Source organism: Choloepus didactylus, chromosome 14, assembly GCF_015220235.1.
Source record: "Choloepus didactylus isolate mChoDid1 chromosome 14, mChoDid1.pri, whole genome shotgun sequence".
Taxonomy (NCBI): domain Eukaryota; kingdom Metazoa; phylum Chordata; class Mammalia; order Pilosa; family Megalonychidae; genus Choloepus; species Choloepus didactylus.
Genome location: NC_051320.1, coordinates 42,447,986 through 43,024,701, shown reverse-complemented (window position 1 = coordinate 43,024,701; position 576,716 = coordinate 42,447,986). Strand labels below are relative to the sequence as shown.

The following is a 576,716-nucleotide window of genomic DNA, read 5'->3' as shown; positions in this document are numbered from 1 at the left end:
ACCATGTAGTACTTTGTCAATGCTTTACAATGTATTATTTTACACAATTGTAAATTCAACACTACAATGTAAGTACTATTATCATCCCTATTTTAGAGATGAGGAAACTGAGGTATACTTAGGGTATGGAACTTGCTAAGGCCATAGGTAAATCAAGCCATCTATTCTACTAAATGAACTCCAGTATTCTACTAAATGAAATTGTTTGCAGAAGGTCATTATCTGATATGAATTTAGGGGACGTTGCTTACCATTTCCAGATAACACATACTTAACTGTAAATAAAGATGTTGAATGAGAGGATACTAAAGTTTTTTTCATCCCCTATATTCCATGTTAAAATGTCTGATTCTTCAATTTGACCAGCAATTTTAGGGTTGTAAAGAAATCTCAAAGTGTTTTCCTTACAGCTATCTCCTACTCGAGATCCCAGTTTGCAACAAACTCTCATCCTGTTTAGTTGCAGGTGGTTATAAATGAGCAATGCAAGACAATAACCACCACACAACTCATTTTGGATTATTGAATACAAATCATTAAAAAAAAATTGGAGCAGGGAACAAACCCCTTCCAAGCAGGGTGTCTTAGATTCCTTGGGCTGCCATAACAAAGTACCACACATTAGGAAGCTTAAAATAACAGAAATTTATTGTCTCACGGTTCTGGAGGTGAGAAGTCTGAAATCAAGATATCAGCAGGGCCATGCTCCCTCTGACACCTTTAGAGGAGAATCTTCCCTCTTTCTAACATCTGGCAATTACCAGCAGTCCTTGGCATTGCTTGTGACAGCAAAACCCCCATCTCCGCCTCCATGTTCACCTGGCCTTCTCCCTGGTATCTGCCCAAGTGTCCACATTTCTGCTTCTTATAAGGACACCAGTTGTCTTGCACTATGGCCCACTCTAATCCAGTTTGGCGCCATATTATCTAATCCCACCTTCAAAGACACTATTTCCAAACAAGGTCCCATTCTGAGGTACTGGGGATTAAGACTTCTTGGGGACACAATTCCACCCTTAAACACAGGGCTGTGTAAAGAACTAACTCAGATGTGACAGAAGCACATCAAAATATATCTTTTTGTATGGAACATTTTTCTGGACAATAGTAATAATACATCAGTGTACATATCTAATAACAGAAATATTTCTAATAACAAGAGGGAGCAAATTGATGAATTAAGGAAAAAGGCAACATTTAAGTAAAATATGTTCCAAGAAGGGTGCAAGGTACCACAAGTATTTTTTTAAAACCATCTCCTTAGTTCTTAGTTCTCATGAACAGAAGGAAGTCCTTGTAATGATGATATCTGAGGCTGCTTAGGAAATGCCAAAAGCAACCAAAGAGTTGTTTTTTTTTTTTTTTTTTTAATTAGTTGAGTGACTATTCAAGGTAGGAAAAACAAATGAACTATTTCCAAGATCTTTCTGTTGCTATTTTTCAGCCTCAACAGTCATGAGGAATTTTAATATATTATTCAGTTTTATTTCATTTACTCAAATAGATAAAGAAGGTTATATAGGTCAGAGCTTGTAACTGAATATAATTCCACAAATCTTAAGAAGTCATAGAACAAACAGTTGTCAGCCAATTACTTTGTATCAGGATGTATCTGCAGCCAAGTTTTTAAATAGGTAAATTTTATGTTTGGAGCTCCAAACTTTGTCCTTTCTCTCCCTTTTCTTCTCTTTCCATTACTTCCCATTTTCTTCTCTTCCCATCTCCTTAACTCCTCTGGTGGCCAATTTTTGCTTGTTTGCTCTTTACTTGTTTTGTTATAATTATCTTGTAGCCATAAACAGAATGATAGTTGATTGATAGAACTAAAATATGTTCTCACCATCACAGAAATATGTATTTCAGCAAATGATTAAAATGGTAATGGTAGGAGTTTAAGTATCATTAATATCTAAAGGAACTGTCTTTACGGAAGGTGAATTCTAAATGTTTCTGGAATCATTCGGGCAGAAGATAGCTTCTTCCACATCTACCTCATGGAAAATCTGCATTCACTGATACAGCAAGAATCCTTATGTGGAAAACAAAAATGCCGGTACTAATAGAATGTTAACCCCCAAAAACGTTCTGAAGTCATAAAAAAATAATTTTAATGTGCATTATCTCCTTTGGCAAATATTTTTTAAGTATCTAATTTGTGCCAGGCAATAGTTCAGATATTGAGAATGAAAAAATTATGATATAGGCCTGCTTTCAAAGGCATTATACTTTAGTTGAAGGGAGAGAATATACCAATATTCCTTAAAATTGATGTGTGATCTAGATTCTAAATCCCTGAATCTTCTATCAATTGTCTGTCAACATTATAGGTCCCTAAATGTTTAGACCACAGTTCTTGTTAACATACACAGGCCCAGCTCACCATGCTTTCTCTTACTGTGAGTGCTCTGTGAGCTCTGGGGACTCCTGCTCCTATAGATGAAGGACCCATTGAAGACAGGCAAGGTCAGTCTTAACTCCTTGACTAGGCTTTGTCAACCTAATGGCAAGAGGAGACAGGCAAGGCATTGAAAACAAAACAAAGCAAAATGGGCACACTGCTATGGTGACAAGGAAACTCAGGAAACAAAGGAGAGAAAAACAGAATGGTTGAAAGAGAGGATGAAAAGATCCAATAAAGGCATCCAGATGGAAAACTTTTAACTTCTCTCTTCTTCCCACTAATTCTGCCCCTTTAGTTTGCTCCATGATTTAATTCTAGGTCTCAGTATTTCATCTTGTCCTTAACCCATGTTAGAATTCCTGTTCTGAAAAAGTGAGGTGGGCAGGGGCAGAAAGCAGTTAAAAGCTTGAGAGCTCAGCATCAAGTTAAAAAGGATGGTAAAAAATCAGCCACAATATAAGCAACAATGCAAATCATTATATATTAGGGAGAGAGAGAGAGAGAGAGAGAGAGAGAGAGAGAGAGACCTTACTCTAAAATTTGCAACTGTCAGAATTCAAGGGCCTGGAATTTGAATGCAGTATTATGACTGACTAATACAGTCACTAAGAAATACTAACTCAGTGACTGATAAAAAATTCAACTTTAAATTAATGCCAAATGTTTATATTTATGGCTTTAGCGTTTATTCTCTCCAGACCTAATTAGATTAAATTAATGGAACCATTACTAGGAAACATATAATATTTGGGATATAAGTTATAAGTCATTTTTATTTAAAAGTCAGGACCTCAGACATTGCATTTATATGTCTAAACCTTAATTCATGTTATTCAGTTGATGAATCTTAGTAAGAATTCACATTATTAAAAACTGTCCCTTATATTTAGCTAAACTGTATAAGAGTGAAATATTTATGGTAGTATAAAACATGGTCTTTATTTTATGTCTGCCGTGGGAGGCTGGGATTTTCTTTTCATTGACAAAGAGCTCAGATTTCCCTTTTTAAATATGCGTGCTAGATAGCAGTATTGAGGTATCAGGTGATAGAGCTATTGCTGAATTTTTGAGGAATAATATCTCAGTTTACTCTTCCAGCTGAGAGAAGGGTGAGGTAGGGAAGTATTCTTCTACAAAGGTAGCTGAAATGGTGGCGAGGCCAGAAGCCTCCATCCTGAAACTACTGGATACCTTCTGGCAATGTAGTCTTTGCTGTCCTAGATCCAAAAAGGGCAAATCATTTAGATCCCTGGGTGCTCGCTATAGTATGGGGATTGTCAGATATTTATGTGCTTGAGCACCCCGTAGGAAACTTGTTAAAATTCAGTTCCTGGTTATATTCTGAATAAGAAGCCTAGGGTTGGCCCAGTTATTTATTTTTTTTAAACAGTACTGATGATTCTAAACAGAAAGACTTCTCCAAAGTCTGGTAAACTAGTCTAATTCCTGTCTTAAATTCCTTCAAATAATGTCAGTTTTTCTTTCAATTGCATATTTATCTTAAATGTCATAACATGACAGTTTAATTTTATTACCTAGGTTACCTTCAGGCAGAGATACTATTCATCAGACCAAAGCAAGCATCAAAATAAGTGGTTGGAAAAAAGAGCATTCAGAAAATAATATGTGTTGTTGACAATTTGCTTAGAATACAAATTTGTAAAGCATCCTTAATGATTAAGTGTTGACTGGGAGGCCATTATATTAGAGCTGGCTCCAAATTGGAAAATTTTGGATTAGTAGTATACAAATAATCACATGAAGGGGGGAATGTCCAATTTCTACTATAGCTTTGAGTTTAAAATGAAACAGGTTTCATTAACTAAATTATATTACAAATTTGGTAATCTGCATGTTAACATTAAACAAAATATGACTAAATAGGATCTACTGTAATAGATAACACTTTTAATCTATGAAGATTTTTGCTGTTATAGATGTTTTAATCGGACTTGGTTGCCAAAAATCAAAGCACATGCTAATTTTCATACAGTAGCTGTTTCTACTCACAGTAATAAGATAATTTTGCAGCTCTAAAAAGTCATCAAAGGATATACAGAAGGAGTTTTAAAGAAACAAAGAGAGATGTTATCAAGTATCAAGGTGGCCTTGTTCATGAGAGCCTTAAAAAGCCAGAGTGCAGAAAAAGTAAGGGTCATATATTAGTAAATATTAGGACTGGAAAAAATCATAAAAAGGTAATTTAATTATATCATTTCTTTTACAAAAGAGGAAGAATTCCACTCCCACACCCTCCCCCAAGAAAATCTGAGACTAGCTTCAATCATAATTTATGATGTTTCCTTCAGCATCTTTTTCTCATTTTTTGATCTTTCCCTGGCCCTTATGTAATTCAACATTTGAACTAAACTAGCACTCTCTTCATTTGTGTCTTATAACTGAGAAGGGAAAGACCAAAGGAACATTTCTGCACGCAGAAGTTACAGTCAAAATCAAACTGGTCCAAAAGAAAACTTTGCTTTAGGAAATAAATTGCTTAAGTATTTCAATAAGACATTTTTTCCATAACGTTTAATGGTTAAAAAAATGCCCATGATGGAATGAATCAGTCCAAAGCATTTTTTTGTTATACAGACAGACCCAAAGGATAGAAAACCTCTTATTTGTCTGAGATCGACAGTGATGAGTTAAATTCACCTTGAGCAAAAAGTACTCAGTAAATATTTATGAGAAGGGGGCTGGGGAGAGGAGAGAGAGAGATTGATTCAGAGACCTGACCTCAGACAAAGGCACAGAGACAGAGAATGAGAGAAAGAATGGAAGTATATTTAAATCTAAACTTGTGCTTAAACCCAGCGGTGAAAAAAACATATTTGGTAAGTAGCCAGATACCCTACCTTGAACCACAAACATTTACAATGCACTAGAGATGAAAAAGTTCCTATAGATATTATGTCAGCCTTTCTCTCTCATTCTCTGTTATTGGGAATGGACCTACCACTGTGTTAAGACATCCGCAGTACTCCTAGCATATGCTATCATAACCATTATGGCATTTAACAGCTGTCAAAGGAGGAGACACTTTTCAAACATCCTGCCTGGAAACTTGGAAGTAGACTTGGCCTCTACAGTGAAGGAATTAGAAGTCCATTGTGGGCTGATTGCCATGCAGGCAGTTTTGTGAGGGTTTCTGGACCTCTTTAGTGCAACACTGCAGCAATCTTCCGATTTTGTGGGGGAAAAAAATCTGTTTTCAATGAACATCTGCAATGGAAAATTTCAGGAGATGAGAATATTCAGAACTTCAAACCTTCCCTCATGGTGCTTTTGTCCTGTGGTGATACAGTATAAACTCATGGTTTATGTTTGTTGATCCTCCAAGTAGGGGTGGGCAGTCATGAATTTCTGAGCCAAAGTTAATATTTAGGATTACTGTAACCTGGTTAAAATGTGGATGGATGGCTCACTTTAAGCACAAACAAAAGTAGGCTTTTCTTGAAAAATGTAATTTTGAAGGAGAGCAAGCAAGCAAGCAAATAAACAAAATTCAGGCGATTCTGGTATTTCATGATATATCTGAAAATAAATCTATATCAATAATAAATCCTAAAGTAACTAAAAAACACATAGCTGATGGACCTGAAGACATGGGGTTGAGAAACTTATCATATGAACCTAGCTTATCATTCTGTTTCCCTGCTTTGCTAAGCTAAACCCAGGCTGAGGCTGTTTGTGCTGTGTATGATTTCAGGCTGTTTTCATTATATTGCACATCCTGATAAATATTAAATGGTTTTATGGCATCCCACAGTGCATGCTGATCCCTGGGGTCACACAACCTCAGTCTCTTCAGGAGCAAAACGTCTCTTATTGTCACCAGATATCACCCAAATTCCCAGTACTGAATGAAATGGCACAATCTGCTTTTTCCCTCAGGAATGACTAACCCTCTGAGTAAAGTGCTATAAATCTTATTAATTTGTTCTGATTTGGATAAATGTTATAGATATTCAAACTCTGAGCTTTGGAAAATATTTTCATGGGTCTCATAATTGTTTCCTGGTTCATTAAAACAGATAGATACTTTAAAAATTGTAGATTTAATTGCTAGGTTTATGAACATGTACTATAAAACTAAAATTTCAAAATCTATTACCTTCAAATTTTCCAATTTTCAATCCTTTCCTCTCACCCAAAATTCCTAAAATTACAAATATTCATACACTCACAGCACACAATATGTGTATACTCTGTTCTAATGTACTTAGACTAATGAAAGAGAGAAGCCAAATGAAGTCTTTTCTATTGTTATATATATAATATATAAGAAGTTTAATTTGTCTTTTAGACACATGAAAATGAAGCAAAGAAAAAGGATTTAAGAAGTTGATAGATCAGTACTTTTAAGCTGTTTCATTGAAACAATACTCTTATAATTTTAAAGGACCTGAAAAACTCCTTGGAGAAGAGAAAACTGAAAGTGACTGAAATCAACCTATTTTTATTCAACCTGTTCCTCACTCGAGAGTACGCGGTTACTTAAAGGCCTATGAGAATTATATAACTATCTCTAAAACAAATAAAAAGTAACCATGGACACCAAAATATTTCCAATGAGCACATGTGAAAATACTTATTAGAAAGAAAGGAGAAGCAAGTGGAAATATATCATTTGATGCAGCATACTAAACTTTTTCCAGGGAAGGGTCCTTGCTTAACAATTAGATGTCAAAAAATGCACACTCCTAAACTGAGTATGGTCATGGCAGAACTGTATTGACCTGGCAGATGTTTCCACATCTGTGGTACATCTGTTTAAACAGAACTATTGGAGGGGATGCAAAAAATAAGACTCCAGTGAAATGTTAATTCTTTTTTAAAAGATGTTTGCTCTGTCACAAAGGAATGAAAATACCTCACTGAATGTTTCTCTGAAAAGACTAATTTATTTCGAAGACATACCAATTCTCCATATTTTTTGAGAAAAAACCAAGTCATAATTTACAAACTTAAAACAAATAGATTATTTTACAAAAATATATACATTAATGAATTGAGTGAGGCAAAGGCTGCTAGAACTCTGGATTTTAATCTTGCTCCTGGTTTGCTAGTGACATGTCATAGGAATCACATACAATAACCTCGAGGGTGGGGTGAATATTATAATAAGGAGTATGGCAAAGAAGGTTGCACTGGAAATCTCTGTGAATGTCCACTTCTGCGAAACTCCTTCTTTTCCCCTTTGCAAATTTTATTTCTAGTGAATTAAAGAAAATGGATTTACATAAACTTAGCATCATTTATTGACAGTCATAAACTTTTTTATTCCACAAAGATAACATACTCAGTGAACAAACTCCAACTAAATACCTTGTCAGTCTTCAGTTCATGAATCTGGGTTTTATGTTTAGCCAACATTTATCCAGCTATTAATGATCACGTATTAATTTACAGATATTGTGTTAAGGTCTAGGGTCTAGAAAACACAAAATTTAGTAAGACATAATTCTATTTGAATCTTTTTTTTCCTGGCTGCTTCTGGTGTCACATCAACCTTTCAATCAATTATTATTTTCTTTTCCAGATGTCTAATAAAGATCATCATTTAAATGAACACATTGAACAACTGGTTCATGCTCTGAATGGTTCTTTGTATCCTTGTCATCATACCTTGTTTATCATTCAAAAAATGTTTTCTTTTCTTACTACTGGTGATTGTGACTGAACACATTTGGGATACTGTCCTAGATAATCTGACTGAAATTATTTGGATTCCATATTTCATAAATCCTAGAAATAAAATGTTTTATTTTCCTTACCTTAATTATTTAACATTGTACTTATTTAGTAAATATACTGTGGATGAAATTATTCTTAATGAAACCATATTCTTTTGATTTGTATTAGCTTACTTAAATTGCTGACTTAAATTGCTTGTAACTAATATCAATATGTAGTCAACCACCGTAAGGCACTCACTTCTTTCTCTTTTTAAGATAACGTTACTTTTGGATTTTCTCCAACTTGCAATGCATACAGTAGCAATCCTGTAAACTTGATAGTGAATTTCTGTTATCACCTAGAAACTCTTGCTTCCAGTCTCATGGCTATGTGCCAAATTTCAAATTACTGTTTTCATAAATGCTCCCAGGGAATAACTTCTTTTAAGGCTCTAGTAATTGTTATTTAGATGGTTTCGATTTTTCTTTCTTGTTATTACTTTAGCTCTTTCGTTTCTTAACAGTTCAAGGAATTCCATTTTTTTAATCCTTCTGTTTCTGTGAATTTAAATGTTTATTTCATTTATTTTTCCCCAATTTATTTTCAAAGGTCATTGATGTATATTTTTTTTAATCTTTCTTTATGCCACTTCAACTGTCTGTCTTCTACAATTCTTAATTATACTATTTTGGTTTAGTTCCTTTCCCTTTCATCTTTTCTAACCATTATTTCTCTGAACAAAGATACAGAAGCATGAACTAAATACAAAGTTAAAGAAAAAGTACAAGTGACTAGAGTATAGGATACATGTAGAAAAGTTAAGGGAGATATGTCTCAATTCTAGAAAATTGGGGTTTAATATAAAAGATCTTGAATTCCATGCTTGGCAGCTAAACCATTGGGTTATAGTCAAAAGGGAGTCAAAGTCTTTTAAATGGACAAGTGATATTATGGTTTTGAGAAAAACATAATTCTAGTTACCATGTGGTAAATGGATTGAGATAGAGATCTCTTGGAAATTCTACAAGTGAGTTGAGAAGTCATGAGTTAAGAAAAAAGAAAGATAATCAACTTAGTCTTGGAAAATTAACTGGTTGTCAAGGGGCTTATTTTTGTGTGCTTGATAATTTGTTTTGCCCTCTGATTCAGCCTCAGAGAAATCTGTTATAAGCCCCTCAAGACTTTCTTTCAAGAAAAAGGGGAAAAGAAGCCAAATAAATGAGATGCAACATTAAGTATGCTGTGAGAAATTGAGGAAACAGTGTCACTTTACTTGAAGAACTAAATAATTAAGAAAGTAAAAAATAGTGAGAGAAAGTTCTATTTATGATGAGCCATAGCCAAGGAGAATGACAGTTGTGACAATAAGTGCATAGAAGTATTATCAATGGGCAATACAGACAATGCTCTCATGGAGCTTACAGTCCAGTGGAGAAGAGATACAAAGAGTAAATAAAAATAAATAATCTTGCAAAATATTGCAAAACTGAAAAATGCCTTATTTTCTTATTGTGTATTCTCCCCACAGCCTACCTCATTGCCTGGAACTGAGTAAATATTCAAAATATATTTAAAATAATTTTTGCATGCTACACCATCTGGTTACACTGAATTAAGAGAAGGTATCACTGTATACTAATTTATTTATATGCAACCATGTTGATGAAAAGGAAAAGGAAACTAAATGTTAAGGATAAAGTGAAATTCTAGGTAAATCTTAAAAAGCCTTTCAAAAAAGGCACAAATATTTCTATAAGTGGGCCACAAAATTGTTTTTAAACTTTTTATTGGTTAATAATGTAGGTAAATTCAGTCTGCTCCTTGATTTAAAATATGCATAAGATGAAAAAACAAAAGAAAACAAAACAATGTTTTAAAAGTAAAACTATACTTTCTAAAATAAGAAAAAGTATCTTAGGCACAGAGAGGATACAAACAAATATGACATTCAGTAATGTGATGAGCTTACATCCAGGATAATATTTTTTTGTGAAAACAAGAAAAAATTAATTTAATTCAATCACAAAAACAGAAAAGGAAAAGAACAAAAAATTACCAATGAAAAACTACCACATGTAGATGGTAGATCATATACCAGAGAAAAATTTAAAATACATTTGAAAAAAAAAAAGAAACAACTGCCAGGAGACAATTCTCCATAAGGCTCAGAAGCCCATCTTCTGAGTTGCTTCTGAGCTGCTTCTGAGTTGCAGAACTGACAGCTTTCCAATGATGTTTTTCTAGGGAATAACCATGGAAGACAGAGATAGTGTCTTCCTTCGGGACAGAAGGCATATTTGTTTGCTGTCTAGGATAATAAAGATGATGACCCCTCTGAGGTAAGGTTTGGACAGGTTTGCTAGCAACCTTTAATAGACTGGGATTTCAAAAACTCAGGGTTCCTCAGCTGTGATACAAGCCCACTGTGTCGACACATCCACCTGAGCGTCTCCACAATCCTTTATGGGGTTTCACTGGCATTGGGAACAAATGCAAGCATGAATCTCATGTTGCCTGCTATGCCATGAGAAATAAAGTCCTTTGTCTCTGACCCAGGAGACTATGTCTTCTTCAAGCATCCATGAAAATGTAGTAGTCTAACTTATTAGCTTGCAAATAGGCAAAATCTCAGACCTTTCAGAGTTCTTGACAACAACCTATTTTTCTTAAAAAACAAATATAAAAATGAGAAAACATAAAAAATATGATTAGCCATAATTTCCTCAAGGGTTACTAAGTAGTTGATTTCAGTTTTTCTCAACTGTTGCCAAAAAAAAAAAAGAAAAAAAAAAGGATATCTTCTTCAATCTATATATAGCAAATATGTTATCTTGAAAATCACTTCTCTAATAAATTCCTAAGAATTCCTAAAATTCTTGGATAAAATACAATAATTATTTTTTTTTTCAAATAAAGTCATGAACTCATAAGAAAGTAAGGGAAATCCCCAAGACTAATAACTGAAGATGATGAAAACTATTATGGAAGGCTACTATGTAAGGTAAAATCAGTAACTAAGTTTACGTGATATCATGGGGTCAGGATGCAAAGTCCTCTCAAAGGATACAAAGTCTACCCTCAACTCAAATTCCAGAGTATTACCATAGACAAAGACCCCTAAACTTAAGCACCTAATCCAAAATTTCAACATGCATTTGGAAAGAAGCCCTGTGAACAAAAGAGAGCAAAAAACACAAGTAGCATAATTGTACCCACAAGAACTTTAGAAAATGGAATACATTACATATATTATAAAAATAAGTCCATGTAAAATGTGTAAAGAACTAAAAGCTAGAATAAATATACAAAAAGAAATAAGATATTAACAAAAAAAGATCAGATAAATGTGAAAACAATAATGAAATAGAACCCCTGGAAATGAAAATAAAATTTAAACTTAAAATAGCCAACAAATGTGAGATAGCTAATGAGAGAATTAGTAAGCCAAATATTGAACTGGAAAAATTCCTAAAACTGGCAGTGAAAGACAAAAATAAGGAAAGTGAAAATGACAGGTTAAGAGACATGTCAGAGAGAATGAGAAGATCTAACAAAGTACAAGAGTTACGGAGGGCAAGAATACAGAGAATGGAGAAGAATCAGTATTTGAAGAAAAGGTTGATGACTTTCTAGATTTGGAAAAGACAAATGCTCAGATTCAAGAAGGCACAAAGCCAAAGCCAAATAAATGAAAATAAATCCATACCTAAACAAATTTTACTGAAATTTCTAAAAAACAAGACAAAAATAAGATTTTAAAAGCTGACAAAGAGGAAGACTAAATACACAAAAAGAAACTACAATTAGACTGACACAAGACTTCTCAACAATGGCAACAGAAGCCAAACTATAGTATTAAGAAAATACCTGTAATGGGAGAATAAACTGAAGAGGTTAATAATATAATAAAGTAGGCTCCATAAGGATTCAATATACAGCTATTTTTCCTAAAAATTCTCAGAAAACAAGTATTTTCTATTTTCAGAGTTTTTCCAGAACACATGTAAAATGCGTTTATCTTCATATGAATTGTCTAATACTGACAGTATCTTGATATGAAAATGTGAAAAACAGTCCCCAATTAAAAGATCTAAAACAATCTTGCCTATGAATATATAAATTAAACAGAATATTAAGATAATCATCTATCATGACCAAATAGACTTTGTTCCAGAGTCAACCAAATAAAGATTTGAATTAAGCAATCTATAAACAAAACATATCACAGCAGGGGTTCAAATAAGGCAAGCTGTGTAATAACAAAACCCTAACAAAACCTTTAGAAAACTGAGAATGAGAATATAGCCCTACTGTGAAAAAGAATGTTAATTTCAAACAAATAATAGTGAACTTTTATATTTGGGTATTCTGATATGTGTTTAAGTAAAATTCTATTGGGACAAAAGATTTCTACATTAAAAGAATATTGAGAAATACAGTTATTATATATTCTCTTCTTGGGGATATGATAAAGTGGGATGGAAACTGCAATCAAAATTATATTTGAGTACAGTAAAAGTATGCTTTCAGTTTGCTGTCTTTTGATAAAGCAGAAAAGAAATGGACCAAAATATCTATCTCTTTGCCTCCTTTTTTTATGCAATTTTATTGAGATATATTCACATACCATAAATCATCCAAAGTGTACAATCAGTTGTTCACAGTAGCATCATATAGTTGTGCATTCATCACCACAACCAATTTTTTGAACATTTTCATTACTCCAAGAAATAAAAATAAAAAAATAAAAATAAAAGTGAAAAAAAGAACACCCAAAACGTCTCATACTCCCCCCTCCCCACATTATTCATTTACTTTTTGCCCCCTTTTTTTCTACTCATCTGTCCATACACCAGATAAAGGGAGTGTGGACCAGAAGGTTTTCACAATCACACAGTCATGCCATATAAGATATATAGTTATATGATCATTTTCAAGAATCAGAGATACTGGATTGCAGTTCAACAGTTTCAGACATTTCCTTCTAGCTATTCCAATACACTAAAAACTAAAAAGGGATACCTATATAATGCATAAGAATAACCTCCAGAATGACCTCTCGACTCCATTTGAAATCTCTTAGCCACTGAAACTTTGTTTCATTTCTCTTCCCCCGTTTGGTCAAGAAGGCATTCTCAATCCCATAATGCCAGGTACAGGCTTGCGGGTGACTGAGCTTGTACCTCGGCTTACCAGGCCTGGGCCAGGGGACCTGATATCACCCCCTGGGGAGGGTAGTGGGTACGGGCGTTAGTGCCCTCTGCAGCCCCCCCGAGCCTGGGGAGCGAGGTCAAGGCAGCTCCCTTTTCCTCACCCAAAATGCCACTGGCAGGGGAGGCTTGCCGGAGGAAACCGCCTTTCTCCCAACCGCCCTTTCCCCACTTCCTTATCTTGCCCGCACACTCCCCTGTGCCAAGGCAACTCCTGCCACCGCCAGCGCGCATGCACCGTGGCCAGAACAACTCCTGCCCGCTGCAACGGTTCCTGCGTCCTCTCAGAACCAATCCTAGCCCCTCTCCCTTCAGTATTGCCATTTAAGGCTACTTCACCTCATTTCCAGCCCTGCCCTTCTTACCAGCCTATATAACCTGTAATCACCCCTAAATAAACTCTCTCTCTTTGCCGCATACTCCTACTGGATGAAGAGTGTTTTGTCCTTATCGCCGCCCTCCACACCTTGTACGCCTCCCGCCGAGGACCCGGCCAAGTCCTCCGCCTCGCCCTCGCCTCCGGGAAAGAGCCCCCGCCGCCGGTACCCTTTAAGCAGCCCCGAGAGCTGAGGGCTCCGCTACCGGCCGCCACTCCCCCCAAAAGCAGTAACCGCGACCGCACAGGCTCATCCCCTGGAGTCATGTCCCACATTGCCAGGGAGATTTATATGCCTGGGAATCATGTCCCACATAGCGGGGAGGGCTGTGAGTTTATCTGCAGTGTTGGCTTAAAGACAGATCTTTGCCTCCTTACCTGAACTATCTTTGCTAGAATATAAACATTGATATGATTTCCCTCTGGTTGCTTGTATGAATGCTTATTTCCCTTTATATACTTTTATTTAATCTTTCGTATTTGACAAAAAATATGATTTGATAAGAAAACCTGTGGGACAAAACACTAGGAGTGAGTAATGACAAATTGTTCTGAAAAATCGCTTCTCTTTGTTTCCCCTGAGATCTCAACTTATCTGTGTTAGGTTACAGAAATTACAAAATGATCATGGATGAGGTTTTTTAATGATGCTGCCTGAAATTAATTTTACTTATAAGATACGGCTTTTTGGTACATGAAGTCCAAGCTTTCTGCACAATCTTCTTAAATATCACAGATTTCCTGGCATCACGTGCATATTGCCATAATACACAAAAGGGGGGTGAAAACCATCTAACTGATGTCTTTTAAAACATTCCAAAAATGTGTCATCAATTGCATGTAAGTAATTTAAAGAAAATTTAAATCGCTGGCCTTTAATATGTTCTTAAACTTTGATTTAAATTCTAAGTTATCTGTCAGTCAACTTCAAAAATGAAATTTATTGCTTTGAATACCAGCCTTTGGGAACTGTTTTAATTTGCAGGGATACATTTCTGTTATTAAAAAAAAGTACATCTGGAGAGGGGGCAAGATGGTGGCATAGAGAGGGGTGGACTTTAGTTAGTCCCCTGGAACAACTAATGAACAACCAGGAACAACTAGTAAATAATTTGGAATAACTGCTGGGGGATAACCGTGACTGTCCACACATTGTACACCAACCTGGATTGGGAGGAATGCCTGAGACTGAAGCATAAAATCTGTAAGTAAAAACTGCATACCTGCTCTGGGAGCCCCCTTCCCCCATGGCAAGCTGAGCTCCAGGACCTCACTGTGGTAGAGAGCAGCACTCTCTCAGCAAGCGAATATAGCTCAACCAATCTCCAACTGGGGTTTTAATTAACAAATGTGGACTGCTGAATACAAGCTACAAACCCCCAACAAGCAGAGGCTTTTAGTGACGACTGACCTTAAAGAACCAGAAGACTCATCTTTCCCGGAAGGTTGAACCCAGAAGACCAGGTTTTACCTCTGGCTGACAAGTGAAACTGGGGGGCCATGTACTGGCTCTAAAAGGGGGCTTTCTGTCCCTTTTTCTCTCTCTCAACCTGAGGGGCTCAGAGGAGACAGCCACAGCCATTTTCAATTTGCAGCTTTCTGACCCAAACAGGGGTGGAGATAACAGAGTCAGAGAGACAATTCAAGTGCAGATGATAACTCCCCAGGGGGTGTATCTTCTCTAAGAGTAAGGAGGTGGGGCCCAGCTTTCCCTTCAGAATCAGACCCCAGAGCCTGGGGGAAAATAGCCAAAACAGAAACTGAAGGAGCCACATCTCCTTACACCCATCGGGAATGACAGGCTAAGAGGCACCACCTGCTGAGCAGGTTAGGAAAAACACAGTGACTAGAGACCTCAGAGGAAAGTCTGTCATTCCTCTAAGACACACGCTGAATATAACCCCATTCTGAGACCTGAACCCATACTAGTCTGGGAAAATCTGATTGGGGTAACCAAGGAAACCAGATGTCTAGAGGACAGAAAACTACAATCTATACCAGGAAAAACAAACATATGGCCCAGTCAAAGACAGACTTACACCTCAATCAAGATACAGTTGTGATGTTGTTTTACTTTAATGAAACAATTGATTAAAGATTTTCAAAGAAATATGCTAAATCAAATCAAAAACCAAATCAATGAGTTCAGGGAAGATATAACAAAAGAGATGAAGGCTATAATGAAAACACTGGGTATACATAAGGTAGAAATCGAAATTTCAAGAAGACAACTGGCAGAATCTGTGGAAATGAAAGGCACAACGGAAGAGATGAAAAACACAAGGAGACATACAACAGCAGATCTCAAGAGGCAGAAGAAAACACTCAGGAACTGGAGAACAAGGCAACTGAAATCCCACACACAAAAGAACAGATACGGAAAAGAATGGAAAAATATGAGCAACATCTCAGGGAACTGAATAACAACATGAAATGCATGAATATACATGTCATGGGTGTCCCAGAAGAAGAGAAGGGAAAGGGTCAGAAGCAATAATAGAGGAAATAATTAATGAAAATTTCCCATCTCTTATGAAAGACACAAAATTGCAGATCCAAGAGGCACAGCATACCCTAAACAGAATAGATATGAATAGACCTACACCAAGATGCTTAATAATCAGATTATCAAACGTCAAAGACAAACAGAGAATCCTGAAAGCAGCAAGAGAAAAGTGATCCATCACATACAAAGGAAGCTTAATAAGACTATGTGTGGATTTCTCAGTAGAAACCATGGAGGCAAGAAGGAAGTGGTGTGATATATTTAAGATACTGAAAGAGAAAAACCACCAAGAAGCCTATATCTGGCAAAAGTGTCCTTCAAATATGAGGGAGAGTTTAAAATATTCTCTGACAAACAGACAATGAGAAAGTCTTTGAACAAGATACCTGTGCTACAGGAAATACTAAAGGGAACACTACAGACAGATTGGAAAAGACAGGAGTGAGAAGTTTGGAACACAATTTTAGGTGACGGTAGCACAGCAATGTTAGTACACTGAACAAACATGACTGTGAGTATGGTTGAAAGAGGAAGGCTAAAAGCATGTGGGACACCAGAAGGAAACAGGAAAGATAAAGACTGGGACTGTATAACTCAGTGAAGCCTAGAATGCTCAACAATTGTGATAAAATGTACAAATATGTTTTTACATGAGGGAGAAGGTATGAATGTCAACCTTGCAAGGTGTTAAAAATAGGGTGGTATTGCAGAAAAAATACAATCAATGGAGACTAGAGACTATAGTTAACAGAAACATTGTATTATGCTTCCTTTAATATAGCAAAGGCAATATACCAAAGTGAAATGCCTTTAAGAGGGGGACATAAGGGAGAGGTATGGGATTCTTGGCATTGGTGATATTGTCTGACTCTTTTATTCTACTTCAGGTTAACTCTATCTTTACTTTTGTTGCCTTTTAGTTGTTATATTTTTGTTCCTTTCTTTTTCTTTTTCTTTTTGTCTCTCTACCTTCTTTGGTTCTTCCTCCTTCTTTGTGGAAGAAATGGAGATGTCCTTATATAGATAGTGGTGATGGTGGTGAATACATAAATACATGACTATACAGGGAACCACTGATTGTTTACTTAGGATGGAAAGTATGGTGGGTGAACAAAACCATCTTAAAAAAAAATGAATTGATGAAGACACCTTGAGGGCACTACATTGAGTGAAATAAGTCAAACCCATAAGGACAAATATTGCATGGTCTCCCTGATATGAACTAATTACAATATGTAAACTCACAGACATGAGATATAAGATACCAGGATATAGAACAAGGTTAAAGAATGGGGAGTGGTTGCTTATTATGATCAGAATGTTCAACTAGGTTAAATTTAAGTGTTTGGAAATGGACAGAGGTGAAGGTAGCACATTGTGAGAATAACTAACAGTGCTGAATGGTGTGTGAATGTGGTAGAAAGGGAAAGCTTAGAGTCATGTATGTCACCAGAAGGAAAGTTGGAGGTTAAAAGATGGGAATGAATCTTGTGGTGAACATTCTCTGTGATCAACTGTACAAATATTAGAAATCTCTTTCATGAAGTAGAACAAATGTATGGCACTATAACTAGAAGTTAATAATAGAGCGGTACATAGGGAAAAATATACCTATTGCAAACTATGTACTACAGTTAGTAGTATTTTAACATTCTTTCATCAATAGTAACAAATGTACTATACCAATACTAGGAGTCAATAATGAAATGGGGGTAGTTTTGGGTATGGGAGGATTTGAGTTTTCTTTTTGTGTCTTTATTCATTTTCTGGAGTAATGAAAATGTCCTAAAGATTGAAAAAAAATAATTGTGGTGATGGATGCATAGCTGTATGATGGTACCATGGGCAATTGTGCACTTTGGATCTTTGGATAATTGTATGGTATGTGAACAATCTCAATAAAGTTAAATTTTAAAAAAAAGTACATCCAGGGTTATACCGTGCAATTGTTTGGCAACCTTAAAATAACTACGGATGACAAATCCTTAATCAAGTACTACTACATATTGAATGTTTTGCCAAAATTACAGTGCTTATAACTGGGACAAATATTTAAAATAATAATGATTAATATTTATTGTGTGACAGGTAACTTTTAATTGCTTCATTTATATCAGCTCAATTAATCCTCAAAGGTATTTATAAGGTAAATGTACCCTCATTTTGTAAAAGAAGAAAATGAGAACCAGAGAGTTGTGGTAATTTGTACAAGGTCATGGAGTAAAAAGTGGAAGATGTGGAATTTAAGCATTCTGGCTTCAGGTTGTGCATACAGCCACCATGCTATACTGCCTTTAGTATAACAATAAAACACAGGCCTTCCCCACAAGAATATTAGCATCTTGTATGAGAGACATGCATGCAAATAATTATGTTACAGTTTCATAAATAGTATAAAAGAGCTAGGTATAAAATACATAAGGCATGGATTTTCTCCATTGTAAAACCAGTTATGAAATCAGAAATCCCACTGATTACTGTCTTCTATTACAAAGCACAAGCTTCCTTAATGCCTAAGCAGAGCATTAGCCTAATTGTTGTAAAAATTACCCCAGCTCTTTCCGAAAAACATAAACTACATAAATTAAAACGTAACAGAGGGATTTCCATTTCTTGTATAGATGGGCTAAATCAGTCAACAATCATGCCAAAAACAAGTGTGGATGATATGATTTTCAAACCTTAAGGCCTTGAAATGCTGACAAGACAGTTTAAGAAGTCACCAAACCAACCCTGAGATAGAAATGGGAATCAAGAGATAAAAACGAGGGGAAACTCACTTTCCCTGTAGCATATTTGCTGATCTGAGGGGTCAAGAAATAAAAGTCAAATGTTCAGAGAAGGTAAGGAGTAAAAGAGGACAACCTCCCACAATAAACTGTGTCTCCAAAATCCTGTACCTTGAGGGTGACAGCAAATGAAAAATGAACCAATTCCCAAAAGGATTAGCTATCTGCTTTGAAACACCTGGGTCTTTCATGGATTCCTGCTTTAAAGTTATTCTAAATTTTTGGTGCCCCCAGATGTCTGGAAGAAAGCAACACAAATCCTTTCTTGAGGAAGGTAATTTTATCCTAGGTGTCATGTTAATTCTTAAACTAACTTTGCAAGTCAATGTCTGGAGAAAATAACCAGAAACACAAAGAAACATAAAATATGCAATAACTAGTAGAAACCACAGACAACATTAACAGGCCAGCAAAGACTTCGTATGTTGGAATCAGCAAGCATGGGCTTATTTACTATGTTTAAATAAATAGCGGCAATTTGAAAATATCAACAGGAAATAGGAACTGTAAAAAAGTGGCACAGCAAACTTGAAAAAGAACGAAACATGATTTCCAAAATTAAAAAGCTAATAAAATAAACAATAGTATATGCTCAATTTCCAGGTTTAAAGGTAGATTTAAAAAAAAAAAAACAGCTAAATTAATCAATTACCAGACTGGAAAATAAAGTATAATAAATAAATCCAGACTGCAGCATTGGGAAAACCGGAAAATATAGGAAAGGTTTATGACAAAATGGATGGAGTAAAAAGGTGTAGCATATGCTTAATTGAAGTTCCAGAGGGAGAAAGTAAATTAATGGAATGGAAGAAATATATTTTAAGAGATAAGGCTAACAATTTTCCAGAATTGAAGGACCCGATTTCTCAAATTCAAGAATCCCAACAAATCCATATATATCTCCAAATCTAAACATTTCATAGTGGAACTCTGCGGTCGCGGTTACTGCTTCTGGGGGGAGGGGCGGCCGGTAGCTGAGCCCTCAGCTCTCGGGGCTGCTTAGAGGGTACCGGCGGCGGGGGCTCTTTCCCGGAGGCGAGGGCGAGGCGGAGGACTTGGCCGGGTCCTCGGCGGGAGGCGTGCAAGGTGTGGAGGGCGGCGATAAGGACAAGACACTCTTCATCCAGTGGGAGTATGCGCCAAAGAGATTTATTCAGGGGTGATTACAGGTTATATAGGCTGGTAAGAAGGGCAGGGCTGGAAAGGAGGTGAAGCAGCCTTAAATGGCAATACTGAAGGGAGAGGGGCTAGGATTGGTTCTGAGAGGACGCAGGAGCTGTTGCAGTGGGGCGGGGGTTGTTCTGGCCACGGTGCATGCGCGCTGGCGGTGGCAGGAGTTGCCTTGGCACAGGGGAGTGTGCGGGTAAGATAAGGAAGTGGGGAAAGGGCGGTTGGGAGAAAGGCGGTTTCCTCCGGCAAGCCTCCCCTGCCAGTGACATTTTGGGTGAGGAAAAGGGAGCTGCCTTGACCTCGCTCCCCAGGCTCGGGGGGGCTGCAGAGGGCACTCACGCCCGTACCTACTACCCTCCCCAGGGGGTGATCAGGTCCCCTGGCCCAGGCCTGGCAAGCCGAGGTACAAGCTCAGTCACCCGCAATTCCCCTTTCTTTTCTAATTAGAGGAAGAGGCTTTACCGGAGAGGCCCACTACGGGTGAGGGAAGGGGGAGGTTAGGGAAGGGAAAAAGGGGTTGACGGTGGCCCAGCGAGGCTGGAGCTCAGTGTTGGTGTGGTGCCCGGGCGCTTGACAATGGCTTCGCTGCAGCGGGCTGGGCGAAGGTGAGGGGTTTAAAGTTCAGGGGTTCAGAGAAGCTGGAACTCGAGGTGAGAGCGATGTTCAGGTGATTGAGAAGGGCCTCGCGGTTGGCGAGTCGACCGGTGGCGTTGAGGTCGCGGAGGGTTGGCTGTCATCTTGGAGTGGGGGGCGTCAGAGGTGGCGAGTCGCTGATACTGGATTTGCACGAACGAGGAAAAAATGGCATCCGTTTGTTTTCTTACAAGCTGGACAATTTTGCGGATGAGGCAGGGTCCTAAGATGAGAGCTAGAATAATTATTAATAAGGGGCCAAGAAAAGGAAGGATGTATGGGAGGATGGGAGTGAAAAAACTGGACCAATAACTGGTGGCTTCACGATCTCTTTTACGCTTTTCCAGTCCCTCTCGGACCCTTTTCAGGCTGTCCTCGACGAGACCTGTGGAATTGGCATATACACAGCACTCTTCTCCCAGGGCGGCGCAGAGGCCTCCCTCTTTGAGGAGGAGAAGGTCAAGACCTCGGCGGTTTTGGAGCACTACCTCAGAGAGGGAATTGACAGAATTTTTTAGATGGTAAATAGCGTTTTGTAAGTGATGAATGTCTTCGTCAACAGCCGCCCTGAGGTGAGTTAGGGCGGAGTCTTGACTGGCTAGTGCAGCGATTCCGGTGCCAGTGCCGGCAAGACCTAGGAGGGAGGCAATTGTGAGGGCGGTGATGGGCTCTCGCTTTTGCAGAAGGGCAGGAGCTGCAGTTCTTTTCAGACGGAGGAAGAAGTCTTCTTCGCTGTGGTATAAGACCCTAGGGATAAGGACAATTAGGAGGCAAGTTTCTTTATATTCACTGATGATATTCGTGCTGAGACAGGGGGTAAGTCCTGTAGAGGAACAGAGCCATTGGGAGGAGTTATGAGGAATGAGAAATTTTGCAGAGCTGCTGGGAGATGAGTAGCTGGCACAGGCAGTGAGGTCGGGAGAGTTACTGGAGCGAGGGCGGACGCACTTTCCCGTATAGGAGACTGAATGAAAGGTTAGGGGGACAGCAGAGGTATTCCAAATGCATTCCAAGGGGCTGTTTTCTGTGCTTTCTGAAAAGGAGAGGTTGGAGGCAACGGGCTTGTATAGTGAGGAAGAGGTGGAGAGGCAGAGCCAGCAGGATGAGGTAAAATTGGGGTTGGAGGAGTTTACTGAGGTAAAGGCGGCTTGGATGAGGCTGAGGAGGGGAGAGGAATAACGAGAAGGGGGCAGAGGAAGCTGGGGTGGTGGGATTTGCGATGCGTTGTTTGCAGCTGAGGTGCGGCCTCCGGATGCGCTGCTTGTACTTGAAGTGCGGCTGGAGGGCTGTGGAAAAAGGGGGTTAATGACTTGGTTGGGACCTATGCCAGAGGGTGTTTTTAAAGCAGTATTTTGGTATGGTTGGCTTACAGCCTCCTTTTTTATTAGAATAAGTGATTCTCGGTCGGCTCCTTTCTTATAGATTTTGAAGTCCCAAGTTTGACCGAGTAACCAGGAGGGATTAGTGGGGAACTGCACTGTAAGATTAAGATGTGTGCAGGATCCCTCACTTTCTTGGCCGAGCCAGTTAACAGTAGGGAGTTTGCACCCTGTAGGGGCCCACTTTAGGGTAAGGTAATGATCAGGAACAGGAGGCTTCCAATTAGTGATTAGTGTTTCACACCCCCAGTATGCACAGTAGTACTCGTTGGGGGAATTACAGTACGATTTTTCAGGATTTGAGGATGGGCACATGTAATATTGGGCCTGGGGATTACTTACCTTTCGAGCGCAGGTTTCTTCGACTCTGGAGACAAAGGTGGCGAAAGGCTCACTCGGCTCCTGGAAGAGCTTGGTAAATTTGTCAGGTTGACGGGCAGAGCAGTTGGCAAACGCGCGTAAGGCGATGCCTCTGAGGATAGTCCAGAAGGTGGCAGGGACATTAATATAAGCAGACGCATTTAGAAACGCTCCAGTGCCCATATAGGCTTCGGGGGGATGATAGACTCCAAGGGCTGCGTCTTGTTCACTTTGCTTAGTTGCTTCCGCCTGGAAGTGAGCACGCCAGTCAACAAACTGACTGGGGTTAAGAATGGAACGGGCAAGCGAGGCCCAGTCTTGGGGGATGCAATAGTCCATGCCGAGATCCTGCAGTATTTGGGAAGCGTATGGGCTACCTAACCCGTCCTCCCTGACGGCCCTGCGAAGCTGCTTAATAGTATCTGAGTCAATGGGATACCAGTCATACGGTTTCTGTGGGGTGGGGGCAAGGTTAAGAGGAAAGCAGCGAAAAGCACGAGAGAAAGGAGGACGCGCTTGCAGAGGACTTGGCGCGGGAGTGGGGGTAGGGGGAGCGTTGCCCCAAGGGTTGCCTTGAGGTGTAGAAGGCAGCCAGGGGTTGTTAGTCGGCAGGGTGGAAGGAGCGGCGGCAGCTGCCGGTAGCGGCTCCGAGGGGGAGCTCGCCGAAGGGAGAGGCGGGAGTGGGAGGCCCCAAGCGTCGCAAGATGGCGGCGCGGTGGGCGTGGCTAAGACACAAGATGATGGCCTAGCTCCGCCCTGTGGAAGGGCGGGGTAAAGCGTACGCGGTTTCCGGCCCAGCTTAGGGCTGATGTCATCGCCGGAGCATTTCCTCCCCTCGATGGAAGAAGAAGGAGGAAGTTCGCCATCTTGGCGTGGCGCAGTGTTATTTTGCTTTTTGGGAGTCACCTCGAGCGCGTTGTTAATCTGCTCGACTAAGGACTCCGTGTCCGAGTCATGATTTGAATTAGTATCGCTATCTGAATCTGTTGGCTGGGTTGATAGGGCCTCCTTGGATTTAATGGGGCCTCGATCAGGGGGGAGGGAGCCTTGAAGGCAGGAGCGGATGGTTATTAAGGTGGGGAGCAAGCCGGGAGGGAAGCGCTTGCTCTCATGTTCCATGGCGTTAGTGACTTGATCAATAAGACGATCATAAGTAACAGGGTCCCAAAGATGGCAAGTGGTGAGCCATGGGTTAAAGGGCAGCAGGAGGTCCCAGTATATCTGCAGTTGCCGAACAGACACTTTACAGCGATGCGTGTCTAGGAGACCCGCTAGAGCACGAACTTGAGGTGCCTGGCACGTAGATATACGATTACCCATAGCTGAGGGGGGAGGAGGGGGGGTTGTTTACCGAGCAGAGAGAATGAGATAAACTGTGGCCGCAAGGCCGAAGGAGACGGCGAGAGCGGAAAGCAGTGCCCTTTGGCAACGGGAGTAGTCGGGGGGGGGGGGGGGCGGTTGCAAAGAGGCACACGGCACCAAATGAGGAAATAAAGATACAAAGAACTACAGCAAAGTAATGGAGGGGAAGAGGGAGAGCGTTAGGAGGAACGGGGGTCATAGAAGTGCGCATACAAGAGGACGAAGAGAGTGTGGGGGAAGGGAGGAGCGGCTTCGGAGCAGTGAACCTCCCACGGCTCCGGAAGCGGCGAAGGAGAGGCGGCCCTTACCTTGCAGGCGAGGAAACGGGAAGCTGGAGAGGCGTCCGGGCGAGCGGGCGACCTGCCGAACTGTTGTGTGGAGACGTTCCTCACACGGGGCACCAGTTGCGGTCGCGGTTACTGCTTCTGGGGGTAGGGGCGGCCGGTAGCTGAGCCCTCAGCTCTCGGGGCTGCTTAGAGGGTACCGGCGGCGGGGGCTCTTTCCCGGAGGCGAGGGCGAGGCGGAGGACTTGGCCGGGTCCTCGGCGGGAGGCGTGCAAGGTGTGGAGGGCGGCGATAAGGACAAGACACTCTTCATCCAGTGGGAGTATGCGCCAAAGAGATTTATTCAGGGGTGATTACAGGTTATATAGGCTGGTAAGAAGGGCAGGGCTGGAAAGGAGGTGAAGCAGCCTTAAATGGCAATACTGAAGGGAGAGGGGCTAGGATTGGTTCTGAGAGGACGCAGGAGCCGTTGCAGTGGGGCGGGGGTTGTTCTGGCCACGGTGCATGCGCGCTGGCGGTGGCAGGAGTTGCCTTGGCACAGGGGAGTGTGCGGGTAAGATAAGGAAGTGGGGAAAGGGCGGTTGGGAGAAAGGCAGTTTCCTCCGGCAAGCCTCCCCTGCCAGTGACATTTTGGGTGAGGAAAAGGGAGCTGCCTTGACCTCGCTCCCCAGGCTCGGGGGGGCTGCAGAGGGCACTCACGCCCGTACCTACTACCCTCCCCAGGGGGTGATCAGGTCCCCTGGCCCAGGCCTGGCAAGCCGAGGTACAAGCTCAGTCACCCGCAGAACTCCAGAAAGCAAAAGACAAAAAGCAAGCCTATAAAGCACCATGAGGAAAAAGATAAATTCCACTCAAATGAGTGGCAGTTAGACAGACAGTTGAGTTTTCCATGCAGGGTGGGGGATGGGGAGAATAAAAATCCACAAAATAATATTTGGAATAGGATGAACGAAAAGAACTGCCTATCTAGAATTTTATACTCTGCAAAATTATCTGTCAAGAAGAAAGGAAAAATAAAGACATTTTTAGATAAGCAAAAGCTGATATTTTGTCACCATGAGAACCTCATTAAAAGAAATTCTAAAGAATGTTCTTAGGTGTGATTAAAGAAAAACTTTTCCTGCTATTTAGAATCTCGTGGCTTTAGTGAGTGATTCATGCATGAATCAGCAGCATCCCATTCAGAAAGGGAGCTCCACTGAAAGAGTAGAAAGAGGAAGCTCATCTAGGCAAACATGGAAACAACTGAGGAAATGTTCTTATTGGCTGACATTAACTTTCCATTTTACATAGAAGGGGAGAGGTCTTACAAACTGGGGAGCAGAGTTACACTAATTAGTATGATATACCTGTCCATTCTGATAAGCTGTCTCTACTGGACCCAAACTAGTTTTATCACTAGGTTTTGCTTAGGTGTGTTCCATTTTCCTGCAACACACCTCTAGGTCAATTGTTTTTATCTCCTGGAAAACCCTTCTCAGAAAGGGGACTTCTGGCAAAACCCAATGCAGACGGCCATTTTATTTTACTTAGGCCCAAGGAAAGTAATTCAATATGTAATGACTGAGATGAACGAAGGTATTAATAGCTAAAAAATGTGTAAATATGTAAGTAACTTTAGAACATCGACCATGTAAAAGCAATAACAATATTCCAGAGGTGGAAAAAAGAATTAAAATAGTATAGTTCAATAACATTTAAGTCAGGATGCAAGTGAATGGAGTTGAATTGTCCAATATTTCTTGTTTTAACATGGCGAGTAAAGAATTTGAATAATTTCAGACTTTATCATTTAAGTATGTGTTATAATTTCCAAAAGAATGGAAACTGAGTTTTTAACTTCTTAAGTAGTAGAGGGAGAAAAAGGGAAAGAAAAAATATTGAATCAATTCTAAAGGAGGCAGGAAAGGAAAGAAAAACAAATGAAATTGATAAGATAATTGAAAGCATAAAAGTAGGTGCTAGGACTAAAACCAAATATGTTAGCAACTACATTAAAATATAAATGGACTAAATGCTTCATGGTAAAGGCAACAAATAGTATTCCAGTTTGCTAATTCTGCCATTATTCCAAATACCAGAAATGGACTGGCTTTATAAAGGGGGTTTATTTGGTTACAAAGTTAGAGTTCCATAGCCATAAAGGTGTCCAAACCAAGGCATAAACCTGAGAACCTTCACTGGAGAAAGGCCATTGGCGTCCTTTCTCTGTTAGCTGGGAAGGCACGTGGCTGGCGTCTGCTTGCGTCCAGGTTGCGTTTCTAAATGGCGTTCTCCAAAATGTCCCTGTGTCAGCCTCTCGGGGCAAACTGTGGGCTAGTATCTCCAAAACATCAGCAAAAGTCTGCTTTCAATGGCCATCTCCAAAATGTCTCTCTAAGCTGCAGCAAGTGTTTGGGCCTGTGTGGCTCTTTTTAAAGTACTCCAGTAAACCAATTCAGACCCACACTGAATGGGCGGGGCCACAACTACATGGAAATAATCTAATCAAAGGTATTACCCACAGCTGGGTGGGTCACATCTCCATGGAAAGAACTTAATCCAAAGACCCCAGCCTAATCAATACTGATACATCTGCCTCCACAAGACTGCATCAAAGAACATGGCGTTTGGGGGGACATAACACATCCAAACTGGCACATTAATAGTAAACAAGATAAATAACAAACTCTATCTATACATTGTGTGCAAAAGAGAAATCCAAAACATAGGATATAACAAGCTTGGTATTTAAATATATGTTTAATAATTTCTCAGTGATATACCAATAAAAGAGTAGCTACCTTTTATTAGAATAAAAAGCCTTTACAGCAAAAGCATTACTAGAAGTAAATTTCAATTGGTGGGACAATTGTGATGGATATCACAAAATGGTAAAAATATCAATTTGCTAAGAAATTATAGCCATTTTATATTTGTGTGCATCTAATAACAAAGGTTCAAAAGACATAAAGAAAAAAATTGATGGACTATAAGAGAAATAGTCCATTTCACCATGTAGTGAATATCTTTCTCAACAAGTCATATAAATAGCAATAAATAAATGGTAAAAAAAATTCTGTAAGATTTTAACAGTTTGATTACAAATTCCACTTAATGGGTATAATATAGAATACTGGACAAATAACTATATTACATTTTCTTTTAGCAAACATAAATCATCTAAAAATACAAATAAAATCTTAAAAATTTTCATTTCACAAAATGGAAATCATACATAACCTTTCTTGATCACAATAACAATAATATGGAAATTGCCTAAGGTGGAGTTCCTCACAACACAGACTGCCATGGAGAAATGCAGTAGGTTTCTAGGGAACTGAACAACACACAAGTAAGGGAGCGATGGAGTGGAAAAAGAAATGAGCAGAAGAAGAACTAGCACTGTGATGCTAGGAAGGCCTGAGCCTCTCTTAAGTAGAACTGGATTGCTAGGTGATGACTGATAACTGGCCTCACTTCCTATATTTCTTTTGAAATCACTTTATCATCCATGGTTCATTTCCAAATGCACTGCCTTTTTATACTTTGTAAGATGTTTCAGCTGTTTGTGTATTAAACATATGTTTGTAATATTTTACAGCCTTTCCATCTTTCGTAATCCTTGGGGACATTTTGATAAAGCATCACTTATTTGTAAATGTACAAAACATTATAGCATTAAACTATTGCTGCAACTAGTAGTCATTTTATAAATATCATTTTAAAACTGATTCTAAATTTAAAGTTCCTTCTACTCTGCAAGATCTGCTTCCTCACTGTTTATGAGCTATAACTTATCTCTTTCGAGGGGATGCCATTTACATTTTTCCTACTGTAAATATATTAGCATAATTAGATGTTAGTTTTTATATGTAATTATCCTTCTGACATGGGGTGAGTTATCCAGTAGCTGTATTTGTATCCTGTAAAGTGTTGCCTTCTAGCACAGGAGTGTTTTTATTAATGAGTTCCAATTTTATTCTATTCTTCATTTAATATTCTTTAATTTTTGTACATGTTTGATATCCATCCCAGGTAGAGCTATTCTATTGCTATTAATGTTAGGAATAACTTATTCTGGCATAGGAAGTCAGTTTTACAGTCATCAAATGCCAAAGAATACAGAGGTGTTAGATCCAAATATTGTATTTGCTAATACTGAATATAATTGTTTTATTTCAGTCACCATTAAAAAAAACCCATAAAATTACAAAAACATAAAATGCTTTAACAATAAAATATATATATAGCTCTGCTTTATTTTAAATATTAAAAAACAACTTGTGATAAGTACCCAAAACTGAGACCCTGTTACATATTATAGTATTGGTGTCTTTTGTGTATGGTGCAAAAATTGCAAAGAAATGGCATAAAAGGCAGATAATATATTTTGTCACAATTATTAAAATAGTTGTTTTCTGTGATCTAGAAAGTATCTGTGTTTTTTCAACATTCAGCTGGTCTTTTATTTGTAAATGAGTGTCATTATCACAGAGTCTTAGTTTTTAAGAGCTATTACAACAAATACCACACAATGGGTTGCCTTAAACAAAAGGAATTTATTGTCTTATGGTTTTGGAAGCTAGAAGTACAACTTTAAGGTATCTGCATGGCTCCCTTTCTCCTGGAGTCTGTAGTGTCCTGGCAATACTCTGTCACAAGGTGTTCTCTTTCCTGTGTCTGCTCTTCCAATTTTTGCTGACTTCTGACTTCTACTTCTGTGTCCAATTTCTTTACTTCTTTCTATTGCCTTCAGCAATATTGGATGAAAGCCTGCCCTCACTCAGTTTGCCCTCCACTTAACTAATAATAGCATCTTCAAAGGTGCTATTTACAAATGGTTGCACACTCACAGGAAAATGGGATTAGATTTGAGTACTTCTTTTGTGGGGGAGATAATTCACTCCCCAACATCCAGGTCATGGAATTTGTTACACAGTACCACAATGTCCTTTCTCTACACTTCAATGTCCTCTGTCATAATTGTACATGACATAATAGCCCTCATGTATCAGTAAGTTTCAATATATAACATGGAAAGTACATGTTATGAAGGAAGGGATATAATGCAGGTATTAGATGTTTACAAAATAATTGGAAAGCTTGGAGAAATCAAAGTTGTAAAGTCAGCTTCAGGTTTACGCTAAGAGTCAGAGATTTCATATTTCAGTCCTTTTCCACAGTCCTAAGTCAGGCAAATGGCCATGGGAATGTAGAGACCAGTGCAAAACTCAAGCCTACTGACTTAGAAAAAGAAAGCAGATTCTGCTTTCCAGCCTTCCAAATCTCCCATGAGTTTACCTCTTTGGAGCAAACTAAACTGCATATGCATCTCTATAGGCAAAGATTCTGGGAAAATGAGCTACAGACATTCAGTCCCTACTACTGAAGAAATACTAGAAAATACGCAGGATACCATATGCAAGATCTGAAGTGATTAAACATAAAAAGCAGGCATGAGTCACCTACTCTGTATGCTAGGACTTGGCTAACTACAGTGAAACTTTTATGAAATCAAATTTATTGATTAAAATCAAGACCAAGTTTGCAGAATCTGCCTCTTCTTGTCTCTCTTTCTGCTTATACCCCGCCAGAAGACTACTTATCACCAGTGTCCTCTACCACGTTCATGCTTTGTAGGAAATAACTCATATCACTTATATTTTAAGACACTTTGTAGCATGAATGCAATCACACTGTTAGTGAAAAAACAAATATATGCTCCATGATCATAATGGAAAATGCATATAGACAGAAAACCAATTTGTTTCTTTCTGTGTCTGATTGTTAGTGATTAAAAATAATGGGTGGTTTACTCTTTTTTTTTTTTAAATCACAATCTGCCTTTAATAAAAATTATTCCCTAAATGTGTAAGCAAGCTATGTTAAAGGCATTCCCTTTTGTTCCACGATTTATTTTAAATGATGTCATACTTTTATAATGTATGATGTAAAAAAGCTTTATCTTTTGGCACAAATACAATGATTGTTGGCTATAAAATTGAATATTTTTTGGCTCTTCCATTATATTCTGTTTTCATATTATTAGCTAACCATGCAAATGAGAAGTCTCAGGCAAAGCCACCACACAAGAGGCACTTCAGGCTTGATAAATATAACCAGCTGCCCCCAAAACACTAGATCCTTTCTACTCTTGGCACTGAGCCTTTTTTTGAAATACATCATTTTTGAGAAATTATTCCTTCAAACTTGAATATATACAAAGGGAGTGCTTCCTTCTTTTTCCTAGATACATTATAATTTGGGCTCACAAAGTCACACAGAACACTGAAAATACAAGCTCTGTTTTCAAGAGGGTTGTACGTTAAGAATATGAAATGCAACAGAAATGTGGGGCCATCATGTTTCTAGTCTATTGAGTTCATAATACCATAATTTATTTTGTTCCTTTTCTCCTCTTCCCATAATCAAGCTTCATGATTCCTAGTGATCCTTCCATCAAAGAGTCCTTTTCATTGTTTCCTTGTTTGTATTTCCATAAATACTGATTGCAGACTAGCACCTCCCATGTATATTTTTTTACAATGATTATTTTATTGTGATTCTGATATATGCCTAGTGCTGTAGGTCCTACAACCTCTTTTAGTCTCCTCTATTTAATTCTGAGAATTCTTAGGTGATTTCCTACATGTGCTCATAAATATCTTTTAAAATGCCTTAGGCCTATGCAATTATAAAACTCCAGGAAAATTTAAGTAATACCAGGGGTATCTTTATTACTACTGCTTAGCAAAATGGCTAACACACAGCAACTACTCAATAAAGGCATGCTAATTGAATGAACAAATCAAATCCAAGCCTGATCTCTGCAGTAGACCATTTTATCAGTGGCTCTACTTAAAGAGCAGTTTTAAAACCATGCCTGTGCAGCTCAGGTCCATAGCATAGAGGTAGAGTTTGAAGAACTTTTATTTCAACAAACACACAGTAACATCAGGAAACTTTCTTGAGAATTTTAAAAATAAATTGAATTTAGTTTATTTTCCATAATAATTACTTTGTTATTAAACATAATATATGGAAAATTACCTTTATTCTTGATATGAACTAATTTCAAAACAAAATTCTCACACAATAGAACTTCTTCAAATTTACCATATTTATAAAATTAAAATGTGAAAAGTGTTTCTAGCAACATGCTTCCCATTGACGATGCCAAAAAATTTAAAATTGTTTATTTTCTCATGCAATGTCTACAACCCCTCTTAGATGGGGCCCACTAGGCCAAGTACCATAAATGTTTGTTCACTGATACATACTCAGTTCCTAACACATAGTAACTACACAGTAAATATTTAGTTAGTGAATCAATGAAGAAAAAAGGTAGGAAACCAAATGCAGCATCAGCCTAGAAAGTCTTTTAGAATGTCTCAAAAGTCTAATAGCACTGGGAATTTCCTAAACCCTTTTCTTTTGAAGTCAAAAATTATTTCCACATTAAAATTGGACATTATGATAACTGGAAATTTTGATTATATTGGTTTGATTCATGATGTGAATTTACATGGTTTGTTCAAATGCCATAAAAAATGTCATCTACTATCATGTGTTTTGATTGGGAGTGCAATATCCATAATGAAGAAAAATGTCAGCAGGGAAATGTGACCATTTTAAGGAAAACCAGATTCTCAAAGCCATTTGATGAGTCTAATTTCACAGGTGTTATGCAAAAGTTTTGATATAAACATTCTAGATGGATCTAGAGACACAAATGGAAGGAGTTTAAAATAATATTCATTGAAAATTTTCTTAGTAAAAATAAAGGTAGACAATCATTTAAAGTGCTATGTTCTACAGTAAAAAAAAGTGTGAATATAGAAGCAAGAAGTGTACTTATTATTGCAGGAATATGTATAGCAGGAATATACAAAAAAAAATGTTATCCTGCATATCTAAGCATGAGAGACATGATTTCATCAAGAAGAAAAGTCAAATCAAACTCATTGTTACAGTTACTGACTTCACAATTTTTCGCAGGATAAATGAATTTACTAAGAAATAAGAGCCACATCTTGATCTAGTAGAGATGTTAGGGTACATATTGTTTGTCATCTCATAGCAATACAGTGATCCTAGCACCAGAAGTCAATATTCTGTAAGTTTTGAATAGAGAAAAATTCTATTATTCAGTTGAATAAGAAGAAAACAAAGACAAAAAATAACAAAGGACTTGTAATCTTAACTCATACATTGCTAAACAGATTACTACTGCATAAAAGATGCGCCACAATTCATTGTTTTAGGTTTTCTGTTAGCCATGCACTGGGCATGAAAAGATTAAATAAATCTGGTCCCAGTCCTTGAAAGCTCATATTCTAAAATAGCAAAAAGGGAGAAGAAAGGAATATAATAAACATCTAGTAGGAGCAAGTTGCAATAGGAACAGAGAGAGAAAGGATTCCTAGTTACCTGGATTAATCTGAGAGGTAAAATTTGAGTTGGGTCTTTATAAAGTATCAAAAATTGAACAGCACTGGGAATTTTCTAAACCTTTCCTAAACATGACAGAAAGAAGGAAAAGGGATATCAGGGAGAAATAGAGAGTATTCTTAAATATAGAGAGGTATGAATGTGCATATTCAAGGAACCTTAAGCCATTCTCCATTGCAGTACAGATAAAGCATAGTGGGGAAAGGTGAGAGGAGTGATGGGAAAGATAAAATGTTATTGGGATTAAGTTGTGAAGATCATGTAAGCACATAAAAGGAATTTGACTTTATCTTAGAGTATATGGTGAATAATTGTAAACTTTATTCAGATAAGTAAAATGGTCAAATTTATGTCCAAAAAAGAAACAAACCAGCAAAAAAACCTGCAGGCTGGATTGGAGGAGGCAAAAAGTGAAGGTAAAAACCACATGGTCAATTACTAGAGAAATCCTGGTGAGACTGAAGCTAAGGCAAAGGCTTTGTGTCAGCAAAGGTTATTAAATAGAAGCAATGGAGTCTGTTATGCTAATAGTAATAAGTGTTAAGATTGCCTTTCTTTAATGTTTTCATATTTAGAGCACTGCTTTTTATTTGTCCGATTTTGTTAAAAAAATTTAGCATTGCCAAAAAAAAAAAAAAAGCAACCTCTCCCCCCATTTCAAGTTGTCTGTTAATTGTCAGAGCTTGTATATTTTAGTTGTTTGTAAATCTCTTCATACTGTAGTGATTTTTCCTTTTTTATTGACTGATACAGTATTCTGATTATAAGGTTATTTTGTACTTGTCTCAATACCTTGGGTGTAACAAAAAAAAAATGCAGTGGGCATAAAAAGAGGAAGACAATTTCTAAGCATATTTCAGACAGCACTTAAATTTTTAAATTGATAGAATTTGATTTCTTAAGTGTGGTAGATCTAAGAAAAGTGCTAAAATCTAGTGGAAAATATTAAATAACATATATTTTCTAAGTATTGAAAGCATAGAAGAATTTTTAAATGGTTAGAAAGCTTTGGTGAAATTGGGTTTTGTGAAACAATAATATTTAATGCTAATATTTTATACAATACTGGTGCTTATTTAAGACATTCGTGCTTAGAAAACAAACTTTTTCTTCTATTAGCTACTCTGGGGCTAAAACAGTTGAGGTTCTCCAAGCCAGAGTTATACTCACAAGTCAGAATTAAAGATTTTTCCCTGAACTACCCTTAGTCTTTTTTTGAGTAAATAAACATCTTGTTGTATAAAACATACAGAAAAGTACAAAATAATAAATATATAATAATTTTATTTTTATGTTAAAATAAAAGAGTTGCATATATGATTTTGGCTTACTGAAGTTACAAAGACCTCCATTAAAAATGCCATGCCTACACAGGACACATGGGGAACTAGGGGGTGGTTTATTCCACACAAGTAAGAAAGCCCCCACTGGATTTTTGCAGGTTGTAAGCCTGATGTATTGGAAACATTCCTCAATTTACCAATTTCTCTTCGTGTGTAGATATGGCCAGAGTATTTCGTAAAGACTTATCAAAGGCTTAATTTATTAAAGAGGTAAAGTGTTGCATTATGTTTTATTCACACTTCTGAATGCTAAGTGACAAATAAGAATGGTGTTATATGGAGAGCTTCAAGTAAAAACAATCATTAAAAACAGCACACATGGAGCTAAAAATGTCTTTCGAAAACTGGAATTCAGTTACCAAAATTAGATTGAACCAAGAGTAGGCTTTTAAATTGCTGAAAAATTGCTAAAGAGGAAAGTAGATATAAAACTTGTTGTGTGAGTGATAAAATGAATTACCTACAGATCAGAGAAGTTACAATTAATATGATTTTAGCAAAAAGAAAATATCTATTAATAGCAGTTAATTACTTGAAATTATTTTTCATGGATAGTAAACAAATTGGTAATTAAATGGGAGAAATGCTCATAATTTGAAGCAAATTAAAAATATTTGATATTATATATCATAGTGTCATAAACAAAATGACAGATGAATGATTTTGAATCAGTTTAGAAATAAGCATTCACCATGGCTTTGAAAACTGGGTCAAGGACTGCAAAAAAACAGAAAAATAACAAATGTATATTTTATCCACTTATATATAACAATATCTGGTCATTACCTGATACCCTGTAGGCCTGGAAGAAATGTTAAATAATTTTATTTACATGGGAGTCATGTAAATAAAATTCTCTAATATGGTTAGAACTGACTTTTATCTAGCCATTCAAAAATCAATGTATCTGACCAGGCACCTTATTTTTCAGTTCCCTTTCAAAGTGTTTCCTTAACAGTTGAGCTACTGGGTGGGTGTTTTTCTAATTATACATATACAAACACAACTTCTGATGCTGCTCCATGCATGCAGACACACACAGACGCATGCACACACACAATATTTTGATCTGGGAGATAAATCTCTCCCTGCATGTGTGTTCCCAGTTCCACCTGGCCAGCTAGATAGTTCAGCTGTCTCCTGAGCTTCCCCTCCCAGGCTTCTGGGTGCTAGAACTTTCAAGAAGACCAATTGGCCAGAGCCCAGCTCCTCAGCCCAGGCCTCTTGCCTCATGTGTTAGCCTGGAGATGAACTCACTCCCCCATCCTCACCACACCTCCAGAGTTATCCACTCCCTGTGCTGGCTGACCCGTTCTCTCTGCCCTTTACCTTCACTGCCCTTTACCAGGACTACTCCCCATGAACTATGAGGCCTTCAAGGAAGAGCTAAAGTCCTTCTGCCTCAAGACTCGCAACTGGAAAAAGGAACAGAGCCGGAGGAACTCGGTAGCTGGCTGCGGGACACTGGTGGAGGTCCCCCCTGCCTGCCTTGCCTCTCCTGGCCTGGTTGTCACTGCCCAGTGGGCCTGCAGGGCTAGGGGTCTGCTGGGGACTCAGGTGTTGTCCAAGGGAAAGGCAGTGAGGGTGTCTTGACCATCTGCTCCTATCCCTGATTGGGGCCTCCCCTTCCCTCTCCTTTCCTCTCAGTCCAATCATATTCCATATCTTGGCACCTTCAAACCCACCCCAGCCCAGCCCTTGCAAAACAGCCCAGCCTGCTGAGTAACTTGGGTTAAGACCAGCTTCAAGGAACTGTTTTGTGTCCAACAGTAGCCTTTATGCTGTTTTTCTTCCTAGTTTAGGATAACTCTTTGTCTTCCTGTGTCCAGAAAAGCCCTTTTTCTAAGGGCTTTCCCTGTATGTCAGCTGAGGCTGGGGGAAAGCCACAGCTCTCAGGGATGGGCCAGAGCTGAGCTCTCTTTCCCTCTCTGGAGTCAGCCCTCCAGCCCTTGTGCACTCTCCCAGCCAGAGTTGTCCCCACCTGTCCTCTTCAGTAATCGTGGGTTTTCTGACATATTTCTCCCTTTCTCTGTTATCCTTTGCTATTCTCCATCTACACACTGACAGCATAACTTTAAGCTCTTACTAGTTCCACTTTCAGTGTTACCAGCATGCTTGGTTTGTTTATCTGAGATTTTGTCTGTCTCAGGGCACAAGTTCCCAGTCTGAGGTTTAGGCAACCCTGCTCAGTCAGGATTAGAGACTCAAACATGAATGACCCTCTTAGCCCTGGCTTCTGTTTCCTCAGAAAGGGATGTTATTTTATCCTCATGGCCCCTCAGGGTGAGGGCTAAGGTTTGAATGATGAGCCCACTGAAAGCCCAACACTCCCTGCCGTGAACCTCAGGAGTGCTGAGAGGTTGACTGATCAGAACTTGCTGCTGTCTTATCACGGGTGGATATATATATATATATACGCGTGTGTGTGTGTGTATGTATGTGAGGATGGATGGATGATGGGTGGGTGGGTGGATGGACAGATGGACGGGTGGCTGAAGGTGCACAATGCCTTGCACACACATGTGCTCACAAACCCATTGGGTGGAAGCACTTAGGAGAGCAAGACGCAAGACAGCTTGAGGTAGGAGGTTGGTTATGTATTTGGACAAAAATCTTTACACTTAAGGCTAGGAAGTATTCAGGAGGAAATCATAAATATCCATTGGGATTCCACTTCTGATAATAATAGATGAGGAAAGTCAGAGCAATCTCCTATTGAGAACTAGATTGTCTGTACAAAATAAAAAGAAGTCTGCTTGAAGAAATCAGAGCACTAACAATTTTGGCTATTATTTGCAGGGTCAAGATCTCAGAGAAGAAAGGCCAAGATTGATGAGTCTGGTATTCAGAGCTACATTTTCTTTACTGATTCTGGAAGGGGTGGCTAAGGACTGAGAAGCTGACCAGAGGTATTGACAGCATCTTAGCACTGGAGAGGCAAAAAGTGGAGTCCAGGGCCTGCAGACAAAGGGAACCCTTACAAACTACCCATGTTTTGTGTTGGTACCATGAAGCTACACTTTAGGAGTAAGGGTATATCAGAAAAATAAATAGCTCTTTCAGAGACTAAGGTGCAGTTTAAATATTCTCAATCAATCCTTGACACTGGATTAATGTGATCCCAAATTTGCCAGTGGCCATGGCATCCAGCAAGAGGCAAAGGCAAATTTAAATATTTTATTAAACTTATTTTATTTAAATTTAAATATTTTCTCAATTATAAAATAACCAGACACAGGAATACAACAAGCAACATGAGAGAGGAGTGGGGGAGAGGGAAGAGAGGGAGGGAGAAGAAAGAGACAGACAGCGAGACAGAGAGAACCAAAAATGAAAGACAATAGATGATAGAAATAGATCCAGAAAACCCAGATCATGCAAATATCAGATAAAGACCTTAAAATAATGCAGTGTATGTTAAGGAAGTACAGGATTGAGAATTACAACAGAGAACTAGAAAAGACTGAGAATTGCAACAAATGGTTATTCCAGAACTAAAAATTAAAATACCCAACATTAAACTCGGTGTATGGATCTAACAACAGACTAGAATGGGATTTAAAACAAAAGACAAACAAAAACACTCATACACTTCAGACATAATAAAGCTGCTTAAAACTAAAAACAAAGAGGTATCTTAAAAGCTTCCAACAAAAAGAAGACAGATTACATAAGATTACATAAATGATCAACAATTAAACTGACAATATAAAATGGAACAATATTTTCAAAATTTATTGGGAAAATAAAAAAAACACCTGCTGGCCTAGAATTCTATATCCTTCAAAATACCCTTCAAATATAAAACATAAATGAAGATATTTTCAGGCAAATCAAAACAGAATTTGCTTCTAGCAGGCCCTTTTAGGGTGTTCTCCAAGTAGAAGGAAAATAACATGAAATGGAAAGAATAGAGAATAAAGAAATTGCAATATGTAGACAAATTTAAAGAAGTAGTGTACCTATTTATCCACCTATGTGAAAAGGTTGGGTAGGAAGGCATACCATGCAAACACCACCCAAAAGAAATCCAGTAAAGCTTTATTCATAACATTAAAATAGTCTTAAGGAAAAAGGCATTAGCACAATGTTATTCAGCATGTTGGTAGAGTGTTTAGAAGTACAATTTCAGTTCCACAGAAATGCATATTGTAGGTAAATTAATCCCATAGAAATTAGAAGAAAAGAAGCAACAGAAATCAGTGCAGAGTTAATGAAAAGGAAAAATACAGGGAAAGGATCAACAAAGGCAAAGTTTTATGTTTCAAAAGATAATCAACACTCATAAAGCCCTAGAGAAACTAATTTTAAAAAGGCAGAAGGTACAAAAATCTATATCAGCAATTTAAAGTGAACATCACCAAAATTCTTTATACATTACAGAAACAATAAGAGGAAATTTTAAATAACTTCATAAAAATAAAAGTGAAAATTTAGAATGGAAAAATTCCTTGAAAAATACTATTAAATTGACTAAAAAGAATTAGAAAATCAGATTTGTCTTATAAACTAAATAAATTAAAACCATAATGAAAAACCTGCCCAGAAAGTGAACCTTAGGATCAGATGACATTGACAGCAAATTCTGCCTTATATTCAAGAAAGAAATGATGAAAAACTATAAAAGAATATGAAGTAAGCATAGCTTTAATTTTAAAACTTGACAAGGCTTTACAAGAAAGAAAAATTGCAGGCCAACGTCTATAAACCTAGATACAAAATCCAGCAATATATAAAAATGACTAATAAAGCAAGTTGAGTTTGTAAGAGGAAGGCAATGTGAAATTGATTCTGGCATGCCACTTGATCTTCACAGAAACAGGATGCCTATCCTGATTATAGGACATCAAGTGCCAATCACGTGTTAGGTTCTGTCAGAACCACAAATTTATAAGGTTGGGGTGGCCCAGCAGCAATACATTTAAGATGAAACTGGTACCTATAGACTGGTCATGAGCAAGGTCAGAGGGCTTGAGTAAATTGCATGAACATTGGCCTGGACTCCCATGTCGTATCAACTAATGCACCAGCACCTCACCCTTAGCTCATACCGCTGGCTGCATGAGTTGTTTCTTATGAAGAGGAACAGAAAACAAAACTCTAGATCTTGGTTCGTAAAAATTCAGCTTACATACGTATGCAAGTCAAAATAGACTGCTGCTGCACAAGAGTCCTACAGCAGGGGCTTGGTGAAGGGAAATCCTTTCAAAGGGCAGAGCTCAGGAAATGCATCTTGTCATTTACTTTCTGTGGATAGAGATTTGGCTTGAAGTAAGAATATATACGTATTCATAAGCAGTGACAAATGTCATGGCTGGCTATTCAGAGGCCTGGATGGAAAAATACTGGAAGACTAGAGACAAGCAGTTCCGGGGAAGAACTATCTAGATGAACATATTGGTTCAGTCATGAAGTATGTATATCTTTGCATCACATGTTAGCACCCATCAAAGAAAATCCTACATGGAAGAAGCCATAGAAGAGGCATTAAACAGCCAAGTAGACAGAGAGACTTTTCCAGTTGACATGAGCCAACCCAAGTGTGGCAAATGGTCAAATTAATGGAGTAGCTATGGTGGCAAGGATGGAGGCTGTTCATGGGCCCAACATTATGAATTCCCACTCTCCATGGCTTCCACACCTGAAAACCCAACTACCAGTAGAAGACATCTATGTCAAGTCCCTGAAATGGCACCATCCCTGGAAGAATCTAATCACTTGGTTCATGGACCCTTTTCTCCCTAGAATAGACAGTTACTCATCTTGACTATAATGACATACATTTTTACTTCTGATTTTTCCTTTCCTACCTGCAGCTAGCTCCACTAGCAGGGGCTGTAAAATGTTTGACCTACTTTCTAAAGCATCTGACCTGCTGACACAGTATCATGTTCTATGCCACGTCAGATCAAGGGCCCTACTTTAAACAGAGGTGCTGAAGAGGTTACATGATCAAGAGATCCTCTGGCTCCACTACAAACCCCACCATTCAGAAACTGCCAGTCAGACAGATAAATGGAACAGACTTTTGAAGTCACAGCTGGGACTCCAGATTGGAGATTACACCTTGTATGGGTGGGATATCATCCTTTTGGAAACCATATACACTCTAAATCATTGAATATTATTTGGTGTGATGTCTCTCTAGGTAGAATACAGAGGTCTGTTCACCAACGGTTGGAAGTAAGAATGGTCCTACTGAATCACTCACAGCAACCCAATGACTAAGTTTCTGTCCCTGCTACTCTGGATTCTTTGGGTTTAGAAATCCTGGTCTTCAGAGGAAGAACTCTCCCGACAGGAAGACAGAAAGAGTCCTACTAACTTTAAGCTACGGCCACTACCTGTTCACTTCAAGCATCTTTGTGTCAAGAGACTAGAATGCAAGAAAATGAAGCTCCATCTTGGTAGGGGTAATAGACTGTGGTCATTAGGATGAATTACATAATCCTGTTAACACAGTTGGGGCATGGAATACTGTTTGACTCCCTCTGTCCTATCCTAGTTTCTTCACTCCCAAATAAATACTGTTCTTGAGTGCACTCCCCAACAAACTTTTTGCACACAAATTTTTATCTAAGAGTTGTTTTCTGCGAAACTTTACCTAAAACACACAATACTTGGTACATTGGTAAAAATATGCCATTGATATGTGTTGAATACATGAGTAAATAAAAAATAATAATAGCTATTATTTACTAGTATGTGCCAGGCACTGTTCTAAATTCTTTACATTATTAACCCACTTGAGCCCACAAAATCCTATAAGCTGGGTTGTATTATTAACTCTATTTTGCAAAAGAGAAAGTTGCAGATATTGGAAAAATTAACTAACATGCCCAGTTTTGCATATAAATTGCAGTTATTTCCCCATGTTTAGCACTGCTTTACTACCAGTTCTTAACAGCTAGAAGGAATTTAAAGTTTACTTTAAACTGCTTCCATTCTTTTCCTTCATAAAATCAAAACAGAGAAAATTAAACTATTCAATAACTTGCTACTAATCAAGAAATGCTTTCTAATGGTAAGAAAGGATTATTTCAAAGCTTACTTCTGCTCTTCCTACCATTTTCCTCACCTGTGTCTCCTCCTATTCTCCTCCCCCATCACCACGTCTCCCTTGGACTTTCTCCTTGTGATCTTACCATTGCAATGAACTCTTCACCTTACCTAATATGTAGGCCATTTAAAATAAGGAAATCTTTTGATGTCTCACACCTCAGATTGGTGATATGCTATTAATCCAAGTTAAAAGCATGGTTCCAATATAAGCAACCAAATTCAGACAATCCCTCTTCTCAGTGGATATTCTCAGGACTACTGTGTTGCAGATTAACACCAGAGAGCAAGCAATCTTAGATGTTCTCTGATGCCTACAGTCAAACCACTAGATTTTCTCACTTTCCTCTCCTTGCTTGTTAGTGATTAGAAAGTGTACATATCACATGCTCAAATCACCTCGTGCTGAGTGGCAGGCCCAGCTCTGCTCAAACTAGTCCTGCTGAAAAACAGATTTAATAAGAATACTTTCTGGATTAACCATGAAGAGGACTGAGATCCAGTTCTATGGCAAGCAGAGACTCTCATTCGAAATTGAGTCCCAACACTGGAAGAACGAACAAATACAGACCTTAAGAAAATCTTCAGTAGTAGCTGAAAAAAAAATACACTATCAGGGATAACTAGAAAACCTTGATTACAACTAATACATCATATTCCTAATGTAACAATATCCTAATTTGATCACTCACATTAGCCTCTTATTTTAAGGTTGTTTCTTTGTAGTTGTTTTATTTATTTTAAGAAATCCAGAAAGGGGAAATACATCACCCGAAGACTTCAGGAACAGAGGAGAAAGAGTTAAAAAATAGAAAACTCATCAACTGTTGAGAGCTGGGAAAGCCTTTCATCCTCAAATAATAAACACTTGTGTTGTCTTTTGACTGTTCCCTTTTTCCATTGAGACATAACATCAACAGAACTTTACCTCTTGTTTGTCATGCAGATATTCAGCAAATACTTTAAATCGTCAGCTAATATAAATTAATATTGATTAATCATCTACTAGTTTTGCACATCTACATTCCTTTACCATTTTTTATTTCTATTTCCAATATTTATTTTTGTGTTATCCCCTCCAAACTCCCCTGGCCTCCTCTAATTCTCCATATTCTGCACTATTAAACATTTCCCTTTCCAGACACTTTGTTTATTTCTTGATATGTATTTCCCTTGTTTATCAGATTGTCTATCCTATTATTGCATACATTTACACACTCCTACTCATCATTATTTTGCTATTGTCACAATTATGGGATCAGCTCATGCTACTCTTTAATACTTTTACAACATAAGCCACATAAATTGAGCACCAGGCTTTCAATCTTCACTATACCCCTTGCAGTATGGACTATGTTCATTTTAGAGTAAAGAAGATTTAGAGAATTTAAGAATATACATATTGAAATTGTAGCTCCTTTTACCCAATAAAACATGAAATATTTAATTCAAGGCTGATTTCCTATTTGGTGCAAGAAAATGCATTAAACTAAATTACCTTACTCACTGACTCACTAAGAACTACTGGTTATAATATATGGTCATAAAAATGTGCCACTCTTTTATTTTTTTAACATGCATATTTACATAAATCATTTCTTATATCTGTCCCTAAAGAATTAAATGAGATAGCTAGAAATAAGTTCAGTTCAACATGGCAGTTCATTTCTTTATAATATTAAAGGTCCATTTAAAATTATCTTGACATGTTAAAAATGTATTTCCTTTTCAACAGCTCATTTCCTCAAAAAGTACACAAGTGACTTAAAAGCTATAGAGTCAGAGCTTAATATTGATCATGTTGTATATATATAGTCATATACATAGAAGGGAAGGCACAAGCTTTTAAAAAATGATGTGTAGGGAATTTAGCTGCCATGTTCATTGTTGATATGAAATATATTTTTGGACCAAATCATTTTATCATTAATTAATTACACTGAGAAAATTTATCAAGATGCCTGAAACTGGTAGTGTATTTTTTAACCTCTCTATAGGACTGGGGAAAATTGATGCACAGTATGCATGCAATCAGCCTTATGCAAACCTAAAAAACCACAAGTTAATAATTCATCACCATAGTTGTCTCATTTAAAATACAATGGACCCAAAATCCCAAACTTCTACTTCAGAAAATCATTTAAAGAGTTACAGGACATCAGAAATAATAGATACTCCTATCTTCTAGAGAGTTTCAGTGGAAGTGACAGAATACTTTCTATAATAAAGCCACCTACCAATTTAGTTCTGTGACATTATAACCTCTTAGTGGATCTTTTCTAGTCAGATTTACAATAAATATTTAGAAAACAAGAATTTCTTTTAAGAGTTCTATTACAATACTGGTTCTCAATCTTGAGTTATATCATAATCACCCAAACGGCTATGTAAAACACATATTTCTGGGTCGACTCCCAAAATTTTGAATCAGTATGTCTGTTGTGGGGCCCCCAAAATTTGCATTTTAGCATGTTCCAGATGATATTGCTGTTATTGATATGATAGGTACAACACTTTGAGAACCACTGTCTTATATAAACAACATTTACACCTAACAAAAATCAGGAATCAGTCTTTTTATTTTTTTTTCTGTATTTCCCATACTTGGATGAGCCAAAGGTCCAAACTGGTTGTTTTTTTGTTTGTGTGTTTGTTTGTTTGTTTTGAAATTAAAAACTCTTTCCAGTAACATTCTGGAAGCAGAATCAATGGTTGCTGTCCATGGGTTCAATAACATCAGAAGTTTTGATTAACTAAGCTGTGTTTTTCACATAGCGTTCAAAAGAAATGTTACTTGATTAAGTGCTCAAGAATTTAGTATCAGTAAAATGGGTGTGTGAAACATTTGAAGAGAAGTAATGGAAATCTTTAACATATCAATAAATTTATCTCTACCACTTCTGGCTATAAAGCATTGATTTTGCTTTTAGTTTCAAGAGTAGATAAAATATAAAGAAGGATTATTAAATATCCAGGAATAAACATATTTCATACAGTCCTTATCTTTTATCAGATGAAATCATGTGAAACAAATCACTGCTATATGATTATTAAGATAACTGTTGGAGATACATATAATCTGTAACATCATTAAAAATTGACAAGGTTAAGGGAGAAAAAGCGCTAAAGTGTTTTGCAATGAAAGAGCTTGGCAGATTTTTCAGGGGTAACAAAAATAGCACATTTTGGGAAATAAAGTTTAGTTTTATACAGTGTTATACAATTTTATACAGCTCTAGTAAATTGAAATTTACTAGAAATAGTAAATAAATCACGGATAAAAACGTATTTAAATTATACTAAGGCAGTATAAATTAGAATGTTGATAAGTGTGTAGTAAATTTGGATTATGTGTACATCCACCCCAAATATTCAAAATCCTTACACATTTTGAAGACTCTGAATTATCAAGATTGTTTATGGAACTTATCAAATTTTCTCAATAATTTCATATATTCCTATAAATTTGGAGTTTATGTCTTCCCAAACAATTCCACAACTATGTGACTTCTTAATGGCTTTCCCCTCTATAAAAATAATAAAAAAATTCTTGACTTCACAACTCAAATACATACTCTAATGGACACAAAATTAAATTAAGAACACTGTGTTGTGCTAATGAGTAAACTAACTAGTTGCTTTCTAAAAATAATCTATATTTTGCTCAAACACTATATCTAATTATTTGGAAGACGTTTAGCACGTTTCAAAGTGACAAGAAAGAATTCTATTAAATTTGAAATGGAACCCAATCTGAGCTGATCATAGAAGGTCTGAAGCAAAGAAATTGTAAATTGCATAATTCTTTGTAAAAATTGGAAAGTGGTGGACACAACCTTACTGAATGCTGCTGGCTGCCAGAAGAATAAATATGAACTGAACGTGACTTTGAGATAAAAGCCAATGAACTGACTAATAATGTTACTGAAGCAGACTTATTTTATGTTACTTCATCTATCTTCTTCTGTTCTAAATATAAGGAAAGACTGAGGGATGGGGGCTATATTGGAGACCACACACACACACACACACACACACACACACAAACTTACTTCTGGGCCATTTCAGGAGTAGCACTGACAGAAGAGTTTGTCGACCTGTTTTGTTTTGTGCATAATTAAAGACAGGAGGTTTAGAGCAAAAAAGCAGGACGTCAAAACTTTTCTGCAAAGCAACACTAAGCCCAGCCTTTAAAAGTCAAAACAGCCTAAATCCACCTACATTCAAAGCTCTTAGAGGTTTCAGAGGTTGTTTCAAGTCTGTTTCCCTGAGTATGAACTCGGAATCTTAACTCTGAAAGAAGGAAGACAGTTGTGTTTAAAGGCTATAAGTATAACAGAAGATAAGTTTGAAATACTTCATAAGGCTTCTCACCAAGAAAAAGCATTTCATTCTGTTGGCTTATATATCCAAGAGAAAGCCGATTTGTTTAGAAAGAGAACTAGAAAGAAAATCATGGCTGTTTTGAGCATATGTTTTAAGTTTAATATAAAAGATTGTTCCAAATCGTAATTTCTTTGTCTGGTAACTATTATAAACTAGTCATGTAAGTTTAAAAACCTATAATTTTCCAATAAGTTAGTTTGCCTATAAAGGTTCTTTATATTTCTGATATTATAGAAGACCACTAATCAAAACTTTGGATACAAAATTGACATGAAAACGAACAACTCCTCTCACTACAGACATGGTCTAAGAAATTAAAAACAAATGAGCAAACAAAAAGAGTTTGGGTGAATGGATCTTAGTAATGAGCCAAAACAACTCTTCCCAAGGGTGTTCCTGGGAATATTAGTTCTATGATATGAAGTAATAGGAAATTTTTTGCATTTAGTGAGGTTAAATACTAGACTTCTTACAATCTGCAGTTTCTATAAGAAATTAAAAATTAAAAAATAAATATCTAAAAATGGGGTATCCCATGAAATATTTCCTAATCTTACTTGAGTATGGAATGGTTTCCTGTGTGCATACAAGTATGTGTGTTGTGGGTTTTGCTGGCCAGATGGTGAAAATTGAGTCAAATTAATAAATTCTGTAACATCACAGAAAACTAAGTAAGAGGGATTCAGATATATTTAATTTGAACCCATACTAATATGAGAGGAGGGTGTGAACATTACATGTGTGTGCATTATGTAATAACTTGGAAACACATTAAATGACTATAGTTTTATGATTCCTTTGTTTTAAAATAAAGGGACTGGATGAAGTGGTCAGTAATACTTCTCTGCCTTCACTAGTCTATGAGCACATTTACTAAGTGATGGACAAGAACTGAATGTACATTAAGGCTAGTTGCTTTCACTTACTCATAGCTCTATGATCTAGTCTAGTGTCTTCCATGAGTGACTTTTGGCAGAGCAAGAAGTCTATGAATTGCTTCTTTCTTAGATGTTACAATTTTATTTTTATGAGGAAAGTAATACATAATCATTGAAAAACATTCAAATTTGTATCAAGCAAAAAAATCAAATTTCTCATCTTTCTATGGCCCAGTCCTTAAAACTAGCCTGTTAGCAATTTTGTCTATATTTTTCCAGACACCTTCTATGCACAAACATCTAAGTTGTATATAAATACTCTTTTTAGATGCATAAATGGAATCATACCATAAATATGACTTGGCAAATTGATTTTCACTCTTGTCTTCCTGTGGTGAGTACATAATATTTACTTCATTTTAATAGCTACATGGTAGTCTATCTGTGCCGGTTTGAATGTATTGTGTCCCCCAAATGCCATTGTCTTTGTAGTTTTGTGGGACAGATGTTTTGGTGCTGGTTAGATTTGCTTGGAGTGTACCCCACCCAGCTGTGAGTGATGATTTTGATGAGATGTTCCCATGGAGGCATGGCCCCGCCCATTCAGGGTGGGCCTTGATCAGTGGAGCCATATAAATGAGCTGACTCAAAGAGAAGGAACTCAGTGCAGCTGTGAGTGACGTTTTGCAGAGGAGCAAGCTTGCTAGAGAGGAACATCCTGGGAGAAAGCCATTTTGAGGCCGGAGCTTTGGAGCAGCAGCCAGCTGCCTTCCTAGCTAACAGAGGTTTTCCGGATGCCGTTGGCCATCCTCTGGTGAAGGTACCCGATTGCTGAGGTGTTACCTTGGACGCTTTGTGGCCTTAAGACTGTAACTGTGTAGCGAAATAAACCCCCATTTTATAAAAGCCTATCCATCTCTGGTGTTTTGCATTCTGCAGCATTAGCAAACTAGAACACTATCCAATGATTGGCTATAATTTAATCAGCCACAAACAATACTGAAAAGATCTTTGTACAAAAAGGATTTTCACTTGTGAGAGTATATCGGCAGAGACCTTGACTTTGAAAGAAGTTATGGAATTGTGCTGTAACAGGGCTGGATATAAAACAGAGATTCAGTTTGGAAATTAATTTGGAATTTTAAGACAAAGATTTGATAGACATTTTACCTAGTTTCTTCCCCAAAAGTTTACTATTTTATAGTCTCAACTGTGTCGTAACTGCACAGCCATGGCAAACCGTGTACTAACAATCTTTAATTATTTTAATCTTGTCCACTCTAAAATACTTACATTTAATTTTTAAATTATAAGTGAAATTGAGCAGCTTTTCATAGCTTAACAACTTGAAATTTGTTTGTATGGATTGCATATTCAATGTCTTGAAATTTTCCTATTTTCTATTCATATTTTTCTTCATTATTTATGAAAACTCTTTATATTAAGGATATTAACTCTTTTTCAAAAGAGTTATAATCCTATGCAATTTTTCTTCTGCTTACTTTAAAATCATCGATCTCCATGGACAATCAGTTAATGATGCACTTGAAATTTTTTTACTGTGAAATATAACACACACACAGAAAAAGGTGAAAGCTCTCAAACCACAATCCAACAAGTAGCCACAAAACAAACCCCAAAGTATGTCAGGTATCGCAGTTCCACCATTTCAGTTACTTCCCTCCAGCCACTCCAATACCCCAGCAACTAAGAACAAGAAAACCATATAAAGACTCAGCATTCACAATCCTCTGTCAAATTCCATCCTCTCTGCTGCCACCCCTTCCTCCAGGTTCAGCCACTCTCCAATACTCAGGATGTCTAGGCAGCAACCACCCCAACCTGTTCATGTTGACAAGGGGTGTCAACCTCATAAGAAAAGGGAAAGCATCTAGTTGATGTTCTTGAAGAGGCTATTGCCTCCGGGCCCTGGGACCCAACTGGCACAGGAGTTCCCTGAAGGATCCAAGCCTCCAAAGAACTAACTCAGTGCGTGAAATCTTCAGAGTCCCAGATAGGGACCTGGGCACTCCCCGAGGTTTCTGGGACAACTGCTAACCTGGGTCCACCACCCGGCTGTCCCCTGGCACATCCTGGTGAAGCCTGCACAGGCATAACCTCCAGGACAGCCCCTGACTCCACCTAAATTCCCTCAACAACCAAAATCCCACCTTGTTGACCCTCTCTTCTCCTCCTGGTCAAAAAGTCAATACTTGCATTTGAAATTAATAGTTATTTTTCCAAAGTAATGCACGCACATTCTATAGAAGGTCAAATAGTGTCAAAAGCTTGTATCAAAATCTAGCAGTTTCTGTCCCACTCCTCATGACTCCTCACAATTGGTCTCTGCAAAGGCACATCAAGTTCACTTTTGATTTATTTATGCATCTCTATATTTCTAGTAAACATGGTTCTTCAGTTCTCTTTTTAATCACCAATTTCAGATATTTTATGTTAGTTTCTTATAATTTATGACTACAAAAAAATTATGGTTCATATTGAAGATAGTAAGTAAACATGATTATATTTCCTTTCTTGCCTTGTTTTCCTTAAAGTCAATAAAATTTTTGTTTTCCGTTGTTCTTTGCCTCTATAACTTCTTCCCACAACTTTCAGTTGTTTCTCAGTAAATTTTTTCCTCAAGCTAAATAACATTCGGTAATTTAACACTTTCATTTTCTTTTCTTGGATCATCCTCCTGGAAAACTCCATTTTCCTTCTGTCCACTCCTGTTGCCCACTAGGCCTGCTGCACAGTTTTCGTCACATGATTTCCCTTTGCTGTCAGTCTAGAATAATTTCCTTTATCATTTCTTAAGTTGGAGCCTATGGTTTCTGGGTCTTATTCTCTTCTCTGTCTTTTTTTCACTCCCTGTCATTGTGAACACAACCTCCAGCAGCTTCATTACATTACAAATAGGACATAGACAAGGTCAAGATAGCCCTCAGCATGGCTGCCTTTGTGAAAAATGTCTCCAATGTGGACAAGTTGCCTCTGTTCTAGTTGCAAAACTATCATGCTAGAGTCTACTTTAAATATTCGTCATCCTTGAGAGTCCCCTTTTCTTTTCTCTCCTGTGTTGGACCACCACTATCTTGAAATTCCTGGACATTTATGTCCTTTAATTGTGAAGTATATTCTTTAATTATCTGGTATGATATAAAGGCCCTCAATGTGTCTGGTGTCCCTCAGTCCAGCGGCCTTCTATTTTATCTTCTTCTGATAATAAATTTCCAGACTTTTATTGAGGTAGTTGAGAGACAACTAACTAGCAAAGCGTGGAAGGAAAGTTAAGGTTTCTTAAATAGCTTTCAAACAATCATCCTTATTTTAGGGCTTTTCACACACCCTACATCCCCAGTCTGAGAATCATGTAGAGTTGTGAGCTCTTGAGCCTTTTGAGATTTCTCCTTTGAAGACAAAATTAACAGTTGGCTTTCCTCACTGCTAGTTTAGAATTTATATTTCCTAGGTTTTCTAAGTCAGAAAACTCTCCACCAGCTGCTGTCCATCTTCTGAAATGTTATTGCTATTTTCTCCTCTCGAGTTCTCTCTATTCTTCTGGGTAAGTATCTTTTAAAAATCCCTTTAATATACTTTCAGTGGGTTTCAAACTGGTGTAAAATTAGGTGTGTACCTTCAATCAGCCAACATTCAAAGATTCTTTTTCCTAGATGATGGTGAGAGTGAGTTATTTGCCTTTTTATGACTTTTTCATATAGTACAACTGCTTTTTTTTTTTTTTTTTGCCTTTTTCATATACTCTGTCTTCATTTCTTCAAAGCAGCATACTCCATTGACTGAAAATTTCTAGGGAATTCCTAGATGATTCTTGCATCTGGTTCTGTACAAAATACTGTATTCCCGGTCCTCCTTGCTTCTCCTCAACCAGGTAGGTGCCTTATTTTTGGGTTCAGCTACTACCAGCGGTTAACCGTGATGCCTGACCACCCAACATCCATACCATCTTTTCTTCATCTTTGCTAACAGAATGCCAAATTTCCCTAAACACATTTTTCCACAAGGATTTAAACTTCATGGGAAGCTGATCATATCCCTACATTGTGTCTGATTGGTCAGACACAAGGGTAAATCTGCTAAAGGAACTTTGGCTGTGAGGACCAAACTGATATGCTGAGAATGGCAGGAAGGATAAATAGAGTATTTCTGGGTCATTGAACTTATGAACCTTGGTTTCTACCTAAAAATTTATTGCTCTGTGAGAAAAGAATTATCATTACTGCTAGATACTTTGGAAGGAGTTTCCTGTTACTTGGAATTTGAAGACCAAGTGTCCTAACAAATAAATGGCATTTACCTTTCAAAGTTATTATATTCCATTCATAGGCCATAATTTCAATGGAGAATATATTCAGTCCGCCCAACGATTTTTTAAAAACGTGAGTGAAATATGAATTTGATTTTAAATTAGATTTTATTCCTGGAAATGAACTTTATAAATCACTGAGATTTTTGGCCTCCAGATGAAATACTGAGATAGCACATGTGAATTTAGACAGAGGCTCGTACTCTACAGTGAACATATCAAACCCAGAATAATTCTTTAGTGAGTCAATATAATTTTATCTTAACCAGTTATTGTTTATTTGTCAATTTGTAAAACTGCACCCCTTGTGGAAAATATTTGAAGTTTATTGATTAAAGAGAGTCCAAAAGCAGCATTCCAAAATATCATTCTATAATATCACTTTGCTACTCTTTTAAAATCTTGCAGACTCAATCAGTTTTATTCAATAAGTACTTATTGATTATTTCACTCTTCTAGGAGCTAGGAGTAAACATATAAATAGCATATGAAAATATTCAGTCTTTGATCCATAGGGCCTAATTTCTGAAACCTTAAACTTGAAAATTCCACTATCTTTTCAGTCTCCTCTCTTTCTAGCTCTTTTGATATTTCTTAGTCTCACTATATGTACTCTTTGATTGAATTGAGATTTCAAGCCTCATCATTCTTTATTTTCTCTCAGTTTATTAGTCTTTTGCCCAGTCTTGCTTTCTTCTTTATTTTACTTGTACCCCATAGGTGAGTTCTTAATGTCTCTTTCAAATCTCTTTAATTTCCTTATAACTCTGCTGAATGTGCTCCATAAATCCTGTAAACCGAATCAATGAAATATCCCTTTCTCTGTGCCTAACTTTGATCTGCTGAACTTTAAAAGAAAATTCACAACTGGCTTCCAAACAGAAATGGCAAGTCTCAAAAATAGCCCTTCTTTCCTTCTTCTACTTTCATATAACACTTTCTTTCTTTCACCTCAGAAACATGGTCAAGTCTCCCATACACTTAAAAGCAAACAAACAAGCAAAGACCAAATAAATAAATAAACAAATAAATAAATAAAGTACCTTTGAATAAAAACTGGTCACTACAAGCTGATGCAAAATCTATGTTTTGTTTTGTTTTGTTTTGTTTTGTCTAAGCCAAGCCTCCTGAAAGTGTAATCTAAATTGGTTTACTTTCTCTAGAACTTTTCATCAAAATCATAGCAATTCATCTTCCTCCTGCTGCAGGAATTAAAAAATATACATATTAAATGTTTCTTGTAGCTGCTTCTACAGCTATAAGCAGCAACATTTAATTTCAAGTGATGACTGATCTTTATTCAGAAATACATTAATGAACTCTGTTTATGCAATGGTAAGGCCCTGAATCCTAGCACAAAACGGAGATGGTGAGGCCTTAAGTAACCAAATAATGATAAAGCGGTATCTCCCTTAGATGTTTCATTATTATGTTGATAACTGATTTCTAGCTGCTATGGTTACCTTCTGGGGCAGATGGACTCTGTAATGATTAAGTTCATGTGTCAACTTCGTAGGTTATGGTGTCCAGTTGTTTGGTCAAGCAAGCACTGGCTTAATTGCTACTATGAGGATATTTTATGGATTTAAATCATCAGTAAATTGGCTGCATCTATGGCAGATTCCATATACAGTCAACTAAAGAGAAGGCCTTCAATATTGAGAGAATTCTCATCAAACCAGTTAAAGGCCTTAAAAGGAGAACTGATGATTCAAGCAATCAGAAGGAAGAATTTCCAACTGTACTTCAGCCAGCCAGCTTCCCCTGGGGAATTCATTGAAGATCTCCATCAGTTTCCAGTCTGTGGCCTGCCTTGTGGAATGGAACTTGCCCACCCCCACAGCCATGTGAGCCAAATTCTATACTAAATATATATATTTAAGTTGTTTCCTTGGAGAATCCTAATAAAGATTTGGTATCAGGAGTGGTTCTTTAGAAATAGAATCTTAAGGATGAGGTTTCTAAGTTGGTGCTGGGGTTTGTGGAATTGGTTTTCTAATCTGATTAGATTCAAGGGCACTAATGACTTTATTTAAAATTATCAAGATGGTACTGTCAGTCCATGGCATGAAATGGCAATAGATATATGCAAAATATCACCATTAGCTACTGCAACTCAAATGCATATAAGAGGCAAGACTCTGAGTGACAGAGTATTTGACCCTTAATAGAGTTTTATAGAGTTAAAAAGTACAATGATTTTGGCTGATTGTTCCTAAATATACTGGATACAGTTGTTAAAAGGGATGAGCTCAATGCATCAAGTTATCAACTTAATTAAAACATGAAGGACATGAAAATTACTATCTGTACCCTGAAAGAAAATCTTGTGTATCCATACTTGGGACTTCTGAAAAACAGATGCAGAGTGCCATTGTGCAAGTAGCTGAATTACAATGTAAACTGAATACCCAACCTTGCAGGACATCTGCTGTTAAAGTGATGGCATTGATTGGAAAAGGATCGTGAAAATTGGAATGGGGACATATGGGTTGATGATGACAATGGGGAAACAGAAATCCTAGATTCTGCTGGGAATGTTGAAATACACTTTTTAAGGTCAAGGAAAAGCTGTTGTCTCTGGCTCTTCCTACAACCAAAAAAGAGGCACACTGCCCAGTTGGCCTATTTGGATTTTGGAGACAGCATATTCCTCATTTGGGCGTTCTATTCTGGCTCATTTACCAAGTGACCCAAAAAGCTGCTAGTTTTGAGCAGGGACTGTAACAAAGGAAGGCTTTGCAACAGGTCCAGGCTGCTGTAAAAGCTACTCTGCCACTTGGGCCACAAGATCCAGCAGATTCAATGGTGCTGGAAGTTTCAGTGGCAAATACACATGCTGTCTGGAGCCTCTGGCAAGCCCCTATAGGAGCATCATAGCACAGACCCTTAGGACTTTGGAGCAAAGCCCTGCCATCCTCTGCAGATAGTGACTCTCCTTTTGAGAAACATCTTTTGGCCTGGTACTGGGCCTTGGTAGAAGCCAAATGCTTAACCTAGGCCACTAAGTTACCGTGAGACCTGAGTTGCCCATCAGGAATTGGGTGTTGTCTGACCCACCCTAAAGCCATAAAGTTGAGCATGAACAGCAGTATACCATCATTAAATGGAAGTAGTATACACTGAATAGAGCTCAAGCAGGTTCTGAAGGCACAAGTAACTTACATGAGGAAGTGTCCCAAAGGTCCCCACTCCTGCCATATTACCTTCTCGTTCCCTTTCCACAGCTATGGCCTCTCCAGAAGTTCCCTGTGATCAGTTGACTGAAGAATAGAAACTCATACCTGGTTTACAGGCAGTTCTACAGTTTATAGGTACTACCAAAAAGTAGAGAGCTGCAGCACTACAGCCCCTTTCTGGGACATCCCTAGAGTACAATGGTGAAGGGCAATGTTCCTAGTGGGCAAAATTGGAGCCATGCACCAGGTTGTTTATTTTGCTGGGAAGGAGAAATGGCCAGAGGTGCATTTGTATACTGATTCATGGGCTGTTGCCAATGATTTGGCCGGATGGTCAGGCACTTGGAAGGTACGTGATCAGGAAATTGGTGACAAAGGGCTCTGGGGGAGAGGTATATGGATGGACTTTTCTGAGTGGGTAAAACATGAAGATACGTGTGTCCCATGAGAATGCCCACCAGAGGATGACTTCAGCAGAAGAGGATTTTAATAATCAAATGGATGGAATGACCTACTCCACGGATAGCAGTCAGGCTCTTTCTCCAGCCATTCCTGTCACTGCCCAATAGGCTCATGAACAAAGTGGCAGTGGTGGTGGGATGGAGTTTGTGCATGGGCTCAACAACATGGACTTCCACTCACCAAGGCTGACATGGCTACAGCCACTGCTGAGTGATGGAAGAGTGTCAACTTTACATTTTAAGACCATGTGGGATGGGATCTACACTAATATGGTCATCTCTGAAAAACATAGCCTGCCACAGAAAACTTTCACAGAATTATTTTCTTACAAAAAGAACAAGAGATGGAATATGGAGAGATATGAAGAGTCTTTATGGCATTTGTGTTCTGGATTCCAGTTGTTCCTGAGGCATATCTGCATAACTGCCATTCTCCCAATGGGCTTATACAGGTTCCTGCCTAATTAGTTCATGCAACTAAAAGGGCTTTACTAATTCAGCTCCCCAAACTCCATTTCGTATGTGGAAATTCTAAATATCTAATGTCCTATTGGACATACCCATTGTGTATTTGCATGAAAACCCAAATTTCCCCTTTTCTAAGAATAAATTTACCACCTTTCTCTTAAACTTGCTTCTCCTTCCTCATCTTAGTGGACAGTACCTTTATCTATCAGGGCAACACAGCAGTAGAAGATATTGATTTATAATCCTGGTACTACTCCCAAATGCTTCAGGAAACAGCATTCACTTATCCTCCAACAAATCCAAACTTGAGGGAACTGCCATAGTTTTATGGTCCATTTTCTGGTCATATTTGATTAATCCCAGTTATAGCTGATGTAAAATAAGAGATGGTGTTTTTTCAGGATTTTAAACCTGGGAGAAAAAACAGTGAGTCTGTCATTCTACTGTAACACATTGAATGACTGATATTGCCATTAACTGAATTACAAAAGATGAAGAGAAAAAATTCAGAAGAAAACAGTGAATTTATTTTGAATACATTGAGTTTGAGGTGTCTGCGCATTACTGATGTGGAAATATTCATCAGTCACTTGTTAAAGTCAATTCTGGGGGAAAGGTACAACAAAAATAACTCACAAAATGTAAAACAGAAATAAGAATGCTATTGAATTAATTTGGCAGATGTGATTGTTAATTTCATATGCCAACTTGGCTAGACTATGATGTCCAGTTGTTTGGTCAAGGGCTGGTCTGTTCTTTAAGGTGAGAGTATTTCTAGATGGGATTTCATTTGATTTCAGTTGATGGCATCTATGAGCAACAAAGGAGAATGCCTTTAGTAATGTAGCGAGTCTCATCCATTCAGTTGGAGGTCTTAAAAACCAGAACTCAGAAATTCAGAGTTCAGAAGAAGTTTTGGACTCAGCTTCAGCATAAGCTCTTGCCGGCATTTCCAGCCAGCAGCTTCCATGATGAATTAAGATTAAGGACTTCGGTGCTATTTTATCAGCATTTCCAGCTTGGGGTCTGCCCTACAGAGTTTGGACTTGACAGCCCCCATGGTCACATGAGCCAATTTCTTATAACAAAGCTCTACAATAAACAAAACAACATATCCTGTCAGTTCTGTTTATCTGGAGAATTTCAGAAGAAATCAGAATGCTGTCTAATTGAGAGTTAAATAATTAATAGACCACTAGCTTTCTGTCTTGATAAAAATAACTATTTATCCTGATTTAGGCCTAGTTTTCCTGAGAGAGCATTTCAGTTCTTTCTAATTGGAGATACATATTTGTTCAACATGGTGCTGTTTCTACTATTTTTTAGAACAGGTTGTATATGATGCTTTCTATGTAATCTATCTTCAGCGTAATTTTATGTGCAACTCTCTACAGGACAGATCTTTTAGAGACCCCCAACCATGTCATTTTATTCCTGAGCACATTGCCCTTTAGGGTCTGTCTGCAGACAGAAACTCTTTCTTTCACTCTGCCAAGCCAGAAATATTGAGCCAAGAAGACTATTTTGGGGGTAAAAACAGAGTTGGAAAGTAAGAAAATGTGAAAGAAACATAAAATGAAAAACACAGGGAAGATTTCAGAAACTGAAAGAGAACTTAAGAGACAGATAATCAGAGTAGCACTTCTGAATCCAGTCTATTTGCATGCTGCTTTAAGAAGGACACAGATATTCTGATCTTCTATTTGCTTCCAGTAATCTACTTAAACTTCAAAGTACAACTTTAAGGCCCCCGAATTTTGATTACCTGCTTCAATACATTGCTGAAAATTGAGTATCAATTTACTTCCTTCCTAGGTTAAAGATTTGATAATGTACTTGAAAGGTTTTCTAGAAAGTCATTCCACTTTCTTTTAAGTTCAAAAGAACACTATTGTATTTTATCTGGTAAATATTTCATAATCAGAAAATCCACCTACCACAGTTTCAAAAAACTCACCAATCAGGGTCTTTATTTCCTTAATCAATGTTTAGAGTCTCCCCATTACTTCTTTAGATGAAGATGAAAAATTTTACCTACCTTATCTCCAAATATATTATTTTCTTACCTCAATCAATGAGTATTCTGTCACTTAGAATATGTAAAAACATTCCCTAGGTGAAGATTTTCTCTAACAGATACAATGAATACAGGAAACGTGCAGTAAGAGGACTTTGTGGGATTTAGAGTCAGAGAGAAAAAGTATTGAATCGCAGAAAACTGGGGAAAAAAAAAAAGCAATGTTAAAAAACCAAAGTGGAAGAAGAGCAATTATATAGGTTCCTCAAGATATGATGTTTGATATTATAAGACAGAAGTTTTAATATGACTGAAATGAAAATAATGGAAAGGACTGGAACAGCAAGATTTGAGAGAGGCATCAGGGTTAGATATAAAATTCCTTGAAGAACATAAGTTTGCATATAATATGTTGAGCATTCCTGTATAAAGACACATTTTTCCAAGCAGAAAAGAAATCAAGAAAAGAACACTGAAACCAATGGACTGCCTCGCTTCTGTAGTTAACATTGCCCTGTACCAAATTACTCCAAAATTTAGTGGCTTAAACAACAAACATATACTATCTCAGTTTCAGGTCAGGAATTGGGGAGAGGCTTCAATGGGTGGTTCTGCCTCAAGGTCTCTCATGTGGTTGCAGTCAAGGTGTCGACCAGGGATGCTGTCATCCCAAGTCTCAACTCAGGAGAGAAAATCTGCTTCCCAGACCCCTGACTTGGTTGTTGGAGGCTTCTGTTCCTTGCTGACTGGTAGTCAGAAGCCTCAATTCCTCATCACAGGGACACTCATAAGGCTGCTCCCTCTTGGCTTCTCCAGCATGAATAATCCGAGAAAGAGAAAGTGAGCGCAAGGATTTGCCTTCCACAAACCTCTTTTTTTAATTCACTCCACCAAGGATCGAGGCTCTCAAATACTTGGATTTTGAAACAAGGGACCCTCCTTAGGGAAAGGCCACATAAGTCTTTATTACTTATTATTCTGTGTTACCATGAAGAGAAACTAAATTGTACTTTTCTGGAAAAAAAAAAGACAAAATGTTTTTGTTGTTGTTGTTATTGACCACTGAAGGACTAAATCTTCATCTAATTGATCTCATTGGCTTTTGAAATTAAAAAAAAAGTAATAAAGCCCACATCAAAGGAAAGGACACTCTCCTGATTTCTAAACAAGAGATTCTAAAATTACAAGGAATATCATGGGAGCAGTAAGAAGAAAATAACAGGAAATTTATGAAAGTAGCAAGATTCAATTCGATTTTGTTGAAAATCACTATAATTCACAACGATTGAGCAACAACATTATTGTGTGACAGTATTCTAAAGGAATGATCAGTAAAATGCTCATTTTAGATTATTCCATTTTCAAAATTATCTAAAAAGAGAGACAGAGACAATTAAAAAAATGATCAAAAGATAATAATGGGGCCCTAAGAGGAAACATGAAAGTGCTGTGCTTCTGCAGTCTAGCAGGAGGGAAAAAAAAGGAATAATCATTTAAATGAAATTTGGAGGAATTTTGGCCCATAAATAAAGTTTTTGGTTTTGTTTGTTTTTTTTTTTCTCCTTTTAAACAAAAAATCATTCAAATAAGGGACTGAGGAAGGATCTGGAGTCTTTCTGATTGGAGATTTTCAGAATGAGACTAAAAAAATATTTTCTCAAAAATCTCAGCTATATATTTACCTAAAGGCAGGTGGCTAGAACAGAAGATTTTTCAAGGCCCTTAGGATTTATTATCTTATAATTGCATAATTTCATGGTAATTCAAACTACTTTATACTGTCAATATTCTTTATTTATGTGAACAGGCATCAACTTCTGTTATCTTGTTTCATTTATAATGTAAGAGGTTGAAAAGCACCTTCAGACAGCAATTTGTAGATGATCTGATATGTCTTTATAGTTATGTAAACATGAAAGATTTAAAATAACTTTACCCAGCTTCAGTACTTATAAAGTGAAGGTATGAAGCAGCTTTCCATAAGAGAAATTAAAATAAACAAACAAAAAAACAGTAGAACGCTAGTGAAATCCTTTATTGTCTACCAAATACAAATCCATACTTCGTGGTTGGTGGTGAAAGGTCACGGACCTCTTCCAGCAACCACAAATAAAATTTTTGTCAATCATAATCAACGTGACTGTATGATAAAGTCTGAAACTTTTATTTTTTTTCACTTAGGGGCATACTGAGGTTTCAGCAAAAATGACATCTATTGGTTGGTTTATTGTGGCTTGAGCTTTTCTATATGCTTCTCCTCAAAAACAGACCAAAAACAAACAAAAAAGAACATTTATTAACATTTGTTAAAACATTAATCTCCATGTGTCATCATCTCTTTATCTGTAAAATAGGGACTAATAAAAGAACCTACTTCATATGATTGTGGAGAAAATTAATTGAAGACTCCATTTGAAGACTCACAATAAACTTATTTTAATTATGATTATTACAGTAAAGGTAACTGATCACTACCTGGTAAATTCACCAAATTAAACAATGCTCTCCACTGTCTACATAAAACATAATACTTAAAGCAAACTCAAATGCTATGTGGCTAGAAGGCTCCCCTTACATTCATTTGCATACTTCAAAAGCCTGTTGGTGTAGAGACCTTGTTATGTATATTGTTGTGCCGGTTTGAATGTATTGTGTCCCCCAAATGCCATTATCTTTGTAGTCTTGTGGGACAGAATAGTGGGGATTAAGTTGGAATGTTTGAATTAGGTTGTCTGCATGGAGATGTGCCCCACCCAGCTGTGGGTGGTGACTTTGGTGGGATACTCCCATGGAGGTGTGACTCCACCCATTCAGGGTGGGCCTTGATCAGTGGAGCCATATAAAACATGCTGACTCAAAGAGACTGAACGGAGTGTAGCTATGAGTGACGTTTTTAAGAGGAGCAAGCTTGCTAGAGAGGAACATCCCGGGAGAAAGCCATTTTGAAACCAGAACTTTGGAGCAGACGCCAGCCATGTGCCTTCCCAGCTAAGAGAGGTTTTCCGGACGCCATTGGCCATCTCCAGTGAAGGTACCCGATTACTGATGTGTTACCTTGGACGTTTTTTGGCCTTAAGACTGTAACTGTGTAGTGAAATAAACCCCCATTTTATAAAAGCCTATCCATCTCTGGTGTTTCGCATTCTGCAGCATTAGCAAACTAAGACAATTGTGTATGTTGCAAATACATAATTACTTAATAAACTAATGTAATGTGCAAAAAGAATGTTTTTGTTCATATGGAAGTTTAGTTGAATAACCTCGAAATCTATAAAAAGAAAAAGATGAGCTCCTAAAATATTAATAATGGGTTAAATCAGAGAAAATATTTAGATGAAAAAAATAATAATATAGATCCATTCTGCTTTTATATTACATTGAAAATTTCTTTCACTTCTTTTTCTACTTAAAAAAAGTGTATTATTTATATAGGTTGTTTCTGGTTGTAGTTTATGCAAGAAGGAAGACACCGAAATCCAATCATCCTATCATGGGACTCATGATATATCATTTTCAATTTAACTAAGTTTTCCCATTAGTTAAATAACTACTGTTTTGAATTCTGTTGGAAAGAGGGTTATATCGTTTTACTATTTGTTAAATCAAGTAGAGAATATATAAATGACCATTGTATCATTCTTTTTACCTGTATTCTTATATTTTGATATCTCAGAATATAAAATAGTGAGTGGGCAGTAGGAAAAGGAAAATAGTGTTAATTTAAAAAGGGTCTATGGGCAGTGAAGTTAATTGAAGTTTAGTGATTGACAAAAGGAAGTTTGAGGCCTGTTGTTATGGTTGTAGTTGGGAATATTCAGAATATTACAAGTTTCTATGTTGATGTAGATTTCTAGTACGGAGGAAGATGGTGATGATGAAGAAGAGAGAAAATAACCAAGGGAAGGAAGAGTTTGACTAAGTTAGATGCGTTGAGTTGTGGAACAAAAGAGAAGATAGAACAGAGACACTCTTCCATTTTAAGAAGAAGGAAGAAGGATAAGATGTGTTCAAGAGCAGATAAAATTGACATTTGCAGAAAAGATGAAGGAGTTTGTGTCTGGTGGCATATGCTTCTGTGTTTTTCAGTGTAGTATGATGTAAGTTTATGAGTTGAGAATGTAAGAGAATGGACATAAGGGAGAGTTGAGGAGAGAGGAGATGTGAAACTTGGAAAAGCAAGCTTGCTGGGAAAGTTTGCCAAGGCTATTATGGCCAGAGTTGAATATCCATTTGAAGTTTGTCATAATGGATTCAAATTAAGTTGGTCAGTTCAGTTGTATGATTATCTTCAATAAATATGAGCTGCTTTGGTTCAGGCAAGGAAGTTGGATAATTGGATTAATCAAAGTTTGTGCCTCCCGCCTCCTCTCCCCAGAAAAAGAAAAGCAAAGTAATTAAAGGTATTGGTAACTGATTATAAAGAAGGACTTTAAAATCTAAGATAGGTAGGGAGAGAAATTAATACAGAGGGGCTGATGAATAGAAGAAAAGCCATTGTGTCAATGATTTAAGGAAACTGGGGGTCAAGATATCTTAGCAAAACAAGTACAAGTAATCAAAAAAATAAGATCTGGTAGCCTTGGGGAAACTTTCATAAACTTCAGCAATCTGCATACCACTAAGATTTTTGAGATTTTTATACCACTTGTACTATTACTGACAAGATTTTTAACTCACCCACCATTTTAAATTAAATTTACTTAATAAGAAAAATTCAAATAATCTTAGATTTTCAAAAACATAAAATAACCATAAAAACTAATTAACTATATATTTAAATAAATAATTATTAAAGCAAAAACCTTCTTACTGTATTCTGCCAACAAATCATCTCTTTAATTAGTGATATATTTTAGGAGTCTCTGAGAAGATAATGTGTTTCCTGGCAGATGGCTATATACATCAAACAAATAAAATCCTCTGCATCAGCATACAGAATCTTATTTGGAATGAAATAAATTGCTATCATAAAGGTGAGAGAACCCAGAGGCAATACTTCTGGAATTCACGTGGATCAGATTGGGCAGTAGGAATGTGACTGATCAGTAGCCAGCACTTTACATGCAGAAACTAATTCAATTCCAAATTTGCATGCAGAAATTTACTTAATCCCCAAACCACCACATCTAGTAGATTGCACTGTTTCCATTTTATGGATGATGAAATGGGTACAGTATTTAGAAAGTTTAATGACCTCAAAAAGTCACTGAAAGCATAAAAGGTTACTCTGGAGTGTAAACCAGTCTGACTCCAGAAATTTGTGCTAATTCTGAACTACATGTCTTCTGACACAGAATATTAAAGCACATAATACAAGCCAACAATACACATTCAAATACTTACTTTTGGGACACCAAGGCGACTCAGAAGCATACTCTGGGAAATTATAGTATATAACAGACTGCAACTAAAATGTTTCAAAATGTTGAAAAATAGTAAAAACAAAAAACTTGAAGAACATTGAAACAGATAGATGGTAGAAAGAGAAACAACAAAAGCAGAAAACTTGGAGGTTAAAATTTAATTTTAAGATAAGATGAAAGTACGGAGAAAAATTAACTGAAAATGTACAAACAAAATTCTCAGAAACCAATATTATATAAACATATATACATATATATGTAATTTATAAATAATATATTTTTTCTATCTCTAGCTCTATCTCCAGCTTTATAACCAATAATATATATACACATATATACATATATGTGATTTATAAATAATGTATTTTTTTCTATCTCTAGCTCTACCTCCATCTCTATCTTATTCTTTGAAAACATTTAAAATCTGCAGTTGGAACAAGTTTGAGTCTCTACGAGATTCAGAGTAGATCAGGCTTTCTGCAGTTCCACAGTGTGGAATCCCCATTATCAGAATTAGGTATGGTGGACAGTTAGAGGGTAGAGATAAGATTTGATGCTTGCAGCATTAGAAGAGATAAGAATGTGAGAATGCATCAAAGTTTCCTATAGCAGGTTGTTAAATGGTCAAAATAATGTGGAAGCAACCTGGTAGAAGTAATAGATTCCTCTTGCTTCCTATCTACCTATAACCAAAGGAAGCCCTTTCATTTTGTTTTCCTCCTAAATATCTCTGAATCTGAATCCACTTATCTGACTATATGAGCATTGCTTAGTTTAAGTCCTCATCATATTTCACTTGGACTATTGCTATGGTTCCCTTCCTGTGTTCTTGTTTCTAATTTCTCTGCAAGGGTGTTCTTTATAAAATATGACTCTGATCACATTATCTTCCCATGTAAGACCATTCCCTGTCTTGTAGGTCTCACAGGAAAAATCCAAGCCATCATTATGGCACATATAGATAACCATGATGTGAGTCTCACTCAAGATCAGCTACATAATTTGTGAGTCCAATGCAAAATGAAAATGTGGAGCCTCTTGTTCATAAATTATCAATAATTTTTAAATTATGATAGCAAAGCATTGAACCAAGTACAGGTCTTTCTAGGAGGCACAGGTAACACACCCGTCAAGCTGATCCTGGTCTAATTCACCACTTAACCACATCATCTGACATTTCTGGACAAGTGCCCTCTGGGTTAGGAATGTTTAAATAATTATAGATATTGAAACACCATTACTTTTTGCCCTTCCAGACTTCTGCAATGCCATCCATTCGCTCTGTCTGGAAAGTCTTTCTTCCTCTGATTCACTGGGAAAAATGTTGATTTTCCTTTAAAAATTCACCTCATATTTTTAAATATGTGAAACTTTCTCTGAAAAATCAAATATTTGATCACTGCCTCCTGGATGACACCACCATTCCTAGTGTATATTTATAGTTTCATTTATCAAACAATTACAGCATTTTATTTACATATATTTCTCTAAGTCTAGTACAGTCCCAAGAAGGGGGTCCATATTTCAATTACATTTTATTCTCCCATGCTTGATCAGTGCCTGGCATTTATTAAACAGTGTTTAATAAATAAATTAATGATTTGTATATTACAGCAATTCTAAATATTTTGAAGTCATGAGCTACTGTTATTTGTACTGCTTCTGAAAGTTTTAAGTGTAATAACTTACTGTAATTTTAGATAAAATTGAAAGTTTAAGTTGTTAGTGTTGGAAGCATTTGAAACTACTCTGTATTTGAAGACATTTGGAATGGTCAAAATTGTGTTTTGAAAGTTTTATCAGATAAGTCATGTGCAGTGTGAAACACAGAACCCACTTTCAAAACCCACTCCAAATCTGTCAGTTCTTTGAGATTTTCATATTTTTACTGAAATTTTGAACAGACGGTTTCATCTTTGTTAACATTTCTTATATTAAAAGTTTTACAAATACTGTACAGCCAGAGCGCTACTGTGAAACATAATTCAAGTATTATAAAAAAATAATAAATTTGAATATTCAATGGTAAAGCAATGAGAGATGGTACATGACTGCTTCGTGGGCTTATCTATATGAGGAGATGTTGTAGGAATAGGAAGAACTGTGAGCATAAAAGACAATGTATACAATGGCAGTGATGATTGAAGAGCTGTATATAGCTATACATTTTTAAAATGCTATTTTAGAATTATCTGCCAGTTTGATTTTTTGAGATAATACTTTTTGAAAGGATACTGGGAAGAAATTCTGTTTGCTTACATATATTACAGAATTCATAGGAAATAGGCTGTGCTTTCAAATAAGTCTAAGATGGTAATAAAAGTGCATTGTTTCATAGGTTTTGAAAAGCAGAAATAAGCTATCTATTTTTGTTTCAATTTTATATTTATTCTAATGGAATAAAATATGGTATTTTATTTAAATACAGTATCCATAATGAGAAATGTTTTTTTTTTTATTTTTGGACCTCTAAAAATTATTGTTATAGAAGGTAATATATTTTTATCTCCTTCACAATGCAAGAACCTAATAAATAGAAATCCAGAAAATAGTAAATAGAAAGAAGATTCAATTGTCTAATATAAGGATATTAGTAGGAATTTACTTAGAATAACGTAATTTTGTAGACCATTACATTAATTTAAATTCAAAAAAAAACTAACAATAAATCTTATGCTCTGTGGTGATATCCCCAGGTTCTTATAAACTAGTAACTTTAATAAGTAATTAGAGTATCCTTGAGGTTCCTGGGAATGCTTGTCCAGTAATGGTTCCATTTTCCAAAGCCTGGTACAATTCCATTATAATACAGGGAGTTTTTGATTGTCTTATCCTAGAAAGAAAGGGTTGTTTTAAGTGAAATCCTGTCATTCCCAAACTTTAGAACTTCTAATAGAATGAATTCCATATAAAAATGAAAATTAGAATCTATCTCAAAACTTCTGAGACTAGGATTTTTATAAATAAATTTTCATAAGGAAATTCTATATAAAATATAATATCTTTACAATTTTCCATTATATAAAACTATTTTCAAAATGCATATCTGTAAATTATTTAGCAGTGGAGCCCATTTTTTAAAATCTTTGTAAAACAAAGATCTTGGGAGAAATTGTAATTTACCTTCGACTATATAAGGCACACTTCTTTCTGAGATCCTTAAAACTACATATATGGTAATTAATTTGCTCTTCTGTGATTGATATGAGCCATAAGAAGAAATCATTTGCCCTATTTTTATCATATGCCAAGGTCATAAACTTTTACAATAACCAGGGTTGCTTGCATTATTATGTTAATGTTTGATGCCCCTCTCTGTTACCTGCTTCTATGCATACATTCCTGTGATGCCCCCACAAGCAGAGGCTTATCATCTGCCCCACTGATGACAGGGGTGAAAAGTAACTTATTTTGGTCAATGCAATGAGAGGAGATGTGAGGTGTGCTGTACCTAAGAAGTTTTAGGAGTAATTGAGTGTTCCCTGCATCGCCTCTCTTTTTCCTGTGTGAAAACAATACTCTAGCACTGGCATGAGAGTACATGACACAGACATGTAGGTCAAACTATGCTGGACAAGTGAGAGAGACATGAACCTGTGTTGAAAGTCACGAAGGCTTTGGGGATTATTTGTACCATGGCAAAGTTTAGCCTAATCTGGCCAACTACTTCATATTTTAAAACCTCATATTTTATACTTGATTAAATTTATATTGACTTTACTTATGAAAACAGGGGATGACATAAAAGCTATGGGGAGTACCTGTTACTTATAAATATGAAAAGGGAATGCGTCTTTATTGATTGTCTAGTTTGCCTTTTAGTCCTCACAACATCCCTGAAATGTGGGAAGTATTGGATTGATAGTTAGATTCAGACACTGAGGCAAGTTTTAATAAAAAGAAATCCAGCTGACTCTCAGGGTTAACTTAATTATATTATAAAACTACATATATAATAAACTTAGATATTAAAATTTTGGAATACAAATCTTTTGTAATTATTAAAAATGTCCACAAAACATCTATGAAATCAATTGTATTCAAGTTAACATTAATTCAGTTTGAAGGCTGATGTTGGTAAGATGACACTGTATCTATCATACCTCAAAAAATAAATATGGCACCTATTGTTACAATATTTCTTGCTTGTTGGTTTTTGTTTTTAGTTCAGTATGCTTGCACTACTGTTTACAGTGTATTAATTTAATTTTCTTATCACATTTCTTCATGTGAAACACTGACAAATGTGTTCCCCCTTAATATTCTACCATTAGGTTATTTTCCCTTCATTTGGTACAAAGAAAAAATTTACATATTAAATTCCCTAACTTTTTTTCACAAAACCTGAATGATTAAAACAATACTAATTTAAAACAGAGGAAATGGAACTCCTAGAAGAAAATATAGGGAAGCATCTGCAGGAACTTGTGTTGGGCAATGGTTTCTTAGACTGTACACCCAAAGCACAAGCAACAAAAGAAAAAATAGACAGATAGGACCTCATCAAAATTAAAAACTTTTCTGCTTCAAAGGACTTAATCATCAAAGTAAAACGACAACCTACACAACAGGAGAAAATATTTGGAAACTGCATATCTGATAAAGGTTTGATATCCTGAATATATAAGGAAATCCTTCAATATAACAACAAAAAGACAAACATTACAATTAAACAATGGACAAAAAACTTGAATAGACATTCCCTACAAAGAATATAAACAAATGGCCAAAAAGCATACAAAAATATGTTCAAAATCACTAGCCATCAGAAACGCAGATCAAAACCACGAGATACCATTTCACGACCATTAGAATGGCTGCTGCTAAAATAACACGTTGTTGGAGAGAATGTGGAGAAATAGAAATACTCATTTATTGCTGTTGGGAATGTAAAGTGGGGCAGCCATTGTGGAAGACAGTTTGGTGGTTCCTCAGAAAACTAAGTATATAGTACTACCACATGACTCTGCAATCCTACTACTAGGCATATACCCAAAAGAAGTGAAAGCAGGGACTTGAACAGATATTTGCACACCAATGTTCATAGCAGTGTTATTCACAATTGCCAAAAGATGGAAGCGACCCATGGGTCCATCAATTGAGAAATGGATAAACAAAATGTGGTATAGACATAAAATGAAAAAGTATTCAGCAGTAAAAAGGAATGAAGTCCTGACACATGCAACAACATGGATGAACCTTAAAGACATTATGTTGAGTAAAATAAGTCAGACACAAAGGACAAAAATTATATGATCTCACTGATCTGAAACAATTAGATTAAGCAAACTCATAGAGTCAGAATCTAGAATGTAAGTTACCAGAGGATGGGGTGGGGATAGGGAATGGGAAGATAAGGCTTAAAATGTACAGCGGTCCTATTTGGAATGACAGAAAGGTTTTGGTAATGGATGGTGGTGAAGGAAGCACAACATTGTGAAAGTGATTAACAGCACTGACATATATATCTGATTCTGATTAAAGGGGGAAGTGTTAGATTGTATGTATGGTAACAGAAAAACCATTTAAAAAAATCCGTGGAACTACACTACACTAACAGTGAACCCTAAGGTAGGCCATGGACTATAGTTAATAGTACAATTACAAAAATGTGCTATCATCAACCATAACAAATGTTCCACATCAATGCCAGGTGTTAATAATAGGATGGTATATGGGAATCCTGAATTTTATGCAGGATTCATGATTGTTCTCTAAATTCATAACTTCTTTAATAAAGAAAAAATAAACAGAGGTAATGAATTTCAGGGCAGTACAAAGCTCCTTAGTAGTGATAAGCCAAATAGTTCAGAAAACTTTTATATTAATTTTCTATTAACAAATAACAAATACCAAGCTTGTTAACATGTAAGAAGCAGTGTTAATATACAGAATTACAATAAAAATAAGAGATACATGACATTATACAGATATAAAGTTTCACTGAGATCAGCTCTTATGGAACATATGGATTCAGTGCTCCATAGGTTGAGAAATCCCAAATTAAGCCTTTGAGATGTTAAGTAACCTGTTGAGTCATACAAATCAAAAGTGATAAAGCCCAGATTTGAATCCAAATTTCTTTTTACGTTACCATAAAATGAATGCTCAAAATATAGCATAATTCTATATAAGTAGTTTGACAAAATCCACAAACGTTATTACATGATAATAATGACTGAAAACTAAGGAAGAAAAGTATTGACCAAAAGGACAGCATAATGTCAGAGATACGTATCAAAATGAAGAACAAGAAACATGGATTGTCTCATGCCAGAAGCAGATAACAACAGAAATAATATTTTATTGGAATTAATGTCAGGCTGCTTTATATTTCTTCATTTATCATTTATTTATACCCCTGTCTTTGCAAAAACACTTTGAGATAACTTACAATAAAAATGTAATAAAAATAAGGAAGACCAATAAAGTGAAGTAAAAGGACAATTCAGAGAACAGAAGGAAAATAATAACCAAATAAAAGCACTAGTTTAATAGAAGTTACTGCAGTTTAAGACAAAATATAAAACATTAATGCTGATGTTAAAGTCAGCTAAGTAAAAGGGCTTTTTTCTTGTTTTGTTTTTTTTACAAATTTTATGGTTCCCATTACTAATAAAATAAATCTCTATTTTTCAAAGTATTATTACAAACCACTGATGGTAAGATATAAATTTTATAACAGCTTCTCAGGAAAAAGTAAACTCATTTAATGGTCCTAAATTTTACTCTACCACACCGTATAAAAAAGTAACATTAGTTTTAGTTTTCTAAATAAATTTAATCAACTCCAAAAATGTATTCTCTGGACTTATGGGGAATTTCATTTAGTCACTCGGATGTCACTTCCATTCTACTCAGAATAGTGAGAATGTCTTGGGTCTAACGCAATTTAAACTTTGAGGAGGAGCATCTGGTCTCTGCACAGTCAGTGATGACATGCTGTCCTCCAGCCCACACACCCCCTTCACTCTGGTGGCTCCATCTCTTCTGAGATGCCAGTGCCTGGGGCCAAAGTCTGTAAGTGCATCATACAGCTATCGTCTCCGAAGTGCGCCACCCTCAGTGGGGAAGCATAAGGGAGCTGGCACAGGTTTCCTTCCATGGACCATATAAAACCCCAGTTCCTCTGGAAATGCTTGGAGAAGCTCTTCAGGGACCCCTCTTTTCCTTCAGCTTCCATCAATCACACGGAATCCATTCTCCATATTGTCTTTCCCTCTGGGCTAATCAAAATATTCTCCTCTTAAAGCCCATTTTAAACATAATTGAGCTAGGAGTCAGGGAATGGGATGCCAGCAGCACTCAGCTTATTCTTTTTATTTTTACTAATTTACTTTGCATTAGATATACATTTTAAAGGCCAAGTATGAAGGCTAGTCAAAGTTAGATTTTGTTAATTTGTTGTTATGTTAGACTTGGTATTGTAGGGTGTTACTACTTATTCAATTAAGACTATTCAATTTTAATTGTCAAAGACTGACAAAATGGAAAAATAGAAAACAATCCTTTTCCAAAATTAGGAATTTAAAGTGTAGTATAAAATGTATTCATTTAATTACGCCCTCACTCTCTCTCACAATATTTGTCTTTAGCTGGAAAATGTGACTGTGTTTGGCTATAAAGCTGAGAAAGGAATTGTACTTAAGGAACTTAGTGAACAGTAAGTTGATGCATATATATATTTTTGTTCTAGGGGAAAGAAAGAAAAGAAAAAAGAGAGAGAGAGAGAAAAGGAGCAAGCCTGACACTATGATTACCACACACTGAGGAGCTAAAAAGAAAATGCAGAAGTTGATATTACAGCACTTGCTTTTCTTCCATTGCCCTAGAAATTAATATGAACACTTTTGAGCACTTCTTCATTTGTGGTTCATATAGGACATACAGCTTTTTGTATTTATTGCTTACTTTGAAAATGCACAAAAACCTTGTAAAAGACTTGCAATCTCCCTATCCATCCCTTGCCCTTCAAATCTTACAAAAACCAGCAGGTTTTTCCATTAAAATCCTAGTCATGTGGATCATGTAAGAATATGTTATTGTTATAAAACAATACAGCGAACAGTGAGGACAAAAGCTGCCAAGTTAAACCCAAGGGGCAGAATCTGTCTACATATTCCCACACCCTTAGACACTTATTCCAGCCTGAACTGCCTGTGAGTTTCTGATGACAGTATTTGGCCCACCAGGCAATTCATTCTCGGACGGGTTCAGCTTTCTCCAGAAACTGCACTCACATTTTCCCAGATGACTATGTCTTTTATCAAAAACAGCAGTTGGGGAATTGGCAAGCCCAGCATCAGAGAAGTAGTCTAGCCATGAGAACTGGTTTCACCTGCAGGCAAATGTGGGAAAGGGCACAAGAGCAAGGCAACTTGGGGTTTGGGTTCTCAAGAATAACATTAAGTTCTGCAGATCAAGGCAGGAAAAATCAGTGATCCTCAGATGGCAAATGATACTTTTCTCCCAGAAATTAAACCAAGTATTTACAAACCTGGTTTATGTGTTTGTCTTTGAAATATATGAAGCAAATATTTTGTACTAAAGACAAAAATAAAATGGACAGAATGCATACGATGTTATAGCTGTACATGTCTATATATATCTATACACATAAACAAATAGGTATTCTTTAATAGCTGTTTGTGAGTCCTTCATTCACCTTTCTTACATATATAGATCAACCTATTATTATAAAACGTATTGGAATTACAGCAGGAAGCAGATTTAGCCGGTGTAGGCATGACCCTGACATTAAAAAGCAGCACGTGCTATATAACCTTGCAACTTTTTTTGGCCACGTAGGTATCTCTTTATACCCTGAGGGTGGGGTTAGAAAGTCTTTCTGTTTTAGAGGGAACACATACCCTGTCGGTGCTACTTTGGGAACCCATTTGTCTCTTCTGGTGCCTGAGAAATTACTGTAAATCTCAAAGACCAAACTTTCCCACACTTTGCTTGGGGTATACAGCTTGAATGCCAAACTGCAAGCTGTATCTATCAAGAGATTCCATTTGTGGCCTGGCTTAGTCTTCTCCATGCTGAATTCTGTTACATAGAATCATTTTGTCAGTCATTCCCTTAGACTCTGTCGGGTTTGGATTCCTAAATTCAAAACAGACAAACCACAAAACCCAAAGCACTGGCCCTCTACATGAACTTCAAACCTTTTCTTCCACTGGGACTTCATGTACTGGCTTCTCCCTTCAAGATTTGTGATAACAACATACTCTCCCTCTATAGGAAGTGACCCTCCAGCTATAACTGCTTTAGCTGTTCTGACCCACTGCCCTCACTCTCTCAGCCACTGGGGTTTCATCCTCCCTTTCTATACTGACACTAGCCCTTTGCCTACAATATATGCAAATTGGCCTATGTACAATATAGATAGGTGCTATATCATTAAGCACTGGTTTAAACAACCTTTGAATTACATTTGGTCTGAAGAAATGTTTATATCTTTGTATTAGGAATCATAGAAGCTGTGTGCAATTTTACACTGAAGGAAAAAAATCACAGAACTTATATATCCAAGATACGGAATTGTTATATACAATGCATGCAAGTCACATTGAAAATTTTCTCACTTTTTGCATAGAAAAGAGAAAAATGAGGGAGTTATAACTGCTTCCCTTAGAATACAAAAAAATTATATTGTTACCACTCTACAAGTTCCACATCATATATTGAGTGCTAAAAAACTCTGTTAAGTTCTGAAGGAAGAAACTGCACAATACCTGGGGTTTATAAGGGGGACTAAAGGAACTAGGGAAATACAGCCTAGAGGAAAAAAAGTGAAGAAGGTATTTAATTTCATTTTTATAATACATGAAAGGGTATAGTAGAGGCATGATGTTAGCTCCAAAGAACTGATATGATTTAAAAGTGTCAATAATCAAAAATACATACGCAGCTAGGGTATTTGAACTTTTTGTATTTACTTAAAATGTCTTTTCCCCCATAGAATTATACATGCTAGTTTTGGACTTATGGGCAAGAAATCACTTAGGCTATAACATACATAAGTGACAAATTTACATTGTGTTTTCTTTGTGGGTATTTTTGTGGTATTCTTTGTTAAGGTGTGCTTTTGAAGCACAATTTCATGGTATGTGATGAATTGTTCATTCTGTCTCTTCTCAAAAATAGCAAGTGGTTAAATATTCGTAGACTAATTCCAGATACTAATTAAATATAAAGCCTGATTAAAATGATCATAAACTGCAACAAATACCATTAATCATGTAATATTATGCCCTCTAAAAATTAGACTAATCCTTGCCCACTGTGCCAGTTTGAATGTATTATGTCCCCCAAATGCCATTATCTTTGATGTAATCTTGTGTGGGCAGACCTATTAGTGTTAATTAGATTGTAATTCTTTGAGTGTTTCCATGGAGATGCGCCCCACCCAACTGTGGGTGATGACTTTGATGGGATAATTTCCATGGAGGTGTTGGACAGCCCATTGGGTGGGTCTAAATTAAATCACTGGAGCTATATAAATGAGCTGACAAACAGAAGGAACTCAGTGCAGCTGTGAGTGACATTTTGAAGAGGAGCTACAGCCAAGAGGGACACCTTGAGGAATGCACTGAACTGAGAGAGGAGCTTCAGCTTACAGAGACATTTTGGAGATGGCCTTTGAAAGCAGACTTTTGCTCCAGAGAAGCTAAGAGAGGACAAAGCCCCAAGAGCAACTAAGAGTGACACTTTTGAGGAGCTGAAGCCTAGAGAGGAACGCAACCTGGGAGCAAGCAGATGCCAGCCACGTGCCTTCCCAGCTAACAGAGGTTTTACGGACACCATTGGCCATCCTCCAGTGAAGGTACCAGATTGTTGATGCTTAACCTTTGACACTTTATGGCCTTAAGACTGTAACTGTGTAACCAAATAAACCCCCTTTTATAAAAGCCAATCCATTTCTGGTGTTTTGCATTCTGGCAGCTTTAGCAAACTAGAACACCCACTGAACACTTTTTCCAAAATTCATAAAACCATTTAACCCAAGAGAAAATTATAGCTATGGCATAGAGCTGAGTCCATGATTTGGGCTTTTATTTCTGCACTATACTGAATATTTTCATTGAACATTTCTAAATACAGTTTGAAAATTAATATGCAGTGATTGCCTAAAGTATTTTTAAAAGTAATTTCTATTATGAAATTTTTCTAATGTTTTTATTTGCTTTAGTCTTTTTTCTGGTCAAATGGACTTCTATTGCAACTCACAGTTCTACTCTAATTCATGATCTTTTAATATTTCATTAAAAGTTTATAAGACTAGCTAGAAAGCAAATACTCTGTATTCTGAGAATAAATTTACATAGTTTGCAACTATTATCATCATGTCAATTTTTAGTTCAAAGCATTAGAAAGATTCATATATTTTAGGTTTATATAACCAAAACCTGGTAAAAGCATCAGAAAAGCATTTATTTTTCAAATTATTCTTTTTCCAGTTTTCAAGCTAACATTATTTATTAAACTTCCCTCTGTGTAGAGCATTACTACATTTTGTATTGTCTCTATTTGCAAGTGCCATAAAATATACTTAGTAAGAGAGAGACTCATGTACAAAACAATTAACACATAGCAGTGCTGCACATAACCAGGTGCCTAAAGAAAATTACAGGCTGTAAGTCATCATTAAAGAGGGACTATGGGTGAGATCTAGGAGTAACCAGGATTTAACAGTGTGGTGGGCATTGTGACTTGAAGGAAGACTGGGATCTGAAATTCATTAAGAGGAGAAAGGGAAAATTCAAAGAATAAAGCCAAAACTAGAATTTGTGCTGGAAAACAAAGGAAACTGAACAGAGCAATTCTAAAGGCAAAACCTCGAGAGGGAAAATGAAGCACAAAAGCTGAATGTTTGAGGTCAGATTTGCTCAGAATAGCAGTGGGCTTTGACTCAAGATGGGGATGGCAGGGAAAATCAAGTGGCAGGTCTGTCTAGCACATAGTGTCTAAGTGAATAAAATAAAACAAGAAGCACAGATACAAAACATAGTTCACTAGAAAAGTTAATTTATGAGAACCAGTAGGAATAGATACAAAGATTACAAGGCAAAGCTAGGAAATTATTGTTTTAATCTTGTTAGTGATACTGAGAAATTATATTTTCCTCCAAATTTCTACCTTTTACTTAACCTTCCATAATAATGCTAAGTAGCTACCCCACCTCTCCTGACGCCACCACCCTAAACAGTACTTAATGAAATGACTCTCCATCTCCCATCACTTCCTTTATTCTCTGGCACCTTTTAAAGTAAAAGTCACAGTTTCCTATACCCAGTTTTCAGATCAGATTTGCACAAATGCATAATCTCATAGAAGCATCAGGAACCAGTGGTATGCTGGAGCTCGCTTGCACCCACTCATAGGAAATGATTAAGAAAGTTTCAGGAATTTTACCAGCCATTATTAAACAGAGCTATTATCAAAAATTAAAGTATATCAATTTGCAACTAAAATGGCACATATTAAAAACAAAGGTAATAAATAATCAAAACTCTTCATGTCCTAATTATTTTACTACAATATACTATTCACGCTCTTGATCACATTGTTTCTGTTTGGTGGAAACACTGTACTGATGTGCTAGGGCCAGTTATGCTGTAACTGGCTCACAGTCCCATGACAGATGATCGTGTGCATCTCATCCCAACTGCACGTTCAGAGACATCACACGGGCACCTTGAAATTAGCTATGATGGGATTATTTATACCATGAAATTTGGCAAAATTTGGATTACTTATACCATGAAATTTGGCAAATTCTACAAATTAAAGCTGTTGTTTTTTTGGGGAGGAGAGTAGGGAGTAGTTTGTTTAACATTTATCAGTATACCATTGTTTACAATTACATATTTTCCCCTATTCTTTCCAAATAATTAGTTTTTAGTTCAGAGTTTTTTATAATCTGGAAATTGTCTATAGAGTATCTCTACTGCTTAAGGTTCCTAGGCTAGAAGCACATACATGATAGTTCACAATGTAAGATGCCTATAAACTATGAAATCTGATGTATTCACTTCTACAGGAATTTTTAAAATGCCTAGGTGTTCCAACATTCCCTGGTAGATAAGCTACAGGAAAAAAGGAAATCACGTTTGAGTTCTATGACAGCTCCTTGGTGTTAGAACACATTTCCTGCCAGGACCAATTATCAAATGGCAGGTAACAGGACCTCCTTAACAAGAAATCAAGTGGAAGATTAACTTGCATTGTTGGGAAATAATCCAGATCTCAGGATTTAGGATAAGAGCAACAAACTTCAGGAACAACTCTGTGAATCTCTCTTCAATAAAGTATTGCCACAATAACTTTAATAAATCTGAGCATCCTGATATACCAAACTAGACGCTCCCCAAATCATTTTCTAAGTATGTGATGACAGTGTGTCTGACAATGGGGGATCATTAAAGAAACAACAGCTTGAATGAAGGAAGGGCCTTGAGCTCCCAAATTTTCCAGGAAATCCACTGCAGATTTGGGGAGACAACAGCAAATTTATGCACCTTTATTCTGGGCCACTTCAGCAGTGAATGCATGTCATTCATTCATTTCTTTCTTTCTTTCAATATAATTATTGAGTTCCCATTATGTGACAGGCACTGTGCTGGTCATTATCCCTCCCTGGATTGAAATTACAGTCTAGTAGTGAAACAGACAATAAGCAATTACAAATAAGTACAGGTAAAGATATTTCAGACAAGAAAGAGTATATCCTTTCAGGGAACTAAAAGCAGATCAGGAGAGGCTGGTAGGGGTGAAACATTACATAATTTTGTGTACTGATTAAAAAAAAAAAGAAACGTTTGAACTTAAATTTTAAGGGAAGTGTTTTTATTATCTTTTAGGGGATGAGAGTAATCAAATGATCAAAATTTTATTTTAGAAATAACTGGAATTTAAAAACAAAACACTTAGTACTTCAATGACAGACTTAACCTTAATTTTTAGTAAGTTAAAGTAATAAACAATCCAAATCCCTGATATTAACTCAACTTGCACTGACAGAGAAGATTATGAACAAACTCATAAGAACTAGAGTACCAAGAACACTGAATTAGGAATTTATCAAGGCAAGAGTAAACCACCACTATGCCAAAGATTGCATCATTGCAGATGGTCATGGGAGGTAGCATTTTAATGTGAGAATTCAACACACTCTTTGTTTCACTGTTATTCTTTTAACAGAAATAAATATTTGGAAAGTTTTTCTGACATACTCCTTCTTACTAAATGGGTCAGTGTCCCCACTGTTCCCTACAGACCTACAACCCAAAGGGAAGAACTACATGTCAGGCTTAATTTCACACTGTACTTGAGCACTTCCTGTGACGTTCCAGCCACAGAGTCCAAAATTAAGCTGCTTAAACACCATTAAGCATTCTTCTATTTATCTAAGGAGTCCTTTGGGAATTTTTGATTTTTAAAAATAAAATGCCCTATTTAAAATTTCTGCCTGCCATTTTTACAATTATTGATGGCAGGGTGTCTCATACTACATTAATCTCCAGTGTGAGCAAGAAAAATAAAAGGATGTTTCTACTTTAAAATATGGCACATTGTCTTAGATCTTTATGATGTGTTCCTTTTGCATTTTCTACATGTATTGGAAACTGCGTTTCTCAGATGTGCCACAATAGCCACAATATTTCTTTTTGTTTCTAAATATTTTTGTGATGTTCCTCTAAAGGGCTTCATCCACTCTGTGAATCTTATAGAAATGTTTGTGGAGATGGTGAGGATGATAATTATAATAGTGATAATGATTCTGGCAGCCAATTTTTCAAAGCGTCAAAAATTTGGATTAATCCCACTGCAGTGTGGAAATCACCACAGTCGCTATTTTCCCTTTGACATATACTGACAAAATAAAATAGCTTTACCTTCACTTACCAACCAAATTCTATAGCCCAGAGAGAAAGCATCGTAAAACTGTAAACTGCTTATTGTATGAAATAGGACAAAACTGAGTTGGATTACTGGCAATTATATTAATTATCTGTGTTACATGAACGAATTTCTTACTCTCAGCAACCTTCAGTTGCTGTACCATAAAATAAGAAAAGCAGTAATTGTAGCTAAAGTGGTTAAATAAGACAACATTTATTAACTGCTTGGCACACAATATGTACCTAATGCGTATTTTACTTCTGAATTTTGAGAGAAAATGCAGTTACTACAAATTTATTTATGTTTCTCTTACAAACAATACTGAGCTATAAAGAACTCAAGAATATAATCATATTTCATAAAATATTTTATTTAACTTGCATTTATTTTAATAAATTTTTCTTAGTATTTTTAGATTAAATTTTAGAAAAAAATTTTATACATTTTTCTTAGTATTCATTCTCCGTGAAGAAGTATCACTAATTTAATACAGTCTAGCATAAGGAAAGAATGCTTAGTTATTCTTATATAATTTATTGCTATATGTAATATTATACCTTGAAATCTTTCCATTCCTTTTGTTGTTCCTTTCGCAAATATTCAGTTTTAACATCCTCCTACATGAAAACATAATATTAGATTGATTTAATAAGACAATATTTTTTCAATTATTTAGTATTATACCATAATTTCAACCACTAAATTCACAATTAAAGCAAAATGTTTAACTGTGGACAGCTGGAAAATAATAGCAGATGGGTTGACTAGGAACATGGCAAGAAGAAATGGGATAACTTATTTAATGCATCAGATTTGAAGAACAGAGTCAGACCTTGAAAGCAAAACAGGGCCAGGAAATATAGTTCTATTGGTACTTATAACAAATAAGTATCAAATATATAAATAATTGAATTATATTTGTATAAAGCAAGACAGACACAGAGTTGTTCCAGGCATTCTTGAATCTTAATAATGCTATGATTTTTCAAAATAGAAAACAACTATGTAATGAGTGAAATTTTACCTACTCCCCATTTTTAAATAAATATTTAGCCATGATGATCTCCATGGTGCTAAGGAATACTAAAATTCTATTATTCCATTTCTTCTATGTATATCATCTTTTTTCATTGATTTTAAATTCAAATAGTGACTATGGTGAGTGAATACAAGTCTAAATATATATCGAATAAATGTGTATATAATATGTATGAGAAAATGCTCAGAACCAATAACCGTCTTACTAGCTATCTCCCACAGGGCTTTTAGTTATTAAATCTAAAAGGATATTTTAGAAGGATGTGATTAAACACATGAATATAAAAACAGATTTCTTAAGGAGAAAATATATATTCACATCAAAATCTGGGATTGTAACTTATGGCCTATGAATGACAAAAATAAATTAAATATTAATGAATTTGGTTTCATACTGTCATCAAACATAGTAAGGATTTAAAAGACATATAATGTATAACAGCTTATTTTCCTTCTGGAATCTCTTCATTGACATAATATAGTAAGGTTTCAGTTGTTCAACATGATTGGAGAATAACTTGTCAAAATAATCAAATTAATTAATGGAGAGTAAATTATATGAATTACTCATTTTGGGCAAATATCAATGAATTGAAACTACACTAAACATAATTTAAGCATTAGTAGTTCAGCAGGCATATAAATACCTTCTCTTTTACATTACTTATATTTTTACTTAATGTTTAGAAACACTGGTTTACAGAGAAAGTCCCAAGTTATAAATGCCATATAAAACTGCATTGTTTTAATTTGGAGATTTGTGATAATTTGGCAATCTCTTTTGAAATTGTGCCTATCATGAATCTCAGTCTGAAGCAAACTTGAGGATTAATGTAATAATTATGGCATTTCTGACATTATTAATCCTCATATGAGGATGATCTTCTGGATAACTTCACATTATAGAATAGTTAATGACCCCATACTCTTTTTGGCAGTCTAAATGAGACATCTTTTAATGAAAACAAAAACAGATGTTCGATATTCACAGATGTCCAGGGCAACACACTAAATACATGCAGGGAATGGAAATCCTAGAAACCTCATGCACATGCGAGAAACGCTGACCAGGGGTCACAGGATTTCTGAGTAACTTCATATGGCTTTCTAAGAGTAGAATTTAGTTCATGTATTAGATAATGATAACTTCCCCCTTCCCACCCTCTATACTGCTGCCAAAACTAATTTTCTTTCCAAATCATAGTAATGATCCGCTAGAATTTTTAAACCACATTTGGATTTATTATTTTCACACTGTTCCTACATAAAAGAATAAAATAATCAAAGGACTGTAATATGCAAAAATAATTCATCTGCATTATCAAAATACTCAAATTCACCTCTCTTGTCCCAGAATTTCAAATGGCTTCCTCCATTATTCATTTTGCACCAATTCAAATGTCTTCTTAGTGAGTTCTCCTGTTCAGCTCAAGCAGAATGTCTGACATTATACTATACACTTATAACTGCTTGTTTTTCTCTCCCAATAGAGGCTTTGGGAGAGCAATGAGACTCCTGACTTTCTACAGTCCTATTTTCAGAGCCTAGAAAAAGGATATGGTAGTTGCTCAATGAATATGTCAACTAAATGAAAGTGGACAGAAACCAAGTTATTTTTCTTTTCTTTAATTTTTTTTTGTCATCCTCATCCAGTAGGAGCTACAGTATCCTGCATTTAATAGGCAAACTACAAATGTCATTCAACTGAATTAATGTTCTACACTAATGTACCCCTTTAAAAGTGATTATTCAGCTAACTTAATTTTTTGAATTGAGGTATCAATAACATACAATGAAATGCATTTTCTTATATTTTCTGTTAGATGAGCTTTGACAACTGTATACACCTGTGTTGCAATTACCTAAAACGTGGTAAATAACATATTTATCATCTCAAAAGTTCCCTCAAACCCTCTGCAAAGAGGAAACCACATTCTAACTTCAATCATTGTAGATTAATTTAGCATATTTTACTAAATTAAATCATCCTCTTTTGTTTAGTTTCCCTCACTTCACATAATATCGATAAGATTCTTCCAAATTGTTACATGTACCAGTATTTTGACATATTGGTGATTAATCTTCACTTGTAATAATTAACCATAATATGCTTACCAATTATCCTGTTGATGGACATTTGTAGTTTTTTCATTTTTTTAAAATTAGGAATTCGACTGCTATCAACCTTCTTGTCAACACCTTTTTTGTGTGTTTATAGCTATATGACCATTGAATTAAATACCTAGAAGTGGAATTATTAGGTCATTGAGTAGATGTATGTCTAACTTTGTAAGAAATGGCCAAATATTTCTTCAAGCTGGGTGTATAATTTTACACTAACACCAGCAATGTATGATACTTCTAGTTGTTCCTCATCCTTGTCATCATTTGGTGAAGTTAGATGTTTACATTTTAGCCATTCTAGTGAATATGAAGTAGTATCAAATTGTGGCTTTAATTGTATTTTCCTAATGATTAACAATGTTGACCACATTTTCATATGTATATTGGTCAATTCTATATCTGCTTTTGTGAAGTGTCTGTTCAAGTCACTTTGCCAATTTTTTTAAATTGGTAGTTTATCTTGTTACCATTGATATGTAGGAGTTCTTTATATATTCTTCATGTGCGTCCTTTGACAGATTTATAAACTACGAATATTTTTCCTCAGTCTGTGATTGTACTGTATTGCCTCTTGATTGTATTAATGTTGTCTGTTGATGGGGAGAAACTGGTAATATTGACATAGCCTGGTATATCATTTAAAAATTTTTTTTATGCTCAGTAATTTCTGTGTCTTAAGAAATACTTGCCTACACCAAGATAAAAATATTTCCAGTGTTTTGTTTAGAAGATTTATGGTTTTAGTTTTAATATTTAAATTTTTGACCTATCTTGAATTATGTTTTTCTTGTTGTTTTAGTTTCCTAGGCAAATACCATAAATGGCTTGGCCTGATCGATGGGAAATTATTAGCTTACAGTTAATGTCCATATCAAGGCATCATCAAGGTGATGCTTTCTTCCCAAAGACTGGCTGCTACATTCCTTGGCTCCTCTGTCACACAGCAAGGCACATGGTGGCATCTACCAGTCTCTCCCTTCTCTTCCAGGTTTTGTTGATTTCAGCTTCTTGCTTCCATTGTTTTCTCTATGTCTGAATTTCATTCTCCTATAAAGGACTTCCATAAGAGGATTAAGACCCATTCTGACTAAGGGGGGGGCACACCTTAATGAAGTAATTTCATCAAAGATTCCTACTTACAATGGGTTCACACCCACAGGAATGGATTAACTTTAAGAACATGTTTTTATGGGGTACATTCAGCTCCAAACCATCACACTTACAGCATGAGGATACGGGTTGAGGGTTATTCTTTTCCATAGAAATTTTCAGTTATAATGATTTTTCCTTTTCTCATTGGATTGACTGGAATGTTGGTAAAAAAAAATATATATATATATATACTGACCACATATTTGGGCCTATTGTTGAACTCTATTATATTGTTCTAGTTTGCTAATGCTGCCAGAATACAAAACACCAGAAATGGGTTGGCTTTTATAAAAGGGGGTTTACTTGGTTACACAGTTACAGTCTTAAGGCCATAAGTGCCCAACATTTAACAAATCAGCAATCAGGTGCCTTCACTGGAGAATGGCCAATGGTGTCCGGAAAACCTCTGTTAGCTGGGAAGGCACGTGGCTGGCGTCTGCTCCAAAGTTCTGGTTTCAAAATGGCTTTCTCCCAGGATGTTCCTCTCTAGGCTGCAGTTCCTCAGAAATGTCACTCTTAGTTGCACTTGGGCTATTTGTCCTCTCTTAGCTTCTCCGGAGCAACAGTCTGCTTCCAAAGGCCATCTTCAAACTGTCTCTCATCTGCAGTTCCTGTGCTTTCTTCAAAGTGTCCCTCTTGGCTATGGCTCCTCTTCAAAACATCACTCATAGCTGTACTGAGTTCCCTCTGCCCGTCAGCTCATTTATATGGCTCCACTGATCAAGGCCCACCCAATGGGTAGGCCAACACTCCATGGAAATTATCCAATTAGAGTCATCACCCACAGCTGGGTGGGGAATATCTCCACAGAAACACTCAAAGAATTACAATCTAATCAACACTGATAACATTTGCCCACACAAGATTACATCAAAGATAATGGCGTTTGGGGGACACAATATATTCAAACTGGCACATATATCTTTTAACTTCTTTGTTTTTTTATGCCTATATAACTGCTTTAGTTTGCTTGAGCTGCTATCACAATTACCACATGATGGGTTAGAGCAAACATTTGTTGGATCATGGTTTCAGTGACCAGAAATCTAACATCAGGGTATCAGCAAAGTTTGTTTTGTCCCTGCATACTGTAGCATTCTGGTTTTGGCTGCTAGCAATCCTTGGGGTTCCATGGATTTCCTGTCCATTGGCAATGTCCTCTTCTTTCTTCAGCTCTTCTGGTTTTCTGCTGACTTCTGGCTTCTCACTCTTTACAAAACCTCCAATAATCTGGATTAAGACCTACCCTGATTCAGTGGGCCAAACCTTAATTAAAAATAGACTCATCAGGAGATCCTATTTATAATGGTTCATACCCATAGGAAGGTGGGTTAAGATTAACATGTGTAAATTGTGGTTTGTAATTCAATCTATCACAATGACATTTTGTCGATCATTGTAGTCTGATAGTAAGTCTTGAAATCAGGTATGAAAAATCCCCCAACTTTGTTCTTTCTCAGGGTTGTTTTGGCTATTATAGATTCTCTGCATTTCCACTGGAATTTTAGAATCAGCTCAATAATTTCTTCAAAAAAGCCTTAGGTATTGCTTCGAATTTATAAATAAATTTGGTAAGGTTGGACATCTTAGTAATACTGACTTTGCAACCCACAAGGAGGTATATCTCTCAATTATTTCAATCTTCTTTAATTTCATTTAGTAATGTTTTCCAGTTTTTAGAATAGAAGTCCTACACCTCTTGTTTTAGATCTATTCCAAGTTCCTGTAAATCTTGTTTTACATTTTTTCCTAAGTGTTTGATTTTTTCTGCCTCTACTCTAAATGGTATTTTTTCCCAATTATTCCCTGCTATTCTATCAAAATAACTTCACTTTTGTATATTGATCTTGTAGTATTATTCTACTAGTATTTCATATACACCATTGGGTTTTCTACATACACATTTATGTTGTCTGGAAAAAAGACAGCATTACTTTTCCATTTCCAATCTTTATTCTGTTCATTTATTATTTTTCTTGTCTTTCTGCAGTCTTGGACATCTAGTACAATGTTGAATAGAAGTGCACATCCTTGCCTAATCAACATTAAGAGTAATTTTGTATATGCTTTTTGTAGAAATAATTTATCAGATTGAAAAACTTCCTTCATTTCTTAGTTTTCTGAGAGTTTTTATCAAAAAGTCCTTCCCCCCCTGCAATTATTGAGATGTTCATGCGGCTTTTCTATTTTATCCTGTTAGTGCAATGAATTATATAATTGATTTTGAATGCTGTACAAACCTTGCACTTCTGGGATAAACCCTGCATGGTCATTAAATATCATCCTTCTTATATATTGATAGATTTGAACTAATATTTTGTTAAGGATTTTTATGGATATTCAAGGGAGATACACGTTTGGAATGTTCTTTTTTTGTAATGTTATTTTTAGATATGAAATCAGGGTAATACTGACATCCTAAATTATATGATGTGTTCCTACCCACTCTATTTTCTGAAAGAGTTTGTGCATTATTGGAATTCTACCTTACTTAACACACTAATGAAGACAGCTGGGCCAGGAGTTTATATTTTTATTTTATTTATTTTTTGGAGTTTACTTTTTGAGAAAGTATTTGATTACAACTTTAATTCTGTAATAAGTAAGGTATTATTTTGGTTTTCTCTTTCTTCTTGATTTGGGCTTCATATGTTCTGTTTTTAAAGGATTAGTCCATTGAATTTAGGCTGTTGAATTTATTAAAGTTCATTGTTCAAATATCCCCTTGTAATTCCCTCTCCACTGCAGCTTTCCTATCCTGAGGCATGCCTGAACTGAGGAGAGGAAGAAAGTTAAAGTTGGATGAAAGTTTGACGTTTTATTGGCAGACTTGAAGGATTTGCAATTACTAAAATGAGATGAACTGGGAAAATTATGGATCTACCTGAGATTTCATTCAGTGTCAAGTAAGATCACTTCAAAAACCTGGCTTTGAAGAGGCAGTGGAATAAAAATGAAAATGCTTTCTATCTGCACCCTGCTGAGGCAAGCTCATTGAATAAACTTGTTACATTCACTAAAATTTAATCTATAGGGCATAAAAATGAATAAAGCCAAAATTAATAGGCACTAAGAATTTGGAATTTTAAAAATCTTTCTCTTTGGGAAGATATCAGATCATGAAATATGGAAAATACACTTCAAAAAGACTGAATCTCACTGAAAACAAGATATGAGAACATATTCTGATATTCTTTAGGCTTTTCAAAGTTTTTAAAGACTTTTTTATTGTTGAATATAACATGCATGTAGGGAAAAAAGCATAATACAAAAAATATAGGAAAATACTTCCAGGATCCCAGAAGTTCTAGGTTCTTTTCTTCACAATCACTGCTTCTTCACTCCTTAAAAAAACCATGATTTGACTTTAATGGTAATCATTTCCTTTCTTTTCTTTGTAACTTTACCGCCTAAGAATATTTATACCTAGGAAACATAGTTTAGCCTGTTTTTGAACTTTACATACATGGAGTCATACAGTTTTACCTGTATGTCTAGCTTCTTTCTCTCAATATCATGCCTGTAATATTCTGCTATTGTGTGAAGCTGTTCTTTTTCATTTTATGACTATATGATATCCCATTGTATGATGATATACCACAATAACTTCCTCCATACTATTGATGGATATTTGTTTCTAATATTTTGCCAAATATTCAATAGGTTACAATCATTAGGTTTGGCAGTCAGCATATTAATCACTTAAAGTGAATGCTGAAAATCCAGGTACAAATGGAAAGTTAAGTATTTTAAAGGCATCAAAAAGCAATTTTACTTCTTTATCACTATCAGAAAACTGGTTTAAAATTATCATTTCTACCTACTGCATAGAGATACAAATTCACATAGTACTTTTGCTTTCTACTAGTATTTGATTGCATTAGTTTTCTACTGCCGCTGTAACATATTACCACAAACCTAGTGGCTTAAAACAACATTTTTTTTTTTTTAATCTTACAGTTCAGTAGGTTAAAAGTCCCATACAGTTCTCACTGGACTGAAATCAGTGTCAGCATGCTGCATTTCCTTCTGGAGACTCAAGGGGAGAATCCATTTTCTTGCCTTTTCCAGCTTTTAGAAGCCACCTGCATTCCTTGGCTCACGACCCCCTCCTCCATCTTCAAGGCCAGACTCTCCTTCTATAATCACATCTGACCACACAGTCACATTTGTGGTCACAGTCAGGAAAGGGTCTCTACTTTTAGTGGTTCATAAGATTAGATTGGGCCCGTTCAGCTTATCCAAAATAATCTCCCATCTGAAAGCCTATAACCTTAATCACACCTGCCAAGTTCCTTTTGCTACATAAGGTTACATATTCACAAGCCTGGGGGATCATGGCATGGACCTCTTTGGGGTCCAATGGTCTGCCTACCATACTTATCTTTTTGATTTTTCCTTAATGGCTTTTTAATCCAATTTTTAAATTTATTTTTTTCATAGATGATTTATCAACATGCTTTAAAAAATAAAATTTATTGAGATAATCAATGAAAAATCTCTGGCTTTCAACCCCCTCTTTCTCATAGACCCTAGATGATGTCTATTCTTGTCTCACTGAATTTCTATAATTTATTTCTGGAATTTCTTTATTCATTTATAGACAAATACAAATATTGATTCCTATATTCATCCTTTACATTAAAGATTTCATTTTATATCTACTGTTTTCCTTATTACCTTTTTAATTTAATAATACTAACTAGGAGGTTGTTCCATATCAATATATAGGGGAATTCCTAATTTTTGTTTATAGTCCCTTAGTTTTCCTTGAATGAAGATGCTACAGTTTACTTAACCACCTTTGCTGATGGACATTTGGGCAGTTACAATCTTCTCTTACAGTGTGGCTCCATTCACATACATCATTTCATGCGTATTCTGGGGTGTGGGATAAATTCCCCAAAGAGGAAATTCTGTCAATGGATACGCAACTTTTAAATTTTAACAGATATTCCACATTACCTTCCATAAGGTATAAGAGCCAATGTTTCTTGATATACCAAATTTACTGTTTTTCTCCTGGTTCAAGCTACAAGAAACTTAGCACATTTATATTACCTTGCACCTCCCCTTTACTACCACTTTACCATTATTTGTCATATCATTATTATTAGTTTTTCTAATGGCTAATTCCTTAAATTATTCCTTCTGAAATTGCACAGTTTCAATTTCAGAAGAGGACATGGGTTCTGTCCTTTGATCCTGATCAGGCTGCAACACCAGCTCCCAGCACCTCGCAAACCCTGCGTGGAATGTCCCCCACCTTCTGTCCTCATTCTCTCGTTCTTCCACTCCCTGCTCCCAGCAACCCTCCTAAGCAGTAAACCTTCTCACCCCACTCGGGCTCTGTCTCTCAGGGCTATGATGCCCCTACAACATACCCATATCCTCTTTAGTCGCACACTCTGACACCCGTGTCTAGTTGCTCCTCTTTGGGGACACCCTCCTCACTTGGTGCCGGGCAACCCTTCCAGGTCGATGAGACCTTGCCATGCTTGGACTTCTGCACCCTACACCACTAGGGCAGCTCTCCGTGTCCCAACTCCACAACCCCCATCAATGGCTTTAGGTTAGGCCCAAATTGCTCAGGAAGAGAAAGGAAGGAAACCAAGCAGGAAGACAAAGAGGGAGTGTTATTATTATTATTATTATTTTAGTTGTTAAAAAGAAAGCTAAAAAGTGGAAAAAAAAAATCAACTAACACTATTTACAACTAAACTATTTATGCACCAGATCTTACATTATGACATAGAATTAATGATTTCATTGGGAGTACACACGCAGACATGTTCAGGATAGAGAAATCAAATGTTATGTTTATTTGTGATGGTACTAAGTTAATTAAATGACTTGGTTATTTGGCTATTTCTTGCCATGAAAAAGTATTTCTTCTATAAATATAAAATAAGACAAATTCCATAGAAAGATATATCCTGAATCAATAGAAAACCTTGGGACCAACTATGTAAATTAGTTGTTTACCAACTCAAAGATAAAGTAAGCACACTTCACCTCTCAACACTTGAAAAAGTTTATTTTGCATTCACTGCACCCTTTCACAATATAGAGAGAATTATCTGATTATCTGGCCAGCATGTCAATCTATTCTACTAGTACCCTAACTGGGTTAAACTTTATTATTTTTATTTTTGTCCTACATTTGGAATTAAACACTGTATATATTGCAAAAATATATTATAGTCTTTTTGTCATAATGTTACCACACTATCATCAGGAATTTCCAATGCTAGAATCCCTATTTTTGTGAATTTATTCCTCTCTCCTGTTTTCCTTCCCTACTGTGGTCTCTCTCCTCTCTTCCCCTATTCACTTTCCCACTCTTCCCATAATTCCTTTCTCTCTCACTTTATTCTAGTTAACATATCAAGAAAATATATAAAGCCTGATGTCACATAATTTGACACAACTAAAATTACAATTCAAAATTAAAAAACTAAATTTTTCTGAAGGTTTAGAATATTCATGGAATTATTAAATATTATCCATCTAGGTTTGTTTATAGTATCCACTAGAAAAACATCAGTGTGCTGGTTACTGCCATCTCTGCAAACCATGCTTTCTTTGGTAACCACAGAGCATGTTGCATTTTATATCAGATGAAATGATCTTTAGTAATTATTTTATTATTGTTATAGTTTGTTGACTATGTCAAATTAAATTTAACCTGGGAAGTATCTGAGGTTGATAATCTTCTACCCTTTAGTATTTATCTTCTACTTTTAATTGTCATTTGACTGATACCTGAGCTTCAGTGATTGCATTTAATTAATTAAATTATCATTTATTTCACAATATTTTTAAGGTGTTAAAAATTTAAAGATGAATGAGATATACTTTTGCACTTGAGGAAGTCTCAAGTTAGCTGAAGACAAATGTCTTTTGTGTATAAACATAGGTCGAAATTACACTAAAATGGACTTCCAGAAGATGGAGGCTAGGAGAGACGGGGCAAATAAACACCTCCGTGAAAAATACTAGATAAAAGCCAGAAAAGTGACCCAGAACAACAGATCCAGTGATGCACCAGCTGGACAAGGTCTGCTAAATCCAGAGGGACCACGCACTTGGTGAAACCGGGAGTCTGCGTTCTGAAATAAGTGAGTAAGCCTGCTGAATATCTGGCAGCCACGCTGCAGTATGGGGAAACTGTGGATTGGTGTTTGGAGTTGGACTGTTCTTTTTTTTAAACCCAAAAGCGGCTGTGGACACAGCAGCAAGAACCGCACAGTGAAGCGTGGCAGGAACGGCGTCCCCATGACCTGTGGGGATGCCTCAATATCTGGCGTGGACAATAGCCTTTTGTACACCCGCTGCTAATTGTCTCAGACCGAGGAAGGCAGAGGTTAGCCAAAAGGGGAAAAAAACCATGTCCCTTACAGCCATCTTCCCAGCGGCCTGGGAACGCTCCTGCCCAGAGCCAGCACCACAGCCCAGTGCCGTGCCAAAAAAAACAGTGCGACGGGAAGTGTTTCCAGCAATGCATGCACACACTATATATATCGGGTGTGGACAATAGCCTTTCGCGCACCCACAGCTAATTGCCCCGGAGCTAGGAAGGCGGAGCTGTGCGAAAAGGGGGAAATTAACATGTCCCATACAGCCATCCTTTCTGCAGGCTGGGAATGCCCCTACATAGCCCAGTGGCCCAGAACTTCCCATGAGGGACGGCACACACTTGTGACGTAGCACAGCCTTCCTTCAGCAGAGGCACTAGGAGGGCACAGCTTGAAAGAGGGACCCACTTGGAAGTCCCAGGGACCATATACCAATACCAAGGACTTGTGAGTCAGTGGCAGAGACAAACCATGGCAAGACTAAACTGAAGGTTTAGACTCTTGCAACAGCCTTAAATCTCCAGGAACACCTGAGAGGTTTTATTATTAAAGCCACCCTCCCTCCCTAACTGCTCAGACACACACCCTACATTCAGGGTGGACAGCAACAACTACACACACAAACTTGGTATATCAATTGGACCCCCACAAGAATCAGACCCCTACACACCACAAAGACAAAGTTGGGGAGAACTGGCTTGAGGGGAATAGGTGGCTTGCAGATGCCACATGCTGGTCAGTTAGAGAAAGTGCACACCACCAAGCTGTAGATCTGAGAAATTAAAGATAAGTCTTTGAATTAGCCTAGATAACCTAAAAGAACCCTATCAAGTAAAGCAAATGCCAAGAGGCCAAAAACAACAGAAAATTTTAAAGCATACAAAAAAACTAGATGATATGGATAACCCAAACCCAAACCCCCAAATCAAAAGACCAAAGAGACACAGTACTTGGAGCAATTAATCAAAGAACTAAAGACAAACAATCAGAGCATGGCACAGAACATAAAGGACATGAAGAAGATCCTAGAAGAGCATAAAGAAGAAATTGCAAGAGGAAATAAAAAAATAGATGATCTTATGGAAATGAAAGAAACTGTTGACCAAACTAAAAAGATTCTGGATACTCATAGTACAGACTAGAGGAAGCTGAACAACGCATCAGTGACCTCAAGGACTACAGAATGGAAAATGAAAGAACAAAAGAAAGAATGGGGAAGAAAATAAAAAAAATCATAATGGACCTCAGGAATATGACAGATAATATAAAATGTCCAAATATAAGATTCATTGGTGTCCCAGAAGGGGAAGAGAAGGGTAAAGGTCTAGAAAGAGTATTCAAAGAAACTGATGGGGAAAACGTCCCAAACCTTCTACACAACATAAATACACAAAGCATAAATGCCCAGCGAACTCCAAATAAAATAAATCCAAATAAACCCACTCTGAGACATATTCTGATCAGACTGTCAAACACGGAAGAGAAGGAGCAAGTTTTGAAAGCAGCAAGAGAAAAGCAATTCATCACATACAAAGGAAACAACATAAGACTAAGTAGTGACTACTCAGCAGCCACCATGGAGGTGAGAAGGCAGTGGCATGACATATTTAAAATTCTGAGAGAGAAAAATTGCTAACCAAGAATATCCAGCAAAGCTCTCCTTCAAATTTGAGGGAGAGCTTAAATTTTTCACAAATGCTGAGAGATTTCACTAACAAGAGACCTGCCCTACTTGAGATACTAAAGGGAACCCTACTGACAGAGAAACAAAGACAGGAGAGAGAGAGATGGAGAAAGGTTCAGTACTAAAGAGATTCAGTATTGGTTCATTAAAGGCCAATAAGAGAGAGGGTGGAAAATATATATCTGACAAACATAAACCAAAGGATAGGATGGCTGATTCAAGAAATGCCTCCACACTAATAACATTGAATGTAAATGGATTAAACTTCCCAATTAAAAGATATAGATTGGCAGAATGGATAAAAAAATATGAACCATCAATATGTTACATACAAGAGACTCATTTTAGACACAGGGACACAAAGAAATTGAAAATGAAAGGATGGAAAAAAATATTTCATGCAAGCTACAGCCAAAAGAAAGCAGGAGTAGCAATATTACTCTCAGATAAAATAGACTTTAAATGCAAGGATGTTATAAGAGACAAAGAAGGCCACTACATACTAATAAAAGGGGCGATTCAACAAGAAGAAATAACAATCATGAATATTTATGCTCCCAATCAAAGTGCCCCAAAATACATGAGACAAACACTGGAAAAACTAAAGAAAGCAATTGATGTTTCCACAATAATTGTGGGAGATTTCAACACATCACTCTCTCCTATGGATAGATCAACCAGACAGAAGACCAATAAGGAAATTGAAAACACAATCTGATAAATGAATTTGATTTAACAAATTAACATACATATATAGAACATTACATCCCAAATCACCAGGATACACATTCTTCTCTACTGCTCACAGAACTTTCTCCAGAATAGACCATATACTGGGACATAAAACAAGCCTCAATAAATTTTAAAAAATTGAAATTATTTAAAGCACATTCTCTGACCACAATGGAATACAATTAGAAGTCAATAACCATCAGAGACCTAGAAAATTCACAAATACCTGGAGGTTAAACAACACACTCCTAAACAATCCGTGGGTTAAAGAAGAAATAGCAAGAGAAATTGCTAAATATATAGAAACAAATAAAAATGAGAATACAACATATCAAAACCTATGGGATGCAGCAAAAGTGGTATGGAGGGGGAAATTTATAGCACTAAATGCATACATCATAAAGGAAGAAAGAGCTAAAATCAAAGAACTAATGGAGCATCTGAAGAAGCTAGAAAATGAACAGCAAACTAATCCTAAACCAAGTAGAAGAAAAGAAATAACAAGAATTAAAGCAGAAATAAATGACATAAAGAAATGACACTAAAATAAGTATTTTATGTTTTTAATGATAATACTGATGATGCTTTCCCAGAGAGTTCATGATTGAAGAAATGCCAAGTACATATTTCCACTCAGAACCATGTCCAAAAGAAAGCATTTCTTAGGTGTATAAATGCTCCTGTTTACTTTGCTCCTACTGTCTATTGCTTATAAGCATCAAGTTGAAGAGAGTGTGGCATTTTCCACATGACTTTAAAAGGAACAGGAGGTTAAACTGAAGGTACAACAAGAGAGTAGCACATTTTATTTGGGTTATATCTGTTTGCATTTCCAAACCTATTTTGAATTGGAAAATAGAAATATGCATCTTTAATATTATCAGTAATATCTTTATCATGATTTTTGTTATATGGATATTTCTAGTAGACGTTATGTTTTACTTTGTGCTGGGAAGAAGAAATATTAGGGCACAAGGAGGGCCTTGGTTTTTTTTTCAGTCATCTTTTATATATATTTCATTCTTGAAACACAGGGTCATGATTTTGGAAAAATTAACTGGTATCCCTAGGTAATTACTATTAAAGAAACACCATGTTTCAAACCCACTTTTTAAAAATAATACAATAGTTTCTTAGGGACTTAATTGCTGAACCATAATCAGTCAGATATGCTATCAGATATATTTTCTTTACAAAAGTAACATATATAAATTCATCTTATTAGAAGGTTTTCAAAAGTAAAGAAGCATATGAAATAAAAAAAAAAAAAAAGTCTATTTTCTAACTCCCTCCAGTTACAGTTCCACTTTACAGGTTACCATTGACAGACACTGACAATGACAAGCTATAAAACATGTAACTTGGAAGTATGGTAACTAAAACAAGTTCTCTAAAGATATGGGGTCAAATAAACTACTCATAAGGGCACTAGAAGGATTTTGAGAGAAAGAATAACATGATTGTCTTGTGCAAGACAGAAAATCAAACCAATTCAATGCTAATTCTTATGAAGACACAGATTATCAGATCATATACTCTTTTTTGGCAATATATAAATGACAATAAATGTATTACTTGAACTAGACACTAGCTTCATTTGAAGAATATCCTGGTGTATACTTTTGATAATTCTAATTAAAACATCAAATAACTGTTTAATATAAAAACAGCTTTCCAACATTCGTGAAGCAGTCTCCATTTATAAAACCTGATGATTGGACTGGTGGACGCTTACATCCAACTCAATTTTAATTCAACAAATGTTACTTTATAAAAAGTAGTGATATAAAGAGGAAGAACTGCTCCTGCACTTCAGCAGCCTATATTTTGGTAGAAGGGAGAGGTAATACAAGCAAGTGATCTATGAAATTAAATGCTGTAAAAAGTATAAAAGCAGTGTCGAAGAGGGAAGGGAGAGAAGAACCTTCAAGCAGGTGTGTGACATGGAGCTAGAGGGTGCTGAGGGAATTGGGAAAGGCTCCAGAGAGGGAGTTACGCATGTACAGGATTTCAACGATGAACTTATTTACCAGGCTAAGGGGGGTGGGAGGTACAACAAAGGCAAAGGCAAAGACGTGGGAAATAAGATGGAAAATTTAGGAGATTTCAAGAAATTTGGCTTTGGTAGAGCATGAGGTGGAGAAAATGACAGGAGAGGATAGTGGAAAACTAGGCAGAGGTGGAGTCATGTATTTGCTAAGTCACATGCACTCTAACCTATAAGCCATGGTTCTAAATGAATGGCTTTAGAATTGGAGGGAATGTGAAGGCTATATTATCCAAATTTGTACAAGACTGATTCTAAATCATTTATAATCATTTATCAATGTGATCTGTAAGCAACACTGCACAGTTCTTTAGCTCTTATGCCCACCAGTTGTTGCTAGAGAAGTCTGAGAGCAAAGTTCACAAAAAGCCTAGATTATGTAGAGTCAAAGGAGGGATACTGTGGAGGAGCCATTAATTTGAGAAATTATCAGGTTTGTCGAATCACCTAGGAAATCACTAGCAAATTGTTATTTGACCTGGGTTCCCCAATACATTTCAGTTTCAATCCTTATGCTAAACTATTGAAATATTCACTGCATAGTTTCGTTTTCAATTAGTTAAAGATATTTCTTTGTTATCTATCTTATACAAAGTATGAAGTCTGGTGCTGTTGGATTGTTTCCAGAAAAAAAAAACCTTTAACTTTGCTCTCCCTCTATATATATATCTATAATATGTATGGGAATTCAGGGCTTAAGCATTTTAAATATTAAATAATGGAAGTGATAAATAAAAGAAGATATCACAAAGTATTAGCTTTATTGCTAACTGAAATATATGGAAGTAAAAACTATTCACGTGTGACTTCCTTAGTAATTCTTCTGTCAATTTCAGTTCTAAGATTTATCATCAGTTTTGTCAAATGGCTCTAGGCTTGACAATTAGAGTAGTTAGTTAATTGCCCAAAAAATGTTTGTAATTGTGATGGTCAGGTTCATGTGTCAACTTGGCCAGGTTATGGTGTCCACCTGTTTTGTCAAACAAACGCTGGACTGAATGTTACTGTAAGTATTTAAATCATTAGTCATTTGACTGTATCTATGGCTGATTACATCTGCAATCAACAATGAGAGAGATCTTATCCATTCGGTTCAAGGCCTTAAAGGGAGAACTGATGATTTCAATGGTGAGAAAGAAGAATTTCTATCACTTCTCCAGCTCCTGGAGAATTCACCGAAACCTTCACAAAGTTCCAAATTGCGAAGTGCCCTATGGAATTCAGGCTTGAGTGAGTGAATCCCTGTTAAAATCTCATGATATTTATGTGTGTGTGTGTGTATCTTAAATGAGTATTTCTATATTATTTATTCCTAACCTTAAATATGAGTCATATGTAACATGTATTATTTATCTCTTTGGAAAAATAAAAGTGGTACACGTAATATGAGTATCTGGTTTCATTATCATTCTTGGACCTGAGGGAGAAATTATTCGTACTAATTCAGTTTGTACTTCATTGCTTTTTCTAATATCTCATTATGACAAAAAAAGGGGCGGTTGAAAATATTTTTATCTCACAACAGATTAAAAAAACAATAGAATTTGCACAGTCCATAGCTATATGAACCCTTATGCAAAGGATGGATATTCTGTGCTTTCTTTCCTATCTTCAAGTTTTATCTTCTCCAAGAAACCTTCCCAAGAACCCCAACAAACCATCACTGTTTCAACTTCTCATTCTTAGACTCTGTAATTCTAGCTATCTCTAAGCATTTGGGGATTCTAAACTGAAAAATATTTATGCCTAACAGTCAACACCCAAAACATCTATCATAGAATACACATATGCAATGTCTAATAGTGAGTGGGCAAAGCCAAGATGACAGAGGACGAGACAAGACTGGAGTTTATTTAGGCAGATGGAGGAATGACAGACTGTTTTGAACTAAATATACCCCTTCTTTCAACATAGGTATTTTATTCCTTTTGCACCTTGCCCTTTGATTCTCTTTTCCTACTACTTGGTCTTTGTTCTCTGCCTCTGGAAAGTACTTCACTCACTATTAAAGCAAGCAATGAATTGCTTTTTAAAATTTTTTTTACAGAATAATAATTGTGTTTGTTAGGAAGGAAATTGTTTAGTCACTTTTCAAACATCTAATGTTTTAAAAAACTAAAGTTTCTGCAAAAATCTATTTAATTTGAAAGTCTTCATTTTTAATATTCAGCTTACCTGGCAAAGGAACTTAGGGTAGATGATATTCAATGCTTGGTTTGAATGCTGCACTGTAGATGGTATGTTTTAATTGGACAGAGTTAGAATAGTCTCATTAAAGACAATACATTATCTCTTTCTCATTAGTTATGTTTGGAAATTAATAGTAGTGCAAGAGCTTCTCCTGCTTTTAAGTGTATAACCATATATCTAACATCCATTTCAAAAGCATCCTTTAGTCTCTTAACATCACAAATACCTAACAAGTACATTCAATTACATGAAGAAATTATTATAAGCCTGGTTACTTATTATAGTAAAAACTGGATGTCCACATGTGAAAAGCCACTATCCCTGTTCACAAGAAGTAATTTTCCTCCCATTTACTTTCCAACTTCCTTCTGTCCTGTATTTTGTTCTGTTAAGTAATTTTTTAACTATTATTTACCAGGTTCTGTGTGAGACACTGGATATACAAGGGTAGCCCAGACAAAACCTATGCCTTTATGGAATTAACATGCCTTGAGAATAAACTTGAATTCTACTGACTGGAACATTTATCCAAATTTTTGAAATAAAAACTTCTCAGAATTATTTTTCTCCCAGTTACTTCTCAGTATGCCAGTAAAAAGAAGAGTAGCATTTATAGAAATAGGAAAGGGGACTTTAAAGAACACACACACATACACACACACACAATTTATTTATTTGCTTTTTGTAAATAATAAACAACTTTCACTATTACAATGAGAATTAAACAAATCAGCAAATTCAGATGCTTTATTTTGATACCTAGAAATATAACAGAATTGAATGTTAAGCACATCCTTTGGGCTCTACTGATAATGTTAAATTTCATTTTCTTCAGCTTGATTTACATTACTATCCATGAATATATATCATATATCAAATGTGCCCTAGTATATATTTGTCCAACAGGAAATATTAAGCATTTTGTATAATCTTCTTTTAGGAGGAAACCATCAAAATCTATATCTATGTCAGCATATATGTCTATTTCTGTATTTATGTCTATGTGTATATCTATTTAATCTAAATCTATCTATATCTTTGCATGTCTTTAAAAGATAACTAACACTCATTTTTCAAAACCTTGTCTGTTATGTAGCTATTAAAGCTGAGTTCATTTCACCAAACCTCAGCATTTCCGTAACTGGATAATCTTTCTGCCAGAGGCTGACAAGTAAAAGAAAATGGAGGAAAAACTACCAACTGTTTAGGTACACACTCAGAAAGGAAGTTTCACTGTAGTTTTGTTGTTGTAACGCAGTTATATTCCATTATAATTGAAAGCTTTACTGTCTTTTCTCACAAGTGGTATATCATCTTTTTTTAAAAGCCGTGATTCCAAAGGAAGGACGGGGGCTCTCTCTTTTTTCTCCTGCACTCCACAGAGATGCTGAAAATGCTTTCTAGCTTGGCATTCATTTGTGCTGATTATTATGTGGTTGGTGTTGGTGTGAGTAATAAAAATAATGAGTCAGAATCCTGCATTAGAAAGTAGAGAATTGGATAATGCGCTGAACCTCTTGGCTGCCGAACGTAGGCAGGCTGCCACACTTTTTGAAATCTGCAACCTTCGCACGGCCTCTGTGCACACTGGCTAGGCTACACTGAGATAGTCCAGATGTGACAGATGCATGAATCCCACTGAGTTGATCTTTACCCTGGAGGAAATCCCAGTATATTCTGGCCAGAAAAAGGTGAAGGAAAGCACTTGGAGTTACATCATGTACAACTTCAAGTCCGGAAGCAATAATGAATAGCTTGGTTTGTTTATTTATACTTGAGATTTATAAGACAACACCCTTTGTGAAATGCCATGGGGCATTTGTATCATGAAAAATAAACAAAATGTTAAAATATGAAAGTCATTTTAAATTAACATATCAATTACAAAAAGCTCAACTGAACAGATGTCCCTTGCTTTGTGCCCAGAAGTTCTATGAACTAGAGCTGTGTCAGGTCAAGAGGAAAAATATAAAATAAAATAGTGCAATAGACTAAAGGTCTTGGGCCTCTTAACAGGGGCACTCTCGTTGATTTTACCATTAGTGTCTGTACAGATATTTCTCTAACAGTGTCAAAGGCTCAGGCCATATGGGGGCTTATGGTTATATTTGAATTGCATTACCAAGGAATTACATTTTTAGTACATCATTTCAATATTCATGTTTGGAAGCCACTAAACTAAGTATGCCTGAAATAGCTAACCAATATCAAACTTTTTTTACACTCATACTCCTAATCTATTTCCCACTTGAGTAACCTTTTTGAATCACATTATATACCTTCCTATTTAAAAATCTCAATGGCTTCCTAGTGATAGTAGGAGACATTCCAGGTGTATATAAATAAAGGACCTGCAAAAAACGACACCACATTACTTTTCAGCCTCCTCTCTCCATTTCAACTTTACTGTGTTTTCCTTAATAAGTTAATGCTTCATGTGATGCTGCAGGTATAGACCAATCTTACTATTTCCTATCATCTCTACTTGGAAAAGCATACTTATCTTTAAAGACTTGGACAAGATGCTATTGTCCTCATGTAGAATTACTCCATCTACCCTTTACTATAATTTTTACCTTCCAAATGTTTTGTTTCTTCCCTTTGTCCCCTTGAATTGGGTAAGAATGCATTCAATTTCTAGCTCAATTACAATGTCTTAAAGAAGTTAGAATTTGATTTGATTTATGATATAAGAAATCTGTGGAATTAAACCACTGTGTTATTGTAATTAAGTATTTTGCAATACAGTTCACCATCTTTTCCTTTGTTTAGTGTTTTGTTTGTGCCCTGTTAAAGAAATATTTCTTTTAAACCACAAGCTGATAATATTCTACTTTCTGGACTTCTATAGGCAGGCATATACAAAAAACGTCTATAAAGCAATAGGAAAAATACAATCCATTTTTTTTTTAATGGAGAAAAGGATTTGAATTGAAAATTCACAAAAGGGAACATCCAAACAACCAATAAGCATATGAAAAGTTGCTCATAATTATTAGATATCAAGGAAATGCAAATAACACAGACACACCACTATATCCCCACCAGAATGGCTAAAAATATTAATAACAGTAACTTTAACAATAGCAACTATCCAGAAGAATGGAGAATAATTAGTAGTCTAATAGTTCTCCTTCCACACTGACGGGAATGTAAATTGTTCGACCATTTCAAAAGCATCTACTAAACCTAAATATGCATATGACCCAGTGATTGAGTCTACTCTTAGTAATTCAACTATGCAGAATGCTTATCAGAAGACATGTATGAAAATATTTATGGCAGCATTGAGCCGATATGCTACCACAACTTTTCTGAGTTTTTTCATCTGAGAATATCTTTAGTTCACTTTCATTCTGGAAGCAAATTTTCTCTGAACGTAAATTCTGTGTTGACAGTTCTTTTTGTCCAGCACTTAAAAATATTGTACCATGTCTGTTTGGTCACCATGATTTCTGATGAGAAATACACAATCAATTTGTTATTCCCCTGAATGTTGTTAGGCTGTTTTGCTCTGGCTGCTTTTGAGGGTGTGATTGTTTTTTTGTTTGTTTGTTTGTTTGTTTGTTTGTTTTGTTTTAAGTTTTCAGAAATTTAATTATGCCACTTCATGGGCACAGATTTTTGTTTATCCTGTTTGAGGGTCACCCCGCTTATTGAAACTGTAGATTCATGTCTTCGTCAAAATGGGAAGTTTTTAGTAATTATTTTATTAAATAGTTTTGCAAATGCATGATCCTTCTCCTCTTTCCCTGGGATTCCACTGGCATGAACATTAGAACTTTTGTTATTATTCCACAGGTCCCTGAGGCCCTGATCATTTTTCTTTTTCATTCTTTTATCTCTGTTCACAATGAATAATTTTTATTGTTGTACCTTCAAGTTCACTGACTCTTTCCTCCCTCATTTCCAGTCTTCTATTAAGCCAATCCAGTGAAATTTAAAAATTTTTATTTTGGTTACTATACATTCCTGTTCTAAATTTTTTCATTTGGTTCTTTATATCTTCCATTACTTTGCTGAGGTTTCCTATGTTTCCATTTGTTTTAATAATGTCCGTGTTTGCCTGATTAAGCATTTTTCTAATAGCTTCTATCTGCTATTGTTGTCTATCTACTGACTTAGTTCTCAAAGACTATTTATGATGATTAGGAGCAGATTTATCTCTGCATGTGCAGTTTGGGTGTGAGATCTTAAACAACTTTATAAGGTCACTTTCATGAGCTATTTCTCATTTCTCTCTCTGATACTTTTTAGTTCCCTGGGGATCCCTTTTTCATTCCTCTGACCAGAAACCTGGGATTTTAGTTACTCTATTCTACCTTGCACTTCCAAAGCTGTACCTACTGATGGAACTGAATGTAAGAAACAAAAGGAAAAAATGGTAAACTCACTGCCAGTTTGGTGTAACTTTGAATTCTTTTTCCCCAACCTACCTGCAATTATTTACTTTTTAGAATCCTCAAATAGCTGCCTTATGCATTATGTTGAGGTTATAGCTGTATTCAGTGACAGACACAAGAGGTAGTGTGTTTACCCTATGTTATCTGGAACCAGAACTTACAATATTATCTTAATAATCAAAAACTTGGAAAACCAAAATGTCCATAAATAGTATGAAAAACTGCACATATTTATACCCTGTAATTGTGCATATTTATATAAAGGAATATCATTTATCAATGAAAAAGAATCATCAACTTCTACACATAATAGCATTGATAAATTTCATAGACATAACACTGAGGGGAAAAGCCAGTGGCAAAAGAATGCATACTGTGTAATTTCCCTTTTAGAAAGTTCAAGAACAGGTAAAAACTAATCTATGATAAGAGAGTTAGACTAACTGTTACCTTTGGGAGGGGGGTCATGGCTAAGAGTGGGATTAAGGGAGGATAATAAAGTGCTGCTAACATTCTATATACCATGAAGTATGTTTACAAAAATTCATTGACCTGTAAACTTAAGTACTATGCACTTTTACTAAATGCATATTATAGCTCAATATAAATGCTACAAGAAAATACAAAATAAAATGAAGTGGAGCAAACAGTGGTCATATCATACTGATGCATCAATTTTTATTTGTACAAATTTCCAGAACTACTGCAACTGCTGCTTAATGTGTGGCATTGCTCTATCTTCCTCATGAGCTCAATGTATTTTCCTTCTACCATCTAATCTATCTTTCTCATATACATATCTCATCTCATATACATCTCATATTTCATATCTCTCATCTCTTATGCATATATATTTAAACACATAAACTTATAATCATTATGAAATTTAATCCTGAATCACTTGAATGTAAAGGCAGATCTAAAAACAGCAAAATATTTATCATTAATGTGTAAGTTTGTGAAACCAAACTTGAATAAATGAGACTTGGGATTTTTGTTAAATGCTTTAAATAACACTAATCTTCTAAGGTATCAAGAAAAAAAAAAACATAGGGAATATGGAATTTGAAAATAATAAGATATAATTTTTCAAAGAATTAAAAGCTTTAGTCCTGAATATAAATTCATGGACATTAGAAGGTTACCACATATGCAGAAATGATAAGCATTGAATTAATTCAGTGTGGCTGGCAATACAGCCTGCCATACAGTAGGTTTTCAATTTATGTTTATGAATGAGAAAATAAATAGATTGTACATGATCCTAATTTCCTACTAGAGTTTAGACAATTTTGGTGGAAATTTTGGGGTAATTATCTCCCTGGGGATCACCAACACACTTAAGTAGTAGAGACTTTGGTAAACTACTCTGCCACTCTTTTAAATATAGATTGAATCACTTGCACATGATTTATTTAAGGGTAAAATAGGAAAAGCTTAATGATATTAATTACATATCAAATAACTTACATAAATTGAACTATTTGCATTTCACTCTGTATTTTGTGTATTTCATGAGCGATTATATATTGCAACTCACAGACTTGTAAATGATAACAGTGAAAGTTTTGTTGAAAATGCAATAACATGACTCTTAATTTGTCTCAAAGATAAAATTCCTTTTAAATAATAGAGAACTTAAAATGCCCTTTACTTCTTTTAAATTATTTATGCAAAAACAGTCAGTCCAATAAAGGAAAAGTCTTTAGTAAACCTCGACAATGTGTTTTCAAAAGCATAAATCATTGCCAAGTTCTAGAAATTTGCTTTATATTATTTTTCTACAGGAAAGGTATTTGTTATTATAAACAGAAGGATCTCTCACAATAATTATGCATGAAAAGAAAAAACAAATTAAATCAAAAGTAACTTTTCAAGAGACCATAACACTTGTTCAAATTAGAAGCAAATCAGCTTCCATACTGCAATCTAACACTTGCTTTTTATTTCTCAAACTTTTTTGTAATTTATTCAATAGAAATATGAAATAATATTTATACTACTACAGATTTTTTAAATTTCTCTGTGTTTTTAATCTATTATCTATTATTTATATTTGTCACAGAGAAACATATCAGTTCAAGTAAAGTTTCTGGTAACAAAATCCATGTATCATATGGTATAGATGATCCAATGCAACCATAATGTTTAGGACTGGTAACTCAACAGAAGAAATGTACTATATTAAACACTTAACTAAATTAAATGCCATCCTTTGACTCTCTTCAGGAGGTACCTAAAGTTAAAGATCTGATTTTAGCCATTTAATTAATAATACTATCTGGGTTATATTCCTATTGTAATTATTCCCTCTGTCCATTCTCCTTTACCTTAAATTATTAACTCATCAAGCAGATGAATAAACCAAGAACTATATCTAAAATTCTCTGATAATCTTGGTTAAGATATTCTTATTTGAACCATGAATAAAATAATATATTAGTAATGAAAAGAATACCTTCATAAAATAATATAATTCAGACAATATGGATTAAAATCAAAATAGTTTAAGTTAGATGGTTGGTGCTACGTGACAATAATTAATCTGGACTCAGTTTATTTTATTTTCTTTTTAAAAGAAGTATCTTAGAAAGATTTTCCTTTAAAAATACATAAAACAGTACAAAATAAAATAAATCAAGACTGAGTAAGAAAATTGTGACAGAGGGAAAATGAGGATAGGGAAAGGAGATGATGCCAGAAATTAGATGAGTACACCAAATACATGCCAAATGTTTCTCTACATCTGCCACAGATGGGCCACAAACTTAGCTCAAAGCTAAGGATCATAGTATCCTTGAAATGAAAACAAAGTAGTCATCCAAAAGACCTTCCTAGCATTATAATCAGAAAAACATTTCTCATGTCTTGATAAAAAGGACATTAGAAATTACATCCACACCTATAGCCTTACAGTACAGTCAGAAGAGCTGTGATATTTCTAGGAATAACATCCTCAAATTAGGCTGTGTTATCAAACAGGACACAATTCAGCAACAGCCAAGGCAATCTAATTTGGATGGACATGTCAGATGATAAGGCTTAACCTAACAATAGATCGTAGGGTATCTAAAGCAGTATTTTTCATATTCGCATTTTGCTTAGCAGCTGTCCTGTGTGCACACAGGACACGTAGCTAAAAGGAGATCAATATACCTTTCAACCAAAACCTTTCATCATTTATTTTTTTGACTTCATTTTAACATATTCTGCATTGTATGTAAAAGGCTTTTGAAGTTAAACAAAACATAACAACAACAGTTAGAAAAGTTTCACTATCTGGGCAAAGGACTACATAGAATATTCTTTAGGAAATTCCCAATCACTGATTATCAAATGAGTGAGAATATATAGCAATTATTTCCAGGTTATCCTTTCTGGCAGCTTTTTGAAATATTACTATTTTTGTGCATGTGTGTCTGGTACAAAACCAGTTGCTTTAAAAATTAGTGAAGCTAAAATAGGATTGCTGCCATCACTTTTTTATTAGGACATAATTTTTTTAAACTTTTTGTTTTAAAATACTTTCAAACTTATAGGACATTTACAAAAAAAAAAAAAAAAAAAAAAAAAAATACAAACTCCATGCAGGAAATTCCAACATACCTCATCCCACCAAGCTTCACCAATTTTAATATTTTGCTACATTTGCCTATCATTCTAGCTATCTATCCATCACTCTATCAACCCATCTATCTAACCATTTATCTATTTTCTGAACATGGTCCTTGAAACCTTAATACTTCCATGTACAATTCTAAAGAACAAAGATTTTCACTTGTGTGTCCACTATAAGTACAGTTATTACAAATTCAAGAAATTTGACAATGACATAAAGATCACAGGATATACTCCTTTTTTTTTCATATGGCCCAAGAATGTCCTTTTGAACCTTCTCTCTTCCCTTGTTAGATCCCATCCAGGATTTAATGGTTATTTTTTCTTTAGTTACTCTTTCTTTTTTTCTTTTAATTTTAATTGTGAGAACACATACACAACATAAACTTTCCCATCTCAACCACCCCCAAGCAGAACATTCAATGGGATTACTCATATTCACTATGTCGTGGTGCCCTCACTATCTTCCATTGCTAAAACTTTCCCATCTCCCCAAACAAACCCTACGCCCATTTTGCATTAACTCCCTGTTCCCATTGCCCCCCACCCCTGGCATCCTGTACTCTAATTTCTGTCTCTCTGAGTTTGCAAATTCTCTGATATGTTCTTTGTAGTTATCACAGGGCTTAACTTTAACATCCTAAATCTGTAACAACCTCGTTTGCTTTGGTAGCAACTTACCTTCAATAGTATATACAAACTCTGCTCCTAAACTCCTCTCCCCCCCATCCACCTTTCTGTAGTTCTTGCCACAACTTATATGTGTATACATTATAAGTCCAAAACCAATGATTTCTCTTTACATTTTATGCATTTTCCTTTTAGATTCTGTAGAAGTAAAAAAGTGGAGTTACAAGCCAAAATACAATAGTACTGGCATTTATATACATCCTTGTAATTATCTTTACAAGGATCTTTATGTCTTCATATGACTTCACTGAATTATCTAGTTCCTTTCCCTTCAATCTGCAGAGCTCCATTTAGCATTTCTTGTAGGGCCAATGTAGTGGTGATGAGTTCCCTTAGACTTCGATTATTTTTGAATGTCTTAATTCTGCCCTCATTTTTGAAAGACAATTATGCCAGATATAGAATTCTTGGCTAAAAATCTTTTGCTTTCAGCACTTTAAATATGTCTTCCCACTGACTTCTTGTCTGCATAGTTTCTGGTTAGAAATTGGCACTTAATCTTATCGAGGATCCCTTGTATGTGTAACGTTGCCTCTCTTTTGTGGTTTTCAGAATTCTCTCTTCCTCTTTGGCATTCAACAGTTTAATTATAACATTGTGTGGTGTGGGTCTATTTAGTTTTCTGCTGTTGGGAGTTTTTTCAGCACCTTGGATGTAGATATTTATATCTTTCATTAAATTTAGAAAGTGGTCGACCTTAGTTCTTTGAATAGTCTCTCCATCCATTTCTCTTTTTCTTCTCCTTCCGGGACTTCCACAACCTGTATACTGTTAAGCTTGATGGTATCCTGCAGGCTCCTCAGGTTCTTTTCACTTTTTTTTTCCTTCATTTTTTCCTCTTTCTGCTCCTCAGACTGGATAATTTCAATTGTCTTATCTTCTAGTTAACTGATTCTTTCTTTTGCCTGGGAAGGTTCTGCCGTTGAATCTGTCTAGGGAATTTTTAATTTCTGTTACTGTGGTCTTCAGCTCTGCTTGGTTCCTTTTCATAATTTCCGTCTCTCTGTCGATAATCTCTTTGTGTTCATCTATTGTTTTCCTGATTTCCTTTAGTTCTTTGTCCATGTTTTCCTTTAACTCTTTGAGCATAATTGGGACCATATTTTTAAAAGTCTTTGTCTTGTTTATCCCAGGTCTGGTCCTCCTCTCTGATGGATTCTAATGTTTTAACATTTTCCTTCCCTTAGCCAGGAAGTTTTGTAATCTTTTGTTGAAACCTGGACATTTTAAATATGTTAATGTGTTATCACTCAAATTTAGACTCTGAGGTGTCTGTCCTTAAGATTGTATCTAGCTGATATTATGACAGAGCTTTTTTGAATTCCAGGAGCTAATAAAAAGAAGGGAAAAAAGGAAAATCCTTTCCCAATCTTTGTAGACTGACTTTGGGAGTGCTCTCCTTCAGAGTTTACCCATACAAAGAGTGTAGGGGCCTCTGTGATCCTTGCTGCACATGGGTCTTGTCTTAGGCATGTATATGTGGCCCTAAGAATTCCTCCATTTATAAGGATACGGATGTTCCCTCTTCCCTATGAAACAGTTTACTCATGGTCCTGGGCACTGCATTGCATGTCCTACAGCCAGTAATAACTTGCTCAGGCAGCAAGACTTGACTCTATTGTACAGTGTTCTGTAGGAGAGTTTGATGAGCCAATTTCTACATGCAGGGCAAGTTCTCAAACAGCAAGTCCCTCAGGCTACCACCAGACAGATTGGGCTAGGCATACACACTCCCACTATGTGCATGAGAGTTACTTTGTTCCCACTGGAAATGGGACAAGAGACCAGCACTGAGAATGTGGGCCAGCTATCAGGTGAGGTGGGGGGAAGAGGCCAGTCATGCTGCCAGGAGATTCTGCCACTTGTAAGTAGACTTTTTTTTTGATATGGTATTCCTGTTACTGCAGTCCTTTCACTGTTTTCTGGAACTTTGAGAAAGATCTTTCTGCCAGTTCTTGCTGGTTGTTAAAGCTTCTGTGGGAGGATGGAGCCCTGAAGCATCTCACTCTGCCATCTTGACTGGGACAGGCCATCATCTTTTGAAAGGGAAGGGTGCCATTAGGAAAGGAAATATACTTGAACAGACAACCTGGATTCAGCCAAGGGTTTTGAAAGGTGGTTTTGGGTTGACTCCAGGAAAATGCCCCCAAGTTTGAACAGAGTTTTAGGAGAATCATTTATTATACTTATAAAAATGCAGGTGCATGATTTTCAGGTTGAACACTCTAATTAGAAACTGCAACGGGTAAGGAGAGAGCAAATATGAATGTTCAAAAAGTTCCACAGGTAGTGACTCTATGTATTCTATTTTGAGACAGATATATTTATTTTAAATAGGTAAAAAAGAAAAAGCATTATAAAAAGAAAATAATTCCTTTTTTCACTTTTATAGTTCAGTCCACATTTTAGCTGGTGACCCAGTCAAATGCCAAATAGAAGAAGCTGGAATGGTACATGTACCACACTGTGGAGTAAAGAAGTATTGCCTGTACAGGCCTCCCCCACTATGCAATCTCTTTTCTTTCTTTGAATATCAACATCTCAGATAAGTGAAGAGTGCCAAGAGCACAGACTTGGGACTGTATGTGTTCTTTCTAGCTATGTGTATTCTTCCGATAGACATCACATCCCAAACAGCAGAGCATTAAGCATATGTTTTAGTTTTCCTGACTGCTGAAGAAAACACCATGTAATGGGGTTGACTTACCCAGTGGGAATTTATTAGCTTATGGTTTTGAGGCTAGGAGTAGTCAAAATCAAGTAACAGCAAGGCAATACTTTCTTCCCAAAGACTGGCATTGTGGGGCTGGGTGCTGGTGATCCTTGGTCCTTGGCTTTTCTGTCACACGGCAGTGTACATGGCAACCTCTACTGGCTTCTCCCTTCTTTTCTGAGTTCTGTAGACTTTCAGCTTCTTGCTTCCTATTTACTCTCTCTCTGTCAGAATTTCATTCTGCTTATGAAGGACTCCAGTAATAGGATTAAGACCTATCCTGACTGAATTGGGCCACAACTTAACTGAAGGAACCTCATCAAATGGTCTTATTTAATAATGGGTTCACTTCCACAGGTATAGATTAAGTTTAAGAACATGTTCTTCTGGGGTACATAGCTCCAAACAACCACAGTGTGCAGTTCAAAATTTTCCTCACGTGAAAACAGTAGATATCAGAACAAGCACCATAAACTGACTTTTCTAATGAGTATTTTATCATTCCTTTTTTTGTGCAACACATAAGTGTTTTTACAGGGATTTTCAGAAAAATGTCAGAGAGTAACATATCCACTGATGGACAAGCCAAAGGTGTAGGATAGTTCTGAATGAAGGAAACTTCTCTTTTAATTTTATTGCTGTCTTCACATTTACCACACCTCCATAGTGAAAAGTCTGGCTTTTTATCTTTAAAAATTAAATCTAATTTCTCTGCTCTTTCACAAACCTGACTGGGGGTGGGGGGAGGAAGGAGGAGGAAGAAGGAAGTGGCCCTAAAGGAGGGATGAGCAAAGCTGTCACAGGAGCACTGGGTGAGGAAGCAGAGCTGCTGCAGCCTCCAGAAACTGGCTCCAAAGGTTAAAGGGAGCTGAAAAAATACATACATGCAACATTGCAGCATCTCCAGAAGTTTGGGGATAATATTCCCCAGAGAAATTGATCCCCCTGGATTATATAATCTGTCATAATGAAGAAAATTAGTCTTAAAACTAATCTGTAATCCAGATTAAAACCCAATCTGATTCAGTTGGTCCACACATTAACCGAAGAAACATCTTTAAGATATATTATTTACATGTCCAAACTGAGGTACACAGTTCAAGCAATCACATTCCCAAACCCTCCTCATTACATGAGCTTAATTTCTTTGGGACCAGAATATGGTCTCTACCATTAAAACCACCAAAATAAATGGCTGTATGATTCTACTTCCTAAAGTCTTGGAAAGTTTTTTATTTCCAAAATTTGCTCCCTCACTTCTCAGGTGGTCATTTCAGTTCTATGTAGGATATCCACAAGACCAGAATTAAATTAGTGAGCAGTGTCGTGTCCACAGTAAGTTCTAGATGTTTTTTTTCTGGGCTCCAGAAAAGCTGACCTCAGATGGTTGAGCCATATGTCCATATTCTGCAGCTTGCCTAGTTAGAACTGACAGTTGTAGTTTCAACTCATCTATTACTGTTTTATCTACCAAGGACAGTCATTATTACCTCTAATCATCTTCCTCCTCAATTAGCTGTACTAAGACACAGATTTGAGGGGAAGCTTGGGCACTAAATGAATTCAATTCTTTCCAGGAAGGCTTATAAATCACTCTTGAAGTGACTATCACTGGCTAATTTTGATTTTCCAAAGTTTTCTCCACACCATTTTATTATAGGGATCATTACAAGTCTCTTGAATTTTAAAACAAATCTAGAGGTCTTTTATTATCCTTCTTTTTGGCTTAAGAGCAGAATCTTGTCTTCTTACACCTGGCTAATCTCCACATTATAATAAACTGCCACCAAAACTGAGACATGTCCACCTTTAGGGCAATATGTGATTTTTTTTTTGTTATTGATTACTAATTTTATTGCATATTGGTCAAAGAATTCCATCTAGATGGCATTAATCATGGGTACTTTTGCTATCCCTTTATACTCTGCATATTTCAGTTTCTATAAATGTTCCATTAGTGCTCGGAAAGAATATGCATTATTTTACCCATCTGGCTAATTTTCTTGGCCATTTGTGTTGTTTACAGTTTGTTGCTATTAATATTCATATACTTGTTCCAGAATTATTTCTAATATTCATTTTTCAACTTAATAGGACAACATATATGTGCCAGTTTGGATGTGTTATGTCCCCCAAAACACCATTATCTTTGATGCAATTTTGTGGGGACAGACATATTAGTGCTGGAATCTTTGAGTGTTTCCATGGAGCTGTGACTCAATAAACTGGGCGAGACCTTTGATTGGATAATTTCTATGGAGATGTTAACCCACCCATTCAGGGTGGGTCTTTACTAAATCACTGGAGTCCTATAAAAAGAGTTCACAGACAGAAATTGCTCAGAGCAACTGAGAGTGACATTTTAAAGAAGAGCTGAAGCTAAAAGAGGACAAAATACCCCAAGAGCAACATTTTGGAGAATGCCATTTTGAGACACAACCTGGGAGAAAGCAGATGCCGGCTACGTGCCTTCCGAGCTAACAGAGGTTTTCTGGACACCTATGGCCATCCTTCAGTGAAGGTACCCTGTTGTTGAGGTCTTACCTTGGACACTTTATGGCCTTAAGACTGTAACTTTGTAACCAAATAACCCCCCTTTAAAAAAGCCAATCCATTTCCTGGTATTTTGCAAATGACAGCATTAGCAAACCAGAACAATACATTATAAATTTGCATCCCATGTTTAGGTGAGGTGAAGGTTCAGAGTTTCAACTTTACTCTAGTGATTCTTCTCTACTTTTTCCCTGAGTGAACACAATTTTCCTTGTCAGCTTTTGTGGCAATTTTGGTGGGCAAAGCTATACACATCTCATTTTCATACACAGAGCAGCGTTTTGAGGCTCCTACTTTAGTTGGGTCTTGGTGCCTGCTCCCTTCCCAACATTAGCTATCTCTGATTACTAAAGCACCAGCTTCTAGCATAGGAGCTTATATACAATTTGAAACCCACCTTGGGTTATTACAACTGTTTCAGTATTTTTCTGCCAAGCATTTCCTTTATATTTTTGGCCCTGTAGGATCTACCTTTCCTTCTTTTGAGCTCAGCTATTTATTTTTTAATACTCAAATTAAAAAAAAAATAGTATTGTACAGGAACCAGAGATCCTCACTGCTTGTTCAGCTTAGCATATCCAGAAGTTCCCTTGTGGAATTACTAGTACTGGTTTTACAAATGTTTTTGTAATTCCTTTTCTCTACTTCATACTTACCACTCTAGAGCATTTCAGTGGTATGTTCTAATAACAAATCAAAATATTTTTCCAATGTGACTGACACCTGCACTCCACTTACTTTTTTCTATTTCCTGGTAGATTTTGGCCTCAACAAATCATTCTAATACTTGACTGATAATTAAACCACATAATAGAATACATTTTCCATGGAATTCTATCTCTACCAGTGACATCAGTCATGAACTTCTTACTACAATCCTGGTTAACTGTTATTACTTAATTACATTTCCATTTACAGCTTAAAATTTAAGGATATGTCTTCATTTTTCGCACTCAGGTACATGAACATTGCATATATTTAACACTTTATTTGAATCTTCAAGAGCTGAACTGTGAACTTAGCAAATGCTCATCTCATAATGTCCTCCTTCTAAGAGGTAAGATGCCAACTACCAACATGGTTTGTGTCATCTGGCAATTATGGTGAGGAAACTCTCTTGTTTCACTTCATCATGATGATTTAATCCAAAATGCCTCTAAGAGCTGCACATTAATTCACAAATTTCAGCTGAGTTCTCAAAAGATAATCCAGACAGCACTCTCTTTGGGGAACTCCTGTTCACACCACTCTTCAGTTTTAAAGGAGAACTCAACATATGTTCAAATTCAACCATACGGAAATAATGAAAGCATCGGAATGACTCATGGATTTCACTGAGGATTTCAAGGGAAGACAAAGGGGAGTGTTGGCATTGCATATGACACCATTCAATTTTTTAAAATTGCCTCTAGGTATTCTGGTCCTCAAAGACCCTATTTGGTTAAACAGCCAATCCTTTGTCTTCTCTCTTTGACTTTTCTACCATTTCCTCATATTGCACATCATAGTCTGCCAAGTATTTTGCAAATATCCACTCTAGACATGTGGCCTTTGGGATATTTAGATCATTCAGGTTCTACCTTCTTTTCACAAGGAGCAATACCACCAGGCAATCTGGCCTTCTCTGGACCCCTTTGGAATTCTATTGACTTAGATACCCTCTATATGCTACATTACAGGTTTTAATCACATTTCTTATAAAAGTTAAAAATATTATAGCATGAACTAACTAAATATTCTAGCATGGACTAATACATAGCAGTCCTCATGCATTCTACAGAAATACCATAAATATGAATTTTATAAAGAATGCATAAAGTATATGTGTTATAACTACAAATACTTTATTCACATAAACTAGACATGCTAAAACAAAAGATAATGAGACAGCTTTTGAAAAATCCATTTAAATATTTGTACTGCTTTTTTTAAATATGTAAAATTTTAAGACATTCTATGGTGTACATTTATTGAAAGAGGCTATGAACATTTTGTAGTCTGTTATAAATTTCCATGTTACCAAAAATACTACCATTAGTAACATTAAAATGCAGAAGTAGGTGGATGAATTGACAGAAGAACTTTACAAATATCCTATTCCTAGAGAATAGATAATATTGTAGTGATTTTAGTAGCAAGGCTACTAGACTTTAAAGATATTAAATACTTGCATTTCATTACTATAAATAGTAATATTTACTATAACTTTCACATTTTACTTACATCTGTCAGATGACTAAAAGTTGGTTTAGCTGTTTGGAGCATAAGTTGCTTGGTCACTGGGTCTAATTCTAGAGAAAACAAAAGAATATTTAGAATATAAGGAAAAGTAATAAACATAAGCAAAAAGTAGAGAAGTTGTTAATTTTATCAATATTTTGAAATAGAACACAAAATTGGATTTTCCCTAATAACAAAACTGACTCCTGGATACTTCTTCCTAAATACATTCTCCTAAACAACTAGATAATCATAGAGAAATTTAGTATACAATATTTCATCTAGTTATCTGCACAATGTATAACTTTATAATCAAAACTTGAAAATTTTTTAGTACTTAACGTGTGGCAGACCCTATTGGTTGCCTATTTGAAAGCTATTCCCCCTTTTTTAAATGCTTTTTTATTGAGATATGTTAACAAATCACACAATCCTTCCAAAGTGTGCAATAATTAGCTTTCAGTATCATCACGGAGTTGTGCACTCATCACCTCAATCAATTTTAGAACCTGTTCATTACTCCAGAAAGGAACACCCCATACCCCTTAGCAGTCACCTCTCAATCTCTCTATCCTTCCCTAGTCCTATGTAACCACAAATCTATTTCTGTCTCTCTAGATTTATTTATATTTACACTTCATATAAATGGCCTTTATGCCTGGTTTCTTTCAATTAGCATAATGTTTATTAAAAATTATTTTTTTAATTAGAGAAGTTGTAGGTTTACAGAAACGTCATGTAAAAAAATACATTCCCGTATACCACCTATTGTTGACACTTTCCATTAGTGTGCTACCTTTGTTACAACTGATGAAAGAATACTGAAATTGTACTATTAACTATAGCACATAGTTTATATTAGGTGTATATTTTTCCCATATATTACCCTATTATAAGCATCTTGTAATAGTGATGTCTATTTGCTATAATTCATGAAAGAACATCCTTATAATTGCACTATTAATGCCAGTTCATCATCTGCAATACTCCCATCTTTATGTTCTAACTTTCATTCTAGTAACATACACAATGCAAAACTTCTTCTTTCAACCAAATTCACATACATAGTTCAGTGCTGTTAATTATACTCACCATCATCCATTCCCAAACTTTCCAATCAACCTAAATAGAAATTCTGTACTAATTAGGCAACAGCTCCCCATTCTCTACCCAATCTATCCCCTGGTAACCTATCTTCAAGATTCTATCTCTATGAGTTTACTTATTATAATTCAGTTCATATAGTTGAGTTCAAACAATACACTTCCTTTTGTGCCTGGTTTATCGCACTCATATAATGTCCCCAGTATTCATCTATGTTGTCACATGCATCAGGACTTCATTCCTTTGCACAGTTGAAAACTATTCCATTGTATGTATATACCACATTTAGTTTATCCATTCATCATTTGACGGACACTTGGGTTGCTTCCATCTTTTGGCAACTGTAAATAATGCCACTGTGAACATCAGTGTGCAACTATCTTTTTGAGCCCTTGATTTCAATTCTTCTTGGTATATACCTAGTAGCGAGATTGGAAAAAATTGAGCAAAATCTCAGGGAATTTCATGATAGAACAAAGTGCACAAGCATACACGTCATGGTTGTCCCAGAAGGAGAAGAGAAGGGAAAAGGGCAGAAAGAATATTTGAGGAAATAGTAACCCCAAATTTCCCAACTCTATGGAAGACATAAATATACATGTCCAAGAAGTGCAAGGTACTCAAAAGAGAATAAATCAAATAGACCTACTCTGAGACACATATTAATCAGAATGTTAAATGTAACAGATAAAGAGAGAAAAAAGCAATTCATTACACAGGAGGGAACAGCAATAACATTAACTGCTGATTTCTCATCAGAATCCATGGAAGTGAGAAGGAAGTGGTATGATTTATTTAAAGTACTGAAAGAGAAAAACTGCCAGGCTAGAATTCCTTATTCTAGGAAAAACTGCCCTTCAAAAATGAGGGAGAGTTTAAAATATTCACAGATAAACAGAAACTGAGTGAGTTCATCAACAAAAGATCTATCCTATAAGAAACACTAAAGGGAGCTCTGCAGGCTGAAATCAAAAGACAGGAGAGAGAGATCTGGAACAAGATAAGGATGCCACTGTCACCACTGTTATTCAATATTGTGCTAGATGTTCTACCTAGGGCAGTTAGGCAAGGAAAAGAAATAAAAGTCATTCAAATTGGAAAGAAAGAATTAAAACTTCCACTAGTTGGAGATGCCATAATCCTATATATAGTTAAGTCCTGAAAAATCTGTAACAAAGCTACTAAAGCTAATAAACAAGTTCATCAAAATAGCAGAACACAAGATCAGTATGCATAAATCAGTAGTGTTTCTAAACACTAGTAATAAGCAAACTAAGGAGAAAACCAAGAAAAAAATCCATTTACAGTAGCAACTAAAAGAATTAAATATCTAGGAATAAATTAAACCAAGAATGTAAAGGGCCTGTACACAGAAACTACAAAACATTGCTAAGAAATTAAAGACCTAAATAAATGGAAGGACATTATGTGTACTCAGATTGAAAGAATAAGTATCATTAAATCTACCCATATTGACTTACAGATTCAACACAATCCCAATCAAAATGCCAACAACCTACTTTGCAGAAATGGAAAAGTGAATTATCAAATTTATTTGGAAAACCAAATAGCCCTGAAGAGCCAAAAACATCTTTAAAAAGAAGAATGAAGTTGGAGGACTCATACTTCCTGTGTTTAGAGCATCTTACAAAGCTACAGTGGTCAAAACAGCATGGTACTGGCATAAAGATAGATATAATCAAACAATGGAATTGAATTGAGAGTTCAGAAATAGATCCTCACATCTATGGTCAATTGATTTTGAATAAGGCTCCCAAGTCCACCCAGTTGGGAGAGAACACTCTCTTCAACAAACGGTACTGGAAAAACTGGATAGTCATTCAAAAAAGAATGAAAGAGGATTCGTACCTTACACCTTTTATAAAAATTAACTCAAAATGGAACAAAGACCTAAATGTAAGAGCCAGGACCATAAAACTTATAGACAAAAATGTAGGAAAGCATCCTCAAGATCCTATTAAAGGCAATGGTTTCTTAAACTACACTCAAAGCACAAGCAATGAAAGAAAAAATAGATAAATGGGATCTCCTCAAATTGAAAATTTTTGTGCTTCAAAGAACTTAGTTAAGAAAGTTTAAAAGACAGCCTACTCAATGGGAGAAAATATTTGAAAACCACATATCCGATAAGTGTTTAATATCCAGAATATATAAAGAAATCCTACAACTAAGCAATAAAAAGACAAAAAAACTCAATTAAAAAATGGGCAAAATAATTGAATAGACATTTTTCTAAAGAGGAAACATATATGGCTGAAAAACACATGAAAACATGCTCAGCATCACTAGCTATTAGGGAAATGCAAATCAAAACCACAATAAGATATCATTTCACACAAACTAGAATGGCTATTATTAAGAAAATCCCAGAAAACTATAACTGTCAGAGAGGATGTGGAGCAGTAGGAACGCTCATTCATCACTGGTGGCAATGTAAAATGGTGCAGCCACTGTGGAAGACAGTTTGGTGATTCCTCAGGAAGCTAAGTATAGAACTGCCACATGACCTGGCAATTCCACTACTAGGTATGAACCCAGAAGAAATGAAAGCAGGGACATGAACAGTGCACATTGATATTCACAGCAGCATTATTCACAATTTCCAGATGATGGAAGCAACCCAGGCATCCATCAACCGATGAATAGATAAGCAAAATGCGGTATAGACATAAAACGGAAAAGTATTCAGCTGTAAAAAGGAATGAAGTCCTAATACATGCAACAATATAGATAATCGTGAAGCCATCATATTGAGTGAAATAAGCCAGAAGCAAAAGGACAAATATATGATCTCACTGATATTAAATAATTAGAATAAACAAATTCTTGAAGTCAGAAACTAGAATATAGGTTACTGAGGCCATGGGTGGGAATTAGGGAATTGGGAGCTAATGCTTAAATTGCACAGAGTTTCTATTTTGGGTGATGGAAAAGTTTTGGTAATGGATGGTGGTGATGGTAGCACAACATTGTGAAAAGAAGGAACAGCACTGAAATATATAACCAAATGTGATTAAAAGGGGGAAATTTTAGATTTCAGAATAAAAGTTTAAAAAATTTTTAAAAACCATATGGAACATTTACCAAAAATTAACCAGACACTTTGCCCTAGAGCAAATCCGAATATTTTCAGAGTATTGCAATCATGCAGTTGTGGATTTTCTGATCTTAAGTTTGTTAAACTGGATATAAACAACAAAACAATAATTACAAGATAGCATATATTTAGAAGTTAACTAACACATGACTAAATAAGCCACTTAGAAAAGAAAAAAATAAGGGAAATAAGAAAATATTGTAGCGGTATTAAGAATAGATCAAAACTTGTGGGATAAACTCATAGAGGGAAATATAAACCTTAACTGAATACAAAGGAAAGTAAAAAAGCTGAAAATCAATTTTCTAAGTACCTATATAAAAAAATGGAAGAGGACTAACATTGTAATAAAAAGGGAAGGAAATAATAAGTATTACGACAGGGATTAAGGACAGAAACAAAAGTGCAATACAGGAAATCAACAAACTGAAAATATGCTTCTTTGAAAAGACTAAAAATGGGATAGACCCTGGCAGGATTGATTAAAGAACAAAAGAGAGAAGGAACAACTTCCCATTGTCAGAAAGGTAGAATGGCACATCACTAAAGATCATAAGGACATAAAAATATTCCCTCAAGACAACCCCAAACCCAGCTGCTTGTACTAATTGATTATTTCAAACACTTGAGGAAGAAAAAACACAAATCTTACACAAATACTTCTGAATGATAGAGAAAGAAGGAATTATTCCCAGCTTGTTTGCTGAGACCAGAATCATCCTGATACTAAAATATAAAAAAGAATATTGAAAGAAAAGAAAACCTCTCACAGATGAAAAATCCAAATATATATATTTATTTTCAAACCAAATGTAGCAATATATTCAAACGACAATAAATCACAACAAAAGAAGATTTATTTTGGGAATGAAAGTTTGGTTTACCATTACTAAGTGATAAATGCTTAGTATTAACAGATATGAGAAAAATCATAACCGTTTGAGAAAAATCAAATCCATAGATTCAGAAAAATATTCTGATAAAAATTCCTAGTAACCTAAGAATAGAAGTATGTTTCTTAAATACTAAAGGATATCTTAAAAAGATCTTGAGCAAATATAATGAACAATGTAAATAATTAAGTTTGGTCTCTTATATTGGTTTTGAGACTCAGAGAAGTGTGCTCACCATGTTAATTCAACAATTTCAGTAAGACCCAGACTGTGCAAAAAGGCAAGAAAATAGAAACCAAGATACAAATATTACAATTGAAGGAATAACGTTTTCATCATTCACAGAAAGGACCACATGCACAGAAAATTCAAAAGATACATTTTCAAAAAGTAAATTTTAAAAAGTAAATTTAGCAAGTTTCTGGACAAAAGTTCAAGAAAAAAATCAACTTTATTTTTATATACTTGCAGAAACAGAGAAAATTTTAAAATACCATGTACAATAACATTAGAAAATATCAGTAACTAGGAATAAATCTAGCAGAATATTAAATACTGCCATTTAAGAGAGATTTTTAAAAATCTAAAGAAATGGAAAACATTGTTTTCATGGATTAGGAGAATCTATATTGAAAAGATAACAATTATCTCCAAATTGATCTGAAGATTCAATGCAGTTTTAAACCTTAGCAGATTTGGGCAGAGATTAATATGCTGATTCTAAAATGTATAAGGTTCACAGGGCCATCGATAAGCAATATAGTTTTTAAAAAGAACAACAATGTGAAGGACTTTTATTAACAAATATTAAGATTTGTTATAAAGCTAAGACAGCCTGGTATTGACGTAAGGGTAGAACTATTTGACCAGTAGAGGAAAGGAGAGTCTGAAAACAGACCACTTATATACACAAAAACACTGCTTCAAAATAGTGAGTAAACAAAGGTTGCTTTCAATAAATATTCCTCAAGAAAACAGATATCTGTGTTGGAAATAAGGATTTGACCCCTAACTCATATGATATATCCAAGGTAAATTACAAAAGAAAACTGGAAACATAACACAATAAAGGAAAAATATCTTGAAGACAATATAGAAAACCATCTTAAAAAATATGGAGTGGGCATAAATTTCTTTCAAAGCACACAAAAGACACTATCTATAAAGGAAAAAAATGACAAATTGAATGGTGTTAAAATTAAAAATTTATCTACTCACAGCATTAAGAGAGTAAAAAATCAAGCCATGAAGTGGGAGAAAATATTTGCAATACATACATCTGGTTCATATATAAGTTATTTAAAAATCTACATATTAATAAAAATACAGACAAGCCAATATTCAAATAAGCAAGTGACTTGAATAGGTGCTTCTCCAAATAAGATATCCAAATAATCAATAAATATACTTTAAAAATTGTTTAACTTCTTTATTCTTCAAGGAAATGCAAATTGAAACCACAGTGAGAGAGCATCATTTTACTCAAAAACTTAAAAGTAAAAAAAAAAAAAATAGAAACTACCAAGAGTTGACAAGGATTGGAAGCAATGGAAAATCTTATAAACGGATGTTTGGAATGAAAATCTGAACCTATCACTTTGAAAAATTGACTCTCAGTATTTGCTAAAGCTGAACATATGTATAATAACCTAGCAATTCCACTCTGCCACACATGCTCATTTGCAATTGGTGCAATAAAAGGCATTTACAGGAATGCAAGAATGTTCATGTCAGCATTTTTTTCACACACAAAATGGACAAAAACTAGAAACACCACCAATATCCAACAAAAACAGAATGGATAAATAGTCTTTAGTATATTCAGATAAGAGGATATTATATGGCAATAAAAATAAAATATTGATATAAGTAACAATATGGATAAATCTCATAAACACAATATTAAGCAAAGAAAGAGAAAAATATACATCCAAAACACAAGCAAAACTCCTTTGTGGAGTTAACAGTGAGGCTAGTGATTCACTTTGGGGAAGAGAAGTGTGTAGTAACTGGGAGAGGTCAAGAAAGGGCTTCTGGGGTGTTGCGAATTATTTCTTAAGCATCATCATGTGATGAACACATAACAAATGTGTTCATTTTGTGAACACTGACCTATCTGGTCACTTACGGTTTGTGTACTTTTATGTATATATGTTAGCCTTCAATTCAAAAAGGTTTATTATAAAAATGTTATTCATTGACTTTATATTGAGAATTATAAAGGAGCATTTCCTCCAGAGTATATTAGAAAATATTTAGTAATAACAATCTTTTTCGAACTCCATCCACACACTTGTGGTTTACACCTGGGTGCTCAATCTAGGGCTATGCATAATGGGTAACCTGGGAGACATTACCAGTGTCTTGTGACTCCGTATATAAAGTACACTGTCTGTAGAAAACGAATGTTCTATACAGTTGTATTATTTTTCAAATTCTTTGAGAAGTTTTTTTCATTAATACAAAACTACTTAAAATATAATTGAATTCACAGTACCTTTTTATGCTTAGGTATTTTTCAACCAATAGTTATTAATATTATAATATAGATTAGTTATTAATATTATAATATAGATATCAAAACGTTTTTACAAAAAAAAAAGGGTTTTCCTACATGAACAAAGATTGTAATTAATGGCCGAGATGATGTCCTTGTATACAGGTAATTAAATGAATAGTCTTGTACTGTTCCTCCTGATTGTATGATTAGCGAATTAAGAGCAAATATGTTTGGAATGATACAAGCAATCAAAATAACATTTGTAGATTGATGAATCCTCAAGAGAAGGGCTCTACTACAAGGTCCACAGAGAAATATATTGACAGCAAGACTCAAATATGCAGGGATTTCAACTTGTCATTGGATGATCAGTCTCCCTAAAAGCTCTTCAAGTGTTACCAGAGAACAGATGTTTGGTGTTCACCAGAGGTAAAGTTTTAACTGGTGAAAAATATATGAATTATTCTAATATTTCTAACATGGATCACAAGAGAATCTAATACAGTAACAAATCTGAAAAAGTAACCTGGGCAAGTTGGCTGCAGAATATTGAATATAGGTTTTCCTTCTGCTATTGAAGTTGTTGGCCATCTTCCATGGCAAAGAAATTTTCATATCTCAGGGGTGGGGTTTTCAAGAGATGTATAGCATGAGTAATGCTTATGACCTCTCCCCTGCTTTATTCCTTCCATGTGTTAATGTTTCATACCATATCCTTCTAGCATTTACTCATTTGGGTACTTCACAAAATCAAAGATTAAGAAAAGATGTAGCCTTGTTTTAGGCAATAATAAATCATTAGTGCATTATTAACTAATATATTCCATACATATTTGTGATATTGTGGCAGAATAAAGGGAAATGGTTGCCTCTCATAAAACTACAGTGTTTCTCTAAGGAGCCTTGTATTCCTCCTAATCATTTCTCTGTAAATAATACTCACCATAATAACACTTACTTGCCATGCACTTTCCATACACTATTTCTAACCTACACAATGACATTTTTTTAAAAAAATTAAATTCAGTTTTATTGAGGTATATTCACATTCCATACAATCATCCATGGTGTACAATCAACTGTTCACAGTATCATCATAGATTTGTGTATTCATCACCCCAATCTATTTTTGAACATTTTTCTTACACCAGAAAGAATCAGGATAAGAACAAAAAATAAAAATAGAAAAGAACACCCAAATCATCCCCCCCATTCCACCCTATTTTTCATTTAGTTTTTTTGTCCCCATTTTTCTACTCATCCATCCATATACTGGATAAAGGGAGAGCGATCCACAAGGTTTTCACAATCACACTGTCACCCACAAGATGACATTTTATAGTAAATATTTTGCTAAAAAAGACCAAGGTTTATATAGATTAAGTAACTTGCCTAAAATCACATAACCTGTACACATTTGAGATTTGATTTGCACCCAAGTCTTGCTCAACCCAAAGTCTGCACTGATATTATTATACCTATTCCCTCTCCTCTTTGCAACAATGATTAGTCTATTTAGTTCTGCAGGTAGAATTTTAGACAGGATCATCTGTACACTTTTTATATGAATGAAATAATTTATGTTTCCCTCAACCAAGCACTTATATGTGTGATAGCAGTTTTATGACTCAGAAATTCTTCCCTGCTTTTTCCTAGATATAACTCAGTCAGGTTATGATCAAAGCACTTGACAAAAGTGAGCAGGTGGAGCCCTATAAACAAATGCATGCACAGAAATGAAGTAAAAGTATTGCTTTTAAAATGGAGCTCTACCATGTTTGGGGGAAGTTTTTGGAAAAACATTATGGCCTTCTGAAGATTAAATAGGAAGGATGATCTGTTAGCAATAAACAGATGGTAGTAAATCATACGACAGGCAGTTGCTGAGTATTCTTACACCCTGGAAAGAGAGCATCAGCATTTCCACTTCTCAACCAAATATACAGACAGGTAAACAAAACCAACATAAATGCAGACAGACATACTGTGGGACCTACAGACTCAGTGTTCCAAACAGGGCATAAATTAAATCAACAAAAAGAACCACATTTACAAGGAAGAAATTTGGGGGTATTTTAAGCCCAGCATAATTGCATTAACTGATTTCAAGGAATTTGCAGCAAGAAGAATTTTGTCAAACAATTTCAACACCACAAATGTCACCCAGAAAAAGACTGGAGTAAGAATTGGAGGCAATGGGAGTCAGTACTTAGTCTTGTCAAGAACCAGGAAAAAGGCCAGAATGTTGGCAATCACAGATAGGTAACAACTTCTTTTTTAAGTACCAAAGTACAAACTGAGGAAACACGTAAGTGACAAAAGATGATCAATTCATTTCAGAACTGTTGAAGTTTCTTGGATGACACAAAATCACTAATTCAGTATTTTATGTGCCACAATCAGTCCCAAATTCAAATCATAAAAATGTCCAGCCAAGTACTTTCCTGCTGTGTTGTTCTCTCCTGATCTATTGCCCTCCCTGACACTGGCCTTAGTCAAACATCTCTCCTGGATCCCTCACCAGAATGCTGGCAGCAGTCCACTCTCTAACAGGGTCCATGGTTGATCTGGACATATGAAGTATATTCTAAAAGAAACACCTTGTTAATAAATCATGGTCATTTGCTGTTGACATAGTACTGTTTGTACTGTAAGTAAACCACATCATGAGGGTTGGGGAGTTGGCTTTCAGAGACTGTGTCTGGTACCCTTATCACTAAGAACAACAAAATTTTTATTAGATGCAATGCATCCAGGGATCCAAAAGAACTGTTAAAACACAACACATTTGTGTTACAGCATTAAGAGACACACCTTAAAACTGTAGTTATTTGCTGGATTTACTTAGAAAACACCTGGTGTCCAGCTCTCAGTACAACTACTATTGCTAATCACTAGTACGACTACTACTACTAGTCATAGCTGTTGTAGTAAAGATAATAACAAAAATAGTGATAATAAAACACACTTCTCTTAAGTGAGTGCTTACACCGTGTGTTCTGGCCCACAGAGGCTGGTCCGGCAGGGAGACGAAGGAAACTCCAGAAAAAAAGTGAGACAAACTTTATTATGGCTTACTTATAGGAGTGAAGTCAGTGAAGCTACTCTGACTGTGGACAGTTCAGAGCTCAGTGTAAAAGTTCTCTGCAATTAGGCAGGAATTAGTAAGGCCAGTTATAGAGGCCCAAAACAAAGACATTCCAACAAGTATGAGGATATAGAGACATGACTGGGAAGGGGTTTGTGACATACAGGAAAGATTAACTATCCTCAGGGTGTTGATAACACCTCAAGGGCTCCGGGAGACAGCCGGGCACAGGCTGACGTCCTACACGGAGGAGAGCCCGGTGCCTACCTCACGTTGGCCATCTGCACACCCCTCTGTCCTTAGGAGGTTAGCTTAAACATTAGCTGACCCACATCACACAGGCTGCTGTGGGCTTTCGGATTTCACAGAATGTCAGAGAGAGGCCTGGGCCTTGGACTCCTACACTGTGCAAGGTAATTTACATGCAATATTTCATTTAATTGTCACAATCAAAAGAATACTGAATCTATGGTACACATTATAGTCACATATACGGGAAATCCAGTCTGACATAAGTAAAACAACATTCAAAAAATCTCAAAGAGGACCCAAATATATCTGATTGAAAAGCTGTTTTCGGTTTTATTTTCTCTATTATTTCATTTCTGTGTTTAATGTAGAGGAAAATGGACAAATAGTTCAAGAGTTTGGGGTAGTGGCAGAAACCTCTCCTGGGATAACAGACTCAGCAAGCTTCAGCAATGGATGGAAGTAACTCCTCTCCACCAACCATATTCTCCCCACCCCCCTTCTGTCTACAGCAAGTAACACAAATTTTAGAAGAATGCTAATAGTATAATCCCTGGTGGTCATGACATATGCCATGAAACACAAATGGAAAGAAAAAGATACAATCCAACCTTATGGACACCAGAAGAAATGTTTCATGATGGATCTTATACTATATTTTTTAAAGAAATTTTGACAAAAACATCAGCAATAGGGCTGCTTTTAAAAAAATAAATCCACATGCTTTTACATTTTCATATTTTTAAAGATTTTCTTTTTAGTTTCTATAATAGAGCTTCTGATTCCACCATTACTTTAAAGTATTTTCTATGAGGAAACCTGAAAAATAATTTGCTAACAACAAATTCAATTCAGCTTGTTTATTTGAATATCTAGTGTATTGAATTTGATACATAAATAAATGAACATTTACTTTAAGAGTCAATGTAATTTCATAATATAAATATTACATTATGTGTTGTACAGCAATATCTCCATTCTTCGATATTTTTTCTCTTAACTACTTTGACTGCAACAGGCTACGAAATGGCCTTCTTGCCATCCTGTCTTCTTCTCTCCTATCTGTCCTTTATTTTATTCCACAGGTAACTGAATTCCAATCTTTCCATTTCACTTCCCTAAAACACTTTATTTCCAACTGGATAAACAACAAACTCCTTAACATAGCTCCAGAAAACCCTCTGTGATTTGACTGTTGCCAACTATTCCAGTTCCATGCAAAATGATACAATTTGGATCAAAGACTACAATCCAGGGAAAATGAACAAACTTTATTCTCCCAGATACCCTGTGATGATATTTTGCTTCTGTGCCCTTGCTCATGCTTGGTCTTTATGTCAACTCTGTCAATTTCAGCTGCAGTTAAAAGAAAACCTAACCCAAACTGCCTTAAATAATAGGAAATCAATGAGTGTACACTCATCTAGAGACAGGGCAAGTTTTAGGGTTGATTGAATGAATGCTTCCAAAAGGCTTGAGCAAACCTTCCTTGTAATTAATTAGTCAGGATTAACCACCTGCCCTTTCCTGAACCAGTTATTCACAAGGAATACAGGACCCTTAGACAAATAAGACATATCCATAAATCTGAGGTCAATTATCAAATGTTGTTGGTGTTCATTAATGAGGAAAAGCATAATTGATGTTAGCAACTCAATGTTTATACATAGCTTACTTCCCATATGTAAACCTCAAAAATGTTCTTTGCTAAATTAAGGTCACTAACTCCCTACCAAATAAGAGGCAACTTGCATTACTGCTTCTAGCTCAAAGATCACGGGAAATGATGTTTTTACATTTTAGTTATGTTTGGATGCAGCTCCTCATGGCCCAGAAACCTCTGGCTGAAATACTAATCATTGACAAAAGAACAGGTTAAATAAATTTCAAAAAATAACATTTGAAAAAGGCAAGAATGGGAAACAATGCCCAACATTCAGTACACAGCACATATCATAGATCAGATTGGGCAACAGAGAAGTTGGTTCCTTGGTCAGCCAATAAAGAGGCCTGAAGTTCTGGCATCTGTGATGAACCCCCTGGTCTATTTCCACTGTGGCCACATCTGGGATGGGTATTATGGAGCTTTGCCTTTCAGAAGGAATCCAGGTTTAAGCAGTGTACTTCATTTTGTTGTAAATTTTGGAATCTGTGTATTGCTTTAGTAATTAAATATCAAAACCTTTTATCTGCAATATTTAGATTAAGTTATTTAAATACAGTTATCTTAAAAACCTCAGTAGGTTTCCAGTATATTTGCTTCAGGTTTATTTGATTGGCTAATACACACATTCAAAGATCATATTTATATACAGATTTCAAGTGGGGGCGTTTCTGCCACCTAGCAGCAAGGCTTTGTGTGCCAACCACTCTCCCATTCATAAATAATGGCTTCAAACTGAGATAAGCCAAAATCTAGATTATGATTCTGTCCTCCAGGCTATATTACTGAGACTTCACTGAGAAATAATCATTTTTCAAGAAACACCTAAGGAACTTATCTAAAAACAGGACTCAAACTGCTCTCTAAGAGAATTAATTAAATAAGAATTTCAGGGACTGGGAGGAAAGCATCACTGTTGTTTAAAATGCCATGTGTGGTTAAGTAGAAATCACTGGGTTAACCAGAGATATTTGCAAAAAGCTTAAAAGTTTAAATTTATTTTGCATCATAATTTTATATTCGAATACCATTCTTTCTGTCTCAGAATAACAGACTTTAAACTTACGTATGAGTATATTTTTCAACAAATCAAATAAGTAAATTAACAGACTTTCAGTCCATTTGGATAGCAATGGAAGGAAAAAAGAATGTCTACTATAAAAACTGTCTTAGCTTTATTCCCTGTATTCAGACTGGCCTAAGCTTATCTGTTCCTTGACAAATCTTAATGATAGTCATAAGAATTAATCAACACACCACATGATCCTTATATTTTCTTAACAATTCTTATCATTGGTCTTATTCCAAACATACAACAAACCATAATTTTACCAAATATATCATAACCATGTTTTCAATTTTCTACGTAGGAATGGTAAAATCCTCTGGCAAATCAATCATATATGTTAGGGTATATCACTTCCAGCAATCCAGTCCTGGTCTTAGTTCCTTTAATAGTTAGTGTTCTTGGTGCTAACAATAGAAATTAAATCTGGTTAACTTAAACAGAAAAGGATTGTAAGGGAAGGTTAAATGTTAGGTCACAGAATCAACCTATGGAAATACTGGAGACTCAGTCTCAGGCAGAACAATGGGACATAAGGCACAAACAGGATCTCCCCACAAGAATGACCTATGTAAGGTGATACTGCTGGTGGCAGAACACTGATTATTAATTTGTGAAGTAGGCAATGTGATTTGGGGGGGCTCCATTTCTTCTTTGTCCTTTCCAATGCATCTGATTACATCTTGCTTTTTATCCTTTTTAGACGTCATTGCTCTTTCCCTTAGAAAACCGGATCTAGAAGAGATCTGATTAATTTAATTTCCAATGTGAAATTAAATTCATTTTGGGTTACTCCACTTCAGTTAAACCAAATGTTAAAATACTGAAATGCTTCCTCACCAGCTGAAAAATAATAGCAGCCAAAGCTCCCTAAGCTTCCTACTTACCTTGACATCCTACCTACTTCGACTTCTTCAGATCCCAGGACTCCCCACAAATCCTATAACTAAATGCATGATGGCTGGCTTCTCTGGGGTCCTTCAGGAATTTGCTCTGATGAGCATTCTTTTGAATGGATCACGGCTTGCGCTCTTCCACAAGTGTTAAACACTGTGAATGTTGCCCCTGCTCCCATTTGACTTAACCCTTGGCACAGGGGCTTTAGAGTAGTTTCATAAGTTATCCAGGATGGCAAAGAATGTAAATTCCAGGATTTGGAACCTCACAGTTCACTCCAGAGCCAAAGCTCTTAAATGCAAAATCATACAGCTTTCTTCCAGATACGTTTATACCAGATTAAATGAATTTTCTTCATAAAATTCTGAGAGAAGAGGTGGGAGGTTTTGGGCAAGAGCAGGAAAGGAAAACAGGAACAGTGTCCAAGTGACCTTAAAATCATATATGTACACGCAAAGCACCCAAGACTGGCCTAGACTATGAGCATCCTCAGGACAAGCAACATTTGGCAGTTGTTTTAAAGTCTTCACTTGCTAAAGCCTCTGCTTCATATTTATATATAAAAGCATATTTATAGATAAAAGAATTTCCTTGATTAATATATATGAAAAAAACAACTCAATAATTAATAATTTCTTATTAAACTAAAGGCACACCTAATATCAAGACACAAAACGAAAACAGAAATATGCTTGTCCTATTATAATGGCATAAATAAAAGGAATTAATGTATTTTTTTTCATTTTTAACAGCTGGGGGAAAGAACCCCCTCAATTAAATTAAAGAATTAAGCATTGAAGAATAATAATCTCTATTAAAAGAAGAAAAAAAAAATCTCTTTTCTCCTCACAGGAGGATAGGTGGGTCTGAAAGTCACAGCAATAAAATCTGTAAGTTTGTTTTAGATTTATGGTCCCTCTTGGTCTGAAAAGGACATTAATAATGGAGTTAAATCCCAACAAATCATCAGAGAAAATGAAAGAAAGGCATATAGAAACCTTAAGTCAGTCTATGTTTACCACCTGATGGACTGAGCATTAGTAACAGGGTGAATTTAAAGTTCTAAGGCAGAGGCATCATATCCAGCCATACAGGCCTCCCTGAGACCTGGACCAATGAAACGCATGCCTGGGATAGAGTAAAAGGGGGATGTAACAGGTTAAAAGAGAAAATGGATTATGTAAATAGATATATAGTTTTATGGAAAGATATGAAACTGAGAGTAATATGCTGAAGAGTGTTTTAGAAAATAGAGAGGCAACACCAAAGTATATTTTAATGCAGGTTAACTATACACCACTAAAACAGACATAGGATAGTGTTGATTACATTTTCAGATAATGGTCAAAAAACTATCCCACAAGTAGGTTCACACAGAACTAGGGACATTTCTATTTTATCTGATAAACACTGTCCAAAAGTATCTGTCAAAACACAGGGATAAAGTAAGATGATTCCAGAAATGGAAAAAAATTGTAATTTATAAAGGTTTAACCAGCAAAATTAATTATAAATGTTTCAATGGCTTCAGAAAATAAGTATATAAGAAGATTGAAAACACCTCTTACCCATCAATACAAGGAAACATTTGCACGAAGGTAAATGTTGGCCTATAATATAACCCATAATCCAGGTGTAATCCATAACACAATATAAAGATGCTATCTAAAAACTTAGACAAAATCGATGATAGGAACTTAATCATCAGTATATAATTACAGTGGAAATGAAGCCATGATCATAATTTCTAATGGTTAATTAATCTGGCAATAAAAGAAAGGCAATCTACATGGAATTGTAAAGACTGACCCAAAAAATGTATTTCATATGTATCCAGCACTTTCCAAGAAAGAGAAATAAACTGTCTGTTGTCATGAACTGTTGACAAGTATAGAGGTAAATTGTTTTGTGGCAAAGTTACATTTCATCCATATTTCCCAGCACTTCGGCAAAATAGCACTTCAATTTCATATCTTTTGCTCTGATTTCACCCTTACAAAACAAACAAAAAGTTTGGCTTTAGAAGTATGGCAACATTAGGGGATTGGATCAAGATGACAGACGAAGCAACACATACAACTAGGAAAGTGGTTTTGCTGAGCAAGTTAAGCAAACATCTCTACACTGGATGTGGTTTACTCCTCCCACGTTTGTAAACACATTATTCCTCAACTCTAGGACAAATAAACTTGGAACTATGCAAACAATAAACTTAATGGATATAATAGCTGTTAAAATGATAATTTTGCATTCTTTTATTCCTAAACCAATATTTATCAAATACTTATCATGTATCAGACACCATGCTAGCACACCTATGAAGTACTACTATTTTTTTACTTTATAAATGAGCAAACTGAAACTCATAAAGCCAGTAAGTTACCCAAGTAATTTTTGTTTCAAAGCCCAAGCTCCTAATAACTTTGCTCTACCACCAGGAAAACAAAATAAAATAATTACTAGGGCTACACAGGAACACAAAGCATGATTGGAGCAGGGGTGAAATGATAGGATGAGGCTGGTGGTTGATTGTAGAAGCCAAAGTTCACGGGTCTAGAGAGTAAATAGATTAGATATCATGACCTGGAATGTAAAAGAAAAGCTGCTCCATAAGTATTATTGCATGGTTCGTAAAAACAAACTTTGCAAAGTACAAATGCAAAAGATCAGGATAGAGGGAAAAAAAAAACCACAAACAGTTCTCATTGGTTCATTCTTTTTTTTTTTTTTTTTTCCCATTTTGTTGGTATCTATTGGCTTTGTATTATGTATTACTATGGCTAATTGACCACCGTGGAATTGGGTCAAGTTAAAGAAGAAACACTATAAAGTGCCTACCTATAAATATTAATACATATGAAATATGTACAACCCCATAAAACTGGTAAAAAAGAGAAGACGTCCAGAAAGGAAGGGAAGGAAAGGGCGGGGATGGGAAATAAGGGAAAAGAAGTTGGCGCATTCACAGAAACTCAAATGCAGGTAGGCACTGAAAAATGGAGAAACCAGAATGAAGAAAATCAGAGTTGGAGACATGTTCAGGATAAAACTGTTGGAGAGAGAAACATAATTCCAGTGATACTTGAAGCTCAGAGTCAACAAATGGAAGAAGCAAGGGTGAGGCTTAGCAGCTAGGATGTTAATTTATTCAAAGATTGAAGACTGATTATGCAAAATCCTTAACAGGCCGAAGTCGCTGACGTTGTCTCATTCATCCTGATCTTCCCAGCTTCTGCTTGCACCACTCTTCTTGCTCTTGCTCTTTTAGTCCCACTGATCTCTTAGTTTCTCCAATCTACCACATCACAAAGCTCTCACATATGAGGTTTTTCTATCTCTGTAAATTTCTTCCTCCACTCTCACCCATCCTTCACATCACAGTAAATGTCTCTTTCCTGATCCCTCATTATTGATCAAGTTCCATTATTACGGGCCCATTTTAATTTATTTATTTGTGGACTATGTGTATTATTATTACTATTTTATCACCAGAACTGCTGTCTTTTGAGTCCTAGACAAAGTCACATTTAATTGGCAAACAGTTCTCTGACTGTGCCAATACATGGGTATCTTTCTCTCTCTCTGTGGCATGACTCTTATGATTTCTACCAGTCATCTTGGCAATTACCTTCCATTGGTCTATTATATCTCATATATAATCTCTTATTAATTTTAAATGGTCCCTCATTAATTTTTAAAGTGCCTGTTATTTTGTTGTCATGATTTCTTTCCTTGCAAGCCAGACATTATTTCCCTGTGTGGCTCACATTCTTTTTGGGAGAAGAAACAATGGTTTATGTTTCTTGGAAATCCTCAAATTCTAGTCCTGATTACAAAATAGATACTTTCTAAAAACTTTAATTCATTTTGGATAAAACACAATGACTAATAATGATTTACTGCGTATGTCTTCTTGCATACGCCCATCTTTGTTACTCTAGGAAAAAATTAAGACAACTTGGTCATATCCAATTGAAAACACAGATGGACTGTTTTCAGAGATTCAGTGTTACTAAAAGTCAAAATGTGACTTGAGTCCTGTCAGTATGAATTGCTCCCATTTTCTCCTAAACAACAGTCTGGTGTCTACCTATTGATTCTTGCCCCAAGCCTGCTCTACCCCTAATCTTCTAATCTTCTTAGAGTTAACATGCATAAAAATAAACTTGGTTCTTGCCCCAAGCCTGCTCTACTCCTAATCTTCTCCATTCCAGTAAATGTCATCCCCATCCTTCTAATACTTCTGCCCAAACCTCAGAGACATATCATAGCCCTGGCACCAGAAAAACCTATAGGCATGGCCTTCAATTTATTAATCTGAAACATTTGAAAATGTCACTTTTAAACATCAAAATGTTCCAAGTCAGACCACTTCTAATCACCTTCAATGTTACCATACTAGTCCAAGCCATCATCTTCATTAAAAAAAATTGACAGCTTTATTAGGATATAATTTACACACTGTACAATTTACCTACTTAAAAGTGTATGATTCAATGGCTTTTATTATATTCACAGAGTTGTGCGACCATAGCCACAATCTAATTTCAGAATATTTTTGTCATTTCCAAAAGAAATCCTTTCTGTTTAGTGGTCATTCCTCCTTCCTTCCTCCCTTTCCCCATCCCTAGAAGACCACTAATCTACCTTCTGTTTCTATGTGTTTTCCTATGCTAGACAAATCATATAAATGGACTCCACCATATGTGATCTTTTGCGACTGGCTTCTTTCACTTATCATAATGTGTTAAAGATTCATACATGTTTTAGCATGCCTCAGTACTTCATTCCTTTTTACTGCTGAAATTGTATGGATATCCATATTTCATTTATCCATTCATCATTTCATGAACATTTGGATTGTTTCTACTTTGGATATTATGAATGATGTTGCTATGAAAATCAATGCAGAAATTTTAGTTTGGACATATGTTTTCAATTCTCGAGTACATACCTAGGAATCTAATTGCTGGGTCATACGATAACTGTATATTTGACTTTTTGAAGAACTGCCAGTGTTTTTAATAGACTGCACTATTTTACTTTCCCCACAGCAATGTATGAGAATTTAAATTTCTCTACATCATAGCCAACAGTTTTTATTGTCTGTCTTTTTTATTTTTGTCATTCTAACAGGTGTGAAGTGGTATCAAACTGAGCTTTTGATTTGCATTTCCCTAATTACTAATGATGTTGGACATCTTTTTCATGTGCTTGTTGGCCATCTGTATATCTTCTTTGAAGAAACGTCTATTCAGACTCATCATTCATTTTTTTACTTGCATTGTAAATGATCTTTATAGATTTCGGCTAAAAGTCCCACATCATAGATATGATTCAAATTAGTTACTCCCATTCTGTGGGTTGGTTTATCACATTCTTGATGGTATCATTTGCAGAACAAAATATTTTAATTTTGATGAAGACTAATTTATCCATTTTTCCTTTTGTCATCTTTACTTTAGTTGTCACAACTTAACCCATAGTCCCTAAGATTTATTCTATGTTTGCTTCTAAGAATCTTACAATTTGAGCTCTTACATTTATCTTTGATCAATTTTTTAGTTAATATTTACATATGGTATAAAGTAGGTCCAAATTCATTCTTTTGCATGTGGACATCCAGTTGGCCCAGCACCATTTGTTCAAAAATGTTTTCTTTCTCTATTAAATTGTCTTGGTACCTTGCCAAAAATAAATTGATCAGAAATATAAGACTGATTAGTTTTCCTGGGCTATATTAACAATTTACCACAAACTTAGTGGCTTAAAACAATATAAATTTATTTTTTCACAATTCTGCAGGCTAGAAGTTCAAAATCAAGGTTTTGACAAGGCCATGCTCCTACTGAAACCTGTAGAGGAGAGGAAAATCCTCTACATTCCCTCTGAAGTCTCCAGAGATTTTCTTCTAGCCTCTTCCTACCTTCTGGCAACTCCTGGCAATCCTCGGTGTTCCTTGACTGTATCACTCCAATCTGTGCCTCCATCCTCACATTGCCATATTCACTGTGTGTCTATGTGTCCTCTCCTGTTCTTATAAGGGCATCAGTCATTGATTTTAGGGCCCACCTTCAACAATTTGACCTCATTTTAACCTAAGTAATCATATTTACAAAGCCCCATTTCCAAATAGGATCATATCATATTCTGATGTTGTGGGGGTATATGAATTTTGGGGGAACACTATTCAACTCACTACATTAGGGTATATTTCTGGACTCTCACTTCTACTCCATAGACATATATTTCTATCTTTCTATGACTACTACAGTGCTTTCTAGTTAAGTGCTGTAATCAGGAAACATGAGTCTTCCTACTCTATACTTGTTTTTCAAGCATGTTTTGACTATTCTGGATTCCTTGTATTTCCATATGAATTTTAGAATCAGGTCATTATTTTCTGCAAAATAGCAGGTTGGGATTTATATAAGAGTTGCACTGAATCTGTTTGGTCAATTAGGGAAGTATGCCACCATCTCTTTTATTAGAGAAGTTGTAAGAACAATCATGCATACAATACAGGAGTCCCACACATCCCCCTCCCCCCCACACACACCTTGCATTGATGGGGAAAATTTGTTACAATTGATGATAGCACATTTTTATAATTATACTATTAATTAAAGGCCTTGGTTTAACTTAGAGCTCTCTGTTTCTTTAGTGTACTTCCATGATTTTTTTAAAAAAATTTTATTCTGTTACTATATATACAATTTAACACTTCCCCTTTTAATCATATTCAGGTAACAGTCCTGTTCATTGTGTTCACAATGTTGTGCCACCATCACCACCATCCATTAAAAAACATTTCCATCAGTCCAAATAGGAAACCTGTATATCCTAAGCCTTAACTTCAAATTCCCTACCCCCTTCCCCCACCCATCCCCTGGCAACCTAAATTCTAGATTCTGACTCTATTGTTTAAAAACAGTGAGCTCATACAATATTTGTCCTTTTGAGTCTGGCTTATTTCATTCAACACAATGTCTTCAAGGTTCATGCATATCGTTATAAGGACATCACTCCTTTTTATGGCTGAATAATATTCCATTTTATGTATATGCCACATTTTCTTTAACCACTCATTGTTTATCCACTCAACTCACTGGGCTGCTTCCATCTTTTGGCAATTATGAATAAAGCCACTACAAACACTGGTGTGCAAATATCTGTTTGAGTCCCTGCATTCAATACTTTTGGTATATACCTAGTAGTAGGATTGTGGGGTCACATGGTAGTTCTATATTTAGCTTTCTGAGGAACAGCCAAACTGTCTTCCATCACAGCTGCAACAGTTTACATCACGAACAGCTATGAATGAGTGTACCTATTTCTCCACATTCTCTGCAACAGTTTTATTTTCTGTTTTTTTTTTTTTAATAGCTACCATTATAATGGTTGCGAAATGGTATCTCATTGTGGTTTTAATTTGCATTTCCCTGAGGGCTAATGATATTGAGCATCGTTTCATGTGCTCCTGGCCATTTGTATGTCTTCTTTGGAGAGATGTCTGTTCAAGTCTTTACCCATTTTTTAATTGGGTTGTTTGGGTTTTTGTTGTTAAATTGAACTTATTTACATATTCTGGATGTTAAATCTTTATTGGATATGTGGTTTCCAAATATTCTCTCTCATTGTGTAAGTTGTCACTTTACTTTCATGACAAAGTCTTTTGAAGAGCAAAACTTCTAAATTTTGACGAGGTCCAATTTATCTATTTTTTTATTTTTTAATTTTTTAAACTATTTTTTAATTTTTTTGCTTTGGGTGTAAAGTCTCAGAAACCATTGCACAACACAAGGTCCTGAAGCTGCTTCCCAACATTTTCCTCTAGGAGACTGATAGTTCTAGCTTATATTAAGGTTTTTGATCCATTTTGAGTCGATTTTTATAATAGCATGTGTTCTTCATTTTTTTGCAAATGGATACACAGTTCTTCAAGCACCAATTGTTGAAGAGAATAGTCTCCCAACTCAGTGGTCTTTGCCCCCCTTGTCAAAAATCAGTTGGCCATAAATGTGAGGTTTGATTTCTGTGCTCTCAAGTCTATTCCATTGGACTATACGTCTGTCCTTGTGCAAGTACCATGCTGTTTTGATTACTGTGGCTTTGTAGTAAGTTTTAATATCAGGAACTGTGAGTCCTCTAATATCACTTTTTTTTTTTTCAAAGTGACTTTAGCTATTCTGGGGCCATTACACTTCCATATAAATTTGATGACTGGTTTTTCCATTTATTCAAATAAGGTTATTAGAATTTTGATTGGTCTTGTATTGAATCTATAAATAATTGCTTTGGGTAGCAGTGACATTTTAAGGATATTTAGTCTTCCAATCCACGAACATGGGAATGTCCTTCCATATATTTAGGTCTTCTTTCTTTCAGCAATGTTTTGTAGTTTTCTGTGCACAATCCTTTATATCATTGGTTAGACTTATTGCTAGATACATGATTCTTTTAGTTGCTGTTGTGGATGAAATGTTTTTCTTGATTTCTTCTTGCTATTGTTCACTGCTTGTAAATACAAACACTAGTGATTTTTTGGGGTGTTGATCTTTAACCCTGCCAGTTTGCTGAATTCATTTATTAGCTCTAGGAGATTTTTTGAGGACTTTTCAGGCTTTTCTGTATGTAGGATCATATCATCTGCAAATAGGGAAATTTTACTTCTTCCTTTCCAATCTGGATGCCTTTAATTTATTTTTCTTGCCTAACTGCTCTGGCAAGAACTTCCAGTACAATGTTGAAAAACAGTGATGACAGTGGGTATCCTTGTTTTGTTCCTGATCTCAGGGGGTAAGCTTTCAGTCTTTCACCATTAAGTAGGATGCAGGCTTATCATGTTTGAGAAGTGTCCTTCTATTCCTAGTGTTCTAAGGTTTTTTTATCAGGAAAGGGTGCTCTATTTTATCAAAAAACTTTTCTGCATCATTTGAGATGTTCATGTGGATATTTCCTTCATTCTCTTAATGTGGTGTATTATATTAATTGAGTGTCTTATGTTGAACCAAAGCTGCATAACTCGGATAAGTCCCACTTGATCATGTTGTATAATTCTTTTAATATGCTGTTGGATTCAGTTTGCTAGTATTTTGTTGAAGATTTTTGCAACTGTATTCATAAGATATATTGGTCTTCAATTTTCTTGTGTTATCGTTATGCAACTTTGGTATGAGGGCAATGTTGGCCTCATGGAATGAATTAGGGAGTGTTCCTCTTCAATTTTTTGGAAGAATTTAAGCACAATTGGAGTTACGTCTTCTTGGAATGTTTCATAGAATTCCCCCATGAAGCTAACTGGTCCTGGGCTTTGCTTTGTTGGGAAGTTTTTGATTTCTGATTCAATTTCTTTACTAGTAATTGGTTTACTGAGATATTCTATTTCTTTTTGAGTCAATGTAGGTAGTTTATGTGCTTCTAAGAATTTGTCCATTTCATCTAGGTTATCTAATTTACTGGCATACAGTTGTTCATAGTATCCTTTTATACTCCTTTTTATTTCAGCAGGGTCAGCAGTAATGTCCCCCTTTGCATTTCAAATTTTTGTTATTTGTATCCACTCTCTTTTTTCTTTGTCAGTCTAGTCATAGGTTTGTCAATTTTATTGATATTTTCAAAGAAAAAACTCTTGGTTTTATTGATTTTCTTTTTTTTTTTCTATTTCATTTAACCTACTCTAATCTTTTTTTATTTTCTTTCTTCTGATCTCTTTGGGTTTAGTTTGCTCTTCTTTTCTTTTTTTTTTTTTTTTTAGTTCTTCCAGTTTTGAGGTTCAGTCTCTGAAGTCTTTCTTTTCTTAATGTAAGCATTTAGAGCTATAAATTTCCCTCTCAGCACTGCCTTTGCTTCATCCCATAAGTTTTGGTATGTTGTATTTTCACAGCTATCTCCTAATTTTGTTTCTGATTTTCTCTTTGACCCATTGGTAGTTTAAAAGTATACTGTTTAATTTCCACATATTTGAGAATTTTCTATCTCTTCCATTATTGATTTCTAGCTTCATTCTGTTGTGGTAGGAGAATATACATTGTATGATTTCAATTTTTTTTTAATTTCTTGAGACTCATTTTGTGACACAATATATGATCTATCCTAGAGAATGATCTATGTGCACTCAAGAAGAATGTGTATTCTGTTTTTAATGGGTACAGTGTTCTATATATTTCTGCTAGGTTTCATTGGTTTAGTGTTTCATTCAAGTACTGTACTTCTTTATTGGTCTTCTGACTAGATGTTCTATTCATTATTGAGAATGAAGTGTTAAAGTCTCCTACTATTAATGTAGATCTGTCAATTTCTTCCTTCAAATCTGTCAGTATTTGCTTAATATATCTGGGGCTCTGCTGTTAGATAGTATATTATGTTTACTGTTACATCTTCCTGTTGAATTGTCCCCTTCCTCAGTATATAATGACCATCTTTGTCCTTCATAACTGTTTTGGACTTGAAGTCTATTTTATTGGATATTAGAATAGCTACCCCAGCTCTCTTTTGGTTACTTCTTGCATGGTGTATTTTTTTCCATTCGTCTCCCTACTGCAGTCATCATATAGTTGGGTCATGCTTTTTTTTTTAATCCATTCTGCCAATCTCTGCCTTTTGAATGGAGAGTTTAAACCATTTACTTTTAAAGTTACTACAGAGAATTCAGGGCTTTCTTCTGCCATTTTGCTATTTAGTCTTTGTAAGCCTTATACAATTTTGTCCCTCAATTCTGTTAATGCCTACTTTTACTTTTATTTTATTTTTTGTGGGTTGTACTATATTGATTGCCTTTTCACTTCTACCTGAATATATTTTTCATCTATTTTCCTTGTGGTTACAATGGGTTTAAAATTTAGCATCCTAAATATACAGCAATCATATTTGGTTTGATACCAACTTAACTTCCACAACATGCACTGATATTTTCCTATACCCCTCTGTCACCCCACCATTTTTTGTGCTTGCTACCAGTTATATCTTTGTACACTGTATGTCCAAAAACATAAATTTATCATTACATTTTATGCATTTACATTTTATCACTTGTAGGAAATAAGAAATAGAGTTACACACCAAACAATATAATACAATAATATTGGCATTTATAATTACCCATTTGATTATCTCTACTGCAGGTCTTTATTTCTTTCTTCTTCTTTGAACTGTTGTCTGGTGTCCTTTCCTTTCAGTCTGAAGAACTCCCTTTAGCATTGCTTGTAGGGCCTGTCTAGTGTGACGAACTCCCTCAGTTTTTAACTGAGAAAGTCTAAATCTCCCCCTCATTTTTGAAAGAATCTCACTGGATACTAAATTCTTGGCTGACAGTTATTTTCCTTCAGCTTGTTAAGTATTTCAACCCACTGCCTTCCTGCCTCCATGGTTTCTGATGAGAAATAAGCACTCAATTTAATTGGGACTCATTTATAAGTAACATGCTGGTGGTTTTCTCTCGCAGCTTTCAGAACTCTCTCCTTGACCTTTGCAATTGATAATATAATCAATATATGACAAGATATATTTTTTTTCATGTTTACCCTGTTTGGCATTGTCTGGGTGTCGTGGATGTGCAAATGCATGTCTTTTGCCAAGTTTGGGAAGTACTCTGTCATTATTTTTTTAACTATTCTTTCTGCGCCTTTCTCTCTCTCTTCTTCTAGGACTCCCATAATATGTATATTGGTGTGCTTGATAATGTCCTATAGCTGTTTTAAGCTATTCTCAATTTTAATATTTCTATTTTCTTTATGCTTCTCAGCCTGACTCATTTCAAGTGCCTTGTCTTCAAATTCACTGATTTTTTCTTATTCCAGCTGATATCTGCTTTTGAAACCATCCTGGGAATTTTTCATTTCAGTTATTGTGGTCTTTAACTCTAGTAGTTCTATTTGGTTCCTTTTAAAAATTTTCTCTTTACTTAGATTCTTATATTTTGCATTCATTGTTTCCCTGATATCCTTTAGTTCTTTCTCTGTGCTTTCTTTCATCTCCTTGAGCATTTTTAAGATCATTTTTTAAAAAGCTTTTTTTGGTATGTCCACATTCTTGTCTTCTTTGTTGATGTTTTCTGTATTTTTATCCTCTGCCATCATTTTCTGTTTCTTTGTCTTGCACTCTTGTTGCACACTGTACATTTTAATATTTAAAAATGTTAACTCTGGGGCTTACTCCTTTGGATGTTTGTGATTTTTTTTTCTTAGTTTTGTAACCAGCTCATGATAAGACATAGATTTTCTTGAGCTTAAGCCCTACAATCAGGAAAGTCTATCCAAGACAATTGCAGCATGCAGGAGCCTCTGTCTTGTCCTGGGCTTTTGCTGTTAGTTCTTTAGGAGTTACTCATTTATACAAGTTTGGTTGTCCTCTATTTTCCAGGAAACAGACCTCCCTCTCCTGGATGTTTGACATTGGTAGTCCTTTATCCCAGACTGCCTGCCTCTATAGATTTTCACACTCCTTTCATTGTCTTATGCCACTTTTGCCTGGAGGACAAATTCAGGGAGAAGGGCCACCCCCAGCGAGGACTTTCCCAAGTCTTTCCTATCCAAAACAGGGTCAAGGACCCACAAATGGGTCACAGACCTACTCCAAACAAGGTTTCAGGAAGGGCACCAAAAGCTTCTCCTATGGCTCCTCAAAGCTGAGTTTTCCAGGCCTCCCCAGAAAATGCAGCTCCTCAGTTAAATGTTCCCTTGAGTCCTGAGGAAGCACTGCATCTTTAAATCTCCACTTGGGGCCCTGTCTGGGGTGTGGTTAAAACAATGGCTACCACTGCCTTTATACAGAACAGACTGAAGCAATAGCTGCCCTCAGAGCTGGGATCCAGCTATCTGAATTCGCTAAATCAAAAGTCATGATCAGTGATCAGCCATACCCATCCCTGTTTCTGGGGAAGAGGATTTTTATGTCTCTTCCTGTCACCAGTAACTAGGCATGGACTTGACCCTGTGATGGCCTGCTATGAGAGTGGGAGATGGGCACAAGAAGCCACTGTGCAGAGAGAGCAACTTATAGTTCTTTACTATAATTTATCTGCCTATTCCTCCTGGTCTTCCCTGGATATTATGCAGTGTTCTTCTGGCCTCTGGAGTTTCAAAATAGTTGTTTCAGACAGTTCCTGCCTGTTTAATAGTTGTTTTGGTGGGAGGACTGAGTCCTGGAGCTCTCTATCTGCCATCTTCCCTACAAGTCTCTGCTATAGTCATCTTTTGCATGAACTTCTTAAAGCCCTCCTAACTGGTCTCATTCCAAACCTTATGCCCAAATCCTGTTCTGCATGCAACAAGTTTTCCTTTGAAAACTTAAATTGGATCAAATCATTCCTCTGCTTGCAAATCTCCCGTGGCATTCCTCCATTTCACCTAGAATAAAAACTAAGGTCTAATGTTTCCACATATATTTTTTTCCTACTGCTACTTTGATATCTCATACAATTTTCATCACCACTCATTCATTTCAACTACATTGAACTTATTACTTAAGTATGCCATGCACATTGTACCTCAGATCCTTTATACTCTCTGTAAACTCTGCAGATATGTGTCTTCCTCTACACATCCCTTACTCCCTTCAGTCCTCAGGTGTAAGGTCATATTATTAGGGATTGATCTCCATATCTAAAATTTCATCCCTCCATTTGTCTCTATTTTCTGATCTATTTTATTTTTCTTTATCACACTTACTGCATCTAACATTATATGTATAATTCCCTGCACTAGAAGGTAAATTTCATAAAAACAAGGATATTGTTTTGTTCAATGTTTTGATCCTCAGTGCTTAGAAGAATTTAGAAGAGTGCCTATCACCTAGCAGGACTCAAATACCTGTTGCCAGGAAAACAAAATATTTTACAAACATCTAATGGCTACAGTTCATACAGCTATATTTAGCAGAGTTCCATTAGACAATGTTATACACAAATAACACATGGTGAAAACTTCTCTTTCCTTTTACATTCAATATTATGTTATTTAAGTATTGTATCCACTTTAAAGGAGAGGGCAAATGATTTTGATGACCGATTAACAGTCTTAAATAAATAGGTCTTTTAAAATCTGATTTTCAGCAAGTGAAAATACTAAGGTCTTATAAACAGTTCCAGTGCTGGCAAGCAATAAAATTTATATCACCATGTTCTAAAATCAGAGAATCACTGGCATCTCATAAATAGTACTTTAGACTAGGAAGCCAAAGAGCATTTAACTTTTTCACAATTCTATTTTTAACTCTGCATGATTTGGAATGTGCTGCTGGACAAGTCATTTATCTTTTCTAACTTAGGTTGTCTCTCCTTAAACAAAGCTAGTACAATCTGCTGCCATTTACAGTTTCCCATGCATTTGAGAAAAGTGACATAATTCTAAACATAGGTTAACTTTGTACTTGGGAATTTCCACTCAAGAAGAAACAATTCCTTTAGTGTAAGCTTTCAGAGTGAATAGAGAAATATATTTTAATGTTTTAGGAGTGAAAAATAACAGGATTGTAAATACATGGGAAGTGGTATGGTAAAGAAGAAAAGGATTGGGAATCAAGCAGACCTTAGTTTCAATGTTGACTCTATACTTCCTAACTTAATGAAGGAATGTAAAAATAATGGAAAGTTTAACTTTGCGGAATTTTATCTGTAAAAGGAGAATAAAAATACACTCTTAAAACACCTACCATAGTTCCAGATACATAGTAGGTGAACACTTATTATGTGATCTTCGCCCTTACTAAGGAATATCAGATGGACATGGCACGGGAATAAAAGCATGGGTCCAGTGAAAAGATAAGTTAAAGCAACTCTCTGTATGAGACATGGGTAATAACTTTTAAAATGAGCTGTTAGATTTCCATTTTTCTTAAATTAGCTGGTATTCTCTGTAATTTACTCATATCAGGAAAATGCATAGTTTTTTGCAGAAATGAATATTAAAATAAAATGAAAATATATGAGGCTTTTGAAGGTCTCAATTAAAGTTGACACCAAGTGAGTTATTCAACATTTATTTTTTGCTTATTTAATATTCTTTAGAGAGTAAAATAAACCCAAGAGGTATATTCACTCCCCAGTCATACCCCAATAACAAAAATTGGCAACTGGATGGATATTTTTACGCCCTTTTGTGTATGCTCATATAAACAATTACATATGACTTTTTATGATTTTTGTTTGTATTTTGTTTTTATGTATCTTGAAATATATTTTGGAAATCCCTTTACATCAGCAGATATAAATCTAGCTTGGATAATCATATAATTTCTCATCTAAAAAAAAAGAAAAAAGGCTATGCCATTAATAATTATGTCTGAACAGCAATCTTTATCTGGGAGTGCCCTGGGAAAGCTAGGATACATGGTCCCACCAGATTGAACTCAGTGTTGGTAGTTTCATAGTACTCCACAATACAGTTATTCTATAATATAGTGAGTGCTTTCTTAACACTGAGGTTGGTTCTAGTTTTAGGCCACTCCAAAAAAGAAGGGCTGTAATACATATTCATTTTCTGATCATTTTCTACAGTACAGAATCCTAAAATTGCATTACAGGGTCAGGAGGTTAATGCTTTAAGTGAAAAATTTATTTTGTCAGATCATATTCTAAACAGAATGTAGTAATTTACACCCCATCCAATAATATATATGTGTCCATTTCCCCACAAGGAAAATCTCTTAGTTACATGAATTGTTTTCTTAATCATCTCCTGAAGTATCTGTATTTTCTTGCAGTGACATCACATTCTTTTGCTTACAATATCTTTAAAAATTGTTCTTTTTGAATGATGTGAGTTATGGGTTTTTCATATACGCCCTTTATCATGTTAGAGATGATTCCTTCCTACTCTAGCTTTCTGAGTGCTTTTACCAGGAAGAGGCACTGGATTTTGTCAAATGCCTTTTCTGTGTCAACTGAGATGATCAGGTGGTGTTTTTCCTTCATTCTATTAATGTGGTTTATTACACAAATTGATTTTCATGTTTAACCACCTTTGCATACCTCAGATAAGTCCACTTGATCATGGTGTATATTATTTTTATTGTGCTGTTGAATTTGGTTTACTAGCATTTTTGTTGATGATGTTTTCTCCTATATTCATAAGGGATATTGGTTTGTAGTTTTCTTTTCTTGCAATATCTTTACTTTACTTTGGTATTATTAGGGTGACGCTGACTTCACAGAATGAGTTGGGAAGTGTTCCTTCTTTACAAATTTTTGGAAGATTTTGAATAATAATGGTGTAATTATTCTTTGAATGTTTACTAGAATTCACCAGTGATGCTGTCTGGTCCTTGGCTTTTCTTTGTTGGGACGTTTTTGATTACTTCTTCAATTTTTACTTGTTATTGGTCTGTTGAGTTCTTCTATTTCTTCTTGAGTCAATGTAGGTAGTTTGTCTGCTTCTGAGAATTTTTTCATTTCATCTAGGTTACCTAATTTTTTGGCATACAATTGTTCATAATATCATCTTATAATCCTTTTTGTTTCCATGGGGACAGCAGTAATATCCCCCCTTTCATTCCTGATTTTATTTATTTGTACCTTGTCTTTTTCCTTTTTCAGTCCAGCTGAAGATTTGTCAATTTCATTGATCTTCTGAAAGTTAAAAGTTTTGTTTTCATTGATTATATTGTTTTTATTCTCTATTTTCACTTATTTCCACACTAATCTTTGTTATTTCATTCCTTCTGTTAACTTTGGAATTAGTTTGCTCTTCTTTTCTAGTTCCTCCAGTTATGATGTTTGGTCTGTGACTTGAGTTCTTTCTTCCTTTTTAATGTAAGCATTTAGAGCTATAAATTTCCCTCAGAGCACTGCCTTCTTTTTTCCCACAAGTTTTGATGTATTTTGTTTTCATCTTCATTCATGTCAAATATATTTCTTGATTTCCCTTGTGATTCCCTTGTGATTTCTTCTTTGACCCACTGATTGCTTAAGAGTGTGTTCTTTGACTTCTATATATTTGTGGATTTTCTAACTTCATTCCATTGTGGTCAGAGGAGATGCTTTGTATAATTTCAATCTTTTTAAATTTATTGAGACTTGTTCTGTGAGCCAAAATGGGAGCATGTCCCATGTGCACTTAAGCCATTTATCCTTTGTTTCTTACACTTCTTGTATCTTCTTTGTCTCTCCTTTCCTTTATTGCAGTCTTCTTTTGTGTATAATTGATCTTTTGTGAAATAATTGATTGATCCCTTTCTCATTTTTAATTATTTTTGTAGTTACCCTGGGGTTTGCATTAAACAATTTAAATCTAAAACCAAGTAATTGGAAAAGATACCAACTTAACTTCAGTAGCAGTTTTTGTCCTATACCTACTACTCCTAATTAATTGATGTCAAGCATTAACTGTTTACATTTTGAATGTCTGTAAGATGAAATATAGTTACTTATTATTCAATTATATCCTAAATCCTAGGGGAAATAAAGTTACATACTGAGGATAGCCTACTATTGGGTTTTACATTAATGCATTTGATTGAATATCTTCATACTCCTCCAAGCTCCTATCTCCTCTCTTCCTTTCAACTCAAAGAATTCCCTTTAGCTTTTCCTATAGGACTCTTGGTGAAAAACTCTTGTAGTTTTTGTTTATTTGCAATATCTTAAACTCACCCTCATTTTTAAAAACATTTTTTATTGTGAAATATATATATAGGATAGTGCTAAATTTCAAAATACAGCTTAACAGGTGGTTACAGAGCAAATTTCAAAGTATAATATGGGTTACAATTCCACATTTTCAGGTATTTCCTTCTAGCTGTTCTAATACATTAGAAACTAAAAAGAAATATCTATATAATGATTCAGTAGTCATAATCATTTGTTAAATCCTAACTGCTCTGTTACAACTCCCCCTCTCAGAAGAGTAACCTCCAGAATGACATCTCCACTCTATTTGAAATTTCTTAGCCACTGCAATCTTACATGGTTACACTTCTTTTATCCCTTTTGGTCAAAAAGACATTGTCAATTCCATGATATCAGGGCCAGGGTCATATCTGGGAGTCATGTCCCATGTTGCTAGCATGACTTGCATCTCTGAAAGTCATCTCCCATGTAGGGGGGAGGGTAATAAGTTTATTTGCAAAGTTTGGCTTAGAGAGAAAGAGGCCACTATTACTTGTAATCTCAGTAATAAACTACCATCACTTCTATCCATTCTCTAACAATTAACATCAACCTCATTAAGAATTTTTGCATCTGTATTCATTTAGGGAGATTGGCATGTAATTTTCTTTTCCTGTTAGTATCTTTATCCAGTTTTGGTATGTTAGCTTCATAAAATGAGTTAGGTAGTGTTCCTTTTTCTTCCATTTTTTGGAAGAGTCTGAGCAGGAATGATGTTAGTTCTTTTTGAAATGTTTGGTAAAATTCCCCCGTGAAGCCATCTGGTCCTGGCTTTTCTTTGTATGAATGTTTTTGATGTCTGATTGAATCTCTTTACTTGTGATTCATTTGTTGAGGTCTTCTATTTCTTCTCGAGTCAGTTGTTTGTGTGTTTTCAGGAAACTCTCCATTTCATCTAATTTGTCTAGTTTGTTGGTGTGCATTTGTTCATACTATCCTCTTATTTTTTTTTTTTAATCTCTTCAGGGTCCATGGTACAGTCCATGTTAATGACCCCCCTCTTATTTATGAATTTTTTTTGCCTCCTCTCCCTTTTTTTGTCAGCCTAGCTAAGGGTCCATTGATTTTATTGATTTTCTCAAAGAACCAACTTTTGGTTTTCTTGATTCTCTCTATTGTTTTTTGTTGTTGTTGTTGTTCTCCAATTCACTTATTTCTTCTTCAATCTTTCTTATTTCTTTTCTACTTTCTTTAGGGTTAGTTTGCTGTTCTTTTGCTAGTTCCTCCAGGTGAGTAGTTAAGTCCTCGATTTGTGGTCTTTCTTCTTTTTTAATATGGGCATTTATAGCAATAAATTTCCCTCTCAGGACTGCCTTTGCTGCATCCCATATGTTTTGATATATTGTATTCTCATTTTCATTCTTCTGCAGGTATTTACTGATTTCGCTAAAAAATCTCTTCTTTGACCCACTGACTGTTTAAGAGTATGTTACTTAACCTCCATATATTTGTGAAAGTTCTGGTTCTTTTGCGGTTACAAATTTCCCCTGATCCCCAGGTCCCCAAACAGTTGGTTTGGGTAGTCTGCCTGGATGCTTGCTGCTTTTAGGGAAGATTTTGTGGTCCCCTCCCTATTCCTCCATTTAGAAAATCCTCCTCCCTGCCCTTTTATATTCTGCCCTCCCCAGTGGCTTAAATCCTGCTGTGAGTCCTTGAGGAATTGGTTCTCTATATATGGATTTTGGTCGGGATGTCTTACCACTGTGAGATTTTATAGTTTACTTCCCCAGTAGGAGGTGGGAAGGATCCCAGCTGCCGCCTCTGTGCATGTCCCAAGGTGTGTGGAATTGACTGAGGGGGAGGAGAGAGGACGAGCCAGTTTAGGACAGAAGTTTCCTGGTATTTTTCTCTTTCTTTGAGTCAGTGTTTGTAGAATCCTTCTCCAGTCTATACCTTTCTCCAAAGTTCTGAACAAATAAGAATAGTTTTTTTTTTTTTTCTGTGGAATCTCTGGGGAGGAATTTTTAGTATCTGTTTATATAGCCATGTTCCTGACATCACCCTCACCCTCATTTTCAAAGGACAGTTTTGCCAGATAAGAAATTGGGGGCAGGCAGTTTTTCTCTTTCAGTACCTTAAATATGTTATAACAGTGACTTCTTACCTCCATGATTTCTGATGAGAAATCAGCACTCAGTCTTATTGAGGCCCCCTTGTATATAACAAATCACTTTTCTCTTGCTACTTTCAGAATTCTCTCCTTAACTTGCATTTGACTATTCGATTAGTATGGGTCTTGGAGCAAGTCTGTAAAGGTTTATCCTGTTTGGAGTTCACTGTACTCCTTGGGCATGTTTATTTTTGCCTTTTATCATTTTTGGGAAATCTGGGGTCATTATTTACTCAAATATTCTTCCTGCCCCTTTTTCTTTCTAGTTTCCTTCTGGGATTTCTATAACGCATATGTTCATATGTTTCATGGTAAGCCGCAGGTCCTTTAGGTTCTGCTTATTTTTTAAAATTCTTTTCTCTATCTGCTCTTCCAACTGTATGATTTTGATTTTCCTATCTTCTCATTTGCTGATTCTTTATTCTGCCTATTCAAATCTGCTGCTGAATGCCTCTATTTTATTTTTAATCTCAATTATTGTGTTTTCTTCCCCATAATTCTGTTATGTTCCTCTTTAAACTGCATAATTATTTCTCTTTTTCACTCATAATCTCCCTTATATCCTTTAGTTATACATGCAAATTTATTTTATTTCTATCCATATTTTTCTTTACCTCCTTAAACTGACTTAGAATATTTGACTGAACATTTTTGATTAGTTGTTCCACGGTCTGTATTTCCTCACTGGGCCATTCTTCTAGGCAGTCCTACCCAAGAAAAGGCTTCAGGGTCCAGGCTTCCACTATTCTATTTCAGCACTTCACTTCCAATTGAGGTAAGAAAATGTGATCATGGAAGATCCTATCTTTCATGGCCAGGCCATCATGATTTCCCTCTTGCTGTTAGCCAGAGACAGCTACATGGTGCCAACCTAATTACAAGAGAAGTTTGGGAAGGTAACTATCCCCATTAAGAGAAAAGGGAGTTGGTGGAGCCCCTAGCCACAGACTCTGCCATACAAGGTATAGCAGTCTAGAACTTGTAGGGGATATAAATATTGGCAATGAAAATGAACTCTTCAGTGACCGTTTGTTTTTCTAAAATTTCCTTTATGAGTATCTTGGTTCGAGTAATTATATTTTAAAATGTTAGATTTTTATTATTTGTGCAAAACTACAAAAAGAAGTGATTTTATCAAGTTTCTTAGGAAACACAATTTATTTTTAGGACATACTTCCCTAAAATTGAATGATGGTCAATATTTAGAAATCAACCAAGATGCAGTATCATATACACTAGAAAAATACTACAGCACAGTACAAAAGAGCAAAAGCATACAGTAAATATCTGCTATAACAGATTATATTTCAGTGATTATATTGCATATTGTATATAACTGTTCATGTATGTATTTATGGAGCAAATTATTACCTATGTTTGATTTTTTTTACTAATTATATTGTAGGGGATCAATATTTTCTAAAGGATTAGTTTTGCCAAAAATTATACATAGCTCAATGTTAAATTCACCAAATGTAACTGTTGTAGTTTCTAACTATTAAGCAAGCTTTTGCAATCTAAATATAAAACTCTGTAGGAAATGCAATTGAATTGTAAGTTTATTAAATTAATTACTATATGCATAGATTTGAGATCTCTAAAAATATCTGAGCATGGGGTTTACAGAGAAACCAGGCCTGACATTTTAAATGAAAATTTTTCTAAAAATAAGTTTAATATACACTTCTTAAAATCAATCTTTGGATTGGTTTAAATTTGCTATCTGATAAATACTGTATTGTTAGCTAAACCTACAAGGAATTCAGGCATGGCTTATTAATTTCCTATTAGCAAAAATGTTACAATTTCCTTTGTTTATAGGCTATTACAATTTTGTGCATAAAAAGTATTTTAAATAAAGATTAATAAATGACCTATAATTTTATATAACTTGCCATCCAAACTTCTTGCTGAAAAGAAATTGATAATTAAGGCATCATAATTACAAGATTGAAGAATCAAAACCTGTGAATAAATATTAAGACTGAACTAATTATTTTTATCAAAATATTTCATGTCCAGGTAAGCAGGAGATGCATCATGAACTGTGTTTGTGAAAATGCTTTACAACTAAATTTTTTCCTGGCTGCATTTCAAAGGATGTCATTCCTAATCAGATCAACTATCTATTTCAATATGAATTATTTAATCGGTGGTTTCACCTAAATCCATTGGGCTGATACTTCTGCAATTCTGGACCAAAAGAACTATTATTGGTTATTAATCATCCTCTTCAGAAAGGTCTAGAATCCAAAAGCACTTTTTTTCTTGTCAGAAAAATACCAACCAATATTTAAACACAGAGATTCTGGTAAAGAAATAAACAAACACAGAAACAAAAAACTATATAAACTCTGCCTTTCTTTAGTATTGGAAGAATCCACCCATCCTCTACTAAATCAGGTACTTGATAGTTATGACTTTTTAAAAATGTATACCATACCTACTATTAAAAAAAGAATCTTAAATAAGATAAGTATGTAATTATAATTAAGATTGATTAAAGTAATAACAAAGTAATGTAGGGAGAATAAGGAAGAACTAATCATATAAGTTTACCTAGGAAAAGAAAACTACAACAATTAAAGGCAAGGTTCTCATTATTGTTCATGGGAGCCTAGGAAAAGTGTAAAACATCATAGGCTGCACTGTCTATGAAAAAGAAGCATATCATTTAAAAAGGGATAAACTTGTTCTGGAACTCTAGTGAACACCTGAACTGACTGAACTTAAACCATTAAGAACTTTGATATATAAAAGCTTGGGACTGTTTAATAACAGTATAGCTCATTGATAGATAAGAACATCAGAGTAAAAGGAGGCTATTATTTGTGGACAAATAAAGTCTCACGTAACAAAGGACTATTGCTAGATAGACTGATTTCAATGTCGTCAATACTTATAAAATCATAGACTTTTTTCTACCCATCATAATCTTCTAAGAACTCCATCTTGGAGATCCTGCACATGGTGATCCCAATACAGAAAACCAATCCAGACTTTCTGAAGGTGTATGGTAATCAGTGGATTTGTGAACAAATATTGTCAGACATCTACTCTTTATCTAGTAGGGAACTAAGTGCTATGGGATATAAAAAGAAAAGCAATGGTATATTCCTTGCCCTAAAGAAGTTTTTAATCCAAATAGTATGATAAGTCATAGACAATTGGAACTGGACATTGTATAATAATATTAAATGGTTCTAGAAAAACAATCGGAAAAAAAATTAAAGGAAGATATTCAGTAAAGCATTCTCCCTGTATTTTAAATGAGTCAAAGGTTCAACATGATCTAAAGTCATCACTACAGCCTTATAGAAGAGGAGGACCAAATAAAGTTCTCTCATTTACTAAGCACCTACTATGAAGAAACTTGAGAACATTGTCTTTTGAGTTCAAAATCCATCAGGGAAAGAAGATATCTAAACAAAAAAAAAAACATGAAATAAAACACTGCTATATGTTTATTAAGAAATACATGTTTTAAATTTAGAATTTAGAAGGATAAACCATCATTTTCCAACTGGTAAAGGAAAGAAAACCACTCCAAAGGGAGGGACTAGACTGTACCAAGGGCTCAACAGTATAAAATAGCAAGCAATTTTCAGGAATTTATACTTACTTCCCTTTTGCTGGACAGTTAAATGATGACAAAAAAGAGATAAGTATGTGGTGGAGATCATATTGCAGTGGACCTTATAAACCATTCTAACATTTCCTAAGAAGATTTTTTTAAAGCACTGCTATAGATGATGGGAGTCAATAAAAGGTTTCAAGTAGGGAATATATAATGACACCTTTAGAAAGTTTAGTTACATGGTTATATGAATAATAGATTAGAAATGTAAAGCCAGAAACAGGGAGACTAATTAAGTGGCTATTGGAAGTTTTAAGCAAGAGACGATTAAATCATGAGCTAAAATAGTGGCAATAGATATAAAGATAAGGAAAGAGATTTAAGGGATGATTAGGTTGGAGAATTGATAGGATTGACAGCTTTGCACAACTCCAGGAATGCACATGGAGTATGATAGAATACAATGTAATTGCGTTCCCTCGTTTTGTTCAACACAGTCGCCCAATGGATGTGCGGACTGATGCAGAATGATAGAAAAAATACTGCCAACTTTTCCAGGAGGCAGATTAGAAGTATAACATTTGTGGCCTCTTTTTGCCTCATCAACCATGCCTAACCTGGGGCAAAAAATAGAGTGATCTGAGTCATTTGCGATGTAAATTTCTAACATTTCCTCTCTACTTTCCCTTAGGAGGCAAGCTGTCTATATAGAGAGTGTGTCTTAGTGCTTCTCCAAAAGTTTTACAGGGAATTATAACCCCCAACCTCTATTCCAATCTTATGGGTTAATATCATAAAAAATAGTACATCAATTTATTTTTTCTTATCCAGAGTATCACTTCTTTTATTTCTGTATTTCACTATTATTATACATACTTTTAATAACTGCCCTATATTTTTAAGAATAATATTTCTTAATTATTTTAATCTAGTGACTCTGCTTTGCAATCTATTACTTTCATCATGACTTTCCTTCCAACTGTATTCTCCCCTATCTTTTTACCAACCAAAAATATACATTTAATTAATAAATGGCTTTCCTATTCTATTTTAATATAAAACCACTGACATCCGGTATTATACTTTATTGTTTTCTTTAACTTTCAATTCATAATTATAATTGACTTCTTGAAATGTATCTTTTTTGAATAATTATTTTACACTATAATTTATTATAGCAATTAGAGCTCACAAAATGTTTTCAGATATTACTATTGTCATGATGACCATGAGGGAAATGATGAACTGGTATGCTTGCATTCAATTTACCACAGGACAGAATTTCTGGAATGGCAGAGGGATAAGAGTGTATCTGTTCACTCTGTTTTTGTGAAACCACAAAAATACTGGCAAAACTAGCTAAAGCAACAATTTTAGAATTCTTATATTAAACTAAAATGCAGAAAAATCGAAAAAGACATTATTCAAGAAAAATTACTGAATGTTGGTAAAAACAGTAGACTCTATAGTGTTTTAACTTGGAGAATACTCCCATATCCCACAGCTCTGTGGTGCAGTAACAGTGAAAAGCTGGCAGCCTTGCAGTCATCAGATCAGACTGACCTCTTCTGGAGTTACATTTAAGCCCCATTCTCAGAGCACAGCTAATACTTTGAATGGACTCACAGCTCCCTGGGAAACCTCCTTTCCCACAGCATTGCTATTATTTGATCTGACTTGGAGCCCAGCTCTTCTGAAAAGCCCTGTTTTCAGGGTGTTAGCAAAAATAATAGCAATTGCCTGGAATCGTTAACATTGTAGCTGCCTAACAAGCTGATTTCAGTTAGAAAAAGAAAGATTATGTCAAAAAATTAAAAGGAAGAACAGAGACCTAAATGACCATAGAGGACCATGAAAAGCTCTGACATATTTTGGAGGATAGAAGGTTCCATGCATGTGCAGGGTGACACACACCCCAGAAAAGACCTGGAGGCATTCACCTCTGGCTGACCTTCAGGCTCTGCACAAGCAGTAACAGAAAGCTAAGGCTGACTTGTAAGATGCCTAAAATGTTAAGAAAGGTGTGCATTCACACACAGATCCACTTAGCCTCTGCCTCAGGAATTTAAAGAAATTTTCTTAACAATCATTGGCTGACCACTCAACTATGCTGAATAAGGACTGGCCATTAGAAAGCCAGGCTTAAAACCGAGAACAATATATTTTTTTAAAGAAGTGACAGAGAACTCAGTGGCTATACACTTTAGGGAATATAAAATCTACAGAATTAGTCCAGCAAAGTAACTAAACAAATAAGCAGCACCAACAAAAAACAACCAAGCAAGGAGCTAAGATGGCGGCATAGAGAGGAGTGGAAGACTGTTAGTCCCACCCTGGAACAATTCATAAATGACTAAAAAACTAGTAAATAACCTGGAACAACTGCAGGGAGACAAACGTGACTGTCCACTCATCATCCACCAACCTGAATTGGGAGGAATGCCTGAGATCACAGCAAAAAATCTGTTAAGTAAAAACTGCAGACCCGCGCTGAGAGCCGAGAGCCAAGAGCCCCTCCCTCACGGAAGCCTCGCGGTGCTAGAGAGCAGCACTCTCCAAACAAGTGAGTGGACCTCAGCCCAGATCCAACTGGGGTTTTAATATTAACTGCTCAATACAGACAGCGAATCCCTAACAAGCACACAGAGGCTTTTGGTGACAACTGACCTTAGGATAGTCAGGGACATACCTGTCTCAGGGCAGGGAGCCCAGAAGATCGGGTGCTATTTCTGGCTGACAGGTGAACCTGGGAGCTTTTCTGTCTCTTTCTCTCTCTGTGGAGAAAACCTCAGCAGTTTTCAGCCCTCACTGCTTTGCAATAAAGAAAGCCTCAGCCATTTTAAAATCAAAACACTTTGATCGGCAGAGTCAGAGAAACAAAGAACTTATTGATATGCAGACCTCTCTGGAGGGGACATAGCTTCCAAAGAGGAAAGGGAGGGGCCCAGCTCTACTGCCTGCCTTTAGGAACCAGACCCCAAAGCCTGGGTGAGGACAGCCACAGGCCACACCCTCTTACACCAGCCAGTGACAGGCTGACAGGTGCACCTGCCGGGCAGAAAAGCACAGGTGTGTCAATCCTCTAAGAAAAACCATCAGGAAAACTGGATACTGAGTATTTCCTCCTTCTGTGACCTGAGCCTGTTCTTGTCTGGGAAAACCTGATTGGGGTGGCCTAGGAGGTCAGATGCCTAAACAACAGAAAACTACAAACTACACTAAGATAAACGAAGTTATGTCCCAAAGGAACAAACATACACTTCAACAGGAATTTAAACAACTAATGCTAAATCAATTCAAAAGTTTAGAGAAGATTTTGCAAAATAGAGGCTGTAAAGAAAACACTGGGCATACATAAGGCAGAAATAGAAAGTTCAAAAAAACAACTAGCAGAATCTATGGAAATGAAAGTCACAACACAAGAGACAAAAGACACGATGGAAACATACAACAGCAGATCTCAAGAGGCAGAAGAAAACACTCAGGAACTGGAGAACAAAACAACTGAAAGCCTACATGCAAAGGAGCAGATGGTGAAAAAGAATGAAAAAATATGAGCAATGTCTCCAGGAACTTAAGGATGAAACAAGTACAAGCATGTACATATCATTGGTGCCCCAGAAGGAGAAGAGAAGGGAAAAGGGGCAGAAGCAATAATAGGGGAAATATTCAATGAAAATTTCCCAACTCTTACGAAAGACATAAAATTACAGATCCAAGAAGCACAGCGTACTCCAAACAGAACAGATCTGAATAGGCCTATGCCAAGACACTTAATAATCAGATTATCAAATGTCAAAGACAAAGAGAAAATCCTGAAAGCAGCAAGAGAAAAGCAATCCATCACATACGAAGGAAGCTTAATAAAACTATATGCGGATCTCTCAGCAGAAACCATGGAGGCAAGAAGGAAGTGGTGTGATATATTTAAGATACTGAAAGAGAAAAACCGCCAACCAAGAATCCTATATCGAGCAAAGCTGTCCTTCAAATATGAGGGAGAGCTCAAAATATTTTCCGACAAACAGACAATGAGAGCCTTTGTGAACAAGACACCCACCGTACAGGAAATACTAAAGGGAGCAGTACAGAGTGATAGGAGACGACAGGAGTGCATGGTTTGAAACACAATTTTGGGAGATGGTAGCACAGCAATGTAAGTACACTGAACAAAGATAACTATGAATACGGTTGCAAGAGGAAGGTTGGGAGCATGTGAGACACCAGAAGAAAGGAGGAAAGATAAAGACTGGGACTGTGTAACTGGGCATACATAAGGCTGTGTAACAATGATTGTGATAAAATGTACAAATATGTTCTTTTACAAGGGAGAACAAGTAAATGTCAACCTTGCAAGGTGTTAAAAATGGGGAGGCACTGGGGGAGGGATGCAATCAACATAAACTAGAGACTGTAACTAACAGAATCATTGTATTATGCTTCCTTTAATGTAACAAAGGCAATGTACCAAGGTAAATGCAGATAAGAGGGGGGGATAGGGGAGGGATGTTAGACACTTGACATTGGTGGTGTTGTCTCTTTACTTTGATTTAAGGTTATTTTTCCTTTTGCTGCTTCCTAGCTGTCATTTTTTTTCCTCTTTCTTTTTTCTTTTTCTTTTGCCTCTCTACCTTCTTTGACTCTCCCTCCCGCCTTGTGGAAGAAATGTAGGAGCCCTTATATAGATAGTGGTGAATGTGGTGAACACATAAATATGTGACCATACAGAGAACCATCAATTGTTTACTTAGGATGGAATGTATGGTGTGTGAACAAAACCATCTTAAAAAAAAAAAAAAATAATGGGTTGATGACAAAATCTCAAGGACAATATACTGAGTGAAATAAGCCAGACACATAACGACAAATACTGCAGGGTCTCACTGATAGGAACTAATTATAATATGTAAACTCACAGACATGAAAAATGAGGTACCAAGATATAGGACGAGGCTTCAGAATGGGGAGTGGTTGCTTAGTATGAGCAGAATGTTCAACTAGGATGAACTTAAATGTTTGGAAATGAACAGAGGTGTCGGTAGCAAGATGTGAGAATAACTAAAGTGCCAAATGGTGCATGAATGAGATGGAAAGGGGAAGCTCAGAGTCATATATGTCACCAGAAGGAAAGGTGGAGGTCAAAAGATGGGAATGTATAAAACTGAATCCTATGGTGGGCAATGTCCATGATTAACTGTACAAATATTAGAAATCTCTTCCATGAACCAGAACAAATGTGTGACAATACAATTAGAAGTTAATAATAGAGGGGCATATAGGGAAGAAATATATGCCTATTGCAAACTATATACTACAGTTAGTAGTATTTCAACGTTCTTTCATAAACAGTAACAAATGTACTATACCAACACTATAAGTCAATAATTGAGGGGGGTTGGTTAGGGATATGGGAGGATTTGAGTTTCCTTTTCTTTTTTCATCTTTTACCTCAGTTCTTGTCTGGAGTAATGAAAAGGCTCTAGAAATTGAACAAAAATTAAGTATGGTGATGGATGCACAGCTGTGTGAGGGTGCCAGGGGCAAATGATTGTGCACTTTGGATCTTTGGATGATTGTACGGTATCTGAACAATTCCAATAAAAATTATAAAAAAATAAACAAACAAAAAAAAAAAAACAAGCAAACCAGCAACAACAAATCTGGTGTGGGAGTTGGGGGTTTATGATTCTGTAGTAGCTACAATATATTTTCAAAAAAATTGTATGATACAAAAAAAAAGAACAGGAAAGTATTTGCCAGACAAAAGTAAGAAGCATCAATAGAAAATGTCCCAGATGTTGGTCTTAGTAGACAAAACTTTAAATCAGTGATTAGAAATGTGTTAAAATTACTAAAGGAAACTATGCTTAAATAATTAAAGGGAAGTTTGACAACCATGTCTCAGTATATCAGTAAAGAATATATCAGTAAAGAGATAATAATAATAATAATATAAAATAACCAAACTAATCCTGGAGTTGAAAAGTATATTAACTGAAATGAAATTTCACTAGAGGGGCTCAATGACATATTTGAACCAGCACAGGAAAGAATGGTGAACTTGAAGACAGGTCAACAGGGATTATGCAGTATGAGGAACAGAATAAAAACAATGCAGTAATGCAGAAAAATGAACTGAGACTCACAGAAGTCTGGGATAGCAATGCACACCAACATATACACAAAGGGAGTCACAGAGGAGAAAGAATGGTCCTGAAAAAATATTTTAAGAAATAATGGCCAGAAATTTCAAAATTTTGATAAATCATCGATTTACACATCCAAGAAACTCAATGAACTCCAAGTAGGATAAACTCAAAGATATCCTCACCTGAAAACAACATAGTTTAACTTTCAAAAGACAAAGACAAAGAGAAAATCTTAAAACATCAACAAACTACTAACTCATCATGTGCCAGGGATCCTCAATAAGCATGACAGTTGACTGCCAGAAAGCAGTGAGATGACACTGAAAATGCTGAAAGAAAATAACTGTAAATCAAGAATTCTGTATCCTGTAAAACTAGTATACAGAAATGAAAAAAAAAATAAGGACACCCTCAGATAAATAAATATTGAGAGACTTGATCACTGGCAGAGCTGCTCTACAAGAAATACCAAAGGAAGTCCTTCAAATTGACAAGAAAGGATACAATATGATTGATAACAGGATCCACATGAAGAAGTAAAGAGCATCAGCGGAGGTAATTACATAGATAACTATAAAAGAGTTTAAACATGTATTAACTCTTTTCAACTCATAATTTAAAAAAAGCAGCAAAACAGGCCTCTCAAATGATATGTGGAGATGTGAAGGGTGGTAGTGTTGACCCAGTAAATCTTTTCCCTTTAAGTTCAGGGATTTCTAATCATATCAATGCAAGGTTGCCTCAGAGGAAAATCATTGTAATTTAAGAATTATACATGGACATTGAAAGCCATTATTAGATATTTCTTAGGGCCTTGCCATCAAAATTTAGCCACAAGTATATGAGCAAATTAAATGACTAGATAGGGCCAATGGATTTAGAAGATTACTAAGGGTTATCTATGAAATTGTTATTAAAGCATATTCATTCGAGTGTGGATCCTGGAGCCATACTGTCTGGGTTTGATTCCCTGCTCCACCCCTTAACTCTAATATCAAGTCACTGAGAAAGGGAAAAAAAGGAACAGCACATGACACCTGGAAGCTAGTCTGACACTTATAGCTAGGCCATGAAATTCTTCTATTAGAGAATTCTCACAAAATACCAACCTAAGATAAGATTTGTCTAAGGCTATGATAAGTTGAGATAAGCAAGGTCATGTCACAATGTCTAAGCACAGACAAAAACAAGGTCACTGGGCCACCCATCAAATATCAAACACTCATCTGTTGGCTAATATGATCCGCTAATTTTTTTTCAATCAATTACAGTTTTATCTTTTCTTCCAGCATGCCCTCCCTAGATATAAGATTTATTGAGATATACAATCAAAAAATTGCCCCCTGCTTTCTGACAGTATGCAATCTAGAGCAAACCCCTGCTTCTTTAAGCTTCCCTTCAAATCACCCAGCCAAAGCCCAAATCCTATAATGAGTTCTAACACCCTCGTACTAAGACAACCTATGTTCCCCACAGTATGTGTTCTTCTTCACTATAACAAGTAATAAACCCAATTGTCCAACTACAGGTTTATCCCTGCAGTCTTTGGCTAGAGCACATTGACATCACTTTCCTGTACCTCAGTTTCTTGATCTATAAAGTAGGGATATTAAATGGACACATCTCACTGGGTTGTTATGAATGTCTGGTGACATAAAACATACAAAGCATGTGAATTAAGGCCCATAGCAAATATAACAACACAATAAAGTGGGGGAATCAGCTTAGACTTTTACGTAGTACATTTCATAAGAAGGTGCTGATTTTTCAAAATGGATGTGGAGAAACAGAAATCTCCAAAGTCCCTCACTCACAATGAGGGCACAAAAAGTTGAGAATTGAGATTGGTAGAAGATTGTGAACAGGATTTCTCCGGAGAGCTCTGCTCTAAGCCTCATCAACCTATCCCCAAGGGGTTACAGTGAATATCTTTCTGTCATCTCAGTGAATGAGAGGACCTTCAATGGGATGCCCTCGAGAGCCTGACATGCATTCTCAATAGTTAAAGGCCACAGTGCACTATTTCCAACTACCTTTTGAGAAATCTAATTGGTAAGAGAGAGATTAAGCTGACTGCTGTCAAACACGCTAAAGAGGTAACTGCCTTGGGAATGACCTGGCCTTTCAAATTTTGCCAGGGCAGAGAATGTGAGATTATTTTCCCATGAACCATATATGGACTCATGCATAAAAGAGAGCCAGAATAGAATCCCAGTAGGGTTATATTGGGGATGGGGGATGGTGGCAGTGAAGTGACCTCAGAGAGGAAATATACAGTTATTCCTGGATTCAGAGGGAGAAAAATGTATTCCCCCTAATAAGGAATTAAAGGCGAAAGATCCATTCCAAATTTTAAGGGATTTCTGAAACCTCTTGAAGGACTTTGAACCCTCACCAGGAAAGGGTCAGTTTAAAACATGTGCCAAACCTGGGAGGTGAGATGCCAATTTATAACACTAATAATCACATAAGACCATTTCTACTCCCCTCATTTCATTTTGTCAAACTCTTCTACCCAAAGCCCTTTCTGCCCCAACACAGAGAGATCAGAAATCACAAGAGGCAAGCTGGGAGATGGGGAGTGAGGAAGGAAAGACACCTGCCATGCTCACCTTCCCAGCATTATGGTAGGCAGCCTACCTGACCATCAGCCTCTGGTGTACTCCTGTGATTATATTACAATACATGGCAAAAGGAATTTTGCAGACATAATCAAAGTTACTAACCAATGGATCTTAAGGGAGAGAGATTATCTGGGTGGTCCTAAACCAAACACAGGAGCCCTTGAAAAGCAGTAAGTTTTCTTTGGCTACTAACAGAAGAGGAAGTCAGAGAGATTTAAAGTATAAGAAGGATTCAACCCAAATTTCTTCATTGCTAGGATGGAGGGGGCCACATGGATCTAACAGCTTCTAGAGCTAAGAGTGATGCCTGGCTGGCAACCACCAAGAAGATGGGGACCTCAGTTCTACAGCAGCACAGAACTTATTTCTGCCAACAAACTGAATAAGCTTGGAAGTAGACTCTTCTTCAGACACTGAAGATAAAATCCCAATCCAGCCTATGCTTTGAATTCAGCCTTGTGAGACCTGAAGAAGAGAACCCAGTCAAGTCCACCCAGACATGTGACTTATAAAACTGTGATATAATAAATGGGTCTTGTTCTATGTTGCTAAGTTTGTGGGCATTTGTTATATACCAATAGAAAAATGATACAAGCATGTAGCAGACACTTTAATCTTAAATAGTATACTTGCTTATTTTCAGGCTGGATTTATTAATATCTCAATTTGCTAACAGAAAAATGATTATAGAATATTTTATGATTTATGAGTGATCAAAAAAGTAATTAGATTGAGTCTCAAAGGGAAGGGGAAGAGCTTCTCTCATTGAGCAAATATTAAAGGATGTATGAGATATTATAAACTCACTTTGTGATTGCTTCCTGTGAGCTGTGCTTTTTCAACAAGCCAGTTGTGTATTGCTTATTCAATAATTGTTTGTAATTATTATAATGGAGGCATCCAGGAAACCCAGAGTGATGTTAGTTTCAAAATCTTTCTACAGTAGGAAAACAAAATTATTGCATTTGTTTTTCAACTTAAAGTTCTCAAAGTTGTATGAGTTATGGTCATCAATAGCAAATAATTCTGCTAACAAAGAGGAACTTCTTGTCAAGGGACATAGTATAGCCATGCAAACACAGAACTTTTAAACCGGTGAATATATAATTTATCAAGGGTTCCATTTTATAATAGAATAAGTGATTCCAATTGTAGCATAAGGGAGGGCATCAACAAATCCCAAAATGGGAACACTGCTTTTCATCTGAATGCTGTTTTTCCTATAATGGGCCAAAATCAACTCTGCCATCCCCAAACCTTGAAGACCTGCTGGGCTTAAAAGTTTTAGAATCATGTTATCCTAAATAAATATTTAATCATTTACAAATTGAAATGGCTTAATTTTTTTTGTTTGTGAAACAATTTATCTAAAAACCAAACTCAAACAAAAACACTGACCTGTTTCTATAAAACAAAGAAAATTGATGAAATTTAAGAATGGCTACCTAAATTTAGTCAAAATATAACACCAAGGTCAACATTATTTTCTAATTGTTATTCTCTTTTCTTCCAATATGTATACGTATACATATACATAAATATATCTGATATATGATATTTCATAAGAGAAACAATTTATCCCAGTAAGAACTCCTTTAAAATGTCAGCAAGAAGTTCAAATGTTTGTGTGGTTTTTATCATTAACAAAATAGTCCCGCAATATATTTATAAAATATTTAATGTAATAAAAATATATTTTATACTAAGAAACAGTTACATGACATATGCATTTTGTCACATGGTCAAAGCTTTGTTTGCCCCAAAAGATAAAGCAAAATAAAACAAAAATTATACTCAAATTAATTTGCAGTTTTATATTAACATAGCTGTGGTATCAGTAATGAATAAAAAGAATAAGATAAGAATAAAATAATTATTGTTTCATACCTTATTTTTAATTTAGAAATGTATTTTTGTATCAAGATTTCTCACAGAGAAAAGGGGGAAAAAAATAGCCTAAAACAAAACAAAAGTAAGGGGAGAGGGGAAGCATATTTGCAGTGGCAAATTATTCAAAAATTAAAGCTCTGCTGATTAGCATTGTTACCAAGGAGACATGGGGTTATAACCTGCTTCAGCACCAAGGACAAACAGTGATGTGCTGGGAAGTAGATATTCTTGATAAGAATATGTTCACTGCTCCTGAAACTCCTCACAGACGTATCTATAGTGAAATATCTGTTATCTTAGGTTTTTGATTAAGAGATTCATTAAAAGAGATAAGCATCTTTGGACATTCTTCTTGTTGAAAAACAAAAACCAAACAATTTTTGCATAGTTTATAACAATGTCACCTTGGAATTCTCCTTTTGGGAAAATCAATTTAAATCCATACTTATTTATTTTAGTAAAACTTTATTCTACAATCATGCATGGTTGAATGGGATATAATGCATAAGAGTGATAATTCAGTTTTTATATACACAGCAAGTCCTTCCTATTAAAAAAGTATTATACCTCTTTTAATTGTGAGATAAGAATTTCAAATATGAGTAAACATAAAATAGGTATGTTGGTTTGCTTTAAATTTAATCTAAGTGATTTGAGGTATAAATTCTGCATTTGGAGAAAAATATATTAACTTCATGAAAATGATTATTGGATAAACTATATCCCCAGTGGCATTAAATGAAAAACAGTTAAGTTTATATTTGCTTAAACAATAATAACTCTGTTCTCATTTTTATTTAGCTGCTCCAGGTAATGTTGGAGAACCATGCACATAGATTAAAAAAAAAAAAAGATATTTCCTACCTTCCCAAGTTAGCATAAATGGACAAAAAAAATCATTCCTCAAGCCCTTTTAAATACCGCAAAACTAATTCTTGCACATCTTCCTCTATGATTTTAACAATTCCTCAGATAAAATATTTAACATACAGGTATTCTTTTTTATTTCTTGAATTTTTTTACACCATCTCCAGGTATAGTGAGTGAATAACTCCCTTTGGGAATCTACTAAAAGATGTTCATTAAATGGATCATTTAAGGGTATTTTAATGTGACTTACATGGGAGCAAACAGGGAGTGCAAGCTGCTTATTTTGAGAAGGATATAATTTTTAATTTAGTTTTTCAATAACGTACTTACAATTTTTTTTTTTTTTTTTTTTTTTTTTTTACTTTATTTAACATCTTTGATAGACTAGAAAGTATAGGAATTGTAATCTACATGGGACTAAGGGGTTCTGTGGGAACATAACGGTTTTATTTTTCTGGCTTATTTTTTTTAATGGATTACCTCAAATTTAAACAATTCTTCCTAACATCAGTGTGGTAATATGACAACCAACAACACTCTTGATAGCAAGATGATATATCATCTTGCTTTTTCTCATTTAACAATTTCCTTTGTCTTCAATTTGATATTTTTAAGGATCATTTTACTTTCTGTTAGGTTCTTTCTTAAGCTCTTTTAGAGATGGGTCCAGTTTTCAGATGATGAAAGGAGTACAATAAATGGAGACAGAATGAAATAACATGGAAATGCAGAATAAGGATTATTTTAGCTTGCCAGAGCTGTATTCTCAGGTACCACGTAATGGGCTACCTTAAACAACGGGAATTTTTTGGCTTACTGTTTCGAGGCTAGAAGTAGTCCAAAATCTACATATCCACCAGGCACTGTTTTCTCCCCCACCACTGTAGTATTCTCGTGCTGCTGGCTGCAAGCAATTCTTTGGGGTTCTGTGGCTTTTCCATCACAGGGTCACGTCCGCTCCTTTCTCCCCGCCCTTCCGCTTTCCGATGAGTTCCGCTTCTGGCTCCGCCCGTGGCTTTCCCTTTGTAAAGCTTCCAGGAATCTGGATTAAGCCCCACCTGCTTCAATTGGCCTCACTTTAACTAAAAATAACATCTTCAAAAGGTCTTATTTGCAATGGGTTCGTGCTCACAGGTGCACTGATAAAAATTAAGCACGTTCGCTGGGCACACTCTTCAGCCTTCCCCAACAATCGTCATTCTTCACGTGAGGAGGATCCTTTCAGCAAAATGAAACATTACTTTCTCATTATAATTATTTAGCTTTTAAACACAAATTTTGAATCTATTGGAATAAAATTTTTAGACTATAGAAATTGAAGTTTAATCCAGTATTCCGTTTCATAGAAAGTTGTGGCAAAACAAGCAGATTATAGTCCTGTAGTACATTTCTGTTGAGGGAATGTTTAACTAACTAGGAACACAACATGTCAAAAGCTTCCTAACATCAGGCTCAAATGAGCCAAATGTAGAATGAAATCTACATTGAACAGTGTATACACATAAACTCAACTAAATGTAAACAAAACCATCTATTTAAATTTTAGGCAGCAAATGGCAAAGAACTTTCTAATAGATTCATGAAAGAAGTACTTTAATGTGTGAAACTGATTTACATAAAAGAATCTGCAGTGTATTTGCCTTGTACCCCTTAACATAATTAGTACAGGAAAAGAAAAAACTGGACCATAGCAAGTAAAAATATTATAATTTTAATTGGTGGTTAATAATTATTCATTAAGGGATATTTACCTTGAAAGGAGTATGTACTTGAATGTCCCAGAATGAAAGAAAATTAGCAAGTATTATTTTAAATTTGTAATTTAAAAAAACATATAAATGAATATGGATTTATTCTTTTCAATTTGAATAGAGTTACTCAGGTATGGGGTACAGATTCTCTAATAGACAAAAAATTACCACTGAATGTGGTAATTCATTCAAATCATGTATTGAACATCATGAACATCTTTTAAATTTAGCTTATTTAAAGCAAATCCCTCATCCATGTTAACTTTTACTAATTTCTCCTCTTTAGTCCTTTACGCTATATTTGACGTTCTCACTTTTATTATACATAAAGCTACAATTTTCTTTAATATCTTATGTTATGACTTACTAACCTCTATTCATTTCTCCTTACTACTCAATTGAATGTGCTATTTGATTATTTATGTTTGCAGAGCCAAATACTGTTTGCTGCATGATTATTCTTTTACTATTGCCAGGGCACTAAAGTTACAGTTAAAGGCTCAACAAATATTACAAGGCATAGATTTTCATATAAGCTTGATCCAGATTGTATATCAGGGATTAATACACATCTGAATTGAACCAAAAAATGGAAGCAATAACCTTAGAGATGAAAAACAGTGCCCCAAGAAAGGAAGAAGTGATACAATTAATGGTGATTTAGAAATTTTAACAGAGTGTTTATAGTAACCTCAAATCAAAGTCTCTTCAATTATTGCCACTATATTTTAATAGTATCACAATTAAATCAGACAGAATATATAGCTATAAAGGGTGCTATCTAAAGATTATAGATATGTTGTCTTCATAAATAACAACAATTATTATATGGAAACATTTAACCCATAAACTAAGTATAAACACACATGTATCTATATCTATCTATCTATAAATACACATAGGTCAATTGAGTACCCCAATTTGTCTGTGAGATATGCTCACTCTTAAGAAATTCATAAAATAAAATGGTATAAATGTTAAATTAGAAAGCATGCATATTTACCAAATAAGTCCTTATCTTCAATGATTGCCACCTCAGTCTCCTTTCCTGTAATGATTGTGCATGTGAAAGGAACTTGAAGAAGAACGCTAATCTCACCAAAGGACTCCTTTTCTTGAAGTTTACCCATATAAACAAGTTTTTGAATTTTTTTCTGTAAGAGATATAGATAAAAGATGGTTTTGCAACCACTTTAATATAATGAATATATATCATGGATATTAGCGACTCAGTCATAAAACATTCTAGTACAAGATATTTAAAATAAATTAGCAATTGTATTCAAATCAGAAAATATTTACTTAGCTATGTGTTTATATTAGAATAGTAATTTGATAGAAAACTTCAGCATATCTAATGCAACTGAAAGTATAGACATTTGGTGGCAGGAAAATTAAGTTTTTTAATTTACCAAGAGGTTTAGAAAATATTGAACTCATCCCATTTTTCAATGTCCCAGGGTACTGTTTGGTAAACATCATTTAGCTTAGTATGTTGTGGGAACTACCATTTGTTATCTAGGCTGCAAGACATACTTTTTGGACTAGCAGGGAAAAGAAAATATGCAGAGAAGTGCCAGGGCCACAACTGATGGGATTAGCTGAAAAAAGAGGAATTCTCTCCTGCTTTTCCTGTTAAATAAAAAAGCATGGAATGTGAGTCTGACTGAAGGAACCGGCAATTTAGTTCCAAATTAAGGACCTTGTGGAGCAAGTTTTAAGGACTTCCAGTATGGGTGGTCCTGGAGGAAAAGTTGAGACCCCAAGTTTTGTTTTACCAGAGAGCCATCAGTGTTGAAACAGGGATTTCTTGGTGAGTAGTAAGATGAAAAGCAGAGTGTGGTCCTCAGGATAGGAGGGTGGCAGGAACTAGGAAGAAGTGAAAGCTTTTAATAAGCATCTTATGGTCAAAGGCCAATATCTAACTTGAAGCAAAACTGAACTAAGTTTAATATAAAAATGAATTTCATTGAAGACTGACCAACTCAGAAGGATGATTAGTTCCAACTTTGTGTAAAGGAGACCTGATATAATAAGTGCCCACTTAGGTTTGAGTTTCTATATTATCTTCCTACCGGGGAAGTGGAATATATGAGGAACAGCGGTTCTCTCTACAACTCTGGATGGTGGGAGGATACCCTGTAGTCAGGCAGAGGAAACGAAGAAGGATGAGATCTTCCTCCACAACCACTCAGATGCTACTTTCTTAAATCCTAAATTCAGTAGGGCTACAGATCATACCAGTACCAATCAGACTCTAATGTTCTCAGAAAACTGGAAATGTCTCTAAATGCTCTTGGAAAAGTGTAGTAGAGAAATGACAATGTGGCTAAGCAGTTTCCTCAAACACAAGAGCTGCTTCTATTTTAAACAGCATGGCCACCAAGCAAGGGGTAGGAGGACAATGAAATGAAAGGGGAAAAATGACACTCATATGCATAAAGTAGTTACTTTCTCACAGAAAATGGTAGGCTCTTTTTGCATTTGAACAAAATTTTAAATAAAATTGAACTAGTGATCCATACTGAAAAACAATGAAAAGCAGCCAAGGATTTCTCATGAACTTGAGCATACTGATGTGTTAATGGAATTATCAAAGTAGTTATTTACTTATTTTTTCCAATTTAAACAAAAATGGTCCAGATAATAAAAGTAATAGAAAAATAAACATGCTAATATAATGGCAATATAAGGAAAGAAAAAATATAATACAACAACAAGAGTCTGGAAATTCAATAGGCTTCTCTAAAAAAAAAAATTGTTGGTATTCTATGTGACTTTGCAGCATTGCTAATATGTACATATTTTTCTATAATTTGGGTTTTTAGAAACACTTCGTCAAATTAGTTTTTGCAGGTAACATGAAACAGGGATTGCTTCCTTAGAAATGAATTTATTGCTCATCTTTTACATCAAATCTATTAAAGTATAATTTACATAAATAAAATTCACCATTTTACACTTCGAGTTTTCATAACTGTATACACCCATGAAACTGACAACATAATCAAGATAACAAAAATATCTGTCATCTCCAAAGTTCCCCATGTAACTCCTTATAGTCAATCTCCTATATACGCAATGCCTCAAACAAAAATTATCTGATTTCTATCACTATCACTGTACATAACTTTTTTAGGCCTGCTCTAGAACTTCATAAATATAAAATGAAATATTTTGAGTTTGGCTTTTTTGCCCAAACTAATGCTCTTGAGATTCAGCCATATTCTTGCATGTATCATTATTTCTTTTTAATACTGCATGACCTTCATTGTATGAATACACCACAATGTTTCCATCCAGTCAATTGTTATTGAATATTTGTCTTACTTCCAGTTTTGTGCTAAGAAGTTTTATATAATTTTTATAGACATATATATATATATTCATTTCTCTTGAGTAAATACCTAGGAATGGATTGCTGTGTCATATGTTGTGTATTTTTAACTTTATAGGAAATGGCATTTGTTTTCCAAAGATTGTAACACTTTATATTCCCACTAGCAATGTATGAGCCCTCCAGTTGTGCTACTTTGCTACCACTTGATGTTACCAGTCCTTTTAATTTTAGCCAATTTGATGTGCTTGTAGTGGTACCTTGTTGTAGTTTTAATTCGTGTTTCTCTGATGACTAAGCATGTTAAGCATCTTTTAAGGTGCTTTTTGCTCATCCCTATATTGTATAGCTCAATAAAAAGAAGAAAAGAAGACCAATAAGCAAAATGGGCAAAAGGCCTGAACAGAACTTTCCCAAAAGAAGATAAAGGAAAGTCCAAAAAGCACCTGAAAAGATGTTTACCATTTTATTCACTTAAGTGAGTTAACTGACTAAAGAAAATACACAAATTTAAAACTTACCACTTTATTAGATTGTTTCACCAGTCCTACAATACTTCTATAAATGTCACAATATCCAGAATTAATGTAAACCACAAAAGAAATTATATTTCCACTTTCCACTATCACTGAAAATAAAAGAGAATTCATTAGTTCACACATTCTTCACTATAATAAATAATTTTTAGATATTATGACATAAGTTCACATTTAATTCAATAACTATTAAAGGTAAATTTCTTAATGCATGCCAATTTATAGTCAATACTTGCTATATGGTAACATATTTATGTCTGGCATTAATCTAAGGCAGATATAAACATTGATAAGACTTTGGTGGTAAAGGCAGTTATATGTTGGTAAACTGTCTTCGAGGAGCAGGTGGGCGGTTATGGGGGAAGCCCCAATTTGTAGCATTTGCTGATTTCAAACCACCAATTGTTTAACAACTGGCTAGAAAAATCCCTAATTAGTTAACAATTGGTTATCCAGGGCCGGTAGGAGCCAGTCTCAGGGCTCTCTTGTATCGAGTATTGGCTAAAAGTGATGGCTTTGAGGACATACTGACCTGGATAGAGCCCTAGTCTGCCACTCACTATGTGAACTTAGATAAATTACAAAACCCATTCTCAGATCCAAGTATTTTTGTCTTTAAATGGCAACAATAGGAATCCCTATTCCATTACCTACATGTGGTAATTAAGGGCATATGAAATACTTAGTGTGATGCCCAGCACATAGTATTATGTAATAAATCATGTTATCAATATCATTATTTGCTCAAATTTGTGAAGCCACCTTAAGGCCAAGAAAACTCGTGATAGTAAAGATTAACTTTATAACTTTCATTGTATTGAAAAAACAATTAAAATGAAAAACAAGTGTTCTACCTAGAATTTTAAATAAATTTTCAGAATTTTAATTTAAATGAAATCAAAAGGAAATATATCAACTAATTACAATTTCAAATTGATTTTCTTTGTTCCTTTTAAAACATCAATATTTGTTTCTGAAAACCCCAAACACAACAGTGATAATGTGAAAATAAAGATACAATATATTTTTTTTCCCATGACTTCAAAAAGCAGAGTGATGTTAATATGCTTACAGGCAATTCAAACTTAGGTTTCCTAATTATATAAAAACATTTCCATTTCACAGTGTAAAAAAGTATATATGAACTCTCAATAAAACTGAACATGATACAATCATTGATGCTCCGAAAATAATTAAGACTCCAGAGAATAGCATAACTCTAAAAATTATGGTTAAAATACAAAATGTCATTTAGTAAACATAATAATTTAGTACCAGAAAAAATTAAAATAAACATCAATATACAATGGAGAATACTTTAAAATAAATCTAGTATTTCCATTATTTTGTGGACATGTTTATGAGAATATTCTCCCTTTCATCATAGACTATTCAGAGCTCAAACTTTGTATTGTATTCAATCCAGTTATTCTTCTGTGGCACATCATTTATTTTGTTAAAAATTTATGGTAACACCTCCATTGCCTTATACTGTGTTTCTTACAGTAAAAAAATAGTGTTATAAAGTTATCTTAAGATGTCAAAGTATAATAAGTTGTATAATTATGAATAGATTGTAGAGAAGGGGAAATTTTCTCATAAATCTTATCCTTAGAGGCAAAGGGTACTCTTCTACCAAAAGGTAATATAATAAGTGGAGACTGCTTGACTTCTTGTAATCAATCAATGAGGATATAAAGGAAGGCATAGAGCTTCCTGGCAATTGTTATAGGTAAGAAAAGGATGTGTTTAAGCAGATACTAAAGAAATCCATTACTCTTAACTTTCACTGAAAATCTCTTCCTGAAAGCCAAGCCCTATGTCATAGAAGAGCAAACACAGTATCAAAGATGATGGAAGCCACTGGATTCTATCTTTTACTTGAAGGCAGGACAACAATGGAAAAGCCAAACCCACTGCAGCAATACCTGTGAGGTGACATTTGCTAACTGAAAAACTGTTTACAGTATTAATGATAAAATGTTCATCTCAATGAAGACAATACAGCAAAACCATTCTCATCTAGGTAAATACTGAATTTAATATCATAAAACAAAAATAGGTATCTTCACACAAAATAAATCACGAATTATAAAAATATTATTTTTGACTAGAAGAGAAATAAAACAACTACCCCTAAAGACTTAAAACTGCCCCTACCCATTATGTGTTTCCTAAATTTTCCTCATTCCTCCTCTGATCCTGCCTCCCACTCCCAAGAACTTATGCCAGAGATTTCATGATAATGTCTTAAACTCCATACCCTTTCCTACTAGGTTACCTAGAAAAATGATAAACAACAAAGAAATGTCCACAGTATTATGACACTATCTTAAATCTAAGTTATATGTCATGGAAGATATAGATGAAATTTTATTCATTATTATTTAAAAGTCACATTTGTTAATATTCAGAAATAAAATTGAGTTTGTATTTAAAAATTTGATTAGTTACATCAAAACTCAGACTCATTAGATGACCATGAAAAGAATACTGATTTAATTTTAAGGCAAATGAGAAGGGGAAGAAAATCAGAAGGATTAACATAAAATGAACGTCATTGTTCTCGCTCTCCCTCCCTTTTTTTCCCGTTGTTTATCATATGTCAGTAAATACTCATCAGCTTAATAAAACCATTTTATGCCAATTTTCAGGTCAGTTAGAGGAGTCACGATAAGAAGGATAATTCCCTCATGTTTATTACCATCAGCACTGGGAAAGTTAACGTTTCATCATAAATGGAAGTTGGTGAATTCGAAGATTGTGAGAGGATATCCTCTTAATTAAGATAAACCCCAATTCATTAGCCTAACAGACCAAAACCCAGTTTAGGAACAAAGGTGAATCTAAGGATTAGAAAGGATGAAGCAGCTTCAAGCCGGGCATGAATTAGCTGAACAGATACGAGTTCTGCTTGTAAAACTAGAATACTGCAGAAGCAATAGCATAATACTAATCAATGCTATTTTTCAGGTAAAATTTTCATTGGGTGAATTTTTCTGAATAAGTTTTCCTTATAATATATTTTAAATTTATTTTTTTTAATGTTAAGGAAAAAAACTTGGTTTCAAAGGGCTTTGCACTTGGTGAATATTCTTGTAAGGGTCTACACTAAATAAATCTTAACCAATATTAAGTGCTACCACTAAATTATTAAAAATATATATTCATATGAAGACATCAATATAGATAGCATTTATGGTTGAGTGAGACAAATTATGAAACAAGTGTATTTCGGAAGGATGGACCACTGATTACCTAATTTCCATTTTTACTACGCCTTCTAAATTCCATGGCATATGGAATCATTTTTGTCAATCATTCTACTAAGTCAATCATTCTTCTAGAACATTCTTCTAAAGAGTGAATGCTATATGTAAAACATTATAATGTATATTAAACATCTGACACGTGCAAAAACAATAAAAAGTAAATTGGCATCATCTCTAATCCCACAAATTTGTGATTCAGAAAAAAAAGTTATTTTTAAATCTATTACTCATTGATAGAGAAAATTGAGAATTATGGATGAATGAAATTTAAAATTTTAAACATGCTACAGAGAATATTCCAAATAAAGAATCTGCCAAAATTCTCTGTCTTTATTACTCTTTCATTTCATTTCTTGGGATTTGTTTTGTTGTGTTCTCAAACCTCTGATTTTGAATACCTAGCTCAGTAATTTTTCATCTTTCTAGTTTCTGATAAACGTACTTAATACTATACATTTCAACTACTGCTCTAGATATATCTCACATTCAGAAATGTAGTGATTTATTTTTATTTGATTGTGAGTTTTTCTTAATTTCATTTTTAATCTAAGACCTTTGCCATCCCTTTTAAATAAATTTTTAGGTTTTTTTGGTTTGTTTTGTTTTGTATTTGAGGCTTGGATGACCATTAGTCACAGTATATCTTGTAAATATTACTTACACCTTTGCTGGGGAAAAATGTCTGTCAGATACGGAGTTCTACATATACCCAATTCTTGAATTTGTTAACTGTAATGTTCAGTTCTTGGTTGGCTGTGCTTATTTTTGTAAATCTACTTTACCTATCAGTTTCTGAGAGGGTTGTGTTTAAATCTCTAGCTATGATGATTATATTTAATTCTCCCTACAAGATTATTAGCTGTTTATTTACATACTTCAAAGCTGTTTGGTGTGTCACCTAAGATCACACTTCTTGTTCTATCATTCCTTTCACCAATATTATGAGGCTCCTCATTCTTTCACAATATTTTTGCAATGAATTCTATTTTGTTCTCTATTAAGATTTTCTCACTAGCTTAACACAACATAGTTTAAAATAAATGCACCATGCCAGAATATTGTTCTGCAACATGACTTCCTTTTTGAATTGTTTCCTTTTTTATACTTGTCAGTATTAGTCAGCTTTCTACTTTGGTATGTATAGATATACATCATTATTTTAAAAGAACTCCTTAGTAGAGAGGTACCATAATTTAAAGAATGTAACCATTTTTTAAAGTTTAGCTTTGAAAACATTCCAAGATTTACTATTTAAAAGTAAGCTACAATAAATTTCCTTCATTGACATCTGCAAATAGCTGCATAATTTTCTGTAAATGAAATTGCTCATATGACTTGTTGATAATAAATTCTGAAAGATTTTGCTAAATAAACCTTCAGAAAATGGAATCTAATTACAATTTTCATTGGCATGACTTGATATTTACAGAAGGGCAGAGTTAGAATCCATTCAAACTTTTCTAAGAATGATTTTACTTGTTTATAATTTTTACCATTGTGTATGTGGTCAAATCTGTTAAAAATTCCTTTTATGGATTCAAGATTGAGAAGATTTTTTAATGCACTAACATAAGAATCATCTTTTGTTTCTATAAATTTATAGGTTTTTTGGTATTTAAATTTTTCCTTTAATTTATAAATTGAATAGTGTGAGGTAAGATATTTTCTCTCAAATAGCTAAAAGCCCAAAACAATTGTTAAGAAATCTATCCTGTCCCCATTGATTTGAAATTTCCATGCCATCATGTAATAAATTCATATAAAGCTATGAATGATTTTCTGGTCTAAGTCATAATGGTCATAATGTCTTATTCCAATCCTGTGATCTCATGCTCTTTTAATTATTTCAACATTAGAATATGTTTTCACATTCTGTGATAAATTTTACATTGAAATTTTACCAAAATTTTCTTGGATTATGTTGTATGTGTGCTCTTCCTGATAAAATTTATAATGATGAATATTTTCTGTTTACCACTTTTAATTCACTCTCTCTATCCTGCTCTTTTCCCTAGGGTAAAAATCTTTATTATTTCATCAACCAGGCTCTCTTATGAGTTCTTTGGCCTTTACTTGGATTTGGCCAATGAGAGGCAAAGAAGAAGAATGTTAAAGAGAGAAGTAGTGGTATTTATTCTGCCATTTGCTTCCTTGGTGGACTACTTCAGGGCAGTTTGTATACCTTTATCAAATGCTGCAGCTGCTACAGGAAAGAGCCTATATTTCCAGGTCTAGTCTGATAATTCCTCTCTCTCCTTTGCCCTTCAGACCAAACTCTGGTAGTGCTTTCCTGGTATTTTTAGTCCTTGTGTGCTTCTCCATTATTTGTCACTTTTCCTTGGCCTTCTGCAAGTAGTCCCTTCTATAAACTCTCTTCCATCATCCAAATTGAACAAGCCATTTATTTACTGCCAGAATCCTGACTAAAACCTAGAATTTGATCTTCAGTTCCCCTAAGGTCTCCCATCAAGATTTCTGATTGACATTCAATATAATTCATATATTAGTTTGGTTGGGAATAATTGTAAGTTTATATTATTCCAACCCAATCTCCATTGTTTCAAGTCTTTATTATACCATCCCCCAATTTTAAATAGTTGACCTCACAAAGGGCTTGCACTTTTCTTGATTGGTTCATTTCTGGATATTTACATTTTTGATACTATTTTAAGTGTTTTTTCCCCAATATTTTCTATAATTATTGTTTCTAGAAGATTTATGATTTTCTTGATTATAAGAAATGGAAACTGAATATTACAAATGTAGCAAATGAGAAAATTTGGAGAAAAGAACTGAAATTTGAACCAGTCATTTACATTTATGGTGCCACAATCAGAATTAATCAAATCTAATAATTTGTATATACAAGATGTTTTTTCCATTGGGAAAAGTAGAATTAAGCCAATACAAGTAAGGTGCCAGATTTGTGAAGGACTCTGCCATACAGGAGTGGTAGACCACCAAAGAAGAACATAGGTGACATTACCAAATGATTGATAGATGCTAAGCAACTAGAAAAATTTAAAAGAAAACATCTTACATAACATATGAATTATATGATTACCATCTTCCAGAAATATTTCTGATTCACTGATGTTGCCCTTTCTTTTTTCTAGCCCCCTAATTAATCTAGATATAGACAGAAGGATGCATAGTTAAATAGATAGGTGCATATAGATAATTTCAATGGGATATTGTGTTAAAAAAGTAAGCATTTATGTTAATCTGAATTCTGAATCAAAATTCTATTTTTAGTTGAAATGGCAACAAGACCTTATCTCACAGGATTCTTTAGAGGACTAAATGAGATAATCTAACTTAATGTGCAACAGACCATGATTTATAAACTAAACCAAATTACTTTCATATTTTTGTGGAAAAAGAAAAAACTTCCAGTTTTCAATTCTAATATTTAATTATTGGGTAGTGCTAATCATAAATTCTAGTTAATCATGGTAATTGTCCATTTAATAATGGTACACTGATTAGTTACTTCATCTTGACACTACCTAACCATTTTCATTCATTCCACTTCAATTACTTAAGCAACATTATTTCAGAGATGAATCAACACATACTAAATGGAGGGTCCAAGGAAGCACTTGGACAATGCAATGTATTCCTTCATTTGTACCTAATACACATGATTAGATGTATTCATTATTTGAGATAATGACTTACCTGATTAATTTCACAATAATTAATTTTGATTCAAGGATATTTCACTTGGTATACTTTAAAGTAATTTGGACAAATGTAGGTATACCTTTTGAGGTAAAAGGACTTTATTTTATTACATGCCTGCCTTCAGAAAATTTATTTAAACTCAAATTAGTTCAATTATCTTATATGGTATTTCTTAACAATGACATTTAAGTACACTTACTGGTGATCCACCCTTCATTTTTGCACACAAATTCCTTCTGATGAGAAAAAAAATATGAAAATTTTACCTTTAATATTTTTGACTTATCCCCTTATGTGTACAGATTATGTCTTAAACTGTTTTTCTTTTTATTGAAGTAATGTATATACAACTCAAAATTTCCATTTAAACCACTTTCAAGTGGATGATTCAGTGATACATATATTTTAAATACTAGTCCTTCACCAATGATGTGTAATATTTCCTCTGTTATATACTATACAACATTTTTCTGCACACCAGAGTCCTATATAAGTTAACACCCTGATAGAAACCTAAGTAAAGAATATGAAAAAAAATTGGTAGAATTTTATAAAAAGTAAATTTAAAGCATGTACCCAGAATTACATAATATATTTATATACAATGACAAAATAACTCTAATTCTAATAATTTTTAAGGAATTAATCAGCACAATAGCTAAGTACTTATCTGTTTAGGTATTCATAACTCTGCATTTCAGATATTGTATGCAACCTAACTGATAATCAATAGGTAAATGGCTACATAAACTATAATAATACATAAAATATACTACCACTGAAATTCATAATTTTCAAAACAGTTAATGACATGGAATATGCTCACAATATAATGTCTGGTGGTTATGAGTTCCATTAGCTCTATGTTATTCAACTTTGGTTAAAAATATATGAAAGCATTTGCTCTTTAAACCAAGAAAAACATAGGAAAAGGCTAACAGTAGATATCTGTGGGAGTATAATGATAGGTTACATATGCTTGATAATATTAGTTTTCCCAAAAGGTACACAATAAGTATATGTTATTTTCATAATTAGATCAAATTCATAATTTCTAAAATAATTTTAAAACAATGTATTCTTATGTGGTCTCTGGTAGAGGTATACTATAGATTACAGAATAAAAATAAGGTTTAACTTTAGCATTATATAAATTTTTTCACTACTTCTCTGAAATATATCCAGAGTAACACAACAAACACAGATGTGTGCATGTGCAAAACTTCCTATGAACAAAAATAACTCCTTAAATAGTTTGAAATATTGTTAGTCAATCAGAAAACTAAAAGAGATTGCAAGTAATTTTAACACTGACAAATAATTTGCCTCTGTCAGAAACTCCAGAATTATGACCACACAAGATGCATTTATAGGAACCACTGAAAAGAGTCTCAAAAATATTTTCAGTCACATTTTGTAGAGGTGTTAAAAATATGTCATTTTCCAACTTTGAAGACAAGGCAAAAAATCAAAAGCAAAGAGAGTTAAATGGTATTGGGTAACAAATCAACTCAGTTTTTTCTCTTTTCTAGTAAAAAGAACATCTATATCAGGATCATGTGATGCAAGCAGCAGATACTCAATAGTTTTTCATTCATATGGTGTGAAATCTAGATTTGATTTTGAAAATCATTATTCTAAGAGGCTTTAAGAGGGACATACCAATTTTTAACAATTGTTATTTAGGTTATATATTAAAACAGTTCATTTACTTGAAAAGAGAAGGGAAAAGATATTTATTGTTAAGATACTAGGAACTTCAGACAAAATTCACAGAAGGGGCATCAAAACAAATTAGGCAGTTTCATCCATGTTACTTTTATCACCTAGTAGAGCAAAACACAAATGTTAATGAGCTACATAGGCTCTCTCTTCCCTAACTGGCTAATTCAAAACCTGCCACTTTGACTCCTGGTTAATTTCATTCTCAAGGAGCTTTGTTATTTTGTAATAAATCAATATCTGATACTTAAAATGGAAAAAATTACATTGAGGTAAAATCATGTTAACTTTCTATGTAATAGCTCAATGCATTTACCATGTAATGGAAAAAAGCATATTCCTTATGGTAACAAAATTTGGTAACAGTTTTATTATTATACCTTTTCAATGTTTGGTTGGGTTGTTTTTTTGCCAAATGAAACATTTTCCAATGAGGTGATATTTTATGCTTATTCATTTATTAATCCTCAAATGGAGCTCATATAGGTTATATTATTCATGAGTGCTCTTCTTAGCTCCATTTTCAGTTGGGAAGAGAAGTGCTTTCATTACCCGTTGGTTTTATTACTACCATACAAAAGGCATTTAGCACAATGTGAAAATACCTCACAAGAATATGCACCTCCTCAATTTCCATTGTTGTCTTCCTTGGCCATCTCCACTTCCACACCAGGAACCCACTTACTATGTTTGCTTTGCTTCCTTCTCTACTACCGCACTCCTGAAACTACTCTCTTGAAGATAACTAGTGGCATTCGAAATGTGAAATAAAATACTACTTTCCTCAGTCAATATCGCTTTGTTCTCTGCATTGAGGGGCCACCTTCCTCCTGGTGAGCATACCTTGCTGGATTTATATGAACACTACATTATACATATCCTGGTCTTATTTTTATGACTTCACGATTTGGTTTATTCTTCCCTTACTTGCTTAAAAATGTCTTGCTGCAAAAGGTCCCTCCCCCCTCCATTATCCTTGTTCATTTCTCTCTATAGTATGAGTCTCAGCCATCAGAACTCTCATGTATTCGTGTGTCAGTCTTCCACAAAATGCAGGATCAGAGTGCTACTTCTAAAAGAGCAGGATATGCTAAGGTGTGAATGAGGCTACCTACTATGCCTAACAGTACTCTTTGCCCTGAAATTTGACTGAGGCAGTAGGTATTTCTGGGTTTGTGTCAACTTCTAGTCTGATTTCGGATTTACCAAACTCCCCTAAACCTCTTTCTCTTTTTCCCTCTCTTTCTTCCTCCTTCCCCCATCTCTGTCTCCCCTATCCCTTCCTCCCTCCCTCCCTCCCTCTCTCTCTCCTTAAGGGTTTTCCAAGTATGTCAACATCTTTCTCTTTTTGATTGTCCCAGCAAGCATGTGAAGTCCACTGTTCTGTGGAGTTCTACGCTCTTTGCTAATCCCTCAGGGAACTTCTTGAGCTACAAGCATTAGCTCATTCTATAACCTGACCACTCTTGGGTTTTAGCCCTAAATTTCCAAGTTCCTTTCAAACATGTCTACCTGTCCTTTCAAACAGACCACTGGTGAGAGAGGCAGCCAAGATAGAGTAGCGGTTAAGGCTGGAGTCAGGCTACCTGAATGATCATCCCAGCTTTGCCATGTATTAGATAAATGACCTTGGACAACTGGCATGAGTTCTGTATGCCTCGGTTGTCTTCTACAGAAAACAAAGATAATAATACTAGTTACCTGATAGATTTGTTATTTAGGATTTATTGCTTATGAAGAATTTAGAACTTGGTAGCAAATAAGTGCTAGAGAATTGTTTGTTAAATAACTGTGGTTCAGTTAAGGGTGCTCAGAGCTCAAACTCTGGAGTACAAATGTTTGGATTTCTGACCTGGCCATGCCACTTGCTCACTGTGTGACCTTGAGCAAGCTGCAACCAATCTGAGACTTAGTTTTCTCCTCTGAAAAATGGCAATGAAATTGTTTCTCTTATTTTAGAGCTGCTGTCATGATGAGAACAAGAAAATTCATATTAACTCAGTTTCTGGTGCATACTGATCACTTAATACCATTTTGCTCCAATTTCTATTATAATTATTAGCTCAAAACTTTCATCTTGAATGATGGATAAGTCCTATTTTCTATAGGTTTCCAGGGAATTCTTTCTGATTATACTTGATTATATTTAGAGATCTGAAGAGGGTGAGGGGACAAGCTGTGTATCTGGGAAAAAAAGCTTTCGACTCCAACCTCTCCGAAATTAATGATAACAAGGAAGGGATTTTCTATCCTCTGATATCAACAATATGGCATCAAAAACTAGGAATGGTCTCACAGATAGTTGATATTATTATCTATTTTAAACAAAATGAAATTGTCAAATACTCAAAAGAAAAATTATAATTTTGGTATATGCATTTATATTTTTTCAATAATTTCACAGATAATGGACATATTAATCACATATGCATATATTCTGAAAACAACTTATCCCCATTATGTTCACCACTCTCATAGATACTATGGGGATATTATTGAGATTTTTTTCTAATGGGCATTCCAGGTAACTATTCACTCTTGCTTTTTCATAATTGCCATTCTCCTTGATAATAGCTCTTGGACAGACTGCATGATCTATCCATTACTCTGCATTATTATTTCAATAGCACTTTTCAAAACCTGACATACTTAATATCTACTTGTTCAAAATATTTTTTTCTCTTTATTCACTCCTATAACCCCGGTTGCTAAAACAGAGACAAATAGGCACTCAATAAGAAAATCTCATATGAATATAAAATTCTGCTACCTATAAACTATATGATCTTGTACCATTTCCTTAACCTTAAGTCTCAATTTCCTCATATTTAAATTGTGGATATTTATGCCTACATCATTAGGAGTGTTATATTGAATAAATAAGATAATAATACTATATTTTAAAAAAAACTATACAAAAGATTAAATGGCACTGAAAATAGCAAATATATAGATAGACATATATTTTTAACTTATTAAAAATATCTCTTTAATAAGTAAATGCATAAGCATGAATAATAATCTAGTGTACGGTTTAGAGAATACCTGAAAATAAAATGTATGGCCATAATAGGCGGGAAGAGGAGATAGATGTGCACTATTTGAAGGTTCTTTTACTATCTGTAAAGTAGTATAACATTACTTACAGGTAAAACATGAAAAATTAAAGATATAAAATTTAAGCCTTAAAGTAATCACTGAAAAAAAATCAAATCAATGTTACAGATAAATAGCCAACATAGGATATAATTGAACTAATTAAAAATATACAATTAATCCAAAAGAAGGCAGAAAAAGAATTAAAAAAAGAGAACAAGGAACAGATAGGACAAATAACAAGATAGCAAGTTGGCAGATTTAAGTCTTACCAGGTCAACAATCACATTAAATATCAATGCTCTAAACACCCTAAATTAAACGGCAGGGAATGAAACACTGAATAAAAATTTAAGATTCAATAATATGCTTTCAAGAAAAAACTTACTTTAAATATAAAGGCACAAATAAATGATGGAAATTATATTCCATACATTAATCAAAAGAAAGCCCTTGTGGTCATGTTAATTTCAGAAATAGTAGGTTGTGGAACCAAAATTTTTAATACAGATAATAATGGTCATTTAATAACAACAAAGAAGTCAATTCATCAAGAGGACACAATACTTTAAAATGTTTATGCAACTAATAATAGAGTTCCAATATATATGAAGCAAACCTAATAGAACTGCAAGGAGAAACAAACAAATCAAAAATTGTGGTTGGAAATTTCAATTCCCCTCTTTCAATATTTGATAAAGCAAGTAGGCAGACAGCTTGGTAAGGATATAGACCCAATAACAGTAGCATACATGTTGTTTATAAGTGCAAATGAAGCATTTACCAAGATAGACCATATTCTGGCCATAAAACAGGTCTCAATAACTGTAAATGGATTCAAGCCATCCAAATAGTTCTTTGACCAAAATGTAATTAAAATAGAAATCGATTAAAAGATACATTGATAAACCATGGGTCAAAGAGAAATCAAAAAGAAAATTAGAAAGCATTTTGAATGAGAATAAAATTAAAAGACCACTATATCAAAACTTGTGTTTGCATCTAAATCAGTATCTAGCAATAAATGGCTAGATTAGAAAAGAAGAAAGTTCTCAAGTCAATAACCTCAGTTTCTGCCCTAAAGTACTATAAGAATGGATTAAACCTAAAATAAGCAAAAGAAAGGAAACAATAAAGAAAAAGAGTAGAAATTAATAAAAGAGAAAAGAGAAAAACAATAGAGAAAATCAATGAATACCAAAGCTGGTTCTTTAAAAGATAAATAACTTGATAAACCTCTAGCTGACATATTGGAGGAAAAACTTCATAACAACCCTCTGAGATAAAGTACTAATATTATCCTCTTATTACAAAAGAGAAAAGTGAGGCACAGAGAGGTTAAGTGAATTTTCCCAAGGCTTCACAAATGGGAAGTAGTGCAGTGAGAATTCAAACCCAAGCAGTCTGACTCTTTCAGTCATTATCTTAAGCATATATTATATAATAAATGATGCAGATTTACATTATTATATATTCATATTGATTAATATCTATATAGATATATAGTAGTATATAGATATGATATAGTAAACAACTAAAATTAATATTTAGACACATTATGGCATTCTTCAGTATATCTTGGATATCTGTATACATCAGCACATACTCATTCTTTTTATTGGCTGAAGAATCTCTTATTCTGTGAAGGTACTATAATTTATTTAACCAGCTCCTTCTAATGGTGGGCATTTAAGTTGTTTCCTATTGCAAAAACAGAACAATAAAGATTTTTGTACATATATATTTATATAAACAAGTGTGAGTATATTGGCTGTATATGTATACATATATGAAATAAATTTTGCTAGTATAAAGTTTTACTTTGTATAGAGTGCATCCACTTTGCCTGAAAACATTTTGCACCAACTTACATGCCTACCTAAAATGCATAAGATTCTTCTTTTATAACATCCTAGACAATCTTGTGTATTAATGGAATTTTGAATATTTGCCAATGTAGGTATAAAATGGATATTAAATAACATTGAATTTTCATAATTATGAGTGAGGTTGAGTTATACAGTTTCTTTTCCCTCACTGTGAATTGTTTTTCATTCTCTTTTTTTGAATCTCCCCATCTCCCTTCTTCCTTCCCTTTAATCCTTCCTTGCTCTCCTTCTCTCTCTTTCTCACTCTCCCTCCCTTTCCTGCTCTTTCTCACTTTAAGATTATTATCCATCGGCATCAACCATTTATATGAAGAAATAAATCCTTTCTCATGTATGTAACACATTTTCATGGAACATTCTATAATTTTTTTTAGTCTGAGATTAATATTTCAGTTTTTGTCTTTTACCCCATTTTTGTGTCATGCTTTAAAGGGCTTCCTCCATATGAGGATTAGAAAATGGATTGACCAGGGTTTTCTTATAAAAATGTTATGATATCATAGTTTATATAGAGGTCTTTGATCCACATGGAACATATTTGTCTGAGGAATGAAGTGGGAATTCATATTTCTCTCCCCACAAAATGTTGACTACTTGCCAACAATCAAATATTTAATAGACTACATTTAACCCAATCTTTTGAAATAACATCTCTATACTATACTATTTTCATTTATATTTCTGACTTTCCTAGTCTTTTCAATTAATCTCCCTGCCAAATAAAATATTTGACTTATGTTACTTCTCTTAGTATTTTAAACATACTTTCTAGGTAGTTTTGCTTGTTTATTTTTGCATTCTATACACTCATATCAACATAGAAAAAAATCCTACCATTATTTTTATTAAGTTCACATTAGGCTCATAAATGTAGTGAAATTTAGCAATGTGTTTTGGTAGCCAAGAACAAGTTATGTCTCAATTGTTTGTCTTATTTTATGAATCTCAGTTAAATTTTATTTTTTTTATATATAATACTTACATTTTTCTTATTACATATATTTCTAGATACTTAACATTTTTGGTTGCTATTATACATGTGATATTTTCTTCCTTTAAATTTTATAAATATCATAAAATACTTTTTAAAATATTAATCTTGCCAACAGTCATCTCACTTATTTCTATATTTTCTAAAATTTTTCTCATTAATTCTCACAAAAGTTCAATTACAAAATTATATAAAAGCTTTGTTTCCTCTTTTCCAATTTCACACATGATTTACTTTACTTAGAAACTGTTAGCAGGTCCATCACTTTCATGAAATGCTTCTAGTATTTACTGTTGAGTGTCAGTGCTTCCTTGTTTGAGATACAGATAATTTTGTCACATTATGTAAATTTTTGTTCTTATTTTATTAGCAATATATTTCAGAAATAGATGATGACTTTCCTCAAATACGTTTCAGATGCCATGAAGATGAGCAAATGATTTTTCTCCTTTAGTGTAAAATATACTAATGGATTTAAAAAAAAAACACAAAACACTAGAGGAAACTACAAAAGCTGGAGAGGATGTGGAGAAATTGGCTCTCTTATTCATTGCTGGTGGGACTGTATAATGGTACAACCACTCTGGAAGACAGTTTGGCAGTTCCTCAGAAAACTAGATATCGAGTTACTCTATGATCCAGCAATTTTACTTCTTGGTATATACCCAGATGATCTGAAAGCAGTGACATGAACAGTTATTTGCACACCAATGTTCACAGCGACATTGTTCACAATTGCCAAGAGATGGAAACAATCCAAATGTCCTTCAACAGACTAGTGGATAAACAAAATGTGATATATACACATGATGGAATACCATGCAGCAGTAAGAAGGAACAAGGTCGTGAAACATACGACAAGGACGAACCTTGAAGACGTAATGTTGAGTGAAATAAGCCAGACACAAAAGGAGAGATATTGCATGTTATCACTAATATGAACTCTGGGAAAAATGTAAAACAAGCATCTTATAATATAGAGTATAGGGGACCTAGAGATGGTCATAAGCTAGTGAAGGGGGAACGATAATCTAAAATGTACAGATATGATAATGAGGGTAATCTTAATGGTATGGGAATGGCTGGGTGTGACTATAGTTTGTTAATGGGATTATAAGTATCAGTGATACATTGAAGACAAACATGTTTCATGTCTGGAAATGGTTGCTTAAAGGCATGTAACCCATAGAGTGGCACCACAAACCTAAATAAGTGTTAGATGACATACTTATAAGGTATGACACTGGTGCAGAGGGTTAACAACAGAGTGGTATGGAAAAACTACCCATTGCGTATTAAAGACTATATTAATAGGAATATCTTACCAACTCTACACTAATACTAGGGATGAGTAATTAGCATTAGATAAAGACTCTGGGATGTATTATGTTATGATAATTGTTTCAAGTTGAGAGTGATGATGATTGTACAACTAAGTGAAAATAATCTAAGAAACTGTTTGTCTTGGGATAGAATATGTATTAAGTGAAGTTAGGAACCCACTACTTAATAAATCAAGCCCTTGACTTGAGGATTGCTCTTGTGAAATTTGGGGTTGCAAATAGGAGGCTGAGCCCCTCCATAATTATGCCTAAAAGGCACCTCCAGGGAACCTCTTTTGTTGCTCAGATGTGACCTTTCTATGTCAAAGCCCAACTCAGCAAATAAATTTATTAACCTCCCCACCCACCCACGCCACAAAGGTTATGACTCCCAGAGGAATGAATGTCTCTGGCAATGTGGGACATGATTCCCAGGAATTAGCCTGGCCCTGGCAGTGAGGGATTGAAAATGCATACTTGACCAAAATGGGAGGGAAAAAAGGTTACAAGCTGAGGTCACAGTGGCTGAAAGATCCCAAATAGAGTCGAGAGGCTATCCTGGAGGTTTATCTTATGTGCACTCCACCTAGGCATCCCAAATGGTAACAGTATGCCATGCCCTTACCAAAAGTATTCCCCAAATACCTAGGTCCCTACCTGAGATCCTATAAAAGATTCACTCACTAAGTTTTATCTCTCAGCAACTTAAATTCTCCAGAGTGTTCCTATGCCAGACAAGTCCTAAAACCCAGAGGCAAAAGCCTCTTTAAGATCAACAATCAGATGCAGCCCCCTTCCCCATATTGTCGACTCCCCCATTCAATATGAAAAAGTTAGGGTGCTCACTGCCTAGACACCCCTGACGATGGAGAAAGGGATTAAGTGAGAGGAAGTGGTAGCAACAAACAAGATAAGATTTAACAAAGGTCTATGAATACTGAAACTTTACATATATATGTATATATATATATATATGCTAGGGTGTTGGAATGGCTGGAAGGAGGTAAATGACATGGAACCGTAGCCTATAGCATCCTTTGGGATTTGGTCTAGAGCTGCTTGTTGAATTCTGCCTTGAAGGTCTTCACCTCTCTGTATATACCTTGTACTGCATAATAGGGAAGGGACTGAGACTGTGGAACTGTAACCCGTAACAATTTTTGAAATTACATATGCAACTGCTTATTGAGCTGTACATCAAGAGTTGATACCTTTCTGTATGTATGTTACATTTTACAATAATGGAAATGGCTGAAGTTGTGGAACTGTGACCCATGACATTCTTTGAAATTGCTTTCTAACTACTTGTGAAACTGTACTTTGAAAGTTATCATTATGTATATATGTTAAAGTTCACAATAAAAAATTAAAAATTAAAAAAAAACACAAGCTAGCTATCATTGAATTCCTAGAATGTACCAACTTTGTCTTAGTGTATTACTCTTTAAAGTGCTGCTAAATTATTTTTCCAACTATAATTAAGTATTTAAAAAAATTAATATGCACATTTAAGATCAGTAAATTGCCTTTTTGTATTATCTTTGTTAGGTTTTAGCTCCCATGTAACACTGAATTTGAAATCTGTTCCTTGAAAGTTCAATCAAATTATCTAATTTGGGCATATTAAAATATTATACTATTATTACAATGTATTTCTGGTACTTGGCAATGATCTCTCCTATATTCAGGAAAAGGCTATTATGATCAGTCTTCTAGGACACAGACAAAGAAAAAACATCAGTTTAGACTAAAAAATGCAAAATACAAAATGGGAGCAATGGCAGCTTTTTTGTCTTTGTGTACTCTTACTGAAATTCTATCACATTTTCAATACTGTTAATATGTAAGAAAAATGCTAAATTTGGAACCATAACTTTATATTACTATTTAATCTATTTTTTCTTTCTATTTTTTTAAGAACTAGGATTTTTTTAAAAGGTTGATGCAACTTTTCTTTAATCTAGTAAGAATACACAAAAGCAAAGTATAATGTGTCAGATGTCCTTGAAATGAATAAAGACATGCCTTCTTCTCAAAGACAGCCCAGGTTATGCAGAACACTGAATGAGTGGATGAGATTGTTTGCTAAGTGATATTCTTATGGTTCACATAAATTGAAAACTATTTTTAGTTTCTTGGTGAAAGAAGGATTTGGTCAAGTAATGTATATTATATTTCTTCCCTTTAAATTGAATCTTAAATACTTGAAGAATAGCATGAATAAATAAGGAACCAAAAATACTTCTTGAGAATAACTACTTAAGCATATAAACAAAACTGTTCTGTGCAAAATTCTTTATTAATTATCATCACATTTTCAGACACATGCAATTTATTCTTGGAGAGCAACCCAAATTTGATTTATATTTTACATTCTAAGGCAAATATTGTTTCCAGATAAGTTCCAGCAATATTTTCTAAAATAACATTTGTTAAACAAATGTAAGTGGATTAATATTAATATAGTATATACAAGAAAGAAGTTAACCTTCTAAGTTTTATATTACTTTGCCCTTTCTAAAATAGAATTTGGGTATGTGGTATTTATATATAAAGCCTTGCCAAGCATTCTGAGTGAAGAATGACAATGTTAAAATAAACATAAGAGAATGGCTATGCTCAGGAACATAGTAAAAAGCTAAATAATGAAAGTAACTCAAAAAAAATAAAATAAAATGTGTGCCATTTGGGAAGTTTAAGCAGAATAACTATAGCATTTAAGCCTAAATTTATGTGAATGCCCACATTTTTATCTGAGCAAATACTAATCATGTTGGTGTAATTATCTTCCAAAAGACTCCTATTAACATTTAGGAATCAGAGACAGGGAAAAAAATACAGACATGGCTGCCCTCTACTGACCCAAGATTTGTTTTGTTTCAATGAAGGGTTTTTATGGAGCATTATTATCTGAAATTTCTAAGTCTTCTAAAATGCTGAATTTAATAAAAACACCCAACAACACTATTTCTATTAAACTTGAAATCAATATATCAAATTACGGACAACTAATAACTCATGTGGCTTTCATATGCATGTAGAAATGCAAGAAAATAAAAGGATGCTACATCCAGAAAAAGATAGTCCTTAGTAGAGATTTATTCTTCACTCTTTATAAGCAACATAAATATCCACTATATCTCATGGGCTCTGAAGATCTGACCATTTTGTCATTAACTAATATCTTGGGAAACCTTGAATAAACATTTGCTTGGACCCAAAATATATAGCAATGCCACTGATATAAATGCAGGGGTGCTAATATTCAAAGAGATAAAATAATTATATGGCTACTCATGTGGTAACTGTCCCAAGAGAATACAGAAGGCGATGCATATATAACTTGCACACAGGGAGAAATGACTAAAAGAAAAGCCCTGTGACATTGGAGCAAGGCAGCCTTTTGTTAAAAATAGACATAAAGCACTGATATGGTTAAAGTCTTAGGAAGAGACAGAAAACAACAAGAGAGAAACCTGCTTTTGAAAAATGGGGAAAGTCTTCCAGGTATCTCTCAGTCCAGGAGATGGATATAGATGTTGTAGATAGAGGTGTAGGTGTAGGTACAGGTATAGGTATATAGAGATAGAGATACAGATAAATAGATTTGCCTTTTAAAACTATGGAAGTCTAAAAATCTTATAACAATAATCTTGAGCAGAAGTCATTCTGGACATTCTGGAAAATTCATGCAAGGATTAATATTTCCCAAAATCATCTGAAGGTAGCTGCAAATGGAAACACAAAAAGCAATATCAAACACAAAAAGCTGCCTCTGAGAAATCTGGAGGGAAATCTGTAATTTTAGGGCCAAACCTGATAGCAGATTGCTCTTTTTAGATACTAGGAAATGACTAGTCTGATGGGGACTATAGTGGGATGAAGAAGCAGAGGTGATCTGGGATCAAGAAGAAATAGAATCAAAAAGAAAACAAAGCATTTCAGGGCCCAGAGGGAGACAATCCTCTTACTAATTATGCTACATGAATATTAAAGGAAAGTTATGTAATGCCAGACTCCCACTTGGAAGAAGCATGCATTTTGTTGTCCCAGCATCTCTTTGGAAACACACTTATCCCCCTTCAGCAGTCTGGTGGTTAAAGGAGGACTTTACTGTTTTCCAGGGGCAGAGCTGTGATCTAGCTCTAGATGAACAACATATTCCATTCCCAGCCAGTAAGTGGGTCAGTGTGTGCATGTGACTCAAGCCCAGCCAGTGAGTCATACCAGATTTTTCCTGGAACAATCAGGAAAGGAGACTGTTTCACAGGGATTGATAGTTGTGAAGATAATGTATCCTGTAGCTATGTGTGCCACATCATGGGGAAACTTACTGGAAAATGACGATAACACAAAGCAAAACAGAACAAAGTGTTGGAACAATTAACTCTCATGAAATTAGTTCAAACCTTGGATCCACATGTCCCTGAAAGATCAATTCCCAAACTTTCCAATTATGTAAGCCAATACATTATTTTTCTGCTTATTGTTATTTTATCTCTTGCTTACTGTATTTGATTTCTCTCACTTAAAATGCAGCAATTCCTAATAAAACACTTTAAAGTTAGAATCCATGAAGCTTTCTTGGAGTACCTTTGCTAGGCAATGACAATGTAACTGAAAAGTTAGGATTTAACAAATGATTATGATCACTTAATCACTACATAGATTTCTTTTTTACTTTCTAGCACATCAGAATAGCCGGAAGAAAATAACTGAAATCATTGAACTGTAATCCAGCTGCCTTGATCCTTGATAATCTTGTCTAACTATATAGCCTTTATCTTGTGATTGTAAAAACCTTGTGACTGACCCCCACTTGTACCCTTTATCCATTTTTCAACATTAGAGTCTTCTGACTACTGAAGACAGCTCCTAATGTTTGTTAATGAAGGGCCTTGAGTCAGCCCAGAACTAACCCACACCAATCCCAAAACTATCTTGTTAGATGAAGCTGGATCTAACCAAAACTGGCCATCTGACATGCACAGTAGCCTAAACTTTAGCCCATAAATGACCTATATACCTCATTATAATATTAAAAATCACACCACGATTTTCTTACATATGTTCTGTGACTAAGCATGTAATCAATGTACACATGCTCAAAAATTAGATCATCTCTCACCTTGTCTTCTTGACCCATTGTGTTCATTTTCCTAAAATGTGCCCATCTTTTGAAACTTTAAAACTGTCAGAGTTACTGCAGTTCATGGAGACAGATTGTGGGGCCCATAAGCCATCTAATCTCCTATTTCAAGTGTAGCAGTAAACTCTCTTTCTCTCTCTGATTCCCCAGTGTAATGGATTGACTGTTACGTGCATTGGGTAGAGAACCCTGCACATGTTCAGTATCAATTACGTAACTTTTCAGTAAATGTTCACTTAAAAAATCTTCATTTAAAGATCTGCCAAGCTGTCTCTATAAAATGAGATCCATGACCATATCCCATTGAATAGCTGCAGCTAGTAAGTGATACTTTAATATGCTAATATGTGTCAATTACTGCCAGGTTGAGTTGTATGCTTAAAAACTGTCAATTGTGTCTGTTACAAAAAAAGCTCATACTATTTGCACTAGTTATTGGGATTACAAATTTTAATCAAATACTGAACCTATGAATGTTTTACGTGAAAAGAAATTCACCTTTATAGGAAATCTAAGATGAATGCACTAGAAAGACCTAAGAGTTGTCATTTGCAAAAGAAAGTACCTTCAGATCAGATGTAAGTAAGACCCTGGTGAAAATAAAACATAAAATTTTAGTCTTCACAAAAGATTTGATTTCTTGTTCCTCTTCAAATGAATTGATACTAGAAATCATGGGCATACAAGAAAATATGGATCTTCAATCAATGCACCCACATTCAAAGAAAAGGCATTTGCCATCCATCAAAACAAGGGAAACAGGATGTAATTACCAGGACATCTGTACATTTTCAGGCTTTTAGCAACCAAATGCCCAGCTTTCGATTGAATAATTTATACTTTAAGACATACATTTTTTTGGTTCTTCGATATGGATTTTAAACTCACTGAGGACAGGAACAATTTCTGGTGTCTCTACAGAAGTCTGGGTTTTATATATTATAAATGCTTGTTGATTAAAATACAATTCATTTTTATTAAAATATACTTTGTCTGTGTCTATCCTCTGTGAATACATAAATGCCCGCAAGAATATATATTGTGTAAAATATTTCCATTCCTGAGAATATTAAAAATATCAATTTGAAAATATTTTAAATATTTGTATTTTTTAAACTGCAAGTAGTGCTGACTAGTTGGCCCTATTCTCCATGAAGTAACATTCAGCTAGTTACATAAGGTGTCCAAGGGGAAGGACACTATTCTTGTTTCACTGACACTATTTTTCCCCAGTGTTCCCACTGCCTGTCTGCATTATTTGTGTTATAATGCCAACCCACGATCAGATGTGTGGGGTGGGAGATGTATGGTGGTGGGTGATGCATGGTGGTGGGAGACGCATGATGGTGAGACGTAACATGTTCTTCACCAACAAACCAGGAACCCAATTCTCTTTACCAAATTTACAATCCACACTTCCTTTAATATTTGGATTCCTAGGAAATGTATCTAAATCTAATTCAGAGTCTGAAAAGACTTATTTCATTTACATTGGTCCCTGCAAGGCTTTAGTGGGGGGGGGGGGATGAAATGTTGTGAGGGGCTTTTTAACCATATGTCTACTTCTTACTATGTATTATAACAGTAAAAGTTCCTGAAACCCTCAGTTTGGTGTTTCCTTCTGAAAGAGAGGGGGAAAATTCTATAAACGGCATCTTGATTTAACAAGAGCCTAGAGAATGGAGAAGCCTGGCCAGGAGCAGGCGCAGGCGCAGGCGCAGGGCTAGTAAAGGCGGAAGGAGACGAAAAAAGGTTATCCCTGGAGCTCCCAAAGACACTGGTGGAGTGACAGGGAACTAACTTGAGTTAACGAACAACTGGGGTTTTCTACACTGCCTGGAGCCTGATCATTCTACCTCTGCTAACACATATGCACTTTTTTTGACTTTTCAAACACCAGAGGACCTGTTAAAGAAATCACAGTATCTAACAGAAAGAGAATTCATTTTCACATCAGTCTGTTCTGGACTGAGTTTAATCACAAATTTGCCATGTACTGAAAGTCTTATCCTTGGAAAAATATATACTTGAACCTTAGCGTCTTCTAATTTTTTTGAGAAGTAAATGAGACAATATATGTGGAAGTGTAATTAACAAGTAGGTGACATAGAGTAGGTGTTCAATAAATGCTAACTTTATCCTTACCAATCAGTTAGATTCCCTATATCACCAGAGTACAGTCACTGCTACTGATTTGAAACTAAATGAGTATGCACTTATGTTATTCAAAGGGTCAGGATGTTTGTGGAGATGCGATGAGGGGCAGCCCATCATTTTCAGAAGATGAGAAAGATATATTTCTAGTCCTCGAGAATATGGATCTATCATGCTGAGGGGTAACAGGATTTGACAAGATCTTGTGCATTGTCCTAGGAACCTAAGTAGCTAATACTGCTGCCTTGGGGGTGTGAGGTATGGGGAATGTATTTCAGGTTCCGAAAATATGATATAAAAATAAATTTTGGAATATAACCTATTTGTAATGTGAGGTCTAGCTTTGTGGAATATAAAATTTCCTTTATTATTATGAAAAAGTATAACAAGGCAGTTATAATTTCAAAACTAAAAATACAGATCTCTAAAACCACCTGAAGTTACTTTTATCAAATAACATCATGCCAATACTAAATTTCCTGATGCATACAGAATACAGTTTAGTTTGTATAAACTGTATAAATTCTACAAGGATAATTTTAGAAATATAAATATCACTTTAACAGTCCCATTATGAAGATTAAAATTCATGATATTTAATATGTACTGGTATAGCAATAGATCATTTTATTATTTTAATATAGTATATTTAAAATTTTTTTAAATATTACTTGTAAATACATTTTTTCCTAAGATAATCCTACCACATGCATACTTACACATATACACACACAAAGCTCTATCTGTAAATATGTGATTCCAGAAAAATTGGGAAAATTCAAAAGTCACAGTAAGAAGAACAAACCTATAATGACATGACACTTTCTTAGCTGAGTCACTTTTTAGGAAGTATTCATTAAAATGATTTATGATGGGGGGATGAGATGTTTTGGGTATACTTTACTTGTATTTTTATTCTTTTTTTTTGTTTTTGGAGTAATGAAAATGTTCAAAGGTTGCTTTTGGTGATGAATGCACAACTATATGATGGTACTATGAACAATTGATTACACTGTGGATGGTTGTAGGGTATGTGAATATATCTCAATAAAACTGAATTTAAAAAATAATTTATGAGATCTTTAAAAAAGCAGCCATATAGTTCATCCTTACTGACAGTAGTTTTAAAAGTCGAGTTCTGTAAATCTGTTTTACTAATATTTTTGCCTCTTTTTCTGTTTTGCAGTATCAAAAAGCAGATTGCATATTCTGAGATTATTCTATCCAATATGGGAATCACCAGTCACATGTAGGTAGCAAATATTTAAAATGTGGCTAGGCCAAACTGAGATGTGTGTAAGTGTAAAATACTCACTGGTTTTTTGTTGTTGTTGTTGTTGTACTAGCCATTTTGGTCTATCAGCTTGTTTGCTTTTTTCTTTTTTTTTAAATTAAATTCAGTTTTATTGAAATACATTCACACACCATACAATCATCCATGGTATACAATCCACTGTCCACAGTATGATAACATAGTTATGCGTTCATCACCACAATCTATCTCTGAACATTTTCCTTACATCAGAAAGAACCAGAGCAAGAATAAAAAAAGTGGAAAAAGGACACCCAAATCATCCCCCCGTCCCACCCCATTTGTCCTTTAGTTTTTATCCTCATTTTTCTACTCACCCATATACTAGATAAAGGGGGTATAATCCACAAGGTCTTCACAATCACATGGTCACCCCTTGTAATCTACATTATTATATAATTGTCTTCAGGAGTCCAGACTGCTGGGTTGGAGTTTGGTAGTTTCAGGTATTTACTTCTAGCTATTCCAATACATTAAAACCTAAGAGGTGTTATCTATATAATGCATAAGAATGTCCACCAGAGTGACCTCTCGACTCCATTTGAAATCTCTCGGCCACTGAAACTATTTCGTCTCATTTTGCATCCCCCTTTTGGTCAAGAAGATACTCTTAGTCCCACAATGCCGGGTCCACATTCATCCCCGGGAGTCATATTCTGCATTGCCAGGGAGATTTACAACCCTGGGAGTAGGGTCCCACGTAGTGGGGAGGGCAGCGAGTTCACCTGTCGAGATGGCTCAGTTAGGGAGAGAGAGGGCCACATCTGAACAACAAAGAGGTACTCAGGGGGAGACCCTTAGGCACAATTATATGCAAGTTTAGCCTCTCCTTTGCAGTAACAAGCTTCCTAAGGGCAAGTCCCATGATCGAGGGCTCAGCACATCAAACCGACTCACTGGCTTTTGAAGAATTAATATAAAAACTTACGGTGACAAAAAAATGTAAAGTTATCTCATTAATAATTTTTATATCGATTGGATGTTGAAATTAGTTGTAGTGAGTTAAATAAAATATATTACTTAATTTAATTTCATCTGTGTCTTTTCAATTTTATAAATATAGTCAGTGGAATTTAAAATTATATATGCCTCATACATTATATTTCTATTGGACAGCACTGTTCTAAGATTTATATTTTTTTTTTGATTTTTTTTTCATTTTTATTTAGATTGTTCAGATACCATACAACTATCGAAAGATCCAAAGCGTACAATCACTTGCCCCTGGGTACCCTCATACAGCTGTGCATCCATCACACTTAATTTTTGTTCAATTTTTAGAAACTTTTCATTACTCCAGACAAGAAATAAAGTGAAAGATGAAAAAAGAAAAAAAGAAAAGGAAACTCAAATCCTCCCCTATCCCTAACCAACCCCCCTCAATTGTTGACTCGTAGTATTGATACAGTAACTTGTTACTGTTTATGAAAAAATGTTGAAATACTACTAACTGTAGTATATAGTTTGTAAAAGGTATATAGTTCTTCCCTATATGCCCCTCTATTATTAATTGTATTGTCATACATTTGTTCTGGTTCATGGAAGTAATTTCTAGTATTTGTACAGTTGATCATGGACATTGCCCACCATAGGATTCAGTTTTATACATTCCCATCTTTTGATCTCCAACTTTCCTTCTGGTGACATATATGACTCTGAGCTTCCCCTTTCCACCTCATTCACACACCATTCGGCACTGTTAGTTATTCTTACATCTTGCTACCAACACCCCTGTTCATTTCCAAACTTTTAAGTTCATCCTAATTGAACATTCTGCTCATCCTAAGCAACCACTCCCCATTCTTAAGCCTTGTACTATATCTTGGTACCATATATTTCATGTCTATGAGTTTACATATTATAATTAGTTCCCATCAGTGAGACCTTGCAATAATAGTCCTAATGTGTCTGGCTTATTTCACTCAGTATATTGCCCTCGAGGTTTTGTCATCAACCCATTTTTTTTAATATGGTTTTGTTCACTCACCATACATTCCATCCCAAGTAAATAATCGATGGTTTTCTGCATGGTCATACATTTATGTGTTCACCACCTTCACCACTATCTATAGAAGAGCATCTACATTTCTTCCACAAGGCAGGAGGGAGAGTCAAAGAAGGTAGACAGGCAAAAGAAAGAGGAAACAAAAAAAAAATGACAGCTAGGAAGCAGCAAAAGGAAAAATAACCTTAAATCAAAGTAGAATAAAGAATCAGACAATACCACCAATGTCAAGTGTCTAACATGCCTCCCCTATCCCCCCCTCTTATCTGCATTCACCTTGGTATATCACCTTTGTTACATTAAAGGAAGCATAATACAATGATTCTATTAGTTACAGTCTCTAGTTTATGCTGATTGCATCCCTCCCCCAATGCCTCCCCATTTTTAACACCTTGCAAGGTAGACATTTGCTTGTTCTCCCTCGTAAAAGAACTTATTTGTACATTTTATCACAATTGTTGAATACTCTAGATTTGACCAAGTTACACAGTCCCAGTCTTTATCTTTCCTCCTTTCTTGTGGTGTCTCACATGCTCCCTACCTTCCTCTCTCAACCGTATTCATAGTTACCTTTGTTCAGTTTACTTATATTGTTGTACTACCATCTCCCAAAACTGTGTTCCAAACCACGCACTCCTGTCTTCTATCACCCTGTAGTGCTCCCTTTAGTATTTCCTGTAGGACAGGTGTCTTGTTCACAAAGTCTCTCATTGTCTGTTTGTCAGAAAATATTTTGAGCTCTCCCTCATATTTGAAGGACAGCTTTGCTGGATACAGGATTCTTGGTTGGCGGTTTTTCTCTTTCAGTATCGTAAATATATCACACCACTTCCTTCTTGCCTCCATGGTTTCTGCTGAGAGATCCGCACATAGTCTTATTAAGCTTCCTTTGTATGTAATGGATCGCTTTTCTCTTGCTGCTTTCAGGATTCTCTCTTTGTCTTTGGCATTTGATAAACTGATTATTAACTGTCTTGGCGTAGGCCTATTCATATCTCTTCTGTTTGGAGTACGCTGCGCTTCTTGGATCTGTAATTTTATGTCTTTCATAAGAGATGGGAAATTTTCATTAATTATTTCCTCTATTATTGCTTCTGCCCCCTTTCCCTTCTCTTCTCCTTCTGGGACACCATTGATATGTACATTATTGTACTTTGTTTCATCCTTGAGTTCCTGGAGATGTTGCTCATATTTTTTCATTCTTTTCTCCATCTGCTCCTTTGCATGTAGGCTTTCAGGTGTTTTGTTCTCCAGTTCCTGAGTGTTTTCTTCTGCCTCTTGAGATCTGCTGTTGTATGTTTCCATTGTGTCTTTCATCTCTTGTGTTGTGCCTTTCATTTCCATAGATTCTACTATTTGTTTTTTTGAACTTTTGATTTCTGCCGTATACATGACCAGTGCTTCCTTTACAGCCTCTATCTCTTTTGCAATATCTTCTCTAAACTTTTTGAATTGATTTAGCATTAGTTGTTTAAATTCCTGTATCTCAGTTGCAGTGTATGTTTGTTCCTTTGACTGGGCCATAACTTTGTTTTTCTTAGTGTAGGTTGTAATTTTCTGCTGTCTAGGCATGGTTTCCTTGGTTATCCAAATCACGTTTTCCCAGACCAGAACAGGCTCAGTTCCCAGAGGGAAGAAATATTCAGTATCTGGTTTCCCTGCGGGTGTGTCTTAGAAAATTGCTCCACCCTTTGATGCCTCAGGTCACTATGCTTTTCTGCCCAGCAGGTGACGCCTGTTAGCCTATAATTCTTGACTGGTATGAGGAGGTGTGGCCGTGTTCCCTCAGGCTCTGGGGTCTGGTTCTGAATGGAAAGGGCCCCACCCCTTTCCTCCTAGAGAAGACAGACCCCTCAGGTGGAGGTCATTAGCATTTCAATGGTCTCGCTCTCTGCTTGTGGTGTCTCCACCCTTCCCAGAGTCACAGCCCTGGAAACTGAAAACGACTGGGGCTTTCTCCACTGAGCCAAAAAAGAAACAGATAGTCCCCTTCAGACCCAGTCTAAGGTGACCCTCTGGCTCTCCCAGGTCAGTTGTCACCCAAAGCCTCTGTCTGTTTTTTGGGGATGCGTACCTGTAGTGAGCAGTTCACACTCGCTACTTAAAACCCCAGTTGGAGCTCAGCTGAGCTGTATTCGCTTGCTGGGAGAGAGCTTCTCTCCGGCACCACAAGGCTTTGCAGCTCGGGCTATGGGGGAGGGGGTTTCATGACTTGGATCCGCAGGTTTTACTTACAGATTTTATGCTGTGTTCTTGGGCATTCCTCCCAATTCAGGTTGGTGTATGATGAGTGGATGGTCTCGTTTGTGCCCCCACAGTTATTCTGGATTATTTACTAGTTGTTTCTGGTTTTTTGTAGTTGTTCCAGGGGGACTACTTAGCTTCCACTCGTCTCTATGCCGCCATCTTGCCCGAGACTCTAAGATTTATATTTACTCAAAACTTTAAATTATTACATGATGATACTTCATGAATTTTAGCTAAGTTTTACATTTTTAAATCTTATTTCTCTTTTTTTGTGGCCATCAGGAGTGCAATGGAAAAGGACTGAGTCATTGTTGGTCATGTTTTACTAAACTATCCAGATTTGGTCTCTGTGCTATTTCAAAAAAGGGAGTCATCCATGCTCCTTTATTCATCTTGTTAGCCATACTTAAGATCTTACCATACTGAAAAAGTACACTTTGGTCTAATGCATGCTCTTTTTCTGGACAGAATTCCACTAGAATCCCTATTTTGCTTTTGCACACTAATGAGTTGGGCATTAAAATTTGGAAAGGAATAAAACAACCTCTTTTCTATTTTCACTTTCTCTATTGTGAAAATCTACAATAGAGCAAACTCTATATACCTAAGTATCTAGGTTCTGTCTTTGTTCATCTTATCTCTCAAAAATTACCAAAAATACGTATTGCCAAAGACCATGAAAATTGTCAAACCCAAGAAGACAAGGACTTTCAATCAGTGTTCACACCCCTGGGACCTAGAATATGTCTACCCCATTAGTTTTCTATTGCTGTGTAAAAAATTAGCACAGATGACACCCATTTATTATCTCAGAGTTTCTGTAGGTCAGAAGTCTGGACATAGTATAATTGGGTTCTCTTTTCAGAGTCTCACAAGGCTGAAATCAAGATGGCAGCCAGGATTGGAATCTTATCTAAGGCTTAGTGTCCTCTTCTAAATTCTCATGGTTCTTGCCAGAATTCAGAAACTCCTGGCTGTGTAATTGAAGTTTACACGTTCTTGCTAGTTGTCAGCTCTTACAAAATGTCCAGAGGTGCTGGCCCAGTGGTACCCTCTGCAGGTCCTCACATTACATGGCAGTTTGTGTCATCTTTGAGGCCAGGAGGACAGCAACTCTCTGACACTGATCTTTTAAAGAAGATCAGGTCTTCTCTGGATAATCTCCATTTTGTTTAACTTAAAGTCAACTAATTAGTAATCTAATCATGGCAGTGTTATCCTATCATACTTGAAGATCCTGCCCACATTCAGAGGGAGAGCATGTACACCAAGGGGCAGGAAACTTAGAGCCATCTTAGAATTTTACCTACCATAGCTACATGGACAGTGAATGAATGTTTGCTATTTGTCCATTAACACCCCTGATCTCCAAGACTGATAAATCTTTATCATTCCTTCTTGAGGTGACAGAGATAAGGAAGACAAAAGGAATTGCTTGATATCATTTTTAAAATGTTTTCTTTCTAATAGTAAATTTTTATAAATTTCTAAATTCTATGTCCTTGATTATATTAGGATCCTTACCTGCAAATGGAGTTATGTGGTAGGAAGGCTAATGTTGATCAACAACTACATCCTCTTTAAAAAGGGCAGTCAAGGGCAACAAAACAAATTACAAAGACCTAATCAATAAACCTAATGCCTTATCTCAGATGGGGGAGAATTCTAGGCATTTATTAGATGCTAAGAATATGTAAGAAATGCAACTCTTCAAGAAAAGAAAAGTATGAGATTTCAACTTGACACAGATGGAAAAAGAAAATTAAATGAGGAGTCACATTGCAAAATTGCAAAACTGGTTCTTTTGGTGACCTTGGTCTAGTCATTGAATTTTTCTGAGTCTCAGTATTCTCTCATATGAAATACATTCACTCAGGCAACAAAAATGAATTGAATATTTTTCCAACAGGCATTGTTTTAAGTTCTGTGGTTATGGCAACAAAAATAAAATTCCTGTCTTCATGCAGCTTAAATTCCACTTAAGGAGTAAGAAAACAAACAAGCACCTATATAACATAATGTCAGTTACTGCTATAAAAGAAAACAAAGCAAGGCAAGGGAAGGAGAATGGCTAGCAGGTGTCATTTTAGAAAATGCAAGCTTTTGAAGGATATAATATTTAAGTAGGGAAATAAAATGAGAATTAAGTTATATGCATAGTTGTTTTAAGTGTATACAGCCAGAGAGAACAGCAAATACAAAAATTATGAAGCAGGAATGAGCTTGGTGTGTCCCAGGTGTGAAGGAAGGAGGGCAGTGAGGCTGGAGTGGAGTAAATGCTTTGTGGTAGGAGATGGAGCTAGGGAGATAACAGAGCTACATGGTAGGCCTTTAATGTAAATATAAGGGAAAACCATTGGCTGGCACTGTGTAGGGTAAGGATTTCATCTAATACATATTATAAAGGAATCATTCTGGTTGATGAACATGGAAATGACTGTAGAGGATCAAGAGCTACTACTTGACATTAAAGATCCCTCCAAAATTTAGGATTCTGTATTACTCTGTTTTACCTGGAGTCCATGTCTCACTATCCAAGAACAAGAGACTATAAAGCAACATCGTTTTAATTTTAATTTTATTGTTAATAGGCATACTATGTTAACCCCAGCCTCTGCTTTATTGATTCTGGAAATTAGATGTCCTTTAAGTTATTTGATGGAATTACATGAACTCTTTTGGGTCTCAAATTTGCCTTCTTTACACAAGAAGAAGGAGAACGAGAAGGAGGAAGAGAAGGAAAAGGAGGAGGAGGAGGAGGAGGAGGAGGAGCCCAGCAGCAAGCAAGCAAATCTCAAGAATTTATAGCATTCTTCCTCTAACTCCCGTGTGCCAGTGTCTAAAACCTGATAAGTTGTTGGATGAAAGCTTCCAGAGTGCCATCCCTGCTCATTATAAGAACTCAAAATAATAACAGTGTTATTGATATGGATTGGGATTGTTTGAGTTTTATTATTTTCTACTTGTCTCCAGATATTCTACAATGACTACATATTAACTCATAATTGGGGGGTTCAGATTCAGGACACTCTCAAAGCCCTCAGTTGCCTCAATCCTATTGCTGGGTTCCAAGCAAAGCTGGAGTAGATGCTCTCATCCCCTTCTCTGGCCAAACTTAATATACGTGCATTTCTGCTTAAGAATAGACTATTACCTAGAATCAAACAAACAACAAGTAAGCAACTGAAAATTAAAACAGATTCTACTCCTCTCTCATTTAAGCACAGCATACCCCCAGTTCATGTGCCAAAGAACAGACTCCATTCTCCTGATCAATTTGCCTCCATGATTTCCTCACCCAATGCAAATCCCTATTCTTTCCCTCACTGCAAAATATCAGTTACCATTCATCATCAGTGGAAGTAAATTATACTAATAGAAGAGAAAACAGAATAACTGGGAGAAGTTAGATAAGGTTGTCATCTTCTCAACACCCTGATGTAGATTAGTTAGCCAACAATGCACTATTTTATAAAAGTATAATATATACTATAAATTTCAGTTTTAATAAAAAAGTAGCACAGCATAATGTAAAGACAGCAAGTTCTGGAGCCATACAACATATATTCAAATCTGAACTCTACTACTGACCAACATGGTGACTTTAAGCAAACTATTTGATATCCCTTAGTATCAGTTTCTTTTCTGTAGCATGTAGACGATAAAGTGTAGGTTATCTCCTTTAATCCTCATAATTCCCTTTAGGAGGTATTCACAGATGGGATTTCTCTGAGGGCTAAAGAATGACTGGTGCTCAGTACACATTAAGTATTCAGTAAAGGTTAATGTCAGATGTTGCCTTTCCCAGAACGCAGACTCTGAGATGGAAATTAGCATGTAAGAAGTTTATTAGGGATCAACACATGTAGAAGGGAATGGAAGGAATTAGGATGGGGCAGAGGAAGAAGGAGGATTATGAAGCAAACTTAATGGAGCCTCAGCAAACCCCACAGAGAAGTCTGTAACTGGGATGGCTCTTCAGAGATTTCTGAGCTGTGGAGAGAATATCAGGCCTCTATTCCTCAGCGTACACAAGTCAGTAGACATGGACTGCTCTGGGAAATAGTTGTGACCTTGCTTGAAAGTAATTTCCTTCAGTGGGGGTACCACTGCAAGAGGGCTGACAGCTGGGAGCCGATGTTGGCAGCTTCTTCACAGGTGGGGGATCTTGGTGCTGTAACACTGCACCCACTACAGAGTGCTCCTTTATTCAATGGATTGTTTTAGGTGGTATTTTTAGAGACCAAATTATACTGTCATTGTGTTCATTTATTTATGTGATTATAAAAATAGAAATGGTTATTGTATAATATGTAGGCTATGCAGATAAACAGAAAAATAGCAAACAATACCATCGAGGAGTAATAATCATTGTTAACCATTTGCTTTACATAGTATTTATAATGTGGTATAGGAGTTTGCATTCAAAGTTCTACTCTGAAAGTTTTAGTAGATTAAAATGAATGATGACTTTAGAATTCAGCATTTCTATAGATCCATATTGGTGTAGTTAGAAAGAAAAAAATCAAATCTGTTTTTCATATATTTGGTTTGTTTAAAATGTGGTCAAATGAAGTTGTGCCATTTTAATTTTTAGGTGGAGAGAAATGCAACTTTAATTCTAAATGTCAGGAGATAGAATGTCAAAAGTTAATTGCATTAATAGGAAAGATTATGATATTTGTCTTATCACCAAACAAAAGAGGCAATGGTCATATGTGGGAAGTAGAAAGAGACTGATGGGAGCACCCTATAAAAAGATTTAGCAGTTGCCTAGGTTGCCCATGAAAAGTTCTATTATTTGTGGGAATTTGAGTGGATGAGTGTTCTATTATTAAAAGGTGTTTAATTGTATGCTATCGCCTTCTCAAGGGGATTTGAAGTAATTAAATAAGAGCTTATTGTATTTTAATTTAATTACTATCTAGTGCTGGATAATTATTTAAATCGGTAATTTTTTTTTACTTTACAAAATTGTTTAATACAGATATAATTTGTTTGCCTTTATCATGCTATTAATAAAATTAGATAACTAAATTCTGAGCAAGAAAGTAAACTGCATTCTATAAATCATCTATGAATATATCCTATAGATAAATATATCTTTTTCAAATCACAAAATCAACTGAGAACAAAATCAACGGTTTAGTGGTGAATAGCTGTATTATTTTCCTGTGGCTGCTGTAACAAATTGCCACAAACTTGCTCGCTTAAGACAATGGAAATCTGCTCTCTCACAGCTCTGTAAACCAGAAGTCTGAAATCAAGGGGTCCTGAGGGCTGAGCTTTCCCTGGCGGCTCCAGGGAGAGCTCATCCCTTGTCTCTTCTGGCGTCCAGTCATTACTGGGATGCCTTGACATTCTGTGGCTTGTGACTTCATCAGTCCAACTTCTGCCTCATTTTCACCTTGCCTTTCCCTCTACGTGTGTTTCTATCAAATCCTCCTCCCCTTTTTTATAAGGATACCTGTGATGGCATTTAGGGCCCACTATATAATCCAAGATTAACTCATCCCCTCAAAAGCTTTAACTTTATCAGATCTTTACCACATAAGGTAACAGTCATCTTTTTGCCCTATAAAATATTCACAGGTTATGGAGATTTGGAAGTGAATGTATCTTTACAGTCCATTTTTCTGCCTATCATAATATGGAAATGAATAATCTAACTTCAATATCTAAATTTTTATCTTTCAAAAGCTGTTCAAATGTTTGCAATTTTTCAAATGTCACTTTTTATTTCTACTAAATAACTTCCCCAAGCTGACGGTCCCAGATAACAAATATGTTTAGGTTTTTAAAGCAATAGATTTCATGTGTTACTGGCAAAATTTTCAGAATTTTGGGTGCAGACTCTAACAGATTTTTAAGATTTTATTTTAAAGATCTCATCACATGCATCCAAATCCACAAATTTTATATATGAGCAAATAATTAATAAAATAAGAAGTATCACAATGCAAATATTAATGAGAGCATGTCTTAATGATTTTTTTCATCTGTAATATTTCTGAGGTAAATTACTAAAATTCTAGTAATAGTAGTAGAAACTCTTTTCATAGAATTTAAATGAAATTTAAAAATTTTACATAATCATCATACACTCCAGCAGTGAATATTACTGTAGCAAAAAGATGTACTATCAAATTCTGAGTAAACAGTTAACAAGAGGAGGAAGAGGAGGAAGAGGAGGGGGAGGAAGAAGAAGAAGAACAACAACAACAAGAAAAAGAAGGAGGAGAAAAGATGGAGAAGCAGCAGCAGCAACACAAGCAGCAACAGTTTCAGGGGGAATAATTTAAGGCTCTTAAATTGTGAAAAAAAAAATTAACATAGAAAAAACAAAACCCATGTAAAAATACAGGATTGTATTTAAATTATCTTGACAAATAAATTTAGAAATTAAAGTAGATATATCTACATAGTCAGAAGAAATATATTCAGAATATATGTATGCAAAGTAAATATATGTATTTTGACTTTATATCTTTAGATGGTCAATATCATCATAAATCCTTTAATATTTAGAAATACAAATTAAAAATGAAGTTGACAACTGAAGTGCTAAATAGGCCCTCTGGCAGTCTTAGGAGTATTTGCAGAAGAAAACCAAAGGGCTTGCATTTTAATGCTCACAGTGAGAGTAGAGGAAAAAATTGTCTTGTTACAAATTAAAGAGAATGAACAAACAGCCTATATGATCCCAGGATGCTCAATGAAAATATGAATTACAAGTATTTGCCCATATTTGGATTAAATTATTGAGGAAGCAATTTTAACTTGGGCTCTGGGCAGTAAAATAAAAAATAGCTCTCTGAAAATTTGTAAGTATTGGCCTGTACTCACAAGTGACTTGGTGTGGGGTGTGGATAGTCTGTGGTTAAATACATCTGGGAAATACTCTAAAAAGTTTCTCCTACCTCAATAAGTGTTGAGTGAGAACACATATTCACTTAAATTCCAGCTTGAGAATCCAAGCCGGGTGTCTGGTGTAAGTGATTAGGGTGATATCCACAGATACACATGCATCTGTGCAGAAAAAAAAATACATATATTCTGGTTGAGATCTAAAAAAAGAAAATATCCTCAAATAGGTGAAGATGTTAAAGGTGCTAAGGAGTACTGGGAACTATATATGAAAACATGTCCTCCATATATTAACTGGATTATTAAAATGCCTTTCACATTATTTTATTCTATTATTAATGTCACCATTGCCTTTCATTCTTTTGCCTCTATGCTACTACAATAAATTCCAAACTGTTCTCCTGGTTTATTAGTAACTCTCTTCTTTCAACCATCATTCTTATTTCCCTGCCCGATTCTTTCCCCTAAAACTTTCACTTCCACACTTCAGCTACTCAGAAACACTTAATCATACAACATTATCTACAAAATAAAGCCCAACAGCATGAATATGGCATTTAAAATGCTTCAGACTCTCTACTGCTTTGACAAAGCTTCCAAAGCTCAAGAATAAGCACCCAACTTGAACTGAACTGTTTGATCAGCTCTCTTGAAATAAGATTTACACACTTTCCCCTCCATATATTTCCTACCCAGAATTTTCATTCCCACTCATGGTCCAACCTTATATGAAAAATACTCTCTCCAATTCAGCTTCTACTGTATCTGTTGAAAAACAGTCATTAAATATTTATCCACAGCATGTGATATGTATGTCCATGATATATTGAAAATCATTTTAGTGTTTAACAAGTTTGACAGTAATTACTTTAAAATCATACTTTTTTTTTCTAATTAGTAAAGTGCTGAGATAAAAAAATCAAAACACAAACTATCCTATATAGTGCGATACACATTGTAGCTACTTAAATATTCATGGATTTTAAGCAATTTTTAAAATGTTTCTTTTCATCTCCACAAAAGAAACTAGCACAGGTTTTGCACAGACTAGATGGTTAGTAAAAATATTAATTGACTAAATATCAAGTGAAGAAATTTTGAAAGAACATTTATTTACAAAGGTGACAATCTTTGACAGAATGGACAGCCGGCGCAGGAGAGAACACTTTTGAACTCTTTCTATGAAATCAGTCTTACCCTGAATACAAAACAAAAGACATTATAAAAAAAAGAAAACTACAAACAAATATCCATAGATGCAAAAATTCCCAGCAAAATGTTGGTGATCTGAATCCAGCAACATATGTAAAAAAGGATTATCTACCATAAAAAAGGATTATGATCAAGTGAGATTTATCCCAGAAATGCAAGGTTTGTTCAATATTTTAAGTCAATTAATATAATACACTATATCAAAAGAATAAAAGATATTTTACCTAGTCATCTGTCTCAATAGGTAAAATTAGTATTCCTTAATGATAAAAACACTGAACAAAGTAGGAATAGAAGGGAAACCATTCAAATTGATTAAAGGCATCATGCAAAATGCACAGCTAAAACAACACTTAATGGGGAAAGCCTGATGCTTTAACAACATTAACGGACTGAAGGAAAAAAAAAAACACCATCATCTCAATTGATGCAAAAAGGCATTTGACAAAATAGAGCACCCCTTCATGAGAAAAACACCTAGAACACTAGGAATAGAAGGAAACTTCTTCAACATATTTAAAGGCATATATGAAAATCTGAAAGCTAACATCCCATTAATGGTGAAAGACTGAACACTTTCCCTCTAAAATCAGGAAGAAGACAAGGATCTTAAAATTTATTACAAAGCCACAGTAATCAAAAGAGCATGGTACTGACACAAGAACAGGCAGATCAGCCAATGGAATAGAATTGATAGCTCAGAAATCAACATGGTGAAAGACTGAACACTTTCCCTCTAAAATCAGGAAGAAGACAAGGATCTTAAAATTTATTACAAAGCCACAGTAATCAAAAGAGCATGGTACTGACACAAGAACAGGCAGATCAGCCAATGGAATAGAATTGATAGCTCAGAAATCAACCCTCTCATTTATGGCCAACTGGTATTTGAAAAGGTGGCAAAGACCAGTCTATTGGGAAAGAACAGTCTCTTCAACAAATGGTGCTGGGAAAATTGGATTTCCATTTGCAAAAAAAAGAATGAGGACCCTTGCCTCATACCATATACAAATATCAACTTAAAATGGATCAAAGATCTAAATGTAAGAGCCAGGACTATAAAACCCTGAGAAGAAAATGGAGGGAAGCATCTTCAGGACCTTGTTTTAAGCAATGGTTCTTAGACTTTATACCCAAATCACAAGCAACAAAAGAAAAGATAGAAAAATGGGACCTCCTCAAAATTAAAAAAGTTGTCTGCTTCAAAGGACTTTATCATGAAAGTAAAATGACAAACTACACAAAGGGAGAAAAATCTGGAAACCACATATCTAATAAAGATTTAATATCTGGAATATATAAAGAAATCCTTCAACTTAACAACAAAAATTTTGCCCAATTAAAAGATGGGCAAAATACTTGAACAGACATCTCTTCAAAGAAGATTACAAATGGCTAGAGGTGACCCTGCCCATTCAGATTGGTTTCTTGATTAGTTTACTGGAGTCCTCAAGAGAGCTAAGAGCTAACACAGACCCAGGACACTTGGAGATGCAGATAGAAAGATATTTGGAGATGCTAAGCTAAGAGATGAAAAGCCCAAAGTTTGCCCTGGAGAAGCTAAGTGAGAACCTACAGTCACTTCAAGAGAAAGCACTGGAATCAGAAGCTGAAAGCAATGCAGCCTGGAAGCAAAGGACCAGCAGACACCAGCATCATGCCTTCCAGCCTGACAGAGGTGTTCCAGAAGCCATTGGCCTTTCTTCAGTGAAAGTAATTGTCCTGGGAACACCAACAGAAGAAGACGGTGGTGGCAAAATTGATTTAATTGAAGCAGGGGCTTTTAAAAATCTTGATGTTGTTTTTATGCTCCATCCATCCCAAGAGAACTCTGCTTATCTACCTGATGTGGCTGAACAGGATGTGACTGTGAAATACTATGGAAAAGCATCGCATGCTGCTGCTTCTCCCTGGGAAGGAGTAAATGCATTAGATGCTGCCGTTCTCGCCTACAACAATCTGTCTGTGTTAAGGCAACAAATGAAACCAAGTTGGAAAGTTCATGGTATTATAAAAAAATGGGGGTGTAAAACCCAGTATCATTCCCTCTTATTCTGAATTAATCTATTACTTCTGTGCACCCTCAATGAAAGAACTTCCAGTCTTGACCAAAAAGGCAGAAGACTGCTTCAGAGCTTCAGCTTTGGCTACTGGGTGCCCAGCAGAAATTAAAGGTGGAAAACATGATTATTACACTGTTCTTCCCATTAAAAACCTCTGGAAAGCTTATATGGAAAATGGAAAAAAGCTGGGAATAGACTTCATTTCAGAAGATGCAATATTGAATAGCCCATCAGGATCTACTGATTTTGGAAATGTTTCTTTTGTGGTTCCCAGAAATCATCCATATTTTTACATTGGCTCTGATGCCCTGAATCATACTGAACAATATACTGAAGCTGCAGAATCACAAAAAGCTCAGTTCTACACTTTGCATGCAGCCAACGCTCTGGCAATGACACCATTGGATGTTATTTTTAAGCCAGAGTTGCTAGAAAGAATCAAAGAGAACTTCAAATCAAAACTTCAAGAAGAGTTTCTAAATACAGTAAATAAAAGGAAGATTTAGGAGCCACTTATGAATCATTAAGAAAAATTGCTTATTTTTTTTCTTTACTCTTTTTTTAATGGAGGACATGCTTGTTTTTTTTAATCTTAGAGGAATCAAGTTCCTCCTATGTGAAAAGTGAGGACATGATGTGGAGAAAACCCATTACTTCATATCTAAAAGGAAAATTCTCACAAATCTATGCTTGATGGAATTGTGATCTTCCAGAAACTCATACGTGATGGCATTTCTTAAACACCCTGTGTGATACATGGTTTATTAATGACAGTATTTTATAAATTCATATTTTATATTAGTGTATTTTAAAAGGTCTTAAGACATTTAAAAACTTATATCCAGAACTGACACACGTGAAAGAGGCATTTGGCATAGGGTGGTAAAATGTTCTATAAAGTAGTTTTAAAATTCAAGTTCTAAATTTAAGGAAAGTTCATTTTGAATGTCTGACTATATCTGTTTGGTTTCATTTATAATAAAAGTAGGCTTTGTAACTAAAAAATGGCTAGAAAGTATATGAAAAGATGCTCAGCATCATTAGCCATCAAGGAAGGCAAATCAAAACCACAGTAGATACCCATTTCACATCCATTAGAACGGCTGCTATTAAAAAAAAAAAAAGGAAAATAAGTGTTGGAGAAATGGAGAAATAGGAACACTCATTCATTGCTGGTAGCAATGCAAAATGGTGCAGCCACCATGGAATTCAGTTTTGTGGTTCCTCAGAAAATTAAGTATAGAGCTACAATATGACATGTCAATCCCACTACCAACTATATACCCAAAAGAATCTAAAGCAGGTACTCAAACATATTTTCACACTGATGTTCACCACAGCATTATTCACAATTGTCAAAAGATGGAAACAACCCAAGTTTCCATCAGCCAATGAATGGATAAACAAAATGTGGTATATACATACAATGGAATATCATTCATCTGCATGAAGGAATGAAGTCTTGATGCATGAACAACATGGATGACTCTTGAAATGATTTTGAGTGAAATAAGCCAGACACAAAGTAACAAATATTATATGATCTCACTGATTTGAAATAATTAGAATAAGTAAACTCAAAGAGTCAGAATCTAGAATATTGGTTACCAGGATACAGGGAAAGTATAGGGAATGGGAAGTTAAGGCTTAAAATATACAGGGTTCCTATTTGGACTGATGGAGATTTTTAGGTAATGGATAGTGGTGATGGTGTCACAAAATTGTGAACACAATTAACAGCACTGAAATTTATATCAGAATATGATTAGTAGGGGGAATGTTAGATTGCATATCTGGTAACAGAATAAATTTTTTAAAAAAAAAACCATAGGACTACACAACAAAAACAGGGAAACTTAAGTTAAACCATGAATTTTAATTAATAGTATAATTACAAAAATGTGCTATCATCAATTTTAACAAATGTTCCACACCAATGCAAGGTTTTGGTGGTGGGGCTGTATATTGGAATCCTGTATTTTATTCATGAGAGAGTTCTGTAAACCCACAACTTGTCTAAGAAAAAATATAAAAAATAATGTTCATTTTGGCATTATTCATAATAGAGTATAAACATCCTAAAATCAGTCAACTGATGAACTGATGAATAGAATGTGGCATAGCCATATAATACACTAACATTTGGCTACAAAGGGGGACTGAAATTCTGATACATAATACAACAGGGATGATCTTTAAAACATTTTGCTACGTGAAAGAAGACAATCACAGAAGACAACTTAGTATAGTATTTCATTTGTATGAAATTTCCAGAATAGACAAATCTATAGAAACAGAAACTAGAGTAGTAGTTGGCTAGGGCTGGAGTTGGGATGGAGTGGGGTCTCAATGCTAAAGAGCACAGAGTTTCTTTTGGGGATAATGAAAATATTCTAAAATTGACTGTAAACATGTAAATAATTAAAATAAAGACAAATGATCTAAACACACCAATGAAGAGAGACAGATTTTCAAAATGGATGAAAAATAAATGATCCAAACATTATGTTGCTGTAAGTATCTTATTTCAAGATAAATACAAGATGGAAAATAATATACCATGCATACACTAATCAAAAGAGAGCTAGAGTGGGTAGTAATATCAGACAAAATAGTTTTCATTGCAAATAAAATAACCAGAGATTAAATGATACATTACATAGCGAAAAAAGATCAGTTTGCCAAGAATAAAAATCTTTTATGTGTATGTACATAATATAAGAACTACAAAGTTCTGAAGGAAAACCTGACAGAAATCAAAGGACAGATAAATCCACAAGTATAGTTGGTAACTACAACACTCCTCAGTAGTAAACAGGTAGACATAAAATCAACATGAATATATAAAAGAGCTAAACAATGCTATCAACCAATGGAATCAAAATGTGACCTACAGAATACTACACTATACAAAATACACATATTTTTTGAAGTGCCCATGGAACACATACCAAGATAGTCCTGGGTTTCAAAAACAACTTCAGAATTTAAAAATAATTAAAATTATACAAAGTATGTTTACTAACTATATTGGAAATAAATTAGGAATTGTAACAGAAAGATAACAGGAAAAAATCTAAACACTTGGAAAATAAACAACACACTTTGAAATATATTATGCATCAAAGTAGATGCTTCAAGGAAAACAGAAAATATTTTGAAAAAAAAGTATAAACACAAAACATAAAACTGTGGGATGTAACCAAATCAGTGGGCTTGACCAAACAACTGGACACCATAACCTATCCAGGCTGACACATGAACCTAAACATCACAATGTTTATAGAGAAATTTATAACCTTAAACGCCTCCATTAGCAAGGAACACATGCAAATCAATAATCTAAACTTCAATTTTTAGGAACCAAAAAAAAAGCAACCAAAGCAAGTTCCATGAACTTATGGATCACAAGCATCTCTAGACACAAACCAGGTTCTAGGATGTGCATGGGTGTCTCTTGCACAGCCAACAGTGTGGATCCCCTGCAGATTTAGTTGATCTAGAAGAGAGGGACATTGAAAAGTTTTGAGAATTTAAGAGCCTGGAATTTAGTACTTTGATTTGGTATACCTTCAACATTCATATAATATTCTGTATTTGACACATTCCTCTTTTGTTTTGGGATGACTGGATTATTTTTCCTCCTCCTCCTCCTCCTCCTCTTCCTCCTCTTCCTCCCCCTCCCCCTCCTCCTTCTCCTCTCCTATGGGCATAACTTATCTTTCAGAACTAAATTAATTACTACAAAGTTTTTAGTTTTTCTAAGTGTTATGTTAACTATATCAAATCCTAACTGGAAGATATGGTGCATACCAACATAATCAAGGGAACAACAAAGCATACATAAATAGATAATTCATGCCAAGTTAATTCACCATGTTTTAGTACACACATGATACACGTGGATCAGGATGATTAGTGAGAGCAGCTGGTTGCCAATTTCTAGCCAGCCACAACTTGAAAGAATCACCCATGGAAGACTTTACATGGTGTGATAAAAACTGAACAGGCCCAAATTACACGTAACATTTTATGCATCCATTATAGTCAGGCTCTCTTGGCATATGAAACAAATGAAGGAAGAATTAGGAAGATCAAGGTTGTGAGGCATGCAACTAGATGAATGAAACTTGAGGACAGTATATTGAGTGAAAAAGCCAGAAACGAAAAGACAAATATTATAACGTTTCACTAATATGGACTAACTATAATGTACAAACCCTGAGAACTGAATTGGAGAGCATACTTATCAGGGGAAGGCTTTTTTTTCTTTATTTAAAATTACTTTATTCATCAAATAAAAAAAAAAGCTTTTCCAAACAAAATGAAATAAAGCAATGGGAAAAACAAATATCTTGAAATAACTTCATTCCTTCCAAAACAAAGGGGAAGTTTCCTAGATTGTACGTTTTTATAGCAGTCACATCTATTCCTGAGTTGTTACAATTATTTCTAAATTCTGAGGTGCTGAGCTCTTTGTGCATAACCTGGTCATTCCTTGGAACTTCAGGTATCTGTGTGACACCTGAGAATCAGAGATAGAGAGTTCTGCAGCTATGAAAGGCAGCATTATGCCATAGAGCAACCATTAAAAAAGCTGAAAAAGAGATCAGACTTCAATTAGGGATATGAATGAAGCTGATCTGGTTTAGGACTAAGGTAAATCAGAGTAAAGGTAAAGGATGATAGTGACTGTGTTTTAAAACTTCAACTTCTGTGTGAGACCAAAGAAAAAGATGTTTGTTTGGTGTAAAATTTATATTTTCTTTAGCACACTATCTAATTTAACTTGTATGGTCAGTCTATTCAAACACCATAATTACATGGAAACTTGAATAGAGAGTGAGATCTTGTTAGTTTGTACAGGTTAGTGTGATACCCCAATACGTCACAGAGTAATTTGGGCAGAGAATAAAAAAGTATTTGCAAAGTCCCCTTGAGGGACTGGGGAAAATGTGGAAATACTGAACTTCCCCACCTGGGGAATTCCTGATAGTCTCACAAGCATTGGGGACTACCAATTTAAGAGACCAGGGCCTTGATCTTGGGGCTTGTCCTTTTGAAACTTATTCCTGCAAAGGAGAAGCTAAGACTACTTATAATTATGCCTAAAAATAACCCCCAGAGAACCTCCTTTGTTGTGCAGATGTGGCCTCTATTTAAGCCTACTCTACAGGTAAACTCACTGCCCTCCCCGCTACATGGGATATTATTCCCAGGGGTGTAAATCTCTCTGGCAAAGTGGGGCATGACTCCAGGGATAAGGCTGGCTCTGGCATCATGGGATTGAGAAAGCCTTCTTGGACCCAAAGGGGGAAGAGAAATGAAACAAAATAAAGTTTCAGTGGCTGAGAGATTTCAAATAGAGTTGAGTGGTGCTTCCAGAGGTTATTCTTACGCATAATATAGATATCCCTCTTTAGTTTTCAGTGTATTAGAATAGCTAGAAGGAAATACCTGAAACTGTTGAACTGTAATCCAGTAGCCTTGATTCTTGAAGATAGTTGAATAACTATATAGCTTTTATGATGTGACTGTGTAATTGTGAAAACCTTCTGACTGACACTCCCTTTAGCAAGTGTATGGACAGATAGGAAAATATGGACAATAAATAAATAGTAGGGGGGATAAGAGGTATGGGATATTTTGAGTGTTCTTTTTCATTTTTATTCTTATTTTTATTTTTGGAGTAATTAATATATTCAAAAATTGTGTTGAATGCACAACTATATGATGATACTATGAACCTTTGGTTGTACACTTTGGATGATTATCTGGTATGTCAACATATCTCAGTAAAATTACATTAAAAAAAGAGGATAACAAAAGAAATAGAACCAGGAAAAGCTTTACTTATTTCATAGATTGCCAAGGATTAATCCTAAATTCTATTAAGCATTTAAATAATTAACTAAAACCCTCTGAAATTTTATCCAATATATATTCATCAAATAAGATCAAAATATGCATAATTATGCTTTGGAAATCATGCTACAGCTACTTGTAAACCCAGATAATGAAAATATTGTTTGAGATACATTTTCTAAATTTTCTGATAAAAACTCAAAATAAATCTTGAATAAAGTCAAAGAATTATATCCAAACCTTCTCTTTGATATATCAAGTTTGTCACTACTATAAAAGAAAATTAGATTAGTTTGGCAGGACTTATTCTTCACCTAGGCATCTTTACTTATAAGAACCATAGTCTTTCAGAGCTGAAAGAGACTTCAAGGCTCATCAAGTTAAATTGTCATTCTTCTCTAAGAAGGATAAATGTTTTTAAAAACTGTATAAGTATAAGCACCACACATTTATACATTTGTAAAGCGGAGGAAAAATAATGTTATTTTAACTTATTCAATATAATCACAGATTGTCTTATGCAATTGATACTTTAACAAACACCACCATTATTTTTCATGTCATTTACTAAAAAAACTTGAACCCAACATTTTTCTAGAGAATATTGAGTCTCTCAGTACTTCCTAAGTTCTGTGATGCTAAACTTAAGCATTTTTACATTGATATTTTTTAGTTTGAGACATATTCCTCATTATTAATCAAATATATTAAACACTTTATCATTCCCCTGTTCCAAATTCTCTATGATTTTGGACCATATAATTTAAAATATCTTAGATTATGGGTTCTTTCTTCCTTTTAAATCATCTCAAAAATATTAATGCCTATAGATTGGCTAGGCCAAGATATATTATATTGTATACAAAATAGCTCTAGAAATGAGGCATGGACCATGATTTGCTATTCATGATACAAAAGAGGGAATCCTTGATCAATTTACGTCATCCCCACTTAAAAATTTATTGTATACAATAAATATGCTGAATTTAGGTAAGCTTGATTCCTAAATATTTGAAATTCAATTTAATATTTGCCTTTCATATTTACTATTGACCCAAAATTGCATTTATACCACATTACAAAAAATGCTTCATGAACACAATATGATTGAGTAGGATTTGATTTTATAAGCAACAGATTTGCTAATTGTAGATTTGACTAAACAGAAGTTAAATACTATTTTTCAAAAATTAATGAAATATTAAAACAAACACTGGAGAGAAACTGGAACACATGTGGAAAAGGATTATAGTCCCACCAAGTTTAACAGGTTTACTAGGGAATCTCAGTTCTTTGGAGTATGAACCTGCTTCCAGTGGTGTTTATTTCTGTGCCGGTTTGGCTATATTATGTCCCTCCAAAAGACATGTTTTAATCCAATCTGGTGGGATATTTGGATTAGATTATTTCCATGAAGATGTGACTCACCCAACTATATGTGATAATTTTGATTAGATTATTTCCATGGAGGTGTGTCCCCGCCCATTCAGCAAGGTTCTTGATTAGTTTAATAGAGTTCTTTAGAAAGAGCAACACAGGCCCAGATGCTTGCTGACAGTAATGCTTAGAGATAAATTGGAGATGCAGACAGAAAGATGTTTAGCTAAGAGAAGCCCAGAGTTTGCCACAGGATATGCTAAGACAGGAACCCAGGTGCTTAGAAACATCCTGGGAGAAAGAACCAAGAATGTGCTGCAGCTGAGAGAGACATTTTGGAGACAGCCGTTGAAAGCAAACTTTTGCTAGCCCAGAGGTGCCTTGGAGAAACTAAGAGAACACCCCCAGATGCTTAGAGAAAAACATCCTGGGAGAAAGCCATTTTGAAACCAGAACCCTGAAGCAGACACCAGCCACGTGCCTTCCCAGCTGACAGAGATGTTTCAGACACCATCAGCCTTTCTTCAGTGAAGGTATCCTCTAATTAATGCCTTAGTTTGGACACTTTTGTGGTCTTGGAACTGCAAATTTGGAACCTAATAAATCCCCTTTAAAAAAGCCAATCCATCTCTGGTATTTTGCATAAGGGTAGCATTAGCAAACTGGAACAATTTCTAATAAGAAACCCTCTGTACTGTGCTCTGCTGTTGGATATAAACACCTTCAATGATGTCTTAGCCAGATTCCATAACTTCTCAGTCATTTTTTAAATTATTAATAGAGTCTCATTCTGGAATATTAAACTCAGACCTATTTTTTTTAATCATATATTTTTATTGTAGAATATAACTTATATACATAGAAGTGATAACTTTCCAAGTGCAATTTAACAAGTAGTTAGAAAGCAAATTTCAATGAATATTATAGGTTACACTTCCACAGTTTCAATTCTTTCCTTATTATGAAATAAAAATATGTACAAAAAGGTAATATCTTTCAAACTATGATTTAATAAGTAGATAAATAGGAAATTTCCAAAGTTGTTATGAGTTATAGTATCTGTTCTAGTTTGCTAATGCTGCTGTAATGCAAAACACCAGAGATGGATTGGCTTCTATTAAGGGGGTTTATTTGGTCACACAGTTACAGTCTTAAGGCCATAAAGTGTCCAAGGTAACACATCAGCAATCGGGTACCTTCACTGGCAGATGGCCAATAGTGTCCAGAAAACCTCTGGTAGCTGGGAAGGCACATGGCTGGTGTCTGCTCCAAAGTTCTGGTTTCAAAATGGCTTTCTCCCAGCATGTTCCTCTCTAGGCTGCAGTTCCTCAAAAATGTCACTCTTAGTTGCACGTGGGGTATCTGTCCTCTCTTAGCTTCTCCAGAGCAAGAGTCTGCTTTCAATGGCTGTCTTCAAAATGTCTCTCATCTGCAGTTCCTGTGCTTTCTTCAAAGTGTCCCTCTTGGCTGTAGCTCCTTTTCAAAAAGTCACTCACAGCTGCAATCAGTTCTTTCTGCCTGTCAGCTCATTTATATGGCTCCACTGATCAAGGTCCACCCTAAATGGGTGGGGCCACACCTCCATGGAAATATCCAATCAGAGTCATCACCCACAGCTGGGTGGGGCACATCTCCAAAGAAACACTCAAAGAAATCTAATCAAAACTGATAACATCTGCCCACACAAGATTACAACAAATATAATGGCGTTTGGGGGACACAATATGTTCAAACTGGCACATTCCACCCCCTGGACCCCAAAATGACATTATCTTTCCATATACAAAGTACATTCATCCCACAACGATATCACAGAAACTTAAATCATTTCAGTAACAATTGTTAAGTACAAAATTCTATCAAAATCAATTACAGGTGTGGTTGATCCTAAGGCATAATTTTCCTTTAGCTGTGGATCTATGAACTTAGAACAAGTTATGTGCTTCCAATATACAAAGGAGGGACATTCATAGGATAAACATTCCCATTGCCATAAGGAGAAAGAGTAAGGAAAACAGGGTTAACAGGACCAAAACAGTTCCTAAAACCTGCAGGACAAACTCCATTAGATTTCAAAGTCTGAGAGTCATTTACAGAATGACGTTGCATCCTTGGGGCTTGAGAGAGTGGGAGTCTAACCCTTCCTAAGGGCCTTTGTGGCAGCCCTTTCCTCTCCAAACGCTTAGGTGAGTTCTCCAACATATCGACACATTGGGGAGACCACCTTTTCTGTCCCACCCTCCTCAAACATCGGGGCAGCTCCCAGATTCCCTTCCATCTCCAGGGCACACACTCAACCCCTTCAGAACAGTGTGGTGGCAGCCAGGCTCTCCCCAATTCCCTAGGAATGTGCTCCACCCTCTTTGGGACCTGGGGTGCCAAAACTCTTCCAGAGCATCGAGGCGGAATGCCCACCCTTGACCTCCAGGGCAAACTCACCCTTTCCATGCATGTGGGCTGCTCCACTCTCCCAGCCCAAGGCCTCTTGACTCCAGACCTCAACCTCCATGGCTCTGTTTCTGAAGAAATTTTTCCTTCAATTTGTTCCTTGACTGTCTCCTCCAGTCCAGACCAGCAACGGCTCTGTCTATAAAGATCTCACAAAAATTCTGTTGGCTTCGCATGAAGCACATAGGGGTCAAAGCCATCAGACAATAGGACTTTCCACAAATCCCTTCTGCTTAACTCCTTTTCCAATCTTGGCTTGTACCGAAATGGTGGCTGGGTTCCATGTTTGGTTACATCCTCATGTTGGGCTGTACCTTCTGGGGTTTTACCCCCTGGAAGCCCAGAGTTTTTCAGGCCATCAATTTCTGGTTTCTTTGAAACCGAGAGTTCATTTCTCAGCTTATCTCTGTTCTGTCACATTTTACTATAAGCTGCAAGTAGAAGCCAGGCTACTACTTCTATATTTTGCTTGGAGATCTCATCAGCTAAATATTCCAGGTTGTCGCTTTCAAATTCTGTCTTCCATCCAAAACCGGGACTCAATTTTGCCAAATTCTCTGCCACTTTAAAACAAGGATCACCTTCCTTCCAGTTTGCAACAACACATTCATCATTTCTGTTCAAGGCCTTATCAGAAGTATCTTTAAAGTCTGTATTTCCACAAACAGTCTCTTCAAAGCAGTTTAGGCTTTTTCTATCAAGCTCCTCACAATTCCTCCAGAATCTTCCCCTTACCCATTTAAAAAGCCATTCCAACATGTTTGGTATTTGCAAACTCAGCAGCACCAGCACCCCACTTCTCTGGTACCAAGTTGTATTAGTTAGGGTTCTCTAGGGAAACAGAATCAATGAGGGTGTCTATGACTATCTGATTTGTAAAAGTGACTCACGCAACTGCGGGTATGCACGAGTCCAAATTCTGTAGAGCAGTCAGCAAACTGTCAACTCCAAGGAAGATGTCCGATGAACTCCTCAGGAAACGAACCGGCAACTTCGACGAACTCCTCAGGAAATGAACTGGGATCTTTGACGAACGTGTTCAATGAACTCCTCAGGAAACGAACCAGCAACTTCGACGAACTCCTCAGGAAACGCTTCACTGGGCAGCCGAAGAAGACGTGAAGGTCCTCTAACTGTCTCGCTTATAAGTCTTCAACTGATTAATTGGATTAAATCCAGCCAATTGCATTCTCTCATTGTGGAGGACACTCCCTTTGGTGAGTCATCAGTCACAGCTGGAGTCAATTGACTGATGATTTAATAAACCAGCCTGTTGGTTTATTAACCAGCCACAAACGTCCTCACAGCAATTGTTAGGCCAGTGTTTGCTTGACCAGACAGCTGCATACTATCACCTGGTCAAGTTGACACATGAACCTAACCATCACAGTATCATAGTTTCAGTTATTTCCTTATTGTGAAATATAACATATTTCAAAAAGGTATAGCTTTCAAATTACAACTTAACAAGTAGCTATAGAACAAATTTCAAAGGATGCTATGTGGTACAGTTCCACCATTTCTATTCTTTCCTTCTGGCTATTCTAATACCCTAGCAACTAAGAAAAAGAAAATTATACAAAGATTCAGTATTCTTGATCCTTTGTTAAATTCCATCTTGTCTGCTGCTACCCCTTCCTCTAGTTTAATAACTTTCCCAATTTTCAGGGATGTCTAGGCAGAGACCACCCTAACTTGTTCATGTTGAAAAGGGGTGTCAACTTTATAAGCAAAGGGGACACATCTAGTTGATGTTCTTAAAGAGGGTATTGCCTCTAGGTTTGGGGACTTTGCTGGCATAGGAGCTCTCTGAAGGATTTAAGTATCTGAAGAATAAACTTAGTGAGTGAAACTTTTATAAAGTCTTGAATAGGGATCAGGGTATTCTTTAAGGTTTTCAGGACTACTGTTGACTTGGGCTTATATAATGTAGTCATTTGGCAAATCTAGGTGAAGCTTGCATAGGAGTAACCTCCAGAACAGCCTCCTGACTCTATTTAAATTCTCTTAGACACTAAAACTTTATTTTGTTGCCTTTCTTTTCCCCCTTTTGGTCAAAAAGGCACTCTTAATTCCTCGATGCCAGGGTCAGGCTCATTCCCAGAATCCATGTCCCACATCGCCAGGAAGGCTCATTCATCTTGGGGGACCTGTCCCACATCGGGGAGAGGGTGATGAATTTATTTGCAGAGTTAGGCTTACAGAGAGAAAGTCCACATTTCAGCAACAAAAGAGGTTCTCTGGAGGTGACTCCTAGACATAATTATAGGTGGGCTTAGCCTCCCCTTTATAACCATAAGTTTCACCCATGCAAGCCTCAATGTTGAAGGCTTGACTTATAAAGTATGGGGTTCCTAAGTTCACATAGCATATGTTATGTCACGATATCCATCCATATCTCACGTTATCATCACTTAGTTGGACAATCCTCATCACTATGCATTTTAAACAATTCTCATAACATAAAACATCTCATAATTCTTGTCAGCCCTTAATTATTTGTCCCTAGTATTTCTGTAATATTTGTATGGTATTCATATTAATTATAGTCCCTAGTATGCAATATATAGATTTTTCCCATATACCCTTCTGTTGTCAACTCTCTGTGCTAGTGTCATAACTTAGAAGTATATTGTGCAAGCATCTATCTATATTTGTAGTGCTGATCTGTGGGAAGCATGCCTTTAAACACCCCCTTTCAATCCTATTCACCTTCAATCCTATTCACCTTCAATCAATCCTATTCACCTTCTGATACTTATTGTAATGGTTAGGTTCATGTGTCAACTTGGCCAGGTGGTGGTACCCAGGTGTCTGGTCAAGCAAGCACTGGCCTAACTGTTACTGCAAAGACTTCTGTGGCTGGTTAATAAACCAGAAGGCTGGTTTATTAAATAATCAGTCAACTGGTTGCAGCTGTGACTGATTACATTAATGAAGGGTGTGTCTTCCACAATTAAAGAATGCAATAAGCTGGATTTAACCCAATAAGTTGAAGACTTGTAAGCAAGAAAGATAGAGGACCTTCACTTCTTCTTTGGCTAGCTAGTGAAGTGTTCCCTGAGGAGTTCATCGAACACTCTCAACAGAGTTGCCAGTTCGCTGCCTGAGTAGTTCATCAAACACCTTCATTGGAGTTGCCAGTTTGTTGCCTGCCTATGGAATTTGGACTCTGCATCTCCACAGTTGTGTGAGACACTTTTATAAGATCTTTTATTTAGATATCTCTTGTTGATTGTTTCCCTAGAGAACCCTAACTAATACACTTACAATCCCATTAACAAACATTCATCACCCCAACCATTACCATACTTTTGAATTCAGCATCATTTACTTATCTGCACATATTAGATTATAATTCCCCCTCACTAGCTACTATCACTAGGTCCCCAATATTCTGTATCATAAGACATTGATTTTACATTATTCAGATAGTTCATAGAAGTGGTAACATACAATATCTCTCCTTTTGCATCTGACATTGCACTCAGCATTATATCTTCAAGGTTCATCCATGTTGCCATACTTTTCAAGACCTTGTTGCTTCTTACTGCAGCATAGTATTCCATCATATATATATATATATATATATATATACACACACACATATGTGTGTATATATATATGTGTATATATACATATACACACACACCACATTTTGTTTATCCACTCATCTGTTGAAGGACACTTGGATTGTCTCCATCTCTTGGCAATTGTGAACAACGCTGCTATGAACATCAGTGTACAAATGTCTGTTTGTGTGACTGTTTTAAAATCTTCTGGGTATATACTGAGAAGTGGAATTCCCTGATAGTTCCATATTTTTTAACCTCTTTTTTCTCCTTTATTAGAGAAGTTCTGAGTTTATGGTACAATCATGTATAAAATACAGGATTCTCCTATACCACCCATGACCAACACCTTGTACTGGTATGGAACATTTGTTACAACTGATAGCACAATTTTATAATTAGACCCATACTTTTTAAAAGTTTAATCTCTAACCTGACTCACAAGTGTTCTCCTCCTGCCCCAGCATACCCTTCAGTGGGATTATGGTTCTGTAGGCTTAGGGTAAAGGTATTTCATAAAACACCTCTATTTCCATCATAATCTAAGTGCCAGTGCCTCCACTCTTGGACTGGGAGGAGAGAGAGGCAAGGTTTCAGTTCTCCCTTTGTTGTATGTGGCTGGCAGTCATGGAGCAGTAGTGGATCTTTTCAGAAGGTGATCTGAGGCTCTGAGACACCTTCCCACTCAACTGTAGGTCCCCTTGTATTAGCAACCCTTAGTGGGCTTTCTTGGATAGACAAATTGTAAAAAATCTCTCAATGCTAACAACTCAACTGTCCGTGATCAAATGAATGGATAATCAAACTTTGGTACATAAACACAATGGAATATTATTCAGACAGAAGAGAGAATGAAGTTCTGAGACATGCAGAAAAATAGAAGAACCTTGAAAATATTACGCTCACTGAAATAAGGAAGACACAGAAGGACAAATATTACAAGTTGCCACTTATAAGTGATGTCTAGAAATAACAAATCTTTAGGACCAGAAAGTAGATTAGACGTTACCATGGAGTATGGGAAAAGGGGAAGTGAGAGAGTATGTTTGGTGGATGTTCTAGTTTGCTGATGCTGCTGGAATGCAAAACACCAGAAATGGATTGGCTTTTATAAAAGGCGGTTTATCTGGTTACACAGTTACAGTCATAAGGCCATAAAGTGTCCAAGGTAACACATCAACAATCGTGTACCTTCACTGGAAGATGGCCAATGGTGTCCGCAAAACCTCTTAGCTGGCAAGGCACATGGCCAGCGTCTGCTCCAAGTTGTGGTTTTAAAATGGCTTTCTCCCAGGATGTTCCCCTCTAGGCTGCAGTTCCTCAAAAACGTCACTCTCAGTTGCTCTTGGGCATTTGTCCTCGCTTAGCGTCTCCAGAGCAAGAGTCTGCTTTCAACAGCCATCTTCAAACTGTCTCTCATCTTCAGCTACTCTCTCACCTTCTGTAGATTCTTCAAAGTGTCCCTCTTGGCTGTAGCAAGCTTGCTCCTTCTGTCTGAACTTATATAGTGCTCCAGCAATTTAATTCAGACCCACCCTGAAGGGATGGGACAACACCTCCATGGAAACTATCCAATCAGAGTCATCACCCATAGTTGGGTAGGGCACATCTCCACAGAAACACTCAAAGAATTACAATCTAATCAACACTGATATGTCTGCCCACACAAGATTACATCAAAAATAATGGTGTTTTGGAGGACATAATACATTCAAACCAGCACAGTGGATATGGAATGTGCATTAAAAAAAGTTTTAAAAATTAAAATTATTCAATGCCACCAACTTTTTTGTGTACCCATAACCCAGAAAATCCACACATGCACACCATGCTAAATATTGGAAATGTAAGTGGCTTTGTTGCTGCCTGCCACCCCTTGTCTCGGCCTCACCGCTTCTCTATAATTACTGTTTCCACCGCTAATGTAACACAGGTGAGGATTAGCAAACTTGCTGCTTAAATATTTGTTCAACCACAGACCAGGATAAAAATGGCTATAACTGCTCTTGTATTTCTCCTTTTAAGTTTGGCCTTATGTTGACTGTCAGGGTGGAGCAAGAGAGATAGAGGGTAGGGGGACAGACAGCTGACAGAAGGACGCAGAGGTAAGACTACAAATATAAAATATTATGAATGCTCACCAGGACATAAGTTGAGATATTACAGAACAAAAAGATAAAGAAATACTAACAACTATAAGCCAAGAATTACAACACTTAGAAAAAAGGGATGAAAATCATAAAGAAAATGTAACAGAAATGACTCAAAAAAAAATAAAAAATTGTTTTATAACTATTAAAGAAATTGAAACTTTGGTTAAAAATTTTCTCACAAAGGCAGTACCAGGCCCAGATTATTTTTAAACAATGCTTTTATCAGAATCACTTAAGATTATTGTGGGGTATTTTTTTCTCTTTTTTGTCTGTTAATATGGTTTTCTAGTGCAAAACAATTTTACGAACCTGGGATAAAGCCTAATTCGTCATGTATATACTGTCTATTTTATAAACTGTGATTTGATTTGCTAATATTTTATTAATAATCTTGAAAGTATAAACATGTATGAAGTGGAACTATATTCTTCAAATATCTTTGTCTATTTTGGTATCAAGAATATGTTGGCTTAACTGCGCAGTGGACTTGCTGCCCTCCCCTCTATATGGGACATGACTCCCAGGAGAGTAAATCTCCCTGGCAACGTGAGACATGACTCCCAGCAATGAGCCTGGACCTGGCATTGTGGGACTGAGAAAGCCTTCCTGACCAAAAGTGGGGAGAGAAATTAAACAAAATAAAGTTTCAGTGGCTGAGAGATTTCAAATGGAGTTGAGTGGTCATTCCAGAGGTTATTCTTATGCAATATATATATGTGTGTGTATGTGTTTGGTTTTTAGTGTGTTAGAATAGCTAGAAGGAAATACCTGAAATTGTTAAACTGCAATCCTGTAGCCTAGATTCTTGAAGACGACTGTATAACTATATAGCTTATATGGTGTGACTGTGTGATTGTGGAAACATTGTGGCTCACACTCCCTTTATCTAGTGTATGGACAGATGAGTAGAAAAATAGGGAGAAAAAGTAAATGAATTATAGGGGGCAATAGGGAGATGGGATATTTTGTATTCTTTTTTTATTTTTTATTTTTTATTTTTACTCTTTTTTTTGAGTAATGAAATTGTTCAAAAATTGATTGTGGTGATGAATGTACAACTATATGATGATACTGTGAACAAATGATTGTACCCTTTGGGTGACTGAATGGTATGTGAATACATCTCAATAAAATTGCAGAAAAAAGAATATGTTGGCTTAATAGATTTTGATATGTAATGTTTTAATTATTATTCAATTCTAAATTTTATTTGTAATTTTCCATAATGATTTCTTACTTAATCCATGATTTATTTAGTGGTATATTTTAATTTAAAAATATTGAGATATTAAATATTTTTGTTTTTAATTTTTAACTTAATTGTACTGTAGTTAAAGATCATGATGTATTAAATACATATTCTTTGAAATTTTTTAATCTCTGTATGGACTACTGCATGATCATTTTTAAAAGTGTTCCTCATGTGTTTGAAATAAAAGATTATTCAAAATAAAACAAAAACTTTTGGGTAAATTTTGAGTAGAAGGGAACTTAGATAAAGAATAACTTTAAGAAAACCATGTAAATAGAACACGTTAGAAGCAGCCTTTCTAAAATCAATAAGACAAGAAGTTTCCCATCACCATTTCCTTTCAATATTGTATTGGTAGTACTAGTCAGTAAAACAGGGTTTTAAAAAATAGATGAAGGAAATTAGAGACAAAAAGATTGTTCTTAGACAACAAGTCTGTATAAATGTAAAACTTAAAAAAAATCTACAGATACATTATTAGAATATTAGAAGAGTTTAACATGTAGTCAGATATACAAGTAGAAAAATTCATTTCAATTATATATACCTGAAACAAACTAGAATATGTAATTAAATAGTAAATACTGCTTACAATAGTATTTAGAAAATAGCAAGTATATAGGAATAAATTGAATCAAATATGAGAGAATTTTTCAAAGAAAATGTTTTTAAAATTTTATTAGAGGATACAATAAATATAAGCAACTGGAATATGTCATATGTCCCCAGATTGATCTATAAAATCAAGACAATTCCAATCAAAATCCCAACCTGGTTTTTCATACTAATTGAAAATTCTAAAATAAATATGAAAGAAAAAAAGAACAAGAACAGCTATGACATCTACTACGTATCAGGGCTAATTATGAAACTATAGTAATTAAGACAGTAGAGTATTGGTTTAGGTAAAGTTAAATTGGCTAATGAAATAGAACAGGGAGTCCAGAAATAGACCCATATGGTTATGGAGAGCTGGTATACGACATAGGTGGCATGTCCAATCAGTGAGATTGGAGGAATTGTTTAATAAATGAAACTTAAAAAAAGAGTTATCCACATAGGAAAAGAAGACATTGGGTCCATAGATCACAGTATACACAAGAAAACCAAGTCCAGATAGAGTAAGGATTTAAATGTCAAGAATAAAAATTTAAAAGTCTTGTTAGAATAAGAAATATTGTACTTCACTTCCAGTGGCAAATTTAAAAAGCCTGATATTACCAGGGATTAGAGAGGCTATAGAACCCCAAAATCTCATACTGAACTAGCAAGGGTATAAACTAATAAAGTACTGTGGAAAATAGTTTTAGATTATCAACTAAAGATGAACATTCATATTTCCTATTATTTAGCAATTTCACTCCAACAGGGCATGTAAGTAAATGTTTTCAGCAGTGTTGCTCATAATAGTAGACCTGGAAGCAATCATGTCCATTAACAACAACAACAACAAACAGATGAGTAAATTATAGAATATTCAAATAATGGAGTATTAAAAAGTAGTGAAAAGGGATAAACCATAGTTGCAGACATTATCAATATCAGCATTATCAATATAATATAAAGTGATAAAATATGGCCCAAAGATTACACATAGCACAGCATCTTATATGCTATTTTTAAAATATTAAAAATAACTTTAAAACTCACCTTCATATATTTTAGAATTCATATAGATATAATAAAACTGTATTAAAAGGAAATAAAATACATTACAAAGAAGAGATTGAAGATGATGATTTTCTTTGGTGGAGGAGAACACCTGATAAGAAACCATCATCCCTATCTAAAACAAACAATTGTATGGAAAGTAAAATAGGTAATTATGCATTAAGCACACCAGAGTGTAAATCTGTGGTTATGAGGAGAATGGGAAGGAGGTTGAAGAAGGTAAAGTAGAAAAAACAAAACAAAATAAGGTATTGGACAAACTGATGAGGATAACAATTCTTGAACTAAAGGGTTATAATCTACTCTATTTGTGAACTAAAGTCCTAATAATACAAGAAAAACTTTAAAAAATAACCAAGAAAGCACAAATTTATACAAAAAGATAAAAATAGGATTAGTATCATTTTAAATGAAAAAAACCGGAAATAATAGATGTTCAGTTCCAATATATTCATTTAATAAATTAGAGACTATCCTTATGAAGAAATATCATATAAATAATAGAAATATGAAGAATTAAAAATTACAACAATATAATGTTATGTAAAGAAAGTGATACAAAATGGTATTACACTCACCATGACCTGGAGGAAATTTTTTCCATTTAATGTGTGCAGTTAGCTCATATATGGATAGAGTAGGCCACGCCACATAATATGGACACTTACGGATTAATTGCTCCTTTTCTATATTTTCCAGTTTGATTTTTTCCTGAAAAAGAATGTCACCATCAAGTTTTCAATACTAGGCAACTAAAAAAGAAAGAAAGAAGAGATTTAAAAAAAAATAAGTAAATGGCACTAAAAGAAAAATAAATATTGAGAGATTGACTAACAATGGCCAGGGAATATATTAAAAAGGAACTCTGACCCACAACCTTCAGCAATCAGTTCAGGATTCCATACCACTGTCGGCAGCAACCATCATAGGAAGTGAAACTACAATCCTTGTAACAATCAGTCCAAATGACCTGGACTTGATGAATATCTGGAAGTTTCCCTTATTTTTGCCCTCATTTCCAAATTAGGTGCGATCAGAGCAAGTCAGATATGCTCCCTAAATAATCATATATGGTGTCTTTCTTCTTGTTAGTCCATCTTCAGCTTGCCCATGCTAACAGCCTCCCATCAGAGCATACCTGAAATCATTCCTTTTTTCCACTGTAAAGCTTTCCTATTCCTCTGTTCATATCTGAGTCTCTGACAAACATAAGTGATGGTGGCTGACTCTCTTGCTATAGCAAACTCTGAATAAATAGCCTTTGCTTGTTCTCATTGGTTGGTCTTCATTTATTTCCACAAAATGTAAATAAGTATAAAATACATCTGAATTCATTTTATTGTAGTATCACTCTATGACCACAATCTATTGAAGTTTTAATCTTCAGATCTGTTTACTACTTTTCATGATATTTTAAACTTCTTTTTTTCCTGCTTTTCATGATATTTTAAACTTCTTTTTTTCCTACTTTTCATGATATTTTAAACTTCTACAAATGTTTTATCATTTAAAAAATGCTTTCATTGTCAAGACTAAACTCAAAAGTCATAAGTGACAATATCAAGTAAGTGTTACCAATATCTTGAAATTAGCAACAATACATGCAAAATGAAATATTTAAAAACTCAGCCACTTGGGGAATCAAAGGAAATTGACACAAAGGACTTGGAGTGTAGTTGAATTCTCAGAAAACTTTCTGCACCACCAACACTGAGACCACCATATCAAAAGAAATCCCACCTATCAGATACCTAAATCAATAAGATGGGTGTCTCCCCGTCTCTCTCCAACATGAACTCCCAACCATGGCTGACACCCCCTGCACCAGGGTTTAGACCCCATCAAAAGAACCCAAGGACCCTGGAGCCTTCCCAATCCCATTGGAATTACACAAACTTCCTCCACCCTCCAAGGAAAGAGAGATAGAAGAGAGGGAACACTTTAGAATTAAATAAGTGAAAATAAAATATTAAATTTGAAGTAAATGAATTATCTTCAAGCAGCATAATTAGGGGATTAAAATTAAGTTGTGATCTTATTCATGTAGCTCTGGGTTTTGAGGTCTGTGGTAACTATGTAACTATCTCCTCCAATACACTGGAGAGATTTGGAGAGTAGCAGTACTACTGTTTGATTGTTGAGGCATTCCTAGCACATGACATGCTGTAGACACTCAAAATATATATTTTTTGAATCAATGAATTAATAAAAAGATGAATTAGTAAATGAATTTGAAATTAATTAAAAACCAAAAAGCACTAAAAAAATATACACATAACAATTATACACAGAGATACCTTTGCTTTCACCTCAACTAACAGCTGCCAGCAGAGGCTTACATAATTCTCAGCAGACACATCTATAGGTCAAGTCAAATTAAAAAAAATGAAACAGAGATGGGCATCTTCTGTCTAAAGAGACAAAATTTAGCTTAATCTTATGCCCATATATGTTAATATATAAATTAGACATGGCCATACCGATTTTATCTTTGCATATTCTTTTGCAGGAATTTTAAGAATTTCACAATCATCTTCTGTCACCATTGAGTTCGCCAATGTTTCTGAACCAGTCTGAGGTGTAACTTCCAGGGACCCAAAGGTACTCCATTGTCTAGGCTATAAAAAATACCAAAGGCAACTTAAAACTTCATTACCATTCCTCAACATAAAAATGCTAGTGAAGGTGATAGGAGCAGTCTAGGAGATTCTGCAAAAGGGATAAGTGTAGGTAAAACTCCAATTCTACAAAGAAAGTGGTCCAAACAGCCTTTGCACGGACGGCTTCACACTCCTTCTGCCCAATGTCACATCCTCAAGGCAAGAAAAAATTTCCACTTTTTTGCACCAGCATGAAGAAAATAACTTATAAGATTAGATCTTCTTTTACTCACTGATTCATTTCAAGTGCCTACAATAGTGCTTGGCACATAGTAGTTGTTCAATAAATTTTGTTAAAAAAATTAAGAAAATAGTACACTTATATACATAGCCTTCCATTTTAGTTTATTATCCTCATGTTGATGGTGATAAGTGCTAATGAAAATGAATGTAGGATTATTCAGTGTATAAACCATTGGCACATATGTATTCATGTAGGGCCCCAGAATTTAATATGTGAAACATATCAATATTAAGCATGGCAAAAATATTACCACTAGAATACATATATACTTATTGAAAGTTATTAGAATATAATTAGACTCTAAACAACTATATATTAGGATATATATGTGTGTTTGAGAAAAACTGTAGGGCACATGGGAATGCAATTGACATGTTTATATCAGAGATGGAGAAGCTTCCTAGGGAAAATGCCTGGTCAATGAGACATCTAAGATGATATAGGTGGACTTCCAATCTTCCACTTCAAATCCATAGAAAGCCTGAATATTTTTCTTTTTAATTAAATGTATAGCTGAGCTTGGACCTATGGGTCCAGAAATGAAGAGGGATCGTGAAAAGTCAGTCACAGCTGAAGCCAGTGTGGTCCATAGTGATCTTGAACTAGGCTGAGGGCCTGAGGGACTGTGTTCTGGGGTTTGACACATGTGACTCAGGACCATGAGAAGTGAGCCCTGGAATGGAGGCCCCTTGCCAGAAACCTAGGCCTGCCTCATATGTGAAATGGACACAAGAAAAATTCACCCACTAACCTGAGGAAGCCACATGGAGGTTTGTCTTCTAGCTATGGGAACTGGGTAGAACCATCATAAAATCAGGAACCTACATCTGTGTCAGTGCAGAATATATGTTTACACATAGTACAGAACCCAAAATGGGAAAGTTAATGTAAAGCTTGGTCCACAACTGGCAAAACGTTAGGGTCCAGGAAGGTACAAACGAAACCTCATATATGAATTCAAGGGAAAAAGATTTCCACAGAAAACAATCCCTGCTGATGACAAATCACAATAAAAAAATTATAGTCCCCACAAATGAACACATGTTTAATTAGATCATAAAACCAGAGCAGGACATTGTAGAAGCAAAAAGTGGCACTTTTTAAAAGAACAAAATTAAATGTCTATAAATTAAAAAGAGTTAGTGGAAGGAAAACACAATGGACACAAAATTAGAAGATTAAAACTAATTAAAGAGAGAATTCAGGACATGGAAAAACATGAGAAAATAATCTAGAATGAAGTTCATAAAACATAGAAAAAATGGAAATAAGAAAGGAATTTTAAGATATATGGCAAAGAAAGAACATTAAGCATATATCTAATAAGAATTCCAGAGAGAACAAAGTCTAGATATGTATTTCTATAGTTCTTGCTCAGGATTAGCATATTCCCTTAACCTATTTCCTCTCCTATGTCCCACCTTAGTCCTTCTTCATTATCTTATTAGCTATCAATAATCTCAACAATTTCAAGCTGGTGTGGTCTATATATTTTTCTAGGTCTCCTAACTGATTTTAGTGCAAGAGTTGATCTGAATTACATATTAAACCATGATGAAAGTAGACGTCCTCTAGGACTTTGCATAATAGCTTGACTTTGATGTGTGTAAGTATAATTGTCTAGTTTGTAATTCATACAACATCTTGAATCAGTGGTTTGATGTCATTCCATAGTTAGGAAAAAATTTCAGCCAGTTTCTCTTCAAATATTGCTTCCACCATATTCTCGTTCCTCTCCTTCTAAGGCAGTTATTAGATCCTAACCAGAATTTTTCAGCACATCCCGTATTTGTCTCAATATCTTTTCTGTATCTCCCTTCCTTTTTTTTCATCTTCATGTTTAGTCTAGATGTTTTCTACTTGACTGTTTTCCAGTTCAGTACCTCTTCTGCTGTGTCTAATCTGCTGATAAACACATTATTTAGTTAATTTCAGTTAATACATTTTTAAGTTATAAAACTTCAGTGCGATGCCTTTTTGATAAAATTCTGGTTTTATGACAAAAATTTCTCCTTATCTATTTTGTCAAAAATATAATCACAGTTATTTTAAAGTGCGCATCTAATAATTTCAATAGATGTATCACCTATGTGTTAGTTTCCATTGCTTTATTCTCCTGATTTCTCCTATCATTTTGTCCTGTATACTGACATTATTGGTAACTTTTTAAAAAAACGTAATTTTATTGAGATATATTCACACACCATACAATCCATCCAAAGTATACAATCAATGGTTCACAGTATGATCACGTAGTTGTGTATTCCTCACCATGATCAATTTTAGAACATTTTCATTATTCCGAAAAAAGAAATGAAAAGAAAAAAGAAAATTTAAAACATCCCATACCCCTTATCCACCTCCCCCATTGTTGACCTCTAGTGTTGATGTACATTTGTTACTGTCAATGAAAAATATTAAAATATTACCATTAACATAGTTTGCAATAGGTACATTTTATCCCATATACCCCTCTGTATTCAGTGAACTCCTTGTAATAGTACATCTGCTCTAGTTCATGACAGAACTTTTTTATATGCATATGGTTAATGACAGTCATCATCCACCACAAGACCTGGTAACTTTTATTCCATGTTGTGCCTTGTGTATGAAACTGTCATGGCTCTGGATGGTATCATCTTCTCTCAAGATGCTTTACTTTTATACTGATAGCCAATTAACATGGGAGAATATCAACTCAATCCAATCAGGAATTGAGGGTGACTTTAGGCTGTATTTCAGTCTTTTGCAGGGTTCAGTTGGGTTTCAAATGACAGAATGAAGTGTTTATCAGAACCGCTTATCCTTGGGAGACCTGGAACTGATTTCTATCTCTTGAATACTACGAGATTGATGAGTATTCTACATACTTCTTAGATTTGTAGCCACATATTTCTAATTGGGTTCTTAGACTTTGTTTTGTGAAGCTTAGAAATAGGCAAATGCCTGGAAGGGAAAAAAAAAAAAAAAAAAAAAAAAAGAGGCAGACAAAGCTGCCTTTATCTGGTTCTTTTTTTCCAGCATATTGGCCTCCCAAGCCTGATTTATTTGGTAGACTGAACTCAAATGTTCGTCTCTCTAGTATGTTCCAGTACCCGTTTCCTGGAAGTACTGATCCACCACTCTCTGCTCAACTGCTCATCCCTATCATGCATGCAAAGTGGTGGGTGGCTCAAAGAGAAAACCAGCAGGGAATATCAGTCTCAAAACAACGTATTTCCCTTCTTTCTCTTGAATCTTGGTCCTTCAATTGCCTTAGTTGTCCAGTGGCTTCAGCTTGCTTGTTTGTGTGACTCATTTTTAAGTTGTTCTCAGCAGGATTGATCTGATTGAAGCTACTCCATCATGGCCAGAAGCAGACTGAGATTCAGCAGACTGAAGTGACTGAGTTTCTTTAAAATAAGATCTACTTCCATTTCAACTTTCTGGACTTGGCTTATTTGTCCTTATCAGCCCTTTCTGAATTGGCAAAATCACACAGAATACACAATCAAGCAATAGCAGACACACCTTTTCTCATAGAGGACAGGAAAATTGTGGAGATTCTGGCAAACTAATCCGGAAATTCCTACATAAATTAGTGTCTGTAAAAGGATAAATTATTGTGAAGGATCTGATCCTTTGACTTTCATTTCTCTAAAAACGTGAGAGAGATGGCTCATGATGGCAGCTCCTTATAGCAATATCCAAGTAAAAAGAGAGGAGATGCACACACACACACACACACACACACATATTCAGTGTTATTGATAAGTAAGTTCATAAACATCAGTATGCTAGCAACAGAATCTCCAGTGCTGATGCCATTCATACACACCAGATACTAATAAAATAATGTGAATACTCAGCATTGGTTGCTATTTTATATGTAATGCATAGCAAATGTGTGTATGTCCTGTGGATTTTTCTCTGTCAACTAAATTTCTTTCAAAGGTCTTTTAAAGAACAATGACAAGGGATATGAGCCATGAATTTGTTAGTTCATTGTGGAGGCTTGGAGTTATCTACCGCCCCCCCCCCCCAAAAAAACATGTTCTTAATCTTAATCCATTCCTGTAGGTAGGAACCCATTGTAATTAGGACCTTTATGAGTTCATTTCAGTTAAGGTGTGGTTCAACTGGATCAGAATGGGTCTTAACCCTACTACTGGAGGCTTTATAGAGAAGGCCACAGTTAAGAGAAGCCACAGGGAGCAGCCAGAAGCTGAAAGTCAACAAAACACAGAAGAGAAGAGAGAAGATGCTGCCATGCTCATTGCCATGTGGCAGAAAAGCTAAATACTGAGGATCACCAGCAGCCAGCCTCAGAATGCCACAGTCTTCTGGAGAAAGCATCACTTGGCTGATGCCTCAATTTTGGACTTCTCTTAGCCTCAAAACCATGAGCCAATATATCCCCATTGTTTAAGCTATCCTGTTGTATGGTATTTGTTTCAGTAGCTAGGCAACTAAAACATTCATGTAAAAGATATTTCCAGGAAAGCAAGAAGGGAGCTAGATAAGCCAAAAATGAATGATATTTCTAAAAAAAAAAATACCTGGAGAACTGAGGAAAATACTTCTAACATGAGACTCACTACTAATAATCGAAAGTCCTGACCAGTCCAGCCTACATTGCATCAGCACATGAGCTCAGTTCTGCTGAAAAGTATAAACCAAATCTCAGATGGATCTCAAGTACTCTCTCGTATGCATTATTTTCTTGTTTCAGAGAGACCAGCTGATGCATAACCTTCAGCACTAATAGAACAACAGTCCTCCTTTCATGTTCTGTTGAATTTGGGCTTCTGACTTTATCCTAAGGATATATAACATTTTCTTCTATGTCCCCAGCTGGTCCAAATTTACTAAACTGAATTCCAAGGGAGTCACCCAGCATGATTCAGCACTTTCATGAATCTAATTTCGAAACACAGAATATTTAATTCAACCAAAAGTATATTTCAAGATTAATTCAATTAATTAGAAAATAACATTTGGGTCATGAAAATATATTACATAATTTTCTAAACATTGTTGGTGCTCAATGATTATTGTTAACTAGTTATGATGACAAAGATCTTTCTGATAACACTATTGTTTGAGATTTTTTCCTATTATAAGGGAGAAATTAATCTTTAGTAATCATGTCTGATATGTCGGTGTACACTGTTCAGAAATAATCATCCCAGTATGCCATTTAGTAAAATTTCTCTCCCATATCTAAATGTTATGCTGCAAAAATGTAAGTAGCCTAGTCACTATAACTTAAGGAAGAGTAAGCACTAAGAACTAAAAGTATTTGTTTATTATTGTATGAAATTTAGTGTCACTTAAGGAAGGATTTACTGTCTACTTTAAATAATCATAAAATTTTAAAACTTAGCATGTATTAAAGTTCAGAAAAAATTAATGGAGCATTTAAAGCCATATTTTACAAGTATTTACACATATGCACTCATCACGTTCATTAATTATTCCAGTTAGAAAATACAAAGTGCCTTAAAGGATTAACACCATTCATTTGTTATATGGCTTATCCATTTATAAATTAATTGCCCTGTTATGATTTGAATTTTGTAAAAAAGAGGAGACATTTTGGTAGCAGACTTTTTCTAATAAATCAGAAGCACTACTCCTGAGTTCATATTCAAAATAGACCATTTCCCCACAGAACACTGAATTCAATGGCTCATATATCCAGTTATTCTGAGTTTAATGTGTTCCTTTTATAAAGAAGATTCAGTTGAATAGGCTTAGATATAAAGTGAAATAACTGTGTCACTCTATTCTCAATGTGAAATGATTTAATATTTATAATTTTGCCTATAATTAAGATAAGTACTTTGAATTTCATTTTTGGCTTTTCCAGAGTCACCATTGAAGAGTTATAAGTTTCTTAATGATATGCTCTACTTTTATAATTGTATAGCCTATTTTTAAACTTTTCAATGTGTAGAAAGCATATAAAAATAATAATGAAATTAACCCTTGTGTGCCCACCATCTAGCTAAAGAAACCTAATTTTTTCCATTATAGGTAACCACTATCCTGATTATTAGGATATTACTATGTTGTTAAAATTTTATCTTAATGCATATGTAGATAGTTCTAAAACTGTAAGATGGTTTTGCCAATTTCTGTATATTATATAAAGTAATATTTGAATAAACATTAATCTGTTTTTTGCTAAATATTGTTTTTGAAATGCAAGTATGTTAATGTAGTCCATTCATTTTTCATTGCTGCACGACTATATTCAAATTATTTATTCATTCTTTTGTTGATGAACATTTATGCTTTTATCAGTGTTTGGCTATTACAAACAACATTGATACAAGCATTATTATAAATGTTTCATTTTACGTGTAACAGTTTTTCTAAGATACATATCTAGGAATGCAATTTCTCCACTATATGATGTATTAGCCTTTTAACATTAATATTTAACATGTAACACCAAATTATTTTCCAAAGCACAGTACAAATGCATTCTAATTTATACTTTTACCGACAGAAGTGTCCATGTCCGTTTCTTTACATCTTCTTCAACATTATGTATTGTCTAACTTTTAATATTTGCCAATTTAGTGGGTAAGTCTAAATTATTGGTATTACATTCTTTTATTTTGAATTTCCCTGATTGCTGAAGTGGTTGAGCATCTGTGCATGTATTAATTCTTTATTCATAGTTTCTCTTCTGTGAAAGACTGATTTATATATTTTGCATTACTTTCAGTTTCTTTTTTTTTCTCTTTGATTTGTAGATCATTTATGTATTCCAGATACTCATTCTTTCCCATTTAGGTATGTGCAAATGTCTTCACCCAATGTGTACCTTGTCTTTTCATATACTTAAAATGTCTTTGAATGAACAAAATCTTCTTGATTTTAAATAAACATAGTTTGCTTCTATAGGAAGCTTGTTTAAAAAGCTTTTGCCATTATGATAGCATGAAAAGATTCTGCCACATGTTCTAAAACATTTGATGTCTTTCCTTTTACATTTAAGCTAGTGATCCAAAATTGATGTTTATGTATGGTGTAAGGTTGACAGATAGTTTTATCTTTATTATTCACATAGATAACCAATTGCCTTAGCTCAAATAAAAATGATCATCCCACTACTTTCCCCACTTGTATTCAATGCCTAGTGCTAAACATAAAGAGTGCTTAAATCTGTAGATTGGTTTTGTGGACTCACTAGGCTGTTAGTATTCCCATTCATGAGCCACTAATTGCACTGTTATTACTCATGTTAGCTTTATTTTTAAAGTTTTTAAGTATTTATTTTAAGTTCTCCTGCCACCTCGCTCCTCCCCCACCCCCACCCCAAAGTATTTGCTTCAGGAAGGCTATCCTGAGCTTTTTGCTCTTTGGAATAAGTTTTAGAGTCAGCTTTCCAAGTTCCACAAGAACTTGTTTGGATTTCTAAATTGGAATTGCATCAAACCTATAGATCATTTCGGGAGAACTGTCATCTTTACACTATTGTAATGTTCTTGTCCATGGATATGATATATCTATATTTAAGTCTTCTCTATTATCTTTTAATAAAAATGTATAATGTTCTCCAAAAAGTATTAGCACATTTTTATTGTATTTATTAAGCATTAAATATTATGCATGGCTATTTAAATAGAACCTTTTAATTAATTATATTTTCTAACCCACTATTGCCTATGACTGAATTTATTTTATTGCCTAATCTACAAAGTATTTACAATTAAGTTTTCTTATTTTTTACCCAGTTCTTTAGTTATCTTCCTTTAGAGAGAAGCTTTCAAAATTTTTCTGTAAAGGATCAGATAATAAATATTTTCAGTTTTGCAGTCTGTATGGTCTTTGCCAGAACTGTACAACTCTGCCATTATAGCTGAAAGCAGCCATTGACAATACATAACAAATAAGTGTGGCTCTGCCCCAGTAAACCAGATTTTCCTCAAAGGTTAGAGTTTGCCAATCCTGGTCCTAGAGCATTGTGCCAGTTTGAACGTATTATGTCCCCCAAAACACCATTATCTTTGATGCAGTCTTGTGTTGGCAGAGGTATTAGTGTTGATTAGATTGTTAACTTTTTGATCGAGCATTTCCATGGAGATGTGACCCACCCAACTGAGTGTGATAATTCCGATTGGATAATTTCCATGGAGGTGTGGCACTGTCCATTCAGTGTGGGCCTTGATTAGTTCACTGGAGCACTATTAAGCTCAGACAGAAGGAGCAAGCTTGCTACAGTCAAGAGGGACACTTTGAAGAACACTCGGGAGCTGAGAGACGAGCTGCAGCTTACAGAGACATTTTGGAGATGGCCGTTGAAAGCAGACTCTTGCTCCGAAGAAGCTAAAAGAGGACAAATGCCCCAAGAGCAAATGAGAGTGACATTTTAAAGAGGAACTGTGGCCTCAAGAGGAACATCCTGGGAGAAAGCCATTTTGAAACCAGAACTTGGAGCAGACATCAGCCACATGCCTTCCCAGCTAACAGAGGTTTTCTGGACGCCATTGGCCATCCTCCAGTGAAGGTACCCGATTGTTGATGCATTACCTTGGACACTTTATGGCCTAAAGGCTGTAACTGTGTAACCAAATAAAAACCAATTCATTTTTGGTGTTTTGTATTCCAGCAGCGTTTGCAAACCGGAACAAGCATCATTCACCTTATTAAGTACCTATAGTCTTTCTTCTTCTTCTTTTTTTCTATTTTCAAAATACATAAAACAATCATGCTGTAATTCTTCATGAAAAAAATGCCTTTTAATAGTGATTTTTATATTATATGTTATATGGTATATGAGTATTATTAAGTGATATTTGTGTAATTTAAAATATTTTTAAAATTACATTATTGGATTTTAAAATCTATATATGTCCTCATTTAGCAGACCTTCTGTTCCCTGTTAATGTTCTACATCTGATTCTTTTGGCCTTATAAATCTTTTTTCTAGGCTTGTTATATTTCTATGCTAAATATAAGTAAAATATTATGTGAATATCCATTAAGTCTGTTAAGTGGTAAAGTGACAAGGTTTGGGAATTTTCTTGCTTTGGTTAAATTTAACAAAGCCTGCTAGAAAGGCTTTTTGATTCATATAACTGCTAATAATAAAAGAAATGGACAAATCCACTCTGGTTAGGTGGGATATTATTGTATATGAATATAATGGAAACCTTTTGAGAAAACAATTATATATCTAAATATATATATGTTTGTTTATATGTTGGTTGAATAGAAGTCTTAAGTTACCTCCATAAGGAGCCATCACCATCTAGCATTTATAAAATGTTCGTCACAGAGAAAACTTACAATAAACATTTTCTTATTGATTTTAAATGATCCAGTAATCTGTTCTATATTTTGTCCATTTCAAGTTATGCATATTAATTTCTGAATTCGGGCAAAAGTGGCTTCTTGAGAAATAGTATGGAGAACAAAAATAAGCTACAAAAATTGACAAGATATACTAATTGCCAGAAATACTACAAACACAAATACACATGGTTTTTATACAAATTACTAATTCACAAAGAGAAGTGTGAACTTGTGATCATTGGTAAGCACACTAAAGTAAATACAAACATTGTTTTAATTGGAAGAAAGCTAGTCAGGATTGAGACCACTATACATCACCATGATTCCAATCATTCATTTCAGATAATATCATAGGAAACATTTATAAAAAGGATTGGGCTTTAACCCTAGGAAGTCTTTTCTCTACTGTCAAATCTGGGCCTGTTGCTCTGACTTTTTGCTCTCCCAACTCTCTATTAGTGGCTTTAAACTGAAGCTATAATCTGGATTTCCAGCCATATTCTCCACATCATCATCTTCTCCAAGGTGGAGACAACTTATTATTCAACATATAGTAGGTGTTCAAAACATGGCTGTGGAATTGAGTTGACCATAAGAAAATGCCAGAATATAGTCACTTATCAGAACAGATAAGAACATTTCAAAGTATTTAAAGATATTGGATGCTAAAGTGGTAAACATCATGATGATCTAAATCAAGCGGCAGAACCCAGCTGAGAGTTTATACCTCTGTTTTTGTCTTAGGCATATTTTTAATAGGATTTTTTTAAGCAGGGAAAGAAGAAAAAAGAACTAAATCTGAAATGCAATGCTATTAAAGAAAAGAAGCCTAACCTGAGCCTCAATCATATGTTTTTGACATTCTATGTACCAGTTTGCTAATGCTGCCATTTATGCAAAATACCAGAAATGGATTGGCTTTTATAAAGGTGGCTTATCTGTTACAAAGTTACAGTTTTAAGGCCATCAAGTATCCAAGGTAAGGCATCAACAATAGGGTATCTTCACTGGAGAAAGGCCATTGGTGTCCGGAAAACCTCTGTTAGCTGGGAAGGCATGGGGCTGGTGTCTGTTTCCAGGTTGCATTTCAAAATGGCGTTCTCCAAAGCATCAGCAAAAGTCCACTTTCAAAGGCCATCTTCAAAATGTTTCTCTAAGCTGCAGCTCTCCAAAATGTCACTCACAGTTGCTCTGAGGTCCTTCTGTTTGTGAGCTCTTTTTATAGGGCTCCAGTGATTAAATCAAAGACCCTTGATAAATGGGTGGGGCCACATTTCCATGGAAATAATCAAGAGGTCACACCCTAAGCAAAGGTGTCACTCAGTTGGGTAGGCCACATCTCCATGGAAACAATCAAAGGTTCCAACCTAATCAGCACTAATACATCTGCCTCCACAAGACTGCATTAAAGAACATGGTGTTTGGGGGGACATCTAAACCTGCATATTCTACTTCTAATTTTTTTTAATTTTTAATAATATAGTATAAAGAGATAAAGTTCAGCCATTATTTATACTGTGTTTTCATAAGGAAGTTATTGGGAACAAAACACAGCTCTTGAAATATGGCTAAATGTACTTAGACTTTCTGCCATCAACAAGTTGGAAAGAACAAATTTCAGGCCTGTGGTACTCTGACCAGCATCCCCGAACTCATGGAAGTAACTAATCTATGAAGATTACACTACTCACCAAAGGAATGCTTTCCGTGGTCAAACCTAGTCCCAGAGAAAACAAATGGTGCTTGGTCTTCATTGTATATATATAAATAGATACATCTCAAATAGTTGGTGGTCTATTTTTTTTTCTCACTTATATATTTTTTTTTAATTGCAATTTCCCTTTTTATTTCAAATTCCATTGTTAGGTCACACAGATGATTATTAAAAGAGGAAAAAATAAAGTATATTTGTCAGAATTTAAACATTTTTTTCAGAATTATATATAGTTTTTCTCACTGAATTAAGAAATAAATGTCAAAGGTGAACCCTTGCCATACTTAATTGTTTTAATGTAGATTGAATTTAATATCTTATTATAGTTTACAGAGTTTTAAAATAAAATAAGAGCACTCTAAGTCACTGACAAGTGGGAAACGACTCCATACATTGGTTAGGAAAACAAATTTGACTTCTCACCCTTCTGACATAAAAATGCCTTGTCAGTGAATTTATCTGTAACTTGGAATAGTGTATCATCACACCGTATATTTCTCACGTGTGATGTTCTTAGCCTCTAAAGGAACATTTAGCCTCTTAGCAAAATAAAGCTATGGGAACACAGATTGACCAAACTCTATTTCCAAATAAGGAGAATAATGCCACCATTCCAACAAACAATATATTTCTGATGAGCTAGGGCCTTAATGCATGACTTTATATAATTTTTTTTGGCTTTTACAAAGGGGTTTATTTGTTTTCAAAGTTATAGTCTTAAGGCCATAAAGTGTCCATCAACAACAGGGTACCTTCACTGAAGGACGGCCATTGGCATCTGGAAAACTTTTGTAGGTTGGGAAGGCACGTGGCTGGTGTCTGCTCTGGAGTTCTGATTTCAAAATGGCTTTCTCCCAGGACGTTCCTCTCTAGGCTGTCCCAGCATCTGGGCCTGAATGGCTCTTTTCTTTTTTTTTTTTTTTTTAATTTTGAAATAAATTCAAACTTACAGCAACAGTTGCTGAAATAATACAAACCCCATACACAGAACTCCAGCCTACCCCAACCCCCCTCCACTGATACCCCGATCTACCAACTTTAATATTTTGTCACTTTACCATTTCTTTCTTTCCCTCCCTCCCTCCCTCTCTTATCTATCATCCATCATCTATTGCTCTGTCTTCTGAACATATGAGAGCAAGTTGCACACATCCTTGAACAAATAATATAATTCACATATACATTTCCTATGAACAAGAATATTTATTTATGTAATCACATTAAGTGTAGTTAAGAAGTTCAAGAAATTTAACATTGATATAAAACTTACATTCTGTAGTTTATTTTTTCCCTTATATCCCAATTGTGTCCTTTTGAGCATTTTCTCCTCTATTCTTAGATCTTGTCCAGGATCATCTATGGCATTTAATTGTCATTATCTATTCAGATTGTCTTTTTTTTTTAATTGTGGTAACATATCTATAGCATAAATCTTCCCATTCCAACCCCTCCCAAGCATTCCATTTAGTGGGATTAATCACATTCACAATGTTGCAATGCCATCACCTTCCCACCCTCCATTACCAGGAATTTCCCTTCACCCCAAGCAGAAACCCTACACTCATTTCTTATTAACTTCCCATTGCCCCTTCCCCCACTTCTCGTAACCCATACTTTACTTTTCACCTCTGTGATCATATTCTCTGATACTTTCTTTGTGTTTACCATGGGACTTAAATTTAACATCTTAAGTCTATAACAATCTTGTTTTCTTTGATACCAACTTAACTTAAATAGGACACATAAACTATGTCCTTATACTCATCCATTCCCCCAACTTTATGTAGTTCTTGTCAAAAATTACATATTTTACATTGAGTCCAAAACCACTGATTTATCATTACACTTTATGTCTTTTAGATCCTGTAGGATATAAATAGTGGAGTTATAAATCAAAAATACAGTAGTATTGGTGTTTATATTTACAATGTGATCTTTGTTGGAAATCTTTATTTCTTCATGTGGTTTCAGTTAATTGTTTAGTGTCCCTTCCTTTCAGCCTGCACAATTCCCCATGGCATTTCTTATAGGACTGATCTACTGGTGATGAAGTCACTCAGCTTTTGATTATCTGGGAATGTTTTCATTTCCCCCTCATTTTTAACTTCCAAGTGTTTGTGAATTTTCTAAGTCTCTGATGGTTATTGACTTCTATTTGTATTCCACTGTGGTCAGAGAATGTGCTTAGAATAAATTCAGTTTTTTTAAATTTATTGAGGCTTGTTTTATGTCCCAGCCTATGGTCTATTCTGGAGAAAGATCCATGATCACTAGAGAAGAATGTGTGTCCTGGTGATTTGGGATGTAATGTTCTATATATGTCTGTTAAATTTCTCTGTATCTCTCTCTCCTTTCTTTGTTTCTCTGTCAGTAGGGCTCCCTTTAGTATCTGAAGTAGGGCAGGTCTTTTATTAGCAAAATCTCTCAGCATTGGTTTGTCTGTGAAAAATGTAAGCTCTCCCTCAAATTTGAAGGAGAGTTTTGCTGAATAAAGTATTCTTGGTTAGAAATTTTTGTCTCTCAGAATTTTAAGTATGTCATGCCACTGCCTTCTTGCCTCTATGGTGGCTGCTGAGTAGTCACTACTTAGTCTTACATTGTTTCCTTTGTATGTGGTGAATTGCTTTTCTCTTGCTGCTTTCAGAACTTGCTCCTTCTCTTCAGTATTTGACAGTCTGATCAGAATATGTTTTAGAGTGGGTTTATTTTGGATTTATTCTATTTGGAGTTCGCTGGGCATTTATGCTTTGTGTATTTATATTGTGTAGAAGGTTTGGGAAGTTTTCCCCAACAATTTCTTTGAATACTCTTTCTAGACCTTTACCCTTCTCTTCCCCTTCTGGGACACCAATGAGTCTTATATTTGGATGTTTTATTTTATCTATCATATCCCTGAGATCCATTTTGATTTTTTCAATTTTTTTCTCCATTCTTTCTTTTGTTCTTTCATTTTCTGTTCTGTGGTTCTCGAGGTCACTGAGTCATTGTTCAGCTTCCTCTAGTCTTGTAGTATGAGTATCCAGAATCTTTTTAATTTGGTCAACAGTTTCTTCTATTTCCATAAGATGATCTATTTTTTTGTTTACTCTTGCAAGTTCTTCTTTATGCTCTTCTAGGGTCTTCTTCATGTCCTTTATATCCTGTGCCATGCTCTTCTTCATGTCCTATATATCCTGTGCCATGCTCTTATTGTTTGTCTTCAGTTCTTTGATTAATTGCTCCAAGTACTGTGTCTCCTCTGATCTTTGCCACGCATTGGATGACTTCTTTTCCTCTTTTCCAAATGTGGAATTTACTCAAGACTTGCTCCTTGAATTCAGATCTTTCTTTTTAATGCTGTTTTGTCATTGACTTCACTTATTTTTCTGGATTGAATATCACACTTCTATGGAGACTATTTCCAATCCACATTTCTAGTTATTTCAAGATTATGTTGTATACTCACCATAGAGTGTAACACAAAAATTTTCATATGGTAGATACTTAACAAAAGTAGTGAGTTTAAATGACTCTGTAGATCATTTAAAAAAACCTTCCTATATTAAAATTATTGTTTTGTTTTTGCAAAGCCCACAAAGTCATGAGGTACCTTTTCGATCAACCATGTTTTGCAAATTGGGGCTGGGTATCAAGAAAAAAAATAAAATTATATATAAAATAACAAGTAGAAATAACAAATAAATATGGAAATTAATATATATGTAAAAGAATGTTGTATGTCTGTCCATGCACACATAGGATATGAAATCAATTTTTCCAGCTACCTCAGGATGTTAAATTCATATTTATGTTATATATATATATATATATGAAATTAATGTAATAGTGTTTTACTTTTCCTATTGTGAAAGTAGTGTTTCCTGTTGTTTCAGAGATTAAATTTTGCAATGCCTATATAGAGATTTACATATTGTAAAATCAGCTTTGTGAATTTTAACTCATTTTCCACCTAAAGAGATTGTAAATTGAGATCACAGAATTGATTAATCGTGGCAGAGATTAAGAGAAAACTTTTCACTGAGAATTATCCTAGTACCGCAGTCTCCCTCCTGCTTTCCCATGGGCCTCAGAATAGGAGAAGCAATTTAGTGGGATGAATGTGTGTGCTCTTCCCCCTCAGCTGAAAGTGATTAACCCTGGAGGACCCCCTGAAGCGGTGAGCTGACCCAAAAGAGACTCCGTGGGCTCCATCTAATCTAACCTAAATAGATTAGATTGAAATTCCTGCTTGGGAATTGCAGGAAGAAGAGCATGCAAAAGACAGGGAGAAAAAGACCCACTGTTTGACATCCAATCAAACCATAAGGATTTTATCTCTATTCCAACCCTCCCTCCCTTCCTGATCCTGGCTGAGAGGGACCAGAAAAAGCAGCTGGTGACAAGAGGCCGCAAACTGAGGAAAAGGGAGTAAACAGACTTGAATTCCTATCTCCGCTGCTGGATTCTAAGGCACAATCAGACACAAACTGAGATGCCAAGCTTGAGAGTTTGAATCTTGATATAAAGACAGGAATGGGCTTTTTAAAACCTAGAAATTGAAGCTATTTAATACCTGAGATTAGATTGAAATTTCATCCAAAGAGCAAGGAAGAATAATACAAAAGAGTTTGTTTGAAATCTGGTGTGAAAAAAAGAAAAAGGCTATTTTATCATTTCATCCCTGCTAGTTCAGTCTGTTCAATACACATTTTTATCAAATGAATTTTTTCACATATCTTCAAATGTTGCTTAATTTTATAGTATCAATAAGACATTTTAATAAATTATAGCATATAACATATAGATAGTAGCTACATATATACATAGGTAATATAAATATTCATATGTATTATAAATATGTATGAACATAAATATGTAATATAGGAGTATATAAAGTATAAGATAGAGCAGTGTTTGTATGTGTATGTGTATTTCACCATATTATAACTTGATGACTCTCCTTATGGAAATTTGAATTTCTTCATTATTGTCATTTGAAAAATTGTGAACCTAATCAGAAGAGATGAATTGAATTAAAGATTTTTAAAATATTCAGAAGCATTAAGTTTGTACTGGAATTTATAAACTTTTCTTTCTTTCCTTATAAAAACACTCTAGTAAGAAAGCTTTTAGCCTTAACATATAGACCTGCATCAAGAAAACTAAAACAAAAAAAATTGCTATATATTTATTTGCACTACACTATTTTTAAATTCAAGTTCACATCTGTAACAGGGACTATGTACAGCAGATATTTGCAATGCAACAATTTTAACTTAGAAATTCCAATATCTTCTGAACAAAGAATTTGATCCTTAGACTATATGTTTTTTCACCCTATGTTCATTAAACTCAGATGGTGCCCATTTGTTTACAAACTTTTAGAGGGTTAAATTGAAAAGTAAAGATGCTACTTTTTTTTTCTTTCCTTTAATGGTTTGGTTGTGTCCTAGTTTGCTAATGCTGCGGAATGCAAAACACCAGAGATGGATTGGCTTTTATAAAAAGGGGGTTTATTTAGCTACACAGTTACAGTCTTAAGGCCATAAAGTGTCCAAGGTAACATATCAGTAACCGGGTACCTTCACTGGAGGATGGCCAACGACATCTGGAAAACCTCTGTTAGCTGGGAAGGCACGTGGCTGGCGTCTGCTCCAAAGTTCTGGTTTCAAAATGACTTTTTCCCAGGACGTTTCTCTCTAGCAAGCTTGCTCCTCTTCAAAACGTCACTCACAGCTGCACTCCGTTCAGTCTCTTTGAGTCAGCATGTTTTAAATGGCTCCACTGATCAAGGCCCACCCTGAATGGGTGGGGTCACACCTCCATAGGAGTATCCCACCGAAGTCACCACCCACAGCTGGGTGGGGCACATTCCAAGCAAATCTAACCAGCACCAAAACGTCTGTCCCACAAGACCACAAAGATAATGGCATTTGGGGGACACAATACATTCAAACCGGCACAGGTTGTATGAGGCGGCACAATAAAAAGCAAGTAATGGCAAGGAAGCCAAATCAAAGGAAGAAGAAAAATGTAACCCTTTGTTTGTGCAAAAATAGGAAACTCTCCCAGGCAAAAATCTTGGAGTGTACTAATAGTTTTATTTGCAAAGACCCATTAAATAAATACACAGAAAGGCCAGGTTCTTAAATTAGGGAAAGAACTTGGTTTTGTGTTTTTTTTGTTGTTTTTTTTTTCTTTTTTAAATAAACTAAGTCATAATTCCTATAGCGGACAGAGTTGGCAGGGATAATTTAAATTTTTAGCAATCTAAAATTAATTTTAGTCAATAATCAGTTGTCCTTCAGAGACATAAACAACAACAAATACCCTAGAGTTCTGACAGGTAACAAAATAATCTGCCTTGATTTCTTTTTTTTTCCCTCCAAACAATTTTACCAGAAGTAGAAAAATTGGGGGGAAAAATGGGTAAAAACAACAACAACGAAAAAGATCTTGCTCAACAGTCTGCCAGCCGAGCAAGGTTGTGATGGAGCACTGAGTTCTCTGGCAGGTGGCAGTAGTGCACTTGATAAAGCTTATAATGGTGCTGAGCTGGAATGGGGTACCACTAAAAGGAAAGGCCTTGTCAGGTACAGTACCTTGGACCTTTGAGATGGAGGAGGAAGGGCAATTATCAGAAGAATGGAATAGGATGCTGTTTCTAGGAGGTATCAATGCACTGGAAGACGACAATAAAAAGCTGAGGAAAATCAATCACTAACCCAAGGTACGATGTTTAATCCAAAAGTTACTTGGCAACATTTAAAGAAAATCTTATCTCCTGCAGTTGGAAAGCATAAAATGCTGAGGATTAGGCCCATGTTTTAATTATAAGCACAGCAAAGCTCCAGAGAAGGTTGAATTCTCAACCCCAGAAAGTATTCTATGCTGAAATCAAGCATGCTGTATATCTGAGTCACTTCCCAGGACTGCCATCTGCTGAAGGGAGCTGCCTCTCTCTAAGAGCAGCCTATATCTAATGACTTGTCAGTATGGTAGTATAAAGACCTCAACCCCTTACTTCAATCTCTGAAGCCTATTTCAGCTCCCTATGGGATCAGCTGAGTCTTCTCTTGCAACTGCATCATAGATCAACTTCTCTTTCTCAACCCTGCTTTCCCCACTCCCTTACAAGGTGTTGCTGAAGGCATTCCTCAATAAATCACCTGCACACAAATCTCAGAATCTACTGCCTCTGGAACTCCACCTATGGCATATCACTGTCTGAAGGGCTGATAATATTCTTGAGACTACTTTTAAATATTGGGAATGATACTTAAAATATACCTTTTAATATATGTACTGTTTAAGAACATGTTATTTGCATCAGTTAAGTTGTGATATTCGCAATCAGTGAGTCCATGAATTTGGATGGGAAAAAAATTACATCTTTATTTTCATAAACCTTTAATTAATATTTACCATTTGCTTTAACTCTGAATTAAGCAAGAAAAACCCAAGTCTGATAATACCAAATGATTCTACAGAATTTCACATTAAAGAAAAACCTTAATTCTGGCTGTTGTAAGGAATCTAGAGTAAAGAAGAATACAAATTGTCTGTGGAAACGCCTATGTATTTTAGGGGCAAAGGCAGACAGTCTATTTAATCAAGCTTGGAAAATATGATGAGAGGAGTAAAATTTTCTACTCTTTATTAGTATGAAAGAAAACACCAACTATTTTTTTGTTAACCTAAGTCCTCAGGTTAGAGTTGACTGTGGACAAGGAAGGAAGTTGCCCATCCTCTCAAAAATGCAATCTGTACTTTGTAAGATACAGTTCTCTGTGTTGATGTCCTTAAAGTACTACAGGTTAAGGAGAGTATTTCCAAAGAGATTTACTAAAAAGGATCCTCAGAAAGATCAGAAGTTCAGTGGGTAAGATTAAAATGTTATATAAAGTTCTAGTAAAATTCTGGTAATGAATGCTTATATTGTCAGAACACATATTGAACAAGGAGGAAGAGTTTAAATTAAAATATATGTGAATGCTCTATATACATTATACACTACTGCAAGCATTATATACAAAATTAATTTAATCTTTTCCCCAAAGAAAAAATGGCTTATGTTAGTCTCATTCCCACTTCTGTAAAACTTACAGATCTATAAAGTTCACATGAACTGAATATAAAAGAGGTACCAATTAACAGCGAAAGAAATATTTTGACCACTACCAGGCACATAACCATGTTCTTACTTAGTCTGTATAATCTGGGAATGATACAGACTACTTGGAAAATTGGGTGTTCTATGGGGGCCCTCTCCTGAGAGAAAGGCACAAATGCATTATAGCAGGTATTTGCATTCTATTATAGGTTGTTCACATTTCTTCTAAAGCATGATTCCTTAGGAAGACCATGGCTTTCAGGTTTTGAAGCCCCACTCTTAAACAGAGCAGAGGTATTCTCAGCTACCATCTTTCTGCCAAAACTAGTACCACTGTGTAAGGTAACAATAATAACAGTTACTGAATTCACTTATTCACTCAAGCAGTGATCTTCTTCTGCTGTCTCTTTCTCTTTCACTCACCACCACCCGCCAACAGTCTCTCTGACATACTCTCACCCAACCAAACTGCCTTTAATCTTTCCTCTTCTTCCACAAGCTGCCTCCCCTTATTTCCTGCCTCTTCAACCTCTTTCCTTCTGTAAATCTTCCTCCCAAGACTTCTCTTCCCATTCTGGACATCTGTCTCACCCTCTTTCTCCCCAGCAACTGGATTTGCAAATCCAGTGTTGAAATGGCCTTAATTTCTTAGTCTAAACAAAGACCAGATGCTTAAGGTACACTTATTTTTTAATCAAGCTTGCCTTTTCTATTCTTCTTTAAGGCTTTCAAAATGCAAAATACTGTTAAATTATTTTGTTGTAGTCCACTGAAGTAAATTTCTGCCAATCTTTCTTTCTTAATCTCATCTTGAACATGATATTGTTTCTAAGTTTCCTGACTTCAACCCACAGAGCTAAATAACTTGAATTGGCTCCTTTGACTTTTTTCTACTCTGGATATCTTGCAATCCTAAATCTAGGACTGGCCTGTTTTAGCCTCAATTCTAGTCAAACCAGACCTGACTTCCATGTGGGAAGTCGAGAGACCCAGAAAGTTATTGAACTTTTATTTTTTGACCAGCTAATAGTCCTGAAATATTATGTACAGGCAGAAGATTTTCTTCAAGTAAGACTTTCTGGTTGGAAAAATGTGATCAATCCCTTCACTACCTTAGCATTGGTCCTGAGATAAACACACATTTGTTACTTGACTTAAAAGGTCTCTCATGCTCTGTTCTCTGCCCCCTTGCCTCAAATCAGCTGCTTCCTCTACCTCATTTTAAAGTAGACCCCATTTTAAGTAGTCCAGCCTTATTGGCCTTATTTCAGTTAACAAAACAAAACTCAACACCTACCAGTGGGCCTTATGCTGTTCAAGACCTCCCTCATCAAAATTTTTGAAACAAATTTCAAGTTCAATAACAACAGCAGAATTCATACTTTAAAAATATATAATCTTTAGTTATCTGTGTGACATCTGAAACACAGAGCTAGAGCTCAGATATGAATGTCAGTATCACCTCATATAGCAACTGCTCAAAAGCTGAAAAAGAGTTCAGAATTCAATTAGAGATATGAAAGAAGGGGATCTGGTTAGGACTAAGGCAAATCAGGCCAAAGGGTAAAGGATGATATTGACTGTGTTTTAAAACTTCAACTTCTGTGTGAGACCAAGGGAAGAGATGTTTATTTGGGGCAGGATCTATATTTTCTGCAGCACACTAAATAATTTAACTTGTGTGGTCAGTTTATTCAAACACCATAATTACATGGAACTTTGAACAGGAAGTGAGGTCTGGTAGGTTTGTACAGGTTAGTGTGAAATCCTGATACATCCCAAAGTAATTTGGGCAGAAATAAAAATATATTTGCACCCCCCCCCCCCAAGGACCTGGGAAAAAAGCGGAAATGTTGGACTTCCCCACCTGGGTTTCTTCTCACAAACATTGAGGACTAACAATTAAGTAGGATGAGTCCTCAATCTTGGGGCTTGCCCTTATAAAGCTTGTTCTGCAAAGGAGAGACTAAGCCTACTTATAATTGTGCCTAAGCGTCTCCCACAGAGAACCTCTGGGTTGCTCAGATGTGGCCCTCTCTCTCTCTCTAAGCCTATGCAACAGGTGAACTCACTGCCCTCCCCCGCTACATGGGACATGACTCCCAGGGGTGTAAATCTCATTGGCAACGCAGGACGTGACTCCCGGGGATGAGTCTGGACCCAGCATCACGGGATTGAGAAAATCTTCTTCACCAAAACAGGGAAGTAAAATGAGACAAAATAAAGTTTCAATGGCTGAAAGATTGCAAATGGAGTCAAGAGGTCACTCTGGAGGGTATTCTTATGCACTATATAGATATCCCTTTTTAGTTTTTAAGTGTATTGGAATAGCTAGAAGGAAATACCTGAAACTGTCTCATTGCAACCCAGTAGCCTTGATTCTTGAAGATGACTGCATAAATACATAGCTTACATGGTGTGACTGTGTGATTGTGAAAACCTTGTGGTTCACACTCCCTTTATCCAGTGTATGGATAGATGAGTAGAAAAATGGGGACAAAAACTAAAAGAAAAACAGGGTGGGATGGAGGGGGGAGAGGAATGTTTTAGTGTTCTTTTTACTTCTACATTTTTTTTGGAGTAAGGAAAATGTTCAAAAATTGATTCTGGTGATGAATGCACAACCATATGATGGTACTATGAATAACTGGTTGTACACTATGGATGACTGTATGGTATGTGAATATACCTCAATAAAACTGTATTAAAAATATATAAAATCATTGCATCTATACTTTAAAATCATAACATTTAGCTCTACTCTACTCAATAAACTATAAAAATTCAATATACATATATATATAAAATCTTGACTATTTAATGACTCAATGGAGATATTTGATTTAAATATTTGGAAGAGATAAAATTTTACAATAACATTACCTTGTTTCTTAGGGAAAAAGCAAATATTCATCTCTTACCATTGAGTCACGTGAACCCAGGTACATCTCCTGAAGTGAAGAGCTTTTCATATCTTCATTGTAAAAAATGCTGCTGGAATATTGTTGTTTTGAAGAGCCCATTGACGCACTTCTTTCAATCAGATTTTTATACACCCTTCTTCGAGGTCGAGCTATGCCTTTAAGTATTATATAAAATCCTTCATTTCCCACCACTGAAACAAAACCAAACCAGGAAAGGTATACTATAGACTTTATTTCCCAGGTTGTTTGATATAGATATAACTAACACATGTATTATACTTGCTTTACTCTTAGATGATTCCTTTTAGTTTATATAATGACAATGACCTCAATGTAGCACTTAGGCATTTACAAATAATTTATTGAAATAACAAAAATAACAAAGGCATTTGGGATATTACTTTCAGACAATTATATATAGTAACCCATCCTCTCATGCAACTGATAGGTTCTAAGAAATACTCATGGTAAGCTAACTAGATCAACAGATTTAAGATCTTATGAGAAAAATTGGGCCAGAAAAGTACTTGAATTTTTAAAACGTTTACCTCTCCCCCATGCCATTTTGCCTATTTTATTTAAGTAGCATATATGCCTGCTAATAATTTTCATTTCTCTTTGCCCTGGAGATGACAATCACTCATAGAACTTAATAAAGAGATTGTCTGGGGAAGGGAAAGGGAAAAGAAGTCTGACGGTTACTAGGAAGAAGTGGTTTTTCCAGTACTTCTCCTGCTCTTCCTTGCAGGTGTCTATAATCTGTTATCCAACCCCAATTCCTAAGGTGCAATTGTGTATTTGTCGGTCTGGCTGGTTTATCCCTGGTGAGTATACTGAATGCAATTTAAATAATCTTGGCTTTTTGAAGCCTATGCTTTTGAAAAAGCATGGCATGGGCACAAGGTGCTGTCTTTCTCCATTTCTCAGTTGCTTACATTATTTCATAGGGTGGAGCAAATCATTCAAGTGCTGTGAGGGGCCTTTTCTTATACTTTGCTTATTCACTTGCTGTAAACAGCAACTTTATAAATTGATTTTCAGGAATGATTGTGTTTCCTTTTATACACTAAAAGATGCCAATGGCTTGCCTTCTCTGTTTTTTGCTAAAATGAGTGCTTATGAGTGGGTCTGTCTTGATCACCATCTGTACACTGGGACCCTGGGAGAATTATTTTTGAAGTTTCTTTAAAACAAGGGTTGTTTTTGCTTGGGTGCCCAAGCTTAAAATGTATGCCTTTTTGGAAAGCACATTATCACTTCTTATTAAACACCTATTGTATGTGGTAAGGACCCTATGGAAACATCCCTTTTTTGAATAGATATCAAGTGAGCTGTATGAGCACTACATTGTAGTAATGACTCTGTAAAGATGAAAAGTCATAAACTCATGGAAGACTAGTAATGATTCTGACCAATTACATAGGGGAAAAAAGTAAAGTAAAAGTGTATTCCAATATATACAATTATAATCTGTTTTTGGATAGAGGTAACTGTCACATCTTAGCATGAAATAAAAGTTGTGAAAAGAGAATCATTGTGTGAAATAATTTTATTGCAGGGGCTTATTAGCTGCCTGCCCCATCTTAACTGTCTTTTTCTTTTACTAACAAAACCAAAATTTCATGGTGTTTTATGTGCCAGTTTAAAAATTACATTTCCCAGAAACACTTACCTGTGGCTGTGTGACACAATTCTGATTAATAAAACTTTGGGAGAATTTTTGCTTCCCTAATATGCACACCACCCCTTACTCTGCCTTTCTTGCTGTCTAGAACAGGGATAGGATATTGGAGTAGAGACAAGCATCTTGCAAATGAGGGAAAAAGACAGGGAGGATCTCAGAAGCCTCACCCTGAATCTTTAAGTAACCTATCTTGTGACATTGCATAACATTGTACCATTATAGTAACAAAAATAAAACCCAAAATTTGTTTAAGGTACTTCCTTTAGTTCTTTATCACTCATAGCTAAACATAAGTTCTGTTTGCATATTGTTGGTATTTCACTAAACTCTAAACACAACTGGTCCATTTATTATCAATATGTGTCACACATCATCACAAAAAAAGATTATCCCTCTTTGGAACATCAATTTCAATAACTATATTTAAAGAATGTCCTAAATAAAGTTGTTATAGACAAAATAACTTTCAGAAATTTAATCTACAAATTCAATGCTGTTTCATTTGGTAATCTTTTTTTTTTTAATTTTATTTTGAAATAAATTCAAACTTACAGGAACAGTTGCAAAAACAATACAAACCCCATACACAGAACTCCAGAATACCCCAACCCCCCTCCCCCGATACCCCAATCCACCAACTTTAACATGCTGTCACACCACCATTTCTTTCTTTCCCTCCCTCCCTCCCTCCTTATCTATCATCCATCATCTATTGCTCTGTCTTCTGAAATATGAGAGCACACATCCTTGAACAAACAATATAATTCACATATACATTTCCCTTGAACAAGAACATTCTTTTATGCAATCACATTAAGCTCAGCTAAGAAGTTCAAGAAATTCAACATTGATAAAAAACTTACATTCTATATTTCCTATTTTTCCTTACATCTCAATTGTGTTCCTTTGGGCCTCCTCTCCTCCATCCACAGATCCCATCCAAGATCATCCTTGGCACTTAATTTTCATAATCTATTTAGACTGTCTTTTTTTTTTTTTTTCACTTGTGGAAACATACATATACAGCCTAAATCTTCCCATTCTAAACCTTCCCTAGCATTCCATTAGTGGGATTAATCACCTTCAGAATGTTGCAATGCCATCACCTTCCCACCCTCCATTACCAGGAATTTCCCTTCACCCCAAACAGAAACCCTACACTCATTTCTTAACTCCCCATTGCCCCTTCCCCCACTTCTCATAACCCATACTCTACTTTTCATCTCTATGGTCATATTCTCTGATACTTTCTTTGTGTTTACCGTGGGGATTAAATTAACATCTTAAATCTACAACAATCTTGTTTTTCTTTGATACCAACTTAACTTCAATAGGACACATAAACTATGTTCCTATACTCCTTCATTCCCCCACCTTTATGTAGCTCTTGTCAAAAATTACATATTTTACATTGAGTCCAAAACAACTGATTTATCATTACAGTTTATGTATTTTAGATCCTGTAGGAAGTAAACAGTGGAGTTTACAAAAATACGGTAGTATTGGTATTTATATTTACCATATGATCTTTACTGGAAATCTTTATTTCTTCATGTGGTTTCAGTCAATTGTTTAGTGTCCCTTCCTTTCAGCCTGCACAATTCCCTATGGCATTTCTTATAGGACAATCTACTGGTGATGAAGTCCCTCAGCTTTTGATTATCCGGGAATGTTTTCATCTTCCCCTCATTTTTAACCTCCAGGTGTTTGTAAATTTTCTAAGTCTCTGATGGTTATTGACTTGTATTTGTATTCCATTGTGGTCAGAGAATGTACTTTGAATAAATTCAGTTTTTTAAATTTATTGAGGCTTGTTTTATGTCCCAGCATATAGTCTATTCTGGAGAAAGATCCATGATCACTAGAGAAGAATGTGTGTCCTGGTGACTTGGGATGTAATGTGCAGTATATATCTGTTAAATTTCTCTGTATCTCTCTCTCCTTTCTTTGTTTCTCTGTCGGTAGGGCTCTCGTTAATATATGAAGTAGGGCAGGTCTTTTATTAGCAAAATCTCTCAGCATTGGTTTGTTTGTGAAAAATTTAAGCTCTCCCTCAAATTTGAAGGAGATTTTTGCTGGATAAAGTATTCTTGGTTGGAAATTTTTGTCTCTCAGAATTTTAAATATGTCATGCCACTGCCTTCTCACCTCCATGGTGGTCGCTGAGTAGTCACCACTTAGTCTTATGTTGTTTCCTTTGTATGTGGTGAATTGCTTTTCTCTTGCTGCTTTCAGAACTTGCTCCTTCTCTTCAGTATTTGATAGTCTGATCAGAATATGTCTTACAGTGGGTTTATTTGGATTTATTCTATTTGGAGTTTGCTGGGCATTTATGCTTTGTGTATTTATATTGTGTAGAAGGTTTGGGAAGTTTTCACCAACAATTTCTTTGAACACTCTTTCTAGACCTTTACCCTTCTCTTCCCCTTCTGGGACACCAATGAGTCTTAAATTTGGACATTTTATTTTATCTATCATATCCCTGAGATCCATTTTGATTTTTTCAATTTTTTCCTCATTCTTTCTTTTGTTCTTTCATTTTCTGTTCTGTGGTCCTCGAGGATGCTGAGTTGTTGTTCTACTTCCTCTAGTCTTGTACTATGAGTATACAGAGTCTTTTTAATTTGGTCAACAGTTTCTTTTATTTCCATAAGATCATCTACTTTTTTATTTACTCTTGCAAGTTCTTCTTTATGCCCTTCTAGGGTCTTCTTTATGTCCTTTATATCCTGTGCCATGCTCTTCTTCATGTCTTTTATATCCTGTGCCATGCTCTTGTTGTTTGTCTGTACTTCTTTGATTAATTGCTCCAAGTACTGTGTCGCCTCTGATCTTTTGATTTGGGTGTTTGGGTTTGGGTTCTCCATATTGTCTGGTTTTATCATATGCTTTAAAGTTTTTTGTTGTGTTTGGCCTCTTAGCATTTGCTTTACTTGATAGGGTTCTTTCAGGATATGAAAAACTCCTATCTCTAATTTGTCAAATCTACAGCTTGCTGGCGTACACTTTCTCTAACTAACCAGCAGATGGCGTCTATTCCCCTCAAGTCAGTTCTCCCTAACTTTGTCTTTGTGATGTGTGGGGATCTGATTCTTGTGGGGTTCAATTGGTGCACCAAGTTTGGGTGTGTTGTTGGTGCTGTCCACCCTGAATGTGGGATGTGTGTCTAAGTGGTTAGGGAGGCAGGGCAGCTTTAATAATCAAACCTCCCAGGTGTTCCCGGAGATCCAAGGCTGCTATAAGAGCCTAAACCTTCATTTCAGTCTCGCCACAGATTGTCTCCACCGCTGACCCATAAGTCCCTGGCGTTAGCATAGGGTCCCTGGGATTTCCGAGCAGGTCCCCCTTCCCAGCCATGCTCTTCCAGGACCTCTGCTGAGGGAAGGCTGTGCCACGTCACAAGTGTGCGCCGGCCCTCTAGGGAAGCTCTGAGCCACCAGGCCATGCAGGGGCATTCCCAGCCTACCACAAAGACGGCTGAATGGGGCATGTTAATTTCCCCTTCTTCACACAGCTCCACCTTCCCAGCTCCAGGACAACCAGCTGTGGGTGCACTAAAGGCCACCATCCTCAGCCGATATTGGGCATGAGCACAGTGCTGCAGGAAACACTCCCCATCACACTGGGACCCTTGGCGCGGCTCTGGGCTGTGGCTCAGGTCCTGGGCAGGAGCATCCCCAGCCCGCCAGGAAGATGGCTGCAAGGGGCACAGTTTCTTTCTCCTTTTGGCTCCCCTCTGCCTCCCTGGCTCTGAGACAATCAGCGGGTGCAGGAAGGGCTGTCCCCCACACCAGATATCAAGGCATTCACAAGGCCCGCTCCCGCCGCACTTCACTGCGCAGTTCTCACTGCCGTATCTGCAGGCGCTCCTGGGTTTCTTTTTGTTTTTCTTTTTTAAAAAGAACTAGTCCGTCTCCAAATGCCAACCCAGGGTTTCCCCACACCACAGTGCGGATGCCAAACTTTTAGCCAGCTCATTCACTTGTTTCAGAATGCAGACTCCCGGTTTCACCAAATGCACGGTCCCTGTGGATTTAGCAGACCTTGTCCAGCTGGTGCATCGCTGGAACTGATGTTCTGAGTCACTTTCTGGCCTTTATCTACTAGTTTTCACGGAGGTGTTTTTTTGCCCTGTCTCACCTAGCCACCATCTTAGGTTCTGCTCTGGTAATCCATTTGTAAATAAGCTAGATATTATAAAAGAAATAGCCATGATATGCACAGATATATACTTCAGGGTTGTCAATTATTATCATATATTAAAAAAACTGCACAATATAATATCACTTCCCTTATCATTCATTTTCAGCAACTAGTGTACATGTAATAATGAGAACACAAGTTTACATTGGCAGCCACTAACAATAATATCATGCTCCAAGAAAATATGATTACCTTAGTGACAAATATAACTCCTCTCTTCCTTCAGGCCTTTGCCTAGTGACAGTGAATTTTACTAAATGATATCTGCTTGCAATGCATTAATTTTCACATTTACAAAATAGAAATATCTATAGCATTAAGGAGGCACTTCAGGGAAAATATTTTCATCAGAAAATATCTCATCAACTCACAAATTAACTAAGAAAAGAATACCATTCAGATTAAATTATTGTGGGAGCTGCCAACTTCATTATACATTAAGGTAACACTGTACATGAAATGGCAAAATTGGGACTTATTTTAAAGGAAAATATTTTCATTAATATTATATAAATAAAATTTTAAATGGTTGAGTATATATCACTTATTCTTTCTTTTCAAAATAAGTACTAACTAGTGGGGATCAAGTACTCTCTACAAGGAAGGAGGTTTTGGATTTAGTCCCAGTGTTGTCATTCTTTGTGTAATCTTAGGAGAGTCACATATTTTGAGACTCAACTTTGAACGCAAAAATTATCATGCTAATTCAAATTTTCTTTACACATTAAAATGATTTTTATATTTTCAGTTATTCAGCAAATATAATAAATTTTATGTTGGAGTTGATATTAAAGGGCTTGAATAATTATAAATTTCAAAACTAATATACACAACCAAATTTACCAAGGAAAAGATTATTTTAAAAAATTCTAGCCAACTTGAATTAACAAACATTTAGAGATTCAGATGAAAAAGAGTAAACCTAATTATAATATTTAATTTAATAACATGAATGCTTAAAATTCCATATTATGTAAAATGTTATGTATTTGGAAATGCTGATTTCATTCTAATATCAAAATGAAATACACAAAAGGTATAAGCTGAGAAATTGAACAATCAGCTATATGTCTACAAACCAGAATCTTTAGTAAGTACATTTTAAAAAACACACACACATGCACTCACACACACAGACACATCCCAGAATGTCTAAAATGATAAAGACTTAAAATATCAAATATTGGTGAGGATGTGAAGCAACTAGAGTTCTCACACATTATCGAAGGGAGTGTAAAATTATACAATTACTTTGTACTTTCCAATAAAGCTAACCTATGACACAATTCAACTCCTAGGTATTTACTCAAGAGAAATGAAAGCAAATGTCTAAAAAAAGTTATACAATATTGTTCACTGCACCTTATCAAAGCTGGCAACAGCTCAGCTGTCCATCTAAAGGAGAATATACAAACGACCTCTAGTATATATTGTAATCAAATATTTCTCAGCCATAAAAAGGAATATACTATTGATCAAGCAATGCTAATGAGTCTCAAAAACATTATGCAGATTGAAAGAAGGCTTTCACAAAAGAGTGCATATGTTTGATTTTATTTTAAAGTTCTAAGCACTTCACACAAACTAATTTATAGTGAAAAAAATAAGAGTGATTATTCTGGAGGATTGGACAAAGATTGACTGGGAAGAAGTACGGGGGAAATTTCCAGGGTGATAGCAAAGTACTACATCTTTACAGGGGTTTGAGTTTCACTATTTGTCAATTCATCAAATTACACACTTACAGTATAGCTGTATACACCACAGTGTACATCAAATTTACCTAAAACACAGAAACAAATATTGCATTCTAGATAAATACTGAGGGAATTATGAAGGGTTTAGGGGTAAATTGTCCTGATGTTATGATATATAGCAATAGATTGGAATATGATGCAAATGTAATGGGGGAAAAAAAACTGAAGAAAACATAAGTGTGAATTCATAAGATGATAGCAGACTTTTTTTATTTTGAGCTTATTATTTCATGCCAGACAGTGCTGTAAATACATTACATATATCAGCCCTTTTCATCCACTTAACCATTTGAAAGAAGTATTATGGTTGCTTCAATTTTGTAGCTGAGGAAACTGAAGGCACTGAAAATTAAGCAACCTCTAAAAATAAGATCACCAGTAGTGATAGAGCCAGTATTTGAACACAGCCAACTGAAGCTCAAGATTACTATGATATTCTATGTGGCATGGTTTCTCCCTTATATCTATATCTATATCTATATCTATACATCTATATCTAATCTGTTCCTCCTCTCTTTTACACACACACATGCACATTTTTCTCTCTCTCTAGATATTCTATAGGGATATGGTTTCAATTATGGTAAAGACTATATGTATGACCTAGAAAGAGAATTATGTAACAACCATATGTATGACCTAGAACTTTGCTATCATCCTAGAAAGAGATTATGATCCATTTTTAAGTTAAAAAAGGCAAATTTCAAAGTAATATCTTCATTAAAATATGTTTCTATGAATACATGTTTATTATATAAACATCCTATAAAGAAAACAAGTTTAGAAAGAGATTTGGCAGTACAGTTACTAATAAGAAAATGAAGAACGGTGTGAAATGAATCACTTTATATTGTTAATTGCTTTACCAGACTACATGTAGACTGACAGAAGGGCCTATCATTACAATTTTATGCTTTATATTACGTCTATATTGTTGGACTTGGTATTAAATGTATGTAACACTTTTTAAATTAACAAAGCCACCAATGTAAAAAATGCAATAATTAACACTCATACACTCTCACAGAACAAAACAAGGGAAAGTTTATTTGGAGTATAATTTAAATGGTGCTTATTAAAAAGGACACATAATTATTGAACAAAATAGATTAGAAATGATTAGAAATGTAACTGCAATCTTCCCCGGACTAATTGTAAAAACTGTTTTCAAAATTAAGACATACAGAAAGGTACAAGAAAAAAATTCACCCAAACATTTACAAACCAGAATTTTAAATAAGCTCATTTATTTGGAAATACACACTATAATCTTACTAGGCTTTCTCCATAAAATACAGGTTAATATTCTTAGATCTTGATGATAACTGGGTTTAACTGCTATTCCTCAAAAAAGTGTTCATTAAGAAACAACACTGTTATCCAGATTCCCAAAAACTAGCCACATCTCTGATCCTTTCATTTGAGTACTCTACACTTCCCATGAAGAGTAAGAATCACATACTAAACATCAAGTATTTGCCATGCACTATGCCAGGTGTTCTAACACTAATGCTTCTAATAAACCCAAATGTCAGGTATCATTAGTCCATTTTACAGATGAAGAAACCAAGGCTCAGAATAAGAAACTTGCCAAAAGTCCAAAGTATTCTAAATTCTGATGGCTTTCCAATAGATCTGACATCTGAAGGGTACACACACATACAAATCCAAAAACATACACATAGCTGTGCTGTCTACCTATCTAGCTAGCTAGCTAGCTATCTAGTCAGTGAGCAGAAAAGAGTTAAGTGCAAGATGAAATTTGGGGTGTCTTCTGCATGCAAACATTAGGGGAGGATATTAAAGATAAAGAACCCTCAGTCAAACAAAAATGTAATATAATAAATGGAGTTTAAAAATGAATAACCCGGAGGCGGGGCAAGATGGCAGACTGGTGAGCTGTAAGTTTTAGTTACTCCTCCAGGAAAGTAGGTAAAAAGCCAGGAACTGCGTGGACTGGACACCACAGAGCAATCTGTCTTTGAGCATACTTCATACAACACTCATGAAAACGTGGAACTGCTGAGATCAGCGAAATCTGTAAGTTTTTGCGGCCAGGGGACCCGCGCCCCTCCCTGCCAGGCTCAGTCCCGTGGGAGGAGGGGCTGTCAGCTCCGGGAAGGAGAAGGGAGAACTGCAGTGGCTGCTCTTATCGGAAACTCATTCTACTGATTCAAACTCCAACCATAGATAGACTGAGACCAGACACCAGAGACTCTGAGAGCAGCCAGCCCAGCAGAGAGGAGACAGGCATAGAAAAAAAACAACTCGAAAAACTCCAAAATAAAAGCAGAGGATTTTTGGAGTTCTGGTGAACACAGAAAGGGGAAGGGCGGAGCTCAGGCCTTGAGGCGCATATGCAAATCCCGAAGCAAGGCTGATCTCTCTGCCCTGTGGACCTTTCCTTAATGGCCCTGGTTGCTTTGTCTATTAGCATTTCAATAACCCATTAGATCTCTGAGGAGGGCAGTTTTTTTTGTTTTTTTTTTTTTTGTTTTTTTTTTTTAAATCCTTTTTTCTTTTTCTAAAACAATTACTCTAAGAAGCCCAATACAGAAAGCTTCAAAGAATTGCAATTTGGGCACGTCAAGTCAAGAGCAGAACTAAGAGAGGTCTGAGACAAAAGGCAATAATCCAGTGGCTGAGAAAATTCACTAAACAACACAACTTCCCAAGAAAAGGGGGGTGTCCGCTCACAGCCACCATCCTGGTGGACAGGAAACACTTCTGCCCATCGCCAGCCCCATAGCCCAGAGCTGCCCCAGACAACCCAGTGTGACGTAAGTGCTTCAAATAACAGGCACACACCACAAAACTGGGCGTGGACATTAGCCTTCCCTGCAACCTCAGCTGAATGTCCCAGAGCTGGGAAGGTGGAGCAGTGTGAATTAACAAAGCCCCATTCAGCCATCATTTGAGCAGACTGGGAGCCTCCCTACACAGCCCAGCAGCCCAGAACTGCCCTGGGGGGACGGCACTCACCTGTGACATAGCACAGTCATCCCTCAACAGAGGACCCGGGGTGCACAGCCTGGAAGAGGGGCCCACTTGCAAGTCTCAGGAGCATACGCCAATACCAAAGACTTGTGGGTCAGTGGCAGAGACAAACTGTGGCAGGACTGAACTGAAGGATTAGACTATTGCAGCAGCTTTAAAACTCTAGGATCATCAGGGAGATTTGATTGTTAGGGCCACCCCCCCTCCCCGACTGCCCAGAAACACGCCCCACATACAGGGCAGGCAACACCAACTACACACGCAAGCTTGGTACACCAATTGGGCCCCACAAGACTCACTCCCCCACCCACCAAAAAGGCTAAGCAGGGGAGAACTGGCTTGTGGAGAACAGGTGGCTCGTGGACGCCACCTGCTGGTTAGTTAGAGAAAGTGTACTCCACGAAGCTGTAAATCTGATAAATTAGAGATAAGGACTTCAATAGGTCTACAAACCCTAAAAGAACCCTATCAAGTTCAGCAAATGCCACGAGGCCAAAAACAACAGAAAATTATAAAGCATATGAAAAAACCAGACGATATGGATAACCCAAGCCCAAGCACCCAAATCAAAAGACCAGAAGAGTCACAGCACCTAGAGCAGCTACTCAAAGAACTAAAGACGAACAATGAGACCCTAGTACGGGATATGAAGGAAATCAAGAAGACCCTAGAAGAGCATAAAGAAGACATTGCAAGACTAAATAAAAAAATGGATGATCTTATGGAAATTAAAGAAACTGTTGACCAAATTAAAAAGATTCTGGACACTCATAGTACAAGACTAGAGGAAGTTGAACAACGAATCAGTGACCTGGAAGATGACAGAATGGAAAATGAAAGCATAAAAGAAAGAATGGGGAAAAAAATTGAAAAACTCAAAATGGACCTCAGGGATATGATAGATAATATGAAACGTCCGAATATAAGACTCATTGGTGTCCCAGAAGGGGAAGAAAAGGGTAAAGGTCTAGGAAGAGTATTCAAAGAAATTGTTGGGGAAAACTTCCCAAATCTTCTAAACAACATAAATACACAAATCATAAATGCTCAGCGAACTCCAAATAGAATAAATCCAAAAAAACCCACTCCGAGACATATACTGATCACACTGTCAAACATAGAAGAGAAGGAGCAAGTTCTGAAAGCAGCAAGAGAAAAGCAATTCACCACATACAAAGGAAACAGCATAAGACTAAGTAGTGACTACTCAGCAGCCACCATGGAGGCAAGAAGGCAGTGGCACGATATATTTAAAATTCTGAGTGAGAGGAATTTCCAGCCAAGAATACTTTATCCAGCAAAGCTCTCCTTCAAATTTGAGGGAGAGCTTAAATTTTTCACAGACAAAGAAATGCTGAGAGAATTTGCTAACAAGAGACCTGCCCTACTGGAGATACTAAAGGGAGCCCTACAGACAGAGAACAAAGACAGGACAGAGAGACTTGGAGAAAGGTTCAGTACTAAAGAGATTCGGTTTGGGTACAATAAAGGATATTAATAGAGAGAGGGAAAAATATGGCAAACATAAACCAAAGGATAAGATGGCCGATTCAAGAAATGCCTTCACGGTTTTAACGTTGAATGTAAATGGATTAAACTCCCCAATTAAAAGATATAGATTCGCAGAATGGATCAAAAAAAATGAACCATCAATATGTTGCATACAAGAGACTCATCTTAGACACAGGGACACAAAGAAACTGAAAGTGAAAGGATGGAAAAAAATATTTCATGCAAGCTACAGCCAAAAGAAAGCAGGTGTAGCAATATTAATCTCAGATAAAACAGACTTCAAATGCAGGGATGTTTTGAGAGACAAAGAAGGCCACTACATACTAATAAAAGGGGCAATTCAGCAAGAAGAAATAACAATCGTAAATGTCTATGCACCCAATCAAGGTGCCACAAAATACATGAGAGAAACACTGGGAAAACTAAAGGAAGCAATTGATGTTTCCACAATAATTGTGGGAGACTTCAACACATCACTCTCTCCTATAGATAGATCAACCAGACAGAAGACCAATAAGGAAACTGAAAACCTAAACAATCTCATAAATGAATTAGATTTAACAGACATATACAGGACATTACATCCCAAATCACCAGGATATACATACTTTTCTAGTGCTCACGGAACTTTCTCCAGAATAGATCATATGCTGGGACATAAAACAAGCCTCAGTAAATTTAAAAAGATTGAAATTATTCAAAGCACATTCTCTGACCACAATGGAATACAATTAGAAGTCAATAACCATCAGAGACTTAGAAAATTCACAAATACCTGGAGGTTAAACAACACACTCCTAAACAATCAGTGGGTTAAAGAAGAAATAGCAAGAGAAATTGCTAAATATATAGAGACGAATGAAAATGAGAACACAACATACCAAAACCTATGGGATGCAGCAAAAGCAGTGCTAAGGGGGAAATTTATAGCACTAAACGCATATATTAAAAAGGAAGAAAGAGCCAAAATCAAAGAACTAATGGATCAACTGAAGAAGCTAGAAAATGAACAGCAAACCAATCCTAAACCAAGTACAAGAAAAGAAATAACAAGGATTAAAGCAGAAATAAATGACATAGAGAACAAAAAAACAATAGAGAGGATAAATATCACCAAAAGTTGGTTCTTTGAGAAGATCAACAAGATTGACAAGCCCCTAGCTAGACTGACAAAATCAAAAAGAGAGAAGACCCATATAAACAAAATAATGAATGAAAAAGGTGACATAACTGCACATCCTGAAGCCATTTTTCCATCTTAGCCTAAGATTGTAAGTAAAGGTTTCTCTTTGATCTAGTGTAGGACATTTTTCCTTTAATTATCAGCTAAGGCACAATTGCTAATCTTAGTTACATGGAAAAAATCCTATCATTAACCTTAAAGAGGAAGTTATTTTGAAGCTGTTGAGTTCATTGCAAGTGATGGGTGAGTAGAGCAGGATCCTTTATTGTTGACACCGTTTCTCCACTAGAAATTAACAACACAGCATTATGTATTACTTTAACCTCACATTAAAGTGATAAATGCCTTCTGCTGTTAAAATTTCTCTGTAGTTTATCTCCCAAGTATTAATGGATAGCCACCTAAATAAAGTATTGTAAATTCCAAAGACATAAATGTCTTTCTGTGCATTGCTTCATAGGTACCCCAAATTGACACTTCTACCCTTTATATTTTCTCAGTCTTTAGTTTTGGTTTTGTTTTGTTTTGTTTTAAACTATTATAAGACTGCCTAAAATAAATTCATTTTTTGGCTTGGCTTTTCCACAATCCCATGAATGTTTAAAGTGATGTTTTGAAATTCTGACTGCCAGCTAGCTGCCTGCCCTTCTGGGCCTGCACCCTCACTTCAGGGCTGCTCGGTTCCTTCACCCTTGCTTCTTTCATCATTCCTTTTCCATTGCTTTTTCAACTTGCCCCCACTTGGAACTTTCAAAGAAATGCCCTGTTACTTCAACATGTACTGCTTTATAAAATGTTCTCTCCTATTCTGATGTAAAAATAAAATCAACGGGCCAATTTAAAAAAAAAAAAAAAAAAAAAATGAATAACCCAGAGGAAAATATGAATTATAGCAGAAACTGAATTAACAGAAATTTCTCACATAGAATTCAAGAAACATTTGAAATCAGGCCTCACATATGTAACAAAAATATAAACATCACGAATAAATGTCTAGACTGAAAAAATATTGTAGCTAATTAAAATACTACTGAAAAATCACAAAGTGGTATTAAATATATGACTAGTGACACAAAAGACATTTGTTAATAATGCAAGATAAATAAAATCCTTTCAAAATTTCTAAGCAATAAGAAGGGGCAAATAGCATAGAACCCTTATTGAAATTTTAAAAATAAAACTATTTTATCTAAATTTTAGGGAAAAAAAGAATAAGCATCTTAGAAGAATCAGGTAAGAATTAAAAGACTCTTGACATAGCATTAAATATTGATTTCCAGACTTTGCAAAAATAAAGTCAACAAAATAAAGATGGGTAAGAAGAAGTTTCATAAAATTATCCAGCCAACCTCCATTACATGAAAAAGCAGAAGAAATATTTTCATAAGGCTTGAAGAAATCTCCTAGTGTAAGACCTCATATTTAAAAATATCTCTTGACCACAATTTTATTAGAGGAGCAAAAGACATTCAAAAGGAATTAAGAATACTAACAAGGGAAAATTTAATCATTTGGTAGTGACTTTTCAAAAACTTAAAGGCCAATCACAAAGGTTGATTAACGCAAACATGATGAATCCCTTGCTAAAAATCTCCCGCTTACTGGTGCACAAAGCCTTCTGCTAAAATCAACCGTACTAGAAGGACTCAAAAGTTTTAAAGTGCTGTAATTGGATGAATGAGGTCATACTGTCACCTGGCTAATCCCTACTTGGCCTGTAGGGTTGAGTTTAAAAGTTACCTGTCTGCCAGGGAAGGCTTTCCTGACCTCCACCTTGCTCCCATCCAATCTAATTAACATCCCTCTTCTGGGATCTTTCTCACAGAACTTCTGTCCAGGCACTCTTCATTTTCAGTCTCTGCCAATAGACTGCAAACTCTTGAGAGAAGGAACTCTTACTTTGTTCTCAGTATTTACACCCCATAGCACATTGCCTGAATTATTTTAGATTTGTAACAAATACTTGTTGAACGAAGGAATTTTAATTAATGATTCCCTACTGTAGTTCCCTCCAAAAACTCATAAAACATTTGGGGAACAAGTTTTTTTTTTTTTCCCTGTAGAATTCTATCTGCTGTATTACAAGATAAAGACTCTTTGATACCGTACTTCTCATTCTATTCAACAGGCACCTAGGCAAATAACATAAAGTTATACAAATTTTAAGTCAGATAGAATAATTAATGAAATCCCTATTGTAGGGGTCTGATGGTCCCAGGAATAATATAACAAAAACAATGAATGGCTCTTCATTGCTTTTGTTACTTTGTCTCTAGAAATGGGTTATTTTTCTTAGGGCAAATTTTTACTCCTTAAGGTGCCAGGAAGTGTCATTTAAGGCACAAATCTAAAAACATTCCTTAAAATATTGCCATAAGTTGCTACCAATAAAACTGGATATTTAATTTTTAATAATAAAAAAATATCATTACAGAGATAACTGGAGGAATGAAAAAGAAATTTGTCATTTTTATTTTAGGCACCAACTTTCCATAGGAGTAGCTTCTCAATATTGGCACTTCCTGTTCCCAAAATAAAGTAAAAATAACTACTCTTCTGGAAGAAAGCACTAGGCATACAATTATGATTAAAGACATGACAAGGAAAATATCTTTAAGTGCAAAAATGGTGTGGAGGTTCAATAAAGAAATAAATTATGACTGCTGGGGAGGATACGGAATGAACTCACAGAAGTGATGGAATTTTTGATCTTATGTGAGTAAGATTTTGACTCACAGATATATGAAAAAAAAAATTTACAGTATAGAAACAACATGTTCAAGACAGAAGCAGGGAAAAGTGTTTTTCAATCAGCCTGGAAGGTTGATGATGAATAGTGAGTAACCAAGTTTGTTAGAAGCACATAATAGGAAAAACATATTTTAAGAAATCCAGTTAAGGGTAAATTAGGACCTACTTAGGAGGGCCAGTGAAAATGGAACTATATTTAGAATAATCAAGTACCAGATGTTCAATCTTAAAAGGAATCAAAGAAATGACTATTTTAAACCTGTGATGCCATTTTCAATTCTTAAATTAGCAAAGATATTAAAAATAACACAAGACATTGCTTCAAGGAGGGGGCAATACGGGAATTCTGTATAATGCTGTAGTAAAATATTTCTGATAATTTGTCAGCATGCATCAAGAGACTTAAATATTCACACCCATTATTCATTACTTATAATTTTAGTAATCTGTCATCAATAAATAATCCAAGGTACAGGTAAAAATTTAGACAGGTTTATATTCAGCAACATAGTATATACATGAGAGGGAAAAATCTAAAACACTTTTTATAAAGAGATTGATCAGTAAATTATAACAAATCCATTTGATAAAAAATTGCAGTTATTAAAAAGTGATGTTTACAGAGTATTAGTGACTCCCTTGCCCCCCCCAAAAAAAAACCCTTTTGATAAAATGCTAAATGTAAAGCAGCAGCAAAAATTCCATAAGATTTCAACTTAGACAGCATTGCATATAATGAAAACTGGAGAAAAATAAGACAAGCTGATCAAAATGGCTATCTGAAGATAGGGGGATTGGGGAAATTTATTTTTCCTTATTCATATTTTTTAAATATAATTCACAGCCTTCTATAATGGACATATTTCATTTATAGTTAGAAAAAAAGTAAAACAACACTATGATGAATTGGATTTTTTTTTTTTTTTTCTGGAGAGAATTAGGAAATAATGACTCCAGTTAGGAGTCTATTAAACTAACCCACGTGAGAAGTAATGAACAGAGTCTTCAACTAGACTCTGGCACTAAGAAGGAAAAAACGAAAATGGGTTTGAAAAATAAAAGTTGAATACACATGCTCAAATGCAATGACTTTAGATTAAACATAGGAGTGGCTAAAGAAAACTCTGTAGTTTTAAGTATTTTGACAAGGAAAATGGTGGTACCATTGATATATTTGACGGTAAAAGACCAACTTTAAAAGCAAGATAAGAATTTTGCTTTTTCATGGGTTTCTTCCAACATGACAGCAGAACTTCCACAAGAAGGTATCAAGCAGGCAATTTAATTATGTGACTCTAGAGCTGAGGTAAGGGATAAAGACCTATGGATTTGGGATTCAGGAGTATATAAATTAAAGTTGAATCTTAGGAGGGAAGGAAAGCTTTCATGGAGAGCATGAAAAAAAAAAAAAATGGAGAGAGACCCTTGCAGAAGTACTGGGAAAACTGTTACGGGAACGGGAAGAGAGTGAAGTTGCAGAGGCAACAATGAATCAAATTATTCATGGTACTTTGCCAGATTATAAGTTTATATTGGAGATAAATTTCCATTAAGGTACGTCACTAGTTAAATTCTATTTGTTTGGGATGTCTGTTCAGAGAACTATTGGATTAAGCCTAAGACAAGTTCAAAATCTTTTAAAAGGATCTTCTCATTCAAGCCAGTTGGGGGAGGGGAGCGGTAGTGGGGAGCAAATTAAGAATCAAGAACCATCACAGTTCAAGCAATATTAAATTTTAAAGGTCAATTAAATATTTGCATAGATTGTATAAAGGAAGAAAGGCAGAATTTATAACTTTACAAATTATTGGTGATTTCTTTTAAAAACCTTAAAAGCTATGAACTCGATTTTTTAAAGGCCTTCTTCCTAAAATAAGTAAGAAAATTTCTTCTTTAAAAAAATGTATGTTCATATTGATAACATACACAATATGTTCAAGGCCTTTGGTTTTTTAGTAAAAGATTTTATTTATTCATTCAGACTCTGCCTTGTTATCCAAAAGGTATAATATTACAAGGTAGCTTATGAAAATACATACAACATTGATCAAAGAGTTAATGAAGAAATAGGATAAAGGAAGATATAGCTAAGAAAAATAAAATGAAGGATGGAATAAAATTCAATTATGAACCATGTAATTTTCCTTATTTTAAAAAAATTTAAATGTATAAAATTTCTGTCAAATTAATTTCACACATATTCTAAGTAAAATACTTTTAAAAGGCTTTTAGATATCACCTTTTAGTCTTTAGTGTGCTGGAATGGCTAGAGGGAAATACCCGAAGCTGTCAAACTGCAACCCAGTGATTTTGATTCTTGAAGACAATTGTATAACTAATGTAGATTCCATAGTGTGCCTGTGTGACTGTGAAAACTTGTGGCTCGCACTCCTTTTATCCAGTATATGGACAGATGAGTTGAATAAGGGGGACAAAAATTAGAGGAAGAATAGAGTGGGATGGAAGGGATGGAAAGATTTAGGTGTTCTTTTTTGAATTTATTTTTATTTTGGAGTAAGGAAAAGGTTCAAAAATTGATTCTGGTGATGAATGCACAACTGTATGATGGTACTGTGAATAACTGCACACTGTGGATGAATTAGGGTGTGTGACTATATCTCAATTAAAATGTATTTTAAAAAGTAAATGAACAATGGGGGGACGTGGAGAATGGGATATTTTGGATATTCTTTTTTAATTTTCATTTTATATTTTGGTGTTATGAAAACGTTCAAAGTTTGACTGTGGTGATGAAAGCACAACTATATGACGATACTGTGAACAACTGATAGTACACTTAATGACTGTATGTTATGTGATTATATCTCAATAAAATTGCATTTTAAAAAAGGCTTTTAAAATTTCCCTTAAGCTTTCTAGCAGTCAATAGAAAAGGGGACATATGATCAGTTTTCTGATTTAGCAATCATAAGAGATATAAAAAAATTAAAATTAAATGTTTTCATTGCACATTTTCTCAAAAAAAAAAAAACTGTAGTGAAAATACAGCTAGGCGTTTCATAAAGTCCTCTATTAAAATACTCTATACCACTGTATAAGAGACAATTTCAAATGACTTAGAAAGCACATCTATATGGGAACATAAAAATAATGGCATTTAAGTATATGACTGTGGGATTCACTGGTAAAATTCAAGGATGAATGTTAGTTTACCTAGAAGAATGAATGAGCTATATCTATTTCACACTGACATCTCAAAATCAATATTTTGTTCTTAAATGAATTTGGGGTGAGTACCATGTAATTCAAGGTTATAGTGCTTGGAAATTATCTGGAGTGAAGATTAATACATATGTTCACTCACTGAATCTTTACTGAGTGGCCATTAACCCCAAGAACTGCAGATTAGACTATATTTCAGATTAACAGTATAACCATTTTCAAGAGACAGCCCTGTTGGGGGAAAACAGGTGGCTCCTGAAATTTGAGGAGCTTGAGGCCAAACATGCTGAAAGAAAAGGTTATGTCACCTGTGGCTAGAGGTATACAGGTGGCAGGGTTAAGAATTTTTTACCTCTAAAAATGGAGAGAACTACAAATAAAAGAATGTGCTTTTCCTGATGTCAAATTATATACTATTAAACAATTTAAAGTATTTATCAACAGTCATCCTGGACTATTAAAACAAAGAAAAAAATCTCAGGAAAGGTTTCAGAAAAAATATGCTTTTAAGCAATATAACTTCCTGGTAGATTCTCCTCTATTTACTGGATTTAAAATATGCTCCTGGATAACCAGATGAATTGCACCTTCATGGTTGTTAACATAAACTAGTTAATCCTGAGATGTATCTGTATAAATAATCCCTTCAGATTTAAAATAAAAAAAATTATCCATGGCCATTCTTTCTTGTAATAATTAAATATCATGAAGATTTTACAATCTTTTTATTCTCTTCAGTGAATAACATATTTTAACTTACTTCATATCTTAACATTTAACAGTTCTTGTGGCAATTCTTTAAACAAAATTAATTGGAAACATCTACTTTAAAATATACCAACATATTTTATGCAATATGATTTATACCAACTTTATATTTTAGCTTAAATCTGATACAAGTACACAATAACTCAACATATTTTTCCTAAATTTTTGCTGTGATTACTAATATTGTTATGTCATATTTTGATCTTAAATGTAATAATTACAGTAAATCTATAAATTTCAGGGAGATAAACTTATGGATACAAAACAATGATGATTTGAATCTTTCCCCCTATAAAATACTAAAATTTTGGTCAATACATCCTTTAAATAACTTGTTTATTATTTCACATGATCTTTCTTTACAACTTCTGGCTTGTTAAAACTGAATACCACTCTCCACGCTACCATCACTTTTTTCATGCTTTATTTTAATTTTTAAAGTAAAAGAATCTTTATTATTGTCCTTTCTATTAAGAAAATCATCTTAACCCTCTTATTTGTATCACTTGTAGAAAATGGCAGAGTAAATTCTTGTAGTCATTTAAATGATTTAATTTTGCATTAAACGTTAAATTCAGGCAAGTGCCATGAAGAGGATATGTTACATCAAGAACCATTGTTCTGATTATAGAAGACTGGGAGAGACTTAGCATCACCAATTTTACAGCAGGATTGTTCCTATATGAGGAAAGATCATAAAAGCAGTGGTGTTGCTTTCTCTGATTCATCAGCTGAGCAAAGACTGGTTATCCATCAAAAGAAGTGTGTCAGTTAATGTTATACATCATTCTAGCAAAGTTTCTCTGATAATGTGCATTAAAAAGCACTATACCTTGATGTTGTAGAATTGTGAGTTTAGTGTAAATGTTAAAAAAAATGTTTGCTTAAAAAGGCAGCAACGGGCAAGGGAAAGAGCAAAGACTGGCTTTAGAAAACACAAGTTCAAAAGCGCTGGCTCTACCTTTCACTAGGGATTAACTAGCAAGACTGAACCTCAGGGTCCTCAAACATAAGAAAGGGATAATCATACCACCCTGCCTGGCTAAGAAAAAGATAATGGCTATCAAATTATTAATGTCGATAAAAGGAATTTATACATCATGAAACACTGTCACTCTAATAAAAGGTATTAGAGAAAAACTAATGAGAAAAGAATTTTTCTCTTACGACAGTTTCCCCAAACTATATTACACAAAGCTGCTTCCTGAGAACAGAACACTAAGGTCTATTAAATTTAAAAATTCCTTTAGAGCATATATTTCCCACAGGAAATTTTCAATGCAGGCTAGCTTCATATAGATTTTGAAAATACTAATATTAAAAAGAAAATTACTTTGCTTAACTCACCATATTACAAGTTTATTTGCTCAAGAAACACATTTCTTTTGATTCATTATTTTTTTTTTAATTTAAAAAGATTGACTAAGGGAAATACATTAAAGTCTCCAGAAGCTAGCATGCATTAGTGGTCTCCAGTGGTTTCCAATTGGTTAAAAAAGCACTTTAAAAATGGTTCTGAGATATAATCCACATGCCATGAAATTCCCTCTTAAAAATGAAAAATTCAGTGGTTTTTAATATATTCAGAGGTATGCAAATATCACCACAATCTAATGCTTGAATACTTGTATTATCCCAAAAAGAAACCCATATTAGCAGTCATGTCCATTTCCCTCTCCACAAACTCCTGGCAACCACTAATCTACTTACTGTCTCTATGGATTTGCTTATTATGGACATTTCATATTAATGGATCATAAATGTATGGTCTTTTGTGACTGATTTCTTTCATTTAGCATAAATTTTTCAATTTTCAACCAGATTTAACAGTATCAGTACTTCATTCCTTTTTATTGCTGAATCATATTTCATTATACAGATAAACCATAAATTTTAAGCCATTCATTAGTTGATGAATATTTGGGTTGTTGCCACTCTGGGGCTATTAACAAATAACTACTATGAACATTTGCATACTTTTTTTTTTTGCATGGATGTATGTTTGCCTTTCTCTTGGATATGTACCTAGGAGTGGAATTGCTGAGTTAAATGGTAACTCTCTGTTGAACTTTTTGAGAAACTGCTAGGTTATATTCCAAAGTGGCGGCACTATTACAATCCCACAAGCAATATATGAGAGTTCAGTTACTCCACATCCTTGTTAGCACTTGTTATTGGCTATGTTTTTCATTTTAGCCTTCCTAGATGTGATTTCTCATTGTGATTTTTATGTGCATTTCCCTAATGACTAATGATGTTGAACATTTATATATGCATATTGGCCATCTGTATATCTTCTTTGGAAATGTGTCTATTCAGACCCTTTGCCCATTTTTAAGCTGGAATATTTGTTTTTTTATTATTGAATTGTGTGATGGTTCTGTTCATGTGTCAACTTGGCCAGGTGATGGTGCCCAGGTGTCTGGTCAAGCAAGCACTGGCCTAACCATTACTGCAAGGACATTTGTGGCTGGTTAATAAACCAGAAGGCTGGTTTACCAAATCATCAGTCAATTGGCTGCAGCTGTGACTGATTACATCAATGAAGGCCGTGTCTTCTGCAATGAGAGAATTCAATCAGCTGGATTTAAGCTAATCAGTTGAAGACTTTTAAGCGAGAAAGATAGACGACCTTCACTTCTTCAGCTAGCTAGCAAAGCATTTCCTGAGGAGTTCATCAAACACCTTCATCGGAGTTTCCAGTTCACTGCCTGAGGAGTTCATTGAACACCTTCACTGGAGTTGACAGTTTGCTGTCTGCCCTACGGAATTTGGACTCCTGTGTACCCATAGTTGCATGAGACATTTTTATAAAATCTTATATTCGTAGATATCTCGTTGATTCTGTTTCCCTAGAGAAGTTGCAAGTGTCAAACTTTGTCAAAAAACAGTTGACAATAACTGAAAGGGTTTATTTCTGGACCCTCAATTATATTCTAAATACGTATGTCTATATCTATATAATTATGATAGATAGGTCTATTCTTATTCCAGTACACATTTTCTTGATTACTACAGCATAGTAAGTTAAGTTTTGAAATCAAGAAGTATGAGTCTGCAGACTGTTCTTTTTTTCAAGAAGGTTTTGGCCATGTTAGGTTCCTAATTTCCATATGAATTTTAGGATCAGCTTATCAATTTCTTCAAAAAATGGCAACTAGTCTTTTTTAATAGGGAAAGTGTTGAATCTTTAGTTCAATTAGGGTACTATCTCCATATTCACATTAAGTCTTTCAATCTATAAACACAGGATATCTATTTATTTAAATCTACTTTAATTTCTTTCACAATATTTTTATTGCTTCCATTTTTCAAGTCTTACACCTGTTTTGTTAAACCTATCCCTAAGTATGTTAAGTTTTTGATACGCCTGTAGATGGAATGGTTTCCTTAATTCCATTTTCAGGTTGTCCATTACTACTGTAAAGAAATGTAACTCATTTTTGTATATTGATCTTATATCCTGTGACTTTCCTGAACTTCTTGGCTCTAATTTTTTTTGTGAATTCATCCATATTTTATGTAAAATATCATATCATCTTTGAATAGAGATAGTTTTTACTTCTTCCTTTCTGATCTAGATGACTTTTGGGGTTTTTTTGTTGTTGTTGCTGTTGTTTTTTATGCCTAAATGCCCTAGTACAATGTTGAAAAGAAATGACAAGAACACAAATCCTTCTGATAGTGATGATCTTCAGGACAAAGTATTAAGTTTTTCACAATTAAATTTGATGTTATTTGTGAGTTTTTCATAAATGCCCTTTACCAAGTTGAGGAATTTCCCTTCTATTGATAGTTTGGGTGTTTCTTTTAATCATGAAAATGTGCTGAATTTTGTGAAATGGGTTTTCTTTGTCTATTGAGTGATCAAGTGGTTTTGTCCTTTATTCTGTTAATATGGTATATTACACTGATGTTTGAATGTTAAACCAAACTTGAATTCTTGGGATAACTCACTTGGTTATGGGGTCTGATCCTTTTCTATTTTAATGGATTTGGTTTGCTAATATTATCTCAAGAATTTATGTGTTTGTTATCATAAGGGACATTGGTTTGTTTTCCTTTTTCTTTTTTTTTTTTCTTTTGATATCTTTCTCTAATATTAGTATCAGGGTAATTCTTGTCCCCAAAAATGAATTGGGGGTAGTTCCCCTCTCCTTTTACCTTTTTAAAAGAATTTGAGGAAAAAGTGGTATTAATTTTTCCTAAACATTTGGTAGACTTCACCATATAGCTACAGGGGCTTGAGATTTTCTTTGGGGTTTTTAGAATCTTGGAAAATTTTTATTTAGTAATCCAATATCTTTATTTGTTATAGGTGTATTAAAATATTTATTTCTTCTTTAGTCTCTTTTGGTAGAGCGCATCTCTCTAGGAGTATGTCCATTTATCTGTTATACAATTTTGTTGTTAAACAGTTTTTTATAGTAGTCCATTATAATCCTTTTATTTTTGTAAGGTCAGTAAAGGTATACTCTCTTTCCTTCCTGATTTTAGTACTTTTACTTTTCTCTACTTTTTTCTTGATCAGTCTAGCTAAATGTCTAATTTGTTGTTCTTGGCAAAGAACAGAGTTTTGGTTTTGTTCATTTTCTCTCTTGTTTTATATTACCCACTGCACTTATTTCCACTCTAATCTTTATTATCTTCTTCCTCTGCTTGCTTTGGGATTAGTTGGCTCTCCTGTTACTAGTTTCTTAAGGTGGAAGTTTAGGTTATTGAGCTAGGATATTTATCTTACATGTGTTTACATGTGTTTACATCTATAAATATATTTCTACGGACAGCTTTAGCTACATCCCATAAGTTATGGTTTGTTGTACTTTCATTTTCATTCATTTCAGTTATTTTCCAATTTCCTTTGAGATTTCTTCTTTGACCCCTTGGTTATTCAGGAGCATCTTCTATAATTTCCATATACTTATAAATTCCAAGCTTCCTTCTGTTGTTGACTTCTAATTTAATGTCATTGTGGCCAGAGAACATACTTGCATGATTTCAATACTTATAAATTTATTGAGGCCTGTTTTATGGCCTAACATTTGGTTCATCCTGGAGAATGTTCTACGTATTCTTAAGAAGAACAAAGTATGCTGTTGTTGGGTGGAGCATTCTGTAGGTTCCTACTAGATCTATTTTTTTTTTTTTTAAGTATTATGCAAGTCTTCTTTTTTCTAACTGACCTTCTGACTAATCTTTTTTTTTTTTTTTTTTTTTTTTTGGTTTAAACAACAAAAATTTATTGGCTCACAGTTTTGTGGCTAGGAGAAGACCAAAGCCAAGGCATCAGCAGGACAATACTTTCTCCCCAAAGACCGGCATTTCGAGTCTGGTTGCCAAGGATCCATGGTCCTTGGCATTTTTGGTGGTGTCTCTTTTATCTTTTGGGTTCTGTTGATTTTTAACTTCTAGATTTTCTTCTCTGACTTTCTCTATAATGCTTCCAGTAATAGGATTACATCCCATTCTGATTTAGTTGCCCATATCTTAACTAAAAATAACATCGTCTTAGTTAAAAGGTCCTATTACATTAAGTTTGCACTCACAGGAATGGGTTAAGATTATGAACATGTCTTTTTCTGAGGTGCACAATTCAATCCACCACCATCTGCATTCTGGACCCTAAAAAGACCTAATCTTCTCACATCCAAAATACATTAATTCCATCACAACACCTTAAAAGCCTTAAGCCATAACAATGCTAAGTACAAAGTCTCACCAAAATCAGTTATGGGTGTGGTCTATCCTAAAGCAAAATTCCTTTGTTTGTGGATCTGCTAAACCTAGAAAACAAGTTACCTGATTCTAGTATACAATGGTGAAACAGGCAGAGGGTAAATATCCCATTCCAGAAGGGAGAAATTGGAAGGAAAACAAGACACATGCATTCAAAACAAGTCCAAAACCCAGCAGGGCAAATTCCATTAGATTTCAAGGTCTGAGAGTTATCTCTGGATCAGTTTTTTGTTCTCTGGTTCTGTTGAAGCGGCAGCCTTACCCCTTCCAAGTGCCTGTGCAGTGGCCATGCTCTCCGTGAACACTGGAGTGAAGGCTCCACCCTCTCTGAGCATCAGGATGACACCCAGACTCGCCACAAATGCTGGAACACAGGCCCCACCATCTCTGAGCATTGGATGGCCACTCTCCTCTTGAACAACATGGTACAAGGTCTTCCCCCTCCAAGCACCAGGGCAGATGACCAGTTCCCTCTAAGCTCAAGGGTGGACCTACCCTTTTCACATGTGGGCCCACTCTCTTGGCCAAAAGAGATCTCTTTAGTCCAGACCTCCTCTTCCATAGCTCTGTCCTTTAAGTAATCCTTCCTTCAATTCACCCCTTCTCTGTTCCTTTCACCCAAGGCTGGCAGTGGTTCTGCTCACACATATTTCACCAAAATCTTGTCGGCTTTGTGTTTGTTCAACCATCAGACAATAGAACTTTCTATAGATCCTTCCTGCATAACTGCATTTCCAATCCTGAATTGCAATGAAATGACTGAATGGATCCATGTCCAGCCACACCTTCTTTAGAGTGTTCCATTAAACCCTCAAGTGGAGCCCTGTCCTCTGGTGACTTGCTTCCCAAAAGTCAAGGGAGGTCCTTTGTAGAACCACTTCCGGCCCTCGTCTCAGAGCACACTGGATATGCTTAAGAGTTCAGTTCTCAGCTTATTCCTTTCTTCTCACATTTTACTATAAGGAGAAACCAGGCTGCACCTTCGACACTTAAGCTGGAAATTCCCTCAGCTAAATATCTAAGTTCATTGCTTTCAAGTTCTGCCTTCCATCCACCTTTTTAACAGTTTCTAATAACACATTCATTATTTCCTTCTAAGGCCTCATTGGAAATACTTTTACCATCCATATTTCTATCAACACTCTCTTCAAAGCAATCTGGGCCTTTTCTATCAAAAACTTCACAATTCTTCCAGCCTCTACCCATTACCAAATTCCAAAGCTGTTTCCGTATTTTTAGCTCTTTGTAATAGCAACACTCCACTTTCTAGTACCAAAAACTGTCTTAGTTTTCCAGCTGTGTATTAGTCAGTGTTCTCCAAGGAAACAGATTTATTACAGGAATTGGCTCACATGACCATGGGGATTGGCAAGCCCAAATTCTATAGGGCAGGTGCAAGGTGGGAACTCCAATGAAGGCTTCAATGAATTCCCCAGGAATTCAGCTGGCTGGCTGAAATAGAGATGGAAATTCTTTCTGACTGCTGAAATCCTCAGTTCTCTCTTCAATGTCTTCAAATGATTGAAAAGACTACTCTTATTGCTGAAGGTAATCGCCTTTGTTGATTGTAGATGTCATCAGCCATAGAGGCAATTAACTAACTTATTTAAATCCATGAAATATCCTCATAGTCATAATCAGGCCATTGCTTGTTTGACCAAACTGGATACCATAACCTAGCCAAGTTGACACTTGAACTTAACCATCACAACTTCTAAAACAAATACCATACAATGGGTTTGGCTTAAATGATGGTTTTGAAGCTAGGAGAAATCCAAAGTTGAGGTATCAGCAAGGCAATGCTTACTTTCTAAAGACTGTGGTATTCTGGGGTTGACTGCCAGAGATACTTGGTCCTTGGCTTTTCTATCACAAGGCAGCATCTTCTCCTTTCTCCTCCAGGTTCTGTTGCCTTCTGGCTTCTTCCTGTGGCTTTCTCTCTATAGCCTTTATTAAAAGTGAGATACTGAAGTCTATACCTATTGTTGTTGGATTCATTATATGTTTCTCCCTTCAATTATGTCAGTTTTTGCTTAATGTATTGTGTGGCTCTGTTGATAGGAGAATATATGTTTATAATTGTATCTTCCTGGTAGATTGATCTTTTAATCATTACACAATGCTTATCTCTTTATCTAATTACAATTTTTTTTATTAAGTTTTATTTTGTCTGATATTAGTATATACACTCCAGCTCGCCTTTGGTAAATTCTTGCCTGGTGTATATTTTCCTATCCTTTTACATTCACATATCTGTGTCTCTGATATTAAGTGTCTCTTGTAGATAGCACATAGTTGAATCATATTTTTATTCATTTTTCCAGTCTCTGCCTTTTGATTGGTGTATTAATCAATTTATATTTTATGTAATTACCAATAAGATTTACATCTCACATTATATTTTTCTATATGTCTTAATTCTTGTTTTTTCCTCTTTTCCTCCATTTTTGCCATCTTTGTGTTAAATTGATGTGTTTTATTGAATCATTTTAATATCCCTGTTGTTTCTTTTACTTCAGTTATTTTTAAATGTTATTTTATTAGTGAATGCCCCGTGGATTGCCATCAACATCTTAAAAACAATCTAATTTGTATTAATACCAACATGATTTCAATAGCATACAAAAGCTTAACTCCATATAGATCTGATCCTTCACTCCTCCTTTGTCCTGTCATTGTCATGAAATTTTGTCTTTATAGATTATAAATACAACAAACCAGTTTTATAATTATTGCATTAGGCAACTGTCTTTAAGTCATATAGGAGAAGAGTTATTAAAAAATACATTTGTATCTTCTTTGGTATTTACTTACGTATTTACCTTTACAAATGCTCTTTATTTCTTGTTGTGGATTTAAGTTACTGTCTAGTACCCCTTCATTTTATCTTGAAAGACTCCTCACTTTAGTATTTCTTGTAGGCCAGGAGTGCTAGCAATGAATTCTCCATTTTTACTTGGGAATATCTTAACTTCTCTTTAATTTTTGAAGGATAGTTTTGATAGATATAGAATTCTTGGTTATATTCTTTTTCTTTCAGCCCTTTAAATGTGTCATCCCACTGACTTCAGACCAGCATGTTGTCTCATGAGAACTCAAGCTATTAATCTCAATGACAATTTATTTAGTGAGGTATTTTTTTTATCTTGCTCTCCTCACAAATCTTTATGTTTTTCCATTCAACAGTATAACTTTTATGTGTTTAAGTTTGGATCCCTTGGATTTATCCTACTTGGAGTTTGTTGAGCTTCTTGGATGTGTAGATTAATGTTTTTCAACAAATTTTCAATGTGTTCTGATGTTTTTACTTCAAATATTTTTTTTCTTCCCCTTTCTCTCTATCCTCTCTTCCTGGAACTCCCATTATTCATACATTGGTATGCATCATGTTTTTCCCACAATTTTCTGAAGCTCTTTCCTTTTTGCCTTTTTTTTTCCTTTCTGTACTTCAAACATTTAGGCATCTATAAAAGATGATTTAAAGTCTTTTTCTGTTAAGTACAACGTCTGCATTTCCTCAGTACAATGTCTATTTACTGTTTTTTTATTCCTCTGATTGTGTGTCTTGTAATTTTGGGATGAAAACTAAACATTTAAAATAAATACTATGTGGCAACTGTGAAAATCAGTTTCTCACCTCCCCAGAGTATGTTGTTCTTGTTTGGTTAGGGGACTTTCTTGGACGAAACCAATGCCTGTATTCTTTGTGTTGTGTGGTCAATGAGACTTCTCCTAGGTTAGCTTAGTGAGCAGCTAATGTTGGACAGAAATTTTCTTAAATGCTATAAACCAACAAGTCTCTTAATCATGGCTGGGTAGATCTGTATGTATGTGTGAGTGTTGCCAAGTGTATAGAGGGACATACTTTTAAGACTCAGGCACCTAACAACCCTATCTTTCACTTTCTGCTTGCCCAGAGACTCACTATAAGCTGTAAGGAAGAGATTATATAATTTTCAGCTCTGTCCTGGGCATATGCACAACCCTGTACTTGTGTGTGGCATTCTAGATCCCCAAGAATCTGTTGGAGCTTCTCAAAGTCCTCTAGCAATATAAATTTACCAGATTTTCCTATTAAGATTTTAGTTCAGTGCCCTGTGTGCTCTAGTTGGTATCACCACCTCAGACAGCCTAAATGTACAGCAATTGCTGCTGCTGATTTTTTACCAGTGCCCTGGGGAAAGGGCATGTCATTTATCAGCTCTGACTCATGTCAAATAAAACAGGCTCTGTCAATGTGGCTTTTCCTAGAAGCTGCAAGACAGGTCAAATAGTGTCAAATCTCTGGGGATGGGGCTTTTAAGGGAGGTCCAAGCCCATCCTGCCCACTCAAGTGACTTTTTTTTCTTATTAGAGAAGTTGTCAGTTTACAGAAAAATCATGCATGAAACACCGAGTTCCCATATACCACTCAATTATTAAAACATTTCATTGCTGCAATTAATGAAGGCTTTTTATAATTTTACTAATAACTATAATCCATGGTTTACATTAGGGTTGACTACTTGTGTTGTACAATCCTATGGGTTTTTAAAATTTATTCCAGTGACATACACAATCTAATATTTCTCCCTTTAAACCACATTCAAATATATAATTCAGCACCATTGACTATGTTCACTGTGTTGTGTTACTATCACCACCATACATTACTAAAACTTTTCCATCATGCTAAACAGAAAATCTGTTCAATTTATGCATTAACTACACATTATCTACCTACATCCCAACCCCTGGTTACTTATATTCTAGTTTATGACTCTATGAATCTGCTTATTCTTATTATTTCATATCAGATCAAACAACTATTGTCCTTTTGTGTCTGGCTTATTTCACTCAACATGATGTTTTCAAGGTTCATTCATGTTGTCAGATGTATCAGAAATTCATTCTTTTTATAGCTGAATCATATTCCATTGTATCTATAAAGCACATTATGTTTATCCATTCACCAGTTGATGGACATTTCAGTGAATTCCATCCTTTGGCAATTGTGGATAATGCTGTTATGAATATTGGTGAGTAAATATCTGTTCAAGACCAGCTTTCAATTCTTTGGAGCATATCTCCCAAAGTTGGTTTGCCAGGTCATACAGTAATTATATAGTTAACTTTCTGGGGAATTACCAAACTGTCTTCCACAGTGGCTGTGCCATTTTACATTCCCACTGACAATGTCTGAGGGTTCCTTTTCTCCATTTCTTCTCCAACAGTTGTAATTTTCCATTTTTAAAATAGTAGCCATTCTACTGGGTGTGAAATGGTGTCTCATTGTGGTTTCGTTTTGCAGTTTCCTAAGAAATACTAATGTTGAGCATCTTTTTTTTTTTGCCATTTGTATATCCTATTTTTGGAATGCCTACTCAAGTCTTTTGCTCATTGTTAATTGGGTTGTTTGTCTTTTTGTTGTTGAGTTGTTGGATTCCTTTACATATTCTGGGAGTGAAACCCTTAATGGATATGTACTTTCCAAATATTTTCTTCCCATTTGTAGGTTGTTCTTTTACTTTCATGATAAAGTTCTTTGATGTGTAAAAGCTTTTAATTTTGATGAAGTCCCATTTATCTATTTTTTTCTTTTATTGCTTGTTCTTTGGGTACAAAGTATAAGAAATAAGTGCTTAGTACAATGTCCTGAAGATGTTTCTATATGTTTTCTTCTACGAGTTTTATAGTTTTGGATCTTATGTTTAGACCTTGGATCCATTTTCCTTTGAGTTTTGAATATGCTTTGAGGTAGAAGTCTACCTTCATTCTTTTGCATATGGACAGCCTGTTTTCCCAGAACCATTTGTTTTAATATACCGCTTTCAACAATCAATAGAACATCTAGACAGAAGATCAATAAGGAAATAAAAGACTGGTATGATACTATAAACCAGCAGACCTAACAGATATATATAAAGAACATTTCATCCAACAGCAGAAGAATACATTAGGTCACAAAACAAGGCTCAATAAATTCTAAAATATTAAAATCATACAATGTATCTTCTCCCACCACAATATAGTGAGGCTAGAAATCAATAACAGAGGGAGAGAAGAAAAATTCACAAATATTTGGAAATTAAACACTGTACCCTTAAACAACCAATCAGTCAAAGAAGTAGCACAAGGGAAATTAGGAAATATCTTGAGGTGAATGAAAATGAAAACACAACATACCCAAACCTGTGGGATACAGCAAAGGCAAGTTTGACAGGAAAATCTGTAGCTCTAGATGCTTATATTAAAAAAGAAGAAAGATCTTAAATCATAGAGTTAATCTCAAAGCTGGAAGGTCTAGCAAAAGAAGAGTTAACTAAACTCAAAGCAAGTAGAATGAAGGAAATATAGAGCGGAGATAAACAAAAGAGAATAAAAAGAACAGTGGAGAAAATCAACAAAACTTAATGGTGGTTATTTTAAAAGAACAATAAAATCAACAAACTTTTATCTAGACTGATGAAAAAGAAAGAGAGGACACTATAACTAAAATCATAAATGTAAAGGGAGACATTACAACTGGCCACACCGAAATAAAAATGACTATAAGAGGATACAAAGAATAACTGTGCACCAACATAGTAGGTAATCTAGAGAAATGGACAAAGTTATAGAAACACACATTACCTACCCTGACTCAAGAAGAAATATAAAATATCAACCAAACAATAACTAGTGAAGAGATTGAATCAGTAATAAAAATCCTACCAATATAGAAAAGCCCAGAACCGGACGGCTTCACAAACATTCCAAGAAGAATTAACACCAATCTTGCTCATACTCTTCTAAAAAATAGAAGAGGAAGGAACACTCCATAATTCATTCTACAATGCCAACATCACCCTTATACCAAAGCTAGATAGAGATACCACAGGAAAAGAAAACTACAGACCAATATCTCTTATGAATATAGATGTAAAAATCATCAACAAAATACTATCAAACTAAATCCAACAACACATTAAAAGAATTATACACCATAATCATGTGGGGTTTATTCAACATATGCAAGGGTGTTCAACATAGCAAAATAAATTAATGTAATACACCACATTTACAGAAAGAAGGATAAAAAACACATGATCACCTCAATTGACACAGAAAAGGCATTTGACAAACTCCACCACCACTTCTTGATAAAAACACTTAGAAAACTAGGGACAGAAAGAAACTTCCTTAGCATGATAAAGGGCACATATAAAATACCTACAGCTAACATCTTACATAGTGGTGACAGACTGAACTCTTACCCTCTAAGATCAGGAAAAAGACAAGGAAGCCCACTGTCGCCACTATTATTGAACATTGTACTGGAAGTTCTAGCCTGAGCAATTAGACAAGAGACAGAAATAAAAGGCACCCAAGTTGGAAAGAAAGAAGTAAAACTTTCCCTACTTGTAGATAATGTAATCCTACATAGAGAAAATCCTGAAAAACCTACAACAAAGCTCCTAGAGCTAATAAATGAATTCAGGAAAGTAGCAAGTACAAGATCAATACCCGAAAATCAGTAGTGTTTCTAAACACAGCAATGAACAGTCAGAAGAAATCAAGAAAAGAATTCCATTCACAATAGGAACTAAAAAAGCAAACATCGAGGAATACATATAACCAAGGATATAAAGGACTTGTACACAGAAAACTATAAAATATTGCTAAAAGAAATTAAAGAAGACCCAAATAAATGGAAAGATATTCCATGTCCATGGTTTAGAAGACTAAATATCAGTAAGATGTCAATACTACCCAAAGCAACTTAAAGATTCAGTTCAATCCCAATCAAAATTGTAACAACCTTCTTTGCAGAAATGGATAAGTCAATCATAAAATTTATATGGAAGAGTAATGGGCCTTGAATAGCTAAAGTCATCTTGTAAAAGAACAAAATTAGAGGATTCACATTTCCCAGTCTTAAAATTTATTACCAAGCCATAGTGATCAAAACAGTATATTACTGGCATAAGGACAGACATATGGACCAATGAACTGAATTGAGAGTCCAGAAATCAACCCTAACCTTTATAGTCAAATGATTTTCGACAAGGATGCCAAGTCCACTCAATTGTGAAAGGCCAGTCTCTCCAGTGACTATTAAACTGCTGTTTTTCACAGGTACCATAGTTTTCCACTTTGCTAATGCTTCCATTATGCAAAATACCAGAAGTGGAGTGGCTTTTATAAAGGGGGTTTATTTGGGTACAAATTTAAAGTTCTAAGGCCATAAATTGTCCAAACTAAGGCATCAACAAGAGGGTACCTTCATTGAAGAATGGCCAATGGGTCTCAAACACCTCTGTCAGCTGGGAAGGCACATCACTGGCGTACTCTGGTCCTTTGTTCCCAGGTTGTGTTTCAAAATGGCTTTCTCCAAAATGTCTCTGGGCTTCTGTCTTAGCTTAGCATCTCCAAACATCCTTCTGTCCACATCTCCAAGCATCTCTAAGCATCAGCAAGAATCTGGGTCTGTGTCCGCTCTTAGCTTCTCTCTTAAATACTCCAGTGAACTAATCAAGACCCACCCCAATTGGGCAGGGCCCACACCTCCATAGAGGTTCCACCCTAATCAACAGACTAATCAGTCTGATCCCACAAGACTGCATTAAAGAATATGGCTTTTGGGGGGACATATATCCAAACCAGCACACATGGTTATGAGGTTCTTGGTTTTCAAGGCTACTTCAGAATGAGGGATACAGGAATGGGAATATGGCAAATTGAAATACTACAAATCTCACTCTTATTATTGAAATTGAGATATTTTTCTTGAATAAAGATCCTTGGATTATTGCAGTACTTTCAAGATTTCTGAAAAAGTAGATTTTGACAATTTTTGCCAGTGTTCTCATTCCTTTTATGGATTTTTCAGAGGTCCTTACTCCATTATTTTAGAAATGCATCTATGGTTTGTTTTGAGTATCTTTATAGCACATTATTAACTCCAGCTGAACTTCATGAATGGGAATACTGTCTAAAAATACTGAAGATAGTGTTACTAACTAAGGGTATTAATTGCCTCTTCAAATTTTAACTTATTATTATTATTTTTCAATTTTTATCTATCACGTGTACATAGCAAGGCATCTTGTAGAGATATTATTTGACCACCCTCTCTCGACTTGCCCAGTCTACTTAACATTGCAATGCTTCAGTTTGTTCCTCTGTGAAATGGGAATAATAATTATATACTTCATAAAGTTATGAAAGAATTAAGCAAGAATTGTAAAAGAATTTGATAGCACTGGAGCAATACACATCATATGAAATATATAATTAATATTATTATTGTAATCAACACCATTTAATGAACTTCTCTTCTAGTTCCCAGCCCCCTATTCCTTTCCTCTGCTTCATTTTTTTTCATAAAACTTATTTCCTGATATTATATATTCATTTGTTATTTATTTCCTAGATCATACCCTAGCCCATAGCAAATATTCAATGAACAGTTGTTTAATAAATGAATTTGTATTTATGTTATTGTAGGAATATCTATGTGATAGTCTGTCCTTAGCACTTACATGTTAGCAAATTACATTTTTAGCACAAATAAAAGTGCATAGAAACCTTTATTTAAAAATAATTTGTCATGACTGGGTAAAGTCACCAACTCCTCTGAAACATGACAATCCAAGAATTAAAGCCTAGCTGTTGAACAATATTAGTTTCTAGTCTGATTATTTTTCTAACATTTTCCTAAAAAACAGGTAGGTATTTTAAAAACCATTAAATCCTAGATAGTGAATAGTACTATTGTATCAAGCATCATGAAAAGTGGTTATTTTTTAAAAATATTTAAGTAACAGAAAGGAAAAAAATATGTGTGCAGGACTTCTATTACTGGCAATTAGTACACTCATTTCAGTTGTTTAGAGCAAGCATCTGTTCTGATTGGGCAGTGCCTATTCTGATCAGTTGTTAAAACTTCAAATATAACCACTTTTAGAAGTTTCATTGTTTAGAAAATACGATTAAATGACAGTATTACAGAGATCAATGTTAGCAAGGGTCTCTGATATTCTCCTGAGATTGAAAAGTTGTTTTTGTTGTTTTAATTTTCCCAAGACCTCACAATCTTCTTTTGGATAGAGAAATGGAATTGGAACCTCGTGATTCAGATAGAGATTGGAAAACATTTGTGGCCAGCTTCTAAGGATGAATCTTCACCAATCATAGGGAACACCTGGTTGCAGTGAAAACATATTCATATTTTAGGATCAATGCACATTCTTCAAAGTCACATTGCCTGAAAGGAAGCCATGGTCCTTTTTAGTAGGACTAAATATTTATTTCCATTATAATAGCTATTATAGGAATTGTGGAAAATTTATACACATAAAAGATGCCCACTACATTTTTCATGAGATTTACTAACCATATTTTCAAAATGTGTAAAATGAAATTTAAACCATAACAGAAAATAGTCTATGCAAATTAAGAAAATGTTAAAATTTTGTAATATAAAAATACTTCTCATTATTAAAGAGAAACATAAAATTTTATTAAAATGAGGAACTATACAGTTTTAAAGTTAGGGATAGAATAAAAAAAATGAAAAAGTACAAGATAAATAACACCATATGATTTAATGGACTTCAAGTTAATAGAAAACATACTCAAGATGCTGTCATAGTATGCCAGGCTGCTATGACAAATATCACCCAATAGATTGACTTAAACAACAATAATTTATTGGTTCATGGTTTTGAGGCTAGAAGAAGTGCAAAGTAAAGATATCATCAAGGCTTCCTTTCTTCCCCAAATCTGTAGCATTCTGGGTGGTGGCTGTCAGCAACTTGGGGTTCCTTGGCTTGCATCTCTGCCTCCCATCACATAGCAATTTCCTCTCCGTTCTAGCTTCTTTGACTTCTGGTTTCTCTTTATAAGGCCTTCAGTAATCCAGGTGAAAGTCGAACCCAGTTCAGTTCCCCTAATGTTAACTAAAATTAGCAACTTCAAAAGGTCCTATTTACAATGGGTTCACACCCACAGGTATGCAGTTTAAAATTAAGAACATATGTTTATCTCAGTATACAATTCAATCTACCAGAGTGGATACAGATATAAAAGAAGAAATACTCTTAATGTCAATCATTTTATGGAAATGTGTTTTCAAGGTAGATAGCAATGAAATTTTGAGCTGGTATCCCTGTTCCAGCTTAGCCACTAAAATTGGGTCTCAAGCAAGTTCAACCCACACAATCTTCAGGCTGTTGATCTTAAAAATGCCCCCTACCAAGACCACAGGATAAGAGGTCTAATGAGTTCATCTGAATCAAGCAATTCAAATTTACATATCTCTATACACATAGAAAGAGATTACCATATATAATCTGCATTATATATACTACTTTTAAGAGTAATATAAATAGTATATATGTAAGTAATATAAGTAGCATATATTTCTTTACATATAGTCATCTTAATATAGTAATATAAATATTTCTGTATAATAATATTGATACAGTGTGTTCTAGTTTGCTAATGCTTCCAGAATGCAAAACACCAGAAATGGATTGGCTTTTATAAAGGGGGTTTATTTGGTTACACGGTTACAGTCTTAAGGCCTTCAGTGTCCAAGGTAACACATCAACCACCAGGTACCTTCACTGGAGGATGGCCAATGGCATCTGGAAAACTTCTGTTAGCTGGGAAGGCATGTGGCTGGCGTCTGCTCCAAGTTCTGGTTTCAAAATGGCTTTCTCCCAGGATGTTCCTCTCTAGGCTGCAGTTCCTCAAATATGTCACTCTTAGTTGCTCTTGGGATGTTTGTCCTCTCTTAGCTTCTCTGGAGCAAGAGTCTGCTTTTAATGGCTGTCTTCAAACTGTCTCTCATCTGCAGCTACTCTCTCAGCTTCTGTGCATTCTTCAAAATGTCCCTCTTGGCTGTAGCAAGTTTGCTCCTTCTGTCTGAGCTTATATAGTGCTCTAGTAAACTAATCAAGGCCCATACTGAATGGGCGGAGCCACACCTCCACAGAAGCTATCCAATCAGAGTTATCACCTACAGTTGGGTGGGGCGCATTTCCATGGAAACAACCTAATCCAAACCTTCCATCTTCATCCCCACTAATACCTCTGCCCCCACAAGATTGCATCAAAGAACATGGTTTTTTCTGGGGACATAATACATACAAACTGGTACACAGTGAAATCAGTAATATAGTACTATAAATAATCTTAATGTAGTAATCATGTTTTAGTACCATTACCATTTAAACTAGAAATATGTATGTTATTCAGTATTTAAAATCATGATATTGTTATCTCTATTAATATTTTATTGTTTGAGAAAGAATGAGTAAGAGGCTGTGAGTAAGGATGTTACCTTAAATAACAAAACTCTAAAGAACCTGTGGCCAACAGAGACCAGAAGGCACAACATCTGTGTGGAATTGCATCTCAGAAACCCCCAGCCTCAGCAGCAGATTGAATGTCAGCAGCCTGGTGATGAGGGGACTGCTAGGGGGAATACTTTAAATAACAAGGGCCTCAGCAGGAGAAGGAAAATGCATACATGAATAAAGAAAAAGGAGAGGGAAGACAGCTAGTTGGGCTTATTTAATAAGTTGGATGAACAAAGAGGTTTACAATATTTAATGAGTTCACAACATTGATAGTGAAACTGATCTGAGCTGTCAGATTCTAGACATCTTAAAAACTCAAGAGAAGGATTTTGACTCAGGTAGGTGTAAACACAAAGACTTTAAAATTTTAAAAAAAGTGTTTGAAAGTATGCCCTATTGAGATTATATTTGGAATGCTTTATTTAATATAATTTATCAAATTTAAGTTAATATTTGCCTGGGAATCAAAGTTCATATCTTAATAGTCAATCACCTAAGTTATTAAGATGCCTTCAGAATAAAAGTTTGATTCTAATTATAAGTTTAAAACCTTTTTATTTAAAAATAGATATGTAATTACAAACATTAACACATGAATATGTATTAATTGTGGAAAATTCAACCAACACAAAAATATGTAGAAAGAGTTTTCCCTTCCACTGCCCTTCATGTCATTCCCCTATGCTAAGGTAACAATTTTAAAAATACATATTTTTGGAGTGTTCTTCTGGACCCACTCCTATGTATTTTTGTATGAATATATGGATATAATTTTAGGCTTTATCATAAGTATAACCATAGTATTTACATAATTCTGTAATTGTTTATTTTTATTTACTGTTTTTAAGAAATTTCCACATCAATACTAGAGATACCACATTCTTTTTAACTATTGCTTAGTATTCCCAGGCATAGATGTAGCACAGTGTTTAGTCAATATTCTGATGAAGGACATTTAGGTTGTTTCAATATTTATTATCCATTATGAATATAACTTCATGGATGTACGATAAAGCAAATTTATTCTTTTAATTACTATCATGAAGCTAATGGCAAGGAAATATTGAATGTTTGTTCTTTTTCCCTTTAAAATTAACTTCATCCTCCACAAAACTACTTTGATTATTTTCACACTTGATCTCTGATTAAGTGGGACAAATAAATAAGAGAGGAGCATTTGAAGAAAACGCTCAAAATAGGTACATCTTTTCAATAGACCCATGTTCACCAAAATTCCACTTAGCTTTTAAAATTTCATAATCCTGATGAATCACTTAATACAAACAGTGCCATAATGGGCAGAGACCAAGTTCAGTATTAAGGCTGAAGTATGATTAATGCCCAATTCTATCTATCAAAAATACTCTGCATGATATTTTTGTGTCTTTTGGTCTTCATCTGTAAAGAATTATAATATCTATGTTGATTTGTTATGAATAAATGAAGATGTCTCTGACACAAAATATTCACTAAAGCTAATTCTTTTCTAATATCTGCTTGATAAATGCAGAGAACACTGGTGAACTCTGTTGGTTTGAGTGTTTGTGTGACTGTGTTTGTTTTTTTGTATGTGCCCTCCCCCCCAAATTTAAATACAATAGACTTCTATCAATTTATCCACACTATCCATGGTAAGGAGACTGGAGAGTAAAATCAATCTTGGAGAGTTTTTGTTTTGTTTTTACCATATCTGGATCAGTCAAATAATCACTTTGACCATTTGCTGTCTTAATTATGAACACCAATGCTACACTGTTACCAAATGTATATATTAATGAGTGTTTCTCAAAATATGGTCCCCACACCAGCAGCCACACCTGGGATATTATTGAAAACATAAATTAGGCTACTTCCCAGACCTACTGAATCAGAAACTAGGGGTTGAGCCCAGCAAGAGGTTTTTCATTGAGCCCTCAGAGTGAATCTGATGCATGCTGAAAGTGAAAAACCACTGGTGTGTAACTTTAAAGGTAAGTACTAAAAAGTGAGATGTTATTCACTTCACTGTTTATAACCTTACAAATGAAATGCATCCAAACAATACATCTTTAAAATGTCAAGTGAAATTATGAGCACTATAATGATAGAGAACTCAACATAGCAGCATGCATTTTATGTTATCACATTTCCCTCTATTTTAGTCTATTACCTGTGCTGCCTTTTACCCAGGTTTCAGAAATGACACTCTTACTAAGTGCTTTCAGATGCTCATCACTTAGCTGGGAAGTTAAATCTGGAACTGTTTTCAACATCTTCCACACAATGTTGTGTTCATGCATAGTCCTATGAACAGGCCTTAAAAAAAAAAAAAAAAAAAAAATTGCAGATTCAGAGACCATGGCATAAAAACCAAACCAAAAATTCCTTGATTTTTGTGCTTCCAAATTCATATTTCCTTTTTATGTAAGGGTTCTTTAAGGAGAACTTTGCTGATATTCTACTTCGTCTTACTAATTAATGTTAGAACTTGTACCTTTCCAGCATTAAGATGCAACTACATGATACTTTAAACTTTAGGAATTTACATATAAAACTTTATTTTATAGAAACCTCAGTGCCTTAATTAAAAGATGGTATCTTTTATTATTAAATATTACATTTATTAAGACCTCTTTCAGATATTAAACAGAAAACACTGTTTTAGCCATTGTTTATTCCTGATTCTTTGAAGTAGTATTCAAGTTACATAAAATGAATCTGATATATAACATTTAAGGGATAATATAAATTTTAAGAGAAAAGGTGCATAGGGGATTCTAAATAAAATAGTTATCATAAATTGGATGATGTTATTTACTTTTTATCATTAAACTCAGTGCTTAAAAGATATAATACATAGTCATGATACAAAATTTATGTTGATTTTAAGTTTTCAAGGGATAACTTACCTGTCATACCATTTCTAAACATTCATTATTTTTGAACTAAATCTTTAAAATCTGTGAAAAAATACGCTTAACAGGAGAAAGGGCATTTAAATAGGGGGCCCATACATGCAGGTTTGCCAGAGATACTTCTAGTTTATACCTGTTATTCTGGTGGCTCATCTGGGACATGTGTGTGTATGTGTATGTGTGTGTATGTATTTGTATGTATATGTATTTACTGAAGGTGATAACAGTTTTTTGTTGTAGATTGTAACAAAAAAAAAATAAAACAAAACAAAACAAAACACAGTTGGAAAAGCCCTAGTTTAATAGACAGTCTTGAAAATAGTCTTGAGAAAACTGGCATCCTACTTAGCATCATTTATAAATCTGGACTTCAGATGGAATAAAGAATTAGTATTAGACATGGCATGGGGTCATAACCAAAACTTAAAATATGTGATGTTGACTTAACAGCCAGGCAGAATATGCCAAGGAAATAATATCACAGACTAAAAATATAGATATGTACTTACTAGTGGCAAGACGTGAAACATTGGTTGCCTGCAATAATTTGGAAGGCACACCAAGTGCCTAGGGACATTGATACTTCATGGGAAGTATTTGGAAAGAGCCCGAATGTGTTTGTTTGCTCAATGTTGCTTGTTTATAGCAATGTATTAATAATTACCTGTAATTGACCAGTTTGCAAGCATTGATGAAAAGGAATAATGAGGATCCAGAAACGTGGGACATGGTTATAAAAGCCAATCGCTTCCCATCCAAGCATCCTTAAGGTTTCAGAAGACCTTAAGGTAGACTCCATTAGGAGAAAGGCAGACACAGGGAAAGTAAGCACAGAAATAAGCAAAGATATCAAAACAAAGTCTGTCAAAGAACCTAGATTTTGATTGCTGGCAAGTAAAAATATTAGAAACAAATAGAAAAGAGCCTACAATGTTTTTGAGAATTTGTATCACCAGTGAATCCAAGAGTATGGCCTGATACAATTTTTTCAAACAACACTTTGACAAAAATTAGCCAAGGCAAAAAGAAATTGTGCAACATTCCTCACCCTTCAAGGGAGCATATTCTCCAATGCTCTTGTTATATTTGTCCTTGGGGTTCAGAGACAAAAGAAAACCTCTCAGATAATGGAGCCAAGACTCATTAACTCAGGAAAACAGACTCAGGAACTAATTTTGGAAAACTGTTAACATTGCTAGGCCAAAGCTCTACAATGTCAACCCAGAAAAATGACATTTGCTAAGAATTTCCATTTCTTCACTTTTTGAACTGTGAATTTAATCGGAGATTGCCTATCGTTGCTCCTCCATTGTATATTGTGTAGAAGGACAGCAACTGATAACTTTCTTTTTGGTTTTTACATTAGCAGACCAGAAGTAACCGTAATCATTTTTGATGGAGAGGAGAGAAAATCCTCCAAGATCATGGAGGTTGAGATGCAGTAATAGATGAAACTTTTGTCTTTTGGTGAGAGAGTGAGTACATTTTATGTGAGTATATTTTATGTGAGAAAGGATATGCACAGGTAGTTGGTAACCAGAATGGCAAACAACAGGTTGACTCCTCCTATTTCTAGGCACACAGCTACAATGTATTTCCCAATCACCCATGTTATGGCCATGCAGATGAGTTCTAGCAAATGAAGAGTGAACAAAAAGCATAAGCAGCCCACTGCATGGTCAAATTTTGTAAATACTCTGTTTGAATATGAAAAGAATATGTATGTTCATTTGTTAGGTACAATGATACATATATGTGTATTCAAACATACACATAAATAAATGCATATATATATTTCAAAATACATGTAAACAATCTGTGTCCGTTACTGTGTGTATGTGAGTGTGCCTATACACACATATACATATAAACAAGTGCCAACACATTTATAGCACATACTGTGTGCCAAATTACTATACATAATAGATAAAATATACTAATATAATTTCTTATAACAAGGCTATTCCCATTTAACAAATAGGGAAACTAATGCACAGAATTGTCAGACAATTTGCCCAACATCTCATGGCTAGTCAGTAGCAGAGCAGAGTTCAGTGGTAAGAACCAGGTAGTTTGGCCTGGATTTCATATTCTTCACCACTATATTATGCTTTATAGCTTATAACTTGTATTATTCTGATACACAGTAACTCTACTCATATTTTATCTATTTGACCTATAAATATCTGAGTTGTCTGGGTTAAAAGCTCCAACTATATATGGATTTATCTATTGCTCTCCAGAGTTCAGTCAGTTGATGCATTATACATTGAAATCTACGTTGTTAGATGAATATAATAGTCAGTTTTATCATTGCATGTCTGTCTTTGTTCCTTCAGATATTTTTTGCCTTGAATTCTATTTTGTCAGTTATTAGATTTGCCTATTCCAGTTTTTCTTAGTCCATATTTTTTACCATTTTTTATTTTCAAAATAGCATATACTTTGTATTTTAAACACTAAAATTTTATCTGGGTTAGATAGTAACAATATTGTTTTTCAATACATGAATATAAATTGTCTTTCCAATTATTTGACTTTCATTTCTTTGAACAATTTTTTTTTAGTTTTTAGAGTACAAATCTTGCAATTTTCTTAAACTTATTTCTAAGTAGTTTACAGTTTTGAGGTGATTCTCAATGGTATTATCTTAATTTCATTTTTGGATTATTAATTGCTAGTATACAGAATACAATTATATTTGTATATTGCCCTTGTATCCTGCAACTTTTTTGAACTCATTTATTATTCAAATTGTTTTCTTTTGGATTCCTTATGATTTTCTATATACAAAATCATGTCATCTGCAAATAGAGATAGTTTTATTTCTTCCTTTCTTATTTGGATAATTTTTATTTCATTTTCATGTCTTTTGCCATGTTGAATATAGATTTTCATTGATGACCTTGCTGGAGCTGCTCCATTTTAGCACTGATCTTAGGGTGTCCCAAGCTACACCCTGACAAATGATCAGCATACTCCACAGTTCTGAAATTCCCCCCAAATGCCTCAACTGATTCTAACAAAGACCCCTGAGTTCAACATCCTTAGGATGGTAAATCAAGACATTCAAGTCTGAAAACTTCACCTTCACTCATCTCTCTACTTCTATCTTTCTTAGTTAGTAGGAACTTCTTTTACATACATCATACCCATTCATTTCTTTACCATATCTTCCTGGCATAGTTAATGGAAAACTTGCAGTGAGAGAAACTAGATTAACAAAAAGAAAACATTCAGACAATGGAAAATGTTCCAAAAATATAATCCCCAACTATTAGTAGTTGTAGGAGTTGTTTTTTATAATAATAGTATTATTATCATCAATATGAACTATCAGACCACATACAATGGTGTGTAAAAAATTGTTATCCTCTTTGTATTTTCATTGACTCGTTTTTAATCTCTATTTCTAGCCCCAAGTCCAGCTGTTGCCAGAAAGCAAAATCTTAGTAGATTCCAAGTAATTCAGGCATTTCAGTCGTAAACAAAATAATTTCATGATTTTCCCTCTGTCTCTTTTTCTCCAGGTGATCATCTAAACCTAGGGGCTTATCCATTGACATCTGTTGACTTGTAACTATCAGGTGTAGCCATTGGCATTCATGCTGGCATCAACTGAATTCCTTCATGTTCCCCGTTGTTGTTCCACATGATATGAGTCTCTTGAGCACTGGCAAATCTGTTGGCTTTCTCACTCCCAACTAACTCTTCACGCTTCTTGCTGGTAAGAAGGGAGTCTGTTTCAGTGAACATCTCTGAGGCCACGGAAAATTGGTTAAGGCTCTCTTAGGCCCTCTATATCCCTAATACTAATTTACTTTCAATTACTCAGATGTGCAAAGAATACAGAGCTTCTGCCTTTTTCTGCAATTTATCTAATCTTTCTAACAACTTCCTTTTCTACTAGATTGAAAACAAAACAATACAAAATCCTGAACTTGTCTCTTAACAAAGCACATTTTCTGATATAGTCTCTGTTCACTTTAAATGTTGAGGACATCTGAAGTTCAGCTTCCTGTGGTGCCTGATGTGCACAGACTCTTTAAAGGACCTACACTCTAGTGAAAGTGCTTACTTAGTCTTTCAGAGTTCTGCACTCAATATTCTTCTCCCCAAGTGGGAGTGTAAGTATTTAAGGCAATTGGCTATATCCTTGAGGTAGGGGGTGGAGGAAGAGTTGGTTTGCACATGCCCCCAAATTATGTTACAGAACACATAAACACCACCTGCCTGTGAAACAGCAGTATAGCCAAATACTCAGATACAAGTGAGGGGGGAGAAAGCAGCGATGGAGTATACTATAAGAAGCAATGTTTACTGTTCACTACATATAACAGACACCCTTTTGCCAAAACATTTTATTAATAATAAAGAGGATCAAAGAAGTTGATTTCCTCAAGGACACGTAACTAATAATGATAAAAAGATGAAAAATACTGAGTGACGAGCAAATCATATTGCTAAGAACACAGCCATACATACACATTACACATATGCATGCAAACACACACATACAACCAAAATTTAAGTAGAATGATTCCAGACCCTCAGAATAAAACAATAAATTTTATAGACAAGAAGAGCAAGCATAAAATTTTTCATTTAAAATGTAGTCAAAATATTATATGTAGAAAGACATGATAGTATTAGCCAAAATATTAAAAATTGAAAAGAATTTGATAATAGGGAAATGGTTAAAGTGCTCGAATACCCTATCTTAAGGGGATATTATTTATCTTATTACAGAATTAGGTATGTAATGCAGAATTCTATGTGGAAAGAAAAACCTACAATACTGGTGGCATCCTATTAGGCATACAATTGCATAATTACAAATATATTTAAAAGACTTCTGCTAAAGGCACGATTATAAGTGATTTTAATGATCTGTGTTTACAACTGGAAAATGCCATAATTAAAATAGTCATTTCAGACATTCAGTCTTATAAGCCTGGGCTTAATGATTCAGAAATCACTGCCTTCTTAAAGATAATAAAGATAATTTCCTTTCACTAACTGCTTTAACATGTCAATTTATCCCATCTGTTATTTCCATTGCCTGGTTTCCTCACCCTTTGGAACAAGAGAACTGTACATTTGGCCAAGCATGAAATAATTATCAAATTTGTTTTATTTCATCACTAAACCCTCATTCTGAATTGTTGAGCATAGCTAGGCAAAAGACTTGAGTATTCTTTACATGAATTAGTTATTTATTTATATTTAAGACACCTTAGCTGTTTAATTCAGAGGATCTGACTTTCTAGGTATTAGACATTCTGTTAAATGAACACAGCTTCCTGTTCTTTTGTATTCAAACAGAAAAGAAAATCATCATTCTGATTGGAAGAAAGACTTCATTCAGGAAGAGCTGCCAGAAGGCACAGAGAAGGTCTTAAAAATCAAAGTAAACCTTTGAGATGCTGATTAGTTTTTATTTGTCAGTGACCTGTAAATACCAAAGGAGTATCTCTGGGTTCTGTCATAAAACAATCAATTTTTAATTGGAAGTGAAGATACTTGGCATAAAGCTGATTCATATGTTTGAAGAACCGTCAAATTAAAGAAGAATTAAGATTACTCTGGCAATTATGTGTAGGAGTTATAAAGAGGTCAATTTTTCTAATTTATGAAGTACAATTAAAGATAGTAAAAATAATAAAACAGGTCTTTGGGAAGAGATATATGAACAAATATTAGCTCCCTGTCCAAGTCCCCCGACCATCTGAGATCACACTTTCTTTTAATATTGCTTAAAAAGAAAGAACCAAACAAAAAGTCAATATAAGGCTAAGTCACACATACTGTGGAAAGCTTGACAATCCTCTCATATCCCTAAGAATTTGGGGGAAGGTTCTGTTTCTGCCAGTCATTTCTTGCTGGTTTCCTATTTTCTCTAATTACTTATTGCTGATCCAGAAGACAGAATTTGCTATGGTCAGTTTTATTTTGTTTCATTTAAAATAATATCTTATCCTTCCTACACATAAGGTGCAGGTCATATAGAGAATAGATTACCACTTATTTTTAAATTTTAATATTTTGGCATTGTCTTTACACAAAATCCATTTATTTTGTAGAAAGAGCAGTGGTGCTCAAACACATGCATAAACACATAGTCACAGAGTACTTTGTTCAAATGAAATCTTGCATAGAGTGTACACAAATAAGATCAGTACAATCAAGTCTGTGATAGTTAAAGGAGTAGGAGGATAGGTCAGTTTCCCAAACCCTAAACATACACCTGGAAGAAAAATGAGAAATCCATGGGATTGATGGGAAAGGCACATGAGATCCAACTCTCCTTTAATGTGGATATTCTATTATTTTAATTAGTTGATTGCCCATTACAGTTCCTGATTTTACTCATATTATCACACAAATACAAGGAATTAAACATCTTCTAATCCAATGTCCTCATTTTAAAGATGGGGAGTTGGGGCTTAGATACATTAACCAACTTGTCCAAGGTCACATGGATAATAAATTTTGGAGCCAGGATTTTATCCCAGGTAATCTCATTCCTGAGCCTAGGTTCCCAACCACTTAGCTACTACACTAAGCCAAAGCTTCATTATACTAATTTTCATTTATTTTGAGTTACTGGGGCTAACTGAGTTAGGGCAGAGGCTGTTCTGAGTTGTATAAGGTCTGATACTTATACAATAAAAAGGAACACATTTACAAATACAAAATTTGGTAAAAATATAAATTTTTATTTAGAAAGAAAAAAGATACAACAAATTAAAAAATTTTCAAAAGCTGGAAAATATAAAAAGTATCACAAAATCCAGAAAAAAAAATCATAATACTTTTATTAATTGTGTATATACCTTTATTAGACTTACTTTTCATACATTCCTGATATTTTTTCACCTCTTTGAATGACAAATTCTTATCATTTTAATCAAAAGAATAGTCTTCCCTCTAGCATGGTTGACAGATTTTAAAAAAATTATTCTTAATAATTTAGAAATATTTCTTTCAGCTTCACAACCAATTATTGGTAATATATAATTTTTTAGGATTTCTGTCAAATTTGCGGAAGTCTTTATCCCCATTTCTTTCATATATGGGTTTTACAGATTTAAATGCGTACCCTCAAAATACATGTTTAGGTCCTCACCCAGGGGCCCATGAATGTGATTCTATTTGAAAATAAGACCTTTGAAGATGTTATTGGTTAAAACGAGGCCAAACTGGATGAGGGTGAGTCCTAATCCAATAAGACTGGTGTCCTTATCATAAAGACAGGGAGTTGGAGACAGAGGGAAGATGGTCATCTGACAGAGGTAAGTGTGAATTATGCCACAGCTTAAGGAAAGCCACCACCAGAGCCCTACAGACGTTTTAGGAAGCATGGTCCTGCTGACACTTTGATTTTTGGATTCCTAGCCTCCAAAACTGTGAGTTGAAAAAATGTAGTTGTTTTAAGCCACCCACTTTGTGCTACTTTGTTATAGCAGCCCCCATAAACTAAGACAATAGGCTATAAGATTCAGAAAACTTTTCTACAAATTAAATTGTATCCACACATTTCAAACTATGTGTCCACTCCACTATCCACATACTTCCATTGTCAGGTTGCCATAGGACAGCTGTATATGGTGATGCAAACTTTGGCCTGTTCCTTTTGTCAAGATGCTATTGGGTCCACCCAGCGTATGGTAGGCTTATTCCTGACAGTTAATCCCATGCTAGCACAATTGGTAATAACTTACATACATGGAGGTCACTAAGAACCAAAAATTATACCTCACTAGATCTGAGTAAAATGTATTCCTAACTCAACTTTCCCTTAGCTAAATCCCCAAAATAACCAGAAGTGACTCCAATGCCAGGTGCCATGAAAGTGAAGTACAAGAAAAAAGGAAGTTGGCATGCAAAGGGAAAAGAAGTGATTACTGTAAAAACATCTTGCTTTTGAAAATTTTACAGAAATTTATGAGCATGAGAATACATTTCTAATGCCTCTTCCAAGGCCTTGGAAGGGGTCCATGCAAGTTAAATGACAGGCCTGAAGCTTAAGCTTCATTAGCTTCTGGGTAAAGCTACGTCTAGGTTGAGGTCTCGCTATTAAACAAAACAAACTCTTAAGAAGAAAATAGGTTTAGTAACTGGGCTGGATTAGAAATAGAAGGCTTTGACTCTGGAATGAAAACAGGAAGGAAAAAAAAGGCTCATGAATCAAAGAACACAGAGTAAAATAAAACTATGAGCCTGAATCAAAGTGCATGGAGGAATTCATTCAGATTTACAAATTGAAAAAAAAAAAAAAAAAAAAAAAACAGCAGTACAAATGAAAGTGTGGATCACCACCTAGAAGCAGAATACTTGAGGGCCATTAAATATGCTTAGATCTGTTTCCAAACCATACTACAAATGCTAATCTCTGCCTGCCCAGTCACATGAGTTCCTTAGGGATCTGCAAAACTTGCTGTAATTTGATGGCCTTGTGTTTGGGGGTACATGAATATTTTCAAAAATGGCACAAATAAAATCCCTGTGCCTTAGCAAGGCACACGTTCTGTGAGCCACACATTAGCAGAATAGAAAAATCCAGCTAAAAGAGCATTTAATTCAAGGATGTATACATGCACAACCCCTTGGGTCTTCTTAATAGTTGTAAATGCAGCACTTATGACAGTCACACAATGTTTATCCTGTTAAAAATGTGATTTTTCCCCTAAATATAATTTGTTTACTATACATCCATTTTTTTCCATATGCTTTCAAGCAACCCATTATAAAATTACTTTCCTGGGATCTACTGTGTACTTGAAACTTTTCTTGAATTATCAATCATTAATATGGACATCACCTGTCTACTTCTCATTTGTATTGCCTAATCAGCCAAGGATGAATGAACAGAATAACAATTGATTTTATTTGATCATCCAAATTCATATGACAAGTCTTGATCATTATCAGTTTTCCAGAAACAGGGTTTGGTCATTTATGGAGTGCAAACATCAGAGGCACAGCATGATTCGGTTTTCTTTGCTATTCCTATAACCAGCTGAAAACTGAAAGATCAGTAATAGCAACTTAAAATCTTCTTTTATTGCTAAAAGAAAAATGACTCTTAAGATTAGGAAATAGATGATTTTTAGATACACTTCCCTCTGATTGTTTTGGGGGGATGGCTAGACTTTTTCTTGTGGAAGGAGAGACATCAAAAGACATGTAGTACCATCAGACCAGTGTAGCCCATTTCCTTGCATTTCTTAAGGAGAAGACTGAAGAAAATAATGAACTAGTCTGTTTAATTGGAACTCAGATAAAAAGACACACATAACAAGTTGTAAATGGCATTTCCTTGGCTTATCTATGTGTTTGTGATTCTGACACCAAACTTGAGATCATTTGAGAATCCTCAGCCAAGACATCTCATACCATAGCACTTCCTTAGCATCTTTCATAAACTCAGTCCACAAAATCTGAGGGATTAACAAACCTACATAACAAAAAGCCTCAGTGAGGTCTCAAAATACTTCAAGAGTCACCTGTAATCCCAACTTCCTAAATACTCTCAACTATAGTAAAAGGGATAATCATGGATTGGTGAAATACAAAGATGTTTAGAATTAACTTTTATTTAAGGTTTTCTACATCATTTGTACTTAGACATTTGAAAGAGCTGCTTTCAAGATGCAAAACTGATGAGATGGATTTCTCTGAAAGAGAAATTGATAGGCAATTTTAGTTGGTAATCTTAATTCTTCTTAACTCAGTCACTATTTCTCTTTTGTGTGGTCAAAAATAATACATTTACGTGTTAAATTCAGAAGGTAAGCATTTGGATTTTTGAGGTCAACCAAAAAAGAACCTCTATTGTCCTACCAGTCATTCACTTGTTTATTCAGCAAGTATTTTTGTGCATTGGTTAATGGTCAGGTACTATTTTAAATGTTGAGTATAGCAAAGAAAAAGACAACGATGGTCCTTGCCCCACACAATGTAAAATCTAGAAGGGAAGATAAACATTAAACACAATTTATGTGTGTGAAAGTGTAATGAAAGGCAAAACACTGTAATGAAAGGCAAAACAATGGAAAGTGATAAAGGCACATAATCTAGTCTAGGGGGTCAGAAATACTGAGATATATAATGAACAATTCCACCTAGCAGGTCAAATTTTCTTTAGTTTATACTCTAGCAAACTTAATGGATCAAGCAAAAGGCGTTAACATTCAAAGCCAGGCACTCGGTTAGTCCTTCTACAGGAGTAATACTGGTATCACTAGTATTACCGGTAACCATGGCTGAAGGGGCTTCATTTGTCAGGTTGGTAATACCACTTCGAAATGTTCCAGTACAAAATAATGCAATGTTTGCTGTCTTGAATTACTAACCATATTCCACTTACTGTCAAATATTTTTCTAGCCAGGAAAAAATGAAATATAAAAATTACCCTATTAATCCCCTCTTTAGAGAGTCTATGTTTTAATCCTCATATCAAGTTAGAGCCACAAAAATCTACAAACTTAGACCTTATTAAGTTAGTCCAAACCATTCCATCATTCATGAAGAAATATATATGTAGCAAAGTCACAAATAGTCACATGTATCAGATGGATAGGCAGGTATGTATAGTAAGAGAAACAGATATAGATAAATACATAAATTTTGATGTACTGATACATAAATATTTTATTATAAAATATTGCCTTTTTTGAATAATGATCAAAAAAATGATAAAATAGAGAAAATCCCTTATACATTAAATAAAAAGAAAAACTAAAATGTTTCATGATATTGTCAATTATGTATTTCAGCATTTGCTTTTCCAGTTTCTCCTGGAATGACAGAAAATCTTCTAGCTAAATTTAATGCTGGACACACCTCAGCTAGGCTTGCTAAAATGTTTAGCATATCTTCTTCCTCCTTCTGTGTAAGCTTTGGTTATTCATTTCCATTTTAACAAACTTGTCATATGTCTTTAGTGGAGTAAGAATTTTTGGAAGAAGGAAAACATACTATATTTAATTCAATAATAAATTTCAAATAGGAGTGTATTTATCTCATCTTTTCTCCAAACATTTTAAAGTGGTTCATTGATTAAAAGAGGAATTTAGTTTTTTCTGAAATTCAGTCATCTTTTTTACTTTTTTAGACAAATCATTTTTTTTTTTTTTTTTTTTTACTTTGGAAAGGTTGAAGTGAGGTGGAGAGTCTTGGCTACACTAAGCAATGATATTAGCACTGGAAAGATGGTAGTAGATTTAGAAGATGGCCAGGAAGTATTTTGGGTACCTGATTAGATTGGGTGCTTAAAGAGAGAAGAAATTCTTGAAACACCATAGGTATCTGAGCTATTAAATTGTAAGTATGGTGGTAGAATTGACTTAGAAGGGGAAGGTGGAGATGGAACAATTTAGGAAAATGAACAAGGGTTCAGTTTCAGTTATGAAAAGTGAGATATATGAAGTGAGCACATCAAGTAGGTAATTAATTATAAATAAATCCAAAATCACCTCAGAAAAAAAGGAATTAGGATAGATGCTTCTGGGCATCTGCTTTGGGCAAAGATGGGTTAATGGGTCTAGATTTGCCCTCCTGCCTGAAACAACTAATAAATGAGATAACATTTATAAAATGATAGTTTTGAAGACAGTGCACATCAGAGAAAAAGGAGTGATTGTTGGAAACAAGAAACAATTAGGTAAGCCCTATGATTCCCCTAGAGTACAAAGGAGAGAAGATTTCTATCCTGCAGCAAGGGAAGGAAAACCCAGGCATAGCTTATAGGCATGGGAGGCAAAGGTGGCAGAGTTCAGAGAGAAAATTATTGGAGAGATAAAAAATGTTGCAGAGAGTGGAAGAGTGCTCTGGGGATTGCAAATAATACTCATTGAGTCTGTAGCAGGTATTGATCAGTCTTGGACGTAAAGAAACTATCATAGACTGGAAAATGAAATACTTGAAAAGACTAGAGGGAACGATCTCCAGAATTCCACTGGTAGAAACTTCAAGAAGAAACAGACAAATCTACAATTATGGTCAGAGACTTCAGTTCTCCTCTTTCAATAACTGTTAGGAAAAAATACACAGATAATCTTTAAGATTGTACAAGTCTTAAATAACTTGACCTACTTGATATTTATAGAACACCCCACCCATCAAGAGCAGCCTATACATTCTTTTACAGTGTACATGAAACATTTACCAAGATAGACAATATTCTGGACTATAAAACATATCTCAATGTATGTATAAGGATTCATGCTATACACAGTATGTTCTCAGACTACAATAGAATTAGATTATAAATCACTATCAAAAAGATTGCTGGAAATGTCCAAATATATTTGGAAACTAAATACATTTCTAAATAACAGTTCCATAAAGATATCAAAAGCAAAATTCTAAAGTATTTTAACTAAATGAAAATGAAAACACAACATATTAAAATTTGTGGAATGTAGCTAAATTAGTACTTAAAGAGAAATATACCAGTAAATGCCTATCTATATCAGAAAAAAGAAAGTTCTCATATCAGCGACCTCTGCTTCCACCGTCAACACATAGAAAAACAGGAGAAATTAAATGCAAAGTTAACATAAGAAAGGGAATATTAAAGATCAGAGCAGAAATCAAGAACAAGGAGACAGGAAATCAATAGAGAAAATAATGAAATAAAAAGCTGGTTCTTTGTGATCAATAATATTAATAAGCCTCTAGCCAGACTGTACAGAAAAAAAATTACCAACACTGGAAATGACAGAGGTGACATCACTACAGATTCTTTGAATATTAAAAGAACCATAAGGGAATATTATGAGCAATCTTATGCCAATAAATTTGACATATTAGATTAAATGGACACATTTCTTGAAAGACACAAACTACTGAAGCTCAAAAATAAACAGATAACTTACATAGCTCTCTATCAAATAAACAATTTGAAATTGCAAAGGTACACAAGGAAATTTTGGAAACGTGAAGTGTATGTTCATTATCTTGATTATGATGATGGTTTCAAAAACATAAACATATGTCAAAATATCAAATTGTACACTATATATGTGCAGTTTACTGTATGCAATTATAACTCAATAAAACAGCTTTAAAGCATAGATGTTTCTGATTTGAAATTCAGATGAAGCTGTTTTTATATCCTTCCCCAAATATAACCCTTTATAATGATAGTGGCAATATAAAACAATAATAAAACATTAAAGAGATAAGGGAGGATGCCACCAGTGGATAAGAGAGTGTATCAAGTTTCTTAGGGAAGAAAGTAGAATGAAGAGTTTGGACAGATAAAGCAGAGTGGAGAACTCCAAAGCCCAGAGTAGTCTTGGGAGATGCAGCTGCAGAGAGGAAGTGGTGGCTCATCTGCTTTGCAGAGCCCAAAAGAGATTCCAGACCTGACTGTATCAAATTTACAAAGAGAAAATTAGAAGTGGGACTGCAAACAGTAGTGTTAATTGAAGATCTGCATACTGCAAAATGGCTCCCTAACCCCCTCTCCCTTTCCCATGCACATGAGACTGTCTGGAAGTCAAATATATACCCCACCCCCTGCTCCATTCCTTCCCAAGTTATATTAAATATGGAGTTAGGACCGAGTGGTGAACTTCTTTGTTAAAGAAATTTTAAGTTTTAAATGGCATCGGTGCATCTTTTCGATATGAAATTTGTGCTTTAATTATGTGTCATTTTAAATTATAAATTTTCTGTCATATGTAATAAAATATATATAAATTTAAAGGTCATATCATCTCTATAGATACTTTATGACATTTCTAAATATTTATTTTAGTCATTGTAAAGGTAAACATATAAAATATATATTGTTTTCTGCCTAGAGAAAACATTAAAGTATGCCTAGAAAAGGTAAGGAACTCATAATTTAAAAAGACAACCTACAACATAATAATCTACTATATGTACTTTTTGAGAAATATTTTCAGAATTGAAGTAAAGTGGTAATTGAGTGAAAGTAAATTGATGATCAAAATGTACAACATGTATTTTCCAAAATACATGTAAAAACGTACCTGCAGAATCAGTTATTTTCAAAAAAAAAAAAATTCTTGTTTAAAATATAAAGCATAGTTTCAGTTTTTTTCCACCCTACCTTTTCTAACACTTTCAGGTAATAGGGTAACTCATGCATTTCCTGAAAAGTCTCCTGTGTGCCTTAACTTTTATATACATATGCATATAAAAGTGATAACTTTCCAAGTGCAATTTAACAAGTAGTTAGAGGACAAATTTCCAAGAATATTATAGGTTACAATTCCACAGTTTCAATTATTGTTTCAATTATTTCCTTATTATTAAATATAGCATATATACAAAAAGGTAAAATCTTTCAAAGTATGATTTAAGAAGTAGATATATAGGAAATTTCCAAAGTTATTATGAGTTATAGTACCATAGTTTCAGTTATTTCCTTACTGTGAAATCTAACATATATACAAAAAGGTATGACTTTCAAATTACCATTTAACAAGTAACTATAGAACAAATTTCAAAGGATGCTGTGGGTTACAGTTCCACCATTTCAAATCTTTCCTTCTGGCTATTCTAATACCCTAGGAATTAAGAAAAGAAAATTATACAGAGATTCAGTATTCATAATCTTTTGTTAAAATTTCATCTTGTCTGTTGCCACCCCTTCCTCTAGTTCAATCACTTTCCCGATCTTCAGGGATGTCTAGGCAGTGACCACCCTAACCTTAACTTCTACTTGTAGGCAAGTGCCTCTGAGTTTTAAGTTTCCACATTCTATTTCATTCTTTGAGCCCTTTTATAAAATTCTCTTCTTAGATGTCTTACTAACACACCACAGCAACAGTAACAAATCCCTTTATATCAACTCTGAATTGCTTCTTTGAGTGGTATTTAACTGTCTTCTTTTCTCCATATTCACAGTAAAACAACATTTAATCTCTTTTTTAAAAGAACGAAAATTAAATATAGCCACTACTTTTTAAATAATATCTTCAAAATAATTATCTTCAAAACCACGATCACTATATTTTAGTAGTCCTCATATTAATATCTAATGTTCTAAAACTGCAGTTTCCAAAACAAATTATATACATTATCACATGAATGTGCAATCTCTTCAACTAACCCCAGATTTGATAAAATTATTTCTTGTTTCCCACATTATTTATTCTATTAATCTATTTCTTGAAGTAGTTCAATCCTTCTGCTTTATGTAAGTTAATTATTCAGAGATTCAATTACTTCTCAAAGAAATGTTCAGGATTTGGGTTTTTGACTGCCTTCGTTAGGTCCCATGAAACACCTGTGTATTCTGGATACATTTTGAAAGAAGATTCAGAAGGATCTGGTCATTTCTCACCCTTCTACTGCTACCACCTGATCCAATCTCATCTCTTATGGATCAATGTTTGTGCCCTTGTTCAATGTTGCAGCCAGAAGGATCCTTTAAAAAATATGTCAGATTTGTCCCAGATTCATTAGACTCCATGTAGAAAACAAATTTTTACAATGGACCCAGATATCTCCCTGGACTCATCTTTTAAAGCTCTCCCACTTTCTTCCCATTTAGTCATACTGGTCTCCTGGCAGTCCCTCAAACATACCAAAGCAAACTCTCATCTAGGGTTTTTTTAATTTCCTATTTCCTCTGCTTGAAATATTCTTTCCACAGAAATTTGTACCATGTGCACCCCCTCACTTCCTTCATGTTTCTGCTCAAAAGTCTGTTTCTCAGAGCAGCTTTCTTTGAGCTTCTAAATAAAACATAATTATCCATCCCCACCCCTATCTGGATCCATAACTCCCTTATTTTTCTCCATATTCTTATCACTTTCAGACACATGTATTTTCTTCTTTGTCATTGCCAGTTGTCCCCCATTAGACTATGAAGGCACAAGAATATGAAACTAAATAAAGGCAGGAACTGTATTAGGTTCTGTGCTGTGAACAGTGCCTGGCATTTAGAAGGCACCTAATAAATATTTTTTGAATAAATGAATACATTATTTCACCTCTTTAAGCTAATTCCATTTACTAATATTTTCCCTAATTTGTTTTCAAGCTCTGTGTCGGTTTGGATATATTATGTCCCCCAGAAAAGCTATATTCTTTAAAGCAATCTTGTGGGGGCAGATTAATTAGTCTGTTGATTAGGGTGGAACCTCTGACTGAATTATTTCCATGGAGGTGTGGACCCCACACATTCAGGGTGGGTCTTGATTAGTTCACTGGACTACTTAAGACAGCTCTGGAGCCACAGCAGTGGAGAGAGATGCTTGCTGACTTGCTAACTTGCTGCTTACTTAGAGACACTTGGAGATGCAGGCAGAAGGATGTGTGGAGATACTAAGCTAAGAGAAACCCAGAACATTTTGGAGAAAGCCATTTTTAAATGCAACCTGGGAGCAAAGGAACAGAAGATGCCAGCCACATGCCTTCCCAGCTGACAGAGGTGTTCCAGATGCCATCAGCCATTCTTCAGTGAAGGTATCCTCTTGTTGATGCCTTAGTTTGGAACTTTTACAGATGTAGAACTGTTAATTTGTATCCTAATAAATCCCCTTTATAAAAGCCAATCCATTTCTGGTATTCTGCATAAGGGCAGCTCTAGCAAACCAGAACAAACTCCATGACTTTCAGTTCGCTTAAGGCATGTGAGTTTTACTTTAACGTCTGTCATTACTATATCACATAACATATTCTACATATACCCTGCCACAACTACCCAGGCTCTTGCCATCTATTGGAAAATCTAAACTTTCAATTTGTTTTATTCTCCTCATAGCTCTCTTCTTCCTAGTGTATTAGAAAACTGACCATGATTATTTTTATAATACATGCAATTCCCCTACAGCACAAGATTTTGTAATGTGATTTGGATATTACATGATCAATTAAGTGATGACTATAAGTCACATTAATCTCATAACTACTGGTTACAATGTGATCAAAATAGAAAGCTAGCACTTCTGAGTAGGAATAAAGCTTTGTTTGAATGCTTTGTGTTTTATTTTTCATAAAAATGCATGATAAAGATGATAAGAGTTTTTGAAAAGCCCTGTGTTAATCTCTGTGTCAGTGGTTTTAGGAAAAGAAAAGTCTTTATTCTTGAGCAGACACTGATATACATTATCAAGGCTGACTTTTTTCATTGATGTATAGGATTTAGAACTATGCAATTGTGCTACTAAAACATCTTCAATACTGAAATTCCTGCAGGAAAATAACTTCATTATGCATTATGTTGAGGATAAAACTCTCCATCTCCCAATCTCTTCCCCTCTTTTAAACAATTATTTCATTAAATAATTTTCGATATTTTAAGGGTTCTTAGAAAACCACTGTGTTATAGCAAGAGTCTATTCTTAGGAAGTGACAGAACCAGCCACACAATTACCTAAATGTTGCCTTTTACATTTTACTTCCATTTTATACCCCTTCAATTTTCTCTACTCCCTCTAAGGAAAATATGAAAAGATATAACAATAAAATAATTAACATTTGAATAGCACATTGAAATTTTCAAAGCACTTTTACTTATATTGCTTCAAGGGGCAAGTTGTCAATTTACATAGTTTGTATTTTCCCATTATTTGACTAAAGAAATTGAGCATTGGGATTCAAGATAATACTGATAAAGTCAAACACAGCTCAGTCTGGTTCTAGATGTCATTTTCTTCCCCGTCTTGCTATTCTGACTAAAGAAGAACAGAGAAAGAATATTATTATGATGATGATGATGATGATGATGATGATGATTGTTTGTAATTTGGTTCACTTGGATGGAACCTGGTCTGATTTCTGAGAGAGAAAATGGAAAAGAAACAGCTTTCAACTCATTCTGAGTGATACAGGTGGATGGTGAAAACCCAGAGTTCTATTTTGGATATGAGAAGTAGGAGATTCCACAAGACTTTCAAGAAGACAACTGACTATAAATCTGGAGCTCGGAAGAGAAGTTTATTCATTTTTGGAACATCACAATGGCTATAAAACTGTATTTTGTTTCACAAGTTAATATCCTTTGACTTAGAAATTTCACTTTTAGGGATTTATATTTAGGAAATTATGTGTGGACAAAGGTTTATTTGCAATAATTGCATCATCTATAATAGCAATGAAACAATAGAGGAACATGCATATGTAGGAAAAAAGAAATAAAGAAAAGAAAGGTCTGATAGGATTTGATGACTTACTACTTGTGAGTGCCAAGGAGGAAAAGGAGTTAATGATGAGTCTTAGATAATGGAAATTGAGTGAAGTGGGAAAATAATGCATTACAGGGGAAAGTTATTGAGATATTTGAATGGAAATAAGAGTTTTGAATATTATGTGTTGATATTGACTTCATAGCTAGAATTTTCCAAAGAGATTTGAAATTGTGATTTGAAATTTCACTGCTAAGAAAAAGGTGCCCAGGATTAAAATTTTACATTTGGGAAAAATGTTGAAATTATGAAAAGTCAAATCATTTAATTTCCAGGTCTGTAACTTACGTGTATAAATTTGTTTACTTGAGCCCTAAATTTCCTTCTAACTTTAACATGCTCAGAAATACTAGGCATTAAAAAATTGATTAAGAATATTAGCTGAGTTCCTGCAATTCGTGTCAGTATTTAAAGATTTTGCTTAATATTTATCATTCAAGTATTTAATGCTTTTGTTTATTTATTTTGTTTCCTTTTATGCAGTCTCCATTTTCAGCTTTGACTTGGAACAGAAAATTCTTCCTCCTGCTGAAATTAGTCAATAGACAGAAGCTCTTTTAAGGACATGTCACACATCATCAAAAGAAAATCAAAGCACTCACCCAAACCATTAAGGAGTCCTCAAAATAAGGAGATAAGCTGAGAACCATTATTTTCTCTAAATGTGACTGTATTGTAGCATAATATAGCTATTAATTCATAAAATGAAGACCTGAATAGAGATATAAGTAATTATTGGATAACTATCTCATTTTTTTTTAATTCTAAATCACAGTGAAGAAATACTTGTTCCTTGATTCCCTCTGACATGAGATGCATAGCCTTTGGATGATTTAGGAAAGTTAAATTTCATTTTTTATACCTTAACTTCCTCCTAACAGTGTCATCTTAAGTTTAAAAGGAGAGGTTATTAATAATAAAGTAGTTTCATACTTACTAGCCAAATCTACTTTCGAATATTTCTAATCAAGAAAAACTGCTGCCTCTTATTAAGTAAAAAATCTCTTAGTATTTATCAGTTTATGATCAACTGAAGAAATTTAGAGCCAAATTTTTTTAAAAACACAATTCAATTTCGTTTTCTTCGGTGTTAAGCAGATACACAAAACACAAACTTTCCAATATGAAAAATAACAGGAGTAGCAAGTAAACAAACCTCACCTGGAATACATTTTTACCATCACAAAACTTTCTCATAAATATTTTCTTCTGAGATATCATTACCAGCAATGTATAATCTTCTTAACCTTTCCTATTTTGTAAAAAAAAGAAGACAATATCTGAAAATTAACTATTGCTCAATTTAGGTAAGCTTCTCCACCTTCTACTGAATTGATTTCTTCACTATTTCAAATTTCTAATTCATGCAGAAGGAGAGGGTAGGCAAGAAATAAGAGTCTAAGACTTTGTTGTACAAGGGCCTTTCAATGTGTTGGAACATTCCCAGCATTTCTGGACCAATCCCATGAAGGGATACTGTACAGGCAAACTCTCCAACACCAAGACTTAACTAGATCTGAAATTTTTTATAATCTAATCAAATGCTACTATCATCACATTTTTGCCATTGAATCTTGTGGTCTAGAGTTTTACAATGTCCTAAATAAACAAATAAAATTTGTACTGTGCTTTAAGAACATGATATATTTCATTTTCTTCTATGTTTAGAAGTGGATATATACTTTTATTTAACTGAGTTATTTGATAAGGTATATCTGATAAAATCCACTTTCTAAATCAGTTATTTTTATTGCTGTAGAAATTGGTTTAGAATCTTGAAAGAACTTTTTAGTCAAATTAAAGATAGCTCATCAAATGTAATGTTCCTGCAATTTAAAATTCTCTTATCATCACTATTTTGAAGATCCAGGTTGTTTTATTGTATGCACTCAGTTACTGTTTTGCTTAATAATTTTGTTGTTGGTATTGTTTTCTTAAATAAGCAGGTCGTGCATGTTTTATAATTTTGTTAGTTCTTTTGATTCTCTTCAACTTTACATTGTCTTTAGGAAGTGTAGGAAAGACTGTAGATTGTTTGCCCCTATTAGTTGCCTCTTTAGTGGTAGAACCCCTGCAAGTTGTAACTAAGCAGCAGCTTTCTCTTTTGCAAATGATTGTGTGTTTAAGTTCTTGCCAATGCATTGTGATGAAGGTGATGTGGTAACTTCTATATTACATGCATAAAGGATAAGTTACTTTCCCACCACTTCCATTCTTTCTTTTTCCCTTGCAGGCTAGAATACATACATGGATGTGACCTATCTTTGACTACTAAGAGAAGGACAATATCCCAGGAGATGGCAGAACAACACAGCAGAAGCAAATTTAATCCTTGGATATACTAGTGGAGCAGAGGCCTCCTGCCAGCTTGAACCTCTCTCCATTGGTTACACAAGAGTGAAACAAAACTTTAGATTATTGAAGTCTCTGTATTTAGGATCTCTTTGTTACAGCAGTTAAACAGTCCCTATCACAAGATTTTTTGAGTCATAGGATATACACCCTATCATAGTGCTATGGGGTTGTATATCCTCTTTCACATTGCCTTGCTAGTCATCAAATATGGCTCTCCACTACTATACTTCCTAAAGTTTGTAATTTCACATGACTGTGTACCTAGCGATAAGCCCCTCCTTAAAAACAAAATGTATGTATGGTGTGCTAGTTTGCCTGAGCTGCTATCACATATACCACAAACTGGCTTTGGCTAAAACAACAGGAATACCTTGTGCCACAGTTTCAGAGGCTGGAAGGCTTATTTCCTCCCAGGGTTGGTAGTATTCTCTTGCTATCTTGCAATTCCTGGGATTCCTTAGCTTGCCTCTCTGCCTCACATCATATGGCAGTATCCCCTCCTGTGTCTGCTCTTCGGCTTTCTACTGCCCTCCTTCTTCTTCCTGTGACTTTCTCTTTACAAGGGCTCCAGTAATCAGATTAAGGCCCACCCTGCTTCAGTTGGCCACTCTGTAACTAAAAATAACATCTGCAAAATGGCTATTTACAGTGGGTTCACACCCACAGGGATAAGGATGAAGATTAAGAGCATGTCTAAATTGGGATACATAATTTAATCTTCCACACAAGGAGCTTTCATCTAGTTCAGGAAACCTCCCCACTTATTTGATCAAGACACAGTCTCTTATTCAATCATGCACAGATTCCTTTACATACTTACATTCTGACTCTTAAATGGATTTCGTTAATGACAGCTATTGGGAAGACAGTAAACATCTTAATAATTTTTAAGATCCTACCTGTATTGCTTTAAGTTGTGGACAATATTGTTTTAGAAGAATATATTGATAATTCAAGGGCTTAGTCAATTTTGACCTTCTTTTCAAATGTTACGCTGTTACAAATGAAGTCATAAAGGATGTCTGTATACGTTTATTTTCAGTATTTGTTTTTTAGGTGCTATTGATGGGCACTGTTTTATAAAAGTTGATATATGCTAGAAGAAAAAAATATATTTTAAAAAGCAGATACAAACTCTTTGTGCTTTTAATCTGCTTCATTAAAAAGCAGATAAAGACTTTTTGTGCTGTCATTCATATCTATAATAGACTAAACATATTGTATAATTTTGAAAATATATTTCAAAAAATGTAAATTTAATTTGAATAAAATTAAAACACATAAGGGTTTGTTCTTATAAGCATTTGGAAATTGACTTTTTTTACAATACTATTTCCATAAAAATAATTTGGAAAGTAAAAATACTTCAAAATGATAGAAGTTAATCCTCTGGCAGACCTTAAGAAAACTTGTAGTTTCCTACATTATTTACATGCACAAAAACATGCCTACCTACATATTTAGGAATGTCATATTTTCTGGGCGACAATACCAGATGTGCGGTCTCACCCTAATGAAGAGCCACACCGCCCTCTTAATCCAAAGGCAGGGACAAGCATTCTTGTGTTGTTGTTGTTTATGTTGATGTGTGTGTATGTGATTGTTTTCTGAAAAGGAGCTGGGTATTTGTTAAAATATTAAAAATATAAGCACTCACTTTTAATAATGATAAGCGCTATTATAATATTGGTTGGATTGAGGATGTCTAGTTCAGTACTTGGATCAGGGGAAGGCCTCAACAGCCAGGTGTATAAGTGGATAAGTAATTTTGGAAGCAGAAATCCAGGCCTAAGAGCTGTGACCTGGTGCAGCTGTGAACTTTTTAGGGGTGGACCAACTGCCTCAGGTAGGCTGCAGAAGGGACCATTCAGATGACATCAGAAACCTCATCAGAGGAGCAGCTTCACACTAGGAGGCTCACTATGGCAAAGAAGGGCTGGTCACCAGCATCATGACCTCAAAAAGCGAATGTCCAAGACAATGGACAGAAATTTGACATGGTCCCAAGAAGAAGGCCTACCTGGAAGTAGAAGCTTCCTCACTCCCCAGCCCAAGGGTAAAACCCAGCCCAAGGGTAAAACCTACGGTAGAGGGCTCAACAAAGCTAGTCAAGACAGATGAGCCATAGCCAAGAGCTCCCCCTTGTGCAAAATGATGTATTTCATCAATTATGACTTTACTGCTTTAATTCTACTTCCTATAGATCTGAAAGAATAATTTCTGAATCAGCCTCATTTCCTCTGTATGCCATGAAAATTACTAGAATTTATGTTTGTTTGTTTGTCTGTTTGTTTGTTTGTGTTTTTTTAACAAATACAGGACTAAACTAAAAGAATGGTTCTCTGCCTTATTTAAATAAACAGACCTCTGGTGTTTATAAAATATACTGAGGATTATACACTAGTAAGGATTAAGACAGTATTAATAGAACCTGATTCCATACTCATTTGAAAGTCAATGCTAGCATTTTATAATATAATGCAGAAAAACATCCATTGAAATGCAGCAAGTAAAATGATACACTCATATTATACTACAGAAGAAAAAAGATTAGTAGAAACTACAAAATAAGACAAGAAATAAGAAATGGATGCCATAAGCCTTCCAATTGTGTAAAAACAGATTTATAGCTTGATCCTGCCAAATGATAACTGGCAGGCTATTAAATTGCTTGGAAAATGAGATATACTGTTTTCTTCATAAATGTAACTTGCATAACAATGAAAAGTGCTTGCTAAAGAATGATTCTGTTTTAGTTCTTGCTCAGTCTCTTTTTCTCCAGAAATATGCACTTGATGTAAATCCTTGGATTGCTATCATGCTCTCAAATCTTTATATAACTCTGTGAACTGATTAGACTAACTGTCGGACTCAGGGTAGAAAGTTCCTGAGTACAGTAGCAGAGCATCACCTACTTTGCTATATGACCACACGCAGGCCCATCTCTGGACTCCAATCCTTCCCCCTCTATAAAAGGGATCTATTACATAAAGTTGATGACATCATCAGGTTTATTTTAATCATCATATTTCAAAGGCTATACAAATATAGAAACAAAGTCAAAAATACTAATAAGGAAACAGGAGGAGGAGACCTTAATAATGAGCACAATTTACTTGTTCTAACCTGTTTACTGTTGTGTTTTACTGTTCAGCATAAACGTATTTGGATGAAAATCAAGCATCTATTATAGTTTTCCATTATATTTTGAAGGAACCATACCCTGATGGGAATTTCAATACAATGCATTTTACCAAAAACTTTTCTTGAGGACTCACTATGTTTCTAGTTCTGTTCTAAGAATTTTACATATTAACTCACTTAATCTCTCATAAGCTTGCAGAGTAGATCTTATTATGAATCCCTCTTGGCAAATGAGGAAACAGAGGCACAGAGACATTATGTAATTTATCCAAGGTCTCCAATACTAAATTGTGGAGTCTTGATGTTTATCCTAGGCAGTTTCACTTCATAGTGCTTAACTCTGGGGCCAAATTAATAATATTCTAGGCAAACTTTGTTTATCAACTACCTTCTGAAAATTAGATACTGGGCTAAGTCCTTTGTATGCAATAACTCATTTCATTTTTGATAAAAATCTATTAAATAAGCATAATTAACCCAACATTAGAGGTTAAAAACAAAACAAAACAAGAATCAGAGGTTCAGGAAGTTTTCCATGGTCATATAAATAATAAGTAGTAAATCCAGGATTAGCATTCAACTCTGACTCCAAAGCCCACGCTTCTGACGGTGAGGATATCTGACTCCAACTTTGGGAGATGTATCAAATAGAGAAATCACAACTATTTACCCACACCAAACTTTTTTTTTGCATTTCAAAAATCAAATAGACTGTTTTGCATAATAAAAGGAAACACTAGGCAAATGTTCTTGAAATGAAAACATAAATTCTTCAGACTCCAAATTCACAAAAAAGCCCTCAGGATTTTGAGATCCCACTGCTCTGCCGGAGCTTGTTTACCAGGAAGAGTATCCTGGGGGTCCATTCAAGCCCCTAGGCAAAGCCTCTGGGTATCATGTAAATCGAATTGTCCTAACAAACAGAGAGCAGAGTGGAAAGTAAATCCAGCACGTAAAAGCATATTCTACAGGACAATAGTTTGAATCCTCAGTACAATTTACTTGATTTTTTAATTGCAAGCTGCCAACACTACCAATACACAATAACCAGTCAAGGGCACACAACACATTTAAATGTAGAGGACACCAGAGCCTCTAAAGTCCATTGGCCCTAGGGTGGACAGAAGGCACGCAGCTCCCTTTAGCGAGACATCTGGGGAGCTGGTTCGATGGCATCAGTGGAGGGTCTGCAGCCCATGTCGGGGCACTGGTCATGGTACTGCAGCAACAGTGAGCATGAGCCTGGCAGCAAGGCCAAGCGTTGGAGCCGGGAGTCAGAGAGACCAGGTGTAAGCCTGCCTCTACCTGACACTCACCAAAGTGGTCTCTGCACTGGGTTCTTATGCCTCAGAGTTCTGGTCATCAAGATTTTTATTGAGAGAATGCCCCTCTTGGCTGGCATCAATCCAGTCCATAATATATCCTCATGAAAATGTCTGGTTATCAGTCACTAAAAAATATGTTTTCTTCAATTTGTTTACATTCTATTTGTGATCAACATGTTTACAGTATTTGTCAAATTCAAGACAATTAATATCATTTCAACATAACACATGGACACTTCAGGAAAGGGATGGGGAAGGGCAGAGGGAAGATCATTAATAATTGTGTGTGTGTGTGCATGTGTGCGTGTGAGTGTGTGAGCCAATGTGTCTCTGACTCCAAGCACCAGGACAGTCATAATGCAGAGTACCATTACACCTCTTTTTATCTCATAACTTGAACCAAGCTGGTTGCCTTATCACTGTCACATTTGACCTACATTCTGCAATTCCAGCTGACATCATATGCATTGATGTTAAGATTTTTCTTCCTTATTGTTTTCCACTATGTAAGATCCATACTTATTGACACAGTATAATTATTTTTCTATTTCAGAGTTATAGAAATAAATATACATTTACAAACATAAAATCTTATACTGTAAATTACTGAACGTCAACCAGATCAATGAAAAAAACTGATTAAAAAAGAAATAATATTGTGAATCAACTTTAAATCTCAGCAATCAAATGGTGCGATGAAAAAATTGCTGATAAATCTGCAGTATTAACTTGCTTTCTGGAGAAGTTTTGTTTTGTTTTTAAGATAATGTTCATCTGCTGGCATATCTGCTTACAGCCTGTGCATGCAGAAGCTTGCCTTAAGCTTTAGCATCCTAATAACTCACCCTATGCAAGGGGTCACAGGCTCATTTAGCTGTGCCTTAAAGTTTTGGTTGGTGCAAATTTCTGTCACAATCAATTGGACTTGACAGTAGGTGACTTGCATCAAACTCTAGGTCTAAAACAGCATTCTCTTCTTTTTTGTCAACTTAATTTCTGACTAGAATTCTAATAGGGACTGACGTTTCTGATTCATAATTGCTATAATATATATGCTCCTGAATTTGATCTTTGATAAGAGGAACAAAAAGAGAATGAATGCACCACCATTTTCCATTCTTTATTCCCAAAGGAGGCTTAACCTCCATTCTCATAAAATTAAATTTTTTGAAGAGCATTACATAGCAAAGTTCTTTCAATATATACACCCTGCAAAAACACAATTTAAGTAACAAACCATAAAGGAAATCTATGTATGTGTCTGATTGCAGGTATATTTCATCAGATATATTTCAAATATCATGTGAATAATAACAAACAAAACAAATTAAACCCTAGTTGCAAATTAAGTGAAAACTTATCAGTTCCTATCTTACTTGACTGTTCCTTCTTTCATTTCAGTACATGCTACCTCTTTAATAGTCTTCCTTTCTCTTCAATCACTTCATTTTTTCTCCATTGCTGATTTCCCTCTAACTATCCCTTAAATGTTAATTTTTCCAGGATGCCATTCCCATACCTCCTATTTTCTCAAATTTTAGTTTTTAAGTGATGATAACAGTGTTCACCTTAGACAGTTGTCATGAGGATTAAATGGGTCAATGTGTTTAAAGTGTTTGACATAATGCCAGTACATACTGGGCACTGAATAAGTATTCAGTATTGATGCCGACTAGGATTATTGTTCCATGCACACTCCTTAGGAGTCTGATTGACACCATGACTCCAAATGCCACTAATACATGAATCACTGCCATGCCTATATTTCCAAACTATGTATGCCTCTGAACTTTAGATGAAAATATTCAGCCAATTACTAGACAACTCTACTGGACATTTCTGAAGTCTTCCCAGTTTGGTATGCTAGAAATAGAATCCATTTCCACCAAACTGAAAGTAGTACACTCCATTCAGAAACCTGGAAGTTTTCCTTGACTTTCTCTCCCTAACATCACATATATAATCAGGCTCCTAGTTTCGATGATTCAAACTCCTAGATATACTCCATCACCATCTCCTTTTCCATATTGCCACTGCCATCAGTATGGCTCAATATCTGATCTTTTTGTTGTTGCTAGATTAATGCTGTCCTTTGGACTGTTTTCTTGGCCCCTGTCAGTGCTCTCTTCAATATATCTTCTATGCTGTCACTCAAGCTGTCAAATGCATGTACAACCATGTCCCTCCCCTGTTAAAATACTTTAGTGGCTCCACATTACCTAGAGGGTAAAAACCAAACTCCTTAATGTCCAGGACTCACACAGGACCAAAAGTAATCGCCTCCTTACCTGTGCAAATTCTGAAGATATTGAAATATAAAATAAAGGAATGAGAAGCGGATAATTAAGACTTCTTACTTATTACTGATGAAGTTAGGCTGGAGATGTGACTTACCCTTGCAATCAATTGTGCCTCCTCATATTGAATCCCCAAATCAGGCAAATTTGCCCTCCCAGTCCCAGAATAAATCTAGGGCGTTGAACTAGGGTAAATCTCCCAACATGGAAAAGGGGCTCCCAAAGGGCTGTACACTTCAAGAGGAGGAAGGGCCAAGCTGTGTTGATACTCCCTTTGACTCTTTCCAGATTTACCTTGCTCCACACACCCCCTGAGAGTGGCGTGAGACCAGTAAGTCATGCTAATGAAGCTCCTTTCATCTGGAAAGAAACAGGTTGTGCTCTCCCTCAATGCCAGCCTGGCAGACAAAGGCCTTTAAGATCTGCCCTTAGTAGCGTCTCTTGTAGCCCCATCCTTTACTACCCACTCTAGGTCCCGCAATTTCAAGGATTGTTAATAGGTCTTAAGGGGAGAGAGAGAGACAGAGAGACAGAGAGAGAGAAAGTGGGGAGAATTCTGTGGTCAAATAATTTTGGAAAATGCTATACCATACCAAGAAAGTTAAACAGCTCTCTTCTCTGTAGGCATCTTCAGAGGTTATTATGACTTTTCAAGAAGGCAGTAAAGTGTGAAAGTATTCCTAGATCATCTTACAGGATGTTTCCTGAGGCACACTTTGGAAAATGCTGCTGTAGCATTTTCACTACTGAACAGATCGTGCTCTCTCATGCTTCTAAACCACTACATATGCTGTTCCCACTGCCTCAAAAGTCCTTTCCTTCACTACTTCACCAACTCCCCTTGGCCCTTTAAGACTCAGTTCAAGAATCACCTCTCATGTCTTTCCCTGCGACTAGACTTTTTCCCTGTATCCATACTTCTGGGTCTTTGGCATCTTCAGGCTGTTAATGACCAAATCACTTCTCATGTTGCATTACTGTTGTTGTTTTTTATTTGACTTTCCATCTTTCCAAATGTGGAGATACTAAAGGTTATAAAATATTTCTTTTACCTTCTATCTTAAGCAGCTTGAAAAATCATAGGCATTTGATAAATAATTGTTGAAAAAATATTGTACTTAGACTTGTTTGGGTGTCAGTTCTAATATAATGTGACTTACAACACCTGCCCCCTGTTTGGCTCACCACCCTTATCTCAATACTCCCTTGCCCCATGCCATATCCAGGCATCCTGAACTTCATTCATTTCAGCCCTGCTTCTTGCCTCTGTGGCTTTCCTATACATTGTTTCCTCTTTCTGGAGCTCACTTTCTTCTTGCTTAACCCCATGTTTATTTCACATACACCTCAGTTCTTCATGAGTGTATTAGTTAGGGTTCTCTAGGGAAACAGAATCAATGAGACATAGCTATGAATATAAGATTTATAAAAGTGACTCAAACAACTGTGGGTATGCATGAGTCCAAATTCTGTAGGGCAGGCAGCAAACTGGCAACTCCAATGAAGATGTTCAAAGAAACTCCTCAGAAAACGAACTGGCAACTTCAATGAACTCCTCAGGAAATGAACTGGCATCTTTGATGAACGTGTTTGATGAACTCCTCAGGAAACGAACTGGCAACTTCAATGAACTTCTCAGGAAACGCTTCACCGATCAGCTGTAGAAGAAGTGAAGGTCTTCCATCTGTCTCCCTTAAAAGTCTTCAACTGATTGATTGGATTAAATCCAGCCAACTGCATTCTCTCATTGTGGAAGATATGCCCTTTCCTGAGTTACCAGTCATAGCTGCAGCCAATTGACTGATGATTTAATAAACCATCCTGTTGGTTTATTAACCAGCCACAAATGTCCTCACAGCAATGGTTAGGTCAGTGCTTCCTTGACCAGACAGATGGGTACCATCACCTGGCCAAACTGACACACGAACCTATCACAGTCCACCCCTTGTCAACTTGGAAGTTATACACATCACCTAAAACCATACTTTATCTCTAAGTAGAGAATAATAACAGACATATATTTCACCTAACAATACTCTGCTGTGCAGCATACAACTGGAAACTCATTAAATCTCTCCAGAATAGGATGCAAGTCCTTGGGTAACATTAACTCTTAAAATTGATTTCCTTTAACTTAAATACAGCAAAATGAACAGTACAGCTTATGCCATATGATAAGGGGGATAAGACAGAGAAGAAAGCAAAGATATTTGCTGTATAGACAAATACAAACATACTCAAAACAAGGAGGAAATATTCATGCCATCATAGTTCTCATTTCTGTAACTGGTCACATGGCCGTAGTTCATATTTATCACTACCTTCTTCCACTACCCAATCCATGTTCCCTTTACCCTCAGCAAGCACTTCAGCTGGCTGTGGTTCTTTGCCCAGTGGGGTGACCCAAACCCTCATTCCTGAAGTTTCTTGGCCATTGGTAGTCCTGCCTGGATTAGGTTGTTGCAGTTTTCCATTGACTTTAATCACAGGGCATGGTAGTACTAAGAGACGCCCTAGGGGATCTCCTGTATTCCAGGAAAACTCTTCTTCACTTCCATTGTGTAGTTGCAGTGCTATCTCCCCTTGATAGTCAGAATCAATCACCCCAGCCAGTACAGTAATCCCCTTCCTTGCCTGTTGATTCAGAGGCATAAGAAGCCCAAAGTGGCCAGGTGGCAGTCTTAACTTCCAGTTCAATGGGATTATTGTTGTGTTTCCTGGTGGAAGAATTCCTCCTTTTGGAACAAAGACTTGTAGACCAATAGAGCTTAAGCTTTCAGGGACAGGAAGCAAAAATTTACCTAGTGGATCACTAGGAGTGACAGTGAGTGGTGCCACTCCTGTTTCCACCCCTTGATTCCTGGACCCATGAATCCTGGCTATGGGAGAAACAGCACCATAGAGTGGACGCTGATTCAAAGCATACACAGCCTCCTGAAGAACAATGCCCCAGCCCTGCAAGGTATTGCCACCTAGTTGGCACTGTAATTGAGTTTTCAACAGGCCATTCCACTGTTCTATCAACCCAGCTGCCTCTGGATGATGGGGAACATGGTAAGACCAGAGAATTCCATGAGCATGTGCCCATTCCCTCACTTTATTTGCTGTGAAGTGGGTTCCTTGGTCAGAAACAATGCTGTGTGGAACACCATGAGGGTGGATAAGGCATTCTGTAAGTCCACGGATGGTAGTTTTGGCAGAAGCATTTCGTGCAGGGAAGGCAAACCCATATTCGGAGTATGTGTCTATTCCAGTAAGAACAAATCACTGCCCTTTCCATGATAGAAGTGGTCCAATGTAATCAACCTACCACCAGGTAGCAGGCTGATCACCTTGGGGAATGGTGCCATATCGGGGACTGAGTGTGGGTCTCTGCTGCTGGCAGATTGGGCACTCAGCAGTTGGTTGTGGTCAGGTCAGCCTTGGTGAGTGGAAGCCCATGCATAACCTCCATCCCCACCACAATGACCACTTTGTTCATGAACCTATTGGGCAATGACAGGAGTTGCTGGAGAAGGAGGCTGATTGGTATCCACCAAACGGGTCATTTTATCCACTTGGTTATTAAAATCTTCTTCTAAATTCACCCTCTGGTGAGTATTCACATGGGACACAAATATCTTCAAGTTTTTTGTCCACCCAGAAAGGTCTATCCACATACCCCTTCCCCAGACTTCTTTGTCACCAATCTTCCAATCATGTTCCTTCCAAGTCCCTGACCATCCAGCCAAACCATTAGCAACAGCCCATGAATCAGCATACAAACACACCTCTGGCCAGTTCTCCATCCAATTAAAGTGAACAACCAGGTGCACTACTTGAAGTTCTGCCCACTGGGAGGATTTCCCCTCACACTGCTCTTCAGGGACATCCCAGAAAGGGGCTGCAGTGCTGCAGCTGTCCACTTTTGGGTGGTGCCTACATATAGTGTAGAACCGTCTGTAAACAAGGTCCAAGTTTTCTCTTTCTCAGTCAACTGATTGTAAGGAACTCCCCAAGATGCCATAGCTATGGGCTGGGAAAGAGAAGGTAAGGTGGAAGGAGTGGGGGCCATGGCCATTTGGGACACTTCCTCATGTAACTTACTTGTACCTTCAGGATCTGCTCGAGCTCTATCTCATATATACCATCATTTCCATTTTATGATGGAGTGCTGCTGTGCACGCTCAACTTTATGGCTTGGTGGGTCAGACAACACCCAGCTCATGATGGGTAACTCAGGTCTCATGGTAACTTGGTGACCCATGGTTAAGCATTCTGTCTCTACTAAGGCCCAGTAGCAGGCCAACAGCTGTTCCTCAAGTGGAGAGTAGTTATCTGCAGAGAATGGTAAAGCTTTACTCCAAAATCCTAAGGGCTTGCACTGTGACTCTCTTATAGGAGCCTGCCAAGGGCTCCAAATAGCATCTCTATTTGCTATTGACACTTCCAGCACCATTGGGTCAGCTGGATCATATGGTCCAAGCGGCAGAACAGCTTGCACAGCAGCCCGGACCTGTCGCAGAGCCTCATCTTGTTCTGGTCCCCACTCAAAACTAGAAGCTTTTCTGGTCATTCGGTAAATGGGCCAGAGTACCACACCCAAATGAAGAATATGCTGTCCCCAAAATCCAGAGAGGCCAACTAAGCGTTGTGCCTCTTTTTTGGTCATAAGAGGGGCCAGATGCAACAGCTTATCCTTCACCTTAGAAGGAATATCTTGACAGGCTCCACATCACTGGACACCTAGAAATTTTACTAAGGTGGAAGTCCCCTGTATTTTTGTTGGATTTATCTCCCATCCTCTGCCATGCAAATACCTTACCAACAAATCTAGAGTAGTTGCTACTTCTTGCTCACTAGGTCCAATCAACATGAAATCATCAATATAGTGGATCAATGTGATGTCTTGTGGGAGAGAGAAATGATCAAGATCCCTGTAGACAATACTATGACATAGGGCTGTAGAGTTGATATAACCCTGAGGTAGCACAGTGAATGTAAACTGCTGGCCTTGCCAGCTGAATGCAAACTGTTTCTGGTGGTCCTTACTAACAGTAATTAAGAAAAAAAGCATTTGCCAGATCAATAGCTGCATACCAGGTACCAGGGGATGTGCTGATTTGCTCAAGCAATGATACCACGTCTGAAACAGCAGCTACAACTGGAGTCACCACCTGGTTAAGCTTATGATAACCCACTGTCATCCTCCAAGACCCATCTGTTTTCTGCACAGGCCAAACAGGAGAATTGAATGGGGATGTGGTAGGAATCACCACCCCTGCATCCTTCAAGTCCTTAAGAGTGGCATTAATCTCTGCAATCCCTTCAGGAATCCAGTATTGCTTCTGGTTCACTATTTTGCTAGGCAGGGGTAGTTCTAGTGGCTTCCGCTTGGCCTTTCCCACCATAATAGACCTCACTCCATGAGTCAGGGAACCAATGTGAGGATTCTGCCAGTTGCTGAGTATGTCTATTCCAATTAGCATTCCAGCCCTGGGAAAATAACCACAGAATGGGTCCAGGGACCCACTGGACCCACTGTGAGATGGACCTGAGTTAAAACTTCATCGATCACCTGACCTACATAAGCCCCAACTCTGACTGGTAGACCAGAGTGACGTTTTGGGTCTCCTGGAATTAATGTCACTTCTGAAACAGTGTCTAAGAATACACAAAATATCTGATCATTTCCTTTTCCCAAAAGCACAGTTACCCTGGTAAAAGGCCGTAGGTCCCCCTGGGGAAGGCTGGGAGGAAGATTAACAGTATACATTTTTGGCAGTGTAACAGGATCCTTCCCCAAGGGTACCCAGCCTTCCCTTCATTCAAGGGTCTCTGGATCTGTAAACTCTCTCAAGTTTGGGAATTGATTAAGGGGCCATGAGTCTCTGTTTTTGTAATTTAAGGGAGACTTTTGTTCACTTGATCTAGAATTCTTCTGCCTATATAGTTCAAACAAGAATTTAGTCGATTGCCCATCTATTTTACTACTTGGTACTCCATGATCTACTAGCCAATGCCATAAGTCTCTGTGAGTCATGTTATTTTTATTGCTGCTTTGAGCCTGTTTTCCATTATGGTAGCCACACTCACCTTGTCTGTGGTGATTAACTGCAGCCACTTGGCTTCTGCCAATTCGAGACTTGATTATCTCCACTGTGTTTAAGGATTCCTCCTCAGTGACAGCAGTTCCTACAGTAATACCTGACCTACAGAGAAGGGTGACTACAGAGCTCTTCAGGGATGATGGACCTAGTCTCACAAATTTATTCCTCACAGTCCTGGTAAAAGGTGTGTCCTCTGGACATTCCAGGGGTGTGTGAGCAGGTCTTCCATGATAAATCTACTCTAACATTCCAATCTCTCTAAGCCTTTGAATCCCCTCCTCCACATTATACCAGGGCAGTTCTGGCATTTCAACCTCCAGTAATGCCAGCCACCTTTTGATCCATGTTTCAGCCAACCACCCAAACATACTGTTAATGCCCTTTCTAACCCCTCGAGCTACAACACTGAATGCAGAATCTCTGCTTAGTGGGCCCATATCAATAAATTTAGCCTGATCCAACCTTATATTCTCCCACCATTATCCTACACTCTTAACATCCACTCCCACACATATTCCCCTGGTTTCTGCCTGTATAAGTTGGAAAACTCATACAGTTCTTTGGGAGTATAGCATACTTCCTCATGGGTCACACTTTGTACCTCACCCTTTGGGGCCTGTTGGGACTTTAGTCTAGTTATAGGTCTTGAAGCAAAGACTGGTGGTGGGGGTGGATCATGAAAAGAGTTAGAATTGTCCCTCAAGCCATTTACCTCAGGACATTCTGTTGCATTTTCATCTCTTAAAACAGGATTAATCTCTCCAGACAGAGGAGTGAGGGTTGCTTCCTCAGGGGAGGTAATTACAGGATTAGCAGGCACTGAAGGATTAAACTCTTTAGGTGGGTGTTGGATGGTAGGCTCCTTAGGGCAGACTGCAGGTAGGGAAGCTGTTTCCCCAGGACAGCCCTCTACAGATAAATCTAACAATGACTCAGCAGAATCCAGGGTTCCAATGTCCTCACTGCCATTATTGCCAATCCATATGTCCCCATCCCAAGTTTTGGGATCCCATTCTTTTCCAATCAATGCCTTCACTTTAACAGCAGACACCCTGAGAGGTTGAGATTTTAGTTTACATTGTAAATCTGCTACTCGCACAATGAGAGTCTGTGTCTGGTTTTTAGAAATCTCAAGTCTGCAAGCGCAGGAAATAAGATTTTCTTTCAGGGCACACATAGAAACCTTTACATCTGTCATACAGCATTTAAGTTTTAAATTTGAAGCCTTTAGCTCATCCCTTTCTCTTACAACTTTATCCAGTATATCTAAGAGCAGCCAGCCAACATCATTATACCTCTTAATTCTGCAAAACTCTGTGAAGGTGTTGAAAACCCTGTCACCCAGACCCTTGCTTCATACAAGAGTATGATTAGGAGAATCAAATGGTGCTATTTTGCGTATCTCCTTTGCCAACTCATGCCATGAACTGTCAGTGCCTACTTGATTATTGGAAATGGAGTCATTAGTGCCTTTGAATCTAATCAGAGTAGAAAACTGCGGTCGCGTCTACTGCGTCGGGGGGCGGCCGGTTGCTGAACCCTCGGCTCTCGGCGTTGCTGGGAGGGTACCGGCGGGGGGGTGCTCTTTCCCGGAGGTGAGGGCGAGGCGGGGGAGTTGGCCGAGTCCCCGGCGGAGGCGTGCAAGGTGTGGAGGGCAGCGAGAAAGAAACGCAAGACACGTTTCCTTCAAGGTGATAAAGCCAAGAGCCTTTATTAGGGGAGAGTACAAGTTTATATAGGGCGGCTAAGGGGGCGGGCTAGTTGTAGGGGTATAAGGCCCAAATGCTGAGGGGATAAAGGCTTGGATTGGTTCTGAGAGGGCGCGGAGGTCGATTGAAAAGGGCGGGAGTTGCTCCGGCAACGGGGAGGGCGGGAGTTGCTCTGGTAACGGGGAGTGGGCGGGCAAGGTAAAGGGGGCGGTTTTCTCCGGCAAGCTTCCTCTAACGGTTGTATTTTGGGTGAGGAAATGGGGCCTGCATCCGGCTCCACTTTCTCAGGCCCGGGGGGCTGTGGAGGGCGCTATCGCCCGTGCCCACCACCCTCCGCAGGGGCTGATCAGTTCCCCCGGCCCAGGCCCGCCAAGTTGAAGCACGTAATCAGTATCCCACAGAAAACAAAATTGTAAAAGCCCATTTTAGATTCTGTTTCTCAAGAACCACTCCCGGTACCAAGTTGTATTAGTTAGGGTTCTCTAGGGAAATGGAATCAATGAGAGATATCTATGAATATATGATTTATAAAAGTGACTCAAGCAACTGTGGGTATGCATGAGTCCAAATTCCGTAGGGCAGGCAGTAAACTTCCAACTCCAATGAAGACGTCTGATGAACTCCTCAGGAAATGAACTGGCAACTTCAATGAACTCCTCAGGAAACACTTAGCTGGTCAGCTGAAGAAGTGAAGGTCCTCTATCTGTCTCGCTTAAAAGTCTTCAACTGATTGATTGCATTAAATCCAGCCAACTGCATCTTCTCATTGTGGAAGACACGCCCTTCGTTGACTCATTAGTCACAGCTGCAGCCAACTGACTGATGATTTAATAAACCAGCCACAAACATCCTCGCAGCAACGGTTCGGCCAGTGCTTGCTTGACCAGACAGCTGGGTACCATCACCTGGCCAAGTTGACACATGAACCTAACCATCACAATGAGTCTCTTTAACCACAGTGAGATATCCTTCCCACAGCTCTGCAAGTATAGCTTGCCTCTTCAGCATATATGATTGCAATTGCTTATTTAGTTCTATAATATGAATGTAGGGGCCACTTCTATCCTGCTCACCAAATGTATCTTCATTGCCTAGCACAGTGCCTGACACCTAGTAGATGAGCAATAAATAATCACTGAATGAATGAACAATTAATATTTATGCTTCTCACCCAGGTTCCAGGGTAGTGGTCTATTTGGATTTTGATGACATCCATTAACCAAAGTCCCAGGTACAATTTTTTGCTTTTACATAGAGTGACAGGTACAGATTTTACACTTTTTTACCTTTTACTATCCTCAGTGTTCCGGTCCACAATATGTCACTCTGTATGCTGGGACACAACTTACAAATCAATCCTTATCTCCTCCATGTCATGTTCCCATCCTTCTCCACAAATTATAGCTTAAAGATCCCTCAGGTTAACTAGAGCATACAAAAAACTGGAAAACTCTACAAGGGCTTGTTTCCATTGACATTAAAATAGTGGGTCACACTATATCCAGAAAACTCATGTAGAAATGACAGTCTGATACATTTCTTTAGAGGGCAAAAGAATTCCGGGTAAGCAATTTGCTTTCCCAAGAGACCAGTAAAGTGCTTTTTTCCCTCTGTCACCTTTCAATATTTTATAATGTAGTGAGTAACTACACATTTTCTATACAATTAGGGAAGCCCCTAACAAGCCGAAGAGTAAATAGCTAACCAGACAAGTAAACGACATAAGCATACAACTCCATACCACTGTTTTTAAAAATAAACTGCCTACAGGAATGCTATGGAATATCCTTCTCACAACAAATGTGAAGGATATTATATTAATATAATTATTTTTCTTGAATCTAGTGTTTATTTACAGGAAATCGTCTTGCCATTATTGTAAGTGTTAGGTTAAAAGCCCTAAAGGAGATGAACCTAATAGAACATGACTTCCAGAAAACAAAATGGTTTCCCTAAAACAAAAGTATATTTTCTCATTTAATTTTGAGACTTTTATTATTTTGGTATTTTTTTTCCTGTTTTTAAAACTAATATATGCTTACTATAGAAAAAAATTTAAAATAAACAAAAATTAAAAATCAATATATAAATTTTTTAAAACTATTGAGACCACTGAAGAATGCTAGAAGTATGTGAGGATGGGAACATATAAAGCCATTTAAAATTTATAGTGAAGAGGCTGCTTATATGGAGGGGTGGTTGGGGATTATCAACCTGGGGTGGTTGGGGATTATTAACCTGGAGTCCTCTGGCTATACAAAAAACTGTGAATTAACTGGAATTTTGATTATCATTCTTTCCAAAATGTCTCTTTAGCCTTCCTTGTTAGCTATGCCTTAAAATTTCCTTCCATCTCTAATTACGCTAGTCTACCCCAAACATGCCATGACCAAATCCAGATTCTCCCCTATTTCCTTCAATCCTACATATAATTTATGGGTCTTCTTTTTTCAAAATAATTATGACAGTATCAGTCTTAAGCTTAAATATATTAAATCTTCTCTCTATTGTCAACCCTTTTGATTTGCACACAAGACCTTTTATACTCTTGCTCTGACATTTCTAACCTCATGTTTAAGGGTTAAATAAGAAAATGAAACGAAAGCACTTAGTACTAAAAAGCATTATTATAATGTTGAAGATGTTATATAAAAGTTAAAATTTTTAAGTTTTAAAATTTTCCAGCTATGAAAGTGAAAATAATGCACCTAATAATAAAAATTTACAAAATAAAGAAAAGCGTAAAGACCAAATATGGCCCATAATACTTCCAACAAAAGTTAATCCCTGTTAATATGTTGTAATACATCTTTTCAAAATTTTTTTTTCATATGTGCTTACATCTCCTCAATTAATTAAGGCATTTTATTTGTAAGGGACAGAAATACAATCATGATAACTCAAATAATTAAAGTACGAGGTACAGAAATATGTATATATTATATAGACTATAATAAACTCTAATTTGGGTATTTCCCCCTTCACTACGATTTCTTCATATCTGTTAATTACCCAGGAATGCAGGGGTCTGGCCCAGAACAGCTGGGAGACCATACTCTAGGCATGTATGAATGTGTAGGTATAGATATCTATTCCCCTTCTGTGCTCTAATTTTCTTCATGGAACTTAACATAATCTACATACTGCATGTTTCATTTATATATTTTGGTCATTGTCTGTTGTCCCCCACCCCCAACAAAAGATGAGTTTCACGACTATAGAAAATTTTGAAGGTTTTGTTCATTGATTCAGGGGAGTCAGGCACATTAAATGAAACCTGTTTATCCCTGGTCACCACTCAGAACAGCAGGTGGCACATGAAGCTGGCAGACACTGGGATAGGCACATGTAGTATATTCCACCCCTTAATTTCCAGGGACGTTTCTTCTTACACATACAGTGCCAAAGACACCCCCTACCTAACATGATCTACTAGCACAAGTCAAGTGTAAAAGCATTATTACTACCACTCCCAACCAAGAGATAACACGAAACCATGCAAGCCTTATTCATCTAGAGGTGATGCCATAATGCCACTTTAAAAGATTCTTGCCAGAATTCTCATGATCCTCAAAACAGGGCAACTCACTTCCTCTATAGTACAGCCATACAACCATCCAAGTGTTATTTTTCTCCTTTCTGAAACCAGTGGACTCAATGTTAAATGGAATCACTACCAACACATACCATATACCTCAGCAGCAAGAACAAATAAACAGCATTTCCCACCTAAGTATAGGGAAGAAAAAGAAGAAACTTCTAGCCCGAGATTTCTGAGTTGAGGTTGTGGATAGAGCATACAATGAAATTACCATTGGTTCAAAACATGTAAGATATTCTGTAGACCAGCACCCCAGTCTTGTGATAAGGGTTCACAAAAGGTGAACACAGTGGCTAGGATTGTAGGCTCATTCTTTTTGCAGTGAAATGAATCATTTGTTCAGAAAATTAGGTCACCTGAAGTTTTGCCCAAGGACATTAATCCCCTATGAGTAGCAGCTGTAATATACAGCAGTCCACTTCAGGGTACTATCACCTCACTTGCAGAGCCTTCTGAAAATAGAGTCTCAAATTTGTTTGTTTTTATCCTTTCTACTTGGGTCTGACAATCATCTAAGTGATGGGGGCTCCCTACCACATGGTTTGGAGTCAGATCCAGGCACCCCTGCTAAAGGGCTGGGCAATTGCAGCAGCAGGAACGATTCACAAAAGCTTGGTGGACTACCTATCAACACTCTCCAGGGGCTCTGTGATCTATAGATAAATTAAAGATTGCAGCATGTTCAACTATTCCTGCTACGAGATTAGTTCTCCCCTTTGGCTGCCATAGAACATTGTGAGTTCATATTTAATTCTCTCTTCCTAGTTGTGAGTCGCTTAAAAAGTCACCGACTTATCTGAATCTCTGTTTCATAAAATAAAGACAATATTGAGAAATCTATTTTACCAGACTTGCCATGAAGAATGATCAAATTTAAGTGCATTAACATGCATAACTGTTTATCACAAAATCCAACAGGTGATAGCTACAAATGATTTTAATGACAAATCGATGCACCCCTAAGGCAAGAAAACTTTCGAAAATAGAAATGTCTTTATAGAAGTGTATTATTTAGCATGAAATCAGAGTGGAAAGAACAACAACAAAAAAGTACTAAATCCTGACAAGGATGAAGGTCAGAAATCTGACTCATTTATATGAGTTTATTTTATAAAAGCACTCTTCAGATTAAAAAATAAAAATAGTTGTCATCAGTACTTACACTAATGTTAATCCAATTGCTATTTACATATATATGGAAGCTTCCTACTTGATGCTTTTCCTTTGATAATTAATCTTGCCAAAAACAAAAAATAGCCAAGAAATAGCAAAGCGTCCCTTTACAGGAAAGTATTTTGCATGAACAAGAGAAAGAGAATTCACACTTAAAATATGAAAACCAAGAAGAACTACTCCACAGAATTAGAAAGCAACAAAGTAAAAAACTTGCATAGTGTAACACAGCTCTAAAAAACACAACTCAATTAATCCTCCAATGCAGAGGAACTCACTATTAATCCTCCAATGCAGAGGAACTCACTAACAAATGGATCTGCATTGACATTTTCATTTTTTGTGTAGGGTGTTCAAAATTTAAATTTATCATTCTGGAGGTTGTTCACAGTTCCATGTACTAAAAAATAGGCTAGATTTTGTCATATTTAAATTCTCTTGTACTAGATAGAAATAAATTACTATTCATGCATAGGTTTTAGAAGTTCTCAAAGTTCAACCAATTTAGTAGAAATTATGCTGGGCAGTATTTCAAGATTTAACTTAATTCAAAAATTTAATAAGACATTTACAAATGTAGTCAGAAATGCACATTTTAACACTTAGATAAGACTACTAGCTGTAATTAATGAAAAAATCATATTATGTAAATTTTCCAAAAAAATTAAAGAGTATTAATTCAAAATGACATAATAGTATTTATTGCCTTCATGTACACAACAGATATTTAATGAGCAACTTCCAAGGTCCGCAAAGTATTCTATTATGTTGGTGATACACCTACGAAAAACAAAAAAACAGAGATGAGGTTACTGCTCTCATGATTTCATATTATGGAAACGGGGTGGAGAACATCAGATAGATGATAGATTGATAGACAGACATATAGATGAGAAGGAGACAGAAGAAAATATCTGATAATTCAGTATGTTACATAGAGGAAAAAATAGGTTGTGTTAATAGAGAATGACTGGGTGGCTTTGATAGTTGGAAATGCCTCTAAGATATAATAATAATCTGAGATCTGAATCTCAAGAAGGTTAGTCTTATAAAGATGCTAAAAAAGAATTTCAGGAAGAAGGAATAGCTAGGAGGGAGGACTTTGTAGACAGGCAAGAGTTTGGATTTTATTTTAAATGTCACGGTAAGCCACTGCAACATTTAAAGTAAAGGATAAATATGATTTGATTTTTATTTCTTAAATGTATTTCTAAAAAAACCACTGTGGAAACAAAAATGAATTGAAGGAAAGCAAGAGTAGAAGAAGGAAAAGAGTATAAGGTTATTATTATTATGATCCAAGTGAAAACAGTATGAAGTTATTATCATGATCCAGGTGAGAGATGGACAGTGACTTGGCTTATGTAGTCATAATGGAGATGCAAAGAAATGGAAAGATTCAGGACACAGTTTGAATATATACTTAATAGAACTTGCTAACGTGGGCAGGAGTGATGGAGAAAAAGGAATTGTGGATAACTTATACTTTGGCTGGAGTAAGTAGGATGCTTACAGTGCTGCTTACCAAAAATGGACAAGACAGAAATACAGGACTGATAGGGGAGGAGAATTTTGGTTTCAGCCCTCTTATGCTTAATGTATTATATTGGTCTACTAAGAAGAAAGTGTAACATTCATATCTGAGAAATCACAGAGCGATAAGGTTTGAGGGTCATCACCACAAAGATGTTATTTAAAGCCATGGTACTGAATAAAGTCACTAAACAACATAAGTGAAGTTGAAAGCACAATTCAAAACTATAGGTCAAAAGATATTAGAGAAATGACTTGGAAGTATCTATTTCAGGCTTTCATGCTACTCTTAAGGCAGGTTCTATAATCACTTATTAGGAAGCTGAATAGAAAAAAGTAAAGGTATAGAATTAATTATATAACAGGACACCCAATTCTAGTGCAGAGAATTTATTTAGTATTTTAAAAATAATTTAGAATGGTATATCATAACTTTGTTTATATGCAAATACACTAGTATTTTTAGGAGAGTGAGGATCATCAAAAGCATTTTCCTCTCACTAATATTTTAGGGACTCGATCAAATTAATCACAATCTAAGATACCCAAAAGTCAAATTCATTTCTATTACAATAATGTCCACATTGGTTATTATAGTTAAATGCTGTTACTTGGTCTTTACAGCTGGTATCAAATCCCATCCCCACTAGGATTAGGCAACTCATCTCAATTACAGCATGTTGCACCTGCTTTTGTAGTTATGATGTGGTCAACCCTAATTCCTAACTTCAAGTCTTCAAATTCTTTTCTCTATAATTTGAAAGGGGATATCCAATAGCTCAATTCTCCTTAGTGGGCACCACAGTGGTTCTAGATTTATGCTAACCTTTGAATTTCCCTTCATGAATGTGGTGAGTCGTTCAGAGCCTGCAGATTGTCTGCCAAAGTTAGCAATATCAACACATTGTACTCAGTCAAGCACTCTCAAAATAAATATTAATAAATATGCTTTAAAGTTTGCTATGAAACATTCAGATATTTTTATTTGTTTTAAAATCTGATAAAAATAACTTACTTCTACTTGTGGTTATTTAAAACATTATTGTAAGCAAAAATCTAGTACTATTTTTTGCAGGTTCTCAGAATAGACGTGCTAAGGGACCCTTCTGATAAAATAATACCACATGCTGGGCAAATTTTTACAAATATAAAATGTCACTGCACATTGAAGCCAAAGCAACTGGGAAAGAGCAGCCTGTTCAATAAATGGTGTTTGGAGAACTGGATATCCATTTCCAAAAGAATGAAAGAGGATGCCCATCTCACACCTTATACCAAAATTAACTCAAACTGGATCAAAGACCTAAACATTAGCACCAAGACCATAAAATTCTTAGAAGAAAATGTAGGGCAATATCTTAAAGATCTTGTGAAAGGAGGTGGTTTCTTAGACCTCACACCCAAGGCGCGAGCAACCAAAGAACAAATAGACAAATGGGATCTCCTCAAAATTAAACACTTTTGTACATCAAAGGACTTTGTCAGAAAAGTAAAAAGGCAACCTACACAATGGGAGATGATATTTGGAAACCACATATCAGATAAGGGTTTAATATCCCAAATATATAAAGGAATCCTGCATCTCAATAACAGAAAGACAAACAATCCAATTAAAAAATGGGCAAAAGACATGAACAGACATTTTTCTGAAGAGGAAATACAAATGGCTCAAAAACATATGAAAAAATGCTCAACTTCACTTACTATTAAGGAAATGCAAATCAAAACCACAATGAGATATCATCTCACACCTACCAGAATGGCCATTATCCAAAAAACAGAAAATGACAAGTGCTGGAGAGATGTGGAGAAAGAAGTACACTTATTCATTGTTGGTGGGAATGTAGAATGGTGCAACCACTCTGGAAGACAGTGTGGAGGTTCCTCAGGAAGCTAAATATAGATTTGCCATATGACTCAGCTATTCCATTGCTAGGTGTATACTCAGAGGAACTGAAACTTAAGACACAAACAGACATTTGTAAACCGATATTTATTGCAGCATTATTCACAATTGCCAGGAGATGGAAACAGCCCAAACGTCCATCAAAGGATGAGTGGATAAACAAACTGTGGTATATACACATGATGGAATATTATGCAGCTGTAAGACAGAACAAAGACATGGATCATGTAATAATGTGGATGAACCTTGAGGACATTATGTTGAGTGAAGTTAGCCAGAAACAGAAGAACAGATTCTGTATGGTCTCACTAATATGAACAGACATTAATGAACAAACTTTGGGAGTTAAAAGCTGACAACACAGGCAACCAGGAGATAGAAAGAGGGCAGAGACCAGCCATTTGATGCTGAAGGACTACAGAATGTTTAGGATTGATTGCATAGATCCAGAAATAGCTAGCATAATACTGTGTGATGGTAGCACAGTATTGTAAGTACACTGAACAAAGATGTCTGTGAGTAAAGCTGAAAGAGGTGGGATAGGAGAATGTATGACACCAGAAGTAAAGATAGATGATAAAGACTGGGACTGTATAACTTGGCAAAAACTGGAGTGGCCAATGACTGTTACTAAATATACAAATATAAAAATGTTTTTGCATGTGGGAAAGCAAATGAATGTCAACCATGTAGAGAGTTGAAAAAGGCATGGTATTCAGGAAAAAATATAATCAAAGCAAACTGGAGTCTATGGTCAACAGTAACACTTTAATATACCTCCATTAAATGTAACAAAGGGAATATGCCAATGCTAAATGTATATGAAAGGGGGATATAGGGGAGGAATATGGGATTCTTGGTAGTGGTGTTATTTGCTGTCCTTACTAGTATATTGTATTGTATGACATGTTATTTTTCTTTTTATCAGTTTTTTCATATTGCTAAAAAAAAAAACAATTTTTCTTGTAGTAATCAATATGTTCAAGTGCTGATTGTGGTGATAAATGTACAACTTTATGGTGATACCATGAACAACTGATTGTACACTGTGGATAAATGTATGGTATGTGAATATAACTCTATAAAATTGTAGGAAAATATATAATAGGAGTAAAAGTGTTGGAGAAAACATGGTGAGAGGGATGATGCCTCACCAATATGGACTAACTACAATGTGTAAACTCAGAATTGAATCTTAGAACATAGCCTAACGTAGACATAATAATTGTAATATTCCCTAGATTGTAAGCTCTTACAGCAGTTAACTCTATCCCTGAATTGTAATGCCTGTCTCTAAACTTTGAGATGCTGATCCCCTAGCGTATAACCTGATTGGTCTCTGGAACAATGCATATCTCTGAGACACCTGAAACTCAGAGCTAGAGCTCGGCAGATATGAATGTCAGCATTAGTGCATACAGCCACTGTCAAAAAAAAAAAAAAAAAATCTGAAAAAGAGCCCAGACTTCAATTAGTGATATGAATGAAGCAGGTCTGGTTAAGACCAGGGCAAGCCAGGCCAAAGGGTAAAGGTTGAAACTGATTGTGTTTTAAAACTTCAACTTCCATATGAGACCAAGGGAACAGATATCTATTTAGTACAGGATCTAAATTTTCTAAACGGTACAACTGTACAGTCGATTTGTTCAAACACCACAATTTCATGGAACTTTGAATAGGAATTGAGATAACAGTAGGTTAGTATAGGCTGGAGTGAAATAGTGACATATCCCAGAGTAATTTGGGCAGATAATAAAAAATATATTTACAGCCTCCCCCTCCCCAGCCCTGAGGATCTGGGGGAAGGTGAGGATGTGTTGGACATCCTCACCTGGACTGGTGTTGATGTCACATACATTGGGACTGGCGGTTTGATGTGCTGAGCCCTCAATCATGGGACTTGCCCTTATGAAGCTCTTTACTGCAAAGGAGAGTCTAAACTTGCTTGTAATTGTGCCTAAGAGTCTCCCCCTGAGTACCTCTTTGTTGCTCAGATGTGGCCCTCTCTCTCTAACTGAGCCATCTTGACAGGTGAACTCGCTGCCCTCCCCCCTACATGGGACCCGACTCCCAGGGGTGTAAATCTCCCTGGCAATGCAGAATATGACTCCCAGGGATGAATGTGGACCCGGCATCATGGGACTGAGAGTATCTTCTTGACCAAAAGGAGGATGCAAAATGAGACGAAATAGTTTCAGTGGCTGAGAGATTTCAAATGGAGTCGAGAGGTCACTCTGGTGGACATTCTTATGCACTATATAGATAATACCTCTTAGGTTTTAATGTATTGGAATAGCTAGAAGTAAATACCTGAAACTACCAAACTCCAACCCAGCAGTCTGGACTCCTGAAGACGATTATATAATAATGTAGATTACAAGGAGTGACAGTGTGATTGTGAAGACCTTGTGGATCACACCCCCATTATCTAGTGTATGGATGGATGAGTAGAAAATGGGGATAAAAACTAAAGGACAAATGGGGTGGGATGGGGGATGATTTGGGTGTTCTTTTTTCACTTTTATTTTTTATTCTTGTTCTGGTTCTTTCTGATGTAAGGAAAATGTTCAGAGATAGATTGTGATGATGAACGCATAACTATGTTATCATACTGTGGACAGTGGACTGTATACCATGGATGATTGTATGGTATGTGAATGTATTTCAATAAAACTGAATTTAATAAAAAAAAAAAAGTCACTGCACCTCAAGTACTGCTAAAATAAGTTAAATATCAAATAACCCTACAATAATATAAAACAAAATCATAAAATAAAATAAAGTGATGGGTTTTCCCTGAGGGAAAATGAGTATTTCAGTTATGTGGTAGAAAAATAAAGTCATGGGATTCCAGCAAGGTAGGGAAGCTGAACTTTATATTCCTACATTAAGCTTGGAAGCAAAGTGTGCCAAGGAGGGTAGCATTCCATAACTCAGAAAAAACCATTGCAAACCCACCTTGAAGGAAAAACAATATCAATTTAGGTCCAAATCAATCTCATGTATTAAGTTGAAAAATTCAAATTTACATTTAAAAAAAAGTCACCAAGCATGTAAGGAAACAAGCTGCCATGATTAAGACATAGTTACAGCAACACAGAGATTATTTCCCCTGGTGACTTCAGATATTGGAATAATCTCATTCAAGATATAAATAACTTTGAATGAAACATTTAAAAGATTAAAAATGGAATGAAATTATCTAAACACAGGACACAGCCAAGACTATCCTAACAGATTGAAAAATATCCCTACAGAAATTTTAGAAATTAAAAAAATGCAATTGTTGAAATAAAAAAAAAAAAAATCAGTTGATGGAGTAAAGAGCCACTAAAACAGAATCAGAATTTAAGACTGAGAATAGGTCCTTGGTCTATTTTGATCCCTATTGTTACCTCAGTGCCTAGAACTATGTCTATTATCTAGCAAGTACTCAATAACTGTTGAATGAATTAATACATGAACACCCCAAAATCTTGTAACAACAAATACAGCAAAAAATTCCAGTTCTGTTTAAAAATGCCCTATTAGAACATCCAGGATAATGAAAATGCCTCAGATTCCCAAATTTCAGTTTGCTTTAATCTAAATTATTTCAAAATTATTGATGGATTAAAAGCAAAAACAAAAGTATCACTACCTGTGCACAAACTGTAATTCTGTGTAAGTATGGATGTGAGAGAGAAAATGCACATGTTTGCATATATGGATAAATATCACATTGTATATTATTGAGTACTAATTTAATTTGACTTTGTACATTTGTTTTACATTTTATTTTGAAAAATTTTCATAAAACCATAGAGAGTTATATTCATTTAAGATAATTCAACTACAGGTAGGTTATATATTCTGAACGTTAAAAGAATTTTGGCTCCATATGTATCCATATCATCCTGAACCTTGTCATTAAACATTTCAACTTGTTACCAAATGTTACCCTTTATGGGTTATCTCAGCCCTTTTTGACAATCTCCAACCCTGTCAAAAGCCCACAACTCATTTTATCAGCTCTTGCTTAAGCCTCTGGGAAAATATTATGTAACTGTACTGAATTACTCCATTACTGATGATTCCCAACATCATCTCTAAACAGCACTCTTTCTTATTTGCTATATCAGCCCTTCCAAATTGTGACACCCCTCCCAATCACAACCATTATACCTCTCATTCTCAAAAGATAACTGATGGCCTTCCTTTACTCATTTGTTACATTGTCTCTCCTCTTTGTTCCCCACCACTAATAGTTGGATTTTTAATAAATGTTTGACAAATAAATTAATAAACACATTCAAGTATAAGACTAGTTATGTGATAGCAGAATGTCACTGTTCCAACTTGTTTTATGCAGTGAAATCTGTTTCATAGTTAAAGGAGTCTTTTTAAAGCCTTTGTCACTGGATAAGTCTATTCACTTTTAAAGAGATAATTACATTTTAATTATGCACATGACTCATATTAAAACCATATGAAAACTTTAGTGTGGGCCCTAAGTACTGTAAACTTTCAAACAAGGTTGTTTTCATTCTTTTGGAATATGAAATATAATCAAACATAAGGTCAGATTAAAACTTTTATGAATGTTCATATAGGACCTTTAATAATTGGTCTTGTCCTCCATTATCTTAACAGTACATCTGCTGCTCTTCATTTACCTAATATTGTTATGAATATTTTATATTTTTGCCTTTTCGAGTTATTATTATTTTAAAATGTTATACACAGAGATCAATAAAGGATAAAACACTGAAATAATCTTTACTTATGGGTACTAAGGAAATCTCTAAACCTAGAGGACACTAAAATGGTTGGACAACCATCTGTCATGAATTGAATAGACATTAGCTTGATTATAGGAGAACCGGCTGTGTGCTTTGGTTTTCTGATAATTTAGAATATAGGTCCAGGCAATTTTTTAACTCACCTTTGATAATATGATTACCAGAAAGAAAAGAATAGGAAAATAAATATTTACACAGTTCCTTCTCAAGGAACAGAGAAACCAACACCAAACATGACTCATATGCTGCCATTAAGTTAATTACTACAGCATTGATTTCTATATCATTTATATCTCTGGAAATACACAGGGTACACTGAAATAAGCCACAGTGAGATTTTGTAATAGGTCAGTCAATTTTTATGTGGTAGTTATACAGTTAAATGGAAATTGGATGACTCATTTAAAAACTAAGGCCATTTCCACACAATAAGTTGACTCTGAAAAACTCAATGGTAAATAACATGCCTGAACTGTAAAACTAGTAGATGTTTAAAAAATGAAAATAATTAACAATGTTGAAAGAATATTTTAATGTTTAGAAAGTAAAGACTTTACAAGATGTGCTTCTCTTAATATCTTTTAAAAAGATTTTAATATTTTCTAAAAATAGCAAAAGATTTAGCAGAGCCCCCAAAACAACTTTGTATTATTTAAATGACAGGAAGTACCAAGAATGAGACATAGCCTGGAAAGGAACTCTGAGATAATTTTTGGATACAACATTGACCACCATGCACAGTTTCACAAGTTATTTCTACTCTCCAGGTTCTTGCCATTTCATCTTATGATTTTTTTTCTTATGAAACTCTGATTCTACATGCTATGATATCTTGACAACAGAAATGGCTGCATCTCTGAATTTTTTAACACTTCTAACATGAATCTTGATATATTACTGTAATTTTAAAAATTGAATATAAAAAATTTACCAAAGAAATGTCTTTTTTCCCTAGATAAAAAATTCAATATCCCTTTTATAATCTCTCATGCCATATCATGATTTCAATAAATATCATTATTTCAGTAAATCATTGTTTAATATTAACAGATTAGCTAAACCATCAAGGCTTTTTATATTTAATGTTTTATAGGATAGTCATATGCAAGCTCAAAGCATCATAATACTTTTCCAGCGGTTTGTGAGGAAAAATAAATAAATTACATTTTGGAGAGTATCAATTCTTTCAAGTCACAGTAATAAATGAAAAGAGCAAAATCTCTGAAGGGAGATGGACCAGAATTTACATCCTAGCTCTGCCATTTATCTGATTGAGATAAATGAACATCTTCGATTTCTTAAGCAGTTAAATAGGATGACAGGGTGAGTGAGTGTGTGTTTATGTGTGTGTGTGTGTGTGTGTGAGAGAGAGAGAGAGACAGAGAGAGAGACAGAGAGAGAAATTTAATATAATGTGTGTGAAGTGCTGACATAAGGAATAGTCACCATGTTCCCAAAAATAAATGGGGAGATTACATTTGCCAGTATTAGTGCACTGCTCTGTGTGACTGATGGATACTATCTTGGAGTAACTACCAATTTTTCCTTTTCTAGAAAGCTTGATCTTGGTAAAACTAATGTAGTGAATAAGATAGATACTTCTATCCCAAGAATTCAGGAGTGCAAATGTAACTTTTAATCTCTCTGAAAATCATTCTCTAATTCCAGCTCCCATTGTACCTGAGTAGAAAACAAAGTCAATTTTGACTAAACACAGTCACTTCAGATGTGAACTAATGCTGGATAGTTCCTGTGATGGTTAAGTTCATGTGTCAACTTGGCCAGGTGACCCAGCTGTCTGGTCAAGCAAACACTGGCCTAACAATTGCTGCGAGGATGTTTGAGGCTGGTTTATTAAATCATCAGTCAATTGACTGCAGCTGTGACTGATGACTCACCAAAGGACATGCCCTCCACAATGAGAGAATGCAATTGGCTGGATTTAATCCAATTAATCAGTTGAAGACTTATAAGCAAGACAGATAGAGGACCTTCACTTCTTCTTCGGCTGCCCAGTGAAGCATTTCCTGCGGAGTTAGTCCAAGTTGCTGGTTCGTTTCCTGAGGAGTTCATCGAACACGTTAGTTGAAGATCCCAGTTCGTTCATTTCCTGAGGAGTTCATCGGTCATTTTCCTTGGAGTTGACAGTTTGTTGACAGCTCTATAGAATTTGGACTCGTGCATACCCACAGTTGTGTGAGTCACTTTTACAATTTGATAATCAGAGACACCTCTCATTGATTCTGTTTCCCTAGAGAATACTAACTAATACAGTTCCCTTCACCTCCTTTTCTCTTGGGAGATGCTTGATGTCTGCAGTCTGAAGAGGAGGACTGAGATTGTTGTAGTACCTCAAAATTGTGGAGAAGCCCCTCGGCCTCCCATCTTTGCTGGCATCAGCCTTGCTCTGTATCACTTCTAGTCCTCAGGCATGGCCGTGCTACTAACTTTAGCTGCCTCTTCCACCCTTCCATGAGACACCCTCAGTAAACTTCTCAGGGCACTGGCAAATTCAGCTGCTCCCCCTCACCACCCTCTTGGCTGCAGGAACCTTGGTGGTTGTTCCTAGGCTCTCGGTGCCTATAAATGCCCTATGGTCCATGTGCTGCCAAACATTGTTGACATGGTTCAAGGACACTTGAAACTCAAGGAATGTGCTGGCTTCTTGGGCTCCCCTTCTGCTCTCAAATCCCTAAAAAAATCTGGGGACTCTTTCATCTGGCTTTATATAACTAAGCTCTGTTCTGCTCTCTCCTTTTCAAGAAATCCCGAAAGAGAATTTATCATCTATCTCTGTGATGCAAAATAATTTTTAAAAAATAATTAATAACATTAAAATCTGGATTGGCATATATTTGTCTAAGTCTGTAATTTTATATTGCTGCCATGCCCTCCCTTCCCTATGGCAGAGAAAGCCAAGGTCTAGATTGAACTGAAGAGACTAAGAAATGAACAAAGGAATTGCAGGGAAGAAAAAGAAGCTGTTATACCTTCAGAATATCATCCCTTTACACTAAGAACAGGCATTTATAATGAAAAATCATCATAAAAGAGACCCCAACCCACTGATACTATATTCTCTCCTTTCTTTTAACCTTCTAACAAAAATTATTTATCCAAATGATTATTTCATGGAAAAGTTTACCCTCTTTATTCAATAAGGCCTTCTAAGATTTATCATGATAAATTTGAGGTATAAATATCTAAGTAAATCATTTATTCATTCATCAATCAATTTTTACTGTTCCCCAAACAGAAACAGTACAATATGTTATGAAGTGTTTCTCTGGGAACACTAGAGAGGAACACCTAACCAAAACTAGGAAATCAAGGAAGACTTCCTGGAGGGAGTGCTATATAGCTAAATGTTAAAGGGATTGAGGAAGCTCTATTGCCACTAAATAGCAGGAGCAGATAAAGAGATTTATAAGTGATTCCACATGACTGGAATCTCAATGCAAAAAACAAGGAGTGATAAGAAATGATGCTCACAAGCAAGACAGTCACCAATAAAGGAATTTGACTTGTTTCTTCTAGGCTGAAAATGAGGACTCTTTGAAAGGAATCCAACAGGAAAGTTAAATAGTCAAATGTGCCCATCTTATGTAAGCCATTTGGATTGTCACATTTGCCTTCTTGTGCCCAAAAGTTCTTCTCTGGTTGTTTCATGTAACTAAGCTTTATTGCACTCAGTTTGCAACCTCCTTTACTAAATGTCAGAATGAGTTGGAACTCAGACTTTCAATAAAAGTTGTTGAATTATAATTGAACTGATATGAAGGGAAAAAAATGTTCTCTTTTCTGTCTTCTCAAACTGGTGAGGTCAAGGAAAAACATAACAGGGCATTTTGCGCCTCCCCTCACTCTCTCTGTTAAGTAAGCTGTCTGATGACAGTACAGGAAGAAACAGCAGGTTTTCCAAAAAATAGTCCTAATTAGATATTTCTGTTGTTTGTTTTAATAGAGTGAATTTGAAATATAGTAATAGGGTATGTTTATTCTCTTTTTCCAAGGACATCAAGAACACAGAGAAGAATCAGCTCATTATCATACAACCTTAATTATAAAAGAAACCCTGAAAAGTTGTTCTTTCCACTACTCCCTAAAAGAAATACACATTCAGCATTCAAAATACTTAGCTTTCTCTCTCATTATTTAATAGCTTCCACCTAGAAGCAGAGGGACTTCTATATCCCATTATTTTGATCGTTCTTTATCAAATTTTTCCCATTTATATGCTTTCAATATTCCAATTCACTGTTGTGCTTCTTAAATTTAGCATTTTCTATAAACTAAAAAATTGAAATATCAATAATAACAATACACCCTGTTCAAATATTCTATAATGGATTAGAACGTTCTAAGCATACAAATTTCATGTAAGAGGTCACTAGTATCTTCCACATTTATTGTGATGCTAACAGAAATTGCATGCGTAATTCAATTTGAATAACATTTGTATCCAGCTTTATTAAATTAGTTCTAATACCAAATACTTGCTATAGCATACACAATTTCATATTAATATTTTACCTTTGGGATTCAATTATCACTATTTCTAAAGTCTCAATACACTGCAATCAAACATAGCCATGAAAATAAGTAGCAGCCCAGACAGATACACAAAATAAAGAACAAATAACTCAGTGAGAATCGAGCATAGTTCTATAAAAGCTTCCATTGCTTTTGAGTTGATTCTTCAGATTTAATGTTTGGGCAACAATTTACATCATTTTATAATCTCCAAGCAAACAATTATATTAGAAGTGAGATATAAGACTTGGTTCATTAAGGTGTTAGATGCTAACAGCACTTGGTTTTTCATAGATTTTTAACAACTATCTGGACACTTCCAAACCTTAGTCATACATACCACTGACTTTTGTATTAGTAATCTTCCCCAAATAAATTCCCTGGTCTTAAAAGTTTTAAGGAACTGAAAAATATATCAACTGAACTGGTGTATGGTTGGGTTTTTCTTTTTGCTTGTTTTGTCTTGTTTTTGCCTTCCCTATCTTAGCTCACTAATATGTAGCTATAAAATGTATTAAAACTAATTAGGTTGTGTGTTCTATTGCTAGGCTGCTGAAAGCAGATACCATAAAATAAGTTGGCTTTTAACAGTGGGAATTTATTAACTTACAAGCTTACAGTTTCAAGGTTGAGAAAAATGTCCAAATCAAGGGATCATCATGCTATACTTTCTCCCCGAAGACCAGCTGCCAGCAATACTGGACTTCTCTGTCACACGGCAAGGTACACGGCAGCTTCTGCTGGTCTCTCCCTTCTTTTCTGGGTTTTGTTGCTTTCAGCTTCTTACTTCCATGGCTTTCTCTCTCCATATTTACCCGGTTTATAAAGCATTCCAGTAAGAGGATTAAGACCCACACTGAACCAAGCTTTAACGAAAGTAATCTAATCACAAGGCCCTACTTAAAATAAGTTTTCACCCACGGAAATTGGTTAGCTTTAAGATTATACTTTTCTGGGGTCCATACAACTTCAAACAATCACTTAGTGGCATATTAGTTTCCTAGGATTGCCACAACAAAATATCGCAACTGGGTGGCTTTAAACAACAGAAACTTATTCTCTCACAGTTCTGGAGGCCAGAAGTTTGAAATCTAGTTGTTGGTATGGCCATGCTTCCTCTAGAGGCTCTAGGAAAGAAGACTTCCTCCCCTCTTTCTACTTCTGGTGTTTGCCAACAACCCTTGGCATTCCGTGGCTTATAGCTGCATAATTTCAGTTTCTGCCACCATCTTCACATGACCTTCTTTCCTCTGTGTGCATCTCTGTGTCTGTCCTCAGTCCAGGCTGCAGTGTTTCTGCTGATATAAAATTCTCAAAAAACCCTGCCAGTCTTCCATGTATGTCAAGGGAATCATGCCATTAGGCAAAAGAATATTTCACAGGTTCTTCCTGATCCTAATTCTATTCCTGGCTTCTACTGACATGGTTGATTGGATCCATGACTTGCCAACCCAATTTATTCACTGAAAGGTTTTCCATCCAATCTGCTGGCTCTGTCTCTAGAGCATGCTACCTGGATGGCTGAGAACTTTCCAAATCATCTAGGGCTGGTTCTTTTCCTCAATTTATCTCTTTCCTCTCAGCAAGGAGAAATCAAGCTGTACCTTCCATACTTTGCCTGGAAATCTCAATTTCATCACTTAGAAGTTCTACCTTCCATTCAATACTAAAACATAATTCAGCCAAGTCTTCTGTCACCTTATAACAAAGATATCCTTCCTTCAGTGCTCAAAAACATGATTCTCATTTCCTTCTGAGACTGCACCAGAAGCACTTCTAACATTCATACCCCTACCAACATTCTGCCCATGAAGAGATATATTCTCTAAGACAAAAGAAGCCTTAACTATAGACCTCTTCACTTCCATCTGAATCCTCATCAGAATCACCTTTCACATCTACATTTCTACCAAACATCTCTCCAAGGCAATCTAGGCTTCTTCTATCAGGTGCCTAAAAAAATCTTCCAGCCTCTACCAATTACACAATTCCAAAGCCACTTCCACATTTTCAGGTATTTTTTACAGCAGAGCCCCACATCCCAAAACCAAAATCTGTATCAGTCAGGATTCTCCAGAGAACAGAACCAATACCTATATTTATATACACACACACACACACACACAAACACACAGAAGTGTGTGGGGTGGGGGGGGGGGAAGAGAAGAGGAGGAGGAGGAGGAGGAATGAAACAAAGATTTCAAGGAACTGACCCATGCAATTGTGGGATCTGGCAAGTCCAAAACCTATAGGGCAGGCTAACAGATCTTGGCCAGGAGTTGATGCTACAGTCTTCAATCAGAATTTCTTCTTCTCCAGGAAATCTGTTTTACTTTTAAGGCCTTTCAACTGAGTGGATGAGGCCCACCCACATTATCAAATTGTAATCTCCTTTATTTAAAGCCAGATTGTAGATGCTAACCACATCTACAAAATACCTTCACAGCAACACATTTTTTTTTTAAATATGTTAGGCAAAGATGAGTATTATCACAAATGTAAAATCAGCAATATATATTTTTTTATTTTTTTAGTAATATATTTTAAAGTTATTTAGTGTTAAAGGAAGTAAGAAAAAATCTTTGTTTTGATTTTTTTCCAAAATATTTTCCCTAAGTAATCATTCTACACAGAGGAGTGATGCACTTTGAATTGTAAAGTGTATTTTCTCCTCCACACATAGCATAGTTCTCCAAATATAAAATTGGTACATCATATACATTTATGATCATCTTTATCAAATGTTCTAATAGTTACAAAAATATTTAATTATGACTGCTTTATTAAATATGTATCTTTGCTGCAATTTTCATTTTCATATACTATACACAGCACTGTTAATATTGGGTCCTGTTAATACCAAGAATGTTCTAGATATCAGATGCAATTTAATGCTTCTTTTTATCTGTAAGATTAGGTATACTGGAATAAACATCAAAATAAATTATTTAGGCAGATGTGAAGCAAGACTTTTTAATGACCTAATACTAAGTGTGAACATTAAAAAAGACTACAAGCTTCAAATTCCTGTTAACAACCACCCAGAGTTTTAGAAGTCTATTTTAAAGCTTAAAACAGGAATCTGATTAACAAAACTGAATCTTATTTTAAAAGATAATAATAGCAATTACAACAAGTTCTGAATAAAGAAAGGAGTTTTGTGAAAATTCCCTCTTCAATGTTTATGTTAAAGAATATTACATGGTGAAATTACAAATAAAACAGGTAACAATAAAACTTATATTAAGAACTAAGAAACTGGAAGGCCATATATGTTTTGCATATTATTTACTTGTTTTTTTTTTTACTAAAAACATTTCTATGAAACTGGAAGTTTTATTTTTAAAACATTAATCTATACTGATCTCATTCCCTCTCCTAAGTCACAGGTCCCTGAATTTTGTTATTAACTTGATATGCATATTAACTACTGTGGCACTTTTGAGGAATATTAATCAGTAATCAGTAATAAAATCTACTACTGCAATTTTGATGTAGTTAATACTTACATTCAAAATAGTTTACATTTGGGACAAGTAAGCCATACAGGTCACTGACTTGCACTATTAATAGCCTTTTCCCAATATATTTTATGAACACATTTAAAAATATACTTTTCCAATAATAGAAATGTATATGTAAAACATACTTTCAATGTTTGGTATCGAACATACCTTATAGCACTAATGTTTGGTAATTCCTACATCTATTTTAACACCAACTAATTGAGGTATAAGGCTGAAAGTGAAGTGTGTTTATTAGGTAGCAATTTTCATACTGGAACTAAACCAATACTTCTAGGTGGTCTACCATTAGAACAATCTGGGAAAACCTGGACCAAGGTTAAATCATATACTTACAAAGTGCTACACATTTCATCCAGTATGTGATACTAGACATTATCTGGGTAACAAAGTTGGTGTTCAATAAACACTGATTGCCCAAATCAAGAACCATAGGCCATTCATAAAAAGTTGTCAAAATATAACTCTTTTCTATAATACTAATTTTTTTCAATTTGTTTTTTTCTTTAAAATGGGTTCTATAATAATCAGTAGAAAGACTAATACGTAAGGTTATTTATCAGAGTAAGCACTATGCCTCATACAAAATAAGCAAGAGCAGACAGCAGGAACTGGAGGAAAGAGGAAACTTGGACGAAGGGAACAGCAGTGAGTGAGTTTGGCATTCTTGCAGTTTGGGTTTTGGTTGGTTTTTGTTTTTGTTTTCTAATTGGGGGTAAGCCCTGTTTAGAACTATGCATGGCTAATAAAACTCAGGTGCCCAATGCTTGCATTCTTACTGGCATGAAGAACAAGAGGACAAATCTGAGTGAATACGCAGTTGAAAAAATAAGGGGAAAATCCAAGAAACAAGAGTCACCAGTAGGGAGCCCCAAATTCTGCATATAAACTCTAATCAAATATCTAGCTGAACCCTGAACTCTCAGGTACATCGCAGACTCCAAATAGCCTAGCTAAGGCTAAAAAAACTGAACTGAGTTTTCACTTTCCACCCACTGCAGGAAACACTGACTTTAGATTTGAGTTCAACCTGCCAAAACAAAAATCAATATTTTTGAGGGGACATACCTGAATCCACAACATCTACAATGCATCAATCACAATGTTTAGAACACAATCCAAAACTACTACATGTATGAAGAATAAAAATCATGACTCATATATAAGAGAAAAGACAATATAGACAGACACTGAGCTATTACAGATATTGGAATTAGTAGAAAAGGATTTTAAAGCAGCTATTATAGCCATTATCAACAATGAATATGAAAATATACTTGTAATGAATGAATAAATAAGAAGTCAGCAGAAAAATGGAAACTATAAAGATGAATTAAATGAAAATTATAGGATTAAAAAGCAAAATAGTTAAATCTTTAAAAATATATATATACTTATTGGGCTTATAGCTGATTGGATTTGAAGAAAAAAGAGCAAGTGGATTTGAAGATAGATCAATAAGTATTGTACAATTTAAAGAAAATAGAGAAAAAAAGATTGATAACGATTGACAAGAACTTCAGTGATCTGTAGTACATTATCAAAATAACAATATTCATGCAATTGGAGTCCCAGGAGAGGAGAGAGGAAATGAACCATAGAAACTATTTTAAAGAAACAGTGATCAAAAGCTTCCCCAATTTTTTGAAAGACATAAATTTACAAATTCCAGAAGCTCAACAAACCTCAAACATGATAAATACAAAAGAATATTAAAGCAAAGCATATCAGCGACAAACAGTTGAAACTCCACGTTAACAAAAAGCAGCCTGCGAAAAGAACACATTACCTAAAGGTAAAACTATACAAATGACCACTTCTCATCAGAAAAAAAGAGGCCAGAGGAAATTGGAACAAATATTAAAGTGCTAAAAGAAACATAAATAATGTAGAATTATAAAATCCAGTGAAGATACCCTGTGAGAATAAAGGGTAACAAAGACATTTTTCAAATGAATGTAAACTAAGAGAACTCATCCTCAGCAGACCAACACTACAAGGAATGATGAAGGAAGTTTCTCCAGATGAAAGGAAATGATACCAAATAGAAACCCAGATTCTAGAGTGAAAATGAAGAGCATCAGAAATGGAGATTAAGTGAATAAACAAAAACAACTGTCTTCCTTTTAATTTAATAATCCCTATGACTGTTTAAAGCAAAAAAATATAACATTGTATTGTGGGGTTTATAATACATACATACATGTATATATGTGTTAGAATGTTTTAAAACAAAAATATTCTATGGTTCAAAAAATCTCAAGAGAAATTTTAAATATTTTAAATTGAATGATAATATAAATTATGAGATGTGGCTAAAATAGTGCTTTCAGGGAAACAGATATTTTTAAAAGTTTATATCATGAAAGCAAAACAGTAATAAGTCCAATACATATAATTTTTATAGATGTCATATATACGACTTCTATAGCCAAAGTGGAGTGGGAGAAAATGAACCTATACGATTGTAAGGTTATTACACTTTGCATGAAGTAGGATAATATTTAAGGAGATTGAGAAAAGTTAAAAATGAATACCATATGCTTTAGAGAAACCATTAGAAAAAATTGCTATGAAGTATAATTATAAAGTCGATAAGTTAAATGAAAATTCTAAAAATAAATTCACTCAATCCACAATCAATTAAAAAAAAAAAAAGTCAGAAAACAAAGACAACCAGGGAAATAGCAACAAAAAAGGGACAAGTAGAAAACATAGTTAAAGGTGGGCATAAACACAAACATAGTAACAATTCTATTAAACATAAATGAATTAACAATTCCATTTAAAAATGTAGACATTTTCAGAATGTATAAAAAACCAAGACATAACTGCATGCTTTCTATAATAGGCACTTTAAATGTAAAATACAGATAGGTTGGAAATTAACAGAGCAGACAGATATATACTTTGTAAACCATGTAAGAGGGCTGGAGTTGCTATACTAATCTTAGATAAGTATAATACAAGGAATATTGTCAGAGAAAAAGAGACATTTCATCAGTAACTCCAACAGTAAATTCAGAAGAAAGATATAGCAATCATAAATATGTATCTGTGGAGCAAGTTGCTGTACAGTATGGCATGGAGAGACAGGCTCAGGCTCAAAAACTTTCAGCAAATGACCATTTTATTACTTACACAGCACAAAGGTTCTAAAAGGGCAGAGGAAGGGATCCCATCATGGCCAGTCCCAGGGAGGCCAACTGCCCAGGTCAGGGTCAGGGGATAGGGGCTCCGCACAGGCCACTTCGCTTCAGAAAAGAGGGATGCTGTGCTGCCTGAGTCTGGGAGGGGGATCCAGGTGAAGTGATCATGCCACTGAGCAAAAAGCATGTTATCAAGCAACCTCTGCACAGAGTTTCCACCCTGCCTGACAAGCAGCTGAGGGTGGTTTGTTCCAATTCTGGGTTTAAGGTATGGTCAGGCTGTTCCATTAGACACAACATCATCCCTGGGCTGTGAAATGAAACATACGGAAACATCTGCACACAAAGGAAAGGAGGAGAGTAGGTGACGGCTGGGAGATGGCACTGAGTATGTCCATGACTTCCCCAGCAGCATCTGAAAACAGAGGCTTAAAATACATGAAGCAAAAAATGCCAAAGTTAAAAGAAGAAAGACAAATTCACAATTATAACTGGATATTTGAACAGCCCATTCTCAGGAATTCATGAATTTAATTTTAAAAAAAAGAATGAGAAAAAAATGAGAAGACATAGAAGAGCTGAACAATACTTTGACTTAATTGACAATTATAAAACAGCATACCCAAAGACTGCAGAATACATATGGAACATCCACCAAGATAAATCATATATATACTGAGCCATAAAACAAGTCTCAATAAATTTCAAAATATTGAAAATAGTGAAAAACGGCAGAGTACATCCTCTAATTGTGTAGTATTATTTAGAAATAAATAATAATAATGGATCTACAATAAAGACTAAATATTGAGCAGTAAAGAAATCACACTTATAAAAATAATCTATAAGTTAAAGAAAAACACAAGAGAGAAATTTAAAAATATTTTCAACTGAATGATAAAATAACATCTCATAAATTAGGGAATGCAGCTAAAGCAATGCTTAGAGGGAAGTGGATATTCTTACATTAGGTACACTTCATAAAATAAAGGCTTATATTAGAAAAGCTAAGTCTAAATCCAATCACCTAGGGTCTACCTTAAAAAGCATAAAAGGTAAGAAAATAATTAAGATCAGAGTAAAAATCAGTAAAATTAAAAATAGATAATAGAATTCACAGAGACAAAAGTTGAGTCTTACAAAAGATCAGCAAAATTAATAAACTTCCAGCTAGACTGATCAAGGAAAAAAAAAAAAAGAAACAACTTAGATGAAGATAAACACCTTGAAAGATACAAAGTAAGAAAACTGACTCAAGAGGAAATAGATAACCTGAAAAACCATATATATATATATATATATACATATATGAAATTTAGTTTGTTGTTAAAAAAATTTCCCACAAAGACAACTTCAGGCCTAGACAGCTTCTCTGGTGAATCTTACCAAACATTTTAGGAAGAAATAATATGAATTCTACAACCAAAAATTGAAGAGAACATTTTTCAACTAATTCTTTAAAATCAGCATTATTCTTGATACCCTCCACAAAGATTGAAACTACAGACCCATATCCTTCTGAATAGATGAAAACTTCTTGACATTTTAGCAAAGCAAATCCAGCAATATATTAAAAAGATAATACATTGTGACCAAGTGAGGTTTATGCCAGGGACACATTCATACACATAATTCATTTGATGTTTGAAAATCAATCAGTGTAATTCAACATGTTAACAAACTGAAAACTAAAAACCATATGATGATTTAAATAGAAACAGAAAAGGTGTGTTTCAAAATCCAATATACATTCTTGTTAAAAAAAACTCAGAAAACTAGGAAAAGAAGGGAAGCTTTCCTCAACTTGAAAAAGAGTATCTATGAAAAACCTGCATCTACCATTATACTTACTGGTGCTTTACCAGACTGAAAGCTTTCCCCTTAATATAAAAAAAAAAAACAAAAACAAAAACAAAAAACAAAACACAACAGCAAGGATGTCTGGCCTCACACTTTTATTCAACATTGTAGTGGAGGTTCTAGCTGGAACAATAAACCAAGAAAAGACCAAAAAAAAAAAAAAAAAAGAAAGAAAAAGAAAAAGAAAGAAAAGTCATCTGGATTGGAAAGTAAGAAATAAAACTATCTTTACCTGCAAACATAATTTTCTATGTAGAAAATCCAAAGTAATCTACAAATAGGCTACTGAAATCAATGTGATTTTAGCTAGAGTACAGAATAAGATTGATATACATAAATCAATTGTATTTCTATGCACTAGCAACAATTAGATGTCAAAATTTTAAATATACAATTTAAACTAGCATTAAAAAATATGAAATACTTAGGGATAAATCTGACAAAAGATGTGTAAGACCTAAACACTGACAACTAAAATGTATTGCTGGAATTAAAGAGAACATAAAATAAAATGGAGTGATATACCATGTTCATGTTTCAAAGCCTCAGTATTGTTAAAACGTCAATTCTGAATAGCCTTGTTTGCTAAGCAAACTGAATTTACTACCAAAACCTTCCCAAGATGAAAATGCATACAGTTAGGGCACTATAAAATGTTATCAAACATTTAAGGAAAAAAAAAAATAACACCAATCTTACACAAACTCAGAAAATTTTGGTAAACATTTCTCGACTTTTTGGAACCACCTTAAAAAAAAAAAGAAGGAGCTAATATCCCTCATGAACACAGACACAAAAATCCTCAACAAAATACCAAATTTCACTCAACTCAAAATAAGATTTAAGACAGAAAACAAGTCATTTGGGAAATCTATAAATTTAGGATCAGAAATCAAGTTAACAGCTTGAAGTGAGAAAGTAAATGAAATTACCTCAGCTCTTCAAGCTGCCGGTTCCTAATTCCAATATCTAATATTATTTTTGGTACTTGGTTTATGTTTGGTGAATAGAAATGTATATAAGAGCTTACATTTTTATCCTGAGTACCAGGCACTGTTTAAGGACTTTTAATAGTATATTAACCCTTACAACAAAACTATGAGGTTGACACTAATAAACATTTTTAGCAGATGATGGAAACAGAGGGACACAGATGTTAAGCAACTTGCCCAAAGTCACAAGTTTGGAGGCAGGCTGGAATTTGAGCTCAGCAGTCTGGCTCCAGGTTCATGCTCTAAATCACAATGTGATACCCTTGTGTATATGCACTAATTCTTTCTAAATACATTTATACACATAAATATCTGTTATCTTTAAGGCAAAAGGCTAAATGTAACTTTTTGTGTGTTTGATGTCAGTGTTTTCTTTCTCCTTTCTTTTACGTTGCTTTGTTTTTAATTTTCATTAAATTACAAAGATAAAAATCTTTAATGCTCAGAATAGTGATACCAAAAGTAAGAGTGAAATTGTGTTAACGTCAAATCAGCACTCCTTTCACATTCACAATTATCATAGTTGTGCTCCATTATAAAATATTTCTTGCAATAAACAGACACATATATACTCAGTCTTCTTTCGGTAAAAAGCAGAAGTGAACTGGAGAAATCAGATTAGTGCCAATGATTTGAATAACGGTTTAAACCTCTAACATAATCCATATTAACACAAGAAACTATTATACAGCCATCAAAAGTCATGGCAGTATCTCCATTATCATGTCTGTGTGATATGGCAAATATTTTGACAACATTAGAAAATCTCATAATTCATAAGTAGAGGAACAAATTAGAGCCATATGTGGGTTAAATACGGACACTCAAAGCAAGAAGAGTTTTGTATTTCCTGTTACCTCTAGAAAACTTTGAATGAATATAAGTATTGTTAAAACAAAATGGCTCTAATGCTTGTTTTTTTTCACGCTTTAATAAATTGCTTCTGTCTCTCATTACTTTATATTGTTATTATGGAAATTTTGTAAAAAATGTAATTTATTTCTGTGATATGAGAATCCCTTAAAACCCAGGATATATATTTTAGGATTTCTCTTATTAAGTAAATGCCATTGCTAGGACATTGGACTCAAGTTCACCCAAGGAGCATGAAGAGTTCTGCTTTGAAGTTGTTCTGTGTTCCCACCCACGCACTTAATACTTGGCATGCAGGAGGTGCTCAGTACATGTTTGATAAATGAAAAGTGCACAAATGATACAACTTATATTGAAGTACAACTGTGTGCATATATATGAGAAAGATAAAAACGGAACTGTACAGAAATATGTATCTGGGGCTTTACTTGTTTTTCTGAATAAAATTTCAGAGATATTTCTGTAGAAAAGGTAAATATGGAGAAAGAAAATGCAGGGTATTCTGCCAAAACAGAAGGTGCAATTGGGAAATTAGTTAAGAATACAATTCTTGCCAGGTGTGTCACATCCAACATTTGTAAAAGTGAAGTTGAAATCAACAGTAGATCTTTGTAAAGTGAAGAAGCCTAATAGGCAGTAGAACCACTAAGAATAGAATATACAATGGATGCTAATCAAATACAAAATCATACAATAGCTCCCCATTTTACTCAGAAGAAAAATCAAAGTACTTGCACCTTACATCTACGACCTCACAGCCTGCTCACTCCCTTGCAGCCACAATAGGCCTCTTTGCTCATTCTAGAACATTTGAAGCCTATTCCTGCCTTAGGACTTCTGTACTGGCTATTCCTTCTGCCTGTTGAATGAATGCTCTAGATATTAGCAGAGGTCACTCCTTTACCTCCTTCAAGTCTTGTTTACCCCGGCCATCCTATTTAATGGGCGTCATTCCCCCCAACACCAATGGCATTCTCAAATACCTCTGTATTGGTCTCATTTGTGTTTTTTCCATAGAACTTAGTACCTTCTAACGTATTTTATGAATTTTATTTATATATTATGCTTATTGTTTACCGTTTGTCTTCACCCAATGAATACCACTAAGAGAGAAACCTTGTCTGATTTACTGATATATCCTAAGTTCCTACTACATACTCTCAACAAATACTATAAATACATGAAATATACTTTATAAATTGAATTAAACAATAATAATCCAAATGTACTTCAAATTTTTTTAGCCAAACATCTGGAATACCCTTTGCCTATAATTCACCAGGCTGCTGCTTCCAGCTAGCAACATAAGCACTAAGCATTATAATAGTTGGGGGCTTTGCAATTTATCTTAGCTTCCATTCCCTATCTTGATTTCTTTCTATCCCAATAAGACATCATTTCACTCTGTAATTAGTGAGGCATGTGATGGAAGACTAACAATTCCTACTCACCCCCATGTATAAAATAAAACAATCAAAATAAACTGATCAGTCATGCTTGACTGTTGGAAATAAGATGCTCCTATGCTGACACTACTCCCAGTTTCCACTGCTACCCCTTTTTCAGTCAACAACTTTGAAAAGTGTCAGCAGGTCCAACTATCCTAGGTCCATGATCTACATGTAATCTGACATTTACACATGACGGCTACTGTTGTCTCTTAATTTTTCAGTTGGTTCTCATAAATTATGTCCAAACAGATGTAGTAGCTCATTATCTCATTCATGCAAAGCTATTTATTTAGAGCCTGCCATGTGCCCCACACTGTGCTAGGTGAGGGAGATATAATAGCCAACAAGGCAAATTCCTGGTCCTCAAGCAGTGTGGTAAAACAGGCAAATAAAATAAGTAAGTAAGAAATATATAACAATAACCTGTGACAAGTATTGTTAAGGAAATAGGAGCCTAAAAGAAGCGAGGGGTGTGGGAGTGGGTATGTGTGTGTGCAAACCTGTAGTGAGGGACAGAAGAGTTGAAAGGGCCTTATTTTAAGGAAGATTCATGGAAACCTCTGGAGCATGTGCATTTGAGCTCAAACCTGAAGGATGAAAAGGAAGAAAGGGAGAAGGGGAAAGTTCTAAACAGGTCAGTGTGAATAAAGTACCTGAGGCAGAGTTTTGAATATTTGAAGAACTGAAAGGGGCCAATATGTGTGGAGATAGCAAGTGAAGAAGGAATGCATCAGGTAAGGTTGAAGATGCAGGCAAGAAGAGGATTTGCAGAGCCTTACAAGGCCTATTGGGAAGTTTCCATTTGTTCTAGGTGCATTGGGAAGTTATTGAAGAGATATTATCAGGAACGTGAACATTCATGATACCAGGTACAGAGTGAATAGGAGGTGAACAAGGTTGGGTATAGAATAAAGAGAAGAGCTGTTGCCATGGCCCAAGTGAGATAAAGCCTGCACAGTCAAGGTGGTAATGAAGTTCCAAATGAGCAAATGTGAGAAATATTTTGATACAGAAAGGACATGACTTGCTGGAAAACTGACATCAGCATGCAGAAAAGTAAATATAAAATATGACCATTTGCTATTTCAAGAACTCAGATGAGTTTCAATTACTGGAATGGGAGGACTAGAGAGATGGTGTGGATGGCAGGAGGCAAGGAACGCAGATTTGGGTGGCAGGAGATAAAATTGAACCTGTTAATTTTAAGATTTCTGATCTAAGTTAACATGCCAAGTAGGTAATTAAATATATCATTCTGGTACCTAAAAAGAAAAGGTATATAAGACAGAGGAATGGAATAGCAACAGAATAGAGAGACAGAAGACAAGGGGACCCAAGACAAGATTTATTGTTTAGTAGAAAAAGAAAAGCCAGCAAGAGAAACTAAAAAGTGGTGGTCAATGAATTAAGAAAAAGTCACTGAAGCAAGTGGGACAGTGTTTCAAGAAGCAAGGTGGTGGATTCATCCAGAATTGAGGTTTTTGCAGGCAAGGATGATCTAAGGATAGCGATACTGGGCACGAGGATGTTTGTAATGATTGGCTGGATATGGAGGGAAATAACGATAAGAGAGATTGATAGATAATGACAAAGTGAAGGGATCAATTAATTAAAGGTCATATGAGTATGGCACTTGCAGAGGGTCAGCCTCCCTAAGACTTATACAATGTATTTGGCCTTTGAGAGATATGAAGGAAAATATTAATTAGTGCGTAAAACCTACTCGCATCATTCCATCTTTAGTGGACCCTAAATTCTGGGTCCCTACATTGTAAGCTCTCCAGTGAAACTTCAACTTTAAGAACTACTTCCCATGCCCAAATACCTATGCCTACTACACAAACTTGTTCAGCTATTTTTTACATCCATATCATTATGGACTCCTCTATGCTTTGGAAGGAAAGACTCAGAAACCTGTGAGCAATTTTGAAATCTGCCCATTTCCATTCATATTTATATAATTGTCATCAAATATGATGGAAATAATAACAAAGTTATTGAAATTAATAGCAAGTACTGTGGGTACCCTAATCTGCAAAGCAGAGACAAACTTGAACATAAATTTTAAAAATGCACAGTTACATATGGTTTTAAAAACTTATAAGAGTACATTAATTTCTCTCTGATATGTACTGCATATATTCGATAGTTTCTGTTGTTACTATTATCAAAATCATTTTAAAAATTAAAACAAAACATACAAACAAAAAACTTTATATGCCTGAAAGGAATATAATTTTGCAAAGCAAATGTTTACAGGGTATATTGTATACCTAATATATTACCCTTACATGTCACCTCCAGTACATCTAAGTAGATTAAATAATAACTGAAACCCCCCAAAATGATTTCACATTGCAGCTTACAGCTTAATTTTATGATTGCTTCCTTTTTATAATATGATATAATCCATATTATTCCATAACATTATATTAATATATTAAGAGTTGGTTGCATATTTATTTCATGTTCCTGACAAATATGACACAAATATACTTACCTCGAGAGCAACCTCCCAAAACTAAATGGTTAACAATAAAAATTATATCAATAGTGTATGTGAACATGAGTGTTCTTCTGTTGGAGGGACATGTGTGGCAGACACAAAGTGTATCCACAAGTTCTTGAGTAAATTTATGTCATACACAAACACTCTTAGATGATCAAATTCAAGTATAGGGAGTAAGCTGTCCTTCCACCAAAGGCAACTAAGTACATAGTGATCAACAGATGCAAAGCAATCTTCAGGAGATGAAAATAAATTGAAATAAGAAAAGAGGTAAGACAAAAAGAATCAAGAAGCAATCATTGATACATCTACTGCTAGCAAATTAATGAGTCATTTATAGCAAATACTGGGCCAATAACAACAGAAGACAAAGCTTAGTGCTCTGTGAAGAATATCACATCTCGTAACTGCAAACTTGATCCTAAACTAAGAGATTTATTTGTGCATGGGATTGTCTCCTTATGAAAACCTTTACATCATTAACCTTTTCAAAAAATTACTGGGTAGTATGTTGAAAGGAAATTCTACCAGCAGCTCACTTTCTCTGAAAATTAATCAAACTAATCAATGCATATGTAATATCTGCCTTTAGCTTAGTTATATATGTCAATCTTTTACTCTTATATAAGATGTTAATATTGTATTTTTCTCATTAATTAATTTCTTTTCCAATGAACTAAGATGAATAGTGCCACATTTCTCTATGTTGCTTAGGTAATTAAGCAATATATATTAGCTTTCTATGTTAAATAGAATTAGGTGAATATGTAAATTTTTTCCTAAAATTTTGGCCAAATTCTACTTGCATAGTCAACATATTAACATTAAGTTGGCACCTATCATAACCTAAGTACTCTACTGGCCATCCTCAATCCTCTCAAGTCATTAATGTAAGTTATTATCCCTATTTTACAGTGGAGAAAAACAGAATCAAAAAAGGTTCATTATCTTGCCCAGAAGCACCAGTAAATAAGTGGTAGATTCAGAATGTGAATGCTGGTCTGTATGACTCCAAAGTTATAGCTATTTATCTAATTCTCGAAATTATAATGGTTTGCTAAAGCTGCCATTATGCAAAATACCAGAAATGGATTAGCTTTTATAAAGGGGGTTTATTTGGTTACAAATTTACAGTTCTACAGCCAGAAAAGTGTCAAACCAAGACCTAAACATGAGTATACCTGCACTGGAGAAAGTCTGTTGGCATCCGGAAAACCTCTGTTAGCTGGGAAGGCATGTGGGTGGCATCTGCTTGCTCCCAGGTTGCATTTCAAAATGGCATTCTCCAAAATGTCTCTGGGCTTAGGTTCTTGGGGCAAACTCTGAGCTAATATCTCCAAAGCATCAGCAAAACTCTGCTTTCCACCACCATCTCCAAAATGTCTCTTTTGGCTGCAGCACTGAGCTTCTGTCTGAGCTTTTATAGGGCTCCAGTAAACTAATCAAGACCCACACTGAATAGGCGGGGTCACACCTCCATGGAAATAATCTAATCAGTTATCACCTACAGTTGGGTGGGAAACATCTCCATGGAAACAATCAAATCCAAAGGTTCCAATCTAATCAAGACTAAATACATCTGCCTCCCACAAGATTGCATTAAAGAACATGACTTTTTCTGGGGACATAATATATCCAAACTGGCAGATCGATGCTATAGGTGCCCCATCAGATCCCCCTTATCAGGCTGATGCAGCCATCCCCCAACTACTGCCAATGGCTCATCCTGGAACAGAACCCTTCTTTGAAGAATTGCCCTTTCCTGAAGAAGCCTGGGTGGTCCTGTGTCCAACCCCTGTCCCAGAGATGTCCTTGGCCAGCATCTGACTGATGTCTGGCCCCACTCTGCTTCTGGAGAGGACAATCTCCATGGTTAATATTCCAGAATTCCCTGTGGGATGAGGCTGAGCTGTACTTCTCTTGAAATCATATCATTGCCTAGGTTCTTCACCTCTCCTGGCCTCCTTACCTTACTACCTTATAGGATTTTTCTGAGAACACTGCCTCACCCAAAAATCCCCTTTTCAGGGTCTGCTGCTAGGAAACCTGACTCATCCATTTGGTGCCAGGAGTGTCCTAGGAAGCAGGCTGTAAGGATGGTATTCTAGAATTGGATTTCTCACCAGCAGATGGCAATGAGGTAAGATCAATGAGGTAGATCACTAGTGGTAAGGCGTTTGATAGTCCCTGGCATGCTGAAGCAGAACAATTTGTAAGACTTTCACCTATGCTGATCTGGGAGCAGCTAGAGGTTATGGATGTTCCAGCTTATGTAATGCTTTTGACATTTGAGAGGTATGGGATAAAATAGTAACTTTAAGATAAATGTGGTATTGAGTATTTATTGCTAAGAGCTACTAATGCATTAAAGAGAGGCAGGCTTCTATCAATCAACAATTTAGAGCAAATTGTGGGAGTCAGACAGCTTCCTGGGCAGTGTTTAGAGAGACCCTCATATACTACAGTTGGAGGGCTAATCAAGCTGAAGACCAGAACTGGGATTTAGCTGTAAGTATAGCAGAACATCAGAGAAGGCTGAATTCTCCGCCTAAAAGAAAGGACTGAGATGTTAAGGGTTGAGATGTGGATACATGTGCAGTTGGAGCTGAGAACCTTGTATTCTTAGATTACCCTAAATCTTCTGGGCTGGCATAAATGGCCTGCTTCCTCTTGACAGAATTGAAAGCAGCTCTCCTTTGCTTGAAAAATATGAAGAGGACTTAAAATAAAGCAGATACCTCATAGGAAATGCTTACCATCTTCAATGTTTCCCCTCATTTGCCATTGTCTACAAGACCAACCATGATGGTCAAATCTCAGCACGGCCTAACAGGGGATGTGCTGCTGGGCCCTCTATGGGAGAAAAGGGATTTCATGGTGAAAAAACTATAGGATCCAGCTGGTTTGTCCATAGGAAAATCAGATAAAGGCATTGCATAAGCTAGTGTACCCATAACCTATATCTGGGAATGGATCCTGTAGATGCTGAACCAAGGGGGCATAAGGCTTTTAAAATGAACACTCTCCCATGACTCAGAATTTAATGCCCTGGCAAGTGTCTTTAAAGACATTTTAATATAATGCTCCAAAGAAATCTCAGAAAAAGTGATAGCCCATGTTAAACAAATAAGAGATTCCAGAATTGACAAGCAGAGAGTAGAAGAAACAATAAAATAGTTCAGAGAAGTAGGCATGCAAGAGGGGATCTATTATATAAGAATGAAAGACCCTCTATCTGATTGTTCTACAGGCAAGTCCAGGAGATATGCCACTTACCAAAGCAATAAGGAAGACCTTGATGACAGGGTCATCAGCATTTTTGAAAACTCAGTAATGTGGGTAGGAGATGAAGTTGCATTCCTGAGATCCCTGGTAGTAACGGAGATAATAGCATCTGAGAATATCAGAGGCCATGTGGCAGGACTTAATTGTCAGAGACAATGTGGGAGTAATTGCTATAATGGCAAAAAGGAATGGCAGCTGGGAGAGGAGTGGACCCACCAGATCTGTAGAGATGGCTTATAGAGCATGCATTACTAGGGGAAAGGTAGGTGGTCAGCTTAATATATATAATCAAAAAGAGGTCAAGCAGTAGGCCCATTAGCTATTTTGGCATAGTTGCTTGCCCAGTTCTCAAACCTGAGCCTGCTCTCACACCCCCTGGAAGTGACCGAAATAGAGGCCAGATCTGGGCTCTACAACACCTCAGCAAGTCTATACAGAAGTGATCACCTCAGTCCTTCAACAAAGAGGCCATGTAATCAGGTAAATATACTCGGAGGAAGGTGAATGCCTATATATTTGAAGGGCTAATGGATATAGGATTCAAACTGACAGTGATACTGTGAAATCAGATAATAGATGGAGACCTGGCCAAGGTTTATTGCAGTTTTCCCCTGGGTCTGTGGCCCCACCTAGTGGTCATTTCCCCAGTTCCTGAATGTATAGTAGGAATGAATATTCTTAAAGCTGTCAGGAGTAAAAGATACTGTCGTAAGAAAAACAAAATGAAAGTCCCTGAAACAGGCCAATTCAGTTAATAAAAAATAATATCACATCTCTGGAGTAAGTGCAGAGATTAGTTTTACCCTCTGATATGCAGGGGTTGTGGTTCCCATCATATCTCTATTTATTACAGTAGTCTGTCCCCTAGGGAAAAAAACAGAACAGATTATGGCAAATGAGAGTGAACTACTGTAAAATCAACCACATTGTAGCCCTCATGCAGCTGACACACCAGATGTGATATCTTTACTAGAATGGATTCACACTATCCCTGGTATGTGGCATGAAGCTATTGATCTGGCAAATGCATCCTTTTCCATATCCATTCAGAAGGAGGATCAGTAACAGTTTATATTCATATGTGAGGCATAACACATGCATTTGCCGTTTTGCCCCAGGGCTAAGTTTAATCCTTTGTCATGAGATAGTCCAAAAGGATCTGAATCATCTGTATGTTCCACAGAATATCACATAGATCCTGCATATTAATGTTATGTGAACTGCATTTGACGAGCAGGATGCCTTGTGTGTCAGTCAGGATTCTCCAGAAAAACAGAACCAATAGGATACAAAATCCTGACTTTTACTGGAATCCTGTTGGAATTCTGACTTTTATCTTTCTTATTGGGCTCAGGTGTACTAACACAGTTCCATATTGAAATGAATGTTAAATGAGTTGAAGTACGGTAAATGTTTATATACATACTGGTTTTAAGGAATTGACTCAGCAATTGTTGGAGCTGACAAGTATGAAATTTATAGGGTGGGCTCAAAGGTAGGAAACTCAAGCAGGAGTTTTATGCTAAAATCCTGAGGCAGAATTTCTTCTTTTCCAGGAAATCTCAGTTTTTGCTGTGGGGCTTCCAACCGATTGGATGAAGCCCACCCACATTATCAAGGGTAATTTCCTTTACCTATAGTCAACTGGTTGTAGATGTTAACCACATCTACAAAATACTATGTTAGCGTTTGATTAAACAACCTGGTACAATACCCTTGTCAAAGTGGCACATAAAATTAGCCAACTCCCCTTTGTCAGATAAATGCCCCAGACAATGGGAGATAGCTACCATATCAGTCAAGTCTCAATGGTCTGGGCAATGCTGAAACAACCCTCCAATGTAAAGGACAAGTTACTACACCTTGTGCCACCCATCACTCAGAAAGGATCACGGCATTTGGTAGGCCTCTTCAGATTTTGGAAGAAGCATATATCACACTTGGGATTACTGCTGTGACCCATTTGTTGAGTGATACAGGGGCCACTTTTGAGTGGGGCCCAGAGCAAGAAAGGGTACTACAGCTGGCCCAGGCTGACAATACAATCAGCCCTGACACTTAAGTCACCCAGCAACAGATACCATGTACAGAGGTAGCAGCAGTAGATACAAATTCTGTGTGGAATCTTGTGCAAGCCCCAGTAGGACACTCCGGGACACTCACAGAGGAGAATCCTAACATTATATAGCAAAGGCATGCTGCCTGCAAAAAAAAAAAGAGCACTATACACCTTTTGAAAACATTGTTGCTGCAACACAGCCCCACTCAGGTGTGGCCCTGAAAATAGCAGTGAAGGGAAACTCTTCTAATGGGTAAATCTCTAAGCAATGCATCAGGTCATCCACTCTGTGTGGTAAGAAAAGTGATCCAAGATAAGAACATGCACGGAGACATTGGCGTAATAAATGGCTCAGCTGTCAGAGGGCTAAAAGAAGCAAAACTGGAATATCGGTATAAGGAAGACTGGGCAAGAAGCATATAGTAAGCAAATAACAGAAAATTAGTATTTTTATCCATTTCCATTGCCAATTATCTTAGATCCTATTTAGCTCAGGATTCTGTATAGAAAAAACCCTCTCTGTATTTTCCACTTGGCCCAGGTGTACCAACACAATTCTGTATTATAATGATAATTATGAGTTGAATTATGGTAAATATTTCTATTATTTTAGGTATTACTCAAAACCTACAAAGTGCCCCTATAAGCTACTTCACCCAAAAATATTATCCGTTAATCTCTGTTGCATAAACATGATGTTGAAGGTCAACAAAGGGACCTGCTGTTCCTGCATGCTCAATTTGAAGGTGACATAGTCTCAGGCACTGGAAGGACCAACAGCAACTGCTAAAGACACTTAGACTTATCATCTCAGTCTTTTTTTCCCCCTCAGCAAGAACTAATATCAACACATTATCAGGAGGGGAGGGGGGGGGATGTAATAAATTTCATCTTAACCTCTTTGACTTCATATATTCCAAATTTTGCTGCAATTAAATCTATTTTTGATTATGTCCTTAGATAAGCTGAATATATCAACTTTCAGTCAGTTAAAAAAAATTAATATGTAAGCAAAATAAAGTGAATGGCAAATTAAAAAAATAACTTTACCAGCTGTAAAAAGAACTTTCTATCAAATGCTTTTCTGTTATTAATGAAGGGTTACATTCTGTTCTGTGGGAGATCATAGGGGCTGTTTGCTATAATGTAGACCAAGAGATTAAAGAAACTGAAAACCAAAAAAAGTATTTCAGTAGGAACTGATTTATGCTATAGTAAACACAAATATAGAAAAGAAAAGTTGTTGTTACCATGAACAAAGGAAGAGATCGCAGGTAGAAGAAAGTCAAATAGTCTAATATATGAGGAAGGGTACCATATATGTGAAGTAGGTTAAAAAAAAAAAAAAAAGAAATGATCCCAGACCCCAAGTTAGGACTGCCTCAATACTCACAAACAGCAGAAACCATTACCTCTTGGCCCCATCCTTTCAAAGCTCCTTTAATTCATGGATTTGAAACAATTGGAGGAGTAATTACCTAGAGTACTGATTCTTAAGTGGTTAAGTATATTAGAATCACCTGAGAAGCTTTCCAACCATCTAGAAACACCAATGGCCACAATCCAGGCCTACTAATTCATAATATTCTGCACTGGACCCAGTCATCCGTATACTTTAAAAGCCCTGCAAGTGATTCTGTTTTATTTTATAAGCCCAGCTGAGTACTACTACCTTCTTAAACAAATGTAAAGAGGTGTCCCCAGGGGTGTGTTCCTAGCACCAACTTTTACCTCAGAGCCTTATTTTTCATAGAATACAAAATATTATAGCTAATGTTTCATTTGAAATCATAGTATTAGGATTATACTTCAAGCATATTCAATATGTTCAAAGGACTAGCTTGAGGACTAGCTGGAGCCTAACAACCTCACTTTTGAGGTTAAAAAGTTAGCCTAACAAACTAACTTTTTTGAGAAAATATAAACATAATATCAATCTACCCATCTAGAACCTATACTCTAGATGGTCAATAATGGAGAGAAGAGAGTTCCTGTACCAATTCCAGAACTACTAAATATATTACTACAACTTAATAAATATATTAATACTACAACATTCCTTTGTTTCTAAATAAAACAGGTAAATAGAGGGATAATGAGTATGGTATCTGAAAATATATATATGCGGCCATTAAATGAGTTACTAACTGAAATTGTTAAAGGGATTCAAACTGATCAGGCCCTGTGGGTATGTTGCAGCGTGTGAGTTGGAGTAAACTGTTCCTAGCAGAAGTTTGCAACTTCCTGGAAGATCAGCTCCTAGTCTAGGTTAGTTCTATTGGTAACACACTCCAGTGAGATCATGGCCACAGTGTTCAAAGACAACTGAAAGAAGTGACCATGGCAAAATAAAATCCTAAAATGTAGTTGTTCATCAAATATTTATCATATATGTTCAATGTGCTAAATTAGGTAATTGTGATACAATAAGGAACAAAACTTGTGTGATTTCTGCCCTCCTGAAGTTTACATTCTTATAGATAAAACAATTGGAAAGTAGAGTAAATAGCATAATTAAAATAAGAAACAGAATGCTGAAATAGAGAATAATCCAAGTCAGAGGTAACAGCTTTTGATGGGCTTTCTGAAGACATAACATTGAAGCTGAGACATAAAGGAAGAGTAGCCAAGAAAGATAAGGGGGAAGAGCATGACAGGCAAGGAGAGCATTCTGCAGTGTGAATGTGCTTCCTTTAGTCAAGGAACTGAACAAGGGTTCCTGATGCTAGAACATCAGAGCAAGAGGGAGACTAGCAGGAAACAATGGGAGAGACATAAGCAGGTAAGTCATACACCTTCTTGTAGGTGACAATTAAGAGATTTACTCTAAGTACAGTCAGAACCTAGATTTGAGGAATACATGGATATGCTACTTTTGAAATGTTAATGAAAAGTGTGATATAAAATATGAAAATAGAAGCATTCCAGGATGCTTTAAAGACTATCCATATTCAGAGTGTAAGTATCGGCTAAGAGCCAACAAGGAACACCAGCAGAACATGCAGTAAGTTGGAGGAAAAAAAAAAAAACAGTAAGGTGTGATTTGTGTTCTGACCATGGAAGCTGGAAGATAGGAAGGAGAAAAAAGAAAGAGGGTAGAATTCTTAATTAAAATGTTTGTAAAGTTCCAGCTGGCTCTTGAGTCTCAGAAAAAAGCTAACAGTTGTGATATGATTATAACTAAATATACTTTCTAAATAAACATCTAATATTTGTCCCAAATGCTAACAATAAAATCACTCACATTAACTCTAATGTAGGTGGGATAAGGGAATCCAGAGGAAGAACTGCTGCCTATGTAACTGATTTTATATGGCAATGACTCGTTGAGCAATGGCACTGTCAAAGATATGCTTTGCCTCTGGTCCCAACTGGCTGTTCAAATTACGTAACTATGTGAAAAAGTAAAGAAATTCTCCCACATGACAAAATAACCAGCTGTGAATTGATAATTTCTCCTCTACTGTAAACATACCAGGACCTCATCTAAAGGTTAGAAAGGAAAGGGGAGCAAACTGGGCTTGGATTTCACTAGGGTTAGAGCTGATATCTAAAATACATGGCCAGAAATTTAATCTGAGATATCCACGATCCAATCCAAAATGGGCTAAGCCAAAATGCATAATCTGTAGGATGAAGAAACAGCAGGCATACTGAATGTTGGGAAGGTAGCCATGCTTTTATCTCAGAAAAGAGCCTCCCGTTTGAAGCAGATGTTGTCCTTCTCCAGGTGACAAAGTGATGTCACCTACTTCCAAGGAAAAGAGGCTGGCAAGGGCTGAACAAGGTGTGAAGGCTCCTTCTCATATGTTATCATAAGTAAACTATATCTGCTTCTATTTAAGGCATACTAGAACACACACACCACTCATCTACTCAAGGACTTTGTGCCTTCAAGACTCCTCTCTTACTTATATCATCATTTTCCTTCTCCAATGGATTACTTTTATCATAAAAAAATCCAATCTATCCATTTGCCCTTACAGATGCCTCATAACAGCAAAGTGCCTCCAAAACTATTATTTCAATGCCTCTTCTACTATTATCTTGATTTCTTATTTAATTGTGGCCAAGAAAACGTATTCTGTAAGATTCCAAAAGATTTTTTATTGAGACTGTTTAATATTAGATCATGTTAAATTCTCTATCCACTTAGAATGTTTACTCTGAAGTTGTTTGGTGTAATATCCTATAAATGTCAATTAGATTAACTTCATTTTCCTCATCAACATTTTGTCAAGATTTCCTATAATTTACTGTGAAATATGTAAAGCCTGTAGCTATGATTATTGTTTTGTCTATTTATCCCTTTTCTGTTTTTTTTTTCATATATTTTAAATTTGTGTTTTTAGGTGCATATATATTTATAATTGTATCTTCCTGATTTACTGACCCTTTTATATTTACGAAATGTCTGCCTTTTTCTCTATTAATACTCCTTGTGCTTTATTTCTAGAATTTTCATTTAGTTCATTTTCATATTTTCTCTAGAGAGATTCCTGTTTATTCATTATGAGTATGTTTTTCTTATAGTTCTGAAACATAATAGCTTCTTGAAATGCCTTGTCTACTATTGGTGACATCTGGTTCATCTTAGAGTTTCTACTGACTGCTTCTTTTCTGAGTGTAACATTTTCTTGCTACTTCATAAGTAGTAATTGTTTTATTGTATGCTCTCCAATGTGTTTGATATATTACAGATACTCTAGATTTAGTTACTTTCCTATGAAAGTTGTTGAAGTTTTCCTCTAGTAGGCAGTTAACTTATCTAGATTCAAACTCCAAACTCTGTATCTCAGCAGGAGCTGAAATCTCTGCTCACTATCGTATTTACTAGAACAATGGAATCTTCCCTACACAGGGGGAAGACAAGGATTTTAGCAGAGTTTATACACAGATTTTGAGGCTCACCCCCTCTGAAGACTTCCCACTTAATTTTTCCAGTCACTATGCCATCTCTAAACTCTGTCCTCTGAAAACTTAATTCTGGAAGACTCAGCTTTCTGCTATCCCCAACCCCAAACCAAAACGTGCCATCAGGCAAAAAATAAAATCAAACACAAATCTCATCTGATATAATTCTCATTTTTCAAAGTTCAACTTTTCTCCAGTTTCTGACTGTTTTGGGTTGCTCTCCAGTTCCTTCAAATAGTTTTTTCTTTTAAAATATTTTTAAATATTTTATTCAAATATTGTTGTTTCCTGCAGAATGAGTAGTATGACCTAGATGTTCTACTACCAGAAACTAACCACAACCCCACAAACTACTTTTGTAAGCATCTCCAATGGCCCCATATTGCTATATCATATGGTGAATTTAGTTTCAACTTACCCAAACATTCAGCAAAATTTGAATCACTTTTCTCACCAGCCCTCCAAGATAACATACTCTCCTGGTTTTCTCCTACCCATCCCTGGTCTGTTCTTCTGAGGCTGTTCTTATTCTTCCTCTCCTTCCAGATCTCTTAACTTTAGAGTATACCATGAACCAATTCTGCAACTTCTTTTATTCTCTGTCTACAAACATTCCCCTGGTGGTGCCATACAATCTTAGCAGCTAAAAAATTTCCAAATCTGTAACTATAGCCCAGATTTTCTCCTAAATTCCAGATGTGTATATCTAAGTGCCTGCTTACCTCCTCCATTTGGAACTACATTAGACATTTCAAATTGAATATGTCAAAACCTGAGCTCTTAATCTCACATTACCCAAACCTGCTTAGGCTACAGTCTTCCATATTTCACTATCAGTAATTCCATCCTTCCAGTTGCTCAGGAAAAAAACAAGAACAAAAAGAAAAAAAAAAAAAAACCTGGGGTCTTCCTTAAGCCCTCTACTTCTGCCATACTCTCATTCAATCTATCAGGAAATATTGAACACCCTACCCTTAAAATATACCCAAGAATTTGTCTACAACTTGCCATTAAAGATGGTCAAAAACTCACCCTTGCTGTCATCACTTGTCTGGATATTTGCAACTGCCTCCTAATTCATTTTTCAGCTTCTACCACGCCACCTCACATTTTCTTTCTCACACCAAATTATTACTTAAAATCTAAATCAGATAATATTACTTCTCTTCCAAACTGTTCAATGATTTTCCATTTAGAGTAAAAGCCAAAGTCTTTACAATGGCCTAAGAGCACTATATGGTCTGGTCCTTTGTGACATTTCTGACTTCTCCTACTATTCTCCTACTTGCTCACTCTGTTGCAGAACTCTGGATTCTTTTACTGTAAATTGCAAACCCCTAGCCTCTCCCCATTTTTTAATCCTATTTTCTCCCTGAGCACTGATCTTTTTGCTTAGAATACGTTCTGGTTTGCTAAGCTACCATTATAGAAATACCAGAAATGGATGGGCTTTTCTAAAGGGGATTTATTAGGTTACAAATTTACAGTTCTAAGGCCTTGAAAATGTCCAAACTAAGGTATCAACAAGAGGATACTTTCACTGAAGAAAGGCCAATGGCGTCTGGAATACCTCTGTCAGCTGGGAAGGCACATGGCTGGTGTCTGCTGGTCCTTTGCTCCCAGGCTGTGTTTCAAAACGGCTTTCTCCAAAATGTCTCTGGGCTTCTGTCTCTCTTAGCTTCTCTCTCTCAAATGCTGTGCATCTTTGCTTGTTCTCCAAGGGATTTTCTCTCTAAGCATCCGGGGGTCCTCTCTTAGCTTCTCTGGGGCAAACTCTGGGCTTCATCTCTTAGCTTAGCATCTCCAAACATCTTTCTGTTTGTATCTCCAAGTGTCTCCAGACGTCATCATCTGTGTTGGATCTTGAGCTCTCAACTCCAGTGAACTACTCAAGACCACCCTGAATGGGCAGGGGCCACACCTTCATGGAAAGAATTTAATCAAAGGTCTCACCCACAGTTTGGTGAGTCACATCTCCACAGAAATACTCAACCAAAAGGTTCCACCCAACAAGATTGGGGTAAAAGATCACGACTCTTTGGGGTCCATAACAGTTTCAAACTGGCAAAGAATATAATCCATTTATTTATTATATTTAGGTTATCTTCTCCCATTAGAATGTAAGCATGAGGGCAATAAGTTCTGGTTTTGTTTTTGTTTTTCCCTGCTATGTTCCTAAAACCTAGAATGGTGCCTAATACGAATTTAGTGATTAATAGTTGTTGAATGAATAAATAAATAAATGAATCAAATACAACATGACTTCCCTTTACAATGTGGTTAAAGTCCAAATTTCTAAACTATTTTATAATCTTCTACATAATCTTGCTTCTGCCTATCTCTTGAGCTTCATCTCTTTACTAATACATTTTTCCTCCCTACCTCATTAATATATATCCATGTTTTAGGTCTCATATTTCAAGAAGCCTTCCCTTACTTTTCCCAAACCACTTCACTTACAGTTTGGGTTAGTTCTACCTTGATATCTCATGTACTCATCATAGCATTTTCACACTGGATGGTATTTATGTGTTTATTTATAGGGAACTTATAACTGTAAGCTATATCAGAACAAGACTACCTCTCTTTTGTTCATTTTATTATAAATATTTGGCACAATGCCTAGTGCAGTTCAGATGCTATTAATATTTGTGAAAAAAAATTTGAAAGCTATTATTATTATACTAAGCTTTTTAGAAGGAAGTAAACTAAGGCTTGCTTGAGGCTATAAAGACAAGATGTAGAAAAGCCAATATTTGAACCTGAGTCTTTCAGACACCACATTCCTTCCATACCAAATATTCATATTACATAATTTCCATATTGGAATACTTAAGTAACAATTTATTCCAACACATCACACCTTTTTTACAATATAATTTATTGATCATTACTAAATTTTTTTCTTTGATAAAATTTTTTTTAATCTATAGCACTATGCAAATAGTGGCATAACAATGTGACACTTGAGACATACATATTTATGTGTCATCCTTCTTCATACCACTTAAAATACTTTAGAAGGGCTGTATGTCACAACAGAGTCAGAATCATGATGACCCCAGTGGAATTTGACAGATCATGAAGTTAATTTACCTGTTAGGGTGTCAAGAGTGCTAACCTCTTTAGTTTGCTGATCACTGCAGGAAACTCTCTAACAAACTAGCATGGGTGGAAGCAAAGGAGAAAGTTTGAGGTAAGGCAAAATCAAATGCCAATTAATTTTATCAAATCTGTGGTGACATGTATTGCACTGAAATTCTTCAGGGGGAAGCAGTAAGACAAAAAGCTCAACATGATGTAAACTACTGAAGAACAAAGTCAAAATCAGGTTTGAAATGTTATTCTTCCCGACAAGACATATATCAAAGCAGGAAACTGCTTTCTGTCCCACTGTGAAAACTGTAATTATTTCTAATGGTTTATAAAGACAGGGCATGTGCTCATCGAGTAAAGAAACATAAATGTTTTTCTCAGTGTGCAATTAAGTGTTTTATATGAAAAGACCAGTTTTTGGAGTCAGTCACTCTTAGGACAAATCATAGCTTTATCAGTTGGAAGGCTTGCTATATCATTGTTACATAAACCATGAGCTTCATTTTCTCCTTTTATAAACTACAGAAAAATTTCCCACTTCTGAATCATTTTTTTAGAACAATCAATAACTCAAAATTTGGTGTAGAACTATATAATCACAGAAAACTTTCTAAAAAGGGATCATGTCTAAACAGACACAGTTGAAACTGAAAAGAATTATAAAGTTTAGGTAGATTAATTTCATTAGGTAGCAGTTTCATCAAGGCAATACTCAGAAAAACCTGCAGTTCCCTTTGCCTCAAAAAGTTCAGCAAAGCTTAAAAGCCTTTTCCCTCACTCAGCGATAAGCACACTCAGGGAAGTGTGCTGGAAAGAAAATGTCAAATGATGATGAGAATGACAATGTCTGCTTCATGGTATACCTTGATCCTCTTTTACTTGCATTAATTTCCATTTCATCCAGTGTTTCAGACTCCACTTTATGGCATCCAAATGTTCTTTCTCTCATATTTCCATTGAATCTGCTATTATTACTATGTGCAGATTTGTAGAATAAAGTCTTGGAGAGGGAAGAATTTTTAAAAATAAGTGGAGTCAGAGAAACAAAGGCCTCCTCATCTTTGTCCACTGTATGACACGTTCTACCACCCTGATTATTTTCTGTTCTATAACCTGGAACTCAGCATTTCACGTGAGAGACTGGATGGAAGACTCATTGTGTTTTTCCAATCCTATTCACTGAAGGGCAGGAAACTTGCAAATTAAAGTGTGCCGGAGCATATTTGCAATTTTGCTGAGTTCTCTCTCAGGCAGCTCATATTCGATCATGCTTTCCAGTATTAAAAATAGACCTTACAATAAAATTTTTTTGATGTTCCTATTTGATTCCCCACAAAAAAAGACCCTAAATGTGGGATTTTAAAAATACTTGGAAAGAACTGACTGCCTTAAGAGTATACATGGATTCTAGGAGCAGAGAAAAACCAATTGTCTAATATTCTCTGAGATGTACATTCAATAGTACAAGGAGACAAAGGGTTGTTTCAAAGGTTATAATATAGATGCATATTCATTCATTCATTCATTCAGAATATAATAACTGAGTGCTTGCCATAAGCTAAGCAACAAAGATGAATAAGGTTCAGTCCTTGTCAACAGATAGTTCAGTATAGGACATAGACACAATCTAGTAATTACATTGGAAAATCCTAAGTAAAATTTAGAGCTACTTATCAATTGTTATAATAGCAGGGGAGAGGCACATTTAACTTAATCAGGGTAAGGAAAAATAACAAAAAAGTGATACTCAAATGGAAGCTATAAAAGAAAAAAAAAAAGCATGCTTGTCTCCTAATCAATTTAGTATGTTCAATAAAAGCTATCAAGTAAATTAGCTTAAAAAGGCACTAGAATTTCCAGGAATCCTCTAAGGAATTAGAATTGGAAGTCAATGAGGCTGGAACTGAATAGATCTGGCACACTTAAGGCACACAGAATAGGAGGAAATGACATAGATGTATGCAAGAACACCTTATTATTAATGCCAAGATTCTCCATGCTAAGAGCAGTGGGAATCTATAAGAGTCTTAAGAAGGAGAACAATAAACTGAAATCTGTATTTTTAAAGTCACATAAACTGCATAAACTGAAATGCAAAATACAGACTGGGGGTAAGGGGCTTGGGTAAGAGTGACTGCAAAGAGACTAAGGTGGCTCTAAAGTTGCCCTTCATAGCTTTTGAAACACTGCATATTATATATTACATATTTGCTTGAGCTAAGATATAATCAAGGAGCATGCACTGCATTTGGTTGTTCTGGCTCTTCAGGACACCTGTGCTCTCCAGTATGGTAGCCACTAGCCACATATGACTATTTAAATTTAAACTGATTGAAATGTAATAAAAGTACAAATTCAGTTCCTCAGTTACACTAGCCACATTTCAAATGCTCCATAGCCATATGTGGCTATTGGAAACTGTGTTGGGCAGCACAAATATAGATTATTTACAGCACCACAGAAAATTCAACTGGACAGATCTAGAACATTCCCCATCTCTTTTTTCATCTTTCATGAAATTGATCTTTTGAAGAGTTCAAGCCAGTTGTCCTGTTGAATGTTCCACATTATGGATTTGTCTGTTGTTTTCTCATGATTAGATTCAGGTTGAGCAGATCTTGTCTTTTGCAGATTACTGCACTAATTTATTTAGCCCATCCCATATTGTTTTCTTACAATGTAATTGACATTCCAACTGAGAGGTGAGGTCTCCTTTCTCTTCCCTTGGAGGTGGGAGAGGGCTTGTTACAGCCTATCAATGAAGTAAGGTGGAAGTAATGCTATGTGACTTAAGGCTTGCTCACTCTTTCTTGGGATATTTATTTATGGAACCCAGCCTCCACATTGGGAGGAAGCCCAGGCCATATGGCGAGGTTCCACAGACCCAGCTAAGGTCTCAGCTGATAGCCAGACATGTGAGTTACTGGGTCTTCAGATGATTCCCTTGTCCAGCTGTCAGTTCTTCCAGCTGAGACCCTAGATGTAGTGGAGCAGAGATGAGCTGTCCCAGCTGTGCCCTGTCTGAATGCCTGATGCACAGAGACTATAAAAGAGAATAAATGATTATTGCTTCATGCTGCTAAATTTGGGGTAATTTTTTTACACAGCAATAGATAACTAATATTCAGGTAAAACAATTCTGGCAAGTGCACTACATAAGTAATGGTGTACATCTCTACCGCATCACATTAGAAGGCAGGTAATGCCACTGTGATGTATTATTGGGGATGTTAAGTTTGACCACTTGGCTAAGGTGATGTCCACAAGATTTCTCCACCATAAATACCTTTTTTCCTTTTAATTAATGAGTAATAATATATTAGTAATGAGTAATAATATTACTTATCCAAGGATAAGTTTCCACCAAGTTCCTGCCAACAGCAGTTCACTCAACACTACTGTTCTGAGTGGATTTAAAATGGGCACAATCTTAGAAATAATTTTTTCCAGTCCCCTCATTCTGTATCCCAATTTCATAAATATTATTAGGTTCCCACTCAATTACTGCCTTGAAGCTAGGGACATGGGAATGATTTGACTAAGAGTTTGATTTCACAGAAGGCTAAAATGATGGCATTATGATAAGTGTGGACTCTAATCTCTCTAAGGCTGATCAATATTGCTTTCTGTATTACTCTATCGTGCAGAATGAAAAGGAAAACTTTTTAGTGCAATTTTACGTTAGAAGTTCCATTAAGTCCTGTATTTTAGGGGTTTGAATGTATGTCTTTGTGAATATATAAATGTATGTTTTTAATTTAAAAAAAAGAATATATATATATATATATATGACTAAGGTGAATAACCATCACAGTGCACCAGACAAGAAGCAGCCATTCAGAAAGAGGTGGTAGCAATGGGTGAAAAGAAGTGAATGCATTATATGTGCCATTTAAATAAAGTCAGTGCCTACATGGGTCCAGCAATGCTTAAACATTAGCAGAACCTTAAAAAAATGATGGGGGAGATCTTGACTACATTTTATAAAGGAATGGTTTGAGAGCTTTGCAGACTACTTTCTCACAGAAATCATTAAAATCCCTTGTAGACTTCTCTCTCTCTCTTTAAATATTACTTCCCATGGGCAGCCAGCTTTTCCTTTCAACCCACTGTCCTCTCCCAGCTGTGGAGCTCTTCCATTCACTTCTCATACACCCTCTCTAAACACCCCAGAGCATCCTGCTGCTGACTCAACTCCTCCCAGCCAGAAGTGGCCCTCAGAATTCCAATTCCATCTGGGATCAGTTCTGTGCTACTCGAAGGTGGCCATAAAATGAGCATCCTGTGATCCAAGAAACCCAAGTTAACCACAAATAGGAAGTGTCAGAGCCCCCTTAAGGCATTTCCTAACAAGATTGGTCTTTTTTCCAAATTCTAGACAGCAAGGTAGTTGCCGAGAGTTCACAATGAAAATAAGGATATATTTATCCCAGAAGTAAGAAGAAGAAAAGATTGTGTTTATTTATACATTAATATCTTTAATCCTTTTGCAGATATTTAAGAGGTAAAAAGACTTGAAGATTAATTTAATGGGGCAGAGGTGAAAGAGAGGAAGGAGGAGTAGGAATGACCCGACTTATGGCTTATGGGTCTACACGAATGAAGAAAAGGCCATTCATGTAAATGAGAGAGGGAATATTGGGGGAGGAGCAAAATTGAAGCCACAAGAGCTTTGGAGAGATCCTAAGTTTTGGGGACATTGAATGTGTGCCTATGAGACATCCAGCTGCAGAGGTGACAGATGAATCTGGAGCTCAGAAGAGAGGTAAGAGTTAGGAATACAAGTCTGTGAGATGCTGACATATAGATTCTCATCTAAGTCATTGGTGGCCCAGAAAAAATGAATCAGTTCTGAAGAGTGCCGACATAAGGAAGAAGAGCCATCACAGGAAATAAAAATGAGCAGCAAACAACAGAATATTATTCAGCAATAAGAAGAAAAGAGCTATCAAGCCACAACAAGACATGGAGGAAACTTAAATGCTTATTGCTAAGTGAAAGAAGCCAGTCGAAAAGGCTACATAAAGTATGATTCCAACAATATGACATTCCAGTTAAGGCGAAACTACAGAGATGGTAAAAAAGATCACTGGTTGCCATAGGCTCAGAGGGGGTGGACGGGAAATGAACAAGTGGAGCATAGGGCATTTTTAGGGCAGTGAAAACCATTCTATATAATACTGTAATGGTAGATACATAATATTACCCATTTGTCAAAACCACAGAACTTTGCAGCACAAATTATGAACCCTAAGGTAAACTATAGACTTTCATTACTAATAATGTATCAACATTGCTTCATAAATTTTAACAAATGTATTACACTAAGGCAAGATGTTAAAAACAAGCAAAACTATTAGTTTGGGGAGACCTATTGTACTCTGTATTTTCCAAGTAATTTTTCTGTAAACCTAAAACTTTTACACTGAAGTTTGCAATCTAATTAAAAATGCACCAGTTATCAATTCAGTAGGATACTGGAAACTGATATAATAAGATGCATTAATATCATTCCAATCACTTCCTCATCTTCACTGGATATTGGTGAACACTGCAATAAATTATCTACCAAACCTCATGAATTCTTAACTTAGAAAGATAATTTATCTTGAATGACTCTTTTTCATGGAAAAAGTATCTTTCTCTAGAAGACACATAAGAAAAAGACAAGAAGAAAATAATGTCATTTTAAGTTATATTTATAAAACATGACCTGTCCTGTATATTCTCAAATCATTGCCTGGAAGGCATGAATAAACAGTAAGTTTTGCTTGTTTATATCTTGTGAATTATTTACAAACAGCAATTAAATGAAATAGAAATATCACGTTCTTTGAAAGGGAATGCCAGAATAGCCATGTAATTAAAAATGAAAATGGTATAAAGGTATATTTTTAGACTTATATTTATAGAAAAAATGATAAAATAGGAGAATGGGAGAAATAAAAATGAAAATTAAAAGAAATATTCTACAACCTGAATTTCCTATTTATATCTGTAAATTCAAATTATGTATGTGAATGCCCAATTTCTAAGGAATTGATTAGCTGTATTATCAAATGTCTACATGTTACTAATGAAAGAAATTTTAGCTAAAAAGTAGTATTTTCAATGCAAAAATCTAATATGATGAAAATTTTAGATAAAATAAGGAAAGAAGAAAATTAAATTATTTGAGGAAAATCAAGTGTAAATTATAATTCCAGCACCATTTTCTCACCTTTCATTTACCCTTTCACTCTTTGCAGTGTGGTTTCTATCCTTATGACTCTATGAAATTGATCTTTATAGAAAATAGGGCCTTCAATTGCCAAATTCAACAGTTGTTTTCAGTCCTCATTCTTCCAACCTTCCATAAAGTATCTGGCACTCTTTATTCTTCTCAAATATGTCTCTCGATCCCCTATATCCAGACAAAGCTGCAGTCAACTCAACTTCTGTAATGCTACTTATGTTTAACCCCTTCCTTCCATTTCCCATTGCCAGGAGAGAAGTAATCTGTTGTTTGGAATATGCAATATGGAATGTGTTGACATAGATACATATGTATATGTGTGCACACACAAACACACTCATATTTGAGCCCATCCTGTATAACATGACAAAATAATGTCCGTTAATTATACATAGATACCTGGCTACAGAATCAAGTCTAAAGTGCATACATTACCACCAAAAGCAGTCTCAGATCTGGACCCTCCTTATGCAACTTGCTTTTTTATCTCTAATTCCATCTACCACACTTCATAAATCCATCTCTCCCACTAAACAGGACTTCCTGCCATTCCCTGAAAATGCTATGATCCTTCTTGCCTTCATACCTTTTGTTAAGTTGTTGCTTCATTCCAACTATACCTTTTTAAAGCCTAGCTCAATTGCTTTCTTTTCTATGAAGTCTTCCCTAAATCTCTTTAGTCAGCAGTCCTTTCTTTTCAACTGAGTTCTAAAATTATGATGTATTAACCGTATAGCCCATAACACATTCTGCTGTATATAATATTTATGTTCATGCCATATTTCTTCTACAAGATTGTCAGTTGTATAAGGAATTCTTTCTCAGTTATGCTTCTGTCCTCCAAAATAACAATAACAATATAAGTACTCAATTTTTATTTTTTGTTATATTACACTGAATATTTCCATTTACTTTTAAGTCAATGTAATTATAGACTTATTTCTTTAAAAAATAATCTTTTACCTTTAATATAAAGAGAAGTTGGGTTGATGAAGGCTTTTGGCAACAGAATGCTAGTAAAACTAATATTAACAGTTAGCCCCTCCCTAATTATTTTAAACACAATGATATAGTAATACTTAATATATAAAATATCTCCTCCAAATGTGATTTTAAAATTTCTCAAACATATTTAAAAGTAAATTATTTAGCATGATGCTTTAAAAACAAACACTACTGAAAAGAATAATACATATGAATGGCAGAGTAAAGGAAAAACTTTATGCAGTAAATTTATCAATGACTTATAAAAGTCACAAATGTTCCTGTCACATTATTCTGAAAGACGAACTATGTCACATGGATAGACAGAACACCTTATTGTCCTAAATCATGTTTATAGAACTAAGACTACTTAGTTTTGCTATTTAAAAAAAAAAAGAGCATTTTATCAGTCATTTCATGCCAAGAGGAGCCAATTGAGTTACAACAACCTGTCATTAGCAGTGCATTAACCTCTAACTTTATTTAATATTCATAAGTGTTGGTAGTTGGCAGAGTCAAAGGTGAAACATTTGAAAAATGTCTTTGAAATGCATGGGAAAAAATAATATGCCCTTCGATCTGAAAATTAATTCCTAAGCAAGCACACATAACAAACCAGGCCTCTGGAAACGAGAATAAAACTTTTGCAACCAATTTTTCACTTCAAAAAACTTTTATATAATGACAAATGACTTTTGTGCACTTGATGTGATCACTTTTTTTTTTTTTTGTCTTTTTCAGAATAAACGTGGGGTAATGGAAAGAGCTGCAGATTCAAAGCCAAAGAAATTGTGTTCTTGCCCAGGCTCCACCAACTGCTGGCTGCATGACATTTGTCAAGCCATTTAGCAACTCTGGTCTCTGTTTCCTCATCTGGAAAAATGAGAAAGATGAACTCGATGTTCTCTCAGGTAATTCTAAGCTCTACAATCCTGAGACTCTCAAAGGTGTATTTCAACAGAAGTATCTTCAAGTTTTTCTCTTACTATATCCTTCGATTACATGCTTACTGCAATTTTGCTATATACTACCACATTTTGCCCTTTCTTTGGAGGTAGATAGTGAATTTTCTCCATGCACCCTAAACCCCCAAAGAGTGTAGTTTTGGTACTCTATACCCACTGGATACTCAATAAATATGTAGAACAGATACTAGGTAAGTGCCTGTTCCCAAGGTATCACTGATATTCATTTGCAGATTTATTTTATTCTGAAGAAGTTAAATTCACTGTCTCTTCCAAGAAAGAGTGCTGTGGTGAGGCCAATCCAGGAAATATATTGTATCCCCATGGAGGCAGAGATCGATAACAAGGGTAGTTATGTGACCAGAACTGATGTAAACAGAGTGGATCTTGGGATTTTGCTTGGAATGCTGTGCCACCTACCTACTGTTAGCTTTCCTACCATATAATGCCCAAATGTAAGGCCTGGAACAGCTCATCTATTCAGAGGAATAAGTTGACACACAAAGGAAGGTAAAGGAGAGGGATTAAAAAGGAATGTCACTAGAGCCCTGATAAACATTATGAACCTCTAATTCAACTTGTGCATAAAGTTCTTCCTGCCTTTGCATTTTTGACTTTCTGGAAAAGTATATTCTCTTTTCTATTTGAGGCAGTTTAAGTTGTATTTTTTGTTACATGCAACAGAAGCATTCCAATATTGGCAATAATTAATGAACTTGTAAAGACAATGATTAACAACTTCTCAGGGATCACTCAGAAATGAAATACCTGCTATAAGAAATAAAGTATTACAATATCTTGTTTTGATTTACAGATTGACTTCAATTCTATAATTTGTATTTTCAGTAAACATAACCCTACAATTTAAAGCTCTTTCATTTTTCATAAAACCATCATCTTAAAAATAAAGAATGCTTTGGTCTTTAAAAGCAGGTTTATGATATTCATATTTCTCCAGGAATAATATTTCAAAACACTAACATCTGAAAAGCTGAATAATTCTCATTGTTTGAGAAGTATCTCCATATATTCATCACAATATAATTACAACATATTCTATTACTTGAGCCTTGCTTGTTTTGCCCATATACCTTTCTTCCCCATCTCTCAAAGTTTTATTTGCATTCTCCTTAACAAGTAGAAACCTGGGAAGAGTCTCTCTCCTAACAAGAAAAAACAAGAAAAAAGCTGGATAAGCTACAGACATCCTCAAACAAGAAAAAAGCTGGATAAGCTACAAACACATAACTCCTCTTGAATGCATCAGAGAGCTGTGTTTGCAAGGCAAGGAACTAGCCTGAAATCTAAGGAAAGCTGATGCCTCAAAGTAGACAGAAGTGTAAGCTTTGAGGTAGAGCATGAAGGAAGAGGCACCGGATACCCTACAGGCTGGTGAGAAGAATTGCACTAAAACTCAATAAAGAACTTCTAAAAGAGGCTGAGTGAGGGCTGGCATGAGGTTCCAAAGCCTATAGGAGCTTGCTACTCAAGGAGAGTCACACCCATTCACAGACTCTTCTCCACCGACCTCACCCTGACCTTAGGAAAGAGACTAGTGGCAGGACAGAACATAAAGAAAGCCTCCCTCACAGTGAAAGCCTATTAAAGAGGAGGAACAGCCACTGAGGGAAAAGTCTGAAGCCCTGGCTTGGGTCCCTGCCCAACCTCTACTCTAGAACAAAAGCTTTAAGCCACTAGGGGAAAGGCTGCAAATCCCATCATCTTCGGGTGAAGACCCACTGTGTTTGGGGACTAAAGTAACGGAACAAATAAAAGTCCCCACCCCTTGATTAGGGTCAGAAAAATGTGCCATGTCCAAACAGTTCAAAATACCCTAGCACTGATGGGAGATTACCAAGACAGCCCCACCCCTGAGACTCAGGGATCTGGTGCTTACCTAAGACTGAAGCCGAACCAGGTCAGTAGTAAATGACCCCTATATCCTCCAACATGAGGTTACCAAGCAGCAGGAAACTAAGAACATCAGTCTCTAGCTGAACGACCTGTTTCTAAAAATTATATAAAAATTCAGTGACCTAAATATCCCAAGTAGTTTTGAAAAAGAACTGAAGGACTTATCCCATCTGATTTCAAGACCTACTGTAAAACTACAGTAGTCAAGACAGCACTATATTCATGAATAACAATGTATATATATCAATGAAACAAAACACCGAGTTCAGAAATAGATCCACTGATGTGTTCAATTGCTTTTCAACCAAGGTGTCAAGACAACTCAATATGGACAGGAAAATACTTTCAATAAATGTTTTTACAACAACTAGATATCAATATGGAATAAATGAACATTGACACAACTCATATCATACACAAAAAGCTAAAAGTAAAAGGCAAAACTATAAAACTTCTAGACAAAGATATTAAAGAAAATCCTGACATCCTTGGGTTAGTGAAGTATTTCTTAGGGCACAAACATCACATACCATAAAAGAAAAACCTGATAAATTGGACTTTATGAAATCAAAGCCTTCTGCTCTTCAGAAAATATTCTTAAGAAATAAAAATACAAGCTACAGAATAGGGGAAAATATTTGCAATACAATTTTAAGGCATTAGAGTTGTATCCAAAATACATAAGGAGCCCTTCTAACTCAATAGTAAGTGAAACAATTCATAAAAAAAAATGAGGAAAAATGTTGAACACATACTTAACAAAGGAAGATATACAAATGGTTGATATGCTCTTGTGAAAAGATATTCAACACCAAGGACAGGGAAATGCAAATAAAATCCTTAATGAGATGCCACTATATATCCATTAGAATGCTTAAAATTAAAAAGAGTGACAATGCCAAGTGTTGATAAAAATGTGATGGCAACTGGAACTCCCTTTCATGGCCAGTGGAGAAGTAAAATGGTATAGCCACATAGAAAACAATCTGATACTTTCTTAAAATGTTAAAAAAAAGAAAAAAAAAACCCTTCCATATAATCTACCCTTCCAATCCTAGGTATTATGAATATTCGTACAAGAATCTTCATAGTACCTTTATTCATGATATCCAAAACCTAGAATCAACCCAAACATCCAATGAATGAATAAACAAAATGTGGTATATTCTAGCAATGGAAAACTATTCAGTTAATAAAAAGGAACAGACTATTTCAAAACATGGTCATTATGCTGATTTAAAGAAACTAGACAAAGAATCCACTCTATATTATTCCATTTACATAAAAATCTTAAAAATTGAAACCAATCTTATTGACAAAATATAGTAACTGGTGGTTTCTCTAGACCAGGTGCAGAGGCAGGGATGGATTGCCTATGCACACAGTGAAACTTTTGGGAGTGAGAGAATTCATTCTTATCCTGTTTTGGTGGTTTCAAACTCATATACATTTTCACACTCATCAAAATTATGTACTATAAATGGGTGCAGTTTACTATAAATAAATTACACCCACACAAAATGGGTTTTATTAATTCCCAAATAAATTCCTAAAAGCAGACACCATACAGACTTAAAGATTACATTATTCGACAACTTTCATTAAACACCAGTTTACTTATATTCTGGAGGGAAAAAACAAATAATTACAAAGTAACTTTTGAAAACTCACAGTTCTTTCAAATCCTAGAATCTCTAATGTTGTTGTTGTTTTCCTTTATAGGGATGCTCTAAAACACAAACTAAAGTTAAAGGCATCAAGCCAATATTGGTCCCTTTCTCACCTCCTAGTTATAACCATGACAGGCTTCTCATAAATGGAGAAACCCAAGCATATGTGTCTTTGATGGAGAAGTAGTAAATCCAAAGTAATTATTCTTCTCAAGCTAATTTTATTTATTTACTCAGAGCAGACATCAAAACCAGAGTCTATTCTCTGCATTAGCTCCTAGGCCTATTAAATTATTCCCATGCCATTTGTTCATTGTTACCCTGCTTCACATGGGTATTTTGGCTATAAATGCACTGTTCTGAGCACCAAGACCATCTATACAGCTATTGATGATATTAACATGACTTTCTGATTCTAAGAACTTCTTCCAAGGAAAATAAAATTGCATATATATAGTCAATTGTTTCAGGAACTCTCTAACAACTGAAAACAAAAGATAGCTCAATTAGGGTCATGGACTCTCCAAGACACACTTAGAAACTTTTGCTTCAAAAGCTTGGCTTCTCTGGGTCAATCACTCCTAAACTATTATATCCTGACCCTTACCCAGTCCTTATAAAGTGCCTGCAATGAAAAGATCCTCCTTAAACCAGATTCCCCAAACCTCTTGAATATCCTGCCTTTGCCCACCACCCCCCGCCTTCTGAGACACTACTAAAACTTGATCAAGGTAAGCAATAAACTCAGATTAGTTTCATCAACAGGTTGTTTTGGTGGCATTTTTAAGGAACAAGTATTTAAACAGTTTTTTTATACCAACAAAATATTGAATTCAGAAGGTTCACTTCCTCATTCAAATCATGTACAAGTATTCAAGATAGTCTCAAAGAAATCATTCATATAATCTCTCTATTTTTTACTATGGAATGTTTGTCCTTCAAATTCCCCAATGAAATCTTTCAGTTACATTTTCCTGACAGAAAACACATAGAGCTTTATTGTGTTTAATCAGTGAGTGATTAACCAATGAAATCAATATTTCCCTTGCATGATCTAATATTTTATTCCAGTTAGATGCTATAATAATTTGTTATAAAAATACAGGCCACCAAGAATACCAGCCAAATTCATATTCAGGGATGACCATGTCTTAGAGATTGTATCAGGTTCTATTAACAGAGGCTATACCCTGTCCTATAGCTCATCCTCCTCAATAGTTCTCACTTGCTGCATGCTGGGAATGTTACAGCTGTTCCTACAGAACTGATAAGCCTCTGCCTTCTTCACTCTGGTCCCATCTGTACTATCTTTGAAAAATATCTTGAAGTTCCTGCATGTGTAATGCATCCTGATTCATACACTTGTGTGTATATTTTTCTTTAGTATGTCAATGGAAATTTGCAAGACAAGAAAAGTTAGACATGTAGGATAAAGAATTCTCTCTAAGAAAGATACGAAAGCCCAAAATAAAAAGATAACATAAAAATATCCCCAAAACGCCAATGTGCATGCAGTTCAAAAAAGAAGAAATATCAATAGCATATCTGTAGAAATACAAATAAAAGCAAAATTTTCTCATAGAGTGTATATTTTTTAATAAGAATTATTAACTTTATATAGGCTTACCATGCATGACAGGGTTTTCTAAGTGTTTTACAGATACTTGACTCCTTTAATTCTTATAAAATCCTAAGAAATAAGAGGTATACCTAGCATCCCTATATCAGCATACCTCCATTCAATCCCTAAAGTGCTGGAAGAAATGAAACCAGTGTTGCATAGGTGCTTCCAGAAAATTGAAAGGGGGGGGGGGCAACATTTCATAGTTCATTTTATGAGACCAGCATAATCTCAGAAATAAAACATGACAAAGACATAAGAAAAGAAAATTATAGGCCAAAATCATTCATGAAATGGAACAAAAAAAAATCTTAAATAAAATATTAGTAAATTTAACCCAGCAATGATTAGAAAAATAATATGTAAGACCAACTGGTATTTATATTAAGAATCAATGATACTTTGAAAACCTACAATTTCATTCATTACTAAGAATTCAGAATTCTCCATTAAGAATGAAGGAGGGAAAAAATGACCACATCAATAGCAGAAAAAAGAATTCCATAAAAATAAATTCAACAAACAATCTTGACAAAAAATGTCAGGAAACCAGGAATACAGAGGACCATTCTTATGATAAGGGAAACATCTCTATTTCTAGAAAAACAAAAACCTACAACAAACACCATAGGTAAGGTTGAAAAGTTGAAAGCTTTCTTCTGATAAGAGATACAAGGAAGGATGACAGCTAACACCACCTGTGGTCATTTGGAGCTATATGCACCCCAGAAAAACATATTCTTAAACTTAACTTATCGCTATGGGTGTGAACCCATTGAAGTAGAACCTTTGATGAGGTTCCTTCAGTTAAGGTGTGGCCACCTCAACCAGGATGGGTCTTAATCCAGTTACTAGAGACCTTTATGAGCAGAATGAAATTCAGACAGATAGAGAGAAAGCCACAGGAAGGAAGAAGGTGAAGGTCAAAGGAAACCAAAAGAGAAGGGAGAGGCCAAGAGCGGTGGCCATGTGCTTTGCCCTAGGACAGAGGAGCCCAGACCATGCAGCTTTGTTCAAGGTAGTTTCTGGATTTACAATATTCCTAGACAATCCCATAACGTGCTTACTAATTTTCTTTCTGTGCAAGACAGTCTTGGATTTGCTTAAGAGTCCTGGAGCTTCACCTACTTCAAATGTGTAATGTTTGGATCTTTCCAGAACACTGTCTTCCTGGCTGAGACACCTTTGGGGAGATGGGAACTGGCAACTAATATGGATAACTAGTTTGACTGAGAAAGGGAAGAGAAAAAAACAACCAGTTTCCTTAGCATTCAGCAGATTCTTCAAGTACATTTTAATAGATATTTTACGTATGTGGAATATCAAACCCAAAAGAGTTTCTGACAGATTATCCTTTTTCCTCTGATTTGTTAATTTTATGGATGTATTCACTACATTCATATATCATCCATTTATGAATTGATACATCCTTTGGTTCTAGAAAAAAAGAAATTGCTTTTTCAAAACACAAGCAAGATTGACAACACAGGCTCAGGCTCAAACCCTGGCTTAAGTATGTGCAAACTGAGTGACATTGGTACATGGGTAAACTATCTAATCTCTATGCAGATTAAATTAGGATAAATTGGAAAAGCAATTGGTATTTCCTTCCCAATCCTCTCAATACCTTCACATTTTAAAAGTGGCATACGATTTTTTCTTACCATTATAAGAATATATTAGTTAAAAATTATTAAACTCATATATTGAAAACACATTTTAAGTGCCCACCTATGTGGAAGTCATTTGTAAATTAACTACAAACTTTGTCAGAATGTGATGAGATAACATCTACAAGTGCTTTTACTGTGGTCTGAATAACTCAGTAAGTAATGCTTCCTTTACGCTGGAGGTCAAAATCACAGACGTAATTAAAAAGGCAATTAAAAACTGAAAGAACAGATAATTACTTGTCCACACCACAGAATGCTTAATGTATTTTCAAAGTCTACTTTGCTCAAGATACAGAGGGGATTATTTGTACATTTTTTTAGACAATAATGGCTATTCAGTATTTTTTGTATAATTATTTCTAAGAAAAATTCAGTTGTAAACTATTAAGCCAAATTCATCTTTCATACTTGTGAGTGATTATTTCAAATCCTTTTAGAGGTGAACATGAAAATGAAAGGATATTCTTAGGTCTCCTTGTATGAAATGGTAAGTGTATGAGAAGGCATAAAAAATGACACAGAGAAATAATACATTAATGCAGATCAATTGCAGTTTAAAGAGACAAATTAAAATATACAAGGTTTTGAATTAAGTACTCAGTGAAAACAGATGGCCTCTTTCAGTAATTTTAATTTATGAAGATTTAAAAGTGAAAAGAATGCTCTGAAGTCTCTAAAAGAAATGCCTATGTTTATATTGGAGAAAGGAGAAAAAAATGTTAAAAGATTTATGACCAAATACAATTTGTTTTTAGTTTAAAAGTTTCCTTATTTGGCTTAATTTGTAATATTAAAATGTATACAGAAGCACTATGTATCATTAAACTTCTGTAAATTACATTTTCATAATCAAAGCAGAAATGTATATTTGTTTACAACGAATGCTTTCTGGTAGCATCTGAAGGTTTAAGATCTCAGGAGCAAAGTCAAAAGTCCAAACTCCCAGAGGTGTGAATCTCCCTGGCAATGCAAGACATGACTTCCAGGTATAAGCCTAGATCCGGCATCCTGGGATTGAGAAAGCCTTCTTGGACCCAAAAGGGAAAGAGAAATGAAACAAAATAAAATTTCAGAGGCTGAGAAATTTCAGATGGAGACAAGAGGTCATTCTGGGGATTATTCTTATGCATTATATAGCTATCCCTTTGTAGTTATTAGTGTATTAGAATAGCTAGAAGAAAATACCTGAAAATGTTGAACTGCAACCCATTATCTTTGTTTCTTGAAGATGATCATATAACTATATAGCTTTACACAGTGTGACTACGTGATTATGAAAACCTGCAGCCCACACTCCTTTTATCCAGTGTATGGACAGAAGAGTAGAAAAATGGGGACAAAAAGTAAATTAGTGGAGGCGGGGCAAGATGGAAGACTGGTGAGCTGTATGTTTTAGTTACTCCTCCAGGAAAGTAGGTAGAAAGCCAGGAACTGCGTGGACTGGACACCACAGAGCAATCTGTCTTCGGCATACTTCATACAACACTCATGAAAATGTCGAACTGCTGAGATCAGCGAAATCTGTAAGTTTTTGCGGCCAGGGGACCCGCGCCCCTCCCTGCCAGGCTCAGTCCCGGGGGAGGAGGGGCTGTCAGCTCCGGGAAGGAGAAGGGAGAACTGCAGTGGCTGCTCTTATCGGAAACTCATTCTACTGATCCAGACTCCAACCATAGATAGACAGAGAACAGACACCAGAGAATCTGTGAGCAGCCAGCAAAGCAGAGAGGAGACAGGCATAGAAAAAAAAAAAACAACACGAAAAACTCCAAAATAAAAGCAGAGGATTTTTAGAGTTCTGGTGAACACAGAAAGGGGAAGGGCGGAGCTCAGGCCCTAAGGAGCATATGCAAATCCCGAAGAAAAGCCGATCTCTCTGCCCTGTTGACCTTTCCTTAATGGCCCTGGTTGCTTTGTCTCTTAGCATTTCAATAACCCATTAGATCTCTGAGGAGGACCCTTTTTTTTTTTTTTTTTTTTTCAATCCTTTTTTCTTTTTCTAAAACAATTACTCTAAGAAGCCCAATACAGAAAGCTTCAAAGACTTTCAATTTGGGCACGTCAAGTCAAGAGCAGAACTAAGAGAGCTCTGAGACAAAAGGCAATAATTCAGTGGCTGAGAAAATTCACTAAACACCACAACTTCCCAAGAAAACGGGGGTGTCCGCTCACAGCCACCATCCTGGTGGACAGGAAACACTCCTGCCCATCGCCAGCCCCATAGCCCAGAGCTGCCCCAGACAACCCAGTGTGATGGAAGGGCTTCAAATAACAGGCACACACCACAAAACTGGGCGTGGACATTAGCCTTCTCTGCAACCTCAGCTGATTGTCCCAGAGTTGGGAAGGTGGAGCAGTGTGAATTAACAAAGCCCCATTCAGCCATCATTTGAGCAGACTGGGAGCCTCCCTACACAGCCCAGCAGCCCAGAACTGCCCTGAGGGGACGGCACTCACCTGTGACATAGCACAGTCATCCCTCAACAGAGGACCCGGGGTGCACAGCCTGGAAGAGGGGCCCACTTGCAAGTCTCAGGAGCCATATGCCAATACCAAGGACTTGTGGGTCAGTGGCAGGGACAAACTGTGGCAGGACTGAACTGAAGGATTAGACTATTGCACCAGCTTTAAAACTCTAGGATCACCAGGGAGATTTGATTGTTAGGGCCACCCCCCCTCCCCGACTGCCCAGAAACACGCCCCACATACAGGGCAGGCAACACCAACTACACACGCAAGCTTGGTACACCAATTGGGCCCCACAAGACTCACTCCCCCACTCACCAAAAAGGCTAAGCAGGGGAGAACTGGCTTGTGGAGAACAGGTGGCTCGTGGACGCCACCTGCTGGTTAGTTAGAGAAAGTATACTCCACGAAGCTGTAGATCTGACAAATTAGAGATAAGGACTTCAATAGGTCTACAAACCCTAAAAGAACCCTATCAAGTTCAGCAAATGCCACGAGGCCAAAAACAACAGAAAATTATAAAGCATATGAAAAAACCAGACGATATGGATAACCCAAGCCCAAGCACCCAAATCAAAAGACCAGAAGAGACACAGCACCTAGAGCAGCTACTCAAAGAACTAAAGATGAACAATGAGACCATAGTACGGGATATGAAGGAAATCAAGAAGACTCTAGAAGAGCATAAAGAAGACATTGCAAGACTAAATAAAAAAATGGATGATCTTATGGAAATTAAAGAAACTGTTGACCAAATTAAAAAGATTCTGGACACTCATAGTACAAGACTAGAGGAAGTTGAACAATGAATCAGTGACCTGGAAGATGATAGAATGGAAAATGAAACCATAAAAGAAAGAATGGGGAAAAAAATTGAAAAAATCGAAATGGACCTCAGGGATATGATAGATAATATGAAACGTCCAAATATAAGACTCATTGGTGTCCCAGAAGGGGAAGAAAAGGGTAAAGGTCTAGGAAGAGTATTCAAAGAAATTGTTGGGGAAAACTTCCCAAATCTTCTAAACAACATAAATACACAAATCATAAATGCTCAGCGAACTCCAAATAGAATAAATCCAAATAAACCCACTCCAAGACATATACTGATCACACTGTCAAACACAGAAGAGAAGGAGCAAGTTCTCAAAGCAGCAAGAGAAAAGCAATTCACCACATACAAAGGAAACAGCATAAGACTAAGTAGTGACTACTCAGCAGCCACCATGGAGGCGAGAAGGCAGTGGCACGATATATTTAAAATTCTGAGTGAGAAAAATTTCCAGCCAAGAATACTTTATCCAGCAAAGCTCTCCTTCAAATTTGAGGGAGAGCTTAAATTTTTCACAGACAAACAAATGCTGAGAGAATTTGCTAACAAGAGACCTGCCCTACTGGAGATACTAAAGGGAGCCCTACAGACAGAGAAACAAAGACAGGACAGAGAGACTTGGAGAAAGGTTCAGTACTAAAGAGATTCGGTATGGGTACAATAAAGGATATTAATAGAGAGAGGGGAAAAATATGGCAAACATAAACCAAAGGATAAGATGGCTGATTCAAGAAATGCCTTCACGGTTATAACGTTGAATGTAAATGGATTAAACTCCCCAATTAAAAGATATAGATTCGCAGAATGGATCAAAAAAAATGAACCATCAATATGTTGCATACAAGAGACTCATCTTAGACATAGGGACACAAAGAAACTGAAAGTGAAAGGATGGAAAAAAATATTTCATGCAAGCTACAGCCAAAAGAAAGCAGGTGTAGCAATATTAATCTCAGATAAAATAGACTTCAAATGCAGGGATGTTTTGAGAGACAAAGAAGGCCACTACATACTAATAAAAGAGGCAATTCAGCAAGAAGAAATAACAATCGTAAATGTCTATGCACCCAACCAAGGTGCCACAAAATACATGAGAGAAACACTGGCAAAACTAAAGGAAGCAATTGATGTTTCCACAATAATTGTGGGAGACTTCAACACATCACTCTCTCCTATAGATAGATCAACCAGACAGAAGACCAATAAGGAAATTGAAAACCTAAACAATCTGATAAATGAATTAGATTTAACAGACATATACAGGACATTACATCCCAAATCACCAGGATACACATACTTTTCTAGTGCTCACGGAACTTTCTCCAGAATAGATCATATGCTGGGACATAAAACAAGCCTCAATAAATTTAAAAAGATTGAAATTATTCAAAGCACATTCTCTGACCACAATGGAATACAATTAGAAGTCAATAACCATCAGAGACTTAGAAAATTCACAAACACCTGGAGGTTAAACAACACACTCCTAAACAATCAGTGGGTTAAAGAAGAAATAGCAAGAGAAATTGCTAAATATATAGAGACGAACGAAAATGAGAACACAACATACCAAAACCTATGGGATGCAGCAAAAGCAGTGCTAAGGGGGAAATTTATAGCACTAAACGCATATATTAAAAAGGAAGAAAGAGCCAAAATCAAAGAACTAATGGATCTACTGAAGAAGGTAGAAAATGAACAGCAAACCAATCCTAAACCAAGTACAAGAAAAGAAATAACAAGGATTAAAGCAGAAATAAATGACATAGAGAACAAAAAAACAATAGAGAGGATAAATATCACCAAAAGTTGGTTCTTTGAGAAGATCAACAAGATTGACAAGCCCCTAGCTAGACTGACAAAATCAAAAAGAGAGAAGACCCATATAAACAAAATAATGAATGAAAAAGGTGACATAACAGCAGATACTGAAGAAATTAAAAAAATTATAAGAGGATATTATGAACAACTGTATGGCAACAAACTGGACAATGTAGAAGAAATGGACAATTTCCTGGAAACATATGAACAACCTAGACTGACCAGAGAAGAAATAGAAGACCTCAACCAACCCATCACAAGCAAAGAGATCCAATCAGACATCAAAAATCTTCCCACAAATAAATGCCCAGGGCCAGATGGCTTCACAGGGGAATTCTACCAAACTTTCGAGAAAGAACTGACACCAATCTTACTCAAACTCTTTCAAAACATTGAAGAAAATGGAACACTACCTAACTCATTTTATGAAGCTAACATCAATCTAATACCAAAACCAGGCAAAGATGCTACAAAAAAGGAAAACTACCGGCCAATCTCCCTAATGAATATAGATGCAAAAATCCTCAACAAAATACTTGCAAACCGAATCCAAAGACACATTAAAAAAATCATACACCATGACCAAGTGGGGTTCATTCCAGGCATGCAAGGATGGTTCAACATAAGAAAAACAATCAATGTATTACAACACATTAAAAACTCGAAAGGGAAAAATCAATTGATCATCTCGATAGATGCTGAAAAAGCATTTGACAAAATCCAACATCCCTTTTTGATAAAAACACTTCAAAAGGTAGGAATTGAAGGAAACTTCCTCAACATGATAAAGAGCATATATGAAAAACCCACAGCCAGCATAGTACTCAATGGTGAGAGACTGAAAGCCTTCCCTCTAAGATCAGGAACAAGACAAGGATGCCCGCTGTCACCACTGTTATTCAACATTGTGCTGGAAGTGCTAGCCAGGGCAATCCGGCAAGACAAAGAAATAAAAGGCATCCAAATTGGAAAAGAAGAAGTAAAACTGTCATTGTTTGCAGACGATATGATCTTATATCTAGAAAACCCTGAGAAATCGACGATACAGCTACTAGAGCTAATAAACAAATTTAGCAAAGTAGCGGGATACAAGATTAATGCACATAAGTCAGTAATGTTTCTATATGCTAGAAATGAACAAACTGAAGAGACACTCAAGAAAAAGATACCATTTTCAATAGCAACTAAAAAAATCAAGTACCTAGGAATAAACTTAACCAAAGATGTAAAAGACCTATACAAAGAAAACTACATAACTCTACTAAAAGAAATAGAAGGGGACCTTAAAAGATGGAAAAATATTCCATGTTCATGGATAAGAAGGCTAAATGTCATTAAGATGTCAATTCTACCCAAACTCATCTACAGATTCAATGCAATCGCAATCAAAATTCCAACAACCTACTTTGCAGACTTGGAAAAGCTAGTTATCAAATTTATTTGGAAAGGGAAGATGCCTCGAATTGCTAAAGACTCTCTAAAAAAGAAAAACGAAGTGGGAGGACTTACACTCCCTGACTTTGAAGCTTATTATAAAGCCACAGTTGCCAAAACAGCATGGTACTGGCACAAAGATAGACATATAGATCAATGGAATCGAATTGAGAATTCGGAGATAGACCCTCAGATCTATGGCCGACTGATCTTTGATAAGGCCCCCAAAGTCACTGAACTGAGCCATAATGGTCTTTTCAACAAATGGGGCTGGGAGAGTTGGATATCCATATCCAAAAGAATGAAAGAGGACCCCTACCTCACCCCCTACACAAAAATTAACTCAAAATGGACCAAAGATCTCAATATAAAAGAAAGTACCATAAAACTCCTAGAAGATAATGTAGGAAAACATCTTCAAGACCTTGTATTAGGCGGCCACTTCCTAGACTTTACACCAAAAGCACAAGCAACAAAAGAGAAAATAGATAAATGGGAACTCCTCAAGCTTAGAAGTTTCTGCACCTCAAAGGAATTTCTCAAAAAGGTAAAGAGGCAGCCAACTCAATGGGAAAAAATTTTTGGAAACCATGTATCTGACAAAAGACTGATATCTTGCATATACAAAGAAATCCTACAACTCAATGACAATAGTACAGACAGCCCAATTATAAAATGGGCAAAAGATATGAAAAGACAGTTCTCTGAAGAGGAAATACAAATGGCCAAGAAACACATGAAAAAATGTTCAGCTTCACTAGCTATTAGAGAGATGCAAATTAAAACCACAATGAGATACCATCTAACACCTGTTAGAATGGCTGCCATTAAACAAACAGGAAACTACAAATGCTGGAGGGGATGTGGAGAAATTGGAACTCTTATTCATTGTTGGTGGGACTGTATAATGGTTCAGCCACTCTGGAAGTCAGTCTGGCAGTTCCTTAGAAAACTAGATATAGAGCTACCATTCGATCCGGCGATTGCACTTCTCGGTATATACCCGGAAGATCGGAAAGCAGTGACACGAACAGATATCTGCACGCCAATGTTCATAGCAGCATTATTCACAATTGCCAAGAGATGGAAACAACCCAAATGTCCTTCAACAGATGAGTGGATAAATAAAATGTGGTATATACACACGATGGAATACTACGCGTCAGTAAGAAGGAACGATCTCGTGAAACATATGACAACATGGATGAACCTTGAAGACATAATGCTGAGTGAAATAAGCCAGGCACACAAAGAGAAATATTATATGCTACCACTAATGTGAACTTTCAAAAATGTAAAACAAATGGTTTATAATGTAGAATGTAGGGGAACTAGCAGTAGAGAGTAATTAAGGAAGGGGGAACAATAATCCAAGAAGAACAGATAAGCTTTTTAACGTTCTGGGGATGCCCAGAAATGACTATGGTCTGTTAATTTCTGATGGATATAGTAGGAACAAGTTCACAGAAAGGTTGCTATATTATGTAACTTTCTTGGGGTAAAGTAGGAACATGTTGGAAGTTAAGCAGTTATCTTAGGTTAGTTGTCTTTTTCTTACTCCCTTGTTATGGTCTCTTTGAAATGTTCTTTTATTGTATGTTTGTTTTCTTTTTAACTTTTTTTTTCATACAGTTGATTTAAAAAAGAAGGGAAAGTTAAAAAAAAAAAAGAAAGAAAGAAAGAAAAACAAGGAAAAAAAAATGATGTAGTGCCCCCTTGAGGAGCCTGTGGAGAATGCAGGGGTATTCGCCTACCCCACCTCCATGGTTGCTAACATGACCACAGACATAGGGGACTGGTGGTTTGATGGGTTGAGCCCTCTACCATAAGTTTTACCCTTGGGAAGACGGTTGCTGCAAAGGAGAGGCTAGGCCTCCCTATATTTGTGCCTAAGAGTCTCCTCCTGAATGCCTCTTTGTTGCTCAGATGTGGCCCTCTCTCTCTGGCTAAGCCAACTTGAAAGGTGAAATCACTGCCCTCCCCCCTACGTGGGATCAGACACCCAGGGGAGTGAATCTCCCTGGCAACGTGGAATATGACTCCTGGGGAGGAATGTAGACCCGGCATCGTGGGATGGAGAACATCTTCTTGACCAAAAGGGGGATGTGAAAGGAAATGAAATAAGCTTCAGTGGCAGAGAGATTCCAAAACGAGCCGAGAGGTCACTCTGGTGGGCACTCTTACGCACACTTTAGACAACCCTTTTTAGGTTCTAAAGAATTGGGGTAGCTGGTGGTGGATACCTGAAACTATCAAACTACAACCCAGAACCCATGAATCTCGAAGACAGATGTATAAAAATGTAGCTTATGCGGGGTGACAATGGGATTGGGAAAGCCATAAGGACCACACTCCACTTTGTCTAGTTTATGGATGGATGAGTAGAAAAATAGGGGAAGGAAACAAACAGACAAAGGTACCCAGTGTTCTTTTTTACTTCAATTGCTCTTTTTCACTCTAATTATTATTCTTGTTATTTTTGTGTGTGTGCTAATGAAGGTGTCAGGGATTGATTGAGGTGATGAACGTACAACTATGTAATGGTACTGTAAACAATCGAAAGTACGACTTGTTTTGTATGACTGCCTGGTATGTGAATATATCTCAATAAAATGATTAAAAAAAAAAAGTAAATTAGTAATAGGAGGAGAGTAGGGGTATGGGATGTTTTGGGTGTTCTTTTATACTCTTTTTTTTTTGGAGTAATGAATGTGTTCAGGAGCTGATTGTGGTGATAAATGCACAACTATACGATGATACTGTGAACAATTAATTGTATACTGTAGATGATTATATGGTATATGAATCTATCTCAATAAAACTGAATTTTAAAAAAAGTCCACCATGAGAATTCGTAGTCCTATAATGACTGCACAGTTACAAGAGGAACCTTAATCTTTTAGCCATAGCATTTATATACTTTGAGAAATTTGAGAAAAGCTCATGTTTTCTCCTTGTATTCTTTATACATTTCCCCCAAATTATTGACTGAGATTAATACAGTCAAATAACAGTGTTTAAAGACTATGTTACATATGCATACCAGATATAGACATATTTAATATTCAATCTCTAAACAGATGAACTTAACTCTCAAATACATCATCATAAGGAAGAGGTGATGGTGCTTCTATTCTCTTCCTAACTATGGAGGCCAGCACATGAGTGCAATTTACCTAAGTTAAAAATTTATCCAGTAGAATGATTTTTTTCCCAACACTATATGAATAACGAACTCATAGATTTTAGATCTGGAACTTCAATGTCATCGAATCCATAGCTTTTATTTTACAAATGAGGAACAAACCCAAAGAGGCCAATTCTCAAGCTTGAGGACACTAAAAAGTAATTACTTTAAGTACTGTAATACAATTAGTAAGTTACAGAAAGTAAAAATACAAAAATATTTAATATCATTTTCACATATACAGATATATACATATGTAATTTTAATCATCCTTTTTAAAAATTATTTTCTAAAACATTAAATTATAATCTAATAGAAGCAGTTTCCAGAATTTGTAAAATTCTAAATATGCTTTTTTCGGTATATAAGGCAATAATAAGATGCATAAAATCTATCTGGAATTATGATATATAAGGCTCACACTAAGTTAAACTAAGAAAAAAATGAATCCTTCCACACAATCAATGTAATTGACCATCTCTAGAAATAAAACAAGAGTGTCAGTAACTATTTGATTGAAGGGTTCTGGTATACTGAAATCTCCAATCAGTGTTTCCTGGATATTTGTTCAAGGAAATAGGAATGGAGTAAGAAGAGGGCTGGCTAGTCTAGAGCATAGAAAATGGAAGTCTCAAAACCTAGAAGGTGGCAGCAACCATTCATCCCTGAGAGAGGGTGCCCTGGCCCACGGACTTAAGAATCTCAGCCCTGGAGCTGGGAACCCTACCTATGCAACATCCGAATAATTTTTATTCCAATTTTATAATATACAGAGAATCTTCTTCTTATGTCCCATCTTCTTTCCAGTACTAGCCAACAGTAACAGACATCATTAATCTGCTGACATGAACCCTCTTGTCTTCATGATGTATCTATATTTTCATTGTAAATGAATAAATGGGCATATTGTTTTATATATCAGATTTTGTTATTTTGATACTATGACTCTGTCTGACAATGCAAACCACTGTCATCCTGTAGAAACAGTCACTAAGCCCAAAAGGATGAGTCTAGTCTTGGCTATGGTAAATTCTCAAAGGTTGCTATGGGACTACATGGGAGTTCATAGACTTCAGTCCACTGTACCTTTCTGGTAACATCTAAGAATCACTGCACATTGTTTTGTGAAGTTTAAAAAGAGTTGCATATTGTGCTTTGGAGCTAGAGAAAACTGGGTTTGAGTTCCAGCCCTCCACCACTACTACCACTTTTACGAGTGTGTTTTGGGGCAAGCCCAAGTTTTCTCCTAAAGTAGGTGGAAAATTTAGAAGATGGCTTTAAAGACTTGGACAAAATAGAAAAAATATTTACATGAAGGCACTGGAGGACTAATAATGCCAAGAAGAAAAGTGAATCCATTATTTGGAGTTGCCTTACCCTTAAAAGTTTTGACAGCTTCGTGGAAAAATGAGGAACAAAAATTGAAACCTAGGTGTGCTAGCTAAGAAAGTGCCTAGTAAGTACCCCACAATTTCAGTTGGTATCCCAACAATCTACGTTCTCAGAGTAAGGATGAATTAGAAATAGGAGCACAGAGCGACTACAGTTCAAGATTAAATCATCTCAATTCCTGCAACTGGATTAAGAGCTCACAAATTGCCAGTGCCCCCAAAGAAGCGCACCAGAAAAAATGTAAATCCCCTCTAGAGGAAGATAACATCACTGGGCCTCAAAAATTTCTATAATTTTTCAAATACTGTGCCTGGAACAAACAAAATAATTATGTCCAAGAGGAGAAAGACATCTTAAACAAAACAAAATAGCAGGAAACTGACAACAGAGGCAAACCCACAATAACTCCAGATATTAGAGTTATCAGGCAAAGACTGTAAAATAAGCCATATTTACCATTCCTCGGGGAGGTAAAAGACAAAATTAGAACCCTAGCAGAGAACTGGAAACTCTATAAAAAGCACATGGAATATTTGAAATTATAAAACTGAAAAACTCAACAACCAAAATTTATAACTGAATAGAAGGGAGTAAGGGAGTAATGGAAGAATAAATGTACATGACAAGAAAAGTCATAAATCAAAATGACCAGAAGGAAATAGCCAGACTGAAGCATGGAGAGACAAAAGGATGGAAAATAGAGAACAGAGAGTAAGAGTCACTGAGGATAAATTGAGAAGCTCTGGCATACATGTAATTGGAATCCCAGAAGAAGAAAGAGTGGATAAAACAGAAGCAAATTGAACAGATAACGCCTGTTTTCCCTGGACACAGATTTAAAGAAGCCCACATACCATAAAATAGGATAAACAAGATGAAACATACTCCCTGGTGCAACCTAGAATTCTAAATCCAGAGAAAGTAGGCTTTAAAAATTAAGGTAAATAAAGGCATTTTCAGACAAACAAAAACTGGGAAAATTTGTTATTAGAAGACCTGAGATAAAAGAAATACTAAAAGGTTGTCCTTCAGAAAAAGCAAATAGGAGACAGATAGAAATAAAGGGCCACAAAATTGTAATACTGACTTTATAAAGCAATAACACCACCTTATGGGGCTTAAAATATAGAAAAATTAAAAGACATGAAAAAATAATTTTTAATTTAAGCATGATAATGATGGACTTTAAATATTTTAATGTCCTGGCCTTACTTAGGAAGAGAATAAAAGTATCAATTAATATTAAATTTTGATAAGTAAAGGATACATGTGGCAATTTCTAGGGAAACAAGAAAAAGGATATTAAATGAATCTACAGTTTTCAAGCTAATATATTGTAAAATCAAAAAACAATCTAAAAGATGACAAGGAAGGACAAAATGGAATATAGAAAAGATGAGACATAGAGGAAGCAAATAAGACAACTGATTTAAAACCAGATATATTAGAAATTTCAGTAAAAATAAGTAGACTTCAGCCTGAAATAAAGGTTGTCTTCGGCAGGGCAAAGAGGAGGACCCTCAACTCTATGCTATTTACAAGAGCCACTTCCATTTAACGTTTCACTGAAGGTAAAAGCCACTGTACTAAAAATGCTGAAGAGGTAGCTATATAAAGATTGGACAGAAAGATATAAAACTATCGTCATTCACAGATGATATGCTTGTGTACAGAGAAATTACAGATGAACTATGTCACTTAACAAGTGAGTTTAGAAAGGTACTACATGCAAGGTCAATAAACCAAAATCAATTGCATTTCTACATAGCAGCAATGAGAAAATAGAATATTAAATTTAAAAAGGTACCTTTTATGACAGCATCAAAATATTAAACTCCTACAAATAATTCTGAGAAAAGGTATGTAAGTCTTCTTTTAGGAAAACTGTAAACATTATTCAAAGAAATTTTAAATATCTAAATATTAATAAGTGGAGAGACAAACCTTATTCACGGATTGGAAGAATCAGTACTGAAAAGACGTAAATTCTCCTTAAATTGATATATATATATATATATATATATATATATATATATATATATATATAATGGAATCCTGATCAAAATCCCAAGTCTTATTTTCTGGAAATTGACTACCTAATTCTGAATTTTATTTGGTGATTCAAAAGCCAAGAACAGCCATGACTATCTTGAAGTTAAAGAACAAGGTATGAGAACTTTACCAGATATCAAGCTTTGTTATAAAGTTTAAGTAATTAAGATGATACTCTCTTGGCATTAGACTATACACAAATAGACTGTGTATACAACAGAGAACCCAGAAGCATACACATGAATATACTGACACTTCATTGAGAGCAAAGATGGTGCTGGAGAGCATTGAAAAATTCATGGTCTTTTCAATAAATGATGCTGGGATAACTGGAAATCCATATGGGTTACAACACTTTATAACACTGGTCCACTTAACACTCCACACTCAAGGAACACAGACTATAGGTTAAGAAGGTCTGAATGAACTTGAAGACAATTATCATGCTACTCCTATGTATTCTTGTCTCTGACTAAGTTCCCAAGTTCCTTGAACTGTTCATCATATGATATGGTTTCTAGACCACTCACTGTTATGGCCACCTTCATCTAGATGGGCTACAATTTGCCAATATTCCTTTTCAAGATGCACAACCAAAAAAGAACATATACTTTCAATGGGTCTGATTTGCACTATAATTTCCTATGTTTCAGTTATTATACTATTACTGTAGCTATACATTAATTTTCTTGATAGACACATTGTGCCAGTTTGAATGTATTATGTCCCCCCAAACGCCATTATCTTTGATGTAATCTTGTGTGGGTAGACCTATCAGTGTTAATTAGATTGTAATTCTTTGAGTGTTTCCATGGAGATGTGCCCCACCCAACTGTGGGTGATGACTCTGATTGGATAGTTTCCACGGAGGTGTTGGCCCATTGGGTGGGTCTGGATTAAATTACTGGAGCACTATATAAGATCAGACAGAAGGAGCAAGCTGCTACAGCCAAGAGAGACACTTTGAAGAAAGCACAGGAGATGCAGATGAGACACATTTTGAAGACAGCTGTTGAAAGCAGACTCTTGCTCCAGAGAAGCTGAGAGAGGACAAATACCCCAAGTGCAACAAAGAGTGACATTTTTGAGGAACTGCAGCCTAGAGAGGAACGTCCTGGGAGAAAGCCATTTTGAAACCAGAACTTTGGAGCAGACGCCAACCACATGCCTTCTCAGCTAACAGAGGTTTTCCGGACACCATTGGCCTTCCTCCAGTCTGAAGGTACCCAATTGCTGATGTGTTGTTACCTTGGACACTTTATGGCCTTAAGACTGTAACTGTGTAACTAAATAAAACCCCTTTTATAAAAGCCAATCCTTCTCTGGTGTTTTGCATTCTGTCAGCATTAGCAAACTAGAACACACATCAATATATATCTTGTACTCAGATCATAATCAGCTAAAATCATAATGCTGTTTTCACATGTATTGCTATTAAAATCTACATTCTCCATTTTGAATTATGGAGCTGCTTAATACTTTTTAACCTAAGCCTGGAGGTTTACATTAAATTCTATTAAATTTAGGGAGAAAATTAGGTATACATATTTATTGTCAACAGTCAAAAATATTTGCTGATAAGAAAATGTCAATTTTTTTCTAAAACTTTAGGCACTTTCTAGGAAGAAGATGAAACTCACATGCATGTGAACTCATATACACATGAACACACAATGAACATACATACATACACACTCAGGCAGTGATTGTGTTCATTTTTTCAAGCCTAAAGTTACAGTGCTGAAAAAGCTGCCAATGTCAAGAATTATTCAAATATTATTAACCTGAATAACTTATACAATATAAGCCTACACAGAAATTGAAAGTATTCCTAGTAGTCATTGCATACTTCCATGGTTGGCTAATATTTTTGAGTGAATATTGTCACTTGCCCAGGAGTTGGCTTATTGGCTAGCATAGATGTCAGTTAACATATCATTTGGCTGCTGCTATAGCCTTGATGTCTAATACACTGTTCTCACCAATGGACAATTGACTACCTGCTCCCAGCAATCATTGCTCAGCTTAAAACAGATTCTGAATAATACTGACCATTTAATTTCCTCTATTAAACTTAGCTGTGCTAACAAGATATGTCACAAGGTATAATAACTACAGCGTTGCCTGCAGAGAAGCCATTAGGTGGATGTGTGGCACTTCTGTCACAGCTTCTTTTTTTGTATGCAACTTTCTGGGGAAAGCGTGCCTGTACGTATTACTCTGAAAACATGTATTTGTATTCAACTTGATATTCTCAGAAATACACTTACTTAGAAGACACAAAACAAAACAAATTAAGCTATTTTAAATGTCATCAGTCACACCCAAAAACAAACCTCAGAATAGAGCAAATCTCACATATTCAGGCCTGGTGAACTCACACCAAATACTTACTCCAAGTTGAGGAAGAAGCTCCAGAGATAATAGTAAGTTCAATATGAACTGAAGTGATTATGCAATGCATTCCGGGAGGACAGCAAGTTTGGAGATTTGGAGATTAAACGTTTGTGACTAGAAAAGTTCAGAGGAAAAATAAATTACAGCCGTTTGTAGGGATTTAAAGCATCTTATAACTGGTTGCAGTATTACTGTGCAATCTTCTGTCAGTACAGTTCTAGCCAGCCAAATCCAATGAATTTTCCACTTGAAATGATTGATTAGCCCTGATTAAGGATACTAATTCTATTTAGTCACTTTTTATCTCAGAGTCCTGCTTGTCACTTTCATGGCACAAAGTCAGGCAAGCCAGAGCTGATTGGTAGGTGTTGAACAGAACAGTTTTTTCCACTGGCACAAGAAAAGCAAGGTCACTGTCTGCTCACTGAAGCTGCCACGGAAAGTTTTATTGCCAGCTTGGTAGTCATGAACTTGACTTTTTGAAAAGGAATCATGCGTTAAAAGAGGATTTTGAGTTTCACTGCCTTTGAAATCTGTACTTCCCAAATAATTATTGTGATAAGCCCTTGGCAAGGCATGCAGAGAACAAAACCTTCTCAGGGTCAGCTCTGGACTTGCTCATGGCTCACATCCTTCCATCTTTGACCAAAGGAAGGAGCATGTACTACTGGCCAACTTCGTTCATGGGTAACATTTTTCTGATATGAAGTTTAGTAGTTTTGTTTTACCTATTGTGAAGTATATTCTTTCCCCATTTTCTCTTGCCAATCCTATTAGCACCTCATATAAAAGATTTATTATCATTTTTCATATTTGCTGGAAACATTTTCTAATTTCTTCTTAATGTTAATTATGGTTATAAAATTTTGGTCATCAGAAGGTTAAAAATGTCTACATAGACTATCTTTTTTATTCTGTGGCATATTTTATTACTCCCAAGCCTAGAATGGACTAAGATTTAATAAATACTTTGTTTTCCTGTGATTTGATTTTTCTCAATTTAATACACCTAAGCTAGCTCTTATTTAATTCCGTATTGACAAATATTCTCAAATGGAAGCAAGGAGTAAGTAAGAACATAGGCAGGCATGAATAGGTCTTAAATGTAATTTATAATGTCCCTTTAAAATATATTAAGTTCTTATATACAAGAAGATTAACATCAAAATTATGTCTTCTTTTCCATTGACCTGTCTGTTCATGCACCAATGCTCCTGTTTCAGTAAGTGTGTTTGTAATGTAGATTTTAATATTTTCCTATATATTCTGAATTGTTTTTCTATTGCTGTGTAACAAATTACCTCAAACATAACAGCTTAAACCAACACATTTATTATCTTACAGTTTCTGTGGGTCAAGAATCTAGGCACAACTTGGCTGTATCCTCTGCTCAGGGTCTCATAAAGCTGCAGTCAAGATGGTGGCCGGGCTGCATTCTCATCTGGAAGCTCATCTAGGGAAGAATATGCTTCCGTACTTATTCAAGGTGTTGGCAGGATTCATTTCCATGTGGCTGAATGACTGAGGGCTCCAGCTTCTCACTGGCTGTTGGCTGTCCTCAGGTCTTAGGGGCCCCCTGCAGTTTCCTGCCACCTGGCTCTCTCTGTAAGCGGAGTCACAACACGACCAGATGAAGAGGGTTTTCTCTCCAGTCTGCTAGGACGAGGTTGTGTGTAATATATCACGATGGAAGTGATATCCCTTCACCTTTGCCATGCTCTATTGGTTAGAAGCAAATCATAAATTCCACCCACATACAAGAGGAGGAGATTATGCAGGTGTAACACCAGGGGGCAGAGATCATGAGGGTCATCTTAGAAATCTGCCTGCTATATATTTGTTTTAAAATAAGTTTAAATTAAGTTTAAATATTTTTAAAAACATTTATTTGCTATTTATATGTATTTATTCTTCTAGCTGTAATATGTCTTTGCTTGAATGTATCATATATTTTAATTTCAGAAGAAATGCTATGATAAACTTCCCAATCAGAGCATAAATACACGCAAATGTTCATTTCATCTCAAAGTGTTATAATTATCTTCTCTTGGTTCATGTATATTCTGATCAAGGGACTTTTGGGGGGTTAAGAATATTTCTGGATGTTAATGGCAAGAGAGAATAGGATTTTTATCTATTAAATTTTCTAATTATTTATTGCTCAGATTTTGAAATAATACTGGCTTATAATCTGTATTTATATTAAATATAAACATCTCTAAAGTATTTTGTGCTTTCCAGTAGATATTTTAGTAGATTTGCTTTCAATTTGCAGTATATTTTTTTAACATAAGGATGATAATATGCATTTGCCTTTATATTTCCTTATACTTGCATCTAGGACCCATGCATATGTTTGCATGGGTGGGGTAATGCCCAAAGGAACTGGGGCAGAAGTGTCAGAGGAGCATAACATCCATCCTGCTCTGTTGGCTAGAAATGTGCCCCAATATAGGGAGGCATGTGACAAGGAAAGCAGTGCCTCTTGTTAAAATAAAGAAGCGTTACATCTCCCAGAAGACAATTTTTATAATTCCTCCACTTAGCAATAGGGGTGCTTTTCTATAAATTGTCCAAAGGTATTGTACTGGCTAATTGTCACCCCATCTCTTCTGTGTAATACTGGACATATTGCTTCACTCCCTGTGCCTAAGTTTGCTCATCTGAAAAGTGAAAGTGCTAATAGTACCTACAACATAGATTGTTAATTTGTGTAGACTATTTAGAACAATCCTTGGCTCCAAGTAAGTACTCAGTAAATACTAGATACCGTTGTTTCTCATCATTGCTGTTACATTCTCCTAGAGTTGTCCATTTGTCAGGATTATTGAGGCAGGACTGTAAGAAAGAGTGAAAGAAAAAAAAGGAGGAGGAAGAAAAGAAATGAGGAGAAAAGGGAGGGAGGAGGAGAAAGGAAAAGGAAGGAAAATTATTTGCCTTAAAACATCTAAGGGCATATCTAGGTTTTATGGCATATGAAAATTATACAATACAATATTAGCCCTCTTTAAGAAGATTATACAGAAAGAATATACTTTTGAAAAATTTCAAAACCATATGACCATGTCAACACATTGCTAGGGCTCCTCCTAGGGCCTTGGAAGGGGCATTCAAATGAGGGACCCTGGAGCTTTCAAGGTAAATATGCCTCTGTAGACAACCAAAATTGGATTCTAGAGAAGGATACGTCTTGAAAACAAAAATAAAATACTTCCTAGAATCCTTCAACTTGCATTAGTAAATGGTGCTGGAAAAATTGGATAGCCATAAAAAACTCAAAATGGATCACAGACCTAAATATAAGAAACAAAACAATATAACTCCTCAAAGAAAACAGGAAAGCATCTTTAGGACATTGTACTAGGTAGTGGTTTCTTAGACTTTACCCCAAAAGCATAAGCAATGAAAGAAAAAGAGATGAGACCTCATCAAAGTTAAAAACTATTGTGTATCAAAGGACTTCATCATGAAAATAGAAAGACAGCCTACAGGATGGGAGAAAAAATATTTGGATATCACATATTTGATAAGGGTTTAATATCCAGAATATACAAAGAAATCCTACAACTCAACAAAAAGATAAAGCACCCAATTTTAAAATGAGCAAAAGACTTGAAAAGACATTTCTCCAAAGAAGAAATACTAATGGTCAAAGAGCACATGAAAAGATCCTCAACATCATTATGTATTATGGAAATGCAAATCAAACCACCATTTCACACACACAAGAATGGTTATTATTCATAAAAATGGAAAATAAAAAGGGTTGGAGAGGACGTAGAGAAACAGGACATCTCACTCATTGCTGGCGGGAATGTAAAATGGTGCAGCCACTATGGGAAAGAGTTTGGCTGCTCCTCAGAAAGTTAAGTATAGAATTACCATATGATCTGGAAATCCCACTTCTAGGCATATATGCAAAAGAACTGAAAGCAGGGTCATAAATAGATACTTGCACACCGATGTTCGTAATGGCATTATTCTCAATAGCCGAAAGATGGACAATCTAAGTGTCCATCAACAGATGAATGGATAAACAAAATGTGCTATTTGCACGCAATGGACTATTACTCAGCCATGAAAAGGAATGAAGTCTTGATACATGCAACAATATGGATGAACCTTGAAGACATCATCCTCAGTGAAATAAGGAAGACACAAAAGGACAAATATTGTATGAGATCACATATTAAATAATTAAATATGAATGTGCTGATTCATAGAGTCAGTATCTAGAATATAGCAAGGAAGTGGATGGAGAATGGGGAGTAAATGCTTAATTGGTATAGTTTCTGTTTGGAAAAATTTTGGCAAAGGATGGTGGTGATGGTAGCACAACCTTGTGAATGATTAACATCACTGGGTTGTATATTTGAAAGTGATTAAAAAAGAAAATTTTAGTTTGTATATATGTTATCAGAATAAAGCTTTAAAAAAAACTAGAGATCTGCACAAGGCAAACAGTAAACCCTAATGTAAACTGTGGACTATGTGTTAATAGCATAATTATAATAATATTGTTTCTCAGTTGAAACAGAAGTACCACACTAATGCAAAGTGTTAATGAAGAAAACTGTGGGGAAGGGGATGAGAGGTATACAGGAATTTCTCAGCTATGCTAAGGACCTATTATTGGGAGGAAGCCCACAAAAGTAAGCAATTTGCTATGCAAAGCCCACGGAAGACTCAGGCATCAGAGGCAATATGTATCACTGACAGCATTGAATAGAAGTGGAAGTAGGACTGCTAAAAAAAGGAATATTGATTGAACTTGGGTATAAAGAAATGAAATCACTACATTCCCTCCCTCATCCCTTGTAGCCAGGTGACTACCTCTCATAATCCTAGATAACACAAGGAGGCATAAAAATTGTAGTCTTTGGGCAGCAAAGGCAGGAGTGAGGCACGTTACTGAAAACAGGGAGTTTGAAGTACAAGTCTACACACGAAGCTGAAACCTCTGGTTCACCTCATCATCATATTCCAGAAACACTGGGTAGGAGGCTTTGACCCACTTCACCACCCAGACAACAGATTGAAAGTTTATACTCTGGAGAAACTTACCAGGCTTAGAAAAATGACACATAGAAGCTGACATCTTAGAAACCCCTCAATAACAAGCTGTTTCTTCCTATGGGAGGCCTACAAACACAATTTTAAATTAGAATTTAGTGCCCCACTCTTAAATATGAACGGCATCAGGTAATAACCTGTTGTAGGAAAAAAAGACTGTAGAAAAAAGCTAATATGAAATACGGTGACAAAATAAAAACAATGTTAAAAATAGACTTTTGGTTTTGAAACACATATTTTAAAAAATCAGTAACCCAGGAAATATAAGACTATACATTTAAATAATAAAAAGATGCTATGAAAAAAGAAATATTTGGAAAACAAATATTTATCTTCAAATTAAGAACAAAAGAGAGAGGGAGAATGGAAAAGGTTAAAAAAAAATCAGATAATCAGTTCAGGATATCCATTTCTTAATGAATATGAGTTCCAGAAAGAGCTGAAAAATGGGAAGGAGATTATTATTATAGAATCATATGAGAAAATTTCTTGATACTGAAGGAAATGACTTAAAGACTAATGAAGCAAACCAAATGGCACATCATTGTGTAGTTTCAGAATTTTAGAAGTAAAGGTAAGAGTCTAAAAATTTCCCAAAAGGGAAATGTATTAGGAAAATAATGGGTACTTCAAGGAATTGTGAAACATGATGCATCAAACTCCTCACAAAATTAAGACTACAAACTGAAAGACAAGGCAACAAAGTTTTGAGGTAAAATTATTTTGAACTCTAGAATTCCATGCCAGCCAAGCTAGTAATTAAATGTGAGAGTAGAATAAAGACATTTTTATATTCGAGGTTTCAAAAGATTCACACATTCTCAGGAAGTTCATAATGGAACTACTACCGACAACAGAGGAAGTAAATGAAAAGTGAAAACAACACAGCAATTGCCAAACTTGTTGATCCATCACAAGCTGAAGTTGAAGGGACTCCGCAGGATGAAAGCAAAGGAAGTCACAGAGTGACAGCTGAGCTGCAGGCCTGAAGCGCATCTAGTACAGAATAAAAATAAGAGCAAGACTTTCTCAGACTCAGCTCTGTATTTGCCCACTGCTCACACCCTTCAGTCTTTGACCAAATGAAGGAATGTCTATTGCTGGCCAGATGGCTTGTCTCAAAAATAAATAAATAAATAAATAAATAAATAAATAAATAAACAATAGATTACCTGATATAATTGCTCTTATTGAGGCAGTTTAAGTGATTACCTGATATAATTGCTCTTATTGAGGCAGTTTAAGTGTCCTTTTTTGGGGGGCATTTTAAAGATAAATTAAAAATAAATACAAAAACAAGAGAGTAAATGAAAATTCAAGGACACTATTATCTCCAGGAAAGTATGCTCAAAAGAAAATGTAATACTATATGGAATAGTTACGACTAATATTTACTCTGTAAGTTAATGGAAACATCAAACATACATTTAATCAAAAATTGTGGGAAGAGCATGTATGATAGGGTAGGAAACACAATGTAGGATTTGAGGAGTGTAAGAGATCTCCATCCTAAATTTCCGTAATAAGAAATCAATGACAGTGTTTTGAATTGCAAAATAATTGTGCCAGAGACTGCTAGTCCATCCTCCCTAATTCCCATCTCCCCTTCTCCACAGCAATAGAGAGCCGACAATTTAGTAGTCACGTAGCTGTCTAAAATAAAGACAATATTTCCCTGCTCTCTTGCTTCTAGGTATGGTCATGTAAAGGAATTCTGGCCAGAATATATGTTAGACGTTAGTTTTTCAGTGTCTTCCTTAAAACACATCAGTAGATTGTTCATCCCTTTCTCCTTTCTAATGGCTGGAATATAACACCTGGAGCTAAAGCACCCATCTTGGGCTATGGGGTACCCTGAGGAATGGAGGTCATGTTCATCTGAGCCGTAAGATAGAAGCATCCTGGGTCCCTGAGAACTTCATGGACCAGAGCTGCTCTACCTTCCCTGGACTTTCTACCCTCCAGATATTTACATGAGAAGGAAACTCCACTCTTGAATGAGAGTTTGTTAAAGCCAAGCCTGATCTATTTGCCAAAAGCACATTCAAGTATTTGATTTAGAAATAAATAAAATAAATAAATAGCAGAATACACATAAAAAGGTAGACAGAGTTAGCATCCCAGAAGTGGCCCTTGGGAATGGGAAGAGGAGGAGCAGAGGACTTCTGCTTTTTGCTTTAAGCCTTGTACACTATATGACATATTAAGCTATGCACATATATTACTTTACTAAAAAATTAAAATATAATTTTAAAAGTTTAAGATGACTTTATTTGATTTAAACTATTCTCAAGCATTGAAAATGCCAGAAATCTAATTCATTTAACAAGGCTAACATCACCTATCCTTTATTTTTAAATTTGATATGGCAAAAAAATGAAAACATTCAAATAGTATGAATGTATTTTAAAATGAAAACATATTCAAATAGTATGAATGTATTTTAAAATTTAAGTAAAATATTACTAAATAAAATCCTGCAGTATATAAAAATAATAGTATAACAGGATCAAGTAGACTAATTCCAGGAACATAAAGAGGCTTTAAAGGAGAAAACCTGTTAATACATTGTATCATATCAATATCTCAAATGTGAAACCACTGTTCACTTTTTATCTAGATAATTGCAGAAAATACATTAGTATAAACTTAACTTCATTTTCCTTTATAAATCTTTATAGAACAATAATAGAAAAATAACTTAATAAAATAAAATATAACTATCTCAAAACTATAGCTTATATTAAACATTGCTTAAAGACTAGAGTTCTGTAAAATTCAAGTATTAAATCTATCAAAATTTTTAAATTTATATATGTGTGTGTGTATTATATATGTTAGAAAATATAATGAAAGGATAACAATGAAAATAGAACAAAAGATTACCTTGGAATAAACTTAAATAACAATTTATAGGATCAATTACAAAAACTGATCAAAGGAAGCCTAATGCTTAGACCAGTCTTAAGTTCATGTGTCAGCTTGGGTTAGTCTATGGTATTCAGTTGTTTGGACAAGCAAACACTGGCCTGATTATCACTGTGAGAATATTTTGTGGATTAAATCAGAAACAAGTTGATTGCATTTATGACTGGTTACATGTACAAACAACAAAGGAGATTCCCTTCAGAAACAAGAAAAGCCTCATACAATCAGTTGAAAGCCTTAAAGAGAGAAATGATTTCAGTAGTCAGAAAGAAGAATTTCTATCTCTACTTCAGCCAGCCAGCTTCTCCCGGGAAATTCATCGAAAACCTTCATTGGAGTTCCCAGCTTGCAGCCTGCCCCACAGAATTCGGATTTTGACATCTGCAGAGTCCCACAAGCCAATTCTTAAGATAAAACTCAAAATATTTACATGTATATACATACACACACACACACACACACACACACACACACACACAAACCACATATAAACACTTGTCGGTCCTGTTTCCTTGGACAACCCTAACTAATAAACCTTGGAAAATCAATAAGAAAAAAAATTGATCTTGGATCCATTTGATCACAGGAAGCTCTTAGGGATGTTAAGACTTAAGATAGCCTCCGAAAGCTATGATCAGGCAGTGTAATTGGCTGTCGCACACTGTGGAGGGAACTGAAAGCCCCACAGTGAATATTGCTGGGTCTTGTGCTTCATAAAACATCTTCATATAGTTAAATTACTCCACCATTTGAAATCCCTGAAGAAAGTTATATCCCTTGTGTACCAAGGACATAAAAGAAGATGTTAATAGAGATGAAGCAAATTCCTGTATAAGAATGGTCAATACGGTAAAGACATAAATTTTCAAGTCAATCAGTAATTTTATTCAATTATAATCAAAATCCTAATAAATTTTTATGTTAAATGACAAATAATTTTAAACTTCTGCAAAAAGAAATAAGGGAAAATAACTAAGAATATTATTTTTAGGGGAGTAATATAGAGGACTTTGTAATATTGAATATATTAAACACATTATAAGGCTACTGCACAGATAACAATTCTGTAAATAGATCAAAGTATCAGAATAATAGATTAGAAACAGACCAAAGTCTATGTAAGAACTTAATATATAGAGATGATATCTCAAATCATCTCTTCTGCTTCTTACAGAGTCCAATGAAGTCCTAACAAATCAACCTTCCTACAGATAGCATATATAAACTCTGAACAAAATATAAAAAAATAAAAATAACTACTAGGGGCTGACCTCTGAGTCACACATTTAAGAGGCAGACTGTAAACAGAATAGCAAAGGAAAAAAAGAACTGAACTAAAATCTTTGGAAGGCAATAAATATTACTGGAACGTTTGTTAGCAATCTGAAATTGTCAAGTGGCTCAGAGTATTTACAAAATTAATTCCAGATGAATTAAATTTAAAAAGAAAAAGTAACATGCTAGAATACTGTGGAAACTATGTTTTGATTTTCACAAGGCCAAAGCTCTCTTAAGGCCAAAAGAAAGCAAATATCATACAAGAAAAGATTAACGTACTTGAAAATGTAATTTAAAACCTCTGTAGGACAAAAGTTACTACAAAGTTAGAATAGTTAAGATCAAGACTAGTGGGAAAGGTTAACATATAACAGGCAGAAAAGTGTCTAGAAAATAAAAGAAATTATTGCAATTCAAGAACAAAAAGAAAACTCCTAATTTTAAAAGATCTTAAAGAGATAGTAAAATAGCCAATAAATGCACAAAAATGATTATCAGGAAACAGGGAATACAAGTTAAAACAATGGAATACATTTTTCACCCATCAAAATAGAAATCTTTTTAATTTGTTAAAATCAAGTATTGTCAACTGTGTGAGGCAATAGATGCATTCATTCCATGCTGCTGTATGGAAGATAATAAAACAGTGCGTATGAAAACTGTAGGAGCATTTACACATCTGCACAAGATGTTATATTTAAGAATATTACAGTACTCCATGCAATAAAAGAAAATTGGAAAAGATGCAAAAGTTCACCGGTAGGAGAAAAATTAAAGAAACCATGATGCCATGAAAGTCTATTTAGCAGCTAAAATAAACAAATAAATAAAACAAAATAAAAGGGCTATACCCCTATGTATGACTTGAATACATCTTCTAAAACAATTATTGAATAAAAGCAAGCAAATGGCAGAATATTATTAATGCTAAAGTATCACAAAAATACCATGTATTTATATACTTATGCAATTTCTTTCTATAATTTCTCAGGTCTAGCAACAATTCCTCTGACATCCCTTGACCTAAGCTAGTTGCTCTGCCTGCTTGATTATGGATTTTAGCCACAGGGATCATTTGAGATCACTTGGTTCATAAACATTCTGATGCTATAACTTCAGAATATTTCTGCCTTCTATCTTTCATATTGAAGAAACAAATCTTCTAATGGACCACAATGGATTTTAGAGTTTTATTTGTTGTTACCTGACATGTGACTATTAAACCCTCTTTTGTCTAATTATCCTGGGGCCTTTGAATATGTTTCCATGACATGATATATTCCAAGGCACTAATTGCATAATTTTTTACAAAAACTGTGCAATGTTTGCTTATAGCATCCTACTTTCCCTATTTTTCCAATTACTAATTCTCCAAGACAGACACTTGATTGACTTCCCAACTGCCATTCCCAACCCCCTATTTCCCATTCCCCTAATGCCATTTTGCATTTTATACTGATGCTTGAAAGACACATTTATAGTTTTTTAAACTTCTTTACAGCTAGGAGTATCCATAAGATCCAAATTGTGAACTATAATCATAAATCTGCTTGGTGAAGAAGGCTTCTGGGAAAGTTACATTTTCTTCCAGAAAAAAAAAAGAGGAAAACACGGCCACCATCATCTTTCTCCTTCCTGCCTTGATCACAGATGTTATGGCTGGAGCTGTATTTCCCTACATCGTATCCTGAAATCCAGCAGAATCACCACAGATTCCACTCCAGATAATGTGGCAAACATGCATTTTTACTAAGAATATTAATGAAACACTTCATCCCTGAAGAAAGGCTGAAGAGCATCAAAGTACACTGACAATTTCTACTTCAACAATGTTTGAAAAGATTAAAAATGTAGTAGTCAGGAATATTAGGAAGAAAAGATGAAGGGAGAAAGAGCAGAACATGAGAGAAAAAGGCACAGGTAATTTCCATGTACCTGGACCAAATGTCCAGAATTTTATACTTTTCTTAGTCCTTCATTACTTCCCCCAAAGAAGGCCAATCTGTAATAAGAAGGTAACAAAGTACTGGGGTATTTTATAAGAATTCCAAAGAATATCTAAAATGCTCCCGTTTTAATGTTTATTTCTCTCATTCTCCAAGCAGTACCATCAAATAAAAATTGGAGGAAATGTAAATATTCTTACAGCTGTCAAAGTATTTATGTTTTAAAAGGGATATTTTAAATCCCATTCAACCATAAAACATTGTGAGACAGTTTCCATGGTTACTTCTATTAAATCCAGCAGCCATAAAACATTTAGCAACCTGCTTTAAAAAATTAGTGATATCAAGCATTTTTTTTAATTTTCAGAAATGTTTATCTTGACTACTAATCATCTCTGCTGTGATAATAATAATTCTGAAAACTCAGTAGATGTGTTAAATTCAGTGAACAATGCACAATATTCACTAAGAAAACATATCTAAATCTATTTCACTTTTGTTCTCAATTGGTTATATTTGTGATTCTAATTTCCATATGAAATGCTGAATACATCTATTTGCCTGTCATAGTATGTTAAAAGTCAGATGGATATGAATTAGTCAAGACTCTTCACTTATCTGGTAGATTATAATTATTTTTAATGGGTTCAGACTTTGTATTTTAGAAAATCAATCCCTCAAAATGAAAATACACCTTAAATACAAAATCTTATAACCTTATAATTTAAATCTAATAATTATACAACAGAGTAATTAACAAAGAGTATAAAGTCACAGTATTAAATTTTTCTAAAAATCTTTTTTTACCAATTATCTTTTTTTTCCCCCTTCAAATATATTAAAAGACAAACAAAATTTCATGACTCCCTTTCTCATCCCTCTCCTGCTGTCTTTTGAACAGGGCAACCACTTTTGATTATTTTAGCTGTCAGTTTTTTGCTGGAATTGACACCACTATATTTTTAAATAATATGCATATATTGTTATCTTTTGATTCATTGATTTTCCATTTTATTTATTGCCTTTCTATCATCATGGTACATGAGAGGTTATCCTCCTTACACTGCAACCCACCCGCTTTTTCTTCACCTCCCCCCGATTCTCTAATTACATTACCGTTTTTGGTTGATTCTGAATGTTTACATCAATATGCCTTTGAAAACACCCCTCACTACTGAGTGCTGAAGAGTGCCATGACCATGATTCTGTTTGTGTTTTTCCTGCATAATACTGTGCTGAGCTTCACTTTTCATATAAGTTAATCTGAAGAATATTTTTTAAATGGAACATATCCAGGTTTCAAAAGGAAAAAAAAAAAAAATAAAGAGGGAGACTGGGAACAGGGAACACATTATCACTCTACAAAGATTTTTCAGTCCAAAAAATGTTTTTTTTTCCAAAAGTGTCTTCTATGGAAGACCAAATATTTTTTATATGTTTTTTAATCAGGATAAATAAATGTTGCAAAAGCATTCCTTAAAAAAATTAGTCTTCTCGTTCATATTTTGACAAAGCATTGGGATGAGACATATTATATTATTCTCTTACTCTGCTTCCTTATATTATTGGTAAATCACAAGTGACTATTGGGTCCTAAACCCCTAAAATCATAAAATACCTCCATAGGACCTATATTTAACTTTGAAGATTAGGCAGATTTTAGAATGAACTTTCTTCACACACATACACTTTTAAAGATTAGAAATATCACATTTTCCTAACAAACTGGAGTAACTGCTTTAAAGTAAAGGTAGTCTATACTGAAAGAAATGAGAAGGAAGGGAGGGAGGGAGGGAAGGAAGGAAGGAATAAAACTCTCTTCAGTAATGGCCATTCTAGCTCTATTAATTGCGAGGAGGCCGTCATTATAAAGACAGAATCTGGCGTCCCATTTTTGAATGGTGTTTGTAGGTCTCATTGATTTGTGTGGAAATGAGAGAGCACCAAGAGCAAATACCCAATAAATCTATTTAAAAACATAATGGTGTTGGTCTTTGGGAAATTAGGAAATGCTTTCTGTAGAAGAAAAAGTTAGTCATCATTTGGTATCATAGAATTTAACCATCTTCCCTTCTCATCCATCCATCCTGCCTACCCTACACCTCATTCATCCCACCCTATTACTTCAATATAACAAAAAGGGTACTACCTCTTTTTTTAGTTTAAATTTCTTTGTTACTTTCTATGCATTCAGTAATGTCATATTTCAAATGGTATAATTTTGATTTCATAAAACTTTTAACTCATAAAATGACATCTGAAGATTATTTGTACAGTCTTATATAATCAGCTGCCATTAAAAGACCACAGTAATTGTTGCAGAATCATCTTAGTTGCAAAATTGTCTCTCAGTATTATCTAGCTGAGGAGGTAAAAAAAAAAAAATGGACAAAATAAAATTGTGGGCTTTAAAATACTTTATCATCACTTAACATATAGAAAATATATATTTTGAAGCTAAAATACATTTATAATAATGTCTGTTTCAAACAATGATCAAAACAAATTATTCCTTAAAAGTAGATCATGCAAACATTTATATTTTTAGTGCTAATCTGTGGGATACTTACCTTTAAACAACCCCTTTCAATCATGTTCACCTTCAATATGATGTACTTCTAAGGTATGACACTGGTACAAAGAGTTAACAGTAGAATAGTATATGGGAAAAACTACCTACTGCATATTATAGACTATATTTAATAGGAATACTTTACCAGTACTACACTAATACTAGGGATAACTAACTAGGAGCTGACAAGAGCTTTGGGGTGTTTTGGGTTATGTTAATTGTTTAAAATTGAGAGTGATAATGCTTGTACAGCTATCATTGTGAGACACTGATTGTTTATCTTGGACAGAATATATGTTATATGAAATTAGGAACCTCCAACTTAGTAAGTCAAGCCCTCAACCTTGAGGCTTGCTCTAGTGAAACTTATGGCTAAGCCTACCTATAATTACACCTAGGAGTCACCTCCAGAAAACCTCTTTTGTTGCTTAGATGTGGACTTTCTGTCTCTAAGCCCAACTCTGCAAATAAATTCATTACCATCCCCTCTACATGAACGTGACTTCAGGGGAGTGAATGTCCCCAGTGATGTTGGACACAACTCCCAGAAATGAGTCTGGCCCTGGCACTGAGGGATTGAGAATGCCTTTTGACCAAGAGGGGGAAAAGAAAGTAACAAAATAAGGTTTCAATGGCTAAGACATTTCAAATAGAGTTGAGAGGCTATCCTGGAGGTTACCCTTATGCAAGTTCCAGCTAGATATTCCAAATGCCCACAGTATGCCAAGCCTTAATCAATAGTAGTCCTGAAAATACTAAAGAATACCTACGTCCCTATCTGAGACTCTATAATAAAGTTTCACTCAATAAGTTTACTTTTCAGAAACTTAAATTTCCCAGAATGTTCCTATGCCAGATAAGCCCCCAAATCCAGAGGCAACAGCCTTTCCAAGAACATCAACCAGATGCATCCCCTTCCCCATAATGTCAACACCCTTTTTCAATATGAACAAGCTTGGATGGTCACTGCCCTGCTGTCCGCAAAGATTGAGAAAGTGATCAAACGAGAAAGGGGTAGCAATAGACAATATATGATTAAACAAAGGTTACAAATACTGACTCTCTATATAAATTTTTTTTAGTTTCTAGGGTACTAGACTAGCTAGAAGGAAATAACTGATATGCTGGAACTGCAACATATAACATGCTTTGAAATCTGTTCTATAGCTACTTGTCAAATCGTACATTGAAGGTTATCACATTTCAGTATATATGTTATACTTCACAATAAGAAAATAACTGAAATTGTGGAACTGTAATCCATTACTCCAAGAACATTTTAAGAAGTCATAATAAACACTTAAGATAAAATGATGAAGCCCAGGTTCCCTGGGAAGCCAAGACATCCAGCCACTCTAATAAAGCATATTCATTCATTAAGAGAATAGATAAGAACTCTAGCTCACAATGTTATTAAGTCTGATTGGTATTCCAGAATATAAGGAAGAGATGGTTAAAACAGTAATTTGAGACTAATTAAAATTTGGCTAAGGAAATACATGTTCTGATTACTGTTATACAGAAGTAATATTTAGAGTCTTCAAAGATAAGGAAATAGTGGGAGAGTCAAAGTGTAAAAGAGTATTTGGATATGTGACACTCATTTTTAAGATTCCAAAGATAAAGTTAAGGAAATAAAAGTGCAATATGAAATACAGTGGATTGAAAATTGCATGAATACACATAAAAATATCATAACTTTACATATTTTAGACAAAATTTAAGATATTTTTTAATGTGATGTAATATTCTTTATTTTTAACATGCTACTGCATTCAATGTACAAGATCATTATAAGCCCCTCATCAACATTTTGCGTATTTTTCATCTGTTACTCCTCTCCCACCCCATTCACTCATATAAAATAGACGCCACTAGCCTTTGCTTCAGAGGACCTGAACGCAAGTCTGATCTCCCCAGTTAGGAGCAGAGTCACACTGAGAACACTAAGTTTCTCTTTCCTTTTATGTAAAAGTGATAATAATATCTACCCAGAATGGGTACTGTAAGCTTTAAATAATATCATATTTGAAAATGCCTGGCCCAACAATATCATTCTCTTCCTAAGGTCTCTTCCTTCTTCCCTCCCTTCCTATTTTTTGAAGCCCAAATTTTGTGGCTTCAGACAAGCTAATTCAACTTGTCCTTAAATTTCAAAATGTCTCCATTTAATAAATATTAAAATGATTCCAGCAACTACTTTCAGTTGAAATTAATTGAGAATCAACTTGGTATTATACTTACTTTGCTGAAGAATGGACAGTAGATTTGAAAATCTAAAGATTTAAAACAGGTAAGACGATTTCATAAACTACTGTATGTATTACTACTGTAATGGAGGTTACACACAATGGCTAGAGTGGAAATATATCCTCAATTGGAAATTTGTAGATATAACAAATTTAAGGGCAAGAGTGTACAAAGTGTAACCAAGGTCACCTGAAACTTCAAGCACAAAGCTTCCAGTATTTCTATTCCTTATGATAGGAATGCCACTTGAAATCATCTAAGATTAACTTCTATTTTTCAATGTATTTCCCTCTTTGGCCTTCACTGGATGCCATCTTCTATTACTCTTCTCACCAACAGAAAAATATAACCTTCCTCCACAATAAGAACTGTTACAAAGTATTGCTGAATATTTCATTACACGCATTTTGGAATCAATTAGTAAGTCAGTAATTGGACATGCCATTGACATACCCAAATTCTTGCTTTGCTGTTATTGTCATTTCTGACACAAAGAAACTCTTTTTCATGACAAAACGCTGATTTTCATTTTTTAGTAAAAGTATATATTTGTGTGTTAATCTTACAATCTGTTTATATTTGAGTACATATCTGGTAAGTATTACACTGTCATAATGCTTATTAAATTAAATAACAGTGCATTTATGTGTATTTTCTCTTAAATTCTTATTTTTATTAAATGTATCTTTAGATCAGAGTTTCTTAATCTTGGCACTACTGACATTTGGGGCTAGATAATGCTTTGTTATAATGGGCTGCCTTGTGCATTTTAGCATGTTCAGCCACATCCCTGGCCTCTAACCTCTAGATATCAATTGCACCTTCCCCAGAGTTATGACATCCAAAAATATCTCCAGTATTGCCAAATGCTCCTGGAGTGGGGGAGGATAGGGGAGTGGGCAAATTGCCCCCAGTTGAACCACTGGTTAAAATCAATGAATCTGAGTTTTAACCTTTAATAACATTAGTGTAGGCAGGAGAATGCTAAAAATTAGAATGTGTGTAATTTTTAAGTAGTTGAAACACATAATAAATATATCTCAAAAACTATAAAATCATATTCAGTTATCCATACATACTTCCTGTATTTATACAACATGAATAATTCATTGAAATATAATAGAAATAACACTACAAAGCACTTCCAGATTATAGGAAGATTACTGACCTAATATTTTTAAAATTCCTTTCAAACAATAAAAGATGTTTGACATCTCTGTACCTTTTGGGAACAACCCTCCTCTCCCCAAATCAACAAAATCACCAGCATTTCTGCAACCAGTGATCTCTGCTCTCAGCATGGACAACAAACTTCCTGCCCATTTATCTGCTCTTAGAGAAGACATTTTTTCAATGCCCACTTAAGTGACTTTCTAAACACTTTCTTAGTTGTGATTCTTTATAAACTGTAAAGAACTTGTCCTACAGCATATCTAGATGTTATCTAGAGAAGTTCACCTACATGGTTTTATTTGTACTAGGATTTCCTGTGCTTGGTAGAAAATTGTGTATATGTACCAAACAACGGTCCCAGATGTTCCTTAGATCTTTTACTACAATTAATCTGGTTTCCCCCTTCAAGCTCAAATTAGTCTATGTACAATTATTCTTAGCATCAATTATATAAGCTATTCTTCTAATATTGTTTATCTGTTAAAGAGTTTCAATTAGTCTTCTGTAAATTTAGCATAAGCCTCATATTTATTCTTTAGTGTTCTGGAACACACTGACAATATCTAGTATTATAATTCTAAAAACAGAAAATAACAAAACATGATATCCCTACAAAATGTTTTTCTTAAATCTAAATGGCTTCTTTGTTAGTATTCAAATGAAATAAAATGAAGATTTAACCCATTTAATAAAGATTTTTTTTTAATCAGAAAAGCTATCAAGTGGGTCATCTAAAGATTCAATTTAAAGGAGTACTTCTGCTTCTGTCCATGATAAAGTAGCTCCTCTCAGCCCCTTTCCTCAAGAAAAAAAGAGAATTAACAATAATAAAGACAAATGAATGAACAAACAAAATATTAGAGGTTCGAATGCATCAAAGACAGCCAAAGTAGACAAAGGATCAAAATGCTGCAGAGAGGGGAGACTCATAGAGACAACCCCAAGAGACTGTTTTTTTCCTCAAGGCATTTGATGATTCATGAGCTGCATAAGGCAAGAGACCAAGAGCCAAACAGAAGATAAAATCTAAGAGGTTCCAATCTAAGCAGATATTTCTGCAGTCTCACAGTGCTGGGGAGATTAAATACTGGAATTCAGAGACCACTAAAAGGAGAAATCACAGCCATCATAAACCCTCTGTGTTTTCAACTGAAAACCCCCAAAAGACTACATTTGAGGAATGTGAACAAAACAAATAAAATCTTCCCTCAGTAAAACTCAGTCTAGGCTTAACTTCTCCAACCATGATTTCAAAAAGGTGATCTACACCTACTCTTCCTATCAGGAAAGAATGAAATCCTCTCCAGTGAAACATACCATCACCCAGAAACTTTACAATTTTTGTATTTAATGTCCAGCATACAAACAAACATTTTTAGGCATGGCAGGAGTATGAACCAAATGCTTCAAAACCAAGAGAGAAAAAGGAAAAAACAAAAAACAACCAAAAAAAACCCAAACAATAGAAAATCATTTCTATCTATAGAAAATCAACATGTTATCAAGGTGATGCTTTCTTCCGGAAGATTGGCATTCTAGGGCTGGCTGCCAGTGATACTTGACATCTCTGTCACATGGCAAGGCACATGGTGGCATCTTCTGGTCTCTTCTTTCCTTCTCTTCCAGGTTCCATTTCAGCTTCTTGCTTTCTGTGACTTTCTCTCTCTTGTCTCAATTTCCTTCTGTTATACAGGACTCCAGTAATAGGATAATGGCCCATACTAATTGGATTGGACCACACCTTAACTGAAGTAACCATCAAAAGTCCTATTTACAATGGGTTCACACCCAAAGGAATGGGTTAAGTTTAAGAATCAGTGTTTTTCTGGGCTACATACAGCTCCAAACCACCACAGATTTCAGACATGGACTTACTTCAGAAAACATGTTCTCAATGTGTTCAAGGAAATGGATGACAACATGAAGAATTTCACCACAGAACTGGATTTGTAAAAAATAATGAAGTATAGGTTATAAAAATGAAAATACGACAACAGGAAAAAAAATAAGAGGTTTAACAATGGTTAGGCACAAAATAAAGCATTAGGGAAGTACAATATAGATCAGCAGGAAACTCCACACTGAAGCTTGGAGGGATGAATGGATGAAAAGTAGAGAAAATTGTTTCAGAAACATATGGGCTATTGTTGATAATCTAACACATGAATCTGATGTCTCAGAGAGAAGTAAGAGAAAGGGCAGAAGCCATATTTGAGAAGGCTATGTATGAAAAATTTCCAAATATAATGAAAGACAACAAGCTATAAATCCATTGTGTTTTATAAATCCCAATATAAGTTCTAAGAAAACTATAAATTAGGCACATGGAGAGGAACCTAAGATGGCAGCTAGGTGAGACAGGGCAAAAAAACACCTCCATGAAAAATACTAGCTAAAAACCAGAAGGTGACCCAGACTACCGGTTTCAGCGATGCATCAGCTGGACAAGGTCTGCTAGAACCACAGAGACCGTGCACTTGGTGAAACCGGGAGTCTGCATTCTGAAACGAGTGAGTAAGCCAGCTGAAAATCCTGCAGCCGCACTGCAGTGTGGGGAAGCCAGGGGCTGGTGTTTGGAGACAGACTGGTTCTTTTAAGAAAAAAAAAAAAGGGAAAAACCCAGGAGCGGCTTCAGTTGCCACGGTGGGAACCGCACAGTGAAGCATGGCAGGAGCGGGCTGAGCCAACCTCTCAGTGTCTGGCGTGGATGATACCCCACTGCAGATTCCCTCAGGGCCAGGGGAGCAGAGGGGAGAGCCAAAAGGAGAAAGAAACCCTGCTGCTTGCAGCTGGCTCCCCAGCGAACTGGAGACACTCCTGCCCGGGGCCATGCCCATAGCCCAGAGCCGTGCCAGTTGTCCTGGAGCTGGGAAGGAGGAACTGTGTGCAAAGTGGGGTGGGGGTTGAGACGTCCCATTCAGCCATCTTTGCATCAGGCTGAGAGCACCCCTGCACGGCCCAGCGGCCCGGGGCTTCCCTTGAGGGACGTCTGCACTCGTGATGTAGCACAGCCTTCCCTCAGCAGAGGTCCTGGAAGATCACAGCTGAGAAGGGGGGCCTGCTTGGAAAACCCAGGGACACTACATCAATGCCGGTGGTTTGTGGGTCAGTGACAGAGAAAATCTGGGGGAAAACTGAAATGAAGGCTTAGACTCTTGCAACAGCCTTGACTCTCCAGGAACACCTGGAAGATTTGAATATTAAAGAGCCCTGCCTCCCTGACCACCCAGACACATGCCCCACATTCAGGGCAGACAGCTCCAACAACACACCCAAACTGACTTCACCAACTGAACCCCACAAGAATCATTTCCCCACACACCACAAAGACAATGTTGAGGAGAACTGACTTGAGGGGTATAGGTGACTCGCAGACGCCATCTGCTGGTTAGTTAGAGAAAGTGTAAGCCACCAACTTGTATTTCTGAAAAATTAGAGTGGTATTTTTTTTTCACAACTTGAAAGAACCCTATCGAGCAAAGCAAATACCAAGAGGCCAAAAACAACAGAAAATCTTAATGCATATGATAAAACCAGACCACATGGAGAACCCAATCCCAAACACCCAAATCAAAATATCAGAAGAGAAAGAGTACTTGGCACAATTAATCAAAGAACTACAATTGAGGAAAGAAAACATGGCACAGGATATAAAGGACATGAAGAAGAGCATGACACAGGATATAAGGGACATAAAGAAGACTCTAGAAGAGCATAAAGAAGAAATTGCAAGAGTAAATAAAAAAATAGAAGATCTTATGGAAATAAAAGACACTGCTGGCTAAATTAAAAGGACTCTGGATACTCATAATACAAGATTAGAGGAAGCTGAACAATGACACAGTGTCCTAGAGATCCACAGAACAGAAAATGAAAGAACAAAAGAAAGAATGGAGGAAAACTAAAAAAAAATGGAAATGGATCTCAGGGATATGATAGATAAAATAAAACGTCCAAATTTAAGACTCATTGGTGTCCCAGAAGGGGAAGAGAAGGGTAAAGGTCTAGAAAGAGTATTCAAAGAAATTGTTTGGGAAAACTTCCCAAACCTTCTACACAATATAAATACACAAAGCATAAATGTCCAGTGAACTCCAAACAGAATAAATCCAAATAAACCCACTCCAAGACATACTCTGGTCAGACTGTCAAATACTGAAGAGAAGGAGTAAGTTCTGAAAGCAGCAAGAGAAGAGCAATTCACCACATACAAAGAAAATAACATAAGACTAAGTGGTGACACTCAGCAGCCACCATGGAGGCAAGAAGGCAGTGGCATGACATACTTAAAATTCTGAGAGAGAAAAATTTCCAACCAAGAATACTTTATCCAGCAAAACTCTCCTTCAAATTTGAGGGAGAGCTTAAATTTTTCACATACAAATGCTGAGAGATTTTGCTAATAAAAGACCTGCCCTACTTCAGATACTAAAGGGAGCCCTACCGACAGAGAAACAGAAAGGAGAAAGAGATACAGAGAATTTTAACAGACATATATAGAACCTTGCATCCCAAATCACCAGGACACTCATTTTCCTCTAGGGATCATGGATCTTTCTCCAGAATGGACCATATGCTGGGACATAAAACAAGCCTCAATAAATTAAAAAAAAAAAATTGAATATATTCAAAGCACATTCTCTGACCACAATGGAATACAAATAGAAGTCATTAATATTTGAATTGTAACTTCACTATTTACTTCCGACATGATATAAAATACACAAACTCTAATGACAAATCAGTGGTTTTGAACTCAATGTAAAATATGTAATTTTTGACAAGAATTATATAAAGGTGGGGGAATGGAGGAGTATAGGAACACAGTTTATGTGTCCTATTGAAGTTAAGTTGGCATCAAAGAAAAACAAAATTGTTATGGATTGAAGAGGTTAATTTTAAGCCCCACAGTAAAGACAAAGAAATTATCAGAGAATATGATCCTAGAGATGAAAAGTAGAGTACGGGTTAAGAGAAATGGGGGAAGGGGCAATGGGGAGTTAAGAAATGAGTATAGGGTTGTTCTTTGAGGCAGAGGGAAATTTCTAGTAATGGATGGTGGGAAGGTGATAGCATTACAACATTCTAAATGTGATTAATCCCACTAATGGAATGCTAGGGAGGGGGTGGAATGGGAAGATTTAGGCTGTATGTATGTTTCTACAATTGAGGAAAAAAAAAAACAGTCTAAATAGATGACAATTGAATGCCAAACATGACCCTGGATGGGATCTGAGGATGGAGGACAGGAGGCTCAAAGGGACACAGTTGAGACATAAGGAAAAAAAGAAAAAGGAAATACAGAATGTAAGCTTTCTATCAATGTTGAATCTCTTGTACTTCTTAGCTGCGCTTAATGGGATTGCATAAAAGAATGTTCTTGTTCATGGGAATTGTATATGTGAATTATAGTGTTTGTTCAAGGATGTGTGCAGCTAGCTCTCGTATGTTCAGAAGACAGAGCAATAGATGATGGATGATAGATAGGGATGGAGGGAAAGAAATAGTGGTGTGACAGCATGTTAAAGTTGGTGGACTGGAGTATCAGGGGAGGGCAGTCAGGGTATGCTGGAGTTCTGTGTATGAGGTTTGTATTGTTTTTGCAACTGTTCCTACAACTTTGAATTTATTTCAAAATAAAATTTTAAAAAAATTATGCACATTATAGGAAAAAGTAAAAAATCAAAGATAAGGAAGAAAACTTAAAAGCAGCCAGAAAGAGAGGAGGGGATATTCTATTCAAATAGGCTAACCAGACTAAGAGCTGACTTGACTTCAAAACCACAATAAAAAGAAACATGAAAACAGTAGGGAGATATCTTTAATATGCTTAAAGAAAATAACTCCAACTTAGAATTTTCTAACCAGTGAAAATATCCTCCAGAAATGAGGGTAAATAGAGATGCTTCAGAAAAACAAAAACCAAGAGAATCTGTAACCAGCAAAACTGAACTGGAAAGAAATAATAAAATGAGTTCTTTAAGCAAAAAGAAAAGGGATCCCAGGTTAAGGCACAGAAATGAAGGAAGGAATATTTACCATAAAATAAAAAGGTAAACATATTGAAAAATATAAATGAATATTGACTGCAAAAAATAACAGAAATAACATTTCGTGGATCTGAAAAGATATGTAGCATTAAATTAAATGGCAGAAAAAGAAAAAAAAGGCAAAAGGGGCTAAATGGTGTTAAACTATTCTAAGGTCATTTCAATTTTCTGGAATTGTGACAGCATTGACTTATTGTAGATTTTAGTAAATCAAGCATGAATGCAGAAATTTCTAGGGAGTAAATGAAAGAATATTTGGCTAACCAGCTAATGAAGAAGCAAAAAGGCAAGAAATGAGAGAAAAAAAGAATAACAATAACAGGTGGTTCAAATAGAAAACCAAGAGTTACATAGATTTCAACCCAAATATATCATAATTCCATTAAATAATAAACTAAATAAATGTCTCAATTAAAAAACAAAGATTGTCATACTGAGTTTTTAAAAGAACAACAAAAAACAGCTTTTTAAGTTTACTCAAAATGTGAATATAAAAAAATTTTTTTGCATCCAAGCAAAACATTTTTGACAATATGAATAGGACATTTTGTTTATAAGGAAGACGAATAAAGGTTGTTTGGTAAAGCAAAGAAATACAGGCTCCTGAAATAAGCTTGGGGAACACTATGGCACAAGTGCATTCTTTCTTAATTACTACTATTGGCTAACATCAATTCAATTTTGTTTCCTGTAGGTCTTTCATGCATCAAGCTAACTCCTTAATGATTTCTGCTTTTCTTCTCAGACTTTTAGTCATGGCAAAACATTTCTCTCAGCAGGAACTGAGATGCTGGGATACATTTGACTTGTCAATACTAAACATTAAGATAAACATTAAAAATAAACCCCAGCGTATCTAAAATCTCTTCTTGGACAAATGCTGTGGAAAGGACTTCTAAGACTAAGAAAATACAAAGGTTACGGTTAAGGAAAATAATTACTGTATAAAACATCTTAGAAACAGCAGCACAGTGACATTCACCTCCAGATTTCTATATTCAATGTTTCTAAAACAAAATTAAGAGGCGGGACAAGATGGCAGACTGGTGAGCTGTATGTTTTAGTTACTCCTCCAGGAAAGTAGGTAGAAAGCCAGGAACTGCGTGGACTGGACACCACAGAGCAATCTGACTTTGGGCATACTTCAAACAACACTCATGAAAACGCGGAACTGCTGAGATCAGCGAAATCTGTAAGTTTTTGCGGCCAGGGGACCTGCACCCCTCCCTGCCAGGCTCAGTCCCGTGGGAGGAGGGGCCATCAGCACTGGGAACAAGGAGGTAGAACTGCAGTTTTGGCCCTTATCAGAAACTCATTCTACTGATCCAAACTCCAATCATAGATAGACTGAGACCAGACACCAGAGAATCCGGGAGCAGCCAGCCTGGTAGAAAGGAGATAGGGATAGCAAAAACAGCAAGAAAAACCCAAAAATAAAAGCGGAGGCTTTTTGGAGTTCTGGTGAACATACAAAGGGGAAGGGCAGAGCTCAGGCTGAGTCAGGCTCATACACAAATCCAGAAGAAAAACCAGTTTCTCTGCCCCCTGGACCTTTCCTTAATGGCCCTAATTGCTTTGTCTCTTAGCATTTCAATAACGCATTAGATCTGCAAGGAGGGCCCTTTTTTTTTTTTTTTTTTTAAACTTTTTCTCTTTTTCTAAAACAATTACTCTAAGAAGCCCAATACAGAAAGTCTCAGAGACTTGCAATTTGGGCAGATCAAGACAAGAGCAGAACTGAGAGAGCTCTGAGACAAAAGGCAATAAGTCCAGTGGATGAGAAAATTCACTAAACACCACAACATCCCAAGAAAAGGGAGGCGTCCTCTCACAGCCATCATCCTGGTGGACAGGGAACACTCCTGCCCATTGCCAGCCCATAGCCCAGAGCTGCCCGAGACAACCCAGTGTGACTGAGTGCTTCCAATAACACATGCACACACCACAAAATTGAGCGTGGACATCAACAAGATTGACAAGCCCCTAGCTAGAACAACAAAATCAAAAAGAGACAAGACTCATATAAACAAAATAATGAATGAGAAAGGTGACATTACTGTGGATCCCAAAGAAATTTAAAAAATTATAAGAGGATACTATGAACAAATGTATGTCAACAAACTGGATAATGTAGAAGAAATGGACAATTTCCTGTAACATATGAACAACCTACACTGACCAGAGAAGAAACAGAAGACCTCAACCAACCAATCACAAGCAAAGAGATTGAATCAGTCATCAAAAAGCTTCCCACAAATAAATGCCCAGGGCCAGATGGCTTCAAAGGGGAATTCTACCAAACTTTCCAAAAAGAACTGACACCAACCTTACTTAAACTCTTTCAAAACACTGAAGAAAATGGAACACTACCTAACTCATTTTATGAAGCTAACATCAATCTAATACCAAAACCAGGCAAAGATGCCACAAAAAAGGAAAACTACAGGCCTATCTCCCTAATGAATATAGACGCAAAAATTCTCAACAAAATACTTCCAAATTGAATCCAAAGACACATTAAAAAAATCATACACCATGACCAAGTGGGGTTCATTCCAGGCATGCAAGAATGGTTCAACATAAGAAAATCCATCAATGTATTACAACACATTAACAAATCAAAAGAGAAAAATCAAATGATGATCTCAATAGATGCTGAAAAAGCATTTGACAAAATCCAACATCCCTTTTTGATAAAAACACTTCAAAAGGTAGGAATTGAAGGAAACTTCCTCAATATGATAAACAGCATGTATGAAAACCACAGCCAGCATAGTACTCAATGGAGAGAGACTGAAAGCCTTCCCTCTAAGATCAGGAATGAGACAAGGATGCCTGCTATCACCACTGTTACTCAACATTGTGCTGGAAGTGCTAGCCAGGGCAATCCAGCAAGATAAAGAAAGGGGCATCCAAACTGGAAAGAAAGAAGTAAAACTGTCATTGTTTGCAGATAATATGATCTTATATCCGGAAAACCCTGAGAAATTGACATTACAGCTACAAGAGCTAATAAATTTAGCAAATTAGTGGGATACAATATTAATGCACGTAAGTCAGTAATGTTTCTGTATGCTAGAAATGAACAAATTGAAGAGACACTGAAGAAAAAGATACATTTTTCAATAGCAACTAAAAAAATCAAGTACCTAGGAATAAACTTAACCAAAGATGTGAAAGACCTATACAAAAAAAACTACCTAACTCTACTAAAAGAAATAGAAGGATACCTTAAAAGATGGAAAAATATTCCATGTTCATGGGTAGGAAGGATAAATGTCATTAAGATGTCAATTCTACCCAAACTCATCTACAGATTCAATGCAATCCCATTCAAAATTCCAACAACCTACTTTGCAGACTTGGAAAAGCTAGTTATCAAATTTATCTGGAAAGGGAAGATGCCTCAAATTGCTAAAGACACTCTAAAAAAGAAAAATGAAGTGGGAGGAGTTACACTCCCTGACTTTGAAGCTTATTATAAAGCCACAGTTGTCAAAACAGCATAATACTGGCACAAAGATAGACATATTGATCAATGGAATCAAATTGAGAATTCAGAGACAGACTCCCAGATCTACGGCCAACTGGTCTTTGATAAGACCCCCAAAGCCACTGAACTGGGACATAACAGTCTTTTCAACAAATGGGGCTGGGACAGTTGGATATCCATATCCAAAAGAATGAAAGAGGACCCCTACCTCACCCCCTACACAAAAATTAACTCAAAATGGATCAAAGATCTCAATACAAAAGACAGTATCATAAAACTCCTAGAAGATAATGTAGGGAAACAACTTCAAGACCTTGCATTAGATGGCCACTTCCTAGACTTTACACCCAAAGCACAAGCAACAAAAGAAAAAATAGATAAATGGGAACTCCTCAAGCTTAGAAGTTTCTGTACCTCAGAGGAATTTGTCAAATACGTGAAGGGGCAGCCAACTCAATGGAAAAAAATTTTTGGAAACCATGTATCTGACAAAAGACTGATATCTTGCATATATAAAGAAATCCTACAACTCAATAATAGTATAAACAGCCCAATTATAAAATGGGCAAAAGATGAAAAGACAGTTCTCTGAAGAGGAAATACAAATGGCCAAGAAACACATGAAAAAATGTTCAGCTTCACTAGCTATTAGAGAGATGCCAATTAAGACCACAATGAGATACCATCTCACACCAATTAGAATGGCTGCCATTAAACAAACACAAAACTACAAATGCTGGATAGGATGTGGAGAAATTGGAACTCTTATTCATTGTTGGTGGGACTGTATAATGGTTCAGCCACTCTGGCAGTCAGTCTGGCAGTTCCTTAGAAAACCAGATATAAAGTTACCCTTTGATCCAGCGATTGCACTTCTCAGTATATACCCGGAAGATCTGTAAGCAGTGACGCGAACAGATATCTGTATGCCAATGTTCATAGCAGCATTGTTCACAATTGCCAAGAGATGGAAACAACCCAAATGTCCTTCAACAGATGAATGGATAAATAAAATGTGGTATATACACACGATGGAATACTACGCGCTGTAAGAAGGAACGATGTCGTGAAACATATAACAACATGGATGAACCCTGAAGACATAATGCTGAGCAAAATAAGCCAGGCAGAAAAACAGAAATATCATATGCTACCACTAATGTGAACATTGAAAAATGTAAAACAAACAGTTTATAATGTAGAGTGTAGGGGAACTAGTGATAGAGAGCAATTAAGGAAGGGGAGTGATAACCCAATAAGAACAAATAAGCTGTCGAGGGTAAATTTAACATTCTGGGAACCAAGGAAAGACTATGGTCTGTTAATTTCTGACCAAATTCACAGAAATGTTGCTATATTAGGTTATTTTCTTTGGGTAGAGTAGGAATATGTTGGAAGTAAAGAAGTTATCTTAGGTTAGTTGTCTTTTTCTTACTCCCTTGTTATGGTTTGTTTGAAATTTTTTTATTGTATGTTTTTTGTAATTTTTTTTATATAGTTGATTAAAAAAAAAGAGTTAATTAAAAAAAAACAATGAAAAAAATATGCAGAGCCCCCTTGAGGAGCTGGTGGAGAATGCAGGGGTGTTGAGCTCCCCCACCTCGATGGTTACTGATGTGCTCACAGACATGGGGGACTGCTGGTTTGATGGGCTGAGCCCTCTGCCTCAGGACTTGCCCTTGGCAAGTCTGTTGCTACAAAGGAGGGTCTAGGCCTCCATATAATTGTGTCTAAGAGCCTCCTCCCAAATGCCTCTTTGTTGCTCAGATGTGGCCCCCTCTCTCAAGCTAAGCCAATTTGGCAGGTGAAATCACTGCCCTCCGCGCTACATGGGATCTGACACCCAGGGGAGTGAATCTCCCTGGAAACGTGGAATATGACTCCCAGGGATGAATCTAGACCCAGTATCGTGGGATGGAGAACATCTTCTTAACCAAAAGGGGGATGTGAAAGGAAGTGAAATAAGCTTCAGTGGCAGAGAGATTCTAAAAGGAGCTGAGAGGTCACTCTGGGGAGCACTCTTACACAATCCTTTCTAGGTTCTAATGAATTGGAATAGCTAGCAGTAAATACCTGAAACTATCAAACTACAACCCAGAACCCATGAATCTTGAAGAAGAGTGTATAAAAATGTAGGAAGAACCCAAGATGGCGGCTAGGTAAGACGGAGCAAAAAAACACCTCCATGAAAAATACTAGATGAAAGCCAGAAAGTGACCCAGAACACCAGTTCCAGCGATGCACCAGCTGGACAATGTCTGCTAAATCCACAGGGACCATGCATTTGGTGAAACTGGGAGTCTGCATTCTGAAATGAGTGAGTGAGCCGGCTGAAAGCCCGGCGGCCACGCTGCTGTGTGGGGAAACCGTGGGTTGGCGTTTGGAGACGGACTAGTTCTTTATTAAAAAAAAAAAGACCTAGGACCAACTGCGGATACAATGGTGAGAATGGCGCAGTGAAGCACAGCAGTAGCGGGCTGTCCCAGCGCCTTGATGTCTAGAGTGGTGGATAGCCCTTCCCATACCTGCTGCTGATTGTCTCGGGGCCCAGGGAGCAGTCAGGATCCAAAAGGAGAAAGAAACCGTGCCCCTTGCAGCCATCTCCCCGGCAGGATGGGGATGCTCCCGCCTGGGGCCAGACCCATAGTCCAGAACCATGCCAAGGGTCCCAGTGTGATAGGGAGTGCTTCCCACAGCACTGCGCACATGCCACAATATTAGCCATGGGCACTGGCCTCTAGGGCACCCACAGCTAATTGTCCCAGAGCTGGGAAGGTGGAGCCATAAGAAGAGAGGGAAATTAACATGCCCCCATTCAACCACATTTACAGCAGGCTGAGAACACCCCTGCATGGCCTGGAGGACCAAGGCTTCCCTGGAGAGCCGGCACACACTTGTGACGTGGCACAACCTTCCCTAGGCAGTGGTCCTGGAAGAACACGGCTGAGAAGGGGGACCCACTCAGAAATTCCAGGAACCCTATGCCAGTGCCAGGGACTTGTGGATCAGCAGCAGAGACAATCTGTGAAGGGACTGAGGTGAAGGTTTGAACTCTTACAACAGCCTTAAATCTCTGGGAACACCTAGGAGGTTTGATTATTATAGCCGCCCTGCATCCCTAACTGCTCAGACACATGCCCCACATTCAGTGCGGACAGCACCAACAACATACACAAACTTGGTGCACCAATTGAACCCCACAAGAATCAGACCCCCACACACCACAAAGACAAAGTTGGGGAGAACTGACTTGAGGGGAATAGGTGACTCGCAGATGCCATCTGCCGGTTACTTAGAGAAAGTGTACACCACCAACCTGTAGATCTGACAAATTAGAGATTGGTATTTTATAGACCCTGAAAGAACCTTATCAAGTACAGCAAATGCCAAGAGGCCAAAAACAACAGAAAATCTTAAAGCATATGATAAAACCAGATGATATAGAGAACCCAAACCCAACACCCAAATCAAAAGATCAGAAGAGACACAGTACTTGGTGCAACTAATCAAAGAACTAAAATCAAACAACAAGAGCATGGCACAGGATATAAAGGGTATGAAGAAGAGCATGGCACAGGACATAAGGGACATAAATAAGACCCTAGAAGAGCATAAAGAAGAAGTTGCAAGAGTAAATAAAAAATGGAAGATCTTATGGAAATAAAAGAAACTGTTGGCCATATTAAAAAGACACTGGATAATCATAATACAAGATTAGAGGAAGTTGAACAATGACTCAGTGTCCTCAAGGACCACAGAATGGAAAATGAAAGAACAAAAGAAAGAATGGGGAAAAAAAGAGAAAAAAATTGAAATGGATCTCAGGGATAAGATAGATAAAATAAAATGTCCAAATTTAAGACTCATTGGTGTTCCAGAAGGGGAAGAGAAGGGTAAAGGTCTAGAAAGAGTATTCAAAGAAATTGTTGGGGAAAACTTCCCAAACCTTCTACACAATATAAATACACAAAGCATAAATGCCCAGTGAACTCCAAATAGAATAAATCCAAATAAACCCACACCGAGACATATTCTGATCAGACTCTCAAATACTGAAGAGAAGGAGCAAGTTCTGAAAGCAGCAAGAGAAGAGCAATTCACCACATACAAAGGAAACAACATAAGACTAAGTGGTGACTACTCAGCGGCCACCATGGAGGCAAGAAGGCAGTGGCATGACATATTTAAAATTCTGAGAGAGAAAAATTTCCAACCAAGAATACTTGATCCAGCAAACCTCTCCTTCAAATTTGAGGGAGAGCTTAAATTTTTCACAAACAAATGCTGAGAGATTTTGCTAATAAAAGACCTGCCCTACTTCAGATACTAAAGGAGCCCTACTGACAGAAAACAAAGAAAAGAGGGATATAGAGAAATTTAACAGACATATGTAGAACATTACATCCCAAATCACCAGGACACACATTCTTCTGTAGTGATCACGGATCTTTCTCCAGAATAGACCATAGGCTGGGACATAAAACAAGCCTCAATAAATTTATTTTAAAAAATTGAATTTATTCAAAGCACATTCTCTGACCACAATGGAATACAAATAGAAGTCAATAACCATCAGAGACTTAGAAAATTCACAAACACCTGGAGGGTAAAAATGCGGGGGAGATGAAAACATTCCCAGATAATCAAAAGCTGAGGGACTTCATCACCAGTAGATCAGTCCTATAAAAAATGCTAAAGGGAATTGAGCAGGCTGAAAGGAAGGAACACTAAATAATTGACTGAAACGACATGAAGAAATAAAGATTTCCAGTAAAGATCACATGGTAAATATAAATACTAATACTATTGTATTTTTGATTTATAACTTCACTCTTTACTTCCTACAGGATCTAAAATACATAAACTGTAATGATAAATCAGTGGTTTTGGACTCAATGTAAAATATGTAATTTTTGACAAGAACTACATAAAAGTGGGGGAATGGAGGAGTAAAAGAACATAGTTTATGTGTCCTATTGAAGTTAAGCTGATATCAAAGAAAAACAAGATGTTATAGACTTAAGAGGTTAAATTTAAGCCCTATGGTAAACACAAAGAAAGTATCAGAGAATATGACCATAGAGATGAAAAGTGGAGTATGGGTTATGAGAAGTGGGGGATGGGGCAACGGGGAGTTAAGAAATGAGTGTGGGGTTTCTGTTTGGGGTGAAGGGAAATTTCTAGTAAATGGATGGTGGGAAGGTGATAGCATTGCAACATTCTAAATGTGATTAATCCCACTAATGGGATGCTAAGGAGGGGTTGGAATGGGAAGATTTAGGCTGTATATGTTTCCACAAGTGAAAAAAAAAAAAAAAAAAGACAGTCTAAATAGATAATGACAATTAAATGTCAAAGATGATCCTGGATGCTATCTGAGGATGGAGGAGAGAAGGCTCAAAGGGACACAGTTGGGACATAAGAAAAAAAAAGGAAATACAGAATGTAAGCTTTGTATCAATGTTGAATTTCTTGAACTTCTTAGCTGCTCTTAAAGGGAATGCATAAAAGAATGTTCTTGTTCATGGGAAATGTATATATGAATTATATTGTTTGTTCAAGGATGTGTGCAGCTAGCTCTCATATGTTCAGAAGGCAGAGCAATAGATGATGGATGATAGGGAGGGAAGGAGGGAGAGAGGGAGGGAAAGAAAGAAATGGTGTGTGACAGGATGTTAACGCTGGTGGATAGGGTGTCAGGGGAGGGTGGTTGGGGTATGCTGGAGTTTTGTGTATGGGGTTTGTATTGTTTTTGCAACAGTTCTTGTAAGTTTGAATTTATTTCAAAATGAATCTTTTTTAAAAATGTAGCTTATGAGGGGTGACAATGTGATTGGGAAAGCCATATGGACCACACTCCCCTTTGTCTAGTTTATGGATGGATGAGCAGAAAAATGGGGGAAGGAAAAAAAAAGGCACCCAGTGTTCTTTTTTACTTTAATTGTTCTTTTTCACTTCAATTTTTATCCTTATTATTTTTGTGTGTGTGGTAATGAAAATATCAAAAATTAATTTTGGTGATGAATGCACAACTATATTAATGGTACTGTAAACAAGTGAATGTATGCTTTGTTTTGTATGACTGCATGGTATGTGAATATATCTCAATAAAATGAATTAAAAAAATCTTATAAACTAAAAAAAAAAAGATTATTTGAAATACATTTCTTTTAGTAATAAGTGTTTCTTATTCCACTAAAGTACAGCAAGAGGCAACTAAATTTTACCTGCTAACAGAAAACTAATGTCAAGTTGGAAACCATTTCCTCAAGTGATGAAATATCATCAGTAGCACAGGAAAGGAGGAAAAGATAACTTAGATCAATGCAGAAAAATGACAAGTTAGCATTTCATAAAGGGCCAAGAACATGTATCAGCTGCTGAAACTCAGCACAGAAAGCCCAAAAGATACTTTTTATATTCAAAAGATATAAAATATAAAGCAATTGAAAATTACATCACAGAATAGAAAAGTATATGCTAACTGAAAATAGAAAGCCCAGAACTTAAAAATATTTTTTTAAGTAAATATTTTCCATTTGCTGAGGTTCATTTTCCCCATGAGGTTAATAATCCTGCATTCTCTACATCACAAAAAGATGGAAATGGGGGAAATATTTTTAGGAAAATCAGTAATAATATGAACTTTTAATTGCATATTCAGTGTTCAATTAGGTACCAATGCAAGAAAATCATGTTTATATTTAGCTTACATTTAGATTCTGTCTTGCCTTATAATCATGGTACATTACATTTAATTTGAACTATCTACAGTTTCCAAATAATTTCAAAAAATTATATCATTTAAGCTTCTCAAAAACAAAAACCAGGAGAAATTATCTGTCCCATTCTTTGGAAGAGAAAACATAAAATCAAAGAGATCTTACATCCAAATTTTCTAGTTCTGAATCTAATAATTTTTCACTAAAACAAGGATAATGGATCATAATCACACATGGATTCTGTATTTGAGAATTTGCCTACTGGCTAAAATGTATTTGTGATACCAAAATCAATACTTATGGCAATTTCATGGACTTTCATGGATGTACTGCAGACATACTCAGGGTAGTAAAAAATTTGAGTTGCCCAACACTCATGTTCCCAGCTGAGGTGGCTGGAACAAGGCAATGCTCTGTCTTCTAGTTTCAGCTCTCAGACTGTAACCAAGTGTTCTTTCTGTGGTATGTTTAGTGCCATGTTTTTCACATATTTGTGTTTTGGTGGTTTTACTCTCAAATGGCCCCAACCATGGTGCTGAGGTGCTGTCTACTGTTCCTAAGCACAAAAAGACTGTGATAGACTTTATAGAGAAAATATGCATGTTAAATTAGCTCTTATTCAAGCATGAGTTGTAGTGCTGTTGGCTATGAGTTCAATATTAATGAATCAACAATACATATTAAACAAATAAGGTGTCTATAAATGGAAATACACATAAAACAAGGTCATGTACCATTCAGTTGATGAAAATGTTGGACCAGAGGCTCACGGGAACCTAACTCTGTACTTTCTTTGGGAGTGATGGCTTAGTATTTGCTAATTCAGTGCTTGTAGCAACTTTATAGAGCATCACTACTGCAAATAATGAGAACTGACTGTATTATTTTATTATTTTTGTTTTTATTCTTATCATCATTATTGTTATTTAAAATGATTCCAGCACTAGAATGATGATAGAACCTGTCCCTCTAGATTTCTTTCCAATTTTAAGAATCCATGAGCTTATATCTATGTTTGTGATTATATGTTTTTCTCAGGTATAAACCCTTAAAAGCAAACTGTGTTGTATTCCAGTTCATATCTTCAGTAACTGGCATAATACCCTGCAAGTTTACTGCTATCCTGCTTCTATCCCACCTCCAGTCTTCACATCTTGCAAAGAAGAGTCCAGACATGGAATGAAAAAAGAACTTCAGTGCCCCCAAAATAGGGAGCAAAACATTCAAGGCAAGAAGAAAAGGAGGTTAAAATTGTCTTCTTAGTGCATTCATTTCACACTTGCTATAACCATGAGTAAATGAGCCCAGTGGCACCTCATATTTTAGAAATACTGTCACCTTCTACAAAGCTCAGCTAGAACCAAGGTAGGGCTGAGGGACAAAGAGCAGGTAGAGCTTAAAGGAGAAGGACACTCCTTTTTCCCAATTCAGAGCCATGAAGTGCACACAGTCAGTCAACATCCAGATTGAATTTAAGGACAAGAGTTGCCTGGAGCAGTTGCTCAGACCTGCCTTTAACTTAGACCTCAACTCCAAAAGGGTGCCTACAGGATCTGTGGTCCCACTCAGATACTAAGTTAAGAGAAATGTATATGTATTCCTCAATAAATAAGCAAGAAGAAGTACTAAAAACTGGAAAAAAATTAAGGAGCTAATATTTAATTTCTGACATGAGTAACAGTAGTCAGGGGTTCTACTATGGTTGAACTAAAAGCAACATCAAGTTAAATTAACCATTTCAAATCTTGCATCTTGTTACCACAAAGTATAACTTTTGGTGACCTAGGACTTTCTTTCTCAGTACTTAAGATGTGTAAATATTTTCAAATATTTCTACAAATAACTTTATATGAATGAAATCATATAACAACCTATAATATTACAGAATATGCCTTGGTTGGGATGTCTGTCCAAATGCAACTGATTATTCCATTTTATCACCTTAAAAAAACATTAATTTTTATTTTTAATATATCAATATTCAGTAACAAATGATTTGAATTCCAGAGGGCTTATTTTGAGGGTGGTATGAATTCCAAACAGCAGACTTGCTTAAATAATGTGGAAGACAATTCATTATATTGTTTGAATTAAAACTGGTATAGTTTTAATTCTATGTTCCTTCTTCCCTGCCCTTCATGTAGCATATGGTATTTTTCTGCTAGAAACATCTAGTGACTATCATCTGTGCTTGTGTTGCTAGGGTATATGGATGAATCTTGAGTATTGAATCTTTAAATATATTTGGTAAAGTAAGCACTTAGATTTTTTTGCTTTGTAAGTAAGGAATAAACTTACATGAGTTTTTTTATATGAATTATAATTTATAAAAGTAGAATTGACTGAGCAAAATTAGGACTAGGTGCAGCAATAATGAATAATAGAAAATGTTCATATTTAAACTTATAATGAGAAATTTTATTAAGTTATATTTATTAACTTAGTCATATAATAAGCCATCTCACTTAACTTATTTAAAGTTGACCCAAACCAACACAAAGGAAAAGAAAATGTATTAATTTGCATAGCATTACAGTAATAGCATTTATTGGTCATTTACTTTGTGCAAAGCATAATAATAGATGCTTTCTATCTATAGCACAGCATTTAATTCTCATATGTTTTTGCCAACTGTTGGCCTATTTATTACTAGATTCATTCCTTGTACTTCCCATACTCTGCTCATCAGCTGGCTTTCAGCTGGGTTTGGCCGTGGGGAGGCCCTGGCAAGAGACTGGAAGACAGGCAGAAAGGAGAGACCAGATTATTTATTTTTCCCTGTGCTGTGCATTGGCACCATCTCCTCCGCTGGTTGGCCTCCTACTTGACTTCCAGCCGTTCTGAACCAGCCTAATGACTCCACCCCTACTGGGTGACCCAAGTTCATGGGTCTGCTAATTCTGCCTTTGTCCTTCCAGATAGAAGCTTCCTGTTGGAATTTCTGGGTTGCTTCACTTTTCCTTGCTTGGCTTCTCCTCACATCTAGTACCAGTTATGTAACCAATTCCCTAGATTAAATTCCCTCTCTCTTTTTTTCTAATAAAGGGATTTCTGTTTTCCTGATACAGTGATTTCTGCTTTCTATTAAGATTTTGTTATCTTCTCCTTGACAAATGAAGACTCCAGAATTCATTGTTTAATAACTTGCCTACAATTGCACTGACACAGGAATTAAGTGGCAGAATGAGGATTTATAACAGATTTACCAACTCCTAAACTACTCCTTCCTTATTACTTTGCCTCCATTTTATCATTATCATAATCAAATGACAGTTTCAAAACCTGATAGTCTAGGTGTTTTAAGATTTAGGAGTGATTTCAGTAATCATTCCCTACTTTTTAAACAATTATACTTTTTAAAAGCTGTGTGTGCTGGTTTGAATATATTAGGTCCCCCAAAAGGCCATTATCTTTGATGTAATCTTGTGTGGGCAGATGTATCAGTGTGAATTAGATTATAATTCTTTGACTGTTTCCATGGAGATGCGCCCCACCCAACAGTGGGTGATGACTTTGATTGGATAGTTTCCGTGGAGGTGTAGCCCCACCCATTCAGCATGGGCCTTGATGAGTTTACTGGAGCACTATATAACATCAGACAGAGGAAGTAAACTTGCTACAGCCAAGAGAGATACTTTGGGGAATGCACAGAAGCTGAGAGAGTAGCTGCAGATGAGTGACAGTTTGAAGATGGCTGTTGAGGGTAGACTTGCTCCAGAGAAGCTAAGAGAGGACAAACACCCCAAGAGCAACTAAAAGTGACATATTTGAGGAACTGCAGCCTAGAGGGGAATGTCCTGGGAGAGAGCCATTTTGAACTCTGGGAGGGAGCCATTTTGAACTCTGGAGCAGATGCCAGCCACATGCCTTCCCAGCTAGCGAGGGTTTTCCAGACACCATTGGCCACGCTCCAGTGAAGGTGCCTGATTGTTGGTGCATTACCTTGGGCACTTTGTGGCCCTGGGACTGTGACTGTGTGCCAAATAAACCCCCTTAATAGAAGCCAATCCATTTCTGGTGTTTTGCATTCTGGCAGCATCAGCAAACTAGAACACTGTGAGACAAATGTTTTTAAATACCAAGAACCACAGAACATGGAACAATCACAAAGCATTTTTAAACACATCCCATCATTTTTACACAAAATATTGTTAAGCAATGAGATGTTTCCCATGTCATTTTTTCAGATCCCTGCTGTTAAAATATCTCCTTTTCTTTTCGAACATTCAAACAGATTTAGACTTTCAAAAGAGAAGATCAGAAAAAGAGAGAATGTGCCCTCAGCCAAGCTTCATGGACATGACTTGTAAATGCTTCCTTCCAGAGAAAAAGGAGTCTGAATATCACCTTCTTATCCTCTCTCCTGGGGCAGAGATGGTTTACTGTGATGATCCAAGGACTACTTTCCTTTTTGATGAAAGGCATTAAGAAAACAGACTTTTTCATTCACAGTAGAATCAATAAAAGAATCAAGTATGCATAATTTCCATACAAGATAACATAAAATTATATAAGGCATTATAGTCTTCCATTTTCTTCCAACCTTTGCAAAAATACAATAGGCAGAGCATTACAGTACTATTGTCAAGCAAAGGAATCTTGAAATATACCCCAAAAAACATTGACCTTCAAGGAGGATATCCCAAAGCTACTTGAGAAACATAGGCCTGTTTTCCTAATGTGTGTTTTAAGAAACACTGAAGAGACAAGAAGTCTTTTGGGTGGGGATGGGGATAGGGTAGGTTCTCTGGGTAAATAAGTTTGACAATTCTTTATATATCCTTTACATCCTTCCCCTTTACGACTTCGTGATACACATTTGTGTATTCAAACTTCAGAAATCTTACAGAAAGGAAAAATTTAATGATTCCTTCCAGCATTCCAAAAACTAATTTGACCACAGAACTCACACCTATTTTCTTTATATTTTTGAACTTCTTTTGGAATTTTTCTATCCCCCCACAGCACTGGCCAAGACCAACAACATTATTCCACAAAGAGATTTTTTTTTTTTTATCATTAAATGCTATCTAAGAATGAGTATTCACTTTGAAACTGTAGCAAAAAAATCAGAGAGTAGCTACTATTCTTTAATGTTGATATATTATACAATAAAAACAAATTTGAGATTAATAGTAGCTTAGATAGATGTTTAAATTTTATCTTTTACTTGAAAGTATAAAAATAATTTATAGCATTCTAGAAACAAACTTTAAAAACCCCCATGTATTTTCATTTCATTAGGCAAAATCCAAGGGGTTTCAAATATAAGTCAAGAAGAAGCTAAGAGAAGTGTCATATATGATAACAGGTTGGAAATTGAGTAGACATATGATACAAAGCCTAAAATCCCAAGTACAGATTAATTTTGAAATATATTATAGCTTTCACAATTTTAATAAAATTTTCATTCTTGTTCAATCTATATACATAATATGGCATTCCTCTTTTTCTCCTAAACTGTTTTTTATGGGGATTTTTTTTTTTTGCTTATTTTTTTGTCTTGTTTTGCTTTGTTTGGGATGGAGCAATTCTGAAATTCCCAAAGCCTTAAAAAATAAGTAGAAATATTGGAATCCATTTCAGGCCCAAAAGAGCTAAATTCAAAATTATAAATTACTGGATTGAAAGAATAATAATTTTGATTTAAAAATAGTCTGCAGTACAGAAAATTCATTTCCATTAGGTAAAATACAGCCTGAGAATGATTGACATAGTACGCATTAGCTGCAATACATCTTGAACTAAAAAAAGGGAGTAGATAGACCAAATAAACATTATACAGAGAAACTAAAACAATAACATATAACAAAGAAATGCAAATAAATACTACAGTGAATTCCTAAAAGGTCATGATGGAAAATTAAAAAATGGGTTATCTCATACATAAAATAACTGCAGCTAAATATAATTCTTAGCTGTAGACAGCAAAACTTAAATTTAGCAGAAAATAAAAATTAGCTTTATGATGTTGGAAAAAGAAAGAATTTCATACATAAGACACAGAAGACAAACCTTGAAGAGATATACTGCTACATTCAACTGCATAAAAATTTAAAACTTATTTTAACCAAACAATGGGTAAGACAAATCACAGACTTTGAAAACCTTAATCGTGCATATGAACATCTGAACAGCAGTCTCCAGAATATAAAAAGAACTCCCATAGAACAAACACAAAGGCAACAGAAAACAGCAACAAACACAAACAGCAATAGAAAAATGACAAATGAGATAAATGGTCTATTCAAACAATAAGAAACCTCAATGGATAATGAATATATAAAAGACGCTTAACCTCAGTAGTAAACAAGGAATTGCAAATTAACAAAATAATTAATTTTTATTTGAAACTTGAAACAGCCAGTAATTTTTTTTTTTTTTTTCACACATAAAACATGCCAGGCACTCTTCTTGGCATTTGGAATATAATAACAAACAAGACAGACATAGATACTGGTGTTCACTTGTGTTTCTTTTTAGAAAGAAGAGATAAACAATAAGCAAAATAAGTAAATAAATAATATATAGTATGTTAGATGGTAATAAATGATACGGAAAATGAAAAAAATAGATCAGAGTAAGGGGCTGGGGTGAAGAATGTGGGATTGGGGAAGAGGCTGCCACTTTAAATTAGGTGGCCAGAGTAATGCACATTGAAAAGGAGACATTTGGCAAAAGATTGAATGAGGAGTAAGCATGAAGATATCTGAGAGGAGAGGTTTCAGGAAAGGTGAGAATCAAGGCAAAGGAGAGAATATATCTGATATTTTTTAGACACAATAAGGAGGCTGTGTGGCTGGAATAGAAAAACAATGAGTTATTGCAAGGAGATAAGGTTTAAAGCAATGAGGAAGGGAAAAACACCACTTTGTGGGTTCTTGAAAGGACTCTGACTTTAATTTTGCTAGAATTTGTAGCAGAGGACAAACGTGATCTGATTCACATTTTAAAAGGACCAGGCTGGCTACTGTGTTAAAAATGGACTCCAGGGGAGCAAGGAAAGAAGCAGTTACTAGTTAGGAGGCTGTGAAAATAAAGCAGGTGAGAGATGGTGTCTGCCCTGACCAGATTTGCAGTGAATGGAAGTAGCAAGAAGTGATGGGATTAGATTCTTAACATACTCTATTTTGAAGATAGTCTCAACAATTTTTTCTGTTGTATTACGATGTGGAGTACGAGAGAAAAAGATTCTAAAACTCTTAGGGCTTAAACAATTCATTTGTGAATTTGCATCAAATTAAATGAAGTTTCTGGAGCACAGTAGAGTGCAGTTGCACATATTAGAGGTTCCTATCAATCCACCCTCCATTAACACTATCAGCAAATGACAAAATCCAGAGAATTCTCACTCTTACCCTCCAGTATTGATATAAGCAAACTCAAAGGCCATTTTCTTTTCCCTTTTTTAACAAAAGATATTTAGAATTGACTACTGGGGAAAAAAAAGCTAAAACAGACAAACGGACTTCTTAAAGAAGTGAAGTCTCCATGGATTTCCATTAAGTTGAAACATGTGGGGGAGAGTGGGGGTAGAAAAAACAAGCTTGATATGCTCCACAGTGGGAATGGAAACTGCCCCCCACCCCCAGCTGAACTCCAGTTAAAGATCTTAAAAGAAGTTTTAGAAGAAAAAACAATTAAATTATTCTAACAAAAACAAAAATGGAACATTCTCTCAGCTGAGCTCTTCCCTCTTCCTGCTGTGCTCTCATGCTACATAAAAAGTGGAGAAAAAAACATAATAATCAGCTCTTAAGCATTAGTTCATTGAACAAACAACTGACATCAGATACAGTGTAAAAAGACAAATTGTCACCCAGACTCTATCAGAGCGCGCGCGCGCGCACACACACACACACTGCCTTACCCATGCTGCCCTTACGTGCTCAAGGGGAAAAGAATGTGGTACCTATACAGATAGTGTAGAGCCCCATATTTTCCTCCAAAAAATAAATAAAATGTGGAACCTAAAAATATTTGAGATACTCAACCATGAAGAAAATATAAGACAAGGAATAGAAGAACAGTCCTAATCATTAACTTAGACTGTAGTACAAATTCATAAGGTGTTGGAGTCTATAAAAAAGGAGTAAGACAGAGAGATTACACACCTAAGAAAACAAATTAATGAAAAAAATCAACAACTCTATAGAAATAAAATAGAAACATTAAAAAACAGAACAGACATAGCTAAAAATTGAATAATGACATGAAAGGCTTGAGATAATCCCAGTGAATATAGATGAAAACAAAAATATTAAAGATGTCAAAAATAGAATAATAGATAAAGAATCCAAGGACTATCCAATAAAAGGATAATTAGTGTTCGTAAATGGAGAATTCAAATGGAAGAGAAAAGTGCGGAAGAGGAAAAGTATGCAAGACAAAACATAAGAAACTTTTCCTAAAATAAAGGATTATATATGAAGATTGAAAGAACAGTAGATTACAGGAAAAAGTTGATCAAAAAGTACCCAACACTGAAGCATATCCTAGTCAAATTAATGAACTTCAAAGGTAGAGAAGAATTTTCAGGAGTACAGGCAGGAAGAGAAAATTATCTACAAAGGAGAAAAAATAACCAGGGTGAAATAAACTTTTTTAGAAAGTAACAAATATGTCGTATGCCATAATATCGTGGAGTAACATTTAAAAGTTCTAAAAGAAAGAAAATGAAACCCAAAAGTATTATATCAGCCAAGATGTTATTCAAAGACAAAAACAACAGGAATATATTCTCCAGCATAATAAGTATATATTTACTGAGTATCTATAACGTGTCAAGTGTTTTTCAAGTGTTAATTTATCTTCACACAAACAATATGCAGAAGGTCCTACCATTAACCCAACTTTACTTATCAGAAAACAGAGGTATAATGAGATTGTATAAATTGTTTCGGTGCTGAGATTCTAAAAATGTACATATCCAGTTCATTCAGAGGGTTTAGAACATTGTGAACATAAAATCAAGCACTGTGTAGGTGGCATATCTATTCAGTGTTCAGTGAAATACATTTATGTTTGTGTTGCAATGAGGGTGCCAGCAAAGGGAATCCTGTGTGCACTCTGGGCTCACTCTCAGCACTGGAGGAAAAGGATATGCTTAACAAAGAACTTTAGACTCAGTTACTCCAGTTTTCCCCTGAACTGCACTTCACGGGATGATCTGCTTGGTGAGGAGAAACCATATTGCAAAGCAAGGACAACCTACCTTCCCATCAAGGTAGATTAGGACCTACTAAATGACTAGCCACCCCGTGGTTTGAAGGAAAACTTGGGCTCAGGAGTTTAATTAAGCTGAGAGATAACTTAACCATCTTAGCTGTGATGCCTCAGAAACTTCAAAGCTGTTGCAATAAAGACACATTAGAAAACATCTACTGTATGATCTCACTGACTTGAAAGAATTAGAATAAGCAAACTCATAGAGTCAGAATCTCGACTATAGATTACCAGAGGATGAGGTGGGGATAGGGAATGGGAAGTTAAAGCTTAAAATATACAGGGTTCCTATTCTGAATGATGGAAAGGTTTTGGTAATGGATGGTGGTGACGGTAGTACATTATGAATGTAATTAACAGCACTGAAATAAATATCTGCATGTGATTAAAAGGGGAAATGTTAGATTGTATATATGGTAACAGAATAAAATTTTTTTTTAAATCCCTGGAACTACACTACATAAAAAGTGAACTTTAAGTTAAACCATGGACTATAGTTAAAAGTGCAATTTTTAAAATGTGCTACCATCAATTGTAACAAATGTTCCACACCAATGCAAGGTGTTAATAATAGGTGGTATATGGGAATCCTGTATTTCATGCATGATTATTCTGTAAACCCACAACTTCTCTAATAAAGAAAAAGAAAGAAAGAAAACACCTGCTGTCTCAATTCAGTCACACAAGCCACAGACTCCTCTTAATATGGAACTTTAATATTCAAAAAGGAAAAAAATTTGTTCATGTCTCCTAATTACAGTACGTATTCCATTAAAGGTATCAAGTAAGTTATGGTCCTAGGATGAATATTTATTTCAGCTGTGACTTTGTACTATTGTAAAACATTAAGTTTTTTGAAGGCAGAAAACACATAATTGACTAAGCTCTAAAACTCATGGTGCTGAGTGAAAGTTTAAATTCAGCTTTGAGACCCTCAATTACTCTATTCAATATCTACTCCCAGTCTTAGCATCATAATTAATTACTTAAGGCAGAACATTTCTTTCTGCCCAAGGGAAGAAATATGTTAGTTTTAAAAATTAAAAGCAGAAGGCATAAGACTTTATAAATATTGTATACTACCATAATGCTTTAAGGTACAAATAATTCATGTATGAATATTAAACAGCAATGTGAAGAATGTTTTGGAAATCTAAGTGAAAACATGTATCTGATTTAAAAACTAACTTTTATATTAGCTTGTGCTCAGGTAGACATTTTCAATGTTATTGATATTTGTAGACATTAATCAGTGTGTTTACTAAGCTTTAGAACATTCTCTGCACTAAGACAAACACTGTATAGGAAATTGTGGTTTCTCATCTTGAGGAGTTTACAGTCCTGGTGAGATGGAAGAAAGACACACGCAATAGGAGCACATTGTGTAATGTGCCCAAAGTGTGAGTTAACATCGACAAAGTAGGGTCAAGGGGAGACAGACTTAGGAAACCTCTAGAAAGTCTTCCTGAATAGAAAATATTATGGAGAATTGGCCTGTAGATTATAGAAGTCAAATTACCAGATAGGAATCAGCCTGAGAGATTCCTGGTTGGGAGAATGAGGGAAAATAGAATTAGACTGGGAGTCTGAATAGAGATTGTGGGGGGTCTTAACAACAACAAGAGTTTAGATTTATTTGGTAAGAAACAGGAAGCCATAAAGGGTTTTTGACAAGAAAAACACTTCTACTTTTCTCCACCTACAATTCATTTGTCACACTAATGCCACAGAACATCCAAACATAAGCATGGCAATGAAATACTTCAATAAGCATGGCAATGAAATACTGTCAGTCAACTCCAAAAATCTTAGCACATTTTTAGACCTTCTACCTCACCAGTCTCATATTTATCATTTCACTTTATCTTTGCATCACACACCACATACACACACACCATTCAAACACACACCTACATGCACACATGCCACACACATACATATATACACACATGGACATATACACACCACATACAGACATACCACATAAATGCACGTGTACAACACACATACTCACACACTCCACATATACACACACCACAAACATACCACACACACACACAGTCACACACACATTGCTCTCCAAATATGTCTCATTCCGAACCATTCCAGCAAAAGCACCTTCCCTTTCACTTCCCTGTGTTTTTCTCTATCTGGAGTACTGATCTCCCTATTGTTTTGTAAGAAAATTAATACTCACCTTTCAAAAACCCACTTAAAGTCCCAACTCTGTGATCTTTTTTCCAAGTCAGAATTAGAGACAAAATCTCTTTGTTTATGCCAGAGGTCAGAAAACTATGGCCTGCAGGACAAAATCTGGCCCAGTGCCTGCTCTTACAAATAAAAGGTTTTTGTTCATTCCTTTATTTTCTATGGCTGATTTTTGCACTAAAACAGAGTTGAATAGTTGCAGCAGAGACTGTATGTCCCAAAAAGCCTAATATTTATTATTTGGACATTTAAAGTAAAAGTTTGCTATCCCCTGATTTATGCCTCTATTGTAGAAGTTATGCTGTTTTATAAATACTGATTTATGTATGCCTACCTCCCCATCCATTAGTTCAAGAACTGTGTTTTCTATGAAGACTCACAAATCCCTGCTTGAGCTGCTTAGTTCTTTACATTTATACTGTTCTTACTTCTCCACCAAGCTCTACCGACCTCCATGCAGTTCCATGAACAATCTAAAAACTTTCTCACCTTGAGAACCCCATGCAAGTTGTTCCCTCTGGCTGGAATAGCTATCCTTTCTCTGTTTGCGAGGCAGATTCTTTGTTCTCCTTCAGATTTCAGCTTAATTACTAGTGCCTCTAAAAGGCTTCTTACCTGGATACCATATGTAGCCATCAGCCCCTATTTCCACCTTTATGCTTTCTATCAAAGCACCTTGTTCATTTTAGTCGTAGCACTTATCAAAAGAAGTAGTATATTTACACTTTTACTTGCTTATTTTCTGACTACTTAGTCACACTATTTTTCATGGAAGTGGAAAATGCATCTACTGTTTCACCACCATATCCTCAAATGAACACATAATCATATCACAAACCTTAGCACATTTTCTGTTTCTGAAATTGATAAACCTCTAGCTAGACTGATCAAGAAAAAGAGAAAGAAGACACAAATTACCAATTTTGGAATGAAATGTCAGATCCCACAGATATAAAAAGAATAATACATGAATATACAATGCTATGCCTATAAATTTCACATCTTACAAATTTCAAAGACAAACTCCTTGTAAATCATATATCAATAAAATGAAAACAGAAGAAATAGAAATTTTAAATAGTCCTATACCAATTAAAGAAATTGAAATTGTAAATTAAAATCACAACTTAAAGAAAACTCCAGGCTCAGCTATCTTCACCAGTGAATTATATCAAACATTTAAGAAACAAATAATACCAATCCTACACAAACTCTTTCAGAAAGAGAGAACACTTCCCAACTCATGAGTCCAGTATTTCTCTAATATTAAAACCAGAAAAAAATAAAGATATGATCATGCAAAAAAGAAAACTACCAATTAATATCTCTCATGAACATGTATTCAAAAATCCTTAACAAATCTTGACAAATTAAATCCAGTAATACTTGAAAAATTTACTACATTGTGAACAAATGGCATTTACTGGCAATTGCAAGGTTTGTTTAATATCTGAAAGATCAATGAAATATACTTATTAATGGAATGAAGAAAAATCATACAGTGATTTCAATAGATGCATAAGAAAGCATGTGAAAACTCAACATCTATTTATGATTTTTTTTAAAATCTCAGAAAACTAGAATATAAGGGATCTACAAAAAACCTACAGAAAACACACTCAGTGATGAGCAACTCAATGCTTTCTATTCAAGACCAACCATGAAAAGATAAGAATTATCTGATCTGACCAGTTTTATTTAAAATTTATTGGAGTTACCTGGAATGAGAAAGGAATAAGTGTAATTGCTACTTTAGATGACATGATCGTGTATGTAGAAAATACTAAGTAATATACAAAAAAAAATCAGAAATAAAAAAGTTAACTCATCGAGGGCATGGTATGTATGCTCAATAAACAAAATTCAATGAAGTTTCCGTATATTATCAAGTATGTAAAAGAAAGTGAACTTTAGGTCTACATTTACAAAAACATCAAAAAATGAAGTTATTAGAAATAATGTTTAAAATGTGCAAAACTTGTACACTAAAAAAATACAAAATGCTGCAAAAGTAAATAAAGTCCAAATAAATGTAAAGATAATATGTTCATAGATTAGGAAACTCAATTTTGATAAAATGCCAATTCTTCCCAAATTGATCTACTGATCAACATAATACCTACCCAAATCCCAGCAGGCTTTTTGTGCAGAAATCAATAAGCTGATCCTAAAACTTACATGGAAAGGAAAATAACCTAGGAAAACAATTTAGAAAAATTAAGACTAAAGTAGGAAAGCTCACATTATCTAATTTCAAAATTTAGTTTAAAGCTACAGTAACCACGAAATAGACATGTAGATCACTGCAATATAAAAGAATTTATAAACAGATAATACTTATAAGATCAATTGATTTTTGACAAAATTACCAAGGCAATTCAATGAGGAAGGAAGAGTCTTTGCTGTAAATTATATTTGTATGGAAATAAAAGAAATCGCAACCCTTAATCATACCACACACAAAAATTAACAGTAACATGAAATGGATCACAGGTCTAAATGTAAGAGCTAAAGCTCTAAAATTTATAGAGTAAGACTAAAGAGAAAATTTTTATGACATAATTTAAAACTCTTGACCTTTGAGAGATGTAGTTAAGGACATAAAAAGGCAGGCCACAAATTTGTAGAAAATACTTGCAAAACACATATCTGTTAAAGATTTTGTTTCCAGATTATATAAAGAACTCAAAAATCTCAATAATAAGAAAATTAACAGCCAAAATATCAAAAATGGGCACAAAAGATATGCAAACGAAAAAAAAAAAAGCACATGAAAAATACTCAACATGATTTGTTATCAAAGAAATACAAAATAAAACTGCTAACCCATCCACTAGAATGGCTAAAATTAAAAAGACTGACAATACCAAATGCCAGTATGGACTTTAATAATAAGTGCTAATAAGCAACTGGAACTCTCATACATTGCTAATAGGAATGAACAGCATGTTTAGGAAACAGTTATGTCAGTTTCATATAAAGTTAAGCATACCACGATATGACCCAGCAATCCCACTTACATGTTTCCCTGAGAAATGCAAACATATGTCCACATAAAATTGCACATGAATATTTACAAAAGCATTATCCACAAAAGCCAAAAACTGGAAACAATTCAAATGATCATTACCTGGTAAATGGATAAGCAAATTGTGGTATATCCATATTATAGAATACTACTTAGTAATAAAAAAAAAAAATGGCAAAAAATAGTGTGCTAAATGAAAGAAGCCAAACAGAAAAGGTTTCCTGCTATATGATTCTGTTTATATGAAATTCTAATAAAGGCCAAACTTTAATGAGAGGAAGCAGATCAGTGGTTGCCGAGGGAACAAAGGTTTGGGAGAGATCAACTGCAAGGAGCCATGAGGAACCTTTCAGAATAAAATAAATGTTCTATCTCTTGATTGAGGTGATGGTTACATGACTACACAATTTTCAAAACCCATCAAAAAGGACACTTTAAAAGGGTGAATTTTATCTTATACAAATTACATCTCAATAGAGCTGGGGTTAAAAAAATGGGTGATAAGAGAATAGTGATGCCATAAACAGAACGAGATGGACAAGAAATTTAGAGCTCTAGAAATTAGAGAGAAACAGGATATATGGGGGAAATACAAGAAACAAAAGCCAAAGAAAACACCATAAGTAAAAAGTAATGGCATCAAAGGAGGGTCAGTGCTATCTAAAACCCAGGTTTGATGAGGATCTCGTTTATATTCTTTGAAAAGGCTTGAATGTGTGTAAATATGTAACACACATACACAGAAACACACACACAGAGCAATGCCAAAATCTTCCCACACTCTGCATCATTCCAAAGCCACATTCTATTCTTCTACAGAGATAGCTGATGTTTCTTAATTTTCTGTAAAGCTTCAACCAACTTGCAATGCCCCTTCAACCACCCCTGTGTATATGTGTGGGTAGGTGTGGGCATATGTGCATAAAAGCACTAATTCTGAGAAGCACATATATTGCAATAGTGGCGAAAAGAAGCTTTGCTGGCAGACCATCCTAAGTTTGGCTTCCAGATTTAATACTTACTAGCAAACACCAGTTCACTCATCTGTTAAAATGGGGGAAATAGTAACTCCCAATAATTGTATATTTGTGACTATTAAAGCAATAACAAATGCAAAACTCAGTAAATGTCCACTTTTATTATTCTTCTATATTCAGAGATCTTCGTAAATCCCTTAATACCACTATAGCAAATAATTTGCCCCATAAAACACAGTAAAGTGTAACCAAAGCATGTAAGCAACCCCTCTAGGCTTTTAATGAGTCCATAATACATAACTGAAGTCAGTTAAAAAGCTATTAAAATAAAGTTTATCTCCAAAATGAACTCTACCATATATTATTTTTAATTTACTGCAGCGTGTTAACTGTGTATTCACTTCATTAGGCAATATTTTTATACTTTCTCAAAATGTGTTTAAAATCAGAACATAAAGTCATTTTGAGATGCAAATGTTAGGCAATGAGCTAGGCTTATTCACTAAGGTAGTGGAAAATGTGTAAAAAGAATGAACCTTAAAGCACCCACCTCCCTATCCCCCACCTCCTCCCTGGATACTGGATGCCCGAGAGGGCGAAATCTTGGGCTCCGTGTCTCATTCCCTCAGAGCTAGTAGCTGTGAGCAGCAGCTGGCAACACTTCTTCCAGCCAGAATCAAGCCAGGCTTCGAGCCGTGTTTCACCTTATCACAAACCATAAAGGATCTTCTTTATGGAGATATGTTACCCCCAAATAAAAATCTATTTTCTATACCAAAGAGTTAACTTAATCTGAACTACCTATATATTAAGAAATATTTCTGTACAAGTAACCATTTGGAATTGGTAGCACTTTTTATTATAATTGGTTTCATTATGACATGTTCTTATTATACTAAGGAAAAACATATTGCCCATATCACAAATACACAAGAAAAATACCCTTGTTCTTCAGTGATTACTGATAAGGACAAAGGAAACTACAAAGGGAACACAGGATCTGATTTTTAATTTGATTTTGTTAATGACTGATTCAAACCTGCAATGATTTTGAAATATATCCTTAACTGGTCTAAAAACAACCTTAACATTTCTAAAAATGAAAAGAAAGATGAAAAGTTATATGACTTGTGTGATTCATTACTTGGTAAGCTCACTGTACAAACTGAGCTTCACACAATATGCCTAGAAATATTCATTTGCTACATAGATGGTTTAATCAGAACATATTTTACTAAAATGAAAAGCATGTCTTTATAAACATAAAAATTAGGATGAGTTATAGAGATTATTATGTGTAAACTTTAACAGAAAAACATGCTCATTTAACAGGAATACCAAATCCATACTATTTTATAAATGAGATTTCAATTAAAAGCCACTGGTTAATCTGAACTTTGATTAAAGATAAATTATTTTTTCAAATATATTTTCTAGATTTTCTCCTACCTCCTTTTATCTATATTTTTATAAGAAAAGATTACAAGTCTTTCTTATTGCAACTAACATTATTGCTGCTTCTTCAAGGAGGAGCTCATCCACTGACATGGATACATACAGAAATTAAGGACGATATGGAGATTGACTTTGTGTAAATTAGATAAACAGCTTCAGGTAAATTTAGTGAAAAGTGGCTATTTCTTCTCTAAATTAGCAATTAAAAGAACCATAAATAACAAGCATAAACTCAAAAGACAAGAAAACAGAATGACATAGAACAGTCTCATTTTGTGCAAACAGACTTTAAAAGAGGATTCATGAGCAGTGTATACGACCTTAACATAAAGAAGCAATATACACTAAAACAAATTGTCCAAGACACAGAGAATTTTTTCATTTCATCTATGCATAAAGCAGTTTTCCCAATAACTTTTTTGCCCAAAATATTTAGCTATGCTTTTAATGGATTTCATTTTTTTTTTTTACTTAAGATAGGAATAACCTTTTAAGGTATTCTACTTAAAAATTTAACTCTCTTACATGATACATAAAAGATACATACACAATACAATGTCTATGTTTGCTTTAAATGATACATTAAAAATAAACTGAACACCCATATGTTTATCGTCCACCTTAAGAAACAGAACCTTTCCAGGACATTTGTCGTTGTTGTTTTTACATTTTATCATAAAAGTATATCATTTGTATTATTTGTTTTGGATTATATACAAATAGAATAATACTGATGTTATTAACCACAACTTGATTTTTACACTTAACATTGTATTTCTGAGGTTCATGTACATAGATTACTGTAGTAGTCAATTCATTCATTTACCACAATTTAGCATTCCATTGTGTGGAAATGATACACTTTATATTCATTCTACTGTTGATGGGCATTTAGAATATTTCCAGCATTTCCATCATGAGAAAAACTATTGTGAGCAATCTTTTATAGGCCTCCTGGCTATATTAGTAATGTCAACTGTTTTTCAAAGTGATTGTATGGATTTATAGCCCCAGCAACTGTGTGTAAGACTCCCATTGCATCACATCCTTACCAAATCTTTTGTATTTTCCCACTTTCTAAAAAAATTTTGTGAAACTGGTTGGTGTGTACTAGTATCTCATTGTAGTTTTAATTTGTGTTTCCCTGACTACAAATGAAGTTGAGCATCTTTTCATATGTGTATTGGCTGTTACTATTTCCTCTTGTATGAACAGATACAGTCTAATTATACTTTTGAACTGTATCATTACCGTTATAGTATGAAAAACGTCCCTTCCTCCTAATAATTATTTGGGGTTCATTTTCCACTCTGTAAACAATAATCCCTCTTTGTCAATAAATATTTATTCATGCCCTACTCTGTTTTTGGGTAGCCTCCAGAGAGCAAATCAAATTTTCTATTATCAGAAATCAGCAGATTACTGCTTTTAAAATAAGTGAAATAATTAAAGTTTCCCCTACCTCCCACATGCCTCAATACTAGCAAGAAACAAAGGAAAAACACTCTGAGATTGTTCAAACTGTTAATCCCGATTTGGTTGAAGCCCTTATGGAACTGCACCTAGTAGTAACAAAAACAAAGTGTCAACTCAGTTAGAAAAACATATCAGAGTAGTGAAAACACATAAGAACCTATTTTTACCCTAAACATAACTTCTGAATCACTGTAATTTACAATCTCTTCCATAACATTTCAATCCTAACAAAGACTGTATTAATTCCTAATAACAGGAACTGGATTCATTTGTTCTGCAAATGTTTTTTCAGTACCTACAGTAAACCGGGAACTATGCTAACCATGGAATAAACAATGATGAGGAGACAGGGGTCCACCCTTTAGGGCAATTCCAGGTCAGTAACAAGAGTGAGACATTTGGCCAAGCAAATATAATAAACTATTCTGGTGCTAAGAGGAAAAATCATATGTAAGTCTGCATCTGGAGGCTCAAAGACAGAATCATAGATTATTATCGGGTATATCATAAAAGGCTTCACAGAGAAAGTTGAAAAGTGGACAGGAAAAGACATGTTCAAAGTAGAAGGAAGACCATTAGCACAGGCACATGAAACAGCAGCCCATCAAAGAACTAGAGTATTTGCATGGCTGGTGGTCAGGATACAATACAAAGTAATTTGAGGCGAAGTAATAAGGGTCTGGTACAGCATTCTAGGGAGTTTGGAAATGTTATATGTGCTTACATAGATTCAGATACATATTTTATCAGGAAGGAAGAAGATTGCACACTCAAAAGGCATAATTGAGGGGATTTTAAGAAAGTGAGTATATGCAAAATATAGAAAGGATTAAAGGGAAGTAAACAGGAGTGAAGGACCAGTAGCTGGCACCAGGGAGGAGAGCAGCAGGAAGCTGTTCCCCCTAGACCTGAAGGTACAGGGAAAAGAAGCGGTCTTTGGAATCCTGAGAGGGCTGTGGCTACGAGAAACGGGGCTACCGTGGCATTTGGTAGAGAGACTACCAGGCAGAGAAGGAGCCAGGGGAGTAGTTGCTCTGACCTCACTCTCATTCTATCCTTTCATCTCTTGCTGGTATCTTTCAGTGTGTGAAACCCAACTGGAAACTAGATGGCTGGAAGTATGGTTGATATGGTTATAAAGATCATCTTGCTGGGGCACAAAGCAGGATATGTGTGTATCAATTAACTTTGATGTGCACAACTCTAATTTGGACACTTCATATGCACAATCTCTTAACCGTCATAAAAATCCCGGGACCTAGTTTTATTTATCACCTTTTCAAAAATGAAGAAACTAAGGTTAGGTAACTATCTGTGATCACATATCTGAGCAAGGTGCAAGCCGGCTTTCAGTTCAAGGCTTTAAACCACGAGCCATGATACAACATATTGTAAAACTCTAGAGGCATACTGTTAAAACAAAATAGATGACAAAGCTGCTCACTGTTGGCACAATTATTTAATATTATTTTTAATGTTCTATTCAATACATTAGGAAGGTGATGAATATAAGATAAATCTATATAAAAGGAGATAAACTGATCATTATTCCCAGGTAGTATTATTGCTACTTAAAAAATAATTAAAAGAAAATCAATTGATATATATTAGAATAAATAAGAATTTCATAAAGTAGCCAGTTACAAATATATAGACCTAATTAAATAGCTTTCACATGTACTGACAATACTCAGAAAATATGAAGAGATAATAATCCTATTAATAATATTCACAAAAATATAAAACCTAGAAAATTACTTTTTTATAAAAAAGCATAGAACTTATACAAAAACTCTACTAAGAGACATAAAAGTAGACTAAAATAAATGCAAGACATACACCATGTCCTGAATGAGAAAATTACTATTTTATAGTTTTAAGAAAGTTCTAAAATAGTAATTCTTACCATATATCAAAGCACATTACAATGTTAAAAATTATATATTTTTTAAAAAATCATTATAGAATTGGCATTAGACTAGACATATTTCAAAGAAACAGAACAGTATTTAATAATGTTCACATGTGAGAAAACTACATCACAAATCAGTAATTACGACTGAAATGTCCAAGAGTACAAAAGAAAATACAAAAGGGTATACTTTAGCAGTCAAAAAAAAGAAATTGTTTAAAAATGTTCATAAATATAAATGAAAATTGATTTATAGAGGACTAGTAATATTGATTTATATGATTTATATATACATACATAATCAAAATAAAATATTAATCCATAAGTGAGGAGAACAAATGGTGTTAAGGTGTTCTACATTACCAATTTATATTAGATAATAAATCAAGTAAACACAGTGTAATATTCTACAATACTCACTAAAAGAATAATAAAAGAATATAAAACAAAAAACCAGTAGAAGAATAAAGTGAAATATTAAAAATATTTAATCCATTAGTGCAAAAGTGGGGAGTAAAATAAACATAGACGAGGTGGAACAAATAGAAAACAATTAGTAAAATTATAGAATCAAACCCAATTTCCCATGATTATGCAAAATACACTGGCTATCAGTGTACTAAAAAGAACTTTAATCCATATTTTACACCATATACAAAAATTAACTCAAAATGGATCATAGATGCAAGTGCAAAATCTAAAACTATAAAACTTGTAGAAGAAAATAGATGAGAAAAACTATGAGATTCAAGGTTAGGCAAAAGTTTCTGAAATAAGACATCTAACTGAGGTTCAACAACAAAAGTGTTATTCATCAAAGAAAAATCAATAAATTGAACTTTGTTAAAATTAAATACTTCTTATCTTCTAAATACATTAAGAAGAGACTAAAAAGACACATCCCAAACTGGGATAAAATATTTACACAGCATATATCTGATCAAGAACTTATTTTCAGAATATGTAAAGAATCCTCAAAACTCAATAATACAAAAACAAAAATCCAATTAAAAAATGGGCAAACAAGTTGAACAAATATTTCACCAAAGTGTGCACATGCGTATGTATGTGTATATATATATATATATATATGAATGGCAAAGTAAGCACATGAAACAATGCTCCACATCATTAAACACTTGGGAAGTGGAAATTAAAATCACAACTATATATAATATTGCATACCTATTACAATGGCTAAAATTCAAAAGACTGGAAAAACCAAGATTTGGCAAAAATTTAGAAAAACTAGAACTCTCATGCACTACAGGTAGGGATGTAAAATGGTAAAACCTTTTAGAAAACATTTTAGCAATTTCTTACAAAGTAAACATACACCAATCATATGATCTAGCCATTCCACTTCTAGGTGACTACACAAGGGAAATGAAATCACATGTCCATGCTAAGACTAGTACATGGATGATCATATGTTTGTAATAGTCAAAAACTAGAAACACCCAACTGTCCATCAACAGTTGAAGCGATAAAGTACGGTATATCCTTACAGTGGAATATCACTCAGTAAAAAGGACTGATCAATTGTTCCATGAAATGACATGGATGAATCTCCAAATAAGTATGCTGAATCAAACAAGCTGGCCAAAAAAATACAGTATAAGGTATGATTCCATTTGTATAAAATTATAGAAAATGCAGACCAATCTATAGTGACAGAAAAGATAGATCAGCAGTTGCCTGGGGACTAAAGGTGGGGGGCACAAGGATGGGTACAGGGGAAAGGTTACAAATTGCCCAAGGAAACTTTGGGGAGTGGGGTGATAGATACATTCATTATCTTGATTGTAATGATGATTTCACATGTGTATACATATGTCATAACTTACCAATTGTACACTTTAAATATGTGCATTTTATTATGTCAATTATACCTCAATAAAGCTTTTAATATATATACAATGTGTTATAGGATACATGCATATGTGTAGGTGTATCTGTGTGTGTTTATATATATACATATATCCGTTCTTCAATTGATACTTGTTGACTTTTAGCGTGACCTGCAAAATAAATTATGCAAAAATCCTTTTCTGAAGCATTAATTCTACATTCCATAAATTGGTACAAAGACCGTATTATGGTGTTTTCCATTTAAACTTATATATAAAGCTCTTTATAGCAACAATTCATAATTAAAGCACAATATAAAACTTGGAAAAAGCTATGATCAGAAACTCACACCCACAAAATGAAGTAAAATGGCCAATAAATGAATGAAAAGTAATTCAACCTAACAAGGAAGGAAAGACAGGCAATTAAAATCGCTATGTGATATCTTTTATTGCTGTTGTTCTATGAAATTAACAACTTTTCTAAAAAGCTAATGTTCACTGCTAAAGGCAATAAAAATTTGGTCATTCTTTCCAAAAATGCCTAAAAATATCAAAAATACTTATAATATCATAACCTTTTATCTACTAATAATTCCATTTCAAGGAAACTGCCTTAAATAATCAGAAATTTAATAAATTTTCTTTCTGCTTAAGAAGCAGCTTCTGTTGCTTTCAAACAGGGGTCCTAAATGCTAAAGACTTAAAAATAAATGTGAATGAATAGTAGAATTATTGAATTTGTGACATAAAAAAGAAAATAGGAAAGAATTAATGTTGGAAACTTTTTGCAAGAATATGGCTATAATTACAAATTTACGAAATAGAGAATGAATGCTTCAGAGAAGAGTTTTTGATTGTTAGGATAGAAGTTGACAAGGGTCTAATGAAAAAGAAAGGACATTGAGCCATATGAAAACAGACTACTTCACTGCACAAAAAAAACAATATAGTGTCTCATTTTGAAACTAAATTCCATGTAGGCCATGAAATAGAGAACAGAGTCACAAATCTGCTGTGGGTCACAAATGGATATGGCAAATCCATTACAGACTACCAACCAGACTAAGGCTCTCATCTCTCTCACCAAAAAAGGCTTGTGGAATAAGGCTATCATAAGATCACTATTGAATATTAAGGGAGTCACCAAACCACTGTTTTGTAAGAATAAATGTTTATTGGATGAAAGAGTAGAGATTAAGAATTGCCTTCCAAGGTTTTACAGCTGTAAAAGGAGTCTGCAATCTTTCTTGAAAGAAAATGAAAATGGGACACGTTATTCTGAGATAATTATTAGGGAACCTGTTATACTCCAACAATGGTGAGTACATAGTGAAGTACTTTTTTAAAACATACCAAAATATGTAAGGTTCTTTGGAAGAGGTGAAATTGACTATTACAAAGGACCTATGATGGGTCAAGTAATATTTTTTGTTTCTAACTTCATTTAGACTTCGCAACAATGACTTCATAAGGTTAATTATTGTGCTCATTTTACAGATGAGTGAATTAAGTATTAAGAAGCAGAAATTTTCCCAAGATCATACAACTAAAGTTGAATTCAGAACTCAATTCTTTCTGACTCCAAAGCCCATGCATTCTGCAATGTGCGCTTCCAAATATTCCTTTGACTCTTGCTGTCATAGACAGAACAAAACTCAGTACCATACGCTTCAATCTACTTGTCATGCGTTTTCCACTGCTATCCTTTGTGAATTTATCTCCTCAATATACACATTATTCTCTTAATTTAGTTCCCATTCTTATATCACAAACTATCATTATTTCTGTCAGAACCCTAAATTACTTTCAGTATTTATATTATTCTTTGTTAATCTATGTTCCCTTCTAGCTTCAAGTACAGACTTTCTTTTCTGAAAGATAGGCCCCCTCACCTCCCACCTCAGTGTAGTTTTCCTCCAAAACACTGTATTACTAACAGTCGGAATTAATAAACAACGAAGAATTTTTCTCTAAACATTGTATAGTCCTTAAATATAATTTGAGACTGCAATTCCTCATCTACTATGCCTTTTCACCAGAGGACAACAGTGTATTAACTATATTGTATTTGAATTCAAACAGCCTGAATCTAAATGGCAAAATTCCTGATGTTCTTCCAGGGAGCAATTCCTCTGAGTCATTCCTGAGAAGTAGCTTTGCATCACTGCTCCACTGAAACATAATAACTTCAGATGCCTCATTCCCTCAAAGGAAACATCTTTAATTGGAGAAAGTAGAAGAAAAAACAATTGGGGCAAGTTTTCTCAGAGGACCTTATACTGCCTTTCACAGCTCATTTATAAGTTCTGCTCATCTCCTACCCTTTCCACAACCCCCACAAACACAGACACATAAATGCCACTTTTTTCAGAAATTATTCATTTATAAAGAATCCAATTATTTTTGCAAAAGCAATTTATAACTGCATTTAAAATCTAGTGTTGTTATAGGCAATGCAATCAAATGCAAACGTGAGGATACTACATAATTTGCCCAGCATTCTTCAAGTTAGTGATCAAGTTGAACAAAGAAGCAGATTTGCTTCTAGGACTATCAATTCAACCCTGCTAATGTCTTTAAAAAAGAAAAAAAAAATCAAATTGTACATGTGAAATTGAACTCCCCAAAATAGAACACAGGCCAGTCATCTCTCACCTGGACAAATTCCACAGCCTCCTGACTGATTACCCTAAATCTCCTCTGATGCGAATAGATCATTTTTTCTTCCTCCTATCTAGCACTGTTCACTAAGAGCTGCCAAACTTAAGGACAAGTTAAGAAGTAATCAACCTGATTAAACCAAATCACATCAATTTGTCTCTCATCAACAGCTTCTAAATCTTGTCAGGCATGTTTGCCTTTCTTTAAAAAGAGGCTACTGTTAATCAAAGTTAATTTTTAATTGTTGAAATTTCAGGAAGGATGATGAAGTGAAGAATTTCAGAGAGAGTAAGGTAGCTACTTTTAAAAATATGTTAAATCACATCACTCACATCACTGAAGCAGCCCATTAATCTGATCTTGGCTCAGAAGGGCTACAGATCTGATAATTTATCCATCAATAAACAGATTTTAATGGAACTATTTCTGAGTTCTGTATATAAAGCATACAATAAGAGTGACTGATAAGTTTCAGTGGCTGAGAGATTCCAAAAGGAGCTGAGAGGTCACTCTGGTGGGCACTCTCACGTACACTATAGATAACTCTTTTTAGGCTCTAATGAATTGGAACAGCTAGCAGTAAATACAGGAAACTATCAAACTACAACCTGGAACCCTTGAATCGTGAAGACGATTGTATAACAGTGTAGCATACAGGGGGTGACAGTTTGACTGGGGAGGCCATATGGATCACACTCCCCTCTGACCAGTGTATGGATGGGTAAGTGGAAAAACAGGGGCAAAAAAAAAAAAAAAAAAAAAAAGGCACCCAGTGTTCTTTTTTTACTTTAATTTTTCTTTTTCACTTTAATTTTTATTCTTATTATTTTTGTGTGTGTGGTAATGAAAAAGTTCAAAAATTAATTTTGGTGATGAATGCACAACTATATAATGGTACTGTGAACAACTGTACGCTCTGTATGACTGCATGGTATGTGAATATATCTCAATAAAATTGAATAAAAAAAAGTGATTTACAGAGTCACAAAGTGATTGATAACAAGGCTAATTTACCATAAGGTGACCCCCAAAGAGCTATACCCTTATAGAAGCCCCTCTCCTTCAATAGGAGGAGGGGAGGAGCACCAAGAGCAGAACCTGCAATTTGTTTCTAGCAAACAGAATATGGCAAAGATGATGGGATAGATAGGAATGTGGTTAGGTACTACATGACTTCATCTTAGCAGACTGAGAGATAGTAAGAGACTCTCCCTTGCTGGCTTTGAAGAACTAAGCAACCAATGTTGTCAGAGGGCTTGTGAAACAGCCACCTGGAAGGATCTACAGATCCTCTAGGCTCCGGGAGCAACCATCAGATGACCTCAGTCATACAATCAAAAGGAACTGAAGTTTGCCAATTTGCACGTGAGCTTGGAAGAGGCTCTCAAGCCCCAGAAAGGAACACAGCCTGGCTGACACACTGCCTGAACCCTTGTGAGACACTGAGCAGAGGTTCCAGCTAATCCTGGCGGGGAGAGATAATAAATATATGTTATTTTAAGGCACTAAAAGTGTGGTGATTGTTAGACAGCAACAGAAAACTAATATTTTAGTATCCTGAGTAGAAGATAAAAGGCATATTCAACAGAAGAACAGACATAGATCACGGATGTGGCACATACCTTTGCTCTTTTACTTACTAGATTACCATGTTTATGTCAAAACATGGATGTGAGGATTAAATCAGAAATTTTATGTAAATAACTGAAAGCTTCGCATAAATACTAAACATCCCATAAAAGTGAGCTCGCTTCTCATTTGCATAGCTATTGTCAGTCTGTGGCTACCACAGCCTCATTCACTGGCAAACGTGAAGACTTGCCACATGAAGAAATGTACCCAATTGTGAGTTGCTAGAAGTCAGGGCTTCAGTACTTCAGGAGTTTCTCTACCCACCCACCCATTCTCTCACACAAAAGTGAGGAAGTGTGGCCTGGAAATCGCTGCTGTCCCAACATCTGTTATCCAAGGTAACTGGAGAATGGCTATTACATGGAACCCATGGATGCCCACATAAAGATACAGTAGTAGCAACCGATTTTCTCCTTTGTTGAGATGATCTTCTACCATGGTTCCTGCTTTCTACTTCAGTCTGTTGCAAAGATATTACTCATCCCCTTACCCATTTGCAGTTTCCATCCTGACATCAATCTAGATATGACTCCTGGTATTTTGAGACCTTGCCCAGAGCGCCATAGCTGATTGGGAGTCTCTGTTGCTGAGCTCCTCTTGCCTCTTAGATAAGAACCTTTGTCATCCAGATGCTGCTATCTCTTTAAACTCAGAGAGATAGGGTTACCAATAATGAAAAGTCCTTCAGCCCAGCACAACCTAAAACCAGTAGCACTGAGTGGTTCATAGATTTCTGAGGACTAAAAATGCTGAATCAAATGTAATTTTAATAAACATGATGATTTGATAGAATAAAGGTAGCTGTGGCATCCTATGGTTCCAGCAACTTTCAATGCTTTTCCTATTTTCTACCAAGTATACTTTTAAAACATTTGCTAAGCAAATTTAGTTCAATTTCCTATTTTTACAAGTTAGCAGTTTAATTATGCCCCTGCATAGCTGGCAGTTTTGATTTCCTTCTCTGCAACTCCCTCACACCTGCTTTCCTATAAAGTAACTAGTAGGTTCCATATTTATCTTTTGTTATTAAAAGTAAAAGCATCAAAAACTTGATCATTTTCTTATCCCCTGGAAGTTCTGATTATATTTTCTAAAATTCTCAATTACAGTTTTGAATAAAAGTGCTTAGAGCAAAGAATTCTTAGTGCATTCCTCAAAACATAAATGTCAGATTTTTAATTACTCATTCCAAGCCACTGTCTTTCTTTCAGGCACAATTCCATCCTTGACATTGTTATACCCTTAGTTTTGTTTCTGTTGTCAATCTCATTTCGAATATCACATTTTCCCATGGTCCCTTTTCAACTTTAATTTTATTCACAAATCCAACAAACCAGCCTCCACTCAGATTTAACCCTCTCCTGCGTGTTACATGCCAATCACAGTCCAAATAACTTCAGGAAATTAAAGGGAAACATGAGCTAAGTTCATTCAAAGGCTCTGTGATACGGAAGGCAACAGTTTAAATTCTGTGAAGAGTCAACAAGTAACCACAAGCTCATGAAAATCTTAAACATAATTTTGGCTACACATCAACAGAAAATAGCAGCTACTTTGGTTAAGACTTGAAATTAAAATGATGTGCCACTAGTTCAGCAATATTTCCATGATATGCCATGAAAATTGTATTTGTGGAGATTGTATTCATCTAGAGACAAAGTCTTCCAAATTACTAGCTCATCTGAGTTGTTCACTAGCACTAGGTTATAACTGAAGTACACCTAGCTGCAAACAACTAGCTTTTTTAAAAACTAGAATTCCTCAAAAGAATTATTCAGTTAAAATAAATAATATAAGAAAAATACTTACAATTTCTTTAGGATGGCTATGAATTCTGTTAACTTCTCCTCAAATACTTTTGGTCCATATAAAGTACGGTCACCACGTGCTTTTTTAACATGGACAGCTATATTGTGAGAATCATCAGGTTGTTGGGGTTGACTTTCTTCTGTGTCTTCTGTAGGTTTTCTGAACAAGGAAACAGGAAATATTTAATGGTGTGTCATATTGTACAAAAATTATTTATATGAACATTTACTTCATTGCCAAGAGTAGCGATGGAGTTTGAGTTGTGTAATTGTAATAATATATTCCTTTTCAGTGTGTTAGAATGGTTTCATCATCAGTAGTAGACTTATACACTTCTCTCAGTTAATGTTAAGTCCAAAATTTAACATATATAAAACAGTCACTATATAGAATTTGATTAAATGTGTCATAACTGTCCTAAGCAATAACACCTTTCGTATTATATTAGGCTTATGTAAATAAGGGAAATATTTGAAGTCAATGGCTTATATACTTCTCTTTGCACCCATACACTTGTTTTTTAGTGCAAATGATAAAACTGGCTTTTTTTTTAAAAAAAAAAAAAACCTTTGTTTCTCCTTCATAAACTATGGCAGCCCTGATACTGTTTTCTTGTGCCATGGTATATTACACACCTAAGTCCCAGAATGATGCATGAAAGAATGACAATTTCCCATCCATTTCCCAGCACTAAGCATTCATATTAAGAGGTAACTGAAAAACTAAGGGCAAGAAATCTAACAAATGCAGTCCATCTTTAAGAAAAAAACAGTGAAGAGGATTATAAAAATCCAGCTGGTCATAGATGAGTTACCTTTAATTATATACATGGGAAGATAAAAATCATGAAGTTAAATTAAGATAAATATTATGTAGAATAATAAAAACTAGTAAATTATCAAATTAACATCTAACATTCATTCATTGATTTTAATAAATCAGACTTGTTTGTTGATTACACTGCTAAATATTTTACACAATTATCTCATTAACCATATGAAATAAATAATATCTTCCCCCATTTATAAAGTGAGGAAATTGCAGCTTAAAAAGTTTTTATAACTTGTCTAACCTCTCTGCTATTACCCATAGAGTTGGAAAGAGGTTTTGTTTTTGTGGGGTTTTTTAAATTTATCTAAAGTTCACAGAATATGAAAGTTTGATAGCAAAACTTACTTATCTGATAGTCTTAGAGAGAAAATGAAAATACCCTAGCATAACTGATTTACAGAAGAAATAACATTAAAAGCCATAATCCATTTCCCCTTCCATGACCTTCACATAACTTCAGCCATTCCATCCCTAGAGACCTAGAACCCTACAAAAAACCCCAGCTCCTAGTTACTCCTCCAATTGGATCACAACAGTATATACAGTAAATTCAGTAGCAGCGAGAACTCAGGTATAAATCTATTGGCTACCTTCCTCCACCCAGACCTGATCCTCAAATGTAGATGGAATAGTGTTCTTATCTTTTAGAGAAGAGGAGGTCCATGGACTAGAGGGTGAGGAGGAGGCAGATACAGCAGACTGCATTTCAGAAATGTGGAGAGTGAGTTAGCCATGGATCAAGGATTCTCCAGACCCAAGTTCCTCATATTTACCAAGGCACCAATCAATCAGGAGATTCCTGGTATTCCTGCCCTAGTCCTGGAAATCCCAAGACAGCCAAAGGATTCAGAATCATCCCAGGTGATATTTAAGCCATCATGGCCACTATCATCAGGAGAGGCCAAACTACCATCAGGAACAGGAATAACGGTTAGATGGCCATACACATTGAGTGATTAGCTACATGATTAAGTTGTGTCCTGCACTCTTCAGGATATGTCTAAGAGGGAAAGAGAAGCAGCCATCAAACACTTGGAAGCTTCCCTTCAGCAGATGATGGCACCACAGACCCCTGGGCCACAGCCATCATGCCCAGCCATTTCCTGCAGGGTCATCTACATATGGGGCTGCCATGGGCTTAAGACTAGAAACAAATAAAGCAGATGTCTTTATTTTTAGTTTAAAAAAATGATATAGTATAAATACATCATATTTATATAGTAGAACTAGTAAGTAACACAATATTCATAGTCTAAAATCTTCAGCCATAAAATGCTTAATCATGTTTTAAGAGGTTAATAAATGACTGGGCAAGCAGGCACAACTAGCAGGGAGCTTCAGTAGAGCCTTGCATATGAGCTAAGTCTTTTCTGGGAAGTTGTGTTGGTGAACTCAGACTTCTCCATGTGTTTGGATTTCATCACTACCTATTAAGTGATAGGGATTAACACTACCACCAAGGAGAACATAACAAAATCTGAAATGCATTATCTCATTTAACACTCTAACACTGCTGTAAAGTAAGCATTATTATCCCCATTTTTTAGATAAAGAGACTAAGAGAGTCAAAGTTTGAAGTAATTTTCTTAAGACAACACAATTGCCAAATCACAGAGCAGAAATTCAAACCCAGATCTGACTGAATCCCAAGGCCATTACAATACATTGTTTTCTGTGTATTCTTATATCATATCTTTCCTTTACTAGTCCCCCAAACCTTTCTTTAAATACCCCCTACCTTCTTGTAAATCCATATAAAGTTTACTAGATAGTAGTTAAAGTCAGAGTGCTCTATTGGATCCTTCCATAAGATGCTTGGTAGACGATTCTTCATTCATATTTGTGAGTCAGTATGATCCACAAAAATAGAAATTAAACTAAGCTACACTTAGGTAAGTACACTAAGTTAACTCCTTCTGTTGAGCTTAGTTTAATTATCACTAGTGCCAAACGAGAGAAATAAATATGGGGAAATTCCCACACCCAGGATGTAAGTTGGCTAATTCCAGACTCTGTCATGTGCTAAGCAAAAGAGTGCTAACTTTTTCCAATGCATTGTCAAACATATCCAAAGTTAAAATTGAGAAGTTGTTCCGGTTTGCTAATGCTGCCAGAATGCAAAACACCAAAATGGATTGGCTTTTATAAAAGGGGGTTTATTTGGTTACACAGTTCCAGTCTTAAGGCCATAAAGTGTCCAAGGTAACACATCAACAATCAGATACCTTCACTGGTATTCACTGGCATCCAGAAAACCTCTGTTAGCTGGGAAGGCACTTGACTGGCATCTGCTCCGGAGTTCTGGTTTCAAAATGGCTTTCTCCCAGGATGTTCCTCCTTAGGCTTCAGCTCCTCAAAAATGTCACTCTTACTTGCTCTTGGGGAGTTTGTCCTCCCCTAGCTTCTCCAGAGCAAAAGTCTGCTTTCAAAGGCCATCTCCAAAATGTCTCTGTGAGCTGAAGCTCCTCTCTCAGCTCCTGTGCATTCTTCAAAGTGTTCCTCCTGGCTGTAGCAAGCTCGCTCCTTCTGTCTGAGCTTATATAGGTTCCAGTAAACTAATTACGCTGAACGGGCAGGGCCATAAGTCATGGAAATTACCCAGAGTTATCACCTACAGTTAGGTGGGTCACATCTCCATGGAAACACTCAAAGAACTGCAATCTAATCAACACAATAAGTCTGCCCAAACAAGAATGCGTCAAAGATAATGGCGTTTTGGGGGTACATAATACATTCAAACCAGCACAGAAGTCAATGGCAAGTTCCACTATAAACTCTTGACAATCGATGTTGGAATCCTGTCCTCTCATATAACATGAGAGACTTTTAAGGATAGACAGAGGTGAGCATTACTTCCCTGGATTCTATCAAATTTATGTCCCTCCCAAACTCAAAGCCTTCTTATTTCATTTCTAAAAAGCAACAGAAAATGTACAGTTAAAGATGAAATGTTGGACTTACATATATTCTTTAGAATAAAGTAGCACTCCATTTTCCAGAATACATGGTGATCTATACAAACATGTAAGAAAGTCAAATTGTTCAGAGAAAATTATACACAGATTTGTTCCCTAATAACTAGTGGAGAAGCTCAAATTTTTTAAAAGTTGGGATGACTTAAGAAAATGTTTAATATAGCAATATATTAATATATATTCATAAAATTATAATCAAGTTCCATGCTCTGTCTTCACTTATAACCTAAATTTCCTCCATTTACTATTCAATTCAACAAGCATTTACTGAAATACTAACACAAGCAAAGAAGCATTCACTCTTTTCACTATCTCAACTCCCAGGTATGAATCATTTCCAGTTTTCCTCTTTAACCACTCTACTTTTTCCACCCACAGAACACAGCTGAATTAGTCACACATCTGGGTGATTACAACTCTATATTATCTAATTTTAACTGATCCTTGATTGTGTTCAGTGCTCTTAATTAGTTGTTTGTTAAGCTCACTTCACCTCACAGTCACCTCAATAACTTTCATCTCATTGCTTTTCCCACTCCCGTTTCCACTTTTGTACTGTCTACAAATATCACTGCTCCCTTTGTTTTTCCTTTGAGAAAGAATGAGTCAGAATCTGCTTCTACTTGTTTCTACTTCCTTGCAAACAACTGGAATTCTATATCTTCCACCTCCCTGAAGTCAACACTGACCTTACTCAAATCCAGATGCCTTTCTCAGTCTACTCTACCTGAGCTGATGACGCTAATTTTTGGGAAATCATGAGAAAACACCATTCTAGCCATTCATCTATACTGTCATTCAAGCATGAGTTACTCTTATTTTATTAAAGAAAGGAATTAAATAGAGAGAAAATATGGCCAGTGAATTTTCAGAATTGCTCTTCCTGACTTTATGTTAACCCCATTAAGTAGATCTTAGCCCCGTAAAGCCAATCTACCTATGAATGGGACACCTAACTTTGGAGAGTGGAAAGGCCAATTTGGGAACACAGGGAGGCAAATTTCCTACCAATAATAATACACAATCTGGAGGAAACTCCAAATGTTCAACTACATCCTTTTGAACTGTAGAACTGACTCTTTGAATCAAAGATAGGCTTTTCCTACTTAGTTACATATGATATTTGGTGAATGAAATTAATAAAACATGACACCAGCATTTACACTGCTTCTTCAGATTAACTCATAGTTTCACCAGATCCACTACCTATCTCTTAACCAATGGCCTCACAGTCTCCCATTAGTGGGATACTGGTCAGGTATTTTATGCAGCACAAATGATTCCAGCTGGGATTTACTGGCCCCTTAAGCTCTAATAAGTTCCCGTGAACATCCATGAAAGTGCAAGCTCTCCCTAAGATGTCAGCAAGTCACCAAGAGGTTACTTGTTTATGTCACTTCAGTTGCTGGTCTTCTTCCTTCAACATTCTCTTTATTCCATGCCTCGTTTAATCAAATGTGAAACCCAGTCCTTTCTTATATCCTCAATGAAGCAAAACTCAACTAAATCAACCACTCAGAGAACTTTTAAGTGTAGCAGAACTTACCAAGCATTAGGGTTACCCTAAAGAGATGTATCACAAATGACACACTTCACTTGAAATCCATTAATAGATATTTCTGTTCTTAAATGTGCTCATCCAATCCTCAGCACCTGTGGTTTCTCCTCACTCACTGCAAACCTTTTTCCTACTATTTCCTGACTCCCCTTACTTCTTTCTGCCTCTTTTTTGGCTCTGCTCTTCCTTACTCCTGGGTTGCTCTGCAAACTCCATATGAGAATACCTCTAACAGACAGAACAATTCAACCCTCCTTGGCACCTACTCCCAGACTCTTTCAACCAAATCCATTGGTAAGGAAACACAACCATAAAGCCTTCCCTTTAGTACACTCTACCATGCCTCAGTGATAATTGTAATCATAAATAGCATTATTTTAGACTTGAATCTTTCTTGTCACAATCCATTTTTATGCAAGGAAATCCTATGTGTGATGTCTATAAATTGTCATCACTTTGCTACAGTAGTGCTCAGACCATCTTTATACTATAATTTGAGCCACAAGTGATAACAACAGAGCATGGCTAAAGCAATTAGTTAGATCTCAACAGTGCTCCCAGGAGCTAGCATGACAATCTTTCATTTCTCCCCTATTTTTTAATTTTTATTTTTTTATTTTTTTGCCTCCTCCCCAATCACCACCCGCATCCTGATAACTGCAGGAGAGATCATTTAAAGATTATGAAAATAATTTTTTTCAATGAGTTTCTGGTGACAGCTACTAAATTGGATGATTAGAGAAGCAGCAAAGATAGTTTCACCAGCATTTGCAAAATCAACAATAGGAAGAATATCACACTCAGTTCTCTTTGCCTCAGATACTCTCATTTCTTCTCCTGGCCAATTCTTACTTATCACTCAACTTAAGCATCACTTCCTCAGGAAAGCTTCCCCTGATCTTCCAGTACACCATCTGCCACCAATGTAAGCATTTACAGTGCAATCTCCCAACCCCCATCTTGTAGCCCCCCTTCTGACATCCACTACATGGTACTTGTCACCACTTACTCAGCCTGTCACTGCCACCAGGCTGTACATTCTGAGTAAGGGGCTACGGCTGACTTGCACTTAGCATAAGGTTGTGCTGAGTATATATTGTTTGAATGAATAAATAAATCACATGTTATTATTGTAAGGTTTCCTTCCAGATAATGTAAACTTTTACTTTCCTTTTTGGAATAAATCAGTGAAGTAGAATTAGTATAGTTCTGACATTTAAATAACACAAGGATCATCTCATTCAATAGACCTCAGAATTTCAGAAACAATATGGATTTTATAATCATAACAAGGACAGTTCCATTTGCTCTAATGCTGAATATGTATTTTTCAAATAGCCTATGGTTTAAACTTTTCTTAATTATCCTGACGCCAAATCCAAGCTAGCATGAAGTAAGCACTGCTTAGGCATGGCTGTACTGTATGGGTAATTTTAACAATGCTAGGGAAAGAAATTGAGTCCAAAAATTCAAAAGGAAAACAAAAATTGAAAGGTACTTTTACAGAGAAATTTTCTTTTAAAATCAATCCATCAAAATCCATTTGTTCTAGGTTTTGAGTTGCTTCATCTCCAAATATCCATCTTTATTTTTCAACATTTTCTGTACTTGCACCTTTAAAAAGAATATATAATATTCTAGGCAAAATGTGCATCATACCAAATGACTGTTTTACAATGTTTGAGGGAATAAATATATATTACAGAGAATTTTCACATCATTTATAACCCAGCCTTGTGTTAGTGCTGCTTTTAGATCTAGAAGTAAAATTCTGAGCTTCAATTAAAGTAACTGGAATATCCTAGGGTCCTTAGAATTGAGAGTCCAAACTTAAGCATCAATTCTTTGCACAAAACATAGTTTGCCAGCTTTGGGGCAACTGACGATTTGGTTGACTGAGTATGCAAGCTTCTGGACCCATGAGAAACATACCCAGCAGACTTCTTCCTGTCAGGCGCTGTTTGCACATTGGGGGACCTGCTTAGTGGGGTCCTAGTTCTTAGGGAAGGGGGAAGCATACCAAAAGCATAGTGCCAAAATTCTGCTCATTCCAGGTCTAATTATTCAAATTGTAAGTTATATAACACAAACTAAAAGTAAATGACTGTCTCAGTTTGCCAAGAGACTAAAACAAATGCCACATAATGAGTTGGCTTAACAACAGAAACTTATTGGCTTCATGGTTTCAAAGGCTAGAAGGCTTCCTCCTGGGGTCAGTAGCATTTCTAGTCAGTCAGCAATCATTGAGTTCCTTGTCTTTCTCGTCACATGGTGAAATCTTCTCCCTTCTCTTCCCAGTTCTGTTGTCTTCTGGCTTCTGGCACTTCCCCATGGCTTTCTCTCTTACTATGTCTACATTTCTTCTGCTTATAAAGGACTCCAGTGATCTGGACTAAGCCCCAATCTCATTCAATTGAGACACACGTTAACTAAAAATTACATCTACAAGACATGGGTCCACACTCACAGGAATGTGGTTTAAAATTAAGAGCATATATAAATTGGGGCACATAATTCAATCTACTACAATCACTTCACAAAACAGTACCATTAGCTGAGTAAATTATAAGCTTGGAAAAGACTTCTAGTCACAACAAATTAGTCCTTCCTCTTTTCGATCCCATACCTAATTAAAATGGAAGTTTTCAAAGTAAAAGTAATAGATATTGGTTGGACTTTGTTACAAGGTCCTGAATAAAATTATACCAAAATAACTCCAAACCTCCATGCTTTGCATATTAAGTGCAACATATTATTTGCTGCTAAATCTAATAAAGCAAGTACTTTATGACCGATGGGCATACACAGCTTTGTAGTTTAACCCATTCAGATAAGCCCAGAAGTGAATCAATTAATAGTTTTAAATGTGGACTAAATTTTCCCAATAGGAAAGTAACAGTTTGGTGATGTGTTTCCATATTCTGAAAGAAAAAAAAACAAAATACCAAATAATACCCTTTAGATTTGCTCCTCAAATTGCGGTACATGGACCACATCATCAACCATAGCATTGGATGTGAGCTTGTTAGACTTGCAGAACCACAGACCCCACCCTAGACCCTCTGACTCAGAATCTGCATGTTAGTAAGATCCCAGTGGATTTGTACACCTATTAAAGATTGTGAAGCACAGGTCTGGAGATTACTGAAAGTCACATTGAAAGTAAAACCAACTTTCTGTCTTGACTGCCAAATAATGCTACCTCTGTAAATACATAATAATTGCCTTTTAAATAATGAATTCCCATGAAGAAACGTTTATCTATCTTCTGTAGTACATATCCTTTTGGAACACATTTGTATTACTTGTTTATATCATTCTGTCTTGTATAGTCAGTGTTAACTCTGTTAAAGGCTTAAGGGGGGTTGTTTATTTTTCAAAATGATTAAACTAACTATCCTGAGATGTGAGCATTTAGAAGAACATGTGTTATTGACAGAAGAACCTCTGAAACTTAACATTAAAGGGCATTTCACTCTGACTCCTCTTTATGTGAACATAGTTTCAATATTTTAATAACTAAATAGACTAGTGGGATGGAAAGTTTACTTAAACACCAAAGATGTGCAACAAAGGTATTATATAGGGAATCTAAAACTTCTTCTAAGAATGAGCTCCCTTTTCCCAAATACCAACTAATGATGTCTAAGACTCATCAGATTGAAACAGTTTAATTAGAACTCTTTGTTTCTGTCAGGTAAATTAATGCTCAGTCTTCCCAATCTCAGAGCTTTCCAACTCTCTCAGCAGTTGGTTTGGGTGTGTGTTGGGATAAGGTGGGGTTGCTACATCACCACAGTTGGAAAGAGAAACTCCTCTTCTCTATGAGCTGCCAGTTGATCATCGCGTTCCTGTTGCAAAGTGACTGGCAGGTCTGCTCTGGCCCACGGACCAGCATCTCTTGAGGGATGACTGAATTTGTCTACAATATCATCCACCATTGCTGTTACCATCTCTTTGGGCCATCCAGATTCTTACCTCAGCAGCTTGCTCCTCCCCAACCCAGGGTCCTAACTGTCCATCAATCCGATCAGTAGCTCATTCTTTCCTGAAATTCTGGACCTCCTACATACTAGACACAGGCCTGGTGGAACCAAAGACGTTATCTCCAGTTGTATCACTAGGCATCTTCCTCCACCAGTGCTGTGCTATTATTCTCTCATGCTTGGCCTTAATCTATAGCAGTAACTCTCCTCCTGGCTGCAGATAATAATCGCTTAGGGATATATTTTTTTTAATTGCTTAGAACTTGGCTTTATCTAGTGATTCCAATTTACATTATATGGGGTGGATGGGATCAGTAATTTGAAAAACTCTCCAGGTGATTCTAAAGAGCAGCCAGAATTCATTATAACTGTCCTAGAAGATTCCAGCTTCCCCAATACTTGTCTAGATGTTTCTACATCCCTCAACCCTTCATTGTGAGCTTCATAACAGGGAAGAGAGAGGGTGAAGATTAACAATCCTCAATCCTTAGGACTGACTCTCTTCTCCTCTTTCCCATATGCTCCCACCTTCTCCTTCTCAAAGTATTATTTGCCCTGCCATTTTCTCTGAGATCATGATTGCATATAAAGTGCAGAGAGGGAAATGGCCATTCTGTTAAGGGAAGATACATAAAAACATAATCCAAAAATATCATCTTCATTATACATATGTCTCCCTAAAGTATCTGTTATTTCAAATAGGAAATGGAACCTTAGATAACAGAGCTAAAAGGAAACTCAAATGTCATCTAGCCAAAGCATCTGACTTTACGTATACGATAACGGATGTCAATAGGTTGACTTTCCAAAGCCATATAGTTAGCAAGTGGCAAAATAGACAGTCAAGACACTGCACTTTCAATCTAATGCACTTTCAATTATTAGCTACATTAGAATTTCCAAAATTCTACTAATCAGAATTTCCAAAGAGTTCTTATACATCTTGCCTAAGAACTTTTTGTATGTAGACGCATCATTAACAATTTCCTTCTGTACCAGACATGTAGAGTCTTGAGTTAAGCATCTTCCTTCTTTATGACAATATTTGATGCTTGTTCAAGCACTGAACTCACATTAATCAATTATTCTGCTCTTTACCCCTTCTTTATACATGCCCACCTTAGATGAAAGTACTCAGTTTTATGAAGTATGCAATGTAAGGAACGTATAGATGAGACAGAAATCATCCATGTTTTTTTCACCTCTGTTCATCTCAAACCTTTACTAAAAATGATTTCTTCATTGGATATAATACATCTGATATTTTAGTTTAACATTTTCTTCAATTAGTCAAATTTGATTTTAATTGCTTTAGTGAATAACATGAATCTTTAAAAAGAAATATAATAACTAATTTCAGGTATACTGATGGTTAGCTGTATTGTTTGCTTCTGTCACATTGTTTTTGCTCCACACCCTCTTTTAAAAGAAATTCCCCTCATTGCCCAACCATGTCTTGCTTAACATCTGCAAACCAGAGAAATACTCTTGCTTCTGATAGCAATATGTTTAAGAATATGTTCTTAAAGTTCATCTGAATTTTCTAAAATTCATTTAATTTTTGTGCTGACAAATTTCTCTCGAACTAAAATGGTCAAAAACTAATAATATTTTTATCAAAGTCTAATAAAGATCAAAAGAACACTTCCTTCCTTGTAGAATTTCCAATTATGTAGATGCTTATTATTTGTTTCCTTGGTTACTAACATTTCCTTAAGCTTCTTTTTTTTTTTTTTTTTTTTTTTGATCCTGAGAACTGGCCTAAACATGAATCAGTTCGAAGTCTTTGTCTTTCATGGCATTTAAAAAAAGGGTGGATAGTAAATCTGTAAATCTTTTGCACCAATTTCCTTTGTACAACATGCCTCCCCCTTTCTCCACAAGCATTCAAATCACATGCATTAAGTTCCTATTTGAAAAGTATAGTACTGGGCACTAACAAAGTTTAAGGAGTGCAAATTTAAGTAAAGTTTAAAGACAGACAGAGATTGAACTGTAGTTTATGTATCCTGGGGAGAAACGATTTTAAATTTTAAAATATGGAGAAAAATTACAATTGCATTTCAGAAGTGGCACTATTTACCAAATTCATTTTATAACTACTTTATTTTTAACCCAATAGCTATAATCCTCAGGAAATCACCTGACTTTATAATATTTCCAAAGTTCTTAGAGTTCATTAAAAAATAAATGAAAATATCAATAAAGTTCTAACTTTGAGCAACAAAAAGTTCTAAAATTTTTGTAATAGTTTAAAAGCAGAGGTGCTCCCCATTTATGTTAAAACTAGCATTTTGTTTTAATTAGTACATTTATAACGATTACATCTTCCAAATATAGAATATAGATGTAAATCTGAGATTATGCTAGTCTTTCCCTAATGAATTAAGGCAGCTGAAAATACTGATGGTTATGACAATCCAGATTTTTTTGTTGTTGTTGGAAAAGAATGATCAATATATTTGATGGGAACAGATAGATGACATTGCACAGTATCATCACAAAGATTTTTTATAATGGCAAGATTTATCATAGCATTGTTAATTTTATCTACCAGCTGGAATATGGAAGTCATTTCATTATGCAGCTCCCGTTAAATATAATAGTACTTTATATAATATGTGCTTTGCATCTTTGTTTTATTTAACCTATTTGAAAAAAGACAGAATTTCTTGACAGATGGTATGATCCACACAAAATATCATTGCCCTCTGTAGTCCAAGATAATAATAAGACCTACAGCAATTAAAAAGCTCTTTCATTGCATAACCTTATAATGAAGTAGATATTATTACTGTCCTCTTTTTCCAAGGAAAACCTGAGTGTAGTCAATGTTAAGTGACTTCTCCAAAGTCATGTTCATGCTATTGGGCAAAGTGAAATCTTAAATCTAAGTCTTTTGGGTCAAAATTTGGTGCTCTTTTTAAAATAATGAAGCTGCTTCACTGTTTGACTTCCCAAATATGTTAATCACCAAAAATGTACACTCTGTCTAGTTGACCCATGAATAAGTCTACTTTTAGATAATGACTGCAGTTCCAAACAGGACTTGATATTATTCTTGTCCTGTTCTTACATTTTTGCTCAAGCAGAGCAATGTCTCAGCTAGGTCTGCCAATTATTTTCATTAGTGTGGCACTAATCCAAAAGGATTTAATGGTTATAAGAAGCATTTCTTCTAGTCTCCTTGCACATTGATGTCCATCTTCAATGTTTAGCAAAGGCTCTGCATCAGCTATTCCCATGAGCTGCTTATAGGCACCATACTGCCAAGTCATTTTATCACATGATATTTGTGTTAAGTGAATTACACAGTGTTAAAGATGACAACAACAGGTAAAGTCTGGTGAGGAATACATTTAACTGTGTAGGCATTTAGTCTGCTAGGATTCAGGTCATTTTTATGCTACTAAAAGATTCTCTGATCTACCTGAGCTCTATTCCCACCATCTAGGTAATGTATATATATCATGTTACATGAAGGACCTGCATAGAAAACTATGTGGTGTCTTTTTCACCATCAACAAAGCAGGATATAAGTATTTAAACTGCAGGAAGACTTTGCCTCTTTGATCTATTTATAAACTTATAACACTAAGCTGATGGAAAAAGTACAAAACTCTAATTCTGTATCACTCTGGGCTTGGCTCTTTTGGCCACAAGTGACAGAAAACCAGCTGACACTAGTTTGAGAGAAAACAATGAAATATATTTGCTGAAGTAACTGAAAGGCCCGTGGAAATTCTAACTTCAGGATTGGCTGAATCCAGCCATTCAAACAATGCCACCCCATTCCCTTAGCTCTAAATAAATGCTTGGTTACGTGCCCATTCTTCAACCAATTCCAGTTACTCTGGTTGACAGGCCCAAAACCCACAGCCATTTCTGATGCTGGAGTCAGGAACCATCCATAATAAAAGGACGAAATCAGCTTGGGAGCCTTGAGACCAAAATAAGAAGGAAGTAGCTTACAGGCAAAACCCGTGAATGTCCAAATTACGTGCCCTCTTATGTGAGTTTTCTCAGCCCTCCCCATCTCTTAATTACTAGCTCTTGATATCTACCACCTCTCAAAACAAAGAATCTTTCCAGAGATTAGTAACATCCTAAAGGCACTGGATGAGTTGCTTTCATGAAGCTTAGCCATCCATTTATATCGCTATTGAAAGGCAATGAAATGGACACAGCTTATTCAGTATTTACTTAGCCAGAAATGTGTAAAAGCCTTGAGATAACTGAGTACTGTAAGAAGCCAAACTTAATTAATTAACTCTCAGTGTGCTTGTCTATTCAGGAAAGCAAGTACCATTAGAGTAAGCAATGATGAATAGGCTGTTTTAAAAATGTGAATAACTTTTTCTTTCAGTTAATTGAGATAGTAACAATATACACTCATTGTTTATAAAAAAATGAACAATAGAGAAAAGCATAAATAAAATTACCTATAACTCCACCACCAAGGAATGCCACATTCACATTTTGACCTTCCGGCATTTAAACTGGCATAACTCTCTCCTCTCCCCCTAAACACTGAATTCACTATTCATGCCACTTTTCTCACTTAAATATACACAATAGATGTATTTTCAAAATATAGCTAATTATGTCACACCTTTGGTCAAAATTCCTCAAGTCTTATTGCTTTTAGAATTAACATCAAAATCCTGCATTTGTCCTACCAGCTCCAACATAGCTTGGCCCCCTCTTGACTTAACTGCACACCATATCCTGAAACAGTTCGTTCTTAAATGTTGCTTCTTCATAGAGGCCTCTCTTGATTATTCAGACTTGATAACATTCTTCTGTTGAATATCCACCTTCATGAGGGCCCTTCTCTTATGGCATTTATCATAGATAGTTATTTTTGTGATTATTTAATCTGATCACCCCAACCAGAAAAGGTAAGGTTAGTATATATTTTATTTGTGATTCTATCCCTAATATCCATCATAATACAGGATTGGAGTAAGTACTCAGTGAAAACAAATACACAATACTCACTAAGTACAAAACACAAATACAAATGCATTTCATTATGTTTAATGGTTTATATGGCTATACTAGATTTAACCAGTCACTTACTATTGCCAACCTTTTCTATTAAATACTACATGAATATGAATATCTTCATAACTATTAGCAAAAAGTTAAAATTTCCTTTAGGGTAAGCATCAGGAAATAAATAGATTCCAAAGGTAGGTACACTTCAAATTTTCATATGTGTTGATACACTGCCAACACAATGGGCTATAAATTTACAGTAGCACCAGCAGTCCATTTTTTCATGCCATGAAAGGAATAGATTTTATCTATATTTTTAATCCTAAAAAACAATAGGAGAAAAATCCCATCAAATTGCTTGAACTTGCTTGTTTTAAATACTGTAGAAAATAAACAGCTTTTCCTTTGTTTATAATCTGTTTTGTTTATTGTTCTATCAAAATTGCCTGCCCATTTTGCTGTTGGGGTTTTTGACCTTTTCTTATGTACTTGTAAAAATTTTGTCTCATTTAAGCTTATTGACTCACTTCCTTTCATATCTAATCGCATATTTGTTGCATTTTCTCTTTAGTTAATATGACATGCAAAAGATTTGGAAATTCTAGATGGTCAAATTTATTAACAGTTTATCTTTTCTTCATTTTATGTCTGTCCCCAAATTACAGATCTATTTACCCAACAACCTGTTAAGCATTCTATATTTCAATTTCTTTTTGTTTTTTTACATTTCAATATGAATCCTTTGGAATTTTTTTTCTTATAAGTTGCAACTTAGAGATCACTAACATAAGACAATGAGTGTGTCTGTGTATCTATACATGCATGTGTGAGTGTATGTGTATGTGTTTAAGAAATGGTTTTCTGGATTTTCCAAAGGCATTTATTGAGTTTTCCCATAAATTTGAAATGACATCTAACATGGGAAATTCTGATCTATATCCTAGATCTGTAATTAATCACCAATGTTTTAAAATAATATTGTAATTACCCCTCCTTACAATTTTGGGGATATGTGTTTTAGAATTTTCCCAACAATTCTACTGTGCTTATTATTCCAAGTCAACTTTAAGATACTTTTTATAACTAATTGAAAAAAAAATCACTTTGGCTTTTTATTTCAGTTTCATGAAATGTATGAAATTTAACTGAGATCCTTACACTATTGAGTGATTCCATAAAAAACATGTCATATCTCCCCATTTATTAAGGACTTCTTTTATACATTTTAGAGAAGTTATATAGTTTCTTAATATGTCTCTAATATAATTATTAGAGATGAACCATTTATTTTATTTTTATTTTAATTCCATTTTATGTATTTTCATTGATAACTTAGAGTATATATGATTTTCTAGCTGAAAAAATATAAATTGATGTGGATATTTTCTAACAGCCTATAACTGCAGACATTACAGGTTAAAAGCATGATTTTTCTTTTACCATGATACATGATATTAAATATACCAAAAGCTCTTTCATAATTTATGGAGATTATCATACACTTTTCTCCTTGAGCTACTACTATTACCCAATTATAATAATAAGATCCTTAATATCTTTAATTCCAATGTATAAGTAAATGAAAAGGTGACTTTATCTGCCCTATTAATTGCTTTTAAACTGAAATTCCAATTTATGTGATATCATTATTGCAAATCCTTACTCCTGTGGTTTGCATTTGCCTGGTATATTTTGTTTTCTTTTAAACTTTCCAAAACATTGTTTAATCTCTTAGAGTTAGAATATCATTGGAATTTATCATAGATCCAATCTGAGTATCTGCTACATTTATTATTGAAACTGGTTTGTATCATCATCAATTACTTATTTTATGTTCAGTTTTTGTTAATATATTCTCAATGTTTCCTTTGAGTCTTTTATCTTTTGCTAAATACTCTGTACCTTTCATTTCTTTCCTCTATGTTATACTTATAGAGCCTCTAGTTATAGAGCCTATTTTTCAACCTAATGGTGATCATTTTTATATCTTTAAATAAAATTTGAATTCTATATTTGTCTATATTATTGATTTCAGAAGTAAAGCATGATTTATCACTAAAAAAGTAAATACAGGACCATTCTTCCTACACCTTTATCTCCTGGATTTATTAGATATATTCTGGAACTTTTGTCTCAAGTAAAACACAATAATAAATACTGATTTTTCTATAATTATTAGAGATGAACCATTTATTTTAATAATTACATTATATATGATCTGCTTTTTTTTAAAATTCAGTATTATTGAGAAATATTCACATACCATACAATCATCCATGGTGTAGAATCAACTGTTTACAGTACCATCTTATAGTTGTGCATTCATCACCCCAATCTATTTTTTAACATTTTCCTTACACCAGAAAGAATCAGAATCAGAATAAAAAATAAAAATAAAAAAAGAACACCCAGATCACCCCCCCATCCCACCCTATTTTTCATTTAGGTTTTGTCCCCATTTTTCTACTCATCATCCATACACTGGATAAAGGGAGTGCGATCCACAGAGTTTTCACAATCACACTGTCATCTCTTGTAAGCTACATTGTTTTACAATCATCTTCAAGAGTCAAGGTTACTGGGATGGAGATTGATAGTTTCAGATATTTACTTCTAGCTACTCCAATCTATTAACATCTAAAAAGTGTTATCTGTATAGTGCGTAAGAATGTCCACCAGAGTGACCTCTCTACTCCATTTGAAATCTCTCAGCCACTGAAGATTTATTTCGTTTCATTTCGCATCCTCCTTTTGGTCAAGATGTTCTCAATCCCACTATGCCAGGTCCAAATTCATCCCCAGGAGTTATATCCTGCATTGCCAGGGAGATTTACACCCTTGGGAGTCAGATCCCACATAGCGGGGAGGGCAGCGAGATCACCCACCAAGGTGGCTTAGTTAGAGAGAGTGGGCCACATCTGAGCAACAAAGAGGCACTCAGGGGGAGACTCTTAGGCACAATTATAAGCAGGTTTAGCCTCTCCTTGCAGCAACAAGCTTCATAGAGGCCAGTCCCGAGACAGAGGGCTCAGCAAATCAAGCTGTCAATCCCCAATGTTTGTGAGAACATCAAGAACAATCCAGGTGAGGAAGTCCAACACCTCTGTATTCTCCCCCAGCTCTTCAGGGGGGCCCCAAATATATGTGGTTATCTCCACCCAAATTACTTTAGGATGTGTTGCTATTTCATTCTAATCTATACAGACCTACCATAGCTCACTTCCTATTCAAAGTTCCATGTAATTGTAGTGCTTCAACAAACTGACTGTGGAAGTTATATTGTTTAGAAAATATAGATTCTATACCAAATTAACATCTCTTCCTTTGGTCGCACATGGAACTTGAAGTTTGAACACAGTAAGTTTCAACCTTTACTCTTTGGCCTGATCTGCTCTAGTCTTAACCAGTTCTGCTTTATTCATGAAGTCTGGGGTCTATTTCACCTTTTTTTTTTTAACAGTTGCTGTATGCATTAATACTGACATTCATATCTGCCGAGCTCTAGCTCTGAGTTTCAGGTGTCACACAGATAACCAATGTTCCAGAGACCAATCAGGTTATACATTAAGGGATCAACATCTCAGAGTTTGGAGACAGCCATGACAATTCAGGAAAAGATTTGACTGGTGTAAGAGCTTACAGTCTAGGGACCATTACAATAACCATTTCCCTGTTAGGCTGTGCTCTAAGATTTAATTCTGAGTTTACACACTGTGGTTAGTCCATATTGGTGAGGCATTATAGTGTTTGCCTTGGTTTCTGGCATACTTCACTCAACATGCTGTCTACAAGATCTATTCAACTCGTGCATGTCTCATAGCTTCACTCATTCTTGTAGTTGCTCAATATCCCATTGCCTGCATACACCACAGTTCACCATTCTGTACCTCAGTAAGTGTACCCTTAGGTAACTTCCACCCATTGCAAATCATGAAAACTGCCTCCACAAACACCAGTGTTCAAATGTCCACCCACGTTTCTGCTCCTGGATCCTCCAAATACACAACAATGAGGTCACAGGACCCCATGGCCCCACATACTCAGCTTCATGTGGAGCCACTACAGTGATCTCAAGAAAGGCTACACCTTTCTGCCTCCTCATCAACAGCAGACAGGGACATCCCTCTCTCCATGTTTTCTCCAGCACTTTTACCTCTATATTTTTCCTACAATCTCATAGAGATATATTTACATAACATACAACCACCCACAATGCACAATCACTTGTTCATGGCGTCATCACATAGTTGTACATTTATCACCACAGTCAGCACTTGAACATATTGATTATTATAGAAAAGTGGTGTTTTTTTTTTTTTGGTGAATAATAAAAAGATAATAAAAATAAAAATAAAAATGTCATACAATACAATATAACAGTAAGGACAAAAGACAATACAACTACCAAGAATCCCATATCCCTCCCTTATATCCCCCTCTCATACACATTTAACTTTGGTATATAGCCTTTGTTACACTTAATGGAAGCATACTGGAATGTTACTTTTGAACATAGACTCCAGTTGGCTTTGATTACGTTTTTTCCCAAATATCACCCTTTTATTCAACACTCTGGATGGCTGACATTCATTTGTTCTCCCACATGTGAGAACATTTTTATATATGTACATTTGGTGTCAGTCATTGGCCACCCAGTTTTTGCCAAGTTAGAGTCCCAGTCTTTATCATTTATCTTTACCTCTGGTATCATACATTCCCCATCCCACCTCTTTCAACTTTACTCACAGACTGTTCCATGTACTTACAATATTATGCTACCATTGCACAATATTATACTATCTATTTCTGGATCTATACAATCAATCCTGCTGAACATTTCTGTAGTCCTTCAGTATCATATGCCTGATCTCTACCCTCTTTCTGTCTCCTGGTAGCCTGTGTTATCAGCTTTTAACTCTCAAAGTTTGCTCATTAGTGTTAATTCATATTAGTGAGACCATACACTATTTGTCCTTTTGTTTCTGGCCAACTTCACTCAACATAATGTCCTCAGGGTTCATCCATGTTATTACATGTTCTATGTCTTTGTTCTGTCTTACAGCTGAATAATATTCCATCATGTGTATATACCACTGTTTGTTGATCCACTCATCTGTTGATGGACATTTGGGCTGTTTCCATCTCTTAGCAATTGTGAATAATGCCACAATAAACATCGGTTTACAAATGTCCGTTTGTGTCTTAGTTTTCAGTTCCTTTGAATATATACCTAGCAATGGAATAGCTGGGTCATATGGCAAATCTATACTTAGTTTCCTGAAAAAGCTCCACACTGTCTTCCAGAGTGGCTGCACCATTCTACATCCCCACCAGCAATGAATAAGTGCCTCTTTCTCCACATCCTCTCCAGCATTTGTAATTTTCTGTTTTTTTTTTTTTTTTTTGAGTAATGGCTATTCTGGTAGGTGTAAGATGGTATCTCATTGTGGTTTCAATTTGCCTTTCCCTAATAACCAGTGAAGTTGAGCATTTTTTCATATATTTTTGAGCCATTTGTAGTTCCTCTTCAGAAAAGCATATGTTCATGTCTTTTGCCCATTTTTTAAATGGGTTGTTAGTCTTTCTGTTCTTGAGTTGTAGGATTGCTTTATATATTCAGCATATTAAACACTTATCTGATATTGGTTTCCAAATATTGTCTCCCATTGTGTAGGCTGCCTTTTTACTTTTCAGACAAAGTCCTTTGATATGCAAAAGTGTTTGATTTTGAGGAGATCCCATTTGTCTATTTGTTCTTTGGCTGCTTGTGCTTTGGGTGTACGGTCTAGGAAATCACCTATCACAAGATCTTTAAGATAGTGCCCTATGTTTTCTTCTAAGAGTCTTATGGTCTTAGCACTTATGTTTAGGTCTTTGATCCAATTAGAGTTAATTTCTGTATAGGGTGTGAGGTAGGAGTCCTCTTTCATTCTCTTGGAAATGGATATCCGGTTCTCCACTATTTATTGAAGAGGTTGCTCTGTCCCAGTTGATTTGGCTTGATTGCCTTACCAAAGAACAATTGTCAGCAGATGTGAGAGTCTATTTCTGAACACTCAATTTGATTCCATTAATCAGTATCTCTGTCCTTATGCCAGTACCATGCTGTTTTGAGCACTGTAGCTTTGTAATATGCTTCAAATCAGGTAGTGTGAGACCTCCCACTTCATTCCTCTTTCTCAAGTTATTTTTGGCTATTTGGGGCAACTTGCACTTCCAAATAAATTTGGTTATTGGTTTTTTTATTTCTGCAAAGTAAGTTGTTGGGGTTTTAATTGGTATTGCATTGAATCTATAAATCAGTTTAGGTAGATTTGACATCTTAATTATATCTAGTCTTCCAATCCATGAACACGGTATGTTCTTCCATTATCTTAGGTCTTGTTTGATTTCTTTTAGCAGTTTCTTGTAATTTTCTTTGTATAGGTCTTTTGTGCCCTTCGTTAAGTTTATTCGTAAATACTTGATTCTTTTGGTTACTATTGTAAATGGAAATTTTAAATTTTATCCTCTTGTTGCACATTACTTGTGTATAAGAATATTACAGATTTTTGCATGCTGAGCTTGTAGCCTGCCACTTTGCTGTATTCACTGATTAGCTCTAATAGCTTTGCTGTAGATTTTTCTGGATTTTCTACATATAGAATAATGTCATCTGCAAACAGTGAAAGTTTTACTTCTTCGTCTCCAATTTGGATTCCTTTTATTTCTTTTTCCTGCCTAATTGTTGTAGCTAGAACTTCCAGCACAATGTTGAATAACAATGGGGACAGTGGGCATCCCTCTCTTGTTACTTAACTTAGAGGGAAAGCTTTCAGTCTTTCCCCATGGAGTACGATGTTAGCTGTGGGTTTTTCATATATGTTGCCTTTATCATATTGAGAAAATTCCCTTCTATTCCTATCCTTTGAAGTGTTTTCACCAAGAAAGGATGCTGAATTTTGTCAAATGCCTTTTCTGCATCGATCGAGATGATCATGTGGTTCTTTTGCTTTGATTTATTGATGTGGTGTATTACATTAATTGATTTTCTTATGTTGTAACAGCCTTGCATACCTGGAATAAATCCCACTTGGTTGTGGTGTATAATTCTTTTAAAGTGCTGCTGGATTCGATTTGTGAGTATTTTGTTGAGAATTTTTGCATCTATATTCATTAAAGAGATTGGTCTATAATTTTCTTTTTTTGTAGTATTTTTATCTGATTTTGGTATTAGGGTGATATGGGCTTCATAGAATGAGTTGGGGAGTTTTCCCGCTTCAATTTTTTTGAAGAGTTTGAGCAGGATTGGTATTAATTCTTTCTTGAATGCTTGGTAGAATGCACATGTGGAGCCATGTGGTCCGGGGATTTTCATTTTTGGGAGCTTTTTGATGACTGACTCAATCTCTTACTTGTGATTGGTTTGTTGAGGTCCTCTGTTTCTTCTTGGGTCAATGTTGGTTGTTTATGCTTTTCTAGGAAGTTGTCCATTTTGTGTAAGTTGTCCAGCTTATTAGTGTACAGTTGCTCATAGTATCTTCTCATTATCTCCTTTATTTCTGCAGGGTCAGCAGTGATGTCTTCTTACCCATTTCTGATTGCATTTATTTGCATTTGCTCTTTTTTTTTTTTTTTTTTTTTTGTTAGCCTAGCTAGGGGTCTATCAATTTTGTTCATTTTCTTGAAGAACTAGCTTCTGGTTTTGTTGATTCTCTCTGTTGTTTTCCTGTTCTCAGTTTTATTTATTTCTGCTCTGATCTTTGTTATTTCTTTCCTTCTGTTTGTTTTGGGATTTATTTGCTGTTTTTTCTCTAGTTCTTCCAGGTGGACAGTTAATTCCTCAATTTTTGCTCTCTCTTCTCTTTTAATATAGGCATTTAAGGTAATAAATTTCCCTTTCAGCACCACCTTTGCTGCATCCCATAGGATTTGATATGTTGTGTTTTCATTGTCAATTGCCTTGAGGTATTTACTAATTTCTCTTGTTATTTCTTCCTTTACTCACTGGTTTTCTAAGAGTGTGTTGTTTAGTCTTCATATATTTGTTAACTTTTCAATCTTCTGCCTGTTATTTATTTCCAACTTCATTCCATTATGATCTGAGATAGTGTTTTTTATAATAGCAATATTTTTAAATTTGTTGAGACTTGTTTTTGACCCAGCATGTGGTCTATCCTAGAAAATGTTCCATGAGCACTTGAGAAGAATGTGCATCCTGCTGTTGTGGGGTGCAGTGTTCTAAAAATGTCTATCAAGTCTAGTTCATTTATCACACAATTCAACATCTCCATTTCCTTGTTGTTCCTCTGTCTAGATGTTCTATCCATTGATGAGTGTTGTGTACTGAAGTCTCTATTATTGTGGAGTTATCTACTTCTCCTTTCAGTGTTCTCAGTGTCTGCCTCATGAATTTTGGGACACTCTGGCTTGGTGCATAAGTGCTTATGATTGTTATGTTTTCTTGATGAATTGATCCTTTTATTAATATACAGTGTCCTTCTTTGTCTCTTTAAATTGTTTTACTTTTGAAGTCTACTTTGTCTGATATTAATATAGCTACTCCTGCTTTTTTCTGGTTGCTGTTTGCATGAAATATCCGTTTCCAATCTTTCACTTTCAGCTGATTTTTGTCCTTGCATCTAAGGTGAGTTTCTTGTAGACAGCATACAGATGGGTCCTATTTTTTAATCCATTCTGCCAGTCTGTGTCTTTTTATTGGGGAGTTTAATCCATTAACATTTAGTGTTATTACTGTAAGGGCAGTACTTTCTTCTATCATTTTTTCTTTTGGATTTTATATGTAAAGTCTTATTTTTCCCTCTCCTTCTTTTTACCCTTCCCAATAATCTTCATTTCTACACTCTTTTCCAAACCTCTTTCTCCTGTCTTTTTCCTATCAGCATGTAGTACTCCCTTTACTACTTCCTGTAGCATCAGTCTCGTATTCACGAACTCCCTCAGTGTCTGTGTGTCTGAAAATATTTTAATCTCTCCCTCATTTTTGAAGGACAGTTTTGTCAAATATAGAATTCTTGGTTGGCAGTTCTCCTCTTTCAGTATCTTAAATATATCACCCCACTTCCTTCTTGCCTCCATGATTTCTCCTGAGAAATCCGCACATAGTCTTATGAAGCTCCCTTTGTACGTGATGGATCACTTTCCCGTTGCTGTTTTCAGGATTCTTTGTCTTTGACATTTGATAATCTGATTATTAAGTGTCTTGGCATTGGCCTATTCAGATCTATTCTGTTTGGGGTATGCTGTGCTTCCTGGATCTGTAATTTTATGTCTTTCATAAAAGATGGGAAATTTTCATTGATTATTTCCTCTTTTATTGCTTCTGTCCCTTTTCCCTTCTCTTCTCCTTCTGGGACACCATGTCTTCTCACCTCCATGGTTTCTACAGAGAAATCTGTACACAGTCTTATCGAGCTTCCCTTGTATGTGATGGATTGCTTTTCTCTTGCTGTTTTCAGAATTCTCTCTTTCTCTTTGACATTGGACAATCTGATCAGTAAGTGTCTTGGAGTATGTCTATTGGGGTCTATTCTGTTTGGGGGTATGCTGTACTTCTTGAATCTCTAATTTTCTGTCTTTCACAAGAGTTGGGTAATTTTCAGTGATTATTTCTTCTATTATTCTTTCTGCCCCTTTCCCCCTCTCTTCTCCCTCTGGGACACCCATAACACGTATGTTTGTGTGTTTCATGTTGTCACTCAGCTCCCTAAGACCCTGCTCATATTTTTCCATTCTTTCACCACCTCTTCTTTCATGTGTGTGAATTCAGTTGTCTGTTCTTCCAATTCACTGATCCTTTTTTCTGCCTGCTCAAGTCTATTGTTGTATCCCTCCATTGTCTTTTTCATCTCCTCCAATATGCCCTTCATTCCCATAAGTTCTGTCACTTGTTTTTTCAAGTTTATGAATTCTTCCTTATGGTCATCCAGTGTCCTTCTTATATCCTTCATCTCTTTTTCTATGTCTTCTCTCAGTTCATTGACTTGATTTTTGAATTGATTTAGATTTGTTTGAACATCTCCAATTAGTTTTTCCTTCAGCTCATTGACTTGATCTAGCAATAATATTACTTCAACTCCTGTATCTCAGTTGAACTATTAGTTTGTTCCTTTGGCTGATCCATATTTTCATGTTTCCTAGTATGGCTCATTATCTTAAGCTGTCTAGGCATCTGACTTTCTTGATTTGTTTATTCTGGAGCTTGTTTTCACTCTTTTACCTAGGATTTTCCTGTTGGTTATCTTTGTTCTCTAACCTTGCATGTTTAGTTCAGCTTATTCTAGACCTTTAGATTCTGTTTAGTTGATCAGAGTTTTTCATCTGTTTTTCTGTTTCTTGCCCTGCCTCTATGCAGCCTTTTTGTGTGGTGATCTCCTGAGATATTGTCAGCCCCCATCAGATTTTTCTGGTCCAGAGAGGCCCAGGACTCAGGAGGAGAGTATGGAGTTTCCTTGAAAATGAGACCTTCTTGTGAGGCCTTTAGACTCTGTGCTTCTCCTATACTGTCCAGCAGGTGGCACTTGCCAGCCTGCAGTTCCTCCACCAGTGTAAGGAAGCTGGGAGTCTTTAGTTCTCTAGGAGACCCTAACCCAGTCCAGACGTGGCTAACTGAAGCTAGTTAATGAATTCCAAACCCCGGGATCTAAGTCCCAATAGGGCTGGGAAGTTATGGTGTTTACTGAATTTTCTCCACCACTAGACTTACTGCTTTGTCTCTCAGAGCTATCTTAGCTCTGCTCTTGCCTGGGCCCAAATTGAAAGTCTTTGAGGCTTTCTGTAGTGGGCTTCTTAGAGTAATTGTTTTAGAAAAAGAGAAAAAAATTAAAAAAAGAAACAAAAAAAAAGAAAAGGAAGGGCCCAGTATGGACTATTTACACTCTTTGCAGATCTAATAGGTTACTGAAATGCTAAAAGACCAGGAGTTGAGGGCAACCAAGGAGCACTCAAGAAAGCAGAGAAGCTGGCTTTTTAGACAAGGGCGCTCCCTCCCTGGATTTGCATATGTGTCTGATTCTGTTTGAGCCCTGCCCTTCTCAGTATTATATTCACCTGACTCCAAAAAGTCTCTGTTTTTATTTTGTTTTCCTTTTTCTTTTTTTTTGCTGTTTTGCTAGCCCTGTCTCCTCTCCATTGGGCTGACTGCTTCCAGATTTTCTGGTGTCTGCTCTCAGTTTATCTACGGTTGTGTCTTTTGTTCTCCCTCCTGGTTCCCAGCACAGACGGCCCCTCCTCCCTTGGGATTGTTCCTAGAAGGGAGGGGCATGGGTCCCCGGCTGCAAGAACTTACAGATTTCACTGATCTCAGCTGTCCCACACATTTGCAAATGTTGTATGAAGTTTACCCAATCTCAAATTCCTCTGAGATGTAAGGCCCATGCAGTTCCTGGCTTTCTACCAACTGCTGCGGAGAAGTAACTACAACCTAGACCTCACCACTCTGCCATCTTGCCCCACCTCTCCTTAAATCTCCTTTTTAATCATGTTTTTTCACAGTCACTTAGACTTAAATCATTGAAAATAAGATTTCAAAGTTCACTCCCAATTTTTCAAATTATTACTTCCCCACTCGTAATTTCACTACAACCAGCTGTTGACTGGGGTGTCTTCAAGAAAATCTCAATCAGGGTGTGCGTATACTTTTACCATTTTACCATATTTGAAGAGTCTACCCTTCACCTCATCTGAGCCTTAAAGTCAATGAATCTGGTGTTGTCAAGAGCCACCACAAAGAGTGCGAGGCTGCAACCAACCAGGCCAAAGGTGAGTCAGAGACATGGAGGAAAACTGAGTCCCAATATCATCATTTCAGTCTCAAGCTAGCTCTACTCCCAAACACTTCATAAACGTGAGTCTCAAATTCCCTTTTCTTTTCATGCTAATCTGATTGGCCTTTCCGGCACATAAAACAAACAAATCTTAACTAATGCAGTATATTTCCCAAGTTGATGAGGGTTCATTCTTTACTTTTACAATTAAACTGCAATATGGCTGTTAATATAAATTTTGGGTCTCAATCTTTTTTCTTAAAAATATGAAGATGGAATTCCATCATTAGATTTGTTAATGACACTGGTGTGCCTCCCTGTGGTCCTCAGAAATCAATGATTTAACTAAAAGCTGTAAGGTCAGTGATGTTGGATTAATCAAGAGATCTTAGGGCAAATTGGACACTTCAAGTCTTCTTAAAACGTCCTGGTCTCTTATTCTATAGACAGACCTGAATTTACGAGCTTCCTTCTAATCTATAAAATTAAAATAGATTGTGTACTTGGAATAAAATAATATACAAGTTGTTTTTATTAGATTTTCCTACAGTGTGCTTTTAATTTGATAAATCACAGTATAAGCTTTGTATGATCATTCTACATAAGGTTACCATCCAGAGACATAGTCCAATCTAGAAGGTAAAGTCTTAAAAAATGTGTTATATATTTGAATCTCTATTTTTCATGAGGCTTTTAGTAATTTAACAGAATTATTCTTCAAAAGACATAGTAAATCCATCTACTAGAGATTTTTCTCACTTAATGACTTCAGTATGTTCTGTATGATACTGTCTTATAGCTATAGACAAAAGGAAAGGTTTCTGATCATAAAATAAGTCAGTGTCTCCCATGCTGATATCCTCAAATCCCTGAGAATATATGTTTTGCAATAATTCTGTTTGAAGTTTTATCTTTATAGTGTTGATATAAGTAAATAAATAATACACTCTTGATCAAATCCCTTATAGAGACAGCTGATAGTCTTCCCAGGGAACCACACACATTTATTAGTCCCAGTTTTATGTGTCAGTCCCTCTACTAAGTGTCAGAAATACAAATACAGACTAGCAAATACACAAGTTAAATACAATCTTATGGATATGGAAATAGAAGTTATACAAGGTACAACAGGGAGAGGGGGCGTCGGGTGGTGGAGAAAGTGGTCAGATCAATTCTACATGAATAATGGGGCAGGGAGGTGCAAATCCAGAATAAGATACCCAGGGAACAACTGTGGTATCCAAGGGGAAAGAATGCCTTGGACCTAATGTTGCACTGAGGTAAGAACCTTACAGCTCTAGCAGGACCAGGGCCAACCCGAGAGGAGGAGCATTGCATTGCCATTGGACAACCCATTGTCATCCTGTCCAGGGAGGTCAGCCACACCTTCTGCAACACATTTAAGTGGTCTCATTCTCTGCCTTTGAAAATACGTGAGATACATTTAAATACAGGTCCACCTAGAAGCAGGAACACAGTAAAATAGACTTCTCAAATATCTTTTCTCTGTCCTGTGACTTTGTCATTCATTCCCTGGCATATAATACCAGTCCAAATATCCTCCAATCACAAACTTTCTAATCATTTTCAGGGAAATTTTCTCATGAAACCCTATAGAGTACTTTAATGAAGTCCCTTCATAAACACCACCATCAATATGTAAAAGGTAACAACTGTTTGACAAAAAGTTTGAATAAATATGCTCTTCAGAGATGGACAGATATTTCTGCTGAACAAGAAAATAAGTTACTCCTACTTACCAATCTCCATTTTTATGGCTAGCATGAAGTGCAGGGAACTGATCACCTACTTGTAGATTTTGATTCCACTTCTTACACACACACACACACACACCACACACATACACACAGTCAACCTGACTTTCAAAAGAAGATATCATTACCTTTCGTCCTCCAGTCTGCAAAGTTTAGGCAATCTGACTTTTTTGTGAATGAATATTCTAGGATATTGCTTCATAAAGTTGTTGTGAGCTGATAGGATACTGTAAGAACTCTGGCTAAAAAGAAAAAAGAATGAAAGAAAAATTAAATCATAAGCATCATGGGGATAATAGCTTCTGAGGGATAGATTTTTAAACTCAACATATAAAACTTAATTCTATACTGATTGGTTAGGTAAAGAAGGAAATGTTAAAAATAGGAAAAATATATTGTGCGTTTAAAAACACCCACTATGAAAATTGCCTATAGTGTGCCTTGGTGACAAATATTTTAAGAAATACAAAGTTTATGGCAATGGCAAAGTTAAAAATTTAATTTTTAAGTTGAGCTTTCCTTAAACTTTTATTTCTGCAATTGAATAAAGTTCTTATATATCTTATAACTAAATTATCTCCAAAATGATTCATAAGTAATTTACATATACATTAATGAAAAGAATGTTTATATGAACTTTTGCAATGATTTATGGAAAATCCCATGAATTACTTTTTCAGTCTGGAATAGAGAGGTGATAGTCCAAAAGATCAGCATTTCCCAAACCCAGATCATCACTGGAATCATTGGGGATGCTTTCTATAGGTCAAATTTCTGACCCTTTTTTTTTAATTAAATTCAATTTTATTGAGATATATTCACATACCATACAATCATTTATGGTGTACAATAAATTGTTCACAGTACCACCATACAGTTACACATTCATCACCCCAATCTATTTTTGAACATTTTCCTTACACCAGAAAGAATCTGAATAAGAATAAAAAATAAAAGTAAAAGAGAACACCAAAATCACACCCCCCATCCCACCCCATTTTTCATTTAGGTTTTGTCCCCATTTTTCTATCCATCCATCTATACACTGGATAAAGGGAGTGGGATCCACAAGGTTTTCACAATCACACTGTCACCCCTTGTAAGCTACATTGTTACACAATTGTCTTCAAGAGTCCAGACTACTGGGTTAGAGTTTGATAGTTTCAGGTATTTACTTCTAGCTATTCCAATACATTAAAACCTAAAAAGTGTTATCTATATAGTGTATAAGAATGTCCACTAGAGTAACCTCTCGACTCCATTCGAAATCTCTCAGCCACTGAAGCTTTAGTTCATTTCATTTCACATCCTCCTTTTGGTCAAGAAGATGTTCTCAATCCCATGCTGCTGGGTCCAGATTCATCCCTGGAAGTCACATCCTGTGTTGCCAGGGAGATTTACACCCCTGAGAGTCAGGTCCCACATAGGGGCAGTGAGATCACCTGCCAAGGTAGCTTAGTTAGAGAGAGAGAGAGAGCACATCTGAGAAACAAAGAGGCACTCAAGGGAAGACCCTTAGGCACAATTATAAGCAGGTTTAGCCTCTCCTTGCAGCAACAAGCTTCATAAGGGCAAGCCCCAAGATAGAGGGCTCAGCACACCGAGCCATCAGTCCTTAATGTTTGTGAAAACATCAGCAACTGTCCAGGTGAGGAAGTCCAACACTTCCACATTTTCCCCCAGCTCCTCGAGGGGCCCTGCATATGTATTTTTACTCTTCACCCAAATTACTTTGGGATGTGTTGCTATTTCACTCTAACATCTCTAACCTATACAAACCTACTGTATCTCACTTCCTATTCAAAGTTCCAGGTAATTGTGGTGTTTGAACAAATTGACTGTAGAAGTTATATTGTTTAGAAAATATAGATCCTACACCACATAAACGTCTCTTCCCTTTGTCTCACAGGGAAGTTTAAGTTTTAACACACAGTCAGTTTCAACCTTTACCCTTTGGCCCGTTTTGCCCTAGTCTTAACCACATGTGCTTCATTCATATCTCTAATGGAAATCTGGGCTCTTTTTCAGCTTTTTTTTTTTTTTTTTTAACAATTGCTGTATGCACTAATACTGACATTCATATCTGCTGAGCTCTAGCTCTGAGTTTCAGGTGTCTCACAGACAACCAATATTCCAGAGACCAATCAGTTATACACAAAGGGGATCAGCATCTTAGAGTTTGGAGACAGCCATTATAATTCAGCTTACACTCTAGTGACCATTACAATAGTCATTTCCCTGTTAGGCTGTGCTCTAAAATTCAATTCTGAGTTTATAAAATGTAGTTAGTGCATATTGGTGAGACATTGTAGTATTTGCCTTTGTTTTTGGTGTACTTCACTCAAAATGTTGTCTACAGGATCCATTCACCACGCTGCATGTCTCTCAGCTTCACTCGTTTTCGTAGTTGCTCAATATTCCACTGTATGCATACACCACAATTCACCATTCTGTTTCTCAGTCAGTGTACCCTTAGGCCACTTCCACCCATTGCTAATCATGAATACTGCCTCCACAAACATCAGTGTGCAAATGTCCATTCATGTCTCTGCTCTCAGATTTTCCAACTACATGCCCCCTAATGAGATTGCAGGACCATACAGCTCCCACATACTTAACTTCTTGTGGAATGACCACACTGACCTCCAGAAAGGCTACAGCATTCTGCTTCCTCATCAAAAGTAAATAGGTACATCCCTCTCTCCATGTTCTCTCCAGCACTTTTGCCCCTACTTATAGATTTTCCTACAATTTTATAGAGATATATTCAAACACCACACAATTATCCACAGTGTACAGTCAGTTGTTCACAGTGTCATCATACAGTTGTACATTTATCACCACAGTCAGCACTTGAACATATTAATTACTATAAAAAGGTTTGTTTGGTGAGTAATAAAAAAGATAATAAAAAGAAAAATAAAATGTTGAACAATACAATATAATAGTATGGACAGAAAACACCACCACTACCAAGAATCGCATATCCCTCCCTTATATCCCCCTCTCATACACATTTAACTTTGGTATATTGCCTTCATTACACTTAATGGAAGCATATTACAATGTTACTGTTGACCATAGACTCCAGTTTGCTTTGATTATGTTTTTTTCCCAAATATCATCCCCTTCTCAACACTCTGCATGGTTGACATTCGTTCTCCCACATGTAAAAATATTTTTATATTTGTACATTTAGCAACAGTCATTGGCCACTCCAGTTTTTGCCACGTTATACAGTCCCAGTCTTTATCATCTATCTTTACCTCTGGTGTCATACATTCCCCTATCCCACCTCTTTCAGCTTTACTCATAGACATCTTTGTTCAGTGTACTTATAATATCGTGCTACCATCACACAGTATTATGTGATCTATTTCTGGATCTATACAATCAATCCTGCTGAACATTCTGTAGTCCTTCAGTATCAAATGCCTGATCTCTACCCTCTATCTCCTGGTAGCCTGTTATCAGCTCTCAAAGTTTGCTCACTAATGTTAGTTCATATTAGTGAGACCATACAGTATTTGTCCTTTTGTTTCTGGCTAACTTCACTCAACATAATATCCTCAAGATTCATCCATGTTATTATATGTTCCATGTCTTTGTTCTGTCTTACAGCTGCATAATATTCTATCATGTGTATATACCACTGTTTGTTGATCCACTCATCCATTGATGGACATTTGGGCTGCTTCCACCTCTTGGCAATCATGAATAATGCCACAATAAACATTGGTTTATAAATGTCCGTTTGTGTCTTAACTTCCAGTTCCTTTGAGTATATACCTAGCAATGGAATAGCTGGGTCATATGGCAAATATATACTTAGTTTCCTGAAAAAGCTCCACACTGTCTTCCAGAGTGGGTGCACCATTCTACAATACTACCAACAATGAATAAGTGTGCCTCCTTCTCCACATCCTCTCCAGCACTTGTAATTTTCTGGGGTTTTTTGGATAATGGCCATTCTGGTAGGTGTGAGATGATATCTCATTGTGGTTTGACTTGCATTTCCCTAATAACCAGTGAAGTTGAGCATTTTTTCATATATTTTTGAGCCATTTGTATTTCCTCTTCAGAAAAGTGTCTGTCCATGTCTTTTGCCCATTTTTTAATTGGGTTGTTAGTCTTTCTGTTCTTGAGTTGTAGGACATATTCAGGATATTAAACCCTTATCTGACACATAGTTTCCAAATATTGTCTCCCATTGTGTAGGCTGCCTTTTTACTTTTCAAACAAAGTCCTTTGATGTACAAAAGTGTTTGATTTTGAGCAGATCCCATTAGTCTATTTGTTCTTTGGTTACTCATGCTTTGGATGTAAGGTCTAGGAAACCACCTCCTATCACAAGACCTTTAAGATATTGCCCTGTGTTTTCTTCTAAGAGTCTTATGGTCTTAGCACTAATGTTTAGGTCTTTGATCCATTCTGAGTTAATTTTTGTATAAAGTGTGAGATAGGGGTCCTCTTTCATTCTTTTGAAAATGGATATCCAGTTCTCCAAACACCATTCATTGAAGAGGTGGCTCCATCCCAGTTACTTTGGCTTGACTGCCGTATCAAAGATCAATTGTCCGTAGATGTGAGAGTCTATTTCTAAACACTCAATTCGATTCCATTAGTTGGTATCTCTGTCCTTATGCCAGCACCATGCTATTATGAGCACTGTAGCTTTGTAATATGCTTCAAATCAGGTAGTGTGAGACTTCTTTCTCAAGATATTTTTAGCTGTTCAGGGCACCTTGCCCTTCCAAATAAATTTGGTTATTGGTTTTTCTATTTCTGCAAAGTAAGTTGCTGGGATTTTAATTGGTATTGCAATGAATCTATAAATCAGTTAAGGTAGATTTGACATCTTAATTATATTTAGTCTTCCAATCCATGAACGCAGTATGTTCTTCAATTTAAGGAAGAACAGAAATTAGGTCCTGTCCAATGTCTTTTAGCAGTTTCTTGTAATTTTCTTTGTATAGGTCCTTTGTGCCCATTGTTAAGTTTATTCCTAAATACTTGATTCTTTTGGCTGCTATTGTAAATGGAATTTTTTTATTTCTTCCTCTTGTTGCACATTAGTTGTGTATAAGAACACTACAGATTTTTGCATGTCGAGCTTGTAGACTGCCACTTTGCTGTATTCACTGATTAGCTCTAATAGCTTTGCTGCAGATTTTTCTGGATTTTCTACATATAGAATAATGTCATCTGCAAACAGTGAAAGTTTTACTTCTTCGTCTCCAATTTGGATTCCTTTTATTTTTTTTTCCTGCCTAATTGCTGTAGCTAGAAATTCCAGAACGATGTTGAATAATAATGGTGACAGTGGGCATCCCTGTCTTTTTCCTGATCTTAGATGGAAAGCTTTCAGTCTTTCCCCATGGAGTACAGTGTTGCCGTGGGTTTTTCATATATGTTGCCTTTATCATATTGAGAAAATTCCCTTCTATTCCTATCCTTTGAAGTGTTTTCATCAAGAAAGGATGTTGAATTTTGTCAAATGCCTTTAATGCATCAATCAAGATGATCATGTGGTTCTTTTGCTTTGATTTATTGATGTGGTGTATTACATTAATTGATTTTCTTATGTTGAAACAGCCTTGCATACCTGGAATAAATCCCACTTGGTTGTGGTGTATAATTCTTTTAATGTGCTGCTGGAGTCGATTTGCGAGTATTTTGTTGAGAATTTTTGCATCTATATTCATTAAAGAGATTGGTCTATAATTTTCTTTTTTTGTAACATCTTTGACTGATTTTGGTATTAGGGTGATGTTGCCTTCATAGAATGAGTTGGGTAACTTTCCCTTCTCTTCAATTTTTTTGAAGAGTTTGAGCAGCATTGGTATAAATTCTTTCTTGAATGCTTGGTAGAATGCACATGTGAAGCCATGTGGTCCTGGGATTTTCATTTTTGGGAGCTTTTTGATGACTGAGTCAATCTCTTACTTGTGATTGGTTTGTTGAGGTCATCTATTTCTTCTCAGGTCAATGCTGTTTGTTTATGCTTTTCTAGGAAGTTGTCCATTTCGTGTAACTTGTCTAGTTTATTAGCATACAGTTGCTCATAGTATCTTCTCATTATCTCCTTTATTTCTGCAAGTTCAGTAGTTATGTTTCCTTTCCCATTTCTGATTGCATTTATTTGCATCTGCTCTCTTTTTCTTTTTTGTTAGCCTAGCTAAGGGTCCATCAATTTTGTTGATTTTCTTGAAGAACCAGTTTCTGGTTTTGTTGATTCTCTCTACTGTTTTCCTGTCCTCAGTTTTATTTATTTCTGCTCTAATCTTTGTTATTTCTTTCCTTCTGTTTGCTTTGGGGTTAGTTTGCTGTTCTTTCTCTAGTTCCTCCAGGTGGACAGTTAATTCCTCAATTTTTGCTCTCTCTTCTCTTTTAATATAGGTGTTTAGGGCAATAAATTTCCCTCTCAGCACTGCCTTTGTTGCATTCCATCAGTTTTGATATGTTGTGTTTTCATTGTCATTTGCCTCGAGGTATTTACTAATTTCTCTTGTAATTTCTTCCTTTACCCACTGGTTTTCTAAGAGTGTGTTGTTTAGTCTCCATATATTTGTGAATTTTACAATCTTCTGCCTGTTATTTATTTCCAACTTCACTCTGTTGTGATCTGAGAAAGTGTTTTCATAATATCAATATTTTTAAATTTGTTGAGACTTGCTTTTGACCCAACATGTGGTCTATCCTGGAGAATTTTCCATCAGCACTTGAGAAAACTGTGTATCCTGCTATTGTGGGGTGCAGTGCTCTAAAAATGTCTGTCAAGTCTAGTTCATTTATCATACAATTCAGATCTCCATTTCCTTATTGATCCTCTGTCTAGATGTTCTATCCATTGATGAGTGTGGTGTATTGAAGTCTCCAACTATTATTGTGGAGTTATCTACTTCTCCTTTCAATGTTCTCAGTGCCTGCCTCATGAATTTTGGGACACTCTGGCTTGGTGCATAAATGTTTATGATTGTTACATTTTCTTGATGAATTGACCCTTTTATTAATATACAGAGTCCTTCTTTGTCTCTTTAAATTGTTTTACTTTTGAAGTCTACTTTGTCTGATATTAATATAGCTACTCCTGCTTTTTTCTGGTTGCTGTTTGCATGAAATATCTGTTTCCAACCTTTCACTTTCAGCTGATTTTTGTCCTTGTGTCTAAGGTGAGTTCATATAGATGGGTCCTGTTTTTTAATCCACTCTGCCAGTCTGTGTCTTTTTATTGGGGAGTTTAGTCCATTAACATTTAGTGTTATTACTGTAAGAGCAGTACTTTCTTCTACCATTGTGTCTTTTGAATTTTATATGTCATGTCTTATTTTTTCCTCTCTCTCTTTTTACCCTTCCCGATAATCTTCATTTCTACACTCTTCTCCAAACCTTTCTCCTGTCTTTTCCTTTCAGCCTATAGCACTCCCTTTAGTGTTTTTGTAGCACTGGTCTCTTCTTCACAAATTCTCTCAGTGTCTGTTTGTCTGAAAATATTTTAATCTCTCCCTCATTTTTGAAGGACAGTTTTGCTGAATATAGAATTCTTGGTTGGCAGTTCTTCTCTTTCAGTATCTTAAATATATCATACCACTGTCTTCTCACCTCCATGGTTTCTGCAGAGAAATCTGTACATAGTCTTTTCGAGCTTCACTTCTATGTGATGGATTGTTTTTCTCTTGCTGCTTTCAGAATTCTCTGTTTCTCTTTGACATTGGACAATCTGATCAGTACGTGTAATGGTATAGGTCTATTGGGGCCTATTCTGTTTGGGGTGTGCTGTACTTCTTGAATCTCTAATTTTCTGTCTTCCATAAGAGTTGGAAAATTTTCAGTGATTGTTTCTTCTATTATTCTTTCTGCCTCCTTTCCCCTCTCTTCTCCCTCTGGGACACCCATAACATGTGTATTTGTGTCCTTCATGTTGTCACTCAGCTCCCTAAGACCCTGATTGAATTTTTCCATTGTTTTCACTATCTGTTCTTTTGAGTGTATGAATTTAAATGTCTGGTCTTCCGATTCACTGATCCTTTCTTCTGTCTGTTCAAATCTACTGTTGCATCCCTCCATTGTCTTTTTCATCTCCTCCATTATGCCCTTCATTCTCATAAATTCTGCCATTTGTTTTTACAAGTTTGTGAATTCTTGTTTATGGTTATCCAGTGTCTCCCTTATATCCTTTATTTCTTTTGCTATATCTTCCCTCAGTTCATTGACTTGATTTTTGAATTGATTTAGGAGATTTATTTGAACATCTTTGATTATTATCTTCCTTCATTTCATTGAATTGATTTAGCATTAGTTGTCTCAACCCCTGTATCTCAGTTGAACTATTAGTTTGTTCCTTTGGCTGGTGTATTTTCATGTTTCCTAGTATGGCTTGTTATCTTGAGCTGTCTAGGCATCTGACCTTCTTGATTGGTTTATTCTGGAGCTTATTTTCTCTCTTTTACCTAACGTTTTCTTGTTGGTTGGCTTGTTCTCTAACCTCTGGTATTTAGTTCAGCTTATTCTAGGCCTCTAACTTAGGTTCTATTTAGTTGATTGGAGTTTTTCACCTCTTATTTTTCTGTTTCTTGTCCTGCCTCTTTGTAGCCTTTTTGTGTGAGGGTCTCCTCAGATATGGTCAACCCCAGTCAGGTTTTTCCAGTCCAGAGAGGCTCAGGTCTCAAGAGGAGGGTATGGAGTTTCCTTAAGAATGAGACCCTCCTGTGAGGCCTCTAGACTCAGTTTTTCCTATGCTGCCCAGTGGGTGGCACTTGCCAGCCTGTAGCTCCCCCACCAGTGTAAGGAGGTGCATGCCTTTAGTTCTCCTGGTGACCCTAACCCAGTTGGGGGCATGGCTGACTGAAGCTGGTTTCTGAATTCCAGCCCCTGGGGTCTGAGTTACCCAAAGTATGGCTGCCACTGGAGCTGGGTCATGTCCCCCTTTTCTTAGGAAATCATGGGTCTTTAGTGAATTTTCTCCACCAGTAGACTGATTGCTTTGTCTCTCAGAGCTATCATAGCTCTACTGTTGCTTGGAGCCAAATTGCAAGTCTTTGAGGCTTTCTGTAATGGGCTTCTTAGAATAGTTGTTTATAAAAAAAAAAAGAAAAGAAAAGAAAAGAAAAGAAAAGAAAAGAAAAAGAAGGGCCCAGTATGGACTATTTCCACTCCTTGCAGTTCTGATGGGCTATTGAAATGCTAAAAAAACAAGGAGTTAAGGGTGGTTAAGGAACAATCAAGAAAGCAGAGAAGCCAGCTTTTTAGCCAAGGGATTTGGATTTGCATATGTGCCTGATTCTGTTTGAGCCTAGCCCTTGTCCATATTATGTTCACCCCAGCTCCAAAAGTCTCTATTTTTGGTTTTTTTTTTGCTGTTTTCGTTAGCCCTATCTCCTCTCCACCAGCCAGGCTGATTGCTCCCAGATTCTCTGGTGTCTGGTTTCAGTTTATCTATGGTTGGAGTTTTTGTTCAGCAGTCTGAGTTTGTTAATCAGTGCTGCAACTGCAGTTCTTACTCCTGGTTCCCAGCACTGACAGCCCCTCCTCTTTCAGGATTGTGCCTGGCAGGGAGGGGCGCAGGCGCCCTGGCCTTGAGAACTTACAGATTTCACTGATCTCAGCTATTCCATGCATTTGTGAGTGTTATATGAAATATGACATGTCCAAACTCAAATTCCTCTGCGGTGTCTGGTCCACGCAGTTCCTGACTTTCTACAAACTGCCCCAGCAGAGTAACTAAAACCCAGGCCTCACCACTCCATCATTTTGCCCCCGATCCTTTTTTAAACCTAATGAATCATAATCTCCAAGAGTGAGGCCTGGTTTTCTCTGTTTTGAATACCTTCCTCCTGGTGATTCTTATTTTCAGCCAGGTTTAGATCCACTGTAAATATCAAAAATGCCAATAATCAACCACTGGAATATAGCAAATTGTCATTCAATGCCTGGTAATGACGTTTCTGGAAAATCTCCCTCATTCAATTTTCAATTGACAGTCATAAAAAGTTGGTCAATTTTTTAAAATGCTAAACATTCATCATGACAGCTTCCTTAGATTAATTACCAAAAACAATCTTACTTCAAATTGCACACTGACAAACACCTTAGTCAATGTTTGACTCATAGGAAAGAAGACAGAAATCCACAGCCTCAAGCAAAGGCTTTTCTTATTTCATTGTTAATTTAAATAACAACAAAACATTTAAAAGTATTTACAATAGCATTTTTCTCTTGACCCAAGTTCCTAAGACACTATATTGATGCTTCACACAAGACAATTACTATTTACTTTAAGAATCTTATTTAATTAATTCATTCAAACAATGCAATGTGGATGCAATTCAACATAATATGATGCATTTTCATTCCCATTCTTGCACTATATAGATACACTGACCAAGCATCTTCTCTCTTTTTTTTTTAAATCTGACTGTTGATTTCATTGGAGGCTTTCCCAAGATCATTTTTTCCTGTGCAGAACTCACATTCTACAATTATCTGTTCTGCACATCTATCTGTTATTTATTGGGTGCAATATGCCAAGCATTGTGCTAAAATCTTTACATGTTTTTGTCTCATTGCATATTTATATTAACCTTACAAGGCTGATATTCTTTAAAGCCCATAGAAACTATAACTTTAATAATTTGCCTAATTCTTATAACAAGGAATTAGAGGACACAGGGCACAAAAGAAAACTGAATTGACTCCAACCCATTCTCTTAATCTCTTATATCTATTGCCTCCCAAATAATAATTCATGCTTACTACGCACCAGGCACTATTCTATACAGTTTACTTGAATTGGGTCATTTAATCCTCATACAACTATATCAGGCAGAAACACGTATCATCCCCATTTTATAAATTAAAACATTGAGACCCAAAGAAGTACAAAAGAATGGCCCCCCTTTTCATGTCTCCACTGAGCCCATGCACCTGAACATGGAACTTTATTCCAGTCTATGCTCTGGACTGATCATCTTTGGAGTGGTTAAAACGGGATACCAAAATACTAAGAACCTCACACTGGACACTTTCTATGTGTATGACTGAGCTTCCTGCTTTACCTAATCCTTGACAATTTTCGAGATGAGGTAGCTGGTGTACATGGACCCCATGTTCATGATCTGGGTCTCCAAAAGTTGTGAATCCAAAAAGTGAAAGGGGTGGAAAGCCAAAGTGGAAGAGTCATATGTTAGAGGTAGAGAGGATATAAAGTTTCAGAATGAAGCCCTAAGTGTCTTATGATACTCTGCTATATGTTCTATGTCATATAAAAATACTGAGGCATGATACTCCTATTACTGAGTCCCCAAGCATATAACTCTGTGTGTTCAGGGGAAATGCATTATTATCTAAAATCAAGTGAAATGATCTGTAAATGAAAATATCTAAATACACATAAGAGAAGTGGCTTAAGGTAGGCATGGAATAGATATGAGAAAATGAAAACATCTAAATATGGATAAGAGAAGTGGCTTAAGGTAGATATGGAATACATATGGGAAAATCAGGGACAAGTGAAATATTTAGAATTAAAATAAGGTTAGTCAGTAGGTCATGGACCCAAATAATTGATACTTGTATGCTGTCCAGAAAATACTTCTCATGATTTCCCAAGCCCTGAGTAAATACCACCTAGGGATAAGGAATTCACCACTCATTGACACTCACATGCAAAGAAGTTCACCTATGAGGAAAGGGCTCCAACTTCCTCAAGGGGATGAAGGAGAGATATACCCAAAACCTATTGTTTTCCATACCAGAACTCTAAAGCACTTCCATGATGCTGCATATTCAAGGACCACAAAATCAAATGCTCAGAGTTCCAAGCAGATATCATGAGTGACACAGGCCAGGTGGGAAGTGTGATGAACTGGAGTGAGCATGCCCACAAAGAGGGCACCGTGACTCCACTCTTAAGCCCATTTTGTCACGCAAAAATGTAGATCCAGAGTGGTCAGATCTTGCAGGGATTTTTAAGCCAGAAATCTGAACACACACATGAAAATATTTGATTTTTAAATGTTAATAACTTAGATTAAAAAAAATTTATTGTAGTGGTGGATCACTCAAAACAAGTCTTTGGGCTATTCACCACTACTTCAGGACAGAGGAGGGGACACCAGTTAATGACTTTGGCTTGGCAGGTTTCCTGACTGCTTCATGTGTGTCATTATTACCTTCCGCCTCTACTAGATTGTGCCTATCTTAAGAAATGGGAGAACCCTGGTTTTGCAGTCAAGGTCACTTAGATTTAAGTATTAATTTTGCTACTTCATTTTTATATGAACTTTGCAAGTTATGTGAATTTCATATGTCTCATTTATTTATCTGTAAAATGACAAACATGTCTAAAAATAATAAGAACAATTCTAGTTCTAATATTTAGCGATTGTATATTTAGGTCAAAGACTGTTCTATGCTCCTCAAAACTCGAATCTTCTTCCTGTAGACCTAGACTGCATTTCCCAACCTCCCTACTGTTAGGTGTAGTCACATGACTGAGTGCTAGGCATTGAAATATGAAATAGGGAGTAGAAGAAATGTGCACCACTTACAGACCAGGCCCATCAAACACTTCCCCAGAAAAACCCTTCCATAGGAAATTCTCATGCTCTTTCCCCTTCCAGCTTGAAGCAGAGTAGTATGGTGGCCTTTATAGCTACAAAATGAAGATGGCAGAGCAAAAGGTTGGGAAGAACTGAATTCCTAAACTAGAAGAACAGCCTTCTGATCAAAACTTCCCCTTTGGGGCTTGACGTAAGGAAGATTTAAAGTATTATGTTAAGCCACTGAGAATTAGGTATATCTATAGCAGCTAGAATTGCCCTAATTAATACAATATTATCTTCTGCATCCCATTCACTTCAGCTCACAGATGTGGGGCATAACAAGCTCAATAAAATACTTATTGATTAAAAAGTTTTTATGTGTTTACCCTAAGGCAGTTTATATTTATTATTTTAAATTAATTAAAGCAAGTCATAAAAGTTGATTAAGTTGAGGCTATTCAACCCTTTATAGATTGTTTCCTCCTGAGTTTGTCTTACAAATATTGCTGCAACTACACATTTATTAGATGGAAATTGACATGAATATTATCCATTTTATTCTTGCATATTAGAATTCTTGCAATTTTATAGGAATTAAACCCATGTCATGTATATGTGTATATATATGTATATATGTTTATGTATGTATATATGATGATGAGTATATCATCCTTTTATAACAATGAATTGAAGAAAATTTCCCTGTAATTATGCCAATTTTTAGCGTATCCTTGACCTAAATGGAAAGATCAACCTACTGTAGTCTTTTCAGATAAATGACACTGCAATAATGACTTTCTAGCCAGTCGCCTCTATATTTAAAATATTTTTTGGAAATGTTAGTCTCTAGTTATTAATTCATTTGATCATTTTCCTTATCCATGGATAAAGCTCATTAGCCAATGACTGACTTGATGGCTTCAAAATTATATCAAAAAAGTTCCTCATGCTGTTGCAATTAGTCATAATGGCCAAATCTCAAACTTTTCAATTTCATAATGTTCATGGAGAAAAATTAAAAGACCATTTTTACAAAGTTGACTGCAAAGATATATAACATTCAGATTGAATTAAACCTTTTGGAGAGATGATATGTTGTAGACTTCCACTGCCCCTGAAGTAACTGAAGTTCTCCTTACTTTAAGAACCAATGTCTGACTACATACAAAACTGAAGTTGTTGTTTACCTTATACAAGATATCTAAACACCTCATTTATTTCCTAATCTCCAGAAAAGGACCACCTACCCTGTAGGATTGTTATAATAGTTAGCAATAATAAATATTAAGTTCCTGGCACACAGTCTAAAATATATCAAGCATGAAGAAATGGTAACTATTAATATAAATACAAATACTTTGAAATCACAGCATTTAAGAAACAAACTTTTTTAAATTTTATTAAAAATTTGGGGATAGAAACTCCCCATGAAATGGAAGAATGACAAGAATTTGAGTAAGCATTAAATCTTCCTTATATTAATGCTATTAAGATTAGAAGAGTTCAGCCACGAGAAAGAAATATATTTATTAAAAATGACCTAGATAATGACTCAGGGAACTTATTCATCAGACAGAAGTCAGTTTGAGGAAAAGTACAAAGGCCCACAATAGAATGGTGCAGGCACAGTCAAGAAACTACAAGTTGTGGTCCAACTGGTGAGGAGGAGGAGAGTTAGTGGGAAATGGGGCTAAGAAGGGGCCAGTTATAAACTGCCTTGTGAGTAATATGATGATAATTACTTATCAAATGTTTGTCCAAGATGAAGGAAAGACAGGAGTTAGGATGATTTTCCAGTTTCTGGCTTGGACAGCTGGGTAGACAATTTTAGAATTCATGAAGATAGGAAAGTCATAAAAGTGTGTGGATAAAAATATGATATATTCAGCTTTATATAGTAATAGAACTAAAGGGTTCCTTGTGCCTCATCAAATTTATGTCCTTCCTTTTGAAAATTATAATACTCAGCCTTGAGAGTTCAACTGATATTCTGAGAGCCTCAATTAAGTTAATAGCACAGCAAGGTCTAGAATGCATTCTTTCACACCCTCAGCCTAAAAGTCTTTGGGGAATAAGCATGTAAGAAAATGAAAAACCATGAGATTTGATGGGAGATATTACCTAGACCCTTAAAGATAAACAAAATTAAAAGAAGTAAAAGACAAGACCAGAAAGTATATCAGGATAAAGCAACATCATGAAAGAAGGTTGGGAGTTTAGGGGATTTTGCCCACGAAAAAGATTCATGTTAATAAAGTAGTAACAAGGATATATGGATTGTTTCAGATTGTGAAGACTTTAGATGCCAGAAAGAGAAGATTCCATTCATTTATTCAACAAATATTTAATTTGCACCAACCATGTACCAGATATCATTCTAATCACAGGCAATACATCAGCAAATAAAACAAGTCCTGTACTCAGGAAGTTTTCAAACCCAGAGGGAAGACAATAAAAATAAATTTGTAACTTTATAATACATCAAGATATACTATTAAGAAATGAAAGTAAGAACAGGAGAATAAGAAGTGTTGAGTATGCATATTTCATATAGGCTGTTCACAATGCAGAGACCAGAGGGAAGTGTAGATATCTGAGCAGACAGCCTTCAAGACAGAAGGTACAAGAACAAAATCCTTGAGGTTGGAGCATCCTTTTCTTTTTTCTATTTTTTTATTTTAAAATCGCTTTATTTATCAAATAAGAAACATTTCCAAACAAAACAAAGCAAAGCAATGGCAAGAGCATTCTTGTTGTATGAGGAACAGAGCACAGAGACCACTGTTTCCGGAACAAAATCAGCAAGGTGGGCACGAGTGGAGGGGGTGGTGGTATAAAAGAAGAAATCAGAGCTGTGGAAGCAGGTGAGATCATGTAGGATGTTGCAGGCCACTGTAAAGATTTTGACTTTTACCTTGAGTAATACAGAAGCCACTGGCAGATTTTGAGCCAAGTAGTGACATGATCTGACTTACATTTTAACAGGATTCCTTTGCCTACTGTGCCAACAACAGACTCTAAAGGGTAAGAGATGGAGCAAGAGGACCAATTAAGAGATTACTGCAGTAATCAGCAAGAGATGCTGGTGCTAGACCAGGAAGGTAGAGGTGGAGGTGGAGATAAAAAGGTGTATTATGGATATATTCTGAAAGTAGAGCCATCAGGATATCTTTCGTCTGTATATGGGGTGTGAGAGAAGGATGCAGTCAACGATGACTCCTATTTGGACATGACCAGTTGGAAGTTGTAGAGTTGCCATTTACTGAGATCAGAAGCCTCTGGGAGCAGGAAGTTGATATGTAGGGAAGAAAAGCTCAGAGCTTCTGTTTTAGATTTATGAAGCATGAAATATGTATGATATCTGAGTAGATTTCACTTAAGTACATTACACAGTGAAAAATCTTTAGATAGTCTTAAGCAAGGAAATGATAGTAAAATACATTAACCAAAGAAATAACATTAAAAAAACCATGAAAGCATATGTAGGAGAAAATATAATTTTAGAATAGGAAGGTCTTTTTAAATCAAGATACAAAAAGCAAAAAGGCCAAAAGGAAAAAATAGATAAAAATTAAAATATTTCTGTATGGAAAAAGGTACTGTGAACAAAAACAAAAAGCAAGTAATCAATGAGTAGAAAATATTTACAATATATTAATTCAGATGAAATATTAATATCCAGGTTATTTTAAGGAATTGCTACCATCAACACAATAGAAAAATGGTCAAATGCTATGAGTAGAAAATCAATGAAAAAGAAATTCAAATGACCAATAAATTCATGAGATACAAATTAAATAATTTTTCCCATAAAATTGGTTAAATTAAAAGTTTGATAATTTCAAGTTTTGGTGAAGGAGTGAGAAAATATCTGCCCTCATATGCTGCTATGAAAGTGACAGACACACGGGCTTCAGGTACAGGTGGTCCACACAGTCCCACAGTGTCCCCTGAGCAGAAGGGCCCACACTTAGTTTAATTTTCTGCTGTCAGCATCTTGAAATTCTTAATAAGTTTTCAACAAGGGCCCCTGAATTTTCCTTTTACACTGAGCCCCACAAATTACATAGCCAGTCCTGAAAGTTACTATATCCAACTGAGTCCAATCAGGAAAAAAGAAACTACCTCAGTATTTAAAACATATGGGTATTTAATACAGAAATCTAGTTACCAAACAAGGGCTTTAAAAAAAGCCAGAAAAGGAGGGTGAGTTAATGCAGAGATAAGTAACTGCACAATGTGGCTACTGCCTCAAGGGCTGGGGTCTCAAGAAGGCAGGTGTAGTGTAGGGTCCCAAAAGAGATGCTGGGACTGCCTAGGAGTTGCCACCTGGCCACACACCAGAGGTGGTTCACCAAGAAAGAGATGCTGTGGCTGAAGGTAGAGGGACACTGTCAATTCCAGAAACGTCACCAAAACAGGAAAGAGAAGAGAAATAAAGCAGAAGAAGAAAGGCTTCTTCTCTTCTGGTGGTGTCTAATCTCCTAACTGTGCCGTGTATTGGCAGAGTCTAACAATGTGAGTCATTTGGGAAAGGAGCCTGCAAAATGGAGTTTGCAGAATCCTATACCCAGCATTTTAGATCTGAGTGTAAAAAGAAGAACACAGAGCTGAGATACGACAAGTAATGCTCAGTACACTCACATTAGAACGAAATATGGTAGCGTCTACTTAGAACAGAATATATGCATGTCCCGTTCCTTAAAGATACTACTTTTTATATTTTACTTCACAAAAGCACTCACACATAAATAAGGAGGCATTTACAAGCATATTCACTAAAGCATTTTTTGAAATAGAGGAAAACTGGAAAGAACTTCAGTGCCCATCAGTAGGGGAATAAAGTGTGGTTTATAGATGCCATGAAACAGTATGCAGTTGTTAAAAAAGAATAAGATACATGAGGAAAGAACTGAAAGACATTGTTGGATGGAAAAAGAGCAAATTGCAGATAGATATTACAATATGATTCTCACAAACATTTAAACATCAATGCTAAAAATCTTCTGATTCATTAAAATGTCTGTAAAGGCACACAAAAGGACTAGAAGGATACCCACTAACTGATTTAACACTTCTTACCTGTGAAGATGGAGACGGAATTCAGAATTAAGTGACAGTAAAGATAGCCATAAAAAAAACTTCAAATTAATTTGTGTTGTTTCCAATTTTACAAGAGAAATGAATTTATATATATTCTTTATAATCATTTTTAATGTTTAAAATATATAAATAAAATTAAAAGATTAAACTTGTTATAATACATAATGAGGGATAAAGATGAGAAGACATTTGTGAATGGAATTATAGTTGTAATTTGGATAGTCCCAGAGTCAAGCTAGACTTGAGTGGGGGATAAAAAATGAGTGACAAGTATTAGACATACAAAGGAACAGTAGAATCTAATTATATATAATGCATGCCCACCAATTACTGGGTAAATGGTTTTTGCAGGCATTCAACAAGCATTCTTTGAATGCCAACTATGTGCCATGCACTGAAGGCACGAAAAATGCCATGGTGGACCAAACACGTATGGTTGTTTCCCTCTGGAAGCTTACAGTCTAAATTCTGACAATACTGATAAGAGATGCAGAAAGGGAAGGAAGTTTTCAAGGAAAGGGTATGAGTTTATTTTTTAAATCAAGATCTAGGGAAATGTGAGGCTTAATGAAATCTTACAGATTTTATACAGCAGCACCTGTAATTTGAGAAAGTTTATCTAAGAAAATAGCCCTAGACCAGCATTTCTTAAGGGGGGAAAGGAGAGCTACTGGCATTCTGGGTGGGACAATGGGCAGGATTTTACTGCATATTGCAAAGTGCTTAAAATCCTTGGCCTCTGACCACTAAGTGGCAATGGTGCCCCTTAATCATTGGGACAATAACAAATGTGCCCACACATTTCCAAACACACCCTGGAGTAGATCCTGCTCCAGGTAGAGGACCCTGACTTAGAAAATTGGATATAAGCGTGTGCACTTTAGGTAAAATAGTACAAATAGGCACGATTCCAACCTGTAAACATCCTATAACCACAAAAAAAGGCTAAATAAATAAAAGCTGTTCTGTATTTATCCTTCTCAACTCATGGCTATCAAGGGCAACTGTGCAAAATGAAAAAAGGCTACATCCCAGACAAAGCATCATTCATTGGATCACAGCTCAGCTAATTTCTTTTACATATAAAAACCATCTCTTTAAAGCTCTTCTTGCCTCTCTTCTCTTCTGAATTTTAGTAACTTAAAATTAAAAATCATATCTCTCTTTATATCTTCATTCTATTTTTAGGTCAAAAACCAAGTCTAATTTTATCTCACATGCTGAGTTAGAAAAACATCCTCACTAAGAATAAGAAAGATAATATATTTTGAAATAAAAACATATAATGAAGAACCAACCAATATCAATAAACTCTAAAGAACTTAAAATTGTCCAGAAGCCTCCTTAATAATCATAATTGTCTCTATCAACCTCTTAAAACTCTTCCAATGTAATGTACTTTAACTTAACCTGAAACAAGAAACAGTTACTCAACGTTATTGTTTTGTATTTTTTTATACTATAATTTTAACAATATTGTTTTCATTATTTATATGATAAAAGCATAGAATTTGAGACACATTTTGGGCAAATTTTGGAAAAGCTGGCACAATTAATCATCTGTAAGTTAAAGAGCTCCCACTAGATGACTTTGGTATTTTTAATGGAATTTTAATGAGATATATTTACACACCATATAATCCATCCAAAGTATTCAAATCATTGCCTCACAGTATCATCATACAGTTGTGTATTCATTGCTACAACAATTTTAGAACATTTTCATTACTCAAAAATAGAGACAAAAATAATAATATAGGGAGTGTCAGTCAAGGTTTTCACAATCACATGGTCCCACGATAAAAAACATAATAGTTATACAATCATCATCAAGAATCAAGGCTACTGTATTACAGTTCAACAGTTTCAGATATTTCCTTCTAGCTATTCTAATACACTGAAAACTAAAAAGGAATATTTATATACTGCACAAGAATAACCTCCAGAATGACCTCTCAGCCACTGAAACTTTATTTTGTTTCATTTCGCATCCCCCTTTTGGTCAAGAAGGCTTTCTCAATCCCACAATGCTGAGTCCAGGCTCATCCCTGGGAGTCATGTCCCATGTTGCCAGGGAGAATTACACTGCTGGAAGACATGTCCCACATAGGGGGTAGGGTAGTGAGTTTACCTGCAGTGTTGGCTTAGGGAGAGAGAGAGGCCACATCTGAGCAACAAAAGAGGTTGTCTAGGGGTGACTCTTAGGCATAACTGTAAGTAGGCTTAGCTTCTCCTTTGCAGGAATAAGTTTAATAAGGTCATGCCAAAAGATTAAGGGCTTGACTTATTAAATTGGGACTCCCCAATGCTTGTGATAATATCAGGAATTCCTCAGGTGGGGAAATATAATATTTCCAGATTTTTCCCCAGTCCCTCAAGGGGATTTTGCAAATACTTCTGCCCAAAATACTCTGAGATATATCAGGATATTACATTAATCTGTACAGAATAACAAAATCTCACTCCCTATTCTAGGTTCCATGTAATTATGCTGTTTAAATAAACTGATAATACAGGTTAAATTTCCACTAGATGAATACTGAGTTCACTTTCTCTTCCATAATTTTCTGATTTATAACACTGTGACTGTGGGAAAATGCTGAATGCCTTGCAGTCAAATTACAATTAAACTTTTGAATTAAAACCTGTTTATGGGTTATAATCTCTGTAAGCACATATAAATACGTAGTCTGCCTAACTACACATGTATTTGAGAATAGGCAGTTTTATATTGGTAAAATTAATAAGTAACAAATAATGAGTTCTTGCTATATTCCAGTCATGTAGCTAATTGTTTGACAAATAACCAATGTATATAAATATTCACATTTATATACATCATGACTGTGTTTTTTCTTTTATACTTCCAAATTTAGACATGTTATAAGTTTTTGTATGGAGATACAAGAATAGTTTGTCACTTAGGAAAATGAAATTGCAATGAGGTAGCCCAATATTGTTTTTTAATATTTGACACTTAGGAGAATATAACTTTCCTTACAATCCATATTATTCTGTTTATCACAAAGTAAATCAAACTTCAGAACTTAAGAGCTGACTGATTAAGTCATCAAGTACTGTAACAAATGAAAAACAGAATCATTCAAAGTATATTTCAGTTTATCTACCAAACATATAGTCCAGGAGGACAACTAGAGTGTCAAATTAATATATGCTGTTCCTTTTTATAAAAGCATGTTTAAAGATGATAACACACTTACCCCCAGAGAATCTCTTTTGTTGCTCAGATGTGGTCTCTATCTCTAATCTGACTCAGCAGGTAAACTCACTGTCCTCCTCCCTACGTGAGACATGACTCCCAGGGGTGTAAATCTCCCTGGAAACATGGGACATGACTCCCAGGGATGACCCTGGTCCCAACATTGTGGGATTGAGAATGCTTCTTGACCAAAAGAGGGATGCGAAATGAAACAAAATAAAGTTTCAGTAGCTGAGAGATTTCAAATGGAGTTGAGAGGTCATCCTGGAGGTTATTCTTATGCATTATAGATATCCCTTTTTAGGATATGGGATGTTTAGGGTATTCTTTTTTAATTTTTTTTAATTTTTTTGGAGTAATGAAAATGTTCTAAAATTGACTGTGGTGATGAATGCACAACTATACGATGATACTCTGAGCCATTGATTGTATTCTTTGGATAAATTATATGGTGTATTAATATATCTCAATAAAATTGCATTAAAAATAATTCCCTGGAAAATTCTAAAAAGAAAATCACACCATAAATCTGTATCTATACTCTTATTTCTAATCAAGAGAGATAGAAAACACATGTATATTTTTAGATCAACAATATCTGTATTTCTATTGAACACCAAAATGTAATGCAATTCAAAACATTGAACTCTGTGCTAAGAAGTCAGAAGTAATAAAAATGAAACAAATCTCCTTCCTTCAACAAGCTTGTAGTCTAAGGGTGAAAGTTTTGCATCCAATCATAAAATCCAAGGGATATCATTCCCTTTTATAATTCAATTTTTCTTTTACCCTCGATCAAAAATCCCAGAATAATATACCAATCTACTGCCTTTATTCTGATAGAATTTTTTAGAATCAAAACTAATGCTTTTGTTGGGGGGGGAGGATTTCATGTACATAGATTTCAGACCTTGAAACATGTAATTTTCAGCATTTCTCTTTTTATTATAGAAGAAAAGTATATTGTAGTCATCATTTTAAACATATACTTCATAAAGAACAAATACAGAGAAATACAGTTTTCTTAAATCTCTTCCCAATTTGTTGAAGTCACTTGATTGCTTTGTAATTCTGAAAGACTTAAATACACTTCTGGTAAATAAACTGAAGAAACCTTCGGGGAAAAAAGGGTCCTGAATTGCCAAGCCTTCATTCATTTGTTGGAATTTCTTTTCTCATTCTAAATAAATATGCATTTTCCTATCTATTTTTTTAAAAGTCTTATATTCTTTTTCTAAAAGAAGAACCCAAAACTGGTATAGATGTACCATAAAACCTGTCCCAAACCATGGTGTGTGCCAGTCTCCCAAGAATACAACCAAGAAATTCAGGTCATCAGGGTTCTAAGAAAAGGCACAGTAAAATTAATAGAGGGAAGTCAGGCAGGACAACTAGTGTGGGCCTGGTGATGAGAGAACACTATCTGGGAAGGATTATCCAATCCAGGAAGACGAAGGTTGATCAAAATTTATTTTGAATATTTGGTAGAACCACAATTAGATGTTTCTATCTCTCTCACTATAATCCCCCAAGGGAAAAAACAATCTAGAGATGTATTTTTAAAATAAATGTCTGGACTACAAAGCAAAAGGAAAAGAAAAAAAAAGGCATTCAGCATCAAAATCCCTACTAGCTCCATATGTTTTAGAAAAAGGACAAACACACAAGGCAGGTGTTCCAGTTTGCTATTGCTGTCATTATGCAAAACACCAGAAAAGAATTGGCTTTTATAAAGGGGGTTTGTTTGGTTACAAATTTATAGTCCGAAGGCCATTAAAATGTCCAAATTAAGGCATCAACAAGAGTATACATTCACTGAAGAACAGCTGATAGTGTCTGGAAAAACTCTGTTAGCTGGGAAGGCACATGGCTGGAGTCTGCTAATTTCTTTGCTCCAGGGTTCTGGTTCCAAAATGGCTTTCTCCAAAATGTCTCTGGACTTGTCTCTCTTCACTTCTCTGGAGCAAACTCTGGGTCAGCATCTCAAAAGCATTAGTTCCCAAGCGTCTCTGAGCAACTATGTGTGAGCTCCCTTTTAAGGACTCCAGTAAACTAATCAAGACCTACCTTGAATGGGAGGGATCAATTCTCCACGGAAACATTCAATTAAGAGGTCACACCCTAATCAGAAAGATTAATAAATCTGCCCCCACAAGATTGCATTAAAGAATACGGCTTGGGGGGGGGGGGTGTGTATAATATATCCAAACCGGCATTTTCCACACCCTGAAGCCCAAAAAGACATATTCTCTCCAAATACAAAATACATTCATCCCATCACAATATCACAAAAGCCTAGATCATTTCAGTAACAATAGGTAAGTTCAAGATATTAAAATCCCGTTACAGGCGTCGTTTGTCCTAAGGCAAAATTCTCCTCTGGCTGTGGACCTGTGAAACTTAGAACAAGTTATCTGCTGCCAGCATACAAAGGAGGGACAGTCATAAGATAAACATTACCATTGCCATAGGGAGAAACTGAAAGGAAAGCAGGGTTCACATGATCAAAACAGTTCCTAAAACCCACAGGGAAAACTTCATTAGATTTCAAAGCCTGAGAGTCATTTACAGAATGATGTTTTATCCTTGGGGCTTGAGAAAGCAGAAGTCCAACCCTTTCCAAGATCCTTCGAGGCAGCCCTTTTCTCTCCAAACACTGGTGTGAGTGCTCCAACATATTCAGATATTGGGGAGTCCACCTTCTTCTCAGCCCCACCCTCCTCAAACATTGGGGTGCCACCGGGACTCTGCCTCTCCGGGCAAAGGTTCTCCCCTCTCCAAATAGTGGGATGGTGGCCAGGCTTTTCCCAATCCCTGGGGAATGTGCTCCACCCTCTATGAGGCCTGGGGTGGCAGCACTCTTCCTGAGCACTGAGGCAGAAGGCCCACCCTCTGCCTCCAGAGCAAACTCACTCTTTCCACGTGCATGGGTTGTTCTGCTCTATTTGCCTGGGATTTCTTGACTCCAGACCTCAATTTACATGGTTCTGTCTTTGAAGAAATTTTTCCTTCAAATTGTTCCATCCCCATTCCCTCAAAAGTCCAGATTGGCAGTGGTTCCTTTTGTACAGATCTCACAAAAAATTTGTTGGATTGGCATGCAGCATATAGAGATCAAAACTGTCAGACAATAGGACTTTCCACAAATCCTTTCTGGATAACTCCATCTCCAATCCTGGCTAGTACTGAAATGGCAGTTGGGTTGCATGGTTGGTTAAATCCTCACATGAGGCTGTAGTCTCTGGGGTCTCACTTTCTGGAAGCCCAGAATTTTCCAAACTATCAGTTTCTGGTTTCTTTGTACCCACAAGTTCACTTCTCAGCTTTTCCCTTTCTTCTTGCATTTTACTATAATCTGCAAGGAGAAGCCAGGCTGCATTTTCAACTTTTAGCTTGGAGATCTCTTCAGCTAAATATCCTAGTTCATCACCTTCAAATTCTGCCTTCCATCCAACACCAGGACTAATTTTGCCAAATTCTCTGCCACTTTAAAACTAAAACAAGGATCACCTTTCTTCCAGTTTGCAATGACACATTCAACATTTCTGTTCAAGGCCTCATCAGAGCTATCTTTAGAGTCCATATTTCTACCAACAGTCTCTTCAAAGCCATCTAGGCCTTTTCTATTAAGCTCCTCACAATTCTTCCAGAATCTTCCTCTTATCCATTTAAAAAGCCATTCAAACATGTTTGGTATTTGCAAACTTAGCAGCACCCCACTTCTCCGGTACCAAAATCTGTTCCAGTTTGCTAATGCTGCTGTTAAGCAAAACACCAGAAATGAATAGGCTTTTATAGAGGGGGTTTATTTGGTCACAAATTGACAGTCCAAAGGTCATGAAAATGTCCAAATTAAGGCATCAACAAGAGTATACCTTCACTGAGAGGCCGACAGCATCCAGAAACCTCTGGTTAGCTGGGAAGGCATATGCCTGATTCTTCGTTCCAGGGTTCTGGTTCCAAAACGGCTTTCTTCAAAATGCCTCTGGGCTTGTCTCTCTTAGCTTCTCCAGAGCAAACTCTGGGTCAGCATCTCAAAAGCATTAATTCCCAAGCATCTCTGAGCATCTCTGTGTGAGCTCCCTTTTAAGGACTCCAGTAAACTAATCAAGACCTACCCTGAATCGGAGGGGTGAAATCTCCATGGAAACACTCAATCAAGATGTCACACCCTAATCAGAAAGATTAATAAATCTGTCCCCAAAAGAGTGCATTAAAGAATATGGCTTTTAGGGGGACATAATATATCCAACCAGCACAAGTTATAAACTTGAATGAGCCTTTCTGAATAAACAATAAAAACAGCTCACACTTATATATCCCTTACTATATGCTAGACACTATTTATTTTACATATATTAGCTCATTTAATCCTTGCAATAACCTCTTGAAATGGGTACTATTATTACCTCCATTTTACAAATGACAAAATTACAGCAAACAGTATTACTTAAGTAACCAGCCAAGGTCACACAGCTGGTCAGGATTCTCACCAGGCGCTTTGGCTCCAAATTCCATAAACTCAATCTTTACCCTGTACTGGAAGACTCTGGGAGTGAGGAAGAGGCCAGCAGCACTTAGAAAAAAAATCCTTCCTGGTGGAAATTCAAAAAGTACAAAGAAGTGCACATTCTTCCCTTTCACTGAGAAAGAAGAGAAAGGAAGATGATAGATGAAGATATAGAAATAGTTTAAAGTTTTTTAGAGGATGTGACTTAGAAAGCTGTTTTTAAAAATAGGTCTATAAACCCAAAGCATTTTCTCAGCAGTCCCATAAAGAATAAGGCAAGGTCCTTGTTCCAGTTTGCTAATACAGCCGTGACGTAAAACACCAGACATGGATTGGCTTTTATAAAGGGGGTTTATTTGGTTACAAAGTTACAGTCTTAAGGCCATAAAGTGTCCAAGGTAAGGCATCAGCAATAAGGTACCTTCACTGAAAGATAGCCGATGGCATCCATAAAACCGCTGTTAGCTAGGGAGGCATGTGGCTGGCATCTCCTTGCTCCCAGGTTGCATTTCAAAATGGCATTCTCCAAAATGTCTTTAGGCTTAGCTTCTCAGGGCAAACTCTGGGCTAGTATCTCCAAAGCATCAGCAAAAGTCTGCTTTCTATGGCCATCTCCAAAATGTCTCTCTAAGCTGCAGCAGCACTGACCTCCTTCTGTCTGAGCTCTTATAGGGCTCCAGTAAACTAATCAATCCCCACGCTGAATTTGCAGGGCCACACCCCCATGGAAATAAACTAATCAAAGGTATTACCCACAGGTGGGTGGGTCACATCTCCACAGAAACAATCTAATCCAAAGATTCCAACTTAATCAACACTAATACATCTGCCCCCACAAGACTGCATTAAAGAATATGGCTTTTAGTGGAGCATACATCCAAAGTAGCACAGTCCTCTGCTGACTGAAGGAAGAGGGGAGGATGGAAGGACACTGATAGATATCAAAGAAAGTAACCAGCTTGTGAATTTAAATTCTAACTTGAGGAAAGGAGTTGGCAAGAAAATAGACTTTTTAGAAATTATATCTTTAAGTATCATGTATCTTAGGAATCCTGAGCTTCGAACAGTGATATATCCTAGGCCTTTGGCATCCCCTATGCACTGCTAAGTTACTTAATTCACTCAAGATTTGTATTTTGCAACCATTTAAAGCCTTTTCCCAATGACTGTTTTTTAAATACTAGAAAGGGCCCAGCTAGGGATGAGTTATGTTTGTTTTACACTAAATTGTTGCCTTAAAATATGACATATATATTCTGTCCCCTCAATCTGGTAAAATAACCTCCAGGCTTTCATATATTTTTGTCCGTGTAGTAAATCAGACACCTATGAGAGTCAACAATGGTTTATTACTATACTTTATCCACAAAACAAACATATTCATATTCATTTGAATGACAGAAAAAGAAATGCATGTATTATTTACCCGTATTGTAGTCCCCTAATGTGGCATAATGTTTTCAACTGACTATAATTAATGTGCTTAGACATTTTCAAGCCTGCAAAAAAAGTTTAAAAATTAAAATTGTGAGTAATTTTCCATAATCTTATTAACCAAGTATGTAAATAGAGTTTAACTGCAAGCATTTTTCATGGTAAAATAATACAGTGACTATGGAAGTGAGGTATTAATGATCTTTGTTTGATACACAAATAGAATCAAATAGGATGATCAAAATGAGGAAATAATATAATGTTACTCCTTGATATCATATCTGGTCTGGCATTGTTTTTTTTTTTTTTAATTTCACTAAATTCTGGTGATTATATGTATCACACAATGTCACCCTTCTGAGAGCAAGCCTTTCAGAATCCCCATCCTGCATCTTTAGAATCTAAACAGGTTCCAGAGTCCCAGCTGTCACACTTGAAACCGTTTTCTTGAGGTTTCTCTCTCTCTCTCTCTCTCTCTCTCTCTCTCCTTTTATCCCACACTTTCATGCTAATAATTTTTATTCACTCTTATGCAGACCCTCATCTTTGGCTAACCCTTCTTCAGAGCACATTCCCATGTATGAGTTCAGTTTGCAATTCCTTCTGAAGTTCAAATCTAAGCCAAATCACACAAGATCCCTTAAAAGCAGCAAGATAGTAATCATAGCCAAGAAGCAAACTAATCATGATCTCCCTTGGTACCAATATAAGTTGACATCCTACAAAGAAGATGGCAAGGAAACAATCCATTGAATATCATAAGCATCTTTACAACATGAGCACTCGCAGCACAGGCTCTTTGATAACTCCAGGAAATGGACACTGTTAGAAATGTTGCAAAACAGAAAGTACTAATAAATATTAGCTTATATATATTATCCTTTCCCTAATGAAAAGGTAACACATTTCTAAATCTTTGAAAAATGTATTCATTAACCATATTCAAATAATGAAGAGTTGGAATTTGACATGTCCAAGTATGTTCATTTCAAGTCAGTTTCCTGAATCACAAAAAGTTGATTTTGATAATCCCGCTATGATCTAAAAGTTGATCAGCAATCACAGATACTACTTTCTAAATACAAAATTGAAATAAGAGACATAAACAGAAAACTGATTACCATCCACATAAATTATATCGTGTAATATTTTTGAAAATACTTATTACATGATTTAGGCATTTTCTTATATTACTCAGTTGGGTCTTAAGAAACAAAAAAAAATTATCTAATTGTATTTTAGCATCATATGGAATAATTTCCTAACACACTAATTTTCCTACTACTTAAGGACTTGATTCAAGTGGACAAGAAAAGAAGATGGAGTCATAGAGATTTATAAAAAGGTCAAGGTTTGAAAATCTCTAACAATGAGTATGTGTGTGTGTGTATATATATATATTCATTTATAATTATATTTATATTTCATACTTCATTTAAAGCAGCTTACAAAAAATAAAATTCAAAAGAAAGACAGAATGACTAAGAGTTACTAGAAAAGAATAGAAAAATAAAAATATTACTTTGCTGTATATCGAAAAATCACCTTGTGTGAGAAAAGCTACAGCCGTGGACGGAAAGGCCTAGTTCTGTGTTAGGAATAGCCAAATTAACACAAAAACAGAATTGACTATAAAACTCTCATGGCCTAGTAGAAGAAACACTTTATAATTCATCAAAAAAAAATTTCTTCTTCACTGATCCTCAGTTCTGAGAAGCGTTTGTCACAAGGATTTTTATATAAAGTATGTTGAGCAACATAACGGTTCTTGTCTTTAAAAGCAAATTCATTAAAAAGAATAAAGCCAAAGTTTCAACATGAAATTGTAGCTCTGTAAAGATGAGGTGTTGAGCTTTTCTGCTGATCAAGTTTAATACTGGGATAAAGCTTAAAGAGTTTCAAAGAGTACAAAGTTTACATTTGTTTTCCAGTCATATTTTTCCCTCATGAATATGTCTTAGGCAGGCTTCTGACAGAAGCAGAGGGATTAAACCCTTAATGGAGATAAAGTCAAGGGTTTGATCAGAACAGGTCTGAAAGAGGATTTCAAGCTGATATGAAAGGGTGGTTACAAAGTTAATACTGAACTAGAAACCTGCTATGCAATTAACAAGACAATTATCTTTGTTGATGTGAGGCCCTCTGTGTATTATTGAGATGGAGAAACTAAAATCCAATGTTTTATCTGGGTGGGACATTGATAATCCTTTGTTCATGACTATTAATATATGTTCAGGGGTAGATATATTTTCATGTTTGTGCAGTTTGGTAAATTAGAAATACTTGTTACAGTAGTTATAAATACTTGTTTAACATTACTTCTGTGAATGTTAAATGTAACTTTTTTTTTTACCAACTATATTTCTCTTATAGGGAAGATAAATATACCTTGCAAAAAGCTAAGAGGAAGCAATGAAATAAGTGAATATCTTCAGAAATATTGTACACACACAACCACTAATTACTATGAGAGCAGGTTTACCTAAATGGGAGCAGGACAGTGCAAGCAAGATGGACAAAACAGCCATAGAGAACAGGTGATAATGATCCTGTGGAATTGCCAGAGCATGGTCAGCTAGAAAACAGAGGGTTGGGACCTACTCTTCAGAGCCATGTTGAAACTTTGGCTTTATTCTTTTTAATGAATTTGCTTTCAAAGACAAGAACCATTATGTTGCTCAACATACTTTATATAAAAATCCTTGTGACAAACGCTTCTCAGAACTGAGGATCAGTATGAATTAAATATCAGCATACACTCTAAAAATTAACCCAAAACTAAGTAGAATCTTGCTTTATATTCAGAGCACAAAATAGCAGTTCAGCAGCAACATAAACACTAGCAACAAACTCCTTGTAGTAAGAGTAGTAGCCCTTATACAGTGAAAAAGCAGGTGAGCTTCAGTAAGAGACTAAAGTACAGAACAAGAAGCTAGAGGGAGAAAATATTAATCTAAATTAATGTAATATACCACAAAAACAGAATGAAGGAAAGAAATCATATGATAATCTCAATTAATACAAAAAAGGAATTTGACAAAATCTAGCACCCCTTCCAGACAAAAACTCTGAGAAAGCTAAGCATATAAGGAAACTTTCTCAGCTTGATAAAGGGCACATGAAAAATCCAAAGGTAACATCATACTCAATGGTGAAAGACTGAAAGCTCTCCCTCTAAGATCAGGAACAAGACAATGATGCCCACTGTCACCACTGTTATTCAACATTGTACTGGAAGTTGCAGCCAGAGTAATTAAGCAAGAAAAAGAAATAAAAGGCATCCAAATTGGAAAGGAAAAAGAAAAACTTTCCATATTTATAGATGACAAGATTCTATATAAAGAAAATCCTGAAAAATCCACAACAGTGCTACTAGAGCTAATAAACAAATTCAGCCAAGTGGCAGAGTACTAGTTCAATACTCAAAAATCAATAGTGTTTCTATATCCTAGTAATGAACAATCAGAAAAATAAATCAAGAAAAAACATCCATTTAAAATAGCAACTGAAAGAATTAAATATCTAGGATTAAATCTAATGAAGAATGTAAAATTCTTATACAGAGAAAACTACAAAGTATTGCTAAAAGAAATTAAAGAAGATCTTAATACGTGGAAGGACATTGTGTGTTCATGGATTGTAAGACTAAATATTGCTAAAATGTCAATTCTACCCAAAGCAATTTATAGATTCAGTGCAATCCCAATCAAATTTCCAACAGCCATCTTTGCAGAAATGTAAAAGCCAATCATCAAATTTATATGGAAGGGCAAGGGGTCCCTAATAGGCAAAGCCATCTTTAAAAAAAAGTATGAATTTGGAAGACTCACATTTCCTGATCATGAAACTTATTATAAAGCCACAGTAATCAAAACAGCATGGTACTGGCACAAATACAGACACATAAACCAATGGAATTGAATTGAAAGCTCAAAAGTCAAACCCTCAGTTTTATGGCCAACTGATTTTCAACAAGGGGGTGAATACCATCAATTGGGAATGAACAGTCTCTTCAACAAATGGTGCTGGGAAAACTGGATCTCCATATGTAAAAGAATGAAGGTTGACCCCCTACCTCACATCACATATAAAAATCAACTCAAATGGATCAAAGACTTATAAACAAGAACCAGAACTACAAAGCTCCTAGAAGAAAACGTAGGGAAGTATCTTCAGGACATTGTGTTGGGCAATGGTTGCTTGGAATTTATACCCAAACCACAAGCAACAAAGGAAAAAACAGATAAATGGGACATCAAAATAGAAAATTTTTGTGCATCAAAGGACTTTATCATGAAATCAAATGACAGCCTACACAATGGGAGAATATATTTGGAAACCACATTCTGATAAGGATTTAATATCCATAATATATAAAGAAATCCTACAACTCAACAACAAAAACACAAAGAACCTAATTTAAAAATGGGCAAAAGACTTGACTAGACATTTCTCCAAAGATGATATACAAATGGCCAAAAAGCATATAAAAGTATGTTCAACATCATCAGCCATTAAGGAATTGAAAATCAAAACCACAATGAGACACCATTTCACACCCACTAGAGTGGCTATTATTTAAAAAAAAAAAAAAAAAAAAACTGAAAATTACAAGCGTTGGAGAGGATTGGAGAAACAGGAATACTCATTCATTGTTGGTGGAAGTGTAAAATGGTACAGCCTTTGTGGAAGATAGTTTGGCAGGTCCTCAGAAAGTTAAACATAGAATTACCACATGATCTGGCAATCCCACTTCTAGGTAGATACCCAAAAGAATTGAAAGCAGGGACTCGAACAGATATTTGCATATCAATGTTCATACTGGCATTATTCACAATTGCCAAAAGAGGAAAGCAACCCAAGTGTCCATCAACTGAAGAATGGATAAACAAAATGTGGTATATACACAATGGAATATTATTCAGCCATAAAAAGGAATGAAGTCCTGATACATGCAACAACATGGATGAATTTTAGCCAGACACAAAAGAACAAACATTGTGTGGGCTCACTGATATGAAGTAGTTAGAATAAACAAACTCATAGATTCAAAATCTAGAATACAGGTTACAAGGGGATGGGGTGGAGGTAAGGAATGTGAATTAATGCTTGAATTTTACAGAGTTTCTTTTTGGGATAATGGAAAAGTTTTGGTAATGAATGCTGGTGATGGTAGCACAACATTGTGAATATAATTAACAGCACTGAATTATAGATCTGAATGTAGTTAAAAAGGGAACATTTTATGCTGTATACACATTACTGGAAAAAAATTTTTTAAAAATCCATGGAACTATACAACACCAACAGTGAATCCTAAGATAAACAAACCATAGTTATAGTTAATAGTATAATAATAAAAATAGTCTTTAATCAATTGTACAAATTATCAAAAGAACTTGCCCTTAGGCTACACTTACCTTTTCCATTTCCTCAACTCTAATTCACTCCATCCACTATAATTCATCTTCTACCTTGATTATTTATTGGAATTGCTTTCATTAAGAATACCAGAGACCTCTTGGTTTCTAGTATAATAACTGTTTTCCAATGTTCATCATACTAACCTAAATATGACATTTGACATTGGCGAGGTTTCTTCCTTCTAGGCTTTTCTAACTTTGCTCACTTTCGACTTGTTAGACTGTTCTACTGACTCCTCCTACGTCCTTCCCATAAGCATTGGTGTTGCCCAGACCCCATTCTAGTCCTTCTGAGCCTAGATCCTCTTCTTGCATGATCTTTTTTGCAGGCATATCACATATCACCTATATATGCTTAGTATTCACAAACTCTCTGGCCCAGACATCTCCCCTGCACTCCATTAACATTCACTTGAATGTCCCCAGGAAGATCAAATTCAAGTCAGCCAAAACTTCATGAATAATACCTCCCCTACTTCCTTCTCCCAAAAACCTGATCCTCCTCCTGAATTCTCCATCTGGATTAAGAAAATCCTATCACTTTTCATAATTCTATCACCAACCTTGGGATCCTATTCTACATTTTTGTTTCAGGACCAACATATTACCAAGGCCCATCAATTCTACCTCTTTTGAAATGTATCCTGAACATCTTCCAAATATGTCCTCTACAGCCCTAATGCCAATCACAGCCAAGGCACATGGTCATCCAGTGTGCACATGGTGAAGGAGTACCACTCACATGCATGCAACAAGATAATATCTGGTTGCAGACACTCTTTGAGTCTCATCTATGCTATTATGATAGTCTCCTAACTAGTCTCCTTTACTCCAGATTCCTACCTCTCCAACCCATCTCCATGCTACTATCACATATTATCTAAAATGCAAAAGTGATTACATAACTTTGTGGCTTAAAATCCTTCTAATCCTTACAGGCTAGAGTTTAAACATTTTACAAAGAATACAATACCTTTTATAATCATACCCAAAATAACTTCTATTGCCTCACCAAACACCACCACCTACCTCCCTCTCCCATGTCCATGATGTTTCAATAGCATACATTCTAGCCAGTCCATGAACATTACTTGTCCCTGCATTGTGATATACTCTGGTTCTTTTCTCAACTTAAAAAACTCATCTGTCCTTTTAGCTCCTCTTCAGAAGTTACCCTAACTGTGACAGTTTTTGAAACCCATTTTCTATAGAAAAATATAGTTGTTTTTTCCATTATGCTCTTATAACACTGTGAAAATAGTTGCACTAGAGCAAGCATTAGACGTCTTTATGACTTTTTCTCTTAAACCTATGTTTCTCCCAATTTAGCATGATTCCCTCAGGGCAGGGTCCATTTCTTACTCATCTATGAAATACTAGAATTCATCACAGTGCTTAGAGCTAAATAAATATTACTTGTTAAATTATAATAAATAAATAAGAACGTGGCTCTAACTTGAAAGGTGAGGATCAGTTGTATACAATGATAATCAAATCGAGGAAAAATAAATGAAGCCAGAAATATGAAAATAAAGTTGATTTTTTTAAGGAGTATCTACCCAACACTCTAGAAAAATATCCTGCCCCTTCCAGAATATTACACTTTAATCATTTTATTTATCTTCTACATAAGATTGAAAATCATATCAATGTCATTTTATTTTTGGCATGAAAAACCCATTCTCCATGACCAAGAGTCTATAACAGAGAGAACAAAGGAGGAAAGAAAATATGATCTTCAATAAAATTGAGAATTCATCATATTTCCTAGCTAAAAACTCTGAAGAATATGAGCCAAATAATGAAACTGGGAAGAGCTACAAAAGCATATGCATCCCTCCTTGTTTAAAAAAATGGTGTTTCTCCAGGGGAAGGTAGCACAGCCCTGATGGGTACATTCAATGAAACCATACTTGGATAGGCAAGTTCCTGAGACATGGACAGACTCAGGGAGCATCCTTTAGCCCATGACATATATAAAATGGCTAGGAAGATGAGGCTGAGCAAGCATCTTACTTGCATTCATATTTTTTTCAAGGGTCCGGTTGTTGTTGTGATAAGATAGAGGACAAATGTTAGGTGTCCATTAGTAGAGAAGCAGCTGATCTCAGTCACTGAAAAGAAATAAACAGATAAAATCACCATGCAGAAATTTTTGAAATATGAATGATGACAGCACTAATTAGGGAGTTAAGATTTAGAGATTTAGAGAAGAGGAACAGAACAGAGCTGATGAGGAAGTGTTCAAAGTTAACATACAAGAAAATTTAATCAATCTGCAAACTGAGAAAACATTTGCAAAATATAGGACAAAGGGCTAATTTCTTTTATACATAAAGTGAATATTCAAATAAGGGAAAAATAAACCCTACCATATCAGTGGGCTAGGGACATGAACAGGCTATTTATATAAATACAAATAGCAATAAATATATGCAGTGGTGCTAAACCTCACTCTTAATTAAATAAACAGAAATTTAAACAATAATAAAAATATTTTTAACAAATTTTAAAAATTTAAATTTTATGATACACTATACTGGTGAAAATGTGAACAGATAATTCCATATGCTGATGATAGGACTAAAAATTAGTACAACCTCTTTAAAGGACAACTTGTCAATAGTTATCAAAATTTAAAATACACACATCTTTGGTCTTGTAGTTCTATTAATATACTTTCTTATCAACTCAAAAAGCATGTATAGGATGTTTATTTCATTTTAACAGCAACTAGAAACAAATTCCATTTGTTAGTCAGGCTCATGTAGTTGGGGGGGCAGAAACCATACCAATATTTTAACAGAGAAAACTGATATAAAGAACTCTTAGCCCAGTAATAGAGAACTGAAAGACAAAGAGAGAACACTACCATGTAGGAAGCAGTTACCCCCACCATCTTTGCTGATGGAACAAAGGAAAGAAATTGAATTACTACAACTGAAAAGCTTGGAGCAATGTTCTCTAAAGCTAGGACCCAGACCTGAGGACAGGGTACCAGCTAGCTGGCAGTGGGTTTCAGAAGGAGTGAAATGAGAGTATTTCTGGGGAATCAAGTGCTCTTAGTGGAATCATTGCTGCTACTGGGAAGAACTGTCCCATCTTGGGTGAAGAAGACATATTGCTGGGATGCCACCTACAGGTACAGGAAACAAAACACAAGCAAAGCAAGGGAACAATATGCTCCTTATCTATGCCTGCTCTTACCTTCCAGTCTCCCTCTAACACCCTCCCCTCCCCACCCCACTCCCACCCCCTACTGATAGATCCTAATAGGAAGACAGCCGACAAAGGGAAAAAATGTGGATTGCAGAATCCCAGGCCCAGGTTCCCAAAGCAAAATATAGAAGGGTACATTTGAAAATGAGATGCTGTAATAACTTGCACACTTATCAGTGGATTTCAATGAATTAAACCAATGAAATATTGCCACTGAAATAAACAAGGTACATATGTCTGTGCTGACATGTCAGGCCTTCATAATATTTTAAGTGAAAAATAAAGGTTTGGAATAGGGTAATAAAATACTCTACTACATGTGTTAAAAAATTAGACTATACACACAGTCATGCATATACACACATACACACATGAATATGCATGGAAAATTTCCTCAAAAAATACTTTTTATGGTAATTATTTCTGGGTCGCAAGACTAAGGGTATGGGTTGGGAGGAAGACTCACTCAACTTTTCAGTATTCTTTTGTGCCTGGTGCATGTGTTATTTTCATCAAATTCATTATTCCTTTCTTTTACTAACACCTATGTTCTAGGCATTGGACATACAAAGGCACATGGAGAGTAACCACTTATCCCAAGGCACTAATCCACTAAGAGTGGTAATCCAAAGACACATGGTATATATATATATGATATCTGCTGTCAGGTTACATGATAAGACTAATAGGAGGTTTTAGAGAAAGTGCTAAAGGAGTTCGGAGATATGGAAGACTACTTCATCCTAGCAAGGCCAGGAGAGTCTTTCTTTCTGGAGATTAAAGTAGTTGAACAGAATTTTGAAGAACTGGAATGAGAGGAACATATAGAGTGAGACAGGAAAGAACCCTAAGGAGAGGAAGCATGAGCTAAGGTATGAGTATGGTAAGGATTATGATGGTGTGGTTCAAGGAGTAACTTTGCTCTCAGCAAGGGACTTAGGCCTAGGATTAACTTTCCAGTTTTGTTCCCTGCAAACCAAATAAAGGTAGAGTGTCAACATTGCTTGTGATAACAATGACCTCTGATTGGTGAGTTGCATCTAGGCTGGAAGGAACTATAGATGATCAAATAATACCTAATGTAAGTGAGAGGCCCCTTGAAGGAAACCTGGAAGCAGTCCCTATGGAATTTTGATGATGTATTGGCTCCTGCAGTGTCTGAGATTTTAAGCCAGGGCAATCCAACACATGTCCTTGAACTTAAATGTACCACCTGGAAGGTCAAAAATGCCTGGGTGGGCTGCTGCCTAAGAGTAGCGAGTACTCCCACAGAGGGGGAGCACTTGACGCTGCCCTTCTCAAAGACTATGATTTCTACATTACATTCTCCTGAGAATGTGTGCCAAGTGTAGCCGTCTGGATGTTTAATAAATCTAAGAAGATCCCCTGGTCCCCTGATCACACCGCAGATGGGTTTAAGGAATGTCAATCAAAGCATCTTAGCTGCAGTGGCAAGTTATATCAATCAATAAAAGTGTAAGATCTGGGACAAGAAAGATTACTTTTAACCAGATCATGACACATTTAAATGCCAGACTGAGGGAACTAGGATTTAATCTCCTCTTGGAGAAGAGAAGGAACCTGACAGTTTCTGAGTTGAGAGTTCATGTGATGAGACTCCTTTTTTAAATCATAATTTCAGTAAAGTAACCTAGCTCAAAATGTATTCAGAAGGAAGACCAAAGATCACTTCAGTGAAAGGTAATGAAGTATCTATCTAGGGGCTGAAGGATTGATAATAGAGGGTGGATAAAAGAGATACTTGAGAGAGACTGCCTAAGAGAGCCAGCAGTTGCCTGAGACTCCAGGTGACCAACGGTGACCTCTAGTGGAGAGATTTGATGTTTAGTTCAATTTGCTTGGAAGTTTCCTGCCTGAACCCCCAGCCGTGATTGAGCTCAAGTTCAAGTTCTCATAACTTAATTTCTAAAGGCCACTCAAGATTTTCTGCCAAAAGGTACAAATATATTGAGATACAGTTATAGAAGTGATAATAAAAAACAAGAAGGAGAATACCAAGAAAAAGAAACCACCATTACTTTTCAACAAAACATCGTTTTCTCCTTTGGGATTTGAAAAATAAAATAAAAAAGAAAATTACTTTTATACTGAAAACTGAAATTGAGAAAACAATTTTCCAATACTTCTTTTCCTAATTTCCATGACGGCATTTTCCATAGGGACCATTATCGATTATACAGAGACATACACATTCAACCATCTTTTCCATCTTTTGTTCCTTCTTATAATTTCCATTCTCATTTCTGCTTTTTTAACCAGTTTGCTTCTCTTTCTTCTCTAGCGGCAAATCTTTTTCTTACCTGCCCTCCTAGGATTTGAATGGTGTGAAACATTAAAAATGTGCAATATTCACCTCTCTAGATAGATACATATTTGGAAACTTCTTTAACCTTTAGCTACTAAAGAACAGAAAGCCTCCCAAATTACCAGAAATTCCCTTTAAGTCTTAGGAATGAGGACACATTTTTTGCAGGTTTTCTGTAAATGTACACTATAAAATAAAAAAGAGCAAAGAAAAATTTTCACTTGAGTGCAATCTGATTTCTAAATTATTGAAGTGTCTCTTGTTTTCTCTTGAATCCTTTTTTCCTTCCACATCCTCATATGTTAGAACAAATAATATGTGCCTACAGATGTCTTACGAACTTAAAACTCTTTTGTTATTTGAAAGGCCCAGGAATTCTCTTTCTCCCAAATCAACCAGTAGGCAAAATATAAACTGTCGTTTTGAACTCATCCTTTCTCAGAATGTCTTTAATAAGCTTGAAGAAAATAGATATGCAGCATATTAACCAAAACAAAGATATAACCAGACTACACTCCTAATCATAAGTGTAAAAGTATTTTCCTCCAGCCAAATGCTAAAGGACAGCTTCCTGCCTTCTACTTAAAACAAATAAAAACAAAATAAAACCACATTTTCCCCCTTCTCTCTCTTCAGGGAATCAATTTCTAAAAATCATGGGTCATGTGTATACCTAGATCAGGTGGTGAAAACCTATAAGGTTTTCAAAACAATTCTCTTCCAGAATAAAAAGCGGCATGGCTTTTTTGATTTCGAGAACGCTCATTCCTTAGAGTTAGTGAGCTGAGAAGAATACTGAAAGACAAGTCAAAGAGACCATAGAAGGAGAAGACTTGAAAGTTTCAAAGAAAAATATGAAGCATTATGCTGACTCAGAAGCTAACTACTTTTGGAGTATCTGTGAGTCTGAATTTCAGAGTTAAAAAGACACCAGTGGAGCTTTTGAAGGTATGTGATATGTTCTCTCCTTTCTCTCTCTCTCTCTCTCTCTCTCCAAGCATATCTAAGTAGCAAACATGGCAAAATGCAATAAGACCTACATATCTAATTCATTTAACTAGTAAAATGTGCAGGGGATTTCAGGGTGGTGGATAAGAAGAAACTATAGAGTGCCACTGATTTTGAAATTGATGTTTTTGTTATAGTTAAAAGCAGAGAGACTTTATTAGATGTATGATGTTACGAAGAGCTGCTACCACCTGACAATTGTGTGAACCTTGGGCAGACTATGAAATCTAAGCCTCCTTAACTGTAAAATGGACCTTGTCCTGGTTTCCTATTGCTGTTATAACAAATTACCAAAAATTTAGTGGCTTAAAACAATACAAATGTATTGGATTACAGTTTCAGAAGTCAGAAATCTGAAATGGGTCTCACTGGGCTAAAATCAAGATATCTGTCGAACTGGGTTCCTGGTGGAGGCTCTGGGATGAATCCCTTTTCCCGAGTCTAGAGGCTGCCTGCGTGCATCCCTTTGCTTTGACGTTCCTTCCATTTTCAAAGCCAGCAATGGCCGGTCAAGTCCTCATGTCTCTTTCTCTGACTGATTCTCCTGCCTCCCTCTTTCACTTATTAGGACCCTGTGATTCACTGGGCCCACCTGGATAATCCAGGATACTCTCCCCATCTAAAGGCCAGCTAATTAGCAAACAATTCTGTGCATAACTTTGATTTTCTCTTGCCATGTAATATTGTAAGTTCTGGGGATCAGGATGCGAACATTTTTGAATCAGCCATTATTCCCATTATTCTGCCTACCACCAGCTTCCTAAGGCTTTTGTGAGAAATAACAACCTAATGTGCAGTGCATACTGCTATAGGAAACACTTGATAAATGTTACTCACATAAATATTTATCGAGTAGATAGATGTGATCATTAAATCTAGCCTAATCTTATGCAAAGTAAACAAGAATATATAGAAGTTGGATTTTTAGCTCTTTAATTGAACCTTCCTATTTATGCTCATTACAGATTGAATCATTCCCATTTATATCTGCTTTATAATTCAGGTTCATTCATAGTATAGACTGAAAGTGTCCTTCACATAAGCTTCCACAAGATCATTTTTACAGGAGTGACCATCAGAGTTTACTAGGTCCTCTATCCTGGTTTTTGTGACGCTCACAACCTGCCAGTAGCAAAGGAAACTGTGGACTTGCTAGAATTATTAGCATAGAGACAGTTACTAAGCAAGCAGGACACGTCTTCAAAGAGAAGCCACATAGAGCACCAAGTAGGAACCTTTAAAGAGAAAATTGGGAGCTCCACTGCTTTCCATGGTGCACTATTCAGTTCTGAGATCTAAATTGCTGCTGATTTTTCATCTTTTAATCACTTCACAGGAGTTAAGTGTCCTTAGGAGACATTACAGAGAATAGCACCTATCTTGTCCCACTGATTCTAAATTAATTTGATCTTTTAACTCCTAGCTATTCAGCTTCTTAGGCTGCTAAAAAAAAAATCATCTTATGGTACGATGGTGACATTTTTTCTTTTGCAAAATAAAATCTGAACAAGAGGAGCTGTGGTTTGGGGCAAAAGTTACATTTAATATCTATTTCCATTTGCATAGAAATACTAAATTTTATTACATACAAGAATTTTTCACAATAATAATAAAAACACATATAAGGAACATATATAGGAATTAATTTGGTTTCAAAGAGGTATTAACACTATTCAAGACATATGTACATCCTTTCAAAGGCCATCGACTGCTACCTATGGTACCTTTGTCCCTGGAGACTATGAGCATAGATAAAATATATATATATATATATATATTCAAAATATGTATATTTGGAAGAATTACATTTCACAGGAAGGTATAATGATGAACTGGTTAGCTTTTTCAATTCAAAACTATAAGTCTACCCAATGAATTTGAATTAATAGAGTAAATTCTTAATTTTACTTTGTTATCTAAAAGAATTTTTAATATTGCAATATCATTGAAACTATTACATATTACTAGTCAATTCATTGGTGTCCAAATAATACATCTATGAATTTGTTGATTATAACAAGAAGTGTTGGCATTCTTGAGAAACTTTTCTGGTTTAGACTACATAAAAAAGAAAATACTGTAAATTTCATAAACATCAAAAAAAATTAACCCTATATTTATAATTCCTATGATATGGTAAAACAAAGAACAAGAAAATAAAAATAAAAATGAAATGGGAATAAATTTCAGAGTCAAAATATTGGAATTATCTTTCTTCCTTGTAAATTTGAAATGTGACTTCTCTTAGTGAAAAACAGGTATTAAGTAGGCCACGAGGAGCAGACAGACAGACTCTGGGTAGGGATGAGGAGACCTTCCAGAACAAGTGACCTCATCAGTGACTTCTCACTTCTTTAAAACTATTTCAATGCACTGAAGCCTCAAAGTGTTCAGAAAGATCCTCATTTTACCAAGAAAAAATATTTGAGACCCAGCAAACTGAAATGGCTTCCCAGGAGACAAAGCAGGATTTACACATCCATATTCTTTCCATTCCACTAGGATGTCCATAAGTATTCCCAATGACCCTTCCAACCATTAAATGTTGCACTTCCTATGTCTGTGGTCAGAACCACTGAAGACAATGACAAATGAAAGCAACCCTCAAAGTGTCCCCACTCACGTGGTACACTGCGAAGTGGAGGAGGAGGTACATTGCTAATGGCTGCCATATGAGCCATAATGGCAGCTGGAAGAGGAGACATTGGCATCCTGACTGCTCCAGAGAAGCTGATCAGAGGCTACTCACCAGGCAAATGGTCACTCTTTTCCTCACGGCATCATAAAGCAGAACCCTCAAGGGACACCCTGATAGGCTGAGCCCCTCAGAACCTTCTTGTTCACAGTTCTCATACAAGGTCCGTACAGTGTTTCCAAGAGTGAAATCTAGATCAGAAAGAACTGTATCCTGGTCCAGTGAATCTGAGAGGGTGGCCTGATGGGGCACAGTGATGAGCAGAAATGGAGGAAGTTATAATCTACTAGGCAGATACAACAGAGCTCACAACAAGCATGTGTCCAAATTGGATGAAAGAATTCATTTCATTGGTCTTCCATAGTTGAGAGCCCTTTTTCTGCCTACAAATTCTTTAATTGGGTAATCAGAGACCCTTTTTGTAACAGCAGCAATGGAATATGACATTTACATTGCTCTCTATGGTTATATATATATATCCCTTTGAATTATCATACACCAACAAACTCACCCCTGCTGACATTTAACCATATTCAGGGGAGTGTAAGGGTTCCGGTTTGTTAATGCTGTCATTATGCAAAATACCAGAAATGGATTGGCTTTTATAAAAGGGGTTTATTTGGCTGCAAATTTACAGTTATACAGCCATAAAAGTGTCCAGACTAAGGCATCAACAAGAGGATACCTTCACTGAAGAAAGGCCAATGACGCCCTTCTGTCAGCTGGGAAGGAACGTGGCTAGCATCTGCTGGCCCCAGGTTGTGTTTCAGCTCCTCTCCTTCAGCTCCTGTGTGTCCTTGCCTCTTTTTCCCAGAGCATTTCTCTCAAAGCATCTGGGAGTCCTCTCTTAGCTTCTCTGGGGCAAACTCTGGGCTTCACCTCTTAGCTTAGCATCTCCATATGTCCTTTTGTCTGCATCTCCAAGCATCGCCAAGCATTAGCAAGCATCTGGGTCTGTATTGGCTCTTAGCTTCTCTCTTAAATACTCCAATGAAATAATCAAGACCCACCCTCAATGGGCAGAGCCACATCTCCATGGAAATAATTCAGTCAGAGGTTTCACCCACTGTTGGGTGAGTCACATCTCCATGGAAACACTCAATCAAAATGTTCCACCCAACAAGATTGGGTTAAAAGATCATGGCTCTTCTGGGGTCCATAACGGTATCAAACCAGCACAGTGGGTTTTGTTTTTCACTGTTTTTGTTGCTTCACAATAATTCAGTTTAGTTATGATGGCTAGCATTTAGAGTCCTAAGTAATAGATCGTTTGACTCTGTGTATCATCTTTGAAGTGTTTTAAAAACATGTTCCTGGTGTCTTAATTGTAATGGGTCATACATAAAGATACTATGAATGCCTGACACATGAGGCTGACTACTACAAAGAGACAAGCTGAGAATTGTTAACAGGGAGTGGCCTGAAGGGTAAGAGAAGAACAGGGTAAGAGAGTGGGAGAAAAGGAGGATGGTTCTAATAAAGATAGGAAGTTGGGGGAAAGAATAAAAACTATTTAGAGAGGAGTTTTAGGGACTTTTGCTATATGAAATATAATTACTCTCATCCATCACTCCACAGATTTAAATTCTTGGGTAAAAATGACATTTTCATTGGAATTAAGATTTGGGGGGCATGCAAGAACATGTAAAGATTGGTTTCAGAGAAGACCTAGCAAGAGCTAGAAAGACTCATTCACTTTCAGGTTACATAGAGAAGCCAAAATGTCAAAAGACATTTTCAGAGCAAATTCACATCAGAGAAGAATTAAATTGTTTGATATCCTTTTTATAAAATCATGAAATTCAAATATAAATAGCTATATAACATACAAAAATTCATCTGATAAAAGTCTGTGATATTGAAGCATAAATTCTTTGTATTTTAAAAATAGAATTTAGACTATTTGCATCAATTAGAGTAAGGGGTAAGAGACAGCAAAGTACAGAAGAGAACAAACAGGGTTTGAAGCCAAGTTGCACCTGAGTTAAAACCTTGTCTCTGGTACTTCCTGGTTATAGGACCTTATTTATTTAAATTACATAAGCCTTTGTTTATTCATTTCTAAAATTATGAGGATGAGAGTAACTTCATAAGGTTATTGAGAGGTTTATAATTAATGTAAGTAAAGTGACTACCTAGTTATGATGATTGTTATGAAGATTATAACATCTAAAATATGCAAAGCATTTAAAATGATGCCTGGCATATAATAAGTTTCAAATTTCAGTTTCTTTCCTTTCTCTCTGCAATTAGTACATCAAGCTCAGATACAAGACAGTGGCCAGTGCAACAAGGACCATCATAGACCAGAATGAGATGAGGAAGTTGGAATTGGAACACTAAAGTGGATTCACATTTGACTTAGAAACTAGAAAAGAACAAAGAATGATAAGAAGGACAGTGAAAGTACATGTGCCAGTTTGGATGTATTATGTCCCCCAAAACTCCATGTTCTTTAATGCAATCTTGTGAGGCAGACATGTTAGTGTTGATGAGGTTGGAATCCTTTGACTGAATGTTTCCATGGAGATGTGACTCAATGAACTGTGGGCGAAAAGTTTGATCAAATTATTTCCATGGAGATATGGACCACAGCCATTCAGGGTAGGTCTTGATTTAATCACTGGAGTCAATAAAAGAGCTCACAAACAGAAGGAGCTCAGAGTAGCTCAGAAAGAGATTTTGGAGACAGCTGTTAAAAGCAGAATTTTGCTGACACTTTGGGGACGCTAGCCCAGTGTTTGCACCAGAGAAGCTAAGAGAGGACAAAATGCCCCAAGAACAACATTTTGAAGAAAGCACAGGAGCTGGGGAGCTGGAACACAACCCGGGATCAGCACATGCCAGCCACATGCCTTCCCAGCTAACAGAGGTTTTACCCTCGGTGAAGTATACTCGTGTTGATGCCTTAATTTGGACATTTTTATGGCCTTCAGACTGTAAATTTGTAACCAGATTAAACCCCTTTATAAAAGCCAATCCATTACTGGTATTTTGCATAATGGCAGCATTAGCAAACCGGAATAGTACACTAGCCCCTCCTGGCTAGGGGCTTCAGTAATAACCAATGTAAAGGAAGTAATCATCTATAGCAGCACCACACTGTCCTTTCATAGGTTTATTATTATCACAGACGGATCAAGTACACACAGGTTCGGATGTCAGTTCAGTCATTAACTAGCTCTATCACATTGGACAAGTTATTTATATGTCCCGGTTTCCTTACATATAAAATGGGAGGAGTGGCATCCAAAAAGTCTATTTTGAGGGCTGGAAAACTCATACAGAGAGATCACCTAACACAGTCAGTACAAAACAGCTGTCCAAATAATATTAGCTCTTACCTTTTTTTAGTTTTCTCTCTATATTTATACATTTATATTACTATTGAGTGACCATAAGAGCCCATTCTTTTAGGATTGTTATGAGGATTAGATGAGATAATGTTTGTAAAATGTTTAGCACATGGCCTTGCACATGTAACTACTGAATAAATGGGAGGCACAGTTAGGTATGATCAGTAGCAGCAAAAAGAGCAACAGTAATGGTAATATTAGATGTTTTGAGTTTAATTTTCTTCACCTAATAAATCTGCCATGTTTTTAGGTAGCATCCACTACCTAATTTGAGTGCCAATTTCAATGTACTATTCTTATACTTACAGTAAAGAACAGAAATTTTAAACTCCTCATCTTTGTACCACAGTCCTGGCAAATAATGATACATGCTAATACTTGTGTAATGAGTGATTTAAATTACCCACATTTATTTTGATATCATGAGGCCAAATACATATATAATTTTATTGAATGAATCATGTATATTATTTTGACAAGGTAAGGATAAAACCAATCATGACTGATATTTACTTACAATTCCTCTAATCTAGGCTTCTTTTAATTTATGTCTCAATAATAAGTAATGTTGCATGATATTTTAGAAAGTCATTAGAGCATCATAACATTTCCACACAGGAAAGACAAGTACTTATTATAATCATCTTCATTTTCAAATGAGGAAACTGGGGAATAGTGAGGATAAATGATTTGTCCAAATCTACACACTGGCACAGAACGTGGATCAGAATTTAAATGAAGTCTTGGTGTTACAAATGCTAATATTCTTAGCACAAAGAACTTAACTCGATTAATCCTCTTATTGACTATACTGATGTTCTTATCTGAAAATTATGAACAAGAGCAGAGTCTTCAGAGTTGCCCAGACTTGGATTCATATCCCACCTCTACTATTTACTGTTGTGTGACAATTTGAATCACATATAATGTTCTTAACCCTCAGTTTCCTGATCTGTGAAATGGGCTTGTTAATTATGGCTCTTTTATTTTTAAGGAACAAAAGTCAACACTGGCTAGCTTTTTAAAAGGAGAAGATGAGGGATAAGATTTATCTTAGGATGGCCACACTCACAGCCTCGAAGGAAGAGTAAAAACCTACTCTTTGGAAAGGTCAGGAACCAGGACACCTCTGGGAACATCAGTAACAAGAGTTTATAAACTTCTCCATAGAGTAATGTCATTAATAGCACCAAATCCAAATGGTTTCTATAGTCTACATATCTGTCAGTTCCAAATTTTCGAAATCCAAAGAAGTGAATTGGCCCTGAACTGAGTAGGCAGATACTCTAGGGTCAGTCAGCTTTGATCAGGGCATCAGGAAAATTCCATGCCAGTATGTCCCCAGAAGCTCATCCCTGGAAGAGGAAGCCAACACACTCAGAGAAGTAAATAAATAGGAGTTGTAAAATCTGAAAGGAAGTGGCAAACTATCATTATTAGTAGATGATGTGATTACCTACCTGAGAAACCTTTGCATCGTTTTACAAAAAATAAAATTTTTAAGGAAATTAATTAATGTAGCTGGGCACAAAGTTGAATATATAGAAACCAATAGTCTTTTTATGTTTGAAAAACAGGAGCCAATTAGAAATATGGCAAAAGAAGAGACCCTATTTAAATACCAGAAAAACAAGAAACATGCCTAAAAATTGTCTGAACATGAAATGTGCAAGAGCAGTTTGAAGAAAAAAAACTTGACAAATGCCAATGAGGACACAATAGACTATTTAGACAAATCAGAAAGCATACTTTCTTCCTGAATGAAAAGATTCAAGAGTCAATTCTCTCTACATTAACTATTAAAGTTAACACCTTCTCCATAAAAATAGCAATAACATTTTTCTGAACTAAACAAACTGAGTTTAAATTTCACATAGGAAAAAAGCAAGAATAACTTAGAAAATTTTTGAGACTACTGAGAGGAAAATAACCTGATAAGATATACTTAAAATAGCACAGTCCGATATAATAACTAAAACAATTTGCTACAGAGGCACTTGAATAGACAAATACATCAACTGAGCAAAATAAAAGTTCAGAACAAAATAAACTAAAAATGAAAACTTAGTGTATGAAAATTGCTAATTCAAATCAGTGAGGAAAAGATGTTTATTCAATTAAAAGTATAGGGACAACTAGGCAACTATGTGAAAAAAAAAGTTAGAGTCCTACCTCACAATCTTACACCAAAATAAATTACAGATAAAATACATATTTAAAATTTAAAATATTAAAAAAATAAGAAAATAAAAGAACGTGCAGGAAACCTTGGGGAAATCTGTACTGAGTACTTTTAAAATTTTATGGTGAGATTAATGAGGTTTTTCTAAATATATAATAAAAATAATAAAAACAAAAGCCATATAAGAAAAGATTGATGAATTCAACTACAAAATATATTTTTAAATCTGGTACAAATAAAACAGCATAAATACAGAATTCAAATGCAAAATTTGGAAAAGTCTATATTCAATCTACAGACTAACGTTTAGTTTCTTTAATATGTAAAGGCTCTTAACAACCAACAAGAAAAACTAACAAATCATCAGAAAATGGGCAAAAAAGAAAAAAAAAAGCATAGCAGTAAACAGAAAAAACAGAACTGGCTCTTAAGTATTTAAGATGTTCAGGCTCATTCTAATACGACAAATTTCAAATTGAAACCAAAATTTGGTTACCAAAGATCAGTAAGTTAGCTATCACTTTAGCGATGAGGATATAGGCAAAGAGGCACTCACATATAGCTATTTGAGGTATAAATTGGCAATCTGGTAATATCAATCAAAATTTATACTGCATCTATATCCTTTGACCCAGCAATTGCAGTTCTAGAAATACGTCCTACAGATATATCGACACATATGCAAAGTAAAATAAATGCAGGTATATTAACTGCAACATTGCAATAACAATTTGGAAATAATCTGAATATATCCATCATCAGGGCACGAACTTGGGCCCTGCAATACAAATAAATATTATGTAATAGCAATTAACTAAGATGATGCAGCTGTATATGTCCTGCTTTGAAAAAAAATAGCTAAGAGATATTAATTATCAACAAATTTGACAAATGTGAATAGTTTGTGTAAAAAGAGGTATGTAGGCTTGTGGTTCTATATGCATGGACAATATCTGAGGAATGAATTTTTATAGCTTGAAAATAAGGATGAAAAGGACACATGCTTTTCCCTGTGAGTATATCATTTTTTAACCATTAGGTTTCTATTAAATGTATGGATTAGTATTCAAAATATACAAATTAATTTAAAAGTAATGTAAAATCAATAAAACCTTTTGGCAAAGGTCCAAATGTGTGTCCTGGAACTACTTTTTGGAAAAGCTTGCTGACATCATCAACATGGCAAAATAAACAGCCACTGAAAACTCCTCTCCAGGGATTTGACAAAAAAAAAAGGACAATTCTGAATTGTCTCAAACTCTGTAGGAGGATATAGACTGGAAAAGGACCCTACAGATGTTGAATTAAAGAAAGAGAAGAAATATCAGGTAGGAATCTTCCGTCCCAGGTCAGCCAGTCCTCTCCCCTCCCCCTCACTTGGGCTCAGTGTGGGAAAGACACAGAACCAGCAGATGGGAACCCTCCACCAGAGACACAGAATTTAAATCACAGCAGTGAGACATACCTACACTGTATGAGAACCCCGGGAAGAGGGGAGGACATTTCAAGGCCCAGGGCACTGAGGGACAGAGAGATTGAGAAAACATGGACAGAGACTGAGTTTCCAGCCCTGGGTCTGAAAACCTTTTCCCCACTCTTGAGGGAAGCAGCAGCCATTGGCCATATTCTTGCCTTGGGGATGGCTGGAGTACTGGGTCTGCTGAGGAAGTACTCTGCCTGTAGCCAGCAAAGTGAGGGCATAGGAATCCCATAGTTTCAGCCCACCTGTGTAGATGCAGCCTGTGCTCAGAGGCAAAGCAGCCTCTGAGGATGATTAAGTTACTGAACCGTGCCATCTGCTGGACAGCCTGGAGAGTGAAAGGGAATAGAAATATTTTTAAAAAGATGTTCCAGACTCTTTCTTTATTAGGACCACAGGAGCTGGTCTACATGACCTACACAGAAATCCAACCTGGTTTTGGCTGTGAAATATGGACAACCCAACTGTCAAAGGGGCTCTAAAAAAAACCTAGGTCCTGCTGACCAGCGGAAAGCAGAGCACCACTGGAAGCCAGCAGATCTATATTACCACACAAAGTGAACTTATTGGGGTGCCCAGTGCCTACCTCCCATCCCTGTGGCAGGCACACTGGGTGTCTGATTTTGGAGAAAGACTGGGGGGTAGTGAGAGAAATAAAGAAATATAAAGATAAAAGAAAACCAACACCCCAACTGGCTTATTACTAATATTCTCACAAACATTGAAGACCAACAATTAGGTGTGCCAAACTGTCAAACTTGAAGCTTGCCCTTATGAAGCTTGTTACTGCAAGGGAGAGGCTAAGCCAACTTGTGGTTGTGCCTACAAGTCTCCTCCAGAGTGCCTCTTTGTTGCTCAGATGTGGCCCTCTCTCTCTAACTAAGCCAACTCTGCAGGTGAATTCACTGCTGTCCCTCCTATGTGGGATGTGACTCCCAGGGGTCTAAATCTCCCTGGTAATTCAGGATATGACTCCCAGGTATGAGCCTGGACCCAGCATCATGGGATTGAGAAAATCTTCTTGACCAAAAGGTGAAAGCAAAATGAAACAAAATAAAGTTTCAGTGGCTGAGAGATTTCAAATGGAGTCGAGAGATCACTCTGTAGGGCTTTCTTATGCACTATATAGATATCCCTTTTTAGGTTTTAGTGTATTGGAATAGCTAGAAGCAAATATCTGAAACTATCAAACTTCAAACCAGTAGCCATGATTCTTGAAGATGATTGTATAACTATATAGCTTACATGGGGTGACAGTGTGCTTGTGAAAATCTTGTGGCTCACACTCCCTTTAACCAGTCAGTATACGGGTGGATGAACAGAAAAATGGGGACAAAAACTAAATGAAAAAGAGGGTGGGATGGTGGGGATGATTTGGATGTGCTTTTTTGCTTTTATTTTTTATTCTTACTTATATTCTTTCTGGTGTAAATAAAATGTTCAAACATTGATTGGGGTGATGAATGCACAACTATATGATGGTACTGTGAACAGTTGATTGTACACCATGGATGACTATATGGTATGTGAATATATCTCAATAAAACTGAGTTTAAAAAAAAAGAAAACCCAAGGAAAAAGACAGAAAACAGCCTCCAGAATAAACTAATCAAAAAAATCAGATGCCTAGACAGCAAAAAATCATGAGCCACAATAGGAAACACGAAGATATGGCCCAGTCAAAGGAATGAACTAACACCTCAACTGAAATTGAAGGGTTGAAACAACGAATTAAAGAAGTCCAAATAAAATTAACAAGTTGAAAGAAAATGTGACACAAGAGATGAGGGATATAAAGAATACACTGGGTGACCATAAGAAAGAATTTGTGAGCTTGAAAAAACAAACGGCAGAACTTGTGGGAATGAAAGGTACAAAAGAAGAGATGAAAAACACAATGGAGACATACAACAGCAAACTTGGAGAGGCAGAAGAAAGGATTACTGAACTAAAGGACAGATCATCTGAAACTCTACACACAAAAGAACAGATAAGGAAAAGAATGGAAAAATACGAGCAGGAGCTCAGGGAATTGAGTGACAACATGAAGCACACAAATATATGTGTTATAGGTGTCCCAGAGAAGGGAAGAAGGGCAGAAAGAATAATATAGGAAATAATCAATGAAAATTTCCCACCTCTTATGAAATTCCAGGTCCAAGAAGGGCAGTGTACCCCAAACAAAATTGATCCAAATAGACCTACTCCAAGATTGTCAAATGTCAAAGACAAAGAGAGAATTCTGAAAGCAGCAAGAGAAAAGCAATCCATCACATACAAGGGAAGCTCAATAAGATCAAGTGCTGATTTCTCAGTAAAAACCATGGAGGCATTACTTGTATGATATATTCAAGACACTGACAGAGAAACACTGCTGACCAAGGGAGCAGTTTAAAATATTTGCAGATAAATTGACACTGAAAGAGTCTGTGAACAAGAGACCTCCTCTATAAGAAATACTAAGGGAGTGCTACAGATAGATAGGAGAAGACAGGGGAGAGAGAGGTTTGGATAAGAGTGTAGAAATGAAGACACCAGGAGATAGAAAGAGGGCAAAATTTCAGCATTTGATGCTGGAGAAGTACAGAATGTTCAACAGGATTAATTGTATAGATCCAGAAATGGATAGCACAATACTGGGTGATAGTAGCACAATACTGTAAGTACACTGAACAAAGATGACTGTGAGTATGGTTGAAAGAGGAAGGTTAGGGGCATGTAAGACACCAGAAAGAAAGACAGCAGAGAAAGAATGGGAAAGTATAACTTAGTGAAACCTAGAGTGGTCAATGATTGTGATTAAATGACAAATATAAGAATGTTTTTACATGAGGAAGAACAAATGAATGTCACGTTTGCAAGGTGTTGAAAATGAGATGGTATTGGGGAAAAAATACAATCAATGCAAATTAGAGTGTATAGTTAACAATAACATTGTAATATGCTTCTATTAATTGTAACAAAGCCAATATACCAAAGCTAAATGTCTATTAAGAGGTGGATATAAGGGAGGAATATGAGATTCTTGGCATTGGTGTTTTTGTCTGATCTTTTTATTGTATTTTATTTTAATTTTATTTTTTCTTTTGTTTTTTTTTTTAGTCATCTTTTTTTTCCTTTGGCTTTGTTTTTTTTTTTTTTTCTTTTTTTTCTTTTTTCACCTCTTCCTTTTTCTTTGTGGAAGAAATGGAAATGTCCTCATGTAGATAGTGGTCGTAAATGCATAACTATGTGATTATACAGTGAAACATTGACTATTTACTTAGGAGGGAATGTATGGTGTATAAATAAAGCTGTCTAAAAAATAAACAGAGGGATACAAGTGCTGGAGAAAATGTGGAGAGAGGGATGTACCTAATCACCGTTGGTGGGGAAGTAGAATGGTGCAGCCCATCTGGAGGGCAGTGCAGTGGTTCCAAAGGAAGTTAAGCATGGGTTGTCATATGGTCCTGCAACTCAGTTATTGGGTATCTATTTGGAAAAACTGAAAATAGGGACACAAATGGAAACTTGCACAGTGAGGTTTATGGTGGCAGTCTTCACAATTCATAGTGGATGGAGGTGGCCTAAGGGTACATCGATTGATGAATGGAATGGCAACTTGTGGTGAATACACACAATGGAATATTGAGTTGCTACAAGAAAGAATGAAATTCTGAGGTACACAACTAAGTGAATGGACATCAAGGAGAGTATGTAGAGTGAAATAAGCCAGAAATGAAAAGACACACATTACAATGCCTAACTAATATGGACTAACTATAATGTGCAAACTCTGATAATTGAATCTGAAAGCACAGGTTATCAGGGGAAGGCTTATTATAAAGGTCCCTAGATTGTACACTCTTACAGCAATTACATCTATTCCTGAGTTGTAATAGCTATTTCTAAATTCTGAGATGCTGATCTCTTTGTGTATAACCTGGTCAGTCCCTGGAATTTTGGGTATCTTTGTGATACCTGAGACTCAGAGCCAGTGGCCGGCAGCTATGAGTGTCAGCATTACCTCATACAGCAAATGTTTAAGAGTCTTAAGAAAGAGATCAGACTTCAGTTAAAGACATGAATGAAATGGACTTGGTTAGAACTAAGGTAAATCAGATCAAAGGGTAAAGGACAATATTGATGGTGTTTTAAAGCTTCAACTTCTATGTGATACCAAAGGAAGAGATATTTATCAGGTGCAAAATCTATATTTTTTGTAGCACACTATATAATTTAACTTGTATGGTCAGTTTATTCAAACACCATAATTACACAGAACTTAATAGGGAGCGAAATCTGGTTGATTTGTACAGATTAGTGTAAAGCCCTGATCCATCCCAGAGTAATTTGGGCAGAGAATAAAAATGTATTTGCAAAGGCCCCTTGAGGGATTGGGTGAAAATATGGAAATATTAAACTTCCCCACGTGGGGAATTACTGATATTCTCACAAGCACTGGGGACTACCAATTTAGAAAGCCGAGCCCTCGATCTTGGCGCATGCCCTTAGGAAGTCTGTTACTACAAATGAGAGGCTAAGCCCACTTAAAATTGTGTCTAAGAGTCATCCCCAGAGAACCTCTTTTGTTTCTCAGATGTGGCATCTCACTCTAAGTCAACTCTGCAGGCAAACTCACTGCCCTCTCTTCTACATGGGACATGACTCCCACGGGTATAAATCTCCCTGGCAACATGGGACATGACTCATGGGGATGAGCTTGGCTCTGACATCATGGGATTGAGAAAGCCAAGAAGGACCAAAAAGGGGGAAGAGAAACTAAACAAAATAAAGCTTCAGTGGCTGAGAGATTTCAAATAAAGTTAAGAGGTCATTCTGGAGGTAATTCTTATGCATTATATAGATATCCCTTTTTAGTTTTTAGTGTGTATTGGAATAGCTAGAAGAAAGTATCTGAAACTGTTCAACTGCAACCTAGTAGCCTTTATTCTTGAAGACAATTGTATAACTATATAGCTTATACTGTGTGACTGTGTGATTGTGAAAACTTTGTGGCTCCCACTCCCTTTATCCAGTGTATGGACAGATGAGTAGAAAAATGAACACAAAAAGTAAATAACTAGTAGGGAGGGATGGGGTGTATGAGATGTTTTGGGTGTTCTTTTTTACTTTTATTCTTATTCCCATTTTGTGGTAATGAAAATGTTCAAAAATTGATTGTGGTGATGAATGTACAACTATATAATGGTACTATGAACAACTGATTGTACACTGTGGGTGGCTATATGGTTTGTGAATATATCTCAATAAAATTGAATTTAAAAAAAGGAAGCCATGGTTGCAATAACTAATAGTCTACGTAGTGTCAGTTTCCAATATTCATAATATCTTGAAGGTAGATATAATCAATCCCAGTTGACAGATGAGGAAAATTAAGCTCAGAAAAATAAAATTACAAAGCTGGAATACAGCAAGACTAGAACTTGAACCCAGATTTGTCTTGTTCGTATTGATGCTTTTCTTTTATAACATGCAATTATCTTTAAAGGAACTATTGGGCCCTGTGGTGTAGTATGGAAGTTCTCCTCTGGATGGAAATGACATTCAGACAATGGTGCTCTGGCCTTACCAGTACAGAGTCCATGAGGAGGAGCAGGGAAGAATTCATTCATCTACATTTGCCAGATTCCAGGTTAAGCAGGTGGGAAACAATGGTCTAAAGATAGAGCAATTTGTATACCACAATTTTGTTACCAGGAAGCTGGTGCTTGCTCTGCATTTTAAGGAGGGATCATCCAGTCTGTTTCAGAGCAGAAACTCTGGCGCTGAATGGAATAGAGATTGAAGGAAACAAGGTGGAGGAAAGGAAACCAGTTAGGAGATGAATGAAGTTGTCCAGGGGATGAAGGTCTGAACTAGTAGAGGGTGTGATAGGGAAGGAAGAGGTCAACAGGCAATGGAGGCTGGGGAGAACAAGTAACAGGATTCCTAGGATTCTGCATTCAGTGATGGAGTAGATGCAGCTACACTAACCAAAACAGACCAAAATATGCAATGATAACAATAACATCGATCGCCATGTCTCTATTGAGCTCTTTTTTACAAAGCACTGATCTAGACACTTCACATGTATTTATTCCTCACAACTCCATAAAATAAGTACGATTTATTAGCCCTGTTTTCTGGATGAGAAAACTGAAGTGTATGGAGATTCGCTAACTTGGAAAGATCACATAAGGAGAGCTGGTCTTGCGTTTAACCTACAGCGAAAGGGCCAGAAGGGGCTGGACTGAGAAGGACTCTTAGGAGTTCATGAAAGAATGAGCGGATTAGGAAATTTAAGACATGGGATATGTACTCTTCTCCCCTTCCTCAAAATGATTACTGTATTTTCTCTATGAATGCCAATAATTCTTTTCTTCCTCTACATCATTCAGAAAAGCACATTTAAAATTTTTGGATCTCATTTATATTTATATATAAGATTGCCATTTTAATATATTGATCACTATGAAGATGAACCCAGATAAAATTTGATTTTTAAAACTTGAGGTTATTTCTCAAAAGGTATGATTAATAACAGAGAAATGCTTTCTTAAAACATACAAATAACCTGTCTTTCTTGAATGACTTTTAGCAGTCTTAACTAATAGGATAAAAATAATACCTCATGCCAACCCTTTTTATAAGAAATATAAATATTCAGCAGGAAAGGCAGAGCAAATTAATACTTTTAAATGATCAAGATGTTATGAACTGTAGATGACTATAAATGAAAAACATCTTAAATGAAATCAACTATTCAAGGGAGTAATTAAATATCATAGCAACTATGTAGTCTACAAAACTATTGAGATCCGAAACCCTTGTCAGTCTTGATGGCATTAGCAGTTCACATGCTGACTTTCAGATAAAATTATTTGAAACACATTCAATATATCACAAAGCTTTTAAAATATCTTCCCTTACTGAATTCAAGATTATTTCACTTTATAGGCACTTGCCAACAGATGTAGTCTACTTGTTGAAATTGGATTTTTCATAAATAAAGGGAAGAACGAGTACAAAATGTTTATACTACAAAGAATTTTAACCAGGACAGCACATTAAGCCTTTCATTTTACTAAACTATGGCATATTTTAATGTCCATTCAAAATTCACTCTGTCACAAACCCATTTGTGCTCTACTCTCTACCAAGCTCCCCAAGAGTTTATTTCCTCACAGTTTACCTTAATAACATGGTGAAAGAAGGTTAATTCATGGGATTTCTGTTTGGATTTCTATTCTCTAGATAATAACAATGAAATGATCAGTAACCTCTGTAGGCTATATTTCGATTTCAAGGCTAAATGATTCCCATACATTATCTCCTATCTAATTCAATTCTCATAAAAAGTCTACAAGGCAGAAAATGATATTTTTCCCATATAAAAAATTTGGAAACCAAATCTTGGTATGTTAAACAATGTTTCCAATTTATGACCATCTTCTATTGAATCACAGCTGCAGGATTCAAACTCAGGCTGACTCCCCAGCCTCTTCATTCAGCATCAACTGAAGCACAGGAAAACATGTTCAACAATCATTTACCCAGGTCTATTTTAAATACTAATGTCTCTTGTTATAAATAATTCTTTTTTTAAGCAAGGAAGTGTTCTTACAAAGACTTGTACTACCTGATTGTTTTTGCATGCTGTGAAGACTGGCTGGCAAACATTCCTTAGATGCACAATCTATTTTTTCTCTTGACTTTTCTCCAGATATGCTACTCTGAATCTGCAACATTTTGCTCTGCAGGTGCTGAAAATTCATTTAAATTTTAAAATACAATATCCACTTTTAACCCAGGAAGACATGTACCATATCTCCCTCTCCAGCTCTCCTTTTTTTTTAATGAATTATTTATTGTGAACTTCAACATATATACATAACAGTGATAACTTTCAAAGTACAATTCAACAAGCAGCTAGAGAGCAAATTTTAAAGAACGTCTCTTTTTTTCCTAAAAGGAAAAAGAATAATGTCCCTTTCTCTTTCATCTCATCCTCCCTTGCATTTTCTTTGAGACTTACATGCTCTCAAAAGATTCACTCAGCCATATTCACGACTGCTTTAGAAAAGCATCTTAGAAGGCTCCCACAGGTGTACAAGATGCAGGATTCCCAGCCTATTCCTGTCCATTCCTTACCTTCTAGCTAGTGGGATTATGACACCAGAAATAAGATAGAGATGTAACATGAGGCACTTTCTCCTTCTTGGGATGAACCTACTGAGAGCCTTTTCTTTCTTGAACGTATGATTGTAACTTTACTCCTGTGCAGAAGTGAACTCACTACATCATCCAACCTAGGTTAAACTTTCTGAAGATCACATAATGAATCAGTAAGAGAGAGATGATTGAAGACCAGGTTACAAATTCTTTGCCCAGCCAAACTCTGCCTCCTGGATAGCTTCTCTTCCCTTACTTATTTAAGGAGTGAATATGATTTCCCTCTTCATAAAATATCTTGTAGTGCTTCCCATATGTTACTTTTACATATCAAACAAGCCACTTATCTTAACTATTTTTCCTGATGTAATCCTATTGTCATTTAGATTTGACATTTCCCAGAGACTTGAGCTTCAATACACTGTATGATTCAAAATTGCCTGGGGACATATGCTGAGCTGTGCTTCTCCCCCAGTGATTCAAGGTAGAACATCATTCTTCTTTCTTTATTGCTCCAGTCTTCCACTCTGCACTTCCACAAATCACTATAATTTGTACCATACAGTACACTATCTGCACGAGGTGTCCTATAATAACTTCTGAAATGGCCTATAATATTGTAAATCACTGGGCTATTTTGGCATAAAATGTTACTTAGGTAAATATCCATTGTTGTGCACTTTTTCTCCAGAGAACTATTAGTCATATTTTATTGTTCGTAAAGAAAGCCTGTTACTAACCATATTTTCCAGGTTTTTTTTTTTATTGCCATTGTTTAATACTATATTTTAATACTTATTAGCCACTCTGAATAAAAATCATGCATGTGTGTATATGTTAGTAAACTGTACAACCTATACCAATGGTAAAAGGTAGTTGATGTCCACCTGAATAATTTATTACTCATTATTTGTTAGGTATCTGCAACAAACATAGAACAGATTTACAGGAAATGACAGATGGTTTCATTGCAGCGAAGCCCTGACTTTACTGGGTCAAACACAAGAGACGAACAACTATCCAGCAAAAGCTGGCTGAAACATAGCTTTGTTTCACATCAATTCTGATGCTTTATCTATTTTCTTTGATACATCAAATTGTCCTTCAAAATTTTGCATGATTCACTCTTTTGATGGATTGGGTCTAAAAAGAAAAAAACCTACGTGTTTTTCAGAACTTGAATTGCTATTTCGCTATAAACTGCATCAGTCAGGGCTTCGTGAGAGAAACAGAACCACTAGGAGATACATGGAACAATGGACTTATTATAGGGATTTGAGCTTACACCATGACACAATAAAAATCCGCCTCACCAATTCATTGCCCATCTTTTAACTTACCTGATTTTCATTTTTCCTCTAAAGAGTCCCTAAAGATATTAAGGGAAACTAACAAATCCCCATCCAAGACACATTCAAGAGGAAAAAAGCATCAACATAGTTCAAACTGGCACCTGGACACCAACTTCAGTATAGTTCTTCCAAGTCCTAGTAAAATAACTAAAAATACCATACAAGACAAAATGTACAATAACAAAAATTAAGAGTGATAGACAATATAATGGCAAAGCCGCAAAGCCTGGGAGAACTCTGCAAATTTTAAGGCACATGAAGTAAAAGTGATATCTACCCATACTTCAACTCATGGCATAGTTCCTAACACAGTCTTATTCTGCAGCCTTTTAAATGCATTCAGGTTGGGGTGCAAACTGTCCTAAAAGTCCCCACAGGCACCCACCCCCCTGCCTTACAAATTCCATCAAGTTTGTCTTATATGTGTGTGCTATAATAATTCTTGTTCATCAATTCCACCTCTCTTTATTTTTATTCCCAATGTGGCTCTCACCCTTAGTTTAGCCCCTTTAACAAGTAGCTCAATTCTGGACTGTCTCCTTCAGCTCTGACCCTATTCTCCCTCTTTCAGACATGTCACATAGTGTTTGGCCACTGATTCTGTACACACAGACACCACCCATTTTTATTGTCCCTTAGCTATACTACAGCTAAGAGAGCTACCAGAAATCTAAGAGGATAGGAAGATCACAACACAGAACTTTTCTAGTTAACTGAACCTACATTTTTAAACACTAAACTTTTTTAATCATTTTAGATGGAAATATTTCTAAAATATATAAAATATGAGAAGCTGCTGAATAGATTCTTGGGGCTTCATGATTTATGAGTATCATTAAGGATATGAATCATTATACTACAGTCATAAAACAGTGTCTTCAGAAACTTTTAAAGTGTATAATGCTATCAGAACCCCTATTAAATGGACCCATTTTTCAATTTGGGAAAATTTATTCTGATTTTAATATTTTTGTCTTATCTGTCACTATGATTTCTGGTATCTGTTAATGTGGCAACTCCTTGCCTTAAAATTTGCTTCTTTTAATCAGAAGTGTCCAAGGATGTCAGTTAAATTGGCTTATTTAGAATTATCGGCAAACACAGAGATGCACTTCCTGGATCCCCCTTCAAGGGAGGACTTGTTGCCCCAGCAACAGGTTTAGTCTCTGATGCAAAGAACTGTCTCTCCCAAGGGCACGCCCTTCCCAGGGCAGCCATGTCCAATGATCACATGCAAATGTACTCATGCATGTATGTATGTATATGCATATGTGTATATATGTATGTACATATCACACATATCATTCTATATCATATATACATATATATCTCATCATTTCAGGTGGTAGTTTGTTTGAGGAAAGGGTTTGCCTAAGTCTTCTAAAATCTCACCACAACCCTCTCTGTATTTCATTGTGTTTAATGAAACCTATCTTTAAAAAGCATTGCTATTTTTGTGTGTTCTGAACGTTATGGGCTTAGTTTTTGCATAACCCTTAAAGCACAGTCTTACGGATTTTGTTTAAGTGTTTCACTATTAATGACTTTCATTGTCATTTATGAGTTTATATGAATATTTTGCTGTTTCTTGTTTAAATAAGAATTAATTTTACTTTCAATATAACTTATAACAACATTAGACATTTCTGTCAGGTACTTCTTAGAAAATTCAACTGATTTAGCTAACTTTTACATCTCTCTTCAACTGGTGACTGGGGGTATGGAATTTATCTTTAAATTTGAGTGTAGGTCTTTCTTGGGTAATTAAAAGGAATTTTGTGTTGAAAATTTGCTCCTTCTACTTAGGCATGCTGTGTCCTATTACAACACAGGTACGTTACTATAACCTGCATCAATAATATTTTTCTTATATTGTCAACTGCTCCAAGAAAACAGACCATTTCTTTTAATAATTCATGTACAACTGTGTACAATTAGTTCTTTAATTTTCTTGGACATGGTAATGACTATGATACCCATTAATTTTTTGAGGGACCTACAGAGCAAGGAGGAAATATGTGAGGATGATATTTGCATCAGTCACTACTAAGAATATTGTAGGAGTATATGAAACATTTGCAAACCTTAAAAAAGATCCTCAGTCTTATATTGACTTATTTCATATTAAATTATCCTTCTGACCTGAAATGAAGTCTAGGATATGTATTGAGCTCCAAATTTAGAATCCAATGTATAATTTTAAGTTTTAAAAGCAGGTGCTCTGGGGAAAATGTCTCACATTCTTCAAAGGAAAAAATACTCCAAAACAGTCTGACTAAACATTGAAAAATATCGTTGAGCTGAACAGCTGACTGATGATAACCTTAGTTGAGATGTCCACCCTTAGCTATATTTTCAAAAGCATCAAAGTCATTCTGCAGTCTCCTGGTAAACTGTCAAGTCTGTCTGAAATTGCTGTTATTTTCCAGCCAAATCTATTCATAAAAAGTTAAAAACAAAAAAGTACCAATAAATTTAGGCCTTTGAAGTTGAACACTTATCAAAGAGAAGTCATATGTTTTCTTTCCTAAGGGCATTTACCCTTTTAGCCAATTATCTGAATTACCCTCTCTACTATACAAACAAATCTTAGAATGTGCCATAAATGTTAGAACAGATATCTGAAACAACTAAGAACCCAACAAATATACAATTTTAAAAGAGATCATTTCATTATACTTACAGTTTTGGAATTACTAGTTATGGACTAACTGATGTAAAAGGCATTGCAGTGCTCTTCAACACTGGAGTATCCTGAGAATAGAGATTATGCCTAAGAAGTATCAAGCCCCAAACTGAAACTATGTAGAGCAAAACATATATGTAAACTTGAAAAGCCATTCTTATTTCTCTCAGTACAATCCAGGGATCCTTACAGCATTGGATTCCCACAGTGAGCAGCAGAATAGTTGGGACATCAGAAGGGTTTCACATTGAATAGGGCAGAGGAAGCCGGGAGTTTATGAGATAGGCAGCCCACAAGGGTATGGGGGCCCAGAAAAGTGTCTGCACAACAAGGAGTCGAAAGAAGACAAAGAGATTTCTTAACTAGCATGAGGGACCAGCCACAGAAATGGAATCCAAGACTTCTTATTATAAACAAGTCCACACTGGTCTTGTGTAGTTACATGTGAGCCCTCTTGAGGTGGCTCACCATCTGAGTGATTTGCCAACATGATTCCTGATCTTTTGTGAAAATGGAAAACTGCAAAATATTTGATTTTATAATTCCATCTATGATTACTGTTGAAATAAATGGAAAGATCCAAGAGCATGACAGCTCTAGTTAACTCTAGGTACCAGTTATACAAATCACTGTAATTATATGGAGCTGCCTTCTTTTTTGTCTCTAATGGTGTTCACAACATACAATTCTTTTATTGGAAAACACAGCCACCTCCTCCAATTCCATACAACTTTCTTCATGAAAAAGTGTGCCAGGAATATATTTGTTGAGTGAGAAAAGCAATTATTCAGGGGTGAGTAGGTGTGTCCCCAAAGAATCTGATAAGGGAAGTATTTCTCACACGAATTGCTACCTGATTTTTTCATAAGTGAATACAAACCTAGGGAACATAAACAAGCATCTGGGTTTTTAGAATAATGTAATTGAGTAAAAGAGATAAAACATCACTCTATCCCATGAATAATATTGTTTCCTGTTAATATTTTTAAATTATAATCATGCAATGTTTGCACAGCAAACAGGGGAAAATCATATTGAGTATTCCAGAAATCATCACTGCATCTTCCTAAATACATGCGTGCATATTTTCCTCACAGTTTACAGCTATTCTCTGGGTGATCTGATGCTTTATGTCAATAGTTGAGCTACTGAAGTAAACACCTTGTCTTGGTTTGCCAGAGCTGCTTTGAAAAATACCACACAATGGGTTGCCTTAAAAAACAGAAATTTATAGGCTCATGCTTTGGTAAGCTGAAAGTCCAAACTCAAAGACTCAATAGGTCATGTTTTCTCCTTGAGCATGGAGTGTTCTGGTGCTGTTTAGCCACAATCCTTGGGGTTCCAAAGTTTGCATCTCCACCTCCATGACATGGCATTCTCTCTCCCCCGTGTCTGTTCCTCTAATTTCTGCTCACTTCTGCCTTCTACTGACTTATGTCTTCTTCTGAATGGTTGCATGTGAACTTTCTTTGCTTATAAGGACTCCAATCATATGGATTATGATCCACCCCATTTCAATTTGGACTCATATAAAGAGGATCTTCAAAGATCCTATTCACAAATGAGCCCACATCTTATTTAATAATAATCTCTTCAAAAGTTCTATTACAAATGGGTTCACACCCACAGGAATGTGGATTAATACTGAACATATCTTTATGGGGTACATGATTCAATCCCCAACAAACCTCTAAGGAAGAAGTGATGGTGAATTTGCAATCCTCTCATTACTTTGAGATTGGGAACAGTTTGGGTGTTGTGAAAGTCAGCTGTGGTGTAAGAGCAAACAATGACTGAGTTATTCATTACAGTCAATTAATAGACAAAAGCACATAACTTACATCAGGCAGCGTCAAAAGCAGAAAAGTCATGAGGCAAGATATAGTATTGAAACCAACAGAATGAGTTGCTCTACCACACAAAGATCCAGATCAGGCACCAAAAAAAAAGCCCCAGGAAAAGAAAGAATCTTAGCTTGTTCTATGGGAGAATAGCTCTTCTGGAATGTGGGGACAGACAATGAGCTTTACTTTCTGAGACACAGGCCTAATTGAATCTCTAGGGGAAGAGATCATTCCAATTTCTTAAAGCAGTTAGGGCCATATTATCTTGCCTAAACTCTTTGAGAGCATATCTTTTCCCTGTTAAGTTCCCAGTCCCTAAAATGGTATCTGGCATATAGTAGGGGCTTAATAAATGTTTTTACTTAACTCACCAAGAATTCATCAGAGGTATCTTCATCCTCAAGGGCTCAAAATTTGCCAGTGGTCCTTTATAAAATTAATCAGCAATAATTTTTCACACATAAACAAGACTTTGCAATTTATGAAGTATTTCTAACAACATTACCCCATTTGAGATTCTCAGACATTTTGAAGTCAATATTAAATTATAATCCTCATTCCATGTGGAAAAAAAAAAAAAAAAAAAAAAACAAACTGAGACTCAGAGAGGCTAACTTGCCCAACTGACTTACAGGAAGTGGAGGAATTGGGATTTCTCCTAGGTCTACATCTCCTAGACCTAAGTCTTGTGCTTTGTGGTAGATTCCTGATGTTCAAAGTTGGAACAAATCCTATTATTTCATTTTTATTCTGGTTGCAGAGGAAAGAAAGCATTTATACAACCTCTTGCAAGTTCTTCTCAAACACAGACCATACCTTCAGCCCAACATCAAGTATAATGCAAGCACAAAAAAGACTGGCTTGGCAAAGTGGGACAGAATGTTAAATGAATACAAAAATATTTGCTAGAAAGAATTCTACAAAGATAAAAGTGTATTTTAAAGAGGCAAAGAAAAGACATAAATTTGATTTAAGATAAAAATAAGATATGAGAATAAAATGTTTTCTAGAAAATGAGTGAGAGAAGAAAATAAGAGACCGTTTATTTGCTAATCCAAGGTACAGAAATCCAACTCCTCAAAAATTGCTCAATTTCCTGCCATTATACTTTTTATTACAACATGACAAAAGCAGAAGTGCATCATAAATTATTTTTTAAGGAAACAAGTTATAAGTGAAGTTTTTAAAACTATATTAACCACAAATTTTAAAACTAAACTTCTCTCAAATTCTTTTCTTTCTTTCCTAATGCTGGGTTCAAATCATTACGATGAATTCAAATTTGAGGAGCAAAATGCAATATGAAGATGGCTGACTAAATTTCACAGCAAATTGAGACAGGTTGTCTGAATTTCAGAACAAAGTGGAAGTTTTTATAGAGAAAGTTTTGAACGATCTATTTTAGAGTTGTTGTTTATCTAACTCTCCCTGCATTTAGTTGAAAACATGTCTCATGGCTCAAAGAAAAAAAATAAGTAGCTCCACTCCAAAATGGGGAACTTCTAGTATTTCTCTTATTCCCTAAAGACATGGTGAAGTCTGGACCACATCACTGCCTCTTGACATCTCCTTTGTCTTTTTATTCATTGGGACTTCTAGCCTCCAAAAATGTGAGCCAATAAATTCCTCGTTAAGACAGCCAGTACATGGTATATGTGATAATAGCCCTGGCAAACTGATATACAGCATAGCAATATTTGTTCACCAGTGCTTTCCAGTTCCTTCCCTCACACCCTAAAACCTCTTATATTCATGGCTGAGTCCCAGGAAATTAACCATGCCTCATTTTAAGCTTCACCCTTCTCGCTCAGGTATGTTGGGGATGGACATGGAAACCATATAAAATTGATAACTTAAGCTAGGGTAGGTACCTTGTCAAGATAATTTATTATTTATTTAACCTTCTATTTACTGGGCAAAGTATAATGCCTGGTACATATTAAGTACTCAATAAATGACCACTAATGACTGATTGATTAATTGATTGATTGATTGAATAGTAGGAAGTAGAAATCAATTAATCATTCAAGTGTTTTGAATTATAGTTAATCTTTCCCTTGTCTAGTTTCTGCTGACTGAAATAAATAGAAAGGAGGTTACTGCAAAAATTCTGAAGAAAAGCAGAATCAGTCTTCAAAATATCTGAGCGGGTTATTCTTCTGATTTTTCTGTAAGGAATGCCTTAGAGGGAAATTAGTTATTTTTGGAGACTTAAAAGATAATCAATATTTTCTTCACTTTTTTTTAGAACCTGATTTATTTATTCATATTTATTCATTTATGAATTCATGAGTCAATGAGTCAAACATCAAATATTCTATCAGTAGGGTTCTTGGTTGCAAGCAACAGAGATAAACTTTAATTCAGACTAAAAGTAACTTATGGTGAGCTTAATGGAGGCTCATAAAATTAGTTACAGGCTGAAGGATCACACTAGGAGATGATCAAGAGCCAAAGAGCTGGGGAGGAACAGACAGCAGAAACCAAAGGAGCAGTCTTGAGAATAAACAGTGTGATGATCACTGCACCGCTACTCCAACCACTCTTCCTATCCCTGCATTGCTTGATGAAGTTTCAAAGTTCTCTTGGTTTAGGTTCATGGGCCCATTACCTGAGAGACAGGAAGGCTGTCAATCAATACTTCAGCTTTCATAGTAGGAGGTGGTCACCAGTATTATCTCCCATCAAGACTACAAATGATGGGAGAGAGGTAATTCCACCAAAATAAGGGTACCATTAGGAAGGGAAATTGATATTAGCCATCCAAAAAATGAACAATATCATCAACAAATATTCATTGCATTATATGTGAAGCTATTATCTTTAAGAAACTGGAGGAGAAAAACATAAATCAGATGTAAATCCTACCCTAAAGAAACTCAGGGTCTTGGAAGAATTAGTTGCTGTACATTCACACTGTATCATTATACCCTCAAAAAAACAAAAAAATAAAAAATAATAAAAAAATAAAACAAGGACAATATCTTATGTTAACCTGTATGTAATTACCCATGTTCAACCATTTTCTTCCTTATAAAAATGGCAATTTCATGTGGTCAACTTAATACTAGGCCAAAAAAATAGTAGACCATTAAATGATCAAACCTTGAGGGTTAATAGGCAGCTTATATTCTGGTTTTATTCCACTCATAATTTTCCCACAATTTATAATAGTTATGATAAACCAAAAATAGTGTGCAATGAGTGCTTGTCAGCACTGACCTCTATTTGTTCAAGCATTATCATTTTTCTCTGCTACTTAATGGAATTTTAATAGTAGCTGCAGACCCAAAAGAAAATACTACTATACGGTGTTTCACATCACATAGAATTAAAATGACTATATTTTAAGAGGGTGAAAATAATCATGGAGAATATAAAGTAGACTATTTGGCCAATGGTAATTATCCTTAGAGAAAAAAAATTATTACTACCACAGCTTGAATGGCTTCAAAGGCAATTATCAGGGAAAATGATTGTGCTTAAATGCTCAAGTTAGAATGATATATCCAAAATAGCGAGCAGGAAATATGTTTTTCAAAAAAAAATATAACTCTAAATAAGACAAACAAAAAAAAAATGAGAACCCAAAACTAAAAAGTGCTGTGTTGGGTCAGGGGTCAGCAACTTGCCAAAATACGTGCCAAATTTTCAAGCCCTACTCATGTGGCTCTACAGAATCATACAGAGGGTAGTTACTGTGACAACTTATTGAAATTAGATGTTTCCATGCCAACTCTAATGGTGAGGAGTAAAAGCGTGTTATTTTTCCAGTTCCCTCTTTGAAGTTACTCTCTCAAGCAGGGAACAGGGGACATTATCAAGTGTGGCAAAGTGGTTCCTGAGAAAGCCCCCCTTGGGTTCACTATTATCCCAAATCAGTTGAATGGATATATTTGATACTGTACAACACTCTCATGTAACTTAATGCCAGCTTCAATGCTTTAAGGAGTATCCTGGTGACTTGAAAGAGTTAATGAATGTTCTCACCCAATTTATTTTCAAAAACTTTGAAAAAGAGGAGGAAGGACTTTGTTCTGAAAATTTTATGTATTTACACATTTGTTTATATAGATTTTAAAGTACTTTGAAAATCTTCAGTATTTCAAAGAAGAAATGTGGATCTGTCTCTAGTTCTTCATAAGAAACCTCCTATTTTCTGCAGCTAAAGCTCATTCTCCACATTATCTTATAAAGCAACCACCCACTCCTAATATATAAAGAACTTCTGCAAATTAACATAAAATGTTGAGAATATCAATAGAAAAATTGTTAAGGCAGATTGCCAAATGTTAATATAAAATCTTCATCTATGGTAGTAATTTTAGCTGAGCACATGGCAACTCAGTGACTATGCCAGCCTCTCTTGCAGGTAGTTGTAACTATGTGACCAAGTTCACCCCAATGGAATACATATATGTAAATCCTATCCCATTTGCTTAAAAGGAAAACACTGACTATGGGCTTCTTTATTTCCTCCCTCTATGGGAATAAAAATGGTCAGCAATCCAACTTCAACCACACTGTTAGAGAAGCATCCTGGTTGATGGCTGAGCAACAAGATGAAAGGAAACTGAGTCCTGAATATCCTTGAGAGCAGAGCTGCGTTACCATCTTGACCAGCAAGACTGTTAGGTGACAAAGAAATCAAATGCTAGTCTACATTCCCACAAGTAACCCACAAGGATTCATACATCCTCACATCCTACCAGTGCTTGGCACTATTTGGTCAAATTAAGAATGAGTATATACTATCACCCAGAAATTCTGCATATCCCAAGAAGTACTCACACATGTCCATGAAGGGGGATGTTTATCAAGATTTCTTTGGGGTGAAAGAGAATTGAACACAATCTAGTTTTCTGTTACTGGGAGAACACATAAGCAAAATATGGTGGATTCACAACAATCAGAGGTGATGTTCAAAACACGTAACAAATGTCCAACCAATTTAAATAAACACAAGCTGCGGCACTAGAGCAGAGTGATAGAGTCTCACTGCCCCCTACCCCAAAACACACACACACACACACAATTCATGCTAACCTTATAGATATTGGGTTATAGATAGATCCAGATCTAGTGGAGAAGCCAGCCTTCAAGGGACCCTATGCAGAGACTATTTACAAATCCATATGGAATCATTTCTGTATTTTTTAACTTTTTATTTTGAACTACTTTCAAACTTACAGGACAGTTACAAAAATAATACAAACCCCATATAGAGAACTCCAACATACCACTGCCCACCCACCCCCCACAATTTTAACATTTTGCCACATTTGCCATATCATTCCATCTATTTACCCATCTGTCTGTCTGTCTATCCATCTATTTATCAATCCATTTAATGAACAGTTGAGTGTAGGTTGTATATATTATGCTCTCTGAACATTTAATACTGCCATATACATATCCTAAGGACAAGGGTGTTCATTAATATAATCAGTATATGTGCAGTTATCAAATTAAAGACATTTAACATATAAAGCTTACAATCTATATTCCAATTTTTTCATATGTTCCAATAATGTCCCTTTCAGACATTTTTGGCATTCAACAATTTGATTATAATATGCTGTGGTGGGATTCTATTTGGGTTTATCCTGTTTGGAGTTTGCTGAACCTCTTGGATGTGTATATTGACTAAATTTGAGAAGTGTGTATGTTCTGTCTGCCCTCTTTTTTTCTTTTGTCACCTTCTGGAACTCCAACAATGAGTATACTGGTATACTTGATGGTATCCCAGAGGTTCCTCAGGCTCTGTTCAATTTTCTTCATTCTTTATGCTTCTCACACAGAATGATTTCAATTGTCTAATCTTCAAGTTCACTGATTTTTTAATTCTGTCAACTCCAATATGCTGTTGAAACCCTCTAGAGAATTTTTAATTTCTGTTACTATGGACTTTCAGGTCTATTTGGTTCCTTTTCATAATTTCCATATATCTACTGATATACTCTTCGTGTTTGTTCTGGTTTGCTAAGGCTGCTGGAATGCAACATACCAGAAATGGATTGATTTTTACAATGGGGGTTTATTAGTCTACAAATTTACAGTTCTAAGGCCATAAAAGTGTCCAAACTAAGGCATCAACAAGAGGACACTTTCACTGAAGAACGACCAATGACACCCAGAACACCTCTGTCAGCTGGAAAGGCAAGTAACTGGCATCTCTGGTCCTTTGCTCCCAGCTTGCATTGCTTTCAGTTTCTGATTACAGTGGCTTTCTCCTGAAGCCTCTGTGGGTTCTCACTTAGCTTCTCTGGAGCAAACTCGGGCTTCATCTCTTAGCTTTGCATCTCCAAACATCTTTCTGTCTGCATCTCCAAGTGTCTGGGGCGGTGTCCTCCCCTGAGCTCTCTTAAAGGGCTCCAGTAAACTAATTAAGATCCACCTTGAATGGGTGAAGTCACATTTCTATGGAATACTCTAATCAAAAGTTCCCACCCACAATAAGTCTGTACCCACAAGAGTGGACCGAAATAAGAAAGTCTTTCCTGGAGTACACATAGTTTCAAACCAGTCCAGCATTCATCTTTCATTTTCCTAATTTCCTTTAGTTCTTAGTCTGTGTATTCCTTTAGCTCTTTGAATATATTTAGGGCTATTTTTTTAGTCTTTGTCTGGTATGCCCCAGATCTAGTCCTCCCAATTGATGGTTTCTAATGCTTTAAACTTCTCCTTTGCCTGGGCCATCACTTCCTGCTTTTTTTATGTTTTGTAATAATTTGTTGAAATCTGGAAGTTTTGATACATTCCTTCAACTTGTATTCAGCTAGTGCTATGACAGAGCTTTTCTCAAATGACAGGAGCTAACAAAAAGAGGTGGGGGGGGCAGGGAATTACCTTTCCCACTCTCTACAGGTTAACCTGTGCAAGTGCTCTGCTTCAGGGCTTATCCATAAAATGAGCTTATATAATAGCTCCAGGTTAAAGCATAGCATCTTCCCTGTATCTTGTCTTGGGCATACATGTGTGGCCTTAGAAATTCCTCTCTTTACACAGATACAAATGCTCCCTCTTCTCTAGAAAACAGTTTCCTCACAGTCCTGGGCACTGCACTGTGTATCCTACAGCAATAAATCCCTTGCCCCAGGCAAGTACTTGACTGATCTCCATAGCATTGAGTAGGAGAGCTGCCTTCTACACACAGGGCAAGTTCTGGTATGGTGAGTCCCTCAGGCCAGTACTTGACAGATTGGGCCAAACATACATGCTCCCAGTATGTGCTGGAATTGGGACAAAGGATACATACTGGGAGAGCAGGCTGCCTCTGTGCTGAGCTGGTGAGGGGTGAGTTAAGGGCCAGCCAGGGCACAAGGATCCTATCACTTCTAAGTAACCTTTTCCTTGACTCAGCACTCACCCTGTTACTACAATCCTTTAACTACTTTCTGGAGCTTTGAAAAAGATTTTTCTGTCTGTTTGTGCTGGTTATTCAAAGCTTCTGTCCTGAAGAGTCTCACTCCACTATCTTGATCAGGGTGGAGTCTCACATTTCTGTATTTTAACTTTAATAATACCAGCTGAAATACAGCCCTGTGTGGCATACTGGATATTCGTTAGAGTAAGTTGACCATATATTCATATAGCAAATGTATTAAATAAATAATGAGAAGTAAAATGAGATATATAGCAGAAAACCATTTAAATTAAATATATTTGTATACAAGAAACAATACACATTTTATAAGAACACAGAAGCAAAGAATAGACCCTATTTGGACTTGTTACATGAGGGGAGGGAAACAGGAAAAGGGAATGGGTATGACGGGAAACAAACACGGAGCCTTGTGTGGATCAATGATCTATGACTTACAAATAAAATTTCTCTGAGTCAAATGCAGCCAGCCTGTCACTACAAATTTTCTGTGTTACATGGATTTATACAGAAAAAAATAAGTAGATCAGAAGCAAGCTTTGGCCCAGATAAACTGTCTCTACAAACAAAATGCTTTCAAAACGCAGTTCTTAAGAAGTAAATATGACTTATTAAGGAATTAGAGAAGGGCTCATAGGGAAGATGGGACTTAGGATGAGCAATGAAGGATAGATGGGATTTCTACTGGCAAAAATTGGAAGGTATAGGATTACAGACAAGAGAAAAATATATACAAAAGCATAGAGATGGAAAATCCTTAGGTGGTGGGGAAAGAATGAGAAGGCTGGAACATAAGTATTCATGAAGAAAAGTGGGAGACAGAACAATGAGGATCATTTAAAGTTAGAATTTGAAGGGTTGTGAATGCTAGATAAAGAAATTCAGAAGAAGATAAGAAGCAATTGAATTTTGTTTATGATTAACATATGGGGTTGCATATTCAAGGCTATGCCTTAGGAGGATTAATTCTGAAGTAGTGTTTAGAATGGATTAAAGAGAAAAGAGTGCTAAAGTGTAGAAACCAGTTAGGAGGCAATTACAACAAACCAGTTAAGAGATAATGAAAGTTGCATCTTAGACATCAAGATTAGAAAGAGGAGGACAGGCATGAGAACAATTTTATCAGTAAAATTTTACAGACTCAAAAGTGATTGCAAGTGAGCTTTGAAGGTGAAAGATTTGAAATCACTTAGTTTTTATGTTTCAATGATAGAGAACCTGTTTCTCCCAAACATAAGAAGTCAGGGGCAACAGCAATTGTGGCAGTAAGAAAAAAGAGAACAGATATTAAGTCCAGGTGGTAAGAAGACAATTCTTCAAAGAAGGGATTTTTAGATAAGCAAAATGTGAGCATATTTGTAGGCCAGGTAAGTGGGGATGATGAAAGATGCAAATGCAAGATAACAACATTTTAACACAAAGTCCTATAGGAAAAACAAAAGAAAATCATGACCTTGGTGAGCAGTAGAGAAATGTCTTCCAGCATGGTTAGACGAATATATATATGAAGAAATATGGTCATTGTTTTGTTATGGAATGTCTCTGGTTTCTTGGAATGAAATTATTGTTTCCTTGCAAGCAAGAAACAAGATCACAGCCTAACCCAGCGATTCTTTTCAAAAAGTGAATTATCAAACTTTTCAGGTGATATTACAGAGGACTGAGAAAGGGATGCAGCCATGTGTGTGCAGACCTAAGAGGGCCTCTTGTTCCTTCTTGAATGACTATACCCTTTGAGTCAATAGGGAATCATGGAATGCCTCCAAGAAAGGATTATTTGCTAGAGGAATTTGAATCTGTATAATAGTTAGCAAACTCTATCTTCTTTTAAATGTTATTTATTCACTAAGAACCCTGAAATGTTTTTCCATAATACAATATCATCCTCACTGGTAAACAGCAATAGTACAACACTGGCGATGCAGACATATATAAGTGAGAAATGAAATGAGATTTGCCATTTTAATCCAGAAGCATTTTTCACTTTTACGACAAATAAATCATTTGACTAGCTGGGGGATACATTTCAGTGAGTATAAAGAGTATCACAAGAAAATTTGCAACTATGATTCTACCACATTACATATTTTCTTTTTCTCGGGTCCAACAGTGATTCATGATGGAAAACAAGATTTCTCAAAGTTGTTAGCAATAAAACGTAATTTACTCAAAAGCTATTTTCAAAGGGAATTTTTTTCAAACAAAGTCACAAATTGATTATTTTAAGATCCTCTCCATTTCTTTCTATCGGGCACCTTTAGTGATATTGAAACAACACCACAATATATTTAGGTTTTATTTTGTTCTGTTTCACCTTGATGGTGTATGCCTCAGGAATAAGTGATGAAGGTAACATGGGAAAACATGTTAAACCTATCTTTATCCTCTAAACTCATTTTTTTAATGCATTCCACTGCACAATTATTTCTTTCCTTCAAATTAAGCCCCAAGGTCATAATTCTGAACCAAATATTTATTGACTATGTATTATTCATTATAGTCCCATTATTAAGGACTTATAATGGCCACATGGTTCATTTGGGGGTTATCTACTTATTTTCATACTTCCTTGATAGTTCTTCTATCTTTTCTTTCCTCTCTAGGCTTAATTTCTATAATACCACCACCACCACCACCACCACCACCCCAATTCAAATACACCCTTTATATATCAATGATATTTCTGAAGCATAAATGAGATCATGTTTCTTTCCAGGCTTAAAACTCATCAGTGGTTCTTCTTATCCTACAAATTAAAGTCCAAACTCCTGGTTTACTTTCCCGATTTACCTTTTACTACCTCTTTCCTCTCATTCTATCCTCAAACCTGTTCCCAGAGTTTACAGTTCCTAGAACAGCCAATATTTGTCCATGCCTCTGCATCTTTTCTAATACAGCTTCCTCTGCTCAGGATCCTTTCTTAGCCCACATTCCAGACCAGTGCTACTTAACTGCCTCTCATCCTGCCTTACCATGTGCTTTCACTCTGACTGGGAAAGATTTATTTGCCTTTAAAGACTCACCTCAAGTTTCTATCTCATGAAGTCTTTCTCCTCAGGAAACTCCAACCCCACGACAAGTCATTACCACCTGAATTCTGATACATGTGATCATTTTTACCTCTGGCCTCTTTTTTCCCTTTCTGATCAGATCTATATTATGGCATCTAGAACTTTCAGTCATACTTGTTTCTGTATCTCTCTATTGGACTCTAATCTCTTTGAGGGGAGGAATGGATGAAATCTTATACATAAAGTCTGGCATCTAGTAGGTGTTCAATAAACATTAATGAAATGAATTAATAAATATGCTAGTACTGGCTTTATCTTACTTACAGAGCCTACTCTTTCCAGGAGCTAAATATTTAACTTTGAAAGCAGAATCATTTTCCCCTTGGTTTTTTTTTTGTTTGCTTGTTTGTTTGTTTGTTTGTTTGTTTGTTTTTGTCCCACTTGATGGGATCCAGAGGAGAGATGTATTCGTTGTCATAGCAATAAAACTTGGTGAGTTGGACCTGGAGTTCTGGAGTTATATAAACTAGGATTTGAATCCCAGCTCAGTCACTTTCTGGGTATGTAACACTGAGTATATTTATAAACTCTAGAAGAATTGGTTTCCTGAACTCTTAAATAAGAATAATAAAAGCACTACATTTACAGGGTTGCTGAGAGGATTGTATGACATGATGCATGAAAGGCTGGACACAGAATCTCAGAGAAAGCACTAGTCAGTTTTAGCCATGATTATATATTGTCGCTACTACCAGAGCTATGCAACGGGAACCTGACTTGAAGTATCCAGCTCTAGCCTATTCTGATGGATCAATGCACTATGAGCATGTGAACTCCCCAAAATTAGGTATTTCAAATAGGTGCTATCATCAGAGGCTACTGAATGGGAGAATAGCAACAATCTTGTATCATGGAGAAGAGCCAAAGACATTTCAGAAATCTTGCTCAAAAACTTAGCAATCCTGGAATCTTAGTTACCACATTGCTAAATTTGTTGCATAGCACTTCTCTCTGGAGTATAGGTTATGTGACCAGATGACTGTAAAATTCCACTTTACTTTTGCTGAGCCAACTTTCTAACTGGGACACTGAAGGCTTTAGAATCTTCACTGAAGTGTTAAAAATAGAAGATATGCTTTATAAAAGTCACTTTTGTAATTTATTTCTGTTTCCTCTACTTCTCTTCCCCTGCATTGACCCTGCTGGAGTTTTGCACCTAACCATAATAACTGAACCACCACATGAACACTGCTCACTTCAACACACATACCTGACAATTAGGGAGAGAAATGAATTTACCATTTTTTTGAAAAATTTCACCCACTTTGGAACATCCCAGCATTAAAGTTGATAATACAGTTGATGATAATTCTTTCTAATCAAATATATTCAATTTCAAAAGATTTTCCTGAAAATTAAAGAAAGCCAAAGGGTGATTAGAGCATCTTATTGTATTATAACTATTTCTGTCTTCGTGTACCTGGATGTGATGCTCTTTAATAAATATTCACATTTATAAGAAAGCAAAGTAATAAATGCGGGGTGAGAAACATTATATGAACCAATGAGAATCTAAACTGTGACTTAGTAAGGTTCAAAATTCTCAAAAATATTTCATGTGCAGTAGTTCTACAAAGAGAAGTATAGTTTAAAGTTGAATGACATTTTTGTCATTCAATAATTCAATATACAAGTAGGGCACTTTTATACCTTAATCACTTGTATTTAATTTTGTATATGTAATTTCTCTCTTTATGACTGTGTTCAATTATTGTGTGGCAGCAAGTAAATATACTTTGGTTCAAAAAGACCATAAGAGATAAAATGGTGCCAATATTAGATGTTTTTAATATGAACAATTGTACTTTCTCACCCTTTTCCTAAATACGAAGCTATATAACTTGAAATTTTTATTACAGGACAGAAAAGCATTCTCCCAACTTCAGTGAACATGGAGAATAGCACAGGGCCTAGTTCATAACAGATGGACAACAAGCGTGTATCAAGTTGAACCTAAGATTTCAAATATTCAGTTTTGAGTGAAAATGACTAAATCATGTGTGAATTAAGTCTGTTTGGACTGAATTTTAAAGATACAACCTTAGGCAAGTTACTCAGCTTAGAAAGTCTCACTGATGTGAGTACTATTTGCCTCATCTGCATACTAGAGGCAAAACATGCAGGGACATTCAGGTTATTTTTCATCTCCTGACACAAAAGCCATGAGAAGACTTTCTGACTTCTATGGTGTGCCAGAAAATTCTACTTTTATCAACAGCTATGTAGGCACTAGATACCTCTGTTCCTAAGAAACAACACTTGGAGCTTACTAACTGATCAGAAGAGAATGAATGGAAGCTAAAGTGGACATTCATGACTGCCAAAAATTTTTTAAGACCCTCCCCACATTTTGGTATTTTCCTATATTTTAAGTCCAACTTTCTGCATTTCCATGATCCCTTGCACCTAAGGCACAAGCATGTGGCCTTGGTTTTGCCAATCTGACAGAATTGGATTTGCAATTGGGCAATGTAAGGCAGAGGCTTGACTCTGAGGAACTGGTCTGGAAAGTAAGTGGCAAAGGCACCAGTAACAAAGCCTCCCATGACCAGTCCTCATTTTCAACTGCACTGAGCAGCAGTGGCTGGGTAATGTTCAGGACTTCCAGGCTTCTGTGGCTCCTCTCTGACCTCCCTAGGGATCCTGTGAACTCTGCAAGCTCTATTAATAAATTCGTTTCCTACTAAAACTAATCAGAATGGATTCTGTCCCTTGCAGGGGAAATGATAGGCTCTAGATGTCAAACAGCCGCAGTTCTTTTTCTGACTCTGACACTAATTAGCTGTATGATTGAAGAACATCAGTTAACCTCTCTGGGCTGTTTTTCTCATCAATGAATTGGTAGTATGGAACAACTAAATTCCAGGTATTACAAAGGATTAAACATAAAAAATAAAGTCATTAAGGTTCTGGAAAAATGTGTGTGCATTTATTTATGATTTTGATAACTGCAAGACCTTTCTAAGGATAAGACATAATTTATATACCATAATTTATAAGATTAATTACTTAAATTACAGAATTAAAAACAATTCATGGCAAATAAATACCATAAGCAATTCACAGGTTGGATGAAAATGATCAATATGTATGGCAGACAAAAGCTAATTTTAAAATTTTCAATGGGCTTATATTAATATGCAGAAAAAAATATATGAACAGATAATTGTCTCCCCTCCCAAATAAAAACACTTTAAAAGGTCATATAGAGAGGCGGGGCAAGATGGTCATATAGAGAGGTGTGGAATATAGTTAGTCCTCTAGAGCAACTAGTAAATAGCCAGAAACAACTAATAAATAGTCTGGAACAACTGCTGGAGGACAACCGTGACTGTCCACACATCATACACCAGCCTGGAATGGGTGGAATGGCTGAGCTTGCAGCATAAAAGCAGTTAAATAAAAACTGCAGAACCATGCCAGTAGCCAGCCCCCTCCCCCCAATGGCAGGCTGAGCTGCAAAACCTTGCTGTGGGAGAAAGTAGCAGTCCCTGCCAGGAGGAAGTGAATATAGCTCAACCTAGCTCCAACTGGGGTTTTAATTAATAAATGTGGACCACTGAATACAAGCTACAAACATAGACAAACCCCCAACAAGCAGCAAAGTACCCTGAGGTCATTCCCAGTGGAGAGAAGGTGGGGATGATGGGAAAAAAATACAGAGACTTTTGGAGACGGCTAAGCTTAGAATACTGGAAAAAGCCTGTGACCTAAGAAAAGGAGGACAGAAGACCGGGTACTATCTCTGGCTGACAGGCAAAACTGGGGGGCTGAGGACTGGCTCTGAAAAGGGGCTTTCTTCCCCTTTTTTTCTCTCTCAATCTGAGTGGCTTGGTGGAGAAAGCCTCAGGTATTTTCAGGTCTCAGTGCTCTGACCCAGGCAGGGGTGGAGTTAACAGAGTCAGAGCAACAAAGGATTAATTCAAGTGCAGCAGATAACTCCCCAGGGGGTGTATCTTCCCTAAGAGGAGGGAGGTGGGGCCCAGCTCAAGTGCCTGCCCTCCCTTCAGAACTCAGACCCCAGGGCCTGGGGGAAAACAATCTAACCAAAAACAACTTAAGCTGAGAATTAAAGGGGCCACACCTCTTTATACCAGTGGGGAGCAACAGGTTGACAGGTGCCACCTTGGGCAGGTTAGGAATAGCAGAGTGGCTAGAGGCCTAACAGGAAAGTCTGTCAATCTTCTAAGACACACCCTCAGGGAAACCTGATACTGAATATATCCCTCTTCTGATACCTGGGACCATTCTTGTCTGGGAAAATCTGATTGGAAAATCAATGAAACCAGATGTCTAGACAACAGAAAACCACAAATCACACTAGGAAAAATGAATATATGGCCCAGTCAAAGGAACAAACTTACACTCCAACTGAGATACAGGAATTGAAACAACTAATGCTAAATCAATTCAACAAGTTTAGGGAAGATATGGCAAAAGAGATGAAGGATATAAAGAAAACAACAAGTGAACATAAGGTAGAAATCAAAAGTTTGAAAAAACTACTGGCAGAATCTATGGAAATGAAGGGCATGAAACAAGAGATGAAAAACAGTGGAGATATACAATAGCAGAGTTCAAGAAGCAGAAGAAAACACTCAGGAACTGGAGAACAAGAAACCTGAAATCCTACACACAAAAGAACAGATAGGGAAAAGAATGGAAAAATATGAGCAGCATCTCAGGGAAGTGAATGACAATATGAAGCACATGAATGTACATGTCATGGGTGTCCCAGAAGGAGAAGAGAAGGGAAAACAGGGAGAAGCAATAATGGAGGAAATAATCACTGAAAATTTCCCATCTCTTATGAAAGACATAAAATTACAGATCCAAGAAGTGCAATGTACCCCAAAAAGAATAGCTCTGACTAGGCCTAGGCTAAGACACTTAATAAGCAGATTATCAAATGTTAAAGACAAAGAGAGAATCTTGAAAGCAGCAAGAGAAAAGCGATCTATCATCATACAAGGGAAGCCTGATAAAACTATGTGCAGTTTTCTCAGTAGAAACCATGGAGGCAAGAAGGCAGTGGTGTGATATAGTTAAGACTAAAAGAGAAAAACTGTCAACCAAGAATTTTATATCTGGCAAAACTGTCCTTCAAATATAAGGGAGAGTTTAAAATATTCTCTGAAAAACAGACAATGAGAGAGTTTGTGAACAAGATACCTGCTCTACAAGAAATACTAAAGGGAGCACTACAGACAGATAGGAAAAGACAGGAGTGAGAGGTCTGGAGCACAATTTGGGGTGATAGTAGCACAATAATGTAAGTACACTGAACAAAGATGGCTGTGAGTATGGTTGAAAGAGGAAGGTTAGGGGCATGTGGGACACCAGAAGGAAAGAGGGAAGGTAAAGACTGGGACTGTATAACTTAGTGAAACCTAGAGCAGTCAGTGATTGTGATAAAAGGTACAAATATGTTTTTACATGAGGGAGAACAAATGAATGATAACTTTGCAAGGTGTTAAAAATGGAGTGGTTATTGGGGAAAAATACAATCAATGCAAACTAGAGTCTATAGTTAACAGAAATATTGTATTATGCTTCCTTTAAAGTAATAAAGGCAATATACCAAAGCTAAATGCCTATAAGAGAGGGATATAAGGGAGGGGTATGGGATTCTTGGCATTGATGATATTGTCTTACCCTTTTACTGTACTTTAATTTTATCTTTTCGTTTGTTGCTTTTTATCTGTCATTTTTTTCTTTCTTTTTCTTTTTCTTTTGTCTCTCTAACTTTTTTCACTTTTCCTCTTTCTTTGTGGAAGAAATGGAAATATCTTTATATAGATGGTGGTGGTGGTGGTGAATGCACGATTATGTGATTATACCGGGAATCACTGATTGTTTACTTAGGATGGAATGTATGGTGTGTGAACAAAAACGTCTTTAAAAAAACAGGTTTTGGATGGATGAACCTTGAGAACATTATATTGAGTGGAATAAGTCAGAACACAAAAGGACAAATATTGTATGATCTCACTGACAGGAACTAATTACAATATGTAAACTCATAGACATGAAATATAGGTTACCAGGTGTGATGGTTAGGTTCACGTGTCAACTTGGCCAGGTGATGGTACCCAGGTGTCTGTTCAGGTAAGCACTGGCCTAACCGTTACTGTAAGGACATTTGTGGCTGGTTAAGAAACCAGAAGGCTGGTTTATTAAATCATCAGTCAATTGGCTGCAGCTATGACTGACTACATCAAAGAAGGGTATGTCTTCCACAATGAGAGAATGCAATCAGCTGGATTTAATACAAACAGTTGAAGACTTTTAAGCGAGAGAGAGGACCTTCACTTCTTCTTTGGCTGACCAGCAAAGCATTTCCTAAGGAGATCATTGAAGTTGCCAGTTCATTGTCTGAGGAGTTCATCGAACATGTTCATCAGAGCTGCAGTCTGCTGCCTGCCCTTCGGAACTCAGACTCACGCATACCCACAGTTGCATGAGACACTTTTATAAATCTAATATTTATAGATATTTCTTGTTGATTCTGTTTCCCTAGAGAACCCTAACTAATACACCAGGATACAGAATGAGGCTAAAGAATGGGGAGCAGTTGCTTATTATGAGCAGAATTTTAACTAGGTTGAACTTAAGCATTTAGAAATGGACAGAGGTGATGGTAGCACATTATTGTGAGAATAACTAACAGTGCTGAATGGTGTGTGAATGTGGTGGAAAGGGGAAGCTTAGAGTCACATATGTCACCATAAGGAAAGTTGGAGGTTAAAACATGGAAATGTGTAACACAATGAATCTTGTGATGGACAATGTCCATGATAAACTGTACAAATATTAGAAATTTCTTTCATGAACCAGAACAAATGTATGACACTATAACTAGAAATTAATAACAGAGGAGTATACAGGGAAAATATATACCCATTGCAAACTATGTACTACAGTTTGTAATATTTTAACATTCTTTCATCAACAGTAACAAATGTACTATACCAATACTATGAGTCAATAATGGAGTGGGGAATGTTAGGAGTATGGGAGGACTTGAGTTTTCTTTTTTATTTTTATTTCTTTTCTGGACTAATGACAATGTACTAAAATTGAAAAAAATAATTGTGGTGATGAATACACAACTATGTGATGATACTGCAATCATTGATTGTATACTTTGGATGGATTAGATAGTGTGTGAATATATGTCAATAAAATTGCATTAAAAAAAGAACAATGCTCAGTCTCACACATATATAGAGAAACTGAAATTAAAACAACAATGAGATACTATTTTTCATCTGTTGGATTGGCGAAAATGTGAAAGTTGGATAATACCAAGTACAGACCAATGACAATGTACTAAAATTGAAAAAAATAATTGTGGTGATGAATACACAACTATGTGATGATACTGCAATCACTGATTGTATACTTTGGATGGATTATATAGTGTGTGAATATATGTCAATAAAATTGCATTAAAAAAAGAACAATGCTCAGTCTCACACATACATAGAGAAACTGAAATCAAAACAACAAGATACTATTTTTCATCTGTTGGATTGGTGAAAATGTGAAAGTTGGATAATACCAAGTACAGACCAAGGTATGTGAAACCAGGCACTTTTTTTTTTTAATTCAGTTTTATTCAGATATATTCACACACCATACAATCATCCATGGTGTACAATCAACGGTTCAACGGTTCACAGTACCATCTTACAGTTGTGCATTCATCATCCTAATCGATTTTTGAACATTTTCTTTACACCAGAAAGAATCAGAATAAAAAATAAAAATAAAAAAAGAACACCCAAATCACCACCACCCCCATCCCACCTTATTTTTCATTTAGGTTTTGTCCCCATTTCTCTACTCATCCATCCATACACTGGATAAAGGGAGTGTGATCCACAGGATTTTCACAATCACACTGTCACCCCTTGTAAGCTACATTGTTATACAACTGTCTTCAAGAGTCAAAGCTACTGGGTTGGAGTTTGGTAGTTTCAGGTATTTACTTCTAACTATTCCAATATATTAAAACCTAAAAAGTTTTATCTATATAGTAGGTAAGAATGTCCACCAGAGTGACCTCTCGACTCCGTTTGAAATCTCTCAGCCACTGAAGCCTTATTTTGTTTCATTTTGCATCCTCCTTTTGGTCAAGAAGATGAAACCAGGCACTTTTATTCAATATTGATGAGAGTGTACATCTTGTGGGAAAGCAATCTGGCAAAATCTAGTGCAAGTTTAAATGCACATATTCTTTGATTCAGGAGTTATATTTGTAAGAATTTTCCCCAAAGACAGTTTTGCAAAATATCTACAAGGATATGCATAACAGCACTGTTCCTAATACTAAAAAAATTGGAATAACCTAAAGCTCCATCAAAATGAAAGGAGTTTCAAAAATAATGGTAGATACATATAATGGAATGCCATGGAATAATCAGAAAGAGTAAGTCTGAACTGGAGCTGATATAAGATTTTTCAAGAGTAAATATTGTGGGAAAAAACCATCATATATAACATTGTCCCTTTTGTAAACTTTTTAAAGGATGAAAGGATACACGTACATATGTGCATAACGTTCACTGGTTTGTTCCCTCCTGTAGCTGATTGTATTTTTTAAAGTTGACAACAACAGTATCTTCCATCCCACTTACTCCTCTGATGTGACCTTGCCATTCCTCCATCAAGAGGTAAAGGCTAATCCTCAGCTGGGCTCCTTCATGACTTGCTAGTGACCAACTGAATGCAAATGGAAATGACTGTGTGGCTGCAGAGATTGAGTTAGGAAAGGGCATGAAGTTTCCACCCAGTTCTCTTGGAAGTTGCTATCCAATGCTCGCTCTCAGATGCTCTTTCTCTCTGAACTCAACCACTGGCCATGTGGGAAGCTCAGGCCACATGGAAAAGCTGTACGTAGGTGCTCCAATCAACACTCCAGCTGGGACCAGAATGTGCAGCATTCCACCTAGAAGTATAAGAAGCCTCCAGATAATTTCAGCCCCCAGACTGTTAAGTCATGCTGGACATCCAAATCTTCCCAGCTGATGCATCACACTTCATCAGCTATTCCCACTGTGCCCTGTCCATATCCCTGATCCACAGAATCAGTGAACATTTTTAAATTGTTGTTGTTTTTAAACCACAGACTTTGGGGGTAGTTGGTATGCAATAATAAACAACCAGAACACCACCCAAGCTTCCATATCTCACATTCCATTTTCCAAATTTCCGCAATTAGTTTGGGATTCATGCAGTCCTGGGACAGCTGAGTTCTCCCCAGCTCTTAAGGTGGAGTAGGTGGTATAAGGTAAGCCAGTGAGCAATGCTACTCCCTGACCACAGAAACTAGCTTTTGCTAGGGTATGTGAATTAATTCAAACTCTAATATTTAGATGAATATTAGAACTTTTGCTTGGAAGTCTCAGAGAAAAAAAGATGTTTTCTTTTACTGGACCATGTGGAGCTGCTGAAGCTATCTGCTTTTCTAACCATTAGGGAAGCCAATCCAGAGGCCAACTCAGAGAGGAAAACAGAGTTGAGAAGCCCAGAAACTCAGATGTGGAGCTCTGATGAAATAAAAAATAAAAAATGTTGTATTAACCTTGAATAAAGCTGGCCTTTCTTCCGGATATTTTAGTTACACATATTTGTAGACTTCCTTTAATATTGAAGCCAGTTTGAGTTGAGCTTTCTCTCACTTGCAACAAAAAGCACCCAAAAGCATCCTAAATTTTCTAGGTATAAACACAAAAATTTTTCTGGAAAGACTCACTTCAGTGGCTATAATGGGGAAAAGAACTGAGGAGAAGGGGAGACTTTATTTTTTATTTTATACCTCTTTACACTGTTTGATTTATCTAATAATATACACCACTTAGTATTATTTTCTTATTGACAGGATTATCTGAGTGGTGAAATGGGCCATTTTTGGTTTTGTTCTTCATGCTTTTCTGTAGCTGGTATGCAGATATTCAACCATCCCCCATATGATCCTTAAATCACACCTTCCTACAATGTAAAATTTTATTCATTACTTGCTACACTGAGTACTTTACCCTTATCTCTTTTAATCCTCACAGAAATCCCAGCAGTTATATTGTTATTACCTCATTTATAGAGTAGGAAAGTGAAGTTGAAAGCTGTTAAGGCATTTTTCCAAGGTCACAGAGCTAGTCAGCAGTAGGGCTAGGATTCAAATCAAGGTCTGCCCAATACTGCAACTCATGCTCATAACTGCCCCCAACATAAACCATTCAAGTGCTCATCCAACTTAGATTTGAGCCTTCTCTCCTAGGATAATGGTAAGCCTGTCAGCCTTTCTTTACATTGAACAACACAAAGGTTTTCTCTCTGATTATTCCACCTACTGAGAACAGTTATCTTTTTTCTGGCTGTGCCAAACAAACCTAATGCTTCACCCAGGTAGATGTCTTCTAAATATTTGAAGATAAGAGCACCCTTACCACCAGCCCTCATACCCATGCTCACATGCAAACACACACACACACACACACACACACACACACACACACACCTCCCCTGAACCATTGCTTTTCCAATGTCTTTCAATCCTATCATACAGGTCCATCAAACCTTCCTTAAAGTCACATTTTTCCATCTCCTCAACATCCTGATTCTACTATCTTAGGCCTTTTCATCCTGTTAAAACTAAAGCCCACAAGGGTCAGTGATTCTTCCAAGGTTACAAGGCTACTAAAGTTGATTGCAGGCTGTATGGCCACTGCTTTCTTATGGATCAATACCATTATCCATCATCAGGCATAGTCCACACAACTCTTTATAATATAGTGATATGTATATGTATTTATTCACATTCAGAGATTAAATAGATAGATGAATAGATGGACAGCTAGATCATCAGTTTAGTAGCCTACTAATACAATATTAGCAGCCTTGGTTGAAAATCCATCCACAGATGACTAAGCTGAATATTTCAGGCCAGTGATTAAATATTCAGAATACTTACCGATGAGCCGGAATAAATCATAAGTGAGATCTTCTAAGTGCTGTGACAGACATTTAATAGAAGCAGTGAATCTAAATCAATTGTGTTTAATTGTGAGTTGGAAACACTTCCTGGCTAAGTAGCACAAGCCCAGTTTAGAATTATTCCTTTTTCTTCCAGGTGGAACAAGATAACTACTTGTTGGGGATTGAATTATATCCCCTATAAAAAGCATGTTCACATCCCAACCCGTAATTCTGTTGGTGTGAAGTCATTTGTAAATAGGACCTTTCAAGATGTTATTAAAGGTGTTGCCCAAACTGAATGAGACTAGGCCTTATTCCAATATGGCTGAAGCCCTAATAAGCAAAGGAAATTGGACACAGAAAGAGAAGCCACAGAAAGCAGCCAGATACTGGAAGTCAACAGAACCCAGAAGAGAAAGGAGAAGATGCCACCATGTACATTGCCATGTGATATAAAAGCCTAAGATCCCCAAGACTGCTGGCCAGCCATAGGATACCCACCCTAAGAAGAAGCAAGTCTTCTATCTTCTGAAACTGTGAGCCAATAAATCCTCATTGTTTAAGCCAACTCATTGTACGGTATTTGTTTTAGCAGCTAGGAAACTAAAACACTACCTTTGGCTAAACATTGCACTTGCTATGAAAGAAGAAATGGTAGTATTTCATAAAGAAAGTTTTATCATGCCCACTGTCAGAGTCAACATAATAATGGTATCTGGAAAAATACACAGATGCCAATTGTTCTAGTTTGCTAATGCTGCCAGTATGCAAAACACCAGAGATGGATTGGCTTTTATAAAGGGGGTTTATTTAGTTACACAGTTACAGTCTTAAGGCCATAAAGTGTCCAAGGTAGTGCATCAACAATCTGGTACTGCACTGGAGGATGATCAATGGCATCTGGAAAACCTCTATTAGCTGGGAAGGCATGTAGCTGGTGTCTGCTCCAAGTTCTTGTTTCAAAATGGCTTTCTCCCAGGACGTTCCTCTCTAGGCTGCAGTTCCTCAAAAATGTCACTCTTAGTTGCTCTTGGGGCGTTTTTCCTCTCTTAGCTTCTCCGGAGCCAAAGTCTGCTTTCAACGGCCGTCTTCAAACTGTCTCTCATCTGTAGTTCCTCTCTCGGTTCCTGTGCGTTCTTCCAGGTGTCTCTCTTGGCTGTAGCTCCTCTTCAAAATGTCCCTCTCAGCTGCACTGAGTTCCCTCTGTTTGTCAGCTCATTTATATGGCTCCAGTGATTTAATTTAGACCCACCCTGAATGGGTGGGCCAACACCTCCATGGAAATTACCCAATCAGAGTCATCACCCACAGTTGGGTGGGGCTCATCTCCATGGAAACACTCAAGGAATTACAATCTAATCAACACTGATAGATCTGCCCACACAAGATTACATTAAAGATAATGGCATTTGGGGGGACATAATACATTCAAACCAGCACACCAATTTACAAAGCAACAACATAAGTATATATTCAGGTTCTGGCTCCATATAGACCAAGGGATTGTGCACACAAAGAGAGTGATTATCATACAATATCTGCCATAGCTTTCACCCACCATGGAAAATACAGGTAATAGAGCCCAATATACCTACCCTCCAACCTCCGCCCCTCTCCCTGCAACCCACCCACTTCCTATATACCTACACTCCTACAGATCACACTACATATGGTGTGGGAAGTATGGGCATACCAGAGACCATGAAACCCAAGAAAAATTAAATTTCAGACTTGCAAAGAACCTTAGAGGATATCTACCACTGGCCAAAAACCAGCCATATGATTCCTAAATGAAGTCTTCCTTCTATTTAACAGTAATAATGGCTACAATTTGTTTCATGATGATTAGGTGTGGTGGAGAGTATTAATGAAAGAAAGGGTCAGATGGCCCCAATAAATTGTTTTTGTTTCTTTCTCTAGCACTTTCTGACATACTGTCTGTAGAGACAAGGGTCACAACACAACCACACACATAGTGCCTTAACTTCCAGACCCTTCTCCTTAATACAGGATTCTATCGGGGGATTCTGTATCCCAGCTTCCTTCAATCATCCCTACAGTGATCTGCATTTCCTTTTACTGCCCTGAATCATTTCCCTTCCATTTTTCCCTTTATCATATTCTGGGCTCCACTGCCTAAAAAAAAATAGATTATTATTCTACTCCAATCCTTGATGTCTTGGTTATACTGAAAACTCTGCACTAAAAAATAGTTCATTAGCATGGACCATAAAGAGTAATGTTCCCACTATAATTAATACTGCAGGGATTTTTCTCTTCTATTCATTTAAAAGAAGACTTCTTAAACAGAAATATTCTTACTGTGACTCTAAACAGAAAAAATGTGTTTTTTTATCTCCTGAAGATTATCCAGTGCATACTTTATTTCC

General features: G+C 35.7%; 1 protein-coding gene and 1 pseudogene across 1 annotated transcript; one reads left to right on the top strand and one right to left on the bottom strand.

Annotated features, from left to right (window-relative positions):
- Positions 1-108,308: 108,308 nt before the first annotated feature.
- CNBD1 (cyclic nucleotide binding domain containing 1) lies at positions 108,309-531,853 on the bottom strand. Its single transcript, XM_037802596.1, has 12 exons — positions 531,766-531,853; positions 517,159-517,231; positions 490,486-490,599; positions 462,467-462,625; positions 289,026-289,171; positions 248,771-248,964; positions 226,329-226,466; positions 224,427-224,559; positions 166,508-166,614; positions 163,653-163,803; positions 111,502-111,569; positions 108,309-108,401 (listed from the first exon to the last, which is right to left on the bottom strand). Exons 1-12 carry the CDS (start codon positions 531,851-531,853, stop codon positions 108,309-108,311), a joined length of 1,464 nt encoding a protein of 487 aa, XP_037658524.1.
- On the top strand, positions 189,330-206,016 carry LOC119509511 (annotated as a pseudogene).
- Positions 531,854-576,716: the final 44,863 nt, after the last annotated feature.

What these genes read in the sequence shown, in the direction of transcription:
- CNBD1 (XM_037802596.1), bottom strand. Translation starts at nt 531,853, where the DNA reads ATGCCAATGTCTCCTCTTCCAGCTGCCATTATGGCTCATATGGCAGCC. An exon ending in TGGGTTCACGTGACTCAATG is followed by an intron (nt 226,467 to 248,770) that starts GTAAGAGATGAA and finishes TATTTTTTATAG; the next exon opens with CCTAGACAATGGAGTACCTT. An exon ending in AATATGCAAAGATAAAATCG is followed by an intron (nt 224,560 to 226,328) that starts GTATGGCCATGT and finishes ATTCTTTTTCAG; the next exon opens with GAAAAAATCAAACTGGAAAA.